At 39.6% G+C, this 567,811-nt stretch overlaps 2 protein-coding genes, 1 long non-coding RNA gene and 1 pseudogene across 3 annotated transcripts; 2 read left to right on the forward strand and 2 right to left on the reverse strand.

The window, feature by feature from the left end:
* Positions 1-39,211: 39,211 nt before the first annotated feature.
* Positions 39,212-395,926, reverse strand: CSMD2 (CUB and Sushi multiple domains 2). Its single transcript, XM_039329926.1, has 68 exons — positions 395,787-395,926; positions 372,293-372,500; positions 302,495-302,607; positions 298,766-298,843; positions 288,457-288,544; positions 282,483-282,607; positions 278,268-278,389; positions 266,153-266,256; positions 256,304-256,416; positions 240,721-240,903; positions 216,111-216,437; positions 208,158-208,352; positions 204,180-204,318; positions 201,514-201,701; positions 199,246-199,434; positions 197,112-197,228; positions 188,875-189,090; positions 185,154-185,342; positions 183,166-183,335; positions 178,118-178,274; positions 176,738-176,929; positions 175,314-175,440; positions 170,259-170,461; positions 165,830-166,021; positions 164,135-164,273; positions 158,996-159,183; positions 151,630-151,824; positions 151,041-151,157; positions 146,199-146,312; positions 145,502-145,597; positions 139,376-139,579; positions 138,606-138,730; positions 133,149-133,245; positions 132,458-132,562; positions 128,219-128,337; positions 125,252-125,321; positions 119,246-119,362; positions 117,477-117,686; positions 114,260-114,448; positions 113,003-113,180; positions 111,707-111,852; positions 110,805-110,885; positions 108,869-108,982; positions 107,870-108,058; positions 105,527-105,673; positions 101,001-101,189; positions 89,809-89,994; positions 88,369-88,563; positions 86,345-86,518; positions 84,710-84,883; positions 80,097-80,270; positions 78,750-78,938; positions 73,487-73,660; positions 71,493-71,678; positions 63,499-63,675; positions 61,805-61,984; positions 60,214-60,387; positions 57,383-57,556; positions 55,957-56,030; positions 53,161-53,272; positions 52,437-52,616; positions 50,637-50,696; positions 49,657-49,818; positions 48,266-48,378; positions 46,427-46,514; positions 45,525-45,663; positions 43,110-43,289; positions 39,212-42,020 (listed from the first exon to the last, which is right to left on the reverse strand). The coding sequence occupies exons 1-67, from the start codon at positions 395,830-395,832 to the stop codon at positions 43,130-43,132; spliced, it is 10,155 nt and encodes a 3,384-aa protein (XP_039185860.1). The 5' UTR covers positions 395,833-395,926; the 3' UTR covers positions 39,212-42,020; positions 43,110-43,129.
* On the forward strand, positions 173,830-174,154 carry LOC120300308 (annotated as a pseudogene).
* Positions 395,927-439,891: 43,965 nt separating the features above from the next.
* LOC120300812 (testosterone 17-beta-dehydrogenase 3-like) lies at positions 439,892-475,068 on the forward strand. The gene is made up of 6 exons (XM_039327327.1): positions 439,892-440,044; positions 441,147-441,199; positions 471,213-471,354; positions 472,200-472,265; positions 472,387-472,536; positions 474,043-475,068. Exons 1-6 carry the CDS (start codon positions 439,892-439,894, stop codon positions 474,136-474,138), a joined length of 660 nt encoding a protein of 219 aa, XP_039183261.1. The 3' UTR covers positions 474,139-475,068.
* An 18,872-nt stretch (positions 475,069-493,940) lies between these two features.
* On the reverse strand, positions 493,941-500,782 carry LOC120300709. The gene is made up of 3 exons (XR_005554718.1): positions 500,596-500,782; positions 500,001-500,482; positions 493,941-494,332 (listed from the first exon to the last, which is right to left on the reverse strand). It is a non-coding gene; the product is annotated as an uncharacterized LOC120300709 (long non-coding RNA).
* Positions 500,783-567,811: the final 67,029 nt, after the last annotated feature.

Here is a 567,811-nt window from a genome sequence, read left to right on the forward strand (position 1 = left end):
GTTCTCCGCCCCTATTACTTTCCCTTTTACTGATCGAGCGAGTTATCATTCTATGTTTTCTCTCCTCTCTCCATGTGAGACGTTCCTCCTCATTGTTATGGGCGATCACAGTTCCCGGAATTTTATCATCGGGTCTTTTAGATGTTCCGGCTCCACTGTTGTTATTTCTTCCCTCGTGGGGAAATGTGAGCTTCCCTTGGTGTTGTTGGGAAGTACCTAAGTCATCCATACAGTGAGCCCTCCCCCCTCCTTCCTCTTAGAGTGGGGGGTTCACAGTCCGTGTTCCTGCATCTACGTGTTGCGATGGGAAATTCTCTCGCTGCACGAACCGGCGCTGGTCACGTGGTGGAGGAGCACCACAACAAGAAGGGAGCATCAACTTACAATTGGTGGAGCCCCACCCCCATAGTAAGACACAGGGAAGCATTGGATTGAATCCTCCCTTCGATATGACAGGAATCAACACCATCGAAAGAGGAGGAGATGTAAGGTTACTAACGCCTCCAGAAACCAACAGCGGAAGGATAGGGATGGGAATTCGAAGGAACGGCAGAAAAGAACAAAATGTTATAGACACATTCCGATCATCAGCTGGTCAATTAGGGCCAGTGACGTGGTCCAAAAGCCGTGCGCAGACGTCGACTAAGCCCATTTAAATCACCCTTGTTGGAGTGGCCTTTAGCCCTGATGATGTTGGGGAGTTTCCCCCAATGAAAGCTTGGCAACTTTTTAGCACAGCAAAGTATTTTTAGTAAAGGTATTTTTTACTTGAAATTCTCCCGGTGTTCGTGTATTATTTTGTTTTATCAATATATGTTCATGAATATACAAAGATACCTTTGCCGATTCCAAGTTGCAAGGACGGTTTAACTCTTAGGTTTTCAAGCAGTTGTACCTTTTTTAGGTAATGGAGATACATAATTCACATTTTTTATGTTTCCAATTTATGTTTCTAGATAATCTGTCTCCAGGGTCCTCTGTTGTGTACATATTTGCATTTTATTTTCCTTCATTTTCGTCCAGCTAGTTTGGCAGTTAGGCTGTGTGTGATACGATGGGGGTAAATTTCTCCTTTTGAATTTGGCATCAGTGCCTTGCTAGAGAATCTGGAAATCTTCTTGTGTTTTATTGGAATTGAAGTGGCTCCTGATAATAATCTGGGAAATATTTTTGCTGATGTGAAAAGGAATCTTGCCAAGCGTGTAATCCCCACAAAGTGTAAAGTGTTAATACCATTTTACAATGCCTTGGTAAGGCCACACTTGGAATACTGCATCCAGTTTTGGTCACTGCAATGTAAAAAAGATGTTGAGACTCTAGAAAGAGTACAGAGAAGAGCAACAAAGATGATTAGGGGACTAAAACTGGAGGCTAAAGCATATAAGGAACAGCTGTTGGAATTGGGAATGTCTAGTTTAATGAAGAGAAGGACGAGGGGGGACACAATAGCAGTGTTCCAGTATCTCAGGGGCTGCCCCAAAGAAGAGATAGTCAAGCTACTCTCCAAAGCCCCTGAGGGCAGGACAAGAAGCAACAGATGGAAACTGACCAAGGAGAGAAGCAACCTAGAACTAAGGAGAAACTTCCTGACAGTTAGAACAATTAACCAGTGGAACAACCTGCCTCCAGAAATGGTGAATGCTCCAACACTGGAAGTTTTTAAGAAGAGACTGGACAGCCATTTGTCCAAAATGGTGTAGGGTTTCCTGCCTGAGCCGGGGGTTGGACTTGATGACCTCCAAGGTCCCTTCCAACTTTACTATTATTATTATTACTTTCAGTTTCCACCCATGTTGCAACTGATCTTTGGACACAGAGCAGAAGGGAAAGGCAGGTTGGTTGTGTGGCAATTTGGATAGTTTGCTGGACAGTTTGATCAGAAGATTAAAAAGTACCAGCAAAAAACATAACCCAGCCCACTACACATTTGTAGCCATTTGTATGAATGTTTTTCAGGGTATTAACCTGTTTATGATAACCATCAGCAGCTCTCACGGGCAAGCTGCACAATAAAAAGCATGAAATAAACAATAACCATTAGATAAAATTGCCAGGTTTCATTGCTAGTTTCATTGCTTGTTTTGCACAGGTTCTAAAGCGGAATTTGGCTCTTCTAGAAGTATCTGTGCAGGTTTGAGGAAGACGTTGTTGGGGATTTAGGTATACCAGGATTTATATTTGAACAGTAGAATACGCTTTAGATCAGAGATGTGCAGCTTACGGTCTGCAGACTCTTGAGAGAGATGAAATTCAAGAGCACACCGACTCTTGACTTCTGGAATTGCAGCCCACACTGAAGGTGTCCTGGAAGACTTTCAAAAGCTGGCTGTTTTCCCAAAGTTTCAGGTAATGAGTTTGGGTAGTGTGTTCTTGTAAAAATACGTAGTGGGTTTTGCCTGGACCGATCTAGTCTTCCCTGTTCTTTGTTGTTTTTTTCTCTTTCAAAGAGTAAGCCATTCAGAGAGGCTCTTTGGGGTTGGATAATCTTTACGTTATTAGGATTGGTCACAGTCAGCCAGATGTTTAGACTGGATTTGACATTTTTATCCACCTATCAAGGACCTGGCATAGGCAGAGATTGTTGTCTGATGGCATTAAAGGTATTAAGAGTTGCAGGATGTATGCTGTTCCAAGTGAAGCTGCCTTTTGCAGTTGAGTGATGATGATTTTGTCCATGCCGATGATGTTTCAATTGGTGCTCCAGATGTTTTGGGATTGCACCTGAGGCATCTATTATTATTGATCTTATCTTGGCTTTCTTTTGCCATAATTGTTTTTGGTCTTTGTATTTTGTGATTTTCTCCAGCTCTTTCTCTTCTGTTCTACTGTCTCCAGGTACTGCAATGTCCACTATCCAGACTTTGTCTTTCTTACTGACAGTTGCTAAGTCTAGGGTGCTGTGTGGAAGATGCTTGTCTTTTAGACCTGATCCTGCTTAATAGTTTGAGCTTTCAGGAAAGGAAAGCTGATGCTGTCATGGAATGGGAACTCATGATCTGCTTCTGCATATTTCAGATTGGTTTGCAAGGGGTAGCAGTTGAGTTTTCATTTTGTCATTTGACTATATTGTTTTTCAAAACCCAGAGAAAAGTGACAGGTGCATTTCCAAAGAAACAAAGCCAAGATGCACGTGCTTCCTCATTTGAATGATTTCATGATTGTTTAATGTGGTAAACAGATTAAGCCACCTACATTGAAATGTTTGCCATTCTGCACCACATGCCGTGGCTTTAACACCTCTGTGTTTTAGCACTGTAAGTATTATTTTGCTCAGTGGTAATAACAGACTCCTTCTCCAGGTGCAGAGGGAGTCAAAATAGCTTCATTTATATGCCAGGAGATGGAGGGAAGATTTGGAGAACTTCAAGATTTTCAGAAGCCAGTCTGATCTTGCAAAACAAACACAAAGAGGCAGGAGATGGGCAGGACATTTATATTGTAGAAGGAAGCAGCCCCAAAAGACTGAAACTCATATGGAGGGAGTCAAAATCGCTTCACTGACTAGTAATACCTAACTTTGCAAAATGCACACACGTGTACACACACACACACACACAACATGAAGGGTGGACATTTATAGAAAGAAGCAGCAAATGACTGCAAAACTCAGATCAACATAGTAGAGTTTCAGACTTTTGTTGATTCTAAGAACATTTTATTGAAGCTTTTCGTTGAATGCGGTACTCATGTAATCATGTCTAAAATAAACCTACCAGCTTCAATAAAGACTAAAATATAGAGGTAAAATAAAGAAGTAAACTGGTGGATTATTTGATCTGACTCGGTCTCACTGTTATTTCAGTACTGGGGGTTTCAGGATGGCAGGGCTCAGAGGCTTGTCTAAGAAGCTTATTTGAAATACAGAAACTATGGGCAATTTCTTTGCCAAGAGACGTGGGTGTTCTACATAAAAGCCACTCTGACTTAGACCATTGAACCATTTTTCCAACCAAAAGAGCTGTGGTGGTGCAGTGGTTACAATACAGTATTGCAGGCTAACTCTGCCCACAGCCTGGAGTTTGATCCTCACGGAGCTCAAGTTGAATCAGCCTTCCATCCTTTTGAGGTTGGTGAAATGAGGACCCAGATTGTTGGGGGCAATAGACTGACTGTGTAAACTGCTTAGAGAGGGCTGTGAAAGCACTGTGAAGCAGTATATAAGTCTAAGGGCTATTGCTATAGCTTGCTTGCTTGCTTGTTTCCTTTCATCCATCCATCCATCCATCCATCCATCCATCCATCCATGAGGCACAGTAGTTAGAATTCAGTATTGCAAGCTAACTCCGCTAACTACCAGCAGTTCGATCCTGACAGGGTTCAAGATTGACTCAGCCTTCCATCCTTCTGAGGTCGGTAAAAGCCCAGATTGTTGGAGGCGATATGCTGACTTGATAAACTGCTTAGAGAGGGCTGTAAAGTACTGTGAAGCGGTATATAGGTCTAAGTGCTTTTGCTATAGCTATTGCCAGTTCTTGCCTTCTGGCTCTCTTGAGGAATCATGTCAACAGGGGGGAGGGTTGTCAAAGTCAAGGTAATGACCACAATTGAAGTCACACTCTTCTTTTCCTGTATGGAATGACACACCTGCCAAAAGGATGGCTCTGTTCACAGAGTTCTGGTTGCCATCTTGACTTTTTTGATCCCTCTGCAGATGTTCCTGCAAATCCTGTGCTTGTGGCTAATAGCTCAGCCAATGGTCACACTGGAAAGGAGTTCCACATTGTGGAAAAATTATTTAGCTTCATTTCACCCATTTATTTGTGCAACCTGCTAAGGAGAAGGGGTGACTCATGGTCTTTGGAGTGCTTATATGCTAGCTTATGTGTGTGGTTAAATACAAAGCATGAACTCAGCTCTTGTAACTTAGAATTAAGCATTAGGAGACTCTGGATCAACCTGGCACTGAATCCAGTTTAGAAATAGTACCCCCCTGTCTATTTGAATCTGGAAGTCTCAAGGATCTTAAATATGTTTGTGTATATGTGTGTATAAGAGAGAAGCAGTTAATTATAATAGAGTCTAAAGACAATTAAGCCAACTGAGAATAATTTGTCTAGTTCACCTTTGTGGAACACATGAATAAAATTGGAATGGTCTCCCTGAACCAAAAGGGGAAGGTAGTTGGCTTGATGACTAGAATTCCCATTACTGGTCTTACTCAGGTTCTTGAGAAATGATAGTGCTAGATATATCCATGAGCAGTTTGGGGTGGAGTACTAGACTTTACCATAAGAATGGCCCTTGTCACCCTTGGATTTACAATTTAGTCCTACTTTAGACATTTTGATGTGGGGCCCTTGGTGCTCTTCTGAGCTTAGTTGTTTTCCAGCTTGGAGGTTTTCTAGCTGCTACCATCGACGAAATTATCTACTCAGTTAATGAAACCTCTGCAAAATAACAACCAAACTCAAAGAGCACCAAAGGCCCCACACTTCAACCCTGAGCTACAAATATTATCTTCTATTGGTATCATCTTGATGTATCCATGGAATAAACTCTCCGGTGCAAGCAAGACTTGTGTAAAGACTACCCAAACTTGTGTAAAGCCCCTTCATGAGCCGAGGTGGCGCAGCAGTTAGAGTGCAGTACTGCAGGCCACTTTAGCTGACTGTGTTCAGCAGGTCAGCGGTTCAAATCTCACCGGCTCAAGGTTGACTCAGCCTTCCATCCTTCCGGGTAGGTAAAATGAGGACCCAGATTGTTGGGGGCAATGTAAATATATATATATACATTGCTTACTGGTGTACACCGCTTAGAGAGTGCTTGCACTTAAAGCGGTATATAAGTCTCATAAATAAATAAATAAATAAAGAGAGCTTTCTACAGTCTAGAATTCTTCTGCTTAGATTGAAATTTGCATATTCGACTTTCTCTCCCTGAATATAAAGAGTTCCTAGCTCCACATGTCCTGTTTCATAATTTTGCCCGGTAGCATTTTTCTCCATTGCAGTTAATAATAAAGGGAGATAAAGCTCTTACAGGGCAGTATCAAAGCTGGGGAAGTCTTCCTAGGGTAGTCTGCAACAGAAGGGCCTGTATTTCTTTAATTTTCCTCCCAGGACATCTTTTATCCATCCTTGCAAAGGTTGAGGACGTATCTTTTCTCCACTAATTTGAATGCAGAAGAAGGAAATAAGGTCTTTAGAGTCTCCCAGGTGGGGAGATTTTTTTTCCCAAACCTTTCAGCTGAGAAATTACCAAGATTTTTTTCCCCCATTTCTTTTTTATCCCAGCGTTAATTCCCAGCATCTTAAACAGCAGTGAAGAACAGAAGACTGATCCAGATTCCTACTTGCTGTAGGCACCCAGGCAGAAATGCTTTAATGCTGTTTGACATATCCTCCTGTTCAGCATCCTGCAGTTAGCCAAATGTTGCAGAGATATACAAAGACACAGTTTGAGACACAGGACATCCATTGATGCCTTTTGATTTGGTTCTTAGTGGCTGATTTAGAACTTTAGCGTTCTAGAACAAAGCGAATGCTGATGGAAAAAAAATAATAAAAAAAAGATTGTTGAAAAAAAAAAGAAGTTGTGGGTTCTCCAACACTGGAGGCTTATAAGAAGAGACTGGACAGCCACTTGTTTGGCTGTCTCCTGGTTGTGCAGAGGGTTGGACTAGAAGACCTCCAAGGTCACTTCCAACTCTCATATTCTATGTTCTATGTTTTATGTATTTAAGAAAGCAGAAAAGAAGCAAAGGGCTTGGCCAGGAGGAAGAGATATCTGTGGACAGGAAGGTTAGAGTGGGTGAAATGTTAGTTATTGGTGCAAAACGCATTCAGTTGAGAGGCTGCATTCCCATTATGATCTGCCCTTTGAGATCTTCCTGTGTGCATTCACTTTCCATTTGTTGTGAACGATGGCTCACTTCTTCTGTCTGTATGTCAACTGAAAGACAGAGATTAATTGTCAGCATTTGTCCCTTTTTTCCAGTTTTAAAACACAGATTGGCAATCTAAAAATGTACAGATAAAGCTAATGCAGGTGTATACCATCGCACAGCTTAAGGAAGGATTGATTGTGAGCTTAGGGTGGCGAATATTTCATTTTTACCAGGTGAGGCTGCACACCAAATAGGCTTATTTGAACGTTAGGGAAAGATGCACACAAAACACATTCTGTTTGGGAAAATTGCTCGCCAAAATTACACATAATGAAAAAAACAGAAAGGGCATGAAAATGCAATTTGAGAAGAAATACAGAAAATGTCAAATACGGTTTGGGGAGCAGCCTTTTTTTTTTATTATTGCAAAGCGATTTGGAGGGGGGGAAAAGACAGAAGAAATTTAGGCTGTAATCCCAGAGGTCCCATGACTATCATTCCAATTCATCGCTAGCAGGTAAATATTTGAGGGTGCTGTACATGCATACATACTACACACCTAGTACATACTATGTGGCTGGTAGTATTTTTAAAAGGAGATGTTTTTGAAAAGACAAAAACAGAGGGAAAAGGACTTTGATGGTCAGGAACTGGAAGGCAAATTTAACGGATTAATTAAGTGATTCAAAGTCCTGTAATTTACGGACTCCACTTTTTTTGTTGGCTGAGGGCTGTGGTTTTATTGACTCATTTGGAAAAGCAATTTATGCTAGCAGCTTTTAGCATCATCGGGTGGCAGGCTAAGCCATATTGACTTTTCTGTAGTTCCACGGGCAGGTTACACCCATCACACACTTTCATGCAGTTTGTCTTTCCCAATTACCTTTCAGCTTTCCGGGGACCTTAGCAATAGGCAGTCATTAAGGAAATGAATCAAAGTGGTACCTACTCCAATCCAAAAGAGTTTTGGGAGGCGTCTCTTTGTACTCAGATGTTTCTTGAAACAACAGAACGAAATACACCCGCTCCGTGCTGGAGCAGCTAAAGTGCCAATTACTTAATAAGAGCAATTAGGAGCTGCCTTGGGTGACACACCATTAAGTGAAAATTTAGAAACTGAAAAGGAGAGAGAAGCACGCATTACCTATGCCAGCCTAGAATTTCTCTCCTGCGTAAGTAATGTGTCTTATTAGGTGTAAAAGGTTGGTTGAGTCAGAAAGTGCTGAGGGCTGAGATGGATCGCCAGGGAGGCTTATCATCCCTTCTCCAGTGTTGTTACGTTGGCACCAGGAAGCAGGACACCAGGTGACTTCTTTCATCTTCTTTGGGACTCGTCAGATGTGTGTAAACATATTTGTTGTTCTGTAGGGTTCAAATTCTCTACCAGGAATTGAACTCCTGGATCTTTGTGCTTTAGTGGAATGAATGAATGAAATCTGCCTGTTTGTCTATTTCCCACTTACCCTCTCCCTCTCCCCCTCCCTCTCCTTCTCCCTCTCCTTTTCCCCCTCCCCCTCTCCCTCCCTCCCCCCTCCCTCCTTCCTTCCCTCCCTCCCTCTCTCCCTCCCTCCCTCCCTCCCTCCCTCCCTCCCTTCCTTCCTTCCTTCCTTCCTTCCTTCCTTCCTTCCTTCCTTCCTTCCTTCCTTCCTTCCTGTCTAATATATCAAATGCTTTAGCTTTATATAGATCAGTGGTGGCAAACCTATGGCACGGGTGCCAGAAGCAGCACTCAGACCCCTCTCTGTGGGTATGTGCACTGTCGCCCCAGTCCTAGGACTTCAGCTGGGTTTTATAAAACCTTTTCGCTTTAGGCCTCCGCCACCATGTGCAAAAAAAAAAAAAAAAAAAGGTTCCATCAGTCCATTTCAACTTCTCGCAGAAAAAAAAAAAAGATCTTGCAAAGTTGGAATTGATTGATTGAACTTTTTAGTCCCACCCAGTCTGCCATTACCACAGTAGCCATGCCCACCCAATGGGCCATGCCCACCCAATGGGCCACACCCACCCAATGGACCATGCCCACCCAATGGGCCACACCCACCCAATGGACCACGCCCACCCAATGGACCACACCCACCCAGCACCCGACGATGCATAAGTGGCTTTTGGGTTGCAGTTTGGGCACTCAGTCTCTAAAAGGTTCGCCATCACTGATATAGATCCTTGTGCTCAATAGTGCTATAGGAAAGGACAAATAGGATCCTTCAGAATGGCATATGCACCTGTGATAAATCTAGTATTATGGGGAAAAAAAAACACATTCTGGGGAGAGAGAAGTTCCCTGAGGACAGATTCCAGCACAACTCCGAAAGCTCGGAAGATTTCTGGTCCTGGTGAATGGCCCAGAATGGATCTTGCGTTATGGAAAAAGCTATTAGGAAATGTTTCAGACCAGCTTCTTTCTGCAAAGACTGCAAAGGCAATCTCTGTGTAGAGATTTGACAGAGAAGACGGTAAAAATAAATAAAAAATAAATCAATTCCTCCTCTTACAAAGAAAACTTACATAAAATGTTTTATAGATGGCACTTGTCACCAGCAAGACTAGCAAAAATGTTTAAAAATATGTCAGATAGATGTTGGAAATGTAATCACAAGTCAGGTACCTGTTATCATGTATGGTGGGCATGTGTTAAAGCAAAGAGGTATTGGACAAAAATACATACTTGGCTAGAAACGATGAAACCTGAATTTTTTTTTATTAGATATAATGCATAAAAGTTTGTATTCCTTTCCACGTCATTTTTACAGGATTGTGGTCTGCCCAAGTGCCTAATTCTATCTCAATCTCCTGCATATTAGTTCTTAATTCAGGCATCATCCAAATCATGTCAATTCTGGACCAAGATTTATGGCTATTCGAGGAGAATGTATATTGCAGTTTTTCTGGATTGGTTTCTCTCCAAGTATCTCGTACACTAATTTCCTCTATCATGTTAAAAAAAAGTCTTAGGTAATCTTTTTCTTCTTTGTTTTCCTGTTTTGCTACTTTTATAGTCTAATGTTCTGTCTACTATTGCATTAAAATCCCCTACTAGGCAGGGGTTGGCCATCAATATTTATACTTGCAGAGGGAATGCTTTGTTGTTGTTCAGTCACTATGTCATGTCCAACTTAATGGACATGGACAACATCACTTCAGCCCCCCCCCCCCCATCCTCCACTGGCAGGAATAGCCAATACTCCAGAAGACAGGCTTAAGATACAGGAGGACCTGGACAGACTTGAACACTGGGTGCTATCTAACAAAATGAAATTCAATGGTGAAAAAAGCAAGGTTCTACATTTAGGTAAGAAAAACCAAATGCACAAGTATAGTATAGGGGGTACCTTGCTCAATAGCAGTAATTGTGAGAGGGATCTTGGAGTCCTAGTGGACAATCACTTAAATATGAGCCAGCTGTGTGCTGCAGCTGCCAAAAATGCCAATACAGTGCTGGGCTTCATTAACAGAGGGATAGAATCAAGATCACGTGAAGTATTAATACCACTTTACAATGCCTTGGTAAGGCCACACTTGGAATACTGCATCCAGTTTTGGTCACCACGATGTAAAAAAAGATGCTGAGACTCTAGAAAGAGTACAGAGAAGAGCAACAAAGATGATTAGGGGACTGGAGGCTAAAACATATAAGGAACGGTTGCTGGAATTGGGTATGTCCAGTTTAATGAAGAGAAGGATGAGGGGGGACAAGATAGCAGTATTCCAACATCTCAGGGGCTGCCACAAAGAAGAGGGAGTCAATCTATTTTCCAAGGCACCTGAAGGCAGGATAAGAAGCAACAGGTGGAAACTAACCAAAGAGAGAAGCAACCTAGAACTAAGAGAAACTTCCTGACAGAACAATTAACCAGTGGAACAACCTGCCTCCAGAAGCGGTGAATGCTCCAACACTGGAAGTTTTTAAGAGACTGGACGGCCATTTGTCCAAAATGGTATAGGGTTTCCTGCCTGAGCAGGGGGTTGGACTTGATGACCTTCAAGGTCCCTTCCAACATCATCATCATCATCATCATCATCATCATCATCATCATCATTATTATTATTATTACTATTACTGTCTCCTGGAGTTTGCCCAATTTCATGTTCATTGCATCGACAGCACTGTCTAATCATCTCATCCTTTGCTGTCCCTTTCTCCTTTTGCCTTTAGTTTTTCCCACCATCAGGATCTTTTCCACTGAAGAGGGAATGCAGCTGGTTCTAAAAAAAAAAAAAAAAAAACATCAGTGTTGAACAATGAATTCTGTTTGCTGAGAATATCTTTTTAAAAGATGTTTTAAGTCTCTTTTAGGCCCTGCACGACCGTTTTAGGGGGGTTCCTTCTGGAAAGCAATGGGCTGTCTGTTTTTGACAAGCACAGGATGGCTCTAATCTGCCAGAAAGGAGTGATCTTTTGCCTGCCCATCCAACTTGTTGAGCTGTTAAAAGCATTATGTTTCTGCTGTAATCATTTGCACAGTGCTTAATCCACCAGGCAGCACAATGTTGCCCAGAATAATGATGTTTCCGAATTTTTTAATCTCCTGGCTCAGGATGCAAATTATCCAGTTGGTCATGAATTAGTGGTTTTCTCTTTCCACAGGCTTGTTCTTTAGCCTGGAATCTCTGATAAACCGTGGTTTGGTAACCTGCTTCTCTATAGGACAAATGCTTGTATTAAATCCATTACTCTTATTTAAGCTGCCTCTGCTGCTGTGAAATCGTTCCTTATCTAGGGAGTCATCCATAAAAATCAGGCATGTGGACACATGCCTCCAACACACATATTTTTTATTTTAAAAATAGATATGGCTGCCCTTCTTGTGAGACTCAACTCTAGGTGGCTAACAGCAATAATATAAACCCAACAATAAAACTGCCCAGCCACCCAAGCAACAAGAAAAAACGGGTACCCAATCAACAATATCTGCCCAACTATGTATTCTCCCAGGCTTCAACCTTGCAGTCTTGGGATCTGGGGGAAAGGCCAGCTCTTAATGGCTTTCTGGAAATCTAAGAGGGTGGGGGCTTGCCAGATCTCAAGGGGAAGGGTATTCCATAGGGTAGGGGCTGGTATGAAAAGAACACACTTCCCATGTCCCATTAAAAGACAGCATTTGAAGGAAGGGACCTGGACCGTGCCCTCTCTGGGTCAGGCAGATATCCGTAGGAGAGGATAAGAGTAGGAAAGTTAGTAATTTGGGGCAAAGAAAATAGTGACGATTGTTGCATTTATGATATCTTCTCATCCCTTCCCCTTTGAAAGATCTTTCTAAGCTAAATTTGTGGAACCAAAATTTTGTAATTTTTTTTAATCATCTGTAAAAGCGATGGAGAGTTGATGGGCAATAAACACAGGGAGTCAGGAGGCTGTAGTTATGAACAGGCTGTGGCTGTTGATTGTGGGCAAGCTATAATGGATATTTTGATGAATCGTTGTGAACCACAGTTTGAGAATCACTCGATTCTACCTTACAGAGTTCTAATTGGTGCCCTGATTTGGCATACCTTCTTTTTCAGGGCAAATGTTCAAAACAACCAAAACCTCTGGGAAAGATTCATCTGAATTATAAGATCAGCTCTTTGTCTAGGCAACAGTAAAAATGGCCTTGAATCAAGAATTTATTTTTGACTCCATGTCCACCTAGTTTTCTTGGCACCATAATGGTAATGGTTTTCTATAGCTTTCTACTGGAATGTTGCTTTGACTTCCTACTGTAGCCTATAGCCCTGGAATTTTCTGATTATCTCTTGATCTTGCTTGACTCCCTAAGCTAGACAAGACTGGGCTGGTGCATAAATGATCAAAATTTCTTTCTCCCATTGATCGCTGAGAAAAATATGTTTGGATCACCTCACTACTCACCCTCTTTGGTAGATGAATATATTTGCTCTGGGGGTTAATTCTCATGATATTTTTGCATTTGTGTGACTTCTGTTGTTTCCTTCCATATTTAAAACCCTCATTTATTCAGAAGGAGGCTCTCTGGAAATTTGTTGCCTTTCTGGTGGCTTTCTACTATGGTTGAGGTGGCTGATTTCTTACAATATGGTGCCTCCATACGCCATTAGTGACTAAGCTAAGACAACAGAGAATACTGAGAAAAACCTATTGCCAAATGCTGGCACGACAGCTTTCTAGACCCAGTTTGATGTATGGCTTCACGCATTCTGCAAGCCCATCTAACTGTGGCTGAATCAGCAAATTGTTGAGTAAGCAAACTGTGGGTAGCACAATGAATGGAGTAAGACATCTGACTCAGCCTTGTGCTTTCATCCATTGCAGTCTTTGATCTCATCGGTCCGTGATAGTATCCTCCATCTGTAAGCAGCATTAAATTTGCCTGACAATCTGGGGTCTAGAGTGATTTTTTTTAAAAGAACAGATAAAATATGTTCTGTTGCTCTTCTCTTTGTTGCCCCAGAAGACTTCAGCATAGAAGATGCCAAAGATTTGGACCTTCGCAAGAGGAACGAGGCAACTGCTAAACCAAAGTTGTCTGAAGGTGTCCCTAAGGTACGTGGAGCATCCTGATGCAAGTTAATTCCCAGCCCTGAAATACAGCTTAGTTTTGTCTGGAGGTTGGCCTGTTTACACAAGCTCAGCTTGAATATTTGTAAATAGAAATACAGAAAGAACCTATTTCTCCAGTAGATGTCGCATTCTCACAACATTTAGAACTTACTCCTTCCTGTCATCTCCCATTGATAGCCTACAACATTTCCCCCCCATTATTATCTGCATTTCTTTCACTTCAACTGATTCTAATCTATTCACTTTCTGTGGAAGCAGTGCTACAAATTGCTGGTAGTGTGAGTTATAGCGCACAACTAAATCAATGTTATGTTATGACGTATACGCAATTGAGTCAATGTCATGCTATGAATTATGCACAAGAGCATCCCACTGGACTGAAATCATTGTGCCATCCAAAGCAACATTCAGGATTGTAGTTGCCAATTCTCATCATTGTTACCCAGTTGCCAGGGTGGAAGGCAGAATAAGAATTACATAAGCTTTTGGATGCAACATGCATATAAACCACCATATTCTGCAGGCACAGATCATCTTCTCTTTACAAAAGAGTAAATGGGAGACACAACCAGAACACAGGTCAAAATAGGTAAGAAATTGGTAAAAGAAAATACACCTATCCACTTTAGATGAGTTCAGATGTCTGGGACCAGATGGTGTATATCCCACGTTACTAAAGGAGCTGGCAGATGTGATCTCAGAAGCCCTGAATGAAATTTTCCAGAACTCCTGGAGCATGGGGGGAACTGGAAAAGAGCTGATGTGATTCCAACCTTCAAGAAGGGGAAAACGTGGATCCAGGAAACTATAAATCAAACGGCTTGACATCGATACCTGTGACAATCCTAGAAAAGAGAAGCAAGCAAATTTCTGAGCCCCTAGAAAGGGATAAAGTGATCACTGGAATCCAGGATGGGCTTGTTAAAAATGGATCATGCTATAGACAAACCTTATTGCCTTTTCTGATAAAGTAAGACTACAATCTACTTCTTGGTAAGATTAAAAAAAAAAAACATGGGATAGACAGTAGCACCACCACATGCATTTGCAGTTGGCTAATCAACCACACTCAGCATATAATCCTTAATGATGCTACATCTACATGGAGGGAAGCATGTTGTGGGGCCCCTCAAGATTTATTTATTTATTTATGAGACTTATATACTGCTTTAAGTGCAAGCACTCTCTAAGCGGTGTACACCAGTAAGCAATGTATATATATATATATATACATTGCCCCCAACAATCTGGGTCCTCATTTTACCTACCCCGGAAGGATGGAAGGCTGAGTCAACCTTGAGCCGGTGAGATTTGAACCGCTGACCTGCTGAACACAGTCAGCTAAAGTGGCCTGCAGTACTGCACTCTAACTGCTGCGCCACCTCGGACCTGTCTTGGACTCTCCAACATCTTCACAACTGATCTAGATGAGGGTATCATCAAATTTACATATGACACCAAACTGGGGGGAACTCAAGATTCAGAAGGATCTTCATCAGTGGTGGGATTCATCCAGTTCGCACCACTTCGACAGAACCGGTAGCTAATTTTTTGTTGCCCAGCCCCAGACTTCCGGGAGCGGCATCCACACAGAGAACCGGTTGTTCACCTATTTGAATCCCGCCACTGATCTTCATATGCTTGAGCATTGGCCCCTATCCAACAAGATGCAGTTTAGTGGTCAGTAAATCAAGGTCCTGCACTTAGGCAGGAAAAATGGAATGCACAGGTGTAGAATGGTACCTGGCTCAACAGTAGTAACTGTGAGAGGGATCTTGGTGTCCTAATGGACCTCCACTTAAGTGAGCCGAGGTGTCGCAGCAGTTAGAGTGCAGTACTGCAGGCCACTTTAGCTGACTGTGTTCAGCAGGTCAGCGGTTCAAATCTCACCGGCTCAAGGTTGACTCAGCCTTCCATCCTTCCAAGGTAGGTAAAATGAGGACCCAGATTGTTGGGGGCAATGTAAATATATATATACATTGCTTACTGGGTGTACACCGCTTAGAGAGTGCTTGCACTTAAAGCGGTATATAAGTCTCATAAATAAATAAATAAATAAATAAATAAATAAGAACCAACAGTGTGCTTCAGCTTCCCAAAAGCCAATGCTGTCCTGGACTGTATCAACAGAGGGATAACATCAAGTTCAAGAGAGTATCACTCTGCACTGCGCTAGTGAGGCCACACTCAGAATACTAGTTCTTGTTGCCATGATACAAAAAAAGATGCTGAGACCCTAGAAGATGTGCAGAGAAGAGCCACCAATATGATAAGGAGTCTGGAGGCTAAACGGTACGATGAGCAGTTAAGGGAACTCGGTATGTTAAGCCTAACAAAGAGAAGGATTAGGGCTGACATGACAGCTGTCTTCTGATATTTGAGGGATTGTCACGGAGAGGAGGGGGTCAACTTATTCTCCAAAGCACCTCAGGGTAGGATAAGAAGGAATGGTGGAAGCCCATTAAAGACAGCTCCAATGTGGAACTAAGGAGAAATTTTCTGACATTAACCAATGGTTTGCACTTTGCCTCTTGGAGTTGTGGGTACTCCATCACTAGAGGTTTTCAAGAACAGATTGAACAATCATTTAATCATCATCATCATCATCATCATCATCATCATCATCATCATCATCATGTTGGAAAGGACCTTGGAGGTCATCAAGTCCAACCCCCTGCTCAGGCAGGTAACCCTATACCATTTCGGACAAATGGCTGTCCAGGCTCTTCTTAAAAACTTCCAGTGTTGGAGCATTCACCGCTTCTGGAGGCAGGTAGTTCCACTGGTTAATTGTTCTAATTGTCAGGAAGTTTCTCCTTAGTTCTAGGTTGCTTCTCTCCTTGATCAGTTTCCATCCATTGCTTCTTGTCCTGCCTTCAGGAGCTTTGGAAAATAGCTTGACTCCCTCTTCTTTGGGGCAGCCCCTGAGATACTGGAACCCTGCTATCGTGTCCCCCCTCGTCCTTCTCTTCATTACACTAGACATTCCCAATTCCAGCAACCGTTCCTTATATGTTTCAGCCTCCAGTCCCCTGATCATCTTTGTTGCTCTTCTCTGTACTCTTTCTAGAGTCTCAACATCTTTTTTACATCGTGGTGACCAAAATTGGATGCAGTATTCCAAGTGTGGCCTTACCAAGGCATTGTAAAGTGGTATTAATACTTTACGTGATCTTGATTCTATCTATTTGTCCAGGATGGTATAAGGACTCCTGTCGTGCACAGGAAGCTGGGCTAGAAGACCTCCTTCCAGTCCTATGAATCTATGAGTTAGGGTTTTGGGGAAAAAAACTTATTATAGGATTGTTGTTTCTAAAATATCTACAGCTCTTATACAACCTTGTTAAATTGCTTTTTGCTCCTGTCTCCTTTCTGTATTTCCCCCCATTTTCCTTCTCATACGATAAGGAAGAATCCTTATTGCTCGTCAACCAATTTGTTTTATACTTTACTGTTCTCTATGCATCAAAATCTTCTCTAAGGCCCAAGAGTTTTGATTGTGTTCTTTTTTTCATTTGATGCAAAACTTGTATTGTTTTTCTAGTTTTGGAACAATTACTAAGCTAGTGTAGGGCAAATCCAATCACTTTGATTTTTGTAATTATTAAGATAAATTAGGAGAAGGAAGAATTTTTTTCCCCTTCTGGGATGTGCCTAGAATCCAATCAAAGGAACTGAGTGAAGAAAACATTTTTTTTAAATGAAACCACTGGTGGATTTGTTTGGTCCAGCTACTTCCACAAACTGCAGTAATGCAAAATATACACCTGCTTGGCATCCAGTTGGAGATGGGAGAACATTTGTGTGATAGTATGAGAACAATTTCAAACATCACAAAAAGTGATTTCATTTCAGCTGAATTGCTGTAGGTTAATATTGATTAAGAGACTATTTGGTGTAGTAGTTAAGGCATCAGGCTAGAAATCAGGAGATTTGTGACTTCTAGTCCTGCTTTAGCCATGAAAGCTGGTTGGGTGACTTTGGGTCAATCACTTTCTCACCCTAGGAAGGAGGAATCGGCAAATCACTTCCTAAATCTTGCCAAGAAAACTTCAGGGATTTGTCCAGTGTGTTGGAAAATTAGACACAATTGAACGGTATAAAAAAATGAGAACTTCTCCTTCTTGCATCATATCCATTATCGGATGTTGGGGATCATGTTGGCGATCCTGTTTTTATCAGCAGCCGCACGAAAAAGTGCTGCTGAGTTTTGTCCAAACCAGTCCCTTAGATTTTGAAGCCACGATGTTCTTCTTCTGCCTGGACCTCGTTTGCCTTCAATCTTTCCCTGGAGGATTAAATAGAGTATGCCGTATTTTTCTGGGTGTCGCATCACATATCCAAAATATTCTAACTTTCGTTTTTTAATTGTTTTGATGATTTCTCTTGGCTTTCCCAGGCGGCTTATCACCTCCTCATTTCTGATCTTGTCAACCCAGCTTCTACGTAACAGCCGCCTGTAAATCCACATTTGAAAATGACTAGTGAGTCTGAATACAGGGCAACTGTCTAAATATTTGATTGTCCCCTTTCAGATACCAGCAGACTGGTGCAAATTTAGCATTGCTCCACTTTTTAAAAGATGTAACAAAATAGACTTATCAAAGCATCACTGCTTTCATTAGAAGGCAATATGCCGGACGTAATAAATTGGCAGCTCAGATGTTGCAGAATAACAGCTGAGGAAGAAGCTGATTTAGAGAAGATAGATCAACTCTAGACCTTTATGGTGTCCTTGAATGTTTAGCTGAGAAATAGACTACCTGTCCTTGGGGAAAACTATATGTCACCTTCATGAACCAGAAGGCAGCATTCAATTTGATTTCTGGAGACAAACAAGGGGAAAAATGATGTGCTTCTTTTGTTGACCAATGACTCCTTGCTTTAAACATGGAATTTCATAAGAGAAATAATTCAGTGCAGGTTGAATGGCAAAGATGCCCCATGGCTCTTGTCTCCTTTTGTAGGGAAGATGGGCAATCACAATGAAAACAAAGTAACTGCTCTCAAGAAGTTCTCAAGAAGGACCATCACTCCTGTAAAATAGATAGCATAAGTATCAGTTAGCCTTACTTCTTTATATTCCTTAAAGGTTCCTCCTCTGTTTCATCCTCCAGAGAGGAGATATAAATATCTATGAAAGCTTCAAATCTGGTATTTGTGTGCTATTGACTTTTAATGATAATAAACACGTCCAGTCTACGAAGACCTACAGATCAAAGATCAGGAGTAAATAGGAGAAGTAGAATTTGAATATCCACTTCTAGGGAAACTAGAAATTATGTTTTGCCCCTCTATATTTAAAGGGAGGGGGACTTTTTTAAAAAAAAAACACGACTAGAATTCTAATAAATATATCGTATCTCAATGCTGTGCTACACTGAGATTTTCTTCCTTGGTGGGCTCCCAGATGTTTCAGAGAAATGGCTGGGAATTCTAGTTATAAATACATTTGGAGACACCTCCTGGGAAAGCCTGCTTGAAAGCAAGGTGTAAGACCCAGAAGGTCCCTTTCCAGTTGTGGCTGGAGCGAGCGTGTCTGAGCATTTATCAGCAAGATGGATTCCACTCATTTACAGCTCAATGGAGACCTAAGCTTTCTCCTTTGTGCAACGGAGACCAAGTTTTTCTTCCAGGTGTATGAAATTAGCCCAGCCTGTTATTCATGCTATGAACAGTAGCTGTAATAATTGATGAAACAGACTGGTTTTGCATTAGGATATCATAGAATGTTCTCAAGAACGAAGGGGCTGCAGTTCACGGGAAAAGCTGAAGCTCCTTCTCTGGTTTGCATGTCCAGTTCCTAGAATTCCCCAGTTCTGAATGATATAGACCGCACATTTGGAGAGTGTCCAGGTTAGGGATGGCTAATCTATCCAGATAGATGGATCTGTAGCATGCACCAACATGCTTGTCCTTCATGATATTCATAGTTCTTCGCACCACACAACTAGCCAGATGGACTGGGATGATGCAGTGTGCATTAAATTAGCAATCAAGGATAAAAACTAGCAGGCGTAACATCTGTGGGATTGCAACTGCTAAATTAGTAATTGACCTGATAAAGTGAGTTGTGCATATATAGTTAACATAAGTCAACCTACTGGCTGTGTTCTTACAACACTTTAAACCAAGCTGATATTAGAAGAGTACTTCATTAGCATCTCACTAGATCATGGCTTGTTCTATAAGCCACTGTTTTAAATTGCACATGATAGTGTGTAGACAACACTGCTCACAAAATAAAGAAACATTTTTTTGGGGGGGGCATAATGTGATGTGAGAACCCAAACACTAGACTACTTTGGGACGATGTTTGTACAATTACAACTCTGCTTTTAATTTTCGGTCTGTCTATGAGGATAGAATTTATCCTGCAAATCGGCTAATATTTTTTAGTATGTGTTGAATTTATTCCAATCCACTTTACCTGTTTATTCTTTGGTAGATTAAGTCTTGCACCTTTTTTAAAAAAATGAGAAATGGACGGTGAGCCATTTCACATTTCTGCTTATTTCTAAGTACAATCTCAAAGACGAAGAAAAGGGGGGGGGGGAAATCTAGCATTTCCCTTGTACTATGCAAGCTTGCTTTTCAAGTTTGGGTCGTACACCTGTCACCCGGTTTATAAATGTGACTGATATGATCAATGAAAACAGATGCCACCCAGGTGGTGCTTTTAACTGCTTCTCTTCCTTCCTTAGCAAAGAAGCAGCTAAAGAAAAGGGGGAAAAAAATAATCACCAATATCTTGGGCTGTAAATCTCTAAATAAATTGGAAACTCGATCCCGAAGGCCTGGGGAACCGAAGAAAATATTAGCACATGGGAAAATCGGAATGATAAACTACCCACCACTAGAAACTAGGCAACAAAGCTGCACCCCTCACTCCTTCCCCCCCCCAAAAAAAAGACAGCTGTTGAAAATAGGAGGCTGGCTCTGGTCTGGAGCTTGACCCCTCACCAGGTGAATTCCTTAGAGGAGTGCATCTTTCCTTGTGTGGCATCTAATAGCCTTCACGCAGGATTTAATGATGATAAATGGCCAGCGGCAACTTGACTGTCCCTTCGGCAGCTGTGCAGAGACCAGAACCAACAGAGGAAGGGAAAGAAAAAATGCCACAGGGCCATTGCCCTTGAAAACTCCTCCAGGGAGTGTTGCTGAAAAGCAGGTTTCTGTTCCAGTCTTGGGCTTCTTCAGTGCTGGGGGGGGGGGGGAACGAAAGCCAAAGTTTGCAGGTAAAAAGAGATAGAATTCCGCTGTGCAAAGATGGGCAGATGCTTTTAAGAATCTGCTCCTGTTCATCCCTGGAACATTTCTTGGCTTGAAATAACATGTCTATTTAGGGAATTCATGTCTTGTTTTAAAAAAATAATAATTAAGAAGCTGTATACAAAGAGGTATGCTTTCGGAAAATGTCCGCAGCAGTTTGCACAGGGAATGTTGCACGTAGAAACATAGTTAGTCCACAACTTACAATCACTCCTTAAACCAACTACAAAATTGTAACAGTGCTGGAAAAAGTGGTTTACTTCCAGTCCTCACACTTACAACCATTGCGGTACGTTGGGGACTACCTGTATCGCAGGCTAACTCTGCCCATAGCCAGGAGTTTGATCCTGACCGGCTCAAGGTTGACTCAGCCTTCCATTGTTCAGAGGTTGGTAAAATGGGGACCCAGATTGTTGGGGGGCAATTGCTGGGAAAGATGGAGGGCAAGAGAAGAAGGGGATGACAGAGAATGAGGTGGCTGGACGGAGTCACTGAAGCAGCAGGCGTGAGCTTAAATGGACTCCAGAAGATGGTAGAGGACAGGAAGGCCTGGAGGAACATCATCCATGGGGTTGTGATGGGTCAGACATGACTTTGCAACTAACAACAACAACAAATAAACCACTTAGAGAGGGCTGGAAAGCACTACATAAGTGATATATAAATCTGAAGTGCTATTGCTAGGGCAAGAAAGTTCGTAAAACGAAGCAAAACTCAACACTTGTTGTCTTGCTTAGCAATGGACATTTGGGGCTCAGTTGTGGTCTTAGGTAGAGAACTACCTGCGCTGCAAATTAAATAAGTTTCTGTTCCTGTCATATCACTCTCTTCCCCAGTTCTCTGCTTCAGAAGAGATTCTTCTTCTTGTTGAACCACCCTGCAAACCTGTTGCCACCTTTAAATTTATAGCCCAGCAGTTCCATCCTTCATAGACCTGGGTTTATGTAGCTATAAATGTAAGCATACACCCAGGACAGCAACCCAGAATTTATGGCATAAACAGATACAAAACTGGCACGGGAGAGAAAGAAGGAAGCGGGAGTTTACCTCCCTTTCACCACCAAGGCTGTTTCCTCAGTCCATGACTCCAGAAGACTCTTGGCAGAGGCTGCTGATGATTCCCCAGCAAACCTCGCTCAGCATTTCCTGGAACTTCAGCAATTTCTCATTGTCACTTGAGCTTAAGTAAATCTGTGTCGGGAGGATACCCTTGTAACCTATTAAAGGACTGAAAGTTTAATTAATTCTCCCTCCGTCCCTCTTGACCTGCTCCCTCCTTTCTAGAGATCCTATTAAACCAATAAGGGAGCTGCTGCTGATGATGGTTAATTTTCGGGGGGGAGTGGTTACTCCTTTCCAGGGCATTTTCTTTCTTTCCCTACTTTTTCAAATGCTAACATCTGGTTTTTCCACCTGATAATTTCTGCCTGGTGTCTGATGCATCAAAAGAGGCTTGCCGATAACAATTTGATGATACAGGAGCTCTTTAATATATTCATCATCAAGGTCATCAAGATATATTGATCACACAGCTTGTTCTAAATCAGTGGTTCTCAACCTGTGGGTCGGGTCCCCATTTGGGGTCGAATGACCATTTCACGGGGGTCGCCAAACAACGCAGTCCACCATTTTTTCCCCCTTTTCCTTAGCTGTGCTACTCCCTTTTATTCTATTGGCTTTTGAAAGCCAATAGAAGAGACTCTCTTGAATAGAGTCTAATTCTATTGGCTTTCAAAAGCCAATAGGAATTGTCCAGGCTGTCTCTGCCCTGCTGAGCCCGCCAAAAGTCCGATTCTGCAAACGGTGCTGTACCAGTTGAGTAGTCCTCGACTTACGACCGGCTGAGTAGTCCTCGACCTACGACCGGTTGGGGGTCACGGCATTAAAAAGGTTGAGAACCACTGTTCTAAAAGGCAACAGTACCTTATCTCAGGTATAAGAGAAAGTCATAGACTCCTAGGACTGAAGGGACCTTGGGGGATCTTCTGAGCCAACACCCTTACACCATCCTGGACAAATATTTTTCCAGCCTTTTCTTAAAAGTCTCCAGCAATGGAGCACCCATAGTTCTAGCAGGCAAGCTGTTTCATTCTCACTGCTGGGAAATTTATCTTTATTTCCAGGCTGGATCTCCCTCTGATGAGCTTCCACCATTGCTTCTTGTCCTGCCTTCAGGTGCTTTGGAGAATAGCTTGACTCCCTCTTCTTTGGGCCAGCCCCTGAGATATTGGAATATTGCTATCATGTCACCCCTCATCCTTCTCTTCATTAGACTAGTCATACCCATTTCCTGCACCTGTTCCTTATATGTTTTAGCCTCCAATGCCCTGATCCTCTTTGTTGCTCTTCTCTGTACTCTTTCTAGAGTCTCAACATCTTTTTTATATCATGGTGACCAAACCTGGATGCAGTATTCCAAGTGTGGCCTTACCAAGGCCTTGTAAAGTGGTATTACCACATCACATGATCTTGATTCTATCCCTCTGTTAATGCGGCCTAGCACTGTTTTGGCTTTTTTGGCAGCTGCAGCACACACTACTGCTATTCTTCCTAGACAGGACCATTTTAGCTTTTCTCCTTCTTAAAGTATCTGCCAGCTTGTTTTTCCAAGGCCATGAGTAAACTGTTCTTCCAAAAAGACTTCACTGGCTTTTTAATCTCTTAATTTTTGTTATCCTCACCCACCCACTTGTCCTAGGCACCCTGATCTCAACTGTGCTAGGTCATCTTCTGAGTCTTAGTTTATTATATTACTGGGGTTGTTTTTGTGCATTACATCAGGGTTTTTTGAGTTTTTATTTGCTTTTATAATGATTTCTGCTTTTTTCCCTATTTTGTGTTTTTTCTTATTTTTTTTCTCCTTGATGGTAAATGGATAATTGAAGTGGGAATGAGAAAAGTATTAATTCCACTGAACTCCATGCAATCTTGATCTTCTGCAAAGCACCTTTCCAATCTTGACTTCACCGGTGAGGATCACATCATCTCCCTGTTGACATCAGTTCTCCCTGTTTGCATCTCACTCATTAAATTCCACACAGCCCCTTCCTCTTCTTCAGCTATTGCCCATTGTCAAAAAAAAACCTTTGGATATTTTTAATTTTAGTTTTGGGGGTTTGGGGGGTTGTTTTACTTTCTCCTTATGTTGCTCCCCTCCCCCCAAATGCTGATCTGGAGATGAAAGATTTGAAGGACATGCATAATTAATAGCCCAGTGTTATGTGAATAATTTAATTTCGGCATTGCTGTGGTATTCTCCAGGTCCAGCCTTAATTTTGCAATTAGGAGATACAAGTATGGGGCTGTGGAGGCACACACAGTTAAAGCTGAAAGTAGAAGTGGAGAATATGAACATGGCCTCAGGAGCAGGAATGGGTGACAGAGTCAGACAGGCATAACAAACAGGGAAAGGATAAGAATTTGGTAACAAAGAATGAAGTACAAATGGAGACCCCCAAAGGGTCAAAAGTCATAAAGCTTAAGAAAATCAGTTCCCTTGAAACCTCTTCTTGTGATTGGCAGTTCCCCTTCTGACCAGACTAGCAAAAGGCAGTGATGTAATGACCTAACCTTTCAAGGAGAAAGCACAATCAATTGTACAAATCAGTTGTAATTCTGCATTGCTTAGACATCACATCAAAGTCCAATTCTAAGCATTACATCTCAAGAAAGTTTCAGAGAAGTTGAAACAAGGGCAAAAAAGGATAATTAACTGACTGGAAACTCAATCTTACAAAGCAAGAAATGAGGCCATTTCTTCAACTATGATGTCTTTCAGTGCCACCCAGCCACTGTTGGGCTAAGTGACTGAGCAAATATTTTTATTTCGGTCACTGACCAGCATAATGTAATATGCAAGAACAAATTACAGATATCACTATGATAATCTAATCTATAGATGATATAAAGATTACCCTCAGTGCTGTTTTATCAGGACAATGATGGTTGAAAACTTTACAAACTATTGTAAGATTACTAATGGAAATCCTTTAAAGAACTGGTATGTTGAAGTTTGAAAAAAGACAATTAAGAAAGTCATGATTGAAGGAATTTCATCCTAAAAAGAAATCAAAAATGTTTACCACATTATGTTTACCATCACATTGTTTATTGGTCATAAAATTCATGTCAGCTCTTAGTAGAGAAATACAGTAGACTTCAACCCAGCCCTTAATGTCTTCCACGATGTACTCATCTCTGCTGTAGTTGAATCCATCAACTTTGATAGTGCTGATCTTCTCCTTCCATTTTCCCAACATTATATTCTTGTCTAGAAATTCTTGTCTAGGAAACTCACATAAGCTAGACCCCTTGTCTAGAGGTCTTCACATAATTTGTCCAAAACATGATAATCTGCGCTCCCTTATTTCTACCTCAAATGAAAAGTCTGGATTGATTTGCTTGACCTTATCTCAGAGTTCAGAATAAGAATAACCTTAATTTACTGGAATGTAGATTGAACATTAGAACAAACTTCTGAAGTATTAGAACAGAACTAATGGCCACAAAGAATGGGCTCCCTTTCACTGGATGTGTTCAGATGGGGGCAGGACTGTAATCTATCAGAGATTATTTGAGGAGGAGCTGGACACGATGGCTTCTTCAAACGCTTGGATTCTAGTTGAAGATCAGAGTCTTAAAGTTGTTTATGTAATCTCATCCAGCAGGGATTAGCCAACAGCCCAGAAGTCACATAACAATACTGTTATCATTTTCGGAACTTTGGCAAATACATAGAGAAGCAGAAAAAGCAGATTTCCAAATGTAGTGATAATGCAGAAGACCATTGATATTTTGAGGGGTTTAATGACATATTTTGATTTCTCCTTCATATTAAGGAAACTCTAGAGCAGGGGTAGGCAACCTTGGCTCTTTTATGACTCGTGGACTTCAACTCCCAGAATTCCTGAGCCAGCCGTGCTGAGGGGAAGGGGAGAGGTTTCCAAGCTGAGCTGTGCTAGCTCAGGAATTCTGGGAGCTGAAGTCCATGAGTCATGAGGGGGTCATAGTTCCCCCATGCTGGCTCAGGAATTCTGGGAGTTGAAGTCCATGAGTCATAAAAGACCCCAGGTTGCCTACCCCTATTCTAGAGGTTTAGATGTTATTCTCAGGTAACTTGCTTATTTTTAACTTTTGTTTACTGAATAAAGGAGAAGGGACGGGAATTTTCATGTAGCTTCAAAGCTTTACTTGCTGTCAAAGTCTCAGACTTTCACTTCTCTTCCCACAAGTCTTGTATCTTCTGACCATAGCAGGGCCATGAAGTCCAGATGCCAGGTTTTGATAAAAATGTGGGGGTTGATGTTGTTTGGTGAGAGCTTTGGTATAGAATCTAGCACTGGGTACTGCACGAACTGGATATCTTTGGCTTTTCTGTTGCTGTTAAGGAGCTCCTGGCAGCTTGTGAGAGATTTGGGTATTATCCTGCTTGCTATGTATGCTTTTTATGTTATACTTTTAACTATGTTTGATTGAGCTAATAATAAAAGCTTAAAATCCCTTTATTTTAGAGTCGCACTGTTGAGGAGATAGGCAGAGTATAAAGAAATAAATATTTGCAGATTGTGCCTATTATCACTGTATCAAAACACCCTTAATGGTCTGGGCAGTTCATCACTGCCCTGACACTTGGCAAAACACCAACCTCTCTCTCTATTTTTTTTTTTAAGAAAGAAAATGTTTTACTTGTGGGAACTAAAACAGGAGCAGTGGTAGGATTCAAATAGGTGAACAACCGGTTCTCTGTGTGGATGCCACTTCTGGAAGTCCACTCTGGGCCTGGGCAACAAAAAATTAGCTACCGGTTCTGCTGAAGTGATGCAAACTGGCTGAATCCCACCACAGGAAGGGAAGAAGGAAGGAAGGGAGGGAGGGAGGGAGGGAGGAAGGAAGGAAGGAAGGAAGGAAGGAAGGAAGGAAGGAAGGAAGGAAGGAAGGAAGGAAGGAAGGAAGGAGGAGATTCAAATATGTGAACAACCGGTTCTCTGTGTGGATGCCACTTCCGGAAGTCCACTCTGGGCCTGGGCAACAAAAAATTAGCTACCGGTTCTGCCAAAGTGGTGTGAACCGGCTAAATCCTACCACTGGATAGGAGGCAAAAATGTTTAGTCACAAAAGTTGCCCATTTATTTTGTGAAAAAGAGCCTACTTCCCTTAGCAATTGTTTTAATTAGCAATAATGATTGACAAATCTGCTGTTGGAAGAGAAATGTCCAGATTTATTTGTAAGATTTTCCTTAGTGGTAGGCTCTTTAATCCTTGAACCTGCACACGTTTCGAAATCTAGGATTTGTCCTAATGTTTTAATGGACTGCGTGGTGCCCATTATGTGAACCTTGTTCTCCATTAGCGCTGTCAAGTTTCAGGACTAGAGATCACCATGTAGACTTCTAAGTGTGAGCTAATACAATTTAAAGAAACAAAGTGGAAGGACGAAAAATCGATACCTGTGCATCTAATTTGTAATTGGATACAAATTAGAATAACGTGGGGGGGAAGCATGCCGTTTGTAGGTTACAAATTCTAGCTTTTGAAAATCCAAAGTGGTATCCATTCTGCATTTGGATGATTCAGTAAACCGAAGACTCAGTTAGATAGATTATTAAACAGATGAGTCTTAGGGCCATGTCAAAAAAAATAAAATAAAATAAAGCAAAAATAAAACACAAGAAAATACACGAATAAGTAAGTGGTGAATATAAAGAACCACCATTCAGATGAGCGCATCACCTTTACATGATATGTCCGGAGGATCTCCTTCATCGTGGTGGTTCCAAAGATGCTTTTTCAGGCGGCAACTGAACTTTCTTGTTTTTTTCTTTGAAGATGCTTCGCTTCTCATCCAAGGAGGTTCTTCGGCTCTGACTGGATGGTGGGGACTGGAAGGATTTATGTTCCCTGCAGTCAGCTGGTCATTTGCAGTCTTTTAGAGAGTCATTGAGGCCACCTGGAGGTTCACCTGTGTCCTCAGGGTCCCCTGAGTAGTGCAAATGGGTGTGGAGCCTTCCTACTTGCAGGACCCAGGGCAGAAAACATCCTGCAGCCAAGAAGGCTCCCCACACGTTTGCACTACTCAGGTGACTTCCAAATGGCCTCAACGACTCTCTAAAAGATACCAATACAGTTGTAGCTGCATTGATATTCTGTAATAATCAAGGCCAATATTCATTATTTTCCACTGCCTTGCTCTAGTTTGTGATTTCTTCAGGTGTCAGCACAAATTAATCCCAATAATACGATGGAGCGGTAAGGAAGCTACAGCATTAATCACTTTTTTCTTCCTTGGTATAAGGGACCAGATGGACACCGGTGGCACATGCTGTCAGTTGCGATAGTGCTCCAGGAACATTGTTGTCATCTTGGGCAGTTTCTTGGGAGACATCTCCTGGGTGTGGTGCTGTTATTTTTGATTTGCATGATGCTGTTTTTTTTTTTTTTTTTTGAGAAGCAAAGAGACAAGCTTGATGGGAAGATTATATCAGAGACAGGCACTGTGATGGTGAAGAAACGGAGAGAAATTCTTTAATTCTTCAAGTACCGTATATGCCGGCGTATAAGGCGACTTCCGCAAGTGCTAAAATTGGCGCCAAAGATGGGGGTCGTCTTATACGCCGAGTCGTCTTATACGCCGGAAATACTGGTAGTTTCCGGCGTATAAGACGACGTTCTAGGAAGGCGGCCCGGCGACAAAGATGGGGGTCGTTTTATACGCCGGGTCGCCTTGTACGCCAGCATATACGGTACCAATAAAAAAAAAGAATATTAGTTGCTCAGAGTTGAACAGTGGGGTCTTTGGTGCTCTCTGAGCTTTTCTTGCAGATGTTTCATCACCAAACTAGGTTACCTAGTCTGATAATGAAACGTCTGCAAGAAAACCACCAAGCTCAGAGAGTTCCAAGGACCCCACAGTTCCTCAAGACTTTGTATAGAGCAGTGGTTCTCAACCTTTTTAATGCCGCAACCCCCAACCGGTCATAAGTCGAGGACTACTCAACCGGTCGTAAGTCAAGGACTACTCAACTGGTGCAGCATCATTTGCAGAATGGGACTTTTGGCGGGCTCAGCAGGGCAGAGACAGTCTGGACAATTCCTATTGGCTTTTGAAAGCCAATAGAATTAGACTCTATTCAAGAGAGTCTATTCTATTGGCTTTTAAAAGCCAATAGAATAAAAGGGAGCAGCACAGCTAAGGAAAAGGGGAAAAAATGGCGGACTGCGTTGTTTGGCGACCCCCATGAAATGGTCGTTCGACCCCAAATGGGGTCCCAACCCACAGGCTGAGAACCACTGGTATAGAGGTTGGCCAGACTCATGGGAAAACAGCTCAGACTCCACAATTCCTTGCCATTGTTCAGACTGGCTTGAGAATTACAACTCCAGATACCACCAGCTGCTTCAGTGTAGACCAATTTGCTAGCCCACTTTTCCTTCTGAAAATACACAGATTCAAATAATTTTGCTTCCTTTCCCTCCTCCCTACCCCAACTGAATAAGATGCCTTGGAAAATCAATGTTATTTTTCTACTGACATTCTTTCCTTTAACTCTTTGGCCTTTCTCCACATAATCCTCAGTCCAGTCTAATCAATTTCACCATCATTGTTAGTTTCACAGTGCAGATAGAAAACTCATGCTTTGATTTCCCCCCCCCTACTTCTATAAACCCCAAAGTTGTTTTTCAAAAGACAACGGGAGTTTCTTGGTTTTTACTTTGAAAGTTTTTTGCTTCTCATCCAAGAAGCTTCTTCAGAAATCCAGTTGCCTTTTGAAAAGCACTTTTGGGACAATCATGATCTGGATAATTGAGAATCTCCATAGACATTTATGTTTTTCAGAGTACCTGCCAGATAGAACTTATAATACCAACATATGGCCTCCAGCAACATGCAGAAGTCAGTTGCTTGATAAAGCTATTTTTAAAAAGGTTGGTTTTTGTTTTGGGTTTTTTTTTTTAGAAAAATCCACAGATTTTCAAGTGAAAAACACCATCGGTGATTGAGATATAGTGTGTAATTCTGTGAGGCAGTTGTCACCCTGAAAAGATGTAGGAGCTGTATAGATCTCGCTCACTTTTCTTTGTGAATTATCAGTGCTGGCTTCTGGCTTGAAACTATATCAGCAACTATTACAAGAGACAAATGTGAATTGTGAGCACTCACAATGCTCGTCCCCAAAATAAGATGAATATTTTTCACATCCAGTGTTTTCAGGCTTAAAAGGAAACTTCACGCTCCTGCCATCCTTAATCTTCCCGACTTGCATCAAAGGCAGCAAAACTGGAACTAGGCTTGACCTCCTGTGGCTGCTATTGGTGGGTGATGTAGGAGAAGAGCAGGCAGAGTTGGGCGTGGAGTTAAGCAAGCCATCAACCTAGAATCATTATGTTCCAACACATGGTCTAAGTCCAACCCCTCTTGAATTCCGTTAACTCTTATCTAACACCAATTTAGTGTCGAAAGTTAGTTGACTAGATTCTTGCATGTAGGCTTCAGTAATAAATCTTCTTAAGTTCAATTTAATGTGTAGTCCTGATTCTTTGCACCTGACTAATGCCGTGAAAAAGATTCTGTTAGATATTTTCCCCCAGTTCTCATTCAACTGGATAAAACAGAACTTGGCTTAAAAATGTAGTCCAGGGGAAAAGAAAACTTTTTATACTTTGAATTTGATGTCCGTGCATTTAATCACAAGGTAGAAAGGGATGGGTGTGCAAATGTCCCCAGACATAAGCCACCATTTAATCCAGCAATTTGCAGATTCCTGGTCCCATCCTTCATTTACATCCTAAGAGAAGATTCCAGGACAGAAATCTTTCCATTGGAATGTTTTAGGAGTCATTAATGCATTCAGAACAGGCCTGAGCAGAGAGCGTTCTCACCAGCAAAGCATTTCAACAATCAATACATTAAGAAAAAAGGAACATACAGCATCATTTCTCAGTAATTCCCTCTCATATTATTCCTAACAGATGGGGGAAAAAAATCTCTTGTATGTTTCTGTTTTCAGTTCTCCCTTTGTTTGTTAAAAAATAGAAATTGATATGGATCAGTGGTTCTCAATGTGGGCAACCTTAAGATGTATGGACTTCAGCTCCCAGAATTCCCCAGCCAGTATGCATAATTTTCATGAGAACTAACCAACTGTCAGCCCCATTACACTGGAAGTCTACAACTACACCTTATTGGAGTTGGCAATCCTGTCAGAATTGTGCCAGTCGGATTGTGCCATGCTTCCTTTCCTTTTCATACTCCAGTGAATCAGGAAGATCTTTGCTTGAGCGGCTTCTGTATATTATTTTATTTTCTAGGACTTAAAGATTGTGGAGTCCTTGATGCCTCCGAGCTTGGTTCTTTGCTTGCAGAAGTCTCATTATCCAAATAATAATGGGAGCAAACTCCGTACTCACTAGCACGGATGAAGTTACCTAGTCGGGTGATGAAATATCTGTAAGTCAACAAACCAAGATCACAGAGCACCAAGGACTCTACAATTCAATCCTGGACTACAGATACTCTCTTAAAGCATGTTTCAGAGCCTTTGCTTTAGGAAGAGTTCTTGCGTATTTCCAGCAAGAGAAACTTGCTTACTTTTTACATCAACTATTAATGGAAGTATGAGTTATGGAAGTATAAAGGGCATAGCTTCATTTGGGTTGAGGACAATACCAGGCTTCTCCTAGCATGTTTGGGCTTCATTGGAGTTTCGTAGGGGAGTAGTGTCAACGCTGCTAACATTGGATGTTCTTGCTTTGACAACATATGGAGATGCATCCATTTTCCTTTACTTTAAATTTTACTGTTAGAGTTAGAATTAGATGATACTGGGGGGGGGGAGGAGGAATTTGCATGGGAGTTTAGTTAGACATAGTAATATGGTAACTAGTGTGAGAACCAAGGTTTTTGAAATAAGAGATGATAAGAATTGGCCGGTTGGAGAACTGGAGGGAAAGTCTGCATTTCAAACTAATTGGAGAATGTGATTTGTGACTGTTAGTAAGAGGAAGGAATTGTGCTTTGATACTATTTGCTGAGGGGAGGGGAAGCTTGGACTATGTATGTGCCGATGTATTGCTACTCGAATAAAGATTCTTTAAGGTAAACAATGCCTCGAAGTTCTTTGAAGAGTTTCATGTGTCGGAACCATAACAAGTGGTTTTATAGAGATTTAAAACATGGAAAGGATGCATTAATCTTCAAGGTTTAAGATTGGTTTTGCCTGTCAGGACCCCCTTTTCTGTGTTTCCCCCACCCCCAAGCAAAAAGTTATTTTTTGCAACCTCTAGGTCATAATTTTTGCCCTGCTGAACTACTGGATGTATTTTGTAAAATCTGAGGGTGGATCTCATGGAAGTTGGGAGCTGTGGCACTAAAGCAGGGATGTCCAACGTTGGCCACTTTCATACCTGTGGATGTCAATTGCTGGCTGGAGAATTCTTGGTGTTGGAAGTCCACAGGTTTGAAAGTGGGCAGGACTGGACACCCCTGTTCCAAAAGTAGTTATCTTCTTTAGCAGAAATCAGTCATATCTGCCTTTTGAACGTGACCGAAAATAGTTTATGTTTTAATGAATGTTATTGTTCAAAATCATAGGATTGTAAGAACGATTAATCACAAAGGTCATAATTTCAAAAAGACAGAAATTTCAGTTTGAAGTGGGGGGAAATTATGCAGCATTGGCCCATTTTGACAGTTGCAGAATTAACAAACAAGAATAGGTTAAGATGTTTTGCAGGTGAGAAATTGAGGAAGCAAATTTAGAACCAAACTAAAGCAGCTTTTTTAGATATATAATTGGAGCAATTAACAAGAAACGCTTCCCTTGCATAAATGCTAAATTTTGTAGAACTGCAGGAGCAGGGAGGGCTGGATGTATAAGATATCCTGGGACTTAATGGGTAATTTACAAAGTGCTAGTATATAAATTGTTGTTAATTAGTTTAGTAAATGCTTGCTGTGGGCTGCTAAATTAGAACCTGCTCAAGCAGATGTGATCAGCAGTCAGAAAGGAGATGCTTCCTCTCCAGCCTGCATGCATTTTTACATGCTGAGCACCAAATATATAAATAACTTGGAACCCACATTTATCATTGGAGGCAGAGAATGGATGTTTCAGGAGGTAGCGAGGACCCATTTCAGAACAGAAACAGCACGTAGACTTATATACTGCTTCTCAGTGCTTTACAGCCCTCTCTAAGCAGTTTACAGAGTCAGCACGTTGCCCCCTACAATCTGAGTCCTCAGTTTACCAGCCTCGAAAGGATGGAAGGCTGAGTCAACCTTGAGCTGATCAGGATTGAACTCCTGGAGTGAACTGTGAGTTAGCCTGCACTACTGCATTCTAACTACTGCACCACTATGGCTCCACGAATCTTGCATAGCTGTGAGTGTCTCTGCTTTGTGTAGATCAGTGTTTCTCAACCTTGACAATTTTAAGGCATGTGGACTTCAACTCCCAGAATTCCACAGCCAGCAATGTTGGCTGTGGAATTCTGGGAGTTGAAGTCCACATGCCTTAAAATTGTCAAGGTTGAGAAACAGTGGTGTAGATCAACTGTGTTTGTTTTGTCTCTACTTCATGTAATCGACCAACAATCTCCAGGTTCAACAGGTGGATGCCGTTTAGGTCCAAAGTCAGTACAGCTTTTGTACCTAAGGTGGGACTAGAACTCACCATCACCTGGTGATTGGTGATTGGCCCCAAGTCACCCAGTTCTCATCAGCCCTGCTTTAACCTGGGACTGACTTCTTTTCTATGTTGTGCCTGTGCAAACAAAACAGGGTTCTTTTGAACACAGTAGAACCACCAGAACGAAAAGAACCTGTAAGAAAATCAATGCAAAAATTTATATTTTATTTTAATTCAAAAATTTAAAATAGCTCTCAAATTCAGTAAAGTATGTCGACACAAAGGAGAAGCCTCATATACAGAAATGGATAACTTAAAAATGTTATATATTGCAGACAAGCCAGCTTATGTGTAGAGTACATATTTACAATAGATTTTTTTCCTCCTTTTTATTTATTTATTTAAATGGAAACCATATTTATACATTTTTATTACATTTACAAAAAAAGCTGAATCTTCCACTACTGTTTACTACAATAATGAAAAAAAAAGAAAATTTACATTGTGTCTTTTCCCCCACTGTACAAACCTTTATTTCATAAAAATATATCTCTGTACAAAAGAAGTTTTTTGTCTTTTTTTTTGTCTTTATTTTTTTGTTAAACTGTAACTCAAGTCCAATGGGCACTGAAAATGATTTCTTGTCCAGCTTTCACGTTTTCATTAAAATTCTCTTTCTCCTCCGACCTCAAGTTAGTAAAGGAAAACAAATTTTATTAAAAAAAAAAAAAAAGTCAAGCTTCTGAATGGGGAACTCGTAAATTGCAGGGTTCATCTTGCCCCAAATTGTAACATTTCAATTTTATATCGGAGACCTTTGCAGGATAATAGTTTTCATATTTTCTAGCTCAAACAGGTAGTATTTTAATGGCAGCTGGAATAGGTATTCTTCCGCAAGAACAGCAAAAAGGATTTTAAGGATGTTTTAAATTGACATTGTGCCTAAGAAAACATGAAACGGGAAAATAAAGGGGAAATAAACAGAGAATCTGGGATCTGTTTTTCTGAGAAGGCTACACCCCATTACTAACAATCCGAAGTGACCATGAGCAATCAGTTTGGGAAACCTGATACTGTTGCTTGGTTTAAGTAGAGTTAAAGTAGACTCCAAAATGGACGCCAGAAGATGGTAGAGGACGGGAAGGCCTGGAGGAACCTTGTCCATGGGGTCGCGATGGGTCAGACACGACTTCACAACTAACAAGAAAAAAGTAGAACTGCAGGGTAAAACAATTGTGAAGATCGGTACATCTCAGCTCAGATGTTATGCAGCCATTCATTGGTAGGATTTTTTTTTTTTTAAATTGGCATTTTGATCGACAGAATTTGAGCTACCTGAACGTGGAAACTGTAAGTAAGTAAGCATTATCAAATGTGTTAATTTTGAAGATAATTCAGTGCTAGATGGCTTTGAAGAAGCTCAGCCTTTTAAATGTAAGTAGCTTTCTGTTACTCACACTGTTGTTGATTCTGATCTCGGCAACGGAAACAGATTCTAACCATGAGTTGGTTTCTGTTAACCAACAAGACAGAGTATGAAAGACAGGATGAGCATTCTTCCTACATAGCCACTTCATGAAGCCTCCTTTACTTTTAAGAGCAAATGGAGAAATCCAGTTCCATCCAGGGAAAACAGACTTTGTGAAAAAGGTGCATTTTTCTGTGACTTCTTGTTTGACACCGTATCTTTTGCCTACAAATATGAAGGAGAAGTAAAATGATTCTTACATTTTCCCCTTGCCATGATTAAGTAAAGGAGTATGATAGGATCAATTGCCTTACTATTTCTTCAGAGGAAGTAGGAACACCCTTTGCTCTCCTAAATGGACCCTAGAATGCACTTTAAAAAGGGGGGTTGCTATGCCAATTGAGGAACGTGTCGTTGTGGGAAGTATTATCTGGCCAGTGCTCTAATTGCATGGAGTAGTGTAAGCTAGAAAAGATCCAGGAGAAAAATGCATTTTGTAATTCCTATTCCAGAATTGATATTTGAATATTTCTGCTGACATGTAAGGTATGAAAGATGGAGTCAGAAACATTGCAGATTGGAATGATGGAGATGGAGGAGGAGGAGGGGGAGGAGGAGGAGGAGGCAGCATATTTGCAATTTTTTCTCATGGTCCTTCTTGGAGTATCTAGTTTAAGATTAAGACACCACATAGTAGTCACCGCTTCCATTGTCCTATTCAATATTTTCCTGTACCTTCAACCACTATGAAAATCACAAACAAGATCAACTGATATCCTCCGCCTCAAGCATCTTCCCAGAGTTTTAAGATGAAACCATATCAGTCAAAAGAGAACATCTCCATGTATTTGGGGAGGCTTGCAAAAATGCACACAGCCTATGTGGTTTTAAAGGCGTGTCTTTGTGCATATTTGTATATGTATTGCATGCATATAAAAGCATGCGTATGTGTTCAGGAAGGTAATACTCTCTTCATTTCCATCTGAAATTTGAAAACCATTTCTGAGTGCAATTTCTTGCTTCATTGGGTTTGCATCTTTTATTTTTATCTTCTATCTTTTGTTAATTTGGTTGTAATTTGAGTATTTGAGAGCTGGGTGGCATACAAATTTAATAAACTACTCCTATTACTACAACGCACAAACCTTAATTATTTGGGGAAAGGGCCAACAGGACGTGACAGTATTTTGGTTTAAATTTTACAGTTCGAATTTTACAAATCTTACATTTAAAAAGACATAACTTTTCAGAATAGTTTAACATTTGCCATTTTAAAATCTAAATCAGTCTTTCTCAGCCTTGTCAGCATTAAGCGGTGTGGAATTATTAGACCTCTAGACTAAGCAATGGCAAATTACCTGTGCAAATGTCTTTAAAATTCATTTCTCCCGCAAACTACGTAAACCGGTGTTATTTTTTTTACAAACTTGGCAGTTTTAAGATATGTGGATTTCAACTCTCAAATTTCCCCAGCCATCATTCACGCTGGCTGGGGAATTGTGGGAGTTGAACTCTATACAGCTTAAAGTTGCCAAGATTGAGAAGCACCGATTTACAGAATGGATTTCCAAAATCTGGCACACTGTCTATTTCTGGGATAAAAGCAACATTAGAACCATTGGGAAGAGAGGGAAATTGTATGTTGTGTTCATACTGGCATATCTACCAGTATTTCTGCCAATGAAACCTTCTGCAATGGCCTGTTGAGAGGGGGACTCAAGCGGTATATAAGTCTCATAAATAAATAAATGGCCAAAGAGGATTTAATAAGTGAAATGGAGGAATGAGTATTTAGGAGTTTGCTGGCGGAGAGGTTAGGCAGCCACTGTGGGAATTGTCACCCATGTTGCACTTTCTCTATTACAGTTTATGTTCTAGGGATGGGCAACTATGGTCCCTTTACGACATGCGGACTCCCAGAATTCCACAGCCAGCTCAGGTCATAAAGGGGCCATAGTTGCCCACCCCGTCTTAGAATATACTTGCAAAATTGCAAATCGATATTTTTTCAACTGTCACTTGAGAATCTACAAAGCTGATTATGCATTCTCCTTTCAGAAAACACCTCTAGATCCAATGGCTGGCAACGCGTGCTGAGATTCTGAAATGAATTGAACGTCATGAAAATGGAAGCAGTGGGAAGCAGCTGGAGAAAAAGGATGACTTTCTCGTACGTATCAGAACATTTTTTTCCCCTTAAATGTTGGGCAATCATGAACATATCCTTTGGATTATTCACATTAACCTCTGATGTTTCCAAAAATGATATAGACTTTTCTGTTTGGACAGAGCTGAAAAATTTCCAATACAGCTGCATGTTGGAAAGAAATTGTGGTAAAGGGTGAGGACTGTAATCTGTCTGTCTGTCCGTATTCAGAAGAACTCTTCCAAAGTAGAACTATAGTTCCATAGGGGCCAGGCAGCCAAGTGATGTATTAAATACAGATAGTCCTTACAATAATTCATTTAGTGAATGTTCTAAGTTACAATGGCACTGGAAAAAGTGACTTTATGATCATTTTTCACACTGATGTAGCACTGTAGCATCCCCATGGTCATGTGATTTACATGACATTGACAATGGGTTCATGTTTATGATGGTTGCGGTGTCTTGGGGGTCACGTGATCCCCTTGTGCACCCTTCTAACAAGCCAAGTGAGAGGGGAAGCCAGATTCTCTTAACAACTGTGTTGCTAACTTAACATCTGCAATGATTCACTTAACCAATGTGGCCAGAAAAGTCATCAAATGGGGCAAAGCCCACTTAACAAATTTCATAGCAACAAAAATTTGGGGTTTAATGGTAGTCATAAGTCAAGGACTACCTGTAAACACGTGGAGGGAAATGTGACAAAAGGAAACCTGAGCTGGCAAATGGACTAGGGCAGAGGTAGGCATCTGTGGCTCTTTTATGACTTGTGGACTTCAACTCCCAGAATTCCTGAGCCAGCCATGCTGAGGGGAAAGGGAGAGGTTTCCAAGCTGAGCCATGCTGGCTCAGGAATTCTGGGAGTTGAAGTCCACGAGTCATGAAGTGGCCAAAGCTTCCCCCATGCTGGCTCAGGAATTCTGGGAGTTGAAGTCCATGAGTCATAAAAGAGCCAAGGTTGCCTACCCCTGAACTAGGGCATGAAGCGAGGCTGTTAAAAAAATAATACCCAAAATTTAATTGCTGTATCACTCTGGAAGAGGTGGCTGGGCCACTGAAATACCACTGATTGCTCCATTTGTCACCCTCCAGTGCTGTGCCATGGCTCAGAACAGGACAGATATACTGCAGTGTTTCCCACTGCACACATACACAGCATCATAGAGGCAACACAGAACCGAAACCCCCCCGTGACTGAGACATGAACATGAATTCAGTGCACCAAAACAAATGGAGACACATTCCTTATGGCAGCTGTTGGTAAAATGGTTGGAAAGAATATTTGAAGCCCAGCTTTGGACGCTTTCCCTGTCTTGTTGAATCAGAACGCTGGGTGAGATAAGCTGTTCTCGGAATATCAAAAATTATATACGCTCTTGCATTCCCCGGAGAAAAAATCCCGCTAGTTCCATCTGTAGCTGTGTTGAAAATCCATCCATTTACATCTGTCTCATCCTCAGTCTAGTGCCCTCCAGTTGCACGGAAGAGTGGTCTAAACCCTTAGTGTGAACATTGCAAATTTGTTTATGAAGGCCTAGAAAATGTAGCAGGATCAAGATGGGATTTTTAAGGTCAAGTGGATAGTTATTAATATCATATTGCCAATAGAGGAGACTATTTGTAGCTCAGACATCCCTGGTGCTCTCTGAGCTTGGTTGTTTTCTTGCAGATGTTTTGATACCCAAAGTAGGTAACTGATTGAGTTGGGGTGATGAAACATCTGCAAAAAACCAGCCAAGCTCAGAAAGCACCAAGGATATCTCTGAGCTAAGAACTTGCCCTTTCCATTTTATTGATGCATGTGTGTAATGACTTGTTATTATGCCCGGGTTTTGTCAAATCATTTGACTAAGAAGACAAGGTGACAACGAAACCTAACATCTTCCACCTTTTATGCAAGACACTTCATTCAACAAGATAGCTCAGACCTGCCGCTGGAAAAGGCTGGGAAGAACAGATGTTCCAAGATTGTAAGGCAGGACAAGAAGCAAAATCCAGCTTTTTCCTAACAGGGAGATATTAAACCTTGTTAATCATGAAAACGAGGGCCTCCTCCTTACTCTCACCTTTTATATGAACAGAACTGATCAATTAATGAAGAACAACAGAATAAATATGCATTAAGCTGGCCTTCAAACTCTCCAGGAAGATATTCTAAAGAATATCATTCCTCTTTCTTTTTGGGTATCGGCAATTCCTTATCTTTCTACACACACACACACACACACACAGACACACACACACACACACACACACACACACACACAGAGAGAGAGAGAGAGAGAGAGAGAGAGAGAGAGAGAGAGAGAGAGAGAGAGAGAGAGAGAGAATGAATGAATAAACAGTTGAACAGAGAAAAAAGAATATTGGGTAGAAGTAAGAAAGACGAAACAAAAAGTGAAATGAAATCCTATGATTTTAGCACTGGGTTTCTAGGATGCATTTTCTCCAGGTCTTTTTGGGTTACAATAGCTTCAACCACCTTTCCTAATTTGTATCGTGCAAGTGTTTGGCTTGTAATTCCCAACCAATTTAGAGGACACGGGTTTGGAGAAGCCTGAACTCGACAACTTGTATGATGCTGGATTCTTTTTCTCGCACTCACTTCACGGAAGTTGCTGGTTTTCCCAGCCACAGAGTGAACTAGCTAGAGGATGTAGGAACATCCTTCAAACTAGTCTCTCAGAGCGATCATCGTTCTTATATGGAAATGATGGAGGAGCATTGTGAAAGTGCCTTGGGCCAGGATGCTCACTCCACTTCCATGGGGAATAACTATTTGGTAAAATTATAGCAGGTAGAAGCAGCTTCCAGGCTGCCCTAATCTTGACTCTTTTATTCATTGCTGTAGTTAACCTGGCTGGGATATATTTAAAATTGCAGATACATATTCAATGGGTTGGGCAAGAAAGAATTCCCCTCCTGTGTTCCCGATGCACTTCAGCTGTACCATGGGTGTCAGTCTATGGAGGTTTTCAATCATCCAGGACATGGTTGTCCCAAAGATGCTTTTTCCAAAAGGCAATTAGAATTTCTTGGTTTTTTTCTTTGAATCACTTCTTTTCTATTCTTGGCTGAGAAATGAAATGTTCAAAGAAAATGTTCAAAGAAAAAAAAAATAAGAAAGTCCAGTTGCCTTTTGGAAAAAGCAACTTTGGGACATGAGTGTCAGCCTTAAACCTGTCCTTCATATTCTCTAGATACTGAAAGCTCGACTAGATGGTAGGAGCGACGTGAGGCCACTGCTGGTGTGTAGGCCTGGCTCCCTGTTCTTTGCAATGTCTGAATTTATGCTGCTCTTGATCCCATTATGCTGTGCTGTCCCCTTCTCTGCAGCAGTGAAGGACTTGGGGCAATGATGTCATGGCATAGATTGTGCTCATCTTTGCAGCAGGATGCGATGGAAGTCAAGAGTCAAGGGTTGGCAGCATTGTTGACTGTATTTGAAAACCTTTAGGTAGCATGAGATGAGACTTTCTTTCAGGCTATTAGGGAAAGGTCATAAGACTTTACTTTGTGTGCAAAAATTCTTAGACTCCATCCTTGGCATCTTGAAGAACATGAAATGATGGTCAATGCTTGATGATGAATTACCTGCAGCTGGTTGACCACAGGCAGTCCCGGCTCCTTTCTTGTAGATAATGCTGCAGTAGATGAGTAGACTGGTATAAGGCAGTCTCATGAGGAGAACTAGGCAAGAAAAATCTCTGGATGTCAGGCCTAGATTAATCAGGACAATATTGCAAGTTCCTCATAACAATAGATGGGGATACCTGAATGAGGTCTGTACTTGTCTTTCTCTAACAGGTGAGTTGTCCGTTTAGCCCTGCAGTGGGTTTATAGAGCCAAGGATGAAGCAGAACAGGTAAGTGAAAGCATGTGATAATGCAGTAGGGAAAGTTATCTGCCATTTTATTTCAAAAACTAGAACATCAAGTGAATGAACCTTCTAGGATGGCACTTGACTTCTTAGAAATATAGAAATATATATAAATCAGAAAAATAAATTAGTCACATCGGATATTTGTGATGTCACAGACACAGAATAAGTGTCCCTGATCCTCATGAGGCTAAGGTCCAAAGAGCATTGCACAAAGCAATGAAAACACTAGGCTGGGATGCTACTTCCCCCTCCCCTGAAAGAACATATTGCAGATCAGTGGCTGACAAATTGTATCAGACCTCCGAGAAATGCATGAGCTGGGACAGAGATAGCAATAATTGGATTCTCCCAATTCTATAATGGGGATGTCCCATTTCTTATGCCAAGAACTGTACCACTTAGGAAGTTCTGTATTTTCTCTGAATCAACTAAGCAAAGATGACCATTTAGTCTGAAAGAAGTGGTCCTGAGTTGATCTAATCATTGGAACTGGGGACGGGAAGGGTTGCCAGTTTTAGAAAACCTAAGAAGCAAATGCTCTAAAAAAAAAATGCAAATTGGAAGGTAGGAATGGAGGCCTTCTCAGAGGTTTGCAAGGATGGTCAGAAACATGACATTCTTGCCCTAGAATATTAATATGAAATAAATATATAAGGGTGGGGAAGGGAGAGGAGGAGAACCAACATATATCTGAGGAACATTTCTCCAGATGCTAAACTTGCTGTATGAGTTGGATATGCTGGATACATTTAGCCCAAGTTCTCTGCATCCACAGGTCTCCTCAACCAGCCTGTGCCTGCTTCCTCTTGTGTAGCTTCTTCTGGGCAGCCTGGGTGTGTGGGTTTTCTTAGACTGCCATGAAGCGTCCCCCAGAAAGGTGTTTATCGACCACAGGCAAACAGTGGGACAATCAATGGTCTTTGAGCAGCAGTCAGCCAGTCCAAAGGTTGGCCAGGAACTGATAGAAAAAGGCTCAAGGATGGGGAGGAGCATCTCTGGAGTAGAGGGAAGAGGAAAGATTTCCACATCTTGGGCTCTTGGCACAAGGGCTGGGGTGGATGCTTTGGTAGATCTGATTATCAGTTGCAGGAGGGCAGGACGATGGGCAATGAAGATGCAGAGCAGTGATAAACAGCAAGGCAGTCTCTTTCTCTCTCTCTGGATCAGCTCAAAGGCACCATAACAACTCCACAATCCCAACGTTTCTGGGTGAGAAGATCATGGGCAAAGATGAGCCAGGAGGATCACTGGGCACTGGTGAGATTCCCGTCTCTGGAGAAGGCTGCACAGAGAAGAGAAGGGACACACATACACACACAGAGAGAGGGGGAGGGGAGGAGGAGGGAGAAATGGGTTTCTATCACAAGCAGCTTTCACTTGAATGAACCACTGTTTCTGTTAAGTTACTTTAAATGTAACTGATGTTGTGTTTTGATTTTTTAAAAGATGGATGGATGGATGGATGGATGGATGGATATCCCGAAGAAATATAAAACTCTTCAGTTACTGTCTAGACATGCTGGCTGTGCAATTCTGCATCACCATTAACGTGGTTATTGATTTAAGCCATTTTCTGGGTTGGTAGAACATATTAAACCATAAGTTAATCAAAGAGGCAGGATCTGCAAAATGTGCTAAGCTCTGAAGAAACTAATCAAGGTCAACATTGACTCAACCTGGCAAGTTGTTACAAACTGAATCGTTGATTGACACAGAATGATGAATCTGGTTATTTTTAACCTTGGTTTGTTTTTTGTACCTTAAAATATCATTTGGCTGATTTATGGCTTAGTGTAGTGCCTTCACAGATAATGTGTTAATTTAGTAATTTAAGCAAGTTGTGGGAACATATACACGACTTGTATATGGATCATAATTAGGAAGAACCAAAAAGTGTTCTGCAGCAAGATAAATTTCCTAACCAAACGCTCCCTAGACTATTTGGGAAAAGAAAGGACTTTTTGAGTATGCAAAAAAAATCTCACAGTTGAGCTTGGAAGATGTCCAAATAAAAAACTTCAGAGAATAAAGAGAGATGGATGGATGGATGGATGGACAGGTGGATATGTGGGTGGATTGATGGATGATGTACAGTATATTATTCTTTAAGCTGTCCTATCTTACAAAATGTTGCTGATAATTAAAAAAAAATATCTCCAAAGCTTGGATCTGAATAATGTTTCAGCTTTCTTATGGTCAGAAATGATCATTGCAGCAGTGACAGTCATTTTCTCTTATTAAGATGTGAATTATAGTGATTATTATTAGCCAACCCTTTTCAAATTAAATGCTAGGCTAATGATAATTTGATGGGTCCCGGTAGTAGCTGAAAAGCATATGTGGGAAGTTTGTATAGGAATGTGATACTTACTGCACACAGAATTGTAAGTGCTATACTGCAGTGCACACAGTGCTGACGGTAAACTCTGCCTCGTTGGCCATGATGTCTGTTGGTTGCAAATTGCGGTCATACATTGGGTTTTCAAATGTTCCTCGGACATTGGTGTTTTCATGGCCGGCATAGCCATTGAACGGCACCTTCGGTCTCCTTCTGTTTCGAGAGGACAAAGATGTCACAGGGGAGGGGCTCTACAGCACAGGTACATAAATGCATTAAAATCTGTAAACATTCTGTTTGTCTCTTCTCTCTCTTTCGTTCAAATTAATTGAAATGAAGCTCCCCAAAGTGCAGTTTAACTGTGGCAGTAACCTAGCTCTGCTACACAGTATATTCATCTACTAGTTAACAGTTGGAAGGGACCTTGGAGGTCTTCTAGTCCAATGTCCCATGTTCCCATAGCAGGAGACCCTATGCCATTTCAGACAAGTAGATATCCAGTCTCTTCTTAAAAGCCTCCAGCATTGGGGCACCCACAATATCTGCAGGGAAGCTGTTCCACTGATTAATTGTTCCCACTGTTAAGAAATTACTCCTTAGTTCTAGAGAATTTCTAGCTGGAGAGGTGTCAATGCTGCTAACATTGGATGTTCTTGCTTTGACAACAGATGGAAATGCAGCCATTTCTCTATTGCTTTTAGAGTTAGTTGCTGCTGGGAGGGGGAATAGGGATGAGAGCCCACCTAGTCATAACAATAATAACTTAGCCGTGGGAACTCAAGGTCATTGGGCCCAGAGCTGATAGTGTTTTGGCAGGCTGGAGAACTGGGGAGAAAGCCCGTGCTTCAAGCTAATTGGGGAATGTGATTTACGACTGTTAATTGGAGGAGGGAATTGCACTTTATTACTTTGTATCCAGGGGAGGGGAATTTAGTTTCTGGTTTCAACTATGTAGTGCCCGATACTTTGTGTCTCAAATAAAAGATTCTTTAAGGTAAACAATGCCTTGAAGTTCTTTTGAAGAGTTTCATCTATCGGAACCATGACAAGAAGTACAAAGGTGGTTGGCTCCTAGAAACTATGAAAGAAATGGATACTATTTCCCATAGCATTAGATGGCAGCTTTCAGTACTAATGTAGTGAATAAAGAGGGTGGCCTTGAAGGACAGAAAGAAAGTTCACAATCAAGGCAACAATCAGATCAACTAAACTTGACCATGGGCATTTGCAGAAATGCCTAAGACAGAATAACAGAGTAACAGAATTGGAAGGAAAATTGGAGATCTACTCCAACCCACTTCTCAGACAGGAAACCCTATATCATTTCAGACAAATGATTGTCCAATCTTTTCTTAAAAACCTCCACCACACCCACAACTTAGGGAGGGAAGTCATTCCATTGATGAATTTGTTCTAACTGTCAGGAAATTTCTCCTTATTTCTACGTTGGTTCTCTCCTGGGTTACTTTCCATCCATTGCTTTTTGTTCTGCCTTCTGCTGGCTTGGAAAATAGGTTGACCCTCTCTTCTTTGTGGCAGCCCCTTATTGGAACACTGCTATCATGTCACCCTCCCAGGACTTTTTTTCCTTAAACTAGACATACCCAATTCCTGCAACTGTTCTTCCTATGTTTTATCCCCCCCCGCCCCAGTCCCCTAATCATCTTTGTTGCTCTTCTTATGCACTCTTTCTAGAGTCTCAACATCTTTTTCATATCATGGTGACCAAAACTGGATGCAGTATTCCAAGTCTCCCATCCTTCCAATTCCCATAGAGAGAAAAGTGGAAAGAAAGGTAGTGTCATGGTTCCGACAGATGAAACTTTTCAAAGAACTTCGAAGCATTGTTTACCTTAAAGAATCTTTATGGGAGTAGCATAGCTTCGGCACTAACATAGTTGAAGCCAAAAACAGGATTCCCCTCCCCTGAGCACATAGTATCAAAACACAATTCCCTCCTCCAATTAACAGTCATAAATCACATTCTCCAATTAGTTTGAATTGCAGGCTTTCCCTCCTGTTCTCTAACCCGCCAATTCTTATCATCTCTTATTTCAAAAGCCCTGAATTCACACACTAGTACAATATTGTTATGTCTAACTAACTCCCACCACATTCCGCCTCTTCCCCCAGCATCATCTAATTCTGAGAGTAAAGTATAAGAAAGAAAAAGGCTGCATCTTCATATGTTGTCAAAGCAAGAACATCCAGTATTAGCAGCACTGACAGGTAGCACATTCAGACTTGCAAGATTCTGTTACTATAGCTATTTTAGGTATAGGTAGCTTGGTCTACCTGACAGGGCTAACTAGCCATGCTGCATGGGGATTGTGAGAAATGTGGTTTAATCCAGGGGACACTGGACCAGAAAACCCTAAATATCCTTACAATTCTTGTTACGAGGCCCTAAGAGGTTATTTCCTGCCTTTTCTACCTGGAACATCTCACCTGTGCTTGTAGAGATAGAGCACAAACCCTGCAATCATCAGGGCAATGAAAGGCACGAGGATCGCAGCTGCAACTGAGCTGCTGTTGGATGCAAATGGATATCCTGTTGATTCAGGATCCCGTTCAATGATGCTGCTATCTGGAAAAAGGAACACCATTAAATTACTGCTCCTGAGTACCATTGGCTAGGGGAGGCCAGGGACTGTCTCAACACAAGTCTGTTGCATATAAGTATAACAAAATACTTAAATCTCAGATTTAATTCCTGGATGTTTGATGGGGTTAATGAGAATAGTAGTTGAATTAAAACTTGAGAGCCGGTAGGCTGGATAAAATGCTGATAGACGTATCCATTAAGTCACAGCCACTCTCTCATTCTTCAAGGAGAAAGATTTTGTTTTTTTTATGAGACAAAACAAAATGTAAACTTAGAGTTTAGCTTTTGAATGGCCTTCTATGGTTTTTTCCCAAAACGAATAGACAAATGTTCCTTTTATTTGATTTGTAACTCAAGACCCCCCAAACAAGGAAGAAAATGTGTTGACTCTTAACGTTATGCATACAATGAATAGTTTAGAACCACTTTACATATGTGTGAATAACATTGACAAAATGATTATATTAACAGTTGAACGGGGATGGTGAACGGATAGAATTTGGCAAAATTCCGGAAATGATAACTTGGAATTTATTTAAATACAAGTTGAAGCATCAGTTTCACCTGATAACAAACATTGAAACTGAAAAGGTTAAAAAAAATAATTGAATGAAAAATAATTACATACAATAGCTGATACATGCTAAAACGTAAATGGAAAATCTTACAGTTGCCACATTGCTTATATAAATTACTAAAAATTATTGTTTGGGGACAACTTCAGTTGTAAAGTTAGTCAGCTTACCTAGTCTTTGGAGACCAAATTGTCCAAAACCTTTGCCATGGACAAACCCTTGGTAGACAAAGGTCCCGCTTGAAGCTTCTGGAGTGACCTGCATTTGGAGTGGAAAATGAAAAAAATACTGCAAAACCCAAATGCAAAACAAAACAAAACAAAACTAATCAGTTATAGGTACAGGTGATTTCTCCACCATCCGGTCAGAGCTGAAGAAGCTTCTTGGATGAGAAGTGAAACATCTTCAAAGAAAAACCAGAAAGTCCTGTTGCCTCCTGAAATAGCACCTTTGAGACAACCTGGATGACTGAGAATCACCACAGACTTCATGCTAATATCGTATTTTCCGGCGTATAAGACGACTTTCTAAAGCATGCAAATCAGCACCAAAGTCGGGGGTCGTCTTATACGCCGAGTCGTCTTATACGCCAGAAATTACGGTAGTTACCGGCGTATAAGACGACTTTCTAGGTATGCAAATCGGCGCCAAAGACGGGGGTCGTCTTATACACCGAGTCATCCTATATGCCGGAAAATACGGTACTTGTTCATAATATGGTTCAAATGTTGTGATTCAATCATTCTAAGAAGAAATGGAAAATGTGACAGGACTAGCTACATAGGGGATCTTGGAAACCAATTTCAGGTAGGCCTCAATTTATAACCGCTTAGTGCCTGCTTCAAGTTACAACAGCACTGAAAAGAGCAGCTGACAACCAATCCTCGCACTTATGACCACTGTAGCATCTTCATGGTCACATGGTCGAAATTTGGGCACTTGGCAGCTGGCAAGCCAACTGCGGTGTCTTGCAATATGTGATCACCATATTGCAACCTTTCCAGCCAGCTTCCGACAAGCCAAGTCAATGGGGGGATGCCAGATTCTCCTAAAGGCTGAGTGATTCACTTAACAGCTGACACAGAAAAGGTCATGAAAGTGAGCCTGTCTCATTTAACAACTACCTTGCTTAGCCATGGAAATTCTGGTCCCAACCGTGGTTGTAAGTTGAGGACTACCTGTACCAAAGGGGTGTCAAACTGCCGCCCGCGGGCCAGTTGCATCATGCGGAAGCCGTGCCCACCCCAGCTCCGGCAATGTGAAAAAAGTTGCGATACGTCATGCCACGTCATGTGATGTGGTGAGTTTGATACCCATGCTGTAGCAAGAATAGTTTTGTGGGGATAACTTTGGTAGAGCTGCTTCTACCCCGGGGGGTTTCCTGGGATTAATCTTCCAGGAGGAATTCCTGCGGTGTTTGTCTGAAACATCTACTGACTTTCTTGGGTCAATTCTGATTGAAACATGCTTGAAGGCTGGGGTTGATTTTGACTTTAGCCTGTTAAATGTAAAAATCTAGAGGGGTGTTCCTGGATGCTGGGTCAGTAGATATATCTGTGTGAGTAGCAGATATGTCCCTGGTGCCAGTCCAACACCTTAACCACTCCACCATACTTTCTGTCTCCTCTAATCTGCTAAAGAGACAACATTTGTTTTTACACATCAGCTCCCTCCAGCTCTTTCCATCACAATTCCTTCCTTTGAAAGGCTCAGAGGCAAAAAGTCTGGTCAAATCCACATGTAACCAATAAAGAACTGAAGAAAGTAACCTGAAAGGACCATCTTGGGGAAAAAAAAAATTGCTCTGTTTCATATAATGCATTTTTCAATCTGTTTCCTGGTTTTTAAACATTTTTTAAAATATTTAAAATTTTGTTTGCAATTGTAATTTTACCGTTAGGCATTTAAATATGTATTGTCTAACCATCATTGCAAAAGCTCCCACATTCTCCCATGTTATGTTCCCAATTCCTCTGCGTATCATTGAAACGTTTCACGCAAAGACTTACGTGTCCATCCAATGCCCACTTATCATTCTTGAATTTGTTTGTGAAGATCTCCAGTGGTCCTGTAATTTGGTGTACCTGGAGGAGAAGATGGACATCTTCTCTTTTGTAAATACCTGGAGAGAGAAGATAAGGCAGTCCTTTCGTCAAGGAGAAGGAAGCTCTGGAGAATTGAGGGGGCGGAAGAGTTTCACTGCAGTTTGAGAAGACAAGATCTCAGTGTGCTTGGATGCTCTGCGAAGTTAGAGCAGGACTGCATCCAACTTTGGTAAAATTATATTGGAAGCTCATCTGTATTACATGCATTTAGTTGCTTCCAAAGCCTGCAGGTAGCATTAAATTATTCAGCAGAATGAAAATGCAGGGAAGATATCAAAGGCCTTCAAAGGGTTGTTTCCAGTTGGGAATATGGTTAAAATTGCAGATTAAAAAAAAATAATGTGGTTGAGGCCCAAGATATAAAGATTCTATCCATTCAGAGAGGAATTGTGAAAGCCAGTCTAGGATAAAATTAGAATCATAGGGCTGGAACCCCCCCTACTCAAGAAGAAGTCTTATACCATCCCAGTCAAATGGTTGTCCACTTTATTTTTGAAAATCTCCAGTGATGGAGTGTCCACAACCCCAGGAGGCAAGCTATTCCATTGATTAATTGTTCTCGCTGTCAGGAAATTTCTCCTTACTTCTAGGTTGTATCTCTCTTTGACAAGCTTCCACCCCTTACTTTGTGTCCTGCCCTCTGGGGCCCTAGAGAATAAGTCAACCCCTTCTTCTTTGTGATGGCCCCTCATGTCCCCCCTAACCCTTCTCTTTGGTAGGCTAGACACACCTGACTCCCTTAATCATTCATCATACAATTTAGCCTCCAGACGCTTTATCATCTTTGTTGCTCTTCTCGACATACTTTCCAGGTCTCCATATCCTTTCTGTATCAATCGGGTTTGGTAATATTGTGAAAACTCAAGTGTGAGTCATTGTTTGTGCTATATAAAACCCATCGTAGTTTCTGGTATACATAACCCATCACAGTAAACTATACCATAGCTTATTTGTTTGGTTATGGTAGTATGTTAACCTTAGTTTGTGTTAACCTTAGTATGAAGGCAGCCCCAGAATTTCAGCTGGAGAATTATTATCTAGGAAGTATCCTCAGGGCCTTTAATTATTTATTTCCTTTGCACATTAGACAGGTGTTTCAGCTTGATTGTCCAGGCAGACGTGGGTGAAGATAACAAAGTAACTAAATAAATTATATTGGCAGTATTATTATGTTGTGCAGATAAGGCTGGATGGATATTATTTTCCCTTCTATGTTTAATGGGGTGGACGTCAAGGTGGCACCATCTCCCCTTCTCCCACTAGGAATGCAAAAAAACCCCAATTGGCTGCCTTACCAGAGACTTGCAGCTCCACACCACTGTGGTCCATCAGAGTGGCATTGACTTTACTGGTGACTGGATCAAAGCTGGTGACAGAAAGCATGGCTGGCTGCTTTTTGCCCATGTATTCATAGGAGCCTTTCCAGAAGGAATTTTTGGCAAAGACATCAGCGGGAACTAGAAATAACCCAAAGCAGAGCAAGACGAGGAGATTTTGGAACAAGTGCAGAAGTCATGGTTCCGACAGATGAAACTCTTCAAAGAACTTCGAGGCATTGTTTACCTTATAGAATCTTTATTCAAGTTGCATGGCATCGGCACGTACATGGTCGAAGCCAAAAACTGGATTCCCCTCCCCTGAGCATATAGTATCACAGCACAATTCCCTCCTCCAATTAACAATCTTAAATCACATTCTCCAATTAGTTTGAAATGCAGGCTTTCCCTCCTGTTCTGCTACTGCCAATTCTTATCATCTCTTATTTCAAAAGTCCTGAATTCACACACTAGTACAATATTGTTATGTCTAACTAACTGCCACCACATTCCTCCTCCTCCCCCAGTATCATCTGATTCTAAGAATAAAGCATAAGAAAGAAAAAGGCTGCATCTTCATATGTTGTCAAAGCAAGAACCTCCAATGTTAGCAGCGTTGACACCCACTGTGGTTTAGAACAGTGTTTCTCCACCGTAGTAATTTTAAGATGAGTGGACTTCAACTCCCAGAATCCCTCAGAATTCTTATTTGTTCAATGCTTTTTACAATCAAGCTTTGTTACTTCAAAACAATCAAAAGAAATGCCATTAATTAAGAGTCTCATCCATTAAAAAAAATAAAAATCCATTAAAAGTAATGAATGGTTTGAGTTTTTAATCATTCAATAAAATTGACAGTGTGTTCATATATTTACAGACCTTGAAACCCCAGTAATTTGCTATGCTGTTTCATGTTTAATGTATTTTTTATGTATTTGGTAGTTAGGAAAAAGAGGTACCTTTTGGAAGATGCTGGTCCTTCGCAGCCCCCGTAGGCCGTCTGCTGGGTCGGACATCCGCTTAAAAGTAGGATCAAAGTAAGAGTTTATACCTTAATAAGGTGACATAAACATCTTTAATAACAGGTGAATATAAAATATCTGGCCACAACGATCACTTACTCTCTTCAACTTGGTTCTGAGTTAACCCACTTTCTGGAAGAATACATGGAACTATGAATTAATTGAATGACTTCATTTTTGAAAAATAAGCTAATCAAGCTAGAATATTGTGTGGATGCAACCACTACCTTTGGAACTGCCCCCATTTTAAATTATTTCTTAACCCTTTGTTATTTTTATAAATAACTCAAGGCAGTGAGCATACCTTCCAGCGCCTAGGTTGAATATATATGAAGCCTGGCCATCTTTTGTGCCTTAAGTGAGACTAGAACTCGGAGTCTCCTGATTTCTGTCATGATGCCTTTACCACTAGATCAAACTTGCTAATATTTAATAATTTTAATTCAACATAGTTAAGCATGTTCGTCAGAAAAAAACGTTACTGGACTGATTTGTTTGCTTCTATAGACCAGGGGTAGTCAACTTTGGCTCTTTTATGACTCGTGGACTTCAACTCCCAGAATTCCTGAGCCAACTTAGCTAGCTCAGGAATTCTGGGAGTTGAAGTCCACGAGTCATAAAAGAGCCAAGATTGACTACCCCTGCTATAGGCCAAAAAGACTCTCTTCCTACAGTGTCTATAATTATGAATGATGTGAGAGAAAAGAGAAGAGGAAACTCCTCACTTTTTCTTTTCAATATTTGAACTGGTGAAATTCAAAAATTTTAGATTTCATAATGTGGGGAAAAAAAAGAATACCTTTGTTTACTTAAGCTGTAAGGTATGCTAGTGGCAACGTGATGTAAAGGCTTAACATTCACAGAGGAAGACTTAGGTTAAGAATCATGGAGAACTCTTGTCTTGATGTTCTGGCTCCCACTGGAGGAAAAATGGCGAGCCAAATGGGCTCTGGGGTCTGATCTAACAAGGCAGTTTTTAATCCCCTTTGTCTGGGGAACAGGGGCAGAAACTGTTGTGATTCCGTGCCAGCCTGTGCTCCCAACAGCTGAGTCTGAGGAATCTGAGGAGGAGGTGGAGGAGGCCTTTGAAGGGCCATCAGGGGCAGAGGGAGGCTCTGATGAATTACAGGACTCACGGCTTGATGTGTTCCTGATGAAGCTCAGCTGTATGAGGAGCATGAGTCAGACCTGGAAGACCCACACCTCATGGACTTGCTAATTGACGCCCGCACACGTCGTCAATTAGCGAGAGTAAATCAACAGCAGTCAATGAGGCACCTCCAGAGTAAAAAGAAAAGGCAATGAGAGGCAACGCCTTGGGACTGCTCAATAAAGGGAGGAGGTGTGGGCGGTGCTGGTTGCTGAAGGCAACTGTTTGCAAAGTGCTTCTTGGAATCCTGGTCTGTTCATCTTGCTTGTGACTTCTCTGTTCGTCTTGCTTGTGACTTCTCGTCTGTTTGCATTGTGTTTCCTTTGGACTTGAGTTTTGCTGTTTGTGTTTTGAACTATTTGACAGGTTTGTCAACCTTATTAAAAGAGTTTTGTTTTATTGTAAAGTCTCCAGCCTATTGCATCAGCAGGGGTTTGGTCCTTGTGCCTTTAACAAGGACGGCAATAGGCTGGGATAGAACAGAAACAGAGTGATTTGTCCACGAAACCCATAGCTGAAATGCAGCCGATGGATTTCAAGTGAAAAGAATAAGAAGTTTACTAGACATAGAGCTGTCTTTTGCTTACCCAGGCAAACGGGAGGCTTCCCTGTCCAGCTACCATCAGCCTTACAAGTCCGATGCTCTGATCCTCCGGTGAGATAAAAGCCATTCTGGCATGAATAGATCAAGGTGTATCCCAGCGAAGGCAGGTCCAGAGCGCCCACGTTGGCATGGGCTGGGGTATCTGGTTCTTTGCAGTTGTGTGCTGTAAAGACATAGAAGAAAGCACCTCATGCACCCACCATTACCAGGCCTGAGAAAGGGCAGAAGATAGCTTTCCAAGCCTGGTATCCTCCAGATCTGTTTGGACTACATCCCGCAGAATTCCCAGCAGATTGCTGGTGTTATTTGGAAATGTCAGGTATTTCACCTGAAGAGCGCCAGGTTGGGAAAGGCTGCTGGTTGGGTGAAGATCGAAGCCTGTCTATAGCCAAGAGCTGGCCTGATTCAGAAGGAGGCATTTTCTGAATGCCTGCTTTCTGGAATTTGTCTGTGCAGGCTGGTTTGCATTTTCTCATTTCCACATTATCTATCCAGGCCGCAAAAATTAAGATCTGGCACTGGGCATATATTGCACACCTGGATTTTAGCACAGAGCAGTGCTCAACCTCAGCCGCTTGAAAATGTATGGCCTACAACTTGCAGAATATCCCAGTTGCCATGCCAGCTGGGGGATCCTGGGAGATGAAGTCCACCCATCTTCAAGCGGCATCAACTGTTTTGCCAGCACCAAGGAAGCTAAGACTTACGGATGCAGTTGGGCTGAATTCCACTCCATGTCAGATTTGGAAGGCAAGTTCTGGTGGTGGACCCTTGCAGCAAATATCCTTTATGACACTTGAAGAAGATGACACTTCCAACCTATTGCAATGGGAAACCATGCAAAGTTAGAATGTTGTGTGAGTATAATCACTCATCTAGTTAAAGCAACTTATCTAATTAAAGATGGAGCCTGTGGAACCTCACACGTTACCTTTCAGACGTGCCCTTGAAAAAGTGACCAAGCCAGATCTGAACTTGCTTTATGGCAAGTGTGATGAAGCTCCTTCAGCTCTTGAGTGACTCAGACTTGAAAGGTAAGTTTGTGATTGACAAAAACCACAAAAACTAGTGGAATATGTAACAAAGTGTTGCCCTGTGGGATGTCTTATGGAGAGTCTCAATAATCCAGGTCATGATTGTATTTTTGTGGATTTAAATGACAAAAAACTACTTTAATGTTGAATTTATTAACTGCAGCAAGGTTATTAGTAGGCTCCTATTGGAAGAAGGACTCGTTGCCTACTTTAGAATAATGGATATTTAAAGTTTCTAACTTTGCAGAAATGGCAAAAATTTCTGCTTATTTGAAGGATCATACACAAGAAAGATATATTATTGTATGGAGAAGATGGATAGATTATTTTCAGAAAAAATATGGGACTATAAAGTTTCATTTATTTTATGAGTAAATTTTATAGTAACTGTTGTAGAGATTTATTTATATGACTTAATTTAAGGGGAGTTAAAGGTTAAGTATGATGTTTTTTTTCTCTTTTTTTTCTTTTTTCTTTTTTTCTTTTTTCTTTTCTTTTCTTTTCTTATTATTGTTAACTTTCTTAATAATAACCCTGTACTCTGCTCTGGGAAGCGAGGGGGGGGAGGGTTGAGGGTGAGTGGGTGGGTGAGTGGGTGGGTAATGATAATATAGTCATGGTAAACGCTTGGGCATTTTCCTTATGCTGCGTTCATGTATGTGAGATGGATGAGAGGAGAGGAAGGAGTAGGGAGGAAGTAGGATGGTTAGAGGAGAAGGGGAGGGGAAGAGAATAGGAGGGGAGGAGAGAAAGAGGAGGGATGTGGGGAAGGTTAGGAGGGTGGACGCAGCCTGGGGGGAATGGGCAGGTGGTACCAATGGTTAGGAATTTAATTGTATTTTGTATGAATAAATGGAAAATAAAAACTTTTTAATAAAAAAAAGAGGCAACTGGACTTTATTGTTTTTTTTAAAAGACATTTCACTTCTCATCCAAGAAGGATGAGAAACATTTATATTCCTTGCAGCTGTGGCGGGATTCAAATACGTGAACAACCGGTTCTCTGTGTGGATGCCGCTTCCGGAAGTCCATTCTGGGGTTGGGCAACAAAAAAATAGCTACCGGTTCTGCCAAACTGGTGAAAACTGGCTGTAGACAGCTGATTATTTGTATTATTTTAGTCACTGAGGCCATTTGGAAGTTTGTCTGTGTCTTCAGAGTCACTGAGTAGTGCAAATGTGTGTGGAGCCTTCTTGGAACTGCTAAAAGGACTGTGTTGTAGGCTGGAGCTAGATGACGTTGCATCCCTCCTCCCTGTTGAGAGAGGGCTGTTCAGTTTTGATACAGATGGCCTCTTTGACCCCTTTTGATCCCTCTTTATCCAAAATGTGGACTTTGCTGTCTTCAAACGAGTGGCCTTTGTCTTTTAAATGCAGATGAAGTGGTTGTTTTGTTTCGCCAATGTACAGATCTGCACATGTCTCACATGAGAGTCTTCAGCCAACACAACATATGCGTACACTTTATACCCAACAATACACTGAGGCAGAAGCTTGTCCACCCCAAGGATAGAACACCCAGACGTAAACTGAGCAATGTGGTAAATGCAATACAATGCAGTGAGACATTGGCAGATCTGTACAATGGGGGAACAAAACAACCCCTTCACAAACGCACGGCACAACATAGGAGAACAAACCCATCAGGACAAGATTCGGGAGTCCATCTGCATTTAAAAGACAAAGGCCACTCTTTCGAAGACAGCAAAGTCCACTTTTTGGACAGAGAGGACCGCTGGTTTGAAAGAAGGGTCCAAGAGGCCACCTGTGTCAATTCTGATATCTGGGCCCTTGGTCACATGACATTTTGTTGCTCAGCAATCAGCCCAAATTGGTGGCCATGTGCAGCATCCCAGTCTCATGACTGCAATTTATGATGCTTTTGCAGGAAACGGGTGTTTCCTTCTGGTTTCTGGCGACAACTTTCCTATAGAAAACAATGGGTTCACTTAATGAATGTGGTATTCATTTAATGACCCTGGCATTCACTTTATGCAAGCACTTAATGACTGCCACATAAAAGGTCACAAAATTGGGTCTGATGACCACCCTGACTTACGACTGAAATTGTGGGTTCAATGGCAGTTGTAAGTCTAGGACTCCCTGGATAGACATCCTCCACTTGAGATGCCTTGTTATTTACTACGGGAGGCAAGATACAGGCTAGACGTCTGTTTGATTCTGTCTCCATTAGAAGCACAAGTATCATCAAGGACCACCTCTGAATTAATCAGAGATCTCTCCGGCAAAATCCTCTTATTGTCTCCCTCACAAAACAGCTTAATCAAGAGATAGCAACTCTCCAAAGAGAGATCATCACTGCCTGTGTTTTGCATAAAAGGAGAATGAATATATTCAGCTCCTGGATGAAGGATGACAATTTAGCAATTTTGGCTATATTATACAGATAAAGAAGATTGTTCAGGGTGAAGGAGAAAATAAAGGGAGGGGGGAGACGATCATATATTACCTGATAACCTTGGGAATTGTTTTGAATTCCAAAAGGGGGCACACCTGGATCCATGCAGGTTGTAACACTTGCATCTGAAAAAAAGAAGTAAGTGCTTAATTAATTTTTTTTTTTGGGGGGGGGGTGAGAACTCTGCTCTGCTCTGCCTCATTGAGACCACTTCATGGCCCAAAAGTAAAGACTTCAGCCCTGCATGCAACATCTTCTGGTTCAAGGAAATTGCTGGATGCGTCTTCAGAAGGGACCTGAAGCAAAGCAAGTGGTTGAGCAGACGTGACCTTGAGACGAGTTTACACAAAGCGTGGCAGAAGGAAAGAAGCCATCCAAAGGCTCCCAGACTACTACATATCCCAACTGTGAGCATAACTGAGACTTGACTTTGGGATCATTTATACTGTACTGGCTCATCTGAAGCAACCGAATCCATAATGGGATCTACAAGTAATTAAGAAAAAATATAATAAAACAAAACCAAATGAAAACAGTACTAAAAGAAGTTCCAAACGTAAAAGTGCAGTGTATTGTACAGGCGGTAGCATCAGACTGGGCGATTTGTGTGTAAGGTTAGGTTAAGGTAAGGTTAACTATGCAGTGCATTGTGAAGTACGTTGTAAAGCTTTATACACACCTTTCTCTCATTGCTGCACAGTAATTCTAGTATAAATTAAAAAAAAATAATGCAATTCACCCTGTTTTCATCTGTAAATGCCCCCAAAGCAGGCTTTTTAAAATCCAAATTTCCCTGGTCTAAATTCTAAAAAAAAAAAACCCCAAAGAACCAAAACTGGAATTAAATTTTGGGCCCAACTTTATGTGCTACAGTTTTTCTTTCAAACATATTTTGTATCAAACGTCTGTCTCCTGCTTTTAGTGGAATTGGTTAGGCAATTACAGGTAGTCCCTGACTTACAGCCATTTGTTTAGTGGTCATTTGAAGTGACAAAGGCATTGGAAAAGGTAACCTACAACCGGTCCTCACACTTATGACCGTTGCAGTAGTCCCGCGGTCATGTAAACAAAATTTGAGCACTGGGGAAACTTACAATGATTTGCAGTATCCCAGGGTCACCTGGTCGCCATTGGCAACCTTCCCAGCTGGTTTCCTAGCAGCAAAGTCAATGAAGGGAGCCACGTTGGCTTAACGACCACATGCTTCTCTTAATGATCACAATGATTCCCTTAACAACTTTGGCAAAACGGTTGTAAAATCGGGTCGACTCATTGAACAACCTCATTAAGCAACCAAAATCCTGTGCCAATTGTGGTTGTGATTCGAAGACTGGGGAATTAAATGGGATTGGATCAGATTAGTATTTTGGGAATATTAATATATAAAAGTTGGAAAGCTTCCTCATTCCCTTAACACCGCCCAGAAAAGGCAGAGGCATGTTTTATTTTGTTCCCCAATAAAGCCCCATCTTGTTACCAATGCAGCTTGGCTGGGTCCCACTCCACGCTCCATCAGCCTGGCAGAACCTCCGAGCGGATCCCACCAGCACCAACGGGGGCAGACAGGAATATGAGACAGAGGAGCGATAAGTAAAACCTCGATCTTCCCTCCGCCCGTCGGCTGGGATTCCTGGATCGCCACAAAAGACAGCTGCAAAAAGAATGGACTTCAGTGAAAGACATTTCATTGGGGTAAAATCTCTAATGACACCAACATCTTGTAACATCCTATGTCTGGTGCATGCAGCAAGTGAGCCAAGATCCCTAACTCTTTTGGCCCAGCAGGGAAATATAACATTTTGAATATGTTTTGGGTGTGCAGAAGAAGAAGTAAAACAAAGACCTGAACCAAGACCTCTAAACTATCAAGACTCCTGAACTCAAGTAAACTTCGTAAATTGCTTGCTTTTCTAGCTTCTGGGTCATAATTTATCTTAAATCCGCACTGATATTTTCAAATGGGAACCAGGAAGCACCGTAACTAACCACAAAAAATGTCCAAAAATGTGCCAATCTCCATTTTATTCCTCCTCTTATTTCACCAAAAGCAGAAAATTACTGGGTCAGCATTTATTATACCACTATAAAAAGGTTGTTTGTATCCTTCTTCAGTGGGCAGAACCTAGTGGTCTGTCCCCAGTCCTGTTCTGATAAGCGTAGCTGAAGCAGATTGTGGGGTCTCCACTAATAAACTGAACCATGGGGAATGTTTCCTCTTTACAAGGAAAATGATAACCATGAACTGTCACAATGGGGGTGGTTAATCAAAAAATTCCAGTGTTTTGGAATGCAAACTGATACGTTTATATCTCAGTTTGCGTTTGTCTTTTTTCTCAGCTCAGTGGATAGATCCATAAAGAAAATCAAGAGCTAAAGTCAACCATTGTTGTGAGCTTCTAAAAATACCTGTGATGTTTACACATAATATATCAAGGTTGAATTGCTAAGCTGCTTGCTAACCTCTGTCGCTACTCAACTTGTCATAGAAACAGTGGGGAGGGAGAGTCTGGGAAAGAAATAGAAGTTTCAAGAAGCCGTCTATGGACCATGAGACCCAAGGTCACAAAAAGAAGTGTTTGACAGAGAACCATTCCCATAAGAAACAAAGAGATGTGATTGGGCAACATGGGCACTTGAGGGGAGGTGGAGGTTACCAAAAGCTATTGTCAACTAACCAGATTTTTGCATGGAAAAACTAGAGTTCATTTTGCTTCTTCAGTACCGAGATGTGTATTCAATAAAATTTCTCTTTTATGGCATTTCAAAGTTGTAAAGATCGCTCAATGTTGAATTCGCTAGCCAGACAGTTGACAGAACCCAAGGTCAGTTTGAAAATAAAGACTGAGGCTGGAGTTCACACTTAAATCTTGTTTAAAATTAGAATAATAAAAGTTAGAAAAGTAAAAAAATGGACCCTGACTGGCACCTAGAAAAGTGTCCATGGCACTCTGGTACCTACATGTGCTACGTTTAGAGGACATTTGTAACTTGGCTAGCAGAAAAGAGTGGCCAGCTTCTTTCTGCATGCCGTGTCTCATGGCCAGTGAATGTTTAATCTATTTCCATATTCCTACTCTCTCCTGGCAGACTGGCTGAGGGGGAACCGAAGGCTAGCTTCAATTTTCTTGCTTGCTTTTGCTTGAATTCAAAAACAGATCTCCCGCTGTGTAAAGGCAAAGCACCATGTGGCCGTGTATCGCACAGGAAAGTCTGTTTCTTCTGCAGCAGGTGGAACAAGAAATGCAAGACAAAAACCCATGTTCTGCCAAATGTCTTGGTGGGGGGAAAAAAGCATCTTAGCACACCAGCACTGCCCCCCAAATTCCACACAATTGCAGGCTAGCTTCCCTTCCAATAAAATTCTGAACTGAGCACTTTCTTTTAATTGCACACCATTGGTTTTTGAACTTCTCCTCCAAAGAGTTTTGATAGCACCTTCCAATACTTCTTGGATGCTGAAGGCCAAATTTTCCAGCAGAACTTAGCTCTTACGCTGAGTTTGAAAACGGGCTCAATCTATCTTCCAGCCTTTTTGCCTGGTTCAAGAAGAGAGTGGGATATAGAGAAGGACTTTGGAAGTTTTTCCAAAGCACCTGAAGGCAGGACAAGAAGCAACGGGTGGAAACTAATCAAGGAGAGAAGCAACCTAGAACTAAGGAGAAACTTCCTGACAGTGAGAACAATTGATCAGTGGAACAGCCTTCCTCCAGAAGCAGTAAATGCTCCAACACTGGAAGTTTTTAAGAAAAGATTGGACAGCCATTTGTCCGAAATGGTGTAGGGTTTCCTGCCTGAGCAGAGGGTTGGACTAGATGACCTCCAAGGTCCCTTCCAACTTTACTACTATTACTATTACTAAGTGTTTTAGTTAAAGCTTGCAACTGGAGGCCTTTAAGAGATGCGGGAGTAGGGAAAGCATTTTAGTTTAACTTGTGCAACTGAAATTCTGATCCTATGAGAGGATTGGGTAAAAATGGAATAAATAAACCAGGAAACTTTTCTTCCAAGTGTTTTCCCCTGGCCCTCAGGGAGCAGATAATCCTTCTTATGATTCTTCTGGTTCAAGCAGCATTCAGACAAGCAGCATGATGTCCCCCGTCCCCCGTTTCTTTGTTGTTCTTTTTAAAACTAGTCTCTAGCTATAATGGCAGAGCAGCTTTTTGGATGGGTTCCCTCTAAAGTCCGAATCCTGGCTTTTGACCAGTCAGATAAACAAGAGTTTGTGAGGGATATGTCTTTATAACAAAACAAGCCACAGCTACTCCACTTCTGACTTCATGCTTCGTCCAGCTGGATCTGTCTACTTACGGAAACACTGTGGGATTTCTCCACTCCACGATCCATTTCCTTCGCAGGTCAAAACAGCAGCTAAGGAGAGCTGGTAGCCTTCCAGACAGGTGTAACTGACACTTGAGCCCCAACTGAAATCTGAGCCCATGACTCTTCCATTGGGAACAATTTGTGGAGATTTGCAGATGATAGCTAGGGAGAAAAAGTCACACTGAACTCAACAAAAGACCCAGAAGGTTAGCATTCATGTTCCAGGGTTTCTATCATTATCACGTGCATGTGATCTCTACATGTTGTAGGATCTTGTTGTCATTGCTGCAAATCTCCTTCTTCAAAGGGCTAGAATTCACAGATGTTGCCCTGTTCTTATTTGGGGAAAGACATAAATAAATGTTGCCGAAATACAGATGATAATTAAATAAGGGCACAGCATGCAAATAACTGTATAGCAAATTGGCCATCTGTACCACCCAGGCATAAAGTAGAGGAAATTTTAAACATGCTTGTACAGCCAATCAGAAATACTGGCATGAAGGACATTAAAACTATGCACATCACTAGACAGGGTGATCTTATAGACTCTTTAGAAGCCATGTGCTTTCATGTGAAACCAAGACTGAACATGGCTTCTGAATATATATGGCTTCTGAATCCATCTCTAATCCAAATTTCTTCAGAAAGTCTCAGATTATTCTTGAAATCAATCCTTTCTGGCCTTTCCATTGACCACATGGATTCAGAATAATGTGCAGTGGTGGGATTCAGCCAGTTCGCACCAGTTCAGCAGAACCGGTAGCTAATTTGTTGTTGCCCAGGCCCAGAATGGACTTCTGGAAAAGGCATCCACACAGAGAACCGGTTGTTCACATATTTGAATCGCACTACTGATAATGTGAGCATCAACAGAATTGGGCATTTAGGATTCTTTTAAAAAAAAACCTTGTGGCTAAAGAAATTGGTGGGCAGTTTTTACCAGATTTTTCAAGGGGAAGAAAAGTTTCTACAATTTCTTAAAAACAAAAATTCTCCCACACTTCCAGCAGTAATATAATGCATTCTTTTGAGATCTTGGACAGAAGCATGGAAAACTGTACTGGAGCAATTACACAACAATGAAAGACAGAATACACATACACAATCCTCCTTTGCTTGCTCACCTAGTGCAGGTATGCATATCCTGCTTCCAAGCTGTGCTTTCTAAGACTTTCTCCTTAAACCAAGTGAAGAAGTGAGGGAGTGAGGGAAAAAAAAAAAATCTCCATCTGGCTTTTGTGGCTTATCCTGATCCTTATCCTGATCCTTATCATCATCCTTACCATCATTATCATCCTTATCTTCATCCTTATCATCCTTATCCTCATCCTTATCCTCATCATCCTCATGCTTATCATCCTCCTTATCCTTATCATCCTCCTTATCATCCTCCTTATCCTTATCCTTATATCTGGAGACTACTTGGCTGGGAAAAATTCCTCTAGACCAGGGATGGGCAACTATGGTTCCTTTATGACCTTTGGATTTCAACTCCCAGAATTCCCCAGCCACACTTCTTCAAGTCACCAAAGAGAAATCCCACATGTGCTCTAATGAATGATTAAATTGGCCTTACCTTTGCAGACAGGTTTTGTCCCATTCCAGGTGCGGTCCTTAGTGCAAGTTAATGTAGAAGCTCTTTCTGATTCCATCATGTAACCTGGCATGCACTGAAATGTGACAGTCTTATTATAGGTGAAGTCATTGCCCATCCGGATGCCGTTGGCTGGCACGCCAGGGTCCCCACAGTTTATCACTTGGAAAAAGAGAAAAGGAAGATCAGCTGCAGATCTCAAAGGCAAGTTTGCAGAAATAGTTGCTGGTGAACAAAACAACAGTATTGTTTTGAAAGGAAATTCTTACAACAGCCCTCCAGTTCAAGACATTATTCTCCCATGGTGAAGCTTAATGACAGCAGGAAGTAATTAGCCATCTTATTCCTAAACAGTGTGATGGCTAGGTCTGTATCAGGTCCCTTTCCAAATGGAAATATTGCAAGTCTATTTGCTACCTGCAAAATTAGGGGAAGGGCTTTGTGATTTCTACTGTGATTTACAGGAGTTTAAAAACACAGAAATTCCCTCATAATTCTGATCTGTGAGTGGTTATCATCTCCTCCGTGCAAAAATTCAATTCTGGTTAAAAATAGAAAAATAGATTATCTTGTTAATTATAGACCTATTAGCCCTCTTAACACAGTCAGCAAGCTCGATGCAGAACATCTACAATGGAAATTTCAGGACTAGCTAGAACAAGAAAACTTGCTGACGAAAGGGCAGGCTAGTTGATCCACTATTGATCAGTGCCTTCCATTTGAGCACCACATTAGACAAATACTTCTCCTGCAACACAACCTCTCCTTACGTTGCTTTTAGAGATTTCAAAGCAGCATTTGATGCTATCTCCTAAGCTAAATTATGCGAGAAGTTATAAGCTTCCTTGACCAACCAGCGTTGACTTTATCTAATATCTATGCTGCAAAAAGGCATATTACTCAAAGAAAGTTGTAGCCACCAGGGCCATCTTATCCAATGTTACTGAAACCAAGAAAAGTATTAAGCAAAGCTGCACATTAATCCTGCTCCTATTCAACTATTCTGCATAGAATAGAACAGAAATATTTTTTCAGGGAGAGAAAGTCTACATGGTGGAGATATCCCACTATGAAATTAATGTAATAGTTGAATGCAGATGATCCAGGGATACATTCAATAATGTCTGGTGGTCATGAAAGAGCACTTAGCACAGTGTTTCTCAACCTTGACAATTTTAAGGCATGTGGACTTCAACTCCCAGAATTCCACAGCTGACTTAGCATATGATCGCAATGCGAACTAGAACACAATTATCAGAAAGCTAACATCATGGGATATGTCAAAAGCCTCAACAACCTTTTCATGGAACATATATGGCCACAAGAATCAAATAAGGATAATGATGATAGTTTATCATTCTGCTGTCAACTGGAAGCTCCATGGGAACTTGCTGAAAATGCACAGCGGAATTCATCTGCCGTCCTTAAATACTTTAGGGCAAGAAATGGCTGTTATATACCCATAATTCTCAAATTCTTTGATGCCACACCATTAGCACAGTTTTTCTACTTGCCCAACTGGATCCCTTTTCCAGTTTCACGCCACTAGAATTTGTAATCCAGATTTCTAAGAAAGATTCTTCAAGTGTCTCTACTGCCACTTTGTGCCTGTAGATGGGCTTCATGAAAATGGAAGGTAGAGTGTCATTGCTAACATCTTCCTTTGACCAACTCACCTGTGCATTCTGGGGTACTCCCAGTCCAGGTTCCATTGACAGTACAATGCCTGCTGAGCACACCTGTGGAATAATAGCCATCCCGACACTTGTATATGATGGAGCTGGAGAACACCAGGCCGTCATTGAATAATACCCTTGAGTTGCTGGGTGTCCCAGGGTTCCCACACGAGATCACTGCAACCAATGAGTAATGAATGAAGCTTCAGTCAAAAGAGTGCAACAATAATTTTGGCTATGAAGCATCTGCACTAACAGGCAGATATCAATTCAGAATTAGAGAAATCTGATTCTCTACTCTCTGTTGGGACTTGCAACAGTTATCCAAGATGTTGGGCAGAGAAAGGTCACATCCCTGATTCTCCTTCCTTACAATTAAAGGCTGCAGATGGAGCCCTCAAGGGTGAAGCAAGGGCTCTGCACCAAGTCACAGTGATGAACACTGCTGGACTGCTGTCCGTACATCCTTGAGCTGACAGAACATTACACCAGCTTGCAATTAACTATCGCCATTGCCAACCCTCTTCCTATTCCAATGCCTTTGTTTCAAGTCACTGCAATCTTCTAACTTCTGTTCAAAGTAATGGATTTATTACCCTTGAACATTGTAACAATTAAGTTATGCGCATGTGTGTTGGGAAGAACATGACTTTAACTCTGGTAAAGCTAAGAGTGGCTTAATTCTAATTCAGGTCAGGACAACGTCATGAAAAGATATTGCAGGGGAAAAAAAGCTAAAAAGAAGTGGAGAAAGGCCCCAGAGTACATCTCTTTTTAGAACAGGTTTGGAAGTGCCATCCTGGGTGAGAATTCTATCTGTTGCTGTTTATAGGATATCTGGAGAGTGCCAGGATGGGGAAGACTGAAAATGCTCCCTTGGTAACGAGAGTTGGATGAATTTCTTGAGTTACAATCCTAAATATACATATTGAGAAATAAAAGCCATCATTTGGAGTGTGATGGACATCTCAAGAGGGTTGAGCTATGGGGCACGTTTAAAGCATCTAACTGTATGGTAGAATGTGCATAAACAAACCGAATCCTGGGTTTTCACACTTATCTCCTATTGAATATTGCATTCGGTACTATAGTAGTAGTAGTAGTAGTAGTAATAATAATAATAATAATAATAATAATAATAATAATAATAGTGACAAATTCGCTATTAGTCAATTGCAAAAGGCGGCCTTACTAGAAACTGCTTCAATCCTGTGATGATACCTGTAATACCATCAAACATCCACATCTGCCTATCCCAGGTCCTGGGTAAGGACTCGATAGGTAGACAAAATGCCCAAAAGATTGGGGATCTCTGCTATAAAGCATTGTGAAATATTTCTACAAAAATACAAGTTGGTATTTTGCATGGATATGTTTTTGTTCCATAAACTTAGTACAGTTCCTTTAAGTTAGGCATCGTATTAGATTCTCCATGACAGCCAACATAGTTTTTAGTATCATCTCTTCCTATGAAGTCAGCATTCTCCTCAACAGAACAAAGGCAGATCATTCACACAAACAGATTTTACTGCCACCGTGTGCAAATTTAAAAGTCTCCCCGAAAGGGGGGGGGGAAAATGCATAGCCTCTCCAGAACATGTGGTTTTTCAAACTCCCTGGATCTTAAACGGGTAACACCATATAAAAGGAATTTATATCTATATAAATTTGCATAGATGAATTTGCTGTTATCTCCTCAATTAAATGGATGTACTAAAACAGCTGTTTCCCTTGGAGATTCATTTGCCTAAGATCCAACCTGTTATTCTGACACCTCTTCTGAATTAATGGTCTGAGGCTCCCTGCCGCGTTTTCTCTGCCATTCAATCAACGGCTCAATTCCCTTAAAAGATTACAATGTCTTTGCTGAAATTCAGCTTGGGAACACGATGCAATGGAATGTCTTTTCAAGTCCTTGTTTGTGAGCTGACAATTCCACACCATTTTTAATAGCCGTTCACAGTTTGCTTGGAAGACAAGAGAAATAGTGGGATGATGGAATGGACTTGCTTAGACAGAATATGGGGCATTTAACAAACAAAATTATACTGCTGGTATAAGTCTTTTGCATCCCATTTGAAAGGTTTAGTTTTAAATTAAAAAATTATTTGTAGAATCCTGGGAAAGGCTGAGTGCCAAGGAATCGAGGCCTTTGAACTCTGGTGCTGGAGAAGACTCCTGCAAGTCCTTTGGACTGCAAGGCGATCCAACCAGTCAGTCCTAGAGGAGATCAACCCCGACTGCTCTTTAGAAGGCCAGATCCTGAAGTTGAAACTCAAGTACTTTGGCCACCAAATGAGAAGGAAGGACTCACTGGAGAAGAGCCTGATGCTGGGAAAGATGGAGGGCAAGAGAAGAAGGGGACGACAGAGAATGAGGTGGCTGGACGGAGTCACTGAAGCAGGAGGCGTGAGCTTAAAGGGACTCCAGAAGATGGCAGAGGACAGGAAGGCCTGGAGGAACATTGTCCATGGGGTCACGATGGGTCGGACACGACTTTGCAACTAACAACAACAAGAATCCTTGGTCTTCTCTGCACTTGTTCGCTTTTTTGCAGATGCTTCATTACCCAAGTAACTAACATCATCAGTGCTAAAGACAGTAAGGTTTGCTCACACTCAGCCCCTCATTGCAAACTCTGTACACTTTCCCCCTGTACACTTTCCCCTCTGTACACTTTCCCACCACTGACCACCACTGATGATGTTACCTAGTTGGGTAATGAAATGTCTACAAGAAAACAAACAAGTTCAGAGAGGTACCAAGGATTCCACAGTTGTAGGATTCTGAGCTACAAATATCATCTTCTATTGAAAAAAACAACACTTATTTTCAAATGCAATCAGAGGTAATGAAACATCATGGCTAACTGGCTAGGAAAAGAGAACTATTTTTACAAACTCTTTGCTCTTCACTCCGTCCCTGTTTGGTGCCAAGAGGAGGGTGGAAAAAATAACAACAAACGTTCCTCTGGTTTCTCTGTGTATATGTTTGCTTGTTTTTGTTTTAATGCCAATTTTCATTTTAAACCTCGCTGGAAATTAAAGCTAAACGAAGCCTGACTCTTCAGTCTGGTAAGAGGATCCTGGTTACAAGGCAACTTATGTCGCATAAAATGGAAATGCCAACACAGCAGAGCGCTATTGAAATGCAATTAATTAGCTTGCTTCATTCCAAACCATTTGTGGCCTTTGAAGTATTGATTGGGGTTCTTTGGAAAAAAAACTCCCTCTGAATTTTTATGATTATGGGGCAAAAGGAAAAAAAAAGGCTTAAAATTAACAGTCCCTCTGGAGAATAAACACTGCTGTTTTTTTTTTTTTTTTGCTGCCAAATGAACCCAAGTCAGCCGAAGCATATGCCTGCTATTTCTCAGTCTCAGAGGCAGGGGTGAGCCACCCAAATGTGTGGACAGAAGGGAATTACACTGGGGAAAGCGTGTTCCTCAGAGTCCAGCTAAAGGCTATGCTTTGTGCACAAAAATCCACAAATCTCTGAAGCACAGAGCTCAATATGTAACTATCCCAAGCCTGGGGACTGAAACTGGAACACAGGGCCAGGTTATCTGCGGGATTCCGTAAAGATTTGTACCCATCCTACCATATCATACTGGGTGGGCATGCTACTAGCTTCTTCCCTTAAAGATTGCCATCTTATGGAATCTAGGAAATGTGCCTTTTCCACTTTTCCTCCTGCTCTATCAAGACCCCCCCCCTTGAGGTTCGGTGGGCCTCTACTCTCCCAGTCACCCCAGAAGCATATAAGAACTGGCTTTACTGGGATACAATGATATGGATGACAGGATTTAATGAGGTACAATGTGTGGAAGCTTAACTTTTGTGTTGGGCTTTTAAAGTTTATGGTTTTAATAAATATATAGTATGTATTATTTTGTTTTATTGTTGATATTGTTCTAACTGTTGAGTGGGAGCCATGCAGACTTTTATAAAAGATTGGCAGCTCTATACATGTTTGAATAAAGCAAAATTATTTTTTTTAAAACCTCTTAAGCAACTTTTGACTTCCCACCGGCTTCCCCATTGAGTTGTCATGGGCAAAACTGCAGGAGCATTGGAAATCTTTCTTCCCTTCCCTTCCCTTCCCTCCCCCCCCTCCCCTCTTCTCTCTTAACTCAAATCAGTTTACAGCATTGGTCTAGAAAACCAAAGTATGCAGCGTAATTGACGTTCAAGACTCATTTAGTTTTTGAACGATATACGAGAAGGATCACATTTCAAAATGTAAGTGGATCCAGGACAAAATGAAACAAAAAAACTTAATTAAAATTCAGTTCACTTGATGTAATAATTTTCCCCATCTGCCACACTGACAGTTACAATTTGCTGCCAATTTTGGAGGAAGTCTGGAGGCTTCACGCAGTGCTTCAAGGAACAGCATGCAGCGTTGAGACCTCAGGTTCTCCACCTTTGAGCATGCAAGGAGAAAATTGCCTCAGGAAACAAATGCTGAGAAGTATGGTGACGTAGTCTTTGGGGAGAAGAAAATTCTATGCAGAAGGAAGCCTCCTCTGAGCTACCTTGAGATTGCCTTCTGCAGAACAGAATACTATCTTATGACCAGGGATGGGGCAGTCAACATCATGGCATGGGAGAGATATGTGACATCTCATCTTCATCTCAAGCTGAAAAATATCTTGGTTACCCTTGTCATAATTTCTTATATTCTCTTCTAAGAGCATCATGCCATAATTTAGCTTTAGTGTTCCAACACCTTAGCTCTAAATCTCTTCTTCGCATCCCTTGGTCTTGGATACAGATCCTAGCATCTGTCAAATACACTTCAGTTGCAAATGACTTTCTGTCATTCTCTATACACAGCACTACATTCATAATTTTGTGATTTAAAAGTTTTGTCTGGGATCCATGTTCCTGGCTCCTTCTGAACATCATAAAAATATTTATTTTGGGCTTGATCTACATGACCCATCCCTTTTGCAGCAATAAAATGAAATAACAAATGGAGGTATTTGAAGTAGTGACAGAGGAATTATCAGGCATCAGGACAATAATTAGGGGATTGGAGAAGAGCAACAAAGATGATTAGGGGACTGGAGGCTAAACCATATAAGGAACGGTTGCTGGAATTGAGTATGTCTAGTTTAACAAAGAGAAGGAGGAGGGGGGACATGATAGCAGTCTTCCAATATCTCAGGGGCTGCCCCAAAGAAGAGGGAGTCAAGCTATTCTCCAAAGCACCTGAAGGCAGGACAAGAAGCAACGGATGGAAACTGATCAAGGAGAGAAGCAACCTAGAACTAAGGAGAAACTTCCTGACAGTTAGAACAATTAACCAGTGGAACAACCTGCCTCCAGAAGCGGTGAATGCTCCAACACTGGAAGTTTTTAAGAAGAGACTGGACAGCCATTTGTGCAAAATGGTATAGGGTTTCCTGCCTGAGCAGGGGGTTGGACTAGATGACCTCCAAAGTACCTTCCAACTTTATTATTATTATTATTATTATTATTATTATTACAATAACAAATTATGACCTCTCTTTGGTCATTGGCTGCCTCAGAATATATTTCCAGCAAACTTACAGAGCTTGGCTTCTGATCAACCAGATAGAAGCTCATACTCTCTGGGTCTCTCTGTGTGCCATTTTCCTGTCTTCCCTGGCATTGATTTTAAATACAGAAGTTTTTAAAGTATAGAAGTAACTATAATCCCTTGAAAAGACCGCTTAGCTTATTACACTGGATTACCTGGTGTCTTTTTCTATTCTGTTCTTCCTGTAAAAGCTATCTGAATATATATATGTTTATTAGGCTTCTAAGGGATGTTAAATGTAACTTTATCTAGCATGAGATGGCTTAATGGAGTAGTTTTTTTTTTTTTAAGAAAAGAAAAATGTCACCATGACAACAGGGTTTTTCCCTGCTGATCATCCTTAGATGAAAGTATGGTAAGGGAAACTTGGAAAATTTAATGTGAATCTTTGCTCTCAACCTCACACAAGCTTGGAATCACAAAAAAATGATGGTTACTTAGACCACCATTAAAGAGAGATTTTAGTGGATGTTGGTCATGACTCCTAGTGGCACCTCCAGGGTAAAAGTAGAGGACTCTCAAGCAGTGTTTCTCAACCTTGACAATTTTAAGGCATGTGGACTTCAACTCCCAGAATTCCACAGCCAGCAATTGTCAAGGTTGAGAAACACTGCTCTAGAGATTAATTGTTGGGCACGGGCATCTAATAATCCATAATTGGGAGAAGTATTTTTGTCAGCCATCAAGGCAAGGTGTGAGACTCTAAGGGAGGGATGTTTAAGTCTTGTGGACTTCAACTCCCAGAATTCCCCAGCCAGCATGACTAAGATATAAAACAGTCAGGGCTGGAATTTTCCATTTCTTTTTTTCAATTTTATTGTTTGAAGTATAATTTTTCAGAAGGATGAATACTCCCTCCAACTTAGGCGGTGCCTTCTCTTCTGGAAGACATTTGATGTTCTCGTAAGAACTTGTATTTTCTTTTTGGTATTTTGTTGCCTGGTGCCAGTTTTTTACTGCAAAGTTTTAACAAGCATAATCTCAAAGGGGGCAAAAAAGGGGAAAATGTAGAAGCTGTATTCAACCATGATCACTTTCACTTTTCAAGTTTGTTTGTGACTTTCCCAGGGGTTCAGGTCAACCAAAGGTAGATAGTTGCCTGAAGAGCGTAGCAAATGTCTTCATTTAAGTCAGTGCAGTACAAATATCTTAAATCTCTGGACAAATTTGCTGTGCTATACAGACTTGGCATTAGCAAACAACTAACTCATGAATCCAGGCTGGTCAGTGAAGCTGAAGTGTGTAGCCTCTGAAAAGAATCTAAAACATGCTTGAAAATGTGAAACCATATGCTAGGCATATGCAGATTTATACCCCAAGCCCACCGACTCAGATCTAGGAACAGCTTTTTGGCAAGAACAAACATTACTGAGGGTACACAAGAACAAATTTGAATTAAAAGATGGAGGAAGGAGACTACCGAGCAAGGAATAAGATTAAAGGAGGGTATGGTTAAAGGATCTGACCTCTATTATATTACCTGGAGGACCCTGAATAGGTTGAGAGTTGGAGTGCCTAAATATAAAGTCAATATGCTCAAGTGGAGGCTCTTGACAGATAACAATGTGCTATGTGAATGTGGAGAGACATCTGCTAGTATGTTAGATACTACCGGAAACATGTAAACATGTAGTGATAATGGCTTATTTTTGGTCAGTGACAAAGCCAAAGCCAGTAGCTTCATTCTAGCAATTTAAAGTTTGATGAAGGTGAGGAGGGTGAGGGTGAGGGTGAGGAGGAGGAGGAGAAGGAGAAGGAGAAGAAGAAGGAGAAGGAGAAGAAGGAGAAGAAGGAGAAGGAGTAGGAGAAGAAGAAGGAGGAGGAGGAGGAGGAGGAGGAGGAGGAGGAGGAGGAGGAGGAAGGAAGGAAGGAAGGAAGGAAGGAAGGAAGGAAGGAAGGAAGGAAGGAAGGAAGGAAGGAAGGAAGGAAGGAAGGGAAGGATAGCCTTCTGCAATTTTTTTGCTCTCCAGAAAGAGTGTATATTAGTTCTTATAATTCCAGGTTGTGAATTACACTTCTGGGAAGTCCAGGTGATGAAGGTGAGGTGGTGGAGAGCTAGAAATCTCTGAAAGAATTATAATCTCACTATATACTATTGCCACTGTTAATTCACCATATATGGACTCATCCCTCCAGCTTCTGTGCAAACGGCATACATATTTACATTAAATATTAAGAAGGCAAGGAATATTATGTTTTGGTATGGTTTGTAAATGTTGTAAGTCCCCCAGAGTCACTATTGTGAAATGGCAGCCACATAAATCCAATCAATAAATAAACAAATGTGTGAAGCAACATATATATATATATATATATATATATATTGGTGAAAGGGGAAAAGAAAAGCTCAGAAAGCATAAAACACCCCAAATCATTTGACTTGCCCCATATAGGTCCTTGCAGGCTGAGCTGCTGACCAGACCCACCTTCGCATTCTGGCTGAGTGCCACTCCATGATCCATTGGCTTGACAGATTCTTTGCAGTGAGCCCCGGAGCGTGTAACCTGGCTCACAGCTAAACCAGACCGTGCTGTTCACACTTAATTCGTTTTCACCATGCCGGATACCATGGGAAGGGATTCCTGGATCACCACAAAGTCCCCGGATGCTTCCTGCCGAAGGAAAGCAGAAGTTCTGACATTGGCACAAGCAATGTTACTCACTGGTTTTGGAGCAAAGCAAGGAAGCAAACAAACAAACAGATAAAGAAATAACAATCTAAAGAATAAAATAAAACAAATAGCAAGACAGCAATTCAGCATTCCCTAGTATGATGCCCCTGCAGCTCTGCTCTTACCCTTTGGTCCCAGCACATATAGAAAGCATCAATATGTAGGCATGAACATGTTCCTTGCTAACATCTTCCTTTGGCCAACTCCTCTGTATCTTTTCGGCTATTCCTGGTCCTGGCTCCGTTGATATTCTGTACTGAGTCCCACATTCAGACTGTGGATCCTTCTCCAACTCGGTGTCTACCCTTTTGTGTAAAGTACAGCACTACAGATGTGTGGCATCCGTGGTTCAAATCTATCTAAAACAATCTCTTCAGTAACCCTTGGGACAATTCCAAGCAGATGTACACAGCAGTTGCTAGCCCTGTTTACATCTTTTTCTTTTGGTTTGGTTTGCCAATTCTGGTTTTTTTCAAAGGGGAAGGTGTTTCAAGGCCACCTGTTAGCTTTGCAGAAACAGAGAGGCTGGCTTTGTTGGGAACAGAGACGTGGTGCTCTAGTGAGCCAGTAAGTCATTCCCTCTACAGTCAAAAGGGAAGTCTGTGTGCAAGGAAGCCATTTTGAATGAGGGATTTGGCAGCTGGAAAGTGCCCGCTCCTTTAGTCATGTGGTGACCATCTGTTATTGCCTTTCCACCAATCATTTAAAAAAAAAAATGCAGTTTTCCAAAACAAGTCTGGTGCATTGCTTGTGTGGGAGATACAATTTTGTTTTAATCTCTTTTTGGACATGTATAAAATTGAGCTGTACATCTTCTCTATGTAAAACACCACCAATGGGCCACATTTTTTTCTCTCTCCAAACCGACTTTGCAAATCATTTTTTCTGACTGGATACCTAATAAGAACTTCTTTTTTTAAAAAAAAAAACTTCTTTTTGAAAAGGTTTTCTTATAAACAAAGCAGGAAGCACACCTTCAAGTTTTTAATGGGTAAGTGCTGGCATCAAAAATTGGTGCAAAATTAATTAGATCCCAACCCTGCTGTGAAAGTCTCTACAGCCTACATCACATGCTGAATTATTCACTTATTTAACAGTGGAAAAATCTTACAGTTTCAAGATCCTTAATTGCAGTCCAAAGTGAATGTCAGCTGCCTATCTTCACCTTTTTCTGAAGCTTACTCGCAATTGCCATAATGGAGAGGGGGGAGGGGGTACTCAGGAGGGGAAGAGTGATGGAGGTGTGAAGGAATCTTGTGGGAAATTAGGAAGTATGGACACCAACAGGAACCAGAGGTCATCTCTCCTCCTTTTCAAGGACACTGGTCCTAGGAAAGGAATTTGCTGGTGCCAGAGATACCACGTTCCCAAAACATCAGAATAAGACCTGGGGGAAGGTTTTGGACATTGGGGATTGCTTTCAACATATCATTTTCGCATGGTTTTTCTTCAGAGCTTGCTCGCTCAGGCTGCACTCAACCTCTCTAGTAAAAGTATCTTTTCTCTAACACCTATGGAGCCAAGGATCATTCTTTCAAGTTGGGGCCAGCCTGACAGTGAAGTCCACGAGTCATAAAAGAGCCCAGTTTGCCTACCCTTGACGTAGGCCTATTCCAAAGCATACTTTCCTTGAAATCCAGATTGTTTTATACAGCCTTACTGAACAATACTATTTAAAGAGATGAGGATAAATCAACCCACATGCCTCCACATTGGTACCCACGTCTTTTGCCACTCAGTTTTCTTACCTGAGCAATGAGGTAGAGAGCCACTCCAACGCCCATCAAGCTGACAGGTGCGGGTGGAATTGCCAATCAAATTCCTGCCTTCCTGGCATTTGTAGTGCACCACCGCTCCTACGGTGTGGACATCACCCAAGATCTGGGCATAAGGTGGGGATCCAGGATGGCCACAGGAGACCACTAAAACAAAAGAGCACTAAGTTTTCATTTCAACCTTAACTAAAGTTCTTTCTTTCTTTCTTTCTTTCTTTCTTTCTTTCTTTCTTTCTTTCTTTCTTTCTTTCTTTCTTTCTTTCTTTCTTTCTTCTTTCATTCTCTCTCTCTCTTGCTCTCTCTCTCTATCCACTTTCTATATTGCCACAATTGTATTGCTTGTGGTCTTTGACTGATATGTCAAAGGCCACATCCTAACAACTGCCTTGCTTAACAATGGAAATGCTGCTCCCAATTGTGGTGGTGCGTAGAGGACTATCTGCACTTCCTTGTTCTCAAGGAAGTCTTCATCTGGGGACAAGACAAAGCTTCCCACTCTGTTCCAAGCACTTATTATTTTCTGCAGAAATTCCTTTATAAAACCACTTTCATTGATTTTCTTTCATACTACTCATCAGAAACTTCCAAACTCACTTCGATATATTGTGTAAGATCTATGTTTGGTCAAAAGCTGGCCCAGGGGTATAAGCCAGTTAAACGTGATGATGGAAGTCTCCACCACGTCAATGGAGCATGAAAAAGGCCAGGTCTTGGTTTATAGCTATCACCATCATTTTAATATATATATATATATTTACTTATCCCTGTAAACCTCTGGCAGTGGTGTCTAGATTGCTTTCATGGTCTTTTCTGCAGGAGACCTGCTGAGCTCTCTAGTCCTTTTTGATGCAGTATTCATTCCATGGGGGAATACTGGAAAGAGAAAGTAGAAGTGGACAACACCACTACTTTCAAATCTTTTGAACTCTGCTGACTGTCTGGTGGGTTATTTACTCATCCCAGATGCTTAAAAAGCCATGTCTGCCTGTCAAAATGTCACAACTTGGTTAACAATGAAGTCCAGGAGATTCCTCAGATCTCAGAGAGTTGGCATTCAGTAATTCAGTCACCTCTGATTCTTTGGGGCTCAATGGCATCATTTTAGCAGGACTGCCTGTCAATAACTGCTCCTTTGCATCTTGTAAGATCATGGATGTGTCATCAGTGATACTGACAACTTGTCTCCTCTTGTCATTTTTTTATTATTGTCTTCTATTTTCCAACCTTTGTGTTCCTGCACACTGCAAAGCACTTTTTTTCCCCAAACACTTTGCAAAGACTCTACATTTAGCTAATTGAAATATTCCAATTACACCCTTGTTTTTTCTCTCTCAAAATGTCCTGCTTGTTTATGTCCAAGCTGGATTTCTAATTTTTTTCCCCCTAGATATTTCACTTGAGATAAGTTCTTAAAGTAGCTCCAGTGCCTAAGACGGCAACTATTTAAGCTTACTTGTACAACAGTCCCCTAATTACAGCAAAATGGGCCTCGTGTATCACTTTTCCACGGTGACAAGATGGAAATGCCAACAATACAGGGAAAACAGATTGTGCTGAAGAAATTAAATTAAAAAGACATTTGGTTCTTTGATTGCTTTAAGAGAAGGAAGGAGAGGCGTAACACTTAAACCAAACTACCTTGTACTTTAAATGTGCAAAATCTGGGCCTTCATTGTCTTGATAAATATAAGGCTGGTGTCTTCCCTTGAGCTGTAACATTTCTCTGAAAGTCATTAGTCATATTAATTAGCAGACTGATGGTGTGACCAATATCTACCCTTGGAGAAACTCTCCTATTTAGGCCGATATTCTGTCTTGAATTATTCCCCAGACCTCCTAAGAATTCAGGCTTTGCTAATTGTGTTAAGAGCTGATTTGAGACAGACTGTTTGATGAACATATAAACTGGATTTTAATTCCACTGATTTTTTTTTTTTCTCTTGTTACTTTAAGTGCAGATGAATGTACTCATTTAAGGAGGGGAGAAGGAAGTAGGAAGGTTGGAGGAGAAGAGGAGAAGTGGGGAGAAAGGGGAGGAGAGTGGTGAAGGAGAAGAGAGGAAGAAGAGGGAAGTAGGGAAGAGAAGAAAGGGAGAAAGAAGGTAGAGAAAAAGGAATGTGGATACAGTGAAAGGGGAAATGGGCGAGCAACACCAAAAGTCATGTGTATGTATTTATTTCATTTTATCAAAAGTATCTTATATATGAATGTAAAAAGAATGTATGTTAACATCTGATAAATATCACGGTATATGTATGGGGGAGAGTTTGGAAAAAAAATTATTAAAAAAAAAAGAATGTACTCATTTAAATGGGACAGAGTTGCGGATTAAAGGCATTGGAAAGAGATAAAGATGAGAAATACAGAGAGGCATTTCACCCTAAATTCTATTTTTATTTTTTATTTTTTTGGTCAATAGCTGCAGAGTTTTAAAGCATATACTGGCCCCATTCGTGTAATTTTAGAGGTGGAATTGGTCTCTGATCTTCTCTTCCTTGCTTTCTGTGGAAGAATAACCATAGTTGATTTCTTAGCTGGCCCAAGACGGGGGTTAAGGAGCTCTGAAGCTTCTCTTCCAAATATTGCATTCACTGCATCAAAATGACCCTGCGTGGCTTTCTTTGGGAGTTCAAAGTCGTCTATATGAGAGTATTTCCAAACCTTTTCTTCACGACCCTTATCTAGGGAAGGGAGGGAGGATTGATAGGCTGTGAAAGAGTCATTCATTGAGATCAAATGGGGACTTACAAATGAGTCCCTGGCACTTCAAAAACACTTTCCGAACTCTTTGAAACTAAAGCAAGTTGGGAGCTGCAAGAATCAGGGAATATTGCTGGACCGTAAGTCCCAGAATTTCTCATCATTGGCCGGGCTTCCTGCAAGTGGTTTCACAACATTGGAAGTGGACCTCCAGCATGATGAGGTTACCAACCACAGACAAAGAGAGAGGAGAGGGATTTCAGCCTAATAATAGAGAGAATCAGAGAACCAGAGGCCACTAATTGCCTAGCTTCTCCTTTGTTTATTATCCTCTGAGTTTATTATCTCTAGTGGCTAATGGCTCCTATTTCTCTCTCTCAGAGAGGACACTGATAGGAGCCAAGTGACCAGATGAAGCTGTAATATGATGGAAGCCATCTCTCTCTCTCTCTCCCGTCCCCTCTCCCTTTCTCTCCCAGGAAATAGGGAAATAAAAAAAAAATCCTGCTAAAAAGGGGGAGTCCCGTTAGATGCTGGTAGGCTTTCGGCACAAACAAGCAAGCCAATAATGAGGAATAACAGAAAACCAAAATGATCATTTTGCTATGGTTTCTGTTGGAAGGGTCTCCCTGAATTTCTGCGATATCACCCGTGTGGGGTTTTTGTTTTTGCTTTAAAGGGGATAGTTTATTTTATGTATTTATCTTGATTGATCACTGTTTTCCTTACAATGGTGCAACACTTATTATTTTAATCTTGAAACGCTATTTTTCCAGGGTGGACTTCCCCAGGGGTAAATGTTGAATATATCTGATCCTCCAAGCATCTTAACTACACACAAATTTGAAAATGTCAGAGTTCAATGGATCGTGTGTTGTTATGTTGAGAACAGAGAAATCTAGAGAAAGTTGGTACAACATAAAAATTCCCCTGGGAAGTTACCGTCTCCATAAATAAACTAGTGATTAAAGCACTGGGATAGAAAGCACAAGACCATGAATTCAGGTTCTACCTTAGCCATGAAAGCTGGCTAAGTGACTGGCCAGTCACTCTCACTCAGCCCAACTGAGTTCACAGGGTAATAACAACAACAACAATAATAATAATAATAATAATAAAGTTGGAAGGGACCTTGGAGGTCATCTAGTCCAACCCCCTGCTCAGGCAGGTATCCCTATACCATTTCGGACAAATGGCTGTCCAGTCTCTTCTTAAAAACTTCCAGTGTTGGAGCATTCACCGCTTCTGGAGGCAGGTAGTTCCACTGGTTAATTGTTCTAACTGTCAGGAAGTTTCTCTTTAGTTCTAGGTTGCTTCTCTCCTTGATTAGTTTCCATCCGTTGCTTCTTGTCCTGCCTTCAGGCGCCTTGGAGAATAGCTTGACTCCCTCTTCTTTGGGGCAGCCCCTGAGATATTGGAAGACTATCCTGTCCCCCCTCGTCCTTCTCTTCATTAAACTAGACATACCCAATTCCAGCAACCGTTCCTTATATGTTTTAGCCTCCAGTCCCCTAGTCATCTTTATTGCTCTTCTCTGTACTCTTTCTAGAATCTCAACATCTTTTTTACATTGTGGTGACCAAAACTGGATGCGGTGTTCCAAGTGTGGTCTTACCAAGGCCTTGTAAAGTGGTATTAATACTTCACGTGATCTTGATTCTATCCCTCTGCTAGCACTGTGTTGGCTTTTTTGGCAGCTGCAGTACATGGCTGGCTCATATTTAAATGATTGTCCACTAGGACTCCGAGATCTGAGATATTGTTAAAGGAAAAATAGGTGGAAGAAGATGTGTTGGGTATTTTCGCTGCCTTGAGTCATTTGTAAAAAGGTGGAATACAAACAAATACAAATAAATAGATAATTTGGGTTTTTGCTTAAGAGTCTGGAGGATTGGCATAAGCAGTGGAGTTTCCCTTTCCCCTTTTTCATGGGGCCAAGAAGAGGCAGGGGGAAGCAGTTGCAATCTCAAAAGAGCCTTTATGTAAGGACTCACCCCACTTTACATCTTAAGAAGACAGAACTCTTGGAATATCTCTTCCAACAGGCATCTTTATTAAGAGAAGATGGTTGCAGGCGTTCTAGACAGGATCTGAGGAATTCTCTCCCACTCTTCAATGTTTTAAGTGTTCTCAAGCAGCCCCCCTCATAGTTCTTCCGGCGATGATCACTCATCCTCTTTTCCCAGATTCCAGGCGTTGCCTTGTTTCCCCCCCCCCTTTTCCATCTCTGCTGGCAAAAGGAAGACTTCAGAGAGCTGAGTAGATGAAAGGCAATGGCCATATTGTTACGGTAAGTCCTCTTGATGGGAATCAACATCCCATCCTTTTGTAGTTTACTGAAGTGCGAGCCAGAAAACCCCCCTGCTCATCCCCCTTCCCCTTCGTAGTATGACAGAATCCAGAGAGGGCAGAAATGTTTTTTTTTCCCATAGTAGATAACTAGAAATGAAATATAATTGGATTCTGACACTTTAAATGATACATTCATTTTCTGAACTGAATGGAAATCAAAGCAAAAGGAAAGCAAGGAACTTACTATGACAGACAGGGAGTGGCCGATCCCAAATGCCATCGCCCTGACACACAAGCACATGAGTACCCAGTAAATAATATCCATGGTTGCATTGATAAGAGACGGTTGTTCCAAAACTATATCTGTGAGGCCCATTTGGTTGCACTTGACGGACGCTGTTTTCCAGGTGCCCAGGATCAGTACAATTTACAACTGCAAGCAAATCACAGAAGATAAAAAGAATATTACAAAGAGAGAGGGGGGAGAGAGAGAGAGAGAGAGAGAGAGAGAAATCGTTACCAAGAAGGAAAAGAATCTCATCTTTTCCCTTCCATTTTTTAAAATAACATGGGAGGACAATATACCAATTCAGGAGTGTGAGCAAAAAGTGCCGCCTCTTTTTCATATGTGTCATGTTTGTTTTCTGAGGTTCTCGTGGGTGTTTGTATGTAGGTCTTTGGTTATTCAGGTTTTCTTCTGTGTCAAATTGGAAGTGTCTTGGCAACGTTTCGACGAAGTCTCATTCGTCATCTTCAGGCTGGTGTTTTCGGCTTCATGCTTCTAGGAGCAAGAAGCACGAAGCCGAAAACACCAGCCTGAAGATGACAAATGAAACTTCGTTGAAACGTTACCAAGACACTTCCAATTTGACGCAGGAGAAAACCTGAATAACCAAAGACCTATATATATATTCTTTTCTATTGTACTGGTGAGAGTTGATTGGTTGACTAGAGCTCATTGATGAAGCAAAACTAAACAATACTCTAGGTCAGGGGTCGCCCACCTTGGCCACTTTATGACTTATGGATTTCAACTCCCAGAATTCCTCAGCCATCATGGAGTTGAAAGTCCACAAGTCATATAGTGGCCAAGGTTGGGGACCTCTGCTCTAGGTTCTTTATGCCTTTTGCTGCACTCATTTAAATAATGGTTGAAACATTACAATTACGCATTTTGGGTGAACTTTATTCATTTAGTTTCTGTTTTTATGGTTTTACAATTTTTGCCATTTTACGGGGATTGCGAGCCACCCAGAGTTGTGATTTAAGATGGGCAGCCGTGCAAGTCTTTTAAATGAAATAAAGAACGTTATAATGCGATTTTAGTTTTAATCATCAGCAAGCTGTTAGGCTGGGAGCTTTCTTTTTATCTACGCTTTCCACACGACACTGAAGCTGAACTGTGCTGAGCTGCACACCCTGCTTTCTTTTAAGAATCTGCTGGGACACATTGAAAAGAAGCACAGTCGGGATACGCTGACGGCGCTTCCATCAGAAGAGACGCTGCTCCAGGCTGTAGAACAGATTTAGATTGCAGAAATAATAAAGGGGGGGGAGGAGAGAAGGAGGGGGATAGAGAAACACAACTTACTGCGACAGATGGGCAAGGGTTTACTCCACTGGCCGTTCGCCAAGCATTGGGACTTGGAAGTCCCTTCAAGGTGATATCCAACGTTGCATGTAAACTTGGCCACATCATTGAGATTGAACTGAGCGCCTTGGGTCAGGCCATTTGTTGGGTTGCCTGGGTGACCACAGGTGATGGCTGCAGAGAGAATGCGAGGTATTACATCCCTGCCTTGTTCACCGGCTCACGGACATAGAAATGCCAACTACAATAGAATGAAGTGCTACAATGGATTTCTCCCAGGTTTCCCCGTCTTCTAGCAGCATCCGATGTCTTTTCGAGCCATACTATGAAAGCCACCCTTTCCCCTTTCTAAGCTGACCCTTAGCTAAGCTTAGCAGCAGGTTTTTTAAAAGTTGGGAAAGGAGTCAAAAAGCCAACTGGACTTCTTTGTTTTTTTCCTTTGAAAACATTTTGATTCTCAGCCAAGAAGCTTCTTCAGTTTTCAAAGAAAATGTTTTCAAAGAAAAAAAATGACAATGAGAAAGTCCAGTTACCTTTTGGAAAAAAAATACCTTTGACCTGGATGATTGAGAATCTCCATAGGCAGTTGGGAAAGGAGGCTATTTGAAGGAAGAACTGTATTTTATACCAGGGAGCTTTTTCAGCAGCCCCTCTCCATTTCTGCCAGACATTTATTTATTTATTTATGAGACTTATATACCGCTTTAAGTGCAAGCACTCTCTAAGCGGTGTACACCAGTAAGCAATGTATATATATATTTACATTGCCCCCAACAATCTGGTCCTCATTTTACCTACCCCGGAAGGATGGAAGGCTGAGTCAACCTTGAGCCGGTGAGATTTGAACCGCTGACCTGCTGAACACAGTCAGCTAAAGTGGCCTGCAGTACTGCACTCTAACTGCTGCGCCACCTCTGCTCTTCCCATTGTTATTCTGATACTTTCCAAGGTACACGGTGCTTTCCACTGTGTAGGTAACAATCAACAGACAAATAATCCGAAGAACTGCTTTCAACAATTGTCTGTGAAGAAGAGCCTGGCCATTGCTGTCTTAAATAAAAGTAGAACAACTATGGAAAAATAAAGCAACTATAGTACTAATAGCAATAGCTGCCTTGGGTACAATTCCAAAACATCAAGAGCACTAAAATCACCATCAGCCAATTGCAAAGGGCAGCTTCACTTGGTACAACTTATATCCTGTGATGACGGTGGTGGGATTCAGCCAGTTTGCACCACTTTGGCAGAACTGGTAGCTAATTTTTTTGTTGCCCAGGCCCAGAATGGACTTCAGGAAGTAGCATCCACACAGAGAACCAGTTATTCACATATTTGAATCCCACCACTCATTCCTTCCTTCCTTCCTTCCTTCATTCCTGTGGGGGATTCAGCTAGTTTGCACCACTCTGGCAGAACCGGTAGCTAATTGTTTGTTGCCCAGGCCCAGAATGGACTTCAGGAAGTAGCATCCACACAGAGAACCAGTTGTTCACATATTTGAATCCCACCACTGTGTGATGATATCTGTACCACCATCAAATATCCACATCTGCCTATCCCAGGTCCTTGGGAAGAAGTCGATAGGTGGATAAAAATGCCAACCCAGCCTAAACATCTGGCTGATTGTGCAGTAATAATAATACCATTATTATTATTATGGTTGCACAGTCAGCCAGATGTTCAAACTAGACTCTGCCTATCAAGTCCCTTCCGAAGACATGGGGTAGGCAGATGTGGTTGTTTGCTAGTGTTACATATATTGTTGCAGGACAATTATATTATTATTATATTATCAATTATAATAATAGAAGCATAAGTAAGTTTCGTCACTACAATTTTCATGGGAAGCTTAACCTTCTCTGAAGCTAGGAATAATTTGTGCAAATTGTCTTAGTTTGGTGAAGGTTAATGATTCCATTCTCAAACATTTAGCTCAATGTTTTCATGCAGTTGTATACCAAGATGGTATAAAGACGGCAGCATTTAACTCACCTTGACTGATTTCAAAAAAACACAATTGGACATGATAGTTGGATATACTGTAGGACATTTTTAAAAATCCCAGAAAAAATATTAAACCATTTATATACCATTCCCATGAAGACAATAGCATATGAATGTGTTCACAGTCACCATAACCTGGGCTTAACCTGAAGCAAGAATTTCTCTTTTCAATACTTAATAGAAATAACTGTCATAAAAAAATCTCCTCTACATCCCCCCCATGATCCAACTTAGCCAAGCTTATCAACTCATACATGTAATGTTAAAATCCTCAGAGCTGTACACTCAGAATGTGGTCTCCTAAAAAGCATATCGGGGAATAAAATAAAGGGCGTACTACACTATTTCCTTTAAAATAGTGAAATAGCACACTGTAACTTAAAATGCTGTAGGCCAAAAGAACATCTTGCAAGTCACACAGCTTTCCAGTTCTTTATTTCCTACAGGTTCACATACAAAGCATGTTGGAAAGAGGGATTTTTCCAGAATCCAACATGAATATTCTGGCTTGAGGTAGTCAGGTGTTCTATCGCACTATTGTGCTGAGGACAACACTCTTGCTCCAACCCATTCTCATCTCTGAGACATCAATTTTTCATGAATGAAAACAAATATAAGTGTCCCAGGATAATGTTGCAAGAAACAATCTGAGTCAGTCACTGGACCAGAGGTTTACTCTTCGGAGTTTTTGGACTTGTGCTGGAGCTCATCCTCAAGGATCATGTTTTAGATAGCCAATCTCAACCACTAGTACCACAAATGAACATAGAATCAGGGGGCTGGAAGGCAGGGGACCTTATATTATCCTGGTCAAATGGTTGTCAAGTCTATTTTTGAAAACTTCCAGTGATAGAGCATCCACAACTCCAAGAGGCAAGCTATTCCATTGATTAATTGTTTTCACCATCAGAAAATTTCTCCTTATAGCTCTTTAATAAGCTTCCACTCACTATTCTTGTCCTGCCATCTGGTACTTGGGAGAATAGGTCAATCCCCTTTCTCTGTGACAGCCCCTCAAGTACTAGAAGATAGGTATCATGTCCCCCCAATCCTTCTCTTCGATAGGCTAGACATAGCCTATCAACATTCATCTGATTTAGCCTCCAAGCCCTTTTTCATCTTTGTTGCTCTTCTCTGCACACTTTTTAAGGTCTTAGCATCTTTTTTGTATTGCACAAAGAGGAAAGGGGAAATAAAAGCTGCTTCTTAATTACTAAAATGTCTCATATCCTCTTTTATCCAATCGCAGATAAGGGATCTGAATTTGCACCCGTTGCTTTTCCAGGGATATTCTCCCCCTGTTGGAAAAGCTTAGGTCTATTGTATGTCTTACAGGCCAAAGGGTTTCTCTACTCCGTGCAGGCTGTACCAAACTGCATTAGGCATTCACAATGAGAAGGGAAGGTGATTGGGCAACTGCACAGAAGACCAGTCAAAGAATGTTAATTACAGGTTTTAAGCAACTTGATTTTTTTTTTCTGTTGTGGTCTCAGTGCTGTCATATTCATGGAAGATTAGCAAACTGATCTTCCCACAGGAAGATGCTCTGTTGAAATTTGTAGGATTTGTTTTGGCATCTTATATCCATCTTTTAAATGCCTTTTAAATATATGTGATTAATTTTAGTTCTCAAGAGGAAGACCTATAGTGGAATTGTTGAGCATTCTTTAGCAAATAAATTACTATGGTGAATGCAAAGTAAGAGAGCTAAGAATAGAAACAGAATCAGATCAAATATGTGCTCAGCCAAACATCCTCTTTCATATGAATGCAACCAAAATGCTCTGGGGTAGAACAGGAGAAAAAGGGTGATTCCTTTGAAGCTCAAGGCAGCATAAAACCATGATGACTTGTGTGATCCTTGATACATCTGTCCTTCTTTATACAAGTTGAATCTCTTGCAGATCCACCTAAGTGAATTGTTAAATGGAACGCTTGCCTCCTACAGTTGTGGGTGCCTCATCACTGGAGATTTTCAAGAAAAGATGGGACAACCATTTGTCCAAGACGTTATAAGGACTTCTGCCTCACATCATCTTGGACAAATGAAGGTTAGACTGGAAGACCTTCAAGGTCCCTTCCACCCTATGACTCTACGATATTTCTATGATATTTGTCATAGAGGAAAAGACTTCACCGAAATGAAGTCTGGAATGGGCTCATAATCAAACCATCAGTGGATCTGCTGATAAAATTGGATAAACCAAAATTGTAGGACAGCTTAATTTTCCTAGGACGCATCTTTGACTATTTCAGAAATCGTATTTTTGATCCAATAAAGTATGCAGTCCTTAGAAGTTCTGTTTTCACCCCATTTTTTAACTGGGTCTGCAGAAGGGAGCAGGGAATTCTAGAAATATGAAAGGATAGACCAACGAACCCAATCAACTAGCCAAAGTGAGTTATGTTTTCCTCTAAAGTCTAAAGCTCCAAGAAAAAGAGCTGGAGAGAAACAGTGCCTGAAAAATCAAAAACTAGGAGACATTTGGGGAATCAGGACTGAGAAATGGGACAGTTAGACCCGCTCTTTGTCTTTTGTTTTTTTCCTTCCTGAGCTCTCTATCAGAGTTGTGAGTCAGGCTGTAGAATTAAAATGGCAACATACTTACGCACACAAACAGGAGTCTTCCCGGACCAGTGGTGATCTTGCTGGCAGATGCGAACGGACATGCCTATCAGCCGGAAGCCAGGGTTGCACTGATACACCACACTGCCACGGTAATTGTAGTTCTCGCCATTGATCTGGCCATTGACAATAGAACCTGGTTCACCACAATGACCGGCTGGAGGGAGAAGAAAACAGGAGGAGGTGGGGAAAAAGAGAAGGCAGAATTAGTGATAGTCCAATGTAGAATGAAGCCTTCCTGGATACCTATGTACCTTAAGAAAGGTACTACAAATTTTGTCTTAATTCAGAAGGTTCTTAAAACAACATAAAAGCAAAACCAGAAGTTTTTCTTTTAGAGATATTGGATAAAGAGCTTGAAACAATATTTGGAACATTGTTATTCTATACCAGTGGTTCTCAACCTGTGGGTCGGGACCCCATTTGGGGTCCAACAACCATTTCACGGGGGTCGCCAAACAACGCAGTCTGCCATTTTTTCCCCCTTTTCCTTAGCTGTGATACTCCCTTTTATTCTATTGGCTTTTGAAAGCCAGTAGGAATTGTCCAGGCTGTCTCTGCCCTGCTGAGCCCGCCAAAAGTCCCATTCTGCAAACGGTGCTGCACCAGTTGAGTAGTCCTCGACTTACGACCGGTTGAGTAGTCCTCGACTTACGACCGGTTGGGGGTCGCGGCATTAAAAAGGTTGAGAACCACTGTTCTATATGCTGACGGTGGCGAGGAATGGAAAGAAATTTCCACAATGGAAGCATGGATGGAAAAAGTGTAGAGTTGGCAACATTAATTATTTTAATTAATGAGAAGAACCTAGCCAATTTTGTTTCCACTTGGAAACCACTTCCAGATTTTATGCCCCAAATTTTAGGTCTCTAAAAGTACTTGTCTCCACATTGCTTATGTGTGCCTCATCTCTAAACCTCTTGATATGACAACAAGATAAGATTTCTCTTTCTTTATATGGGTGATGAGTCAACATTGTCAAGAGACTGCTAAACTTATTCGGTTTTTAGATATTTATAGGATTTTTCATCTACTGCTATAGTCGATGAAAATTCCTATAAACATCCTAAAAGCTACTAGTATTTTTTAAAAGATATGTTCAATTATATCAGGTTTCCAAAGATGGAAACAGGCAACTCCAACAAGGAGAGAGAAATTGAAAAGTCTTTTGTACGTATCAAACAGTTATAAAGCAAGGATAAAAGGAAAAACAGCAGCAAGAATCCATTGCAGTTTTCATTAATTCTGTTTATTAAGACTATTCAAGACGTGTCCCCATCTGGAACTGATAATAAAGTGTAAAATAAGGTTTAATTTAACCAAAAGCAACATAAAAGTACTTTTTGGTAGCAAGTGGCCTGTACAATACAGTATTTCATTCTTCAGCAAGAAGAAAAAAAGAAATTCATGCAATGCATAAATTAAAAGCAGCTGATTAAAACTGTCCCTTATACATTTATCAACTGAAATTGTGCTGGATTAATCCACTGCTTGCAAGTCTAGTTCTATCACTTTCTAAAGATGGGTGCAGAAACATCCTCTGAATGGTCCCCAGGTCTCCTATTTGGGATTATGAATGGCCCCCAGTTGATCAGGTTAACAGTAGTCCTATACTCACCCAAGCATGTCACTTTTAGTCCACTCCAAAGACCGTTGGCCATACATTCTCGCACACGAGAACCCACTAAGGTGTAGCCGCTATTGCAGGAGAAGATGGCAGTAGCTCCATAAGTGGTTAAAGTCCCAATCCTGTTTCCATTGGGTGGCACGGGCAAGTCTCCACAGGAGATGACTAAAATTAAGACACACACGAACAAACTTAGGGTACTTAGCAAAGGACACTAGGACAAAAGAGAGCTCATTGACTCTTCAAACTTGGCAGTGTATGTTACAGTAATTTGTAGATTGCTCAATCATCCTTAATTTAATCAACCTCAGGTGGCTAGTTTTGTAGAACATAGGATGGAGGATTTTGTGGCACTCACTAAACCGCGTCTTAGCGAGTTGTCAAGAAGTGACTGGCTCTTGTGAGTATACAACTCCTAAGCCAATTTTTACGGATTCCCAAATCTTCCTGCTTTACAAAACTTTGGCAACAAAAGTGAGACTTAAGGCATCATGATTTTTTTATAAGAAAATAATTTTAGCTATAAAATTGGTGTGCTAGGTATTATTAAATGATATATCACTAAGAATGTATTCTGGAAGCTTTTCCAATTATATAATTGTTTTGGAACAGAACTGATTCCTTATAAAATATTTGTATATTTATTTATTATTATTTTTTGTCTGTTACCCATTCCCAAAGTCTGTGGAAGGCTAACAATCTCATAATACTGTAAAGCAGGGTTTCTCAACTTCAGTAGCTTTAAGATGATCTTAAAGCTGCTGTGTCAATGCTGATAACATTGGATGTTCTTGCTTTGACAAAATATGAAGAGGCAGCCACTCTCTGTATAAGCTGTGTGGTACTTTTAGAGTTAAATTAGATGATGCTGGGAGGGGAGGAGAAAGAATGTGTGTGGGGATTCGTTAAGATAAGAAACCAGGGCTACAGAACAGAAGGGGAACTTTGTTTTTCAAACTGATTGGAGAACGTGATTTATGACTGCAAATTAAAGGAGGGGAATGTGCTGGAATATTATGTGCTCAGGGGAGGGGAATTCAGATCTTGGCATCCACCATGCTGTGCCGACACTTTGTTTCACAATTAAAGACTTTTTAGGATAAACAATGCTTGAAAGTTCTTTAAAGTGTTTCGTTAGTCAGAACCTTGACATGCTGAAGTTGAGAAACATTGATATAAAGGGTAATGGCCACCAAAAAACCTAAACCCCCATCCTCCAACATGCCTAAACATAACACAATCACAATATACATTAACCTTTCCCCAAGCATAGGTTATATGATCGCAAGCTTTATCTTTGGTCATGACATACCATCCTATTGAGTCAAATGGAACAAGTAGTTGCTGACTGTATCCTAAATGCCCAGGAGGGATGAAGCTGACCAGAACACCAAGAGAGTTTTGGAGTGGGGACACCTATTGAGAAAAACCTACTTTCTGGTGCCTTGACAGATGACAGTACCATAAAGATGGGACCTGGAAGGAGTTAACCCTTTCTGATTTTGATCATTGAGTTTGCTTGTCAAAAAATTGCAAAAGGGGATCACATGACCCTGGGACACCGTGACCATCATAAATATGAATCAGTTGCCATGCATCCAAATATAAATCACATGACCCTGGGTATGCTGCAATGGTCATAAGTGTGAAAAATGGTCATAAGTCATTTCAGTGCAATTGCAACTTTGAACAGGTTTGTGGGGTTTTTTTGGGTCATCAAGTTTTTGACACCTTGCTAGGTGGTACTCGAATATTGCCATATCCTAAAAGTGGTACAATCGGTGAAAAGGTTGAAAAGCCCTGACTTGGATGACTTCATTGTTAAGATGACCGTTCTTACTTATGCTTTCTTTGAAAACATTTGTTTTTATGATATTTATTTTTTAATCTGGAGTGTATATTTTTGTATTTCTTGTCTTTATAAACTGCTGTTCTTCAATCGTTGTACAATCCCACCCCCCCAGTGTCATATTATCCTCCCCGGTGCACACACTGTTTTGATTTCTCACACTCACTTCTACAAGTCGGCATGGGCTCTCCTATGCTCCATTTCCCATTCGCCTGGCAGCCGATGACACGAAACCCAATGTAATAATAGCCTGGGTCGCAGATCAACATGAGCTGTGCATTATATTGGTACTGGGTCTCATGAATCAACCTCCATCTCCCATGTTCCACAGCAATGCTACTGATGTCAGGACAGCTGACCGCTGAATTCAGCAAGAGATGAAAAGAGAAACAATCTAAGTCCAACTAAAAACTCATCCATCTGTCCTTTCTAGCTGAGAACGGCCAGCTGAAAGCTATAAATAAGAGGAGAAAGTTGTATTTGTCATTGTCACTGTACAGTCTGAACTGATTTTTTTTTCTAAACTGGTGGTCATTTGGAAATGGCCCCAAATTTGTCACAAAGCTGAATAAAGTTGGGATGCAAACCTCTGAGGCAACACTGAATGATTTCCGAACAAGGGGAACGATGAACCTGGTAACTAAATGAAATGTCAGTATCTATAGCAGTGGTTCTCAACCTGTGGGTCGGGACCCCATTTGGGGTCGAACGACCATTTTATGGGGGTCACCAAACAACGCAGTCCGCCATTTTTTTCCCCTTTTCCTTAGCTGTGCTACTTCCTTTTATTCTACTGGCTTTTGAAAGCCAATAGAATAGACTCTCTTGAATAGAGTAATTCTATTGGCTTTCAAAAGCCAATAGGAATTGTCCAGACTGTCTCTGCCCTGCTGAGCCCGCCAAAAGTCCCATTCTGCAAACGGTGCTGCACCAGTTGAGTAGTCCTCGACTTACGACTGGTTGGGGGTCGCATTAAAAAGGTTGAGAACCACTGATCTATAGGAAGAAAACAGATGGGAAGACAAGTCTACTAAAGGTGTTTAGCACTGTCAGCTAGCAATGGAGCCTCTACCTTCTGATTTGCATATGAAATAATAGAAATAATCAATATAAGAAAGAGTTATACCTGCGTGGAAAGTTTTGTCTCAAGGAAACTAAAGAACGGCCAGAGTAGGGTACAACAGTGGCTTTTAAATTGCTCCACTAAAACCACAGACAGAATCATCTGCAGAATGGTTTCTTTGATTTTCTCAATGTAGAATCTTCCCTTCATCAGCAAATTACCAGCCCAGCTAAAAAAAAGTCCAGCAGAAGGATTTCCCTCCTCAGATCTTTCTTTGGGCTCAGACAAACGAAAATATTTGGCCCTCTGGAGCAGGAGATTTAGATTTCTATACAATATCCTCTTTCTAATTTCCCAGAAGGCATCTAACTAACCAACTGTTGTCAAGAGACTAACCAACTTAGGTGGTCTTTTAATTCCAACACAATAAGCTTCTGGTTGCTTTTGAAATTATTCTGGATGCTTATTAAGACAAAGGCATCATACATCTTTAAAAAGAGACAAAGAAGATTGAAGATTGAAGGTGGACCACATTAGACTCACCCACACACGGAGGAGGATTATTGCCATTGCTCCACTGTCCAGTAGCCAGGCACTCCATGCTGGAGTTATCTTGGGCATGGAGGTGAAAGCCCTCTTCGCATTGGTAAACTGCTTTGTTGCCCATGGTGTATTCCTTGCCAAAAATAACCCCGTTCTTCGGAGCTCTAGGAACTCCACAGGAGATTGCTGGGAAGGAAAAGTCAAGACATGTGATGGCTTGCATTCACACAAAGTCTTTGCTTCCATAGTTAGTTGTGCTCCAAAATCTAACCTGTTTGCATTATCTGGAGCCTTCCCTAGCCAAGGCATATAAGCAATATTCCCAGTAAAGCACAAGGATGCCACAAGGACATGCGTGTTATGACATAACACAAATGCTGCAAATGTATACCTGATGTCTTGATGCAGGTGAAGAAATCAGGGTGCCTATATCTAATGTAGTCATCACAAATGTGTTGTGATGCTTGTCACCATACTTGGCATGATGCATTCTTTGCCACACCAAAGCTCTGAAGACCCTCATATGCTTTCCCCAACCTCTTGGACACCCATGAGTGTACAAGCATACTATTTGAATTTCTCTTTGCAAAACATACCAATACACTTCAGTGTGACTTCTTCCAAATGAGCCAATGATAAAAGCAAATAAATTAATACATAATCCCCATAGAGGGATAACGTTTGGACTGAAAAGCCAGCTAATTTGTGGACAATATTGATTGAGATTATGGTTCCTTTTGAAAAGGGAAGATCTGCGTAGTCTTGGGGCTGTCTGTGGAAGTAAAGAAAGGGACAGTAGCTAGAACTGTTTTGAGCTTGTGAAGAACAGGCCTTGCCACAGTCCCACCCCCCATGCTCTGCTGTGCCTTACCTCGATTTATGCTACTTGAGATCTATCTTTGAAGGCAATCAGAAACCCCAGTTTATATAACTGCTTGCAAGATGACAAGGAAAATCAGTTGATGTTGGATTGTTGGGCCACCCTGAACAGACTAAAGGTATTGACCTTTAGGGTTTGGGCCCAGATTACTCATACTTTGTCCTCACTTTGAGATTGGCTTCCAAATTCTTTGTACAGATTCAAGGGATGAGTCCTTTTCAACTAAGGTCCTTGATTTGGACATTTTTATCCTTACTGAAACAGATTAAGACCTGCCAATTTAGTTCTTCAAACAGCTATTTATTTTGAACTATATATACTTGGATTTTTTAATTTGATGTTTACACTTTTAAATGTTGGGTTAGAATTGGTAGTGTTTTTATTGCTTTTGTTGTATATCTTAAGATCATATTTAACTGTTGTTTGTTGTGCTTTAAGTCTAATAATGTCATTGTTCTGATTTTATTTAGATGATCCATTCGTTTTGCAGATTGGAAACTACCTTGTGAGGACCTGCATAATCCTAAAATTGGCATATTTTAAGTAACACGTTTTTAGCCTAAAGCAACCATTTATGAATCTATTGTCTTTGTATAGATAACTCATCACTGAGAAGTTAGAATATTTATATTTTTTAATGTTGTAATAGCAATTAGCCAGTGACCTGCTGAAAGTTCATTTCAATTAAATGAGCTCAAATCTGTGGACGTACCTGGCTATCTTTTCCCAGGATGCATTTTCCTGCAAGCTAAGTTGGGAGCTCTACAGGCAGCAGAATTGTGATTAGGGATCTGTGCTTAAAAACAAGCCAAAGTAAAAATGATAAGCTAAAGCTAAAGCTTCAGCATAAACATCCAGATAGCATTTAGAGTTTTAAAAAAGGCCCTTCATGAGAAAAACAGAAGAATGAATAGTAGGCTGGAGAGGGATTTTGAAAGAACAGCTATAGTAGATGGTGAAAGAAACACTACAGTGATGGCACAATATGAAGGTCTAATTTATTACAGCAGAGCCTTCATAATCAAGGACATAGGCTCCTTCTACAATAGTGCCTAATGTATTGGAAATAATTAGTGGAAGGAAGGAAGGAAGGAAGGAAGGAAGGAAGGAAGGAAGGAAGGGAGGGAGGGAGGGAGGAAGGAAGGAAAGAAGGAAGGAAGGAAGGAAGGAGAAAGATATGGAAAGATGAGTGGATGAAGGAATAGTGGAAGAAAGAAGGAGAGGGAGGCTGGATGGATGGATGGATGGATGGAAGGAAGGAAGGAAGGAGATAAATAGAAGGGATCAGGGAAAAGAAGGTGAGTGGAGGAAGGAAGGAAAGTGGCTGAGTGAGCAGAGGAAGGAAGAGAGGAAGAAGGAAGAAGAGGGAGAGAGGAAGGAAGAAAGAAAGGGAGAAAGGAAAGAAGGAAGGAAGGAAAACAGATCCAGCCGGCCAGAGTGGACGTCATCAGTCGCATCCTAGCTTTGTGAAGATAATTGTGTGCATGTCACCCACACCACTAAGGAGCTCAGCAAAACCTCTGGAAAGGCTAGGCGTCTAGACGGCTAAGTGTGATGAATACCAATTTCAGGTAGCAGTGACAGCAAAGAGAAAGGACAGTCAGCCGCAGAAAATCCATGCTTTTGACTGATTCCGCTCTGTAATCACTTCAACCTTCAAGGGTGACCTTATCAAAGTAATTTGTGGGGACACACAGAAAGCTCAGGCACCCCAAACTGACTTCCAGTTGTTAACTGTTCTGTTCTCCTTCTGGCCCCTGCAGGGTTTTGCATGTGGGTGGGAAGGTTGTTGTTGGGGGGGGGGGTTGGTTCTTTTGCTTCACTCTTGCAATGCGAATTATACAGGCATTGTTATCCCTTTGTCCATCTGCACTACTCCGAAAAGATCAAGAATCAGCACGGGTCTGTTTCAAGATTAGTCACTGATGCCATGCAGAATTCTGCCTTGTTCAGCCCTGCAATTTGGGGCCATTTATTAGTTTCTACAATTGGGGGTGGGGGTGGGGGAGGGCCTTTGCTGAACATCTTTTACATAGGCTTTGCAGCAGTAGCAGTCCTGAGATGTAGGACGGAGCAAGACAATTCATTGCAAGTCCTGCTTATCATCGCAGAATAGCTGTATCAGAAAATGGGTGGTATATAAACGTAATAAATAAAATGAATGAATATAGCTTGCTACCTGGTTAAGAATCGGATGCTGGAAGCGTGGATGGGTGCTTGGAGGCACTGATGAGCTACATGATGAATAAATTTAAACTTCATCTCAAGAAGGAATAATAGAGAAGGAATGGAGGGAGGGAGAGAGAGAGAGAGAGAGAGAGAGAGAGAGAGACAGAGGACCCATACCTATCTCTGCAGGAAATTCCACTGAATTCATAGCCTAATGATGCTCTTTGGACCTGCGCAATACTGTCTATATAACTATATGGTTTCTATTTCCTTCTAGCAAGTAATGGAGCTTCCTTGGTTGTTCACAGCTAAAGTCTTGATTTCCAAGAAAGCAACTCTCTATGAAGCCAGTTTCCTGATCTCAGGATAGCTTTAAAACTGTGGCTACGCTTCCTTTCTTGTCCTACCATATTTTTTTTTTTTCATTTTTGTAGGAATGTACAATATCTGTTTCCTTTACCCACTTATTACTACTGTCATCTAAGACAAAGGAATACAAGCATCCAGGATAATCAGAGGGTTTCCCCCTCTGTAACGATTGTTATATGAAATAACTAAAGAGAATTTCATTACATGAGATAAAGGGAACCGCCGTGGCAAAACAGTGCATTACAAGAACCAGCGCTGCATTCATGTAAATCGTTTGTGCAATTCTTTTCAGTGTTTGGATAGGTACCTGTTTTATTCTAATTTGTGTAATCATAGATATTGACTGAAGGTTGCTACTCTAAGAACTATATTCTCTGATTCCAAGTTAAATAAACATCAACTCCTGGCTTTGGTCCCAGACCTGGAGTTGATGTTTATTGTTTGTTCAATTATTTTTGCTGTCTATCAGATTATTTTAGTCTGGGCTGTCTGCCTGATTTGATGCTTTAGCTGCTTTTACGTTTTCCCTCATTTTGTGTGCTGTCCAGAGTCCACTGGAGTTAGGTGGCGAATAAATTTAAATAATAAATGCAATTTAAATACAGGTGGTCCTCGACTTGTATGGCTGTGAAAGTTGGACCATAAGAAAGGCTGAGCACCAAAGAAGGAGGCCTTTGAACTCTGGTGCTGGAGAAGACTCCTGCGAGTCCCCTGGACTGCAAGGTGATCAAATCGGTCAGTCTTAAAAGAGATCAACCCCGACTGCTCTTTAGAAGGCCAGATCCTGAAGTTGAAACTCAAGTACTTTGGCCACCTAATGAGAAGGAAGGACTCACTGGAGAAGAGCCTGATGCTGGGAAAGATGGAGGGCAAGAGAAGAATGGGACGACAGAGAACGTGGTGGCTGGATGGAGTCACTGAAGCAGTAGGTGTGAGCTTAAATGGACTCCAGAAGATTGTAGAGGACAGGAAGGCCTGGAGTAACGTTGTCCATGGGGTTGCGATGGGTCGGACACGACTTGGCAACTAACAACAACAAGTCCTCGACTTATAACAGTTCATTTAGTGATCATTACAGCACTGGAAAAGTGACTTATGACCACTTTTTTGCACTCATGATCATTGCAGCATCCCATGGTCACATGATTCATATTTGGATGCTCGGCAACTGGTTCATTTTTATGACAGTTGTAGTATCCTGGGGTCATGTGATCATCTTTTATGATCCCAAAGCAGTGGTGGGATTCAAATACCTGAACAACCGGTTCTCTGAGTGGACACCGCTTCCAGAAGTCCGTTGTGGGCCTGGCCCTCTGAGGCCCAGAATGGACTTCCGGAAGTGGCATCCATGCATTTCCGATGCTCTGTTCTGGGCCTTGCAAAAAAAGACTAGGGCTTCAACTGGTTCGCTGAAATCAACAAAAAATTAGCTTCCAGTTCTCCCAAACTGGTGCAAACCGGCTAAATCCCACCACTGCCCCAAAGGTGCTTTTTTTTTTTTTTTTTCTGGAGGCAACTGGACTTTCTTGTGTTTCTTTTGAAGACGTTTTGCTTCTCATCCAAGAAGCTTCTTCAGCTGTGACTAGATGGTGGGGAGTGGAAGGATTTATGCACACAACCATAACTGAGAACCTCCATAGACATCTTTTGTGAATTTCTGACAAGCCAAGTGAAGCCAGATTCAGCTAACAACCACATTACTAATTTAACAACTGCACTGATTCACTTAGCCAGCGTGGCAAGAAACATCGTAGAAAGGGGCAAAAGTCATTTAACAAATTTCTCACTTAGCAATATAAATTCTAGGCTCAGTTGTGGTTGTAAGTTGAGGAGTACCTGTACGGTGGAGAGCAAATACGAGGCAAACAAGAAAATTCTGCAGGACGGAGAAGAATGGGCAAGAGGGAAATTTTTTAAAAGAGGCAAACTAAGAATTCATCACACATCTCCAATGTCCCCTCTCTCCAGCCATTAAGTTCAGTTTTATCAGATGTGCTAAAGATCATGGGAAATCAAGAATGACATTGGCCTGCACAAAAAAGACAATGTAGTTTGTCATTCCAGGCTTTTATTAGAAGTGAGAGAATGAACGTCTCAGCTGCTGGAGCTTTAATGAAAACCAGCAAAAGGGGAGTTTACCTAACCAGCGAAAAGTGAAATGTCTGCCAGCATTTCTATCCCATCTGCCTCCCACCAAGAGGAAATGAATTCAACATCAGAAAAGAGCAAGCCTTATCTTGAAGCCAAAGAGAAATTCTTTAAATAACAGCCCCCAGGTTGTTGACAGCCAGACTTGGATATTCAGAGAGGATTTGGGGGTCTAGTAATCTTATGGACAAACTATTTGAAAGAAGAATTTGTTGCACTTTCCTCCAGAGTCTGTCTTGATGTGCCTGACTCACTTCTCTCCTACAGTGTAAACATTCCAGATTTTTATTGGGATTTTGATTAACAAAGACTCTCAGTCCTTTGGAGTTATTCCTTTTCTGGCACTCATTACTTTTAAACTCACTTTAGATATTGGGGTGTTTGTTTATTTTTGCTGCAAAAGTTCTGAGATAGATAGATAGATAGATAGAGATAGCTAGCTAGCTAGCTAGCTAGATACTGTAGATGATAGATAGATAGATAGGTAGATAGATAGATAGATAGATAGATAGATAGATAGATAGATAGATAGATAGATAGATAGATAGATAGATACTGTAATAATAATAATAGTAGTAGTAGTAAAGTTGGAAGGGACCTTGGAGGTCATCTAGTCCAACCCCCTGCTCGGGCAGGAAACCCTACACCATTTCGGACAAATGGCTGTCCAGTCTCTTCTTAAAAACTTCCAGTGTTGGAGCATTTACCACTTCTGGAGGCAGGTTGTTCCACTGGTTTAATTGTTCTCACTGTCAGGAAGTTTCTCCTTAGTTCTAGGTTGCTTCTCTCCTTGATTAGTTTCCACCCGTTGCTTCTTGTCCTGCCTTCAGGTGCTTTGGAAAATAGCTTAATTCCCTCTTCTTTATGGCAGCCCCTGAGATATTGGAATATGCTATCATGTCCCCCCTTGTCCTTCTCTTCGTTAAACTAGACATACCCAATTTAGCAACCGTTCCTTATATGTTTTAGCCTCCAGTCCCCTAATCATCTTTGTTGCTCTTCTCTGTACTCTTTCTAGAGTCTCAACATCTTTTTTACATCGTGGTGACCAAAACTGGATGCAGTATTCCAAGTGTGGCCTTACCAAGGCATTGAAGAGTGGTATTAATACTTCACATGATCTTGATTCTATCCTCTGTTAATGCAGCCTAGCACTGTGTTGGCCTTTTTGGCAGCTGTAGATGATAGATAGATAGATAGATAGATAGATAGATAGATAGATAGATAGATAGATAGATAGATCTACTTATACCATTTTATAAAATATATTAGTCAGGAAAGGTGCGTCTTAACCGTCTTTAAACATCTGGCATGCTTGCATTTAAAATCTTGCAGCAGTCTTCATCTGGATAATTTCTATGAATCTTATGTCAATATACAGCCTAGTTAGTCCTAATGTAGTTCTGCTCAGACCAGCTGCAATTTACCCAGAGCTCCTTAAATAACTAGAGAAGGCCCTTAACTTCTATCTACTTTGCTTCTAGTACAGATGGCCAGGCAGGAATGGACTCAGTTACAAGTTCTTGGATTTAGCAAATGGTTCCTCAAACAAGATGGGAACATCTCTTGTGCTCTTTTGCATCAAAGCACCATTCTAATTTGGAGCATTTAGAATCCTTTTGCAGAATACAGCAGGATGGAATCTTTACAACCATGAAACAGAACATCTGTTATTTTACAGATTAGATTGGTGATTTAAGAGGATAATTTGGGAGCATCATCCAAAACGGAGGCAGAGAGACTGAACACAATCATTTGGATTATTAAAGAAGAATAGGCATTTGCCATTTGTTTTTACATTAGGGTTTATGATCATCCATTAAAAAGTATTGGCATTTTAAGTTGAGCTTATCTATGTAGATGCTTGTATTTATCAGCTCCAGCATGCAAAGAAAATGGAAGAAGATTGAACAAAACAGTAGAGCATCAGCAAAATGTTCACGCTAAAGGAACATCATTACAAGTAGTCCTCAATTTATGTCCATGACTGGGCCCAGAATTACACTCCTAATTTTACTGCTGTTGTAAGTCAAGGCACCCATGTGCCTTTTTTGTGGCAGTCGTTAAGTGAACCCATTCATTTAACTGAGGTTTTTGCCAAATAGCAGCAAAAAATATTGCAAATTGCTATGATGTGAGCGTGGAACCTGTAACTGTTATAAAGCCTGACCCACCTGACACGCGGTCATGTAACCATGGGGTGTGTCTGACCATTGACAATGATTGGGAGTGCTTTATGGGCCACAAAGCACCCATCTTGTGGCCTTCCTGATTTTGAATGTCCCAAAGATGCTTTTTCAAAAAGGCAACCAGACTTGGTTTTTCCTTGAAGATGTGTTGTTTCTCTTCCAAGAAGCTTCTTTTGCAAATAACTGCAAAAAAATCTAAATCCTTCCATCCTCCGCCATTCAGTCAGAATGGTAGAAGCTTCTTGGATGAGAAATGAAATGTTTTCAAGGAAAAACAAAGTCCAGTTGCCTTCTGAAAAAGCACTATGGGGAGAACCATGACCTGGATGACTGAGAACCTCCATAGATTAATTTTGAATGGTTGTAAAACAACCAATCATGAAGCAAGGACTCTGCCTATATGACTTTTGACAAAGAATTGCCAGGAAATGTTTGTGTCAACGCTGCAAATATTGTATATTCTTGCTTTTGACAATAGGCAGAATTGTCTGGTAATTATGGGGTTAATACAGAGCAGAAGGGGGGTTGGGGGTAAAGCCCGGGAAAGAAAGAGGAAGAAAACATTGACCTTCACACTAATTGGATAATGTGAGATATGACGGCTAATTTAGGGAGGGAACATGCTGATAATTTAACTGCTCAGAGGAAGACTACTTAGATCCTAGCATCTCTCCGTTGTGCCTGTGCGGACATTTTGATTCGATAAAAGACTTTTAGGAAAATAAACGCCTGGAAGTTCTTTGACGTGTTTCATTAGTCGGAACCATAACAGTTTGATGCTACTTCATGTTTCTTGGCATTAATATATTTCAACAAGCATGCTTGAGGAAAAACATCCAGAACTAAACGCATTGATTTACCAGTTCATTAAGACCTTGACTCCCTCAGCCTCAAATGAGTTTACAAGGGCAGCAAAGAACTTTACATCTGATTGTGGAAACCTGAAAGCAGATACTGTTTAAAGAATCAGAGGATGCAGGTTCCTGACAGATGCTAAGACAAAGAGTGGCTAGAGGTCAAGGGAAGCAATAAAAGACCAACGAAGTCTGTTTTGGAAATTGCTCAGAGAAGCAAAGAGGTGGGGGCTGGCTGGCTAGCAGGAACCCAAACAAATCATTCTGCCTCATTGAACCCCAAGGAGCAAGGCTATTATTACAAATGAATCTGCTTTAAATGAAGCATAAGTAAGTCTAATCAGACAATCTCCCATCTTTCCCCCCCTTCCTTAACTGTCTTCCCATCACAGCCTGGATTTCAATGGTGGCAAGAGGTTTACAGGGAACATTCTTTCAGATTTATTCAACCCTGCCAGGTCTCAGATTAATGATGGGGTTGTTTGCAGCAAGTGGCACCTCACATCTTTTGTTGGAGCTGTGTTACATATTTGGAGAGAAGGCAGGCATCTGGATCAGTGGTGGGATTCCAATATGTGAACAACCAGTTCTCTGTGTGAATGCCGTTTCTGGAATTCCATTCTGGACCTGGGCAACAAAACAATTAGCTACCGGTTCTGCTGAACTGGTGCGAACCGGCTGAATCCCACCACTGATCTGGATATGATTTTTAAAGGGGAAAAAATAATGCATCATTATGGGGTTCAAAAATACAAAGTAGCTGGGGTTCACAGACAGCTCTAAGACAAAATATGGCTGGTCTGGTTTGTGAACCCAGATGCTGGACTTTGTTAATTGGGGTTTATGGCTAACTCTTCCAAGTGAACCACAGCCATTGTGGTTTATTCAGAAAAAAAATGTGATCTAAATTAATGGATTGATAGATCTAATGTTCCTGAACATGATACCAGATGTAATTGTGACTATAAATACTGAAATTCTAAAGGTTGAGTAGAAATGGTCTGGTTGTTTGGATCCCTAACATTCATGCTAATGCCTCTGAAGTTGTCCTTGTGTCATAAACCAGGGCCTCAGTCTCTTATTCCCCAAGCAATTGTAGGAACCTTTAAAATAAAATAATAATAATAATCATGGATCATCAATCTTTTGTCCATTCATTTACCTTATGAAGAAACTGATATTAGTGCAATTGTGTAGGTGTCGTGATTCAAGTTACCTAGCCATAGTTTAACATTTCAGTACCACCCCGTGAAGAAGTATGACCTATGAATGGTCAATAGGCTGAAGGACACTCAGAGACACTTCTGGAAGAGAACAATCAAACTCAAGTTGCTGCAGACAATGAGCAAAATGTGCTTCTTGTTCCCTTCACCCGGTGCAGCAGCTAATAAAGCAAAATAAATAAAATGCACCGTCCTATATTTGTCATCTCCACAGGAATATCTGCTAAAACTTTCCTCATTTTTCAAAACAATATCTGCATGGTGCTAAAAGCTCTTTAATTATGGAGTCCTTGGTGTTCTCTGAGCTTGATTGTTTGCTGAAGAGGTTATCTAGTTGGGTAGTGAAATATCTGCAAGCAAATATGAGAGCACCATGGACTCCACCAGCTCAACCTTCAGCTACAGATAGTCCCTTCTATTGGTACTCTTTAATTATTAACCCAGGGCATCCATAGTCTTTCTTGGATGCCCTGGGTTCCACCCAGTAAAATTAGCTGACTCTTCATTCCAGAACACAATGATAATTAATTCCTGCTTTTGCAAGTAGAGACATATTGCACTGGTGGGTTTTAATGTGCAGCTTCTGGTGGGTTTTGAAAATTATAGTTGCCATGACAACCTCAGGTGTGCTGACTAGGCTGAACTGCTTCTTTCACCAGATCTCTCTTCCCTTCTTAGTTCTCCTCTTTCAAGGAGAAAGGGGTATTATTAGTTAAGACTTGCATAGCTCAGCTCTGCTCAGATAATTGGTGCAAAGTTCACCAGAAAGACCTGGTGACAGTTAAAGACTAGCTTAATTCTGCTCCATTTTGGAAGACTCCAAGGAATTACAAAGAACTCTTTTAGGCTTTATCCAAAGCTTTCTGCTGGGGATGAAGCCACACTTAGTTTTAGGTTTCCTTTCGATGGGTAGTTTTGGGGAAAGCTGGGCGATCCTGCAACAATTTTGCAAACACACAATTTTATGTGCCTTCCCCTCAAATTAGAAAACAAATGTTTCTGATGCCAAGTTTCATGGTGACAGAGACCATTGGAAACAAGACACAAAGTCCAATGGGTGGTCAAATTATCCACTCAACTAACATAATAGGGAACCACTGAATATGTCAGAGCAGATGCAAAAATAACAGAAAGAGGAAAAATCAACTACTCCAATACAGAGAAGGAGAAAAACAGTCTTGCCTAAGTTAAATTCTAATATTGGGGACATATAACATTTGTGCAACATTTTGGATATTAGGATAGCCAGCCCTTTTAGACCTTACATTACTGTAACACCCAGCCTGTTGCAAGACAGGGTAGGATAAATGTTCAGATAAACAACAGGAAAGTATACAGTTGTCGTTTGTCTCCTGCACACCTTGACACAGAGGAATGGCTTTGTTCCAGTGGTGGTAACCCTGGGGGTGTCTCGAGCACGTTGAAAAGCTGTGGCCAACGAGGCGGTAGCCGGTGTCACAACCGAACCAAATGGTGCTTCCTGGCTGCAGGCCGGAGTGGCTGAGGATAGAGCCATGGAGAGGTGCTGGAGGGAGGCTGCAATAAGGGGCTAGACAAGTGGGAGGAAAACATACATATGCATATACTCAGAAGCATGGAACATCATGCAATTACAGGTGAAGGGAAATGGCTCTGCTCACATCCACTCCTTTTTTTCTCTACCTTTCTCAATCCTCTGACTTTCTAACCCTTCAGAGTGCAAATAATTTGGGACTCTAAAAAGCAAACTGGAATTATAAAGCCAGCCACAATGATCTCAGTGGAATAAAGTTCCTGTTGTTTGCTCAGCAAAAAAATAAAATAAAACATAATTTCTTCCAGTTAAACATTCATTCATTAATAGAATAACACCATTAATGTTTTTAGGGCACATTTAGGCATGTCCCTGCCTCAGTTTGGATTGCTTTTCATTAAGTAATTAAAAAAATTACTTTTTGCTAAGAATGGCTTGTTTAATTTTGAGGGACTCTTTGCCAAACCTTTCATAATTGCTTTTATAAAGATGGAATAATTAAAGTTCATGTGAAATCAGGACCAGGATAAAACATCCACCATGAAAATGTTAATGGTGAAATGATTGCTGTTTCTCTTCTGGGAAATTTAGAAAAACTATTACAGGTTCTTCTTTCACCATACAAAGGTAGTAAATGCAAAATAAATGAAAAATAGATTCATATATTGTTCTATGCTTGTTTATGAAATTTTCAGTAGCAGCTTCTCTTCATGTGTTCTGAAAATGATAAAAACAAGTCCTTTTTTGAGAACAATGGGGCAGGAAGATGCTTTTATTAACAGTATTTAAGAGGTCTATTGATTATAATTGTTTTATTGTACTTTAAAAAAACCAATATAATAAAATACATAAACAGAACGATAGAAAATAAGTAAAGAGAAAAGGAATAAATCATATGTGTATGTCTTCCACACTTTTCCTATTTTTTTTGTCTATTTTTCCCCAACCTCTTTATTCCACTTAAACCCAATTTGTTATTTCTTCTTTCAGCAAAATATTTCCAGTCATTCAAAAAACAAAACAAACAAAAAAACAAAAACAAAACTTAACGGTTCTTTTATTGCAATTTTTTTTTTTTTTTTTTTATTGAAATTTTTCAAAAGTTTTACAAATAAAAATCCACCCCCCCCTCCCCAACCACCCCACCCCCCCCCCGACTTCCCAGAACTGAATATAGGATTATTTAACAAATATTTTAAAAATAACATTTGCAATTTATAAAATAATTAATAATAATAATAAAAATCACAGTAATAATATATATAGAAATAATATACATAACATAAACTTTAAAATGAATAATATATACTAAAAAAGAAAAAAAAATAAAAAATAAAAAGAGAAGAGAGAGAGAGAAAGAAGAAAGAAGAAAGTAGACGAAAAATAAAGCATATATATATATAAAAAAAAAAAAATATATGAATAATAATACATTAAAAATGTATATATATAAAAAAGAAAAAGAAGAAAGAAAGAAAAAAAAAACAATCATTACAAATTATAAAAAGGCTAAATAATATTTTTCCATATCCAAATTATGTTGTATAAAATTTATCCATTTTTCCCATACCGCAAAAAATTTTTCTTGAGATTGCTCCTTTAAGAAAGCCGAAATCTTTGCCATTTCTGCCAAATACGAAACTTTATGAAACCATTCTTGTAAAGTAGGCAAAGATTCCTTCTTCCAATATTGTCCTATTAACAACCTAGCGGCTGTAATCAAATTTAACATCAATATAACCTCCTTAGCATCACAGTCAATAACAATACCTAGTAAAAATAATTGCGGAGTAAATTTTACCCTTCTTTTAAAAATTCTTTGAATATTCCACCATATCTTAATCCAAAAAGCTTTTATATGCTTACACGTCCACCAAATATGGTAATAGGTAGCATCCAAATATCCACATCTCCAGCATTTCGGCTGTAGATTAGGGTACATAATGGACATTTTCTTTGGGTCAAGGTGCCATCTATAAAACATCTTATAAAAATTCTCTCTTAAATTTTGCGCTTGTGTGAATTTAACATTTCTTATCCAAATAAGTTCCCAAGTATCCATTGAAATCGTTTCACCAATATTCTGTGCCCATTTAATCATACAATCTTTAACTAGTTCAAGTTCTGAATCTAATTCCACTAAAACCCCATAACCTCTCTTAATATGGGTTGGCCTTTGATCTCTTACTTGTTTTAAAAAAATTCCATCTTCTCTAAGCCAGCCCATTTTACAATCCATCTTCCATCTATCCACTATTTGTCTATATTGGAACCATGAATAAGTTAAGTTTTCATGTGTTAATTCTTCCAAAGATTAAACAAAAAACAAAAACAAAACTTAACGGTTCTTTTATTGCAATTTTATGGATTAAGTTTAGTTTAGTTATTGGAAGCCACCTCAGATCACACAAATATGCAGGATCCAAAGGAGTGTAGACAAGAAAAAAATGTAGCTCCCATTCTTTAAAATGCATTCTTAGTGGGTTGTTTTGTGGCAATGGTTGGGAAACAAATAAGAGTAATAAGAAGCAAAGGTCAATTTTTCTCATTTCCTTCAATCTATGCCTCCACTTCAGTTTTTTATAGATGTAGAGCAGTGTTCCTCAACCTTAGCAACTCTAAGATATGTTAGCTTGAACCTCCAGAATTCAAATAATAACAGGGAACTTACAGTATTTGCTACAACTGATGTGTTGTGAACAGTTATATATTTTAAATCTACAACTTGAATTCATATGTCAGATTTAGGAAAAAATGCACTTAATGGCATGAATCTATATATCAGCCTTCCCCAACTGCCATCTGCTGTTATTATTATTGATCATTGCACAGTCAGCCAGATGTTCAGATCGGGTTTGGCAGATCCTTACCAAGGACCTGGGATAGGCAGATGTGGATGTTTGATGGTGTTGCAGATATCGTCACAGGATGGAAACTTTTCCGAGTAAGGAAAAGGATGGAGGCTGTCCTCGCCTTTTGCAATTGACTGATGGCAAATTTGTTAATGCCAATGGTGCTCCAGTTGTTTTGGGATTGCACCCAAGGCACCTATTAGTATTGGTGCTACCCTTGCTTGCCTTTGCCACAGTCATTCTATTTCTATTTGCAGGTCTTTGTATTTTGTTATCTTATCCAGTTCTTTCTCTTCTATTCTGCGGTCTCCAGGCACTGCCACATCCACTACCCAGACTTTTTTGTCTTTCTTATCAACAATTGTTCAGTCTGGGGTCTTATGTGGCAGGTCCCTGTTTGAATTCTAAAGTCCCAGAGCAATTTAACTTTTTCATTTTCTATGAAATTATTATCAATTATTGATTATCGATGATCAATGATCAATGATCAATTACCAATTATTATCAGTGCAATGTGAAGTCACAGATGCCAGTTTTTAGCTGGTATTAGACTTCATAGCATTGAGCATTGAGTTTTTCTCAGGAACCTATGATGTCAAAATAATATCAGTGTACTATATGTGAGAATTTAAGCAGTGTGGCTTTTTGCAACTGACAGATGGAAATTTTGTCAATTTGCAGATTTTCTAAGTGCCACCCAAGAATTATTTGGTATGGCACCTATAATTATTTCACAGTTATGTCATCTCCATATGACCATGAAACAATGGTTCCCAATTATAAACCAACATTGTATTTCAGATGGATCAAAATAATTTCCTTGGAGAATGACAATGTCTGCCAGCAGAGCACTTCTCTAGAATTTAGCTATGCAACCAATGATTATTCCCCGAACAACAATAACCTCAGTTTAGTCATATTGAAATAAACCACATTATTTCTTTTTTCGCAATTCTCACTTTAAGAAAGTATGATCCACGGCGCAGAAAGTTTTATGGTGAACTGAAAAGCTGGATTGTAGTGTTTATAAAATTAAAAAGTTGCACACAAAATTAGTTGACCAGCAATAAATAACGGATTTGGGGTTTACGCACCACAGTATTACTTCGAGATTAGCATGGTGCATTCTTTCTCAATGAGCCTATAATTAATAATAAACACCCTTCGCTAAATTAATTACAGCAAAAAGTGCAAGCCGTAACCCTGAATGTGAATCCATTTACAGCACAATTTAGTTCATGCTTATTCAGAAGCAAATTGCATTAATCCAAGACTTCAGACTCAGTGACCGAAAGGATGTGTGAAAGGAAGGAATTAATTAAACAACAAAAGCAAAGCAAACAATTTTTTTTTTTAAAAAAAATCCCAAACAGGTTGGGTGATTTTTCTATGGGAAAACTAATGAGATTCATTTCTAGTTTCAGAATACCAGAAAAAGTAAGTCAAGAAGAAACATTTTCTCATCAGCTTACCCCTGCTTTATGCAAAGGTGATCGGACTTCTTTCACACTCCCTACTCACCCGAATATCGGATCCGGAAACCCTTCCTGCTGTAGGCGTGATCAGAGGACCAGTGGAGATATGCTCTGTTTCCTGAACTGGTCACCACCAGTGGTGCAGAGTAATTTCCACTTAGAGACAATAACAGTGGACTTTGACCTGAAGTCCCTTTAGAAACATCACAAAAATAGAGCATGAGCCAACGAAAAGCCATAACTGGATTGAACCAAAGCTTTTAAGGGGTCAGCATCCTGTTCAGCTCCTTCAGAACATAGAGAACCAGGCACAGGATACTCTATAGCCTCCCACATTTTTGGGGGGGATATCACAAACTTCCAGGTGAGATCTATCTCAACTCTGTCTCAACCTGCTTAGTTAATGAAATTCCTACGTCACTGTGCATGATTTAATATTTATTCCCAGATTTCTTAATTTATCCAGTCTCTGGTACAGTACTTCTCAATATCACCAACATTAAGATGTGTGGATTTCAAGTTGAATGTTCCTCCAGAATATTGACTAGTGAATTCTTAAAACTATAGAGCAGTGGTTCTCAACCCTTTTAATACCGCGACTCCCAACCGGTCATAAGTCGAGGACTTTCCCTGCCCGGGAGCGCCGCGCATGCATGGTGCCGCCCCCTGCGCCGGCCGAAGTATAGCAGAATGGGACTTTTGGCGGGCTCAGCAGGGCAGAGACAGCCTGGACAATTTCTATTGGCTTTTGAAAACCAATAGAATTAGACTCTATTCAAGAGAGTTTATTCTATTGGCTTTCAAAAGCCAATAGAATAAAAGGGAGTAGCACAGCTAAGGAAAAGGGGAAAAAATGGCAGACTGCGTTGTTTGGCGACCCCCGTAAAATGGTCATTTGACCCCAAATGGGGTCCCGACCCACAGGTTGAGAACCGCTGCTATAGAGGTTAAGAAAAACTGCTCAAAGAAACATGGGAATCTATTTATTTTGTCTCAGTTGTTTATTTCCTGTCTTTATCTCTCATATTTTTTTGGGGGGGGACTCAGAAGCATCGACAGAATCTCCTCTTATTTTACCTCTGCAACAATAACAAGAAATGCTGCAATAGAGAAGACTAATTTAAGATAATTAAATGAATTGTATGTACTATTTAATTTTATTTACATGTAACACACCCATTCATTTGTAAAGTTCTTTTTACATGGCTTTGGGCCATGTTGAAGAAAGGCTCCTGATGTAACATTCAAAGCATCATTTTGCACTTAGCTCAATGAAAGTTGTAGAAACCTACCTGGTGTGGATTTTTCATTACCAATTTTGCTAGCTGATAATCCCCATAAACCCCAGAGACCACTCTGGATGGGGTAAAGCTGGTTCTAGTTAAATATATCTGGGGGGGGGGGTATGGCGTTGGGAAGGTTATACAGAAGAACTGAGAGCATATAGATGATTGCAATAGCCTTCTTTTCTTATAAGTTTCCAAACCCTAGGATTCAGAAATACTGAATATAGATGTTTCTTTCAGCTGTCATAGTTGCAACAATAGCCGACAGAGCAATCCTTCCTAATCAATCTTCATAATTATGAATAAATTCATCTAGTGAAGCTAACAAAGGGCTCAGCAAGAGACCATGATTTGGCAGATAATCATTTGTGGGGGAGAATCTGGGAAGAAGGGCCCTGAAGACTAAATGCAGTTATCTCCAGCATGAAAGGGAAAAAGCACGGAAAGCAAAAGGATGAAGGAAGAGGGTACAATGGCTTGTAAGGCTGAGGACTTAACATTTTAGCTTGCAGCCTACTAAACTGTATGCCCTGGCAGGGAATCTCCAAAGTTACGTAAATATGCAGAAAGTGAAATAATATGTTCTTCTCTCCTGTCAATCACTTTAGTTGGGTGATCATGTCTTTTAGCCGCATGCAATCAGAAAAAAAAAGTTTTATTTACTCTTTGCAAGATATTTTATAATTCTATAAGCTTAGAATGCATTTTCCTCTCCCCATCTTTGGCAATTGATGTCTTATCCATGGAGGAACAGTGCACGATGCTACCAATCATATAATTCATAATTAATAATGCTGGTGGTGGCCACCTGATATTGTTTCCTCTAGCACTGATGAGGTTACTTAGTTGGGTAATCAAATGTCTGCAAGAAAACAGCCAAGCTCAGAGATCATCAAGGACCCCTCATTTCAACCCTGACCTATAAATATTCTCCTCAATTCTCTGTCTCACTGGGCCGAATTCTGGTAGCTACTGCAATGTGTAGTCCCACCCTGATCCCTCTTCTACCCCTAAAGGAAAGTATGTAGTTTAAGCAGTGTTCCTTCTGGTAATCTAGTCCCCCACCATCTCATCTCCAAAACCATCCAAACTTTATGACTCACCGTCAAATATCCCAAACTCATCATACTTCTTCTCACTCAAGAAATATTCAACGGTGAAGGTGATGTTGTACTCGGGTTCCACTGCTATCATCCAAGAGCAAGTCTGGAAGTGAGGGTAGCTGCCTGTGAAGGATGGGCTTAGGATCACTCCTGTGGAGTCACGGAGGACCTCATTCATTGGACAGTGAACTGATCGACACCAACAAAAAAAAAGCAAGGCACAGAGAGTTACTCTATGTCACTGTGAAGGAAAACTACTCTTGGGGCTGTTAACTGGGATCAGAAGATGGGAGAAATCTGGCTAACTCATCTAGCAGGTCTCCAACGAGATCGAGTGAAGATGCAGGCTAGTAAATTCCGGAAGTTAGTCCACAGTTTGGTGAAGATTGCCTGTTTTGGCTTACACTAGTTCACTCGGGCTCTATGAGAAGTCTTTCCCATCACCTATTTGACTATTTAACTGGGGGAAACAGTTCTGTTGCATCTTTCCCCAGTTAGCAATAGACCTTGCTTTCATAACTATCTCAGGATCTTTTAAAACTTAGTATACATGGGCCTCACAAACCCTCCTTGTCTATATTGGGTTTGTGAGTATGAGATGGATTGCCACATTGCTTTTGCAAAGAAAATATCATTTGCACAAATATAAACTATTGTTGCAATCAGGAAAATGATCTGTCGTGGCACCTCTGCTGTGTTTACCTTAGGTTCCCTTTCTAGAATAAAGCATGGGTCCCCTTTAGAAGACGGTGATGCAGACTGATTTATTTTTAGTCCATCATCATCATCATCATCATCGTCATCATCATCATCATCATCATCTATATTATTTTTAAAGGAACAATCTTTTTGGCACCTTTTCTTGGTGTCCACAGCATAAGTCTTAATATATCTCTTTGACTTCTTGTATATCCAATATTAAAAAGCAAGATATCCATATATTATTTATTCTCTGCTATGAGTTCTGGGATTTTTTGCACTTCCATCAAAGTGACTGACCTTCACACGTTGGGGGAGGGCCTTCGAACTGGAGGTGGGTACCAAGCCTGCATGTCAGGATCTCATTCCCAACCAAGGTGAAGCCAGGAAGACATTGATACCTAATAATATCACCTGCAGAAAGGAACGAAGAAGATGCAGGTGTGTTCCAAGAATACAAAAGAACGTATTTTGAACAAGGGTCATCAGATGGATCATGATTACAAGCGAACTAGATGTGAGGAAGGAGGTCGGGATCCCGTAAAGTTAATTGAAGTAAGGGGAGAGAAAAAAGCCCCTGAACTAAAACTGCCATTCTCAAATTGTTCTCGTGCCAAATGGGGGAAGACCATCTGCTATTAAATGAAAGCATGTATCTTTTTTCTCATGGTTCAGAAAGTCAACTTAGGGTAATGTTTCTCAACCTTGAAGATGCATGGACTTCAACTTCCAGAATTCCCCAGCTAGGAAGTTGATGGCCACACAGCTTAAAGTTGCCCAAAGTTAAAGATAAAGTTGGAAACACTACTTTAAAGTGTTAGGGATTTGAATTAGCCAAAAGACATGTCAAAGGAAGTAAGAGGTGGGGGATATCGCATAAGCCCTATCCCTGCTTCATGCTCTGGCACATTTTTATCTGATATCTTTGAAGTACACTTGACGGTGTCATTAGGGAGAAATCTTTAGCTGAGTTACTTTGCAATATTTCTCCCAGGTGTGTTGCGCTACACATCGTCAGCCAAGCCTTGTCATCTGCTACCTCCATTCTCTTGTGAATCACTTCCAGTTATCCCATTGTCCTCATTAATCTTTCAAACTCTGTACGCATCTGGTGTACAGGTAAAAGATCTACCCCTTAAGTCTGGATAAGCATACCACTCAATGCAGTGGAAGAATTCTGACTGGTAGGTAACATCTATTTTTTTAAGTTTTTAAGAAGAGACTGGACAGCCATTTGTCCGAAATGGTGTAGGGTTCGTGCCTGAGCAAGGGGTTGGACTCGATGACCTCCAAGGTCCTTTCTAACTTTATTATATTATATTATATTATTTATTTATTTGACTGACAGGCTTGCTAATTTTCTGCTTGAAGAAGAGTGAAGGTGGTGTTGTGTTCTGGTCCCACTGCTATCATTCAAAAGCAAATCTGGAAGTGAGGACAGCTTTGTTTTAAACCAAAGTGGGGTGCTCAAAATCACACACACACACCGCCTTTGACATGCAAATGAGGGTTTCAATTCAGGGACAAGCTGCTTTAGCTGCAAGATCAGGGATGAACTGTCTTAGTATGAGCTGATCTCCTAAGAGCTAATTAAACTAGGACCAGGTTAGTGCTGTATTTGGAAGGGAGACCACCAGAAAATCCAAGGGTTGTAAACTAATCCAGGAAATTTGAAAAAAAATAAAACCAAGGACAATGGAAAACAGTTGCTCTGAATATTTTCCATATTGTTGCCAGGAGTTGAGCATGCCTCAACAGGGGTTTTGTGGATTAGAATCCTATGAAGAACAACACAATTTAATATGCTGGTTCTAATGTTTCGGTGGTCTTCCTGGATCGAAGAATTCACTCCTCAGGTAAGTTTCTTATAAAAACTAACCCTGACTTTCATTTTAAGCTGTGCAGACCTTCTCCCTCTTATTCACAGCAGATAAAGGAAGTGTTAGAAAATTGTTGTGTGATTCCTTTTATGTGTTTCTAGCTGCATCCAGTAGATTCCTGGTGCTTACAATAAATAAGGAGTACATACTTCACTCTGCTAAGATGCTGAACTGTGTGTGTGGCAAGAACAGGAAAAATTATTCAATTATTTTCTTACTTATTGTAAACAAGTTATGGGTACCTATTTCAGAGATTGAATTAGGACTGGGAGGAGAATTGTGGGAACACCATCCATCCGTGATTTATATCACCTGTCTACATCCAGAAAATACTAGCAAAAACATGCATGCGATACCTATTCTGTAATCCTCATTCTCAGTGATGATTTCAGCATTAGGGACCATAGTTGGCGGTTGGCACTTAGAAAGTTGATAGGCTGGGAAGAGAAAGAAATAAATCAAATGCATGAGAGTACCAAATCTCTAGCTATGGGACTTGAATATGTATCTTTGTGTTATAGTTGCTTGGCAAAAATTGGAATCACTTGTTGAGATGGGCGGCCATATGAATTGAATGGATGAGTAAATAAATAATGAACAAAGAGAGAAGCCAGAAGCTGAATCTCTGGAAAATCAATTCCACAACAAACAGAACCTGCTCCCTGGGTGATGCTGGGGTGGATGGGGGGAAAACCAATTTTCTCCCTTTTGTAGCCTTCTGTGGTTCAACATTTTGAAGATTTGTTGGCCCTCAAGGGTATTTTTTTTTTCAGAAGAAATACATTCTTTTTTTATTCTGTAAGCCAAACATATCTCTTACTTTTTGGTTTACACCAACTACACCATTCTTCACGCAGCATTTGAATTTCTTCATGGGATGGTTCACACAACTTGATTATTGAATTAACCCATTTGCTTGATTTGCACAACACCTGGGATCTCAAGCTAAGTCAATGGGCAGAGTTAAGCTACAAAAAGCATCTCTAATCTTAACAATAATCAATGCATGCAGCCCTTGGCTTCTAATCAGTTTGATTAAGCTTTCTGTGCAAACCCACCCGTAAGGATAAGTGCTACTTATTGGTCCAAATTAGTGGGGTTTTGTTTTATGCTGCAGAGTGTGGTATGGCAGAGAAGGCACATGATAAGCCCTAGTTGAATACGTAAGCAATGTCCAATTGAACCCTCATTGCTGCATGCAACACGTTAGAAAACAAGCATGACCACAAAGCCTTGCATCACAGTGAGCTGTACCTACCATAGAAGTGGATGACAAAAAGGCCTCCATTGGCTGCATCGCTGTGAAACTTCATCAGAGCATGATTGGAAGAGCTTTGGATGACTTTCTTCACTGAGTGTCCTGTGAAAACCCCCAGCTGGGGTGCTGTCTCTTGAGAACCATCCCTGAAGAGAAAGGGAAAGAAATACAAAAGAGTAACAGAAAAGACCTGGTTAAAGAGTGGGAACATTATGGATCAGAGTTTGTACACCACCCAAGTTGTTGGCTGAAGACAATTCCAGCTGACACTTTTGAAAGGGCTGACCATCTTCTTGATGTAAGAGCCAGATGATGCTTGGAAGGCCAACCAGACACTCCCAGTGGATCAATCTAGCTGAAGGGATCCACAAAGTTCTCCTGATCTGCTCACAGGCTCCAAGATCTATCAAAGCCTCTTTTCCTATTTTCTTTCTTATTTTATTTGGAATATCTGCCTAGATATGCACTTGAAGATATCCCAATTCCCAGGCTAGAAATACAATACGTGAAAACAAGAATTTGCATATGCTGTACTTACATATATTGTAATTAAGCTTTTAGTTTGCAACAAATTGTAACTAATAGGAAAAAATACAAAATACCTATTATTTTAAATTTTACTATAAAAGGCACAATACTTTCTAAATGTTAAATAATGGAAAGACTTTATAACTGAAAGGTGCATTTGCATAATCCAACACAGAGGCTAAGTAACACAATACAACTCTTCAATGCAAAGGCAACAGTGTAGCTCTTCCTATTCATAGCTCAGTCCTTCTCTGGTCACCAGCTTGTTTCCTCTTGTCTTGGTGGATCCCCATTGGACCTCAGAGCCATGGAAATGAGAGTAGACAACAGCTGTTGTATATTGACAACAGGACATCTTTCCATGTTTCTCTATGATATCCATTTTCCAAATCAAGCAATTTTCATTACTGCCATTTCCATTATCACGATCTCCCTTCAGGATGTTCATTGCTACTTTAAAGTTCTTTAGGAAGCATACTGAAATTTTCCCTTTCCTCCAGGGGTTTAGAGGAATTTTTTTTCCAATTTGATGATGTCTTTTTGTAATATATATCTTATTGTCCTAGGTCCTCTGCCACCAAGCTTCCTAATCCCAGCTTGGGCAGTTTCCCTTGAGGTAAGTGAAAAACTGATATCTCCAGACTTCTCATGATGTGAGGATCTCTCATTGTCTCATAAGGATAAGAGAACATAGCTATGACAAGGTTCTAGCAACACTGCTGAAAAGGCTGGGCTCAGAGAGAGCCCCCAGGTCCAAATCCCACTCACCAGACAGTGATGAAGTCATTGTACGGCTCTGTTTGTAGCAAGGTAAAGTTGAGGTAGATGCCATATCCAGGTGACACCACAAATACCCACGTGCAGTCCTGGGAATTGGGATACTGATTGGGAAAGCCGGAGGAGTAGATTGTTCCATTTTGGGCAGTGATGTTTCCTCCACAGGGGACTGTATGCAATTGACCACAAAAGACATTAAGAGCTACTAAATCTCAGAATTTGCACAATAGTGGTAGTATGATTTTAGTATCATTTAATCTATTTTCAAGTCTTCCAAACAGCTATTCTCATGAGCTATACAGTGTTTCTTAATCTTGGCCACTTGAAGATGTGTGGACCTCAACTTCCAGAATTCTCTAGCCAACACTCTTCTCTGTACAAGCAACAGGGAGAGAGCATATTCAACTCAGTTGAGCAGGGAAGATTATTTAAACCTAAAACAAACCCATAACCCCTTTCAGTTTAAAGAAATCTTTTCGAAACCTGGTGATAACTGGTGCTGGCCTCCCTTGAGCACTTAACTGTGTGTTGTGGACTTTGTCAATTTGTCTGGACTGGGACAACTGTGGTTGCTAAAAAGGACTATTAGTAGAGCTCAGCATATGCAGAAGGTTACAAGTCATGGGAAGCCTTCTTCTAACAAGCCAAAGCTTCCTCAACTAAGAATGTGATGAGAAAGGAATATATGAACCTGTGGCTCAAGCAAATTTAGCAAAGTTCAGCATTACTATATTTCTATTCATACTGTTTTCTGAGGGAGCCATCAAGAACAAATATCCACGTGAAAGGAATACTGAGAGAGGCATGCAGAAGACGGAGGTGAACAGATACAACAGTCATACTCAAATTAAATCAAAGTTATGGGGAAAAAAATAGATTTGTCACTCCCTGAAGGAGCAGAAATTAAGGCCCATCAATAGTATAATTAATGGATATCTAGGTACTGTGGAAGCAATAAACTGAATTAGCAGTGGTCTACTTCTAAGTGAAACAGAAACCGATAAAAGTCAAAGACCAGCCAGTTCAGGTTTGTAGCCAGAAATGTGTAGTGGTGCTCGTGCTGAGGAATAGGGAAAATATATGTGTGGATACAAATGAATATGATGCCTCTTGACAAATACCAACAAGCCCAGTACACATTTAATATGTACGTGATATATCTTAGGTACTGTATACTAACTTAGTGTGTTCCTTTTCTCTTTTTTCCTTAATAATCCCCTACTAGGAAAATTCTCAATAAAGTCATACCTTCACACCTGGGCAATGGGTGGTCCCAGTTCCTATTGGTTCCATGTTGACAGGTTAAGACTGGTTGTCCAATCAACTGATAGCCAGGGAGGCACTCAAAGGAGATGGACTGCCCCACACTATAACCTGCTCCTCTTACAATGCCATTGGCGAAGGGTTCAGGATCTGGGCACTCCTGGAGTTCATAAGCTGGGTATCATAGAGTACAAACATAGCAATGGATTTAAAATCAGTTATTCCTTCAGAAATTTTTTACCTACAGATGTTGTCTTATAGAGAAAGACCATTAGTCAGTGTTGGAGCACATGCTCATAGTGAAGGCAGAAGAATAACAGGGATGGGAAGCACTCTGACTTGAAACCTTGAAACTTAGTTGGCAAATTGTATAGACCCACCCATATGCCTAATTTTGTTTACAATTCTTCTCTACTCAATCTCCAGGGCTTCCAATAGAGTACTCTTCTTCAGATCCCTCAAGAACTACGTTCAGTGGTCAAATATGGCTAGAGAGATCTTTTTTCCCTCCCTAAATGACCAAAGGTCTAACCTGGTATAAGGCAACTGACTTGTTTCCAATGTTCTCCCAGCTGAACCACATCTGTGGTAACTGATCTCCAATCTTTAAGCACAAACTATTTAGCAACCAAAGCTATGAAACCAAGCGGCATATGATTGAATCAGATTCTAGGTATCTGGAATCCATCCAAATATTATATAAATATAAGGACCAATAAATTGATAGACATTGTTCAAAAGTTCATCCTATCAGAGCAGTGATACATTAATAGCTATGGGAAGAGCTGCGCTGCCCCAAGGGATCAATTTCCCATGATCTATTTCTGCCAGTAGACTCATCCCGTCATATAGGCTGACTTACAAGATTAGTCTGCTCTGCCAGTCATCATCCTAGTCAGGTGAAAACACCATAGTTTTATGGTATCCTTCTACTTAGATTACTGTCGTGCATTCTGTTGTGATAATCTTGTAGAGATAGTCCTTGACTAATGATTGGACCTATCTGGAGGGTACTTCCAACCCAGATTTAAAGTTTCAATAGTCACCTTTCCTGCAATCACCTGACCATACTTCAGATGTTCAGCAACTGGATCTCATTGATGGACATTTGCACTGCCCTGTGGTCACATGACTACATTTTACAATGCTTTCACTGAAAACCAGCATTTACTTCTGGTTTCCTGCAAAATAGTGCCAATAGCAAAATATTGGTCTGCTTAATGACCACAGAATTCACTTAACAACCACAGAGTCACTTAACAACCACAGAGTCACTTAACAAACATGGTGAGCCACTTAATGAATGATTGCTGCAAAAATTGTCACAAAATCAGATCAGTCACATGCTTGACCCATTTTACGACTGTCAAGGGTTACAACTGTGATGGACAGGCTCCATTACAGTGGTAGTTCAAGGACTACTTGTAGTCAGTCCAGAAGAGACTAGTAGTCTGCCCAAAAGAGAACAGTCAGATTAATAATACAATCATACGATGTCAATATAGTAGCAACTTCACTGGGTCTCCATTTCCAAGTCCAATTTAAATTTCTGGTACTAATTGCTAAACGCGTTCACCTAAATTAAATCGTATGGATTCCATTGCGTTATCATGCTGTTCATTAATATCGTGCTGAACATTTTGATTATAAACCTGCATATAGCTGAAATAATTAAAAATGATGCCGGTTTGATATGTGTATGTGCCTGCATGGAATAAATTTGGAAAGTGGGCATGGGGAGGGATATTAAAACTGCTAGAAGACTGAGAACAAGGGGAAAACAATCTTGACTAGCATATGGCAGCACATTACAAAACAACAGACACTGGGTGTTTTGAATTTTGTTAAATCTGGAGTATTCCTTCTGTCGAGAATCACAATGAAATTCTGATTTTTTTCTTTTTGAGCTCTTTTCTCAAAACTAGCACCAGACAGAGGGATTCTCCTGCATTCTTTATTTTTAAATAGCAGTACTCATTCAGAAGAATTTGCTTTTGAAATTTATTTCAAAGGAGAAAATAACTTTTGTGGGTATTTCATGTACTTCATGTGGCTGGTTTTGCACATGTATGAATATAATTTGCTTTGTTCTCCCTAACAGTCTGAATTTTCCTGAACTTCCATTTAATCCGTAACTGGGCAGCCGTTGCTGCCAATGAAAATCCTTTCCTGTGAGGAACTACTGAAGAATTTCTGATTCCTCTAGAGAAATTTAGAGAAGCCATTCTCTGGTTCTTTACCTACAGATTTGGCGATCATTTTACAAAGCCACTCGTGCCCAACTGTACTTAAAATGTGCTTTCTTGGCTTCTCCTGACCAGGGGGCCTCCACAGCACGTGTCAAAATCTGCGAAATAGTAGCACAAAGTCGCAAAGCCTCACCGCTTCATATGGGTGTGCATTTTTTCACTCATACCTACAAATGTTGATTTGGTTGCGTGCAGTGCCTTACCTACCATCTTGCAGATTTTGACATCCCCTCTACACCTGTTCTTGAGCAAGATGGACATATGAAAGGGGATCCATCAAAAGTTCTGCAAAATTGACCGGCATAAAGGCGCCTTGAAGAAGTCATTCCACACCTGCTTATCCCTGGAAGGGAAGAGGGAATGAAAAGAAAAAAAACCCCTCAACATTGTCCTGTCTTTATTCTCATTGGTATAAGAAGAGATAGCTCTTTTCTTTATCTTTTTTTTTTTCAGTTTTGAATGGGGCAATTGGGAAACAGATGACCATCTGGCAGGTATAGCGGTAATGAGAGAGCCTTATTTTTTTCTTTACCTGATAAAGTCTGGCATACACCACTGCATATACAACTAAGAAATAATGATCTCCGTAAACAGAAGATGAAGACTTTTGTTTCACTGAAGTAGAAATACAGAGACAAAGCTGAAGAACAGATTTGAGCAAGGAAGAATTTGTCTGATGTAGTAATTAAGAGGCCTCTGAGCACCAAGCAAATTAACATCAGGTTGAATTCTTAGTTATAGCACTAATACCTTCTGGAAAACACATTGTGGATTAACTTGTCTATATTGGCAGGCTGCTAGGATTTAGCAAAGCTGCTCGGCAAAACAAGAGTTTCCATCACATCTTAAAAGTATTGCTTTCAAAAAATGCATTAGTTATAGCATTCTTGCTAAGTGGCCGGAAGACAATGGGGCTGCTCCATTCTTAGCCTTCTTGTCTGCCTGCTCCTTACCTTGATATTCTACTTTAAAACCAGGCTTGTTCTGTGAGTGATCACTGTGGAAATATATGGTGGTTTCGTGGGATGTGGAAAGAAGGGAGCCTGGGAGGTCGGTCCCACTAAACCGGCTGATGATGTTACTGGTGTCGTAGGGCCCATTGCGAATTTCAACAAAGTCATGGTTAGGTTCAGTGGAGAAGTTTAAGAACTGGAGATGAGCACCTGCAGATGACAGAGAAAGTGGGAGAAAAGGGGGTTTCGTTAGCTGAACTGTTGGCTGCATATTCTGCATTTGGTTAACTTTCCATCATTCTTCTTCAGCATACATCTGGCAGAATTCTCAAGGTTTCAGAGTAGGACCTTTCATAGACAATATTGTACAATGTGGTGGGTATCAGTATTAGTCCTAGTGATTACTTGAACAAGTCCCTGCAATTTTGTTGCCAACATTTTCAGAAGTGGTTTTATCTTGCCTTCCTCTTCCTAGGACTGAGAGAGACATATTGGACAAAAATCATCAGGTGGCTTCATATCTAAGCTAGGATTAGAAGTGACAGTTTCTAGGCCAGTATCTTTAACCACTGTATCAACCTGCTTCTCATGTATGTATTGCTTCATAAATGCCATTTAGGAGCATTTTGCGCCCCTTAGCTGCCAGCCTTGATTTAGAAAAAAATAAAAAAAGATGAAACATCACCAGAAAGCACATCCAGAGGGCCTAGACAGCTACTTTGGTTGCATTTGGTATTTTACTTTCTAAAACAATGCCTTTATCTCTGGCTTCTTTGTAGCTGAATAAAGTTTATTCCAATATATCTCTTGACTATTCCATTGCTATAATTCTCGGCCCCCCTCTGTTTCCAGATAATAGGATTTTTTCTCCCGGATGGTAGTGGATCTAAAGTGGGCTTCATACTTACTTTGCTTTGCTTTACTATACTTCACTTTCAGGCCACCTATGACCAAAGTACATGGGTGGAGCATACACATCAACTGGATTGCTAATTTGATGCCATCACCAAATACATTTTGGTTTGGTTTGGAAGAATGGGGGATACAGAAGGATGTATAGTTAGTTTGAAGGACAGTGAATTGACTTGTAGAAATATGTCCCTTGCCTGGATGTTGGATCACGGAGTACCAGCTACTCATAGCTTACCTACATCGTTCCTCCAGTACCATCAGTGGTCATTTGGATTTTTCAAGTTGGATTTAACTGTGACAATTAGATAGGACAATCTCCCCACTACCAAGAAGGAGAAGAAGAAGAAAGGAGGAGAAGAAGCCTACACAGAATCCAAAACTTAAGAAAAAAATGCTCATCAACTTTTATTGGAAAGGATATAGCATTCATTAAAAAACTCATTACATTTTATGACCAAATTTAAAAATGGCTCATCAGCTTCTGGATCAAGTGTTATTTTTGACTTTCAAATGGTCTTGCATGCAATTATTTTTATTATGATGATTATTTATTTAAAAGAAATAACAAGTGCAGAATAATACATTAAAATAGAACAATGTCTATGTTCTTAAAAAATTGAAAAAAATCATTGGCATACTTAAAGCCGCATAGAAAGTGATGTTTGTTATCTATATGGCCCTTAGATAAAACTACTGGATTAAATAGAGGTTGAATATTCCTATTTTCACTATTAATATCACTCATTCAACCAACCAACCAACCAACCAATTAACCAAGGACTTCAAGGTGGCTTGTCCTGTATCAGTCCATGAAAAGTATCTGAAAAGAGATGGGAAAGATGCTGTGATTTCCTTACCAAATCCCACAGTAAAGGATATCTTCCAGGTACAATCACTGTTGCTAGGGTAGTTTCCAGGAAAGCCAGGGCTTAGAATGACACCTTCCATCTCTTCTAAAATTCCTCCACACTGGGCTGTTAAAATTACAATAAATCAGATGGTCATACACTATTTCAGATGTCTTTCTCTTTGGGTTGACTGTCAGTCAGGACAACTGAAGAAAGAGTTGACAGTCGGGATACAGGCTTGATTATGTAGAAGATTCTGCATTCTACATTTAGAATATCTTTAAAGAGTTGAGTAGGGGATGCCAAATCCACTGAGACAGATTGAACTATATTCAGCTAAGTCAGGCCTAGCAACTGGTGGTTCATAGACAGCATGTAATTCCAAGCCCCTCACCAAATGTACACATTCTTTATTTGAAATTTAAAATGAAGCCATAATATACTGAAATGGGATTTTAGTGAGCTCAGCAGGCAGCCATCCTTCATGAAGGGAGCCTGGGGCTTGATCCCAGTTCTTCCATTACACATCACTTAGCCCAGGGGTCTCCAACCGTGGCAACTTTAAGACTTGTGGACTTCAACTCCCAGAATTCCTCAGCCAGCCAAGCTGGCTGAGGAATTCTGGGAGTTGAAGTCCACAAGTCTTAAAGTTGTCAAGGTTGGGGGCCTCTGACTTAGCCCACATTTGTTCATCCTCCAGGTCGAACTAACAAGATAGCTTCACCTAGTATGAATTGTGTCAAAGTTTATCAGAGTAGTGTTTTTTTGGCACCCCTACTGAGGGTGGGAGGGGGTAGGTCCATGAAGCAGGGTGGTTAAAAAAAAATCAGTATGGTGGCCACAACTACACAATGAAGCCTTGTCCTATTTAACATGTGTTATATACAAAAAAAGAGGCATGAATTTGATCTTGTGGTCATTGTTGTAGCACCGTTTGACTTTGGATGTTCCTCCCAATCAGATAAATTTCTATTCCGGGAAGCGTTTGACAATTTCTTTTCCCACCATGTACTACTCATATGCTAACAAGGGAATTTAGGGAAGTTATGCCTTCCTGTTCCTGACTCCTAGATCTAGATCAGTGGTTCTCAACCTTTTTAATGCCACGACCCCCAACCGGTCGTAAGTCGAGGACTACTCAACCGGTCGTAAGTCGAAGACTACTCAACTGGTGCAGCACCGTTTGCAGAATGGGACTTTTGGCGGGCTCAGCAGGGCAGAGACAGCCTGGACAATTCCTGTTGGCTTTTGAAAGCCAATAGAATTAGACTCTATTCAAGAGAGTCTATTGCATTGGCTTTCAAAAGCCAATAGAATAAAAGGGAGTAGCACAGCTAAGGAAAAGGGGGAAAAATGGTGGACTGCATTGTTTGGCGACCCCCGTGAAATGGTCGTTCGACCCCAAATGGGGTCCCGACCCACAGGTTGAGAACCACTGATCTAGATCAATTTTCCATCTTCAACTGTATATCTAAAATGGGAAAAAGGAATAACCTTGAGGAACAGAAGAAGAGCCACAATCAAAACAGCGATTGGATAAAAGAAATCAGAGTCCAGAGTTGAACTGTAATCTGAAAAAGTAACTGTCTCAAGCTTGACCTTTCTTAGTTTTCATGAAGATGAAGCGTATTCAGACTTGCAAGGTTCTTTTACTGAAGCCTTACAATAAAAATAATAAATAATATATTTTTATATAATAAAAATAATATTAGCATTCATAATTAACATTCGTAGTCTGGTATATCTTGAAGGACACACAATATTCAGGACCACTTCTTGGACTCTAATAGACTTCTAGCTCCCTTCAATGCAGTCTACATCAGAACCTAGAGGACTATATTTTAAATCTATCCTGACATCCGATAAGCACAGATTCCCTTCATTATATGCATTTTTTCCCCTGCTGATTCTATTGTTTTCTAATTTCATACCCCCTGATGTCTGTTTAAATGAAATTCCTTCTCAATTATTTAAAAAGGGGAACATCTGGATAAAGGAAGATGGGAAATCCCTAGCCAGTCCATTTTGTAGGGACATGGTAGCAGTTTATCAAAAGTTGATTGCTTCTGTCTTTCGGAATGTGACACAACAATATTTATACCTCTCTACTATCATTTTTTTTTTTCAGCAAGAAAGGAAATCATACTGTTAAAGGCTATTTCTTATTCAGGAGGAGCAGCCAGAAAACCAGGCATACTGATGCAACAAATTAAGCAACCTGTTTCTAAAGGGAAACGGTAAAAAAACCAAACCCATGCAAAATTGGTTTTTATTTAGGTGTTTTAATAATAATAGTAGTAGTAAAGTTGGAAGGGACCTTGGAGGTCATCTAGTCCAACCCCCTGCTCAGGCAGGAAACCGTATACCATTTTGGACAAATGGCTGTCCAGTCTCTTCTTAAAAACCTCCAGTGTTGGAGCATTTACTGCTTCTGGAGGCAGGTTGTTCCACTGGTTAATTGTTCTAACTGTCAGGAAGTTTCTCCTTAGTTCTAGGCTGCTTCTCTCCTTGCTTAGTTTCCACCTGTTGCTTCTTGTCCTGCCTTCAGGTGCCTTGGAGAATAGCTTGACTCCCTCTTCTTTGAGGCAGCCCCTGAGATGTTGGAACACTGCTATCATGTCGCCCCTCGTCCATCTCTTCATTAAACTAGACATACCCAATTCCAGCAACCGTTCCTTATATGCTTTAGCCTCCAGTCCCCTAATCATCTTTGTTGGTCTTCTCTGTACTCTTTCTAGAGTCTCAACATCTTTTTTACATTGCGATTTTACAATCATAGAACATGGAAAATAGGTTTGGAAGGGACCGCCAAGCTGCAAAAGTTGGGGACCACTGAAATAATGAATAATGGGAAAGATCAAGACCAAGAACAGCACCATATGTACCAACTCAAATGACAAAACAAGCTTTTAAAAAGCATTCAGAGAAATGTGGCTTCTGCCTTCTTCCCCTTATTCCGCAGAGAATTCAGAATTTATTTTAAATTTCTCTCTTAATGGGAATAGTCTGTAGTTTACTACATACTGCATGTCAAATTTCACTCCTGTGCGGATTGTGTTGTGCAATTCAATGCAAGTGTATGTTCAATGTCACGTCTATTGTGGATCAATGTTTTGAAAGTCACTAGGGGTTTCTGCATGTGGGGAAAGTGACTTGCAAGATCTCATCCTTTAAGCTGATCTGTCACTTGTTCCTTTACTCAAAACCGGGCAAGGGTTTTTATACTAACACTGATTCAGCTGTTTTATGCTAATATTGATTCAATTGTTTCCATGTTTGTGGAACAGAGGTCTGCAGTCAGATATAATAAAAATGTTCTGATGGAGTGCAAATAAGGGGGAGGCCACCTTCAATTACTATTCATAACTGAGTGGAACAAAATATTGATGGGCTGAACAGAGAAAAAGAGACACAGAAGACGACACCAAACAGAAAAGAACATAGGTCAGAAGAGTCACAACTAGAAAACAAAGATATATTAAAACACGATCTGCCTGTGGAAATAACAATTCTTGGTGAACACTAGCTCGATTCATACAAAACATCAAACCCTAAAACACAGTTGCCACATTCACGTAACTGTCAATCGATAAATCAAGGATACTATGTTTATAATAGGCTTGTTATGGTTCACATTGCATGCTAAAAATGATTGGCCCAAAGGTTCTTTTTTTGAAGAGGCAACTGGATTTTGTTTTTCTTTGAAGAAATTTTTTTCTGAAGAATTGAACTGAAGAATCTTCTTGAATGAGAAGTGAAATGCCTTCAAGGTAAAACAAAACAAAACAAAAAGTCCAGTTGACTCTTTAAAAAAGTACCTTTGGGACAACTATGACCTGGGTGACTGAGAATCTCCATAGACCTTTAAAAATAGTTCGGTTTTTGAGAGGGAAGAAAGGAGAGGAGAGAGAAAATAGTAAAGGAGGGGAGAAGGAAGTAGGAAGGTTGGAGGAGAAGAGGAGAAGTGGGGAGAATGGTGAAGGAAAGAGAGGAGGAGAGGAAGAAGAGGGAAGTAGGGAAGAGAGGAAAGGGAGAAAGAAGGTAGAGAAGAAGGAGTGTGGATACGGTGAAAGGGGAAATGGGCGAGCAACACCAAAAGTCATGTGTATGTATTTATTTTATTTTATTAAATGTATCTTATATATGAATGTAAAAAGAATGTATATTAACATCTGATAAATATCATGGTATATATTTGGGGGAGAGAGTTTGGAAAAATAAAAAATTATTAAAAAAAAATAGTTGGGTTTTGAGAACACACTCTACCACAAGCTATCCAAACACATTTCAACCTAGCCTGGCATGTTGGGTTAACACAACCTAAGAAGGTACTGTTAGGTATCCTGGACACAAATGACTATCAACCAGGAATTCCAAAAATGAATGACTATCTCACAGCAACATCAGTGAATCATCTCCTGTTTCTACCTCCATATTGCATAATGTTGTTTTTATTCCTGTTGCGGACAACAATTATGCAGACCAGAAAAAATGGCACTTCCAAAGTACTTCCCTCCCTTCACTTCCTGCATCAAAGCTAAATCTGAAGCTATGTTTCAGATTTATTTTTTTAATAAATCCACAAAGCCAATAGGAAAATTAGAATCACAGCTGCAGCAAAATATTCTACTGATGCCACTAAAGTCAGACTAGGATCCTACAAGCATGTACAGATAACTGCTAGAAAAAGCCTCTATTTATAGGCTATGGAGTATACAATCTGGAACGAAGCATTTTAGAGGATGACTTTCATTACATTAAGCTGGGCAGATCATATGTTTCAGAGGAGGCAAACTGAATATTCTCACCCTTGCATAAATCATTGACGATCTAGTCTAACAGATGTTCTTCAGCTATTGTTTGTAATCTTGGCAAAGTAGCAAACACATTCATCTATTACTGACCTCATTCCTGTCTGGAAAAAAGACACTTATTTGTGGTACCTTTGTTTCCTACAGACAAGCGATGGCTAAAATTGAGCACAAAAGCTTACAAGACAGCTTGCTATTTTAAAGAGAGATGAGAGATTATGAGAAAAGCATTAGATGAGAATACAGATTCACAAAAGGGTTTCTTCAACATTCAGATGCTCACTAACTTGTGAGTGAGTCTTGGAACATCAGAATGTAATACGAAGAATGGAATGGAGTGGAGTGGGGTGGGGTGGGGTGGAGTAGGGTAGGGTAGGGTAGGGCAGGGCAGGGTAGGATAGGGTAGGGTAGGGTAAGGTAGAGTGGAGTGGAGTAGAGTAGAGTAGAGTAGATTCTTTATTGGCCAAGTGTGATCGGACACACAAGGAATTTGCCTCCAGTGCATAAGCTCACACTGTACATATATGCAGCAAGTAATAGGTCATGGTTATAATCATAGTTACAATTATTAATCATAAGTTACAAACAACAATTGATACATCATGAGAAATTAGTAAGAAAGACAAGAAAATGAGAAAAGATGAGAAATGAAATAGTGCTGTGGAAATTAAGTGTTCAGCAGAATGATGGCACATGGGAAAATGTCCAGTTGTTTTGTCAAGCAATGTTCTAAATCTTACACATGAAGTAAAACTCAACATATAACAAGGATTACATTCTTTGGTATTTTTGCTTCTGAAAGCCCACCCCCCGGCCTCAGTCCAGTACCCCATTTATTCATCCTCTTCCTAATGAAAGTCCATTTGTGACAGATGGGGTAAAACTCAGGAGATCATGAGTTCCAATCCTCCACTGGGCACAAAAGCCAGCTTTCAAACCAACCCACTCTTCATGGGAAAACAGGAGGTAGGCCCATCAGGTTCATATACTGATTTGAGAGGTCCAAAAATAAAGATCAGCTACATATTAAATAACTAACGACCCTCATTAATGGATTTAGCATGTTGAGGAAAGGAAGGAGGGGAGAGGAGAGGAGAAGAGAGGGAAAAGGAAAGGAAAGGGGGAAGGGAGAAAAGAAGGAAGAGAGGGTAGAAAGAGGGGAGGGGAGGGAGGATCCTTAGCAAAGAACGAAATAAACTCTTACCTATACAAAGTGGAGGAGGATAGTTCCAGCGTCGCACAGTTCCAGGCATGCAGGAAATATGAGAGTGTCCCTGAAGCAAGAGAAGAAAGAAAGAAAGAAAGAAAGAAAGAAAGAAAGAAAGAAAGAAAGAAAGAAAGAAAGAAAGAAAGCCATAAGCAGGAAAGAACTGAGAAACAGGCCAAACGGAAAGAATAGGGAGGGTACCTATCTCAGCCAATTAACATTCTTTAGCAAAAACAGGAAATGATACATACTGCAGCCTGGAATAATAATAATAATAATAATAATAATAATAATAATAATAATGATGATGATGATGATGATGATGATGATGATGATGATGATGATGATGATGATGATGATGTTGGAAGGGACTTTAGAGGTCATCTAGTCCAACCCCCTGCTCAAGCAGGAAACCCTATACCATTTCGGACAAATGGCTGTCCAGTCTCTTCTTAAAAACCTCCAGTGTTGGAGCATTCACCGCTTCTGGAGGCAGGTTGCTCCACTGATTAATTGTTCTGTCAAGAAATTTCTCTTTAGTTCTAGGTTGCTTCTCTCCTTGATCAGTTTCCATCCATTGCTCCTTGTCCTGCTTTCAGGCGCTTTGGAGAATTAGCTTGACTCCCTCTTCTTTGGGGCAGCCCCTGAGATATTGGAAGACTGCTATCATGTCCCCCCTCGTCCTTCTCTTCGTTAAACTAGACATACCCAATCCCAGCAGCCGTTCCTTATATGCTTTAGCCTCCAGTCCTCTAATCATCTTTGTTGCTCTTCTCTGTATTCTTTCTTGAGTACAGAGCAGAACATCAAAAGAAGAGCTAAAGGTACACTTGAAAAGGAAAATAGATAAAAGACAAAGGATTTTTTTTTTTAAAAAAAGATACTGCACACAGATGTGTGCGTGTAGGTACACACAATTTTATGACTAAATATGAGATGCTCAAAAGATGCTCAGTAATAGTATTGAATATGGGTTTCTACTCAGAACGACATTTAACAGGAAAATGTATTGTGAAAAAAGTGTTAAGTATATCTAGGAAATGGTAAAATATGGTACAAATCTAAACATTTTTGAACACACAGTACCCCTCTTTAATTCTGGAGTATTTAACTCTACAATTCTAGTGTTTGATTTTGTTATTAATTTTTCAGCAAAATGCATTTCCCACACTTCCAAATACCATCATCCAGAGGAAGATGTAAATTTGATTTTTCAGTATTTTCCAGTAACATACCTGGCAGCTAACAACAGGCATTGAAATCAATTCTTCATGTTGCATCAATTTTTATACCGCAAAGCAACAGGAAGGCTCAAATTACTCAAATTCACTGAGTAATTTTCCTGAGGTCTTCAAACACTTTTAACCAAAGGCAGCCTCACCAAAGATGTTAAAAATGGAACAATTTGATTGCAACCTCTCCAAGATAACCTAGAAAGATTACACTTTATATAATTTGACTGGCACCTACAGATGCTCTTTATATTTAATGCTGATGTCTTGACAAAGGAGACTTCAAAAGAACGTTATGCCACAAAAGTTACAATAAGATTCTTTGCCTTCAAGTACCAAATATTTCTCTAGTGTTCCACTGAGCGATTCAAGAAGTGCTATGATTGAGATTGAGAGTTTCATACCACACTGAAGCAATTCCCTTCATTTTAACTGAAGTTGCTGTATTCTGTGTTCAAGATCACATCAAGTATTAATACCACTTTACAATGCCTTGGTAAGGCCACACTTGGAATACTGTATCTAATTTTGGTCACGACAATGTAAAAAAGATGTTGAGACTCTAGAAAGAGTACAGAGAAGAGCAACAAAGATGATCAGGGGACTGGAGGCTAAAACATATAAGGAACGGCTGCTGGAATTGGGTATGTCTAGTTCAGTGGTTCTCAACCTTTTTAATGCCGCGACCCGCAAGCAATCGTAAGTCAAGGACTACTCAACTGGTCGTAAGTCTAGGACTACTCAACTGGTGCAGAACCGTTTGCAGAATGGGACTTTTGGCGGGCTCAGCAGGGCAGAGAGAGCCTGGACAATTCCTATTGGCTTTTGAAAGCCAATAGAATTAGACTCTATTCAAGAGAGTCTATTCTATTGGCTTTCAAAAGCCAATAGAATAAAAGGGAGTAGCACAGCTAAGGAAAAGGGGAAAAAAATGGCGGACTGCATTGTTTGGTGACCCCCATGAAATGGTCATTCAAAGCCAAATGGTGTCCCGACCCACAGGTTGAGAACCACTGGTCTAGTTTAACGAAGAGAAGGACAAAGGGGGACAGGATAGCAGTGTTCCAATATCTCAGGGGCTGCCCCAAAGAAGAGGGAGTCAAACTATTTTCCAAGGGGCCTGAAGGCAGGACAAGAAGCAACGTATAGAAACTAACCAAGGAGAGAAGCAACCTAGAACTAAGGAGAAACTTCCTGATAGTTAGAACAATTAACCAGTGGAACAACCTGCCTCCAGAAGCGGTGAATGCTCCAACACTGGAAGTTTTTAAGAAGACACTGGACAGCCATTTATCCAAAATGGTATACAGTTTCCTGCCTGAGCAGGGGGTTGGACCAGATGACCTCCAAGGTCCCTTCCAACATTATTATTATTATTATTATTATTATTATTATTATTATTATGACAAAAAGTATTCATGTTCATCTGATAGGATTTGGCAAGCTTCTTCCAAGCCAGTGTTTTTCAAATTGGGCAACTTAAATATTTTTCAAATTTGGCATGCTGGCTCAGGAATTCTGAGAAGTTGAAGGTCACATATCTTACGTTTGCCAAGTTTTAAAAACACTGCTCTGGGCTAATTGTATAAAGTTCATACAATAATTGCCTTCTCATCTTTTCTTTTCCGTGATAGCCAGATATCAAAATGGGCTGTGATGCTCATGTCTCAATGTACATTGATGAAGACAATTTTTTCAGAGTTAAATAACTATTTGGAGAGTGGGTAGGTACCTGGAGAGCATATCCTGGCTCACATTGAAAGGAGACCACATCGTTCACCAGGTATCTTTCACCAATTTTCAAGCCATTACTGGGAACAGGAGATTCTGGACAGCTGGAGAGACCCACAGCTAAAAGGAAGCACAAATAGTTAATCAGTATGTATTTAGCATCCTAACAGTTCCTAACAGTGAGGACAATTAACCAGTGGAACGGCCTGCCTTCAGAAATGAATATATGTGGTACTGTAAAGGATGTCTTGCTAAATAGGCTTTTTTTAGCACTCAAAAATCTAATGCAGATGAGTTAAGGCAGGACAAATGAATGAGTATTTTTGAGTTCCTAAAAACAGCCTCCAAAAGGAGAAGGGGAAAAAAAAGCTTTTAAAGAGGCACTTTGTTAATATGTCAAGCAAGCCCCAAAGCAAAAAGATACATTTAATTTCTCTTTATAAGCTTCATCTTTTTCTTTTTCTGTTCCTGGAAATGGCCAGTTGAGCAGCTAGTCCCTCTTATCTTTGCATTTCTGTATGAGAACTAAGCTTTGAAAGTTGATTAATTCCACAGCACTTTGCCCTGGAGAACTCTTAACAGCTTGGTATCAAAAATATTATTGTTATGAAGTGCCAGCCATGCAGGTGCCTTAGCAGCATGAAATTTGTCTTGACATGGGGAATATATAAAACTGCTACATTGATTTATTCTGTTGATCTACCCAGCCCATGAATACAGCAGCTGTGAATAGTGCAAAGCAAAAATATCTTCTATTCTGTCTACTGGACAACTCGCTGAATGTACTGGAGACTGATCAGGAGATTTTCTGCATAGAAAAATAACGGAAAGAGAGAAGACCTCATATAATGTAACATTTTTTGCAAGATAGGAATGGTTCACAATCATATTATTTTTCAGAGTTTCAAGCTTTCATGATTTTCATCAAACAAACCATTCTGATGATCCTGTGTTTTCTATCAGGCCTTGACTTTGTTGTCTACCAACTTGTATGTTCATTAAACTATGATCTCTAGTTGATTATTGCAGCATAATATTACCTTCCATTAAAGAATTATAAAAGGTAAGAATTAGACGGGATCTTGAAGATCATCTCATCCATCCTTAACCCCATTTCATTAATCTACAGCATTCCTGTTACCTTGCCAATCAGCCTCTGCTTACACACCTCCAGTGAAGGTGAGTCCACCATCTCCTGAAGAATCATTATTATTAAGATTTTTTTCCTGATGTCCACCTGAAGTCTGTTTCCTTATGTTCCAATTTGTCTTCTTGTCCTATCTTCTGAAACAACTCTGAATTATTCTGCCTCATCTTTTGTTGTTAGTTGCAAAATTGTGTCCGACCCATTGCGACTCCATGGACAACTTTCCTCCAGGCCTTCCTGTCCTCTACCATCTTTTGCTTCAGTGATTCCATCCAGCCACCTCATTCTCTATCGTCCCCTTCTTCTCTTGCCCTCCATCTTTCCCAGCACCAGGCTCTTCTCCAGTGAGTCCTTCCTTCTCGTTAGGTGGCCAAAGTACTTGAGTTTCAACTTCAGGATCTGGCCTTCTAAAGAGCAATCAGGGTTGATCTCCTCTAGGACTGACCGGTTTGATCGCCTTGCAGTCCAGAGGACTCGCAGGAGTCTTCCCCAGCACCAGAGTTCAAAGGCCTCAATTCTTTGGCGCTCAGCCTTTCTTATGGTCCAACTTTCACAGCCATACATTGCAACTGGGAAAACCATGGCCTTGACTATATGTACTTTTGTTGGCAGGGTGATGTCTCTGCTTTTTTGTATGCTGTCTAGATTTGCCATAGCTTTCCTCCCCAGGAGCAAGCGTCTTTTAATTTCTTGGCTGCAGTCCCCATCTGTGGTGACCTTGGAGTCCAAGAAGATAAAATCTGTCACTACCTCCAGGAGAGCCATTCCACTGGTTGATTGTTCTCACTGTCAGGAAGTTTCTCCTTAGTTCTAGGTTTGCTCTCTCCTTGATTACTTTCCATCCATTGTTTCTTGTCTTGCTTTCAGGTGCTTTGAGAAATAGTTTGTGGCAGCCTCTCAAACACTGAAACTTGTAGAGAGCTTTAACTCATTTGTATAGAGCTTTATGTGCCCCCGTTTGTTTCTAACCATCACACTAATGCAGGGGTGGGCAACTATGGCAACTTTATGACCTGTAGACTTCCAGCTCCCAGAATTCCTGAGCCACGACTCTAATGCTAGCAAAATCTTTTTAAAAGGAGAGGGTTCAGATTTAGTTCTCCCACCCCCACTTCCTGTCTTCAATTATTCCACAAATTCTTTAGCCTAAGGCCATGAAAAACCACCAATCAGTATAGCTAGTAATGAAAGGATCGGTTTTATGACCAGACAAGATAAATCTTTAAACAGCATCCATAGTTTAATAGCAGAGAAAATGCATAAAACCTTAGATCAATCTCTAGCATCTCTAATTAACTAGCTCTGCCTTTTGTGTCTACCTGGTAAATCTCAGAAATAAATCTTGAGGGGATGGAAAAGTATAGGTTGAATTTAAATTCAGGGAAGAAGCATTTGCTAACAGGGAGACAAACACTGCATATAATCATTACACAATAGTGTATGTATTGACAAAAACATTAAGCGATCTTTGAAAAATCAATACTTTTTTTTTTTTAAAAAAAAAAAAGCAAGACTGGCTACTGTACACAAGGAAAGATGTTTTATGACCTGTTTCAAGCTCCATAATTTTAAAAAGTAAGGTTGCCTTAAAGGACTCTACGGATCAACAAAAGTACAATTTACAAATCACAGGAAATAATAGCACTGTCGTTTGAAAGTTTTCAGACAAACTCAAACAAGTTAGAGAAAGATGATGAAGAATATTCTTTCTACTCAGGTAATATTAAGGAGGGATTTAAGCCCTTGAAGGCCTGTAAAGCAGTGGTTCTCAATCTTTTTAATGCCGCGACCCCCAACTGGTCGTAAGTCGAGGACTACTCAACCGGTTGTAAGTCGAGGACTACTCAACTGGTGCAGCAACATTTGCAGAATGGGACTTTTGGCAGACTCAGCAGGGCAGAGACAGCCTGCACAATTCCTATTGGCTTTTGAAAGGCAATAGAATTAGACTCTATTCAAGAGGGTCTATTCTATTGGCTTTCAAAAGCCAATAGAATAAAAGGGAGTAGCACAGCTAAAGAAAAGGGGGAAAAAATGGCGGACTGCGTTGTTTGGCGACCCCCGTGAAATGGTCGTTCGACCCCAAATGGGCTCCCGACCCACAGGTTGAGAACCACTGCTGTAAAGGAACAACAAAAGGCTACAAAAAGCTAAATGTCAATGGAGACTCTCAATTATCCCAAAGATGCTTTTTCAGGAGACAACTGGACTTTGTTTTTCTTTGAAGACGTTTCGCTTCTCATCCAAGAAGCTTCTTCAACTCTGACTGGATGGTGGGGAATGGAAGGATTTATACTCCTGCAGACAGCTGTTCATTTGCATTCTTTTAGCAAGTCTTTAATGCTACCTGGAGGCTTAGCTGTGTCGTCAGGGTCACCTGAGTAGTGAAAATGGGCGTGGAGCCTTCTTGGAAGTGCTGAAAGGACTGGAGATAGATGGTGTTGTATCCCTCCCCCTCAAAGGGAAGGTCAGTGAATAGAAGACCAAAGCCTAATTTCTACATGGAGAACCTAAAGAGAATAAGTATGTTCACCTCTGAGAAAAGAAACTAAGAGGAAATATGGAATCATTTTGGAAAAACCTGATGGGATGTACTATAGAAGGCAGCCAAGACATTATTATCCCAAAAATCTTGGGCATGAAATCAAGGATTTAAGTTACAAGATGGCAGATTTCAATACCAGTTGCACAATACTAGTTACCAAGGACGGTGGTAGGCTCTCATTTAATGGCTGGTTTCAACTTGAAGTTGGAGAGTCATTTATTTGGTACACTGGAGTTGGGAATTTGGATTCCTGCACAAATCTGGGATTTGGGCTTGATGGTCTCCTCCAATAGTAAGACTTTTGGGATTAATTTCTAGGTTCTGTAGTTACTTGGTTTGAATCCAAACTGTTCTAGAACCCACCCAAGGCACTTCTCTGAGAATTTACCAGTCACTGATTGCATATCCCATCCCTTTCTTCCAATTGCTTGGATTTACCGAATCTGGGATGCATCAGAAGTGGGACACACCATATCTTCCATTTGCAGAATGACTGCAACTTGGCACACACACGCTAAACAATTGGCACTGTGTTGAAATGAGCTTACTTTTGTACTCCAGGTGAAATCCAGCAGCAGAGACACTGATGTCAGAGTAGAAGTGCAAATAGAGCTGGTTAGAGGTACTGTTGAGCAAGGCTGGGACAGTGGTACCTAATGGAAGGGGAGAGAGATGCACACACATCAGAGGAAGGAATCAGTCAGAGGGCATATTTTAGAGTGCTAGGAGAGGATCCTGTTCAGGCCAATCTTGACATGCTGGCTGGAGAATTCTGGGAATGAAGTCCACACAACTTCAAATTGCTCAGGTTGAGGAACATTGCTCTAGATCAATTTTAAAATTTTAAATGGACAATTTATATAACTGAAAGCTATAAGGGACCCTCCCTAATCGTTCATATCCTATATTCAATTGTTTTGCAGAGTGGGCTTTAGTCTGGCTTTAGTCTTCTATAGGGAAGAAACAATAAAGAAACTAGATTCTGGTGCATAGGCTTGAGCAATACATCTTTCTGAATTGCAGCTTAATGTACGGCCGTGATCCTTTGTGTCTGACAGAGAAGGGTAACAATAGAAAACCAGTCTGAGTAACTCACTGTGTCATTCTTGGTTCCTTGCACCTAAGATACCATGTCTAATGCTTTCTTTTATATACCACTTACACTTTTCAGATACATCACTTGCCTCTTCTTATACCCCATTGTAGTCGTGCGATTTCTATGGTGCCTTCAGATCTTACCTGAGAAGCTGCCCAACATGGTGGCTGTGTTGTCCCCTCCATCAAAGACTTCTAGCGAATCCCAGTTCTGTTCTGTGACAAAACTGATCACTTGAATCTGGGAACAGAGAAAAGGCCAGAGGAGAGAGGAAAAAAAAAATGATAGTGATGATGATGATGAAAGTAACAATTGCTATTAACATTACTATTGTTAGTTGTACCATTCAGAATGAAAGGTTACCAGTACTACTAACAGTACCATTTCATATGCAATCCGTAAACCAAATGTAGTTTAATTTTTGATGGTAGATTCACCAACTTTGTAAAACAAATTCTTTTCACACTTAATTTATCAGTGTGGAAATCTCAGTGTGTCTACTTTAGAGTGAAGGGTTTTGAAATGCACTGAAGAACATCTTGAGGCCTCTTCTTTGATGCAGTTTTAATTAAATATGGGGTTCCAAGTTTCATTGTTAACCCCATGGCAACTGAGATCCTGCCTTTGAATACATCTGAAATCTCTCTGCCATCACATATGGCTTAAGTCTGGTAGATAAGATCCTCAGAATTATAATGCAGAGGCTAACCAATCTCTCACAGCACTGAAATCTCTGAAATCTGTCAGTTATGCTCTCTGGGAAATGTTTTTCCCAGAGAAACACGGTTAGGGAATTCAGTTTCAGACAGGCCAATCTAAGAGTTAAAATCCTTAATCCTTGATATAATCCCTGATCATACACACTTTCTTCTCGCAATGGGGATTTTTTTTTTTAGTGAAATGGCATGCTACATAAAACATTTTCCACTTAATTATGATATCTGCCCTTTAGCCAGGATGGCATTTGGGACAAATGTATCCCATGGAAAATGCAAAATTTGTTCTTCACTGAAGGCAATAGAAAAAAACAAACACTGGGTTGTTTGGCAGGGTGGCAATAAATAACTGTTTCTGACATTTTCAGTTGTTTTCTTCCTTAATGTATCCTAAAGCCATTTTGTGAAAACTTTAAATCAAAACATAAACAAACCACAAAAGCCTTTAGAATTCATCTCAACAAAATGCTAATAACCCCCACAGAGCCTTTACAAATTGCTCCGGAATCTACATAATTATCCAACTTGTTTGATAATATATTAACGGTTCATATAGCAGCAAAGATTTTTTTAAAAGGAAGATAAAAATGAATGTAAAGTAAGGAAAAGGGGGGAGAAAGAAAGAAAGAAAAAAGAAGGGCAAAAGTGCAAGAGTGGAAAAAAGAAAAATAGAAAAGAAATAATTATCCAACTTGAATTCTATGTCATGGTTCAGACTAATGGAACACTTCAAAGAATTTACAGGCATTGTTTATCCTAAAAAGTCTTTAATCATGTAAACACAGTGTCCACAGGCATGGAGGATGCCAAGCTCTGAATTCACCTCTCTTGAACACATAATATTCCAGTTTATTTCCCTCCTCTATTTTGCAGTCATAAATCACATTCTCCAATCAGTTTGAAGAGCAAAGGTTCCCTCCCAAGTATTTCTTATCTTAATTAATCCCCACACACATTCTTTCTCCTCCCCTCCCAGCATCATCTAAGTTAACTCTAAAAATACCAGACAGCTCTACACATTTTGTCAGAGCAAGAACATCCAATGCTAGCAGCGTTGGCATTCTATATAATAGACTCCAAAGCTGGTTTTATTTTCCTTTTCATTCCTCTTTCCTCTCTTTTTTTTCAGAAGGGTTTTTTTTAGGGGGGGAACAGAGGGGGTAATTTTAAAGTTGTAATTCTAAGGTGATGTGCAGCATTTCAGCAATTGCAATGTATATTTACTACCAGGGAGAACTGCTGCTTGGGAAATGAATAATTCATACAAAAAGTCCTAGCAAGTGAATAGATTGTACAAAATCTCCTTGGTCAGATACAGCCTACAGTCCACTTCTAAGAATGCTTTTATTCTTAGCAGCTCACCTGATTTGCCAAGGATTAACCTGGAATACAAAACAGAAGTTGACGGAAGTCTAATACAATCCAGATGTTATGTACTCAGTTGGCCATTATTAAAACACTCTGGTTTTGTTTATAGCAACACAGAGTTACAGGCAGACATTCACACCTTAGTCACACATGCTAAACTGTCAACTCAGCCCAAATTGTTTGCAGAATTTCTGCAGTTATCCTAGCAGGATCCTAGCACATCGTTCTAAGGATCAGGGCTCATGCATCATGCATTCTGGTTATGCTTGTAAGGACCTACTTCATCCTTCTACAAACAAATCAAACACCTTTCTTCAAGGCTAGGTTTTAACTTCAGGTGGTTCCTTTTCTCCTGGTTTAAGGTCTTGTATGAACCCAGACTGCTTAGTTCAGTTCAGTTTAATCTGGAAAGCTAGAAACTGAGTTAATTTAGTAAAGAAGGTAAAGAAAGCAGCCTTAGTTGTGTGTACCAGTGCAAGATTTTCTTGAATTTCCCAGAAAGTTTTCATAAAGTCATGGCCATCTTCAAGGAGACATGTCATGCCATGAAGACATCACACTAGTGATGCTAATTATATAATTTGCTTCAGTTGCATCTCATTTCTGTGATGACATAATGATGTACATGGCAATGTTCCAAAGTTTGGAAAACACTGGGATAGAATATGGAGAGAGAAGGAAACAGTATAGTTCCTCAAGAAGAGGAAGAAAAACTACATTTTTCTGAAATATATTTCTTTCTTGTGAATATCATTATTTTACCTTCAGTTCATATGATCTATTAGCTTCTAAAGTAGTGTTTCTCAACCTTGACAATTTTAAGGCATGTGGACTTCAACTCCCAGAATTCCACAGCCAGCGTTGCTGGCTGTGAAATTCTGGGAGTTGAAGTCCACATGCCTTAAAATTGTCAAGGTTGAGAAACACTGTTCTAAAGACATTCTAATTTAGATACTGCTTTCCAAGGAAACAGAGAGAGAGAGAGAGAGAGAGAGAGAGAGAGAGAGAGAAAAGTATTAATAGCAGGTTGTTTTTCCCAGTAGCTCTTTCTCCACCTCCACTGAAATTAACAAATGAATGGAATAAATTATCGCCTTGATATCGCAAGTGTCAAGTGTTTTGCAATACGTTTAGCGGTTCTGCTAAAATGATCTTCCTTTTTTTTCTTCCGTGCTATAACAAGGCATACATATCTCAAGAAATCCAGGGCAAAACTAAGTAGAATTAAAAAACAACAACAATGGATCTGCTAATCAATTTTGATACTCGCAAGAAAATACGCCTTGTGAATTTGGAAGCTGCAAAACGATCCTGTTATGGCGCTAATTGGTGCCGTCTCTTTTGCCAGGCTACTGAAGCAAAGCAGGATTTTCCCTCCCTTAAATATAGATATTCTAAAGAACTGCAATTGGTCCTGCAGTTGGATCAGACCAAATTATTCCTACTAAAAATCCAAAAACTTTAGCAACTTATCATCGGTTTCAAAGAACCAGCTCCCTCACTGTATACATTTCATTTGAAAAAGCTTCATGTTGTGTATGATGCTAGTAGTACATACTACTCTTCAAACTATGTAGTCCTCAGCGAGCAAAGATTTAATAAAAGTAATATAATTATATATCCCACATTTCTCCATAACAACTTTTCCCAACCTGAAGACCTCCAGATGGAGGGTTTTTACTCTCCTAATTGCCTAGTCAATTATGGATATGGAATCCTAAAGGACGCCAAGCAGGGAAGCTTCTGCTATCAGATCATTTCTTTCAGAAATGAAAGTATCTGCGGCTTTTATCTCAGACAAACCTTTCTGAAGGTTCCGCGTTTTTCTTCGGGCATCAGCTTTCATGTTTAGCAATCTTGGATGACCACTAGCACTCTCGCACATAGTTAAATAAAATAGCTTGAAGACAATACTGCTCTCTTCCACCAAAAAAAAAAAAAAAAAAAAACTAATAATGATGGAAGATAAGGGGTAGAATTGACTTTGAAGATCAAGCCCATCCTTCTCCCAAAGGCAGAAATTTATGATAGGTAGTCCTTGATTTTTGAACCACAAAGCTGTGGAATCTTCTTTCTGTCCTGTTCCATCCCATCCCATTCCATCGTAACTGATAATCTGATAATCATATTTTCACATCCTTCACCTAAGACAGTGCTTCTCAACCTTTTTAATGCCGCGACCCCCAACCGGTCGTAAGTCAAGGACTACTCAACTGGTGCAGCACCGTTTGCAGAATGGGACTTTTGGCGGGCTCAGCAGGGCAGAGACAGCCTGGACAATTCCTATTGGCTTTTGAAAGCCAATAGAATTAGACTCTATTCAAGAGAGTCTATTCTATTGGCTTTCAAAAGCCAATAGAATAAAAGGGAGTAGCACAGCTAAAGAAAAGGGGGAAAAAATGGTGGACTGCGTTGTTTGGTGACCCCCGTGAAATGGTCGTTTGACCCCAAATGGGGTCCCGACCCACAGGTTGAGAACCACTGACCTAAGACATAAATCTCTTAGATGGCACAGAGCTTCTAGTCAACCAGCTCAATGGAAAACCGTTTGCATGCAATTGTCAGATAGGATATTTAAACATATGCCCTGTTGTAAGCATGGAGTCACATCCACCTGGGAGAGGTCCCTACTTGTAATAGAAAAGGGGTCCCCAACCCCAGGTCTGTGGACCTTACCGGGCCGCGGCATACCACAACCAGTCTGCACAAACAAGCAAAGCCCCATCCATGGGATGCAGGCAGCACACAAAACCACACACTCTCCGGTTTGCAGAATAACTTATTTCCACATAACTGGTCCCTGGTGCTCAAAAGGTTGGGGAACTCTGCCATAGAAGACATGAAATATTGACCTGTTCTTGACTGGGCAACCTCAAATCCTTCAGGACAAGGAGCTGACCATTATCCAGTGACATGTCTGGTTAGTTTAGGAAGAGAGGCAGCAGGGCGGGTACTTCTGTTAACTAAGAGTATCTCCAGTTCTCCCAATTACCTGAGCACAGCAGTGGTCATCAGTGCTTTTAAAACTGGCAGACTGCTGCACAGACTGCTTAGTGAGAAAGAATTTCTATCCTACGCTTTGCTTTCCATCTTCAAATCTGAGCTAGCGGGGCCATCAAAAGAAGAACCTTGCTATCAGATTTTGCATCTGACAAAGTGAGCTGCATAGCTCATGCCCTCTAACAAAATTTCTATTAGCCAGAAAAGATGCTATCAGATCCTTTCTGACTCTCCAGTTGCCATAGACATAGCCCTCCAACCTACAATGTCTTCTGTGAGATAAATAGTCTCCTTGACACTTGACACATCAGTGCTTTCATACAGAATTAAATCCTGGATAGTCGTTTTATCAATAACTAGGCTAACAGAGGGAAAATAGATTTGAAGACCAACATCTTGACTTCTTGGCTAGGCTACAAGCTGAAAGAAAGACAGAGAGCAGTCTTTGTTCAAATCCTTTCTTCCCGATCCCGGGCTGGCTTGTCAACCTAGCCATTCTTCACAACCGTGCTTTACCTGAATTCCAGCACCTTCAGGGACAGTTATTTTCCACACACAGTTGAGGCTGTTCAAGTAGGGCTCCGGGAATCCAGGGGACAAAATGGTGCCTTTTCGCTCTGTTAAGTTTCCACCACAAGGCACTGAAACAGACAACAAAGTCTGTGTTACATCACCAGTACTTGAGACTGAAATCATTCTACTCATGAATGGCAGTTAGGTACCCATTTCTACTCCCCAGAATTATTATCCGATTATTCTTTCAAATGCCTAGCTTCCCCCACCCTAAAACCCAAGGGCAGGTTTTGATTTTCGTTGCATAAGTTGCCATGTATTCAAAAAAGCCAAAAGACAATCCATAATTTCCATTCACCTCGGCATCTTTTGCACACAGACATAATCACTGTTCTTCTGACTGACAGTTGCTGCTTCACGTCATGATCCTCCTTCGGCACGTAACCCAGGTACCATAACCTGCCTTTCCACTTTGAAGAAGACAACCTTCCACATACTGCTTTTGCTACGGTGACCCTCCCTTGTTTGGAGATAAAAGTCTGGTAGCACCAGTTAAGACCAACAAAGATGCTTCCAGACTTTTAAATTCTGGGCTACCGTAGACTAGCATGGTTCTCCTCCTATATTGTTTGAATATAACAGGGAAGGGGAGGCAGGGCATGTTATGGGTCCCCTTGATTAGGGATGTACATCTAATGCAGGCCTGTCAAACTCGCCATGTCACATGATGTCGCACAACGTATCGGGCAGTTCAGTCCTTGGCAGATACATACCAAGACAAGTAGGCACCGAAGTGTTCCACTGGGCAAGAGTTCCAGGCATCGTCAAGCATTCAATGCTGTGGGACCCCTTGAGGGCATATCCAGCAATACACTCAAACTGGATCACAGCCCCCACCGAGAAATCGCTGCCAATCCGTCTCCCGTAGCGGGGCTCTGGCACAGAACTGCACTGGGTGGCACTGGTTCGTGGAACCGCTTCAAAAGGCAGAGAAAAGAGAACAGTATGGAGCAGGATAGATACTGAACTCAATGGAAAGCTTGTTCATTGAGCTTGGCTTTCAAGCTCTTCAAATAAACTCTTCTTGTAAGAGATCAAGGGTAAAACATGGACTTCAAAAGTGTCCTTGTGTTGTAGCCTGTGTTGAAACTGTCTTTATCATTATTTCCAGGCAAGGCAGTGAAACATGACCTTTTCTTCATCCTCCAGCAAAATTCCCAGAGGCAAAACATACGGAGCGTCATATGATAAATAGCAAAAGTTATTAGAAAAATTACTCTCAATATCTAAAAGATTAAGTCCTTATTTTTCCCATTTTTTTCTGATTTTTTTTTTTTTTAGGGAAGATCAGTCCATTCCAGAAATAAACATCAGGACCTTCTGCAGTTGAAATTTAGTGCTGAATCTAAGTGACACTATGGAGAACATAAAGGTAAACAAAGAGTCCGGTGTTTATTTATGTTTTAAATTAAGAACATTAGAGGCTTGGTAAGCAGATGCTTTTGTATAAGAGCTAAAAGTTAGAAGTCAGCTAGAACATCACCTATAATGCACATAGTATCTGAAATAATTCCTTCTCAGGACCAGATTTTATTGAGTTCTTTCTTTGCCTATTTTATCTGCTGTGTATCAATTTCATTGGTCAATTATGGCACCGAAACAGATGATAAGTAGGTAATGATTGATTCTGCCATAAAAAAACCCCATGAAGTGGATAAGAGGTGGGGTACTGAGGCTTAGGGCTACGGAAAGAGTAGATGGATACAGACATTTGTCCACACACAAGAGACAAAATATTCAGAGTTCAAAATAAGCATTTCAGTTGTTCTGACTGCAGAATGAAATTTCCATCTTGAAAGTTTACCCCTAAAGTTCAGGATAAAACAGTGCACTTTGTGCTGTTTTAAGCAACATGATCCCCAAATTTGACTTTTTTAGAGAAAAGAAAAACAGAATTGCAGTAGTCAATAAAGTTGCAGAAACAGATTTTAGTCTAATGCTGTTGCTGCAGAGAGAGGACATTCTCTCTCTCTCTCTCTCTCTCTCTCTCTCTCTCTCTCTCTCTCTCTCTCTCTCTCTCTCTCTCTCTCTCTCTCTCTCTCTCTTTGTGTGTGTGTGTGTTTGTGTGTGTGTGTGTGTGTGAGAGAGAGAGAGAGCGAATTAGTCAAGCACATCCTTATTATTTGGCCTAGTTCTTTGTGTAGTGAGACTTAAGTTTAGAAATTAGAGATAGATTTGAAACCGAGATTCATTTAGAATCAACAACTGCTGGCCCAGGCAACGTGCCTCATATGTAATTCCCTATATTTAGTAAATATTGTGGATTTTCTTGGCAAGTAAAACCATGCTTGCCTCCTGTCATCTGGTTAGGGTGTATTTTTGATCCCTTGTCAAGAAGAAGGCATTCTGTGAGCTTCTCACTCATTGTGGAATGAGGTCTTCTACGACACCCAAGTAACCAGAGGCAGATTACAAGATGGATGAGAAAGGTATCACTTTGGTCAAGGTGGCCATAATACAGGATTAATCAGATCTGGCAACACTTATCTAATGATGTATCTAAAAAAAAGAGTCTTTGTGGACAGGTGACACCGTGATACGTATATGCTTAAGTGTAGATGTTGTCTTATGGAACATTTACTCAAGTCAGCAGCCTAAGAAGTGTGTCTTTGCTGCTGCTTTATTATTTATAAGTGGCCTTCAAGTAAATCCATTGCTGTTACTTCTTGGCTGGACTCAAGTTCCCGGCTGTTTGCAGAGACAATAATGCACAACCTGTTTTTAGCTTCAACTGTTTGCCACGCAGTTGCTTAAAAACAAAACAAAACAGCACCCCCCCAAAAAAAACCCCACCATCCCCCTGGCCAATATTTCTGTTGACTGGAAGATAGGTTGAGTTCAGCCCAGATTACATTTGTGATTCTAAGACAAAAGCAAAGCAGGAAATTTGCAGTTGTTCTTTCTGGATTTGAAACTTGATGTCAAGGTTCCGACTAATGAAACACTTCAAAGAACTTCCAGGCATTGTTTATCCTAAAAAGTCTTTAATCATGAAACAAAGTGTCGGCACAGCATGGTGAATGCCAAGATCTGAATTCCCCTCCCCTGAGCACATAATATTCCAGCATATTTCCCTCCTCTAATTTGCAGTCATAAATCACATTTTCCAATCAGTTTGAAGGGCAAAGTTTCCCTTCCTTCTGTAGCCTGTGGTTTGTTATCTTAACTAATCCCCACAAACATTCTTTCTCCTCCCCTCCCAGCATCATCTAATTTAACTCTAAAAATACCACACAGCTTATACAGAGAGTGGCTGCCTCTTCATATTTTGTCAAATCAAGAATATCCAGTGTTAGCAGCGTTGACATAAGAGTTTTCTGAGATCATGTCCAAGTGATACTGTCTTGTTCCAAAGCCAAAAACAGGTGTTTTTTTCTCTTTTACAACCATTACCTTGTATGTACAGGTAATCTCCAACTCACAACCAAAACTGGGACCAGAATTTCCTTTGCCAAGCAAAGCAACTGTTAAGTGTGTCACACCCAATCTTACAACCATTTTGGCCATGGTTGTTAGGAAAAATCACTGCAGCTCTCAAGTGAATCTTGCACTCATTAAGTGAATGTGGCTTCCTCCCATTGACTTTACTTGTCAGAAGCTGGTTGGGAAAGTCACAAATGGCAATTGTGAGATCCCAGGACATAGCAACCATCATATATTTATTTACCAGTTGCCAGGCACCCGAATTTTGATCCCATGATATGGCCTGAAATGGTCATCAGTGTGAGGACCAATCATGTCACTTTTTTCCGGTGCTGTTGTAACCTTGAACGGTACTTAAAGGAATGGTTTGTAGGTCGAGGAGTATCTATCCCAAACCAAAGTGATACATTTGCTGCGCGTGGTAAAGACTTGAGGACCATTTGGATGAAATAAGAGATGAATCTGATGTGAGCTTAAGAAGGTCAGGCATAAGAATTAGGAAACGCCTGTTTCCATTGCAATTTCTTATAGAAAGGCAATCAGCAAGAACTGCAGGGATGGGAGCTTGCAATTACATTTAGGAGGAAGGGAGGAAATTCTCATTTGACTTCTTCAATGTCTAGTTAAATCATTAAAAATTGCTATCAAAATATGTTTTCCAAAACAGGCTGGGTGTTGATTGAATGGCTCTCTGATTAGGCAGACAAAGCATCAGAAGGAATCCAAACTGAGCTTCTCTGGGGTGGCTCACACTTTGCTCTAAATCAAACCCCCCCCACACACTTCCAAGGGGCAACTTTGCTGCTGAGGTCCTTCTGGAGAATCACTCTCAAGGGCCTTTTTCTTATCCCCTCTGGAGAACATCAGGCATACCAGATGTGTAATTTATTAGGAGTTTCCATTGAAGCCTTTGAAAAACATCCTGGGGGGGGGGAGAAAACAAAAATCTGTGAAAAAAGTAAAGCTTGTTCAAAGAATCTAAAAGTAGCATTTCAAGAGAGGCTTTTGGTGGAAACCCAGGAAGGTACTTAGCATATACTCACAAAAGCAGCCTATTTAGGAGGGAAAGAGATGGTGAGGGGTCAGCCTCTGGATATTTTCCACTTGAAAAAAAAGCAGTGTAGTTATGGTCACTAGGGTGGCTACTGACATTTGAAACTTATAATAATAATAATAAAATTGGAAGAGACCTTGGAGGTCAACTAGTCCAACCTCCTGCTCGGGCAGGAAACTCTATATCATTTTGGACAAATGACTGTCCAGTTTCTTCTTAAAAACGTCCAGTGTTGGAGCATTCACCGCTTCTGGAGGCAGGTTGTTCCACTGGTTAATTGTTCTCACTGTCAGGAAGTTTCTCCTTAGTTCCAGGTTGCTTCTCTCCTTGATTAGTTTCCATCTGTTGCTTCTTGTCCGCCCTTCAGGTGCTTTGGAAAATAGCTTGACTCCCTTTTCTTTGGGGCAGCCCCTGAGATATTGGAACACTGCTATCATGTCCCTGAAGTGCTGGCTTGTTTAGAGTTGAGCGTGGCTGTCTTTGCTTTCTTTGCACAAGATCTCTCTGTCAGTTCTCAAGTGGGAGTCACGGAACCACTAAACCACAGAACTGGAAGGAACATCTCAACTCATTTAGTCCATTTCCTTCTCAATGCTTGATCACTGTCAGGCTCAGCCAAACATCCAGAGTTTTCAGTTCTGTACCTGCTTACATACAATAGACAGACTCTTGCCAAACTAAACCTATAGAGATATACCCTGGGTGATGGCTATCCATATGCTCTGAATCCTATCCACAAGGCTGCAATGTAATATTTTTTTTGTTTTTGAGAATTCTCCTAGTTCTGGAGTGTCTAATCTTTTTCTACTTAAAATTTTGACCATGTACTCTTATCACATAGCTGTCAGGAGACGATGCTGGCTCACTCACAAAATGGCTTCAGTGGATGACATAAACATGTACCAACATCTACTCACCTCAATATTACTTGCTAACCCTTCTGGCCCTTGTAGGACACTCCCTACATCCTTACAGCTACATTTGGTGGCTATCAACGACTTTGGAAATAAAGATGGGGATGGAAGTTGGTTTGTTCCTCATCTAAGCATTGTCATTATTGTTGTTATCTCATCAAAATGTAGATGTGTGTGCTGAAGGAGGTCACTGGTCACTGTCAACCCTGAGTCTCAAGAGAGATTGTGACAATGGAACAATTTCAACACAGACCTAGTTCTGTACCCACAATTCTTTTCCAGACAGGGGTTGCTGGAAAAAAAGATTTGCTTGGTGTAATGGAGAACTACTAAAATAGTTTCCATTTGTTCTGAGGACTCTGTAGTTTCTTATTTATATTACAAAGGGCTATAATTTTATAAATGAGAAGCATAGATGGAGCTTTACGGCATTTTTTTAAGACTAGCAAAGTAAATCAGTGGGATCTGTAATAAAGTTCTGCTGAGTTCTCATATCTAACAAACTGACCAAACTGATTTTTGGATTTTTTTTTTTTTTAAAATTCATTCCTCTTCTACTGAATTTCCATTCCAATTCTATCAGACATTGCTTAAATTCAGATTAAAGCCTAAGACATAAACTCTGATTAGCAAAATTCAAGTGCTTTCTTCACTTGAACATGCACTGCGTAAACAGGGGGATGTCAGGAGAGGTTGACAATTTAAAGGAAAAACTGATGCAATAAGATTTTACTAGGATGGATTTCTCAACAAAGACATGATAAGGCATGATAAGTTGGAGAAAATTTGAACTTTGTTTAATGAATATGAATGAATTAAGGTTTAATATTATTTTGTTATTTTAAAGAGATGGATTAACTTTGGGATTACATATATATAGGGCTGATTAATATTTTATAGCTATTAAGATATCTATTGTGTAGTGGAAGAAGAAATAAATGAGTTTGGTGATAAAATGAGGGATGTGAGAGATTAAGAATTAGAACTGATAAATTTTTGTTTTAAATTTAAACTATTGTAATTGTAAACTGATACAGTTATAATACAGGTTTAATAGTCATAGAAATTTAAAATAGAAATGGAATATTTAAATGTATTGTGTTAACTGAGGGGAATAGAGAGGGGATAGTGAAATTTATTGAGTTGTGTTGTTTATATATATTTTTACTTTTGAATGTTTGACCACTCAACCATCATGGTGGGTCCTGAGTACTTTTTGCTTAAGAATTTAAAAAAACCAATAAAATGTCTTTAAAAAAAAAAGATTTTATGTCTGAGCCCAGAAGACTTCTGAGTTTACATTTAAAGTCACTGTAAATTGCAGCGTGGCATATTCTCCATTCAGAAAACTTCGGGCCACAATCTTCCCTATTATTTCTGGAGTGCTTATGCTCTATTTTTATTTGACTGTCACAGTCAGCAGAGTTATTTCCAGACCCCTCACGTACCTTGATAGACAAAATGGAAGCCTTTGGCTGTAACCTGCCCTTTGGCACTGAATTTGATCAATATTTGGTTGGTGGTAGCCAGAGGCAAGGATTCACCTAGGAAAGGAGGAAAGAAACAAACCTTTAGCAAAAATGCAATAAAATAAGACACCTTGACTTAGTTCTTTACTAGGCTTTGGGACCACATTGCCACCTACATTTTATGAATGGCACACCTTCAAATTAGGTAAATTAAACTCCAGTAAGGTAAAAATTTTGATTTATGAGAAATTATAGCATATAGCAATGGTGGAATGACTTCCCTTTTCCCTGTGGATTGAGCTGGAAATCGCCAAGGCTAAACGTTTTAGACGACCACAAAGAACACACGCAAATAGCCATCACAGAACTGATATCAAAGCAGGAATAGGTGGAAGGGAACAAATAGACCAGGGGTAGGCAAACCTGGCTCTTTTATGACTCGTGGACTTCAACTCCCAGAATTTCTGAGTCAGCTATGCTGGCTCGGGAATTCTGGGAGTTGAAGTCCACGAGTCATAAAAGAGCCAAGGTTGCCTATCCCTGGAATAGACTGAACATACAGAGCATGGTTTTTTAACAATTACATAATCAAAGGCATGCGTACAGTTTTTGATGGACATTTCTTAGGAAGCTTTTTTACCCAGAGGAGGAAGAAACAGGCAGAACCTCTCCTTACCTGTATGAGAACCAGAGAGAGAACTGAGGAGGCGGGAATGTTGGTTTTGACCATCATGTACTTCAATGATGTCATGGAGAGCTGTCTGGAAGAAGGCAAACTGGCCAAATACCACTATCAGAAGGAAAGAAATAAATAAAGGTGGGCCATTTAAACATAGGAGGAGGTGCACACATTGATCATCACTCTCTATGAGACCAGATTGATGCCCTTGTGTTGGCAAAACTGAAGCTAAAATGGAGCTGAGAGACGTGTAAAGGTGCTTGAGCCCCAAGATTTTGAGAAGGGGCTATTAATGCACTGCATCCAACTCTCTGACCGGTTCTGGAGTCCTATTTAAAGCATCCCTGTCATTTATTTATTTTATTTATTATATATATATGCCGCTCATCTTACTGTCCAGCACCCATGTGAGAGATCAGCTTTTCTCAACCTTAGGACCTTTAAGATATGTGGAGTTAAACTCCCAGAATTTCCCAGCCTGCATTTCTCACCCAGAATTCCCCTGCAAATTGAAGGGCAATTTACCAGTTATCTGGAATAGAATAGAATAGAATAGAATAGAATAGAACAGAGCAGAAGGAATGAAGAATAGAATAGAATAGAATAGAATAGAATAGAATAGAATAGAATAGAATAGAATAGAATAGAATAGAATAGAATAGAATAGAATAGAATAGGATAGGAGAACAGAACAGAACAGAACAGAACAGAAGGAATGAAGAATAGAATAGAATAGAATAGAGAACAGAACAGAACAGAGGGAATGAAGAATAGAATAGAATAGAATAGAATAGAATAGAATAGAATAGAATAGGAGAACAGAACAGAACAGAACAGAAGGAATGAAGAATAGAATAGAATAGAATAGAATAGAATAGAATAGAATAGAATAGAATAGAATAGAAGAGAAGAGAAGAGAAGCTAGAAGGGACCTTGGAGGTCTTCTAGTCCAGCCCCCTGCTCAAGCCAGAGAACCTATACTGTCTCAGACAGGTGACTGTCCAGCCTGTTCTTAAAAACCTCCAGTGATAGAGCTGGTTCAGCTGTCAAATTGCTCCTACAGTTCAGAGCTTTTTCCTAACATTCAATCAATATTTATCCTCCATGAATTAAAATGATTGTTATAAACCTCCTTTCTGTGATCAGAATATGTCTTGGCCTTCTTCTGCGTGATATATTTTTATTCTGCATGATATCCCCCTTTCTGTATGTATTTGACCAAATGCTGAAGTTAGCAGATGTATATAAATTTATTCCCTCTTCCAAATTTATCCCAGAAGAGGGAATTAAGCTATTTCCCAAAGCACATGAAGGCAGGACAAGAAGCAACGGGTGGAAACTAATCAAGGAGAGAAGCAACCTAGAACTAAGGAGAAACTTCCTGACAGTGAGAACAATTAACCAGTGGAACAACCTGCCTCCAGAGGTGGTGAATGCTTCAATACTGGAGGTTTTTAAGAAGAGACTGGACAGCCATTTGTCCGAAATGGTGTAGGGTTTCCTGCCTGAGCAGGGGGTTGGACTAGATGACCTCCAAGGTCCCTTCCAACTTTACTACTATTACTATTATTAAATGCCACTTCAATGTGGACTAATATGCTTAATAGAATTTGACCCCCACAGAACATGACCAAGAAAAGAGGGGGGGAGGGTCAAATGAGAAGGGATGGAGCAGTGAGGGGAAGAAACTGGCTTAAAATTTGGTGGACTCTTTTAGAAAAGTCGCTTTTCCTTAGAGTTTGAATACCTACAACTAGATAAGGGCCACTTATATACTGAAACCAGTAGGATTATGAAAGACTCTCTTCTATTCTATTATAACAGCAGTTTGAAGCTCTGAGGTTTCATCCTTCTGCGCAAGAAGAGTCATTGGAAATATTGACAACTTCCAGCACGTTGCAGTCAATGGACCAATTTGGGATATTATCCGCTGTTGTTCTGTTTCTGAAACTCTACCTTTGCTTGTCCTGTTGGTATCTTCAGCAATTCAAGAAGGGAAAGGATGAATGCAGGAAGTATTAGAAATATACAAATGTGAAGGTCAACTTTGACTTGGATTTAAGTTCACCCCGTTTTGGATTGGTTTGGCTACAGCAGTGCACTAGTTTATTCATCCAATCTGTTGGTTCATATGTTTAATAAGTATATAGCTGCATTTTCTGGTCTGGTTTTATTTGATTCTGAATCAAAGCATGTTTGACCTTGAGTCATAGGAATTTATGGTTCCAACCAATGGGAGGTGGCAGGACACACATTTGAAACTGAATTATTTATGTTTAATTGCAACTATTTTTAAAATGAGCTATATTCCTGCTTTGGGATTTTCCTACGAGTAACAAGCAAGACATAAATAATATGGGAAAAATAATAATTTTAAAAAAGACTCACTGATTGCTCATTACTGAGAATGGCCAAATGGTAATCAGTGAGTCAAGGTTGGCATTGACACATTTTTTCCCTCTGCTGTATGATAGCCTTGCCAGATTTTAATCGTGACGTTATAATAAATTTCATACCTGGGAATAGGAGAAAATGTGCAAGCTGTGAAAAACTGAGACTACGACCCTTTGCAGGTTTTTAAAATATATTTCATCTCTTAATTTTTAAAACTTGGATTTCACTTTAGCTCTATAAAAAGAGACTCAAGGATGCTCAAATACTAATAGAGTTTTTTTGTAATAAAACTGATATCAAATTTATCATATCTAGGCTCATTCTTGCCGAATGCTAGGGGAAAAAGTCTTCTTGACAGTAAGAGAAATTTGGCAATGGAAGCAATGATCCAGGGAGTGGTAGGCTCCACTTCACCTAGATGTGTCCATATGTATGTTCAAAAATGGACTTTCACCTGGGGGGTGGTGGTTAATTTGGATTTCTCCATTGATCAAGACATTTCAATGATCCTTGCCAGCTCTGCGATTTTATTTTTCCACCCTTACTGAAGCTAATGGACCTTTAGCTAGTAACATATTGAACCAGCTACAAACAATGTCAGGGCCTAGAAGAGGAAACATACAGCCATGTATCAAAAACGTTTGTGGTACTGATTTCTATGCAGTTTTATGCCAAAGCACTAAAGCTCCTTGAAGTTGTAAAATTCTTTAATGGCATATGCATAATTCACAATCTATAGGGGAAAACAAAACCATCTTATTAGTCATTCAGTGGAATGTCTGGCAAGAAAAATCAAGAAAGATACTGTATAAAGAAGGACTTAATTCCAAGCAAATTGTTATTCTCTAGAACAGAGGTCCCCAACCTTTCGGGCACCAGAGACCGGTTTGGTGGAAAGAGGTTTTTCCGCAGACTGGAGGGCGTGTGGTTTTGTGTGCTGACTGCATCCCAAAGATGGGGCTTTGCTTGTTTGTGTGGACCGGTTGCTGATATGCCTTGGCTTGGTACTGGTTCATGGATTGGGGGTGGGGACCCCTGCTCTAGATGTCTGTTGGGACATGTCAGGAATTCTCTCCCCATATCTAAAAAGCATAAGGATATGTCAGGAATTCTCTCCCCATATCTAAAAAGCATAAGGATATGTCAGGAATTCTCTCCCCACATCTAAAAAGTACAAGGATGTGAAAGGATGATCCAATAATTCCCCACCACCACCACCACAAGATATGAGTCTAAGCAGCTTCAAGAAGGCTTTAGGCCAGGGGTGTCAAACTGCCAGTCTGTGGGCTGGACACGTCATCCGGAAGCTGTGCTCACCCCATTGCCAGCAATGGCAAAACAATTCCGATACGTTGCGTGACGTTTGACGTGTCTGCTTTAGGCACATGCATGCACAAATGCATTTGTGTCAGTTAAAGTCACTGGAACTTCAGGTATTGGTTCAAAATTAACTTAACACTGAATGCAAGTTACTAAGAGAGACTAGCAGCTGAAAGAAATTATTTTCCAAATTTATGCAACTTGTTTTTCAGCTTCTCAGCTTCAATACGTGACATCAATAACTGAATCCTACTGTGATCTGATTGGCTCATTGCCGAAACAAGATGACACCCGATTGGCTCTCTAAACACTCATGCTCATTGGCTACAATCAGATGAAGGAAAGCTACCTGAGATCAACCTAAGCAAGTTGTGCTTCCTTTTTCTGGTTATTCGGCTATAACTGTTCATAGAACATAGTACAGATAATTGAACAAACTATGTTGCATTACATTCTTGATTAAATTATCTTTCCATTGATATATAATTTGATGGTACTACTCCAAAAAAAGTGGTGTTATTAGCCATCAAACCTCAAAAATACACTTTTTCCCAAAAAGGTTTCCACAATTTTGGCCACTACTGTAAAGTGGGACTAGAATCCATGATCTCCTGGCTTCTAATCCAGCACCATCATGACCATACCAAACCAGCTCTTGTTACCTTCAAGTCAACCTTGACTCTTGCTGATTACATGAACAAGTGCCTGCCACTTTCTAGCCATGATTTCAGAGCCATGATTGCTTCCTTCCTGGGGCGGAGAGAAAGTGATTGGCCCAAAATCACCCAGCTGGTTTCATGATTACAGCAATGCCCATGGCCTCCCAGTTTTGAACCTGGTGTCTTAACCACTATCCCAAACTGATTCTAAGAAATAACCCTACCCTTTTGAGAAATTGTTTTAGACTTTTTCTGTCTGCAGGATAAATTGAGAGATGTTATCCGCATAATGTTTCAGCTGGCAAATTTGGTGAAGAATCTTGAAAAGCCCTGTATACTCAGCTACGGATTCCACCATTCCGTATGGTGCCATTAAGAACTCCTGCCTCATATTACCTCTGCTCACCTTTCTGTATCAACACTACAACCAGAAAAGGATCAGAAGGCATGAACAATAGGGATATACCATAATCTTTGGGCACAACGATGAAATACAGGCACACTTGTCCACTGGTGTAGTTCTGAGGATAGTTGGGGGACAGGACGACACCATCCGACCCCGTGTACTGACCTCCACATGGTGCTACAACACGGAGAAAGGAAAAATGAGGTTAGCTTCTGATGTTTGCCTCCTTTTTCTTCCCCAGATTGCTGGCCCAGAATACCCTATTAATTCAATAGGCAATAAGCAGCAGGCATGCTGCAGGATGCATCTTAAGCACAACCTGTGCCTGATACATTTTTTATAACTTATGCTGCATTATACACTGGGAGCAATAAAACCCTAATGAATGGTTGTTCTACAGAAATTGATTTCAAATGGTGGAGAATTTCAAGGAATGCCCTAGATAATGAGGTTGTTGGCCTGGGGGACATGATATGGAAAACAAAACATTTCTGAGATGGAAAATAAATATATATTTTTTAAAGTTGTTCTAGCCACTCTACAATTCTCATAATTTCACTTTTAAGTTCAGTTCTCCTCTATCATGTATAGGTATGTGTATCAGAAGAAGAGCGACACTCAACCTGAATTCAGAAGACCTCCAGCTTACCTGTGCACATGGGCCTTGGCTTGTTCCACACAGGTTTCCCATCTCCTCCCATGACACACGTCAGAGTGGACACCCCTTCAATCACATAACCACCGTCACAGTAGTATGTGATTGTGGAGCCCAGTTTCAGCTCACTTCCAGCTCGAGTCCCATTCTTAATCAGACCTGGATCAAAGCAGGATTCTCTGGGGTTTTCTGGAAAAAACAACAACAATAACAACCCATACACAATCTGAACATCAGTTTCCTGATACTTCTAGCCTTGTTTTCTTAGCCTGAGCACAAAATTTCCACTAGAATTTTGTGGAGCAAGAAATGTTCCACTATCTGGAAAAGCCACACACAGCCATTTTAAATTACAGTAGGTATATACAGGAAGTCAAATAAAGTCAAGGATATATTAAGGAACCCAGAGACGCCAGGTACAAAATTCTATATTTATTCTTTTATTGTTTTGGAAATAGTGACAAAAAGAAACAAACAAACAAAAAAAGAACAACACGTAAAGATGAAAGTGTAGACATTATCAAAGAAAAAGAAACAAGCAAAGTGCCTTTTTTTTTAAAAAAAATAATAACAATAAAGAAAAAAAAGTATATCAAGTGACAGTAAAAATGTGGTGGAATGTAGTCTGGATTCCCAGAAAGTGGGGAGGGGGGGGAGGCTGCCTCCCAGAAGGCAAAGAGGCAGCAGAGCTTGGAAAGTCTGATCAGCAGGAAGAGGTTAAGATTGGTTTCTCACTAGCAGTTCACAGTAGTTCCCAGAATATATCTATAGTTATACAGATAGTTGCTTTAGTCTGACAAGATCCTCCCGATAGGTGAAGAACAATAAGGGAAACTACCCTTAAGTAATTCCACATGTCAATCTTGTTTCTTTGGCCTGAGAAAATAGTTACAGTTCTACTGAAGTCTCAAAGATGCTCTTCAAAAGGTAACTGGACTTTTAAGAAAGTCTAGTTTCTAAGAAAGTCCACCTGCCTTTGAAAAGCACCTTTGGGACAACCATGATCTGGATTATTGGAAATCTCCATAGACAGTTCCAGGGGTAATTATTTAATGCAATTATTATTTGAATACATATAACTAATTCACTGATATAACTATTATTTTTGACCTATTGTATTTTGTATAACAAGGCCCATATTTCATTATCCATACAACATCTATCGGCAGTAGGTGACAAGTGCAATCAAGTCCTCAATCCATTGAGTAAAATGTGCCATACATTTATCTTTCCAGTGGTGCAATATCAATCTTTAAGCTATAGCCCTTCCTATAGCTGCCATAAAGAAGAGGGAATCAAGCTATTTTCCAAAGCACCTGAAGGCAGGACAAGAAGCAATGGATGGAAACTAATCAAGGAGAGAAGCAACCTAGAACTAAGGAGAAACTTCCTGACAGTGACAACAATTAACCAGTGGAACTACCTGCCTCCAAAAGTGGTGAATGCTCCAACACTGGAAGTTTTTAAGAAGAGACTGGACAGCCATTTGTCCGAAATGGTGTAGGGTTTCCTGCTTGAGCAGGGGGTTGGACTAGATGATCTCCAAGGTTGTTGTTGTTGTTGTTGTTGTTGTTGTTGTTATTAGTGCTACTGATGTCATGAATACCAATACTCAAATCCATGTAAACTTAGATTTACAGCCCTTGAAATCAGTCTCTACAGCCTGAAATGGAGAGTGAATGGCTGAATTCAGGGTTAGTGGAATAGCTTATTAATTCCAGACTTGTCCTGCTCAGAGGCCAATTACTGTCTGCCTGTTGCAAGAATGGACGTTGCAAATCTCGTTGCTTCAACTCAGGGGAAAAGAAAGGTTCTAGTCTTAAGCCATGTCTAGCCAAGGCAGAGACCTCACGGGTCTATCAATCAGAAATTTTATTTACCTGCGGAAATGTAAATTCTCACATTTCTGTTTCCATGCTTCTGTGTCTGAAACACTTGCCTCAAAGCCAAAAGAAACTCAGTCCCAGATCATTGTCTATGTTTGTTTGAGATCCAGGATTGGAGTATATGTGTCTGTGTGTCCAAAAGGCAAGCTGGTCATGTGATTGATACTTCATCCTCTTTCAATGTGCTTCAAAATATACATTTTGTAATTTTATTAGTTTGTTTTTTTTTTAAAAAAATCGTCTTTATCAATCAACTTATAAATTGAAAACAATTACTTTAATTATTTATTTCTATTAAAAACGTGGTATGATCAAAGTCACATCGGTGAGGTATTTGCAATTTTTGCAATGCTTGCAAAATAAATAAATAAATAAAGGGGCGGGATATCAATCACACAACCTGCAGCAGCCATCTTGATTGTTTTGCCTTTCTTCTTTTAGATACTCCCTGGATTCAATTCCAAGAAATATTGGAGAATGCCATATGGTGAAAAGCGTTCCATTATTTAAAGAGAACATAACAGCCCAAACTGCAATTATAGCTTTTGTTAAGGATCCCTGCTTATGAAAAACAGCAAGGAAACAATCTGCTTTTCTGAACAGGCCAATTGCTATCTGCACTGGCTTTAATTATAATCAGGCTATAAGATAATGTATAATTATACTCAGGATGGAGATCGTTCAAAACAACAACAGAAGCATCAGTAACTGTTGGAAAAGAAAGAGTGGGATCTGACAAACAGAAATCAAGAAAAAAATATATTGGTGGACAGAACCCAGTTTGGGCTAATCCTTCATCACAGCTTTGAGCAGAAAGAACATCTACAGCATCCAGGTAGATGTGGAAGAAGCAGGAAGCATGTTTTTTCAAGAGCTATTTATGGATACAGACGCTCTCTATATATGTTTTCTGAGGTTTTCGCGGGTTTTTGTATGTAGGTCTTTGGTTATTCGGGTTTTCTCCCACATCAAATTGGAAGTGTCTTGGCGACGTTTCGATGAAGTCCCATTCGTCATCTTCAGGCTGGTGTTTTCGGCTTCTTGATCCTAGAAGCACGAAGCCGAAAACACCATCCCGAAGATGACGAATGGGACTTCGTCGAAACGTTGCCAAGACACTTCCAATTTGATGCGGGAGAAAACCCGAATAACCAAAGACCTACATATGTATGTGTATATATATATTACAATGGAGAAAAACAAACAAACAAACAACTTTCAATTCCAGTGTCAATGGTGGGTCCAGAAGTTCTGGCTCCATAGCCATAGAGCAGATGTGACATGAGTAAAATTGATGCACTGCAGCTTTAAGAAAGTTACCTTGGAAAATGTAGGAATTGCAAAAGCTGGCCGAGGGCTATAAATTCCTGCCCCACATTAACCTAGAAGATGCTGATTGTATTAGAATTTATAAAAAATCTCTCCGACTGAGCAAAGGTCCCTTTCCAGAGCAAATCTCTTAACTTGATGAGCAACACAGCCAAGATAATTGAAAGGTGATTACAGACAGTTTTGTCGCCAAGGAAGGGGCTTCTTTTAACTCAATGAGGTTTACTTCTAAGCAGATGAGCACAGTGGTCAGTTTTAACAGACGGACAAAAAAATAGAGAGATATTAAAAAATCAGTCAAGACTTGAAACAAAGAAATTAGCCAAATGCGTGGGTTTTTTTTTTTCTCACTTTCCCATGTGTAATCTTTTTTTTCTTCTTTCTTCATGCATAAAATATAATTAGAGGCTTTGATTAATCCAGAGATTTTGTCATTTGAAAATTGCTCATTAAAAGACCAGAACTTTTTATTATATTTTATTTTAATTGTGAACAGCATGGCCCTGGCACAATCAGAAAGCATATTTGGGAATTAGATTGTCATGGGGAGGGCGAGGAGGAGGAGGAGGAGGAGGAGGAGGAGGAAGAGGAGGAAGAGGAGGAGGAGGAGAACAAGCTTCTTTCTCTCTTCCTCCAATGGTTCAAACTTGTCCTGTTAGCATTTCCTCATTAAGTAGGTCATCCGTTCTGATTTCCTTGCAAATTGCTTTTGTACCATTAGCAAAACTCTGTTTTCTAGGTGATGGATGGACACATGGGAAATGAGTCTGAAGTATTTCTGGATTGAGACTTCCAAAAATACACGCCTTCCCTTCAGATCTGTAAAAAGGGTATTGTTTTCACATTGGAGGTGATAGTCACAGTCTATTTTCTCGGCTGCCCAGGGCCTTCTCACATCTGTAAAAGTCTCCTGTCAGAAAGAGTTCACCAACAGCTAAAGATATTGTCTACATGCAATAGTTTGAACTGTGGGGTCCTTGGTGCTCTCTAAGCTTGGGTGTTTTGTTATGTAACAGCATCAGTACTAGAAGAGAGTGGAATTTGCTGTCTTTTTATCTACAACTGGCCTGTCCAGCTGATGTTGGTGGGAGTGTTCTTGATAGTTCCTTGATTAGGCTGTTTACTATTTGATTGTTTGTCTCAGTTAGTAGTTCCTTGATTGGGGTATTGTTTACTGCTGGATTGTTGGTCTAGTATTAATCTTGGTGTTAATTGCTGCTTATCCGGGTTTTGATTGCTGGTGAAGTGATCTTGTGGTCTTTTAGCTTTTTGATTGTCTCTTTTGAATGGTATGTAGGTTTATTTCGATGTGCCGATTGGTGGCTGATTTGCCTGAGTGCCAGGCTTCCAGGAATTCTCTTGTGTTTTTGGACTTAGATGATCTAGGTCTAGGATGTTCAGTTCCCCAGTTGAAACTATGGTGAAGTCTGTTGATGTGTTGTTCAACTGAGGAATTTTCCTCAGGTCTTCTGACTGCTAGTTGGTGTTCATGGATGCTTTCTGCTTGTCTTCTGCCCATGTATCCTACACAAGGGGATGCTACAATCCTTACATTGTATTTTGTAGATGTCTCCTGATTTTTTTTTCTTTCTTCTGAGCTACTGAGTCTTTTGGTCTACTTAAGATGTTTGGGAGGGCTTGAGTTGGTTTGCGTGCTAGTCATCTACCATATAATCTTACCCCCCCCCCGTTGTGACCTAGAGTGATTGCCTGGATGATGCTAGGTCATAAAAGCCATTCTTCATAGATCAATGCCAATAAGCCACTGATAAGTCAGAGAAACAGGGAAATAAATTGTTCTTCTCTTTCCACAGTGTTTAATTCTAAAGCTTATTACGAAGCCAGTTTTTGCTAAAAGAAAAAAAATCCTCTGTCCTGCTATATTCCTGTGATCACTCTACACTTATTCTTGTTGTTTTGAAGAGCCAAGTTGTCTTTTATCTAAGCAGCAGCTACATCTTTGGCTTGACACGATGCCTCCCACCCCCGTCAGGCGTCTCAGCTACAGGCTTGATCTCTGTCTTGATGCTTACTTGGAGAGGAATAAAATAACACTTCACATTGCACATCAAAGTACTGACAGAGAAAGAGGAAGGGCTCGCAAACTCCACTGAATGTAGTGTTTTCTTGAAGGTCTTTTCCCAGGGTACTTTCTTCCTATAACCATCTTAAAATGATGCTGGATGTCCTAGTCATCCACTACAGCAGCCTTAGATCCCAACCCCTCCAGGCATGTAGGATCTGCTCCTCCTGAACCTCCTGGACCATTGCTGGAAAGAATTACTCCACCACTTCTGGAGAACATCAAGAGGATAACCCTTGAATATATGTCCCTAGTCCATTGCTACCCACAATCATGGCTTTACACCACATCAATCATAGATCATCATCTCTATGACAGTTTAGAGTAGTGCTTCCCAAACTTCATTATCCAAAACCTGTCAGAAAATCTCATCAAACTTCAAGGACCAGTCCTTCTTTCAGGACTCTCATAACTTCTAACAGTCAACTGAACAAATTATTGTAATTCAAGAACTATCTGTATTGTAAAAGTGATATCACTGAATGAGTTTTGTCATTTCAACAAATTACCATTGGTAATCTCATTGATTTTTATCTTAATAGGAATACTTTGGGAGATTTTCAAGTATGTTTTAGTACCTGTGGCAATCTTTAAGTCAATTTAAATGTCCCTGTTGTGGTGAGCAATGGGCTCATAGGACATTGCACCCCACCCCCCCATAAAGACCACTTTAACCCAATTTGGAATTTATTTTATTTGGTTCTGCTTAGCATTTTTAGCTTGTGTATCCAGGCATAAAAAAAATCTCTTTACTTGAATTTATCCTCCATTGATTACATAGACACAGCTAGGTAGTTTTCTTAGAAACTCTACAAAAGTACTTTGCCACTGCCTTCCATCTAGGAGTTTTATTTCCTTGTGGTTTCCCACCGAGAGAGAGAGAGAGAGAGAGAGAGAAAGAGAGAGAGAGAGAGAGAGAGAGAGAGAGAGAGAGAGATGCACATACACGCACATGCTTTGTTTTAACCATTCACTTATTTGCACATCTATGCAAAGTAGAAGAAAGGCTGGGCACAACTCTGTCTATTTGGAGTGTGGGCATCACAAGCCAGATGCTTCAGTTAGGTGATTCACCCCATGTCACTTTCTTCTGACATGACAAAGTGTCTCAAAGTGGTGGCACTACTCTATGTGAAGAGACAACGCAATGCCAGCTGGCCAGATTGCCATTATCAACCTCCTGTTCATGGGCAGTTGCTCAGACTGATGTGCCAAGATGATCTCTCTTGTAGCAAGGTCTATATGTCCCTACGTTCTATCAGTTAGAGTGTTTGTTTCATGAACCAAAGAACAAAGAAAACTTGAAAAAGTTTTCTTCTCCATTTTGAATGAACTAGGGTTGGAAAGAGGGAAGGGTAACAGATAAAAATGAGATCAATGCATGCTCCGTAAAATACAAATAGTTTTTCCTCCCACCTCCTTCCCTCTGGTGCATGCTAAGTTCCCGTGTGTATCAAACAAATCTTTTAAACCCTCTGCAGCATGAAAGTATTGCACCTGATGTGCTTCAATAGGGCAGAAACCAAAAGCTAGAAAGGAATAGAAAGAGAGCACACTCTGCTCTCAGGGACTGGATTGCTCTAATACAGAGAAGGAATGGGAAAAGGGCAAAATAAAACATGTAACTCACCTCTACAATTTCCTCCCACTCCTATAATGCACTGACTTAGCAGATGACTTTTTTTTTTCAAATATATATATATTTTCTAATTCCTTTCTTACATGGGCTTAATTTTCAGACTTTACCATATAACAAAAATGATTACATCAGCTTTATTGCATGCTTTTTAACTGATTATTGGACTTGACTCCAGCAGCTATAATTCCAGGGTACAAAACCACATCATCACAAAGGTTACGAGAGTGGGCTCAATGGGTGGAGAAAGACGGAGCTGAATTCCAATATATCTATCCAATATATTTAAAAGCACTCACAAATGCAGAAATAGATTTATTTTATTTTTTTTTGCAGCTGACACACCGGAATCAAATGAGGTTTGAATCTGCTTGCAGGTACATGAAGGAAAACAGTAAGGATGACATGCATCTCTACAAGACATACCTGTGTAATGGATGACAAATCCTGTGTTGCTGACAGAAGCATCACTCCGGAAGGCCAGGAAGAGGTTGTTACTGCTGCTTTCAATCCTCTCTGGTACTTGGGTATCATAGAAACTCCCAATCAGGGGACTAAGTGAGCTGGGCCCATCATAGATGTGCAGGAAATCATACCCGGGTTCCAGATTAAACCTGAAAGGGAAAAATAAAGAAAACTAAGTGTATAAAACATCTGACTACAAAGACCAGCGATATAATGGAACTCTCTCAGCCTCAGAACAACAATGGACATTGGCAAAACATTGTGAGACAAGAACAGAGGCATGTTCATACAGATGTCAACGCTGCTAATATTGAATAGTCTTGCTTTGACAAAATATGCAGAACTGTCTGGTATTTTTAGAGTTAATTCAGATGACAGAGAAAAGGGAGAGGAAATAACAAAAGCCCGGGAAAAGGAACGGAAGTGAATCTCTGCCCTCTGGGCTAATTGGAAGATGTGACTTGTGACTGCAAGATAAGGGAGGGGTTTAGCAAGAAAAGTTAGATGCCAGCAAGAGGAATTCAGATTGTGGCATAAACCTCCATCATGCCTGTGCCGACATTAATAATAACAATAAATGACTTTTAGGAAAATCAATGCCTGGAAGTTCTTTGAAGTGTTTCATTAGTCAGAACCATAACAATATATATATATATAATTTCATTAAAAATTTGAAACCAGTAAAAACAAATAGATGCGAACAACCAGGATAAAATTAAACTAAAAAACGTTTAATAAAATGCTGAGCTTTTGTCGATTAACACTACCGACATCATCAGAGCTTAAGAATAGGTCAATGGGAGTCTCTTTTTATAACACTGGCCGGTTTTGCGCATGGCTCCTGGTCATCGGTCCATCCAGTAATCTTATTTGTTTAATTCCTAGGAGATGCGCATTGGCTGTTTTCTTGATACTTTTTAAGGTTGTCATTCTGTTGTTCACCTCTCTTCCTCCAATCTCCCCCTTTGTACATGCACGGTTGTCCATTACCCCACCACTGGTTCCCAAAGTTACCATTTTCCTTTCCCCTCTTTTTTGGCCATTCACTTCCTTCGTATGTGTCCAATTGTTTACCTCCACCCTATTGAGTCTTAGGCTTGCTGAAGACTAGAAGCATTTCAGACTAGAAGCATTTGAAATGTGGATTTACAGGCTGCTGTTACGTATAAGCTGGATTGACAAGATCAGAAATGAGGAGGTGATCAGCCACCTGGGAAAGCCAAGGGAAATCATCAAAACAATTAAAAAATGAAAATTAGAATATTTCGGACATGTGATGCAACACCCAGAAAAATACGGCATACTCCATTTAATCCTCCAGGGAAATATGGAAGGCAAATGAAGTCCAGGCAGAAGAAGAACATCATGGCTTCAAAATCTAAGGGACTGGTTTGGACAAAACTCAGCAGCACTTTTTCATGTGGCTGCTGATAAAACCAGGATATATATATATTGTTTCCATATCGTTTGGTGTATTGTGAGCTGCCCAGAGTCATTTGGAATTGGATGTCATCAAATCAATTGACAAATGAAGAATAAAACTGTACCTGGGGCTTGAAGAAATGTCCTTGTTATTCCTTTATACAAGGCAAGGCACAGAAAGGAGAGTAAATGGAAAATCTACACATGGGCTATTTTATTAACTATGTCTGGGAAGAGACCTAGTAGAATTCTGGTTAATTGGGTACAAAGGGTGGCAATAAATAACATTTGGGAAGTGGTTTTGATGTCAGGCTGTGCAGACAAGATTTTTTGCTCTCCAGAAGGCATTGAAAAATATATGAATGTTAAGAAAAATACCGCATTTTTGTTGACTTGGAGAACATTTATGACAAATGGGAATTGGCTGGAGTTATGGAAAAAAATTATACATTTTTGAAAAGTGGTAGAGCTATAGATTGTAAATTGCTACAAATTGTATGAAAGGATGGTTATATAAATTGTATGGGAAGATGACTGCTGAAAGTGGTAGAGCTATAGATGATGAAAATGAAGCATGAATATAACTGCAGCAAGATTATTATATGCACAAAGATGGAAAGATTGAGCACTATCTGCAATGGAGGGACAGTTGGTGAAGAGGATGAAATTTGCTGAGATGGTTAAATTGATTTCTTTGATCAGAGAAGAGGTAATATATATGTGTATTGGAAACTTCTTGTAGACATTTTACGTGGAACAGAAAAAAATGAGCTTATGATTTATGGTATTGATGTTTACACAAAACATATTATAGAAAGAGAATTATGTTGTAGCCATAGAGGAAGAGGTAAATCTATAATTAAACTTCTAACTGGTTCAAAGTAGACTGGATGTCCCTTCTTTAAATCTTTTTTATTTTTATTTCTATTCCTCTTCCCTTTTTCTTTTTATATATTTTTCCTTTCATGCACTTTTAGCATTTTCTTTGATTTTTTTCTTCTTTTCTTTTTCTCATTCTTTATTAGTTTGTATTAGCTTGCATGCTCCTTCCTAAAATCTTTAGTAAAATATGACAATGAATTTAATTAAAATAGTTTAAATGATTAAAGAAAAAAGCATGAATGAAGGCTAAATGAATACCTAGCAAATAAATCAACAAAGAGCAGGAGTTCTAATGCCCCCTCCGTTGTTCAGTGGCTATGTATTTATAAATTGTGGTGGCAGCAGAAGTGTGTTGGTTGGTGATATGAATGTATATCTACTTTTGTAAGGAGATAATGGCATGTTGTAGGCTTAAACGCAGAATGCTCTGCAGGAAATGTTATGATGCAAGAAGCAGCGTAGACTTGAAAGGTACTGTAGTGAATCTACAGTTGCGCTTCGCTGCAAAAGCAGAGGGCAGCTTAGGCATCAGTAACAAAAAACTATGTCATGTAGATTAATTTGTATACCGTGTATACCGTGGGAACTTTAAGATGTGGGAATCCTACTAGAAAATGTGGTTTGCTGCAAGAAATGAATATTTTATGAAGGAAGCAACACCAGCTTTGTATAACAATGAGCTTCTATCCAGGTTTTTTTACAGGTATTTCTCAACTTACTGCACAACAGCCTTAGAATGGGTGCTTTACACTTTGTAAAGTACTGCTGGCCCTTACAAAAGGTTGCACATACTCCTACAGTCATATGATCATGCTGTCAACCCTGCTAACATTGGATGTTCTTGCTTTGACAACAGATGGAGATGCAGCCATTTCCCTTATGTTTTACTCTTAGAATTAGAGTTAGAATTAGATGATACTGGGGGGGGGGAGGAGGAATGTGCATGGGAGTTTAGTTAAACATAACAATATTGTAACTAGGGTGAGAACCAAGGGTTTTTGAAATAAGAGAAGATAAGAAATGGCGGGTTGAAGAACTGGAGGGAAAGCTTGCATTCCAAACTAATTGGAGAATGTGATTTATGACTGCTAATTAGAAGAGGGAATTGTGCTGGGGGGGGAATTCAGATTTTGGCTTTGCCTATGTAAGTGCCAATGCTATGCTACTCGAATAAAGATTCTTTAAGGTAAACAATGCCTCAAAGTTCTTTGAAGAGTTTCATCTGTCGGAGCCATGACACATGCTCTGGATGCCTAGCTGAACTACTACATTTTTGACCAATATATCTCCACTCACTTTGGGGCATAGACATTTTGATTTTTTTCCCAATAGTCTTCCTATGATCCCGCATCAAGGCAGGTCTTTCCCCAGATAATAGAGAAGGTTTGCAACTATCTGTTGGCATAGTTGATTCTTTTTCTGTGAATCAACCCCCCTCTTTTCTGGGAAACTGTCAGAGACAGTAACAACACAGAAAGGGGTGGTGTTTTTTTGTTTTTAGTATATGGCGTATATAATCAAGGAAGTCTACAATGTTTTTTTTTTTACTACAGAAGATTTCTGGCAGCCTAAGATTGCTACTTCATTTTGTTCATGTGTGTGCACTACTCATGGCATACCATAGGGGGCGAACTAGTTTTGCACCAGCTGACTAGCAGCATTCGACAGAATGTCGGATAATGTTGAGACTCTAGAAAGAGTACAGAGAAGAGCAACAAAGATGATTAGGGGACTGGAGGCTAAAGCATATAAGGAACGGTTGCTGGAATTGGGAATGTCTAGTTTAACAAAGAGAAGGACGAGGGGGGACATGATAGCAGTGTTCCAGTATCTCAGCGGCTGCCACAAAGAAGAGGGAGTCAAGCTATTCTCCAAAGCGCCTGAAGGCCGGACAAGAAGCAACGGATGGAAACTGATCAAGGAGAGAATCAACCTGGAAATAAGGAGAAATTGCCTGACAGTTAGAACAATTAACCAGTGGAACAACCTGCCTCCAGAAGTGGTGAATGCTCCAACACTGGAAGTTTTTAAGAAGAGACTGGACAGCCATTTGTCTGAAATGGTGTAGGGTTTCCTGCCTGAGCAGGGGGTTGGACTAGATGACCTCCAAGGTCCCTTCCAACTTTATTATTATTATTATTATTATTATTATTATTATTATTATTATTATTATTATTATTATTATTATTGATCATCGCACAGTCAGCCAGATGTTCAGACTGGATTTGGCATTTTGTCTACCTATCGAGTCCTTACCCAGGACCTGGGATAGGCAGATGTGGATGTTTGATGGTATTACAGGTATTGTTGCAGGATGGAAGCAGTTCCTAGTAAGGCCGACTTTTGCAATTGACTAATAGCAAATATTATTATTATTATTATTATTATTATTATTATTATTATCATCATCATCATCATCATCATCATCATCATCATCATCATCATCATCATCTGGGCTTTCTTCCCCCGACTTTGCCTCGCATCCGGTCAGATCCAGCCCCAGCAGGAAACGCTGCTAGCTTTTCCCACCAGAGTGGTACCTATTTATCTGCTTGCATTTTACATGCTTTCGAACTGCTAGGTGGACAGGAGCTAGGGGCAAAGGATAGGAGCTCATTCTGCCATGCGTGTTATGGGCTTGAACCACCAGAGTGCCAACCATTTCTTGCTGACAAATCGAGTGTCATTCAGCCACTGTGCCATTGGACCCCCTCTAGTACAGAAAGGTGATTTCTTCAGAGAGAACCAACAGGTTTAATCTCAGTTTACTGAGTTGCATCTATATCTTACACTTACGTTTGAAACACCAGAGCAATGACATAATCCGGGGAGACGGTCAGCTTCCAATCGCACTCTTTTCCTGGAGGGTAAGGCTCTGGGTAACCGGGGGACAAAATAACCCCGGAAGGTCCAGCCAGGATCCCACCACAAGGTGCTAAAGGAGGAGAGGAGAGAGCAGAACCACAGCTTGTTTTGAGAGACTCCTTAAACAACCTATAACTGCATTTAGGACCAATTAAGGCTTTAAACCTGAGGCAGTCTAAGACCATGTCTTCACCTGTAATTAACCATGGCTTGTGCAGCAAAATGAGAATACTTTCAAACTTTACTCCTTCATCCCCAAAAGCTCCCTTCACTCCTGCTTTGCTTGAGAAAACTTATGGCTAGCTTAACCAATTGCCATAAAATTCTGCAAAGCCTGCCCCCCCCCCCAATTCCTGCCATACCCTGATAACTTGCTTATGTTGTGTGAACCTTGGACTAAGTTACAGGCCATTTTCCCCTTTTGTAAAAGTGACGCTAAACAAATGAAACACCTTTTTTTTTTTTGCTTAATTCTGAAGTTCATTTCATTGTGCATTTTACATAACAAACACTCAAGTTCTGAAAGCGGGTATACATTTGTTCTTCCAGACACCTCCCCGCCTTGTGGGTATGTGTGTGTGTATATGTGTGCACATGTACGTGCACACACCTTTGAGTCAGTTTTGGCTCCTGGCAACTACCTGGATAAGTCTTTGCAGTTTTCTTGGCAATGTTTTCAGAAGTGTTTGTCCTTATCTCCTTCTAGGGCTGAGAGTGAGTGACTGGCTCAAGGTCACCCAGGCTTTGTGCCTAAGGAAGGACTAGAACTAGAATTCACAGTCTCCCAGTTCCTAGACTGATGCCTCAACCCCTATCAAACTAGTTCTCTTTTCCAGTTCTACTCTTCAGCTGATACCTTCCTCTATTAGGTTTAAGCCATATAACTAAATCCAGACAAGCTTAATGAGGCTTCAAAACGAGAAGTCAGCTCATTCATAAAAAGAGTATGCATTTCTTGGGAAGCGAAGTTGTTGTTGCGTGGGCTCATCAACATTTCCTCATTGTACCAATAGCTCCCTACAAGCAAGTTCATGTTAACATGCCCTTGACGTTTGCCTAACAAATGTCAATCTCCATCCTGATGGAACTGTTCACATCCAATTACCCGTTTCCCACTCTGCTAGGGATGTGTCATGTTATTAAGTTGCTCACTTAAAATAAGAAGCCCAAAACTGCCTTCCACTAAAACAGGACTCTCCAAACTTGGCAATTTTAAGACTTGTGGCTTTCAGCTTCCAGACTTCCCCAGCCAGCCCTGCCAATGGCTGGGAGTTGAAGCCCACAAGTCTTAAAGTTGGTGCCAAGATTGGAGACCCCTGCACTAAAAGAAGAGAAAGAGCATTGGAGTGGGACAGAAAACATATTCTTAAGCTAGTTTAAGAAAGGAATACATTTCATTCGATTTCCCTTGATTGGGACCCCCAAAGGGCTACTTTGAATCCCACCCTACAAGTTGCTTAGATGTTTTCTCCATCCTTCTGCTTAACATTGAATCTTAACCCAAAAGAGGTAAAGTGCCCCAGCACAACTAATTCAATATCCGAATCCTGAGAAGGAAAGGCCTGACCAGATTACAGTCTCATTGGCTCTGATTTGCAGTCATGGGCCTGTTCTACCCATCTGTACCTATGCAGGTGGGTGGGTCAGGCTGCCAGAAGAACCTGTTCTCAACCTGCACACAGCTGATCTTGGCGTCCCCCTGCAAGGTGTATCCTGGATCACACTGGAAAATGATGTTGTCTCCTGCCTCCTTGCTGTCACCGCTCCGACTCCCGTTTTGTGGAATTCCAGGGTCATTGCAGGAGGTGGCGGTGGACACTAAGAGCAAAAAAGATCAGGGAATGGGATGAACCAAGGGAACAGAATTATTCACTGAATTCTGAATGCAGTTAGAGTGCAGTACTGCAGGCCACTTTAGCTGACTGTGTTCAGCAGGTCAGCGGTTCAAATCTCACCGGCTCAAGGTTGACTCAGCCTTCCATCCTTCCGGGGTAGGGAAAATGAGGACCCAGATTGTTGGGGGCAATGTAAATATATATATACATTGCTTATTGGTGTACACCGCTTAGAGAGTGCTTGCACTTAAAGCGGTATATAAGTCTCATAAAATAAAATATAAGTCTCATAAAATAAATTATTCCATAAACTCTGAAGCTACGACATGACATTCATGCTGAGCATAGTACACTGCATTTCCTGGAGGTGCTTAGGGTACAAAGAGCAGCCACCTTGCACATAGTTAGAGCAAGGATGGCTTCAGAGGGAATCAAGGCAGAAAGCACCATGTTCCTCATTGCTAAGCAGAACAAAGAAGGAGGCTGAGAGAATCCATCCCTCCATCCCTCTATGACCTCCACTTGCAACTTTTCCTGCTGACTTCCCCACTGACATTTTAGGGAAGTCAGCAGAGAAGATTGTGAACAATGATCACATGATTGCCGGGTGCTTGGCAAACAGTTGCAAATGAGAGTTGGCTGCCAAGCGCCTGAACTGTGGTCAATGTGGCACAATGTTTTATGACAGCCAGAAATGCTTTATGGGCCATAAAGGAACATTTCCAAAGCTGTCATAACTGTGAACAGTCAATTCGTTTTAAGATAAGATAACCTTTATTGTCATTTTTATACTGTGGGCACAATGGCACACATCAAAAATGAAATTTAGTTGCCTGCTCTAAAATATATCAACTGTTCATGAAAATTCTCTCATAGATCACTGCTATCTCATGCAATGCATTCTGCAAATGTTTTAGGATTATTTGCATCATTATAGTCCAGAGTTGAAACCTTGACAATGAGAAAAGACTTTGCACAAACTTCCTTTGAGCTACAGTGAGCACACATATGGATTAATTGAACCAGGATGCATGCTTAAACATGCATTACTGATTTCAAACTTTTCTTTCTCCAGCTGGAAAAGGCTGTAGGGATTAACAAATCCAAGTCTGTTGCACAAAGATCAGATATATGTATACATCAGCACACTTTCCCGTTTACTTATTACATCTTGTTACATCTAGCCATCTGCTACTTCTACCTGGCATTCGGCTATAACACTATGTTGTCTATGCTGTTAAATAAATTATAATGTGCACATTGTTTCCTCCTCCCTCCCCCCCTTGTGATTGAGAGGAACTTTGCTTTTAGCAGGAATGATAAATTTGATTCTTTTACAGATGTGCCAGAGTGTCTTGAATGCTGTCTGAAATGAAACCTTGTTTTCTTTTTCTTTTTTGAAGCTCAGGAGTTTAAAATAAGTAGGGCTTGTTTGTTTTTTTAAATAGAAAAGATCTGAGATTGTTTTAAAGCAATAAAACTAGAGGAGTGATCACTAGAACAGCAGTGAAAGAAGAACAGAGTCAGATGGGACCAATTCAGCTTAAGCTAGTGATGGAGAAGACAAGAAACATTTTGGGGGGGGGCAAACAATATGTCTAATTCTAGAACTTGTCAAGCCTTTGCCAAAATGTGGACAGTGAATTTGTGGTCAATAATTTGGTTCTTCATTTGCAAGTAAATGCCCTTGGCTTTGTCTTGATCTGGCCTCGAACACAAATGCAGCTGAGATAAATCAAAGCATGCTTGCAGATCCTTTCAGCTTGCGTAATTCACAGATGAAGAGCAGGTCACCAAAGAAGCAAACATCGGCTTCATGAATGAACAAACCAACCAGAAGGAGAGTGTCTAGTCCAGCATTTTTTCAACCTTGGCAACTTTAAAGTCTAAAATCAGTAAGACGGGTTTAAGAATGCTACATGGGGAATTCTTGTTGCTAAAGTCTAGACACTTTAAAGTTGCCGAGGTTGAGAAACACCAGTCTAGTCCATGGAAAATGAATCCAGGAAGAAAAGGAAGATCCGGCTGAGCAATAGGTATTCTGCACTCCAGTTTCTGTTGATTGTGACACCAACCCACAGCCTCAGACTCATTTCTTACAAAAACCGGTGCTGTTTGTTAATTGTAGTCACTGCTTAAATATTTCTTTCATAATATTGTTATCCATCCATCCATCCATCCATCCATCCAAATACCTCACTAACACTCAGCTCTATTGCTATTTCTCATCTAATTTCTAGAAAGAAGCTGTTTCACTTATATGCTGCCCAAGACAGATAATGGGCAAGAGGAAAGTGAACACGCTGAGGCAAATCAAAATGCTGATGGTTAGTCATCACTCTGGGCTGAAAACTGCAATGCAGCCTGTTCTGAAATAACTTTTGCTCCCATTGAAAAATCAAATTGCAGGAGGAAATTCCCACAGAGGAAGAGTTAATACATAAAATATTAGCATGTACGGAAATGGACAGGCTCACAATGATATTAAAAGACAAATGTGGATCAGTTTATTATGAAATCTGGGATAAATTTTACCGCTGGAGGAATTCAAAGAGGACGGTTGGGATTAAAGATGAATGTTAAGATAGAAATATATGTTATTTTAGAATAAGTATTGTATATAAAACTTAGATGTATATGTAGAGATGAAGAATCGATTGTAAAAAGTGGAATAATCTGATAAGAATGTATATACTGGAATGTCACGTTAAATCCAATGTTTGTTTGTTTTTAACTGTATTATAAATAAAATTTGTCAAAAAAAGAAAAAAAAAGAAAAATCAACTTGCAGTGTGCTTTCCCAACATCTTCAGGTAGTGACTGTAACAAGTCAGACATTTGATTAACTCTATTAGTTTTGTTGCTATAAAACTTTCTGCATTAGTTGGATGGCAGCAATTATCCCGACCTTCGCTAGATTCTGTATTTTTTTTCCCCTTCTGTTAAATTGTGTTCAGTTCTCAGAGACTGCCTTGCAGTTTTCTTGTGCTGAGAGAAAGAGACTAGCCCAAGGTCACCCAGCCAGATTTGTACCTAAGACAGGGCTCACAGTCTCCTGGCTTGTGGCCTGATGCTTTAACCACTATCCCAAACTGGCTCTCATGGATTGGTTCAGCTCATTATATGTAGGACTATTCATGAGTAATAGTTCAATTCTGTGAATGCAAATGTGGCCGAGAAGGTAATTGTTTGCTAAGCTCAGATCAAGGTATTGATCTTAACCTTTGAAGCATTAGATGGCTTAAAGATTGCCTATCTTAGGTCAACAGATTTTATTGCAAATCTGCTGAAGTATTAAAATATGCAGACGTGATCCCTTTCAAGACCCCTCTGGTGCAGTGGCTTAGTTCACTAGAAGGCTTTCTCTTGGATAACCCAAAGTATGGAATGCTCTAATCCTGTGGCTTCGGTTGCTCTTTTAATCTCTTGGTTTTAAAAAAGCACATAAAGGTGCATCTATTTGGCCTTTCCAAATGTCAGTTTTAGTTTTAGTGTTCTTTTAATATTTAACATTTAATATGTCAATGTAGGATGTTAAATAATGTTAAATATTAAGATTATTTAAATACAGTCTTGGTACAAATATTACAATGGGCATTTGAAGACAATATCCCCAGCTATTCTGTTCCACAATTATGTTGCTATTCTGGATCAACTATATATAGAAAACAGCTGTATAAACGGCCCTTTGCAATCCTCCACTAACTCTCTGAGTGGAGAATGGATGATTTCTCTGAATTTCTCCAGAAGGAGAAGAAACTCTTCATTAATTTCTCACAGATTTCACTTTGGGGATGATCCTAACACCAGAAAAAGTCAATTTAAATCTCCCTGAGATTTAAGTGTGAGAGACAGGCAAACTGCACACCACTGGAGAGAGGACAGCAAAGTGAAAAGCTAAATCACTCATACCAACTCACTTACCCTTTCATTCCTAAAAAGTGCAAGGCTATATTCCATCCAAGGCACTTTCTTTAAAATTCTCTTCTCCTTTTAAATCACTTCTAGGGCAAATTATTGTTCATCAAATTGCATGAGCATTAAGAGAAAAATTGCCGAGGAACTGGCATGTCATGAATGCTGAAATTAATAAATGTGGGGGATTATCTTTCCTACAGCTTAGCAGGCAGAGTTGTGGAGAGTTGAAAACCTCTATGAAATGGTCCTCCTGTTTTTGTTCTCCTGACCCCCAAAGCCCAGATGGCATCTGTGAAAGTTACCTGAAAACTGAATGGCAAAGCCCTGTTTGCTGGTGAAAAAGTCCGTGTTGAACTGAAGGACCACCAAGTTGAAGGTGCTGTGGACATCATTGGGCAAGACAGAACCACTAACTTCTTTCAGGAGGATGCTCTTCTCCACTGGCCCATCCCAGATCCTCAAAACATCATGGAAGTCCTCCGTATGGAAAACTATGAAGTGGAGCCTGTATTCGTGGGAGGGCAAAACAGGACAGGGAAGAGCGAGAAGAGTTACAAATAAGACTAGATTTGTACTTGAGAGCTGGAAAAGTTTAGAAAAGAAAGGACTGAAGCAGTGGTTCTCAACCTTTGGGTCGGGACCCCATTTGGGGTCGAATGACCATTTCACGGGGGTTGCCAAACCATGCCGTCCGCCATTTTTTTTCCCTTTTCCCTAGCTGTCCTACTCCCTCTTATTGGTGGCCACACCCTCTTGGGAGTCACCACAACATGGGGAACTGTATTATGGTGTCACGGCATTAGAAAGGTTGAGAATCACTGGACTGAAGGAAAGTAACGTTATAATGTTCTTCAGGTATCAAAGAGGGATCATATAACAACGAGAAGTCAGGTAACACCTTTTTCAGACTTTTCTTAGTAAGACAACTGTGTATAGATAGTCCTCGACTTACACTATTCGTTTAGTGACTATTCAAAGTTGCAATGACACTGAAAGAAGGTGATTTATGACTGCTTTTCACACTTGCAACCTTAACCATATCCTCATGGTCACCTGATCAAAATTCAGTGCTTGGCAACTGGCATGTATTGATGACAGTTGCCCTGTCCCAGCGTCACGGGATCATGATGTGTGAATTTCTGACAAGCAAAGTCAATGGGGAAGCCAGATTCACTTAACAACTGTGTTACTAACTTAACAACTGCAATAATTCACTTAACAGCTGTGTCAGGAAAGGTCATAAAAAGGGGCAAAACTCACTTAATGAATGTCTTGCTCAGCAGCAGACTTTTTCATCTCAAATGTGGTCATACGTCGAGGGCTACCTGTATGCTTTTTTTTTAAATTTTATTTTAAATTTTCAATACATATAATACTTTCCATACATTATATATAAAACTAAATAAAGAGAAAAATACCTTTAAAATAAGACCTTAGGTGTCGCTCGTTTATCTCCCCCCCGACTGCATCCGCCCTCTCAGCCTTCCTTCCTTCCTTCCTTCCCTACTCCCTCTCTCCTTTCCTCTCCTCTCTCCCCTCACCCCTTCCTCCCATCCAACTTCCTTCCTTCCTTCCCTCCTCCTCCCCTCTTATCCCTCTTTGGATACAGTTCAGGGGAAACACCTGAGCAGCACCTCCCTCTAAATTACTCCATCTATTTCATACTTTAATATTTCTATATATACTTAATCCCACCCCTCCCTTCCCCCCCTACCCCCCCCACTTCCCAGAGCAAAATACAGGGTTATTATAAACAAAACAAGCACAATCTATAACTTTTAAAACAAAAAAAAATTCTATACAATAAACAAATTCATACATTACCCTTAACTCTCTCTAAACTTAAAAAATAATAATAATATAAACAAGCTTTTTAATAATATATATTGGTCTGTAAAGGTGCCACCAAATTTGTTCTGATTTTTGGTACTACACACCCTTCTCACTGCAATCTCAGAAAGTACCTGAGACCTGTTTTTCATTCATTCTGGACAGAGAATAATGGATATACATTATAAAGAGGGCAATTGTGACTGCACGTTAAGGGGAAAAAAATCCTAATTGAAAAAAACAATTTGACAAAGAAAACAATCCCTAAGGAGGTTGTGAACATTGGATTTGTTGAAGGAGAGACTGGAAAGCCAACTATTAGGGATGTTTTAATTTTGTTTGCTAAACTGAGGAGGAAGTTGACCTAAGTAAGGTTCCCCAATTCTAAGATCTTAAAATTCCTCTCAACAATTTGGGAACTGCCATTTAACTTGAGAGGTTGAGGACTCAGTTACAAATCTAGTCCCTTCTGTGTCACTCTGCAATTTCTCTTCAGTTTCCATGTGGAGAAAAGCTGGTCATTTCATAAGATTAGAGATGCAGAAAAAACATCTAATACACGACTGCTTGGAGGAAATGAAACATGAAAATAGCATCATTTACAGAGGCAGGAAATCATATACTTGTTGTGAAGGAGAAGAAATAACTGAGCAGGTAGAAGCAAATTCATTTGAAATAAATTCTCAGCAAAAAGAGGCTTTTAGACTGAGTGGGGAAGGTGATGATAGAGTGAAAAAAACAGATATTTTTTAAAGGTTCTCTATACTTGTGCCAAACTGAACAGCGCTTCTATTTTTTCTTTTTCTTTATCATTGATTCCCCCCCTCCACTTTATGGTAGGCAGTGGCAGCAGCATGAAGCTTTTAATATTTTAATTCCATCTTCATAATAATAGGTATGATGGTGATAAATGTTGGAGAACTGCATGGTTATTAATTGACTTGAGTTTTAGGGAGGGCTGCCCCTCCGGCTTTTTATTTAATATGCCTGTTACATTTATATTAGCATAAACATTTGTACTGAAGACGCAATAAAAGATTGATAGACTGTACTGTAGGAAGACTGGGAATACTGAGTTAAAAGACCCAACTATGTGCTTTTTTTTAAAAAAAAAAAAGGTGTCAAAGCTGCTGGCTTGTTGCTTAGTGTTGCTTGAAATTTCACAAAAATGCATTCTGCTGAAGGAAGCTGTAATTTTTCCATAGATCAACTGCAGCCCTCCTCAACTCAGTAACCCACAGTTGTGTTGATTAATGATGATTGAACACCTTTTGGGGGGGGGAGGGAGAAGAAGGTCCAGAAAGCAGAAGGCCAGAATTATGACATCTGTAGGAGCAACCAAGCATAGTTTTCATTCCTCCAACTTTATTTACTACTGAATCATGAAGCTCAAACTTTAGCTGTCCTGTCCTGTAATAAGTCATAAATCAATACCTGCTTTGGAAAAAAAAAATGAACATCCAACTGTATGTTCAAAAGACATTTTGTCTTTGTGGTGTGGGGCAGAGAGAACAAATGCCCAAAGTAGAATCTGATGCGCATGACAAAAGGTCTAGTACAATTTGCCTTGGCGAACTTGCCGTGGCAATCCCACTGCAGCCAATTCGTCGTGGGACAACCCGCCACAGAAAATTCCATGCAGGATTGACAAAAATGGAAATTACGTCAAAGAAACAGTGGCGGATAACATTTATTGTGCTGAGTTATCCCGCATGGAATTTTGCATGCTGAGTTGACCCATGGTGAGTTGACCATGGTGAACTGTCCCCTGCTGAGTTGGCTCCCATGGTGAGATGGCCCCAGTGAGTTGGCTATGGCGTATTGTTCCACTCTGCCATGAGGAAGACACTGCCTTAAACTAAGACCTTAGAAGTTTGCAAAATCTTTTTTCAGAATAACCCTAAATCAGGAGCAAGAGGTCTGTGGCCTTTTAGAATTTGATGTTATACAAATCTGAATTTATAGTTAATAATGGTAATAAAATCATTGTATATCAATAAACAACATTTAGAAGCTTGCTCTGGGTGCTGCTAACATCGGCAAGATGGTGAACGTCCCCAAAACCCGCAGGACTTACTGCAAGAAATGTGGGAAGCATCAGCCCCACAAAGTCACCCTGTAAAAGAAGGGTAAAGAGTCTCTGTATGCTCAAGGAAAGCGGAGATATGACCGTAAGCACAGTGGCTATGGTGGTCAGACAAAGGCCATCTTCCAGAAGAAGGCCAAGACCACAAAAAAGATTGTGCTGAGACTGGAGTGCATGGAACCGAACTGCAGGTCGTAGAGGATGTTGGCCATTAAGAGGTGCAAGCACTTCGAGTTAGGAGGAGACAAGAAGATAAAGGGCCAGGTCATCCATATTCTTTGATATGGAGCCCATTTGCCCCCACCACCAAATTCCCATTTATTTGTGTGGGCACGTATGTATATAAGGGAAAGAGCTTGAACCAGAACATCACAATGCACATAGTACCATTCTGAACAAATGTCTGAAGTTGGAGAGAGCAGAAGGAATGGCTTTGGGGGCAGGAGGAAAACCTCCTACCAAGTAAGGACCCCGATTTCCAAGCAAGAATGTAATGTCACTAAGCAAGTTCTTCCCAAGTTTATACGATGGAGAGAGGGAGGAGGGAGGCCCATTCAAACCAGCAAGATTTTGTTCTTACAGCTTTACAGCAAAAGTAGTATTGACCTACATGGCATTGACTTCCTAGTCTCATGTATCTGATAGGATCCTGTGGATGCCTCTTGCTAAATTTGGCAGGTAAGAACTCAGCACTTTCGTTCTGTCTAGCAAGATCTTTTTTCAAATTGCACCCTTGAAAGCTGTCATGCTGATATCACACAGCTCAGGCTGGAATTATACTGTTTGTGTTTGGATGTTCTCTTCTAAGCTCTTGAAAAAGGGCTTGGCGTTTCTCTGGCAGCAATCCATATTCTAAACGCATCTGAAGCTGTGCAGGTATGAATGTGATTAGAACCCAAGAGCAGAGAAACCACTGTGAGGGTGTTAGAACTTCCGGGGGTCTCTTTCCATTTTCCCATTCTCTATTGCTACAATGCACTGAATCCAATCTGTCTTCGAGCCTTGCGTTTGACCAATTAAAACCAGCACATCTACCCTGATTAATCCACAACTCGTATTTTAAAAAATGTATGGTTGATTAATTTGCTGATTATGAAGCTTGAGCCTTGTTTTTTTTTTTAATCTTCCTCCTGTTGATGCCAAATAGTAAACACTAAAGTATGCAAAGCAAGAGAAATCATGGAAATGCAATCAATTTGCATAATTCAAACAGGTCGTAGAGCTCGGCTATTCCTGCCAAGAGTTGGGGTTGTTTTGGCACGGGCGTTTTCATGCATCTATTTCTTTATTTTTAATTGCAGAGCAGAAATGGTCCCGCATAGGAACACCTGTGCCCTGCTTGGAGCACAACGTAATTGACTCAAAACCACAGTGACAGGAGGAGTTGCTGGATGTTGTCGGGGGTGTTGTCGATCTAATCTTTTCCAGTCGTTGAACTTACCCTATTGTGCAACCCGCCTCTGCTTCAATTGTCCAGACACAGTTGAGGTTGTGATCATAGGGCGTTGGGAACCCTGGAGACAGGATTCTTCCCGAAGACTCGCCTCGAATGCTGCCCCCACACTCAGCTGAAAGAAGCCACAAAACAATTCAGCAATTGAACTCTAAACATCCTTTGCTTCTTCCTTTGGGGAAGACTTTACTTTTGCTGCCCATTCATGTAAGAGATTCTAGAGAAAAGAGGCTACAGAAAATATAGAACGTCCAACTGCTATTATCATTTGGGTACCCACCATCTATTAGAATTACAGCTTCATAATTTCCTTTGACCAAACTACCTGGTAGCTCAGTTGTTAAATGAATCTAGTTTCCCCATTGGCTTTGCTTGTCAGAAGATCACTAAGGGTGAACAGATCGCATAATCTCAGCATACAGCAAGGGTCATGAATATGAATCAGTTACCAAGCATCTGAATTTTGATCATATGATCCCAAGCATGCTGCAAAGGTCATAACTTTGAAAAACGGTCGTAAATTGCTGGCTGGGGTATTCTGGGAGTTGAAGTCCACACATCTTAAAATGGCTACGGTTGGGAAACACTGACTTATTCAGACAGCCAACAGCTAGAAACCAAGAAGTGGCCAGACAATTCCCGATGCTCATTCCTTGCCAAACGGTGAGAACATGACATGGCGACAAAAGGAAGGCTTGATTTGTGCCCTCGAGGTGTATTAAAAGAGCGAAACCGACTGCATCTGGTATTGATTGACTCATTAGCCTGAAGGTTATTGGAAAAAAAAACAGTAGTATGAATGCCGAAAAGGAAATGGTAGGAATTAAAGCTATTGTGCACATTTGGACAGGTGAAAAAGATTAATAGGTAATCTTCTGCAGCACTCCTGCCATTGATCCTGATCCATTTGTAAAGGTGGCACTTTGTGCCCTTAATTCATCCTAAGCAGCCTTTAGATTAGAACCGTATTTGTCAGGCCCCAGGAACCAAGGACCACATGTGGAGGAGTGACTTCTGAGTAATTCCTTTATTGTTGTTCTCCTGCAAGCAATTACAAGTGTAGATATGTTTTGTGAGTTGCTAGGGAGGGTCCAACCTTGCTCTCTTCCTGCCTACCAGGCATTCTAAGCTCCATGCTTCTCTGTCTTCTGGATAAAAGTCCCTCTTTCTTGCAATTCTGGACTGATATTCCAATAACCTCTCAGCTATGTGTTCAATTATTTAACAATTTTATCCCATTGAACTTTCCATTTAGTAAGAACATTTCAAGGGATTTTTTCCTGAAGATTCCAAGAACTATGGGTGGCTTTGGGACATAAAATTACACAGCTCAACCAACTGCTTGGCCATCCCCTTAGCAGCTATGCCAAATGTCTGGGGAGTGACTACCACACAAGAGAGAGGAGTCATACCTACGCAGGTGGGGAGAGGCTGGTCCCAGGATCTTCGCTCTCCAGTCAAGCAAGTAAGCCCACGGCTGCCGCGTAATGTGTAGCCAGGGTCACAATTGAAAGAGACGGAGCTTCCTGCAAAATGTCCCTCGTCGTGGACTTTATAGCCAAATTGCGGGATACCAGGGTTCTCACACTTGATTAAATCAAAACCTGAAATCAGGAATAAAGGCAAATGGTTAGAAAGGACCCCCAATCTCCTCTCGGCTGTTGCTTTAGCAAAAACTGTCAATGGCTGATGAAATTCTTTTAGAGGCTTCCAGGATGTGGTCTGAGAAAAGGCATCCAAGAACATTGAGCCTGGTAGTCTTTCTAAAGTGTCAGGACTAAAGTAAAGCATCCAACGGAAAAGACCCAGGGAAGTGGAAGTATTTAAGAAACCAGAGAGGAAAATGCTGCAAAAGAGCAAGGAATAGATTCCTCTTCAAAATAGGTTTGTTATTTGCTGATTCTGAACTTTATGGATCAATCTGACGGATGGGTTGGAAACAGATGCATTGAAGGCTGTTTCTTGTGTAGCTTGTTTCAGTGGAGGTAGTGATCTGCAATTTTTCAAAAGAGGGCTCAACAACCTGATTATGTCAACACTGCAAATACTGTATATTCTTGCTTTGGCAAAATATGCAAAACTGTCTGGTATTTTGAGAGTTAATGCAGAGCAGAGGAGGGAGGAGGGAAAAGCCTGGGAAACAGAAAGGAAGTGAATCTTTGCCCTCCAAGTTAATTGGAAGATGTGAGTCATGACCCCAAAATAGGGGAGGGGAAATGCCTGGAATGTTATGTGCAAAAGGAAGGGAAGTTCAGACCTTGGCATCCCCATCATGCCGTGCTGACACGTCTCTGCTAATAAAGGTTTTTTTTAAGTTAAACCATGCCTGAAAACTCTTTGAAGTGTTTCATTAGTCAGACACATGACAGATTATGAGTAAAACAATAGACATAGAATGATGGGAAAGTGTGTGAAGATTAACACAATGATATTTACACAGACAACTTGTAATGAAAAATGTGCTCTTACATGAAGCAGGTACAAATAGTTTTCCTTTTGAAGGTTTAGGTATGAAAAATAAAATCTCATCAAAAGATCTGGCATTAGCTTGGCTTCCATCTAGACACCCTTACTTGCTAACTAATTTTCCTTAAATGTTTGGAGCAGTACATAGACTGACCCCTGGATGAATGTTATTATATTGTTTGTTTTGTTAATTTATATTGTGTTTTTATTGTTAGCCGCCCGGAATCCTGCGGGAGTGGGGCGGTCTATAAATTTTAATAAATAAATAAATAAACACTGCCCTGATCCTTTTCCCCAGCTGCAGAATCAGCAGCCTCCATACTTACTAGAAAACTGCAGCTCAAAACCTTGATCCGTGCCATTTCCATCTGTGATGAATTCAAGCCACATCGAGCTGGAAGTGCTGTTGACATTAAGACCCAACATCTCGGCACGGCTGAAGGAGCCCAGCAGGCGAGCCGAGTTATTGTTGCCATCATAAATCTTGGAAAAGAGGAGAAAATAAATGAGAAGATGGATTCCCTTGTCTCTGCTCATCCGCTGACCAGGTACCTTTTGTCTCTATAAAGTCAACGGTTTTGTTCATTTGGTACCCTGGGGATGGGTGGAACATTCCTCATTGTCCCATGCCTTTGGCCTGGGCACTGTGACATGAAAACAGTGTTGACTTTTCTTTTGAAGAGGGAAGGCATGTTGCATTGGTAGCCACTAGGCTGTGAAAAATATCAAAATGCCTTTGTCAAGCACAAAGAATTGGGACTTCCAGTTAGATTGCAGTATAGACAATTTATTTAAGCTTATAAACAAGAATCTGGTCAAGTGAAGTTCAACACTAAATTGGTGCCAGATGAGAGTCAACAGAATGCAGGTGGGGTTGGACTTTGATCTCTTCTGGCAACACAAGGACTCTAAACTGATGATACATTTAACTCTGCCCCCAGCTCTGCTTTTCTTCTGCATCCTTGCATTCAAAGCATCTGTATTCCTGCAATGCTCAGTACAAGATGGTCTCTCAAAACATGAAATTGCTTCCCTGGATCATTGTGAAACTTCCAACAAGTTTGCTTTGAGCTCAAAATTCCACCCAATGTCCCAAAACAGATCTCCTGCTCTCAAAATGACAATGTTACTCTTTGATTTAAAATGTTCTGCATACTAACAATAGCTACCCATAGAATTGAATAGAATAGAATAGGATAGAATAGAATAGAATAGAATAGAGCTGGAAGGGACCTTGGAGGTCTTCTAGTCCAGCCCCCTGCTCAAGCAGGAGAACCTATACCATCTCAGACAGGTGATTGTCTAGTCTCTTCTTAAAAATCTCCAGTAATGGAGTGCCCATGATTTCTGGAGACAAGCTGTTTCCACTGGTCAATTGTCTTCACTGTCAGGAAGTTTCTCCTTAATACCAGGTTGCTTCTGGGAAATTTAGATTTAGATTTCCCAGGATGTATCTGAGAGGTATGATTGGCAGTATAAACCTGGCAAATGACTAAATCAATGCAAGTGTTGGAGAAGCTATCACAGTTGCCACTATCTCCCCCTCTAAACCATATCTCAAAAAATAACTATTCCATTCAGTTAACAAAATCGGTTCACCCGATGAATAAAACAATTACATCATTTTTTTTTGTTTGTATACTATCTCAACCAATCAACCAATATTTCTTTATGGTCCAAGACCAAACACAACGACAAATTAGCATACAATTACAGTATCTATAAAAGAAAGTTTTAAAAATGGAGAGAAAATCCTATCCTAACACCTCCAAAACCTTAGGTCAGAATGAAATAATTATATAGATTGCCTCCAGAAGTGCTCTCTTCTGCAGCTTTTCGTTGAGAATGAAAGGTTAAAAAAAGATGACCTCTTTTAAAAATGTCTCTCCGCTTCATTATTTATATGCATTTCAGTTAAAATGACATTAAAAGTGTTTTATCAGTTTCCTGATTAATTCGAGACTGTTTTATTTTATTATTTTATCCAGCTTTCTGAACTCAAGGAATCTTAGAATAATATGAAGAAATATAAAATATAGAATTCCCCTATAACATCTTCACAACTTGGTTCTTATTTTACTTCTTATTTGGGTGCTGTTCTCACATTCAAAACTACAAGACGTATATAGAATGTCCATGGAAGGAGATTCAAGTTTGATCCCAATTTTCATCAGAAAATGACAATTTGGGACAATCCAACCCATAAGATCTTTTTTGGGTGTTAACAAACAAAAGTCATATTCCATTAAAACACTATCTGATTTGAAATTGTTAATAAAATTAGAGAAAACATTTGAAAGTGCCTAAAGTCCCTAAACCTACAGTCACTTTATAATTCTATAGTTCAAAACGTACCATGATGACTGTAGGAAACCTATTTTAATATATCAAGAGGCTAGAACATTTTAAATATTATATTAATATTGCACCTTTTTAACATGCGATGAATTCAATATTTTTTTTCCTGTTGGTTGAACAGTTGAGAAGATGTATCTGATGGGTTTCTATTCCTGCAAATTGGGACACTGACACTGATTTTGGACACCCTCAATGCTGACACTCTCGTGATTTGTTATTTATAAGGTTGCAAATAAAGTGTTGGAAGAATGAGGGCTAAAGATATTTATGTGAGGTTAAATTTGGAATCTAGTGAAGTATGAAGTGTGAGTAGCAGCTAATAAGATTATTTGACACTGGTGGAAACAGTCTAGCATACCTAAAATGAAAAACTTGAAAACAAATGCATGCAGAAATTGTACATAAGAATTTTATAATTTTATGTAAAATTTGTGCTTGTATTTTATGGACATTAGGAAATCCTCAATCAAAGTCCTTCTGTATAGTCAAAGTTTTAATTCATGGTTTAGGACTTGAGATGTAACATATATAAAATGTATGCAATAAAATATGCATGTGTAACTTTTTTTGGGGGGGTTTTCTTTGTGTTTTCTCCCTCCTTAATTTCATTTCTGTTACTCTTGTTTTGTGTACAGCGTATTTTTATTCTATGTTCTATTTGGTTAAGTTTTCTTCTTATTTATGTGTAATAGATTATGACACACTTTGAAAAGGAAATCAGAACCCTTGACATCAATGTTAAACTCACTATCATGAAATCTGTAAAAAATTAATAGCTTGGGAAAATATATGGCATTTTCCTACTTTCTGAAGTGCAAGATAGGGAAGATACATCTCCATGGAGAAATCTGCAAGCCACAGGGAAGAAGTACACCTCCCAGAGAGCTCTGCATCTAGCACTTCTTAGAACAGTGATTCTCAACCTTTTTAATGCCGCGACCCCCAACCGGTCATAAGTTGAGGACTACTCAACCGGTCGTAAGTAGAGGACTACTCAACTGGTGCAGCACCATTTGCAGAATGAGACTTTTGGCGGGCTCAGCAGGGCAGAGACAGCCTGGACAATTCCTATTGGCTTTTGAAAGCCAATAGAATTAGACTCTATTCAAGAGAGTCTATTCTATTGGCTTTCAAAAGCCAATAGAATAAAAGGGAGTAGCACAGCTAAGGAAAAGGGGGGAAAAATGGCAGACTGCGTTGTTTGGCAACCCCCGTGAAATGGTCGTTCGACCCCAAATGGGGTCCCGACCCACAGGTGGAGAACCACTGTCTTAGAACATCTTCAAAAAGTCCCTTCTCCTGATCTAATTTCAGGTAGTCCTCAACTCACAATAATTCGTCTAGTAATAATAATAAAAACTTTATTGTCATTGTATGTGTATACACAGTATACACATACAACGAAATTTACGTGACACCCAAAGACCAGGTCCCACACACATAATCCCCAAACACACTCCCACCCACCACAATTCCCCACCCCTAAAACCACCCAAACATCCACCCAACAGACCAAGTAATACTGTCCAACAGTCCACTGATGGTGGCCCTTTAGTTCATTATTAAGTGCAATTATAGCTCTGGGATAAAAACTATTCAGAAAATGTGTGGTCCGAGTTTTAAACGTTCTGTATCTTCTGCCAGAAGGCAACAGTCCAAAGAGATTGTAAGCAGGATGGGAAGAGTCTCTGAGAATGTTATGCAACGTCCTCAAACAGCGAGATTCAAAGATAACTGTTTAAAGTTACAGTGAGCATTGACAAAAGGGACTTACAACCAGTTCTTGCACATATAACTGACGCAGCATCCCCATGGTCACATAATCAGATTTGGGTGCTTGGTAACCAACATGCATTTACCATAATTGATGTGTCTTGGGGTCACATGACCTTCCCACTGGCTTCCAACAAGCAAAGTCAATAGAGGAAGCTGGATTTGCCTGATGACTGCATGAGTCACTTCACAACCATAACAAAAAGAGCATAACACTGGGCACAACTCACTTAACAATCACCTTGCTTTAAAAAAAAATGAAAATTCAATTGTGATTGTAAGTTGGGTAACCAGGTAGTTCTGTCCCAGGACAGACAGTCTCTGAAAACAGTCAGATCCATTTAGAGCTTTGAAGGTCTATGCTAGCATGGTAAATTATGCTCAGTAGACAATTAGTAGCTGGTACATATCTTTCATTACAACCATCACGTGATCCTGAATAGAGGCAGCAGTCTGGCCATCCCATTTTGCACTAATTGCTTTCAAGGAAAGCACTACATAAAACATATTGCTATGGTCAAGATGGGTTGGGACAAGATGTGGATAATTGTCAGCATATTCAACTGGCGCAAGAAGCGATGCAGCAGGCACAGAAGACTCCTATGTGAAGGCATTCCTCACTTCAGATGCCAAGGGTTAAGTTAGTGAGGACACTCCCAGTGCAAATCTGCTTTTTCAGGCAGAGTGGAAGCCTGTCCAAAGTAGGTCGAAGCTCATTTCTTGAGTTTAATATCCTCTTTACCTACAACATCTTAATCGTGTTTGGATTTGGCTTCAGCTTCTTCTCTAGTCCAGCCCATTATCAAATGTAGAGAGTAAGGAACAACAAGCTGAGCTGCATTGAAGACATTCTACTCCAAAGACCCTCCCAGTGGTGTGATGTGGGACTCCATAAGTCTAAGCCTAGAAGCCAAACAACTGGTCACAGCCTGATAGAACAGACCAGTTGCATACTACTTCAATGTCGAAGACCCAGTTCTGCTAAATAGTCCAGAAAGATACCATTACTGATAATATAGAAAGCTACCAAGAGACGTGAGGAAAGCAGCACTGTTCAGAAGTCCTGGAAGCAATTGGGAGTCTAGGATTACAGACCTACTTTTTCTGGGAAAGTACAACCCCATGCAAAATTTGGTCTGGGATTCAGCAGTTTTGAAATGCATTGGTTCTTATTTTCTTGTTGTGTTGCTGGCTTAGCTACACTTTAACCCTCATTTTAATCCACTGGATGATAAGTCCTTACCTTGAGAACATCTCCAGCTTCCAAACTGAATGCCCTGGCTTTGAGCTGAATTCCTTTTCCTGGCTGCGTCTGGATGGAATAGATACACTCGTGGTAGCTGTTGTAGTTTAGGGGATAATTTGGAGATAAGAGAACACCTTGAGTCCCCGTCACAGAGGAACCACATTCCGCTACAGAGAAAGAGGCAGAAGGATTGACTGTTAACAGATGGGGATATACAAGTGATATAAAAAGCATACTGTCTGGGTAAATACTGATGTGGGCCTATTGTGTTTTTCTTCCTACACATGGAACCTTGAATCTTGAATAAAGGAGGATATTTGCAGCTCAGGGTTGAACTGAAGGGATCCTTGGTGCTCTCTGAGCTTGGTTGTTTTCCTTGCAGATGTTTCATTACCTAAACTAGGCAACATCATCTGTGCTAGACTAGAAATCAAACATTGGATTACAGAAATAAAGAACCATTTGGACAGCGTAACGTAGTCTACTACTACATCCATATTGCCACCTTCTCTTGCTCTGTTATCAAGCTGGTTCAAAAAAGATGGTGCCCTCCTACGCAATTATATTGTAAGCCACCTAGAGTCATCTCTAGATGAGAGGGGCAGTATGTAGGTTTACTAAATAAGTATGTCAAGGTTCCGACTAATGAAACACTTCAAAGAACTTCCAGGCATTTTATCCTAAAAAGTCTTTTTATTCATGTGACAAAATGTCGGCACGGCATGATGAAAGGATGCTAAGATCTGAAATCTCCACCCCCAAACAGTTATTTTTGCTAGCATTTTCCCTCCCTTATTTTGCTGTCATGATTTATGTTCTCCAATTAGTTTGAAGGGCAAAGGTTCTCTTCCGTCCTGGGCTTTTCTCTCCTCCCTCCCTCATCTGAATTAACTCTAAAAGTACCAGACAATTCTGCATATTTTGTCAAAGCAAGAATATTCAATATTAGCAACGTTGACAAAGTAAATATATCCCTGTACCCTGAACCCTGATATTGTTTTATCTTAGTTCTGCATCTCTTAACTATGCTATGGGGCTGAACACATCTAAAACGTCTCAAATGTGTTGTATTCTTCCATGATTTGTGAAAGCAGAAAATAACCCAGCCTTACTGTCAATTCCCAGAAAATGAAGCCAAGTTGGTATATGACACGAGAAAGCTGGAAATCTAAAATCGGTAAGCAGCATTTAAAACATCAATTTCAATGTCTTGATGAGGACAAGAACTGAAATAAAAGCCATCCCAGCGGAGCAAAACTTTCACCGATGCTAGTAATACTTAAGTAATACTGTAACCCACAGCTGTCAAGGCCATTTCTGCAGCCTCCAGAGCACTCCTGCCTCACTACAATTGCCAGTGAGATTTTCCTCATTCTTTTATGACTGGAAATAACATGGATAAAATGTCTTTTGTCTGAAAAATATTGCTAGTTTAAAAACAAAATCTGAAAATGATTCATAAAAATCCTCCCTCTGCAGGGATGTCTAGAGGGCTGTTGGAGGAGAGAGTACCTAAAATTAATAACTGGGTGCTTGTTAAATCTAGTTTGCAAATCTTAATTTGTGATAATGAAGGGTGACCTAGATGTTTGTGCAGATGTAATGTTGCCTATACTCTGTGTCCTGAGTACTTGGCTTTGATTATTATTTTTTCATCTCTCTAAGGTCAAAGGATGATCAAACACATGGACAATGCAAACTATCATAGGGCCAGCAATTGTAGGCTTCTGCTCCTGTTTATTCACTCAGTCTTATCCATTTCCTAATGCTTCCCATAGACCAGGGGTAGGCAACTTTGGCTCTTTTATGACTCTTTAGCCTTTAGCTGGATCAGGAATTCTGGGAGTTGAAGTCCACGAGTCATAAAAGAGCCAAGGTTGCCTACCCCTGCCATAGATCAAAACCAAGAAAGGCTAAAAAGCTTGCCCAGAGTATGTTCTGATACACTAGATTGCCAAGCAAAATTAAAGCACGTGACCACCTACCAACACACCTTGGCAGTGGCGAACTCCACACACGCCGTCGACCGCCCAGGCAAGTAATGCTGAAGACACCTTCCAATCGATACCCAGGGAAGCAGGAGAAAGTCAAGATGTCCCCCACACCAAATTGAAGACCTTTGCGGATGCTGTAGATCGGCACTTCGGGCTCATCACAAGGTTCTAAGTCATATTCTGATGGATAGAGAGACACAAGCAACCACTGGACATTATCCCCAAATAGAAAACTTAGACTTTTAAACACAATTCCTAGACAAGAACATTTCTTTTTCTCTCTCTCTCTCTTTCTCTCTCCCTCCCTGATATTAATAACTTTCCATCTTCCCCCTTCCTGCTCCCGCCCCCCATCTTTTAATTGGACCATAATGTTTTGGATTTTATATTAACTTATTTATGTTTTTAATTTATATAGTTTTATTTTTTATGATTGTAAGCTACCCAGGATTACCTTGAGGTAAGATGGGCAGCCTATAAATTTAATAAACGAACAAACAAATAAATTTAAAAAAACTGGGATGTCCAGATTTCCTGGAAGGTTTCAACCATTTTCTGGACCATACAATATTGATCTTCTTGAGAAAGCCTTGATAATTATTCAGCATTTTTATTTGGGGTGGTGGTGGTGGTGGAGAGGAATAGGTTGTGATCCAATCTGATAAAATAAAACATGCTTTCTAATCTTCATTCCAAGAAGAAGAGAAAGCCGTGAGGCACTTGCACTTCTTTAAGGTCAAAGTAACCCAAAAGAAGGTCCTTTTCACTGTCCAATTCACCTCCTGGTGGCAATTTGCAACTCATCATTTTGCAAACGCCAATTTTCACACATCACTCCAAGAGAAGAAGCTAATCCCACGGATTTTTCCTCCTACAGGTATCTATGGGTACTAATCCTTGAGAAATTGTTGGGAAATTTCTCTTCTCCCTGGACTTCTAGTGAAGCATCCTGTTCTATCCCAGCCTATTGCCGTCCTTTTTCAAGGCACAAGGACCAAATCCCTGTTGATACAATAGGCTGGAGACTTTAAAACAAAACAAACCCCTTTTAATATGGGTGACAAACCTGCCAAATAGTCCAAAACACAAACAGCAAAACTCAAGTCCAAAGGAAGGAAATAGTCCATAGGAAACATGATGCAAACAGAAGAGTAGTCACAAGCAAGATAAACAGACCAGGATTCCAAGAAGCTCTTTGCAAACGGTTGCCTTCAGGTCCTCTTTTTATACAGCAGTCCCAAGGCGTTGCCTCTCATTGCCTTCTCCAACTCTTGCCTGGAGTTGCTGTATTGACTGCTGCTCATTTACTCTTGCTAATTGACGACGTGTGCGAGCATCAATTAGCAAGTCCATCAGGTGTGAGTCCTCCGGGTCTGACTCATTCTCCTTACACAGCTGAGCTTCATCAGGAACACGACTGGAGGGCCCAGGCTCTGTATCAAACCGTGAGTCCTGTAATTCATCAGAGCCGCCCTCTGCCCCTGATGGCCCTTCAAAGGCCTCCTCCACCTTCTCCTCAGATTCCTCAGACTCAGCTGTTGGGAGCACAGGCTGGCACGGAATCACAACACATCCCTTCCCAGTTTGGTGGGGAAATTTGAAAAACCCATTTCAAATGAAAAACCTAGGCGAAAAAAATATCCTGCAACTGACAAAGGCCTTGGAGGCAGGAGAAACCATTTTGCCTTTGGGCAAAGAACAGGAAAAAGGAAAACTCCTAGCCAGCCCATTTTGCTTGCACTATTGGGCAGCAATTCCTCAGGCTCTGAATGAAGCTTTTCCTAGACCTATTTGAAAACACAGAGGTTAAACGTTGAGTCTTGCTATATCAGTGTTTCTCAACCTTGACAATTTTAAGGCATGTGGACTTCAACTCCCAGAATTCCACAACCAGCAATGCTGGCTGTGGAATTCTGGGAGTTGAAGTCCACATGCCTTAAAATTGTCAAGGTTGAGAAACACTGTGCTATATGCAAATGGTAGTTGCTCTCTTAGTGAGCAATTCCTCCTCTGCTTCTCCTTTAACTCTGCTAACTTTGCTGACATTTGGCTTTGCTAGAACTAAAACTAAGACTTTGCGTTGCTAATTCCTCCATATTAATGTGGCAGTGCTGATCCCATTGGGAAAATATCTCCTCTATTTTTAGCCAGAAGTATATTTTAGCTGAGTTGCAGCAAATTATCAGCCTTTTCACTCACTGTTTTTTTTTTATGTGTGTGTCAGTGGTCAGTGTTCTTTTTTTTAATGCACTTTTATATTAAATGTATCTTCTGGTCCTGGAATCGGTTTTTAGTGCTTTGTTATTTTATCAGCCCTGGTTCATAACATATTACAAATACGATCACAAAACTGGCAAACAAATAATGCAATGGCTGCAGTGCAAACCAGACCATTACACACCTATTGAGCATGGTAGGGCTACAATTGCTTATTGGTTGCCACCAATCAAGATGGGAAAAATATAGTAAAACATGCCTTAGATTGGAACAAATTGGTACTCATTCATTAAAAAGAAAAAAAGAGTTTGAAACTGCCCATCCTGGAGAACACAGTCAATACAGAAGCAATCTTTTCCTATAGCTTCTCTAAATTTTATTTCTTAGATCTGGGCATTAGATCCTCTGTTGTACACGGCACAATATATTTTAAAATGCTAATGTTGTTGTTAAAATTAAAATGAAGTTGGTATGCTGCAACGGAAGGCATAGCCTTCAGGGTCATCATTATTTCTTTAAAAGAATTATGAGAACACTTTGCGGATGGGGAGAGGAGAGACAAAAATACGCTGAGGGTTGAGAGGAGGGATCCTTGTGGATTAGACAGAGGAACCTGGAATAATCTCATTAATCTGCCCTCTGGTTATTTGCTGCTTTCTGACTAAACCCAATGTGATAGCCATGTGGTCAAAATGTCAATTCTACCCACTGTCTCAGACTTCTGTTTTAGTTTTTAAGTGTAAAGAATTTTGCTACAACATGGGATGGCTGTAAGAAGAGAAGGCCAACATTTATAGTGGTTTATGACTGATTAAGATTGCCATAAACCAAGGAGAGCCCAGGATGGCTCAGTATTTTTTTACTTAAAGTTAGTGTTGAGTATCTAGAACAGAGGTGGAGAATTATGGCCCCTTTATGACTTGTGAACTTCAACTCCCAGAATTCAGGAATGGGTGGCTCAGGAATTCTGGGAGTTGAAATTCACCTGTCATAAAAGGGCCATAGTTCCCATCTAGAACATGTCTCTCCATGGTATCCTTTTCTTGTCTCCAGCGTATGGAGCAGTGGTTCTCAACCTGTGGGTCGGGACCCCATTTGGGGTCGAACGACCATTTCACGGGGGTCGCCAAACAACGCAGTCTGCCATTTGCCCCCCCCTTTTCCTTAGCTGTGCTACTCCCTTTTATTTTATTGGCTTTTAAAAGCCAATAGAATAGACTCTCTTGAATAGAGTCTAATTCTATTGGCTTTCAAAAGCCAGTAGGAATTGTCCAGGCTGTCTCTGCCCTGCTGAGCCCGCCAAAAGTCCCATTCTGCAAACAGTGGTGCACCAGTTGAGTAGTCCTCGACTTACGATTGGTTGAGTAGTCCTCGACTTACAACCGGTTGGGGGTCGCGGCATTAAAAAAGTTGAGAACCACTGGTATGGAGGATCATGATGTATTTTGGTGACCTGTCCGGGGTAGTTACTTATTTCTCAGGTACCAGCCCTTACCTGAAAAAGTGATGTTGAAGCCTTCATAAGAAATGGAGAAGTCAGAGATGAAGCGGATCTGAGCAGAGAAATTCCCAAAGAGGCCAGCGCTGAAAGGAGCAGGCAGGTGGGAACCAGTGAGCTGTTTCAGAGGCTGACTGAAGCTGCCATTTTCAGTGATCAACAGGTAGTCGTGACCACTCTCCAAGTGGAAAGTGTGGAAAGTGAAGAAAACACCTGGAGGTAATACAGTGCGAGAGATATGCTACTTCAGAGATACCTGAATGTTGCTGTGAACTGGATCGTGATTAATCAGAGAACAGAAATCACAGAACTATCAAATTCCATCATGCACAAAATCAAAGTCCAATAGCATTTTTTATTTGGCAAAGAATCAGCTTTACAACATGAATGAATGAGTGAATGAATGAATGAATGAATGAATGAATGGATGGATGAAGACTTCAGAGGTTGTGCAAAACATCAACAAAACATATTAATATGGGAAACTTTAGGATCAAAATAGATTTGATACAAGGGACATAGAAGAAGTCTGTTTAAAGCTTTAATGTAATAACGGTGGAAAGAATGGAAAGGATCTAGATATGATCAGAAGAACAGTTGCACAATATGACTCAGATATTTCTCCTTGTGTTATACCCAATTTAGTGGTTTTTCAAGCAATCCTCTGGATTTGGAACCACAGAAAACTAGGGACATGGTTTTGAAAACAAACAGAACAAAACACAATAAATCTAAGATAGCCATCATGAACTCTGCACTTTCAATTATGGTGTGCTTTCTTTCCATCCCTGTGGGAATCACAGGGACCACAGCATGATTCCAAATCTATCAAAGTTTTATCAGCTGGCAGTGGGACCATCAACCTGAGAGAAAACAAATGAGTAGAAGCCTTTAACCCAGAAAATTGAGTCAGGCTCATGGAACTCAGGGGATCTTGTTTTGTTGTAAATATGATATAGTAAAACTGCTAAGCTCTATCTGGAAGTTCCCGGTGTGAGGTTATCTGGTGGATGAAATGCCCTCTGATGGTGCTGTAATTTGCACATTAAATGAATGGTCATCAACATTAATTTCCTTTTCGTGGATCTTTGGGGATACTTCTGAATCTTAAGCTTAATTATCTTCGTTGGACTCCCAAGACCTATTTCAGACATTGTATGTGAAGACCTAGCTCTCTGGGGATGGCTGTAATGCTGGGAAAGGTGAAAGGAAAGAGAAGAATACAACAGTAGCAAAGTGGATAGTTATACTAGTCATGAGTGCATTATCGGAAGAGCTGAAGGATCAAGTTAGGGGCAGATTGTCCTAGGGAACAATCTATGGGATGCCTAAAAGTGAACAATGACTTTGTGGCACTTAATCAGTTAATCAATCAAGACCTCTAAAGTCTGTTCCTGGTTTGTTAATTCTTGAGAGTCCAGTCATTTCCAGCTAGGTGCTCCATCACTGGAGGTTTTTAAGAAGAGACTGGACAGCCATTTGTATGGAATGGTATAGGGTCTCCTGCTTGGGCAGGGGGCTGGACTAGAAGACCTCTAAGATCCCTCCTAACCCTATTATTCTATATTCTATGTTCTATGTCCTTTCATGTTTGATATTTCTTGGGTGCTGAATTGTACATCCCTTGTAAGATTTTTTTATTATTTCAATTCATATCACTGTAGTTATTTCATCTGCTTTGTGAAATAGCCTGTCTTGTAAATGCTGAAATTGATTGCATTCATTATGAGATGTAACTAGATGTGTAATCTTATCATGGTAAGTTTGAAATTATTGTAGAAACCTACTGGGTAGGATTCTATGTGGTCATGATATTTGCAATTCTTTATTTGCTCTCCAAAATGAGGACATCTGGCATTGCAAACAGATCTCTGAATCCCTAACTGAACCTCATCCTTGTCTTCTATTTTTAATTAAAATGGAGCTAGAAAAGAAGATTTGCTTACATTGGGTTTTTGAGTTATTGCATTTGTAACAAATATACTAGGATTGTTTTTTAGTGAAGCCCTTTAAGGGAGAAAAGACCATTATTTCTGAAGTGTAATGATACAACTCATTAGTCTATAACTTATAGAAGTTCCCTTGAACACAGATAAAACAAAAGCAGAGAATAAGGAAACATGTTCACATTAAAATCAAACCTTGTGCTAAGTCAACATTCATTGGAGCAAGCACTATGAAAGGTGTCAGAAATATTTCTTGTTTCTATCCAGTGTTGTTTGACATATTGTGTTTTCTTCTGCATTGGTTGAGGAGTTAATTATTTTTACCAGGTGTCTTTTACAGTTATTTTTACTTTTTTATATGCATGTTTTTGTTTTCAAGCTTTGTTAGCCTCCCAAAGTTATTTGATTACAGTGGACAATCATTAAAAAAAACAAACAGCAGAATAAATAATTATGTAAAAAGATGGTTGCTTCTTTACTGTTGACATCTTAATATAACCAGACTTGATCAGTTATACCGAGTGACTGGTCCAGTCATCCAGAAAGCTTCCACTTATTTATCAATTCATATTTTATTTTATTTTACTTGCCACAGTCAAGATACTTTAAGTAGGTTAAAGTACAGCCATTAAAACAGCCAGGGTACAATATGTTAAGGAAACAATCTTCAAGAGCTAAACATATAAATATATTTTACGTGTTAAAAATTTAAAACAAAAATCATAGAAAGAACCAGCAAAAAAAAAAAAAAGTGAGAGATGGCATCATTTAAGAATCAAAATCTTAAACAATGCTAAGTACTTTTCTAAAGGCCTTGCATGGTAGGAGCTGATTGAATTTCAAGAGGATGAGTTCCATTGTACTGGTGCTGCAGCATAGAAATGACATCCAAGGGCATTCATTTTCCCTCCTAACAAAAGTGGGGATCTGCTGACAGATTCATCCAGGACCCTAACAGGCAGTTCATCTTTTTTTTTGCTCACCACATGATCCTTAATTGGCTAAGATCTCTCAGTGAAGGAGAAAATATGTCCAGTGGAGGCAGATGACGACTAAGTCTCTGGATTGTAACGATAACGTGCTGCTATACAAAGGGACTTTGGGACTTTTTGTACACCCCTTCTTCATTATTCCAAAAAGCCAATCTTCCTTAACACCAGGAAAGGGTTATTTCGTACCTCCCCACTTTTATCTTGCCTGCTATCTCCATACTACCTTTTGGCAAGTATGTTGAAACCTCTCCTAAGCAGTTGTCAGTTTTGGGATCTTAGAATGATGTGTAATTAAATGGGGATAATCCCACCCCCCACCCAGTCCAGATTCTCATCCAATACTGTCTGAATATAGGGAGCCTGCTTACAGGATGATTTACACCTAAGTTGATGATGCAATTTTCAAAAGGAGTACTAGAGTCAAGGGTGGAGATTACTCAGGAGTGGAGAACTATAGAATTTCAACTTGAGACCATTGGACCATCTAGCTCAGTGTTTCCCAAACTTGACAATTTTAAGGCATGTGGACTTCAACTCCCAGAATTCCACAGCCAGCGTTGGGAGTTGAAGTCCTCATGCCTTAAAATTGTCAAGTTTGGGAAACACTGAGCTAGCTTTAAGCTCTGTCTTCAAACAGCAACTGCCAGGGCAGAGATGCAATCCTTATTAAGAGCTGATCAGTGCCCAGGGACTCCCATGAAGTGAGGCCGCTAACTGCAAACAACTATATATCAGAAACAAAGCCAAGAGCCTCAAGGCTTTGATAACGCAAGTTTTAGCAGACTAGAAAATTAATTCTAAGGGATAAGAGCAAAAGAAATGGACATGCTTAGCTTTAGCTGGGTAAGAAAAAGAGCCTTTTGCTTTCAAAGGAGGGGATGGCTCGTTTTTCAAGGGAGAATCAGAGACACTGATATTCCTGATGTGTGAATGAGCCTCTTTCTGCCCTTCTAGAGCAGTGATTCTCAACCTGAGTAAGTTCAAGATGTGTAGATTAATAATAATAATATGTTGCACCTGCAACATAACACCCCGGACTTAACAATTGTCGATAAGAAAGACAAAAAAGTCTGGATAGTGGACGTGGCAGTGCCTGGAGATAGCAGAATAGAAGAGAAAGAACTGGAGAAGATAACAAAATACAAAGACCTACAAATAGAAATAGAAAGACTGTGGCAAAAGCAAGCAAGGGTAGTACCAATAGTCATAGGCTCCTTGGGTGCAATCCCAAAACAACTGGAGCACCACTTGAACACAATTGGCATTGACAAATTCGCTATTAGTCAATTGCAAAAGGCGGCCTTACTAGGAATTGCTTCCATCCTGCAACGTTATCTGTAATACCATCAAACATCCACATCTGCCTATCCCAGGTCCTGGGTAAGGACTCGATAGGTAGACAAAATGCCAAATCCAGTCTGAACATCTGGCTGACTGTGCGATGATCCATAATAATAATTAGAAGTTACAACTGCCAAAACACCTTAGGGAGGTACTTACGTGAGCGAGATTCAAACAAGTGGACACAATGGTCAGATATGGGAGATTCCATTCTATACCTTACAATGAGCATCTCTTCATTTGCGGAGCAGCAGGGGTAGAAGACCTGGCTCACATACTGTTTGATTGTTAACTGTACAAGAGGGTGAGGAACAGGTACCTCGGTCTATATATCAAAGGAATGACTCATTGGGATCCCCATATCAAAACAACTTACCTCATGTGCGGCCAGAACTTGAAAATAACATTTAACGCAGCACAGTATTTAAACAAAATGGTTCGGCTGAGATCTGCATATGTGGGACTGATTGGGGTAGATTGCAAGGGTGACTCCAAGATTTTATCATATTTTATCTATATTTTAAATTACTGTACTCTATTTATTTTCATTTTAGACTGTATTTTACTCCAATTTCATCTTAAGTCATATTTTACTCTAGTTCCATTTTAAACTGTATTTTATCAAATTTTATTTTAAATTGCTTTTATCAGACTTTGGTAATGATTTGTTGCTTTGCACTTTGATATGGCCTAAGGGTTAATCAATAAAGATTTATTATTATTATTATTATTATTAATTATTATTATATTTCTTTTTTTCATGATAGATTTCAATTTCAAGAGATCTGGAGTTATGATAATGGGAAGCTTTAAAACAATAGAAGAATGAAGTGTGTGTGCCTAAACTGAAAGTAGATAAGGTAGGCAGAAAGATGGAAAAGTCCAAATAGAGCCGTTATTCAAGATATTCAGGTTCAACCATTCATTTGAACTCAGGAGTAAACACAGCTTCAATTATATGAGTTGATCTTATCCATAAGAACTCATGCACTAATCAAGAGGGAGATCTGACCTATTGAGGAGAGTCACATATTAAACATGTGCTCAACATTAATCTGCTGTTATGCCTCTGTCTAACCAGGATGTTAATGAACCTACATCTACTATAATAAGAATGAGCAGATATTGCTCATTCTTGCCAACTGACTTCTTGTTTGTTTTCTGGCTCATGCCATTGCTCTTGGCTCAATTGCTTGGACTGTAAATTCAGTTCTTATAGATAGCGATTAACCAGGTCTGTCACAGATATCATCAGAGTTCTTGTATGGTTAACTATTCCTACTTGGTTAGTGGGATAGGTCATCTGCTTGTTGCATTTTTGGCAGAGCTACCTACACCTTTTGCTCGTCCCTGCCAGGAAGGGCAAGGTGAGCTTGACTTAACATTTCTTCTAACCATTGGGACCAATTCATATCACTGGAAGGGCACAAAGAGCCATTGAAACTGTAAGCACTTGGTAAAAAAAAAAAGTGGTCAGGGATAAGCAGACATGGAATCAATAAGATTTCACGTTGTTTGTCCAGTTTTAGTCAATCCTTTTATATTTTTTTGAACCTTCCATTAACCTGTCACAGCAAATGGTTAAAGGCAGATCTATTCTTCTCTTTCTCCTCCAACAAATAAAAAAATTATGCCCCACTTTCTTTGAAATTAATTATGTAATGACTCCTTGATATGTCATATGCTAAACAAATAAAGTAAATATGTCATGAGCCATGAACCATTATCCTAGGATATTTCAAATCATGAACAAGTTGACTTTTCCCCCCTATAGCAGGAGATTTCAGACATCTTCCAGTGCCCTTCCAGTCCAAGGAGATGACTTTTCTCATGGTTTGGATTTTGGATATGGGTCAGGTTGTCTCCAATCCCTTTAGTTTTTCACTGAGACATTTTTAATAAAATAAATAAATAAAATAAATAAAATTGAGGAAACATCTACATTTTCAGGGAATTTCCTGAGGTAGTAACAAACCTATCTTGCCAAATCATTATCTTGATCCTGAAGCAGTCTTGCTTCTAGATACTTTAATCACCATTTTTTCCCTGATGTGAACTTATCGTACATCTGATATTATTATTATTATTTTTATGTGAATCCTAAGCTTCAGGAGATAGCAAAACATGCCCTAGATAGTAACAAACTGGCAGCTGGCATGAAGCTGTCTTTCTTCTAGCAATTTACTGCTTTCTGATTAAACCCCTGTGAAAGCCATGTGGTCAAAATGATGGGAATTTGAGTTGGGGGTCCCAGGATTCCCATTTTCCCAGAATAAAGGAAAAAAAATATAGTGTCTGGGAGAAGTAGTAAACATGGAGCTAAAACGCATTGTAAATTCCTGATAGCTGTCCAGGGTCCTGAAATCACTGTACATGGTGATGCTTTGCATGAACTCTGCCTTGGAGGTGCCCAGAGCCTTTAATTATATGGAGAAGTGGTTGCTGGATCAGAGACTGGACTTGCCCTGTCTGATCTCTTTCTGACTTTATTGTCCTCTTCAGATTGCTGCCATGTGCTGCCAGGAAGCACATCACAGACCACCCATCTGCATTGCCATAATGCATTCTGATCCCGTAAGGCTGGTACCAGAGAGATCCTAGCATTTGCAAAATAAACTATTTATAAAACTGGTGTTGTGAAAGCATGTTGCCCTGCACAGCTTACAAAGGCTGCTCACAAAGGGTGGCCAAAAGCCACACTTTGATCTGAACAAAAAGAAGGCACCATTTGAATAACATTTTAGGAGAAGAGGATCAGGCTCTGTATGGTATGTGCCAAGTATTGCAGTCAGATAATGGGAAGCCTCTCATCAGAAGAAAGATTTCAGGGCTGAGTGGATTAATGAAGAGTAGATTGCTCTGCTCTGTGGGATACCCTGCACAGCATGTAACTCGTTAGTAGTGTGTTGCATTTTTCAACACTGGGTTTATCTGCCTTAATACAATTGGCAACACCGAATTGATTGATAATAGTTCCCATTGTCTTGATTCCTAGCAGACTAGAGGAATTGAACTATTGAAGAACGTTCAAAATTAATGTGCAATTTCTCTCTCTCTCTCTCTCTCTCTCTCTCTCTCTCTCTCTCTCTCTCTCTCTCTCTCTCTCTCTCTCTCTCTCTCTCTCCCTCCCTCCTTCCCTCCCTCTCCCTCCCTCCCTCCCTAAATTCCTCTTTTTTTTCCTCAGCTCTTTGGAGCACAATTTCTTCAAATTCCACTTTATGAAAGAAGAGAGGAACAGGAAAGGAAGCAGGAAAGAACTCCAGACAATTTGGTGAGTGGAGGGAAAATGGACAGTGTATGTTCTGCCAAAATGCATACCAAAGAGATAGCAACCGAAGGCAAAAGAAAGAGGATTTAAGGAAATTTAGGTGGAAGGTGTTACAAAGAGTGCTGGGAGACAGGAAGAAAAAGAAGCAATTCAATACATACAACAATAAAAAATACTATCTGTCTATGAGATATCCTATTTTTTTTTCAAACTGTAGGTAACATATTATGGCTTCTACAGTTGCCTATTAATAAAAAATAAATAAACACAATGTTTAATTACTGATGAGCCTGATGAGCCTCAAAGCAGATGACTATACTGTAGACATATTTTGTGCACTTTGGGGTTCCAAGAGTATTCCAAACATTTACCTTAGAAACAGAGGAGGTTGTAGGAAATATCTAAAGATGCATAAAGATGAAGCTGTTTTAATAATGTGAGGGGATCATCAAAAGAGTGAAAGTGGATCTAAACTATACTCCTTAAGCTAAATTGGAATAGCAGCCTTCTTTGTTCTCAATTTTTCTATTTCGAGTTCAAATTTGCCTCCATGGAGCATAGTGGAATGATCACTCCTCTTCTTTTGCTTCTGCATCTGCTCTTTACCAAAAGTCTTGTGGGGGTAGATCCTCCTAACTTTCCATGGGTATGTATGTGATGAAAACATGGAAGAATCATAGGACTTACCTTTGCCATGAGAAGCTTCTATAATCCAAGTGCAGTTTAAATTATTGGGGTAGAAATCTGGAAAGCCTGGGGATAATACAGTGCCACTTGATCCTTGTATGTAGCCTCCACAGAGCGCTGAAAACCACCAGGAAAAAAGAAGTAGACATTAGAGTTCCAGCTGTAGAGATGTGTCTCTCCTTAGCAAAGCCATATACATCACCCCACACATTCTGCCTCCTTTCCCAAGCACATCTGGATGGCTAACTGTTGGTTGTCCAGTCACACCTAGACAAGCATGTCATTGTAATCATTTTACAGGTATGTTCTCCTGCAGATAATTCACTGGTGATCAAAGAACATTAGAATGCATCACCGGGAGTCTTGCCTATTCCTAGCTTGCATGAATGCCATGACTCAGGACCTTAGCTATAAGATCTCTGCCTTTGTTCTGCATTTGTACACCCAAATTTTTTGATCAAATGCAAAAAAAGTAGAGCTGAACATAGCTCCAAGTCTGACTTGTCCCAAACAGAAGAACTGTGTTGGTCTCAGCCCTATGTACTCCTTATCACCACCTCCTTCCCAGGACTTTTAGTAACAATAATCTTGGAAATAGTTATATTCCACCTGTCAAACTTCAAAGAAACTTGTTCTGCTTCAGCCATTGCTGTTTCAACAGACTCAGGGGGGGAGGGGGCGATGATTGGAATGCTCATCACAGGTGTGAGTGGTCCATTGTGAGAATCAAAGTCATCATAGAGCTGTTGGCTGGGAACTAAAGCCTTTTCTCATAACAAATGTCTGACACTTAATTGGGGAATGTGACCTGCACTATTAGGGGGGAAGGGAAGTCCTATATTTTTAACTTAGCGCTCTGGTGCCATTTTATCCAGAGCTGGTTTTCTATTCATCAGTGCCGATATGCTGTACTCAATAAAGTTTTGCATTAGAGATCATCGTTTGGAATCTTGGCACTACCCCTGTCCTATTGGAAGAGTTCATTTTTGTTTCTTTTTTCCTAACCAAAAAGATGTTGGAAACACCTTCCATTGCTCCTGGTTCTCCTTATTAGCCTTTGGGGCTTCAGATACTTATAAAGGATGCTTGATAACCTCTAAAAATGACATGAAGGAAGATTTCAGGCAGCTATAGTTATTTTATTGAATTATTAAAAACATGTCTATACAATTCCCTTAAAAAAAATCTTGAAGTGGCAGAAGGCAAGCCCTTAGGATATTCGTAAGCGGAATTCCAGGGTCTTAAGCAGAATTTCTACTTCGACACAGTAATCTAACTAAAGAACTAAAGAGACAAATTTTACCACTCTTGTGAAAAAAAGTTGGATCTTTACCAGGCTATCGTAGATATCCAGGTTTTCTTGATTTAAGTCAGATGAGACCAACTGGGGGAGGGGGGAGGAGGAAGAATGCAGCAATATGGAAGAAAGAACATTGCAGAGATCTTGACCCGGCAATTTGCCCCCCAAGAACCAAGTATGATATGTGGAACTACTTCTGAGTAGTTATCATTATGTTCTTTACTTATAGTTAGAAATCTTACCAAACTAAAGCAACAATTTGTATCACTATAGATAAATTCTGGGAGGAGGAGCCTTCCTAACTCTCCTTCTCTTGACTAAACACTCCATTCTTAGCTCCCTCTTTGCACTCTGGAAGGTACCTCTTCCCACCTGGGAATCCAGACTACATTCCACCACACTTGGTGACGAATAAATTAGCACAGCATATCCTTTTCTCCTCAGTGTCTAGCACAGTGGTTCTCAACCTGTGGGTCAGGACCTCATTTGGGGTCGAACGACCATTTCACAGGGGTTGCCAAACAATGCAGTCCGCCATTTTTTCCCCCTTTTCCTTAGCTGTGCTACTCCCTTTCATTCTATTGGTTTTTGAAAGCCAATAGAATAGACTCTCTTGAATAGAGTCTAATTCTATTGGCTTTCAAAAGCCAATAGGAATTGTCCAGGCTGTCTCTGCCCTGCTGAGCCCGCCAAAAGTCCCATTCTGCAAATGGTGCTGCACCAGTTGAGTAGTCCTCGACTTATGACCGGTTGAGTAGTCCTCGACCAGTTGGGGGTCGCGGCATTAAAAAGGTTGAGAACCACTGGTCTAGCATGCCAGCTTTAGATTCTTACCTTCACAGCTTGGAAGTGGCCTGCTCCACTGAAAATTTGGTTCACATTCCAGAGCTTCACTATCACTCAAGGTATACCCTGGATCACAGCCAAAAGACACCAGCGCCCCCACATAGAAATCATTCCCATATCGTAGCCCATTGACCGGAATCCCTGGGTCCAAGCAGTGATCAGACTGGAGCTTTACCGCTGTAAAAAAATAAAGACATTCAAATTTTCAGTTCTGTACGTGATAGTATTCAGCTTATCAGTGACACCAGCCTCCCCATGGTGGCCACTAAAGCTGAATAACATGTGAGTTTGGTGTCAATAAAAAGACGGGATACATAGATACTTTTTCTTTGTCTAATAATACATATTTTGCACCATGCTATTCAGTATTGAGAAATATTAAACTTGGGACCCAACAATGCTTTGGAAGAAGTATGTACTGTTCAGTTTAGTCAGATTTACATCTGTTTCAAAGTCTCAGTGAAATTTAGAACTGTAATGAAAAATCTATATTTTTTTTTTACATTTCTTTACTTAGGTCAGAGACCACCACACTGTGTTTAATGGAACCTCTGAGGGAAAAAAATGCATAGTCCTGCTGTTAATTGATCCTTTGGTGTTGATTGTGAGCTGATAATGAGGCTCTTTTAATTAATGTGAATTAATATAATACAGAATGGAATGGAAATGGGATTTGAAACATGCTTTTTGATTATGGCATGGGGTATATTTGGTGTATTAAATGGTAAACCTGAAGCCATAATGCCAACAATATTTTAAAGGGAAGGGAAATACAAACACATCACTGCCCTCATTATGATCATCATAGACCATATTTCGGGGACAATATACATAAAATAAATAGTATAATAGTAGCCAAATGACTGGTGAGGTTTTCAGGAGGATATTGCTGGGGCATTGCCAACTGAAAAGGCCTGAACTATATGATAAAGATGCTTATATTTAACTTTGTATACATTAACAGTACCAAAAATTGTAATGGTATAATGGAGGTGGTACATTGGTTCAGTGGCAGTGGCAGGGGGCAAAGTGGTGGCAAATACGGTTGCAGTTTCTCATGTGGTCCTTTGGGAAAATTAATTGCCCATCCCTGATTTAGAGGAACAGGAATGCTCCTCTGATTGGGTAATAAGAACGTAGAGTTATTTATTTATTTATGAATCACATTGTTGAACTGCTCAACTCTCTCAGAGGAATTCAGAAGAAACAAATAAGGCATGAAGAGGGGATTTGTGATTGAGAACTTTATACCATCCAGAGAAAGAACGAAAGTGAGAAAGAAACTCAAAATAACCCAAATCTCGATATTGTTTAACATAAGAGAGAATCTTGGACAGCTTTCATGAATCTGTTATTCTATTTTATTACAAGAAATTCCTGGTAGCTCTTCGATGGGCCTCCATAACAGGCCTTCTGGCTTTTCAATTGTATAATTTTACTTGATTGAATTAGTTACATTGATTTACCTAATACCCTTGACTTACAATGTCTAATTTACCTATTGTTTTTATTGTAAAGTGGTTACCTGCTTGATATTCTATTAATTTAGTTGGAGTTAAGAGTTGCCTAGCTTATAATGTATTTAATTTGCATGGAACATATTCGGATTCAATTGAGATTCTTTTATTTCTGTTCCGTGCTTAGATTTTAAATACATTCAGCGATTGCTATTATTCAATTGTACTATTGTGCTCATTGTTGTTTTTCTTCCTTTCGCCTTTCCACATTTTCATTTGCATTCATCCTGCTCTTAGGACAGTGTTTTCCACATCGCTAATACAACAGTACCTAGTTGTGCAAGTAATGAGAATTATGTATTTCCACCAAGACCACAACATCCTGAAGGGAGAAGGTTACACCATGAGTGTCATTGTCTGGAGTTGTACCAGCTGCCTGTGCCACAGTCGCAGCCAGCACTATAGAGATTTAGGTCCTTAGCACATTTGGGATTAAAAGCATACGTAGAAGATCTGCTCTACAGATTTAGGAGATCTATCATGACATTGGAAAAGGTCTAACTTACTTACTTTCAGAAGGACTCACTGGAGAAGGGTCTAATGCCGGGAAAGATTGAGGGCAATAGAAGAAAGGGACGACAGAGAATGAGATGGCTGGATGGAGTCACTGAAGCAGTAGGCGTGAACTTAAAAGGACTCCAGAAGATGGTAGAGGACAGGAAGGCCTGGAGGAATGTTGTCCATGGGGTTGCGATGGGTTGGACACGACTTTGCAATTAACAACAACAACAACACTTACTTTCATAGTGGATCTGAAAGCCAACGTCCGAGTGACTTTTGTCTGTGGTGAAGAGCAGGTAAAGGAAATTACTGGTGCTGATGAGGAACTGGGGGACCTGGGTCCCATCATAAACTCCAATCAAGGGAGATGAGTAGGATTTGCCATCACGCACTTCCAGCGTGTCATAATTCACCTCCGTTTTAAACCTACAGAAAAAAGCCAAGTGAAAAGCCGGTAATAAATTGGCCCCCTTTCATCCTTTCCTCTGTGTTCCCATTATAGGTAGTCCTCCAGTTATGACCACAATTAAGTCTCACAATTAGGCTCATAAGCTGCGATCATCGTAAAGTGGATCACCACTGATTAGACTTGATTTTATAACCCTTTTGGCAGCACTTATTAAGCAAATGCAGTGGCCATAAAATGAATACTGTGGCTGTTTGATATGGGCCATTATTATTTTTTGGGCTGGAAACTGGAAGTCAACACCGGTTTTTAGCAAAACCTCTGTAAATTGTGGTCACATGACCCTTGGGTGCTGCAAATGGCCATAAATATGGGATGGTTGCCAAGTGTCTAAAATGCAGCTATGTGACTGTGGGGTAGAGGACACTGGAACTTTGAAATTGGGTCATAAGTAATATGGGGGGGTCTGTCATAACTTAGAGCTGTCACTAAATGACTGGTTATAACAGGGGTCTTCAAACTTGGCCTTTTATGACTTGTAGACTTCAACTCCCAGAACTCCTTAGCCAGCGTGCCTGGCTGAGGAATTCTGGGAGTTGAGGTCCACAAGTCATAAAAGGGCCAAGTTTGAAGACCCCTGGGTTATAAGTTGCTGACTTCCTCTTTTATATCTGAGGGTGAAATATGATCCCCCAAAGTGAGCTGAACCTATCCTAGCCATGTTCACCCCCCCTTTTAATTTTATTCCCTTTTCCATATTTATAAACTGCTCCTACCACTGAAGTTCTCACAGCAGCTTACAGAATGAAAACCAAGTTAATACTTTCTAAAAACAGCACCATAACCTGTGATTAAAACACACGGCAACTTAAGATCAATAACCCTGAACAGGGAATAAAACATGAAACAGAACCAATTTTAAAAGAGCAGCAAAAACAGAAAGGCCCAAGGGTAGAAAAACATGAACTAGATGAAATAATTAATTCCCTTCCTGGGATTTGCATTCCACACTGAGCACCATTATGAATACGTCCGCTTCCCTAGGAGCCATTGGATGATCTGCACCTGACAGGAATCCCTTGAGAAAGACTTTTGGCAGGTCTTGTTATTCATACTAAAGGAAAAGCATTAAGTTCCAGCTGTTCAGATGCCTTCTCCCTTTTATCTGCACTACATCAGGAATGTCCAAAATTCTCTGCATCAGATGACAACTAGGAGAAAGTGGGCGGCACAAAGAAAAAGGACAAAATTGTAGTATGTCTGGAGAAAGGCAAGCATGCCATGAAAAGGAGTTATTTCAGTTTCCATTCAAACTCTATCTTTAAAATATTTTAAATGTTCTTGTGATGGAAGGTGCACCTGGAGAAACAGCGAGGAGAGACTTGGCAGCACATATTATGTCCCAGCAAGCCCAAATTAACAGACAACATAGTACCCAGCTGGATGGGGGAGGAAGAAAAAAGTCCAGGGTAGCTACAACTAATATCTCTCAGGATATATCTGGTAGCTTAGAAAGTTACAGCTTTAGTCTGGCAAGGTTCTGTCTATTAGATATGAGCAAATAAAGAATTGGGACTTGACTGGATTTCATTGTGTCATCTTTGGGCTTGGGCCTGACCAATCTGGGCAACCAAAATTTGGGCTTATTAATGCAGACAATCTATATTTCAATTTTATGTGATGGCTAAACCAAAACATATTTCTAGAAGCGATGACTGCATTGACAGCAGTGTCCTGTGCAATAGTGATGTTTAGACTCTTAACATTGTGTCTTAATATCTGTTTGTGTGTGTGTACTGTATATCTCTCTATATATACACACACAAGGAACTTGAAAAAGAGTAAAATGCGTTTTTCATTCTTTTTTCAGGTTCCTCTGTTTAAATGTTTTCTTTGACGTATTCATTGAAAGAGAAAACATTTCCCCGAAACCCCCCTCAAATCAAAATATATTTTGAAGATTTTCCATCCCATCTCCCTCCATTAGGCACTCAAGAGCCAGAAACCGCTAAATTGGCCTCATGGTGGAAGAAACCTCAGAAACACAATACAATATTTTGCTTTATTTTCAACAGTGAAGGAAGGCATTTGGTTCAACGAAACAGCTTTTAAAAATGCATCATAGCCTTTTTGCAAAAACATTTTTTTTCAAGTTTTTCACAACCTAATACACACATGCACAAGCAGAGAGAGACAAAAAGAATCCAGATAGTAAATGTTATTTTTTTTTTTAAAAGAGAATATTTGCAGCTCAGAGTTGAACTGTGGGACAATTGATGCTCTCTGAATTTGGCGGTTTTCTTCCAGACATTTCATTATCCATCTAGGCAACATCAACCGCTTCCTTTTAGCGCTGTTAAGGGTAATGAAATGATTGCAAGAAAACCACCAAGCTCAGAGAACACACCAAGGACTCTCCAAGACAATTTATAACCCAGCTGCCATTCAGGGCATGTCCAACAACGTAATTTTATTGACATGAGTCAATTGTTGGTCACCTGTCAAATGTGATTTTGATTGGGTACCCTGGTTGAGCTTCAATGACCCATGCACAGTTGAGAGAGTCCTTGTAGAATCCCGGCCATCCTGGAGATAGGATCATTCCATTTGGCGAGGTCAGGTGGCCACCACAGGGAGCTATCAGGGAGAGGGAGAAAAACAAAGAAGTTACAACCAACTATCAGTAAAAAAAAGCAATACTGTAAAACAGTAGCACACTTCTCCTTCCTGCTTCATTTTGTCACAGAAGGCTCTCTCCCTATTTATTAAGAATTCAGGGATCAACCAAGCTGAAAGACTGATCCTCAATGTCTCAGACCGTTACTAGAACTTCCAGGGGTGGGGAAAAGGTGAGGGTCCTGGAGTTGATGGCTTGCAAAACGGTTGCAAGCATGGCAGTCCAGTGGCCATGAACGAATGGTAACTATGAGACAGAGCAGCTTTTCCTTGTCACTCACCAGGTCATATATGGTGTTAAATTGCAGCTCTCCAGATTCTGCTGGCCTACAATCAGTATTGCTAGGAAAGCCCATCGGGAGTTGTAGCTTAGCCTTGTCTGGACTTCCTCAGAGTTTCTATGTTAAATTGGGTTATGTCTATTAGTTAGGTCAGCACGACTGATGCTGACTTGCAATAGCTTGTCAAGATTTCAGACAAGGAGCTGGGAATGAACAGAGACTTGTTACAGGTAAAACACATCTGTCAATGATTGATGGCTTAACAAAGGTTGGCTAGGCGCTAATTAAGCCAGTGGTTCTTAGGGTAGTAAGGAAAAAAAAAATACCTTGCATTTTATTCCTTGTGAGACTGAGATTATATGTAATTCAAACATTGTGCTTTAGGAAAAAAAATAATTGACAGCTTATGTATGCCTAAGAAAGAAATTCACTAACAAAGAATCTGATTTTCCTGGATCTTTTCTTGAAAGCATAATCTCCCATTTTTTCCCCCCAGTATTCAAACTGTATAATTTCCAAATAAGATTTCCAAAACTCTATAATTTTCAAATTCCAGAGCATAACCCACCAATTGTCTCCCACATTTTTGCGAAGCAACACTTTTCCACCCATTTTCTCAAACCCAGATGCTTTGCTTTGCCCATTTTGCTGATGGTTTTTATTCCTCAAACATCGAACAGTACCTTAAATATTCTAGACAGATTTCCCCCTTATTTAATTTAAAAAAAAAGCTAATTAGAAATTGCATTTAATTGAGCTCACACTGGAGGGTGAGTCAAAGGCAAGCAAGAGAGATGGGGGATAAAGGAGGACACATTGATAGTGATGAGGTTATCAAAACTGTCAATGAATGAAAAGGATTTTGAAATGGTTTTGATACTTTTCATAAACTAAGAGTGAGAAGGCACATGAACTAGCAAGCTTCTATGACCCACTCAGAAGAGATTTAACAAGAGTGGAGCTAAAGTAAACAAAGCTGCGAAGAGTTTGTGAGCAATGTTGATGCTTTTTTTCAAAAAGAAATGAAAAGGCAGAGCAGATAAATGGCAAATCTTACACTTCCTGTGACTGGGGAAGAATAACGTGGAACAAGCAGGTTGTAATTGCAATCGTTATTAGCATGAAGCACAAAGCAAGCAAGGAAATTGGACAGGGAAGCAAGGGGAGGTAGTTAGGAGAAGACAGAAGTCTTGTTCTGGAATGATCCAGAAAGGAGAATGGCTAGTTGATTTGGAGACCAAGCTGGAATGTTACTACCCCCTGACCTCTACTGAGCCAACAGCTGCAATTCCACCATCCCTGGTGCTGGTGTTTTAAAAGAAGAGCTCTGGCCAGCAAATATAATGGGTAGGTCCCCACATTTAAGCATGGTTTGTTTAGCCACAGCTTGTTGTAAAAGTACCACAACTGAGGTCATAACATGTTTGCAAATCACATCCACTTAGTTCTTTTAAGTGTGTCTGCTTGAAATTCAGGCTGATCCAACTATTTGGTACACCAAAGTGGTCCACCTTGGCTAAGAGTATTGGAGAAAAAACCACGCAGTAAAAAATATAAATCATCTCTGCCTCTTTGAAGGCCTCCAGTGATGGTGAGGATTTGTACAAGCCAGGTACAATAGGTCTTGTGAAAGCTCAAGCTATTGTTAATTAATGCCTGCCACAAAGGGTTCAATCTGCATTCTCTGGTCCAAGCATGGAAAGTATATTAGATTGTTTTGAGCAGAAAAGAAAATCTTCACTGCATTCTTCCTCTACTCCTCCCCCCCAAATTGCGAGATGGAACAGTGATTTTGGAGAGACTGATTTCTGGAGCTATTTAGCATGAATTCAGCGTGTCAGCATTCAAACCACGGTAAGGATGTGAATTAATGGCTGTTCTCTTAAGGAGAAGAAAGGTTTAACATTCTTCCTAACCACATTTTTTTTTCCCCATTTCACTTTGCTTCCTTGAAACTGAAAATTCTAATGCCCACAGAGAACTTTGATTGAGGGTGGGATGAAGGAGAAGGTTCTACTGCATCTGTGACTTAAACTCCCTTTTTGAATCTTTTCTCCATTTTGCTCAGTCATAACTTCAAATAAGTCAATTTTCTCCAACTACTAACCATCCTGCTTGGCCACAGCCCATATTGGTTGAGGACTCTGCAAGTTGATATCTACCCCATTCCGAAAGGCCCAGGTCTGAATCAGGTATCACGAGTTTTTGCAGGCTTTTTCACAAGGGGCAGATACTATATTCACCAAGATAAATGAGATTCAGAAGTCTTCCGAATTGTTCTTTTATTCAATGCATCAGTTCTAGCATGACTGCCATGCTTTTTGGCTGGGTGCAAATTGATACACTATTTGAAAGTAAATGTTATCTTCCTAAATAAACTAAATCTTGTGACAATAATCCCCAACATTGGTTGATGGGACAATTGTTTCATAAAAAAAGTATTTGCACTGGATTAGTCCTGGGGGACCCACAACTCACCAACTGAGTAATAAGTGAATTTAATAAAACCGTGGGCAAGAAGCGTTCTGTATAGGATTTCAGTTGAAACTCTCCATCTGTCTTTATGCTCGTCATTAACATCCTTGGTGGCAGGGTATTCCAGAGGGATACTCTTTCTTAGTTACAGCTTTTTTTCCTGGTGGGAGAATATTTCATTTGGTAATTTTGCCTGGTGTACAGAATTAAGGGAATGAAGCTAACTAAAGCTGACCTAAGTGAAGCTCAAGGGATCAATAAACCGAATTCTTTTCCATTTGAGATGATTTCATCTTTAGTCATTTCCAAACTCCATTAAGAAATCAAGAAGGCATGGAATTACACTCATAAAAATGAATACCGAAATGTAGTTTATCTCACAATGTTTTAATGTAACCTACCTGCATCTAAATATAGTATTAAGTTCCACTGAAAACTTAATAGAACAAAAGGCCAAAGAGACAGAGATAGAAAGCATGAGTGCAGTAATTTTTTTCAATAGTCTAGCAGCTTGTCTGGTGCAAGCAGCCAGATCTGTGTGTGAATCATCTCAAGCAGAAGCTGTGTCGTTAGTCACTTATGAATGTTACCAAACTGACTGCATTCCCATGCGAATGGTCAGATACAGCATCCAGGATTCTGTGGGATGTCAGGCCTGCGCCGCTTTCTACAGTGCAAAGATTCTAAGCTAATCACCCTCTTAACACCTCCCTCCAATCTAGCTGCAGATCCTACCAAAGCAGCTGTAAGTCTTGCAGGGATATCCAAGAGATGGGGAGGGGGCTATAAAGTCCAGATGCTGTCTGCAACCACCTGACTGAAGACTGCCCACTTATCTACAGGTGTCATCACAGCTGATGGGGATTTGATCACAGCTACCATCTTCCCTACTTTGATTCCCCTCACCCTCCAGATGCCATAGCAGCTACATCAGTTTGCATCAAAATTTACAGCCCCCCATTCCATAGATACTTCTTATATTTATTTCTCACCGTCTCTTAAAAGTTACAACCAAGAAAATGACAAGCCAACATGGCAATTTACCTTCACATCTCAGGACTGCATTATCCCAAACTACATTGCCTTCTTTCAAGACACAGGTGACTGTTTCTGAGCCATGGGTCCTTATGAAGCCTTCATCACATAGGAAAGAGACTGAACTGCCAAGTTGGAGGCTATCACCAAAGCGCTTCCCATTGACCGGCACTCCTGGGTCAGGACACTCATTGTGTCTGAAGGCTGGAAAGAAACAAGAAGACACGGTGAAGCAAATGCATTTTACCCCAAACAAAATGGCCCTCTGCCTTAGGCTTCTTGTCTTCAGAGAGGAATTCTGGGTTAACACATTCATGGGCTTCAAAAAAACCTTTTGTTCCTTTGCTATCTGCTGCCTCCCGTTAGCAATCTTGCCAGTCTGAAAAGCATCTCCAATGTGGACCTGAAGACTCTATCTGGGTTAGTGAGAAGGACCTGTGGGTGCTTGCCTGAATGAAGCCACTTGTTATATGAAGTTATAGATCAGTGGTGGTGAACCTATGGCACGAGTGCCAGAGGCGGCACTCGGAGCCCTCTCTGTGGGCACGCACGCCGTCATCCCAGCCCTGCCTCCCATCCCAGCCCTGTCGTCACCAGCAGTCCCCTTGGAGGAGAGTCACCCCAGGGTGTGGCCCACACGGGGAAGCGCAGCCAAGCACATGGCAGCTGGCAGCAGATGATGCCGAGGGGCGCAGGCGGAGGGCGTGGCCACCATGGCACTGCAGGGCTGCCTGGGTGATCTGCAGTGGGCTATGGATGGCCATGAGGGTGGGTGGGATGAGGGTGGGCAGAGCAGGGGCAGGGCAGGGGTGGGGCAGTTTTTGGGCAGTTGGTCTCTAAAAGGTTCGCCATCACTGCTATAGATCCATATGATCACCATTGGCTGAAAGACTCTGTCCCTGGGATTTTGGAGAGGTGGAAACCTCTGGGAACATCTTTCTTCATTGCTCTTTTTATAGAGACGTTCAAACAAAATGTATTTTCCCAATAATTAATAGATATCCCGGCTGGTCCGATACCGTTGATCTTCAGTGGTTGCTTAAAAACAAACAGATTGTAGTCACATCATAGGTAGCAGATTCTGCACAGCAACACTAAAGATTCCCTGAACTTGATGAATACTCCATTATAATAATTTTATATAATTAATGCACCAAATTGATATTTTTGATACCATCCTGTTGTATTTTAGTACCTAATAATTATAGGCTTTTAAAATTTAACGATTAATAATACATTATAGCTTAGGTTATGCTTTTGTTTATGTGCAACTGATAGACAGGCTGCCAAATTATGCTTTCAACATAGATTTTATTTGTTGTTTCTCATTATTTTATTCTAGAACTTTTAAGTAGGAACTCTTTTGAGTATTTTTAATTGCATAGGCCTTTGATTGTAATAAATGTTTGATTGATTGATTGACCCATATGATGGAGAAACAAATGTGAACCTCAGGCTTATTTGTTTGTTTATTTGATAGAAGTAGTTTAGATTTTTGCATTGTAGGAATGTAAGTTTTTATACTTATAATCTTAAAATGGGATACATCATATCAAGACAGAAGATTATATAGTTCAGGGCTTTTCAACCAGTGGTACGGGTACCACCTGTGGTACATTGGCACCTGGCAGGTGGTACGCAACCATCCTAGAAAAGTAGCGGGGGGAGGGAAATGAGCTGAACCTGTGGCAGCACTGGACAAGCCTGAGCGAGAGACGGCTGGAGCTGCAGGGCTGTCAGGGCTCAGCGGAAGCGCCAGGATCAGCGCCAGGCTCCAGCTGGAGCTCAGCGCTGATCCTGTGCTTCTGCTGAGCCCAGAAGAAGCGCCGATCAGCTGGAATGTTGCAGCCTCTCCAGGGTCTTGTGATTTACATTCAGATGCTTGGCAACTGATTCATATTTATGACAGTCATAGTGTCCCAGGGTCATGTGAAGTGACCAAAACCTGCTGCAACCACCCAGCAGATGGTCGGAATAAAAACCAAACACCCCTCCCACTCCACCCCCACTGCCAATCCTCAACAGAAATGTTCACAACAATGAAAACCTCGGACAGGAGGAAGAGCGCCCCCGGGTGGGCAGACAGGTGTCTTGCTCGATTGTGGCTTGGGGGCACTTTTTTCAGTGCCATTGTAACTTCAAACAGTCATTAAGCAAACTGTTGTATGTCGAGGACTACCTGTACTTTATCACTTTTTTCTTTCTCCTTTTTTTGTCATCAAGTTTTTGACACCTTACTAGGTGACTGGTGGTACTTGGATATTACCATATCCTAAAAGTGGTACAATGGGTGAAAAGATTGAAAAGCCCTGATATAGTTCATAGAAAGAAAGAAAAATGTTGTTTTTTCTTGTATGGGTATACAAAGATGATTTGCAAGAAGAGAAGGAGGAAGAAGAAGGTTGCCCTGATTTTGCTTTGATGAGAGACCACCACTTTTGCACATATGTTTGTTAGACTCATATCCTTCTTTTCCTCCAGAAACTCAGGGTGCCATTATTATGGGGAAAAACTCAGTCCTCTAATTTTTCCCCCATAATAACAATGCTATTAAGTAGTTTGGTGTATGGAATGAAGCTGGTGGGGTAGAAACCAGCAGTTCCACACTCAAAAGTGCTGTTATTCCATCACAGGTCAGGTGTCATAGAGACCATCAACAGAATTGCCTCAGTTGACTTAGAAAGGTATGAAGAAAACCTAGAATTTAACCCCTGGAGCATAGGCTTGTAAAAAGGGTTCCATTTATGTGTACTGCAGGAGGCAAGTGAATGGACTTACTCATTCATTACTCACTCATTTTCTGTATGAAAAAAGAAAAAAGTTGAGCTGTATCTGAGAACCTATCACCAAGTAAGCCAAATATGGGGTTAAGTATCTGGAGTGCTAAGAACTTGGCTGTGAAGGCTGACTGTTGGGTAGGAGCAAATGACTTGACTTGTCCCTAGTCTCTCAGTGTGAGGCTCCCCAAACTGATAGGTTCAGAATCACTGTATGTGAGTTGGGTGGCTATAAAAATTTGTTTAATGAATAAATAAACATGGCATAACATAATTAGAGGAATGTCTTTATAATATCCAGAATCAAGCCGGAATAATCACTTAGTTTTCTTATTCAATTCTGACACAGGACAGAAGTAATTGTCTCTAAAGTGATTCACAAAACTATAAAATAACAAAGTAAAATCTGTGCATCTCTAGCTATAAATATTTAATCCATAACTCATATGACATAAAAGTTGCCCTGAGAAAATGGCTAGGTATTGAATACCAAATTAGAAAGTAAAGTTTTCAACGCCTTAACACATGCCAATAATATAGGCCTTTAGCACACCTTCCTTCCTTCCTTCCTTCCTTCCTTCCTTCCTTCCTTCCTTCCTTCCTTCCTTCCTTCCTTCCTTCCTTCCTTCCTTCCTTCCTCCCTCCCTCCCTCCCTCCCTCCCTCCCTCCCTCTTAACTTTACATTTACTCTTCTCAGCTTGAGATGTTGTTTCTTGAGGCTTAAAATACTCTCAGAATTCTTGAAGCAGATCATTTTTGCACGCAAAAACAGACACTTTGCACTTACAAGTACACTACTTTATCAAATAAAATGTTTAGAGGTTTGACAAACAATTAATTATACCATTTCATCATGTGGGTGAGTAGCTCCAGGTATGAGCTACTATTGTTAGGAATTTATGAAGTTTCTGTCCTTAGTAGCTTGCTTTGGACTTCCTTTCCCCCATTTTAATCTAAATAAGTGGGAATTTTAAAATATCAACATTTATTGGATTTCTATTCATCTTTGCAGGTATCTTCTATATAACTTGCTACATAGACTGAATCCATTTGCTATTATTGGCATCTAGGTTTACAACTGCGAGAAAAGAAGCATCAGAAACTGAATATTGTATTCATGGAATCAGGATTCAATAACAACAGTTTATATCTCAGGAGAGCTAAAAGACTCTATTCAATATGTTCATAACAATTAGATGGTGTTCTTGTCATTACAATTATATATATTTTTTCTTTTGGGAAGAGTAAGATTGTTTGCATGAAGGAAGTCTCCAGAGTTTTAGGCAAGAATGTTTTGCCAATTCCATTTGGCGAAGTTAGGGGATGAATCCGAGACTTGCCACATGCAAAGTATATCTAACATCTTTCTAAGATTTGAGGCAGCTTGTCCACGCATATTGTGACAAGAATAACGTTCTTACTCTCAACCCAAATCTATACTTTTAAAACTTTACCAACAACAATTTAAGCAAAGACCAGGGACCCCTAACAACTAAATGACAAAAAAAACAAAAAACCCTCAACTCCCCCCCCCAAAAAAATATAGGTTAGCTGACTTTGATGAACCTGTCCTCTAATCCAGCATGACAAATTATTTTTTAATAATAGCAGATTTGCAGTCGGCAACCAGAAATCCCATTAATTTTGTAGAGCTGTTAGCCACCGTTGTAACAAAGGTCGTTTATCATTCTTGCCAAGTCAATCTAATTGTGTTCCATAGAAAATTATAGGAGAGAGCTTGAGTGCAAATTGCTGTGTGAAACTGCCATTCACTTGACTATGAAAAGCTTGGAATTAAGAGGATCCAAAAATAATGATTGCTCTTGTTGTTTTGCTATAGGCAACAAAGTTGTTTCTTCACTTTATACAGGGTTTGGTTGTTTCAGGAATCTTAGTGGGCCAATTTAGTGGGCCAATTCAACCATTGCACGATAACAGTGATCATGAAATCACTGCATGGGCTACCACCAGATTTCTAGGCCTAAGTCAAAGTATTGGATGTGACCTACAAAGCTCTATATGGCATAAGTGGCAGGATGTATCAGATAGTGCTTTGCCCAGATCAAATCTATCCACAAGTGGAGGACTTGCAAAGCATGACCTTCCATGCAAAATATGGGAAAGATACAAAGGCTTGGTTCCACAAAGATGGGAAGATTTGAAGCTACCCACAATAGAGGGATGGTTGGTGAAGTTAATGGAACTTGCTCAGATGGCTAAATTGACTTCTTTGATCTGGGAAAAGACAAGATCTAAGTTTACTGTTGAGTGGAAACTCCTTTTTGCATAAAAGACAAAAAAATAAATAAACAGGATTTCTGGTTTTAATGATCAGACAGGATGATTATAGAAAGAAGAGTGTTAGGTTATAGAGTAAGAAATAAATTTATAATTGCATTTATAATTGCTGTAAAGAAGATTGGAAGCTACCCCTTTGTACCTTTTTTCTTTCTTTCTTTTCTATTTTTCCTTTTACTTCTCTCCCCTTCTTGTACTTTGAGCTTTCTTTTTGATTTCTTTTTCTTTTTGTTATTTTATATTAGTTTTAATTATGGTCACAGACACACACTCTCCCTCCCTCCCTCCCTCCCTCCCTCCCTCTCTCTCTAGCCAAAAAAATAAATCATTAAACCAGGTGTGACTCACTTAACAACCACTTTGCTTAGCAATGAAAATTCTGGCAGCTTCAGTTGTGGTTGTCAGTCGAGGTCTTCCTGTACTGCAGAATTAAAAACTGAACCGAAATCTGTTCACTTGCCACATCAATCAATTCAGGGAAACTTGCAACACATCTTTTAACTTAATTGTAGCTCCTGCTTATGCTATTTCTCATTCTGCAAAGATGTGAAAACAGGGATTTCCAGATTTTAGTCAAAGTATGCAGTCGGGCCTTAAATATTCAAAAGCTACAAATATGTATATATGCCATAGATCCCTTCGGGAGTCAGTAGCAGTTTGCAGCTGCAAAGCATATTAACATCAAGTGATGCTGACATTTGCCATTCACTTAGGAGGTTTAATTTACCTGAAAATTATCTGAAAAGAGGATGCAGAACAGATAGTTGCAAACAAATAACACTAGCTATACTAGGAAGGATAGAGAGAATTTACAATGGGGAGAAAATACATTAAAGAACTGGAGAAATTGACATGTCAAAGAATGAAAGAAGGGCAATTTGCATTTTAAAAAGATTTCTCGAGCAATTGATATTCAGCAACATAAATTAAAGGAAGATATGCACAGAGGCTCCATATGCTAGAAAATATGGTGAAAGTACAGTAGTGATCATCTCTTGGATCAAATGACAGTTTTAAATTTCAAGAGCATGTGGTAGATGCATTCTGAGTTGGTTGGTCACCACTTTGCTTCTGGGCCCAATTTAAGGTGCTGGTTTTTATTTTTTTAAACCCTAAATGGGGATAGGGATGGGTTATCTGAAAGACTACCTCTCCCTGATTACATCTACCCATCCTAAAACATATGAAAAATGGTTACAGGAACTGGGTATGTCTAGTTTAATGAAAAGAAGGACTAGGGGGGACATGATAGCAGTGTTTCAATATTTCAGGGGCTGCCAGAAAGAAGCACCTGAAGGCAGGACAAGAAGCAACAGATGGAAACTAATCAAGGAGAGAAGCAACCTAGAACTAAGGAGAAATTTCCTGACAGTTAGAACAATTAACCAGTGGAACCATTTGCTTTCAAAAGTTGTGGGTGCGCCAACACTGGAAGTTTTTAAGAAGAGACTGGACAAACACTTGTCTCTAAAGTATAGGGTCACCTGTTTGAGCAGGATATTGGACTAGAAGACCTCTAAGATCTCTTTCAACTCTATTATTCTGTTATCCTATCACATCTGGCAGGAGAGACATTTTGCAGGTCCCATCTATTAAGGAGTTTCATCTGATGGGACACAGGAGACAAACCTTTTCACCCGCTGTAGTCTTGTTTTTACTTATGTTATATTGTTTTAATCTGGTTTTGTAAAATGTTTTATTACTGGTTTTATTGCAGCTACCGCTCATTGCTTTGTGCAAGATTGGAGACCATGTGAATTTGATGGGACCTCGGAGTGCTAGTGGACATTCACTTAAATATGAGCCAGGAGTGTGCTGCAGCTGCCAAAAAGGCCAACACAGTGCTAGGCTGCATTAACAGAGGGATAGAATCAAGATCACGTGAAGTATTAATACCACTTTACAATGCCTTGGTAAGGCCACACTTGGAATACTGCATCCAGTTTTAGTCACCACGATGTAAAAAAGATGTTGAGACTCTAGAAAGAGTACAGAGAAGAGCAACAAAGATCATTAGGGGACTGGAGGCTAAAACATATAAGGAATGGTTGCTGGAATTTGGTATGTCTAGTTTAATGACGAGAAGGACAAGGGGTGACATGATACCAGTTTTCCAATATCTCAGGGGCTGCCACAAAGAAGGAGTCAAGCTATTCTCCAAAGCACCTGAAGGCAGGACAAGAAGCAACAGATGGAAACTAATCAAGGAGAGAAGCAACCTAGAACTAAGGAGAAACTTCCTGACAGTGAGAACAATTAACCAGTGGAACAACCTGCCTCCAGAAGCGGTGAATGCTCCAACACTGGAAATTTTTAAGAAGAGACTGGACAGCCATTTGTCCGAAATGGTATAGGGTTTCCTGCCTGAGCAGGGGGTTGGGCTAGATGACCTCCAAGGTCCCTTCCAATTTCATCATCATCATCATCATCATCATCATCATTATTATTATTATTATTATTTCCTTCAGAAGACTTGACTATTCACAAATGGCACACAGATGCCCGCTCCCTACACACACACACACACACACACACAATTAGAATACTGTCCCCACCCCAATGGAACTTCTGCAGAACCCAAATGACTCCTGCTCGTAAATATGAAGCTAGATGGTCATGTTTTCTTGTGTAGCATATCAGCTATCTATTTAATTTATTATTTAAGGCTGGCTAAGGGTGGAAGCCTTCTACCACGAGAAATACCCTGGAGAAAACAAAATAAAACTCCATCAGACCAAATGTTGATTTACCAACTGTAGCATTTGTACTGATCCGTGCTTTCCTAGCTGCCACTCTGATTCAAAAGAACAAAGAGATAAAAAGTGCCCCGGATGCTTCCTTGCACACCTGTTCACACAGCATTGGCCTTTGCCGTCGGTTGACTTACTGGTAAATGTGATATTGAAGCCACGCTTCTCAGTGGAGTGGTCTGTCTGGAATTCCAACCTGGCAACGTGACCGCTACTGGTCAGAGAAGATGGGAGTTGGTTTCCAGAGAACGTCCCAAGGGTGGGTGATTCAGCTGTTCCACCATCTTTCACTGCCAAGAAGTCAAACTGAGGCTCCACGTCAAAATCATTAAAAGCCAAATGGATCCGACTTTCGGGTTTTGCGATGATTAGCCAGACACAGTGCAAGCTACTGCCATATTCCTCCGGGTAATTCGGGGAGAGCACAATCCCAGATGGACTGGTGAAATTGAAGAAGCAGGAAACTGCAGTGAAAGAAACAAAGGGAAGGAAGGAAGGAAGGAAGGAAGGAAGGAAGGAAGGAAGGAAGGAAGGAAGGAAGGAAGGAAGGAAGATGAGTGTCACTGTGCATGCAATTTAAACAGATTAATTTAATGCCAGTTCTTTGCATTTTGGGATTGTAAAGGGATAAACGGAAAATGGAACTCAAGAATTGTCATCTTGTCGGTTAAGTATAAACTTATCTATTTCTCAAAACAGCTTTTTCCCCTTTAATCTTTGTTTTGTTTTCTATTTTCCTTCTTTGGAATATTCATAAACAGTAACAATTATAAACTGGAGATCTCAGTATTATGTACCAAGCTACAAACAGTAATCCTTATTATATTACAAAATAATTTATATGCAGGGTGCGATATCAATGCCACACTTAGCTTTAATTGTACAAGTCAAGTAACTTTATGGTCATTAACAAGTCAGAATTAAGTTACACTGATGTAAATGTTTTCTGATCTTTAAAAGTTTATCAAATTATTATTGTGTCAAGGAAAATTTAGGCTATTGTAGAAATACCACTGTACCTAGCTAATATCTGAATTCTGGAATGTATTAATTGGATCTTTTATACAATAAAGTAATGAATTACCCAAAAAAATGGGGGGAAAGACTTGCTGTCTTTTTTGATTGAAGAGCAGTTTAGAAAAGTGAAATATCTTTAAAAACAACAACTTATATCTGATATAAGTTTCAAATTTTCTACCACCCAGTCTCAATAAATAAGTAGGAGTTTTCAAAGGGATTTTGGTTTGGGGGAAAGTAAGTCTGAATTCAAAGCTGAAAATGCAATAAAGCAAGAAACAATATTTATTGACCCCCTAAAGGGTTTTTTGCTAATGTGTTTTACAGAAAGAGTAATTAAAGTGAAAAACACACTCTTTACATAATGTATCAGTTAAAACTGTGTATATGAAGTTGTGGAAAACAACCCAATTCTTGGGAGTTAGGAATGTTATGTTAATTATGAGATATGGCAAATTAGATATAATAAAATGATTTGATCATTTCAGGCATTCCAAATCTATATACAATTATTTGGTTGTTTCAGGCATTCCAAATCTATTTGTGTGTTTGCTGGATTCAATTTTTTTTCTAGAATATACAGTATTTGAGATAATTTTGAACCTGACACTGACACTGAGTTAATAATTGGTAGAATAAGATCAAACTGTACATTAAGATGCAAATTCTTATATAAGCATATGCCTATTTTTGCTTCTTCTCATGCAGGCTTTTATTTTTATTGATTTTTCTTGTTGTTTTAGATTCATATGGTGCTATTCCTTCAGAAATGCAAGGGGGCATAAAGGAATTCTTTCAGTTACCATGAAAAAAAGTAAGGGGAAAATTTCTTTTATAAGAAACAAAGATTAATGATAATACAGGTAAGTCTTCGCTTTAACAACCACAGCTGAGCCTGGAATTTCTGTTGTAAGTTGTTGTGGTAGTTAAGCAAGTGACCACATGACCTGACCTGATTTTACAACTGTTTTTATGATGGTCGTAAAATGAATTACCATGGTCATTAAATGGACCAGATAGTCATTAAGCAAACCATACAATTATAAAGCAAATTGAAATGTGTTTTTTTTTTCTGGAAAAAAGTGCTGGAAACTGGCATAAAAGTTGCAGATTGTGGTCACGTGACTGCGAAACACTGCAATCAGACATAAGTGCAAGTCTGTTGCCAAGCACCCAAAATGTGATCACGTGACCATGAGGGGAAATGCAGCAGTCGTAACTTCGGGAAAGGCTCGTAGGTAACTTTTGGGGAGTCTGTCATAATCCTGAACATCATTAAGCAAGGACTATCTATAAAGGACATTTCTTATATTATACAAGATAACCCTAGTTATCTTTTTGATGGATCCTGAGGCAAACCTTTTCAGCAAACCAAGGCTGTCCACTCAAAGAGTGCAGAAGACCAACATTAGCAATAATTCATTCAAAGCCAGGCAGACCAGATGTTTAGAATATGGAAATATTTAACACAGCAACTTCAAATTATACTTATATCCGTGGATTTTCATGAAACTCTTCAGATATCTATTGGCTTGTCAGCTCAGTTTATTTATCACTTCAGATTAGCCTTTAGGTCAAACTCCAATTTCATCATGGCAGCATGGAAGTCATTTTCTTGCAACACATTCACATTGATCTGTTCATGGATATATATGGGAGACATACGGATGGATTTCATAACCTTTCTCCTTCTCAAACAGTTCCTATGTGCACTCTCGCATATACACACAACACAAAATGAAGCCATAGGCTTAGTATAGATGTTGACCAAGTTGCCACAAGATGACTTGGTCTTGATATCTGCAACTATGTATCACTGGAGGTTTTTAAGAAGAGATTGGACAGTCATTTGTCTGGAATGGTATAGGGCAGGGGTCCCCAACCCCCATCTGTGCACTGGCACTGGTCCATGGCACACCAGAACCTGGGCCACACAAACAAGAAAAGCTCCATCCATGGGATGCAGGCAGCACACGAAACCATGTTCCCTCGGGTCCACAAAAACCTCTCTCAATTCTGTTACTATGTGATTGTAGATGTATTAAGTCTAACTCTTTAGTAAGATGAAGCAGAGGAAACTAAAATTAACCCAGAAGCATCCCTAACTCCTATTTTGTGACTTTTCCACACCTAAAGATTCTGCTGCTGATATTTGGTGAGTGACTGTCATTCAAAATGACCGAATTTGGCTGATCTGAGGACTATCAATATGATGGTGCATAGCTACCAAATTGTCCACTTCTGAAAGCTATTAGTTGGGATTTCAAATTCAGATCCATCCAATTTGTTCTCTTCTCCCCTCCCAGCTAGGTCTGTTCGCAGTAGTACAAACTAAAGGTCAGACCCAGATGGAGAAAAATACCTAGCTACAATTTTATAGACTGATGGAAATAGAGGTGAGGGTGCTAAGGTCTCAGTTCAAAGGTTTGTTCCCCAAAACAATGTGACACTATGTGTGTGCAACCCTCCACATGGCCTTACTGCCATTAACTAAGAGGAAAAAGAGACAACAATTCTGTCTTGGGACAGACACACAGGCGCAGACAGACAGACAGACAGACAAATAGAGTGCCAAGCTATGGATGATACTGAAAGTAGTACCTGCTACTACTCCTGTGAAAAGAAACTCTATAGTGGAACCAATGAAATAACTGTTATTAAGACATGACACTGTCCTCTTTACAATAACCCTTGCTATGAACAGAGAGAGGCATGACTCTCACGTTTCCCCAAACTGCAAACTCTTTTTCTCCTCTTTTTTCTTTCTTTCTCAGGATTTCTGGCTATTTTAAAATATAAAGTTATCCTTCTGCTCATCAAGTAGCTGAGCTTTCTACATTGCCCACCCTTTCCCCAGCCCTCCTGGGCTAAATTCCAAACAGCTGCTATGGGCGGAAGCCAAATTATCTCGCTCCCTTGGACTTGCCATGATAATTTTATACACCTCTATCACATTCCCCCTCCCATTCCCAAAAGTGGTTCCAACATTCTGCAGACAGCAGGCTCAGATGGTTAGACACGTTCCACATGAGGGCGAGCCGAGAAAAAGTCGGCATTGCATTCCCTGAGCAGAGTGCAAGGAATCTACTGCTCAGAGGCCAGCAAGGAAAACAACTGTATTCCAGCTCCTGGTAGGCACATCCATGCCGATTTAAGGCAAAACCACTCCCCATCCTCTGCCATTAGGCCATCATCAGGAGGCAGAGTGGCAGTTTCAGCTAACGAGGTGTGAAGCCAGATGGTGGGAAAGTAAAGGCAATTAAGAAAAAAATGTTTAGAGCACAATTGCGAATATGGAGCCTGCTCAGCCGTCCAGAGGGAGCTTTTACCAGACTGTGGCTGATGAGGTCCATTGGCTTCCCATAGCAAAGAGGTTCTTTAATTGGGCCCATCTCCTGGATGTCCAATCCATTTACAGTTAGGCTGGTTTATTCCACATTTGCCTTCCACATTTTGCCTGCCTCTTCCTAGTCCTTGCCCATCATCTACAGCCCACTGCAGACATTTCATGCTAATTAACAAGCAGGGATAGCATGATGCTCAGATGCGCTTTCTTAAAGATATAACTGTAATGAACTGGACCTATTTGTCATGTCTTTGCTTGTATTTTCTCCAAAGGGGCTAATGGCGGCATTTTATCTTTTAGTGGCTAAACAGAAGCTGACAAACGTCTATTGACTTCACTTTAAATGTTGTGTGTTTATTTTAATTAGGGTGATAAGGAGTAAGTTGGGTTATCCTACGGAGTTTTTATCTGGATGGGCTGAGGGAAGAAAGTTTTATGTTTGTGTATGTATGTATGTATGTATGTATGTATGTATGTATGTATGTATGTTCCTAAAGGAAATCAATCCTGACTCTCCTTTGCAAGGACAGATGCTGAAGCTCAAATACTTTGGTCACCAAACGGGAAGAGGGGACTCATTGGAGAAGACCCCAATGTTGGGAATGACTGAAGGCAAAAGGAGAAGGGAACGGCAGAGGATGAGGTGGTTAGATAGTGTCATGAACGCAATGAACACAAAACTCCAGGAGACAGTGGAGGATAGAGGGACCCGGTTTGCTATGGTTCATGGAGTTGTGAAGATTCAAACTAATTTTGTGACTGAACAACAATAACAATTGGGTGCCTGTGCATGAAAAAAAAACAGGAAAGCATATTTCTCTTTCTCAGCGATTTTCTACCAAAGTTTGAGTGAATTTTAGTGAATTTGGTGAATTTTCTGGGAGAGATAGAAAAACAATTTGGGTCAAAGGTAGAACACTTCAGTTGCGATCATTTCAAAGGTGATAAGACTTTGCTGGAGAGAACATTTCCTGAGGCCCCAAACATCTTGAAATTCTATATACTGAGACAAAAAGAACTAAGAACTAAATCCAGAGCTAGTGAAAAACAAAAACAGAAAAACTAGAATTAAGTAGAAAATTCTCTTGCACCGTACTTTCACAATTTTTTTTAATTTATTTCATGAAGGAAGAATTGCTTGCAAAATTTCTTGGAAAGGGGAGAGAATATGAATTTATTTTATGGAAATCCTTAGGATTCTTGCAGTGATTTAATAATGAACAGAAGGGCGAGTGGGGACATGATAGCAGTCTTCCAGTATCTCAGGGGCTGCCCCAAAGAAGAGGGAGTCAAGCTATTCTCTAAGGCGCCTGAAGGCAGGACAAGAAGAAATGGATGGAAACTAACCAAGGAGAGAAGCAACCTAGAACTAAGGAGAAACTTCCTCACAGTTAAAACAATTAAGCAGTGGAACAACCTGCCTCCAGAAGTGGTGAATGCTCCAACACTGGAAGTTTTTAAGAGGAGACTGGACAGCCATTTGTCCAAAATGGTATAGGGTTTCTGAGCAGGGGGTTGGACTCGATGACCTCCAAGGTCCCTTCCAACTTTATTATTATTATTATTATTATTATTATTATTATTATTATTATTATTATTATTATTATTATTATGGATCATCGCACAGTCAGCCAGATGTTCAGACTGGATTTGGCATTTTGTCTACCTATCGAGTCCTTACCCAGGACCTGGGATAGGCAGATGTGGATGTTTGATGGTATTACAGATATCGTCGCAGGATGGAAGCAGTTCCTAGTAAGGCCGCCTTTTGCAATTGACTAATAGCGAATTTATCAATGCCAATGGTGTTCAAGTGGTGCTCCAGTTGTTTTGGGATTGCACCCAAGGAGTCTATTACTATTGGTACTACCCTTGCTTGCTTTTGCCACAGTCTTTTTATTTCTTCTTATTATTATTATTATTACTACTACTACTACTACTACTACTACTACTATATAGGAGACAGGTAACTACTTGCCATCTGAACTCCCAAAAAATCTGCTATTAATGTTGCACATTGCTCCATAAGTCTGCAAAGGCTTGGGCTGAAATCCACCTTGAAATTAAAAGTGAGATCTTTAGTCAGGCTTAATTAGCCTAATCACAAAAAACAATGTTTAATTCTAATTTTCCCCCATTCATTTATATTCTATAATTGCAGTACTCTCAGGGTGAATCATACTACAGAGTAATCTATTTCTGAATATTATAATTGAAAAATGCAATAATTATGTGTACGAAAAATATAACTGTCAGAAGGGCCAAACAAGTCAATAGGTGGACACAACTTTCACTTGACTTTTGATGATACTCCTCGCTTCTGAAGATTCCTCCAGCACAATTGTGATAGATGAAACAATTTGCTTTCTTTGCAGAAATAAGAGAAACCACAAAGGTTGGTAATTTGTATATATTAAGAAAAAGCTGCAGTTTTCTTCATAGTGCTGTGTAAACAAACTACTCTTTAAAACGTGCACGACAGATTTGGTCATCTGGCTTGGCTATGTAGATGCATTTGCAAAGAGAGAAAGAGATTCATTTCAGAAATTATTCCATTATTTGAGCAGTTTATCTGGTGGGCCATTCCTTTTTCAAGTCAACAATCAAAGGAACCAAACTTAACAAGATTAATAGAGTCCCAATGGGAGTTTAATCTACAGTTTTACTTTGCTGTGGCAAATTGTTCCTGAAGCTCAAGGAACCACCCACAGTTGATTTAAAATTTAGCAGTCCTTAGAAAGGAATAAACAATTTATAGACCTCAATGCTTTGATCCTTGAAAATTAGCTGTCAACCTTAAAGCAGATGTACAACAGATGGGTGTTCAATCTAGGTTATGATTGGAGTGAATTGATGGTGGTGGTGCTGATCCAGAAGACATCCAAGGAAAAATGTATGGTAGAAGACAGAAATCTCAAGCTATAGCCATCTATAGTTTTGTAGGTCTTTGGTTGTTCGGGTTTTCTCCCGCGTAAAATTGGAAGTGTCTTGGCAATGTTTCGACGAAGTCCCATTCGTCATCTTTAGGCTGGTGTTTTCAGCTTCGTGCTTCGAGGAGCACGAATCTGAAAACACCAGCCTGAAGATGACGAATGGGACTTTGTCGAAACGTTGCCAAGACACTTCCAATTTTACGCGGGAGAAAACCCGAACAACCAAAGACCTACATACAAACACCCGCGAAAACCTCAGAAAACATCTATAGTTTTAATTATAGTTATTAACTATAAATGATAGCTTTAGCTATTGTTATTCCTGGAAGGGTCAAAATGTAAATGAAAGCCCGAAAGTAGGGGGGAAAAACAAGAAATTAATACAGCACTTAGATAATAAAAAAAAATAGGGGGAATGATTCACATAATAATACATGTATGCAGGAATAAAATAAATATTATAGACTTAAGCAAGATGATGATTTTAAGTCCAAAATATAGTCAGGTAAGATAAAAGAGCATCATACTCATATACCATTGAGAATACATATTCCCTTAAAAGACTGCTCTGGATGTATCAATGAATTATGGAAACATACTCAAATCATTTTGCCATCATCGCATCATGTGAAAAAAAAATAGAAGCCTAAACAAAGGATTGTGTTTCTGAAGTTTAACAATATAAAATGAATCTATAAATTTTGAAATAGATCCTACCCCATAATACTGTTATTTAGCCCACTCTTTTTTTCTTAACCCTAAAAGAGACTTAGAATTGTTTCCTGAGAGAGTCCTATGGAATTGGATTTCTAAAAGGATCCAGTGATACAATGTGCAACCTTTTCTTTCCATTATAGTGGCCTTCCCTTATATAGCAAAGACAGATTTTAAAGAAAACAGATAGAGTCCTATAACGTACAGGGATGCCTGTGTTTAAGGTGCAATGCTTCAATTTTACATTATGAATTTGATACAACCCACCAAGAGTTATGGGGATTGGGTGATACATAAATCTATATGATAAATACATTGATTTAAAAATTCTACTCTTGCTTGCAGCCTTTCCTATCCTATGTGATTGTGTTAAAGAAGACAGCTGCTGAGAAAATGTGACAACAGATTATTCAGCATGATGCCTTGGATGGAATGGGCTCTCATTAGAGTTAACAGCGTGTTACAAATTTGTGTTTGATCTTTGATCATAAATAAAGATGCATGTATGTGCTACGAAAGATGACGGACTAAGAAGTCTTTGTCAATTGACTGAGTGGGAGATGGAAAACAACGGCAAAATTGTAATATCCTTTCAAGGTTCTACAGTAGAAAATAGTTTTCTTTTCCTGTATTTCAAACTATCTATCTGGACAGCCCAGTCTTTGAGAAACTGCTTAACCAAATCCACCAAAGCAGCAACTTTACGAAAAGCAACAAAATTTAAAAGTTGTTGCAGGAAAAGCTCTGGGCACCAAGGCAGAAATTGGAAATGTTGATGCTTGTTTCAGGCTTCCCATGTTTGAAACAATCTCCAAATAAATAAACATATAGGCTGCACTAAGCAACTGGGGAGGATAATGAGAACTAGGCATGTAAACATGATGAAAATAACTCTGATAAAGATCTGACGGAGACTTTAATTAATAATACTGCTCTTCCCCAGTTTTGCTATGTTTAACTTAGGCTCCCTCGCCCACGTAAACTCTGATATAGATTTGCTGACCAGACTCACTCCTCTTACTACAGAGACTGTGATTTTGATCTCTGAATAGCTAACAACCCTTAACAACAAAACCGACAAATAGAAGCTGATCCTTTTTTACCTATTATTCAGAACCTTAATAGGAGGCAAATTGACAGACTGAGCAAATGGTTCTTCTTTTCAAGTCTGAACAGTATTAACGTCACAAAGATATGGATGGAGGAAAAAAAAAATAACACCAGATCCTCTTAATGAGTGAATGCTATGCTCTTCACTTTGAGCCAAGCTTTTCTGTGATATTGCCTAGGGGGAGAATACAATTGGCTGCCTATCCTAGTGAGATGGACAGGGGATTTATAGAATAGCCTTGTTGGCATCTTCTGCAATTAGTCAGCCCCTAGCAAGCTCTAGCAACCCAGTCAGTCAACCTGTGGCAAACCCTACTCCTTTTATGCTTTTATTCTAAGTCAGGGGTGTCAAACTCAATTTCATTGAGGGCTGCAACAGCATTGCGGTTGCCCTTGGGGGGCTGGGTGGGTATGGCCTACTGGGTGGGCGTGGATGGAGTGGGTGTGGCCTACTGGGTGGGCATGGCCAGCTCTATATTGTTCACATCAAGGGGGCCTGTGGGGGCCTGGGCAGGAATGGGACAGATCTGAGGGTCTCTGGCAGAAGGGGGTGGGACCAGGGCAAGTGCCAAGGCATGGTCCACTGGAAGAGCCTCACTGTTCCTCTCAGGCCATGCGGGAGGGGCTGGATGGTGGTGCGGACTGCCCAGAGCCCTGGGCAGCAGAGGTCAAATGCCCAGCCTGGCCCTTGAGCACCCGTAGCACCAAGCCCAGCCCCACTTCCTCAAGGGGGCACCCAGCTGCACTTATCTCCTCCTCAAGGCTGCTGCTGTTGTGCTTGCTCTCCTTAGCCAGGTTGCTCATGATGGGTACGAGGGCAAAAAAATTGTACATTGGCTCCTGGCTGGCATGGGCCAGGGCCAAGGCAGCGGGGGCCATTCCCTTACTGTTTCCAGGATGGCTTCGTGGGCCACATGAAACCACTTTGCGGGCTGCATCCAGCCCCCAGGCCTTGTGTTTGATATGTCTGTTCTAAGCATTGGACACAGTTAATTCAGAATACTTCAGCAATTTCCAATGTTCTTCTTCCCTGTTCTTTACAACAGTTCTTGTCCCTTAGCCCAGCTGTCTACAGCAGATTTGAGCTATTACCTACTAATAGTTTGGTCCACTGCCTTAAGATAAAGTGGTCTTCAGCCATTTGTTTTCCTTCAATACCTGGAATGGATCCATATAAGACATCCAAGCACAGAGTATTGAACTACTGGAAGATGTAAGAGATACAGCAAGCAGCCCAAATTTTGGCAGTAATAGCAGTCAGCCTTTATCACAGCTGAGACATAGCAGCAAAAAAGGAACGGGAAAGAGATGGTGGATTTCAATACAATAATTCATGGATCCTCCTATCCATGACTGTGGTGCTTCAAATAGTAATGAATCACACGATAGTGGAAATGTAAAAAATAATAATAATCTAAACCTCCTTAATGAATATTATGCTCTCCATGCTTCCACTTGGAAAGATGAGTTGGCTTCCTGTCCAAAACAGAAGCAAGAGGATTTTATTGGCAGTAAAGATCCCTCCAATTTCAGAGATAATCATGAAAATGAAGTATTTTGTTAACAGTTTTCAGGTTATTCTGAGTCATGTTTTTCAGGGTCTTCATACTGCCCCTTTTTACAACAGGGGAGGGAAAAAAGCTGCACAAATAAAGAATTTGGACAAAATATAATTAAATGATGGGGGAAAATGAAAAACCCCTCTGCCTGCACAAAGTTGAGGACTCTCCTTTCTGTAAGTCCAAGACCATCAAGATCTATACAGACAAATCACTAACAAACCCAATACCCAAAACACACCAGTGGAAGAGATGAGGAACAAGGCCTGATGGTGATACATTTATTCAAAAACCTGCCACAGGTGAATCAAAATATTGTACTTTCTTGATAAAATACCCTAAAGAGCCCAGTAACATTATATTGAAAAAAAAAGTACCATTTTGTAGATGTTTTCTCAACTTTGGTTCAACTTAGGAAGTCTTTGTAGCATTAACCAGGTTGTCTAAATGTTTGCATGCTGCACTGCAGAAGTGTCAACCACTTCTTTGGTAAGTGAGCAAGTCTCATCCCATGATGCACACAGGCAAGTGAAAATACATAAGGGTTGAATCTAGGCCCTGCTAAATCTATACTTTAAATCTTAGTCTGCAGTTGCTGGTTTCCTTTATTTTAATCTTAACAAGAGCTGTCTCCTTGAGTCTCTTTCTGCAAGAGTCTAATAGTCTGAGAGAAGACTGGCAGCATGAAACAATCAAGCAGTAAGGTTATCCAAGTGTTCTTTAAACATCATTTCAGCAATAAAAACACTGGAAATCCAAGGTCAGTGTGGGAGGAAGCAGAAATAAAGCAACAGATATCAGAAATAAAATAAAATATATAGGAATCCTGTATGATAAATGAATCTCCTTGTCCAGAGAAGCCCATGTCTCCCTGTCACCTGGAACCTTGATAGTAGTTTCCAGATCAATCTGGGATTTATCATGGACTAGTTTCTGGCTGGTGATTGTTCATAGTTTCTCCTTGCCTATATATCATTCAATCTTAAAAACAGTCTTTACAGATAATCAGGTCAGATCAGGAAAACATATTTTCTAGTTGAACAATTCCAGACATATCTTCCATTGTCCTTAGCATCCATCACATCTGGGAGGATGCTAAGTTGGGGAAGACTGCTTTAATGCACTTTTCCATGATGGGATGACAAACCTGTCCCCATCTGAGAAAGTTGAGACTTCTGGGCATTATAAACCAATACATTTTAAGGCTTTCTGATTGAGGAAATCTGCTGTAACAGGTATTTTAACTTTTCTTATGCTTTTTTAAGCAGGAATGGGGTAGCAGGATTAAATTAGTTTGGTTCATTTGCTGAACCACCTCCACGCCAACCTCTTACTTCAAAACAAAACATTTATCCACTATCTTTCATTTTTTCCAACTGCCGTTCTGGGACTTGATTTGACAAAGTACACTGCAGGAAGGAAGGAAGTGGGAGAATGATGAAAAAAAGAAGGTAATGACTAATTGACAAGTTAATTTGACCTCTATGAAAAAATCATCAGAGCTAAAAGAAAATTATAGAGTGGTTCTGGAAACATAATGAGGAAAAACTATTGATCACAGTCTGATCACAGTATAATCCTGAAAGAAGATGCAGGCGCTGTGTTCAAAAATACTCTTAAATAGCAGCCTATTTACGATGGGGAGAGAAATGGATAATTCAGCAGGTATAATCAAGTCATTATGAGATTAACAAGGGAAAAAAATCATTGTGTTTTAAGAAGTGAAAAATTATAGTATGAGAAAAACTATTTTGGGTGCCCAGAGGTGTATCTAGAGGATTATCAGGGATATGAAGCTTCAAGAGCAGCAGAAAATTATTTGGACTGTTTAAATAAAATGAACTGATATATGAAGTCAAATTAGCATTGTGAAGATGTCTGAAGAATACTTTGCTATGCTAAGGGCTGGAATGGAAGTCCTTTGGAATAAAAACTGCAGACTAACAGCACAGAGATTATGAGAAATTTGCATGAACATGTTACACACACACACACACACACACACACACACACACACAATATCCCCTGATATCAAAATCAAGTTCCTTCTCAGGCGTATCAATCTGTGCTTCCTGCTCACACACATACATATAGCTGTGGTTTAGTGGGTTTATTAATATTTCCCTGCAACTCCCTTCACCAAAACCCAGAACTGTCCCAATTAAGTTCAGCCACAAGCAGACCAATGATGGTCCACAATGGCCAATGAGTCCACAAGGCACTTGAAAGTTTCCCATCCAAAATAAACCCACCAAGCAAAATTAAATCCACAACACAAGAGGGTTCACAAGGCAAGAAAAGTCCTGAGTTCACAAGGCACAATCCAAGTCAAGGCACAGTGGCAATCCAAAGTGAGGCAAGAATCACAATGATCAGAAAACACACAGCTAGGAAATGAACACGTGTTCCCAACATCACTTCTATCTGTCTGCTGTGCTAAATAGACAGCTCCTGGTGCAGCCCATCAAGAAGGGTGAGTCTTTCTCCTCACGAGTAATCTGGCTGACTTTCTCTGCTCCTGCCCTTTTTCTACCCTACATGTTCTGGATCAGGTGCAGAAGGCAATTCCTCTTCCTCATCACTGATCAGCTGCAGCTGCATGCTTTCCCCACCTGAAGCCTTTGGACTGTCCTGCTGCAGCTGTGGTTCAGCCAGATCCCTCTCAGACGGCTGCTTGGAGCCATTGACCAACTCCCCTCCAAACGGGCCTGGAACTGGTTCATCTTCCTCCGAGCTGACATCTGGAGAGGTATCTGGGAAAGAGTCCAGGGGAGTCATCAATCCACCTTGATTTTCATCATATTCAGCTGACATTCCTGCACAAGTTTATTGGGTTGTGGTATGTCGCCACATTTCTGCAAGGTTAAGCATCTTATCAAAACAGATCTGCAAATGCCTATTTATTGTATTATACTATTTGTAATTTTTCAGACCAACTTAGTAGTCTATCCTATTTATTTACTTATTGGGCTTATATGCCTCTCCAACTGAAATCAATTCAGCAGCTTACATACCCTCTTTCCATAAATAAAACCTTAAAAAAACCTATCAGCAGTAAATCACAATTCTGCACCGCTGAATTAAAAAAAACACCTATTTTATAATGTTATTTATAACCTACATTCTGCTTATATAAGCACTCTAGGGGGCTTATTAACAAGTAGAACTAGGGACAACTGGCCAGATATGGCAACGCAGAAGCCAGTAACCAACAAGGCTCTTTTCCAGACCTTCAAAGCTTCAACCCAGTCACACCCTGGAGCAGGAAAGTAGTGGAGATAACTTCCTACATCAAGTCTTCTGTACTTGTGTGAAAGTCAAAGAAAAGGACAATACCCAAGAATAGAAACTTTGTTTGTACAACTTATAATAATGGGTATCTTAGCAAGCAGAAATAATCACAAACTTTATTCATAGGGAGCAAACCACATCTCTTTACTCAGCCATAGTGGATGGCAAGTTAGATGACATTGTTCTGGGTAATTTTGATAACCAAACTATTTCTATCATTGTTAGCTGCCCCCCACCCAATCAGTTATACGCGATCTAGTAACATATCATGCTTGAGTTAATCACAAAACAATTGTGAAGCTTGAAATTGTCTAAATCATCACTTTAAATTTTATAAAAAGAATCCAAATTTTTGTTTAATTTCTGGCCTAGTGAACCTGGAAAACAGTACAAACACTTAATCCATAAAAACAAGGAATGCTATGTGAATTAAGGCTCTTCAAGAGTAGCATACTGTGTCTCTGAGAATGTATCTGAAATTTTCTTTTTCTTTGAAAGAAACACTACATACTGTGTACCAAATTAGTCTTAAATTAAATGGGATCCCTCTAGATAAAAAAAAATCTCTAAGAAATAAAAGAAAAGAAAAACCAAAACCAAAAACCAAACCAAACTGAAACAAAAATATGGGATGGAAAATGCATTTCATAAATGTGGAGTGAAATCACAACGAATCAAAATACACCATCCTAACTAGCAAGGAGAATGGGGAAAACAGGCCAACCCAAACCTTAATTAAGTTATCAACAGCAGGAGTGGCAAAACAAATATCTTTTCACATTGAGAGAGGTTGAAAGGCATTTTGTAAAAACACATATAATTCAATGCCATAAAACACACAAACAATTTTGTGCTATAGAAGATATGTGAACAGAAGGAATCTGGCACATTATAGCAGTCTAGAAACCAATTTCTAAATAAAAAAAGGGGAAGCCGTGAAGTTTCCAACCTCCATGATACAGACGATTTCAAAGTTATCCTTTGCCTAGCAAAGGATTTAGCTCTTTCTTCCAGCTCCAACTTATCTACGTCACCAACATCTCTGCCTGCCTTCATGAACTCAGCCCTTCCATCTGATAAAATTCCAGATCATTAAAACATCTGAATCTTGGTAGGAGAATGAATGATAGGTTAAGTAAAACTATGCAAATGTAAGTAATTAGCAGGAACAGTTATGCCTTGTAATCAATCACCACAGCAGCAGGATGTGTCTGGAACCTCCATAATTACATTTTTTCCCTCCCTCCAGATTTGAGAAGGGCAATTGCTGTGAGATTGCCCTGTCATCTTCTGGAACCAGAATGTAAGCTGTACCACAATGTTAAATTGTAGGCCTATTGAAAATCCACTAGCATTCCTAAAGTATTCTGGAGCTAAAAAAGAGATTACAAAAACTACAGAGGGAGCACCATAGATATATACTGGTATACCAACTGAGCTTCTTAAAATCGTAGCAAAAAAAAATGAAAGTCAGAAATGAACGCCTGACAGATTTTAAATATTAAATGGCAGGCTATAAATTATGCATCTCAAGATATCGCTTTAATGTCCGTTCTCTTTGCAGAGTTTGTGAATAAGATTTAATGACTTTTTAGCAAGAGTCTAATGCCAATCAAATGTCATAGCATTTACTTTTTTTTTTTTTTGCTACCAAATTTTACTGTGATACTTTTGTAGTATGGTTCATTCTTCATTGCTCATAGTACACTTAAAACAATCCTAACCCACCCTCTCGAACAATTCACAAATCCAAAGATTCATAGAACATGGAAAGATGTCTCAATGCAAAGCTATGCTGCAACCTTGGGTACAAATTCCTTAATGAAGTTAAACATAAAAAACTTCCCCCGCAACATCAAATAGAGTCTCTATATATGGTACACATGTGCATTACATAATGAATAACTTCCCCAAGTAAGTCCCAAAGTTGTTTTTTCAAAAGACAACTGGACTCGTCCAAGAAGTTTCTTCAGTTCTTCTAAGAAACTTCTTGGAGCTGAAGAAGCTTCTGGGGTGAGAAGAAAACCATCCTTAAGGAAAAACAAAAAGTCCTATTGCTTTTTGAAAAAGCACCTTTGCAACAACCATGACCTGGATGACTGAGAATCACTGCAAAGGAGTAGTAGGGATGATAATGAAGAACTTCACGTATGGCAAACTACTGTTTTACTTCACTAAAGCTAACCTTTCATTCAAACTGTTTATTTCTTAAATGGTATTCCTCCCAAACTCCAAGCCATCCCCAATCATCAGATGTTCTCATATTTACATATAACATTTCAAGCTGTATGGCCAGTAGCTTGGAAATCAATCAATACAAAGCTTAAAAGCAAGATGGATAATGTTAAAACAAGGGTGCTTAAAGGAGGGGGGTCAAAATGGCAGCCGCAATCATAAAGACTAAAACGCTGACCTTTTTTACTTGCACCGCTCATATGAAAGAGAAGTTTTAACTGGATGAGCCTAGCTACCGTCTTGACTTTTTAACTCCCCGTCCTTCAGACACCTTTGAATTATAAGAACGTGAGTAATGATCAGTACAAAACTGGAGCTCCAAATCTACGTTTTGCTTATGTTGTACATAAACGGATGCGGTGAGAAAAACCTTAATAAACCACATTTCAAGTAGAGCAATTGGCAATTAAACATCCAGACATTTAGTCTTTGCAAGTTGGTACATTTTGCAAGGAGAGAAAAATAACTTGCCATTTCCTTTCTTCAAGAACAAGTTCCATATAAAGAATGCCCAAAGCAAAGCAATGCACTACAAGAGAACACTGCTGGTGATTTCCCCACAGATTAAAGCTGGCTGCATACATTTAAACTGAGGGGAAACAGAAGTTGGGCTGGAGAGCAGGGATCAATGACAAGGAAGGGGCCAGGAGAAAAAAGATGCTCAGAGTTTATTGGGAAAAGACAGAATACCTAATCTGAATTTGGCTCAAAGATCAGCCAAGTTACTTGCTGTTTGGGGGAAACTAGTTCTACTTATTTTTGAGTGAATGCAACAGGGTCCAGGCATGATGCAGAAAATCTAGCTTGTATTGGAGCAACATGTTTACCCCAAATTCCCTGAATCAACATTTCCTCCTCTCGGTATCTATATATCTGGGTTGGGAACCAGAGTCATCCATAGGGGTTCCACGTGTGTCAAAAAATTAAAATGGTGCCTACAACTGCAAAATCAAAACCCATCTTTTTTTTTTTTACATGTAGCACACATTCTAAATGTCTGAGCTTTAACATCATAAATGTAGCCACCATTTAACTTATTTGACATCCCCGCCAAGAATATCTCTGGTTGGCATGATGTATTGAACCATAACTAACAATACAGTTACATCTGTGCGACCAAGCTAGAAAAGTGGTTGATTGTTTCATGATTTAGTGTGCAAACACAGCTTTAGACTAGGAAACCATGCAATTAAGATGGTGCATTGGGTATTTCCTATCTCCCTTCAGGTCTAATGACTAGCTGTATATTTCAAAGTTGGGAGCCTTCAATGTCAAGTGCAAATTTGGGGAAGGAAACTGGCCTATCCCGACTCTTTTCTTTGTCTGTATCATTTCCCTGTAGCCTCCCAGTCACTGAACCTAAACTTTAAGGAAATATAGAAGTAGAGAAGTACAAGTGAATAATTCTGTGTTCATGTATATTTCATTTGTATATTCAGTTTTTCTGACCTTTAACTCATAGTATGTTGCAGTGGCAGCCATTTTGGGTTACTTGAAAGGAATCAAATAGGAAAACAAATGAACAAGTAGAAATAAACAGCAAACAAACTGGGGTCCCCTGAGAAGAGACACTATGAGAAGAGACACCAATGTGGGTAGCCTTGATTTACAGCTATTTGCTTTGCAACCCTCTGAAGTTATGACAGACTCCAAAAATGAGACTTATGACCCAGATTCAAAGTTCTGATGTCCGTGCTTCCCCTGTATGCTCATGTGACTGCATTTTGGGCACTTAGCAACTAGCCTGCATGGACAATCATTTGCAATGTCCCATAGTCATGTGACCATGCTTTACAATGTTTTTGCCAGAACTGGTTTTAATGGCAAAAACCATCCCATAGCAAAGTAGGGGTTCACTTAAAAACTGCAGGGTTCATTTAAGGACCACAGCATTCAATTTACAATTGACACATTCAACAGCTGAAAAAAAACCCTATAAAATTGGGCATGGTTATATATTGACCTTCTTTATGACCATGGTGACTTACGACCAAAATTGTGGGCTCAGTTATGGTTGTAAGTCAAGGACCATCTGTACTTTTCTGTTGCATATTTTCTTCTCCATCTTCTTTGTATGAGGCAACATACAAAGCTTCATTTTCCTTAAGCATGATTCAGGACACAAGCTAAGGCCAAAATGAAGCAAGCATGTAACTTAGTGTGAGATTTACATCGTGACTGGCATAACTATCATCACAAAAAGTGTTCTTTCCTGTCATCAAGTCATGGGGGTAGACTACAGGTTGAGTGTATTTACTCAAATGTTGTAAAGAAATATGATAGAGCAACATGGGGCGTATCACATGAATTCTAATCAACTAAAGAAACCATGTTCTCATGGAGAAAACTGAATATTAAATTATAAAGAACGTAACATACAGTACATCTTTAAGACACATTATGTGGAGAACAGAAAAATCCAGACATCCATAACCAAAACATAATTCTCCTCTTTCAAATTGACAAGTGTTACCTCCTTCTTTAGATGCACATAAACGAGATGCCCATTTTCAAACAAATTGCCAAACAAAATAATAACAAAGTCTGAATGAGTGAGATAAATGTAATCTTACACTCAAAAACAATCACACTTAACTCAATCAGACCTGTTTCACCACTGCAGTGCAGCCTTTTGATTGTTTCAATTTCTCACATACTTGAGTACAGATAACCTATTGCAGCAATATGCTTTCTCCGATACAGAAAAGTAATTCATCCACACAAAGATAATATTAATTTTCAGACGATGGTTACTAGTTGGATAGTTGAGAGTATGCATCTTGAAGAAAATGAAGCTTCCAGGATCCTACTAGAGCAGTGGTGGTGAACCTATGGCACTAGTGCCAGAGGCGGCACTTAGAGCCCTCTCTGTGGGCATGCACGCTGTCGCCCCAGCCCCGCCTTCCCCCGTAGCCCCCTCCTCACCAGCAGGCCCCCTGGAGAAGAGTCACCCCTGGGTGTGGCCCATGCGAAGCCATACAGCCAAGCACATGGCAGCTGGGCAGCAGATGATGCTGTGGGGTGTGGGTGGAGGGCATGGCCACCATGGCGCTGCAGGGCCGCCTGGGCGATTTGCGGCGTGCCATGGATGGCCCTGAGGGTGGGCAGGGTGAGGGCGGAACAGGGCGCGCGAGTGGGGGCGGGGCAGTTTTTGGGCACTCGGTCTCTAAAAGGTTCGCCATCACTGCACTAGAGCTTAAAAGACAAGCTGTGATGGATCTAGTCCTCTGCCAGCCACCCCACTTGGTGTCCAGGTCTATTTGATTGAGAGATATTTTTTTTTGCAGCCAAATAGGTGTTATAAACCCAAAGACTCCTTTCACCCATGTTTCCTTTCACATGTTGCATTTCAGTTGAGATATGAGAATGACATGAAAAGAGGTGGACAGGAAGACCTTGCCACTTTTGGTAAACATTACTTTCTCTTGCCAATCCCACTGAGCAAATGCCATCAATCAGGACCCACAAACAAGACACAGCTCCAGCCACCTGCCATTTTGGTCTGCTGGGACTATAGATCTTTTTTTTTCCCCAACACCCATCCTGTATAAAACACCTTTCTACAAAAGTTGATGAAATGATTGCCATTCTATGGTTACATGTTCAAGCAGCCACACCAACCCAATTGAGGAACCTATTTTACAATACCACTATCAACCTGACAGTTTGGAAGTTGGGGCTCAGAATTAACAGACTGAATGGTAATAGTCCAAATACTCTGGGATGGACCATTATCAAGCTCTTCTTGGAAGTCATTTTACATACCTGGGAATAACCTGGGATAAGCCACAGAGGGCAGGATGAGCCATGTAAACAAAGACAACCATCTTCCCTTGCACTTCCCACCTGTAAGGTTAGCTAAAATGGGTCCAAATATCTCACCTTTATACTGGAAATGTAAAACAGCAATAGGATCATATTATCATATGTGGTGGGAATACTCAAAGGCTTATGAGTATTGGAATAGGATACGAAGATGGCTGAAAGATATATTAATATTGGACTTAGAGTTAAAACCTGAACTTTTTCTGTTGGGAATAACTACAAAGACATACAATAAGGGAACAATCTATTTGCTGTTACATGTCTTGACTGCAGCTAGGCTAGTGTTCGCGCAAAAATGGAAGAGCAAAGAAATTCCCACAGAGGAAGAGACACTATATAAAATATTATCATGTGCGGAAATGGACAGGCTCACAAGGGTATTGAAAGACAAATGTAGATCAGTTTATTTCAAAACCTGGGATAAATTTTACTGCTGGACGACAGTTGGGATTATAGGCTAGATAGGTTAAGATAGAAATATATGTAATTTTAGGTTAACAAATAGAGAAATAGATTAAGTATTGTATATAAAATTTAGATGTATATTCAGAGATGAAGAATTGATTGTCAAATGTGGAATAATTTGATAAGAATGTATATACTGGAATGTCACGTTATATCCAATGTTTCTTTTCATTGTATTATAAATAAAATTTTGTAAAAAAAAAAAAAGACAACCATTTCCCCCAAGATATTACAGATGGCTACTTGGGTATCATCATCTCAATTTTCCCTTTTGATTTGACTTGAAATAGATGCTCCCAAAATCCCATAAGATAATCACAACCTATGATAGTTGAGACAACTTTCCCACTTTGCTCAGATGTTTAAACCCCTCTCTCCAAGAACCATGTGGTTTGAACTATTTCTCCTTTTCTTGGGAGGAAGATGAAGATGCAATGAAGAGTCAACATGAGGAGATAGAACCCAAACCTGAATCTTCTATTGTAGGCTTAGTCCCACCCATTTCTTGCTTTTAGTCCCAAGGCCAAATCTAACAGAATAGATGCCTCACTTGATAAAAACAAGGTTACTCATCCCTATCTTAAACAACCTAACAACAACATCACAGGTAATGTTTCCAAACCAATGGTCAATTTGTGTAATTGCGAACCTAGTCTGAATTATACCAAAATGGTTCTGATGCCGTTTAGATGAAAAAGGTGTTGTTCTAAGCCAGGGGTCTTCAAACGTGGCCCTTTTATGACTTGTGGACTTCAACTCCCAGAATTCCTCAGCCAGCGTGCCGGGAGTTGAAATCCACGTCATAAAAGGGTCAGGTTTGAAGACCCCTGTTCTAAGCCATAGTCCATAAAACATACAACATAGGTGCTATATGAGGTATGAACCCGTTTCAAAATTCACATCAGTGCACAAATGTTACAGTTTGAACATATAGAGTTCCGGTTCGTTTTTATATATTTTATACCAATCCCATTCAACATGTAGCTACTGTTTGATCCTCATCTGTATTCAATCACAGTTACATGTCTACAAGTAAATCTACACAATTTACTTGAGTGTTGATGTGACACTGCCGTTTCCATTTATAAGTTGTAGAAACAGAAACAGAATATTAATGTAACCAATTTATGTATAAACACAAAGACAGATACATTTTTTTTATCAGACCTTCTTACGGATCTTTCCTCTACTGAAGCCTTGTTTCTAGAACCAAATTCTAAACCAGGGATATCAAACTGCCAGCCTATAGGCCGGATGCGTTATGCCAAAACCGTGCCTACCCCATTGCCGGCAATGGGAAAAAAGTCACGTGACGTTGCGGGTTTGACACCTGTGTCCTAAACCATTACATAGCATAAGATATTTGGGCTGCTTCTGGTCATTCCAAAGAAACAGATTTTCATAAAAAGAGAGAGATCAAGACTAATTACAAGAATCTAGCAACACCTCCACTTTTGTACATTCAAAACAGGTCAGTGTGGAGTTCTACAGGATTCAGTGCATCTGCTAAGACAAAATGCCTTATTGGTTCCCACAATGGGTTCAACTGTAAACTGCCCGACCTATTGTGTAACTCTACCCATAGTATATGAGCTTCTGGTTCTGTCTGTTTGACTTTGTTATTTGATCCAGTTTTCTCCACCTGAATTAACCATACAATTCCGGGCTCTGGTCTAGAGTCCCATATGGTCTACATGGAGCTACCCTCCATGACTAAAGGGAAACTACTTCCTCTCTGTCATCTTAGCTACCAAACCACACTAGTTCTCAGAAAGAGTTAAAATTTAATTTGATGGTTGAGGTGTCATTGCCAGGCAAGAAGAACTGTATATCATGGCACCATCAGTTACAGGTAACCCTTGACTTATAGAGGGCTTTTGATGAGCAGTCGGCATTATGACAACTTTGGGATGGGTGTTCTATGGCCTGTGAAACACTTCTGAGAATCATAAGATGTCACCACACACCCCTTGCAGTCATGTGCATTTCAGGTGCATGGCAACTGGCTTGTTTTTATGACCAGTTGCAGCATCCCATGGTCATGTGACCATGATTTACAACATTTTTTTTACCACTTTCCATCAAAAACACCCATTCAGAAGAATGCATTGGCTTCATGAGCACTACAAAATATTGGAAAAACAACAACAACAGGTCCAGTCACATGGGGAAGCTTTCGTTATGACTGCAATGATTTATTACTGAATTTCTGGCCCCAGAAAAGTCAAGGATTATCTGTACCGTACTGCCAATCCCTGTCACATGAGGATGTACAAAGGTTTTCAGTAAAAAAAAAGTAAAGGTGCAATGAAAGAAAAAGCTAGGAAGTGCATTAGATCTGACTCTTCAACCCAATAAAGCAGTGTTTCCCAAACTTGACAATTTTAAGGCATGTGGACTTCAACTCCCAGAATTCCACAGCCAGCATTGCTGGCTGTGGAATTCTGGGAGTTGAAGTCCACATGCCTTAAAATTGTCAAGTTTGGGAAACACTGCAATAAAGGATAGCGATGTTGGGAATGGCTCTTTCACCATATTTCCACTTTTGGTTTTCATAAGAATAATTTGAATACATGTGTAAGGCTAGTACATTGGAAAATGAATGCATAGGAGTCATACCCAGCTACCAATCTACAAGTATCGTATAGCAACACAGAGAGGAAAAACCTGCATGGGATATAATACATGGCAAACTAAAATTGTTCCAGACTTTCTTCGAAGGTTGTGCAATACTTGCTAATCTTAAGACTAGTGAGCATTCTTAGATCCAGAGGAGGCAGATGTTATTTTGCCCAAATAGGCACTCTTTAGCCCAAGCGACCACACCATTGTTTTCCAGAGATGGAAGCACTGTAGAACAACCATGACTTTCATTCTGTCCATGGCTGCAGATGACAGTTTGATGAGAGAAGCATCCAGACAGAAGCAAAGCTGTCCCTGCTGAGAATCAGGAAGCTTCCCAGAAGCAGAGCAGATCAAAAGAGAATACTTCTCTGTCTTGCCTACTATCCTGTACCTTTGCATTTATTTATTTTTTTTACTTAGTGATAACTGCCCTTTTGCATCAGAAGGGGGATGAAAGGAGACAATTAACCACTAAATGGAAAATATGACAAGCAGAAATAAACAGTTTAGTCAGAGAGGCAGGCAGGCAGTCAGATTCTCAGATTATCTTTTGAGGTCTTGCCCTGCCGGCTATCTTGAGCATCCATCAGACAGACCACTGGTACTGGATTAACTCTATTTCCCTAATGCTCTCTCACCTAAGAAGGACTTCTTTGGTAGTTTTAGAAGAGATTTTTCCACCAGTTATTTTAATCTATAATCCTTCCATGAGTGGGTTTTTAAGATGGTTTTAGTTACTGTAACTCAAAGTGTTTTTTGTAGTTTAGAATTTGGAGAGGGATCAACTTGGATTTAGTCAGGGTCTACAGTTGTTCTTATTTTCTTTGCTGTGCTACTGCAGGACAAAGGGCATTGGAGAAATAAAATTAGTTGAGGAGGCTACTTTTATTTAAGCCTAACTTAACAAGAGCTTAGTTTCCATTAAACCCTGGAACTGAGTACCTCTTAGTTACTAAACGCATCTATTGGAGACTGTAGAGGCTTTGGAGGAAAGTCTAAAGTCTAACCTGTCCTCATGACCTAAGTCCCAGGTGTGTGGGCTATCTGCACTAAGCAAGATACAGAAGTGTTGATGTTAAGATGCAAGCTGTCAATGTGACACCCAGAAACACTAGAACATCACTTAGGATGCTATAGACAGACTCCCAGGACATGTACAAAGAGATGGGTGAAATCTTTCAAAGTCGCCAAGACTCAGATAATCTGTTTTCACATAAAGTCTCATGAGATTTTTGGCACAGTACAACATTGTGAATTTGCACAATGGTGACTGCTGATTCTTGACATAAGAATGGTAGCTTCTTCTGAAGACTGATAGTTTCTGAGGTGTCAGGGGCCTCTCTGCTTGCCAGCTACAATGGGTGATGGAGTTAATAACCAGAACCTCTCCAATCAACCAGCTGGGCCTTCCTTCTCCATGGCTGAGTTTCAGTTAACCCTTGGAAGCATGAGTCCCTTCCAAACCACCTATAAATAAGGGTTTAAAGCTAGCCTGGTTGGGGAGCCTGTAGGCTTGGTTTAGTTTTCTTCCCATCTCCATTGCACCCAACATGTCAAGTTGTTCACTTGATAGCTTCTGAGATATCCCTTGGTAAATGGGAAAGGACATTCTTTCCCTCTGACTTACAAACACAGACTGGTTTCTGAGAAGACCACTGGCTACTTTTTTGACAAGTGATTGTTTTCTGCCCCTTCAGTTCAAATGCAGGCTGGCATTCAAATGTCAACGAATCTCCGTGGCGAAATGTTGACCCTTCTCTCTTGCCATATGCTAGCATTCCAGGATCTCCACAGCTTCCCTGGTCAATTTCTAGAAGAAACACAAATAAAGATACGAAAGTAAAGGAAATCTTTGCATGCAATCTTTTACCTGGCACTTTACTCTTGCTATCATAAGAATTCTTTCCATAAGGGTTAAAACACACACACACGTATAATAAAAATAAGTCAGGCGTGTTTGCTTTCATAAAGCTTTGGGAAAACTTCTAATGTCCTGGCAGAAGAAGTCAGCTGTAATGAAGGCCCAATGTATGACCCTCCCAGCTTCTGGTCACATCCTCTACTTAGACTATATTTGCCCTTTGATCTTGCAGGCAATTCCTGGGCAATTAGTCTGTATATAGAGTTGGAAACAGAAGAAACAAATTAAAAAAAGCAGGATTGAAGTAGAAGTCACAAAAGACTCCGTACCTGTCATTCCTCTTTTTTTAAGTTTATAAACTTCAAAAAGTTGAAGGGAAAAAAAAAAAGACAAATGTACCAAATCTCCCCTGAAGATAAAGCTATTCAAAACTGCCATGTGAATCACTGAAATGATATGAATACTTTCCTTCTGTTCTTCTCTGGTTGCCAGGTTGAGGAGTTGATAGATTGCATTGATAAAATGTAATTTGCTTGGATTTTATTCTAGGATGTGGCTCAAAGCCAACCATTTTGGCTTGCCAAACACTGAATTATGTCTTAGAGTGTTGTGTTACTGGGGTTCATTCAGCAAACAAAGGAGGTATCAGCATCCAAAGTGGAAGAAGTGCTTCTGACTTGGTTTGGGGGCACCTGCTGTGCCTGTCAACACCACCTTAAAAGGAGACACCCCTTTTCCTGCTCTTACATGGTAAGTGCAAAATTCACGAACAATGCATACTTCAATTCAGGGAATGTCAAGGGCATAGATGTCCTTGACAGGCAGAGTAAAAGTGTATACGAGAAGCACTTTTTCCCATTTCAGATCCAAATACCTGCAGAAATCTCTCACCAGGGACGTCCATTGGGTGTGGCCCAAAAAAGTCAATATTGTGGCCCAAACTATGCCATCAAAGTTCCATCTGTTTGTTTGTTTTTTAAATTAAAAGTTTGCAGTGTACATGAAAATAGACGGAGTTTCCATTGCATTATTGTGACTGCTGTCTTGTTATTTTTTAAAACCATACCCTGTGAAGACCTATGCCCCTCTTTAATTACGGTAAGCATGGACAAGCAGGAAATTTGAGCATTGATGCAGTATATGGGATAGGCTGAAGAGACAATTAAAGCAGCAATTCCCTTGAGGGTTTCTTTTAGATATCCAAAACTGTGCTTCTGTTGCACATAAAACATTGTGTGTGTGTGTGTGTGTGTGTGTGTTTTAATCATACCCTGCAGTTATCCTGGCTATTTTTCATTATCCACTTTGCTTTTTGTCATTTGAGAAAAGTAGTGTGAAAAATCTTAACTCTCTTTCTTTCAAATTTCTTTTGAGAGATCTTCTTTAAAGAGAAATTTTCAATTATTGCAGATTTGCAGTGATCCATTATTTATTTCGATACAAGCTGGCTGCCAATACGCCTTTCCCTCTTTTTCCTCCGAATGAAATTGAACTGAATCCAGAAAAGCGACAATCCTTTTGCCAAAGAAGCTAGGCACAGAGACGGCAATGACAAAATTATTGGGGGGGGGGAAGAGGGGAGAAGAGTGTGAGAATTCATTTTTCCTGCTAAGATGGCCTCATTCTGACAGGAGGCTAAGCCATACTGTGCCCTACTTGCTTCTGACATAGCATGTTATATAAAAACACTACTATGATTAAAAGACGCAGTTAAAATGTCCCAGGTAGTATTATGGAAGAAACATAGCCTTTGTGGATGTTGACCCACAAATTTATTTTAATGCCTACTTGTAGATTAAACCGGAAATAAAGCAGTATTTTTAAGATACTTGGCTAATTGGTGCATGGCACCTTCCTTGCTTAAGCTTCCTGACTGCATAATCAGACTGGTGGTGGAGTTACCCAGGTTTATGGTTCCAGGAGACTTCAAGTTGTCTTTTCTGAGAGTTCATGGTTACTTGAGAACCACGGACCAGAGATGTGATAATGCACCGGATCTGCTCTTTGTTCAGATCTGGATTTGGGGGAGTACTCTGTTACTCCCTTGTCACAATCAGATCACTCCCTGGTAGCCACTGAGGTTCTCTGTTGCCATTCTCACCCCCAAAAGATGGGACTATTCAATCAGAACATCCCAGGGAACAAGCAATCCTGACAGGTTCCAGAAGGATCTTGGGAGTTGTCCCATGGTCTGATTGAGGCTCTAACTATTGCCTGGAATGAGGGAGTGGTGGAGGCTTTGGATTGGATCACAACCATGTGACTTCTATCCATCTATAGCAAGGCTGGATGCATCATCCGGAAGCCACGCCCACCCCATTGCTAGCAATGGCAAAACCGTCCCAATACGTTGCGCAATGTCATGTGACATCGCGAGTTTGACATGTCTGATCCATAGAATCCACCATTCCTCCAAGTGAAAAGATTGATGCCAGTTTTCCAAGGCAGGCCAAACTTGGAAACCTAGGACAAATAAGACACTGCTACATTTTAAGGTTATAATAACAAAATCCTACAAATCGTAATGTGTTTTCTCTCTGCTCCCTTTGTCTTCATAAGAAGTAGGGAGAGTCCTGTCTCAGAGGCTTTCTGAGATTACATTTCTGCCCCAAACTCCAATTTCTTTTATTTGATATTGTCTTGGTTGTGGCTCATGATTCATGACTTCTGCTCAAAGAGCAGATGCCAACTGTGGCCTGGAGGCCCTTTGGTTAGCTTCATGTTGTGTACTATTTGTACCTGGCCCTGGATCAGGGGGCTCTCTTCTCAATCACTTCCATCCTGGACACATCATAAGTGGATTGCTGTCATGTGGTTTACATGGGGCTGCCCTTGAAGAGCATGAGGAAGCTGCAACTAGTGCAAAATGCAGTGGCACAGGAAGTTATGTCTACTCCTCAACATGCGACATCTCTGTTTTATCAGCCGCACTGGCTGCCAGTATGCTTCTAGTTTCAATTCAAGGAGCTGGTAAGGACCTGTGAAGCCCTACAGAGCATAGGATCAGGGTATTTGAGGGATTGCCTCTCCCTGGTTACATCTACCAATCTCAGCATACTCTGGCAGGGGAGACATGTTGAAGCAAGAAGAGCATGTTTTTTTGCCATGCCATCTGCCCTTTGGAACATCAAACCAACCAGCTTTTGGGAAAGCTCTGAAAACATGGCTCTGCCATCGTGCTTGGGGGATCAGCTAGTAGTGGAGACCCTGTTCAGTGACTGTGAGGGTGATTTTTCTGTTTTTAATGTGTTTTTATTGAGGGTTTGTAGGCCTTTTTTATTCATTGGTTTTTTTGTTTTTGTTTTGGCTATTGCTTTAATTGTTGTGAGCTGCCCAGAGTCACTGAGATGAGATGGACAGCTATACAAAATGAATGAATAAATGAATGAATGAATGAATGAATGAATGAATGAATGAATGAATGAAATAGGTAAATAGAGAATGTATGGCATGGCACACTGTATGACTTTCAAAGAAGAATGGGGAAGAAATTAATCGCTACCTACAATTATTTCCTTGGGATGTTCCAATTGTACATGCTGCACTAGTTTTTTCTTGTAATTTCTTGTGAAAGGAGGCAGAGCATGACCTTCCCAGGCCTGTTTTCTAATCAATTGTCCTCACAGAAAGCTAATTTTGAAGCTTCAGTCATGAAAAGGCTCAGAAATGTTTCTCTTAGCTTGGGGAGGAACCGAGTAAATGGAATGTAGAATGTCTGCTTAGTGCTAGTCAAGTGTTCTGGTTCACTGCCTTATAGTGACCTGAAGGATGATAATAATAATAATAGCTGGGTAAAAATGGCAAATCCAGTTCTAAACATTTGACTGACTGGGCAATGACCCATGATAAAAATAACTAGGATGCATTGAAATATCTGCAAGAAATACAATTTGCCCGCAAGCCAGAACTGATAGGACCACAAAATAGACAAAGTAATAGAAAACAAAAGAAGCTAAAATGCTCTGGGAGTTGAGAATTTAAACAGAGAAGCACCTGTCACAAAACATGCCAGACTTAACAACTGTCGATAGGAAAAGCAAAAAAGTCTGGAGAATGGGCGTGGCAGTACCTGGAGACAACAGAATAAAAGAGAAAGAACTAGGGAAAAGCAGAGAGAGTACCAATAGGGATAGTTGCCTTAGATGCAATCCAAAACACCTGCAGCATCACAAGACAACCATCAGCACTAACAAAAATTGCCAGTCAAATGCCAAAGGCAGCTTTACTTGGGACAGCTCATATCCTGTGACAACATCTTTAATAACATCAAACAACATCTGCCTATCTCAGGTAGATTAAAAAAATGCCAAATCCAGTCTAAACATCTGGCTGAGTGCAACCAACGATGATCACCATCATCATAGAAAACCTGTGCATTGACAAAATTTCCATCTGTCAATGATAAAGAGCCACACTTCAAAAAACACACCTACTATAACAATATATCACAGCATCCTAGCTTCTTGGAAAGAACTGAGTGTGAATGAAGGCCAGTGCCAGGCAAACAACTGAAGGCTGTGGTTTCGTGCTGTTGCGTGTATAACAATAACTGTAGTTGATGATAATAATTATTTAATAATTATATAAGATGCTCATTATAAAATGTTTTGTTTTATGTTTTATTTTTTATATTCGTAATGCTCATGTCATTATGTCTACCTTAGAGCATACATATAAGATTGTGATAATTTTTACAGATCAAATGAATTAAAACAACTATAAATGATTAAATAGTTGAAATTATTAACAATTTATTTAATAATATATCATTCTGTGATGATACTTTTTTCCACAGGGAAACATGATATATCTGCCTGACTGTGCACCTATCATCATCAACATAATCATTGTCTTCTTCATCATCATCAATCATCACTATCATCCAAGGAAGAGAAGCTGAGAGTACTTATTTATGAGACTATCTCCCAAATTGTTCTGGCAGGAAGGCCATGCTTTGTCTGCAGTTTTGCAAAAGAGTGTTGGCTAGCTGGACTAAAAAGAAAACACCTTTCTGATGGGGCTGCAGCATACACCCTTTGGAGCTTCATTACCTCTGAGATAAAATTACTCCTGACCCAACTGGCTTTCTGCAAGGTCCTGAGAAGCTAGATTTCTCCCCCCCCTCCCCCCCGTCTGAGTCCTCAGATGTGGCTTACAGCACATCTCTTAACTGTGTTGATGGTCATTTTATGAAGTTCAGCTATTATGGGTTTTGATATTGTGCATTTTAATTCATTTTATCTAAGACACTTGCAGGCAAGGATGTGAGATGGGCAGCTATATCAACTGAATAAATAAATGCATAGCCTTTCATGACTAGTTTGTGAATGCAATTTTATACATTTGCCCCTTCTGAAAGAGGAGGATGAGAAAATCAGAACAAGGAACAGAGGTAACTCTTGCCTAATATTGTAGGAAGATGCCCTACGACTGAAAAATAGGAATGTCCAAAGGTCACAACAAGATCATTCTGGTTCTCTACAAAATAGTAAAATGGGGAGCTAGGAACTTTTTGATAAGTAGAATTTTTGTCTAACTTGTTATGCTGGGATTCACTTTGACCTTCATAATCTTGACTGGGTCTTATAACACACCCAACATTCCATATAACTGCAACTTGCAGTGAATATGGTAGGGACAAATTTGTTTCAGAATAATGTCTCTGCCTGTTACCTATACAATCTCAGAGTTTTGAGAAATTTTCAAAGGCTTCAGCTTCCTTTAGAATATAGTCTGAAATCAAAAAATGACAAGTCTGGTCATTTTATGTTTTTCCCTTCAACCGAAATGTAGAATTTCTGAAGATGATTCAACATGCAGTGAAGCTCTTGAAACATTGTCCAAACAAATTCAGTGCAAAGGAGAGAAAAATAAGTGTTCTGTATTTTGTAGATAACTAAATGCAGAGCAGGGCATGAGACATCCTGTCTGTCAGCTGCTATTAACAGTTGCTGCCTCAGAATAGATTGGACGAATTTCTCACTGCATAGTATGAACACAAGTAGCCCCTGGAAAATCAATACAACTCTTCTAGGTATTTGCATCATCTTCCGGAATCTGTGCCCAAAATATACGATGGAAGGGAGGGCATGTTAGAAGCTGAACAAACTTTTCAATTCAGTTTGTGTTTGTTGATGCTAAATGGAAACATCCAAGGCTTGAAAGAAGTGAATGAGTTTCACCTCAATTATCATCCTTAAAATATTAGGATTTATCGCTAACTTTTAAATGACCACTAACGCTGTTCTAGCTGGAAAGGGAGAATTCTACCCTAAGACATCAGTCATCTTCTCCTCCAAGTTAAGTAATGTAAAGCAAACTACAAATACGCACAAGAGGACAGATTTGAATCCTACAAAGCATCACAACTTGAGGACCTGAGTAATAGTTTCAGATCAATATGCATCAACATAAATAAAAAACAGGAAAAGCCTTGACTGCATACAAATAACCAGCATATTGACATTGCGACCCCATCCTGTGTTGGGAAAAATCAGTTCTCAAATGAATGGAGCAGTTTAAGACAAATTAAGACATAAAGAATGTGGCCTTGCAGTATCTAGCTCACAACGGCCAGTTCGTCAAAATATTTCCATTGGAACCCGGAAACTCAAGGTGCAAATGAAACAAAGACTATTGTTCTCTGTAGAAAGCAGAAGGGCAGGAAATCTATTATTGAGATCTATTAATTTATTACTTATGAATATGTATGCGTGCATAATTCCCCCTCCATTCTGAAAAGTCTAAATATCAGTGCATCTCTTCATTTGCAGAGGTGACTCACTAATCTTTTGTGGGGTCCCCTCCATTACGTACTGTTTAATAAACACTACAATGAGCTTTGATTATTTGCTTTGGGTCCTGCATCTGGATTCCATACCTGCAGACCCCTGTTTCAGATCCTTGAAGAATAAGAGGAAGGAGTGAAGATCCTCAATCTTCTATTTTCACCTTTAAGACTCTTCTTCTTTCAATGAAGATATAAACTCAGGGTTCAAATGGGGCCTTATGCTTTCCAGGGCCACAAATGGGGCCTTATGCTTTCCAGGTTCTGTTTCAAAAGCATCCATTCCTTGGTTCCGGGTTATTGTCCCTAGCTGTGTTATATGGCTGAAAACAACATTCCCCCATTGAAATTGGGATATGACTAGAAAAGGGTGCATCGAAGTATTTGAAGACCACAGAAAGAGATCAAGTATCACTGAAATTTAGTGCATGCTGCAAAGAGTTTTTCACTACAGATGTAAATTTTCTCATTGAGAAAAAAGGGAAACAACTGTTCTACACATTCATAAACCACTGACGAGCTTTACATCTTTAAGATGAAACAATTCTAACACAAACTTGGAGGGGATGAAGTTCCACTTATTTCTGGTTAGAAGAAAAGCAGAACATTTTATTGTGGGACTCCGGTAGGGGTGCAGCTTATGTTGACCCACATTTTCATATTTCAGTTTTACAAAGGAAGCCTCATAAAGTCAAGGAGAGTGGGGGGGGGGAGTAAACCAACTTAAGCTCCAGATGGCTGGAGCAAAATGTCAAGCTAGCAATGTGAGTTGTTTGCTCCTTTTTAATCTTCACTCCATTAAGCTTTGAAATCATTAAGAGTTCAATAGCAGTCAGTCTGGAAGAGTGACAGAAATCAAGGGAAGAAGTGTGGAGAAAGTACAGTAAAAATAATTATCATGTGCACACTTGACAAATGTTCCCCTCAAAGATTGAGAAACGTAGAATGCTTTTCATGCAGGAAGCCATATTATCTGTCTGTTTCAGCAGAAACCATTTGTTTTCATCTATTTCTTTTGAAAAGTAGATGAAAAAAGTGTCCAATCTAGAAGGAATGGCTGCAAAATAATGGGACAAAAGTTGACTTGTTCTGCTTGTAACTGAAGACCAGTAGAGCACATCCATGAACACCAACCAGCAGTCATGACAAAACTCCTTAATCTCACAATAACCTAGGCAGACTCAATCATAATGTAGTTTCGACTGGAAAACTGTGAGCATCCTATACCAGGGGTGTCAAACTGCCGGCCCATGGGCCGGACACATCACGCAGAAGAAGCGCCCACCCCATTGCCGGAAATGGCAAAACTGTCCCAATACATTGTGCAATGCCACGTGATACCGCGAGTTTGACATGTCTGTCCTAGACTAAGCTAAATCCAAAAATGCTATGGAATTCCTGGAAGTTTAGGATTCAGACAAATCTGCCATCAGCAGACACATAGAGATAAACTCCATGTTCACACCATTCAAAACAGATTATTAAAAAAATAAATAAAAAGGAAACAGACCTGAATACAGTCTCTCCAACATTCTCTACCCAGGTAAGCAGGGATTAACACCAGACAAAAAATCTAGCAGAAAACAATACCCTAATCAAAGACTATTCAGGAGAAAATCACCCCCACCCCCATACATACACCTACTCCAGTACTAGTCAGGCAAATTACTGTTTCTAAACAGGGAATAAACCCTACACTTACTAGGACTCATGGTGTTACCTAGTCTAGCAATGAAATTATCTTTTTAGAACAGTGGTTCTCAACCTTTCTAATGCTGTGACCCCATAATACAGTTCCCCATGTTGTGGTGACCCCCAACCACTTATACATCACCGGGTGCCAGGGGCGTGGCCAAAGAAAAGGGGAAAAAATGGCGGACAGCCTTGTTTGGCGACCCCCGTGAAATGGTCGTTCGACCCTAAATGGGGTCCCGACCCACAGGTTGAGAACCACTGTTTTAGAAGTTTTAGTTAGCCCAGTTCATAGATGTGTCTATGAGATGCCTAACTAGGCAGTAGCACTAACTTTGGTTAATCTCAGAAAATGTGGTTGGCCTTTGTTGGAAGTTGAAGAAGCATCCAAGAGGGTATTACAATTAAACTCTACTCATATCACTGTCAAGAAGAGAGCATAGACGGTGCCTGCATAATCATGGACTTTATTTGAACTTAGACATTTTACTACATTTCCCATCCTATAAAAATGTTAGAGTGTTCACTTTGGTCAGATGTTGTTTTTTTTTTTCTGTCATTTTAGGAAGCATCTTCAGTCCAGACTGTATTAAGGCACTGAAACCCATTTTTGACATTGTCTACAACAAGGCTTTTCAACCAGTGGTTGAATGAGCCAAACCGTGGCAGCACCGCAAAGCCTGAACGAGAGATGACTGGAGCTGCAGGGCTGTCAGGGCTCAGCGGAAGTGCCAAGATCAGCGCCAGGCTCCAGCTGGAGCTCGGTGCTGATCCTGGTGCTTCTGCTGAGCCCAGAAGAAGGGCCGATCAGCTGGAATGTTGCAGCATCTCCAGGGTCTTGTGATTTACATTCAGATGCTTGGCACCTGTTTCACATTTATGACAGTCACAATGTCCCAGGGACATGTGAAGTGACCAAAACCTGCTGCAACCACCCACATATGGGGGGAATAAAAACCAAACACCCACCCCACCCCCGCTGCCAATCCTCAACAGAAATGCTCGCAACAATGAAAACCTCGGACAGGAGGAAGAGCGCAGCCGGGGAGGAAGGCAGGTGTCTTGCTCGGCTTGGGGGGGCACTTTTTTCAGTGCCATTGTAACTTCAAACAATCACTAAGTAAACTGTTGTAAGTCGAGGACTACCTGTACTTCATCACTTTTTTCCTTTTTTCCTTTTTTTGGTCATCAAGTTCTTGACACCTTGCTAGGCGATGGGTGGTACTCAGATATTGCTATATCCTGGTCTACAAAATGTGGGAGATATCAGGAAATAGAGCAGCAAAACAACCAATCAGCTAAGGACTTAACGTCCCTTTCTTTCATTTTTCGCTCCCCGATAGTACTTCTGAAAATACTAATTCTGAAAGTACTGCTTAGCTGCAAGAAACTACAAGATGCTACCATATCCAGAACGTCATCAGAAATACTCTCAACTCAAATACTTGATTTTTGAAGGCTTTAATTAGTGGAATTAATAAACTAGACCTTATATTAATATGTGTGTTTGTGCATAATACATCAATCTTGGTTGCATTTGAAGAGCTCACCAGAACCTGATTGGTTCATGGATGAAAAACCTGGAGGTAACACTCGAGCTTATGGTAGAATGGAAGTTGAAGAAATATGGAGAAAGAAGACAAGAAATTGTAGGAATGCATCCATGAGATGTCTAAATAAATGGCCAAAGCTCAATAAATCTAGAGAGGACCATGTTGGAAAAACAGTCCTAAAATATGTAGGTTGGTTTCTTGCCATCATGATCTTTGATTCTCATAAGCTCCAGCAAATTTGAAGGAGCATCAAATCCAGCATGTAGAAAATCCCACTGATCTGGTTCAAATGGTAGGAAGTTTGCCTCAGGGAAAACAGGTTGCATGGCTTGCAAACAGAAACAAGTTGTGTAGAAGGAGTGCTGATGTATGCTTGTGTCACAAGATAAAAGGCTGCCCTGAAATACATGAAAGGGTTCATCCTTTTCCCTCCAAGATCAGCCTTTTGAATAAGCCATGAGCTGACTTTAATTGTACAGTTCTATTCTTCGGTGTCATGCTTTCTCTCTGGAAACTGACAATGGGGTATTAAGTTTTGGGTTGTGACCCTAGCACACACAGGTAATGGCAAGGCTTTAACTACTTGCTACAGCCCTCATTCCAATTATTTAATTGTATTGGCAGCACCTCATCAGTTTTAATGTGGTTCAAACACTAAACAGAGTTGAGTCTGCTAAGTGTTCTCTCCCTGGAAGCAGGCATTGCTTGGGTGAGGGGCCACCAGAAAAACCTAGGGTTTAAGTCTTCATTAGGAAGTCCCTCCATCCCAAAAAGAAAATGCTACTGCAAACATAATAGGTATGTGTTGATGAAATCACCAAGATTCAACCTTAATTTGAAGGATAATTTATCTTAAAAAAAAATCTTAAGCTTTAAGCTTTCAGTCCTCACTGGGTGCACTGAAGAGCTGCCTATCCCCTCCAAGGTCCCTTCCAATGTTGTTGTTGTTGTTGTTGTTGTTGTTGTTATTATTATTATTATTATTATTATTATTATTATTATTATTATTATTATGGATCATCGCATAATCAGCCAGATGTTCAGACTGGATTTGACATTTTGTCTACCTATCGAGTCCTTACCCAGGACCTGGGATAGGCAGATGTGGATGTTTGATGGTATTACAGATATCGTCGCAGGATGGAAGCAGTTCCTAATAAGGCCGCCTTTTGCAATTGACTAATAGCGAATTTGTCAATGCCAATGGTGTTCAAGTGGTGCTCCAGTTGTTTTGGGATTGCACCCAAGGAGCCTATGACTATTGGTACTACCCTTGCTTGCTTTTGCCACAGTCTTTCTATTTCTATTTGTAGGTCTTTGTATTTTGTTATCTTCTCCAGTTCTTTCTCTTCTATTCTGCTATCTCCAGGCACTGCCGCGTCCACTATCCAGACTTTTTTGTCTTTCTTATCGACAATTGTTAAGTCTGGGGTGTTATGTTGCAGGTGCTTGTCTGTTTGAATTCTGAAGTCCCAGAGCAGTTTAATTTTATCATTTTCTATGACTTTCTCTATTTTATGATCCCACCAGTTTTTGCTTACAGGCAAATGATATTTTTTGCAGATCTTCTAATGCACCATTGTTGCTACTTTGTCATGCCGCTGCTTGTAATCAGTCTGTGCAATCTTCTTGCAACAGCTTACCAGGTGGTCCACTGTTTCTTCAGCTTCTTTGCAACAGACACTTACTGTCTGTTGCTGTCTTCTCAATTTTGACTTTATATGCATTTGTCCTTAAGGCTTGGTCTTTTGCAGCCAGAATTAGTCCCTAGGTCTCTTTCTTCAATTTTCCTGCTCTTAGCCATTGCCAGGTCTTGTTATTATCTGCTTTCCCAGCTATTTTTTTAATGTATTGGCCATGTAGTGCTTTGATGATGATGATGATGATGATGATTACAGCTACCTCAACAATGCTGAATAAAATCCTTTCTCTTATCCGAGAGCATCTATCTTTTAGAGACAGAATATTGCTTACTTTATTTTTAAGATGAGTAATTTCATCTCCTTTTGTGATCCTACTCTGCTGGTCTAACACATAGCAAATTATACAACTATTTTAATTTTAATGTAACAGAGTTGTGCAAGGATTTAGATTTGCTTCCAAAACCGAAGCATGCACATAATTATTTTATTATATGTCTTAGTCTGTTTAATTCTACAATGACTCTGGGCAGTGTACAACAAAACCAATCCTAAATTACAATTAAAACCCCAAGCATCTAGACGATAAAACAATTCTAAAGCAATAAAATATACATGATCTTTATTTTTTTTTCTAATTCAAGGCCTGGGTGGAAAAGGTCTAATTTCCAGAGGTCTTTTATATACACCAAGGAGGGATGTAGGCAAATCTCAAGGGAATGTTCCCTAGTGTTCATCATCAACCATACTTTATGTAAGCAAATGTATGTGGAGCAAAATTAAAGTCCTGAAGTAGTTCAGGATTTCAAGGCATAGAGCATGTTACTCAGAGTCCAGATCAAATGACTGCATAGCATTCTGAATTTGAAAGCAAAACAAACGGGGATGTGTCTTTTTGAAAGTTAGGTGGGAACAGTGGTAAGTACAATTAAAAAAAGGAAGCTTACATCATGGAAATTAGCATTTTAAAAGTTTTCATGTGTTTCGGAAATGAAATCAAGATGATATGCATTCGAAGAAATTATTGGGCAATTCAGTTTAAAAAACACAGTAGATTAAGACATTACCAAACTTTCATTTGTTGGAAGTGTCAACGTTTGGTTACAACATTTTCTACATTGGTTTTAAATCCACAGAAAAATGGAAGGTTAGAATATTAGACTGCTAAAGAAGACCTGAAAGTAAGCACGGTTAGTAACAAGTTGCATAGACCTGAATTGAATTAATTAGGCTTTGATCTGAAAAAATGTTTCTTTATAGGACACCTAGGATTTTCTGGGGGGACAAAAAACTATGTTTTTACATGGCATTAATTACAGAAGAGCTACAATTTAGTGGTTAAATGCAATTTTTTCAGGGAAGTGCTGCCTTAAAATTTCTGGCCTGGAGAAAACATCCCTCAACAGATCTTGCCTTGTTCCCTCTGGTCTTCAGCAGGAGAGGCATCTTAATAAGTTATCTTTCAGTGTTTATTATGCAAGTTTTATCATGCCTTTCTTTGTCTCTCATTCTACTAAGGAGTATTAGCGGAAGCAAACACAAAAGCTAGTCTGGTTATCTTGTGGAATATGAAAGGGCTCTTACGAATTCCAGAGGGTTTAGTAGAGAGATTTATTGCGCAGGTTCAGAAGCTAGAGCAACAAGCAATTCTGAACCCCGAGGGTGGGTTCAGACTTCAGTTTTATACTTTCTCTTTCTCAGGAACAAAGGAATACACACATTGTGATACATTAGGTTAGTTTCTCACGGGTATACAATGGAGAGTTTGCTACATACATTGTATCCAAGTGCAATGCACATTAGGTTAGTCACATATTGCTAACACAGCATTATTCCAGTAATTATGCAGACACATCATTATTTTAGTGATTTTTTCATTATTCCTCATTAGTTAGATTTAAGTTAATAGTCAATCAAAATGAAACAAAGGCAGTCTTTAGGTGTCTTTGAATACCCTTTATATATGACATCTGCTAGCAGTTTACTTTCTTTTCTTATTCTTACCATCTACCCATCCATGAAAGTAATAGTAATAGTAGTAAAGTTGGAAGGGACCTTGGAGGTCATCTAATCCAACCCCCTGCTCAGGCAGGAAACCCTACACCATTTCGGACAAGTGGCTGTCCAGTCTCTTCTTAAAAACTTCCAGTGTTAGAGCATTTACCGCTTCTGGAGGCAGGCTGTTCCACTGATTAATTGTTCTCACTGTCAGGAAGTTTCTCCTTAGCTCTAGGTTGCTTCTCTCCTTGATTAGTTTCCACCCATTGCTTCTTGTCCTGCCTTTGGACAATAGCTTGACTCCCTCTTCTTTATGGCAGCCTCTGACATATTGGAATACTGCTATCATGTCCCCCTTTGTCCTTCTCTTGGTTAAACTAGACATACCCAATTCTAGCAACCGTTCCTTATATGAGTATATAAGTAATTTTCTTGCAGTGATAAACAGAAACTGACATTCCCCTGAAAAGGGCACAGCTTTGTGAGAATCCAGTCCCTTGTGTGAGATGTGCCCTTGTAACACTGGGGAGTTTAGCTTTAGTAATTACAATTATATCCTGTGTTTCTTCCAAGATGACCCCTGTCATCTTTTCCCTCCTTCTATTTTATGATGCTACATGTCCTATAGGTTGCACTCTTAATTCTCACACCAGGTGTTTGCTTAGCAAAGCAGAAAACAACATGGAAAATGGGGAACCCACTAGTGTGAGATACAAGATGCTGTAATCTTCAGGTGTGTTGGATTCTAGCTCTTAGCCATGGGACTAAGGGGACAGAAAGTCTAACATATTTAGAGGGTATCAGATTGGAGAAACTATGCATATATTTAAACTACTGCACTGAACATCTCTCTCTTAAAGATATGCCTTGCTTTGCAACCATTAATTTTGTGACCATTTGAAGTTATTGCACTGCTGGAAAAGGTGACTTCTGACAGATCCTCACATGTATGATTGTTGCAATATCTCTGCAGTCAGATCAGGGGTCTTCAGACTTGGCCCTTTTATGACTTGTGGACTTCAACTCTCAGAATTCCTCAGCCAGTGTGCCTGGTTGAGGAATTCTGGGAGTTGAAGTCGACAAGTCATAAAAGGGCCAAGTTTGAAAAGCCCTGAGTCAGATGATCAAAATTTAAGCCTGGAGCAACTAGCATACATTTATGATGGTTGCAGTGTCCCAGGGTCACATGATCACCATTTGTGACCTCCCAGCCGGCTTCTGACAAACAAAATCAATGGGGGAATCCAGATTCAGTTAATGACCACATGCGTCACTTAACAACCATGGGGATTCATTTAACAACTGTGGCAAAACAAGGTCATAAAATCAACTATGACTCACTTAACTTGCTTAAGCAATAGAAGTTCCTGTCCCAATTGTGGTTGTAAGTTGAGAACTATTCATATTGACATGTACTGTCCTTCATTGTTATAAAGACCCAGTGTTTTTTTTCTAAAAAAAAAAAAATGTGCCGGAACTCACATATGTCATACAACCCGCCTTGCCTACCCTACAAGGTTCTATCCAAAAAAGGTGCCGGAACTCCGTTCTGGGCGTTCTATGATAAAAAAAGCCCTGGAAAGACCTACCTATACCATTTCTTTGTCAAAAGATCTCTGGGTAAAGTAGTTGTGGATTGTGCCTGTAAAATAAGGAATCAATGCAGAAATTTGATTTACCTTCATAGGTTGCTTTGAACCCTAGTAGGTTCCTCACGCTATCAGTCTGGAAGAGGAGCCACATCTGGTGTTGAGTGCTGACAATCAGATCAGGGATGGTTGTACCTGTTAAACTGTCAAGAAAGAAAAGAAACTAATGCAGCAGCAGCAGCAGCAGCAGCAGCAGCAATGATCAATTGTAGAGGTATTTGTGGACGGAAGAAACAGCTCCTCCTCAAAGAGAACACATTAAGAGAAATAAATGCAATGTTGCTAAAATGACTAGTAGAGAGAGGGAAGGCTTTTGCTGGGATCAGCTATCAGTTGCTCCACTTCTTTGCCAAATGTCTGGAACAAAAACTAGTAGTATTTATTTCTCTAAGGCTATCTCTACTATTAGGTAGATTGTGGTGGCTGATGCTGAGTTCACGAGGAATGGATTTTGGAGGACTGAATTCTGCATGTTCCCCCCACATCATTAATTTGCAAGTCCCCAGACCTGGCAGAAAATGCTGTTGTATCATCCTAAATTGACTTACATGATACATATGGAAAATGGGAACACAATCTTGTATTTACAACAGCCCTGATGCTTCATCTCAAGTCAGGCAATATAATAACCATCTTGCTAATGCAGTAAGACCTGTTGCATTTTTTTGTTGCATCTTCTTGCTCTCTCTCATGCTGTCCCATACTTTGATAAATGGATGCATATTTCCAATGTAGTTAGATTTCCAAAATGAAGTAACGGGTTTCCTACACTCATAAGCCAATGCAATAATGTTCCACAATAGAATATAAGAGCCAAAGATGAGCTATGTAGATCTTTTCAAGATTACATCATAATTCCTTTCTTTCTGTAACCAATTCTTTCTAATCATCAAATCATAAGTCACAAGGTCCCTCAATTTCCAGTAAGCAGCAAAAGATGAAGTTCATTGCTCTAGAATGATTCCCTAGAAACTTCATCTGTTTAATCAATATGCATTATAGATGAACACACAAACAGATATGCATGCACACACACGCACACGCACGCACACACACCAGATTTATATAGAACCAGATCTGAAAAGTTTTTCTTATCTTATTAAATTTTCTTTTTTTGTCTACCGACTGCTTTATATGAGATCTATTTTTTATTCTATTTTAACATTTAAGGAAATCATTTTATTAATGTTATCTTATTGACTATAATATTTTGATATTTGTTCAGCTATTGTTGTTTTTTTAAAGTGGTTTGCAAAATGAAGTGCCCATTGTGTTCAGAATGAGGATAAAAGAACAAGCCTATGTAATTTAATCAGAAGATCTGTACCAGATGCATCTCAAAGCAAGATTATGTACGAGATAAACATTTACATATCATTTTGGAACACCCTTGCTGAAGTCTCCAGATAAAGCTTTTTAAGTGGCTTGAAATTCTGTTATTCTGTCTGGTGAAAAAGAAGGACTAGGGGCAACATGACAGCATTGTCCCAATATTTGAGGAATTGCCACAAAGAAGTATCAACCTATTTTCCACAAAGGACCAGAAGACAAAAAACAATGGATGGAAACTAATCAAAGAAAAAAAAATAACCTAGAACAGGGGTGTCAAACTGTCAGCCTGCAGGCCGGTTTCAACATACCGAAGCCGCACCCATTGCCGGCAATGCAAAAAAAGTCACGATACATCGCGACAACAGCAGAACAGAGATAAAATATTACTGTGAAAAATGTTGACTGTAATATGATTTTTGACTTGTTGGGAATTTTTTTTAATTTTTTTTATTTCTGTAATACTGGAGCACATTTGAATTCCAACATCTTTTTTTTCATATTAAAATGTATTAAGTTGTTTATATCGTCAAATTGTTTCAGAGGAGTTTATGGGTAAATTGTAAACAACGATAAGACATTAAATAAAAGAAAAAGAATATAAAATAATAAAAAAATAATACAATAGGGAAACAGACTAATTCCACAACAAAAATGCTGCCAAAATACACTGAAAATGGAAGGTTTCCACAATGTATTGGAAAATTGTGTGTGTGTGTGTGTGTGTGTGTGTGTGTGTGTGTGTGTATCTACCCATTTGATGGAAGTACAAATTCAGATCATTGCAACTGAAATATTTTCTAGAAATCTAAGAGATACATAAGTAAAAAAACAAAAAGTAAAAATAAGAAGAATAATATCTGTAACAATAATTACAATAACAACAACAACTATAGTACAACCAGGGCTTCAGATATATATCCTCCTTTTTTTCTTTCTATCAACCTTCATTTTATGTTTTTTGTCTTTCTCTCATCCCTCCCAATTTCCCTCAATTGCACATTTAAATCAAAACTTTTTCCATTTGGGAACTAAACTGTATTGCTCTACAATTAGAAACATCAGCATGTCAAGTACCATGGAGAGCTGAACAATTAATCATTAGAGACCCACATACGGGAGTTGAGGGAACTATTCACAATGAGTTATTTTCTTGGTAGTCTCTTGTGTTATCTTTCAGCCACATCTGTCTTTTCTTCTATTCCTTTACTACTGTCCATTTTAGTTTTATGGAAAACTGCATCATTGCCTAGCCTACAATACACCCACTTTATAGCAATCAGTCCAACCAGAAAATTGTTCAGGGCTGATAGTGTGACATACAGAAAACTGTATCCTGGACCCATGCTGCCTTTCCCATCTCATCCTTCTCACCATTGGAGTGGCAGGAGATATTTCACCTATACACAGAAGCTCATGAACATGAACAGAACAGAAAAGGTCTTTATTGGCCCAGTATGATTGGACACACAAGGAATTTGATTGATTACAAAATGATGCAAAAAAACCCCAGCTCTGATGCAAGCAAACACAATTTGCTTTCTTTAGTGTAGCGTTTGAGCACGAGTAATGCCAGAACAAATGAAATATAAGGAAATTTGACCCTTGACAAGGTCTTATCCAACTATGTGAAATTAAAATAAACAACCCTGAATGCCATCCAGGAGAAGTTTAGTTGAGAAAGATTTCTAATGTTCATTCTACAGAAAACCGAGACACCGTCTCCTTTCAGAGAAGATGTTAACATAAATGTAGAATTTGTTGTTTATCCTCCTTTCCCTTCTTCATCAGTGGTTTTGCTACATGACCATAAGAAGAAACTGCTTGATTCAAGGAGCAGTTTAACAAAGAGACTCAATTTTTAATGGCCTGCTGGGCTCTCTTTTGCTGGAAACTTCCATGAAGAGGCAAAACAACACCTGTTAGAAACTTTTCTGTTTTGAAAAGGAGTTTGGTTTCCCCAAAGAGTTTTTATAAAAGGAGTTACAGTTACTGTGAAAGACTAGACTAAGGAACTAGACCAGGGGTAGGCAACCTTGGCTCTTTTATGACTCGTGGACTTCAACTCCCAGAATTCCTCAGCCAGCTATGCTGAGGAGAAATGGAGACGTTTCCAAGCTGAGCCATGCTGGCTCAGGAATTCTGGGAGTTGAAGTCCACGAGTCACAAAGAGCCAAGGTTGCCTACCCCTGAACTAGACTAAGGAAGACTAGACTAAGGAACTATACTGAAAAGAAGCTGGACAATAGCCACATAAAACTTGGAACAACCTAATTACTTCAATCATTGTAACAGTAAGTGAGGAAATTATTTTGTGTATATTTGGGAGTCTTTAATATCTTCTGTTTATTACAATTTTTTGAAAAATGTCTTACTTGGCAGTTTGCGACTGTTTTCATCTTTAAAAAGCCAAACTGGGAAAAAAATGAATTGTGTAACATTTTTAGAAAGCTGTACTGTTTCTACAGATTAACAATGTAATCCTGCTCAGAAATAAGAGCTGTTACTCCTTACTTTGTAGAAAGTAAGCAGGTATATTTGTTGGGAAGGGCACCCTATTTGCCTGACTCCATTCATTTTAGAGTCAAGAAATCTATGATGCAGAATTGTAGTCCATTAAATAATGTAAGAACTGGCTTGGCAGATCAGATCAAGAGCCCGTCCATGTATTTCTTCATATGTGTCATCTATATTGTCTCTCCATATACCCTCAGGAAATTCAGAAAAGTAGATGTAAGAAGAACCTTCTTATATTACGGCTCTCTGATTTAATGTAAACCATTTAAGACTAGAAGCCCCCGCTAGTCTTATTTTCATAATTCATGCTGCCTTCTCTTAATGCTGTCTACATTTGTGAGCGCCACATCACATCTGCAAGTAGAACATTCTGTGGTGTAAATATGGACATTGCTACCCAGTCACTTGTCTCTCTTCAGCAATTTTGTTAGTATCTTTGTTCCTGCTATCTAGAGATGGGAAGGATGAAAAAAAAAGAGTGTTCAGTTTGCCAATGTGCTCCAGCTTGCAAACCATTCCCCCAATCTGACATCATACCTATGTGGTGAAAGAAGCACATTCATTCCTCAAATAGAACCTAAAGAATGGAGATGGGAAGTCCATCAGGTAGGATCAAAACAGAAATTCCCACCAATGGATAAGTGCCTGTTCCAAAGCTATATTGCCACGTTCCTCCAGAGAAGAAGCTGAACCAATGATTGGCCCAGATTCTGAAGACATATACAAGCTTCAAGGCAGCTTGGAAATATGGGGTGGCAGTGTCAATCTCAGATTAGTGCAGCCTTTGTAGACGGAAGAGACCATAATGTTATGTAAGAAGCCCTATTAATTTAGAATCCCCCATATTTCATTTCAATGGTCTTCTTCTTCTTCTTCTTCTTCTTCTTCTTCTTCTTCTTCTTCTTCTTCTTCTTCTTCTTCTTCTTCTTCTTCTTCTTCTTCTTCTTCTTCTGCTTCTTCTTCTTCTTCTTCTTCTTCTTCTTCTTCTTCTTCTTCTTCTTCTTCTTCTTCTTCTTCTTCTTCTTCCTCTTCTTCTTCTTCTTTTTCTTCTGCTTCTGCTTCTTCTGCTTCTTTTTCTTCTGCTTCTGCTTCTTCTGCTTCTGCTTCTTCTTCTGCTTCTTCTTCTCTTCTCCTTCTCCTTCTCCTCCTCCTCCTTCTTTAACTTCAGCATGATTTTAGACATTATGTTCCACTTAGTCTGATTTTTTTTTCTCCAAATTTTAAAAACATCAAGCACTGTAGTATTCCCCTAAAAATTCTACATGTGCCCAAGAAGGTTATTTAGGCCTGGCTTGAAAATACAGCAAATGGCAATGCAAAACTCCTAGAGAAGATTGAACAAGAATTATTTTGATTCTCTAAACTTTGCATTAAAAAAAAGAGACAATTTCTCCTCTGTATGATTGGATATCTCCAATTTTCCCTCATGCAAAAGACATTTATGATGTAAAAAGTTTGCCATGAATTATGAAATACTTTGCGAAGACTGACTTCAGGAGAAAGATGGCTCTTTATATCAATTTTATTTCCCTTGAGGTTTCATGACTCCATTAGTAAGGCACCAAGCAGATATGGTGCGTTCTGGTTGTTCCAAGCAAAAAAATAAAATAAAATAAAATAAAATGAACTAGAAGTAAACAAGCATTTTAAAGTAGTAATTGCATTTTCTGATCAAATACACAGGAAATGTAGTGATTTATTTATTCATTTTTTACTATTATAGTACAGAAAATTCAGCTGATTCATTTTGGAATTTAAACTCAGCTGATTATTTCAGGATGTCACACTTTTTTTAAACCAGTTTTAACTGTCCATAAACTACTTCAGGAACCATCTAAGTAGATATTGTGTGTCCTTTGCAATCACAGAGATTAGAGGATGCTCAGACTTCTGATCCCATAAATGATGAGAGTGGCAAGGACCTGTAGATAGATGTTCTCTGTGCTGGCTCCAACACTCTGGAACATCTAGTTCATTTGCTACAGGTCTTCCACAGAATACTAAAAACATCTTAAGATGAATTTTAACAATTATCGTGCACTGTTTTTGAGATTTTTTTAAACAAGTTTTTTATATCTTAGTTTATGCAGTTGTGTGTGTGTCACATTGGTCAGAATCTTGGGAAGTGATAGACACAGATATAAAAATAAATATGAAATGCTCTAACAACATCTCCCCCAATTATCCTTCTTTCTCTGCCTTGTTATCCTACCGAGAACTAAGGATAAATTTCCTGACAGTTGGAACAATTAATCAGTGGAACGATTTGCCTCCCAAAGTTGTGGGTGCTCCAACACTGGAGATTTTTAAGAGGGGATTGGATATCCATTTGTCTGAAATAATATACAGTCTCCTGCTTGAGCAGGTGGTTGGACTAGAAGACCTCCAAGGTCCCTTCCAACTGTTATTCTGTTATTCCTTCTCTTGCCTCCACCATAAATTAAGAAGCACTGTGCCCTTTCTCCCAAGTAGAGATTGTTCCATCACCAATCAATCACTGTCTCACTTTGTTCCCCCCCCCCAAATTTACAGGAAATTTCAGCAGAGGGGATTTCTAATTTCCTTTCAAGCCATGACTCTTGGCACAGTAAGCTAAAACATTTCTGCTCGGCCTTGCACCCATTCTCAGACTCTTATTTGTTTGGAACAGAAAAGCTGATGGCATGGGAATATCTTAACAACAACTCTTTTGACTTGTCTCTCTGAAAAAGCAGATTTCTGTCTCTTTCTGACACACTGAGTGCTTCATACTCCATCATCTCTCTATGCATAATTCATCCATCTGTCCATCCATCTTTAAGTAAAGACTGAACACAGCTACTTTACGTGGAGAGGGGAACTGGTAATGGCATTAGCTTTTTACATAATTCAATCTTGGCACAATCTCATGTACTTGTTTTTCCAGGCAGTTAGCCTGATGTAGTTTGAGTGATTGCTCAGTCAATGCTTTCTAGCCTCCAGTTATCCTGACTAAGAGGACTCAAGAGCACAACGGGGTCACCTCCAGTCCAGGATAATTGCTCAGAGGTCTCTTGAAGCAGCAGCAGAAACATTGTGGGGCCTGCAAAAACAGTTCAGTCCATAGCAACTCTTGATTTTTTTTACCCCGGTCTAGAAACCTGTTTAAATTGTACAGTTTTGCAGTATTTACAGTTGGGTACACATTATGACTGGATTTGCTTTTACGATGACAACGATGATTTTTAAATCATGCAAAGCAAGGGATGAGAACATGCTAGAAACAGAAAACTATCCAATCTTTGGTAAGTTATTTTGAGTCTGAGAAAACCTTTTACCCGAAGATGGCTAAAGTATCACATGGACCCTAATAATCTGAAGCTCTTCAGTTATAGATGGCCAGGGAGAGCTGTGACTCTGTCCCTACTTATAGTAACCTAGGCCAAACAAGAACCCACACTACCAATCTCTTTCTCCTGCCAGCTCTTCCCTGATTTTGCTTTCTTGCATCATACCTTTTCCAGATTAGATAGCAAGCTGGATTCATACCCCAGTCTAGCAACAGAAAAGTTATTTTGGAAGAAGAAAATCCTTTTTACAATATCTTCAGACAGCAATTGTAAATGCAGACTTGGCATAGTTAAAACCAGGAATCCTGTAATCAAGCAATACATCCAAAGGAAATGTAGTAGGGTAGAATTCTGAGTTTGGCAAAGTGAGGTCAACACAACAAAACTGGGGCTTCAGAGTTGTTCTCAGTGTTTTCTTCCAGAGAGTGAATGAAGCAGTTAGGCTCAGACTCCACCCAGCTAAGCTGTGTTACTCCTTAGGGTCTATTTTTCTGCTGGCCTGTTTCTTGGAAGCCCCGCTAGCCTGTGGACTCACCCCTCTGCTCTTAGATCTTTGAAGATGCCTCTGCTTAGAACTGGGCAGCTGAACCTCAGAGATTTGAGAGGTTGTCAGTGGATGCCAGCAGAGTCCTGCAGTTCGTTGGATCCACTTCTGCCAGAGTAAAATTACTGGCTCTATCCTGCTGGAATTCTCCCACACCAGGTGTACAATCACTAGAGGGTCCTAGCTGTACTTCCTCCTCCCTCTTCCTTTGAACACATGTCAAACAAAATTTTACCTAAGGAACCTTAAAATTGTCCTTAGTTGTTCTGGTGTTAAGAGCTGTGTTTCCCCCCTTCAGGAGCTAACAAGCCATGTCAAGTTGGCCATGGATGCAACGAGAAGTCATTCAATCAGGTGACCCTTATAAAATGAGAAGACCCCAAAAGGAACTTTGCCACCACTGCTTCCAGATGCAGCTTTTTCTACACTTATTGTTCAGAGTGCTTTTCTCCAACTTTCCCTTTGGAGGAAAGATTTTGAGAAGGTGATCAGGTGGCCATTTTAGTAAAATGGAAGAAGAACTACAAAGAGGGAAATCTGCAGAAGAATATTGCCAAGCTAAAAGCAGGATTCTGCCCAAGCCTGTCACCTGTTCTGTTAGTAGGTAAGAATGACATGGAAACAAAGACTTGAGAAGACCACAAGCATCTTGACAGCAATGATGAAAACCCTTCCATCCTCAGTTCTGTTGGAGTATATGTCAAACGGAAAGCCTTCATCACATGCAGCACACAATCATAACATATGAATAAGTTAGTAGAAAACGCTTATTGTCATCAGCCTTCCTCGTGGGAAAGTCATATTTACTTACAGTAATGGTTTCATTATGGAACCTGAGTTATCTTGTATGTATGCTGTCAGAGTTAATAACAGTCATTTGTAATGTCTTTGGTGCCATAGGGAGAGAGAAAGGAAATGTAGATTTTCCATCTTTAAATAAATAAACACATTTTCTTTCTGCTGCATAGAAACTATGGCACAGCCGGTGAGTCTCAGTTTCCTAGTTCTTGTTTCCTCCCACCAAAGTAGATATCTGGCAGCCATTTAAAACCATACTAGATGACTGATATTCAGTAAACTACAAGTTTAATATATGGGAAAATAAAGAGTGATGCTGCATCTAGCATCACCCGAATTCATGCGTTCTACAGTAGATCCACAATGGAGCTTCAACAGCACAAGGCCACAGATCCAAACTTGCAGAATTAGCAGTTGAGAAATATAAAGAATGGCCTTTCTTATTTGGGGATTAGGAAAGCTTTCGTTTGGTTTAAATTTAGATAGAAATTTATCCATTTTGCAGTTGATCAATATCTAATCAGGACATAATTTTCCTTCATTCCTAAATTCAACGGATAGAAACTAATCAAGGAGAGAAGCAACCTAGAACTAAGGAGAAACTTCCTGACAGTTAGAACAATTAATCAGTGGAACAACCTGCCTCCAGAAATGGTGAATGCTCCAACACTGGAAGTTTTTAAGAAGAGACTAGACAGCCATTTGTCCAAAATGGTGTAGGGTTTCCTGCCTGAGCAGGGGGTTGGACTAGAAGACCTCCAAGGTCCCTTCCATCATCATCATCATCATCATCATCATCATCATCATCATTATTTTCATATGTGAAAGAACTATGATCTTTTATGCACAAATGGACAGGAATGATCCACCATCAGAAGGCTGGGGCTTTAATTTAATCATTTTTGAAAATCCATGGACCATAATGGGTCAATAGATAAAGATGGAATCCTCTGGGTTTTTTTTTTTTTTTTGAGGGGCATGGGAGAAGCTTTTTAAAAAAGTTTATTCTATGAGTTTCCTAACTCTGTTACTGATTTTCAGCAATAGTGATCAGAGGCAGTCTATAGGCCTGCAAAGCATAGCTGACGAGGGAATTCTGGGAGTTGAAGTCCACACATTTTAAAGTTTTCAAGGTTGAGAAATACTGTTCCAGATAGTTCACCCTTGAACAAAAAACTGGTAAATAATATGCCTGAAAGCCAAGTGAAAAATGGCTGATTCCACCAGAATGGAAATGTCAACAATGCTTTGTATCTTCCGAATGTGAGGCCATCTCAGAAACATATTCAGCAAACAGAAATGAGTGTGAAAACTCTTAAAGGAATCCCTGGTTGGCACACTAATGCAATCCAAACAGAAAGATAAAAAGAAATGTCTACTTACACATAAAGCACACTTTTCTGGTCTCCAACCTGGCCTCCATCTCCCACAGTTAATGTATCATATCCTCTCTCCAAGTCAAATTCTTCAAAATTGAGTTTGATTACCTAACAAAGACATAAAGCATTAGGCTGGTTGATTAAATTGTTAGGGCAAATCAGTTCATGCAACAGACACCACAAATAGGCAACGTTCTTTTAGAGTGACAGGATTTTTAGTTCTGACTGGAAGATTCTCAGATTCATATCTCTCCAAATCACGACGATAATGTAATAGACCTTGAACAAACTACATCTGATGGTATGACTCAGTACATAAAACTGTTCTAAAAGTGAACATATGAGAAAATGAGTTATGTAAGTGCTTAGAAAGGTCACACCGGGAACCAACTCAAATGAACTTCCCAGTATACAGACGCCATACCTGAATTCTAAATCACATTCTTTTCATGGATTTCCACTGACTCAACATGTACAATGATTTAGAATAAGGATGAAGAATTTCTGATCCATTAAGGCAGGGGTCTTCAAACTTGGCCCTTTTATGACCTGTGGACTTCAACTCCCAGAATTCCTCAGCCAGCGTGACTGGCTGAGGAATTCTGGGAGTTGAAGTCCACAAGTCATAAAAGGGCCAGGTTTGAAGACCCCTGCATTAAGGTATCCCACTGAGCCCATGGAGTAGCAACTGAAGCTTTATTCCACCAATCCTTCATTGGAGAAACATACTATCAACAAGAGTTTGCTGAAAGATTCCAGTGTCTGGAAACTGATAAATGAAGGTGATTTCAGGTGAGAATAGCTTCAATTATCATTTGCTTTGCCCAACCCATCTACTTCATAAAAACAGAAGCTGGACCGGATACAAAGCTGGAATGGAGATGCTATCATTTGTCATATACATGAACAAGAGTTTGATGTAACACCAGTCTGATCTAGGACCCATGATTTTGAAGCTATGCATGTAAATAATGGGATATAGTCCTCCGTAAATAATTTAATTAGTGATCTCTAAATTAAATAAGGGTAGATATGAGAAGGAAAGGGAGGGTTTAGGATTCATTTTTTGATGCAGTTGTAAGAAACTCTTTTTCTTCTTCTTGTGCCATATCCATTATTGGACATTGGCAATCATGTTGGCGATCATGTTTTTATACAAGGGCAACCAGAGTCTTTTCTTTAACCATTATGATGCTGGTAGAAATGACATAATCCAGGATTGGCAAGTTTATGATGCTGGTAGAAATGACATAATCCAGGATTGGCAAGTTATGATGCTGGTAGAAATGACATAATCCAGGATTGGCAAGAAATGACATAATCCAGGATTGTTGAATTTTGTTGCATTTCCATGAGGTTTTCTGAGTTTTTATGTATGTCAATGAGCAGTTGAGGTTGAAATGGTAGCAAGCACTGAGTGCATTTTCTTGGACGTTCACCTTCCATTTCTTTCTTTTTGATACCCTCCTGTTTCTGACAGCCTTGTCTCCCTTCCACCTGTTGTCGATCGTTGGGCAGATCACTCTTGCCAAAGTTGCAGGCCGTTTCTAAAACTGGGCTGCAGGTTGCCTTAAATTAAATCCCAGCTATAATTTAAAATACGTATTGCTCCACTGTTTGATAGTTCATCCCTCAGTCCATTGTTAGGAATCCTCATGCAACTGAAACATCAAATTAACCTTGGTGTCACAGTGATGTTCTCCTTAAAAGTGCCATAAAGAAATGTTGACTTTGTTAGCAAATCAACGTCTTAACTAAACAATAGATCTGATTCTAGCTTTATACTGAAGGAGACATTTTCTAATGCGGAAGTAAGTAAATGTTGATTTGGAAACCCTAGGAGAATTCTCTTGTGACCTGAAAGAAAAGTAGATGGCGAACAGAAATGACAAATATTCATAGCCAATTTCATAATTGTTCTTCCACAATTGAATATGCCTACTCTGTTGTTGATACACTTTAAATCTGCATAGTCATGCTGAACCGTGGCAGTTCTGATCTAAATGGAATAGGCAGTGGTACATTTTTTTATAATTTAAAAGGGAGAGGCGATGGACGAACTTAAGCCAGCCCTAGAATTGCTACAAATATATAAATGTCCATTTTAAATTAATAGGAATGGCTAAAGATGATATTAAATATCATCTGCTGTTTTGAATAAAAACAAATGATGTTGACAGAAAAAGACAGCCGATCCCTGGTTTCATTTTTTTATGAGTGTATATGAATATATTTTATTGGCCTAGGGGACCAAAAAGCAAAATGTGGAAAAGCAAAATATCAGGACATAAATGAACATTTCCCTAATCCTGTGTGAACTGATTGTTTTCAGAAGCTGTGTAGAGGACAGAGAAGCAGAAATTAAATTTAAGTGAGGTATGAAAGAAGTTGAATGAATATAGATGCTAAAAACATTTGTTCAAGTAAGACAACACTGAGGCAAAATTAAGAATTTCACCTAACATCTAGCAAACCATAGATTGAGTCACAATAGATGTTTCCCTTTTCCTTTTTTCCCATTTGTTTTTATGCACAGTTGATACCATCTTTTTCTCAAACAAAGCCAATCTAGATTTACGCTCTAACTCCTAATAATCCTAATTTCTCTGGTCTTCATCTTTTAGTGACTATGGTATATATTAACAGATTTTCTGACATTTAGCAAGCAACTGTATCTGGTATTTTTAGGACACCTATGCACACCTGATAACTACACACCTTGTGGGTCTACTAGGTGTCCAACCTGTGCATTTGTGCCAGTAAGAATTATCTCTATTTCATGTTGATGCTGAAAATAAAGATACTGTTCATAACCACATCAACATTCAACACCCAAATACTGTGATCAATAGCTGAAATAAATCTTGGTTGCAATATTTTCATTATTTGTTTCCTCCAAAAATGTCTTCTTAATCTGAAGGATTCACCTTTGCCAAGTATCAACCTGGGCTAAAAATATTAAAATCCACATGATGATGAAATAATGCAATTAATACAAAGAACAAAGGGTTGTCAAGTGACATGATTCATTAATTAAAGCACCCATTCATGTAAATTGCATTTTAACAAGTTTAACCCTAATTAAATAGCTGCTTAGATTTTAATACCACAGAACATAACAAGGTTTGGGAGTCGAATAATTATTTATGTATTTCTCCCGCCCACTTTCCTCCCTCCCCTGCTGTCTTCTTTGCCCTAGTTTTGTTTTTACTTTTAGTTAAAGGTTGAAAATTATTTAATGACTTTATATTACAAGAAACGTCCTGGCCAAATGGATGACGAAAAGCTTGTTTGTAAAAGTCATGGAGCCCTATTACACAGAAATAAGAAACTGACCATAAGGGGTTTTTAAACGGAACAACATATTAATCTGTGGCAGGTTTTTAAACATTACCGTATTTTCCAGCGTATAAGGTGACCCGGCATATAAGATGACCCCCGACTTCGGCGTCGATTTCCATGCCTAGAAAGTCATCTTATCCGCCAGAAACTACCGTAATTTCTGGCATATAAGACGACTCGGCGTATAAGACAACCCCCGACTTCGGTGCCAATTTCCGCGCTTTAGAAAGTCGTCTTATATGCCAGAAAATACGGTAATTCGAATATTGTAATACTATTTTGTAGTTATTTATTTATTTTGGGAAGGGGTGCAATGGCTCAGTGGTTAAAGATGCTGTGCTTGTCGGCTGGAAAGTGGACAGCCTGGGTTCAAGATCTGAATGCTATGGAATGGGGTGAGTTCCCGTTCCTGGCTGAGCTGCTGCCCACCTAGCCATTCCAAAGCATGCAAACGTGAGTAAATAAATAGGCACCACTTGGTGGGAAGGTAACAGCGCTCCTTGTATATAGCCATGCTGGCCAGATGACAACAGGAAATGCCTTCAGGCAATGCCAGTTCCCGTGGCCAAGAAACAGAGATGAGCACCAGATGAGCTAGACACTACTGGACAGGGAAACTTTTACCTTTTTAAAATGTTTGGTGTGCATTCAAGTCACTGAGTTGATTCCTGTGACTGCCTCAACGAGTCCCTGCACTTTTCTTGGCAAGATTTCAAAACTGGTTTTCCTGCTACCTAGGGTTGAAAGATGGCGACTTGCTTTGTGCCTAAGGTGAGAGTATCACTCATAATCTCCCAATATCTAACCTGAGGCCTTAACCAGTACAATAGACCAGCTTTCTACACCGCCGTGTATAATAGCATGCATCTGAATATTCAGTCTGCTTACAGCTGATTATGGACAATCGGCTTTCCGTTATATGATTGCACTTTGTAGAGATTACATATCTGCCCCTGTTCCCACCTACCCAAATCCTTCAGAAAAGCCTCCTTAAGCTCTCCCCTAGGCTCTGCAAACTAGACTAAGATTACTGAATCTGGGCTGTAAAATTCAGGATGACCACTAGATTACCAGTTTGCTGCCATTTAATGGTTTTCTGGCTTTCTGAACACACAACGGAAGCCCTAAGAGAGGAACTATGGGATCTACAAGTCCCACATATCTTAAGAACATCAAGTTGGAGGAAGGCTGTTTTAAAGTCTCTGAATTGGCATGTCTGCCAGCACTTATGGAATGTCTTAACACTTATAAAATGTGCTAGATGGAATCAGATCATTGACCTATTTGATTCACTATAATAGCGTAGGCTTTCACAGCTGGCATTCAACAAAGTGGTCATGAGCTTTCAGGCTGAGTGGCCATGGTCTAGTTTTCTTTTGAGCTGACGATGAGTACAAACTCTTGAGAGGTGTGCCATAGAGAAGGCCACTCTGCTTCTGAAGATGCCAGCCAAGGAGGTCCTGGTGAAATGTTAGAAAACTAGAATGTGGTCATTCAGCCTGAAAACTCATCACTGTTTAGTTGAGTGTTTCTCTACCTTTAAGACTTCAACTCCCCAAATTCCTCAGCCAGCATTCTGGGAACTGAAGTCCACCCAACTTAAAGCTGCTGAGTTAGAGAAATGTTGGTTTGATTCAAGGTAACCTTGTACGGGGAGACCTGAAGTAGAGAAAAGCATCTGTTAGTATCATTTTCAGGGTGTCTTTCAATGGATAGGTTGAGGATGACCTCAAAAGCCTTCTGCATGTAATTCAAGTAAATTTAGCCACTGGTGATTGTAAGATATGGTTTATGGCTAAGTGTGATCCATGAACTCAGTCCATCAGTCTATTCAATAAACTACACTGAGGCAAACCAAGATTCAGCTAAAGGGCAAAACTAGCTTACTACTGATTTTGCGGCAAGTGCCATCTGTTGTGTTTGCTGTGTGAAAATAGATATTTGTAGCCTGCTACATATGATAGTCTGATAGAATCAGCCACCCATGGAAAAAAAATCAGAATAATACATTATTCTAATTGGAGTGATTTTAGCACATGATTTGTGTTCTTTATTCAGCCTTGGTTTTCAGCTACACATTTCTGCAACCCCAGCAGAATCTGGGGACAGCAATAAAATGTTAAAAGGAATTGATTTGTTTCACTCCTCCTCCCTACTTTCTCTATCTCTCCTCTGCCTTGTCTGGCTGAAAGAAAAAAAAAAGCCCACAGGACTTTGAGGAACATCCCAAGCCCTTTAAATGCTGGGAAATGCTACAGACATCAGACTTGAAACAGCTCTAATAGCAACCAGCAGAATGTTGCCAAGTGGGTGTTTTTGACCTTTTTTAAAAACCATCAAAGCAGATTTGGACCAATCATCTAATTCCCAGAAACAAGCATTGAGAAAGTGGAGGGAGTGGAAGCAGAAAACATGAAACATACCAGGCACAATTTTGCTAGGGTAGCAGTCGTTGTAGTTGGATCAGCGAAAAAAAAAGCAACTCCTATATTTGCTCCGTGTCTTCCTCTACCTTTTGTGAAGGAACATTTTCCCTCTACACAACCAAGTTGTCCTGTGTCAGAAATAGATGGAGGGGGTATTTTTTATCCTTGTGGGTTGCCTAACTGTCTCTTCCGGGGGGGGGGGGGGCTTCACCTTATGAGAAGAGAAGAAAAAGTTCCTGCATTTGGAGGATAGGTAAAATGTGATGTGTGCAGGTCAGAGTATATAGCTAGCTTAGGAATTAAGAACTTTTCCCTTAAGGCATGGGTATCAAACTCAATTTCATTGAAGGCCGCATCAGCATTGCGGTTGCCCTCGGGGGTGGGTGTGTGTGTGGCCAGGGTGAGTGTGGCCTAATGGGTGGGCATGGCCAGCTCTACATCATTCACATCAAGGGTGCCTGTGGGGGCCTGGGCAGGAGTGGGACAGATCTGAGGGTCTCTGTTAGAAGGGGATGGGACCGGGGCAAGCACCAAGGCATGGTCCATTTCTTCATTCCTCACAAAGGGTGACACCTCCCCAGCATGCACCCAGGGGGCAGGGCCATTGCGGCAGGGGCTGGTTCCTCTCTGTTTCTAGATGGCCTTGTGGAGCTAAGACTGAATGCGTTTCAGCATAGATGGCCACCACAAAATTGTACATTGGCTCCCGGCCAGCCTGGGCCAGGGCCAAGGCAGCAGGGGCCGTTCCCTCACTGTTTCCAGGATGGCTTCACAGGATACATGAAACCACTTCGCAGGCCACATCCAGCCCCCGGGCCTTGTGTTTGACATGTCTGCCTTAAGGGATAGCCTTCTGGATAATGTAGTTTATGTTACCTGGTTATATCTGTGTTAGGATTGGCCACTGGGAGGGTCTGGTGTTTTTATTACATGCCAGCCTGCTATCTCTCCATGAATCCTAGCCATGAGGGTTGGGAGCTCCGTTAGAATGGAGAAATCTATTATCCTTTTACCTACGCGATGGGTCCCAATTACAATCTGCATTCCAGAGGAATTTCTACAGTAACTGTAAGTTATTGACTTGAGGATGCCTGGAATAAAGTAATTTTGCATGATTCGTCCGTGGAGTTAATCTGCCTGTTTCAAGTAATATCTACCAGCAATCTCTTTGCTTGAGCCAGGAAATGATGGGTAGTAGTAATTTGGGTTCCCAAGAGGGAGGGGGTGTGCGTTCCCATGGATTAAGAGGCAGCGGATAATTTGTGTGAGAGAAAGAAGGTGAAGATAGCCTCTCCCTAACAGTTCACAGAGTATATGGTAGATACAGAATGTTAAGTCTGGCAAGATTCTGTCTATAGGCGTGGAATAATAAAGAAATCAGCTTGGAAGATTTCTTTCTTGGTTTTGGAGTTTAACAGAAAAGCTTTGAATTCCAGAATCCCCAACAATGTGCTTTCTTTTTTCTTCCCTTTCTTTTCTGCGCTTCTTCCCTTTCTTATGGTTAGGGACCATATATTTATTATTATGGAGTAAGCAATGCCAGCTCTTTCAGCCCATTTTTTTTTTGTTGTTGTTGGTGGGAAGATGTTGGGGAGGTAGCAGAGTCTGCTCAGATTTACCACCATCTCTCTCATCTGGCGATGAAGCTGACGGGTGGCACAATCTCAGCCAGAGATGTAACACACATAAAACACAGGCTTTGATTACACTATCATGGATACCATCTTGGCTTTCTTTGTCTTACTCCATGGACACCCCTGGTCTTACTTCAGATTAGTTCTGAAAACCGCTACGACGGAGTATGAAAACTTGAGGATGGAAGGAGAAGGCCACGGAGCTGGGCTGTTTGGTCATGATATGTGGCAATGATCACGGGGGACTGGAGGAAGGGACCCAGGCTAAGCAACCATCATGCCAAAGAATCTCATCAGTCTATGCATGCAGAAGGGGCATGGGAAGCATTTCAGAAGAGACCTTCCCTAGTTTTCGGAGAGTAAAAAGAAAAGGGATACTTTCAGACTTGCAAGATTAAGGTTAGCTCTGCAAAGTAGGCCAGACAAGAAAGGAGGGGAGTAAAGTATGATGGACTAGGGCAGAGGTAGGCAACCTTGGCTCTTTTATGACTTGTGGACTTCAACTCCCAGAATTCCTGACTAGCTTGGCTGGGTCAGGAATTCTGGGAGTTGAAGTCCACAAGTCATAAAGGAGCCAAGATTGCCTACCCCTGGACTACGGAATGCAACAGTCACGTAAGGAGATTTATTCAAGAGGGGGACAAGGCAAGAGAACAGAAAAACTGGGGAAGTAAAAATGCCTTTATCAAGTGATCCTATTATGAATGTATCTTAAGAATTCTAAGATGCTAAGGAAACCAACCTGGCATTAGTTAAACCCTTTCCACAAACCTGTTTCTAGGTCAGCCGCTTTAAAATGGGTAAAATACATGAACCCAGAGATTACATTGTTTGCTAAATATTGAGAATGTTACTTGGAAAAACCCCAACCCCAACCCTAACCTTAATCCTAACCTTAACCTAAATCCCAACCCCAACCCCGATCCCACATTATTCCTAACCACATAAAAACTAATGAAATCTATACCCCCCCCAAAAAAGGTGTGTGTGTGTGGGTTTTTTGCTAAACAGTTGTGAAGTTGATGCAGCTACTGCTTTTAAAGAAGGTTGCCAGTAAACTACTTGGGATAGATGAAGAGGCCCAGTTATGAGCAGGTCTTGTCAGGCACAAGTAATGAGAAATAATAATAATAATAATAATACTTGGGTATCCTTCAAGCTGACAATATCAAGCACACTGAAGTCAAGAAAAAGATTAGAGGTGAATACATCAAGAGAGTGAAGAAGATCTTAAAGTCCAAACTCAATGGAGGAAATACCATAACGGCAATCAACACCTGGGCAATCCCAGTCATTAGGTACACAGCTGGAATAGTGGACTGGACTCAAGCAGAACTAAAAGCAATGGATAGGCAGACCAGAAAAATAATGACAATGAATCATGCCCTTCATCCACGCAGTGACATTGATAGACTTTATCTACCAAGGCAAATAGGTGGGCGTGGAATGCTACAAGTACATCAGATGGTTGAAGAAGAAAAAATGGCTTTGGAAGAATATCTGAAGAACAATGATGAAGATGCACTGAAATTAGTATATCAGGAAGGCTTACTAACTACTGGAGAGACCAAACTGGCCTACAAGAAAGACCAAATGAAGAACAGAATAGAGGCATGGGAAGACAAAGCACTACATGGCCATACATGAAAAAAATAGCTGGGAAAGCAGATAACAATAAAACCTGGCAATGGCTAAGAGCAGGAAAATTGAAGAAAGAGACCGAGGGACTAATTCTGGCTGCACAAGACCAAGCCTTAAGGACAAATGCATACAAAGTCAAAATTGAGAAGACAGCAACAGACAGTAAGTGCCGCCTATGCAAAGAAGCTGAAGAAACAGTGGACCACTTGGTAAGCTGTTGCAAGAAGATTGCACAGACTGATTACAAGCAGCGGCATGACAAAGTAGCAACAATGGTGCATTGGAAGATCTGCAAAAAATATCATTTGCCTGTAAGCAAAAACTGGTGGGATCATAAAATAGAGAAAGTCATAGAAAATGACTGCTCTGGGACTTCAGAATTCATGCAACATATCAATTGTCCAAAAAAGTCTGGATAGCGTGGCCAGATAGCAGAATAGAAGAGAAAGAACTGGAGAAGATAACAAAATACAAAGACCTACAAATAGAAATAGAAAGACTGTGGCAAAAGCAAGCACCAATAGTCGGCAATCCCAGGTAGGCACAAAATGCCAAATTACTAGGAACCATCCTGCGACGATATCTGTAATACCATCAAACATCCACATCTGCCTATCCCAGGTCCTGGGTAAGGACTCGATGGTAGACAAAATGCCAAATCCAGTCTGAACATCTGACTGTGCGATGATCGATAATAATAATAATAATCTGTAATACCATCAAACATCCACATCTGCCTATCCCAGGTCCTGGTTAAGGACTCGATAGGTAGACAAAATGCCAAATCCAGTCTGAACATGTGGCTGATTGTGCGATGATCCATAATAATAATAATAATAATAATAATAATAATAATAATAATAATAATAATAATAATAATAATACAAAAACAACAACAACAAAGTTGGAAGGTACTTTGGAGATCATCTAGCCCAACCCCCTGCTTAGGCAGGTTTAAACATGTAAGGTTTAAACATACCAGTTTATTATATTCTGCTTATTACACAGGAATCTCTGCAGACTATCAGCTTTAGCCTGGGAACAGATAGGTAAGGTTCTATAGAGCTAAAGGGCAATCAGTTTTGGAACTTTGTAGCTGCACAAGGACTCAAGGCTAATTCTGCACTTGAAGCCTGTCTGGCTGGATGATTCCCAACATGTCACTTTCTACTGAGTATGATCCTGTCCTACACCCTAAATAAATCATGTTCTTCTTCAAATGTTTTGCTTCCCTATATTAGCTACTGGGAGAAAAAAAAGATAAATTTATTCTGGGAATGAGGGTGTGTGTTAAGGAGTGAAAAGCAGAAAGCAATTTGGAAAAAACAGCATATTTTTAGACTCTTCTAAAGAAATAAGCAGTTGTGATGCAAATGTTTGCTATTCTCTCTGATGAAATTATGTTCCGATTACATTATATCAGCCACAGAATAATGAAATAAAACTGTATAATTAATGAATGCAAAGATTTTAAAGCATGAACAAGTGTTAGAACCATATTATTTGTAAATTAATATCCCCAAATACCTGACAGGTAATGCAAGGGCATTTCAATTAGAAATAACAGAATGAATTGAAACAGGAAAAGAAGACTATTGCATTATTGCTTAAATTGCTCAGAATCTTTTTTTAAAAAAAAACTGAGTAAGCAGACTGCTACATATCTGTCCGCCAATAAGATTTTGCATAAATGCTGCTAGACTGAACAGATGGTCAATAATCAAATATAGTCTGATAAACAATTACACTTTCTTTCTTTGCTCTAATTCCAATTCCACCACTCAAATCCCAGCTATGTGTTGACTTGTTCGTCTGTATCAGTGTTTCTCCAGCTTTAAGAATGTGGACTTCAACTCCTAGAATTCCCCAGCCAGTATGCTGACTGTGTCGGCCCTAGCCAAAGAATGATGTAGAGCAGGCATGTCAAACCTGCAACGTCATGTGATGTAGTGCAACATATCACAACTTTTTCCCCACTGCTGACAATGGTATGGGTGTGGTTTTGGTGTGACACATCAGGCCCACAGGCTGGCAGTTTGATATGCCTGATGTAGAGCAATCAAATCAGAATTCAGTTCTTTATTTGATTACACACAATAGACCAGACATGTCAAACACAAGGCCCGGGGGCCGGATGTGGCCCTCAAAGTGGTTTCATGTCTCCTGCGAAGCCATCCTGGAAACAGTGAGGGAACGGCCCCCGCTGCCTTGGCCCTGGCCCAGGCTGGCCAGGAGCCAATGTACAATTTTGTGGTGGCCATCTGTGCTGAAATGCATTCAGTCTTAGCTCCACAAGGCCATCCAGAAACAGCGAGGAACCAGCCCCTGGTGTGTCGGCCCCGCCCCCTGGGTGCATGCTGGGGAGGTGTCACCCTTTGTGAGGAACGAAGAAATGGACCATGCCTTGGCACTTGCCCCGGTCCCACCGCCTTCTGCCAGAGACCCTCAGATCTGTCCCACTCCTGCCCAGGGCCCCACAGGCACCCTTGATGTGAACGATGTAGAGCTGGCCACGCCCACCCAGTAGGACACACCCACTCCATCCATGCCCACCCAGTAGGCCGCACCCACCCTGGCCACCCCCCCCACCCCCCCAGGGCAACTGCAATGCTGATGCGGCCCTCGGTGAAATTGAGTTTGACAACCCTGCAATAGACAGAATCTTGCCAGAATAAACCCTTATTACTCACACCCAACAAATATAACCTAGGTGATTCTAGCTATATTAACTCTTCCACTATCCAGCTCCAGACTGTGCCAGTTTTGTCTCAGCTCCCTCCTTGGAATGTGCTTCCTCTTTGGAAAAAAAACTGCCCCTTCACACCACTTCCGCCTCTATAGGCACCATATCTCAACAGGCTTGAAAATTCTGGGAATTGAAGTCCACACATCTTGAAGTTTCCAAGGTTAAGAAACATTGGTTTACATTGTTTTGTACAAAATTGAAAACCCTGCTTAATGGAATTCCCTGCAAAGACCTATTGTTTTGGAAGATGATCCTCTGTTCCCATGATTAATTTCCTTTTCAGACAAGAGCCAACGCTTAGTTGCCCAATAACGCATCCAGAAGACCTACCTTGGCTGGATTGACTGCTGTGATCACCCACACGCAGTATGCGTTGTTATCATACTGGACAGGATAATTAGGAGATGTGATAACACCACTGGGCCCTCGGAGGTATGTATCACACATTCTAGCTGTGGAGTTGGGGGAAAAAAAAGAAGAAACAGGAAATCTATTTGTGGGTGGAACCTTTGTTTGCAACGTTCCTTTTCTTTACGGGCCTGGAAAATGAACCAGTGTGGAAGGGGGTATATTTCTTTATTTTACCATTTCTTTCAATCAAGTTGTAGGATGATTGAAAGGTCTGTCTTGGTGTGCAAGAGAAAGAGATATTACATAAAACATATGATCATGAAGCCAAATGCATCTATTAACCACATTGATGGAGCCCTCAAGAATTCTGATCTCCACGTACTGCTCAAAATCTAGATTTTTTTTAAAAAAAAAACTGTGAAGAGAATAGCCACAAAACCTAGAGGTAGTTGGGTAATGAAGCTAAAAAAAAAAATAGAAAACAAAATGTTCAAAGTGAAATTTATTTCATGAAAGCAATTTTTATAGATGGGGAAAAGTAATCTATAGAGATGTGGATGCTTTTATTTTGCTTCTCTCTGGTGCACGAATTCAATCCTACATCTATGTCCTTAGGACTAAGCCTCACTGAACAGATATCTGGGTAATGCATAGAGCAGGGCTTTTCAACCAGCGGTACGGGTACCACCGGTGGTACATTGGCACCTGGCAGGTGGTACGCGACCATCCTAGAAAAGGGGTAGCAGGGGAGGGGAATGAGCTGAACCGATGGCAGCACTGTGCAAGCCTGAGCGAGAGACGGCTGGAGCTGCAGGGCTGTCAGGGCTCAGTGGAAGCGCCAGGATCAGTGCCAGGCTCCAGCTGGACCTCGGCGCTGATCCTGGTGCTTCTGTTGAGCCCAGAAGAAGCACCAATCAGCTGGAAAGTAGCACTGATCCTGAAGAAGCGCTGATCAGCTGGAATGTTGCAGCATCTCCAAGGTCTTGTGATTTACATTCAGATGCTTGGCAACTGATTCATATTTATGACAGTCATAGTGTCCCAGGGTCATGTGAAGTCACCAAAACCTGCTGCAATCACCCAGCAGACGGGGGAATAAAAACCAAACACCCCCACACCCCACCCCTGCTGCCAGTCCTCAACAGAAATGCTCACAACATGAAAACCTCAGACAGGAGGAAGAGCACCACTGGGTGGGCATTAAATCATCCCCCCCCCCAAAAGTTCTACTTTTCTTTCAAAAGAGCTCATTTTCCCTGAACATTTTTCCTAGGGATGCTGAGTATTCTCCATACTCAAATCAGTACTGATTCAGCTCATGAGATTGCAGAATAAGCTTTTCACATGAAGTCAGTTGTCTTGCTGTAAGAGTAGCCTGCAGAATGCCCTGAACCTTAAGGAGACCCTTTCAAGAAGCCCCTTGGGGTGGTAGATCATTGGTCTTTGACCCTTACACCATGAAGCAAGAAATTTCACTCCTTCTTCTTCTTGAAAAAATAAAGTGAAATCTCTTTAACAATAAGCATTGAATGTAGAGGTTTAGGTCTGGTTACGAAACAGGTTTAACTGTTCAACTGCTTTAGAGTGTCCCTACATTGTACAAAATTTTATCTGAAGACCTAATCAAATCTTAACATAATAAATATTTTATGGGAGGCAGGCAAATTAAGCCTAGTTTTCCTACAGAGTATAGAGATGGCAGCTTTTGTATAAGAGATTTTGACTGAAACAGAGAAAATGAGATTTTGGAAGAAAACAGGCTGAATAGGAACAGAAAATGGCTTTGTATTCTGTCAGAACAAAAGACTAGCTAGCCAGAACTGTATGGAGCAGTCTTCCCTAATAAGCACAATGGACTGTGAGAACAACCTTGGAAGACCGGAGGAAGAGTCGCAGCCCAGACAATGGTCAGACAAGAGACATCACAGTTCACAGAACAAATGGGCATGGGAAGCACTTCAGAAGAGACTCTCTCTCTCTCTCTTTTTTTTTTTTTTGAAAAGTAAAAATTTATTTATTTATTTATTTATTTATGAGACTTATATACCGTTTTAAGTGCAAGCACTCTCTAAGCGGTGTACACCAGTAAGCAATGTATATATATATATTTACATTGCCCCCAACAATCTGGGTCCTCATTTTACCTACCTCGGAAGGATGGAAGGCTGAGTCAACCTTGAGCCGGTGAGATTTGAACCGCTGACCTGCTGAACACAGTCAGCTAAACTGGCCTGCAGTACTGCTCTCTAACTGCTGCGCCACCTCAGCTCAATAAATAAAGTAGAGGAGAAATGCTTTCAGATTTGCAAGGTTTGCAATATATATATCTTCCCTCCCTGATACAGCTGACAAAGTGAGAAGGAGCCTGTGGCCTAGAGGTTAATACAGCTGCCTAACATGCACACAGCCCAGGCTCGAATCTCAGAAGGGTAAGTGTGGCTGAAGAGAGTTAAGGAACTCGAAATAGCTATCCCATTCTCCCTTAATTCTTTGTTAGCAATCCAAATTTTATTATATATATATAATAGTCATCTATGTGTGAACTGGGCAGCCAAATGAATTAAATAATTTAATAAATAAAACCTTGTTACTGCAGCCCTACAATACAAGTGGTATTAATGCTCTTGGGGTTTCCCCCCCCTGTCCTTGAAGGGCTAATAACAATTTTGCAAGTCTGAAAGTGCTTTCCCTCTCCCCTGTCATTATTTTTCAGAGGATAAAGGAAGGTCCCTTCTGTGAGGAAATGCAGTAAGGGATCCCTGGAGGGAGGGGATGCATCCAGAGGCAACTCAGCCCATATATCACATGTAAGACAAAGAGGGCAAAGAGAGCCACTCCCTAATAGTTCACTGAGAATATTGTAGAGGAGCATAGTAGAGTCCTCAGTCTTGCAAGATTTTGCCTACATATGTTAAACAACAAAGAACTGAGCTTGGAAGATTCACCAGGTGTCTTTCTGATCTCAGGAAGGATGCAGAAGATATAGCACACTACTAATCTCATCATCTTCCAAATGACTATGGTTGCTCTACTTCTTGAGGGATGGGGAGCCTTATACTACCAATTCTGAAACTTCCTTAATTTGGCTTTCTGCCCTTAGCAGAGACCTGCATTCAACAGCCTAAATGTCCCTTCCAGCTACATAATTCTCTTCATGGAGTACATTCAGTTGGAGAAGACTGACATAAAGCAAGGACTGAATAGCAGGTGAAAAGAGAACCTAAGAAATATACATCATAAAACATCAAAGATCGAAACCATGTTGGACAACTGATTTACTTCCAGTGATCCGTGGTGAGTGTGATTATATAAATGTTGGTGAGGTCCTTATAAACTCAGAATTTGTCCTGGCATGCAGAGGCATCATAGAACATATTATTGTAATGAATTTAGAGTGCCTTTGTGGTGCCTTCAAGTCATTGTGTATCTCTCTCTCTCTCTCTCTCTCTCTCTCTCTCTCTCTCTCTCTCTCTCTCTCTCTCTCTCTCATATATACAGCTGACAAAGTGAGAAAGATCCTGTGGCCTAGAGGTTAACACAGCTGCCTAAAGTGCAAGCAGCCCAGGTTCGAATCTCAGAAGGGTATGTTTGGCTGATGAGAGCTAATTAGCTCGAAATAGTTATTCCATTCTCCCTTAATTCTTTGTTAGCAATCCAAACTTTATATATATATATATATATATATATATATATATATATATATATATATATATATATGTATATACTGTATTTTCTGACATATAAGATGACTTTCTAATCATGCAAATCGTCTCCAAAGTCGGGGTCATCTTATATGGCAAGTCGTCTTATACGCCGGAAAATACGGTAGATATAGATATACATACAGACCATACATATAATTTGGAGAAAGTTTTGGAGAGCTGGGGAATGCAAGGTTGCATCCATCTCTTGCCAGCTGCACAATAAGGGCATGCATTTAGGAGGAGAAATGTAGATGTAAATGTCAATTCACAAGTCTTTAGAAGAATAAACAGGTATAAATTATTACAACCAGCTTATAACAAACCTGTAATAAATTTATGACCCACCAAGCCACTAAATAGTAGATGATCTCCAGATAAAACAATCACTATTAGATGAGTATTATTTCCTAGAATGATCCTCCACTACAAAAGGGGATAATTGAACTCAGTTTCCTGCCTCATTTGTAATCTTTGGCAGCATTTATCTTACCTCGACACACTGGTCTCTGGTCACTCCAGGCAGCTATCATTCCACTCAGCTTCTTACAGGTGATGCTTTTGGAGCCTTGCAAATCATAACCTTCACTGCAGGTGAATTGGACACTGGATCCTAACCTGGAACACAGGAAACCAGTTACTGACCTGCACTCATGTTTCATGCAAAGATTTTGGATGCTCTGTTTTGTTTCTTATTTGTTTTCGGTCACTGGGAACTCTTGGGTCATAGAATTCCTTGTCCAGAGATAATAGAATAATGAAAATAAATGTTGGATTTTCAAATGCAAATTTATAAAGTCTTGGCCCATAACACACCAGATTTAATACTTAGAAGGAAAGAAAGAAGTATTGATAATTGACGTAGTAGAACCAGGGGATACTAGCACAGAAGACAAAGAACTGGAGAAAATCATAAAGTATCCAAGATCTGAAAACCAAAGTTGAAAGATTATGGCAAAACCAGGCACGGTGGTCCCAGTGTTTATGAACATATTAGATATATACCAAAAATAAAAAATAAAAAAAAATCTTGGATGGCACTTAGAAAATTCTGTGCATTGACAACATTTCCATCTGTCATTTGCAAAAGGCCACCTTGCTTGGATCTGCACATATACTATGCTGATATATTGTGACAACCTACTTTCTTGGGAAGAACTCAATGCAACTAAAGGCCAACACCAACTGAAGAACTGGCAGATAATAATAATTTATTAAGCTTGTATACTGTACTATCTGAATGTCAAAGACTTTTAGTGGAGTTTATATTGATTTCCTTCTGCCGGTGGGTAAAATAATTTTATCATCAATGAGAAAACCGGTTGCTAGATCAGGTTTAAGTAGTTCAATATGAATTATTTTACCGATGGGGGTTTTAACTATGTTTTTTTTAAAAAAAATTACATTACTTTTTAGCTATCTTAACTACCATTGACAACTAGAACAAAAATTCAGTACATACATGTGGGCATTCTTACATACTGTACATACATTCAATCACTCCAGTAAGTATCTAGATATTTTTAGCATCTTACATTTCCATGGCATTACAATGTTCAAGATGTGTAACAACAGATAATTGATGAACAATGTAGAATATTCCACAGATCCACTGCATTTTTTCCAAATCTGTCCTAACTGAATCCTGATTTTCAAAATATACCAAATGGGTAGATATCACAAGACTTCCAGAATATGTAGAGGATGGAAGAGGCTTGGAAACATTGCTATTTAAAACTAATAAAACAGTTCTGACTTAAGAGATCTATATGGAGTTTACAAACCATTATTGGACAAAGTTTCTTAGCCTTTTACCAGATCTGAACATGAATAGGGCATCACTGCAGATGTCAAAAATGATGCACTGGAATTGTATATTTCAAACATGGAAACTTTAAGATATGTAGACTTCAGTTCCACCCATCTTAAAATTCCTCAGTCAGCGTGTTCATGCATCCTACAGTTGCCAAATCTGAAAAAATATTGCTCTAGATAATGCACACACTGAGATCAATTTTCTTACAAAACATGTAATTTAGATTCCAATTGTAAAACTTAGAGTGCAGGGACTATGAAGAAACAAGTTACTTACTCTATATTGACAAACTGTATTTTTCTGGATTTTCAGACCATCCAATTGTGTGAATAATGATCCATTTAAGCATCTTCTATGATTAATCATATTCACAGATACATTTATTGTTGTTCCATAATGTTTTTAGTATATACTGGGAAGACCACTGTGATATTTAGGGATTCATAAAGAGAAATTTTTGAGGTTTCAAAGACTCATTTTTATACTGAACTCACATATTGGCATTACTAAATCTGCAGCAAACAATAGTTTGATATTTCTGGGCATGATGTCTTGGTGGTTCAGCTCACTAAATCCTTTTTTCCCTTAGTTTATTAGAGATTTGATGTGAGGATGGAAATGAGAGAGATTCCTTTTTTCCTTCAAATTATTCTAGGGACTATTTTCTTTTTCTTGCCCCATTCCATCTCACACTGGGTAAAATTATTCCTTTAGTCTCAGCCCTGATTTCATGGAGAGTGGGAAAAAAGTGAATATATGCCTCTAGCAAAAAAAAAAAAAAAAAGTTATCTACAGAGACATAAAATTAATTATTGATCTGCACTCTGGCTCCCTCCCCACCATCTCTGCCTTGCTGACGTGCATAACACAGTGAGACTGATCTGCTTCTTATGCACAAAAGGCAACAGGTGACAAAGTGATGGTAAATGCAGCTGGCAGGACTGGAAGGAAACACATACAGGACTGATTCACACATATATGATAGTTGTGTTTTCTCAGCAGTAATGTGTGACCCTGTTCCACCAAAGGCACTGCATTAGAAGTGATACATATGCTCTTACTGGATCTGCAGTTGTTCAGTTCCCAGGAGCAAAGTAAGACATGTTACAAGGCCATCGTCAACTGATCAACATGAATATGTCAACCATCCAACCTAAAATGATTTTCTCATAAGAGTGGCAAATAAAGCTTTAATCAAAAAAGCTTGTGACACCCTAAAGATTAACAGATTTATCAGCACATAAGCATTTGGGGATCTTGGTCCACTTCATCAAATCCAAAACATGGGTTTTATGTAATTTGTGTGGTAATAGATTGGCTAGCATTCGGTGGCAACACACACATACACACGCACACACACAAGACTATCACAGCTACAAACCTTAAAAATAATACATGTGATTATGGATTAAACCATGTGAGATATGTGGATTCAAATCCACTTTCAGTCCTTCACTGAAGGATCAACAAGACAAAAAGTCCATGTGATATGTAAAATCTTTGTGCAAATAACGTATTTGCAAGTAACCTCCATTCAATAGCATGTCTTAGCCCCCAGTTGTCTATGGAGATTCTCAGTCATCCAGGTCAAGGTTATCCCAAAGGTGCTTTTTCAAGAGGCAACTGGACCTTCTTGTTTGTCTTGGATGAGAAGCGAAACATCTTGAAAGAAAAACAAGAAAGTTCAGTTGCCTCTTGGAAAAGCACCTTTAGGACCCCCCAATTGGTCCCTTTTCTTTTTCTTAAAACATCCTAACTGATTTGAAAGAGCAGAGAAAATTTTTGCTGGCCAGAGACTATACACTTTTCCCCAATACTGAAAGGATCACTGGATATGTAGAGCTATCCCACATAGGGAAAACTGTTGGGGGGCACCAGCCAAATAAGTTGGTTTTTATTTTCTCATGTTAAAGCACAGGTGTGTAAAATCTACGTAGGGCACCCATTACAATTTTCATATATCTCCCTTCCTCCTGTAAATTGTTGAGAGGATGTGCCACTGATATTTGGCAATCCTTTCTTTTAAATTTGTTAACCAGCTTGTAGGAAGCTCCTGGGGCTGTAAAGAAGAGAAAGGAAGGTTCTGGCACAGCTTCCCTTCTTCTGGTGCAATGATTTCAAAATGGGGTTGTGGAAGAGCATGACAAAACAAACACCTTTCTTATTACCTGCAGAAGGTTCCGAAGCTAAAGATGAAGCTACAATTCTATCAATCTGGCAAGATGGGATCTTTCTTGGAAAAACACAGGTAGTGCTAAGACATAAAACAGTGACTTTCCTGGCTGGACTGTTTTGCGAGAGCCTGTGGGAATATCTATCTATCTATCTATCCATCCATCCATCCATCCATCCATCATCTATCTATCTATCTATCTATCTATCTATCTATCTATCTATCTATTTATTTATCTATTTATCTATCTATCTATCTATCCATTTATCTATCTATCCATCTATCTATCATCTATCTATCTATCATCTATCTATCTATCCATCCATCCATCCATCCATCCATCCATCCATCCATCATCTATCTATCTATCCATCCATCCATCCATCCATTATCTATCTATCTATCTATCTATCTATCTATCTATCTATCCATCTATCTATCTATCTATCCATCTATCTATCATCTATCTATCTATCTATCTATCTATCTATCTATCTATCTATCTATCTATTATCTAAGTTTGTGTGTACATTTCTGTGGGTGTATATGTGCGTGGGTGTATCTATGTATTTTGGGGATGGGGGCTTCATCAGTGAGAAATTCAACAAAAATAAATAATATTCCACATAACCAACAGTTGATTAACCTGCCCAATGGACTCCTTTTCACACGGAAATGAAAATCACATTTTAGGGTGTATAGTTAATCAGAATTAGAACACTGTATATGAAATGCAACTACAGAATATAGCAATCCTGGCCACAATGCATTTAAAAATCTTCTAGAATTTGTAGACACCATTTGGAAGATTCCTCAAGAGTTGGCACGTTATTATCATGATTAAAAGAAATGAAATAGAATTAAAATATAAATAATAACCAGCCTCCTATGACACCGTTTTGTAATTAGGCCAAGAGTAGACAACTTGATTGTGGCTGAAGACTCGGTTTTGACTTTTTTGGCTTTCAACAGACGTTACTACATCAGCCATCTGATGGAGCCAATTCTTTCAGGCCATTTGAGTGCATAGAGAATTAAGGTAATGAAATGGGTGCAAGACATAAGATATCCATTTTGTCCCCTAAACCCAACCCCAATGGTGAAAAAAACAGCCTTATTTATGGTGCTGAATTTTTTTAAAAAAGGGATGAAATTGGTATTTTATGACTCAACAAGTCTTAAGGCAATACTTTTGCCCCTTGCTCTTCTCAATATAATAATGATAATAAATATTTTGACTCTCAACAATCCAGAGCACTCAAAAAAAAAAAAAATCACAAGTAATACATCCCAGAAACACAGGATAAATTAGTGCTGGATGGGACATGCCACAGAGCTGATGGAAGGCCAACATTCCTTTAACAAATCTGTGTTCTCGTCTTCTGATGTTCTTGCAAGATGAATGGTCTCTAGGAGCTCACTGATCACATCCTGCCAAAGCTGATGTAGACCTAATGAAGTTACACCAGAAAATGTTCGTAGTGACATAGCAAGTGATGAATGGTAGAGTCATACTTTACTATGGACTCCTGCCAAAGTGAACCCAGGTTTGAGCTGTTGTCTTAAACATGCCACCTTGGAAGTTAAATGCAGCTGAAGTCAACCAATTTTGTTTTCCAATAAACAGAAGTGAAATGACATGGTAAAATGTCCTAAAAGCCATCTATTTTAATTGTCATGAAATATGTGCCAAATAAAGAATCTTGGTTGAAAATACTGAGAAGTCACATGCTAACTTGAAAAAAGCATTTTCAAATAGTTGTTCCTTTCCTTTCCCTTTCTTTCCCTTCCTTTCCTTTCACCTCCCCCTCCCCTTGTCCCTTTTCTTCTTTCTTTCTTTCTTTCTTTCTTTCTTTCTTTCTTTCTTTCTTTCTTTCTTTCTTTCTTTCTTTCTTTCTTTTTCTTTTTCCCTCTCTTTCTTTCTTTCTTTCTTTCTTTCTTTCTTTCTTTCTTTCTTTCTTTCTTTCTTTTCTTTCTCTCCTTGAACCAATTCACTTTTATGCAAAGGACCATCTTAAGAAAAACACACACATCACCCCAGAGAGAACACACAGAGACACGAGAGGATATTATGACATCAGTATTGTGCATCATAGGCAGGCTGTTTATTTCTTGACATAAAAGCCTTGCTGATTAAATCAAAGCTTCAGAATGCCAGCATCCTGTTTTTGACAATGGACAGCCAGCTGCTTCTGTGAAAAGCTTGGAACAGGGCACTGCAGTCTGTAGCCTTCATTAATCATTCCCTCGTCTTCACCAATTGTTATCTGATGGAATCAAACACTGTCTCTGATAATGCGGGTTAAATTAAATGATGGTGCTCTGACGAACACCAGGGAGAGTATACAGATTTGACTAATACCCTCTCCCTTCTAAAATGTACTACCAAACTTCACACCTGTGTTGGCTGAAATGTATGAGGGCTGTAGCTCAACATGTAAGCATGAAGCATGAAGAGAAAGAAAAAGAGATGCTTACCTGAAATCACTGCCTATTCTTTTGCCCCGATCTGGAATCCCAGGGTCCGGACACATGTTATGTCCCTGGGATGCACCAACCTGTGTTACTACAAAGCAAAAAAACAGCACATACAGAGGTAGAATAGAAGACAAGTATATATCTGTATATCTATATCATCTCAGTGTTGGTGATGCAAAGAAAATGGAAAATTACAAGTTGGAATTCATTGAGTAAATGTTATCTGTTCCCATTTTCCCACCCCTCAAAACATCGGCTAAAGACTGTTCCTTAACCTGCTGCACTTAGGTTACAGCTGGTTTGGGATTATGGGAGTTGTAGTCCAACACATCTCAAAGGTGCAGATTGAGGAAAGGTAAGTTATGGGCTATGCGAACTATCAAAGCCACCCAGCTCAGAAATAGCATTTTGATTGCTGATGAAAACTCAGATCCCTTTCACACACCCCACCCCAGTTCTCAGCTGTAAGCCACTGAATCAGACATCTCAAAATATTCTTCCATGTCCCAAAATGTTGCCCAAATTGAAAACATATTCCCCAAGCCAGCTTGTAAAAAATAAGCCCTGAATGCAGAATTGTATTCACCCTCTGGCTGATGTTAATGAAAGGCAGTTAAGTTAAATAAAAAGCAGTGGAAGATGACAATCAAGATATGTAGGGGAGGATGACAGGAGAAGAGGACAGAAGCCAGTTGGGTTCACAGTTGGCGATTTAGTTTCATTGTGCAGGACCTGAAATGGAGTAAACCCTTTTCCATTAGAAGAAGGAAAAGAAGCATCAGACGGAGCCAAGAGTAAAGCACGCCACCCATCAAACATAAGGCATTCCAGAACTATTCTCAAATGGCATGTATCCAACTAGGATGAGATCAGATCTGAATAAAAATGGATTGATTTCACTTTCACGTTCATTTTTTTTTTTACATCATCCTGTCAACAAAACGGTAAAAACGGGCTTCTTTTATTTCAATCTGTAATTTTCCCTGTCCTTTCTGCCATGGCCTGGTTGAAAAATACATGGCACAATTCTCTGGGTGAGCAGACCAACACGGGGCAACATGGAAGTGCGCAGCGCAGATTTTGGGAGCGGGGAGAATTTAGAAAGGTCAGTGAACATTTTATCCCCACCGTGACTGGTCTGCATCATTACTGCCTCTAAAAGGCTGGAGGTGTCCATGGCAATTATCAAGTAGTCAAAAAGGAGTCTTTCCCAAAGGACAAGTCTACTTCATAGATGACTCGGAACTGGATCCCCTTTAAGGAAGCAGTAATATACTTGCTTATAGGTGCCCTTGTATTAAAATCAGGCAGGATCTTTTTAGAAGAGGATTCCACTGCAGTCTGTCACACATCATAATACCTGAAAGAATGAGATCAGGATCTCCATAAGAGAAACGGAGGCTGCAAACCTTGTGAACTACTCCTTGGGTTCTAACTCTAGAGGCCCCTTACAAAATTCTACAGACTTCAGTAATTGCTTTTTTTTTTCCCCTAGCCAAAAAGGATCTAGAACACAACCATTTGTTGCATTGCACTTTGAGGGGTATGTGTAACAATACTGGGTGTACGCCTAGGAAACAAGCGTGGAATAAATCAAGCAACAGTACAGTATTAATCCCCGTTTTTGTGTAAAGCCTTTTTTTTCCCCTGACAAATTAGATGCATTGTTAACCACATGACTATAGTCAAAACTATATGTATTCAAATAATAAAGAGCCATTGTATCACAATATTTCTGCTTCATCACGATATATTTGCTCCGTCTCCATTCACAGCCAGTTTGTGGAACTAACCCTGTGGGCAGCGGTGGGATTCAAATATGGGAACAACCGGTTCTCTGTGTGGATGCCGCTTCCAGAAGTCCATTCTGGGCCTGGGCAACCAAAAATTAGCTACCGGTCCTGCTGAACTGGTGCGAACTGGTTGAATCCCACCACTGCCTGTGGGTCACCCACCCATCTTTTGGTTTCTTTCATGAAATGGAGATGGAAATCTACTCTTTCAACATGCGTGATCACAGGATGATGCTCAAAAAACTGTTCACAGAATATTTCCATACTGAACTTGTCAACTACTGCAACAAACTCAATACAATCTTATGAACCACAATTATAAGTACATCACCTTCTCTCTTAAAGAAATCACAGAGATAACTGAACTTGCTAAATACTTTCTGGAAGAGCTACTATGCAAATACCCCACCATTTATACAGGAGTGGAGTCTCCCCCAAATGGAGACTTTCCTATATTAAGGTCCAATTAACAAGGATACTCCTGCTATTTGTTTCTATTAACTGCACATTAGGAGGAATGTAAATTATGAAGCAAAAAAATACAGAACAAAGCATTATTGACAAGCTAAACCTGTGGACACAGAAATGGGGTACAGGAGCAAGATATGATAGATACTATTTTTCAGGCACATTTTTACATTTATTTAATCAACAGTTAAGAACACTAGGTTACCAAATTTAATATTTAATATTATTGACATTTGCTTATTACAATCATGCATACACTAGCATATCTAAGAATAATACATCAGTATAAGTAGTTCAGAAGATTTAGAGATCTCCACTTCACCTTGATTATGGTCTTTTTCTCTGATCATTATGGGACAGGGACAATTAACCAACCAGGCCACTTGCAGGGCCAATTCCAACTAGGTTTGCTGTCCACTTCCAGGATCCATGGATGAATTAAATAAACAAGGTCCATTGTTACTGTAATTTTGCTATGGAGCATCTGCAAGAAAACAGCTAAGCTCAGAGAGCACCACGAACCTCACAGTTTTGCTATTCTCTACCTATCAGCACCTCTGGATTGCAGTGGTATTGGAGGTAAAGAAGAATAGGATAGAGGTTGTGCATCTTCATGACTCCTTTACATTCAAGGAGGCTTTATTTTTCATTCAATAAGGATAGAGGTAACAACCTTAGTCTCCTGACTTTAAAAAAAAAAAAGAGCCAGTATTTGAATCCAACATCTCTTTGCTAACTGCAAAAGCAGCACTGCTGTCACTAAAATCACCTCAGAGGAGGAAAACAGATGGGAACTTAATAATTAGCAGATAGAAGCTTATTGCAAAGGAGGAACAAATTAATGTATCTTAACTTTTTAAATAATTCTTAAAAATGTAGATTTTTTTTTTCATTGCTAAGTTGTCAATGCCCATGGGAATGAAGTTTCATCTTTTCCTTCCTTGCTGCAGAATTAAGGATCCCCTCCCCCATTTTCTGAAGCTAATTTATGCATACGGGAATGAAATTAATTCATATCCCTTGAACTTCCATATTTTAGACATCTCCTCCCAATGCAGATGCTAACTTCAGAGGACAAATAGAGATGCAAAGAGGTATAATCTTTGTGAAAACTTGTTGCTGTCATCACAATTATCAGTCCTTCCCTAGGCTGATTTTTTTTTTTTTTTTGTATTTTCTTTTAAAGCATCTTCAATGCAGTCGCAACAACAATCCACCTTTTCTGGAGAAATCTCACATTAGGAAGACGTTCTAGAGTTTATCATTATGAAGCAAAAGAATAGTAGTATCTCTCTCTGATAGCAGAGAGAATATACAGAATAAGAGTCACAAAGCAGCTTGAATTCAGGTCCAGGCAGGTTTTAAAGCCATATTTTGTCGATGCACAGAAGGTGTTTGGCCTGCAAAGTTGAAACAAACTACTAGGTAGATACCAGAATTATTCGCCCACAACATATCAGACTGTAGATTCTCACTAACTCAAATCCCACCCCCCAAAAATGTTGTGATTTTATTATGTTTGATTCCCTCCCACACCTTCAGGGTTTGAAAGTTTCTGCTGGCAATCCTCATAATGATGCAATGGTACAATGAATGTGACATGATAGTACAAGAAAATAGTTGACACTCTCTGCCCCACATTCATTAAAGAGAAAGAACGGAGAAAACAGTTGCTCAATATGGTAGAGTATCAAATAAATGAAGAGGTATTAAAGAACTTGTCTGTTAGGTTGGCCCTCCAGATAGCGTTGTGTGAATATCAAGGGTCTGAGGTCTTTAGAAACAAGAGTGCTTTTATTTAGTTATCCATTTACACCTCTTAAAAAAAAATAAGCAATACAAATTTGTACTTTTCTTTAAATGCAACTAATTAAGGTTTCATTGTCTGATGCAATAATATATTTCAGATACCACGCATATCTTTGCCAATTATCTTCCCACCATACCTATCCTTGATAAAAGAATTTTTATTGATCTGTTTTTTTATGGCAACTAGTTCAGATTTGATTGAAAAAATCAGCTAAAATATAAATAAGTTCTTTATTGTTTGGAGATGAAGCATTTTCATGTAAAAGAAAACAAATCTCATTGTAAACAGATTGCCTTTGATCCATTATTATTACTGACATTGTTGCTTTTTAAAAATGTCTGGCAGAAATACAGCAAAACACTTTGAAAAGCCAAAGGAGCAAGTTACTAACAAACAGAATATTTCTTCCCAGAAACAAGACCGTTTCTTTAACGAAGTATAGCAAAACTTTTTATTTACCATTTAAAAAAAAAAAACAATTGCAGAAGTTAGAGAATTAATCCTACCAACACAGAATGCAGAATCAGGTATTCATATAGAAATAAAATTAATGCCACAAAAGGAAGCAGAATCAGGCTAAATGTAGCACCACTAAAACAGGCACTGTCACACTGTCTATGAAACACGTGGGAGAATATAGAAAACATGGAAACATTTCAAAATATTTTACTTTCCAAAGGAAAAGTTACTTTTTTTTTTTAAAAAAAAAAGCAAAACGAAAATCAACACAGAATCGTTCCCTTTCCTACATTTCCTAAGATGCCCCTTCTGAATTCACAGCATTCTAAATAAATTCAGACACACATAGGATGAAACATCCCACCAAATCACTTTGACATTATCTGCCCAGAAAGCATGAGATGGTACAGAACTGTTCTTTCTATGAAACAAAAAATGATGAAAAACGAGGGGGGATTGCAAAAAAATAAATAAAAAATCAACTGATTCATTCACTATCCAAGATTTGAACAAATTCTATCTAGTGAAAGCAGACAGCATAACCAAGGTAATTCAATAGCTTCAAGAAAAAAATGCCATTCCTTTTCAGAAAAAGGATCCCACTGAATACAGAATGGTATTAAAGCAGCACATGTCATCCTTGGAAGTTCTTGCATGTAATCACAGCAGGCTAATCAGTTACTTCCCACCTAAAAAAAAGTTGCTTCCAGTAGAGATATTTGCAATCTTTAGGCTAATGCTCAGGTAGCTTTATTACAACACAGAGTCAATTTCAGACAACCACTGTGGGAAGAACTGCAATGCATTAACCCACATGGATACTGAATTTCCAGGATCATGTGAGATTGAAGCTTAGAGGTAATGCTTGATTTATAACCATTAGTTTAGTCATCTTTTGAAGTTACAGTGGCACTCACAAAAGTGAGTTATGACTGGTCCTTGCATTTATAACCACTGCAGCATCCCAAGAGTCACATGGTCAGAATTCAGGCACTTGGCAAATGGCATGGACATGACAGTTGAGTGTCCCTGGGACACATGATTATCATTTGTGACTTTCCTAGTTGGCTTTCAATAAGGAAATTCAATGGGAGAAGCCAAATTTGCTAAGAACCGTACAGTCCACTTAAACAACGGCACCAAAAATGATGTAAAATCAGGCATGAATCATTTAACAACCGCCTTACTCAGTGACGGAAGTTCTGCTCCCAATTGTCATCATATGTCAAGGACGACCTGTATTGCAAACGGAGACCAGATACTTTAATTTTCTTGTGAAGAAAAAAGGATCAATCGGGTCCCACTATGTTAAATGTATCTTGGACTTTTGCCCTGTCTGAAACGAAACGTGGTGCAATATCATAGGGATGATAATATATTTAACAGGGCTAATGGCATGGAATTTTAAGTACTTGTCTTGAGTAGCTGCCTATCCAGCTGCCTATGCCGTATTTCTGAGCAATTTCTGCAGTTCTAAAAATGACTTGCTGGGGATAACTGGGGATATGCCATTTTCTTTTCCAGAACTGACATAGGAGACACCTATATAATTTTATTCTGCAATCAAATGACATATTTTATCTGTGAGCGCTTGTGTGCATGCAGGCATATATATAGTGAAACTCGGGTGGTGGCCTACAGTGCTCCAGTCTGGATCATAAGAGGAGGCGGGAAGAGGCTTACCAGCATTTTGAGTTGTGACCCAATAAAAAACATATTGGTGATTTTTTTTTTTCAAAATTCCTCCACTCCCCAGCATTCAGTTTGAGCCAAACCAGGGGTGAGCAATTATGGCCTCTTTATGAGTCGTTGCTCAGGAATTCTGAGAGCTGAAGTCTACAGGTTGTAAAAGACCATAGCTGACCACCCCTCATCCAGACCATTTTAAATTTTAATCTTTCATTTCAGTCTGTTCCTGGTTCAGAGAATTATTATGTCGATGGACAGATAAATGAATGCTCAGAGTCCTGACCCCTTTTATATAATTTCTTTTCAACCATCTATCGGCTTGGAAAAAAAAATATTTTGCTAGGTGGCAAAAGGCAAACTGTGCCATTTTCTAAAACACAAAAAGCAAAGCCTGGTTGGTTACATATTTAATCTTCACTTCTCAGCTTTTATTAATTTAATTTTTCAACCACTATGAAAACAACAATTATCTTGCTAAGCATTTGTTTTGTTTTCTTCACTGTCATAAGCCAGTATGCAAGAATGCTATAACTTAAACCAATCTGTTCTAGAAATTGTCCGCAGGGATTCAGAAGCAAATCACGTTCAGGATATGGCTAAGATGTCATCTCAGACAAATTTATCCTAATCTATATACGTTGGCAAAGCATTTCAACTGGTTTTAAAATATTCTCAGCCGGAAAGCACATTCTGAAACAATTGATTATAATTCTTCAGTCCTTGAGGTCTTTTCCAAATAATCTTTTAAAGTTGCATTTGAAAAGCAGTATCTATGAAAACAAATCATAACTAAACATCAGGTTTTTTTTCATCCAGTTAGAAAAGCATGAAAGTTTCTGTCAACCACATATTGTATCTTTTGCTAAATATGTGTTTTTAATTTTCAGAAATTCAATAAAAGAAACAGTTATAACCTTTCTCTTTGGATTTAATGCAAACAATAATCGTGTAATCATTACTCATCTTAATATAGGTCAAATCACAAGTATGACTTCCATCAGCATGTGAGGCTTCAAGACTTAATTTGCTTGTTTTATTTTCAACACCTATCTGGAAATATTGGTAAAAGTAATAACAAAATATGACCAGGAAAACAGATTGCCAGCTGCATCAGAGAAAACATTTAAATATTTCCTTTCTACACTAGAAATGGTGAGAATCAGATGTCTGCAATTTCTGTAAGGGGAGTTGATTTCAAGTCTCTAATATCCTTCATACGTAACTGCTTCTCAAGGATCCATTCTAGAAAATAGAGTTTCCCACACTTCCATTGGTTTGTTTGCTCAGTTTACTAGTGACATAGTGAAACAATGATTCCATGCTTTCTTGCAAGTTCAGCCCAAAGAGACTGATGCATATTAAATATCTTTTGTGTGTAATTAAAACAAATTCCCTTATCAAGGTCAATCTTTGCTGCTGCAGTCAGAAAGGTGACAGTTGCAGAAGATGCACTACTGATTCAACATCTGGATTCAACAGTTCGGCCATACCAAGATGCAATAGAAACACGACAAGGGTGAACACAATGAGGGCAGAGGAACATGTCATTAGAGAGGGAATAGAGATTTATTTGGTCTGAATCCATATGCAAACATGCTGAAGTTTTTGATGCTATGTAAGCACTAGAGTACACCTTATTTTATGGATAGTCATTTGCAAAAGTATGCATGCTAGAAAAAGCACCCCCTCTCCTTCCCCTCCACTCCATCCGAATTATAGCACAGAAATAGCCACAATATTTTGTGTCAATATTTTTCACATGGGTCTCCCTCTCTTTTCTCCCCAAACAAACTGATACAGAAATAGAGGGCAAGGGATAAATCTATTACAGGGGAAAATAATCTGACTAAAACCGAGATCAACAGATTTGCTCATTTCCACATGCTGCATATGTCAAACATTCATTGCAAAATTCAGGGCTTAAAATCACTGCAATACAATATTTATTTATTTATGTTTATATATCAAACTTCTCAACCACCCATCCCGCTCACAGACGGCTCTAAATTCAAAAGAAGCTATGGTAAAGAGGCTGCCTATGAATAAAAATTGTTTCCCCAAATCAAAACCAGTCATGGGTCCACAATTGGTTATAACAACCTTGTGAAAGGAAGAACCCCAGAAATGTTATCCGTCAATGTTAAAGCATATTGAAGGAGAAGGATTTACCTTTATATCTATGTTTCTCTAGGAAGGAAGTATTAGGTATTTGGGTAACTTAGTACAACAATGCTAAGCACATACACACAAAAACACCAAAGCTGACTGGGAAGATTATTAACAACTACAACTATGATCTTGTTTTTCCTCAAATTTTAAATTACTGTACCTGACACTATGGACATTCTTATAGAAAGAGAAGAGTTGTCGCACCAAAGCTGCTTTACTGAAAATGTTCATTAATGTATTCAAGATTGTAATATGAGTCTCTTTCCTGAAACATGGGAATTCAAAACCCATAAAATCAAGTATAACCAACATGCTAAGAGGAACTTTTCCCTTTCTGAAACGTTGCTAGACAGGAGTTGAAGGAAGTGAGATGCCAACTTATTCTCTCATATCAAGATCTAAACGTAGTTAAACACATCTGAAACTCTCATTTCCATTTCTCAAACTTGCAAGTTTTCTGACGTAAACTTCTGTTTGGAATAGTTTACAGAGCAGTTTGTAATAGATTGGGTCATCCATGGTAGGTTTTTGAATTGAGAAAGATAAAACCAGTCAAGATTTATTTATCCGTTTGTTCGTTTGTTCGTTCATTCAACTTCTATTGCTGCCTTTCTCAGTCAATGGGTGGCTTACAAAATATAACAATCTGAGCTGTGAAATATCTTAGCATCTTGAGAAGGTTTTTTAAACTCTCTTCACAGTAAGAACAGCTCTCAAGTTCTTTAAATGTTATCTACAGTGAAAATATTAAGAGCTTGAAAAGTCCTCACTCTTCCTCAACTCTTCCATTATCAGATCATCTACAGCTAATTTGTACAATAACAGGTGAAAAACTAGAGCTGAGCAATAGAGCAGAAGTGATCACTTGGACAAGCAGTAAATACACATTTTCTTTCCTACTGTCTTTTCATCTTTGATGGAGAACAAGATGGAATAAAGACCCAGAATGTCCACGTTCAATGAACTTGTTGAATAGGAGTGAGTTCTTCCTCCCGTTCTTAAAAGGGCTCACTTTTTTCTACGTCTAATGAAAAAACACAGTTAGTAGCCGGTGTTTGTGGGAAATGTGCCCCAAAAGTTACTTAAGAAATAAGGCTACTCTGAGATGTGCGGAAAAAACAAGTGTCTTGAAGATCCTTTCTATGTAAAAAATCAGACTAAAACATTGCAGAGGTGAGAAGGACAGTATAACTCTACATTAGAACCTGAGCTACAGACCATCGTGTTCCTTCCTAAATGCCACCCATTGCCTCGACAATTCATGCAAACAGAGGTCTTGTCTTTGACTCTTTGGTCCCTAAGAAAATGTAGATCTCAGACACAAAATAACATATGGTTTTACACACACACACACACACACACACACACACATACACCCCATTTCTGGAATGTCCAAAAGCTATTGCTTCTTTATTAAGAAAATGTGCAGTAGATAGACCCAATGACATTTAATATATCAGGAAAGGAAAAGGAGCCTGACCGTGTTTTAGATTATTGTTTTCTTTCATTGTTTGTTTTTGAACAATTGACCCAAGCTTTCTGACATTTGTGTTTGTCAAACGTGTATTTGTTTCTGTCTGAATTACTTAGTAGAGTGCATGGCATACAGATGAGAAATCAACATCCCTGCAGTCCTGCAGAGGACTCCTAACAATATGTACAGCATATGGTCCACTCCACTGTGCACGCGCACGGGCACACACATACACACACTCTCACACAGGCATCCCTTACAGAGTTAGTATGTGTTTGCGAATGGAACACTAAACGGAGCAGGTGAGGCAATAATGCAGGGTAGGAGGGGAGAACAAGCATTACCATTTTGAAAAAGAGTGGCATCATTCTGGTGATTGCTGGAAAGTCATATGGGATGTTCAAGGTGCTCAGTCTCACTCAACATGCAATGGTGGTTGAAACTTACACACAGATGTCTTCTGGTTCATGTCTTTACTTGGCATCAGTTTCACTCCCCGGGACTTAATCTCCATTTGCTTTTTGACTAAAAAGGGAATGCAAGAGAAGAAGATTCAACAAAAGCAGAAGCTACAAGAAAAGAAGGCATTTCACCTGACCAGTTAATTCTAAGATTATTTGGAAAGCCAAATTATGTTTCCGGAAGAAACAAAGCACTGGGGGACTTTTCCTGTTCTTCTTTGCAATTTATATATTTATTTGTTTGATTTCTATGGCCACCCATCTCGGTCAATGACTTGCCAGTTAACACAAAAGTTCATTGATTGACCAGCTTGCCATCTCTCCAAGCAATACCAACAAATCACTTTCATACAAATCAACCATGAAAGTTCCCCATTAAACACAAAAAGGTGTAGGGTGAAATGTTATCATTGATGTACCATTTCAGAACATATAACATATTTAAATATTAAAAAAAAAGCACCACATTGAATATTAAATATTAAAAATATTATTTTATTATTTTACTCTCTCACACACACACACACATACATCAACATACAAACCAAGGGAAGATACACTTCCAATAGTTTTCTTTTACCTTTGACACCATGGTGCCCCTCATTTGCCTAAACACATGCAACCCTCCATAAATTAAGATGTGCAGAATCTTGAGATCTCTCTAGATCTGATCAATGAAACGTAAGAAGCTACCGACACTAATATTAGCTATGATGAGACTGTGACATTCTCATTTGATTTGCAGTGGGTTGCTTGAGCGAGCTCAATCAAATATTATGAAATTTAGCAAATCTTAAGAATAAGAGCTAATTGGGGGAAAGTAATGTGGATTTATAGGCAGCTGTTACATATAAGCTGGGTTGACAAGATCAGAAATGAGGAGGTGATAAGCCGCCTGGGAAAGCCAAGGGAAATCATGAAAACAATTAAAAAATAAAAATTAGAATATTTTGGACATGTGATGTGACACCCAGAAAAATATGGCATACTCTGTATAATCCTCCAGGGAAAGTTTGAAGGCAAATGAGGTCCAGGCAGAAGAAGAACATCGTGGCTTCAAAATCTAAGGGACTGGTTTGGACAAAACTCAGCAGCACTTTTTCGTGCGGCTGTTGATAAAAACAGGATCGCCAGCATGATCGCCAATGTCCAAAAACGGATATGGCATAAGAAAAAGAAGAATTAAAATGGATCACAAAATAGAAGCTAAGGATTGAAATGGCTACCAACTCTGGCTTTCTGAAAAAGTTTGGAAAGGTGACTTGAGCGGAAAATGGAAGGATCAAGAATAATCAGTCCTCAAATACTTATAACTTCAACCTCTATTGTTTGCTTTTGAAAAGTCAAACATTTGTCTTTCGTAAGGATAAGTAATGCCTTTAAAATAATCAGAAGTCTTTTAAAAAAATAACAATAAGACATTTGTTCTTAATCCTTTATATCCTCTGGCACTTCCACTTCTTGGAAACTTATATTTTATAGCAAACACTTAAATATTATGTTGGTGGGGGGGGGAAATGTTGTTTACCAAAATCACTGGGTTACAACTTTCTGACATTTGCCTTAATCAGAGAGGAAATTACAGCAAAAATCTTTACTTCACATTATTTTTTTAAAACTTTTTTTTTGAAGGCATGATTCAAGCAGGTGTACTTTTAATAGCACAGTAGTAATCATGACTGATTTCTCTTTCCTTTTTTTTTAACTCAACAACATCCTGTCTACAAAGCGATGTTCAACTGAAAGTTTATGACTCAATAGCTCAACATATTAAATGTGAAAGATGATTCATAAAGTGCCTAATCCGGTCGGCTTGACTATTAGAGGAGGGAGATGAGAACATGGACTGAATTAATACATATCTGTATTCAACAGGACAAAGTAACATCGGGGGTCTGTAAAATGTCATTTTGGGCAATAACCACACTCATCCTTGTAAGAGGCACCACAGGAGCTGCCTTCTGTAGAATGACATAAAAGAGGGAGTATGAATAAAACCTAAATTTGATTTAGTTATATATTGTTAATATGTTTCTCCGAGCTTTGGAGGGGGGGGGTATGTGCAAAAGAAGCTATGTGTACACCAAGAGACTTTTAGGGGAGAGTGTGCCCAGTGTCCCAGCTTGTGCAAATAATGATTCAGATTTTGAAGTCAGATGAAGCCAGGAGTATGAGCAGGATCTTGTTGCTTTCGTCAGAAAGAGAGAAGCATCATTATGGCATTATGCTGTAAGTTCTGCCCATTGTCAGCATGCATGCAAAATTGGAACACACATACAAAGTGGTGAAGCTTGTGTTGTGAGGCTGCAATGCTGTTCTCATCAGTCTGATGTCAGTCATTACCCCCGCCTATAGATGAGGCTGGAGCCATGTTTTTCCTTCAAACCAATTTAGGAAATCAGCTAAATACATACATACATACATACATACATACATACATACATACATACATACATGGGGGGGGGGATACAGGAATTATTTCAGAATTTTAGACTTCCTAACACACTGCTGCTTATTGAATCATGGGCTTTAATGGCCCAAAAAAAAGTATTGGAGGGAAAAAAAGGATTGACAGAGGAAATAATGAGAATGGGGAGTTTCAAATCTTACAGTCTAAGGATAGGAAGGGACCTTTGAGATCATCTATCACAGCATGGACAAAAATGCCTTTCTGTAATCAATGAAGTAGACATTGATTTATTTTTGGAATTCTTTGTCTTTCACATATACACTATACATCATCCCTTTTTTTTGTTTGTATGTACACTGAAAGCTTATGCACTGGAGACAAATTCCTTGTGTGTCCAATCACATTTGGCCAATAAAGAATTCCATTCCATTCCATCTTGTTCCCCAGACCTTTTTGAAACCGTCTTGAACATCATGCTTTCCATGTTGGGCTCTAATCTGCATTGGATGACCTAAATGTTAGTTTGTTAGCAGCTGAAAATAATGGTATTGTACAATAATTCAAAGCCCCTATTAACTCTCTTTTCTGTGGTACTGGTGTTTGATACCTGTTGATTCCTGTGTCTTTCATTTTCTCCCAGAATGCCATTATTATTTATTCTCTGATGCGGAACTGGAAGTAAGTAAACTTGATGCAATTATATACTGGCTGCATCAAAATTTCTTACACGTGCATAAAGGTCAAACTGAATTACTCTCTTTTCAAGAATGCAGTAGCAAAACACAGTGTAGGAGGAAGTGGTACGATATTAGAAATAGGCTGGGGGGGGGAGTGTATTTGATGAATATTTTTAAGGAAACCAACAAAATTTGCAGTATCCAACTAATGGATTGGGATGGTTGTTATTTTTTAACTGCACATTTCTCTTGAGTTTTGAAATGCAGTTTTTGTTCCCAAAATTACATACATAATGCGAGTATTAGGAAGGATGTGTACAAATGATTATTATTTATAACCCATCTCTCAGTTGTACGAGAGGGAAAGTGCATGCCGTTTTTCTATATTATTAAGTCACCAACCACATCCACTGAGTGAGAATAAAGCTGCTGGAATAGCAATTTCTCATGCTGACATTTGTACAGTTTGTCCCAATATTTTAGTCAATGCACATGAGAAACATAGAGAAGGAAAATAATTAGAATAGAAAATTGCCATGTGCATCCGCAATCCATTTTAGGAATTACTGTAGTTGAAACAGATTTTGAAAGTGGCAGCCTTAGAGCTAGTTAGGATCCTGCAACTTACCCTGATATTGTGCATTGAAACCCTTCTGTCTGTGGTTCCCATCTGACAGAAAGTGAAGACGAAGCCAGTTTTTGCTGCTGATTACAGGAGCAGGAAGATTTGTTCCTGTAAACCTGCAAAAAGAAAAAAAAAGGGAAGCTAACAGAAACAGTCAAAGACATTTTTTAAAAAAAGTTCTCCTCTATGAAGATGCCTAAGGAATTCCTACTACAACCATATGTTTCAAATGCCCTTGAGATGCAAATCAAACTGGTTTATGCAGCCTGTTATTTACCCACACAGAAATACTTGCAATACAGGTATACACTTGCAATACAAAAGAAACAAAAAGTTAAACCCAATGGCGATTTTTGTTGTTGGTAGTTGCGAAGTTGTGTCCGACCCATCGCGACCCCATGGACAATGTTCCTCCAGCCCTTCCTGTCCTCTACTGTCTTCTGGAGTCCATTTAAGCTCACGCCTCCTGCTTCAGTAACTCCATCCAGCCACCTCATTTTCTGTCATCCCCTTCTTCTCTTGCCCTCCATCTTTCCCAGCATTAGGCTCTTCTCCAGTGAGTCCTTCCTTCTCATAAGGTGGCCAAAGTCCTTGAGTTTCCACTTCAGGATCTGGCCTTCTAAAGAGCAGTCAGGGTTGATCTCCTCTAGGACTGACTGGTTTTGATCGCCTTGCAGTCCAGGGGACTCGCAGGAGTCTTCTCCAGCACCAGAGTTCAAAGGCCTCAATTCTTTGGCGCTTAGCCTTTCTTACGGTCCAACTTTCACAGCCATTCATTGCAACTGGGAAAACCATGGTCTTGACTATACGTATGTTTGTTGACAGGGTGATGTCTCTGCTTTTTATCTAATTTTTGTGGCTAGGTTAGTGCTCCATCCAGGTAAAATTACCTCCCCACTTTAAAGGCACAGAAATTAAACTGCTTATACTGCCCTGTTGCCAGCGACAATGAGAATGCTGCCTCTGCTATCTTGTCCTATCACTAAAGACTTTCTGGGAAGAAATGATGTTTGGCAACAGCAAAGGGAGAGAAAAAAGTGTGTGTAATGCTTCCCAAAATGTCCACAGTGATCTTCCTTCTTTTCATCTAGAATGGATGGTATATCCTGCTCAGGTGAACTTCAATATTAGGGGTGTTTGTGTGTGTGGGGGGGTGTAGGGTGTGCCCTTGAGTCAGTCTTGACTGCTGGTGATTTCCTGCAGAAATGCCCGCAGTTCTTATGGGAAAATTTCATTAGAGGTTTGCCATTGTCTGCTTCCTAGGGCTAAAGATCACTCAGCTGGCTTTGTGTCCAAGGCAGGATAGAATTCAGAATCTCTTGGTATCTAGCTTGCTGTTTTCATCACTATGTCTAACTGGTTCTCTATTAAATTAACATTAGAAACATTAGCTAGCTTAGCGTTAGTAGTGTTAGACACTTTAACTTTAAAAGAGATGCCAGAAAAATATTAATGGTGTTTCCATAATTTATACTTCATATTTTAATTTTGAATAGCCGTCATCCATCCTTTTTACAAGGTTTATGTAAGAAAAGAGTTTGCCACGCTTTCTAGAAATCAAAAGCAGCCAATTACTCAGAAAACTGGAGGGCAAACAATTCTGTAAATCTGCTCTTATTTTATCACCACCTTAATAAATATTTAACAGAATTTAATCTAATTAATCTCCACAACCCACTATTTTCCTGCAAGTGATACTGAATACATAGTAATGAGAAAACAAAATGAGAAAAAAAACAATTACACAAAAAAAAAAACTACACAACAATCTACAATTTTGTCTATGGAGATTCTCAGTCATCCAGGTCATGGTTGTCCCAAAGATGCTTTTTCAATAGGCAATTGGACTTCATTTTTTCTTGAAATTGTTCGGAACCGAAGAAGCCTCTGGGATGAGAAGTAAAACATTTTCAAGAAAATCAAAGTCCAGTTGTCTTTTGAAAAAGCATCTTTGGGACAATCTACAACTTTAAAATATTTAAAATTTCTATAGTTAAAGTCTAGGGGGAGAAAAGGATTATCCTCACAGTGTTGTCAGCCTTCAAATTTAAAAAAAAATGACTTCTGTACTAAAGAATCCTTATTACTTTTTCAAGAAGCATGTCCAATTCCGATCTACATCTAAACCAATATAAACCAATATAAACATTTTATATATATATATATATATATATATATATGTGTGTGTTTGTTTTCTGAGGTTTTCGCGGGTGTTTGTATGTAGGTCTTTGGTTGTTCAGGTTTTCTCCCGTGTAAAATTGGAAGTGTCTTGGCGACGTTTTGACGAAGTCTCATTCGTCATCTTCAGGCTGGTGTTTCGGCTTCGTGCTTCTAGGAGCACGAAGCCGAAAACACCAGCCTGAAGATGACGAATGAGACTTCGTCGAAACGTCGCCAAGACACTTCCAATTTGACGCAGGAGAAAACCCGAATGACCAAAGACCTACATATGTATATATGTATATAGTGTAGGAAGAAATTCAGGTGAAGAATGCCAGAATGAACAGTTCAAGAGCAGCACTGCTTTCAAAGATGGTTATTCTGAGAGAACACATCTTTCTTGAACAAGTGTGCAAATTAAAAAAAAACAAACAATCCAATAAAATATTATCAGAGAGGCCATAAAAACTCATGGATCAATTTGGGAGCTCTGAAATGGCAATGGGAATTTCTAAGCACTGTACAGCATTAATTCCCTATTTATGAATCCAATTAAATAAGGAGCTCTTCTATTAACACATGTGATACTATTCTTTTTCAAAAATTAAATTTCAGGGAATAATTGGAGAGGGGAGTTAACAATAAAAGGAAAATGTCCTGGACAAATCATTATGGATTCTATCAGAAACAAATGTTTACCTAATATTCAGAGACACCGCTGAAAATGGGAATATATGAGAGCAAAATTAATGGCCTTAACTAGAGCAGTTGAAACAACATTAACATAAGAGCTATTATAGAATCCAATTACTTTTAACCAAAGTCCATTTCAGACATTTTATTAGAGACAGTGTCACATTAGTTATCTGCTATTTGCCTTCTGAGAACAGTTCTATTTTGTAAGAGTAGAATTAAAAAGGAGGAGTTTGCAAAGACGATAATGATGGAAAGAAATGTCCTATATATTCTCCTTTTGAATAGAATGTCATAATTCTATTGATATTATTATTATTGTAACCATCACGATGGTCTTTGTTAGATTTATATCCTGTGAATACTTCAGGACCACAAGGTAATTAAATAGAGCTCTACCATCCTTTTATTCCGCAATACTCCTGTGAGGGAAGCTGGAGATTCTCCATCTTTCAGGTCATGGTTGTCCCAAAGGTGCTTTCTCACGAAGCAATTGGACTTTCTCCTGATGACACAGGTAAACCTCCAGGTGGCCTCAACGACTCTCTAAAAGAGTGCAAATGACCAGCTGTCTGCAAGGAGTATAAATCCTTCCATTCCCCACCATCCAGTCAGAGCTGAAGAAGCTTCTTGCATGAGAAGCAAAACGTCTTCAAAAAAGCATCTTTGGTTACTTTTATAGAGAACCCTTTCTATTAATCTTAGAAAATATGCTAACTCAGCCTGCCTTCTAAGGTTTAGTGGGAGGCAGAGCGGATCTAATACAAGTAATCCTCAACTTGAGCCCAAAAATTCTGTTGCTAAGTGAGACATTTGTTAAGTGACTTTTGCTCCATTTTACAACCTTCCTTGTCTCAGTTATTAAGTGAATCACTGCAATTGTTCAGTTAGTATTAATGCCACTTTACAATGCCTTGGTAAGGCCACACTTGGAATACTGCATCCAGTTTTGGTCATCACAATGTAAAAAAGATGTTGAGACTCTAGAAAGAGTACAGAGAAGAGCAACAAAGATGATTAGGGGACTGGAGGCTAAAGCATATAAGGAACGGTTGCTGGAATTGGGTATGTCTAGTTTAACGAAGAGAAGGACGAGGGGGGACATGATAGCAGTGTTCCAATATCTCAGGGGCTGCCCAAAGAAGAGGGAGTCAAGCTATTCCCCAAAGCCCCTGAGGGAAGGACAAGAAGCAACGGATGGAAACTAATCAAGGAGAGAAGCAACCTAGAACTAAGGAGAAACTTCCTGACAGTGAGAACAATTAATCAGTGGAACAACCTGCCTCCAGAAGTGGTGAATGCTCCGACACTGGAAGTTTTTAAGAAGAAACTGGACAGCCATTTGTCCGAAATGGTACAGGGTTGCCTGCCTGAGCAGGGGGTTGGACTAGATGACCTCCAAGGTACCTTCCAACTATTATTATTATTATTATTATTATTATTATTATACATTTTTGACAGTAAAAGAGATGGGTTCAGGCATACTGAAACGTAACTTCATCATGAGGTCTTACTGGTGAGAAAAACCACATAAGAACTGAACCACATTTTGGTTCTTATTATTTTTTAATGAATGTGGTTAATGGGTGATAATCAGTTGCATGTCACCCATTTTGATAAGCTAATGATGTGAAAAGCAGGAAAAATGTAAAAATAAAGACACAAAATCACCTTAAAGAGGTTGAAGAAATTTGACCAGTGGGAAATCTGGTGCAAATTGAACTGATCTATACTTTCCTGATCCACGTGTAAATGTGCACAGAATTAGATTTTGCACTTCTCTAATTTTTTCATGCAGTTCACAGTCCTTGGCTTACAAAAAAGAAAGAAAGAAAAGAAATAGAGAAATCCTATTTAGATAGATAACCTTTATTGTTATTTTTTACTCTGCACACAATAGCACACATTAAAAATGAAATTTAGTTGCTTGCTCTCAAAGTGTGCACATACATAACACAAATTTAAACATACTATATACAACATATGTATAGACCTACACCCTTACATATAAGTAACTTATAAATATAGACAGGGCAGAACAGTCTTCTTCCTGTGCTTTCAGGAATGTTTAACAAATGCTTCTCCATTCTTTTGTTAACCATACTCACTTCTTCTCTCCATTTAAACTTTTCTTCTGAATTTCCAATCTAATTATCTCAAGGGACGAAGAGCTGGCCCTTAATTTGAAAACATGTTATTTTAGGCAGTCCTCTTTAATAAAACATAGGGAAGAATCTTCTATTTGCCCATCTCCATCTTATTTTACCAGCAAGATGAAAGAATTCCCACTAGGGCTGGACCTTGGCAATGGAAACAAGTAATTAGGTCAAGTTGTTCTTCCAGATTAAAAGCCACAGGAGAAGGAAGCGGGACTACTTCTCCAAATAAACCCATCCTGTTTCCAAACAGGCTGATATAACTAAAGCTCCAGTGATACATGACAGGGGTTCACAAATATCAAACACAGACGCTATGTTCACCTATAACGTGCTTAACCAAGACCAAGACAAACTAATAACTAGATTCACACAATACACTAAGAACTTGGTTGTTGTTGTTAGTTGTGAAGTTGTGTCCGACCCATTGCGACCCCATGGTCAATGTTCCTCCAGGCCTCCCTGTCCTCTACCATCTTCTGGAGTCCTATTGAGCTCACGCCTACTGCTTCAGTGACTCCATCCAGCCACCTCATTCTCTGTCGTCCCCTTCTTCTCTTGCCCTCCATCTTTCCCAGCATTAGGCCCTTCTCCAGTGAGTCCTTCCTTCTCATTAGGTGGCCAAAGGACTTGAGTTTCAACTTCAGGATCTGGCCTTCTAAAGAGCAGTCAGGGTTGATCTCCTCTAGGACTGACCGGTTTGATAGCCTTGCAGTCCAGGGGACTCTCAGGAGTCTTCTCCATTGAGTCCCTTGGTTAGAGGTTTTTTTTTTTTTTTTTACAAATTAATTTGATGCCTTGACCCTGGTCATTTGGTTAACAGAATGTGTGAATGCAGCCAGTGAAGGATTATGATATAGAAATGTGGACTGCAATCCAAGTTGCAACCAACGTATTTGATTTTGGTTCAGGAACCAACAAATTCCACTGGTTTACAAAAAGGCTACAGCTCTAGAGGTATTCTTGTTACTACTTTAAGTAGTAACAAGGAAGTCCTAACCAATTAGCTTTCTCTGCATTGACCAAGGAAAAAGGGGATTAATGTCCCCAGTCTTTGAGACAATGAGAAGGACTGTCTTCCTGCTACCAAAGGAATGAAGGTAGGGGTTGCTCTTTGTTAGAAGATGTTTGGAAAATGGAAGGCAGATTTGTTTGTGCCCTTAATTGTCCAGTCTACGGACTGATGTAACCATATATTCCATATAGTAGCTGGATGCTTAATTTTAATTTAAAAAAAAAAAACCCAAACACATAGAATAGACTTTAGTAGAAGTGCACGTGGACATTCAGGTTTATTTTTATGAAGAAAACCTCACAAACTGAACATCCAAGGGAAGCAATTTCTCAGCAGCTCCAATTCAAATGGTTACTGTTGGCTTATTCTGTGACAATTTATGAGAGCTGAGCAAAAGAACTGAAACTTTTACGGTAACCACCGGGTGTTCCTAGAGAGGCCAATCTCAGAAGGAACAATCTTCCAGATTTCGCTGGAGATAACCTCCAATCCAATCATTATATTGAGCACAATTTTGGGTTACATTCCCGTGAAATATGCAAGAGCTTATGCAAACTAATAAGAATCACCTGGGGCTGTCATCTTTAATCATCATCATCCATTTTCATATTACATTTCCAGGCTAAAAAAAAAAAACTTATGGAAACAAAGGACCACAGTGAGATGCTTAATTCACTCTTAAAACAAAACAATAGGAAATAGAAAACCCACAAGTTATTTGAGTTCATCTCTGAACGCAACACTAATTCTCAACTGCCCAAAAATCAAAATGAAGAGACCTCTCTTGCCCAAATGTAGAGAATAACATGGAAATAACATGGACAAGAAACCATGGTTGAAAACTGGTCAAAGAGAGAAGCAACCTGGAATGAAGGAGAAACTTCCTGAAAGTGAGGACAATTAACCAGACAATTAACCTATATCATCTCAGTCACTTGTCTGAGATGGTATAGATTCTCCTGCTTGAGCAGGGGGCTGATTAGAAGACCTCCATGGTCCCTTCCAGCTCTAGTCTATTCTAAGAAATGTTAGTATTTGCATTTCAGCAATGCAACCTTTTCCTGAATTTTTTCATTTTCAAAGCTAGAATATGAAACCTAAGACAATCAGTGCATTTAATTCTTTAAATGCTGATTCTTGCTAAAACAGGCCACAGTTGATGTCCTGACACTACTGTTGCTGCGTGCCATCAATAATAATTGTGAATCAAGTGGCATACAAATTTATATCATCATCATCATCATCATACCCAACGACCAGATGGAGAACAAATGGCAAATGCCTTTGCAACATAGTAGATCCTGAGATGCAGTGGAACAGTGGGAGGGGACAGGGGGAAATCCCTGGGCAAACTGAAAATGAAACTAATGATTACATATTCCACAGTCTTTGGGTGAGACATTTAATCATATATAAGTAGTCCTCAACTTAGCTCCAGTCTTTTCTGCATTTTGCTTTCCCAGTGGAATGATGACAGTCTGTGGCTCTCTAACCATAGCTCAAATAGAGTGTTCAACAAATCATACACTGACAATGCTAAATGGAGGAGAGGGAGATAGTTGGAGCCTGGGAATTTTTTGTATTTAGATATTTTGACTTTCTTGTAACTGAAACTAAATATGGCACCAGAGAAGCTATGAAAGAACAAGCAAAGAAGGCTAATTGCTATGAAAAAAATGAGCAAGAATCATTTGAAAAATAATTTGGAAGAATAACTTTTCCTCTGCTTTTTATTACAGAAGCCTGCCTTTTTTTAAATTGTCCCTGTGACCCTGGGAAAAGATGGAGCTGCTTTAATAAATTGATGTAATATGAACACAACTCTTTAAAACAGCCATATCTGTCACAAGAAAGGCTGAAAAAAGGTGGATTGTTTTAATGAGGAATGGGATATGCGGTGCTTGTGTGAACGCAGAAGCTCTTCTTTCAATCTTTCTTGAAGCATGCATGCTCCTAAAATTTGCAAACTGAAAAAAAGAATAGCTAGACATTTTTCTTACCCTCTTCCTAACTTATTGAAATTCGAATTAATAGTCCTTTTTTCTCTCTCTACTTTGTATCAAAACATGTAGGAAGAGCAGAGCTGCCAATTTTCTTCTAAATCTTTAGCCTCCAAATATTTTCAGTCATTCGTATTCCACCTAATGCTCAGGCATTTTGTACTATTGCATAATAATCATTTCAGCAGCAATAAAAGTAGCTTTCTGTTCTATTATTACTAAAAAAAAAATACACTGTGTCCTTTTCTTTCCAGTATATTTGCACATAGCTTTATAGTTATTGCAGCCTACTTCATCATTTGTCATTTTGATCTCTCCAGAGATCTGCCTCAAAATGCAGCTGGCTGCTTTCGAATTTCTATCCAAACCGGCTCGTAATGTCACTCTTGGGGAAATAAACAAGAAGCCAAATTAAGCAGCTTCTTCCCAAATTCAAGCAGTAACAATCATGATCAGATCCATCACTTTGTATGTCAGCCCAAATCCCTTAGATCAGGGGCACCAGGGACAGGTTACATGGAGAGAGATTTTACCATGGACTGGAGGGGGCATCATTTTGTGTGTTGCCTGCATCCCGCGGATGGGGCTTTGCCTGTTTGTGCGGCCCGGTTGCTGGCATGCCGTGGCCTGGTACTGGTCCAGGGATGGGGGGTTGGGGACCCCTGCCTTAGATAAAAGTCAGAGTGGAAAACAGATTTGGGCACCTTGGCTACCGTTGGTTGGCATTTGGCAGAAAAGGAACGGTGTGCCAGGAAGTCAAAAGAAAAGCTGGGATGGGAGCAAAACTTAAAAAAATCAATCCCAGCACTTATGCTTTTAAAAGTGGATGTAATAATATTAGTGTGTACTGGGAAAATATGTTTTGTAAATTAACCTTGTCGTGATTTATTCTGCAAATAACCACAGAAGACCAAGGTAGGGAACTAGTGGAGAGGCTTATTTGCTAGAGACTCCCTGAGAAAATATCTGGATTGGACGTTCTAAATCCAAAGCATGGAATATCCCTGATTCTTTAAATCACTCTTAATGTATTTCTTGGTTGAGTGTTACTATGTCTCAGGAACCATCTCAGAAGTTGCCAGATCCGATCAGAATCTTGTATAAGCCAGTTTTGGAAATGCTTAACTTGCTAAGGATAATGAGAAATATTTAATTATAATTAGCCGCTGTTCAAAGCCTATCTTCAGTGGGAATATTCATTAGACATTTCCATATGTGTCTGAACTATTCCTCCCTCCTCACTTTTGTGCATATTTTCCATAGGCAAACATTCTCTCTCCCTCCCTCTCACATGCCTCTACAGGCGCATGAGCTTAAGTTTACCAAGCTTAAGTTTAATGAGGCATCATTTCTTTGGATTGCTGTAAGGCTTCAGGAGCTGAAAAGAGAATCAAGAGGTTAATAGCTAAGATGCTTGAGGTTCTGCTCGTGGGGCACCCTTGGAAGAGCAAAGCTTTAGATATTTAAATTTAAAAGAAACAGCCCTAGTGAGGCTGTGCTTTTTGCTCTTCAGTGGAGAGAATACCATTGCAAGCTCGTTCTTTTGTGTAAAGCAAATGCCCTTGCAACAACAAATTCAGACTCACTTGTTATAGGAAGGAGTGGAAACATGGTCGTTTGAATTGCCTTACCCTTGGCAAAATGATGACTGTGTTGGTCTGTGAGAAGTGAAGTAAGTGCTGGCATGGTGGGCAGCACACAAGTTTGATAACTAAAGATGGATGCTAGCTGATTGGTGGGAGGGCAGAGGTCAACCCCGAGGCCTCTTGAATGTGGCGTGCGGCAGGGGTTGGTCCTCTCCCCCCTCCTATTTAACATTTACATGAAGCCACTGGGTGAGATCATCAGACAGCACGGGGTGAGGTTTCATCAGTATGCTGATGATACACAGCTATATATCTCCTCCCCAAGCTCTCTCAGTGAAGCGGCTGATGTGATGGGTCGTTGCCTAGAAGCCCTGAGGGTCTGGATGGGGGTTAACAGATTCAGGCTCAATCCTGACAAGACCGAGTGGCTTTGGATGTTGCCTCCCAAGGATCATGTCGACTGTCCAGTGTTGACTCTAGCGGGGGGAAATATTCCCCCTTTGGAGCGGGTTTGCAACTTGGGTGTCCTCCTGGATCCACAGCTGAATTTGGAACATCGTTTGATGGCTGTGGCTCGGAGGACCTTTGCACAAGTTCGTCTGTTGCACCAGTTGCGACCCTACCTGGACCAGGAGGCTCTCCTTACAGTCACTCATGCCCTTGTCACCTCACGTTTGGACTACTGCAACGTGCTCTACATGGGGCTACCCTTGAAAAGTATTCGGAGACTACAGTTGGTCCAGAATGCAGCCGCGCGAGTGATAGTGGGTGCTCCTCGATACACCCACGTTACACCTATCCTCCGTGAGCTGCACTGGTTGCCTATTGGTCTCCGGGTCCAATTCAAGGTGTTGGTCATTACCTTTAAAGCCCTATATGGCTCAGGGCCAGGCTATTTGCGAGACCGCCTACTACCTCATAGTTCCCTACATCCGGTTAGATCCCACAGGCTGGGCCTCCTTCAGGTCCCGTCGGCCAAGCAATGCCATTTGGCGGGGCCGCAGAGGAGGGCTTTCTCCGTGATGGCGCCCACGTCTTAGAACCAGCTCCCCCCAGAGATAAGGACCGCTCCCACCCTGTTGGCTTTCCGCAAGCTGCTTAAGACCTGGCTTTTCCGGCAGGCCTGGGGTTTATAAAACCTGACCCCTGGATGACTGTAACTGTACTGTTTTGTTGTCATGTTTTATGTTGTTTTTATTGTTAGCCGCCCAGAGTCCTACGGGAGTGGGGTGGTTTATAAATTTTAAAAATAAATAAATAAATAATGTACCAAGACAATGAAGTGCTACATTAGGACAAAATAAAGGTTTGAGATCAGTACGTTCTCAATAGGGTGTCTTGGATTTTCTGTGTTGGGCAAAGAAAGCCTCTACAAAAGAGTGTATTTAAAATTTACATTTTCTCATTCTTTGCTTATCAAGGTTGCATAACAAAGTTAACCCAAAACACTAAGTTTATAGAAAGGCAGATGTAGATAAGAAATCACTGGGCTTCAACCCTAAATATGTGTGCATACAAAAAAAAGATCAAGGATGGTTTGCTAATGGCTTGTTCTCCAGCAATATCTGAGTACTGTCAAACACTATTCCAGTTACCAAGATTCAGTGTCAAACACAACCTTAGCCTGAAATCTCCATACTGAAACTAAACTAAAATGAAAATCGTGTGGTTAATTTTTATACATTATCTTTGTCAGTGCTTGATTTGTCTCATGCTTTTATCACTTCTTCTGTTTCCTTGTTGTTTTTTAAAAAACTATCCAACCTGACGATTACTTCTGGAAAACTCACACAATTGCACATTGTTTTGCCAATTTAGCAAAGCTGGCTCTCTAGATTAGCCACAGCACTACTGAATTCTGCCTATTTTGTGGCTTTGTATAGTTTCCAAATCGGTATCAGGAACCATTTGTATCCTAGTGATAAGTCCATTCCCTTCGTTATTTCTAACCCAATTCAAAGATATTGCAAGAATGGAGATGAGCTTTTTATGACTTCAGGCAAGTAAAGGGAGGAAAGAATTAAGTTGCCCTCGAAGGTCATCTTTGCAAAGCTGTCAGTAAATGGGCCTTCCCTGAGGATTCATAAAATTGAAAAATCTGTTTGTCATATATTAAAACACTGAAATGAGGAAGATCAAATATTATTAAATTTCTGAGCAAAAATTATTAGAGGTAGGAAGTCCAGCTCCAATTTTAATATAACCTCAAATGGTGGTCGGAAAAAAGAGGAGGGATAGAGAGAGGGATGGGCAGCAAGTGATGTAAAGGCAGACTAAATGTTTTATCCCAGCATGTCCCTGGAATCCAATCCAGCGCTATCTAACAAAATGAAATTCAATGGTGAAAAAAGTAAGGTTCTACATTTAGGCAAGAAAAACCAAATTCACAGATATAGTATAGGGGGTACCTTGCTCAATAGTAGTAACTGTGAGAGGGATCTCGGAGTCCTAGCGGACAATCATTTAAATATGAGCCAGCAGTGTGCTGCAGCTGCCAAAAAAGCCAACACAGTGCTGGGCTTCATTAACAGAGGGATAGAATCAAGATCACGTGAAGTATTAATACCACTTTACAAGGCCTTGGTAAGGCCACACTTGGAATACTGCATCCAGTTTTGGTCACCATAATGTAAAAAAGATGTTGAGACTCTAGAAAGAGTACAGAGAAGAGCAACAAAGATGATTAGGGGACTGGAGGCTAAAATATATAAGGAACGGTTGCTGGAATTGGGTATATCTAGTTTAACAAAGAGAAGGGGGGAACATGAGCGCAGTGTTCCAATATCTCAGGGGCTGCTACAAAGAAGAGGGAGTCAAGCTATTCTCCAAAGCACTTAAAGGCAGGACAAGAAGCAACGGATGGAAACTAATCAAGGAGAGAAGCAACTTAGAACTAAGGAGAAACTTCCTGACAGTGAGAACAATCAACCAGCGGAACAACCTGCCTCCAGAAGCGGTGAATGCTCCAACACTAGAAGTTTTTAAGAAGAGACTGGACAGCCATTTGTCCGAAATGGTATAGGGTTTCCTGCCTGAGCAGGGGATTGGACTTGATGACCTCCAAGGTCCCTTCCAACTTTATTATTGATCATTGCACTGTCAGCCAGATGTTCAGACTGGATTTGGCTTTTTGTCTACCTATCGAGTCCTTATCCAAGACCTGGGATAGGCAGATGTGGATATTTGATGGTATTACAGATATCGTCGCAGGATGGAAGCAGTTCCTAATAAGGCCGCCTTTTGCAATTGACTAATAGCGAATTTGTCAATGCCGATGGTGTTCAAGTGGTGCTCCAGTTGTTTTGGGATTGCACCCAAGGCGCCTATGACTATTGGTACTACTCTTGCTTGCTTTTGCCAACATCATCATCATCATCATCATCATCATCATCATCATCATCATTAAGATTAAAGTGCATTTCTGTCTGCATATATTTACTTTTTTCTTAGCTCTGTTTTTAAGAAACTATTTCCATAAACATTGATCTCATTCCCCCCCCCCTAAATTGCTGGAGCAAGAAGATATGACAGGAGACACCTTATCTTAGGGTCCTGTAACATCTGAGGTCCTCTTGCCTTGTACTTCTTTAGAAAAAGAGTTTTTGAAAGCAGAGTTCGAAGTAATGGATTGAGTACATCAAAGTAAACCACAATTGGCTCAGTTTATTGAAAATGCTAACCCATATACCAGGGATGGCATAGCTGTGGCCACAGGAGTCTGGTATAGGCCATGATGATGTCACAGACTTCTTCATACATTAGGTAAATCATATGCATTATAAAATTTGCACTGTTATGCCATAATGCCAATGATGCACAGTACATGAATTGCCTTGAGTCGCAATATCACAATGTGCAAACTCCCCATGGTTCCCCACCAAATTGACTATAATATCCCAGCAGCAACAGCAAATAGAATAGGGTTCTTAGAGATATTCACCATCATCTGGAGAATTGCAGGTATTCCAATCCTGTCTTAGCTCAGCTAAACTCAGCTAAACAAAATACTAGAATTAGTGCAGATATTAGTGGCAGGTAAGGTAAAGGGCTAAAAGCAAACAAGCCAAAGAGTAGTTTAATGTGATGTACGAAACCAGTCATTTTCAAACCAGTTCTAATTGTGACTAGTGTTCTTAAGACAGAACACCTCAAAGTTTGCTTATAAATTATGGCTTCCAATAACAGAACTCAAATTCAGCTCTTTTAACACCCTTTAATTGTTCTCTCTTTTCTCCCAAGGAGCAGTTTATTATTTATGTATTGGCTTTATGTGCACTCCATCTCACCCAGATTGTCCAATAAAAAGACAGATAAGAAGTTTGATGCCATGAATGTGTTGCTAACCATTGTCATTTAAGTGTGCATGTGGGGGAAGGAGGCACTGGGAGAAAGAGAAAGCTGTGCTCACGTGAATCAAGTGAATAGAAACCATTAGGAATTTCTTGGTGCATGTCAAGGTCTTTTTTTAATCCAGAATTAGCAGGACAATGACTAGAAACAACTGCAAATCAACAATTGTGGTGATCTGTATAGCATAATCCTTCTCTTGTTCTCAACCTCATTCTTTACTCTTTATAAATGATATTCTCTAGATATTGGTTGTTACCTATCAATCCCTACATGGCACAGGGCCTGGTTACTTGAGGGACTGCCTGTCTCCCACGGCATCTGCCCAGCCAATCTGATCTGTCAGGGTTAGAATATCTAGATCAGTGGTTCTCGACCTTTTTAATGCCGTGACCCCCAACCGGTTGTAAGTCGAGGACTACTCAACCGGTCGTAAGTCGAGGTCTACTCAACTGGTGCAGCACCGTTTGCAGAATGGGACTTTTGGCGGGCTCAGCAGGGCAGAGACAGCCTGGACAATTCCTATTGGCTTTTGAAAGCCAGTAGAATTAGACTCTATTCAAGAGAATCTATTCTATTGGCTTTCAAAAGCCAATAGAATAAAAGGGAGTAGCACAGCTAAGGAAAAGGGAGAAAAAATGGTGGACTGTGTTGTTTGGTGACCCCCGTGAAATGGTCGTTCGACCCCAAATGGGGTCCCGACCCACAGGTTGAGAACCACTGATCTAGATATTCTCTGGATATGGACGAAACCAATTCTAGAGAGTCATTTGGATGATACTTGCAATATAATTCTGTTTCATGAAAGTAACTAACACACACACACACACACACACACACACACACACACACACACACAGCAGTGGCAGGAAAATTAGCCTGCCTTGGACAAAGAAGGATAAAGAGGAAGAGAATACTGTATCTGTGCCTCAGAGTAAACTACGGAGTTCTTGGTTGTTTGTTTGCAGATCTTCAATTACCTGACTAGGTAGCATGGTAAGTACTAGTGAGTGTGCAGTTTGCTAGGAGTGCTGATGAGATTACCTAGTTGGATAACAAAACAACAACTAAGGTCAGAAAGGACCAAAGATCTCACAAAGAAGGATGTTTATGAAGGTGGAAAGATAAAGTAATTATGATTATATGGTGAGATAGCTCTTCATGATAATTTCCACAACAGCTACAGAGAAGTTGATAAGACCTATTTTATAATCCCATAGGTTCTTTTTAGTTGGGCTAAACTCTTCCTTAATAGCACATTTTTCCCCCCAGACATTTTGTTAGATTTTAAGTCCAGTCAAATAATTATGAGTCTTTTCACTACACAAGATGTATACTACATATATGTTATCCCCCCCTAAAACAGAATGAGTCCTAGCTTCTTACAGTCCCGTTTGGAAAAAAAAAAAAAGGATAAACATCTTGTAAACATATAGTTACTTAACTACCAAGAAAGAAATTCTAGTAAGCCACAAAAGAAACTGTTACCTCAAATGACTTCTTTATTTTCAAGAATACTTCTGGACTTTAATATTTCTTGAGGGCAGTGTTGAAAAATAAATATAACAGGTAATTTCAGCACAGTAATGAACCCACCTGGTCACCATAAATACAGATATTCTGAGATGGAGAACAAAGGCTAGAAAAAGTGCCAGGAACAATTTCAGTAGACTGCCTTCTGCTAAATGGGTGTTCTGTGACTTGTCGTGGCTTTGTGACTTGCCACGTCAGTCACAGTAGAGGTGTGCATACAATACTATAATATATATTAAACTGCAACTATATGAAAAAGGTCAAAACACTTCATGGAAAATTAATAAGTCTTTTGCTATAACCTGATTCTCCTGCAAAGACTTAGATTTGGTATGTGAATCCCATCACAATGAGTTATTATGGCTTATTCAGTAAACCAAGTTTAAGACAAATGATAGCTTACTGAAAAATTCAGCATGAGCAGAGTCATTGTTAGCTGAAGGAAGGATCTCAAGATGGCATTTCTAAAAGTATTTTGTTGCTGTCAATTTCTCTCGTTGTTCAATATGTAAACAAATCCCCTGGTCTCAGAGCTAAAAATCCTTAAAATTGAAAAGTGGCTAAAGTATAATTTTCCCAGAATAGTTGAAAATAATTCTGTTTGATGGATCCGTGTTAGCCCCCCTGTTTACTGCCATTAATAACTCTTTATTGCTCCCCAACAGCGTCTTGATTCAATTACTCTCCCATTATACAAGAAAGGTCATAGTTATAATCCAGCTTTCACCCAAATAGCTGATCATTAATAAGTAGCAAACTTTGTGCCTGATTTCTATATCATTGTAAGGACCCACTCCACTTTGCATCTTAAGAAGACAGAACTCTTGGAATAATTCTTCCAACAGGAATCCTTTATTAAGAAGAAGTGGTTGCAGGCGTGCTAGACAGGACTTGGGGTCCAAGCCCTCCCATTCAAGGTTTTAAGGGGTTCCCCAGTAGCCCCACCCAATCACCCCCCCTTCCAGTGATAGTTTCAGGTATCACAATTCCACCCCCTTTTTTCTTTCTTCCGTCTAGATGGAGACTTCAGATAAACTACATGAAAGGCAAATACCCTTCTTTGTTATGGTAAGGTTCTTTGGTGCTAACGCTTTGAGGTTGCAATAAACACACATTCAGCATTCAGCTCCTTAGAAGTATACTGAAGGAAGTGAGGGCCATAAAGCCCCTTTTTTCTCCCCCTTCTCTCCCTCTTATGGCAGAATCCAGAGAAGGCAGAATTGGGAGTTTCTATATTTGATAATTAAAGATGAAATATAATTGGATTCTGACAATCATAAACTTTCAGATTGGATACATTCACAGAATATCTTGACCCCCAAATAGATTTTAGATTAGGATATTCCACCATGGAATATGCCGTTTGCACCATTTAGCTGAAAACCACTCAAGCCCCACCAAAGATGCTCTTTATGACGCTTGTATTGATTTAAAGGAAGTCTTCAATTCCTCAGGAGAGCTCTAACATCCATCAGTCATTAGCATCTTCTCGGCTGATAATTTTGTTAGTTCAAAATACGGCAGTGTAGATTAGAGACAATTAGAGACAATTACAATGGTAATTTAAACCACCTCCATCTCTATCTCAGAGGAGTCACAGAGGGCTATCCTGGCGCTTTATTATTGTGGCTCTTTCTAAGCCATCAAGGTCAGATTTTTGTATCAGTACGATATTCTTTCAGGATTCAACAATTCGTTAATATTCAACGCCAGATTCATTTAAAACAAAATATTTGTAAAGCAAAAACTGGTTTGGGTCATCCATCGATTAATCAATCAAATCTTTATTATGGTCATAAACCAGCATGGCTTGGATCACTTGTTCAAAACATGTAAACTTAAAGATTTAAAGACGGCACTCATATATTCAGTCAGGTAAAACTTCAACAGATTAAGCTACACGTTTGAAATTTCCACTGATCGTCCGTAATAGAATATGTTTGTACGAAATATGACATTTTAGACAACGTGCTGTTGTGCTCAAGCAAAAACCCTCAACTAGGGACTCCTTTGCTAAACAAATAAATAACTGGGATCACCACTAATCATTGTAAATGCTTGGCTTGAGTCTACCTTGACCTGTCCTCTGATCTTTCTGTTGAATTTTTTGCATTCATCTTTTCTTGGAGAGCCCAAAGGGCTTTGTAGATAGAGCTTTAAGATTCTGCATATTTAGTTAGACAGAAGATGGTTTATTACAGAGGACCCAGATCATGACATCTGAAATATCCCATTCTTCCAGAGCTAGCATACACACACACAAAAAAGGTAATTACAGAGCACTACATGAAATCAGCATAAATCCATGTCTCAGGATTGGGAATAAACAGGTATTCCTCAATATATGACCGCAGTTAGCACTTACACAGACATATCCTAGGACATATCATGGCAACCCTCAAAGAGAATATTTTGAGCATCATTGAGCAAAAAAAATATATATATATGCTGAAGTCATGTACATCATAAAGGTTCGGGCAATCATAAACATGCATGCATGTACATAATGTCATATACATTATAAGATTTCAGGCAATCACAAAATGTTACATATAGGGTAGTTATAATCTGTCCCACAAGTAAACAACACCCGGATAACCACCTGGTCTTCTCCTGCCTGTCCCCCCTGCCCCAATTTACTCTATATCAGGCTAGCTACCTATATACTGATGAAGTGAGGTGCAATTTATGAAAGCTTCTTCCTTTCAATATTTTTTTTTAAGTTGGAAAAAAATGCTACCAGATTCTTTTTACTTTTTTGCTCTCCAAAATATTATTGCCAGCAATTTTGCTTAAACCAAATCGAAAGAGTGGTTTTTACTATTTATTGCCTTGCTCAGAAACGGAGGGAAAAAGTTTAAGTCTAAATTTAACATGCCCATTTCTTTGGAAAACACATTGCAAGATAAATATAGAATCTATCAAGAACATTCTGTAGAGATAAAACACAGAAAAACAAAGCATGAAACACAGAGACAAACACACACACACACACACACACACACACACAAACGCAAATATAAGATTGATACAGATAACCATGGCACTCTCATAACTTGTCCAGTTCTCACCAACAACAGCTCATTACCTGGTATTATCATAATTGTTATTAATTAAATTTATATTCCACCCTGAGTACAGTGACTCTCAAGAGACAGTTTTATGTAGTGGTTAAGGCAGGCATGTCAAACTCACGATGTCACATGACGTCGTGCGATGTATCGGAGCTTTTCTTTGCCATTGCCGGAAATGGAGTGGGCGTGGGTCTAGTACAGTGTTTCCCAAACTTGACAATTTTAAGGCATGAGGACTTCAACTCCCAGAATTCCACAGCCAGCAACGCTGGCTGTGGAATTCTGGGAGTTGAAGTCCACATGCCTTAAAATTGTCAAGTTTGGGAAACACTGCTCTAGTATGATGAAACCGGGCCGCGGGCCGATAGTTTGACACCTCTGGGTTAAGGCATCGGGATAGAAATTTTTAGTTCTGTCTTAGTGATAAAACCTGCTGGGTGATCTTGAGCCAGTCACTTTCTCTCAACCTTAGGAAGGAGACAATGGCAAATGACTGCTGAAAAATCTTGCCAAGGAAACTGTAGGGACCTGTCCAGGCGGTGTCCGAGAATCAGACATGACTGAATGGAAGAAAAATACCAGTGCAATATAGAAATTACTTAAAAGATTAAAACAAAACAAACAAGAATTAAAGGTGGCAGAATAATAAATTGGGTGAAAACAAAGAAAATAATCTGAATCGGCGATGTTTTCCAAATGTCTGGAAGAAGAGCCAGGGCTTCAGATTTCCTTGAGACACCAGTGGGTTGAGGACCATCTGGATCTTGAGGGAACCTCATTCCTGAGAACAGGTGCTGCTCCAGAGAAGGCGCAGAATCCCAATAGATTGTTTAATAGAAGGAACTTGGTGGGCACCAACCCTGCCAGATCAGATGGCTGGACAGATGCTGTGGGAGACAGGCTGTCCCTCCAGTAACCAGGCCCTGTGCCATGGAGGGATTGATAGATAACAGCCAGAACCTTGAATCTCACCCAGAAGCAAACTGGGAGCACAGGCAGTTTGCAGAGTGTTACATGAGCATACTGAGACATGTTCATCACGGCTTGTGTCATGTTTCTTTATACAAAAGAGACTTTCTTGCTAATCTTGGAGTTGCAAAGCCAGCCAAGTTGAGAACCCAACAGGAAGCTGAAGTGTCAGTCCCCAAAGGAACAAATGGGTTGAGCAATCAAAAGCTGAAGCAAAGTCTAATGCTGGTGATTTTCCTATAATGAAGATTCTGCTCCCCTACACTAAATCTGACATGGTCACGCAGACAAGAAATTAAAAAAAAAGAATAGATTGTCCCAAATGTGAGACTGACAAATTTATCCATATTATTTAAACCTTGTGAAAATTGCAACCATGTTCTTATGGAATTGCCTTAGCAGTCCTCCTGGGTGAGGTGATCCAAGACAGATGTCTGAGGAGCGAGGTTGTTTGGATGACCCAAACAGGTTAAGTCACCAACTGGCTGTCTTGGACCCAAAAACTCTGACCTAGCCCATACGGTATTTCACCCTGTTCTCAAAAATTTCACCATTTGCGGTTTAAAAACCAAAAATGATCTGCTGTAAAAAAGAAGGTCTGGTGACAGTAAGTTGGTGGTAAGAAAATCCTAGCGTTTAAGAAGCAACCCGAGCAGAGCAGAGCTGTGGGAACGATGTTGACCTTTGAGAGTCATCACTCAGTGCATTACTTTATTTTTTGATTCAGATGTATTTGTGTTTTATTTTGCCTACTATGCACCGCTTCTTTTAAAACACCGTTACTGTTTTTGAATCAGGTTTTGCCTAATCTGTACTTGTATCTTTGGTTTTTCCTGCCTAAGTGTAAAACCTTGGTTTTCTCCACATTAAATTTCATGTTGTTGGATAGGGCCCATTGTTCAAATCTGACAAGATATTTTTGGATCCTGAGCTTGTCTTCTGGGGTGCTGGTTATTCCTGCCAGTGTCATCTGCAAATATGATGAGTACTCCTTCTGTTCTCTCATCTGAGTCATTTATGAAGATATTGGCCTAAGACGGAGCCTTGTGGTACCTCACTGCTGACTTCCCTCCATGTAGATGTAGTACCATTAAGGATGACTTAGTTAGAAGTAGACAGGCAGGGATTGATTTATGTCTCTCTCTTTTCTCCCCTCTTTATAAACAGGGAAGAAATAACACATTTTTTAAAAACACACACACACACACACACATGCATTTCTGCCTTCTTTTAACCAATCCTAATTCAACTGGATGAAAGAGAATTTGCTTTTGAACTTTATTTCAAAGGAGAAAGATTTCTTTTTTTAAAAAATGATCATGGGTGCACTTATTGAGTGGCAAGATGGCCAAAGGGCATGTGTGAATATCCATCTTTCTTTATGTGTAATTTCTCTAGTCTTTGAAGTGTCTCTTGCTACTCACACTTCCATTCAATCTCAAGGCAAGAGGTGACACAGGAACTCTTCCTCTAGGACAGTGTTTCTCAACCTTGACAATTTTAAGGCATGTGAAATTCTGGGAGTTGAAGTCCACATGCCTTAAAATTGTCAAGGTTGAGAAACACTGCTCTAGGACTTTTCCAGTAGTTGTAATGTGCTCATCAAGAACTACAGGAACATTTCTCCTTTTTCGAGAGAAATTGTCTACCCAGTTCCTCTGCCCACAAATGTTTTGGGGAATTATGGTTTTAAGTTACACGCCGATGAATCCTACAATTGAAGGTATCAATAAAAGTACTAGTCATAAAAGAACAAGGCACTTTTCATGAAATCTCCACTGATCACTTTAGCCTCCGTGCCACACATAAATACTAACTGAGCAAAACAAATGAGCTGTCCAACTTGGGACAAGATATTTGCTATTTTTCACAGCAGGATAGGTTTCCATATCTTTTTTTTTTTTTCTGAACCAAAAGCATTCTAGGAGTTTTGAGGCAGTGCCCTCAGGCTGCATTTGAAAAAAGTTGGCAAGGCAAAAGCTGTAATTAATTTCATTTCATTTGCATTTAAATTTAATTAAGATTAATCCACATGAATATACTTAGTTTGATTACTCCCTTCTGTTTATTAATGTCCCCTTCTGTCATTCTGCATTTGGTGAAAACTTTTGGAAGGGTTTTGAGGGCTCTTTGAGAGTCACCTATTGTCTTTGGGCCTCAGGAGGGAGGTCTTTATTATAAGGATTTTGTGTTGCGATGCAGGACTTTTTGTTCGTTTTTTTGTGGGTGCCTTCGAGTAAATTTTGACTGCTAGCACAATGAAGTTTCCCTGACAAATTTTCAGAAGTGGCTTGCCCTTGCCTTCTTCCTAGACCAGGGGTAGGCAACCTTGGCTCTTTTATGACTCATGGACTTCAACTCCAGAATTCCTGAGCCAGCCATGCTGAGGGGAAAGGGAGAGGTTTCCATGCTGAGCCATGCTGGCTAAGGAATTCTGGGAGTTGAAGTCCACAAGTCTTGAAGGGGCCAAAGTTTCCCCCATACTGGCTCAGGAATTCTGGGAGTTGAAGTCCACGAGTCATAAAAGAGCCGAGGTTGCCTACCCCTGACCTAGGCCTAAGACAGAGTGACCAGCCCAGGGTCGCCCAGTTGGTTTTGGCTGAAGGAAGGACTAGAACTCCTCGGGTTCCCAGTTTCTACGCTGGTGCCTTATCTGCTACACCAAAATGGATGTCAAGGCACAAATTAGGAAAAATGTATACAATTCTGAAATGATGAGTCAGTGCAACTACTGCATTTACTTGATTAGAAGAGGAATTTCCCTCCCCCTCCAATTAACTCATTCCTATGAACTGAGGGGATTTCTGACCAAGAGGGCTCCAATAACCTATCAAAATCAATGTGCTTTCGGGAGCACATAGGTCTGCAGAGAATGGCTGCTGGAGAATGTGAATGCTTCTGAAGATCAGCCCTTAATACTTGTTGTAAAGAATCAAGCTCCTGCCTTTTCTTTTACTTCTTACTCACCCCTTTGCCAAAAAGCATGACCTTCCTTCCTTCCTTCCTTCCTTCCTTCCTTCCTTCCTTCCTTCCTTCCTTCCTTCCTTCCTTCCTTCCTTCCTTCCTTCCTTCCTTCCGCTTAGCAATTAACATACTTTTTGAGTTAATCTGTAAGACTAGCCCTCAGGGTCTTATGTGATGATCCAGCCCTGCTGAAAATGGGCATTGTCTATTCTCAAAATTCTGTCCTTAAGATTTTCATTTGTCAAATGTCTTCTTGTGCAGTTTGCTTGGCAACAAAATCCTCGCTTGGCTCTAATCTTCTTGAAACTGATGGGCAACTCATTCCCACAGATTTGCCAAATAGTCCTGGCCTCCATTTCTCTGACAAGACTCCATTTGTGCAGTTATAATGCTTGGGTTTCTAGTGCCAAGGCTTTGTTCTCCTAATGACAGCACTGCCAGCCTGTGGCTGGAACAAGCCTAACTGTTATTCTTCAGCCACTTGTGAGCCATCAAAATAATGATGGTCAGACTGTACTCAGCTGAAATCCTGGTCAGCAGTTCCAGATCCAAGGAAACTTGCACATAAAACATCCAACCTCTCTAGAGTTATAAGGAGATAATATTGGTTGCAACTTGTTGCATCACCTTATAATCTTGTACCTTGTAATTACCACATTCTAGGCACAAGAACATCAGTTCGCTGTTAAGCAACGTTATCCTCAATTTAAGATTTTTAATTAGCAAGGAGAGAGGCTGCTTATTAAATTTACACATTTCCTGAGCTTCTCACAGGACACTGAATTATAAACCGACTAATATTATGGGTCAAAGAGTCCTTTTATCATGGAAGAAAGGCCACATTCTTGTGTCCTTTGCCTTGAGCACAGAATTAAACCTTCCAAGATCCTTCATTCTCCTGCTACCATTTTGCCAGAGGGCTGAGTGCCTCATGCATCTGTACTGAAGACCCTGGGCAATTCTCTTTAATCATAGCATTACTGCATGGAGGGGAGATCACATACACTGCAATTATGTATTCTGCATTACCTAATAAGACTATGCACTATCATTTGAAACAGAGAAAAGTTAAATATGCAGAATGAGAAGAAAAGGCAAAGCAAATCTACATGCAAATGTAGATGGATGTTGCTGGATGTATAGAAAGCAACCTATAGCCAGATGGAACCTTGTGGATTCTAACAGAGATTAATTAATTTAATCCCATTATAAACTGTTCCAATCTTCCAAATCTATGCAGAGTACAAAGCAATAAAAAACCAAAAGCAAAAACAGAAGCATAAAGGAAAACTGGATGGTACTCCAGGGTCAAAAGATTCCTCTTGCTAAAAGGAAGATTTTTTTTTTTTTTTTAATGCAGCCTTTCTGAAAAAGCCATCAAGGCAGAGGAAAACAAAACAAAACAAAAAATGTATTCATAGTATGGTTCAGCTTGTGATGTTGACCACATTTGTTTGGAACAGTCACTGGGAGAACCAAAATGGGATGACAGCAGCCCCTGGTCCATCCTGCACATTAACTCACATGAAAACATTGAACCCCATTTGAAGTAGTCAGGCTTGGACTTGCATATTGCATTGAGCCATTAATCATATAAACTACAACAGTCAGATCTACACCATACACTAAGCCAAAATCTGACAAATTATGTGATGATTTAGACAGGCAATCCAACGTCTTGCAGATATCATTAAAAAGGATGGCTGATAGTAAAAGACATTGAGAGCTAATGTTTAATGACTTTCAAAATGCTGCAGCCTGCCAACCCTGTTTTAGACAGATATATGAATCTAGGCAGTTGCATGTTTACCATGGTCTACATATCACAATAATGCATACATTATGGTTTAGATCAGTGATGGCGAACCTTTCAGAGACCGAGTGCCCAAACTGCAACCCAAAACCCACTTATTTATCGCCGGGTGCCAGGTAGGCGTGGCCCACTGGGTGGTCATGGCTGTGGTGGTCATGGCAGATTGGGTGGGAATGGCCAAGGTGGGCGTGATCAGCTCGATTTGTTCATGGGGAGGGACGCCTATGGGGGCCAGGCAGGGCTGGGGGAGATCCAGGGGGGGTCTGCCAGGTGGGGCGGTGGGCAGGAGGCTCATCCTGTGGGGTGAGGCGAGGCAGGATGGAGGTACCATTGTGGCAGGGGCAGAGGCGGCTGCTGCCTGACACCATCGACCTCTGCATACAGAGGCCAGTGAGCGCATGGGTGCTGGGATGCATTCAGCCATGTGGGACCTTGGCGAGTTAGCGGGCAACTGGTTGAAGAGGGATAATTGCCATCTCCAGGGCATGGCCTGTGTGCCCACAGAGAGGACTCTGAGTGCCGCCTCTGGCATGCGTGCCATAGGTTCACCACCACTGGTTTAGATTAACCCCAAATCAAACAAACTACATATTAACTGGTATAAATCAGGCCAATAAAGAAGGGGTGACTCTCAAGAGAAAAGGCGAGGAATTGCAAACTCATTTCTACAAACCAATCAAAGTCTGGAGCAACAACTGGTAGCTCTTTATAGCATCCACCTGAATATGCATACCCATACACACAGATACACACACATACATATGAATTTGTAGCAAGCCAGAGTTTTCCACTCCATGAAAACATTGCCCTCCAAATTAAAACCCAAAATAATGTTGTATGAAAAAACCATGCAACGCTGCTTTGTTTCTAGTTGAGCAAAGAAGGTGGGCACATTTTAATTGTTTATTATCAACCCTCACAAAATTTGCAGGAGAAAAGAATGATCAGAAGACAAAAAAGGCATCAAAGGGCAGAGAGGAAAGAGAACTGGATAAGTCACAAATTAGTCTCCATGTTGGCAGAACACCACAACAGAACTGCCCTCTCCAAAGAGAAAACTTTTAGTGATTCTTAGTGATTGGAAAATGATACTTGCCTATTGAATTTTGGGTAATTAGTGCCACTCCATGCATTTAAAAGGGGGTTGGGTTTTTGTTTTTCTCTCACTTTCAGGGTTTTTTTTTTTTTTTGGCATTTTAACTTTTCTTTTTGGTTAATAGCTTTACTGGAACCAGCCATAAGGACTGTGGCTAGAGGGCCATATAAAATATGAATTCAATCAATCAATCCAGAAAAGACTTCAAAAGTAACCTTTAAAGGACTGAAAACAGTGACTGTTTTATGATAACCTGTTATGAATCATGAATCATGAAACAAAGAATAGCGCATTAGTGTGGTGCCCCAATCCATATTTAGTCTCAGCCATCAATTCACTCAGCTGTTTAAGCCATTGCACTCACATTTTTATTTTTATATAATAGGAAGGAAGGAAGGAAGGAAGGAAGGAAGGAAGGAAGGAAGGAAGGAAGGAAGGAAGGAAGGAAGGAAGGAAACATTAAAATGCATGGCAAAGTAAATTTGTAAAACTTTTATTTTTATATTCTATTTTTATTTTTTATATAGAAGGCACACAGGCAGGCAGGAACTCAATAAACATTAAAATGCATGGCAAAGTAAGTTTGTAAAACTTCTTATTCTAAAATCCATCCATTTTAATCTGTTTTATTCTAAAATCCATCCATCCATTTTAAACTTGTCAAAAGTTAGAAGATTCTTTGCTTGATTGTCACTCACTTTACCTCAGATAGCATGAATGCCCAGAGGAAGCGAGGCATAAGAAGATAACTGTAGCAGGTATGTAGCTTGAGATGGGAAAAAGTGTCCCTGAAACAGCCAGCCCTTCCACCTGCAAGTGATATGGGGGGGGGGATAGTGACGGACAATCGGATACTGGATATTTATAACACTTAATGGGTGCGCCATGCTTTGAACTCTCAGAAAAGTTCTACAAATGTTCATTGTTAGTGGTAACAATTAATCAATGTTTTCTCTATGTTAATTGCATTCAGATGCCTTATCCCACGGGTCTTCAAACTTGGCCCTTTTATGACTTGTGGACTTCAACTCCCAGAATTCCTTAACCAGCGTGCCTGGCTGAGGAATTCTGGGAGTTGAAGTTCACAAGTCATAAAAGGGCCAGGTTTGAAGACCCTTGCCTTATCCCATACCTCCATGGCTGCTGAATATACGAATTAACATATCTTGTCAGAGAAAGAAAATGTGCAGTTTTAAGCTTTCCATAACTTGACAGTTTGAACTCTGTCATGTCCCACATGGCAAATATTTGGAAGGAAACTGATTGAAGGGTAAAAATTGAAAGGGATTTTCAAAATTCTTCCCAAAAAAAGCAAAAGCATACAGATATTTAGTGTCTGTGCAGATGTATGAATAATAATTTCTAGAATATGTGGGCTCCTGTCAAAAAATCAATTCAAGAAGAATCTTGAATTACCCCCAGAAATTGTGGGAGCTCCATCACTGGAGGTTTTTAAGGAGAGACTGGACAATCACCTGTCTGAGACGGGATAAATCCTCCTGCTTGAGCAGGGGGCTGGACTAGAAGACCTCCAAAGTCCCTTCTATTTCTATTATTCCTATTTCTATTTCTATTTCTATTCTATTCTATTTCTATTCTATTCTATTCTATTCTATTCTATTCTATTCTATTCTATTCCATTCCATTCCATTCCATTCCATTCCATTCCATTTTCTATTCTATTCTATTCTATTCTATTCTATTCTATTCTATTCTATTCTATTCTATTCTATTCTATTGCTATTCAGGATCTTCATTTTAAAGAATGAGAGATGAACCAATTGGGTTGGCACAGATACTATCCTACATTTTCTTTTAAATCAGTCCTTTTTTAGTGTGATAAAAGAGTTTAATTTAGAACTTAAGAAGAACATTTTAGGCACAGATAATATGACTAAGATGCAATATTTTTGCTTTTGTTTTGTGACAAAGTGTCCAAGGCATGTGATGTGTTTGTATGTTTGCCTTTCACTGGATAACCATCTTTCCAGATTTGCAGTTGCTCTTAGCTTCCAACATTGGAATCCCTTGGGAGGGAGCTCTTCCAATGGAGCTACTTCAGTATAATTCTGGCCTTGGAAAATTATAAAGAATTTCTCCTTCCCCAAGGACAATTGCCCATCCAGATGCTCTACCTGGAAAAATGGCGGAGGAGCCAGAAGAAGAAGAGAAGACTATTTTATTTCATCTTTAGCTGCAGGTGCCTCTCTATAATATGGATTGGACTTTCAAGCTTTGATACATGCAGCCTAATTAAAATAGTGAATGAGCCAAGATTTTCAATTCTGCAAATCACTAGAAGGTATACAATGTTTTCAATCACCAAGCTCCTTCCCAGGCTTCATGGCTGAGCAAATATTTGAACCCAGATGTCCAGCATCTACTTGTCATCATATTAACTCTGCTCACTATTATTTTTAGAGTCTTCTTTCTTACCAATCATAAGCAAGCAAAGAGGAATTTTGTTGGGGGTGTCTGTATTCCTGATGGCATCAAAATTCCTTAACCTTTAAATTTAAATTCAAACATGGGGGTGAGGGCTAATATTCTCCTCCATGTTGAAACTACAGAATTTTATTACATTTTCATTTACTAAAAATATCATTAGTGAAAGCTTTTAAGCCCTAAGAACCTTTCAAATTAATGAAAAGTCCACCCAAGTAAATTACTCTTCACAGTTAGCTTAAACTGCTATCACATACAATTAGGGCTTTTTAAAGGTTGCAATTAAAGCATTCTTAAATTATGGGCTGTCACCTTTTGGAGCCTAATGGTTAAGTGTTTATGTTTTTTTATTACCCTCCCCAACAACAAACAGAATTTTAACATTCTCCATTTGTGCAGTGAGATATGACAAATACACTACTTCCCTCCTTTTGTCTCCAATTTCTCTACTTTGCCAAACCTGAGCATTAATTCATACAAGCCAGAGGGACAATCGGCTGGGTATCCACCCTCTAAAATTCACATTGTTTAGTGAATTTGGCCCAGCCATCCTTCACTGCAAACTAGGATAATTAACATTTCGTCAAATAACATAGTTAATTGCTGAATGCAGCTGGGAAACAAGGAGGACATAGAAGCAGTCCTTGACTTACAACCTTTTGATTAGCAACCATGTGAAGTTACAACGGCACTGGGGAAAAAAAAAAGACTTACGACTGGTCTTACACGTATGACCATTGCAACTTTTCCAAGATCATGTGCAATAATCAAAATTCATGGGCTCAGCCACTGGCATGTATTTATGATGGTTGCAGCATGCCGAGGTCATATGACCACCATTTTCGACCATGCCTGCTGGCTTCCAACAAGCAAAGTCAATAGGAGAAGCTGCATTTGCTCAAAAACTGCAGTGATTTGCTTAACAACCCTGCCCCCCCCCCAAAAAAAAGGTTGTAAAATCAGGCTATGCTTAGCAATGGGAATTCTGGTCCCAATTGTAGTCAAAAGCCAAGGACTACCTGAACTGCATCAGTAAGATTCTGGACAATTATGGGCAAAACAAGATTTTTAGCAAGGATTTCAAAAGCAAAAAAAAAAAAAAATGAAGAAAGAAAGAAATGAAAAGAAGAACAAAGAAGACTCCCCAAATAGTGAAGAAAATAGGCTGAGGGTATTTAATAAGACTCCATTTAAAGGGGAGTATAAGAAAGATTAAGGCTGGCTGCTGAGAATTCTGAACTATAGTTGCATATTCTGCACTTCTTTCAGCTATTCTTTATTTCTCAAGCCAGATAAGCACCGTGCAAAAATATAACACCAAAGAAAGGTCTTTGTAAGTGTAAAATTAAAATCAGAGGCACACAGTCAAAATAAGAAAAGAAAGAAACTAATTGTCAATTGATTGGGTGAAAAAAGAAGATATACAGATAGGAGATAATGTAACGGGGCAGTTCATAAAATCAGAGCTTTTATTAAATGATAGTCACATTTTTTTTTAACAAAGATCTCAAAAAGGGACAGGATCTTTTTGATGTATTCATGTCTATCCGAAAATATTCTTTGAGTAGTCCCACAAACCCTTATTTTTATTTTTTTCCTCCTATATAATGTGATTCTTGGCAGGTGCTCTGGCAAGAGAATTTTTTCCCCCTCTCTCAGTGCATATTGTGAGCATAACTGCATCCAAATAAGGTTTGGCTAGGGGATTATGATTGGAAACCAAAATAAGGATAGGCATTGTGGCTTTTACTCTGAATGTTTCGGGACTCCTGCTGCAGGCAAATGAGATCTTATTGCTCAAACTAGTACCATCTTCCTCACCCTGGTCTCTCTTTAGGGGCATCTAAAGGGCCAGGGGGTTGGGGTGTGTCAAACCAGGCACATTGTGCATCACACTTGAAGCCCCATCCCATTTCTAATAATAATAATAATAATAATAATAATAATAATAATAATAATAATAATAATAATAATAATAATAATAATAGTAAAGTTGGAAGGGACCTTGGAGGTCATCTAGTCCAACCCCCTGCTCGGGCAGGAAACCCTACACCATTTCGGACAAATGGCTGTCCAGTCTCTTCTTAAAAACTTCCAGTGTTGGAGCATTTACTGCTTCTGGAGGCAAGCTGTTCCACTGATTAATTGTTCTCACTGTCAGGAAGTTTCTCCTTAGTTCTAGGTTGCTTCTCTCCTTGATTAGTTTCCACCCGTTGCTTCTTGTCCTGCCTTCAGGTGCTTTGGAAAATAGCTTAATTCCCTCTTCTTTATGGCAGCCCCTGAGATATTGGAATACTGCTATCATGTCCCCCCTTGTCCTTCTCTTCGTTAAACTAGACATACCCAATTCTCGCAACCGTTCCTTATATGTTTTAGCCTCCAGTCCCCTAATCATCTTTGTTGCTCTTCTCTGTACTCTTTCTAGAGTCTCAACATCTTTTTTACATCGTGGTGACCAAAACTGGATGCAGTATTCCAAGTGTGGCCTTACCAAGGCATTGAAGAGTGGTATTAATACTTCGCGTGATCTTGATTCTATCCCTCTGTTAATGCAGCCTAGTACTGTGTTGGCCTTTTTGGCAGCTGCCGCATTGATGTTACATGATTTTACAGAGCGGGAGGGAAGATTGCACGTTGCCATGGCTACCGTCTTCCCACACTCTTCCCCTTCACTCTCTGGGCACGGCTAGTGCCCTTCATAATTGTGATCCTCCAGGATCAAAATTCTTCAGCCAGCATGGCCTTTATGAAGAATTCTGGGAATTGTGCCCAGTTTACAGAAAACATTTGGCCAGAATTGCCTTAGGGGGAATGGATGAAAAAAGACATAGATGATATATAGATATCTCATAAAAGAGTGAGAACTGGTTATTGATACATGTTAAGGGATGGAGGATATATGTCAGACCAAAAGATCCAAGAATGACATCAGGAGTTACTTCTGAGTAGTTTCTTTATTACGGTTCGTCTACAAACAGAATCTTGCCAGACTAAAGCAATTTCCTGCATACCTATAAGATGTACTCTCGAGAACTGCTAGGGAGGATCTAACCTTAATATTTTCCCGCCAACAGACATTCCAAGTTCTGCTGTCTCTTTGCCCTCTGGGAAAGCGCCCTTTCCTCTATGATTCTAAATCGCATTCCACCACAAAATGTCAGCCAATAAAGCACGGCTGGTGTCCCTTGTGATTTGATATACTCCCATTTGCAATCATGATTCAGCATAAATCAGTAGGTCAGTATGCAAATTACTCAAATCAGTCCTTGTTCTCATTGGTTTACTTTGAAGTTGAGGACACAATCCTATTATTCCCTTACAGAATAATGGCATAACATTTGAATGTAGGTGTTACTCTGGCCTGTGAAACATTTTTAGAAAGCAGGAGGGACACTTAACATCTGAAGGTTTTCCTCCAACATGGCCCCCTTCATGCGTTAACTCCCTTTTAGGCATGGTCCCGAAGAGCGTGTCAAAATCACGGAGCAAAGTCTCATCTTAAGCAGCGGTTACAGTCATCCCCAAAGGGCTGAAAGAACGAGTTCCCCAAGCGGCGCTAAACACAACAACAGCGAAAAACAACCCCAAGAAAAGCAAGAGAAAGATGAAACAATGGCCAAGGGCAACCGCTGCTTGAAAAAATCAGCAAAATCGCACAGGAAGAGAAAAGGTTTCGGAAGGAGAAAAAAACGACGAGGCCGGAAGCGACGGCCCCTACCTGCTTTCTTCCTCTTCATGAAAGACAGGCGCCCGAAGCTTAGGTGTGACAATCCGAACTGGGACGTGATCCAAATGGCGAAAAGGCTGGGCACCATGTGGCACCAACAGCCTAATAATGACAAAGAGAACTACAAGAGGAAAGCAGCTCAGCTGTGGCAATCGTACAGTGGAGCCAAGGGCTGTAGAACAAAAAGGAAGAGGAAAAAAAGGAAGGTAGGCCGAAGAAAGTGCCCAGCTCCAAAGACCAGGAAGAGGAAGGCCGCTGCAAAGAAAACCAAGCAATGCAAGTGTGAAGAACTCGAGAGAGTGTTGAAGTCCCTCTTCTGCTAAGGCTCTGTGTATACCCATCTCCTTGATCAGTGCAGTTAACGCTTGAATAAAAATAAGTGTGTGTCCCTAAGTGTGTACACAGCAATGAGAAATTGTAAGTGCTCAAGATCACCCCAACTGGATGCAACCAGGAAGAGATGCTGTATTTACGGTTTCCTTGCTGTCCCTTTCTTGATATACTAGCAGAGCTCTGTGTCATACAGTGGGGCTGTATGTCACTAGTTAAGAGCTTAGTTTGATTTTATTGCTGTCTTCATCCTATGAGGGCCTTGGTGGCGATTGTAGAGAATCCAGATTTGAAAGAAAGGATTCTAGCTGGGCGGAAGTAGATTCTCTGATCATGCAAGGGTGCAATATTATTCAGAATACAGTATAATGTTTCATCCTGGGAGGCAAATCTTACTCTGATTCTAATGATCATCCTAGGCATAGTGCTCTATTGGACAAGCCAACTTTAACTTCAGTGGCAGAATATGGGATACTCTTACTTCTGGATACAAAGAATAGTTTCAGGGTAACAATTTGTAGAATCTCTGCCATCCTTCACTCTTCCATCCAGGATCTGGTGGAAAAAATGACCTGCCAATCTCTCTCCTACATATGTGGCTAGGTGGGCTTGGGGACTCTAAGTGTTTCCTGTTTCTTCCTTGGTAGATAGCTGGAATATTTTCTCTGTTGTTTTCAGTATTTTTCACCCTAGGAATGTCAATCTCCTGGAAGATTTGGAGGTCACGTGTTCTCATAGGAAAAATAACAGTAATTTTTCAAAGCTGCTGCCCAGAAGCACCTACAAAAAAAACTGATGATGACAATTTGCTTAGTAACATCTATTTCTTTTATTTTAAAATAAAAATCTGATTTATTACCAGTAAGAGTAGGGGAAAATTAGGCGAGCAGAATGGCTGAAAATTCCTGAGCTCTCCTGATTGGGAAAAAAAAAAAAAAATCAGCACAACTCCCTTACTGATAATGTATTGGTGTGATGATAATTTTGGAGATGACACTAAAATAATTAAGCCACCTTTAAGAACCCCTAGTGACCACTTACAACCCAAAAGCAAGATTATCATAGAATTTTCTTTAACCAGATTTAATACAAGGGAAAAAGTTGCAGAAATCTTGACAAGTGTGTGTGTATGTGTGTGTGTGTGTGTGTGTGTGTATATATATATATATATATATATGTGTGTGTGTGTGTGTGTGTGTGTATGTGTGTGTGTGTGTGTGCGCTTTGGCACTCAAATTATCACTTGTTCAATAGTTTATTAACTGATCAATGTGCTAGAAATTTAGCTATTAGTTTCCTGATAAAGGAAGAGCATGCAGACGTTCTGTGCTTGCAATATTTTGTAAATTCCTGTCCTCTTTCCAGACTTTGAGAAGTTCATTACCTATCCTGTAGTGAAGAGTTTGTGCTATGGGTGGGGTGGGCTCAGTTGCCTTTTAAAGCCACTTGAATTGTGACTTGTTGCCCCCGATCCTGTTACTTCTTTGAATGTGTAATACAACACAAATATGTTAAGTCTGGATGGTAACAAGCAAAGCAGAAACTCACAGAATCTTGAACAAAGTCATGCTCCTAAATTGCCAGGGCAGTAAAAAATTAAGTCAGTGGAATGATCTGCTTTTTGGATTGGAGCGGGGATCCCCAACTCCCAGTCCATGGACCGGCACTGGACCACGGCATGCAAGAAACCGATCCGTGCAAACAAGCAAAGCCCCGTCTGCTGGATGCAGGGAGTACATGAAAAAGGCCGCCCCCCCCCGATCCACAGAAAAACGTCTCTCCATGGAACCGGTCCCTGGTGCTCAAAAGGTTGGGGACCTCTGGATTGGCGGACTAGAGAGAATGTTTTACAGTGCCTCTGCCTTTAATAATTCTTTGTCTCCACTTGCACACATATTTATGAGTGAGCCTCTGAATCCAGTAAGTCATAATTTGACGTACAAGTGGGAATATCAGTTTCATGGGAAAACCTGCATTCAGTATTACATGAGGCCAGTGATATGGGATTCAAATATGTGAACAACTGGTTCTCTGTGTGGATGCCACTTCTGGAAGTCCATTCTGGGCCTGGGCAACAAAAAATTAGCTATCGGTTCTGCCGAAGTGGTGCGAACCGGCTGAATCCCACCACTGCATGAGGCTGATACTATGAGGGTCCAGGTCTCTGGCAAATACAGCATAAATGGAAATGCAGAGCTCAGTAGACAGACAGGAGAGGGCAGTTAGGCAGCAGATCTGTCAGGTCAGTTGAAGCCCAGCAGACCAGTCACTCTGACTACTCTTCCTCCACACACTCTGGATTGCCTTCAAGAAAAGGCTGGTGGTAGCAAAAGATGGAAGACGCTACTTTCAGCAGTGACACTAATTAGCCTGAGTTCAGCCAGCCTCATCAGGAGCCTGGCCAGGAGATGGAAGCCTTATGACCTTGGCAAATGGTTTACTGGCCTTCTTTGGACTGTTGAAATCAGGCTACAGGGAAGAATCTTTGTGGCTTCAGTGTTATGAAGTTGCAAAGATTTCCTGAAGACTTCACAACTACAGGGACATTTCTATTCCATTACTCTATTCACTTTCTCTTTTTGAGATAATTTGATTTTATGATTACGGAGAGAAGAAAGTTGAAAATATTATGTTTTGTTTTGTTTTAAGAATTGGATTTGTTAGGCACACTGATAGACTAGTGAAGCTGTGATGAAAAAAAAGAGAAGAACATTTCAAATAAAGTAATCTAGAAGGTTGGGCAATGCAATTAATTATCAGATTTCTACAAAGTAGAATGTTTGTAGTTTTTTTTTTCTGAGTTGGAACTACTGGGGTTATAGTGGAATCATGGAACCAATTATTTAGAAATCCAGTTACAATGTGGTAGAGATGAGGAAAAACTAGTCCAATTACAATAGAACAATGTTACTCAACTTCAGCAATTTTAAGATTTATGGATTCCCAGCATTCTCTGGTCCACACATCTTAAAGTTTAAATCTACACATCTTACAGTTGCTGAGGCTGAGGAAACATGTTTTTCTGTAGCTCTTTGATCTCCATGAAAAACAAGCATAATTATTTTGCATCCAGTTAATAAACGGCCGACAAGGAGATAGTTTGAAATACCACCTAAGCACAAGCAATTTGCAATATATTCACACCTAATGTATCATTTTGAAAATAACATTTTTGTTAGTAACACAAACTTCTTAATACAGAATAACTTGCTTGTCATAGATAATGCCAAGAAATTTCTACAGGTTGCACTGGAGATATTTGGCACAAAGTCTTACCATTTTGATCACCCACGTCTAGACACAGAGGTCCCATTGTTAATGCATTGTTATGATTGACAGGGAAAAAAATCAATTCAAAAAATATGAAATGAAAAAGCTATGGTGCAGAACCTCCTCTGATGACTAATGGATTCTTTTGGCAACTGCTTTTCAGAAGGAGAGACCCTTATATCAGGCAAATTGTAAATCCAAATGTCTTTCTGCTCTTAAACAAACTACCAACTCTTCATGTTTTATTTATTTACAGGCAGAGCGCCATAACATCACCAGAAATACACATATGGTGCCCAACAATCTGGGTCCTCATTTTACCTACCTCGGAAGGATGGAAGGCTGAGTCAACTTTGAGCCGGTGAGATTTGAACCGCTGACCTGCTGAACACAGTCAGCTAAAGTGGCCTGCAGTACTGCACCCTAACTGCTGCGCCACCTCGGTCTTGATTTTAATTCTCTACCTGGGTGATTTAGAGTTACATATTTGGGACAGAGAAGAATGTGGAGGACACTCAGATCTCATTTTCTTTGTTTTTCACGTCTAACATCTATTGTTCAGCAAAAAGTGAAATCAACCAATTATTGACTGGAGAACCCTTAGGAATGGATGAAGAAGAACAAAGAGAGTAGAAGATAGTCATAGTGTTGGAAGAGGGCTTGGGGGGAAGCTCTCAATAGTGGCCTTAAAAACAAATGTCCAGATTGAGTGGTTGCCAGGAGAGTCCTTATTAAGTTTAACTCAGACACGGCCACTGTCAACCATGCCCTAAACCTGCCAGGTAGTTTACGTGAAGGCTGAATGGGAATTTTAATTGCTCCAAAATGTGACAATGAAATGAATCATGATTCAACATAATGGGCCAGCTTTTCTGGATAGACTAGATAGGAAACATGTCCAGATGAGCTAATTCTACTTTAACGGAAGGCTACATTTAACAGAATCTTGCAAGATTGAAAATACAGTTATCCCATTGTCTCCTTTATAGCAATAGCAATAGCGCTTAGACTTATATAGCACCCCATAATGTTTTACAGGGCTCTCTAGGCAGTTTACAATGCCAGCATATTGCCCACAACCAGCTGGGTTCTCATTTTACTGACCTGAGAAGGATGGAAGGCCGAGTCAACCTTGAGCCGGTGGGGATCGAACTCCAGACTGTGGGCAGAGTCAGCCTGCAATACTGCATTCTAACCACTGTGCCACCAGGACTTATCTATAGCCTGAGAAATTATGGAAGGTCCCTTCTCAATCTCCTTCTCTTCAGCTATTATGCAGCTGCATGGTTATCTGACAGTTCTTTTGGTAGGATTTATTCACTCTGCTTTAAGGTTTTTCTCACATTGTCTTGCATGATGTTAGCACTATATAAAGGTTCAATTTTATACATTCACAACATTCACTATATTCAGGCTTCCATTTTTTTTTTTTAATGCAAAGGCCTCCAGGTTCCTCAACCCATGATCAATAGGCAACATGCCTTTCTTGGAAATGTACAGAATAGCACTTCCAAAATTCAGTGACAGATTACTGAAGAATCAATGATCTGATTTTTCACTACTGTCCATGCAAAACTAAGCAAAAAAGATATGCTCTGGCATCTGATAGAAAAAATAATGTCTGGATATTTATTAATATCAGAGCCACCCTTTTTGTAATGACATGGCATCACCACTCTTCAGCTATGGCCTCTACTATCGCTTCCTCCTCCACCAACCCAAAGCTATTAATGCTATTAGCAATGGAAGTAAGAATCCTAAGGGTCAGAAAGCTATTTCCCAACTATATAGTTGCCAAGACTTCTGCAACTTAATCCTTTTTCCCTTTAAAGAAAATTCTGTAATAATCTTTTGGATTCTTAGTTGTCACTAAGGGTTTCTTAAAGCTGGATTAGTTACTGCTTTTAGTGTCATCCCCCAAATTATCTTCACACCAACACATTATCTCTCCCATTAAGATTCTGAGAAAAATCACACTCTGCAGCTATTTAACGGGCACTTCTTTTCCAGGCCAAATAGCAACTTCAGAAGTTATTTCCATCAGGACCATATTTTTGGCTCCTTCCTGCAGACTAAGTCATGTTTCTCCCTGAACAATTTTAATAATAATAACACCAACAAAACAATGCAAAAAGAGAACAAAATTCCAGAGATGCTTATAATTAATATTTTTCATAAAAGATTAAGATTTCCCCACCCACATTTCCTAGATTTTTTTTTAAATTTAAAGCCTTCAGAACATTGTATTTTATTTCTTCTGCTGGCTTAGTACTACTTAAATTCTAAGCTCTTCTACTATTATTTTACAGGTTTTTATTTTTGAAATGTTTTAGATAGCTTTGCCATTTTGCTCTTTGAGATGAAGGAGAAGGAGAACGAGGAGGTTAGGAGAAAGAGAAGAAGGAAAATGAAAAAGATGAGAAAGAGAATAGAGGGAGAAGACAAAGGAGAAAGGGAAAAGAAAGGAAAACCCAATGCAAAAGAGAAGGAACAGGAAAAAAATAAACAAACAAGCAAATGTTCACAAAATGTCACTGAATACAGGAAGCTCTATGGCCTGATAATATTTGCTTTGGAAAGCAGTAGCTCAAATAAATATGTACAGAAGTATATACCAAGAAGGTTAGATAAATAGAAGTATTAATGTAAGAGAAAATTAATCTTATTGTATATAATACAGATAGGGAAATTTGGAGAGAGGAGTTGCTCCGACATTACCCCTGACTTGTATCTGAAGAGGGATGAGAGGGAAGAAAGGAGAAGAGAGAGAAAAGAGTAAAGGAGGGGAGAAGGAAGTAGCAAGGTTGGAGGAGAAGAGAAGTGGGGAGAAGTGGTGAAGGAAAGAGAAGAGGAGAGGAAGAGGAGGGAAGTAGGGAAGAGAAGAAAGGGAGAAAGAAGGTAGAGAAGAAGGCGTGTGGATACAGTGAAAGGGGAAATGGGCGAGCAACACCAAAAGTCATGTGTGTGTATTTATTTCATTTTATTAAAAGTATCTTATATATGAATGTAAAAAGAATGTAGGTTAACATCTGATAAATATCATGGTATATGTATGGGGGAGTGTTTGGAAAAATAAAAAAAAATATTTTAAAAAAAAGGAAAGCAGTAGCTCACATTCACACATGCTACTTGATATTTTGGCCCTCTTATGTGGCAACACCCAGCTGACCTTGGTTGATTTCAAAGCTAGACCTCATCAGCTCTGGATGTGAGAGCGCATTCAATTTGTCCATATATTCACCAAGAGGTGACCTCAACTCAGAAGAGACTGTATCTTTACCTTATCTGAGCCTTTTAAATGGCGACACCAAAGACTGGATCTCTGATCTCACCATCAGAATAGAGCTAGAAGGGACCTTGGAGGTCTTCTAGTCCAGCCCCCTGTGATGGTTGTGTCTGGGAAAAACACTTGTGGGGCTGATTTGCAAGCCAGACTAGTTGCTTTTTCATGAAACACCATTTTTACTTGAAAGAATGGCTATCAAACTAGGGTTATTTAGGCATGGGTGCATGGCAGACATTTTCTTGAAAATGAAGTAAGCCTGTCACTGCAAGGAAAACAACTGACAGTATTTCTGGCTAAAAAATGAGTTTTCAAATGAATTTTCAGCTGACATTTTTTTATTAAAAAGCAAATGGTTTTACGCACTGCAGCTCATTTTCTTTGACACTGCAGACTAACCCAGCTCTTTTTCCATAATATTCTTCACCAACAGAATATTCTTATTGATTGCACTTGCCTTCTGTTCTCCAGTCTATGTTGTTATTATTATTTTTTTAAAAAAAGGGTTTACAATTATGTTTTGATGCTATGCTGTGGATCAGGATACTATGGAACATAACTAACTAATTGCTTTATGCCTTCTGCTTTTCTTAAAGTTGTTGATTTTCCACCAAGGCTTTAACACTATCCTCTTTGATACCAAGGGAGTAAGTATAGATAGCCATGATCTTCCCATGGAGACAAAGAGAGAAATCTCAGAAAATGTAACAGTTTGTTGTTCTCAATATTATCAACTTGAGCCAAAAAAAAAAAAAAAAAACCACAAAAAAACCCCTTCCTCACAACCCAATTGTGAGAATTTAACTGAGTGGGAACAAAGAAATATTACCCTAATGGGACACTATCAACCTGACAGTCTCCATCCATTAAAATCTATTTCTAGGTAGCTCCTTGGGCTATTTTTAATATCTACTTCAAGTGCTGCAAAGAAAAATTTAGAAATAATTTTCATGAGTAAAACAGCATACAAAAAATTCACTTCTTAAAAAATGATGTGCCCCACCATCCCCATCCCCACTTTATTAAAAAAAAAATATATAGGTATGCAAATGAAACACTTTACAGTACTAGCAATATTTGGGTAATACACATTCAGTATAAGGGTAGAGATGCAGACATTGTCAGCTCCTTTATATTTAAATGGAAATCTATATTTGGTGGAATCTGGGAGGCCTGCAAGTTTATCCAAAGATCTTTGAGATGAAGAAAGTGGGGAAAAAAGTAAGTAGAAGAGAAGACCGCTGACAAGTTTAACTTGTTCTCTCTGCTATACAGATTTTCAATTTTTTTTTTTGAGTGATCTCAGTTTGTTTACTACAGACATGTCAAACACAAGGTCCGGGGGCCGGATGCAGCCCGTGACGTGGTTTCATGTGGCCCGTGAAGCCATCCTGGAAACAGTGAGGGAACGGCCCCTGCTGCCTTGGCCCTGGCCCAGGCTGGCCAGGAGCCAATGTACAATTTTGTGGTGGCCATCTTTGCTGAAACACATTCAGTCTTAGCTCCACAAGGCCATCTAGAAACAGAGAGGAACCAGCCCCTGCTGTGTCACCCCCGCCCCCTGGGTGCATGCTGGGGAGGGGTCACCCTTTGTGAGGAATGAAGAAATGGACCATGCCTTGGCGCTTGCCCCAGTCCCACCCTCTTCTGCCAGAGACCCTCAGATCTGCCCCACTCCTGCCCAGGCCCCCACAGGCACCCTTGACGCAAACGATGTAGAGCTGGCCATGCCCACCCAGTAAGCCACACCCACTCCATCCACGCCCACCCAGTAGGCTGCACCCACCTGCCCCCCCCCAGGGTAACCACAATGAAATTGAGTTTGACACCCCTGGTTTAATACAATGACAGATGAGATGATGACTTGGATTTTCAAAACCAGACTGGACAACCATTTGAATGGGATGGCATGAGGCTCCTGCTATTAGCAGGGGTTGGACTAGAAGACCCCGTGGTTCCTTGCAGCTCAGTGATTTTATGTTCTATGAGGGGAATATATCAAACTTACTGTGGCTTTTGCTACCTGAGAAGATATAAATAGAGAAAAATAACAAACAGTACTGTAATAGTAAAACTCTGATTTAAATCTATGGGTTAAAATTGCTAACGTAAACATTGGGACCTTACATGGAATAATATAGCGAGGGAGGAAGTTATGAAGAAAAAATATTAAAATAAAAATATATGAAACAAATTCAAGAAAATCTTAAGACTCGTCCTCCAAAAAAGAGAGGCACTAAAGAGGTAGCCTTCTTGTACCGAAGGTTTCAGCTGTCAAGAGTCCTTTTATCATCATGAAAGTTCCCAATGACACCCATTTGAAGACCACATATAGGGTTGCATCAAAGACTGGAAGACAGGCTGCAACTATAGAAAAGTAACTGATGTTAGGAAATGTTGCTGAGCAAAAGAGGGCTGGAGGATGAGGAGTCCCTTGCATAGTAAAAGAAACAACTGGACTGGGTTGAGGATATAACAGATTGCCATACACAACTTGTACTGAAGTTGCTAAAAATAGGATAGAGACATGACTGATGAACCCGATGCATCACAATAGGCAGAATAATCAGAACTGATTTGCTACACATCCTCTTTGCAAACACTCTTTAATCCTTGGGCAAGTATTCGGCAAGGAATATCATTCTAGTTCACCATCACTGCCCTAAATGGAATTTCCCCCCAATGGGATTTTCCCATGTATTTTACCAGGAACCATAGATAGGGCAGCCTAGAAAAGTCAGTGCCCTCCTAACCATACCCAAGCACTCTGAGTTTGTTGACGATGTCCATTTTGCTCTATGAGTTCAAAGTGACCTAACCCTAACCCTAAGTGGAATTTTCCTCCAATGGGATTTTCCCATTTATTTTATCAGGAAATATAGATAGGGCAGCCTAGAAAAGTCAGTGCCTTCCTAACCATACCCAAGCACTCCGAATTTGTTGGCGATGTCCATTTTGCTCTATGAGTTCATGGTGACCTAACCCTAACTCTAAGTGGAATTTTCCTCCAATGGGATTTTCCCATGTATTTTACCAGGAAAATAGATAGGGCAGCCTAGAAAAGTCAGTGCCCTCCTAACCATACCCAAGCACTCTGAGTTTGTTGACGATGTCCATTTTGCTCTATGAGTTCCAACCCTAACCCTTTGCTCTATGAGTTCAAGGTTGGCGATGTCCATTTTGCTCTAAGTTCCCCCTAACCCTAAGTGGAATTTTCCTCCAATGGGATTTTCCCATGTATTTTATCAGGACACATAGATAAGGCAGGCTAGAAAAGTCAGTGCCCTCCTAACCATACCCAAGCAGTCCGAATTTGTTGGCGATGTCCATTTTGCTCTATGAGTTCATGGTGACCTAACCCTAACTCTAAGTGGAATTTTCCTCCAATGGGATTTTCCCATGTATTTTACAGGAAAAATAGATAGGGCAGCCTAGAAAAGTCAGTGCCCTCCTAACCATATCCCAAGCACTCTGAGTTTGTTGGCGATGTCCATTTTGCTCTATGAGTTCAAGGTGACTTAACCCTAACCCTAAATGGAATTTTCCCCAATGGGATTTTCCCATTTATTTTACCAGGATAGGGCAGCCTAGAAAAGTCAGTGCCTAACCATAACTAAATTTGTACCAATGAGTTCAAAATGAATTTTCCTCCAGGTATTTTACAGGAACCAGATAGGCCCTAGAAAAGTCAGTGCCAGGACTCCGAAAATGTCCATTTTGAGTTCATGGTGACCTAACCCTAACCCTAAGTGGAATTTTCCTCCAATGGGATTTTCCCATGTATTTTACCAGGAAACATAGATAGGGCAGCCTAGAAAAGTCAGTGCCCTCCTAACCATACCCAAGCACTCTGAGTTTGTTGGCGATGTCCATTTTGCTCTATGAGTTCAAGGTGACTTAACCCTAACCCTAAATGGAATTTTCCCCCAATGAGATTTTCCCATGTTATTTTACAGGAAACATAGATAGGGCAGCCTAGAAATCAGTGCCCTCCTAACCATACCCAAGCACTCCGAATTTGTTAATCCATTTTGCTCTAGGAGTTCATGGTGAAACCCTAACCCTAAGTGGAATTTTCCTCCAATGGGATTTTCCCATGTATTTTACCAGGAAAAATAGTAGGCAGCTAGAAAAGTCAGTGCCCTCTTAACCATACCCAAGCAGTCCGAATTTGTTGGCGATGTCCATTTTGCTCTATGAGTTCATGGTGACCTAACCCTAACCCTAAGTGGAATTTTCCTCCAATGGGATTTTCCCATGTATTTTACAAGGAAAATAGATAGGGCAGCCTAGAAAAGTCAGTGCCCTCCTAACCATATCCAAGCACTCTGAGTTTGTTGGCGATGTCCATTTTGCTCTATGAGTTCAAGGTGACTTAACCCTAACCCTAAGTGGAATTTTCCTCCAATGGGATTTTCCCATGTATTTTATCAGGACACATAGATAAGGCAGGCTAGAAAAGTCAGTGCCCTCCTAACCATACCCAAGCACTCCGAATTTGTTGGCGATGTCCATTTTGCTCTATGAGTTCATGGTGACCTAACCCTAACTCTAAGTGGAATTTTCCTCCAATGGGATTTTCCCATGTATTTTACAAGGAACCATAGATAGGGCAGCCTAGAAAAGTCAGTGCCCTCCTAACCATACCCAAGCACCGAATTTGTTGGCGATGTCCATTTTGCTCTATGAGTTCATGGTGACCTAACCCTAACCCTAAGTGGAATTTTCCTCCAATGGGATTTTCCCATGTATTTTACCAGGAAAAATAGATAGGGCAGCCTAGAAAAGTCAGTGCCCTCCTAACCATACCCAAGCAGTCCGAATTTGTTGGCGATGTCCATTTTGCTCTATGAGTTCAAGGTGACTTAACCCTAACCCTAAATGGAATTTTCCCCCAATGAGATTTTCCCATGTATTTTACCAGGAAAAATAGATAGGGTAGCCTAGAAAAGTCAGTGCTTTCCTAACCATACCCAAGCAGTCCGAATTTGTTGGCGATGTCCATTTTGCTCTATGAGTTCATGGTGACCTAACCCTAACCCTAAGTGGAATTTTCCTCCAATGGGATTTTCCCATGTATTTTACCAGGAAACATAGATAGGGCAGCCTAGAAAAGTCAGTGCCCTCCTAACCATACCCAAGCAGTCCGAATTTGTTGGCGATGTCCATTTTGCTCTATGAGTTCATGGTGACTAACCCTAACCCTAAGTGGAATTTCCTCCAATGGGATTTTCCCATGTATTTTACAAGGAAACCATAGATAGGGCAGCCTAGAAAAGTCAGTGCCCTCCTAACCATATCCAAGCACTCTGAGTTTGTTGGCGATGTCCATTTTGCTCTATGAGTTCAAGGTGACTTAACCCTAATCCTAAGTGGAATTTTCCTCCAATGGGATTTTCCCATGTATTTTACAAGGAACCATAGATAGGGCAGCCTAGAAAAGTCAGTGCCCTCCTAACCATACCCAAGCACTTCAAATTTGTTGGTGATGTCCATTTTGCTCTACGAGTTCATGGTGACCGAACCCTAACTCTAAGTGGAATTTTCCTCCAATAGGATTTTCCCATGTATTTTATCAGGACACATAGATAGGGAAGATTCCCAAAACGTTCAGATTTTTACATTTTGACAGGCTGGGAACAGCTAGGCAGGCTACAGTTTGTCAGCAATGGAGACACCCTGTCTTTGTAGCCACCAATGTTTGTGCCCAACATTACTAGATTAACGTATCCTCACCATTCGCTTTCTCACCCTGTCCCTTTGGCGGCGAGCCCCACCTGACATCTTTTTCATACACTCCACATAATGTTAATGGCATTATAATAGATTTTGTAATATCATTTCTTTATTCCACTTAATGCAAGCTTTGTTACTGTTGCTAAGAGGTGAGATAGGCGAAAAGAGAATTACCTTTTTAAGTTTTGCTGAAGAAAATCAGCAGTAATGCCACTTTCAATTTAACGAGGCAGGCTAAATGGATTAATCGGGATCCCTGGCAGATAAATGAGTGGTGGGGATGGTTTATGTCTGGAGGAGAGAGTGAATTCATTGCTGACATAGCCTCAAAAAATGGATTTTTAATATTCACAGCTCTTGGGAAGGAAAGAGACTCACACATTTTTCAATGACACCAAGGAATTGAGAAGCCCTGAACCAGGCTGTGTTTAATCCTCTTAGAATCATCTGAGGCCCCATATTTGCTCAGTAGACTTTCTTTGACCTCTGCAAATGGCTAACATCTTAGTCAACATCTATCCCTCACCCAATTCCTAAGATCATCTACAGCAGGGGTTCTCAACCTTGGCAACTTTAAGACTTGTGGACTTCAATTCCCAGAGTTCCTCAGCCAGCAAAGCTGGCTGAGGAATTCTGGGAGTTGAAGTCCACAAGTCTTAAAGTTGCCAAGGTTGAGAACCCCTGATCTACAGCATCTCCAAGTAAAACGTGGAACTCATTATTCAGCACTGTGAAAGCACCGGGTTCTGACTTTAAAGGTAAAATGAAAAAAATAAAATAAAAATGCAACCGGCTTAATCCTCAACATTTTGGGACAGGCCAGGAAACTGGAGACTTTGTGTAGCATGTTCAATAAAACATGGTGGTTTAGCTTGTGATTTTGAGCGTTGTATAAACCCAAAATACTAGCTGTAATAGTTAGTTAATGATTCAATGGACTGAGAGAACGTAGGCAATTGGGCTAATTTGCATTATGCTAAATCATATCTCAGTGAATTTACTATACGAACACATTCAACATTGACAATACTAGCCATGCTGGATCAATACTCTGGCATTTGTGCCATGATCAGATAGCCATGTTTGGTTAGGGAATGTTGGAAGGAAGGAAGGAAGGAAGGAAGGAAGGAAGGAAGGAAGGAAGGAAGGAAGGAAGGAAGGAAGGAAGGAAGGAAGGAAGGAAGTCATAGAACAAAAAAAGGCAATAGTATTTCAAGAAATTTTGATTTCCATCAAAACAGACCTATCTGAAAGTCAAGAAAACATCACATGATTACAATTCCCTCGGTGGATGTATTAAACTTTAGACAAAGGCTCAGATATATGTGTGTGATTGGCTGCTTGCCTGAATTTAGTGTGACAAGACAAGGTGACTTACTCTGGCTACAGAGATGTGCTAATTTTGACCAGCCTTAAAACACCTTTGCAAGCTACCTGCCACTGTTGTAATGGGGGTTATTTGTGGCTAACCCTCTACCATGGTTCTGTCAGTTCTTCTATGAGTTCTTCCTTCAGAACTAGGATCTACTCCTTAAAAAGGAGTGTGACCCAATCCAGAGTCAAATATGAAGCCAGATAAGTCACCAACAAATGAAAGCTGTGGCTTACAAAGAATGTTTGACCAAGGCCCGTGCAGGTTACGCTTTACATTGGAAAAAAAAGTCATGGAATTTTATCTCCATCTGGGTAGTCCTAAGGAGCTTCTGAGCACTTAAGAATGCATTTCTCTATTCTAAATTATTTATAAAGAAGCATGAACAAGGAAACTCAAGGCAAATTGGTACATGTAAGTCATCTGGTAGAGAAAGATTTTTTTTTTTCCCATGGAGGCTACCTTCTGCAGAAGATATAATTTGTAATGGAAATACCAGCTGAAATAACAAGCCAGCCTTGGACTAGTAATAGTAATAGTAGTAAAGTTGGAAGGGACCTTGGAGGTCATCTAGTCCAACCCCCTGCTCGGGCAGGAAACCCTAAACCATTTCGGACATTTATTTATTTATGAGACTTATATATCGCTTTAAGTGTGAGCACTCTCTAAGCGGTGTACACCAGTAAGCAATGTATATATATATTTACACTGCCCCCAACAATCTGGGTCCTCATTTTACCTACCCCGGAAGGATGGAAGGCTGAGTCAACCTTGAGCCGGTGAGATTTGAACCGCTGACCTGCTGAACACAGTCAGCTAAAGTGGCCTGCAGTACTGCACTCTAACTGCTGCGCCACCTCGGCTCTTGCCAGACTGACTGCATCCCCTTGGCAACAGCCAGATAAAAAAAACATCAGAGGCTCTGGAGGAGGTTCGGCCTGTGCAACTTCCTGCAGTGCAAAGACTCTAAGCTTATTGCCTCCTTAACACCTCCCTCCTGGCCAGCTGGACTTTCCACCACATTCTGGCAGAGACCTCCCTGATTTCCTGGAGTATGAGGAGGAGGAGGGGAAAATAATCAGATTATGTTATCATGGCCATTCTCAATAAAAGTAGTTTTAGCCATTCTGTGGAGCTGATTGCTTGGTCTGGTCTATCCAGTGGGGCCGACATGTATGAGAAGATACGCCAGCCGTCTGCCAAAGGAATTGTTTCCCAGAAGAATAGAAAAGAGCTCCTCGCTGACCAATTTGCTATCCTCCTATGGCCAATTAGCTTGAGAGCAGGCATGCCAAATGCCCTTACAAAGCAGCTTTTTCCAATGCAGAAACAGGCACAATATGTTAATCTCTTTATTAGTGGTGTTACTTATCAGCCATTCCATAGCTCCCAGCTGTGATTATCGCGATGCTGCAGTCGGGTTTTCAAGAAAATGACCAAAATTAGCCATAGCACAGATGAACTTTTCCTCCTCTTTCGATCAATAAAAAGCCATTAAAAATCCTCTTGGAGCTTTTACTGCCAGGTATTTGGTATGCACACAGACACAGACACACACACGATTTGTGTCCAATGCCATTAAACTAAAACAGCACATTTTGCAGCTGGAGATCAAGTGTCTACAGACACTTAGGTACACTAAGCGTCAGTACAAAAGCAAACATTGTTTGAGAGGCCTGATGAGGGTGATGATGATTATTTCTTCTGCCAATTGTTTTTTTTTTTTTAAAAAAAAAACAAATTTATCTTTACTTGCCTTAAAATGAATACTGTGAGACACAGTAACGGAAGACATGGCCAGTTAAATGTTTCCAGACACAGCACATAAAAGGCATGGCCATAAGATCTTTTCCTAATGTCCACTACTGGAAAGAGGCAGAAGGAAGAAAATTGCTAGATCTTCTCCCTGACTGGTGCAGACAGGCAGGAGTTAGAATGAAACAGTCCTTTTACATTTCAATTTCCTATCCGTTAGTAAAATTGTGTTGCTCTCAAGGCTTATCCCAGATGCAACCCTGTCCCCCTAAATCAGGGGTGTCAAACTGCCGGCTCACGGGATGGTTGCGTCACGCAGAGGCTGCGCCCAGCCCAGCTCCAGCAATGCAAAAAAAAAAGTCACCATACGTCGCAACATGTCACGTGACGTGGCAAGTTTGACACCCGTGCCCGAAATAAACTTCTTGAATTGGGAAAAGCAAAGTCTGTTTCGCTAAATCAGTGTTTCTCAACCTTGACCATTTTAAGGCCTGTGGAATTCAACTCCCAGAATTCCACAGCCAGCATTGCTGGCTGTGGAATTCTGGCAGTTGAAGTCCACATGCCTTAAAATGGTCAAGGTTGAGAAACACTGCGCTAAATGGATCCCATGAAGGATTGCAGGAGATGGGGGTCAAGAAGAGAAGTCCATCTGCCACTCCCTTGGAATACATTGGCAATACTTCCCTTTAGAGCTGTTGGTGGTTTATCTCTGAGATAGTCCAGTAATTGCTACTGTCAGGGCTGTGACACTCTATAGCTGTGTTTCTCAACTTTGGCAAATAAGACGTAAGGACTTCAACACCCAGAATTCCCCAGCCAGCATACAATCTATTCTCACAATCCTGGAGAAGAGCCCTCTCCAAGCTACTCGTTATGGGAAATTATATTTGAATACTCTGGGAAATCAAAACTCCTAGTGCCTATCCCTTTGGTAGCAAACTTTGAAATAAAATTAGATGCATTCTAGATCTAACCTCATTGAAAAAAATTACAATATATTTTTTGTGGTCATAGTATATTCCAGGAGCCTTTCTGTTATTTAAAAGATTTAGGATAGTAAGATTTCACCTTGCCTCCCTCCACCAATATAGATAGATAGATAGATAGATAGATAGATAGATAGATAGATAGATAGATAGATGATAGATAGATAGATAGATAGATAGATAGATAGGAGGAGATGCAATAGCTTATTTGATTTTTCACACATACATGCATACACTAAATGCATACATAGACGCATACCTGTCACTCAAGCAATATGTATAATCTATTATAATGTCCCTTTGGAATCAACTATTCCAAATTTGTTAAGAATAACACCAATGAAGATCTCCCATCAAGTGACTTCAAAGCAAGCATTAATTCAAGGTTTGCAGAAATCCCAGAGTAGAATAATTTTTATGATAATTTACGGTTATTCTACTAAGTGCACACATACATAAGAAACAATGAATTACAAAGAAAAGATAAAAAAAATCTTCTTTTGTTGTTGTTTCAAGAGAGCTTGGCAAAGAGCAAGTCTGTGACATTTGTATATTAGTATTTTTTTTTAAAGTTCAGTCTTTCTATGGCAGATAACCAAAACAAATGAAGTATGCAGACAAAGTATTTTTAATAATGAGAAAAGTCCAATGGGATGAAGGAGGAGGAAGAGAGGATAAACTGCCAGATCTAAATGCCACTGGTTTTGTCCCAGGTAGGCTGTTCTGCCTTCTTGCTCGGCTTTAGATCTCGCTATAATTAAAACAATTCATACCAACCAATGTGCCCTTAAAACCCTTAGGATGGTCCATGAAACCGCCAATAATTCTTGGCAAATATTACATTGCATTTGTTGTCAGTAAAAGAGCCTCTTAGAGACAAATAAAGAAACATCTTCCCCAAGACTGGAAACCTTATATATACTTTTTGCTGAAAGAAAAAAGGAGCGAAACAATGTTTTATGGTTAGTGAATTAAAGAAGTGAATTAAATGAGGATCTGAAGGGCCTGGTAGAACATCTAAGAGGGAGGACGGATAATAATGACGCAATAACTTGTTGAGAAGAAGATTGGAAGTCACTTATATATTTCTTAATTTTCATTTCTTTTTCATTTTTATACTTTCTTGGGTTTTTTTCTTTTCTTATTTTTAATTCGTCTTTTATTCTATGGCAGTGTTTCCCAAACTTGACAATTTTAAGGCACGTGGACTTCAACTCCCAGAATTCCACAGCCAGCATTGCTGGCTGTGGAATTCTGGGAGTTGAAGTCCACGTGCCTTAAAATTGTCAAGTTTGGGAAACACTGTTCTATGGGAAAAATTCTCTCTGTGTCCCAAAGTTGATATTCACCACACACACACACACACACACACACACACTTCTATTCTAAAAATTTGTAGTCTAAAATCTGTATCACAACTCTAAAACAGCGATAAACTGTGACACCAAAACAATTCTCCCAAAATTTTGGCACAGCAAATTCTCAGGGGCTGAAAGTATTGCTCAGCAATATTTCACTAACACCTTGACTTCAATCCTACCCCTTCTCTGGACAATTATTTCTCATGACTGTTGTAATTAGAAAGCCTCAGTAACCAATCATGATGGTTCAGAAGTGACGGATAGCCTTGGCTACAAAACTACAGCCACACATCAAGCTATAAAACATATCAAACGTCAACAGAATTATAAAGTTACACATCAAACCCTCATCCATAATTGGGAGTCAACAGAATTATAAAGTTACACATCAAACCCTCATCCATAATTGGGAGCATGCGATCTTTAAAAGATGAAATGCAACCCACAGATTCTCTCCGTATGTTTCCGTCTTCCTGTAATTTTAAATGTGAGATTAAGGGAACATTACAGGGAGTTGTCATATTATCTGTAAAATGGAAATTAAATGCCTTTTCTTCTTAGCATGGGGATCATAATGGAGAAGAAATTAATCCGGGAGCTCAGTTCATCTCACACACTATCCTTTCTTGTCCAATACCTCCTAAATTAGTGATCAGATTATGTATAACCATAATATTCCTTTCCAAGAAAAATGGATAACGTAAACAAGCTCCTAAGGGGGGTGGGTCCAAAAAGACACTGAAGGAAACTTCTGTAAGTTGGTCTCCTTTTCTCCTGGATCTGTCACTCAGTTAAATAATAAGCACAAAGAGAGAAATATATAGTTATGTTTTCATCCTCTCCCCCCCTCCCTATGTGCTCCTCCAGGTACTACAGCTTGTCTGGTACATAATCATCCCATTGCGTTATTCAGTGATTACAAGCACCAGCACAGAGCACTTGAATACAGCAAAAGCACTTACCACAATTAAGTGCTGAGCAAAGACGCCATTGCCAATTTCCTGTATTCACTGGCTGAGTTTGTCTGACTCAATGCCTCCTCTCCTTGCCTTTCTCTGAGCTATTTAACAGGAGATTTTTTGGCTGCTGCTGGATAACCTTCAAATGCTGCCCTTCAACTTCTTACACTTTATGCTTAGACTTCATCAGGCTGCCAAAAACGGACTGCCAACTAAGCCTCTAAAGCGGTCCTTAACAAGAATTAAAGGAAAAAAAATAGAACAGCCCCACAATAAGGCCAAAGTCTGACCCAGTACTGTTTCTCGCTGCGGCCAACCAGATGCCTCCGGGATGCTCATAAACAGGAGATGGAAGTACACAGTCTCCTGTCGCTGCTTCGTAGCCACTGGGGTTGGCGACACATCCTTAGTCCGCCTCAGTTCCTAATCCAGCCTTAGTCATCTTTTTTTCTAAGTTACAGTCAAATTCATTAGCCTTTTCTTATAAGGAAGGCGTTCAACTCTCCTATCTTTGATTATTGTAACCTTCAAATTGGGTGAAACGGTGTATTGTAGGACAGCAATTTTGAATCAACATACCTCAAATGCTAACTTAAAGAATATGTCCAGAATCCAGGACCCATGGGATTGAAATTTGGCAAAAGTTGTGTATCCATCAGTCGTTTATTGTTACTGGCATCATTTATTAACCCAGTGGTTCTCAACCTGTGGGTCGGGACCCCATTTGGGGTCGAACGACCATTTCACGGGGTCGCCAAACAAGGCTGTCCGCCATTTTTCCCCCTTTTCTTTGGCCACGCCCCTGGCATCTGGTGATGTATAAGTGGTTGGGGGTCACCACAACATGGGGAACTGTATTATGGGTCGCGGCATTAGAAAGGTTGAGAACCACTGTATTAACCTGTTTTGCATTTGTGCATCTGAACTTTCCCCCCTCCCCTTATCTCTCTCATCTCCCCTGTCCTGGGAAGGATATGCATACATTAGTATTTTTGCTCAGCTCCAGGACTAACTGAATTCCCCCCATCTCATCAATCCCCACCAAAGCTCACGGTCTTTGTTTATGCTTGTCAGATCCTTCCAATCAGTAATAACAGTTTCAGGTAAAAGAGTATGTTAAATCTTATGTTTTTCATACTTTAAATATTAGCAATTTTAATGAATTGGGTATGTCTAGTCTAATGAAGAGAAGGACGAGGGAGGGGCATGATAGCAGTGTTCCAATATCTCAGGGGCTGCCCCAAAGAAGAGGGAGTCAAGCTATTCTCCAAAGCACCAGAGGGCAGGACAAGAAGCAACAGGTGGAAACTAAGCAAGGAGAGAAGCAACCTAGAACTAAGGAGAAACCTTCCTGACAGTGAGAACAATTAATCAGTGGAACAGCCTGCCTCCAGAAGTGGTGAATGCTCCAACACTGGAAGTTTTTAAGAAGACACTGGACGGCCATTTGTCCGAAATGGTATAGGGTTTCCTGCCTGAGCCGGGGGTTGGACTCGATGACTCCAAGGTCTCTTCCTGCTTGTTGTTGTTGTTATTATTGTTGTTGTTGTTACTATTGTCACCTGCAATCTTCCCAGATGCCTTCTGACAAGCAAAATCAATGGTGGGGGGAAGCTGGATTCACTTAATAACTGCAGTGATTCATTTAACAACTGTAAGAAAAGGGTTGTAAAATCAGGTATAACTCTCTTAATAACTGCTTTGGGAATTCTGGTCTCAGCTGTGGCTGCAGATGGGGGCTGTAAATAAAGAATATACTGCAAGTGGTATATTATAAAGAAAAAGCAATGAAATTTGCTCCTAGTTTTATAACTATGTTTAACTACTATGTTCATTGTTTAAAGGCATTGTCAATATGTTAGAAATGGTTGCTCCCCAAACAATGGTTAAAAAAAAAGGATCATTCATCATCCTAATAATTTATTGGAAGATACGTTAAACACATTTCTTTAAAAAGCCGCAACCCTTACAGAAATGAATGGTTATTTTTCTTCCTGGCGTTTTGGGATTTCTTTGCACAGAAAAGGCTTCATGTGGACCAACTTTTAACCAAGGTGACTAATTATGCTGGACCAAAATAGAGCTTGGTCGTTTGTGACTTGGCACATTCTGCAGATTAGCCATTATGTGCACAGCTTATTAAATGAACCATGGTTCAATAAGTGGCCTAGGAAAGCAGGTGAACTTAGCTATTCTGTCTGAAATGATGGTATCACTGACAACAAAAGCATCAAAGTACGGTATGCTAACCATAGACACTGCCATTTAGAAAAAGACAATGAGTGAAAGAAGGAGGACAGAGAAGAAAATGAAGGCAAAGGAAGAATATAATTATTCAGCTATGCCAAGGCTTTATGGTAATGTTTGATCCCCGAGGAAAACAACTTATCTTTAATCTCAGTTTGCAACCTGGGACCTAGTTTTCAATTTTTCAATTTTCTACGGTTGTTTTTGTAATTGAATATCCATATGAAGTAAAGAGGCTGAGGAAATCAGATGCATTATACAGGTTCTCCCTAATACAGGTTGTCCATATTATACGTAGCAGTTCTGTTCTAGCCCAACAATTACAAATAAGGAAACCATGGGTAATAAAACCTTGAGAAAAAAATATTGTGGCATGTGCAAAAACCTGCCTACCATTTTACTCTCATACATAGACCTGTGCACACACACATTCCAAAAGATCTACTCCAAACATTATCATAAGGCAAAAAAGCAGGGATCTGTGAAACTCTATATAGCAGATTGCAAGATCTGGTCAGTATTTAGCCAGCCCAGGTACATAAAGCAAGGGCCACATGTGTGTGTGTTTGTGTGTGTATATCATTATCCTTGGTTTTATCAATAACATATATATGGATTATATATATATGAGCCGAGGTGGTGCAGCAGTTAGGGTGCAGTACTGCAGGCCACTTTAGCTTACTGTGTTCAGCACGTCAGCGGTTCAAATCTCACCGGCTCAAGGTTGACTCAGCCTTCCATCCTTCCGGGGTAGGTAAAATGAGGACCCAGATTGTTGGGGGCAATGTAAATATATATATATACATTGCTTACTGGTGTATACTGCTTAGAGAGTGCTTGCACTTAAAGCGGTATATAAGTCTCATAAATAAATAAATAAATAAATAAATATGTATCCATATATATTTTATTGATAAAGCCAAGGATAATGGGGCCACAGATAGCAAGGGCCATTTTGAAATTATTATTTTTTTATCAAATTGAATAAGAACCACTAAAGAAAAAATGGAAAAAGATAAATCTTTATCCAGGACTAACTGAACCGATGTCAACGCTGCTAGCATCGGATGTTCTTGCTTTGACAACAGATGGAAATGCAGCCATTTTTCTCTATTGCTTTTAGAGTTAGTTGATGCTGGGAGGAGGAATGTGGATGAGAGTTCAGCTAGTCATAACAATAATAACACAGCCATGGGAACCCAAGGTCATTGGATCCAGAGTTGATAGAGTTTTGGTGGGCTGGAGAGCTAGGGAGAAAGCCTGTGCTTCAAGCTAATTGGAGAATGTGATTTATGACTGTTTATTGGAGGAGGGAATTGTGCTTTGTTACTCTGTAGTTTCTGGTTTCAACTATGTAATGCCGATACTTTGTTTCTCAAATAAAAGATTATTTAAGGTAAACAATGCCTCAAAGTTCTTTTGAAGAGTTTCATCTGTCGGAACCATGACACCAGATCATGGAATTGGCCTATGCTTTTGGCTGGAAGGAAATAACAACCCAGTTATCTAATTCTTCCTTGAAAATTATAGTTGCATAAATTAACCACAGAATGAACTAAAATTTGTTAGAAGCAATTTTGCCAATTACATCTGAAAGTATTACATACATTATGTACATATCATCACTGTGTTATAATGTGGCAGGACAAAATTACAGTCACCGCCTCTTCAAACACACTTCACTTCACTATCCTTCCCCTCTCCACTTTCTTGGGTTGCAATAGGAGTCTTAATTTTGTTCCCCCAAATCTGGGACTCACATTTTATCTCAACACCCCCATGAAAGCCTACTCATTCTCACATATACTGTATTTATGGGAACATTTGTTGCTTTCATCAGATTAGGTAATGGATTCAGCCTGACCAACTGAAGACCAATCTTCTAAGCAACAACCACAGCAAAAATAACCTTGCCAAAAAGTTATGCAGCCATTTTTAATATCTAGAATGAAGCTTAGATATGCTAGTCAAAATATTTCTCCTCCTTTTATATTTTGTCTCTTTTTTAAATGAAAACTAAAATAAACATACATTTGGCATAGTTTTTAAGGTCATAGTGTTTCAGGATATTCATGTTTAGTACACACAGTGAAGACGTTTCCTTGATGTCCTCAACCAGTGATGGCGAACCTTTTAGAGACCGAGTGCCCAAAAACTGCTCTGTGTGGGCCATGCTCAGGGGCGACTGTCCTTCAGGGGGGCTGCTGGAGAGAAGGGGGTCATGGGGGGAGGCAAGGCTGGGGCAATGGCACATGTGCCCACAGAGAGGGCTCCGAGTGCCACCTCTGGCACCCGTGCCATAGGTTCGCCACCACTGCCCTAAGCAGATTTTTTACTTTCACTTCTCTGATGCTGCTGGGTCTGGTAAATGTGGGCAACAGCATTAGTCTTTCACACTTTTCAAAGGAGGATCAGGTTTTCAGCTTTTCCTTGCACAATACAGCTTTTACTGTATTGAAAGCAGACTGTGTTTGCAGTAGCCAAGGACTAGAACTTATACAATTGCTCTACATAAACAACTGTACATGGAACATTTATAGAAGCTGTGTGGTAATATATTCTAATTGTAAGCAATAACAGTATTTCTCTGATGTGATGAAATAGATGAAATGCCCACAAATAGAATTATCTGAGATTAAATGCAGGCATTCACCTTGACATTATCATAAACACCCTTGCAGCTTACATTCCCCTTCAATTTGTGATGCACATAAAACCCAGGGGGAAAAAATCAAAGAAATAGTGCAAAACATTGACTTCAATAGATTACACATATTCTGGTATGCACAGGTTGGTTCTTCTCTATTTGCATTCATCTTTACAAAAGGCTGCAATCCAGTAGAATGTTAATAAATTGGTAGTATGATAATAAACAGACAGTTTAAATTTCTTAAGAAAACAAAATAACAGTTACTTTTCAAGTGTGAGATTCAGTTACTTTTCCTGAGAACTCCTGTTCATATTTGGAAAAGATTCTTGAGGCATCAAGTAAACCTAAAATAATTCTAAATAAGCCACCTGGTCCAAGAATCCACTTTGGCATTTTAGTTCAAAGTAGAGAATACAGAATGGAACTGTCTGACCAGCCCACATACCTGTACATCAACAAGTTGGGGAAAATTGCAATAGGTAGATGGTTAACTGTACCATTAACCTTTTAGGAAAATTGCTATTTAGGAAAATTGAGATTGTCTATGTGTGGGGATTTATCAAGGGAACTTTTCAGAAAGTTCACAAACTAACAATACAATGCTAGCCATGCATAATGGATCTCAGAACTCATTGATAGCTTATAATTAAACACTGACAAATCAATGACCACTGGTTTAGCAGTTGGCTTTACAAAGTTGATTTAGGACTTCTGGTTTTCCATTGCAGCCGCCGCGGCTGCTGGAAAGCAAGCTCCGTCTTTTGTGTTCGGTTTTGTTCCGCTGGGGGACCCTGGAAAGGGTCGAAAGTCACCCTGTAGGGGTGACAATCAAGGAGGGAACCCCCACTTGATTGCGGGAGGGCGGTAGCCCTTTCGCTCGATCCGGGGCAGGAAACTGGCGGAGGAAAGACCTGCCATAGCAATATGGCTCGTCATTACATGTCACAAATCAGTGAGTGAAATCACTCAAGGACAAAGGTTGTTCCTAATTTACAGATACTTGTTAAATTTCAGAAGGCTGGTGAGAAAGAAAACATAAATCCATCAAATAGGGTGAAATAAATAGTAACAGGTGACAGGGTCCAACTATTTTCCAACAAGATAATTTAAATATATTTTATTTATTTATTTATTTATTTATTTATTTATTTATTTATGAGACTTATATACCGCTTTAAGTGCAAGCACTCTCTAAGCGGTGTACACCAGTAAGTAATGTATATATATATATTTATTTACATTGCCCCCAACAATCTGGGTCCTCATTTTACCTACCCCGGAAGGATGGAAGGCTGAGTCAACCTTGAGCCGGTAAGATTTGAACCGCTGACCTGCTGAACACAGTCAGCTAAAGTGGCCTGCAGTACTGCACTCTAACTGCTGCGCCACCATTTTCCATTACATGTGTGGAAACAAGACGGTAACTGGGATAAGGTGTCTCTTTAATTTCATTTCATCTGACATAAAGCTTGGCCATCAACATATGTTTAATTATATATTTGCCACATATCCCATTTCCAAATCTTCTGGAATTATTCTGTTCTTCTTTCTCATTCACACAAAAGAAATTATTTCAGTGAGAAAAAGTAAAAAAAAAAAAAGATACTTGTCCCAGTCTTATTAGGACACCTAAAAAAACCCTCTTTTCCCTCCTTTTCTTCAGATGGCCATTTGATTTTTTTAAAATGTGATTAATTAAATGAAAAAACACTAGATTCTAAAGAAACCCTGAACTTAGTTGATACCAAGATGACACTGAATTCTGAGAAGTCAAGACTCCCTACTGTATGGATCAATTTTCTGTAATATGTCTCTGCCAATGTTCTCCTTGTATTCTTTTATAGGGATTCCTCTAAATTATAAGAAAAAGAGAAAGAGAGACTGTAGTGGAAGGACATGCTATTAAATAGGAGTGCAGATGTTTCCCCAGACTACAGTCTGAACTTGGCCCAAAAGTAAAGGTAGTTAAACAAAATTATTATGTTTACTCTCAAGTCTTGCATCAAATCATTATAATTTTGCCTCATATTAGACACTGTTTTGGGGAGGTGCACCTACGTTCTGTGTGATTAATCATCTAAATAAATTCAGACATTGTGAAAAGCAGGCTTATAAGAAGAAAGCTGTCACTTCTAGGCAGAGGTGATCTCAGAAACTCTTATTTCAAAACACCCAGTGCTGGGAGTAATATAACTGAGAGTTCAAATCAATCTATAATGAAACATGTATGCGCCAGCAGCAAATTTACAGTTCATAACAACAACAACAACAAATCCTTCCTGCTAGCAGGTATATTAAGAAAAGGTCAGACAAGTTGGGCACAGCAGCAAATGAAAGGATCAATAATGGGCCTCTGAAAATTGGGCTGGACAATTGATGGCCTGTCTCTATACCTTTGGTCTGAACACACCATGAAACGGAATGGCCCTTTCTCTCTGTCCTTCCTTCATCTCTCCCTTCCCTTCCAAGCAATTGGTCTGCCATTGTTCATTCCAATTTAGCAGCATCCCCAGTTCTGATTGGCTATTAAGCCGAGCATGCCCCTCCCACTCATCAGTTGGCCACTGTTCTGTATATCTATTTCATCCTCAACTGACTCTACATTCTCAGCTAGTCAGAAGCTTCCTTTGTTCCCTTCCACAATGTCACATAAAGACAACAGAGTAAAGTTTTCTGGTCACCTTGTTTTCCCCACCTTCTCTGCATATCTCTGTTCCATCCCTACATCTCTCAGTGGACATCCTTGCTTCCCCACCCATTCCTTGTTTAGGCTCATTGGACACCGAGCCAAAAATCCATTGAATGTTACACTTTTGCTTTTAGGAATCTGAATCATCCATTCCTGTTTGCCAGAGGGTCTTATGGATGTACAGTGGAATGAAGGAGTAGCCACTTGCTTGGATTCTTGTAAGCATCAGAGCAACAATGATACACTCATGGGTGGGAGAAAGAAAAAGGATCTATATTAAAGTCCAAGATGTGTGAATGTGGAAAAGGGGGTAGGGGAATCTAAAGACTGTCTGACTGTCTTATTCTTATGTCTGTCTTATGTGTGTATAAATATCTGGGAAAGCAAAGGAAAGGCATGGAGACCAGTGAGGAGAGAACAATCCCTAAAAGGAAACAATAAAAACTTGGACTGATTTTTCCTATTCTTTACAATTTTTATCCTTTCTCCCCAATCTTTAGATTTGTTTTCTGTTCCATGCAGAATAAAGCTCTCTCTAAAATGCTGGCTTATCTCTGTCCAAACCAAAAACAGACAGACGAACAGATCCATTCCTAGGAGCACCAAATGGTATGGATTAAATTATTTAGGTTTGTGGTAATAAATAGTCCATTTTTAATCTACATTTTTATCAGTCTTTCCAAGATGCCCAATAATCTCAGCATTTTGGGAATCTCACCTGAGATCCTATGTGTTGTCACTTGAGAATATTCAAGAATGAAGTCTCATGACATCTTCACGGTTCCCTAAATTGATTTTACTTAATATAGGGATTCTGTAAATACCATTTATGGATTTCAAGAAGGAGATGACATCCGTGGATATCACATTTGTAGGCTTTTGTCTAATTCCTCACTTTCACACTATTTCCTCCATAAATGAATTTTTTCATTTGCTCCATAGGGAGAAGGTTAGAAAGGCATTATATGATTATTTTTAATCAAGAAGGGTAAACTAGATGATAAAAAAATTTTGAAACTACTAGATAAGTTTTTTAAAAATATTTTGAAGGATTCAAGCGTGAGAGGAGAGTTAAATATTTATGAAAAGCATCCTACTAACTTGCAAGTAGTATTAAACATATGAATGTATGTGATACATACAAACTGATTATGCTTTATTCAATGAAACAAACCAGAAGAGGTCAGAGGTATAATTTGCTGTAATTTGCTGCAAATTCTTTCTTAACTGCCTTGCTCCTCATGGGGGTTTGAGACTGAGGCAAAAGAGAGAAGAGACAGATGGCTCAGTCAGAAATACAAAAGGCGCCCTCCAGTCATATAAAAATGAGAATAAGGAGGTTATACTAAGAATCTAATCAAGAGGAAAGCACAACATTGACCTGAACAATGAAACTGGATTTTAGGGTTTAGATTAAAACATGGGTTTGAGGGACTTCAGGTGGATCCCACACCCATTGAACCAGTGACCTAGCAATGAGTGAACATAAAAAAAGCTTTTCTTTAATTTCTGAAATAGGGTGTTTTGCAGTACAGAATTTAGCAATCGTTTTACAAAAGCTGGGATTTTGAAAAAAAATATTAAAGATATGTAAGATAATGTTATGAAGAGCTTTTAGCACCCACAATATTTCAATAGAGCCTGAATAAGAACAGGGTCACTGATGTTGGCTCTTAAGGGAAACAGTTCCATTGAGATAATAAAATTCTGCTGCCAGGGCAACTTAATATAGACTGTGGAGTCCTTGGTGCTCTCTGAGCTTGCTTATTTTCTTGCATACATTTAATTACCAATCTAGGTAACATCATCAGTGCTAGAAGAGAGTGGGGTTTGCACTCATTTTATATACTAGTGGCTTGCCTTATCAATCTAGGTGGGAATAGTCCTGGTGGTTCCTTGATTAGGCTGTTGTTTACTGTTAGTGTGTTTATCTGTTGGTGGTTCCCTTGATTGGTGTATTCTTTATTTTGTTGGTCTACTGTTAATCTTGGTGTTAATCTCTGCTCATCTGGGTGCTGATTACTGGTAGAAGGTGTTTTGGTCTTTTTGTTTCCTTTTTGGCTTTTTGATTGCCATTTTTGAATGGTATGTAAATGCTGTTTATCTCTATGTGCCTGTCAGTGGCTGATTTCTCTGAGTATCAAGCTTCCAGGAATTCTCTAGCATTGTTAGACTTGGCTTGGTCTAGGATGCTTACAGTTTCTCCATTGAAACTATGATTGAGTTTGTCCATACATTGTGAAATTAAGGAATTTTCATCACGTCTTCTGGGCTGACTTCATGAACACCAACTCATTTGGTAATAAAATGTCTTGCAAGAAAACAACCAAGATCAGAGAGCACCAAGGACCACACAATTCAACCTTGAGCTACAAATATTCTCTTCCATTAATATAGACTGCAAGATGCATATTGGTTCCTCTCATTCCAAATGACTTCTCTTCTTCTGCCTGCCCCCTTTTTTCCCCCATGACATATTGCAAAAGATAATACTATTGTGTTCTGTCTCTCTGATTCTGCTCCCTGTTAGATTCCTTCCACCAGAATGATGATTCCTTCACTGCTGTCTGAATCTCCATCCTTCACTGTGACATTATTTCTTTGGAAATATAACAGGTTTGTGCAGGTTCATTCCATTTCCAGTGGGAAATAATGAAAGAGTTTATTCTGTAAACCAATTGATTGACTAATGAGGAAAAAAAAAATCTCCACCCCTTTATTTGCTTTGGAGAGTGAGCTTCTGCCTGCTTTTCTCTTCTCCCCATCCCTCCTAGCAACTGGGCTCTTGCTAAGGCTAAGAAACAAAAGAAAACAAACAAGACAAAAGACTCGGGAGAAGACTGCTGTAACGATAGAAGAAAAAAATATCTTTGTGCATTTGGGTGTTTTTGCTCTGTTTCTTGGAGGAAGGAAACAATGAAGCTTCTCACCTTATTACGACTGGTTTTGAAAAAAGACAACAATCTGATTTCCCAGAAACTTATTTATTTTATATTCTGCCTTTATTATTTTTTTACAAGGCAGCAAACATATCCAACACACCTTCCTCCTCCAAAGAACATTTTGGGTCCAGGCCAGTAAATTTTGTGCAACCCTAGTCTTAAGTAATTTCCAACACATTGATTGTAATGGAATTGTCCAACCCCCCCCCCCTTCCTCAAAGTCTAATGGTTTCTGCATAATCTGAGACAATCTAAAGCAGTGGTTCTCAATCTTTCTAATGCCGCGACCCCATAATACAGTTCCCCATGTTGTGGTGACCCCCAACCACTTATACATCACTGGGTGCCAGGGGCATGGCCAAAGAAAAGGGGGAAAAATGGCGGACAGCCTTGTTTGGCGACCCCCGTGAAATGGTCGTTCGACCCCAAATGGGGTCCCGACCCACAGGTTGAGAACCACTGATCTAAAGGGATCTCAAATTTGGCCATTGTGGTAATTTAGGACCAACTTCTGACTTCACTGAGGACTGCAATAGCAGAGCTGCTAAAATCCAAACAATGAAAGCAAAAATATACAAAAGACTTTGAATCTGGCTGTCATCTAAATGTTTGTTTGTTTGTTTTTCAACTTAAGATTGACAGATAGAACAGTGGAATCAGTGTTTTATGGAACACTTGCCTCCAGAAGTTGTAATGTCCAACACTGGAAGTTTCTAAGAAGAGACTGGACAACTATTTGTCTGAAATGGTATAGGGCAGTGGTTCTCAACCTGCGGGTCAGGACCCCATTTGGGGTCGAACTACCATTTCACGGGGGTCGCCAAACAACGCAGTCCGCCATTTTTCCCCCCTTTTCCTTAGCTGTGCTACTCCCTTTTATTCTATTGGCTTTGGAAAGTCAATAGAATAGACTCTCTTGAATAGAGTCTAATTCTATTGGCTTTCAAAAGCCAATAGGAATTGTCCAGACTGTCTCTGCCCTGCTGAGCCCGCCAAAAGTCCCATTCTGCAAATGGTGCTGCACCAGTTGAGTAGTCTTCGACTTATGACCAGTTGAGTAGTCCTTGACTTACGACCGGTTGGGGGTCACGGCATGAAAAAGGTTGAGAACCACTGGTATAGGGTGTCCTGCCTGAGCAGGGGGTTAGACTAGAAGACCTCCAAGGTCTCTTAAAACTCTTATTATTCTCTTAAGATGCTCACTTTGCCTTCATATCGCTACCTGCATAAACATTCGTAGGAACTGGATTTAACTCAGAAATGTTATTTGAAGGGCAGCTGTTAAATATCCAGCCAAGCTTTCTTGTCTGGTTTTGTTCTGTTGGGGTAAAAGAAGTTGGTATGCAAACTATACTGCTGTTCCTTTGCTTTTAACTTTATTTTCAATAAAATGCACACTGTACTTAAAGAAAAGACCTGACAATGGTAGGGGATTAACATTCTTTGAGCAAACCAAGGTCTCTGCCATAATTCTTCCCTGCAAAAGAAGAGATTGTAAAAATAGCACAGCCAGGGCTATGGAAGAAGAAATAATAGACTATTTCAGAGAAATAGTCACCAGCTTTAGCATCAAATTATGTTCTTTTATTTAAAGATATAGAATATATATAAAATGTGAATGTGCTTCTTCAAAGTAATAAAATTATATTAGATATTTAAATACAGAATTAGAATATACTGTATATTATGAGTCAATATTGGGGCAATGGGATGTAGTTGAAAGAGATTTCCTAGATCTTGGATTTAACAAAGGTTCTTATGGCTGATTCAAACAAGGTCATTTAAAGAGGCTAGGACGGTAGTGGCGAATCTATGGTATGGGTGCCAGAGACGGCACTCAGAGCCCTCTCTGTGGGCACGCGTGCCGTTGCCCCAGCCCCACCTCCCCCCATGGCCCCCACCTCACCAGCAGCCCCCCCCAGAGGAGAGTCACCCCCGAGCGCAGCCCATGTGGAGCAGCGCAGTCAAGGACATGGCAGCCAAGCAGTGGGGACAAGACTCCACCCTCACACCCCATCACGCGCAGTTGATTCTGCAATAATACAAGAACTATTGATCCAATCTGATTGATATCACATGATCAGACTTATTTTTTAATCTGTTGTCCAAGATGGAAGAACTTTAAAACAGACACAAATAAACCCCTTTTTTCTGGTTTATTATAGTAGTACAGTATCTAACTGCAGTAAAGTGTCCTTAAAGCTATTTGATGTATTGCAATTAGATACCATATTTATATAATTTTCAATATAAAAATCAAATTATACGTTGATTAAGGATTTCCTTAGTTTTAGTTGTATCACAGTCTCTAAATCACATAATTTTTCCTTCATTGTTTTGTCCCAAAGTTATATTGGAAAATCAAAGAACTATATGGGAAAAAAAGTATATTAATAAATTGAGCCACACTTTAAAAAAAAAAAATCCAGATCTAGGGCTTTATCTTGTTTTTATATGATCCTGTTTTTATTTGTGAAGCTGTATTCATGTCCAGCTAAAATATTCTTAGAAATATAAACAATGGCCTTTCTAATAGTTTAACATTATTGTGTGTTCCTCTGTATGTATATAAAAGCATACAGTAGTTGAGCCATAATTCACACCTAAAATAGCTTTAAAGCCAAAGCCATAAAAGAATGGGCGATATACTCGTCTGGACAGAATCAGTAATATATGTTGTTGTGCCTCCAGGAGCCTCTCACAGCAAAAATGTCCCCCAGCTATTTGCAGGTTTTAATTCATTTAATTTAGAGTTGACTGATTGGTTACTGTGGATTTTTTTTCCTTTAGGTAACCTCTATTGTTTTTATTTTGTGATAATTAATCTGTTGTCCTTAAGGCTTACTTTAAATGGGATATTAGGAGGAAAAAACCTATTTGTATCAGCAGTACATGAAAGCAGGGCTTTTTTTCTCATAGAACACCCAGAACAGAGTTCCGACACCTTTTTGGGATGGAACCTTGTAGGGTAGGCAAGGCGGGTTGTATGACGTGTGTGAGTTCTGGTACCCTTTTTTTTTTTTTTAGAAAAAAAGCACTGCATGAAAGTATTGATATATGCTTGTTAACCAGTTGGAGAAAGTAGAAGACAAGACACAGAGGGGAGAGTGGTCAAATTAAGTCAAGACAAATTTTTCCAAATTTCATAATACTCTGTTTCAGTTTTATTGTTCATCTCTAGAGTTAACCTGTCCATTTCGGCACAGGATAAAATTTTATTTATTATTTCTTCCTCATTGGGGGTTTCCTTTCCTTTCCATTTTTGGACATATGCCAATCTTGCTGCGGTTAAAATATGCAATAGTAAGTAGACAGATGCTTTGCTAAGTTTATCATTAATAATCCCTAATAAGAAGATTTCTGGTTTTAAATCAATTTTTTGTAATAGTATTTCTTCTAGACAATTTTTTATCTGATTCCAAAAATTTTGCACCTTTGAACATTCCCACATGTGATAGTAAGTCCCTGGAAGCCTTCTACATTTCCAGTATGTTGGTGAGGTTTTTTTTATCTATTTTTGCTAGCTTTGTAAGAGGAAGGTGCCATCTATAAAACATCTTGTATAGATTTTCTTTGTAGGGGGTGGCTAGTGTTAACCTCCTGTTTCTATCCCATAATGATTGGCGATGATCTAGGTCAATACTGAGTGGTTTCAAGTCAAAAGCACATCTTTGTGTATTTACGGAAAAATAATTTATCGCTTAGAAAATTTGTCACATCAAAATTAAACAGAAGAGGAAGAGATTATAATTTAACATACCTCAGGAAATTACGGTCTTAAAAAATAGTGAGAAATTCACCAGAGACAGAAAGAAATACATAGCAGATAGTGGTAGCTTTTGTTCCCAGTATGCCCTGGGAAAGAGATCAATGGAACAGACTGGAGCAACCCACGTCCCTTGACAGGCATAGTTTTCATTTCATCAAGAGAAGTGAAGCCTGGAAAATGGGAAGCTCAAATCTGTCCGAACGTCCGAACTGAGCCAGCTAACATGAAAGTCACTGCACCCTAAAATATGAGTATATGCTAATAAAATCCATAATGAAAATAATAAATAAATAACTTGACATCTAACTTTTGCATGAGCCTTTGGGGCACATTCAATGGCAAATGTCACAATTTAATAAAGGTAAAGTTTTCCTTGTCCAGTTGTGTCTGACTCTAGATTAGATTAGATTAGATAACTTTTATTATCATTTTTTTCCTGTGGGCACAATGGTACACATTAAAAATGAAATCTAGTTGCTTGCTCTCAAGTGTGCACATACATAACATACATTTAAAACGTACTATGTACAACATAAGTATAGACCTACACCCTTGCGTATAAGTAACATATAAATATTGATCACTGTCCATCTTGAATACATAATGGAAGGAAGTCGCTTTAGAGTTCACAACGTTAATACTGTTTGGGACAAAGCTGTGACTGAATCTGGATGCAATCCTCATCTCTGTTTCTTGACTGAGGGAGCCGGTGTTGTCCAAAAAACATTTTCCATGGTCATGTGGCTAGCATGGCTATATGCAAGGGCACATGGAAGGCTGTTACCTTCCCACTGAAGTGGTACTTATTAACCTACTTGCATTTGCAATGCTTTTGAAATGCTAGGTGGACAGGAGCTGGGGCAGGGAGGGAAGCTTACCCCATTGCACAGTGCTTGGCTCTCAATCTGGGCTGTCAGCTTTCCCAGTTTAATAGAGTTAATAGGGTTGCAATAATTCGGACTGCGTTTTCCCCCTAACATGTTGTCAAGCATGTATAACATTATCTACATAAGCATGTCTTTTATTCTGATGGTAACAAAACCATAATAAATGTATCACATTTTAATTTAACGCTTAGCAGCAATGTCTCTTCTTGGATCAATGTTGGCATCCTTCCCCCTTCCAGAGATGGCGTCAAGCACAAAAATAGCTTTTCCTCGCCCTGTTAATAGTTGGTTAACCTCCGGTGGGTAAAAGTCAGTTACAGGTGACATAATAGGGAAAGAAAACTTGATTGGAAAAGAGGGCTTCCTGCTCTTTCAGGCCATCAACACAAACACATTCTTTGTACAGCTGCATTTTATCTACCGCTGTGAGCGGTATGCCCATATCAACATCTGTCATGCTTAAAACTGAAAATCCAAGGATCTGTGTGCTTTCATGCTAGATCAGACTTCCTTAACCTGACACATTTCAGATGTACTGAAGCTGCAACTCTCAGAATTTCCAACCCTTTGAAATGAGCCCGGGGCAGAGTAGGTTGGAGTTCTCGAATATAGAGGGTTTTTTTTAGGTCTTTGAATAATCCTGGCTCCTGCTGGTATGGAAGGCCTATAAAGGTTTTGGAAATCCAGAATGATTTCTGTGTAATAAGAGAATATAGATGGTATGCATAAAGCCTTCTAAGGAGATGCTGCACAAAGCACATTTGCATGAATGAAGCACCTCTACCCAAAATATTATGGTAGCTGTGTTCCTTACAAGTCTCCTGTTGATGCTTTGAAAATTGTCTGCAGCTGTCTCCATGTGTGTGAGCATAGCCACCTCACATTCTAGCAGATCCGATGGAAATTATATTCAGGCACATGAGAAGATGATTAGGACAGGATCTGGGGCATCCTGACCATATTCATATAACATTTTTTTTTTGGCTAGGTCATGTACAAATCCATACACTGAATTCATGCAGAAATTGCTTCATTCCAAACTTTATTCCAAATTTTTGGTCCCTTAGTGTGTTGTGCATATTAAGTCCATTTATCAAGTTTAGGCCCAAATGTGCAAATTAGAAAAATCCTGAATTTCAACTTTTTTAAAGTTGATCTCTTCTCAAAATAGCTATCCATGTTTCAGCACGGCAGTCAAAAACACAGTGCTCGGGAAATAAATCACATCCATAATAGGAATCAGTTCTTGTTCTATCAGTTCTGATGAGTTCTAGGAGATAATGCAAACATTCTGAGAAACATCTGAATGTTCTGTCCTTGGTTTTAGAAGTCTCTAGTTCAGCTTTGTCTGGATGCTTTTGATAAAATCACTTTCACAATCATTATGGCATTCTATACTGAACACCATCAAACAACATTGAAAGCAAACATATCAACTAAATTGGGTCAAAATCTGCCTGGCAATTTTTCAGAAAGGAAGCATGGTGAGAATCAGCAAGAAAAGCAGAAACCTGAACAACTGGACATGTTCTCCTGAAACAGAGGTCTCTGCTTTTCTAGTTGATTCTCACCATGCTTCCTTTGGGAAATGCTTTTCAGATTATTGCATTGTTATATATCAGTGTTTCTCAACCTTGACAATTTTAAGGCATGTGGACTTCAGCTCCCAGAATTCCACAGCCAGCAATGCTGGCTGTGGAATTCTGGGAGTTGAAGTCCACATGCCTTAAAATTGTCAAGGTTGAGAAACACTGTTATATATCTTTCTGTGTGGAGACTAATGTCTTTTCATGACTCTGAAAGCCTCTAACATTTTTCCTTGATTTTAAGGAATTGTGGGAATCCAGGTAGGCTGCAAGTGTTGGAGTGATGTTATATTATATAAAAGAGGGGATTTGTTCACATTGCTTGGTGAGCTGGTAATTAGGTAAATGTAAGTTCAATATGTGCCATCCATTAGAATTTCACTGAATTCCTATGCATTAAAATTCTACTGAGCAGAGGAAGAAAAACATAGATAATATTTTCAAGGTGGAACACATGGCCAAGAGAGTAGAAACAAACCATCCAAGAATTACAATTTAAACAGCATTATTAGTTTCATTCTGCCTTTGGAAGCTGGGCAAGCTGAGGGCACCTATACCCCAAACGTGAAATATGTTTTTTCACTGCTGAGAATGTTTTGTCACAGAAAAGCAATGAACATGTAATTAGAGAAAGAGATTGATTTATGCTATACTAAGCAGATAGAGCCTAGGTCATTTTAAGATTCTTGCATGAATGGCTATGCCTTTTTGATTCTAGGTATTTCTTGGCAACAGTGAGTTATAACAGGGTAATCAAAGAGAGAAAGAGAAAGAGAGAATGAGATGAAAAGATGACAAAGTGCTAACCACACCACCTGCATAGATAATTTTATATTTGGTGAACTTGCATTCCATCTTCAACAGAAGTTTCTACAATGGCAGAAGTCTAAATTGAAGGCTTGATAAAGAGTATAGGATGTGGGAAAGGTCTGGCCAAAATAATTGATTAAAGGGATCACATCATTATTACTGCCCATTTTATTCTCTCTCTCTCTAAATTCACACATTACATTAAACCACAATATGATTTGAATAGTGAGGGGATTTCACTTAATTATGGGCAAACTAAATCACTATTCTTTGCAAGTATGACACATGGATTAATGTGATCCCAGACAATTATGGCTTACATAGCAATCTGGAATTAACCGTTGGATATTAAGTAAGCAACTTATATTATGCAGCATGGTAAATACAAGGAGGATGGTTTCTAATGTTTACACAAAAGGAAATTGAAAATTGGTTGGAGTACAAAGAAGGGGGGAATCAAAAATCAGATATTTAGCTTTATTATCTAGGGGTGTTTTTCTTTTTTTTCTTTTTTTAACATTTATAAATAATAATATAGTGGAGATTTTGACATCAAGCTCAAAAATGTATAATTCTTATAATGTGCTCTGCTTGGAAACTTTTAACACTCAAAATAAGGTTAGTAACTGTATAATTTCAGTAATTATTTGTCCATTGATATCTTTTTTAAAATACATCTCTGCCTTAAATAAAAATTTAAAAAAACTCAAGCAACCAACAAAAACCAAAATGGTATTAAGAAAACCAGAACATACTGTGGAACCAAGATACATTCATTACAGACCCCACTGCTCTTTTTATCTTACTTCCCTGAAACAGGGATTAGAATTGTCTAGTGTGAGTTTCCCTTCAAAAGTTCATTTACATTACTTTATGTTTTAATAACACAATTCTCCCAAAAATATCAAATCAATACAAACCACCGAGCTAGAAATGTTTCATGACTTCACCATTGTTGATACATTTTATTTTGAAATAGAAGAAGACCACCTATGGGTTCTCTTTAACATGAAGGCAGTACTGGTGCCTTTCAAGTAACACCATTAAAACAAAATGGAGGCAAAAGGCCATAGCCAGAACACTAACAATAGGAATTTGTTAAATGTATATGCCACTTTCAGAGACAATGAAATAGTCAAAACAGTTGATTTGCTCAATGGCAGTGGAATTCCCTCCAGCTCCAAAAATTTCACTACAGCACTCATTAAAAAAAATATAAATTAATTTTATGATAGTCACATGTATTATGCCAACCCCCCAAATTACAGAGTTTTATATTCATGACAGTTTATTTTATTTCTTGCATGAATTAAAAACTGTAATACCTTCATTGTAGAATTTAGATAGATAGGTAGTTAGGTAGACAGACAAGACAGACAGGCAGACAGACAGATGGTGAAGAAAAAATCCTGATTCTGGGATGAAAGGTGGCAATTTCATTGAATGTTAATGAAACATTTTAAAGATGTTATCATTCCCACTGTTTATTTAGGCAGCTCTGATCAATTGCAAGCCAACACTTGCAAGATATAGTATCAAAGAGTGCAAATGATCCATATTGATCTAGAAAAGCAAAGCAGTTGCTTACCATAAAGAGGATCCCTCTGTTCCAGTGACCTCTAAAAAGTCATATTCATCCTCCAATTGGAAATCCGAGAAAACCAGAGCTATAGTGTCTCCCGGCTCTGCTAAAATCGTCCACGTGCAGTCAGCATTGTTGTTGTACTCCAAAGGATAATGTGGGGTTGAAATTATTCCACTCTGCCCTCGAAGTGTCCCACCACAGGCATCATCAGCTGAAAACAAAACAAGAAAGGTTAGTTCAGCCAAGAGTAACAAATGTCAACCTGAACTCAACGCTTCTGACACAACATTCTCCCTGACCCAACTTGGTCAACATACAAAACATTTTCAAGGCCTTTCTGTCAAAACTATCATGGAAGTTAATATATTGGAGCAATCTAAGAGAGGAAACATAACACAGAGCCCATTTCCTCTTGAGTCAAATGAGAAAACTTGGCTTTTATCACATGTCACATTCTGGACTGAACGCACATGATGGTCTTTTCCAGAGATATATGGATGATGGTATCCCACATGATTCCAAACTGATATGAGTCAAAATAAGATTGTGAGGTAGTTGGAGGTGAGTCAGTTGAATGCTTGTCTCAGGAAAGGGTGCTGACATGCTGAGGGATCTGGGGATAAATGCTTCCAAGAGACTGTCTAAAAATGAAATTGGGAAATTCCTATTCTAGCTTCCAAAGTTTCTACCGTATATTCCGGCGTATAGGGCGACCCGGCGTATAAGATGACCCCCATGTTCGACGCCGGGTCGCAAGGCGATCGACGCCGAGTCGCAAGACGATTGACGCCGAGTCGCATGCCTAGAAATATACCAGAAACTACTGGTATTTCCGGCGTATAAGATGATCGACACCGAGTCGCATGCCTAGAAAGTCATCTTATACGCTGGAAACTACGTTATTTCCAGCGTATAAGACGACTCGGCATATAAGACGACCCCCTAGTTCGGAGGCTGTTTCAACACTCTCAAAAGTCGTCTTATATGCCGGAATATACGGTATTTATTCCAAACTAGCTTAAATAGATGTACATCTATAGTATTCTTGCTTCCTGAGTCTTGCCAACAATGTGGGGATGGCTGAGTTTTTCGTCCTTTAAATTTCGTAGTCCAGGAGATGTTTGGCTCAGAAGCAGCAAGCAACTATATTTGAATTGCATTTTGTTGTATTGCAATGTTTTTTCACCATAAACTATTTGGTGACATTGACTCAATTCCATTTGGTGGTATATAAATATAACAGACAGATAGGTTAAATAATATAGATACTATATAACTGGGACAGTTATATGTAACTATTGGTAAAAGCTTCTCATAGCTTCATTCAATTCATTTTTTTCTTTTCCTGGTTATTTTGAAATTTGTCCCCATTTCTGTTCCAAATGTTGTTCTGGAAAAAAATAATGACCGTAATAGGACTGGAGGTGGGGGAGCAGCTGCCTGGACAATTAGGGGCAGCATACTTAACTCACCCAATAAAGATGACCAAAAATACTTGACAGTCTTGCCTCTGAACACAGTTAAATTTAGCTGATCATAAAATGTTGGCCCAACTCTAACCTGAACACCCCAAATATGAATTTGGTTATGCCACAGTTACTCAATAAACATTTCAAATGAAAAACTTAAAGAAACAATTTTTAACAATCCTTTCTATATAGAAGACTAGATAACCCATGACCCATTTGCTCATTGTTTCAGAGATATTCTCTTATCAGTTTCTCTATTGTGTTCAATGCTCCTTCTGTGTTAAGTTCACATCCTCAACAAATTTATTTTGTCAGCATTCCTAATATATAATGAACAATCAAGGGAGTGTCTCACCTTTTTATCCTAAATCTCACTAGGGCTAACCACTTATTTTTGAATAGATCCCACAATGCATTTATATGCCTGCAAAACAATGTCTTAATCAAACCTATTTACTTAAGTCACATTTTCTTTAAAACAACAAACAATAAACTTCCTCACACTGATATGTTTCTCAATGACCTGCTGAAGAATAAAAGTCTGGTCAGCAGAACTGTTGTCCAACACTTTCTAAATTGTGCTAATGTCACCTCATCTATCCTTCTCATCAGAATTCAGCCAAACACCTTTCCAGGAACACTTAAACTGATTAATTCCTCTATCATTTTTTGCATTTTCTTTGGCTATTTTATTTCCTGTTTACATTAACAATATCAGTTTTCTTCCAATCATCAGATAATTACAGTCTTAATGCCAGTGTTAAACAAGTCCATAGCATTTCCATGTTGCAAGATACATCCATATTTACAATTTCCTAAGTCGTTACAATATTTTTATCCCATCTGACTTTCATGCCTAAGGTGGGACTAAAATTCACAGTCTCCTGGTTTCTACACCAGCATCTTCTCCATTACAGCAAACTGACTTTTTTAAATAGTTAAAACCATCTATACTTACAGCCTGACCATTTTTCAACTTTTTTGCAGCATTTTATTTTCATCATTTCTTCATCATTTCCACTTTTTCATTTATCACTATCATTCCTGTAAAGAGATCTAAAATATTCCTTCCAACAGTTTCTCATCCCAAATGACTCTGGTTTCTCTTCAGATCATACACATCTTTTTACCAAATGATTTCATCATTTTTATTTTTAATATCATTCACTCTGCTGGAGATTCCTTCACTCTTCTTTCCTCACTTCTAAAACATGTTTTATAACATCTGTCAAAATTGCTCTGCACATTCTCTACCTTTTTTCATTTTAATAATTTCTTCTTTGCTCTGAGTGCATTCTTCGCAACTATCTTCTTTGAGAACAAAACCTTTCATCCTTTTCCACAATTTTCTTATCCTCGAGGTATTTCACCCGATTATTTCATAAAACAACTTTTTCATACTTTGCATTAGTATATCTTCATACTTTTCTGTGACATTCTGTAGCATAATTCTTTGCATTCTTTTCCAAGAAGTTTTCCCATTCTATTTTTTTTTTATTTCCACTTTCCATTTGCCCTCTGGGAGATTAATCTGTTTCTTAATTCTCTTTCCATAGAGAAATATTCTTTCTCTTCCTGTAGTTATTCTTCTTTTATTCTAATTCCTTTTCCTCACTTTCTTTTATTTCCTTCCCACTTCTTTTTCCATGATCCACTGCTGACCCTAACAATGGTCTACATTACCTCTCATCACCTTTTGATCCTTCACTCCTTTTTTACATTCGTAATCATAATCAAATCAAGTCATTCTTTTGTTATGTATAAGATGAATATATTTGTGCCAAACCATGAACTTTAAACAAACAAGGTACTAACTAATCACCACATTCATTTATTCTTATCTCCAAACCTGCCTAGCCTAGGTGGTCTGGGCCTGTTCTCTGACCCACCCTGCCAGGGAGCAGGCTCATGAAGAGCTGAAATCCTTCAGCAGGCAGCTCTTTTGCTCTGAAGAAGCTGACTGTCCACGGATTTCAGCTCTGCATGTGGACCATTCAGCTCAGTGGGAAATTTCGGCAGTCAGCTCTTTCATAGCCTCCAGACATGAGGGAGTCTATTTGGTAGGCTATTTTGAAATAGTCAGAAGAGGTTTATAAGCCATAAAGCATCTTTTTGAAGGTCATCATTAAGTAGTCATGTTGAGGACTACCTGTAATGGCAACACAGTCTTCCATTTTACTGTATCAAATCACTGTATTGTTAATCAAAATAGTTTCTCCAGGATTCTCTGAACAATACAATTTTCTTGCCTGTAATGCTATGCTTTCCACCTCCCTACCAAACATAATATACATTTTCAGAGCAGATACACCATTCAACAGAAAAACAGGATATTATCCTCCTACTCTTTTTTAAGGTATACCTTTTTACTTTTCAAAGGCACAATTAGTTTAATTGGGAAGAAGGTTCAAAGAACCACTATTAAATCTGAGACGTTGAGAAAGTAGCAATCAGTTACTGCAGTAAATTGAAAGTAAATTTTAAATATCTCCTCCTTTAAATCAGCTGGGTCTGTGAAGAGGTCAAAGATATAGTTCGGAGAAAAGCAAACAAAGGAAAAATTAAAACCAGAAGGAATTAACATAAGCTATCTGTTCTAGTACATACTTACTTTGATGAAAATTGTACAAAATTCACTTAAAGATGACTTTCGGGGAAACCGGCAAGGCTTCAGCTTTAATGTTTTAAATTCAGCTTATTAAAGGCAGAGCAGTAAAAATTTCCATTTTGGATTTGTTCTTAAATGGCTACTTTCCAGCTTGCTTTCTATTAAACTGAACAATTCCGAGGTTTATTTCCGGTTTCGCAATCACCAAAAGCCTTTCCATTGGGAATACGATTGTGTTTGTGTATTATTTAATTACTTTCCATTGGGAATATGATTCTGTTTGTGTATTATTTAATTATAGTGAAGTGTGGTGGATCACATGGGTTTAGGACCTTGGGCTGATGATCGGTAGGCTCGTGTTCGAGACCCAGTTGCTGTCGCATGATGGGGTGAGCTCCTATCATTCGCTCCAGCTCCTGCTGACCCAGAAGTTTGAAAGCGGATGACCATGAGTAGATAGATGGGTACCACTTTGGTGGGCAACTTAATGGGAACACAAAAGGAGCTCCCAATTGGGCATCCGTGGGCAACGGTGATGTCACTGGTTGATCCTTTCATCATGAAAGCAGTAATATTTAATTATAGTTTGCTGAACAAAGCACAATTGTCTAGTTTTGACCAACATGATCAAATAAAACTAACTGCATAATGGTTTAGTGTAAAATAAGAACCATCACAGTGAATGATGACAAACTAGTACCTACTCTGGAAAAGATACTCTATGTATAATTGGTTTTCTTCATATATATTCTAGGATCTGGGATTAATTTTGTTACACGTGCCATTTCTTTTTGACATAGGTTTGGACAGGTACTCCACAAATTGCATTATTGTCCAGGTGCGCTAAAAAGGGAGAAGGTTATCAAAATTGAACTAGAATACTTTAAATTTCATACTGGAACTTCAGGCTCAGCTATTTGGCCTCAAACTATACATGACACAATCAGTTTCTTAGGTGGTTTGGCTGCAAAAGGACTGGATAGTAGCATACTGGGTGAGCTGTTCAGTGCTTCCTTAAAATTCCTTAAAATTATACTAGAGACTTGAGTATTTTTTCCAGCTTCAAACACAACTCTTTGAATTACAACTCAAGAGGGTGGAGGTTGAGATAAGTAAACAGACAGAGAGTACATGGAAGTTGCAGATAGTCTGGCAAGATTCTGTCTATAGGTGTGAAAACAATAAAGCTTGGAAAAATCACCATATGTTATTCTTGGTTTTAGAGCCTAACACTATGTATACTTATGGTTTATTTTAATTTACTTCTCCAAATGGCAGAGTGAGCAAGGCTACATTGCAAAAATGATAAATATGGATATCAAGCAATCCAGGTACAAGTTCCTTCATGCAACTTGTGTTATTAAATATATACAGAATAGGCAAAAGCATAAATGAACTATAGGTGGCATAAAATATTCCCTTATAATGTTAAACAGTCCTGAATATTTATTCTGTATTCATTCATCCATTCAGTCCTTCATATTCATCTCACCATGCTTTTGAGTAAAATTGCAAAGAAAGGGTAAAACAAGACAGCTGAATATCTGTATATATGGTCCCAAAAGCAGGTGCAATCTTCTCTGTGGTCTCTTTTTTAAACCTTTCTAGAATTCAAGAATCCTATAGCTGAAAAGGATTTCTCAATTTCTCAAAAGAATATACTTATTTTTGCATATATTATTCATCCTCTCCCTTTTTCCTTCTTTTTTACTTCCACCAGATTCCCTTTCTCCACAAGTTGCTAAATCTATATCAACAAGTACTTAGGAATATTATACTGCCTCTGTTGATTATCGTTTTTTTTTTCATACCTTTTCTAACAGCCGTTCAGAAATTACATTTGTAGAAAAAGATGTTATTGGCCTGGTATGGCAACACGGCAGAAGCTTTGTGTGTTCTATGTTCCATATATGTCAAACCTCAACAAGGCTGCTGTGTTAACAGTTGTTGCCATTGTTTAGGCATTGGCTCTTGTGTATCATTTGTATCGAACTGTGGTCTTAGACTAGTTTCTTATTTTCTGTTTGTGTATTCTCTCTAATTTTCTCAGCCTTGCTTTCAATATCTTAAAAATGATGATTTATTCTCCATTCTCACACATTGTAATGTCTAGTAAAAATCAATGCTCTGTTGTTACCCAGAGACATAAAGCAATCAGATAACACAAAAAATCATACACATTATTTCTTCTTGGACCAGATCACCAAATCTCATTCCAGAACTTGGACTTTGGAATTCCCTTAACCAGTTTGTCTCCTTATAGTCCATGGGTCTTCCTTGAAGAAGAGGCATCAGAAAACTCCCAGATTAGAATTTCAAACAAGAATGAGACCTCAGACATGACAGCTGGCTGTCCACTGAAAAAATCAGACACAAAGACCCATCAGCTTATTCTTCTGCTCCCGTCCCCCTCCACAAATAAGCCAAAAATGGGTTCAGTTTGCACTAGGGCAAGAGCAAGAAAGCAATCACAGGTGGGCCAAGGAGCCACAGTTACCATTCATATACGTTACATACACCTTCCTGCATGCACAGACACTCCATGTCACATGGGGTCGTTTTAATTGCACCTAAAATAAATGACAAAGACAAAAAAGTGCCTTGATTTTCACATCACTTACTACAGTTCTTTGGGATTGCACAATGCACTGTCATAAACCATGGTTATGGGATATAACTGAAGAGTTCTCTATACTTGATTCGCCTCAAGATTCTGAGTTTGCAATGAACCTTATATTTTTCAGAAATTTGGTTTTAAAAATAGTAGTTAATTTATATATATATATATATATAGTTTTATTCATAAAAATGGAAGTTGATAATTGAAAGAGAAAACAGCCAAATATTGTGAGGAGAAGGTAGAAAGTTGAAGACGATAACAATAATTTTATTCAGGAGCAAAATGAAGCACAACTTATGCTGACCTCTCAAGATAGCCCCATAGACCAAAAGGATCCCCTGAATCACAAGGCAAAAATACTTTTCCTGTCTAAAACATAGCATGTATCTCATCCTCTTGGACAGTTGGGAGAGTTACCTGACAGCTGTTCTAATGCCAGCCTGCCTCACAGGTGTTTCTTCCCAGAGGTAAGACTCATTTTGGTAAATCTTGAATGGTGAGAGCAAGTTCTGCATTATTTTCTATAGATTGTGTCAGCCACTGATTCATTTCCAAAGAAAATGTATATATGTATATACATATATACATTTACAGACAGACAGAAACACACAGACACACACACACAGAGAGAGACACACACACACACATGTGTGTAGGTCTTTGGTTATTCGGGTTTTCTCCCGCGTAAAATTGGAAGTGTCTTGGCAACGTTTCGCCGAAGTCTCATTCGTCATCTTCAGGCTGGTGTTTTCGGCTTCATGCTTCTAGGAGCAATATGTGATCATAGCTGTTTCTTCCTTTTAACTGCCAGTGGGGGTATGAACTGATTGGATGAGAGCTTGGCTGTGTTCTGATTGGTTGGAGGTGTGTTCTGATTGGTTAGGAGCTTGGCTGTGCTCTGATTGGATGGGGGGGTTGGCTGTACTCTGATTGGTTGGGGGAGTGTTCTGTTTGGGTGGGGGCTTTGTTGTACTCAGGTTAATGTGAGTTGCAGGGGGATGTGAGATGGTGACCATTGCTATTGTTTGGCTTTGCATTTGTGGTCGTGCCTCATTTTCATGGTGGGTGTCAGTTTGCTTCATGTATGGATTGGAGAGGTTTAAAGTGGCTAATGATGCAGCTATGGTCTGGCTTCTGGTTTGTGATCGTGCCTCATCATCGGTGTGGGTTTGGGTTTGCTTTTTGCGTGGACGTGTGGTGGGAGAGAGAGAAAGAGAGAGAGAGGGGGGGTATAGATAGATATAGAAATAAATAGATACACACACATACATACACACCAAGAATAGAATGAGTGGTTGGGTAATTGTTTGATCACCCTTAAAAATCAAGCTAGCGACACACAAAGCTTTAATGTCCACCTCCAATACTGCATGATTCTTGAGTAGTGTTACTCATGAAATAGACTGATACAGAATTTAGAAAAGCATTTCTATGAAATAACCACATTTGTCATCCAATTTTATTAGAGTTTGCACTGAGTGTTTGGTGGTGGTGGTGGTTGTTGTTACAGTTTAATTATACTTTACCTGGGGCAGTGGGCAGCTGCAGAGAATCATTCTGTAAAAGTCAGCTTATTAAAAAAATGTGAATGACCTTATTATCATAAGAGCACCTAATCAAGTGTTGGCACTCTTGATTAAGAATGAAAGCAAGCAAGCAAGCAAACAAACAAACAACAACAACAATAAAACCCTCCTGGATATGAAAGATCATCAGTCAATATATCTGCAGATGAAGAAGCATGAAAGAAAAACATGTGCATGATCTTTTCTGACCCTAATCCCACGGCCTGCCTGAACATTGCCAACAATTACCTTGCTGACCTACTTAGATCCCCAAGGATGGTTCTAAGGCCATATAACACTAACAAGGAACATGGATTCTCTGATTAGCATCCTTTACAGTCACAACAGAAGAACAGGAAGGAGCCTGTTGGACCGACTGATTTCTATCTGGAAAGTAAGCTACTGTTAGAGCTGTGTTAATTTTTAATGGTTGGATTTGACGTGCCGACTTGATGGGTTGTTTCTTATTTCTGCATTCTGTGCATGGTACAAGCGGGCGGTCTTTCTTTTCTTTACAGAGGAAGTTCGTTTGTGCAATGAAAGACAGAACATTTGCAGATGCTCATCACTAAATCAATATAAGAATGAACACATTTCATCCAGGTTTTTTTCCCTCCTCTTTGAAATATCCTGCAAGTGCAAATTGGCTTTTTTCTCAAAAGAGCCCGTTTTATCCCTTTCATAAGTACTAGTACCAGGCAACATTTTTAGAATGCAGAGGAACAGACCCCTCCCCTCCCATGCAACAATTAAAAAAATAAATAATTTTAAAAAGCACTTGTCAGTAAAGCTGACAACATTTCTTATTCAGAAAAGAACACCGGATCCACTGCTTGTCACAGGTTATCTTTCTTGTACAAGCTGCTTCTATTAACACGAAGCTATTAGAGCGAATAAAGGAGGAGGATCAGCTGAAGAGAAATATAGGCAGGAAGATAAAAGAAAACTAAGAATTAATTTGGGTTACTTGTAGTGGTCTGTCACTTCTGCCTGTTTGAGCTCTATGCTATTTATTGAGAGGTGCCAGCAAAACCTGTTAACTTTGCAATGCACACTACAAAATGATGTTTTAGGTGCCTTAGTTAACAAGCACTTGTACATGTTTATGACATACTAAGTTGCCTCTGAGTTGAGCTCAGCTCCTGGTAACTTCACAGACTTGTCCATAACACAGAATACATCTTCTAAAATTTTGCTTGTTTTCCTACTTTGGCTTTCTTATGTTGTTGTTGTTAGTTGCGAAGTCGTCTCCGACCCATCGTGACCCCAATGTTCTTCCAGGCCTTCCTGTCCTCTACCATCTTCTGGAGTCCATATAAGCTCACGCCTACTGCTTCAGTGACTCCATCCTGCCACCTCATTCTCTGTCGTCCCCTTCTTCTCTTGCCCTCCATCTTTCCCAACATCAGGGTCTTCTCCAGTGAGTCCTTCCTTCTCATTAGGTGGCCAAAGTACTTGAGTTTCAACTTCAGGATCTGGCCTTCTAAAGAGCAGTCAAGGTTGATCTCCTCTAGGACTGACCGGTTTGATCGCCTTGCAGTCCAGAGGACTCGCAGGAGTCTTCCCCAGCACCAGAGTTCAAAGGCCTCAATTCTTTGGCACTCAGCCTTTCTTATGGTCCAACATTCGCAGCCATACATTGCAATTGGGAAAACCCTGGCCTTGACTATACGTACTTTTGTTGGCAGGGTGATGTCTCTGCTTTTTAGTATGCTGCCTAGATTTGCCATAGCTTTCCTCCCCAGAAGCAAGTGTCTTTTAATTTCTTGGCTTCCCTATTGGTCCCTATAAAAAACAAAGCAGGGCTGCTCTTCCTTTAGCTATTTAGCTCAGCAAAAGGCAACTAAGTATAGATTCACTAAACAGAAACCAGCCATTTATTTTATGATTTTAAAATACTTTCCCAATCTAATGTACTCCAGAATGTTGAGAGGTCCTGTGGGCAGGGTATGGGAAAGCAGAGGGAGGATGTTCACCCAGCTGGACGAAAAAGAAAGAGTGACCGCTGGCAGATGAAGGGCTGAATGGGACATGAGCTGCTAGAACTGGGGATAGTTCATTGACTTAACAGGTCATTGCTGGGTTGGTTACAGGCACACGTATGCACACACACCAAAACAAAACTTCTTCCACTAATCAGCAGAGCATATCAGCCTAGCAGCCCAGGTTGAAACAGCTGTCTGGGGCATTAAAAGCCACAGGGGCTGGTCTATATCAGTGCTGGGACATGAAGGAAGTGCTGATCTGCTCTGTGTTTCTCTTTCTTCCTTCTGCAGAAAATGTAGAAACAATAGAAAGTGAATCACTCCTTTGAACCTTTCCATCTTCTGCCCCATGCTTTCAACTCCACCTCATTGAACCCAGTGTGCTACAGTACTCTCTCAACTCCTGCTATTCCCTTACTGAATTGAATAATGTGCTAAACTCTCATGGATGATTATACTTCGTATTTGATTGCTCTGCCTGTTAGCTTTAAAAATTCTTTGTGCTATCTTCCCCATAAACTGTTAGGTACTTATTATTTGATTAACCTTATACCATTAGTCTAAAATTATTAGTTAACACACTGTATGGTTATTCATTATAGTTCTATTTTTGGAGTGCATAAGCCTGTTTAATAACCTATGATCCTGAAAGAACAGGCTCTGTGGGATGCTCGGCTCGTAATAGCAATATAGTAATCAACAACATATTCCAAGGGGATGCTGTATTGCATATCAGATGCTAGGGATTAAGCCTTTGCTATGTTGGAGACATTCTTAGTTTGGAGCTACTGTTGCTTTTCTGGATTCTGAATTCTTCCCCAGGAGCAATGCAGTTATAAGCTTAAACTTAAGATGCTGAACGCTTAGTGGTTTTAGAAGATTGTTTTCCTCTAAAAATGGAGCTAATGCCAAAGAATTGGAGACAAATGGTCCCTCAAATCCCAAAATTGATCCATAACGCTTTCCCAAAAGCTTCTTCAGCTCTGACTGGATGGTGGGGAATGGAAGAATTTATATGAAGGGACACAGGGCAGAAAATATCCTGCAGAAAGCACAGCTCCACGATACAATCCTTTCAGCAGTTCCAAGAAGGCTCCACACTCATTTATACTACTCAGGTGGCCTTGAGGACACAGACAAACCTCCCAGTGGCCTCAACGACTCTCTAAAAGAATGCAAATGACCAGCTGTCTGCAAATAACATAAATCCTTCCATTCCCCGCCATCCAGTCAGAGCTGAAGAAGCTTCTTGGATGAGAAGCAAAACGTCTTCAAAGAAAAACAAGGAAGTCCACCTGCCTCCTGAAAAAACACCTTTGGGACAGCTATAACCTGGATGATTGAGAATCTCCACAGACATTTTGCTTTCCCAAAATATTCAGAAGCTACCACATCTGGAAGGCAACTATAATCCTTAAAGTTTACGACTTTAGTAGTGAATAAGGTAGTAGTGAACAAAGTGCATTGCTCCATCTTGTGTATTTATTTGCAAATATAGAATTCTTTCATCAGCAGCTTTGTCCAGGAATTTAAAGATGAAAAGTAAACAGCTAATTGCCCCAAATGTTTGAGTCAACATTTGTCATCCATTTTTCAGGTGCCTTCTAGATCATGATGACAAGCATACCCAACAGTTGTTGGTTGCAGTCCAAATTAGAGAAGGTTGAAAAAGAATGCTGGAAAAGCTGCCATCAAAAGGAGCCCCTCTGTAGGTTAGATATTAAATATTTGGATCAAACAGAAGGATGTCATCTTCTAAATACTTTGAGCCTGAATGTGTTATGAACAGTATGCAGAACCATTGCCTTAAACTGTAGAAAGAAAGATGCTCTCTCTTTAACTCAGAGTTCCTCAGAATATCTATTATTTAACTGTGGTAAGATAGTGAAATAAAGTGTCAGCCATTTGAGATGGGTGTTGTCTGAAATCCCTGTGTTGCCAGCTAATTCAGAAGTTGCAAGATGGATACTGAGCGGGGGAACATTAAAGGAGGTGCAGAACTGAATCAAACAGCGTCATGTTTATTTAAATTGTTTCCACTAATTACAGCACCAGGGGCCCATTCCCTATTGCTGCGGAGAGCACAAGCAGCAGGAACAGACTCCAGAACTCTCTAGCTATATGAAGGTTAACAATACATACATTTTACTCACAAGGGGGTTGCTTTCACTGGGCAAGTTGTATAGCCCTGCAACCTGCTTTCCCCCTGCACCCACGGAGTTGCTCAGCCTAGGTGTCAACAAAGGAAGGTTACAGATGATGAGGTTTAAGATGGAAATAATTATCAAAGTGAGCCACATTAAGGCATCAGGGTAGAAACGTGGAGCCTGTGAGCTGTAGACCCATCTTAGCCACAAAGCCAGCTGGGTGATCTTGAGCCTTCTCTCTCAACCATAGGAAGGAGGCATTGGCAATCCATTTCTAAAATCTTGCCAAAAATACTTATCCAAGCAGTCTCCAAGTATCAGACACGATTGAATAGAAACAGAGAAAATATCTAGTTCAGGTTAGAGCAAAATGTTTGTTATTTCACAACTTGCAAAAGTAAATAAGAAGAGCTAGCTTGTCTACTCAGCCTCTCTTCCCAGTATTAATGAAAGATGCAGGTCAATCACAGGACAAAACGCCAGACCAGGACACAAAGCCCACCTGAAATACTGGAACTTTACTTGATAAATGCTACAATAACAGAATCTTGAAAGCTTCATAACATTTTTCCTTCCTTCCCTCTTCAACTAAAGAGAGTATGGTGGAGTTTCTTTCTAACCTCTTTCTACTTTTCTGGGGCGTAATTCATGTTTTCCTAACTGATGCATTCGTTCTCCGTTCCCTGTGGTTCTCAACAAAGGTAAACATGTTGCAAAAATACAGGTAGACTTGTACTTGGGCCATGACAGCTGCTAGTTGAAAATTATTCTAATTACAGTCTAGTGAGATCCTTGAAACAAATCAATTATCAAAAAGGCCTAGAAAACAATTCCCTGATCTGTGTCATTCCAGATGTTTGAAGATTAGCTGTAGCATTTTTCAGTAAAGTCAGTAAGAGTAGGAACTGAAATTTACAGGAGATCTACATGGATGGATTTACTGAGAGGCAATGCTATTTTTTGGTTGGTGTTCCTACAGATTCTCTTTAGAAGAGGGGTGACAAATTGCAGGCCCACGGGCCAGATGCATTATACTGACACCGTGCCCACCCCATTGCCGGCAATGGGGAAAAGGTCACAATATGTCACGACACGTCACAGGACATTGCGAGTTTGACACCCCTGCTTTAGAAGTAAAACAACAGTATTATTTTCAAAGCAATTCTAAGTGCTTTGGTCGATTAGGGAAAAAAAAAAATCTTTAGTTGGATAATACCTTTATATTAAGTAAAGTAGATTCCAGCTTAAATTTGGTGATATCATAGGTATATCAGGGAATGACTTTGAGAGATGAGGCGGGGCTGGTGAGAGAGAGATGCTGCCTAAGTAATTATCAAATTAGAGAGGGCATAGCCTGCAGCTGCGTAACAGACAGAGAAAAAAAAAACCTCAGAAATGGACCTAACTTCTCAGACTGTAAAAAAGATGGTGGGAGATTTGTACTTTCAGACTTGCAAGATTGTGTTAATGCAGCTTTATCATCAAGCAGAATTAGCTAATCTGGTGTTTCATGTCAGGTATAATGGGGAAGGCTGATAGTACAAATCCCTCCCCCATCTCTTTTATAGCCTAAGGGAGGGATCTTTTTCAGCCTATTGCCCCACCACCTATCTAGCTGAGGACTATGTTGTTTCTTAATTGATCATTCCTTCCATGGCATTTCTTTGCCCTATCTCCCAAGGTCATTCCCACATACTATTACAAAGACACTTTTGTGTCATTTTCTTGGGAACAATACAGACATTATATGACATTATTTATTTCTGGGATTTTTTTTTTTTTACCTGTTCTTAGAAATTCCTGATAGTTTTCTATCCATATACCAATCAGGTCTGATCACTCTAACTTTTCAAGATCAATTAAGTCTGCTTGGATAATGCCACCTTCTTTGACAATATTGTTCTTAAAACCAACCAAATTAACTCAAGAGTGTATACAATAACTCTGTGCCAAGACAGCAGACTAGAAGAAAAGTGAGGAGGAAGAAAACCTATGGCTGAATTTAGAATCATCACATTGTTTGAAGAAGTCCTGAATATTCTTTGGAGATGCAAATTGGTTTTCAAAAATTACTAAGTGCTGCCTGGTGCAAGCAGAAATTTAGAACATTGCAATGCCTGCCAAATACAAGCATGTCTTACTTTTCTAGGAATATTAGTAATTTAGTAGCTTACATAGTAAAAAAATCATGGTAATGAAACCCTGGTTCAATGCATATGTGAATAAAGCCAATGAAACTTGTGCTAAAAATAAAATAAAATAAAATTTCAGAGTAGGGAATGCCTATACCAGGGGTAGGCAACCTTGGCTCTTTTATGACTCGTGAACTTCAACTCCCAGAATTCCTGAGCCAGCTCAGGAATTCTGGGAGTTGAAGTCCACGAGTCATAAAAGAGCAAGGGTTCCCTACCCCTGGCCTATACAGAGGGGGTTAAAAATGTTGAGATGACAGCTACAATCTCATAGTCAAAAACTACCACTTTTTAAACGTACAATGTAAGAAGCTTTTATCACACGATCGTAGTCACAATCTTCACTTTAGCAGAGACCCTTACAGTCCCATCTCATTTGTGTGCTGATAAATGTCTTAAGCAAATGATAGCAAAAACACCATTCGGAGTTAGCCAAAATCAAAATGCAGATGACTCAAATCCAGTGTAGATCACAGCTTTCTTTCTTTCTTTTTTAATTAAAAAACCAATTAAGTGTTGATATTCAGTTCTGACTATTATTTCAATGAAAGCTCCTTTGTGGAAATTAGACCACAACATTCAACATCATCAGAACCAGTTTTAAATGAACATAAGCCAGCTGGCCTTTTCAGAATAATTGTCCCTTTTCTTCTTGGAACTTTAATTTAAAAATCCCTTTTAAAAATTATTATTTTTTTCAGTGATGAATTTCTCCTAATTCATGAAGTTAGATTTAATTTATTGTTTGAAAAATATCGCAGCTCCTTTCAACTGAATAAAATCAACACATGTTTATATGTGAATAAATACAAGGTTATAGATATGAAATGTTTAGACCTCAAGTGTTAGAAGCAACTGTCTGAATGAAGTCAGGGCAGATCATTTTAAGGAGATAATGCACATTTGATATACTTAAAGGCTAACAGATATTTTCAACCTTTTTGGGCTGTGACAAGTACAGGTCTCAAAGGCTGTGCTCGTATGGATAGACAACATGCTTGGGTCTGTGAGATCCTCAACCTACAGCTTACTGTATTATTTTAAAGATTTGTATGGCTGCCCATCTTAAAGCACAATTCTTGTGCATCCAGAGATTGCAGCATCAAAATTCAGTGATGAATTGAACACAACCATGTATACCTTAACACAATGTCAACTCAGTCAACTCAATCTTTCATAATAATACTTGGGAATTATAGTTCAACACATAGGTTTGAAGGGTGACAAGTTGGAGAATACTACTCTATGAGTAAATTAAGCAGGCCAAATTTTAGTGGGTGGCTGCAATAGAATACTTGATGTTACATCATGTATTAATATGAAATTCTGGACTTCTTCAAAAATAGTTCCAATAGCTAGTTTAGCAGAACATGATAATTGTAGCTAAATCTTCCCTGTCTTAATTAAAATTAGGAATTCTGGGAGTTGAAGTCTACAAGTCATAAAAGCGCCAAGTTTGAAGAGCCCTGTACTGCAGCAATATTTCAAACTGTGTATTGGAATCTTTTTATAGTTTTTATACTATTAAAATGTTTTTATTGTTCTAAAAGTATATAGTTTTTGAATTGTAAGTTGCTCAGAATCATTGATTGAGATGGGCAGTTATGGAAATTGAATAAATACATAAAAACTCAATATTCTTCAGAGGCTGGTAATCAGCTTGTTTATTGTGCAGAGCTATAATGTGCTGATGTAATCATACTCTCCTGCAATTCAGTGTTGGGCTGTCACTGTGGTTCTCCAAAACTCCCTTTTTTTCAATAAACATGTATGTACATTAGAATTAACTACTTTTATTGTCTTTTTCTTTTTCAGGAAGGACAGATATTATGTATCTTTAGTATTTGTTTCTGAAACCTTGATTCATTTTATTCCTTCTGAACAGAATGTACTCAAAACCAAAATATTTTATTCAGTTTTTTTCCCCACTTTTTCTGCATGTTTCATAAATATTTTTTATTGTTTTATTATTTGCTGTTTTTACTGTAAACTCCTTTGAGATACTTTCACTTATGATGCTGTATGTAAATATAGCAAATCAAGATATTCTCAGCGCTTGCTCTTTTTCCCCAAAGGGATGTTCCAAAACCAATTCACAAAAAGATCACCCAGTTCCAAACTATAACTAATTGACTGATGAAAGCTGTCTTCCATCTGCCATTTTGTCTACCTTCACATGCTAGTTTTAGTTACAAAAATGCCAGCTAGATAAATAGTTGCAGATGGCAGGCCTGCAATTATGTCTCTGGTTAGCACCTTGATAATGTGTCTGTCACTTTGTCTGTGGAGATATGGGGATATGGGAAGTGAGAACCAGGCAAGTGATGAAAAGTCACATTGTGACCCAACCTCGCATTTATGACCTTCATGGGTCTGTAAAGCTGAGGAAAGCCAAAGTAAGATCATAAGCACAATCACAGTTTCACTTAGTGATTGCTTCGCTTAATGGCTGAATTGCTGATCCAAATTGTGGTTGCTAAACTACCTATACATATAAAGAATGGTTGCAGAAATTGAGTACGGCTAGTCTAGAGAAAAGAATGGCTAGGGGTGACATGATAGCAATATTCCAATATTAGAGACGCTGCCCCAAAGAAGACAGAGTCAACCAGAAAACAAGACAAGAAACAATGGATAGAAACTAATCAAGGTGAGAAGCAACCTAGAACTAAGGAGAAATTTCCTGACAGTGAGAACAATTAACCAGTGGAAAAACTTGCCTTCAGAAGTTGTGGGTGCTCCATCACTGGAGGCTTTTAAAAAGACACCGGACAACCATTTGTCTGAAATGATATAGGCTCTTCTGCTTGAGCAGGGGGTTGGACTAGACGACCTCCAAGGTCCCTTCCAGCTCTGTAATTCTATTCTATTTCTGAAAGTCAGCATCCCAACACTGTTTATTAGAAATTGATTCCTGCTACAGAAGATCTACAGATATGGGGAGCCAAATTTGGTGTTCTTTATTTATTTTATTCATTTATCAAATTTCAAAAGCATCCATCTGCCTCACAGAGATATCCTTCCTGGCCTTTTTTTTTTTTTATGATTAGCTTATTCCTCAGTGCTGTATGACGCACTTGCTAAAAAAAATCATTATTAAAAAAAAAAGAATTTGGGCTGGTGGGTTAAATCATTTGGCTCTCATTCCCATAGAAATTATTTCTGCAGGTGCACTTGGGCATAGCAACTGTTCTTCTAGATCAGTGTTTCCCAAACTTGACAATTTTAAGGCATGTGGACTTCAACTCCCAGAATTCCACAGCCAGCAATGCTGGCTGTGGAATTCTGGGAGTTGAAGTCCTCATGCCTTAAAATTGTCAAGTTTGGGAAACACTGTTGTAGATCACATGAAAAAAGAAAGTGGGTAGGGAAGCCACCTTACAGCCCTTCAGGACTATAAACCCACTCCTCTTCCCGTGATTTCCAAGCTTCTACCAGGAGAGCTGAACAAAACAAATCGGAGCAGGCAAATGATCTGAAGGAATGTGATCACTGCCTTAGCAGAGCCACAAATTCAGAAGAGAACGTGCTGTGATATGATCCTAATTTCCAGAACAGAGCAAGGATTCTCTGGGCAACTCTCGCTCTAACGGGCTGCAGGTGGCAGTCAATAATTGATGCTCCCACTATTGCTGACAGTAACTGTTTCTAAGCACAGAGCAAAATGCCAAGACTTGATAACTGTAGCGGGGCTGGCTGAAAGGCTTCGCAGGAGCCTGCCCGGGGAGAGGGAAGCTCAAACAGCTGCCGCTGGTTTTGGGAACGGTGGGCATGGATTGGGTGAAAGGAAAGAAAAAGGGGGAAAGAAAGTTGGTGGGGGTGGTTGCTGTTGCTGTTGTTGGGGAGAGACCAGGTGAAGTCACAGAGGGATTTGAGGTTTTAGGTGATCCCTCTCTTTGAAGGAGAGGGAAGGAGAGAGTGAGAAGGTGGAATTTTATTGCTTTCTTTCATGGGGGGATACCCTGAGCAAAGGAGAGAGAGAGAGAGAGAGAGAGAGAGAGAGAGAGATAAAGTTGCTGGGGTTGCTAAATTCATATTTTAACAATAATGGAAAGGGGGGAGGGTTTTTTGACACCGATGAGACCTGGGACCACGAGCAAGGACAGAAGAGAAGGAGAGGCTGGTCACTACTGCTTTGGAGACTAGCGGCCTCCCAAACTTTGATTACTGTTACTTGCGCAAGTTGTAGACATTGTGGGGAATTGCCCTTGCAGGGCGAGCTGTTACTGCAGAATGCTGACCACCTTCGCTAGTGTTCCCAGTGCTGCCTGGAGCCGGGGTTTTCCCCACCCCCTTGTTCCCGAACAGTCGCTGTAAAATCATTGACTATTGCTGCTACGACTGCCCTGGTCTGTTAAACACCACCACGCATTGACTATCGGGGCTAGGGCTGGTCATCTTTGTTCCTGAAAGCCCCCCCCCCCTTGACGATGAGACTCTGCCATGTCCTCGCTTTGTGTGAGCTCCCGCTGGAAAAGACACTTGTCATGGTTATTAACACCTCGAGAGCACAGCTGCTGAGTGCAATGGAGGGTAGTGTGGCTGGGAGGGCTTGGGCTATGGCGGTCTACGAGGGGGTAATGCTACATAACCATATCAAGGAAAAAGGGGTAGTTATCAGCTCTTCTTTCAGCTTTGCAAATAGCCCATTTACAGGAAAAGAGAATAAAGCTGGTGGCAAATGAGGCTTCCCCAAACCCCATGCTTTCTCAAGATGTGGGACTACTGTTCCTATTGCCCCTAGGAAACATTGGTCCATGAGGCAACTAGAGGGGAGAGGCTGCTTTAATAGACTTTTTGTCAGCAACCGTTCTCAGTAGGACTCACTTAGAATATACAGTGGGTACGGAAGGATCTTGCAATGACATGAAGCCAGAAAGATCAAGGACGCTTGATAAAAGATAACCTAATTTGTTGAGGAGATGTTCACATACCCTCTGACATCTCTCTCTTATTTGAAATCATAAATGCATTATGAGGACACATCAGAGGAATTTCAAGGGAACCACGCAAGATTCCTATGAAAATATGATCAAGCCTTAATGAGCACCAACAAGAAAGAGACACATAACAACTACGGAGAACTGAAAGGGAATAATCTCTTTTCTCTATCCTCAAAGTGTCAGTGACTTACCAAAATAACTTTGGGAGGGGGCTCCCTGGCTGGGAAGCCATCCATGCAATTAAGCTTTTGCCAGCTTTATTCCTAAATTTATTTATTTATTTCATCATTTGTGAAGTGGAATGTAATCTGGACTCCTAGGTGGGAAGGACTGCACTGAGAGAAAGTGAAGTTTAGGTAGTTTGATTATGAGGAAGAGGGTCAAGGCAGTTCCTCTCTAGACGTTCTCAAAGTGTATCAATGATGCAACTAGTTGCTTTACTGTGACAAGATTTCTGTCTATTGTTGAGGAACAACAAAGGAAACTGATTTGAAGTAACTCTCCATGTCTTTTTTGGTTTTGGGAGTCTGACTTCTGTTAAATATATATCCTACCTTTTACCTCAAGAACTCAAGAAAGGTTAACAGTGATCTCCCTTCGTTTTGTCCCCACAACAGGAACTCCATAGAGTGAGTTGAGTTGACAGAGAGAAGGACTGGTGTAGAGTCCCTAATGTGTTTCTATTACTGAGGTTCTTTCTCAGTCCAAGACCAACATCTGTTACCTGTTGAATGTGGCTTTGGAAGCTAACTGGAAACTGTGAATTTGATTCAACCAAGATGTAAACATATACAAGGCTACACGTCCCATCTATTATCCCGGTCACTCCACTCTGCATCTGCTACAGCTTTGGGACCAAGCATGAAGATTGTTGAATAAATATCTCCTCCCTATGAATTAAAATGCTGTTTTTAAAATGACCACAGGCAATCAGATTTAGCTTTAAGCAAAGTTTTAAAAATTCTATTTACTTGTTAGATTTACATATTTCTTTCAGAGCTTGAGGAGGTGTATAGAGCACTTTGTCCTCTCACTTTTCCCACACACAGAATCAAATTAATTGGGCTGTAATGCTGAGAAACAAGAAGTGTGGCCATTTGGGAATTAGCTATATTCGTGCCAATACATTAGGGTCAATTTATTTTAGGATATACTTTGATACTACACTATGAACTGGGTTTACACATCATACTAAGGTATGGCATACTCTAGCATGATGTGTAAACCCAACCCACAGTATAGTATAAAAATATATTTGTCCCTAATATATTGCCAGGAATACAGCTAATTTCCAAATGGCCACACTTCTTGTTCAGTCAGTGCACTAAGTTGAGTTGAATATGAGTGAGTAGCCACAGAAATAAAATTATAAATTAAAGAAATAAAAGTAAGCTTCAGGATATGGTGTAAAAATCTGAGATGGCTGAGATTCCATCATAATAAATAAAACAGATTCTGAATTAGTATCATGAATCCAATATGTTGTATTACTGTCACCTTAAATGTTTTAGTGGAGATCAAAAGAGGACTTTATGGGCAAAGAAAATTAATTTTGTTAACATTTTTGGAACAAAATTATTACCTTGTGGGCCCAAACCTTTCTTATATTTTACAATTTTTACTCATTTTCTTTTCAAGGGGTCTGATCTTTATTACTTATTTTTCTTGTTGCATTGATTCAACGCTTGCTTTTGAAAATATTGCCAAATAAACTGCAAGGACTTTTCAGAACAATTATAGGGAGCTAACACTGACTCAAAGGCATGCACACACACTCACACAAACACATAATCTAAACAGATAAGACACAAATGTGATTTGTCTTATCTGTATCTTAGAACTGAGAAACATGGTTTATAATCCAATATATTTATTTATTTGATTTATACTCTACTGTTCTACTCAAATAAGTACCTGGAGTCGAAGCTTAAAAGGACATAATCCCCCAAAACCCTTTAAAAACATATACTGAAATATTTTTAAAAGTAATTAACAATTGCAATTCCAAATATGGTATCTTTAAAGATATTCCAAATATTTGAACATTAAAAACAAAAAGCAAATATATCAAGGACAAATCTGCCCATCTAAGTGCACGGTATTCTTTTCAGAGAGTGGGTTCTATTCATTGCCTCAAGGCCTCTGAGACTAGCAAACTGGTTTGGCTTAGTCCCAAATGCACCTAGGCTGTGTAAGGGCAACTCTCCCATTCTCAGTCCTGTACAAAATGTAAATAAGCATGATCTAATATCAAGATTATTTTATACAACCAAGTTAAAACAAACAAACAAAAATCTTCTGTGAAGCCATCAACTTAGCATGAAGTCAAGAGGAATGATATTAATTTAAAGGACACAAAATGGAAAGATGGAGAGTCCTTCACTGGTACAATTTCAATGTTGTGAAACTCCCAGGACCATAACAGAAGCAACAGATAGATATGTAATCCATAAAGCTAGGAATTGGAAGACTGTGAGTTCTAGTCCTGCCTTAAGTGCAAAGCCAGCCCTGTGACCTTGGGCTGCTCCTTCTTTCTCAGCCCTAGGAAGAAGGTAAGGGCAAACCACTTCTGGAAATCTTGCCAAGAAAACTTGAGGGACTAGTCCTGGCAGTCATTAGGAGTCAACACTGACTTAAAGGCCTGCATGTGTGTGTGCGCATACACGGAGACACACAGACACAAAACCCAGCTATGGTGTTTCTTGAGGAAAGCACCAAGAATTATCTATCAGTTCGCAAACCATCTTGACTCAATTTAAATGCAAGATCAATGCTCCATCCCAGGATTGCGAATTGATTACATGCTCAAAGGCTCGATAAAAAAAATCAATACAAGATACTGTACTGAAGGATACTGAGGATATATGAGGGAGGGAAGAGATGAGAGAACAGGAAGAACAGATATCATGATAAAATAATGTAAAAGCTTCTGTGTATTAACTGACTGATTAATCCCCATGTGGAATGGTTACAATGACAGGGAATCAAATGGCTTTGCTATATGCGCTTAATCAAAGTGGAAACAGACTGAAGAAAATCATATTCAAGGCTACCTATATGAAGCTAGGTTAGATAATGCATATGCCACAATTCTGTGGAGGTTCAAGGGGAAAATTATATATTATTCAGTTTCCTAATAACCTTAACTCTGATTTTTTTTTTTTTTTTAAAAAAAACATTCTTGGCTCTTATGGTTGCCAATATATATTTAAAAGTACATGCTTGCTGAAATCACAAAAGTGAATAGGATAGATGAATAGTATCTCCAGAGGTTCAAAGCACAACCTGACTCCCACTGTATGTGCATATTAGCATAATGTGGATGAATTATGTTTAATAAAATATGCAAGTCTGTCCTGTTGGATAATATATGCAGATACATAATTCAGCTTTCCCTTTGCACAGAATTTAGATGATTACAGAACGCCAAACTCTTATGATAGGATTTGACTCTAATCTAGATAATTTTTGCTAAGCCATTCCCAGCCCTAGCCAACACCTATAGCAGTGGTGGCAAACCTAGGGCACAGGTACTCAGAGCCCTCTCTGTGGGCACGCGTGCCATCACCCCAGTCCTAGGCCTTGAGCTGGGTTTTATAAAACCTTTTTGCTTTAGGCCTCCGCTGCCATGTACAAAAAAAAAGATTCAATCAATCAGTCAATTTCAACTTCTCGTGGGAAAAGAAAAGATCTTGCAAAGTTGGAATTGATTGATTGAACTTTTTAGTCCCACCCAGTCTGCTATTACCACCTTGGCCATGCGCACCCAATGGGCCACACCCACCCACTTGGCCACACCCAGTCAATGGGCCACACCCAGCCAATGGGCCACACCCACCCAGCACCCAACGATGCATAAGTGGGTTTTGGGTTGCAGTTTGGGCACTCGGTCTCTAAAAGGTTCGCCATCACTGACCTATAGTATATATTAAGAAAGTCCAAGGTAAAAGACAATGAAGAACACCTACCACGACAGAAGGGCAGAGGGAAATCCCAGGATGCAGAATTTTCCATGGTCTCATGGCAAGTGAGCAACGCATGCCCCTCCAAAAAGAAACCTGGGTTGCAGCTGTAACGCACTTTGTCTCCAATGCTGAATGTTGTGCCTTGCTGGATTCCATTCTGAAGCCTTCCTGGATTTCCACACGTGTGGCTTGGAAGAACTACAGGAACATGGGGTGGGAAAGGATAAATCTGATTAGTCAAGATTACTTTGTCTGATAATCCACAAAGGGTGGGATATAATTCTAAGAAATGAGAGAGAATAAATACATTTGTTTTTCCTTTGGGTGAAATGAATGGTTATCTCAACACATGGCTTGGTCTCATCTCAAGATTTGGCTGTTTTGGTGAGTAAGATTTACATTTATGCATTTATCATGTATGCTGAAATGGAGCTAACACCGCCCTGTATGCATGTGAAAACAGATGACGTTCAGCTTCTGGTTCCGTAGGAAGTGAGTGATGCAGAAAACCACATCATTACAGCTTAACTTTGATGGACAAAGTTCCTTTCTAGGTCTGCTGAGCAAAGATAAGGTAGGGAAACTGGTAACAGAAGTACAGGTTGTTGATCTGCTCCTAGGAGGTCAGGAGATCTAGCCAAACCCAAGCCAACCAGACCTGAGATACAGCCATTTTTGCTCCATGAACTGAACAGCATTAATGAAGCAGGCAGTCCTTCTTGCCATTCCATCAAATAATCTTAAGATAAATGTTTGCTTCTTCTTTTGAATTCCACATTCTACATTATTTCTACATGTCATTTTTCCTATTTTTTTTTCTTGATTCAATTGTTTTATTTGGGGGATGGGCCAAGGATACCATAAACCCAGTGGTGGGATTCAGCCAGTTCGCACCACTTTTGCAGAACCCGTAGCTATTTTTTTGTTGCCCAGGCCCAGAATGGACTTCTGGAAGCAGCATCCACACAGAAACCCAGTTGTTCACATATCTGAATCACATCACTGCATAACCAATTCCTATTCTGGACAGTTTATCTTTTAAAAAAACTGTTCGGTCAGAGAGAGAAGATTGTGGACATTCTTAATTTAGCAAGACACCATGAACTGTTACCAAATGAAACTGGTAGAGGAGCTGTTGTAGCAGCTATGCTAGGCATATTTTTGCTAATGTGCTTCTTGCCTATAGCGACCATTTGCAAATCCAGTGATAGGTGAAAATTAAGGGGCACTCCCAGAGTGCCAAAATGAAGGGGAGAAAACCCTGCTAGATATAGGAGTTTGTAACTGCCCAGAAGTTGGGTCGACAAAAGGAGAGAGTAGAGAAGATCTCAGCAAGAAACATGGCATTTGCTCAAATATGCCAGGTGGAGATGCCAATATGCATGACTAATGACATCCATGCTCAACATCTCTTAATAGCTTAATTATTTAAATTTATTCAGTAACAATGCCACAAATTTGTACAAAAACTACAGGGGCTTCCCTTATTTGGAAGATGAGGCAAATGATCAACGCTCTGGCCACCAGGTATGTTGCAGTTTAAGATTGCAAACATATTGAAGATTGTCAGAAAATGAACACAGTGCCATTTCTAAAGCTTTCACAACAAAATACTCATCCTACTTTCAGATCTGGAGTCCTCAACATGCAATAAATGATTGCACTCTAAATAAAAAGCCACTTTTGTTTTTCAAGGGTCAAATCCCTCATTCTCTTTTACTTAATGAATCTTAAGATAAAACTCAAGTTGATGCTGTCTGATTCCTATCATAGAAACAAAGATTTTGTTTGCAAATTCTGACAATTTTGCTTTTCTTACCTAATGCAAACACAGAAAGGAACATTGTCAGCTGACTACCAGCAAGGAAAATCCAAAGAAATGGAACAAGATCAAGATTAAAAACAGAAGATTTGGCTGTAATGAACAAACTGTTCCCTCTTCTTTATCTTTTAGTAAAGCTATCCAATGCTGAAATACTCACCCAGAAAAAAACACTGAATAGGAAACAGGTGCATTTAATTATTGGGAAAAAAAACCCTGGTTCATTATTTATCTGGACAGCACCTGAGAAATTCCACTAAACTTCATCCATTAAAATAACAGTTTTGAGAAATGTTGAAAAGGTTATGGTGGACATTGTCAAGGAGATGAGGAGAGATATAATTGAAACGTTTTGAATTTGAACCAGTTTGCATTCAAAACATTCCATTTCAAGTTTGAAATGGTTGTTTCAAGTGTGAAATGGCTATCTGAGCACAAGAGGGGATGTTTTAATTATTTTGGAAGTGTTTTGAGTGCAAGATAGAATATCTGACGCTCAAAACAATTTCAAACAGGGAATTAATTCAAATGGCTTGAAATGTTTTGGACACCACTAGAGAACATCACAAGTGTCAGATCAGATGAGGCTCAGAATACAATATCAGCTGAGAGATTGTAGTTATGGATGAATATGTCAATAACTGACTTTCACAAACCTGTTAAAATTCTTTAAAACAAAATAACCTTTCTAAATCTTATTTTCACTGAACTAGTCTTTAGAGGGCAATAACTTGTACTTTTGAGCAGAAAAAGATTCTATTCACCCCCATGATACTATGTTGTGTTGGCTGTTCTGAAGTCAGCATTCATCTCTATCTATGGATAGGGTTTGGTGAAAATTATTCCAGTGGCTTGAGTCTGTTATTATAATTGTCCTATCTACATGATTTATTTCTTCCAGGATGGACTGTAATTCTATTAACTCCCTGGCCATTTTCTCCATGTTCTTTCTATCTGTTTGGATCTGATATTTTTACATTGTAAATAAATGCAAATTGATTATTTTTTTTAAAAAAGATGCCATATGAAAACGTTTTTTCAAATCAGATTCAGCACCATCTATCTCTATCAGAATACCAATAAACAAAGGGGCAAAACAGGACTACTTTTTGGATTCTGCTTTATTCAAAATGGTCTTGACTTCTTTTATTCTAACTCCAACCAGAAGGGACTTTCACACTTCTGCCCCTGGAGTAATAGATAAATGATGCAGCCTACTATTTTTTAAAAAAAGTAGATTGGACTCAGGAGAACCTATTGTGATGAGAAGAAGCTAATTATTAGCTCTGAAGAGACCAAGTTTATGGATCTATTCAAAGATGAGCCAAAGTGGTAAGCATCCCTGGGACATCAATAGAAACCAAAAGAAAGAAAGAAAGAAAGAAAGAAAGAAAGAAAGAAAGAAAGAAAGAAAGAAAGAAAGAAAGAAAGAAAGAAAGAAAGAAAGAAAGAGTGTGGTCTTCCAGATCACAAAGAGAGAAACTAAGTCAGCCACTAAAATAGCTAAAAAAGCACAAGGACTATAGGTAGTCCTTGATGTACAACCACAATTGGAACTAGAATTTCTGTTGCTAAGCAAGACATTTAAGTGAGTCATGCCCAATTTTATGACCATTTTTCTTATGGTGATTAAGTGAACCACTTCAATTTGTTTTTTTTTTTCATTTTTCCAATTTACAAAACATTAAATATTTTTTTAACAGTACTGTGTCATGTATCTCTTACAGTTATTTACATTTATTACTATACATTTTTGTTTCTCTGTTCTAACCAATTATACCACTTATCCCACAGCTCATAAAATTCTGTTTCTTCCTTGCCTTTCATTTCTAGCGTGAGCTTATACATCTCAGCACATTCTAATATCTTATGGATAATCATATCATTAGCTGGTATATTTTCAAATTTCCAACATTGAGCATAGACAATACGTGCTGCTGTTACTATGTGTACAATAATATACTGGAGTCGCTTCTTTATCTTTTGATTTATTATTCCTAATAAAAATAATTCAGCTTTAAATTCAATTTGTTCTCCTGTTATCTCCTGAACTGAACCACTTCAATTGTTAAGTGACTCACGGACTTGTTAAGTGAATCTGGCTTTCCCCATTGACTTTGTTCCTGGAAAGGTTGCAAATGGTAATCAAATAACCCTGGAATGTTGCAACCATTGTAAATGCATGCTGGTTGCCAAGGGCCTGAATTCTGAACATGTGACCATGGGGATCTTGCAACGATTGTAAGTGTGAGGACTGGTCATAAATCACTATTTTCTCTGCCATTATGACTCAATAAACAAATGGTTGTAAGTTGAGGACCACCTGCATGCTGGGCTTCTTCTATTCACAAAGAGAATATTATCAACTAGAAATTACTAAGATGTTCAAAGCTAAAACGCCTCCCAAGTGACATAGAGTTCCCTGGTGTGCAGCTATAGTAAGTTACATCCAGTGCAAACTTATCTAATCAAAATTTTTCAGCAGGCCTATTATTACACATTTAACATGTCATACTGCTTTATGTAATAAACTGGGAAATTTATCGTTAAAGTAGTCCTTGAATGTATCTTTGCTGAAAGATAGGGTATTAACTAGATTAGACATGTCAAACTTGCGACGTCACGTGACGTCGTGCAACATATCGGAGCTTTTTCGCCATTGCCGGCAATGGGGTGGGCGCGGCTCCAGTATGATGAAACCAGCCCGTGGGTTCAAATTATTAAATAAGACTTCATTATATTATGCATTGTCTTTTTTATAGGACATTGACACAGCATTAATTCCAGATTGTAATTTCCCTTATGTTTCCATAAAAAAGCCAAGCAGGAATTGGTTAAGGTTACATTTTTCCACAGAAAGTTTAAAAAAATGATTAACCCATTATGCATCGAAATCTTCTGACCACCGTTCCCTAGACTCTACCAAATACGAAGGTAATAAGATATTTAATTTATTACATTATTTAATTTAATAGTCTTGTTCCAATGTTTTATCATTACAAAATAGTTTATTTCCAACAAAAATGAGATTAGTACATTTATCAAAAGAGAAAGTTACTGATCTTCATCTCTTGTGTCTAAGAAAGTGTTGCTACAATTAAATTATGAAATCAATGGAAATTCCTGGCTCTGCTCGTTTCCAGTGGATTGATTTTTTTTTTAAAGGATATTGGCTTGTTATCTTCTATTTTTCTGCAGAGACAGTGAATGATTTTCAACATTTACCTGGTCAAATATCATAGTTATATCTAGTCTGGCAGTCCTACTTTGTGTTCTAATTACAGATCTATTTCAATCATAGATACAAATGTTAAGATATTCTAACCAATATATTACAGCTTGTTTTTTTTCAAATATTATACACCCAAATGAGATTGTATTTATACAGATCAAGCTTCTGCTATATCAGTATTTTAACTGATATTCTTACTTGAAGTGAAAACAGACCCAGCTCAGCAAATTGAGATGCTGAGAAAGCTTTTTATATAATTTCTGTGAAGCTTCTAAACTTATTTCAGGTTTCTTTGACATTTTATATTTTGGACTGATCTAGTTTATTTAATCCTAAATCATGGGTGATTATTAATACTGTAATCTCTCCTTAGTTAAAGTGTTCCCAGAAAGTACAAGAGTCAATTTCCATCTTACAGCCAGTTCCATTAGGTAGTTATAAGAAAATTTGATTGCAGATATAATGCTGATCTTTTACTCAGAAATTTTTTACGTTATGGGACAAACCCAAATGAAAAGTAGCATATATATATATATAAACTGGGCCTTTTATAGTATTATCTTGGCAGTCATCATTCTTAAAACTTTTGCAGAATCAACAGAATTATTTTTGACCATTTATTCAAAGTAAGCATTTGTTATTCAACAATTTAATCCAGATATTATCTCTGTTTGGGGAGTTCCACAATGTTGAATGTTACAGAAGAATTCACAGTGGCTTTTAAGCCAGCAGCTATTTTTTTATACAAACTTGTAGCTGATTAAATTGATATTAGTTATATATTCCATTCCAAAAAAAATGCACTTCAATGTTTGTTTTTCCTAGCAAACCAGTGGTTTTTTTTTAAAGAATATGAAATTGGTCTTATATTATTTAAAAGCACATTTTGGTTTGTGTACATTGGATACTTCAGAGATTGCTCATTTAATGAGGGTTAGTTATAATTGCTTTGTTCTTGAAGATGCAGCTCAAGAGGTTTGACATTAGCTCATACAGTTTGCAACTCTACTATTAGTGACACATTTTTGTTAACATGATTGTACATTATTTATCAACATATGAATTAGGGTTTTCTTTACTTTTTCTGGTACTTTTGCATTATTACCATGCCTTTTAACTTTGAGACAATGCTTGATGTTCCTCTATATACACTTTATTAATTAATTTGATGCATTTAAAATAAATAAATAATTCACCAGGTTCAAGCATTGTATTCTGTCAAAATAAAATAGAACGTGTAACAGTTTAGTTCAGTGATGTGTAGCTCAACTGCAGGATTTGCTTTTATTTTTATTTCCTGTTCTGGGAAAAAGCAAGTTCTGCTGGATCAACACAGTCAAACTGCCAAATTAACTACCATAAAAACCATGATAGAATTGTTGTAATCTCTCAGGTTATTTTCTGTTTGACTATATTCAATGAATTAGCTGCAAACCTATTCTCCAAAGTGCCTGAAGGCAGGACAAGAAGCAACGGATGGAAACTGATCAAGGAGAGAAGCAACCTGGAACTAAGGAGAAACTTCTTGACAGTTAGAACAATGAACCAGTGGAACAACCTGCCTCCAGAAGCGGTGAATGCTCCAACACTGGAAGTTTTTAAGAAGAGACTGGACAGCCATTTGTCCAAAATGGTGTAGGGTTTCCTGCCTGAGCAGAGGGTTGGACTCGATGACCTCCAAGGTCCCTTCCATCTTTCTTTCTGTCTGTCTTCCTTCCTTCCTTTCTTTCTTTCTTTCTTTCTTTCTTTCTTTCTTTATTATTATTGTTATTATTACTTTCAGTTCCTGTCCTGTGTCACCCAGTCAAGGATAGGTCTTACAGTCTCCTGTGCATAGCAGGTCCATGAAGTCATGGTGCCAGGTTTTGATAAAAACTGCAGGGCTGTTGCTGTTTGTCGGGAGCTTCTGGAAATTGGCCATCTTTGTGATATATCTGCTTCATTATTAAAGAAGTTTTCATAGCTTATAAAAGATTTTGGTATCATCTTGCTTGGTATGTATGCTGTTTATATTATGGTTTTAAATCCATTTGGTTGAATGAATAATAAAATTTAAAAATTCTTTATTCAATGGTGTTCTGATTGTCTCTGGATCCATATGAAACCAGCTGCTTGGGTACCTGATCACTGCCCTGAAACTTGACAAAACAGCTCTTTAGTGGGTTGAATCCAGTGATGGGATTCAGTCGGTTTGCACCAGTTCAGCAGAACCAGTAGCTAATTTTTTGTTCCCCAGGCACAGAACGGACTTCTGGAAGCGGCATCCACATAGAGAACCAGTTGTTCACATACTTGAATCCTACCACTGGTTGAATCTACATCTGAGAAGGAGAGAATATACTGGACTCATGTTTCTTCTTCTTTATTTCCACTGTGCATAACCATTACAAGCCTCTGAGCCAAGAAACGGTATATTTTCAGGTTTTAAAATAAAGTACAAGTTATATTCAATGCTCCAGGGACAGAACAGCAAATAAATCTAAATACATAACATTCTATGATAAACCTTCTGTGTTCTAGTATTATTGCTTTCTATATGCCTAGTCATTTTTTTTTTTTTTTTTTTTGCAATTGCTTCTGAAATTGTGACATCTACATTTTTTATATCAGATGCTTCAGGGCATAAAATAATACTAGACCTTTTCAAGTTTTTCTATAATCCTTGGAAGTCCTGCCCCCCTTAAAAAAGCACAATCGTAGTGATCAATAGAAAATGCACATAACCCTTCCCGATTATCATGCCAAAACTACATTACAGAAGCGTAATTGAGGAAAAGCCGTACTTTTCAGCTCATCAACAAATTCTACCTATCTCCCTGATGGCACATAACATGAATGAATAAATAAAATAGACTTTGGATATTGTCAACAGAATTGTTGAACTTTCAGAAAAAGCACAATGGAGTGATCTATTAGTGTTTGTTCAATAATGACTCTTGAAACATTTCAAAGGGTAATTTCTGACATTATGAACTCAGTAAAGAGAGAAAAATTCATATGACTTCATAATGGATTAATACTAGGACGAGGTAGCACTAGAATCTGCTGACTTCCCACCTATGACAAATGTGTATGTCTATAGAATCTAAATTTTCCTGATTACTAAAGTCTTTTTTCTATCATATACTGACAAGCTTTGTTGCCTTCTTTTGATCCTGCAAAGGAAATGACAGGAGTAACTACAAAGCTCTGGGACTTATAGTTCTTACAAGCACATCTAACATGGAGAGCTACAAGACCCAGAATTTCCCAGGTATTTATTTATTTATTTATTTACGAGACTTATATACCGCTTTAAGTGCAAGCACTCTCTAAGCGGTGTACACCAGTAAGCAATGTGTATATATATATATATATATATATATATATATATATATATATATATATATATTTCCATTGCCCCCAACAATCTGGGTCCTCATTTTACCTACCCCGGAAGGATGGAAGGCTGAGTCAACCTTGAGCCGGTGAGATTTGAACCGCTGACCTGCTGAACACAGTCAGCTAAAGTGGCCTGCAGTACTGCACCCTAACTGCTACTTCCTATCAATCTTTTTAGATCCTGGGGTGACAGGTGCTCCTTCATCATGTTGCTTGCTTCATTGTTTTAAGGTAGCTTTGACTGGCTGTACAGTACCTCATACAAGTTCTGGACATACATATTTTTATAGGTGATCTAAATCTTATACATGTTATAAGCAAGCAAACAAACAAATCAGGTTACATTTTTCACCCAATATGTGCATCTGACTTTCTGAGAATATGTTGGTGGTGGTGAGAGTGCCATTCAAATAACACTGGTCTGGAATCACTTACCTTTTTACCTTAAACGTTTTCTTAAAGGGGACTATTCATGTACCTGCTACTGTTATCAAGCTTCACATTTGTCCTCATCATTCCTGGCGTTACATAAAACATTTCCCTTTTCTTTGACCAAGTCATACTATTGGTGGTTAAAGTGATTAGTAGATGTTTGTATTTGTGTGTCTTCTATCCAATTGGCATCACAGTTACAGAAAACAAAACATGGCAGGATCACCGCTACCACCAAACCCCTTATAATGTTCCAGGGAGAAAAAAAAAAAACTAGCAAAATTCCTGAAATCCAAAAGTCTCTTACTTCAGTGTCTCTCCCATCAATTAAAATGGTTAGAAATTCTGTCAGAATCTTCCTACCAAAAACTCTACTCTCCAACTTTGTTAAACAGAAATCTTGCAAGGAAATACATCTCTTTGTTTGCCAATGGGTAGTCTGTGCCATTGCACTTTTATTAAATAATAAGTGCAATGTGGTTGGATTTATTTAGATAATAATAATAATAATAATAATAATAATAATAATAATAATAATAATAATAATAATAGAATCACTGCTCAACACTGTCCGTATATATAGCCAAGATATTGTAATGGAGTTTGGCTTGGACAAATGTGCCACACTTACTATCAAACAAGGAAAAATAGTGAAAACTGAAGGAATCAAGATGCCCCACGAAAATAACATTAAGAGTCTGGATGAGGAAGAGTACTACAAATATTTGGGTATCCTTCAAGCTGACAACATCAAGCACACTGAAGTCAAGAAAAAGATTAGAGGTGAATACATCAAGAGAGTGAAGAAGATCTTAAAGTCCAAACTCAATGGAGGAAATACCATAAAGGCAATCAACACCTGGGCAATCCCAGTCATTAGGTACACAGCTGGAATAGTGGACTGGACTCAAGCAGAACTAAAAGCAATGGATAGGCAGACCAGAAAAATAATGACAATGAATCATGCCCTTCATCCACGCAGTGACATTGATAGACTTTATCTACCAAGGCAAATAGGTGGGCGTGGAATGCTACAAGTACATCAGATGGTTGAAGAAGAAAAAATGGCTTTGGAAGAATATCTGAAGAACAATGATGAAGATGCACTGAAATTAGTATATCAGGAAGGCTTACTGACTACTGGAGAGACTAAACTAGCCTACAAGAAAGATCAAATGAAGAACAGAATAGAGGCATGGGAAGACAAAGCACTATATGGCCAATAGGTGAAAAAAATAGCTGGGAAAGCAGATAATAATAAGACCTGGCAATGGCTAAGAGCAGGAAAATTGAAGAAAGAGACCGAGGGACTAATTCTGGCTGCACAAGACCAAGCCTTAAGGACAAATGCATACAAAGTCAAAATTGAGAAGACAGCAACAGACAGTAAGTGCCGCCTATGCAAAGAAGCTGAAGAAACAGTGGACCACTTGGTAAGCTGTTGCAAGAAGATTGCACAGACTGATTACAAGCAGCGGCATGACAAAGTAGCAACAATGGTGCATTGGAAGATCTGCAAAAAATATCATTTGCCTGTAAGCAAAAACTGGTGGGATCATAAAATAGAGAAAGTCATAGAAAATGATAAAATTAAACTGCTCTGGGACTTCAGAATTCAAACAGACAAGCACCTGCAACATAACACCCCAGACTTAACAATTGTCGATAAGAAAGACAAAAAAGTCTGGATAGTGGACGTGGCAGTGCCTGGAGACAGCAGAATAGAAGAGAAAGAACTGGAGAAGATAACAAAATACAAAGACCTACAAATAGAAATAGAAAGACTGTGGCAAAAGCAAGCAAGGTAGTACCAATAGTAATAGGCTCCTTGGGTGCAATCCCAAAACAACTGGAGCACCACTTGAACACCATTGGCATTGACAAATTTGCTATTAGTCAATTGCAAAAAGTGGCCTTATTAGGAACTTCTTCCATCCTGCGATGATATCTGTAATACCATCAAACATCCACATCTGCCTATCCCAGGTCCTGGGTAAGGACTCGATAGGTAGACAAAATGCCAAATCCAGTCTGAACATCTGGCTGACTGTGCGATGATCAATAATAATAACAAGAAGAAGAAGAAGAAGAAGAAGAAGAAGAAGAAGAAGAAGAAGAAGAAGAAGAAGAAGAAGAAGAAGAAGAAGAAGAAGAAGAAGAAGAAGAAGAAGAAGAAGAAGAAGAAGAAGAAGAAGAAGAAGAAGAAGAAGAAGTAGTAGTAGTAGTAGTAGTAGTAGTAGTAGTAGTAGTAGTAGTAGTAGTAGTTGGAAGGGACCTTGGAAGTCATCAAGTCCAACCCCCTGCTCAGGTAACCCTATACCATTTCGGACAAATGGCTGCCCAGTTTCTTCTTAAAAACTTCCAGTATTGGAGCATTCACTGCTTCTGGAGGAAGGTTGTTCCACTGGTTTGTTGTTCTAACTGTCAGGAAGTTTCTCCTTAGTTCTAGGTTGCTTCTCTCCTTGATTAGTTTCCATCTGTTGCTTCTTGTCCTGCCCTCGGGCGCTTTGGAGAATAGCTTGACTCCCTCTTCTTTGGGGCAGCCCCCTATTTATTTTGCTCTTGTTCTTGAGGGTTCTGTTTTGGGACAGGGCGGGAGGAGTTAAAAGTAAGGATAAAGCAGGGAGCATGCCGAAAGAAAATCTCTGCCATTCTCACTTTTAAATCACCCCGAACTTTGGAAAAACAGACCAAAGGTGTATGGCCAAAGTAATATATCCAAATTGATATTTTTAAAAACTGTTTATTTTTTCAAAAAATAACTGTTCGGGCAACTTATTAAAAACTAGAATTCCTCTCTATAATATTCCACATGCTAACATACTATAAGTATGTTTGTGTGTGTGAAAGAGAAAGAGAGAGGTTAGAAATACCAAAATACAACCATACCTGTGCAAGAAAAGAATGTAAGCTTTAAAAAATACCTTCTTGAAGTGGACATCTTCTAGATATATGTCCAAATCTGTCCTAGGGAATCATATTCAGTTGGAAGCTGACATCCTTTCCATTTATTTACTTCAAAAGTAATCAATCACAGTTATTGTGCTATTATTTATTGCTGCACTTACACTGACCACTTTTTATGAACCACTTTGACTCCAATATATTTATGGATGATAATGATGCCTAGCTGGATACATTGATAGTGAATGGTTTAAAAAGCTTCACCAAGTTACTAGCCTGCAAATAGACATGAAATTATGTTATGGGTTACTTGATAGCACAGAAAATAGCCTGGGGCCATTAAATATGAGAATTTATTCCCTCCCATTTAAAAACCTCTCCATTAACTTGTGCAACTGGAAAATAGTTCTTCTGATCCTACTCTTAGAAAGTGCTCACCTTTATTCTAGGATATAATTCCCAATATTCACACATGCAACTGATATTCCTTGTTTACTTTTCCTGGAAGGAATCCCATTATTCATGCACTAATATATTTTTTTAACAAATCAAAGAAGCTGAAAAAAATCTTATTCAATACTTCTGAAGGGATATTTCCCTGCAAGAACAAAAGAAATTCTGTGCTTGTCAACGCTGCTAACATCGGATGTTCTTGCTTTGACAACAGATGGAAATGCAACCATTTTCTCTATTGCTTTTAGAGTTAGTTGCTGCTGGGAGGGGGAATAGGGATGAGAGTCCAGCTAGTCATAACAACAATAACTTAGCCGTGGGAACCGAAGGACATTGGGCCCAGAGCTGATAGGGTTTTGGTGGGCTGGAGAGCTGGGGAGAAAGCTCAAGCTTTAAGCACACCACTTCTAAAATCTTGCTGAGAAAACTGCAGAGACTTGATGAGAACAGTTTGGTGAAGGAATTAAGGTATCAGGCTAGAAACAGGGAGTCTGTGAGTTCTAGTACAACCTTAGGTTTAAAGCCAACTGGGTGAGCTTGGTCCAGTCCCCTCTCTTAGCCCTGGGAAGGAGGCAAAGATAAACACTTCTCAAATCTTGCCAAGAAAACTGCAGGAACCTGTCCAGGCAAAGTTACCAGGAATGAACACTTACTTGAAAACACCTACAAAATAGCATCAGAAGAAACGATTCTTCCTATCCAGTCTGTCACTACAAGAGCACTCTTTCAAGTAATTTTTCATTTGTGAGAAAACCTTATTTGCTCTCCTAATTAAATTTCTTCCCTAGTTTTTCCCCTGATTAATCCAGACTGATTTTCCTCTTTTGTCCTGCTTACATATAAAACAAACAGCAGTGCTTAATAGATATCAACACATCAGCCTTGCCTACTGCCCTATTTACATGTCTAAAAGAAACATTTTATTGTCTGAATTATTGGCAGCAGTTCACAACACTATATTTTTACACCGTTGTGGCTATAACCTTGAAACCTTATCAACAAGAAAAACATTCTCAGTTGCTAAGAAATGAAGTTGTCACCCAGCCTCCTTAGTTGTTGGTTGATTCATGTTGGCAGAAAGCCTTCCTCAGTTTATTTGTGTATCTTACCTACTTACAACTTCAAACAGTCAGGTGGGGAAACGTTAACCAAACATTCCAATTAAAACAGTGAAAACAAAATGACAACAGTAATTTGGAAGATTTTCTGTTCTGAAAGATGAGACATAAATGAGATTTATCCAAGGAAAGAGAGCAGGGATGGATCCAGTCCTCTTTACTGCTCATTGGCAAAGAATATGATAGCTTTGACTTTCTGTTGCGCTCATTCCCTTCTCTTTGACATGTGCAAAAACCCCGTCTCAATGGGGTTTATCATCCTGATATTCCAAATCAATACTGCTACTATTTGAGGAATGTTACATGTCTGTAACAACAACCCTTCTTACGCATTCACTTTATAAATCAATGGAGCACTAGATGTGAATGGAATAAACTTAAAGAAAACAGTGAATTGAATTAGGCTATCACCACGTGGGCAGGGTCCGTAGCATGTTACAATGTTGAATGCCAACCTCAATCGTCTTTCTTGTTTTTGGAACATGCTGGAGAATTTTGGCAACAGAGAACTTTCCAAGAGACAGGGATTAAGAGATTACACAGTCCTGAGCTGGATGAGGTGGGGGAAGAGGTTCAGGGTAGCAATAACTTAGAATCTCTCAGGATATCTTTAGAACAGTGGTTCTCAACCTGTGGGTCAGGACCCCATTTGGGGTCGAACAACCATTTCACGGGGGTCGCCAAACAACGCAGTCCGCCATTTTTTCCCCCTTTTCCTTAGCTGTGCTACTCCCTTTTATTCTATTGGCTTTTGAAAGCCAATAGAATAGACTCTCTTGAATAGAGTCTAATTCTATTGGCTTTCAAAAGCCAATAGGAATTGTCCAGGCTGCTCTGCCCTGCTGAGCCTGCCAAAAGTCCCATTCTGCAAATGGTGCTGCACCAGTTGAGTAGTCCTCAACTTATGACCGCTTGAGTAGTCCTCGACTACGACCGGTTGTGGGTCGCGGCATTAAAAAGGTTGAGAACCACTGCTCTAGTAGATTAGAAGGTGACAGCTTTAGTTTGGCAAGACTAAAATAGATTTCACTGTGAATCTGGCCATCTATTTTGCCAGAATAGGGCAAAAATAAGCTGAGATGCTAGACAACCTCACTGAGGCTAAGGGTAGGGACATTGGGGAATCAGCTCAGTAATTCATGTTCTCCTTGAATGGGTGTTTTGTGACTAGTCCCCTGTCCATGGAAGTTATTTAATGAGCATCCATGATGTATCATAAGTCCAGAGGTGCCTCTGGTCCCAACAGCTGGGGATTCCTGAACTCTGCATGCAAATGCACTTAGTATAAAAATTGTCTGCCTACATTTTTGTCCAGCTTTGGCTATCTTCAGTACATATACAGCTGAAGGCAGCTGGGGCTGGATGTGCAATGTTCCCTGTGCAGTCCGTGTATTCTCTCATGAAGCTATGGTCTGTCTTCAAAAGCAACTGCTACATTTTTTTCTCAGTCGATCAATTCTTTGTGCTTTGTCTCTAGCCAGAACTCTTGCCTAAATAAGGACAATTCTGTTTGGAGGCCTTTTATTTACTACTGTGTGTTTCAGTTACAAAAGCAAAGTTTGGTAACCTTCAGAATAAGTGCCCAGTGAGCTCTAAAGAAGAAGAAATAACGGTACCTTTTTTTAAAAAAAAAAAAAAATCATTTTATCCCCTTTTGTATGTCATGATTCATTCCCATTAGGACCAAGAAAGATAAAGCTAAATGGAAATGTATTTTCTTCTTCTTTTCTGTTTCTTTGTTCACTTAAAAAAAAAATAGACACAAAGAAACTTTCTGTTCTCTCTCTCTTTCTTTTTGTTTCCTCTGTTAGTAATGAACTTGCATGTTTCATCATCTGTCTTGAAGATACAGATATTTGGTTTATTTTGTAATATATATATAAAAAAATCACTTTTTTTCATGAGCTGTGGATCTGACCAGCATGACTAGAGGAAACTGAAAGTCCATCCACCTCCTCCTCCTCAATCATAATCCAATCCAGTTCTATGTTTAGGTATTTATTTTTGAAAATTAATGTGTGATATTATTTCCAATTAAATGTGTTTACTTCTGTAGCCAAAAGCATTTTCCTTGATCTGGGATTAGTAGCCTAAGATTCTCAAGCCTAGTTCAGGACACTGAGTTATCTTTTTGGGCTCCCCGAGCGAAGGGACTATCAGCCATACTACCCTAATATATTTATATTTCTATTTAGCTGATACACACATCCATGCAAGGACACACACACACACACACACATATGCACACGCAGGAATTCTAGGTAACATACAAACCATTCCCTCTTCTAATTTTACTGCACAACATGGTTTATCAAAGGAGATTGACTGACTCAAAGTCGCCCATTAAGAAATCTTCCACGGCTGGTGGGAGATAAGAACCCAAGTCTAGTTCTAGTTTAACCCCTACTCAACCCTGACAAAAACAGTATAACAGAAGCAGAATAACAGAGTTGGGGGGACTTTGGAAGCCTTCCAATCTAACCCCCTGCTAAGGCAGGAAACCCTATATAATTTCAGACAAATGGTTGTCCAATCTCTTCTTTAAAACCTCCAGTGTTGGAACCTCCATAACCTCTGGAGGTAAGTCATTCCACTGCTTAATTGTTCAACCAGAAAGCATAAAAATAAAATAAAATCAATGTTTATTCAGTCATAGACCAACAAATAAAATACAAAATTCACAATTAATTAAGATAAAAGGAGAAATATAGTTGTCCTAAAATACCTAGTGTTAATACGATGTTTACTGTGCAGACTACAGAATTGTACTTGGCTATAGCCAAGGAAATAAAATCAACCTGAATACACAGAAATGCCATGGCTTCTTCCAAAACTGGTCCCACTCACTTGGTATTGTCACTCCAATGTCTGCAGCCTTCAGATCTACCTTCCACATAGGCAACCTCAACTATTAAAAGTGCAGAGGGCCATAGAGATGACCCTGGAGAAAGCATAGAAAAGAAACTATTCATTAGAATAAAAGAGGAAGATGGAGGAAAAATCCTTTTGGTTTTCAAAATTCTATTACTCTAGCTTAGACCAGTGTTTCTCAGTCTTGGCTGCTTTAAGATGTGTCAACTTCAACTCCCAGGATTCCTCTAGCCAGTATGTGGGCGGGGGAATTCTGGCAGTTGGAGTTCATACTTAAAGTTGCCAAGGTTGAGACACACCAGCCTAGGTCAGTAAAGTCAAATTGGGAGAGTCAATTTCCTGACCTGGAGCACTCAAAGGATGGACAGAAAAATTGAGAGACAGTGCTGCATTATTGCTCTAGTCCTGGCTTTCAGCTTCTGTGATAGTTGAATCCATTGGGCCACACTCTCAATTAAGAGAGAAAGAGCTGGCCACCGAAAAGAAACCAACCCAAGGTTGCACCATTTTTTTGCTATGAAGGATTCTTGGAAGGGGGGGGGGAAATCTGTGTCTAAGAAATGTAGCACAATCATAACTCCTGGCATCCAGTGCCATTGGCTATAGCAGCCTCTTAACCACTTCTGAAAGCAGTTTATGAGACTGGATGAAAGGAACAAAAATCTACTCATTGCGTAAACTTCATAGAGTGCAAATAAATTTAGTTGAGATATTAAAAAATGTCCTCCGGGCAATATAAACAGTGTAGGAAAGCTAACCACTTGCACTTGCACTTGGTCACCTTTACTGATTAATTCATTTATTGATTATTCCAATGCTTCAAAGAACAACAGGCAGATCTAGCTGTGATTTTATTTCCCACAATTTTTCAAGGCAGCACCATTCTGAAATATTGTGAAGAATGGCAGCCATCTAGCATCACTCAGACCACTTTTAATCCAGAGGAGGAAGATGCCAAAGTGGCATCAGAATGGCAGTAAAATAAATATATTGTTTTGAGTGAACTTTCATTTTACTGCAGTAACTTCTTCTTTAAGATCTGAGTTTCTTGTTGTTTAAGTATTGAGCAGACCATATTCCTGGGTTTCCTGCAGATTGTTCAGATTTGTTCTTTTTCTTCCCAAGAATAAACATTCAAAGATGTCTCAGAGTTCAGCAGTTTAGAATTTTAGGGCTAGAAGGGATTTGGAAGGTCTTCTAGTCCGACCCCCTGCCCAGAGCAAAAGGCCATAAACTATCCTGGACAAATGGTTGTCCAATCTTTTCTTGAAAATCTCTGGTGATGGAGCACCCACAACTCCAGGTGTCAAGCTGTTCCACTGCTCAGTAGTTCTCCTTGTCAGAAAATTCCTTCTTATTTCCAGGTTGGATCTCCCTCTAATGAGCTTCCACCTATTGCTTCTAGAATTCTAGATTCACCCTTTGTGTGAAGTCGTGGTTTATTTCATCTGTTGAAGAAGACATATTTTGGCTGGGTTGACACATTATGTTAAGCCGTTTGTTATGATTCACAAGCTACAATTGTCCGGTATGATATACAAACTGAATAATTCTCTCTGGGTTTAGTCAATCACATATTAATTAAACTCCGTTGATTTTGTCTGAGAAGAAATCTCTATCCTTGCCTTGATATAAGGGTAACCAGATGACATAGCAGAAAACCAACACATTTTTCCTTCCCATCTTTTTCGTATCCATCCATGTACCATGATTGGTCCATTGGAGGAAGCAAGGGAGAGATGGGACAGAGGACTAAGGTTTATAAAATGATTTCCTTTAAACACTGGGTGCCAGTGTTGATCTGCATTACGGAACAAGCTGGAGATTATGCCTTTGTCCACGGCAAGGTTTTGCTGCTGATCCAGAAACTGCTCAAAAGCCTCCACACAAGGAAAGTCAGAAAAGTTGCTGTCTTGACCTTCTCGGCTACTGCCTAGCTAGGAAGAACAAAACATCCTGCCAAGAACTGCTTCAGAACATTCATCAAAGTGAGTGAAAATGCAATTTCCTCTGTGGATTTTGTTCCTCTCTCCCCCCCTCCCTGCTTTCTCTCTCAAAAAAGGCAGAACCCTGTTATGTAAAGAGAGACAGAGAGATGGGAAAGATGCGTATAAATGGCACAGCATGTTTTGGGGATAAACACCTTTATGCATTTTTCTTCTAATTAATAATTTTCTCTGATTCATACGCGGAGCAGCCAATGATGCAAAGAATAGAGTCTAAGGGCCACCCATGAAACAATATAAAATAGGCAAATAAAACAGTCCTGATCTATCACTAGGAATTAACTAATGAACTCTCTTGTTTTGTGGGCCTCTTTCTAAGGTAGTGCTCTGGATAGTCACAGTCCACAATTAAGAAGATTTTACTTAATATATTATATTCAACCCCACATTAAGAAGTCCTAAAACCCAGAACCTTCTCAGACATTTCCACTATTATATATCTGGTGGATCTCATTCTCTTCGGATCTATTTTGTGAACCGTAAGAGATATCTCAAATAGATTTACATTGCCTGTATTATTTCAGACGTATCACATATTAATTCTGAATAAAGGAGAATATTTGTAGCTAAGGGTTGAAATGAGGGGTACTTGGTTCACTCTGATTTTGGTGGTTTTCTTGCAGACATTTCATTACCCAAACTAGGAAACACTGTTGCTACTTTGTGCCAAGGGGGGGGGGGGATTTAGTTTTTGGCTTCGACTATGTGGTGCCGATATTATGCTTCTCGAATAAAAGATTCTTTAAGGTAAACAATGCCTTGAAGTTCTTTTGAAGAATTTCATCTGTCGGAACCATGACATTGTCTTTATAAAACAGTAAACACTCACAGACAGAAACAGAGCTCATGCTAAAGGCACAAAGCAAAGATAGTGAAAAAATAGATGGGACTAATATCTGAGTTGCTTGAAATTTTCCAATTGAACGAAGCCTTCTTATAAAAAGAAAATATTGATATTAATACTATTTATATACAGTCTCTGTCTGTCCTTGGAGAACAAGGGATAATGTCTGCAGATGTATTTGTTTTTATTTCTATTTTAACAGTACAAATATAGCTTGCAATCTACCCTAGGGTAAATAGACCTTCAGTCAATCCCTGGTTGGACCACTTACAACTCACTGTCCCCACCTACTGTAAACCCTTATACTCATATGTAGCATGGTGTCGGAGTTCATGCACAACTGACTGGCCAATGGGAATGGTCAGTGTACATAAGACAGGACCTATTAGAACTGTCCTGATTCAGTGGAAAAAATAAGAGGATTGTCTAGGCCAGAGGTAGGCAACCTTGGCTCTTTTATGAATTGTGGACTTCAACTCCCAGAATTCCTGAGCCAGCCATGCTGGGAGTTGAAGTCCACAAGTCATAAAAGAGCCAAGGTTCCCCACCCCTGGTCTAGATTGTATCCCTCTCAGCATTATTACACCTTGCAAGAGTTTTGTGCTCGGTACAAGGCAGCCTTGTGCACACCCCACTTATTTCACCAGGGTATGTGCTCATGAATTCCAAAGAAAGCAGGTGATCCCAGGATTGCTGAAAGCACCATTTCTTTTCCTGACATTTGCAGTAGATGACGCAAAATCTTCCACCAGGGAGATTGAGTCACTCAGCATTGACAGGACTTGTTAATAAGGTGCTTCAAAAATGTTGAGCTCATAGTTACGCTACAATGCAAAAGGCCATCTAAATGTCCTCTTGATGAGCCGCCAGCTCATTGCACTCTTATAATTATTACGGTGCATTCTTGTCACCCAGCCTGGGAGATTGATGACATAACGTGAAGTCATAAACGATCACCAAAGAGGGTGGGAGGGAGCATGAAGTCCAATAAGAAATTCTATTATGCTGCTGCACTGCAAACAAAGCTGAAGCTGCATAATTATGCCATAAGAACTTGCCCCGGGGTTTGGCTTCTCATTTCCAGGATTATTCACTAGAGCTTATGCTACCAACTGGTCACAAGATGTAAAAATGGAGTGGAATAAGGGAGAGGGCAGAACTCAGCATCTCCATTGGCAAGGAATTCTGGGAAGTGCAGTTCCAACATATATGGAGGCTACCCACATGGGAGAAGGCTGGGTTAACATTCCCAGGGTTTGAAGTTTGGAACTGTCTCAGAGATTCATTGTTTGTTTTTCTTTTATACAGATGGGGTGATGGATGGACACTTATTAACACAAAATAGTAGATGAGTTATAGGTCTGCAGTTTTGTTATTCCATGTCTGTAAATTCAGCTATTGGAAAAGAGATATGAACTTTCCTCCTCAGGTTGTGGTTCCTTAGGGTGCATCACCTTGGCACGAAAGTTCTGATCTGGCTGGTGTGCCACATTGATGTTATGTGGTGCCAGTATTCATATTGTCACCTCTGATATGCCATTAACATATGGTATCATTGTCCAGGTTGTGGCTGTTGGTCTGCCTTGCATTCTATGGGGATCTTGATGTCTGCTGTACCACCGAATGAAATCTGTGGGGTAGCCATTGTATCTGCATATCTGGTAGAGATGGGTCCGTTCTTTGCCTTTAGCTTTCCTCGTGTTACAGTGTGTGTCTATTTGCCTGAATAGCGTCCGGATGATCTTATGTGATACTGGGTGGTTACTCCTATAATGTAATATCCTGTCTGTGTGGGTCACTTTTTGGTAAACAGCTATACGGAGGGTGCTGTTGGTTTGGCGACTGACCAGTACATCCAGGAATGCCAACGTGCCATTGGCTTCCTCTTCTGCTGTAAACTGAATGACCAGAAATACTGAGTTTAGTTCCTCCAGAAACCTGGCCTTATCTTGCCATTTGACAATGGTGTACGTGTCATCAACATATCTGGCCCAAAACTTGGGTTGATAGTTAGACATCACTCTAAATTTATTTATTTTTTTATGAATGAAATGGACTTTTCTCAGTTCAGTACTTCAACAAAGTGTTAAATCAGAAAGATGGATGGGAAATTGGAGATGAAGGCAGAATTTAAGGCTATTTTATATAAATATTGCCACCATAACAAAATATACACTACAGAAAGTTCTTTAAAGAAACTTTTGCAGGAAGAGCTGCAGTTGAGCCTAGAATAGAATGGAGCTGATTAACTCTTTCCCAACCTTTCCACCTTCATTCATCAGCCTTGATTACAATAATGCAAATGCTGGGCCTCTTTTGATGGCTCTTCTTGGATCCTCCTCTGAAAGCCTTTTGTCTTGCCCATCAAATGCCAGCGACAGGTAGAGAGGTCACTGAAACTTGAGAGTCATTTAACGATGCTAAAAAAGGAACGCCGTTATCAAAATACAGAGTAATGATGACATTAGTTTACCAAAATATTATTTTCCCTGAGAACTGAAGAGAACCTCTGTGATATATGTAGCAAGCATAAGAATCAAATCCAGTTGCTGGGAACAACCATCATGAAGAACCTATAGTTTTCAAGGCCAGCTTACACATCTCCCAAGATAAGGGGAGGTCACCAGTAACATAGATTTCATTATATCAGTAGAGGAGAAAAATCTGACACTCTGCCCCCACCCTGAAGTTCTTGCAGAAACAAAGACCCCCCTCCTCAAATTCATTCTATTTAAAAGACAGATAAAATGAATTGTTTTCACACCTCATGTACATATATTTTCTTTCTCTGGCCACGGGTCAAAAAATAAATAAATAGAAACTCAATACTACTTAAGAAGGGGGACGGACAAAGCATCAGCCACTTTTCTGCTTCAAAGATCTGCAGCCCAGGACAACAGAAGACAGGATTTCCTGCAAATACATTAAGATACAGATGCCAACATGCTCCACAGAGCTGCAATGTTCAAAAGAAAATACCAGCTTTACTGCAGTTTCATCCCTATATGGACTCAACGCTTAAAGGCTGCTGATGCTGTGGAAGATAGAGATCTAAAAGTGCATTCAGACTGACACAGGGCATTTTTGTGAGTGTACCTGTCAAGAGTGCATCTATGGGATTTGTGGCTTATCATTATTTGAAGAGTCTATTATAATTTATTGTGATCCCAGTTCTTAGAATAAGTAAGTCTACTGTTTGTTGTTGCACTGATTCCTCTATCAACAATAATGAACATGTCAGGCCGTGGCTATCAAATATCAAAAGCATCTGTCAGAATATTCAAAGTCCAACACAGGGATGATCTGGGACTGCATGAAAAAACACTGAAATAAAATCACTGCTCAACACTGTCTGTACACACAGCCAAGATGGTGAAAATAGTGAAAACTAAAGGAATCGAGATGCCCTGTGGAAAATAACATCAAGAGTCTGGATGAAGATGATCACTATAAATACTTGGGCATTCTTCAAGCTGACATCAAGCACACTGAAGTCGAGAAGAAAGTTAGGAGTAAATACATCATGTGAGTGAAAGGTATTTTAAAGACGAAACTCAATGGAGGAAATACTATCAAGGCAATGAACATCTGGGCAGTTCCAGTCATTAGATAGACAGCTGAAATAGTGGACTGGACTCAAGCAGAACTAAATGTCATTGATAGGAAGGCCAGAAAAAAGAATGACAATGAATCATGCCTTACATCTGTGCAGCAATTTGACAGGCTCTACTTATCAAGGAAAATAAGTGGGCATTGAATGTTGCAAGCATATCAGACAGCTGAAGAAGAAAAAAGGGCATTGGAAGAATATCTGAAGAACAGAGAAGAGCATACTCTGAAGCTAGTATATTGTGATGTTTTTACTGGGAAAACATCATAATAAACTGGCCTACAAGAAAGACCAAATGAAGAATAGAGAAAGATGTGGCAAGGCAAGGGATACATGGTCAGTACATTAAAAAAATATCTAAAGCTGTGGTTCTCAACCTTTCTAATGCCGCGACCCCATAATACAGTTCCCCATGTTGTGGTGACCCCCAACCACTTATACATCAGCGGGTGCCAGGGGCATGGCCAAAGAAAAGGGGGAAAAAATGGCAGATTGCGTTGTTTGGCGACCCCCGTGAAATGGTTGTTCGACCCCAAATGGGGTCCCGACCCACAGGTTGAGAACCACTGATCTAAAGAAAGAGACAGAAGGGCTAATGCTGGCTGTAGCAGTAGCAATAGCATTAAGGCTTATATACCACTTCATAGTGCTTTACAGCACCCTCTAAGCCAAGGGTGTCAAACTGCTGGCCCATGGGCTGGATGCCTCATGCCAAAACCGCACCCACCCCATTGCCGGAAATGGGGAAAAAGTTGCAATATGTCGCAACAGGTCAGGTGATGTCGCAAGTTTGACACCCATGCTCTAAGCCAGTGGTTCTCAACCTGTGGGTCGGGACCCCATTTGGGGTCGAACGACCATTTCACAGGGGTCGCCAAACAAGGCTGTCTGCCATTTTTTCCCCCTTTTCTTTGGCCATGCTCCTGACACCCAGTGATGTATAAGTGGTTGGGGATCACCACAACATGGGGAACTGTATTATGGGGTCGCGGCATTAGAAAGGTTGAGAACCACTGCTCTAAGCAGTTTACAGAGTCAGCATATTGTCAACAATCTGGTTCTTCATTTTACTGGCCTTAAAAGGATGGAAGACTGAGTCAACTTTGATCCAGTGAGGATCGAACTCCTGGCAGTGAGTTGAATTAGCCTGTAATACTGCATTCTAACCACTGCTCTGCACAAGACCAATCCTTAAGAACAAATGGATACAAGTTCAGAATTGAGAAGGCAGCAATAGACAGAAAATAGTAAACCACCTAATTAATTGCTCAAAGATGATACTGCACACTGACTACATCAATGGAGCTTTGGAGAATCTGCAAGAAATACCATTTGCATGCAAGCAAGAACGGAACTGCAAAATAGACAAAGTAATAGAGAATTAAAAAGTTGAAGAGCAGTAGGACTTTAGAATTTAAACAGAGAGACACCTTAACAATTGTTGATAAGAAAGACAAAAAAGTCTGGATAGTGGATGTGGAAGTACATGGAGACAGCAGAACAGAAGAAAAAGAATGGGAGAAAATCACAAATAAAAAGAAGTAGATCGACTGTGGTATCTTGGATGCAATTTCAAAACATCTGGAGCACTACTTTAACACCATTAGCATTTACAAAATCCCCATCAGTCAATTGCAAAAGGAAGCTTTATTTGAAACAGCTTACATCTTGTGATGATCCCTTTAACACCAAAAACATCATCTGCCTATCTCAGGTCTTTAGATGGATAAAAAAGCCATATCCAGCTAAACATCAGGTTGATTGTATAACCAATCTTAATAAACATCTGGCTAACTGCAACCAACCATACTAATGATAATAATTTCTACCCCAAGTCTTCCTGAATATGACTTGTTTCATGAATAAAATTTGGAGACAGACATTTAGGAGAATATCACAGAAAAAAAGAAGCTTCATGCTTCAAGCCTAAAGTTTGAGTTTGCAATTTGCTTTCACAGCTGCCAATATCAAAAAACAGGATGATATAAAACAAACCATCCATGAAATGTCATCTTGAAAGGATAGCATCTCATTCAAACCATCTGCAATCTCTACCATAAGAGGCTGATGTGAACATTCTGGATCTATCGAGAGCGTTACTTATGTAGCTGACTTTTGTATAAAAGTACAACAAACTGGATTATGTACATTTTATGCATCAAACTGAAGGGAAAAATATTCTCCTGTGTTAACTTTAATGAGGAGATAAATGGCACATTTCTCCATTGAAGTTTACTTCAGAAACTGTCTGAAGAAGCTGTATTGACATGATGGAGCCTCGTCTGCATATCTCAGAATGAACTGGAGTCACAGGTTCCATGGCATGAAATATTTTGCTGCATCACTGGCCTGGCACAGCTTCCTCCAAGCTCCTGATTTACTATATCTGCACCACTATGAACAGAAGAAAATCTACTTTTGAAACAATAACAAATGGTATGGAAGCATAGTGGAAGAAATAGAAGAAATATTCAGAATTCACTAGCACAAAGTCAAATGCATTTCTACCTATGGCAGAGTGGTTCAAGGCCCTTCTAAGCTGAGGGAAAAACATGGAAGCAATTTAATAATAGTCAAATCCAGACATTTTTCACCAACTAGTGCTAAAATTCCATACAATGAAGTTTGGGGGGAGGGGACTGGGTAAGGCAGAGGTATAGCAGCAATGTGGTTGTTTAACCATTCAGTCATGTCCAACTCTTGACGACTTTACAGACAAGTGCTCTCCATGCCGCCCTGTCAAACACAGCTTCTTTCAGTTGTTGGATATTCATCTTTGGTTCAGATTTAATGTTGTCAAGCGAGCGTGTTCTTTGTTTGTCCCTTCTTTTTTTTCACTAACTATTCCTAGCATCACTGACTTCGCTAATGAATTTGCAAGCATGATATGGCCAAAGTAAATGAGAGGTATTCTTATGATTTTAGCTTCTAGTGATGTATCTGGTTTTATGTGATTTAGCACCTCTTTGTTACTTACTGTCCATGGTATATACCTCTTATTTGCTCTTTATGCTATGGAAAGAATTGTCTGAAATGGAAAGAGTAAGGCTGTGACACACACATCCTTCACAGTATTCTCTAGTGCATTATTCTCAACCTTGGCCACTACGATGCTTGGACTTTAGCTCCCAGAATACCCCAGCCAGCATGCTAGAAGCTGGAATTCTGCTAATCACATCTGGTGGATGCCAGGATATGGAAACTTGGGATTCCAAACACAAGGTCAGTCTAATTTGATCAACATGAAGTTCTGCTAGGTCTAGTGGAATTTTCCTCCAATGGGATTTTCCCATGTATTTTACCAGGAAACATAGATAGGGCAGCCTAGAAAAGTCAGTGCCCTCCTAACCATACCCAAGCACTCAGAGTTTGATGGCGATATCCATTTTGCTCTATGAGTTTATGGTGACCTAACCCTAACCCTAAGTGGAATTTTCCTCCAATGGGATTTTCCCATGTATTTTACCAGGAAACATACATAGGGCAGCCTAGAAAAGTCAGTGCCCTCCTAACCATACCCAAGCACTCTGAATTTGATGGCGATATCCATTTTGCTCTACGAGTTTATGGTGACCTAACCCTAACCCTAAGTGGAATTTTCCTCCAATGAGATTTCCCCATGTATTTTACCAGGAAACATAGACAGGGCAGCCTAGAAAAGTCAGTGCCTTCCTAACCATACCCAAGCACTCTGAATTTGATGGCGATATCCATTTTGCTCTACGAGTTTATGGTGACTTAACCCTAACCCTAAGTAGAATTTTCCTCCAATGGGATTTCCCCATGTATTTTACCAGGAAACATAGACAGGGCAGCCTAGAAAAGTCAGTGCCTTCCTAACCATACCCAAGCACTCTGAATTTGATGGCGATATCCATTTTGCTCTACGAGTTTATGGTGACTTAACCCTAACCCTAAGTAGAATTTTCCTCCAATGGGATTTCCCCATGTATTTTACCAGGAAACATAGATAGGGCAGCCAAGAAAAGTCAGTGCCTTCCTAACCACACCCAAGCACTCCAAATTTGTTGGTGATTCCATTTTGCTCTACGAGTTCATGGTGACCTAACCCTAACCCTAAGTGGAATTTTCCTCCAATGGGATTTCCCCATGTATTTTACCAGGAAACATAGATAGGGCAGCCTAGAAAAGTCAGTGCCCACCTAACCATACGCAAGCACTCCGGGTTTGATGGCGATATCCATTTTGCTCTACGAGTTCATGGTGACTTAACCCTAACCCTAAGTGGAATTTTCCTCCAATGGGATTTTCCCATGTATTTTACAAGGAACCATAGATAGGGCAGCCTAGAAAAGTCAGTGCCCTCCTAACCATACCCAAGCACTCCAAATTTGTTGGTGATGTCCATTTTGCTCTATGAGTTCAAGGTGACCTAACCCTAACCCTAAATGGAATTTTCCTCCAATGGGATTTTCCCATGTATTTTACCAGGAAACATAGATAGGGCAGCCAAGAAAAGTCAGTGCCCTCCTAACCACACCCAAGCACTCCAAATTTGTTGGTGATGTCCATTTTGCTCTACGAGTTTATGGTGACCTAACCCTAACCCTAAGTGGAATTTTCCTCCAATGGGATTTCCCCATATATTTTACCAGGAAACATAGATAGGGCAGCCTAGAAAAGTCAGTGCCCTCCTAACCATACCCAAGCACTCCGAATTTATTGACGATGTCCATTTTGCTCTACAAGTTCATGGTGACCTAACCCTAAGTGGAATTTTCCTCCAATGGGATTTTCCCATGTATTTTACCAGGAAACATAGACAGGGCAGCCAAGAAAAGTCAGTGCCTTCCTAACCACACCAAGCACTCCAAATTTGTTGGTGATGTCCATTTTGCTCTACGACAGTGGTTCTCAACCTTTTTAATGCCATGACCCCCAACCGATCATAAGTTGAGGACTAAACAACTGGTCGTAAGTTGAGGACTAAACTGGTTGTAAGTCGAGGACTATCCAACCGGTCATAAGTCCAGGACTTTCCCTGCCCGGGAGTGCCACACATGCGTGGTGCTGCCCCCTGTGCCGGCTGAGGCATAACTGGCAAGCGGCAGAGACGGAGCAGGCCGATCACCGGCTGGGCCACCAGCTGGCCCAACCCAAGGGCGGTAAGGCACCTGCCGGGCCCCATGCACACCAGCAACCCTCCCGGCGCCCGCTGGCCTCCCACCTAACCCTAACCCTAAGTGGAATTTTCCTCCAAAGGGATTTTCCCATGTATTTAACCAGGAAACATAGACAGGGCAGCCAAGAAATGTCAGTGGCCTCCTAATCATACCCAAGCACTCCAAATTTTGCTCTCCAAGTTCCTGGTGATGTAACCCTACCCCGACTTTATCATGTTTCTGGCCATAGTAGCTTGGCATGACAGAACTCCAAAGGATATTGGGTATTCATAGAGAATGGAAGAAGAATTAAAAGGTCTAATTGCTGACAATCATTATCAGAAGTGTGGAAAGCTGAGTTATTGTCAAAAGCAGAACAGTTCTTTCAGGGGCTTCTACGATCAACTTAATTCTTAAGAAGTCTGGTAACACCAAATGATCTCTTAATTTTCTCCTTCCTTCCTGACTTCAGAGCTAAAAAAAAAAAAAAACCTCAGACATCTGTTAATTGATCAATAGTTATTGGGAGGGCTATATTATTAAGCTGGAATGGCATAAAACAAGTGCTAAATTAATCTGACCAGGATTTTCTGTAGGTCCTTCCTGGAGTTCTGAATTTATCCATGTGAGAGATTATAGCTACTCAGATATCTCTTGGTACTTTTACACACAGGGAGAGACAACTGGTATATTCAACTATTGTCATTTGGAGATTTCTAATCCATTAACACTAAAGTTCTATTAAACCAGATATTGCAGTTAACCATACAATGACAGAGGCTTTGGTCACAAAAGTTGTGCTTTGACAGTCATGCTTAGCAGTTTGGTTGAATTTTCCCTTGCCTTAATGTGAAACTACTCTAACTGGATAAAGAACATCTAGCCTCATCCCTGGAGGTCTTTTATTAGCTCCTAAAGATTTATCTGTTAATAAGTTGTTTTTATAAGATGGCCAGAAGGAAGTAGGTGTCTCTCTAGAAAAAACTCTGAGCATCAACTAGCATTTGCTGTTTGTTAGGAGCCTTAAAAAGGATGTTCAGTTGGATGGGTTTTTTTAGTTTCCTTTTTAACAAATCTAACTGAAGATTTAGGGATCCTTAACACAAATTAGCTGCATTTTAAAAGATCCAAATGCTTTTTAACCTCTAAATCTAAACATAGCTCAAGAACCTACAAATGCTTGAAGTCAGTAAACCTCATGGCTCTGAAGAATACTTGGGAGATCTTGAAAAAGATTATATGATTTCTGGGTATTTGCTTATTGTTCCCATCACTCCACTATCATTGCCATATTAGAAAAAAAAATAGGAAATTGTGTGCAAGATAGGTAGGTAGATAGATAGATAGATAGATAGATAGATAGATAGATAGATAGATAGATAGATAGATAGATAGATAGATAGATAGATAGGCAGATAGATAGGCAGGCAGGCAGGCAGGCAGGCAGTGTAGATACTGTACATATCCCAAAAGAGTTTTTGATTTTCCTTGAAAAGAAATTGAGCAGTTTTGCAGACAATACATTGTTACAGACATTATGCAATGTGTTGCCAAGCATAATTATCTAATCTACAATAGGTAGATCAGTTTCAATTGATTTTCCCAAGGTGCCTGCACTGAATGTCCATCAGTGGGATTGTGTTCTCTAAAGAAGTTTGTCTGGGGAGTGAACTGGAACATTCTGCAAATTTGCCCAAATCATTCCAGTCCCTGTTTTGGGGTCTCAACAGTATTTTGGCTGGTTGTAGCACTGCTAGTGGATTCTTTCATCCACTAATATAATGCTAAGGATTCTGTTCCAAATTTTGGATCTCTGACCATAGGAGCATCCATGATTTGGCCCCATAGACTAGCACTGGTAATGACTGAAATATCTGCATTTTCCTAGATATGTTAATGTTAGGCTTTTGTCATGAGTACCCAATGAGTAAACTACAAGGTGCAATTGTGGCATGATTCGTTTTCAACTAATAGCATAACCTTCTTTCCCTATATTATGGATTTAGGGTATTTGAATTCTTGTCTTTGTTCTATTTGTATTGAATTGAACTGCATGGTTATTGAAGAGCCCAAATGGCCAGTTCTTCCGTCTTTTCCACCCACATAACTTTTATATAGTCATTTTATATACTCCCTTTACACAACTACACATCCATTTGTTTCTCTCCCACACATACAAAATGTATACTTAAATGCCTATTTTTATGAGGCTGCAATATTTGAAAAAAACATGAACTTTGGAGAAGTGCCAAGAGATATAGATAACAGTTTTTTTTAATCTGAAATTGTAAAAGTTTTGTTAAGTATTCCTAGTGGTATGTATGTAAAAATCAATGCTAGTAAGGTGGATACTAGCAGATCCTAACCTAGCAATGCCCATTATGTAAACATGGCACAACTGTTCCAATTCAAGGGTGCCCAAATTGTGTTGCCTGTCGATTAATCCAAAATGAAAAGGTGTTGAGTTTAAACCTATCTAAATATATAAAACTCCCTGGCAACTTTGTATCACAGTGGGTAATCAGCTGTTGTATGAGTGATTTCACACTTCTCTGCAATAAAGATTCTAATCTAGTCAAGCCATGCATGTGAAGCTTCTGCCAAGTGAAGATAAGAACTTGAGTTAAGGGTGAAGTGCAGTAGAATCAGCAATAAGTTGCAGCAAGAAAAACAATATAATAAAAAGAACAGGTCTAAGATACCTCTCATATTTCTACAAAAAAACTGTCCAGGATTCTCACTTAGAAAATAAAACAGTCTTCCAGATATTTTTTTTTTCATATATAATCTATTGTCAGCAACTTGATGTAAGACTATCTGGGCCATATCAGACACCAAAATATACTTTATGTTTGCTATGCTCTCCTGCTCTGTCTTTCTTCTTTTCAATTTTGACAGATGTTCTTCCTGGGTAGGCCCAAGGCCACTTTCTGTTGTCATTGCCACTATATATCTTCTGCAATTTTTCAGACACATCATCCATTTCAGTCCCTCTGATGCCTTTTCAGTCCAATGGTGTCACAACCGGGACATATTGTCATAGGCTGCTTTATGAGTAAGTTAGAAAAAGTCTGAATTAATAAGAAGATTTCAGATCCCAATTCAGCTACTGAACTTTGATTTTGACCGCACCAGGCCTCAGAATGACACTTACTTACAGAAGAAATAAATTCCTCCAATTCTGTAGACCATTGACTTTCTCATCAAATTCCAACTAAGTTATTGTAAGATTTTTTTTAATCTTCGTCTTCTCTTTCTTTGCCCTGAATATTGTAGAGTACCATAAACAATGACAGGGTGAAATAAAGCTTAGTGGAGTATGATTCACAAGGCTACAACCTAAAGTAAATAGAATATACTAACTTCCCGTCTGACTCCAAATTCAGGTAATTTACACCTAAGTCTTGCTATATGACAGTGGTGGTGAACCTATGGCACGGGTGCCAGAGGCGGCACTCAGAGCCCTCTCTGTGGGCACGCGCGCTGTCGCCCCAGTCCTAGGCCTTCAGCTGGGTTTTATAAAACCTTTTCGCTTTAGGCCTCCGCCGCCATGTACAAAAAAAAAGGTTCATTCAATCAATCAGTCAATTTCAACTTCTCATGGGAAAAAAAAAAGATCTCGCAAAGTTGGAATTGATTGATTGAACCTTTTAGTCCTACCCAGTCTGCTGTTACCACTGCAGCCACGACCATCCAATGGGCCACACCCACTCAGCACCTGACAATGCATAAGTGGGTTTTGAGTTGCAGTTTGGGCACTCAGTCTCTAAAAGGTTTGCCATCACTGCTATATGAGCTTTATGTCCAGTTATGTCATATGCAAATCTGAAGACAAGGAAGAAGAGAGGACATTACACGTAATTTAGAGTATTCTACTATAGTAGGATATCAATCCATTTTTCTTCACACTGGTCAAGCACAGCATTTTTTCCCTTATTTTTTTTTCTTCTTTTTTTCCTTTGGTACCTTCAAGTGAGTTTTTGACTCCTGGTAACTGCCTGGACAAGTCCCTGCAATTTTCTTGGCAAGATTTTCCCTGTAATTTTCAATGGCAAGAAGTTGATTACCATTGCCTCCTTCCTAGGGCTGAGAGGGAGTGACTGGCCGAAGGTCACCCAGTTGGCTTCATGACTAAAGGAGGGACTAGAAGTCACTGCCTCTGAGTTTCAACATAGTCCCTTAACCACTACACCAAAATAGGTTCATCACAACAAACTCTTTTGGGTCTTGTGAGAAGAAAACAAACAACATCATCTGCAAATCTTAAGTGATTTAAGTAGGTGCCATTGAATCAAAACACCAAAAATCGAAAAAGGTCACATCTAAATTTAATAAATAAGAAATAAAGAAATAATAGGTGGAACCCATCTTCTCATTTTTCCAGAGCGTTTTCTGCAAGAATATTGTCCCCTTCGAAAGCCACTTTGAATTTGAAAGCAAATTCCCAACTAGACCTCTGGAAAGCCAGGAGGATAATGAGAGGAACAGTACTAGGAATGGCAGTAAGCTCATGGAATCCATATCTACCAAAATAACACAAGAAAATGTTCACACAGAAAAGTGAAAAAAGTTGAGGAGCAGCAGAAACTGACTAAATCAGTGGTTCTCAACCTGTGGGTTGGGACCCCATTTGGGGTCAAACGACCATTTCACGGGGGTCGCCAAACAACGCAGTCTGCCATTTTTTTTCCCCCTTTCCTTAGCTGTGCTACTCCCTTTTATTCTATTGGCTTTTGAAAGCCAATAGAAGAGACTCTCTTGAATAGAGTCTAATTCTATTGGCTTTCAAAAGCCAATAGGAATTGTCCAGGCTGTCTCTGCCCTGCTGAGCCCGCCCAAAGTCCCATTCTTCAAACGGTGCTGCACCAGTTGAGTAGTCCTCGACTTACGACCGGTTGGGGGTCACGGCATTAAAAAGGTTGAGAACCACTGGACTAAATGCTTTTCCCTAAACAAAGTTAACCTGGTGGACTCTAGGAAGGTAAGAACAAGCAGAGAGCCCAAATTCCATTTTGCTTAGAAATGCACTTAACTAATTAACATGGCTTGCTTGATCCTGATTTCCTGGATAAACAATAATTAGCTGTACTCACACAGCAACAATCCCATTGTTTATAAACCAGAATAATATACATTGAAAATAAATCACATTATGGCTTAGTCTGATGTGCATGTTCTGGCAGTCAGTTAACCCTTTAGAAACGAATGGTAAAGAAACCTAGCTAGATTATGTTTTTCATTCCAGAACTACAAGAATAGCTGATGAGGCAGTCTATGCTGGCTGCTGCCAGTCACCATACTTGCTGAAAAACTGAGCATAGGAATAAAACAAATTCGGAAACAAAAAAACTCTCCTAGGAAATATTAGGAATACAGCTTTCCTCTCACTAAGTGAAAGAACAACTAGAATTTGTTATCAAAAGCATCTTCCCTTTTTTCATCAAGAAAGAATATTTTCCTTTAAAAACGGAAGCACTAAATCAACATAAGACCAAAGAACTATTTTTTAAAAATCAATTTAATTAGCATCTCTCTTAGTCTGAAAATAAATAAAACAAAACCTGCATATACAGAAGCCAGGAAGAAACACACTTTTTTTTCCTAAAAAGGATGTTGTTATCCTTTAAATAAAAACAATCTTTATGGTCAATCTTTATGTAGATGCTTCCCCTCCATCTAACCAATTACTGTATCAATATCAAACAACAGGCTTTGTTTTGTAGCCATCCTACCAACACAAACTTATCAAAAGCAAACATATGTTCTGAAACACTGAAAACATGCATTTTGATGTTGTTCCTTGTTATGTTTCGAATCTTGAATGATAGATCTCTCGAGAGTATTGATTCATTGCTGCTTGGACTATGAAATTCATGCTTTCATCTTCTGGATGTTGCATCTGGAACATCATCTAGGACAGTGGTGGGATTCAAATATGTGAACAAACGGTTGTCTGTGTGGATGCCACTTCCAGAAGTCCATTCTGGGCCTGGGCAACAAAAAGTTAGCTACTGGTTCTGCCAAACTGGTGCAAACTGGCTGAATCCCACTACTGACCTAGGACTTAAATTAATTTAGCTTTTAACTTCTGGACCAACTTATCAATTGCTCATTTAGGTGCCCCTTTGTCTATGATGAATTTATTGTGAAATTAAATCTAAGTCTATGTAACTGTAGTGGTCATTCTTAATCTCTGATTTTAACCTTGGACCAGGTAATAATGCAAGCATCAATACTATAAATTACTTACAATGTTTTGTTCTTTAGGGGACTATTTACAAGGAATCAAACAGAAAAACCAGCGAAAAGAGCATATTCAGCTGATGCTACAGAGAGCCACAGTGCAATATAAATTAGGGAAAGAAGTAAAAGACTACAGGAATATTATCTGCCTTTGGCTGAATCTGGGTGGCCTAAAATTTCCCATATAACAAAAAAACTCTGCATGCAGAAAGCCTCAACTTAGTGACATCTTTTATACAAAGATATTTGTTATGTGTGCCAGCCAGACTCACACCTGTGAGATGGACAGCTATATAAATTGCTTTGTAAGATTATTATCAACAACAATAAAGAATATGAAGTTCAAAAATGCGTGTGTCCACAAAAATGGCACCAAGAGGGCAAATTAGCAGTTTAAATTCATCGACTCAACAAATTATCCTCCTATGCATGTGTAAGACAATTTCACTATATAGGTTAGTTCATTTAAAGAACAGCTCTGGAGCCGAAGTGACTGAGAAATCTGTGTAACGTTCATAAAAATCTGATTGCTGCTATGTTTGATTTCTTTCTTGCTATGTTTTCGAGACTGAAAGCTGCTTCTGCAGCTTTATTATGTAGGTTTTCTCCTCTCATTTTCATGCAAATCAGAGGGAGTGTCTAGTTCTATTCCCAAATAAGTGAAACTCAATTAGATCCCAGAAATGACCTTACAAAACTTCTGTTTATGTTTTCTCTTGTTCATTCAACATCATTTCTGCGTATATTCTATTAGCAGCTCTAGTGTGGAAACATTTGCTAAATGCAATAGCAGCTGTCTACTGAATGAGGGAGTTCATGACAAACTGCAAGTTTATATATTTGAAGCTTGCAAATATCTACATCTGTGCATCTGTGAGGAGATGTGCACGTTTCCATTTCTGTCCAATTAATCTCTGTCAACATTAAAATACTAGCAAAATGCTGTTTGCCATACTGCAAGGCAAAGCAAATAAAACAAAAGAATAAAATCTTGGTGTTAAGGAAAGGCCAGGGTTGTTAAGCCAACAAAGGCAGGGAAATGAAATTGTTATCAAAAACACTCCCCCTCGCCTCTTTTTTAATAAAGATTCCCCTTATCTTGCCTGATACCTCAGGACATTATTCTCAGCTGAGCATTTGTACTGTTTTTTTTTTTAAAAAAAAAATCTTTTCCAAGTCTTTTTAAAATTTCTGCTGGCAAAGAAACAAAACAAAGCCAAACCTGGGAGATTTTTCCACTGTAGCTTAGAGTGTAGACTTTAACAAAAATGGGGCAATGTTTAAACTTTGTGACTACCAAGGCATGTTTGAACCCAAGTGGGTCATCTGCTACTTCTCAGATGACCCACCTGCATGATGCTTACAACCCTGTCACTAACATCCAACAGATTCTATTTATAATTTGCCTTCTCTTTTCTTTTTAACTGCTGCCAAGCAAAGAAGCAACCTTCAGGACTGGCACGGGGCCTACTAAGCCTTTACAAGATTACTTAGTAAATAAACATGGCAGGCATCTACAGCTCTGTGCTTTGGTTGGCAAGGCACCACTTCTGAAAAAGAGAAAGATAAACATGGGCCAACAAGCATTTTGGAGACTTTGAAAAAGTGACGTTCATGACCCGTTTGTAGTAATAGTAATAGTAGTAAAGTTGGAAGGGACCTTGGAGGTCATCTAGTCCAACCCCCTGCTCAGGCAGGAAACCCTACACCATTTTGGACAAATGGCCGTCCAGTCTCTTCTTAAAAATTTCCAGTGTTGGAGCATTTACCACTTTTGGAGGCAGGTTGTTCCACTGATTAATTGTTCTCACTGTCAGGAAGTTTCTCCTTAGTTCTAGGTTGCTTCTCTCCTTGGTTAGTTTCCACCCGTTGCTTCTTGTCCTGCCTTCAGGCGCTTTGGAGAATAGCTTGACTGCCTCTTCTTTGGGGCAGCCCCTGAGATATTGGAACACTGCTATCATGTCCCCCCCTCGTCCTTCTCTTCGTTAAACTAGACATGCCCAATTCCAGCAACCGTTCCTTATATGTTTTAGCCTCCAGTCCCCTAATCATCTTTGTTGCTCTTCTCTGTACTCTTTCTCTGTACTCTTTCTCTTCTGGTCTCTTGGTGTTCATCTACTCCCTGGGCAGCCTTTTGTGACTGATCCCACAAAATAGTCATTTAATCAGAAATACATTTAGCGCTCCCAGAGAACGAGGATACTTTTGCTTTCTTCAAAAAGCCATTCTCCCAGATCTTCATCAACACCTACTGGAGAAATACTTCCCTATCACTGACATGTCTGACCAATTGAGTGAAGGACTCAGCATGTTGGGTGACATATGCAGGCACAATTTTTCAATGTTAGGGATGTAGAGACTGAGTGCCAGAGTGGGACTGGAACTCTGAAGACAGATTATGCTGCTGTCAGCAAGAATTGTGCTGCAAGAATCAATACCCTCCCTCCCTAAAACCCCACAAAACATGATGGCCACACAAAAACAGACAAAATGCTCCTCTGTTGCTTGTGAAATGCTTTACAGAACGACTGAGGAGGGGGATGGATTATTAAAACAAGAGGTGACCATTTTGCTCATCTCCCAATTTAATTAAACAAGCCATCATTATAACTAAGTGGGAATCTAAGGACAATTGTTGCATGTTTGTAGGCACACAAATATGCATGTGCCTACATGTCAGTATGTGTACTTTCATATTCCTATTGTTTCCAGGACCAAAAACCATCACTACAAAACATGTGGTATATCAGAGCAGGCTTCCATTCAAAGATCTCGAGGTCAAAGCCCTCCTGGGGATAAGCAGCTAATTGCACCTCTGGTTGAATCAGAAATTTGCCCACCTTAGCTTAGCACGCTGACCAACAACAAACCCTGCAAAGAAGATCATTTTTAAATTCACCATTTTAACAATGGCCACAAGATGCTTTTGTAAACATCATAATTTTCCTCCCCAGAACAAGACCTCACAAGAATCAACTGAGCAAGACTTTATCAGAATATCAAATCCAAACTGTGTTTTCTGAAAAGACCTAGGAGCAAACAAAGAATTGAAGTTTGAAAATTAAAAGAAGAATTAAGGCTTGTGCCTGGTAAACAGCCCAAGACAAATTTCTCAGTATTGCTTAATGTAACCACTGTGAATTCAAGATTTAGCCTGGACTTTCAACTCTAGCAGAAGTGGTGCTACTACTGGTCAAAAAAGGAAAGATGGTGGCCAAACCACATGACTGAAACCCTGCCCCTTTTTATATGTGTTACATATGTGATGCACATTAAAAATGCTCAGGGCTTCAATCACAGCCTGATTGGACTTTTTTGAACTGCTTACCCTCTCTGTGGACCCCTGAGTCCAAGATCTTCTTTTCATAATAGTCATCTACTTTATTTTTTACATCAGGATAGGTAATGTAGCAATAGCACTTAGATTTATATACCACTTCACAATGCTTTACAGCAATGTTTCTCAACCTTGACAATTTTAAGGCATGTGGACCTCATTTTACCAACCTCGGAAGGATGGAAGGATGGGTCAATCTTGAGCCGGTGAGATTTGAACTGCCAAACTGCTGGCAATTGGCAGTCAGAAGAATTAGCCTGCAATAATGCAGTGCTGTATTCTAACCACTGTGCCACCATGGCTCTTGTGCATCCCTTGGCTGACCTATTTTTGTCTCCCCAAACAGCTAATCTCTATATGAAAAAAATCATAATTTGCCAAGGGATAAGAAAATGATGGTGCCAGAATGATACTAGTTAAGAAACCATTATAGAGTTGAATGGATCCAGGTGCAAAGCTCTATTCAGTTGTAAAGATGAATCATGCCTAGCTGATCAGCAACTTGTCAGCCAGACTATTTCATATGATTGTTGAGTAACAATACATTAAATCCAATCATTTAATTTTAGTCAATGACTAAATCATGCATTTACACAAATTAGCAAGTCTAAGAATCAAAGAACAAATTTATCCCAGACAAACACTTAAATTCAATGAGAACCAATCAAGAGACAGCATGTTTTTCTTCCTATAGGGCACTGCAGCCCTCTCCCCCATTCCCACTTTTTCTCTGGGTCTGGATTAACAAGCAGAAATGACACACTGGATTTACTGAATCTCATCTTCTGTATCTCCTCCCAAGGCCAGGTCACTGGATCTTCAGTGACTCTGGGCTTTGGAGGCTACTTCTGAACAGCAGGCCAATATGTAATAAATTTACTCTCAAACATGGTTTAATTATAGATAATGCGGGCAACCTGGTGTGTTTAATATAGACCTGGATGGGGATTCTCTCTTAAGACCTGTTCGGCACTTAAGACATGTTTGGCTTGTTGAAAGCACAGCGGAGGGTGAAGTGGGGTGGGGTGGGGTGGCACTTATCATCTGAGAGGACTTGATGGGTTTTCAGACGCTCTGTTCCACATCAAGAAAATGAAAACCAAGACAAGAAAAGGGGAAGCAAGAAAAGAAAAGCTCAATCAAGATGATCCTAACTGTGCAGATAGTCTGCAAGAGTCAGCTGTACTGTATGCTGAAATTGGGAAACAGAACTATAGTCTGTCAAAAGGCACTGTGTAGTCTACAAATGAAGAACGAAGATGGCCGGTTCAGAATGTGTTGTGGGAAATATCATGATAATCTTGGAAGGACAATAAAATATGGACATTGAGGGAGTGCCAAGAATCTTTATAGAATGCACAGCTTAGGAAGCCAAGTTCTGCTGATTCAATCTCTCCAGAGCCGTAATAGACAACTCTCTTAGAGACAATATTGCCACAAGAAAGGCATCATGGTATATCTTAGTATTATGAAGGCTCTTCTATAATTGGGCTTCTTATATTGAAAAATATAACAATCTGGCTTTAGGGAACAGTTCTTTTATCCAGCTTAAAATCAGTTGGGACAAGTGACAAATCCAAGGGGTGTTTTACACTTTTTTGTTCTCTGTTTAGTAACGGCTTTGGTAGTTTCAAAACTTAATACTGTAGAGAAAGGCGGTCCAATGGCAGCCTAGCCTGGAGAAGACAATTCTTAAAAGAATAATAACAATAAACACACAGCAGCAAAACCATGACCTCTTAAACAGGGTGGAAATGATTCAGCTTTGACTAACTTCTTAAGAAGTTTCAGAAACCAGGGAAAGATGGAATAACAGAAACTGATGAAGAATGTTGGGAATAGTATGCTGCTGCAAGTGTACTTTGATTAGAAAAATAGCTCAAAAAATGATCTTGCATGAGAAATTACATTTGAAAATATTTTCACACTCTTCAATTTCATGTTTATGTCTTAAAAGAGAAAGGAAAGGCAAGATCTTCATCCTGGCATCAGAAAACACAGCCAGTTATTAGCAATGTAAGCTCAAAGATAGTTAGATGAGAAAAGGTAACTCACAGGACACAAAGTGCAAGTGTGTTCAAAATGAGGATACTGTATAATCAGACACATATACCCAAACTCACGTCTGGAAATGTAAGGTTACATTAATTAAAATCATTTAATCTGAATTAAGGTGGAGCTGCTCTACAGTCTTTTTTTCTGCAGTCATATTGTCATTTTTCAACTTTATTCAAAAGTGCAAAAGGCATTCTCGGTAGCTTCTCAGCCCCAAGCTTCATACCAATGCCATTGTCTATGAACCACTAAGTTTGGCTTTCATCTATACTTGTTCAGACAACAGAAAATAGTCACAATGTTGATAGTATCGTTAAAAGAGTATAATTCTTTGGCTAAAAAAACAAATTTCAGGGGGGGGAAAGCCTATATTTTCATTTTTACAGTGCATTTTTAGGGAACACTGACATTTTAATGATGAAAAAAGTACAAAAATAACACAGTATGAAGAGAACAGTACTAGCTATGAGCTGTGCAGATAAAGGCAAATGAGATGCCTTATAAGAATCCAGATCCCAATCAGTTGGTTGCAACGGATTTTCTAATAATATTAGTTGTCCTTGGAGCACTACAAACAGGAGGAGAATGGAAGAAAAGTTTCAAACAATATTTGCTTCTTCTAGTTTAGGGAAATATCCCTTGACATATCAAAAAGGTAATAATAATAAAAATATGTTAGAAAAGATCTCTCTCTCTTTTTAAAAAGAATCATTCTGATCTGTCCCCCTTCCCATGCAAACACACTCCTACTTTCAGTTTTTGGAATTTGAGAGATTGAACTAGTTAAATAGACAGATGGGCAGATAATCAGACAGATAGATTTCTGCCAATATAATTTCATGTAATCTTGGTCATTAAACCAGATTGTGGAATGAATCTATGAAGGATATAAGACCTCTGAATGGCATATGTATTAGTTCACCCTGGTTGCTTCTCTTGCTCTTATTTCTATTCTATTCTATTCTATTCTATTCTATTCTATTCTATTCTATTCTATTCTATTCTATTCTATTCTATTCTATTCTATTCTATTCTATTCTATTATTATTCTATTCTTTCATTATTCTATTCTATTCTACTCTACTCTACTCTACTTTACTCTACTCTACTCTACTCTACTCTATTTGTATTTCTAGGTCATCTAGAGTCAATTTTGCAAATTGAGCAGTTATATCTATCTAAATTATAACACTGCCAAAAACCTAACCAAACCATCCATGAGAATTGGCTACCCAGCCTTTTTTAAAACGATAAGATGTGGAGTAGAAAGGGGGGGAGCTAGACCCAGTTCACCATATGAATAAAACTCCAAGCGCTGTGAGAATATATTTTCTTCTTTTGATGGCTCAGCTCCACTGATGAAATATAATCAGCTAAGCAACACATGCTGGATAAAAATAAAACCTACAACCCAATAAACATTGATGTGAGGAGAGAAGCTGCACAGCATCAAATGGAAAGGTAAGGTGTTTTTTTTTAAGGACTTCCAAGTGTCCTTGTAAAATCCTTCCTTCCCTTTCTACGGCTTTCTAATTTACACCTATTTGTTCATCCTCCAAGCAGGGGGAAGGATCAAATCTTATCCAAGGAGGGGAGAACCTTTTAATCAAATTAGTTTGGCACCAAAACTACAATTTTCTCACAGATCATTAATGGCCAATATTTGGGTGGGAAGGGTGGTGTATTCTACCAAAACCAAACAGATTTAATGACTGTGTGATCTGCAAATAGATTCATGTGGGCAGAACTGTGTAAAAGATGAGGGAAAGATTAACTAACTAAAAGCTAGCATTTTGTTCTCCAATTAGCAGCAGTCAATTAAAGTTCAGCTAACCTGCACTTTAAGATGGATTATCCCAACAATCACAGTCTTAAGTCCAAGCACCTTATTTGTTGTTTTTATGCTGAAAACCAGGATGAAACAGGCTGCAGAGTGGCACTACTCAGATTTCACTAGGGCCTCTTGAAGAGTTTACTCTTTTTTAAAAAAATAATTCCTTCTAAAAAACAATACTTAACCTCTTTTTCCAAGTACGAATTTGTATTGGAAATATAAAATCACCACTATGCCTTCAGAAATCTAGAAATTGTCCTGAAGCTGACTGCAGAGTGCATTCTTAACAGAGTACCCCAAAAATAAAACAGGTTTTGGAAAACCGCCAATTATGAAGCATCCAAAGACTATCTGGCCTTATTCACATCTCACGTTCAGCCATTATGTGATTTTGTTTGATTGTGGGCTCAGTGTGTTGTGATTTATAAACCATAACTCAGGCAAAGGGTGTGTGTATATTCAGTCAATTTGGGTCTACTGATCACTATCTTTAGTTTTATTCTTCCCAGCTGTTTAATAACATGCCAATGTTGTTGTGATGTGATTTAATGATTTTATTTTGATTTTGATGGATTATTTAAATATACATTTTATCAATTGTCTTAACTTACTGTTAAGGGTTTGGACATAGACCATTTGTGAGTACATAACTCTAGGCTGATGATTCACTTAACTCCGTCTTCCAGTTCTGCCTGCTCTTCTCCTACAGTACCCTACGGTTGGATAGTTATTACCCAACGTGAACTTTCAGCCCATTTACAATGTTGCCAAGTTCTGAATATGGCAGTTTATGTATCCTGAAAACTAAATTTCTCTTGCATTAATTTTTGTCTGTCCTTTCATATTTGTTTTTGTGTTGTTTACTTTTACTGGTCTGGGATGCCTGAGGTTGCAGTTAAGGATTAAAAGCAATCCCAAGCATGAGTCTTCATCTCCAAAGAGACAAGTTTTTGTTGGGGTGATTTGTATCTCAGAAAGAGGTTATTTCATAGGGGCAGGATCAGCTTCCAGGCCCTACTTCCCCACCCCTTAATCTGTTGAGTAATTGCAATTTTAAATGCTACATAAATATAATACAAACACTGAATAAAAAATATATCTATTTAGTCAGATTCCTGCTATCTCATCACCACCCAATAGTTTCGTTGGTTCTATAAAGTGGGAACATGTAAACATTTCAGAAACAATATACAATGGAACCCTCAATTTGACACTACTTGAAAATCACATAATCACCCAGATATATAACTATCCCACTTCAAATTTCAACTATCTCACCCCTTAGTTCAAAAGGCATAAATCCAAATCAGTAAGTAAGTAAGAAATAATGGGAATCAAATGCTACACTTACAATAAGCAAGCAATGTTAGGAAAATTGTCTCTCTACTGTATAGTATTCTGACTGGTTGAAAATGTCAAGATTTTTCACTTCTGTCCTTTTTCTGCTTTTGACAGTCTTCATGCCCATTTCTCAGATCAGCGGTTGGACACACAGAGGTTGGCCACAACCCTGAGAAAGCTTCTTTACTCTCTACTATCTTTAATGATGAGTAAAGCAATAGTTATGCTACCATTTTCAACTGTGCATGCCATCTTCAGGTGGCTTTAGTATTGTAAATTGCATCAAGATTATGAAAGAAACTGGGTATGAATATTTTAAATAAAAGAAGAAAATTAGTCCAGGGTCTAGAGTCTACATCTGCACTTGAAGCAAATGATTCTCTTTCAGCCATGTCTGCAAGCAACTCTCCCTCTATTTTCTAGCTGAATTGGCAAATGCTATTAAACTTCACTGCTTTTCCAGCCTTAAAAATCAATTAGTTAGTATATTAAGCCACACTAGCTGGGAGCTCATTTAAGCAATAAAAATCTTTTTTTGTGTGTAACTTAACAAAGTAGTAGCAGTACTTGAAGAAATACATGTGGCGGGGACAAGATTCCAAGGGACTCCTGGGAGTTGTTTTAATCTGAAATTGTAATGAAAAGGGGGAAAGGGAGGGGGAGGGGGCAATTAGGGTATCTGCTTGAATGTTTATTAAAGTTACATGCTGCACTGACGATGGCTAAGTGAAGTAAAAGTGCTCACATTCACAGCCAACACATCTTCATTTCCAAGAAGGAAAACATGAAGAGCTATTTGTCCTTTAGTTTAGTCATTCAAAAGACTCTGTCTTTTGAATGACTAAACTCCAGGAAGAGTAATGAGGGAATGAGCAAGGCCCGCTCACTCAAGCAACACAAGAAGCAGCTTCAATTAATAAAAGGATTAATGACCAGAAAACAATAACGTCTTATCCTATTCCCCACCATGTATGCTGTCGTTCTTTGCACATCAGCCAGGAACAATGTGTGATGGTACAGGAAGTTATACATTCTGATTGTGGTGATAAACTCCAGACTGGAGTGTTTCCCAGACTGCATCCAATTTCAGCTGGAATTATCCAGGTTGATCCAAACTGGATGTGCATCAACTTTAGTCCTTACTGTAAAGGACTAAAAGGACAAATTAAACCTAATCACACAAACCTATCCACATGCAGAGCGGTACCATTCCATAGATAACCCATCTTTATCTTTGTATGGTTAGATCTCTCTCTCATTGCTCTTGAAGCAACTGATGCCACCATCCTTTACAGGGAGGAGGAATATGTTTCATGAGTCCATCTCATGTAACGAATAGAACTGTGCATTTTTTAGAGGGCACCCATAAAATTTTCCAATGTTCTGGGGAATAGATCTTTCAAGACTTCGGTTGTCCCCTAACTATGTCCTTGGACAAAATTATTCCAAAATGACTTCCCCCTGTTTGCCAATCCAAAGGACTTCCTTGGTTTATTGAGAAAATGGTTAAGAACAGACATCACAGATGTCAACAATATGGCAGCAAGAATATAGAGAATGGCCTCATACTGAATGAGATCACTGGACTCAAAGGCTTCATTGTACCTACACCAAGAGGGACAATTTCCAGCAACTCTTGCCATAGTTCTACAATGGTAAGTAGGAATGACCTTGGGAAATAGGAAGAAGAACCACAGCCTAGACCAGAGGTGGGGAACCTTGGCTCTTTTATGACTTGTGGACTTCAAATCCCAGAATTCCTGAGCGAGCCATGCTGGCTTAGAAATTCTGGGAGTTGAAGTCCAAAAGTCGTAAAAGAGCCAAGGTTCCCCACCTCTGGTCTAGGCAATGGTCAGATAAACAAAAACTGAGTCCAAAGGAGAAAATGTCTGAGAAGGGACCTTCCTTAGTTTTTGGGAGAGTAAAAGTAAGGGAGGGAAGAAGTACATTCAGATTTTCAAGATTCTGCTATTAATAAAGGTAGTATTACTACTCATAGTTGGTACTTTTTGTCAAGACTAGCTCAAAGTGTTCACATGTTCCTACTGTCTACTGCTACTACCACTTAGAAAGAACAAAGCTAGGAGGCAGAGACTCTTGTAATGCTTGAAATATAAGGTAATGTTGACTGTGTCTGAAAAGAGCATGGGTATACGGACTGCTGCTCAACTGAAGGAGGCTTCAGTGAAAAGTACCATTCTTTTTCATTTTGTTCTTAACAAGAACTTGAACAGATGTGGGTGGGTTCGTCACATCCAGGCTATCACACCTAGACAACAGTTTAACTTCTGCATTTGCATTCTTTCAAAATTCCAAGCAATAGTGGTGTGATTGGTAGCAATAGCCAGCAGCCAATTCAATCTAAGGAAAGGATGACTGGAAGGGACAAAGCTTTATCTTGCTAACATAAATAGCCGTAGCTTGTCTTCTGACTTTATATAGTTAAGCTAAAAAGCAAACATGAAATCTTTGCAAAAGCCATAAAAACAACATCAATATTTGCTACCCAAATTTCAGTAGCAATGGAATTTACATGTTAAAATGCTGTTTTGTCTAATCTCCTAAATAGTACAGTATTTTTCAGTATTGAGATTGCTACAAAAACATAGTCCTGAATTCTCTCCCTTGCTGATCATATTAATAATGTGCATAAGTTATTTATGTAACTGATTTATACTCTGCAACTAACCAATGACACTCAATCTGATACAATCACACTGTGTTTTTCCCTGTCCTACCTCCACTTCTCTATTACAGTGTCTTAACAGAGGTTCAGATATGCTGCTATTGTCAACAGCTATGTGCCAAAGGTAATTTGTCATTCTGTTCCTCCTTTCAAACCAGGGAATGAAAGATACAACCCCTCTGAGTGAAGAGAGAAAAAGGCTTTGAACAGAGCACTGCTCTAAGATTTTGCATTTGTGAGTCATCACAGCCAAGATGTCCAATCTTAAAGTGAACACTGCCACACTGAAGAGTGAACATTCCAGTAGCATCTCATTAGCCCCAGCATGAGGATGTGCCATCCAGTAATGAAGATGATTAAACTTCATAGGGAGTTCATTCATCCCAGGGCTGTCCATGAGACATAATCTCAATATAAGATACACAGTTGACTATACCACAAGGGTGAACTGAGCACTGTCAGCTATAAATCATAATCCTATGGGAAGGAGATGGAGTCTGGCTGGGAAAGATCCCACCCATGATGATGCTAGAAGGAAAAGAGCTTGACGAGCCATTGGACCAAGATAATTATCTCTGCAGCAGGGCAGTTTGTCTGCCTGTCTGTTTGCCTGTCTGTCTAGTCAACTTACTATTCCAATAAAAACCTGATTCGGAGGGGCATGTGCATTTAGGCTCTGAAATAGATCTGGCCCAAGTTCAGCAACCGTCAGGATCTTCCAGAGCTATGTCCAAAATCCAGAAGCAATTAACTGTTTTTCTCCCTTTGAGCAATAAAACAGTCAACACTAAGATTCTGAAAGATCCAACACAGACATTTTCTATTTTAAAATTTCAAAACCTAAAAAATGAAGAATTTTTAGAATTTCTTCCTCCCCTCTCCAGTGACATCACTGTTGATAACTTGTCCTCAAAGATCTTAGAGGATAAAGATAAGGAAAGGTTTCCAGACCAAAGGGGGGGAAATTATATCCATTGCTCAATAAGATAACTGTTCCTTCTTATGGAAGGGGAAAAAAAATACAAGCGATTACCTGAGTCCATCTTGTTGATGACTTGATTTATTTGGGGGTTTTATGTCCTGTCTTTCCACTACTCAGAATAGCTAGCAATATAATTAAAACATGATTAAAGATATAATTAAGATACTCTAGAAAAAGACTGCTGAAACCAACCCAAAGACAGAGTGTTACTTCACACATTGCCATGTGAGTGGCTTTCCTTAGGTAAATTCCCATTTATATGACTGAAAAAGTAAAATTACTTTCAAGTTGAGCAGGACTCCTTATATAGGCATATAGGTAGCCATCAACGTAAAACCACAATGGGGGCCAGAATTTCATTTATTAAGTAAGGATGTTGTTAAGTGAGTTGCTCCCAATTTTACAACATTTTTGTCACTGTTAGACAAATCACTGTAGTAAGCAAATCTGGCTTCTCCCACTGACTTTGTTGGTAGGAAGCCAGCTGGGGAGGTCACAAATGACGATCACCTAAATCCAGTTGCTGCAATTGTTGTAAATACATGGCAATTTCTGAGTCTCTGAATTTAGATCATATGGCCATAGGGAGGCTGCAACAGTTGTAAGTGAGAGAGAGAGAGAGAGAGAGAGTATGATTTCTCGTCTGCAGCCCTCAACTTCCCAAGGTCCTATTCAAGTACTAATTGTAACTCATCTTAAGCAGCTCTCTAGAAAATCTTTTTTTCACATTCTTCCCAGACCTATCACTGAGGATGCTGAAATAAAGTCTTCCTTAAATATCCCACTCTGCTAATCTGGGCACAATGACAGAGCACGTGCAGCCAAGCATCTAGAATCTAAATTATAATCTCCAACCCCTAGCCGTTAGTTAACTATTCTACAGTAATTTGTCCACAATTATCATCAACAACAGCAATGACAATTATAATGGCAATACCGCCATTCCAATTTCCGTGCTGGGAAAAGTCTTTTACATTTATAGAGATTTGGGGAAATCAATCACTCTCACGTTATGTGCCAATCGAAAAATCGACCTCGGGGAATTTGCAATGTATGGAGCAATTTCTCTTTTATTATTTAGATCAGTACTGAATAGCTTCTTTGCTTTAATAGATACCAAACAATACACACATCGGTTAAAACAATATTGAGCCTTATGGTTATGAGAAAATCCTTCAGTATGATACAATTATTCAAAATAAAAAGTCATGTTAGTGGAATATAGGTAGTCCTTGACTTATTACCACAACTGGAAGTGGAATTTCTATTGTAAGTCATTGCAGTTGTAAGTCAGATCACAACTGATTTTACAACAATTTTTATGTCAGTTGTTCAATGAATTATGTAGTCATGCAGTTATAAAAGTATTCAGCTTCCTCAATGGATATTTTTTGTTCCCCCCCCCCAGAAAAAAATCAGCATCATAGGATGCTTCAACTAGTTATAAATGTGAGCTGATTTCCAAGCATCCGAATTATGATCATATGACCATAGGGGTGGTGCGACAGTCCTAAGTGTGAGTACAAGTCATAAATCACTTTTTCCAAGGCAATCCTAACTTTGAATTGCATTAAAAGAATGATCTTAAGTTGAGGACTACTTGTAGTAGCAATTTAATAGACCATGGCTGTCACCGCGGAAAACAGAACCTCAACAAATGGGACGCCCTTGATTTGAGCCCCTCAATGAAGATGGAAAAATACTAGTTTGTATCATTCACTTCTATTTACAATTCTGCCTAAGTTCTCCCGCCCACTAAAACAAAAGCTCCCAACGTCCAGTGTGCTGTAAACAAGTTTATAGTAACAACTTCCATTTTATCATTCATGGACACCTTTAAAATCTACCATCCACGACCTGCAGCCCTCCAAATGTCCTGAACCAATTTCCTGACTTATAAGATTGTGCTAACGATGGATTCTGGAAATTGAAATTCAAAACACCTTCAGGGCACCAAGCCAGGAAGGGAACTTGGAGCAATGGGTTTGATGCACATTCTAATACTGGAATCCATCCACAATGAATTGCAGAAATCCTTGCAATGGGTAGGAGACTTGCTATGTCCATTTTTCAATGTAAAGTTACCTTTTCTTTATTTTTCTCCTTGTCAGACATTTTTTTTTTATTGGGGGAAGAAGAAGGAACTTTTTCTTTCGAGTGCCTCAGTGACTAGATGGGCTGCCTGAGGCTCTCAAAATGGCGTCTGCTGTCAGCGAGGGAAGCCAAAAACGCTTCAAAGCTTCAGGCTGAAGCCCAGCTGGTCTGAGGCTGGCAGGGGAAGTCCATCGATCAGCTGTGCTGCGGAGGGCTGAGCAGCTTCTAAGAAGCCAGAGCTCAGTCCGATGGCTGAGCTCCGTCAGCGCAGTGAATCAATCAATGCAGCAAACGGCCTGGGCAGCTGTCTGACAGGAAAAAAAAGTTTTTGGGGGGAAAGGTCCTTTAAGGGCTTGTGAAGACTTCACAAGGAACGCTGCGATAAGATTTTTTGGAGAATTCACGGATGGGTACAACCTATTGGAATCTGAGAAACGAACCAACGTGTCCTGCTGGGTACAAGACTAAGTCGGAACTGGGTCAGACTAGCCCAGCAGGAGGCGTGGCAACTTGTCAGACTTAGTCTGTTGGGCAGGAAGATGAAGGAAACCCGTCCATGGATTCTCCATCCTCATGCTGGAGAAGTACAGGTGCCCCTGCCTATTGCCAGAACTGCATACAATACCGACACATAGCAGTTGCAGTATTTTATCAATGTACAAGAAATGGTATTTCCTTAACAAAATCTGAACAGTAAAATATTAACCTGCCAGTGTCACTTTGGAAATATTACCAGAGAGGCTAGAACCCTACATTTTGAATCAAAGAACTTTGGGAGTATTTCACTCATTTGGTTTAGATCAGTGGTTCTCAACCTTTTTAATGCCGCGACCCCCCAACCGGTCATAAGTCGAGGACTACTCAACCGGTCGTAAGTCAAGGACTACTTAACTGGTGCAGCACCGTTTGCAGAATGGGACTTTTGGCGGGCTCAGCAGGGCAGAGACAGCCTGGACAATTCCTATTGGCTTTTGAAAGCCAATAGAATTAGACTCTATTCAAGAGAGTCTATTCTATTGGCTTTCAAAAGCCAATAGAATAAAAGGGAGTAGCACAGCTAAGGAAAAGAGGGAAAAAATGGCAGAATGCGTTGTTTGGCGACCCCCGTGAAATGGTCGTTCGACCCCAAATGGGGTCCCAACCCACAGGTTGAGAACCACTGGTTTAGATATATTATATGTGCTCTGCATGCACCCACACATTGCCCCTTTTGTGCTTTTCCTGGTAGAAACCCAATGCTTGTTTTAAATATTGTTCTGAGCTGCCTTTGGTGCTAGCAAATCTCTGTTCTTCTCAACTGAAGTTATTTTAGAAAAGGAGCGTAAAAATTTGCAGCCAGTCTAGAGCGAGTGGGCACATTTAGACTCTTTTATGATATCTTCTGGGCACATAAAAGGTCCTTATGGCATGGAGTTTGCTCATTGACAAAACAGTTATGGAGTGTGATAAAGGAACCTGAAGATTCTGTTCCACGTTTTTATGCAGAAAAGTTTGATCCTTTAAAAGAAAAAGTAAACAAAGAAAGCTTGATCAAAACTGACCTTATAGATCTCCTGTAATGCATTTTTGGCAGGAGATTTGGTTATGTTCCAAACTCTACACACTGTATGACAACTAACAGCATTTTAACTAACATCTTGCTATAAATTTTGTAAGAACCCTGAGAGTGAATTACGCCAGAGCCATTAAGTTTATTGTCAATAATCTGATGCCCCTCATAAAAAATAACAACAAAGTGTTATAAAAAAAAGCATTTCTCAAATGCTGCATTTTTCTATGTGTTTACTGTAATACAATGCCATAACTGTTCTTCTGAATCCCATCCTACTCTATAGATCAGGGGAGTCAAACTGCCCGCTCGCAGGCTGGATGCATCATAGAGAAACCGTGCCCACCCCATTGCCGGCAATGGCAAAAAAGTCATGATGCGTCGCAACTCATCACATGACATTGCAAGTTTGACCCCCCACACACACTATAGATGGAAAGGCTGAAATTTCAATGTATTTAAATGAGTTCAGAAGAAGGATTAAATTGAAATACTTCAATTTACGAGTTTATTGATGAGTTTATATCAAAAGAAATATTGCACTGAAGAATTTATAAATTTGTACCTCAATTTCTTCAACATTGTTTTATGACACTCTTAAGATTTTTGAACAGTAATTCCTTTATCGCTGGCCACAGGGGTGAGCGCTTATGGAAGTAACATTACAAAATCATTGAAGAGTGTTCAACTGCTTTTCCAAACCAGTTCTAAAAAACCAGTTCTATTTTCCAAAGCATCTGAGGGCAGGACAAGAAGCAATGGATGGAAACTAATCAAGGAGAGAAGCAACCTAGAACTAAGGAGAAACTTCCTGAAAGTTAGAACAATTAACCAGTGGAACGACCTGCCTCCAGAAGCAGTGAATGCTCCAACCCTGGAAGTTTTTAAGAAAAGACTGGACAGCCACCTGTCCGAAGTGGTATAGGGTTTCCTGCCTGAGCAGGGTGTTGGACTCGATAACCTCCAAGGTCCCTTCCAACAACTACTTCTTCTTCTTCTTCCTCTTCTTCTTCTTCTTCTTCTTCTTCTTCTTCTTCTTCTTCTTCTTCTTCTTCTTCTTCTTCTTCTTCTTCTTCTTCTTCTTCGTCTTCTTCTTCTTCTTCTTCTTCTTCTTCTTCTTCTTCTTCTTCTTCTTCTTCTTCTTCTTCTTCTTCTTCTTCTTCTTCTTCTTCTTCTTCTTATTATTATTATTATTATTATTATTATTATTATTATTATTATTAAGAGCCTTACAGTACTAACTTCCATGTCAACTGAGATAACTCTCTAGAATGGGCATTAAGAATCTGCAGCAAAATAAATAAATAAACAAATAAATAAATAAATAAATAAATAAATAAATAAATGGCAGCTTGATAGAGTTGTTAAAAATGGGAAGCAGTCTACTGTGATGGCTAAAAGCACCAGTCTGGGTAGGAGTAGGGAGGGCTAGATTCTTGTCCTCTCTTAGGCATGGGAGCCAACAGGGTAACTTTGCATGAATTGTTCTCTCTCACCCCTATACCTGGAAGTCAAAACATTTTAAAAGAAGTCAGTGGTAAGTCAAGGCCATCATAGCTACCTACCTACCTACTTGCGTGCATGCAAACATAAGCACATGCATACAGTGGACCAGTGAGAAGGGCAGATAGTGCCCTTGATACAGTTACCACAAAGGGATCTTGTGATCAAGACTGTAAACCTAAGCTCCGGGAGAACGAAGAAAATACCATTTCAATCCTAAAAGACTCAAGCCATTAAAAGACAAGTAATATTTTTTTTTTCAGCCTGCTCTTTAGAGGTTGAATAATTTAAGGCATTAAAAGGGTTGCAGCTGGCTGCAGCTCATTTGTTGTTTACACATTTAAAAACATTAAGCAGATTCTTGACAGTCTTAGGCCTAATGGTTCTTTCTTCAGCTAATCTATCAGCAGTCCAAGTGGTCTTTTAATAGTGGGAGGACATCTGTCCAGCAGAGGCTGAGAATCTGTCTTTAGCTAGCCGGCGGAGAAATTTCATCTAACAGCTCCATTCTAGAAAAAGTAGGCAAACATCAGGCTACAGGACTCCCTTTGATATTTATTTGATGTATGCATGTATATGTATGTATGTATGTATGTATGTAAGTAGGTAGGTAGGTAGGTAGGTAGGTAGGTAGGTAGGTAGGTAGGTAGGTAGATAGGTAAGGCTATCCATTTCAACAAGTGATTCTAGGTAGTGAACAATATTAGGAATAAAACCAGTGCTTTTTTTCTAAAAAAAAAAAAAGATGCCAGAACTCACACACGCTATACAACCTGCCTTGCCTACTCTACAAGGTTCCATCCCAAAAAGGTGCTGGAACTCCGTTCTGGGCATTCTATGAGAAAAAAAGCCCTGAATAAAACAATTACAAAAATTAAAACACATAGCCCCTGAGAGAAATAAACAATCATTAGATAAGATAAGATAACCTTTGTTGTCATTTTTTTTTACTGTGGGCACAACAGCACACATCAAAAATGAAATTTAGTTGACCGCTCTCAAAGTGAAACACACATGACACACACCTAAACATACTATGTACAACATATGTATAGACCCACACCCCTATATATACATAACAAATAAATATTAAATACTGTCCATCTTGAATATATAACAGAAGGAGGAAGCTTGAGAGTTCACAAGGTTAATGCTGTATGGAATGAAACTATGGCTGAATCTGGATGTTCTGCTACAATACAATACAACCAGGAGCTGAGACCCTTCACACATTTGGGGTTCCAGGCCCAGGCCAAGATTCAGGCTTTAGTGCTAGTGTGAAAGGCCAGCAGGAGTTTTGCTAGAAGAGATACATATCTGCCAACTGGAGCCAGTTCTAAAATGCTAGTTCAGGAGTCAAAACCATCTTTTCTACCTTAAAAGCCTAAAATGAGATGAACTGTAGAAACAAGAAGAACTAAACCATCCTGGGTCAGTGATTGCAATGCAAAAAAATATAGTAGACGATACCCAGGGCTTTTTTTCTCATAGAACACCCAGAACGGAGTTCCGTCACCTTTTTTGGATGGAACCTTGTAGGGTAGGCAAGGCGGGTTGTATGATGTGTGTGAGTTCTGGCACTTGGGTTTTTTTTTTAGAAAAAAAGCACTGATGATACCTATTAAATTGCACCACTTCCAAGAAAGAAAAAATAATATCAACACATACACACACCGTACGATTGACCTGTTCCAGTGCAAAAAGGAAAGCTATATAGAAGGTGCTTGAAAAATATTTCCCATGGCCAGAAAAACCAGAACTAATAATAATTGCAGCTACCCAGATCTCGTTTAAAATATAAAGAACAGTCTATTTATTGAGGTAGCAATTCTGAATTTCAAGAGGTTTTATCTGGGCAGCCACTTCTCATGGACTGCCTAGCATACTTTGGAGAGTTAAACCAGATAATCCCTGATGTTCTATAATACCATGATTATTTGGTGTTGGTCTTGGTCAAAGACAGCTGATTAGTGCTCACATTTTACAGATGCAACACTCCAGTACGAAGGTTGTTTTTTTTTTTTCTTTTTTAAGAATTTTAGTGCTTCAGGATAAGGCTTCCCCAGTTGGCATCTTTCATTCATATGTGTTGAAATTGCCAGTCTCATAATTACTAAGCTGCAGTGAATGCATCTTTACCGGGAATAATTAAGGTAGCTGTTTCAGATGTCACTGTTTTAATATAGTTCCATAATTCTTTCTCAACTATCTTTGCAGAAGAGTTTATGTAAATATTGCCTGGTGTTAAATCTGTCTGAATTCCAGTGCAACCCAACATGTGAATGATGCAGACGTTCTTCCAAGCTGATCATGAACAAAATTGACCTTCTGTACATAAGACTGCAATAGAGCTCTTCCATGACATTTCTAGGTTAACAACCTCTCTAGCTCTGTAGTTTGCTTCCAAAAGGAGCGATTCAGAAGGGATGGCAATCTGTCAGTTGCACTTTGCCTCATATTTATTTTTGTTTTAAAAATGCAAGCCCTTTCCCTCCTGTTTATGAATAAATTACTGAATTCAGCTCTCATCAAACAATGATCCTAATGAAAACCTCCAGCATCACTGCTCTTAAAATTATGAAGTTCACAAAAGTAGTGCAAATATATCTTTACTGCAGTCTTTTCACAGTATCTGATACTTAAAAGCATAAAATTACTGACCTTGGAAGTCCCATGTAGTGATTAAAGCTAATATTTAGTAATGACTATCATTGCCTATTGTGTTAGTGCATTCCATATCTAAATTATACCATATGGAAAGTAACATTCTAACTCCCAATGAATGAAATCACTTGGACAACCCATTGATGAAAAAAAGACAGCTTAACTAGGAATCAAAAGCTTATCTGAATATCTTAATATGTAGCCCCTCTACAAATGCAGGATTAACAAACTTTGATTTCTCCTTGATTTATTAATCTTCGTTTGTTTAGAAGAAATAAACCATAGACTCAGTTGGAAAGCACTCTATGTTCTGGATTCCTTGTAAATTCACCCCACCCTTTAACTTATACCCTCCGGATCCTGTCAGCTCATTTGGTAGATAAAATCAGAAATCAACTCCAGACAAAGACTATAGCTACCATTTGTCTAACAACAGAATTTTGCAGATTCTTATATCCCATGAACCAGAAAAGCACCTGCCTGAGCTGCTTCCAAATATTATTTTGTATCCTAGAGCATAAAAATGTTTGCCTAAGTCTTTGATGGAAATACTTCCATCAAGGTTACCTTCCTTGCTTCTAAGATAGGTTGGATTACAATTCGCATATTTTCCCAACTATGATCAACACTGCTTACATTTGGGAAAACCCTAAAATTATGGGTTTTTTCCCCAGTTCTAAAATGGCAATTTGCAATCCTGCATTGATATTGGAATATTACACCTTGATATTTGTGGAGTTCCCTTCTCTTGATAAAATTTCTCAGTGTTGATTTATTATTTGTTTTAATGTTTTGAGAGATCCCACATCTCCTGGGATAGCTCAAACATTGAACAAAGACATAAACAAACAGAAAATTAAAAAATGTTAGACTTTTGCCAACTGAAAGGAGCTTGATTGGTGAAGGTTGATAGACCCAGATACCTGTGAGAGGAAATTACAACATACTTTATTTTCAGTAAGTTTGTATTTCAGAAATTAAATTACTCTTGTATGCAGACATAGTTTATCCCTTGAACCTATTGGTAATCAGCTTCATTCTATATTTGAATATTATGTGAAAATAGTACCTGCCCAACTATCTTAAAAATTTATAATCAAAAAGCATGTCCTGAAACTTAGACAGGAATCCTACTAATTCTTCCTGGTCAAGGCAGAAAATAACTCCTGCTTTAGGATTCACTTTGGAAATGGGGCCATTTTGATTAGCTACAGAAGCAGTTTTCCTAAAACAAGTGAGAAAAAAATGCAAAGACTCACAATCACTGTTTTGTTCCTTTTAAAAGGGAAAAAAGTAGGTGTTTTAATTGATGAGGAAACATTGCCATTTACTCAAAGACTGTTTCTTGGTGTATTTAAATGCCTCTAATTTCTTAAAATAAGCAGTGTGCTTCAAGACATAATTGTTGCTTTTTACATGGGCTGTTGGTTTTCCCCGGCTATCAAATTTGTCACAGCTGGAATCACAACAGAATACTGTAGAAAATGAATCTTCAAATGGAATGTTTCAAGTGTCAAATGAAACACTTCAATAGATCAGAAAAACCGACTATCACATTTGCAGCACTGGGAAGGGTCCTGTCTATCTCTTCACATGCTCATCACCATCCACCCAAGAATTTATATTTAACCAGGCATGAGCGAGAAATCGGTTTAGTTTGCATTTTAATGTCACTTAACCTAATTTGCACCTCTCAAGGTAATATGTAAACAGTGGTGGGATTCAAATATGTGAACAACCGGTTCTCTGTGTGGATGCCGCTTCCAGAAGTCCATTCTTGGCCTGGCAACAAAAAATTAGCGACCAGTTCTACTGAACTGGTGCGAACTGGCTGAATCCCACCACTATATGTAAACTGGAAACAAATTTCCTTCAGGTTTTGCACAAGAGTATTTCCATTCTCTTCTACAATGTAGACTTCTGTCTTCTGGTTTTTAGTTATTAAACATCCAGGAAATATTTCAGCATGGATTTTTCTCTCCAAAGTATTTCTGAACTAAAAAAAAAAAAAATCAGGCACAAAGGAGTAATGCTTCAAAATATTCAAAAGTTGCAAAAAACTAAACGAAAAAACCCCACCGTTATTTGACCTTAACTGAAATCAAACTGGGTCACTAAAAATGAACACAGACAAAAAGTTTACAGAAAATGCTTTACAAGCATTTTACTGTGTTTGATTAATGCAGGGCAGAAGATAGAAGGAATTCTGTAAATCTGAAATAGGGACCACTTTTGCAAAGTTTAGCTAGGTGAGTACTTGCAATTTTATCCCAAAAACCAGGGCTTTTTTTCTCATAGAACGCCCAGAACAGAGTTCCTGCACCTTTTTTGGATAGAACCTTGTAGGGTAGGCAAGGCGGGTTGTATGACGTGTGTAAATTCCAGCACCTTTTTTTTTTTTTTTGAAAAAAAGCATTGCCTAAAACTGCTTTCACCCAGTTTTAACAAAACAACTTTACAGAATTTAAAGAGAACTTCAAGAAATCACCAACAAATTCTCGAGTTGTAGGCATAATATATTAATACATTTAAATATAACTTAATACATTTAAATTTATTTCTAAAAAGACCATTTCAATCTAGCAAGCAATCATTATTGGGACACATCCAGAGAATTGGTTTAGCTTCCTCCCTTCCAGTCTATAAGATAGCACGACAATACACCAACAAGATTTTCTCTGTTCATCTCTGTTCTGTTTCAGCCAATAGCTGGTGAATCCTGATTACTTTCAAGTTGGGCAAGTTAAGGACAACTTGATAAATGGGAAAAAAAAATACTTCCAGAAATCTTAAAAGGAAGATATTAATGAAGAGGTTTAAGGAAGTGTTTACTTTTAAAAGATGATTTTTATGCAAAAATCATATACACACATGGACATATATTCACACAAACACATATAGGATAGAGGTCATCTGAAAAGTGGATAAAATTTACCACCACAAAACAGTTACTTTTAGAATGTACAAACAATTGTTCTCAAAATTAGATTTCAAATGAATTCAGTAATTAACTAGGCTATTTTACAGGGGGGGAGGATCAATTATATTTATTTTGAATATACTGCAAAGATGTGAGAAATCAATAGGCTTTTTTTTGTGTGTGTGTGCTGCTCTCATGAAAAGCAGTTTCTGACCAGGGCATAAGAGCTGAGGCTCTTAGCTGGTTTTCAGGCTAGACAGCGCCATTATGAAAATGTTTCACCAGCTATCTCCAAAGCCTTGGAATGACTAGCAAGAGGATGAAGTTCACAGTTTAAACTCTGGAGCAAAGATATATAAGATCTGTGGCTTCTTGCACCACAATGCTCAATCAAATGTTATGTTGAGCCCCATCAGGACTGAACTAATAAATCCCATTATTTACTAGTGTGTTCATTGTGTCTAGGTCCAGAAGAACCAGTTGCCTGGGCATCTGATCACTGCTATGACACTTGGCAAAACAATGATGCATGCAGTTAACACGAGATTTATTAAGAGATTAGTTTGCATGCAACATAAAATGCAGCTAAAAGGGCTTTAGTTTTTTTCTTCATTTAATTCGAAAAGTAGGATACATTCCTTCTTTCATTTTTAGAAGAGTCTTCCTATAGAAGACTTTTACCAAATTCCTCAAGACTGCAGTCACAGAGTTTTTCCTTGGTCATCTCTGCATTGGAACAAATGTACCCTAGTTGTGAGGCACACAGCCCAATAAGCTGACTCATTATTAGGGAAATTTCCCCTCTAAAGAGCTGTAGAAAGGGAAACAAAGGATGAAAAAAGCTAAGTCTAGTAGCCTAAAAACAAAGAAATTCCTAAGTATCTATATGAAGAACTTGCATTTTATTTTTAATGAATGTTAATGATGGCTTACTGTACTTTGACCCAGTTGCAAAGGCTCCGAGCCATTAAAGAAGTAGGTAGCGAATAAATTTTCTAAATAAATAAATAACATATGCAAGCCATAGATAACAACATGCAACTCAATTATGTCCCCTCACCTTTCCTGGTAGCAAACACATTAACATTTAAATTGAGAATCCCCAGGAAGTGCCAGCAGACCAGATAGGATAACAAAATATACTCCCTGCACATTAACACAGGATTAAACAAAGAACATGGGATATCTATCTGTATGCCCCTTAGGATTCTACAAACTCTTCAATACAGTTTGGGTATTGTTGGTTTAAATAGTTAAAGCTAGTATTGTCAAATCTTACAATAACCAAGTTTTCAACAGCTACAATTGAACTAAATTAATTTCACAGATAACAGAGAGCTGGATAACTAGTAGGACTATAGAATGCAGTTCACAGGATTGCTTTGCAGAATTCTTTAGAGCAGACGTCTCCAAACTTTCCGGGCTCACAGACCAGAGGGAAGGAGAGCAGCTTCAAAATTGGTACGCGCATGCATACACGGGCCACACACACTGGTGCAGCACTAGTGGCCCCATTTGCACATGCAAAATGCACTGGTGCTGTGTGCATGCACAAACAGCTGCACATCCTCCATGGCAGCTAGCAGCCCCATTCACGCATGTGCAAATGGGCCACGCAACCTGCCCAGGCTAGCGGCCCTGTTCATGCATGCACAAATGTGCCATGGACCTCTGTTCCCCACTAGCATCCCCATTTGCAACTGTGCACTTGCGCAAATGGGGCTGTGGGCATTAGCGCGAGTGGGGGAGGAATGCGTGCCCATGCATGCGTGCACCATTTCTGCAGCCCGCTGGCCAAGAGCCCGCAACTCAGTTCCAGACCACGGCCCATAGTTGAGGACCCCTGCTTTAGAGAGAAGGTACAGTTTCCTCCTTAGAGCTTTAAAACAGCCATTTCCTGAAAAAGTTCCAACATGCCTGGTTTAAGGGCCTTCTCAATTGGTTCACACCAGTTTGGTATGTTATCTTCAATGGAGCAACCTCTAGTGGATCCTTTTTAAACACAAAGTGAAACTGTCTCTAATATACAGAATATCTTCCTCCAATTCTGTATGCAGGTATTCCTCAATTTACAACCATTCACTTAGTGATCATTTGAAGTAATAACAGTGCTGAAAAAAGTGGTTTGCACTTGATTCTCACACTTACAACCATTGCAGCACCTCTGTGGTTACATGATCAAAATCTGGGCATGTGGCAATAAGCATGTACAGTATTTGCGATGACTGCAGCACCTAGGATCATGTGAATGCTATTTTCTGCCTTCCTAGATAGCTTCCAACAAGCAAAGTCAATGAGGAGGGGGAAGCTGTATTCGTTTAACAACTGCAATGTTTCACTTAACAACTAGTGGGGAAAATGGTTATAAAGTTGGCCATGAATCATGTAGCAACCACCTTGCTTAACAAAAGAAATTTAGTCTCAATTGTGGTTGTAAAATAGGTTCCACTTTGAAGAACCCAGTATAACCTTCCAGAACACTTTTACATTTAAGAAGCATCTTTTACATTAAAACTTCTAAGAAAACTATTTTGCAACTCAGATATTTTAGAGCTTCTCTGGGATCCAATGCAAGAAATAGCAATACTCAGTTAATAAGTAAATAGTTCTTCATTAAGGCCAGCAATTTAAAATAGGCTACTATACAAGCTATTGTCCAGATTGTAGCCATCTCTATTAAATAACATAAAAACAGTAGATTATTCACTATAAATACTGAGAGAAGTAGAGTGCTAGTTTTACCAGTGATTCATTTATCTGCCGCTATACCCTAACCACCAATGCACAGAATTGCAGGTTGTATAAGGAGGCTTGTAATAAGAATTCATTGGGGTAGCTTGCAAATTTTATAATAAATCTCTATGAAATGTGCAGCCTGATAGACCATGACTTCCATAGTTGCTGCAGGTTTTCAGGAAAAGTTATATTTCTGTTAAACCACCACTGATCAAGTAGAGCAGGTATATTCCTCATACAGGATTCTGTTAAATCTGCCTTTGGAATGAGCAGGTGGAAGGATGTTAAACTGAACCTGAGAAAGAGCTGTGTAATGGCTGGCAATCCCAAAGACTCAATCTCAGATTTTTGTGGCTCCAGAGTCTAACCCGGCTAGCAACTGATTTCAGATCACTTTGCCATTCTCCTTCCAGGACTTGTTCAAGAAGCACTCTGGCTTGATCATAAGCCAAAGATAGCAAAAACTCTCATCGTTTTTGCAAGACAATGGCTTCCAGCCTGAAATGGATTTGCTGACAATTATTGAAGGAGCCAGGCCTCCAGACAAAAGCTTTGACCAAAGACTGAAACTTCTCCTGCCAAGCACAGATTTTTATCCAGAAGACTGTATTCAGCAAACATTTACAGGCTTGATGTTCTGTCCTCAGAAATTTGGTCTGGATGATTTCTAAGGGGTGATAATTGGAATATTGATTGGATTTAATCAAAGAGTTGAACTGGTGAAAGCAGCAAGTTCAAAACTCTTCCCTTTTGCACAAAACAATCAAGACACCTGCAGTACTTCTCTATATTGCCTGCCTTATGATTTCAGCTTGGATCCTCTACTTGCCTGAGGCACAGAATACTGCCAAGAAATATTTAAAACATTTAGCTCAGGGTGTCCAACTTGACAACTTTAAGACTTGTGGACTTCAACTCCCAAAATTCTCCAGCTAGCATAATTAGTTGGGGAATTCTGGGAGTTGAAATCCACAAGTCTTATAGTTACCAATGTTGGACAACTCTTGACGATTCAATGATGTTGCCCTGGATAGTTCAATTGTTGTTCTTTTTCTTGAGGCTTCAAGCAAACATTATAGTCTTTGCTTCTAGTAATCCATCAGTGAAGATGATTCTTAGTACAAAATTAGTGGTATTTATGACAGGTTCATAGTACTGATCACATCAATCAGTGTTGATAAACTTTTATAATCTAGCTAGGAGTATGAGACTTTACATCTTGCTGGAATCTGACTATGAAGTGAACATAGAAGTTTGGGAATTCAGATGCTAATAACAGCCTTGCTTCTGAGTTGCAATTCAATTTGTAAGATATCCCAAAGAGTTTTGTTTTAATCATAGACTTGTACTGATATATCACTGGTGAATAAGTAGGAGCAAGCATTTTTCTATAGTGGAAGCCTTACTCATATCTTACAGTTGTCCTCCAGAGATGAAATCAAAGGCACAGCTCAAATCAACAAATGCACCATTAACATTGCTTTGGGTTTGCTAGAATATTTTATCATTCTCTGCTGTAAAACCAACAAATGAACATTCTGTTCCAAAGTCTGTTTTTTTTCCTCTTTCTGTCAGAGTGTTCCAGCCTGCTACAGCCAATGCTCAGGTTTCCAATAAAGGTTCTTAGCATATAGTTTACTTCCTACGTTGAGGAGATTCATGGTCTTTGTTAGAAGAACTAATTCTACTCCCTTTTTTAAAAAAAATAAAGATAACTATGACGGATCCCCAGTAAATGGAAATGGAGGGCTGAGTATTTGACCTAGATGAAAAGTGAAGCCAAGGTTGGCACTACTATTCAGTACTTGCCTTTGTGAATAAGGCTGGGATGTGGGCATTTCCAGAGCTTTGCCCATTTTCAACTAAAGTATCAAATATCCGATCTCAGCAGGTAAAACAGCAAGCCACTCAAATAAATTGATGGACCTAGGATGTTATAGAGTGAATGGATACAGAATCTCTATCTTGTGATAAAGGTCCAGGAATAATGCCAAAATAGATCTCAGTCCTTAGTCCCAGCCAATAACATCAAATTCTGCCAGCTAGCCATTTGTGCATCTCTTTTTTTGCTTCAAAAGATGTACTTGTAGTCTCTTTTCATTTCAGGAATTTTTAACGGGGAGAGGAGATTGACAATGAATTGACCCTTAAGGCTGTAGCAAATGCTGCTGAGATGCTGAGACTCTAGAAAGAGTACAGAGAAGAGCAACAAAGATGATCAGGGAACTGGAGGCTAAAACATATAAGGAACGGTTGCTGGAATTGGGTATGTCTAGTTTAACAAAGAGAAGGACGAGGAGGGACATGATAGCAGTGTTCCAATATCTCAGGGGCTGCCCCAAAGAAGAGGGAGTCAAGCTATTCTCCAAAGCGCCTGAAGGCAGGACAAGAAGCAACAGATGGAAACTGATCAAGGAGAGAAGCAACCTAGAACTAAGGAAAAACTTCCTGACAGTTAGAACAATTAACCAGTGGAACAACCTGCCTCCAGAAGCAGTGAATGCTCCAACCCTGGAAGTTTTTAAGAAGAGACTGAACAGCCATTTGTCTGAAATGGTGTAGGGTTCCTGCCTGAGCAGGGGGTTGGACTCGATGACCTCCAAGGTCCTTTCCAACTTTTTTATTATTATTATAACTTTTTTTAATTATTATTATTATTAAATGCTTTTTGACTGCCACATAGTCCTGGTTAAACCATCTGTAAAGGGACATCTGACTGGACTTTTTGTTGCCTTTAATTAGGCATACCTCTCTCCTCTGAATAATTTCACTGAGTTCTAACTTGGTTTGGAGTAATAGTTCACATGCTGACAAAAGGTCAGTCATGCTGAGCAAGTCACTGACAACTTTGCATGCCAACTCACTCCATTTAATCCATGAAGCTCCACTATTCACTCAGTGTCAAACAAAACAGTTCTGGCAAATGACAGTCCTTGGAAGAGTAGGCAATTATATATTCCTTAATTACAGTTAAAGAGGGGAAACTCCAGATACTGCTTTTCTTATTAAATATCTTTCCACCAGTCTTTTGCTAATTGGAAAATGTCAAAAGGAAATCAAAGAAGTCATAGATTAGAATATCAGAGTTAGAAGGGACCTTAGAGGTCTTCTAGTCTTCTTCTGGTCCAACCCCTTGCTCAAGCAGGAGATCCTATATAATTTAAGGCAAATGGTTGTCCAAACTATTCTTGAAAACCTCCAGTGAGGGAGAAGCCATAACTTCTGGAGATAAGCCATTCCTCTGATTAATTGCTCTGTCAAGAAATTTCTTCTTAATTCTACGTTGGATCTCTCTTTAATAATTTCCATCTGTTACTTCTTGTCCTGCCTTCAGGTGCTTTGGTGAATAGGTTTACCCCCTCTTCTCTGTGGCAGCCCCTCAACTATTGGAAAACTGCTATTATGCCACCCCAAGGCTAGACATACCTAGTTCCCACAACAGTTCATTGTACAGTTTCACCTCCAGATCCCTTATTATCTTTGTTGCTCTTCTCTGAACTCTTTCTAGAGCTTCAACGTCTTTTTTTATTGGTGTGACCAGAACTGGATGATGTATTCCAAATGTTGTCTTACCAGTAATGTATAAAGTGGTGCTATTGCTCTTGTTGATACTATCCTTCTGTTTATGCAACCTACAACTGTGTTGGCTTTTTGGTAGTTGTAGCAGCACACTGCTGGTTGTTCACTAGGACTCCTACTTTCCTTTCAGAGCTACAGATATTGAGCCAGGTAGCATCTATTCCAGTGATGGCGAACCTTTTAGAGACCGAGTGGCCAAACTGCAGCCCAAAACCCACTTATGGATCGTCGGGTGCTGGGTGGGTGTGGCCCATTGGGTGGGTGTGGCCCATTGGGTGGGCGTGGCTGTGGTAGTAACGGCAGAGTGGGAGGGACTAAAAAGTTCAATCAATCAATTCCAACTTTGCAAGATCTTTTTTTTTCCCATGAGAAGTTGAAATTGACTGATCGAACTATTTTTTTTTTTTTTTTGTACACGGCGGCGGAGGTCTAAAGCGAAAAGGTTTTATAAAACCCAGCTGAAGGCCTAGGACTGGGGCGACAGCGCACGTGCCCGTAGAGAGGGCTCTGAGTGCTGCCTCTGGCACCCGTGCCATAAGTTCGCCACCACTGATCTATTTTATACCTGTGCACTTTTCCTTGCTTAGGTGTAAGACCTAACTTTGGCTAAATGTGGAATTCTGGGAGTTGAAGTCCACATGCCTTAAAATGGTCAAGGTTGAGAAACACTGCCTTAGGATTTAATGGAAAGCCAGCTAGGGAGGTAATGAAGTGCTGGAGCACCAATTGTACAGAAGATGACATTTGTACAGTCCTTGACCACTTGTCCACACTTCCCCTTATGAATCTTTGACTAAAGTTATCTTTTTCTTTGAAAGAGCGAGCAGATACCTTTTCATCCAACTGAATTACAAGTGATGCAGCAGCAGTCACACTACTATATATAGTGCTGTTTAATTGTGATATAGTCCACCTTCTCCAGGCAGTTTTTCAACTTTTTCAAGTGCAATGATCCTTTGTTTTCATCTTGTATGTTGCTATTCTAATATGAGGACTGAAACCTGATTAATAGAATACTAATTGCTTGGCCATGTATATTATAATCAATTAGCAGATTCATCTATTGATTAAATTAGCACAAGTGTGAAGAAAAAAACCTATTTTTGAAGTCAGTAGCATACTTGTATTGTACAAGATGAAAGCCTTATTTGAGAAAATCATTTCTTTCTGAGAGAGACTGAGAAGAGGATAAGGACTCTTTAATACTGGTACAGTATATCTTGTCATTTTTTTTTAATTAGCACCTATATAAAATGATATACAGGTATATTTTTCTCTGGTTATGTGTGTTATAAAAATATTCTGCCTATATAATTAGAATACCTATTAAGCTTTTTAATAGGAAAAAAATCTATTAATCTTCCCAATTAAATTGATTAAATGTCACAGCTGTCATAAACACTCCCAAGTACAGTTTGAGAAATCAGGATTAAACTGAAAGTAAGTTACAAGTGTTTGTATAAGTGATTTTAAAAATAGTGAACATCCACTCAAAAGAAATGACAACTAGGAAAGAAAGACTGAATTTTGAATCAGTATCAGACTGACAAGTAAGCATAGCCTTATGCAGGCATTCAAGTTAAAATTTAAAATGGAAAGAAAAACTTAGGCAGAAATGTAAACCATATTTTGACTATAGTTGCTTTGTAAAAAAAAAACATATGCTGAGTATAAATAGCTGTATGCTTCTAAGTATGTACATCAGATCAGTATATTGGAATGTTTTTGGTATTACTAGGGAAGGCCATGAAGATGATTTTAAGCACAATGAACTACAAGTAACACCAAACCTCAACATCCCTGATTTTATTATCCAAACCTGAGGATACAGTTTTTCCTCCATCTGAAGAGGTTTCTGCTAGGTTTTGTACTTCTCAGCCAAACAGGAATCTGATCATTTAGAATGGATAAAGAGAACTTCATTAAATCTACAGTCAATAGCAAGCAGGGGTGAAGATTGGGAGCAGAGATCCTGTCAACCTGGAACATCAGCTGTCTTGTGAATACTTAACCCAGCCTGCCTTTTCCTGTAATATTCTTTATGGTCCTGTTAGCATCCAGACCATTTATAAACCTCAGTAGCTTTTGCTAATGCTAACCTTGGTTGATATTAATCTTTATTAGGCCTTTTCTGGATCAGGGGTGGACTGTGAGATGGTGAACCTTTTGAGCTCAGTGTGTCAAAAATTCAGAAAATGACTATCTTGTCTCTGCTGGCATCTCTTTCTCTCTCTCTCTCTCTCTCTCTCTCTCTCTCACACACACACACACACACAGAGAGAGAGAGAGAGAGAGAGAGAGAGAGAGAGAGAGAGAGAGACGACAAAAGAGGAACCATTTGTAACAAAAAAGAATTAAATGAAATTATTGTTTAATAAATACATCTTTTTCAAAATACCTATCCAAGTTGCATGAGACCTAGAAACTTCGGAAAATGCTCTTGCATGGCCTTGCAGCCTCTAAAAAGAATGGGAAAGCATGTCCCATTTTCACACATTTTTGGAGGCTCCAGAAGCTGTGAGAGAGCAGGGTCTTCTTGTGTGACTCCGAGAGGGTCTGGTGGCCTGGTGTATCATCAAAAATGACATGATGTGTCACCTGTGACAGATGTGTCAGGGGTTCGCCATCACCAGTGTAAGATGAACCCAGACTATTTGGTTAACAGTCAACAATTAATAGTTGAGATGAAGAGTGCTATCCCCCCTCCCACACATACCATGGTTAAATTGGTAACCAGGGAAAGTGTTGCATGTGAACCCAACCCACAAGTACTAATCTAATCTATGTACATTTTCCTTGGATCCTTGGCTAGTTCAAGCCTTGTACCTTCCAGGGACCAGAGAATGTGTGGCTGTTGGAGAATGCCACTTTGAAGTACACGCCTAATTTATCCATGCACTTATCCATATTTCTCTTCCATCCAAAGTAAATAAGTTTGCTGTTGTAACCACTTTTATTCATAAAAGAGAATAATAAGATGAGACAATGAAGTAATAAAAAGAGTGTTAGATATAAGGAGGTTGAAACTAGGTAAAACCAGCACTACAACTAGGAGCATAAATGATTTCTTTTGAAATTTGGATGACAGCAGAGGAAAAGTAGCAAACTGACCACTAACAGTTGAAAATATGTCTGCAAGAGGTTGAATAATGTCCTCCGCTTGACCAACATCATAAGGACAGAGACACAGCAGCAGGAAGCCACAAAACAAAAACAACCATATACTGAAGTTGGATATGTTTCTCCTCACTGAGTTTTAAAAGGAAGCAGCCATATCAGCTGCTGTTTCAGTGCAAAGAAATAGCAATTATTTTGATAGGGATTTAAGTATGACTGTCGTGCTGGATTTCTGGCAGCTTGTACTTAAACATATATCCAACATAGCAGAGGTAATTGGGTAACCACTCAGGCACAGAAACCAAACAGGATACTAATGGTAGATAGGTGGAAATCTCAACCTATTAGCATTGATGCTGGGCTTATTTTAAGGGTCAATAAAAGTTCCTCTTGATCAAGCATCAAGAGTTCCTTGAGAAAATAGCAGTAAAGCCACGTGAAAAATACTCCAGGATATCATCTGTCTTACCTGCAAATAACTTCAATGTCTGAGACCCTGTGAAGGACACCGCTTTCTCTTCCTAATGAGGTTCCACAAATGCTAACAGTTTATTTATCAGTGAGAGGGATGGATGGGCTAATGAGAAGTACAGCATGTTTCTTAATTTCTTAATCTGCCAGCGATGGGCCATTTTCCTACTAATGGCTTTCATGGGTCCAGATGCCAGAACAACAAAAATAGACAGCTTTCCTTGCCACTAAGTGGTTTGGAACATTGAACCAGAAATGAGAAGGTAAAACTCCGGAACATCATTAAAGTTTTATTAAACCCAGCTTGTTGTTTTATGGATCTGTTCTTGCTTTATTTGCCTTATGATAAAAGAGCAAACCTTCCCAGCATTATGTTAAACTTCCTCTGATTTCTTTTTCATTCCAAGCACAAGACAGCCACAAGGCAGCAAATTAGAAATTATAATGCAATTCTGTCATGCATACAATATTAATATATTCTTTAAAAAAAAAACAAGGCCTCTTCTCCATAATGAACTGTTGTTGGTATTAACCAGAAGGTAGTGTAGCATTCACACTGATTTCCCACTTGCTACAAAATACTCTCTCAATTTATTTTAAATGTCACTTTACTATATTTTCATCAGGTCAACCATCGTGGTGATTGTAATTAATTTTATAGTATACTGTACTTATGCAGCTAGCATATGGAATCTTCAGGGGATGATTTCTATGAATAGTTTAGAACTTCACTATGAGCTGAGACTTTATTAACCCCAAAATGTTTTGAAAACCTACAGGGACATCTGTCTATCTAATATCCACCCACCATGTTAGAGAAAATTCAAGTGCATTTTGTCAATTTCTCTACCTTCAGAAAATTAGACCACTATATTTAGATGGCAAAAATCCAGACAAACGATAGGTGGAAGCAAAGAATATAGAAAACACTAATGCCATTTTGTGGGAGGTCCCTCCCCATTTATTATAAGGTATTTTTATTGTTTGTCTTATGCCTACACAAAAGTGAATAGAAATTTCAGAAAACAAAGTGTAAAAATCCTAATAAAGATAATATAAAGAGAGGAAAGAACAGTAGCACTACAGTACTTCAATATAGATATTATGATAGTATTTTTATAATCTTCACTATAACTCTGTTTTTAAACAAAGTAAAACTTTACAACAAAGGTTCATACTATCAAGGCTTTCATTTTTGTCAGTAAAGAAACAATTCAAAGGCTAGTTTAGTTGAGTTAACTATTAACCAGCATGAAATTGTCTTTCAGAAACAAATAATTGTTGCCCCCAAAAACTTAAAAACAGACATATTTCAGATTATTATTTTTTAATTTTTTTAAACATTAATGGCTAACTACAAAATTGTAACTCTTTGCTGTCATCTAATAATCAATATATAGAAAATTCAACTTTACGAGGTACAAAATTTGGATGATAACAGTTCTCAGTGCTTATGCTTAGTTACTGCAAAACCTAAAGTGTTTGTCTAATAAGAAATGAAGGCACTACAGCAAAGCTGGATTTGTCCACTATGCTGATCAATCTAGGCTATATTTTGATTTATTCTTACTAACGAGGAAACAATTTGTATTTATCATTTGGAGTAACCATGAAGACAGATGTTCAGGGAATGGATTTACCTGATTAATGTACAGAATGAACAAGTCTTTACAGAAGGCAGCAGATGAAGTGAATTTCTTCAGGAACCAAGGCTAAGCAAGACTTTTCTGAAAGAACTTGGAGTTGGGACTAACAGCAACCTCACAATAGAAAACTCAGTGCATAGAATCAAAATACTCAAAGTAACTATTAAGAGAAGAGAAAGATGCAGAGAAATGCATGTTTAATAAATAAATAAATATTTTTTGGGGGGTCTCAGATAGGAGACACAAACAGCAATCTAGGTCAGGAGTCCCCAACCCCCGTCCATGGACCGGTGTCGGGCCGCAGCATGTCAGCAACTGGGCCACACAAACAAGCAGCACATGGGATGCAGGCAGTACACAAAACCACACCTCCACCAGCCCGTGGAAAAACCTCTCTTCACGTAACCGGTCCCTGGTGCCCAAAAGGTTGGGGACCTCTGGTCTAGGTTACAAAGAAAGACTTGCAAATTTTGAAGTCTGATGGGGCTGATAGAATATGGGAGACAGAACACGCTGGAAATGTGTACAGCTCTTCCATCTTCTGAAAGCAAAGATTGGGTGAGCCAAATAATGGAATGAATTATTTTGTTACATCCTTAGTCCACAAGTTTCATCAGCTATCCAAACTTGGCATTGTACAATGAATCGGGCCTGCAGTGTCTAGGATTCCCAGCCAACATGCCTTCTGTTTTCTGAGAAATGCAGCTGCAACACATCAGAAGACTACTTGATCGGACAAGGCCATTATAGCTAATACAGTTAAGAGAAGCTGTACTAGGTACATCAACGTTTCCTCCTCACTGCCAGCTCAAGATAGAAACTAAATAGGAGGGTGTCCCCATAGCTCCTAGAAACGTTTATGTCAGGTTATTTTATTTTTATGTAGGTTATAGGGTTTATGATGCATGGCTCCTGCAACCCTCTCCCAAACTGCTTCTGAATTATCAGTAGCATCAGCATCCTTTTTTCCTTCTCACCTTCAGTTGTGCAATCTTAGATGCAGGACATTTCAAACTGTATTCCATGGAACATAGCGTTAGTGTTATGTCCCGAGCCTTTGCAAACGGCTTGGGCGTTTGCAGGCAGTCCCGGGCAGGTGCAAAGTTGCCCGGGACCAGACAGGCTGTCGCCAGCGCCGTGCGCATGCGCGGGTGCTGGCGCGGGAAAAGTAACCCATTTACCCGGGAGTTGCCTATATAAGAGGCTGTGAGGCGTTTGGGCGAGGCTGAAGCCATCTTCCTGTAAGCTGAACGCTGAATAAAAGAAACTGAGAACTCCAGCTGCTTCTCGTGTCTGTTTTCCGCCACGGACTCAACACTGGCGACGAATGGGATGCCTTGCACTACCTGGAAAGGAAGAAGTGTAAGCTTACCCAAGGAGTCCTGAGCGGCGGAAAGGAACGGCGTCGACTCGGCAGCTGCCCGCCAATCCGGTGCGCATTCGGGGGTAGGCTGGCTGATAGACCCGTCTCCTGAAGATCCGAAGATGGCGAAAATCGGAAGGCTTTCGGAATTCGACGTCTCACATCCAGAGCGGTGGGAGTCCTACGTATGCCAGAATGGAGAACTACTTCAAGGCAAACCAAGTGAGGGAAGAGAGCTTGAAGGCTGCCACCCTGCTTTGCGTTTGCGGCCAAGACGCCTTCGAAATCGCAGAAAACCTTGCAGCACCTGTTCCAGTAGAGTCTGTAAGCTACGCAGACCTGAAGAAGCTGCTGAAGGAGCACTTCCACCCCAAGGTGTCCGTTATCTCATGGCGCCACACCTTCGAACAGAGGGATCAACGGTTCCGGTGAGTCAGCCAAGGAATACATCGCCGCGTTACGGAAGGCCGCCAAGCCCTGCGAGTTCAAGGACCTCGAGGAACGACTGAGGGACCGATTCGTGTGCGGGTTAAGGCATCGAGAGCTACAACAGAGACTTTTCGCTAAGGAAGAATTATCCTTCCAAGACGCCTTAAGGGAAGTCACCGCAGAAGAAGCAGCAGGCGGCGCCGTCAAGAACATGCGGCCGATCAGAAGCAGTGCAGAGGGTGCGTCCGTGCACCAGGAAGACGTCCAACGAAACTCCGAGGAGGATCCGGACGAAGAAGTCGACCGTCTACACCCCGCGAAGGAAGAAACCAGAAGGGAAGCTCTTCGGCTCCGCTCAAGTGCATCGGCTGTGGAGGTCGCCACAGGAGAACCGACTGCAAGTTCCGCTCCGCTACCTGCTGCGGGCGGGCATGCGGCAAACAAGGGCACATTGCAGCTGTGTGTCTGGGCCGACGAAAGGCACAACCCCAAGAAGAACGCCTGAAGGGTACCAGATTCCCCAGCCAGAATAGGGTAGGTTTTTGCGCTTCGCGAAGAAGCATCTGTAGAACAGGCACACACAAGCCCATGAAGAAAAAGCTGTCACTCAACGTGAAGCTACAAGGGGTTCCATTATCTATGGAACTAGACACAGGGTCTGCCCTTTCCATTATTTCATTGCATACATTTAGGAAGATTTGTTCCAGTAGTGGGACTAAGGCCAAGTTAAGGCCTTCTGATATTGTATTAACAGATTTTCAGAACTCAAGAGTGTGTGTTAAGGGGGAGGCCACCCTTAACGTGCAATACAAGAGTTTTGAAGGTCCACTAGACTTATTAGTAGTAGGGGGTGAACGAACAAGTCTCATAGGACTCGATTGGTTTGAGGCCCTGGGGATACACGTCACAGGACTCAACAGCTTACAAACACTCGACCTACAGGAAGTCTGCAAAGAATTTGCAGATGTTTTCAGCCCCCAGCTGGGCACATTCAAAGGACCACCTGTGTCCTTAAAGCTAGACCCCACTGTCACTCCCATTAGGATTAAAGCAAGAAGGGTCCCTTTTGCTTTAAAAAGTAAGATTGATACTGAATTAGACAAACTAATCCAACAGGGAATCCTAGAACCTGTTGATTCCAGTCCTTGGGAGACCCCCATTGTCACGCCTCTAAAGGCAAAAGGGGACATTCGCATTTGTGCTGACTACAAATGCACTCTGAATAAGGCATTGCAGCAACATGCCTATCCTGTTCCTGTGGTCAGTCATATTCTGGCCTCCCTCAAGGGGGGGCGTGGTTTTGCAAAGCTTGACCTAGCTCAGGCATATAAACAGCTGCCTGTTGATGATGATGCTGCTGTAGCTCAGACCATTGTGACCCATAGAGGAGCATTCAAGGTAAAGAGGTTACAATTTGGAGTAAATGTCGCTCCTGGATTTCTCAAAGCGTAAGGAAAACACACTACGAAGGATACCAGGGTCGCCACCTCTTTCTGACGATGTCTTGATTGCAGGAGACTCCACACACATTCTAGCTGAAAGACTTAGGGCTGTCCTGTTAAGATTCAGGGAATCAGGCCTCAAGCTCAGAAAAGACAAATGCAAGATTGGGGTGCCTTCTACTGAATTTTTGGGATTCAAAATTGATGCTGCTGGGATTCATCCTGCTGAATCCAAACTAACTGCTAGTTTAGAAGCACCCAGGCCAAAGTCCAAGGCCGAACTTCAGGCCTTCTTAGGCCTCCTGAATTTCTACAATTCTTTTCTTCCACATAAAGCTAGTGTAGCTGAGCCTCTTCACAGGCTACTAGACAAACATGCTGTGTGGCTGTGGTCACAAGCACATGAGGCTTGCTTTAAAGAAGTCAAGGCCTTGCTCATTTCTAACAGTGTTCTTGCACATTTCAACGAGTCCCTTCCTGTGTGCATCGCTTGTGATGCGTCCCCCTACGGGGTTGGAGCTGTCCTAAGTCACCTCAGGTCTGATGGAACTCAGGTTCTTATTGCATACTACTCCAGAACACTGTCTTCTGCCGAGCGCAACTACGCTCAGATAGACAGGGAGGCTCTGGCTGTTGTTGCTGGAATTAAAAAAATCCACGATTTTCTATATGGCAGGCATTTCACGGTCTTCACTGACCATAAGCCTCTGCTGGGACTGTTTACCACACGTAAGCAGACTCCCCACATCATTTCTCCTAGAATGCTTAGGTGGTCTATTTTTTTGTCTGCATATGATTTTTCATTACTCCACAAGCCTGGGAAAGAAATGGGCCATGCTGATGGCCTCAGTAGGTTGCCTCTGCCAGTAGTAGAAGCTGACCCCGCGCCAGCTGTCACCATTCTATCAATCCAAGCCTTGCCCGAGCTTCCTCTTAGTGCCAGGGATGTTACCGCTGAAACAGGTACAGATCACACACTTTCACGTGTCCGCTCCTGGGTCCTGTCCGGGTGGCCTTAGCACTGCCCTAGTCCTGAGTTTCAGAGTTTCTGGTCCAAAAGGAACGAATTGTCCCTTTCTCAGGGTTGTTTGCTTTGGGGAAACAGAGTTGTCATTCCCACCTCAATGAGGACTAGGGTCTTAGAATCCCTCCACGAGGGTCATCCTGGCATTGTTCGTATGACGGCTCTTGCACAGCAGCCACTTGGTGGTGGCCTGCTTTAGATAAAGCTATTGAGGCTAAGGGTACACGCATGCCACTGTGCCAACGATCTCGCCCAGAGATGCCCCAAGCTCCTGTGCATAGATGGGAGGAAACACAGTCCCATGGTCTACGTGTGCACATTGACTACGCTGGGCCCTTTTCAGGCCAGTTCTTCTTGGGTCCTTGTTGACAAGCCCATTCAAAATGCTTGAGGTTGTGCACTGTCCTCATCCACCACCACTGCAAAGACTATTCAGGTGACTGAGGGGGGATTTTGTGCTGCACACGGGCCTGCCAGAAAGTTCCCATTGTGTCCGACAACGGTCCCTCAATTTCACCTCCTCCTCCCGAATTCCAAGCTTTCTCTTACAGGCAAACCTGCTTCGTCATGCACGTCTGCGCCTTTTTCACCCGTCCACCAACGGTATGGCTGAACGCATGGTGCGCATCGCAAAGACGCCTTGAAGAGACTCACCTACGGGGACTGGCATCACAGGTTGGCTGACTTTCTCCTTTCTTATCGCACCACACCGTCCACTTCTACAGTGAGAAGTCCAGCTGAACTTCGTTGGGGGCGCCAACTTACTACGAGACTTGACCGGTTGCATCCGGACAGACTGCCTTCATCTACCTCACATCCTAGGGCAACTAGACAACTACTTGTGGGTGCCCCGGTTTGGGCTCGCAATTACGGGCCTGGTCATACATGGGTCCCCGCTTCTGTGTCCAGTATCACAGGTCCTCTCTCCTACGAGGTTGCCCTGGACAACGGTCGTGTCCTACGTCGGCACATCGACCAACTTCGCTCTAGGCGAGACTTTTCTGCTGAGACTCCTGGGTCTTTTCCAGGGGGGGAGGGGACCCTTTGGAGCAAAGGGAAGGGCAAGAGTTACTGCCCATCTCCACTGAGGGAGCCACAAACGGCCCGTCCCCAGATTCCGCAATTGCTCCGAAAAGGAAGTCATGGAGCTTACCCACACAACAGGCACTCACGCCTACTCCAGCCCGGGAGTCACCCCGGGGGCATACTCACGTTCCACACACGTCACACAGCACTCCAGTCACGGAGGATACCCGGGGGCATCCCAACAAATCATTCCCCGCAAGAGAGCGGGCACACAATCCCCAAAGTTGGCCTGACCTTACCCCAAATCCTACAGGGGGTCAAACATACACAGAGCTAGTCGAGGAACCAAGTCCCGACTACAACAACCCTAGCACAAATCAGGGAACCCCTGAGTTTTGGGAAAGTACAGAAACCCACACGAGCCCGAACACAGAATGGGGTTCAGGGAATGGACAGCCTCCTGACAGGTCTTGGACTGACCTAGGAGGTTCTACAGAGACGCCCAGCAGCGGCTATCACTTCAAGGGCCCGAGTGTCTACAGCTATGGCAGGTCAACCATGTCACAAAGCAACAGAAGCCTGGCCTGACTAGCCCGGTGGGCAAGCAAGCAGGCCAGGCATCGGGGCACAGTCCTTGGAAACACCAGGGCATCTGAATAAAAGAACTAGTGGGCTTCACTCCCCCTCCATTCAGGGGACTTATGCCAGTATCTCCCCTACTAAGAGGGAGTCTACAAGAGCACAAGAATCTCTAAGTACCTGGACTACATAACAATTGCTGGCAAGGCAAATGCCATAAACAGTGGGAGCACTGGACAAAATGTCATATAAAATAAATGTTGTATGTTGGTAGTAGTTTTAGCCCGGGGGAAAGGGTGTTATGTCCCGAGCCTTGCAAACGGCTCAGGCGTTTGCAGGCAGTCCCGGGCAGGTGCAAAGCTGCCCGGGACCAGACAGGCTGTTGCCAGCGCCGTGCGCATGCGCGGGTGCTGGCGCTGGAAAAGTAACCCATTTACCCGGGAGTTGCCTATATAAGAGGCTGCGAGGCGTTTGGGCGAAGCTGAAGCCATCTTCCTGTAAGCTGAACGCTGAATAAAAGAAACTGAGAACTCCAGCTGCTTCTCGTGTCTGTTTTCCCGCCAAGGACGCAACACTAATGATCTATAAATTCACCAGCTTTTGAATCCATTAGTTAATGTTATTCTAGCAGTTTGCAGGCTGGCCTTGAAGGATATACAGCAGCAGCTCCCAACCTTTTCTATATCCTGCGCCCCTGGAATGCTTCTGATATATTCTTGCACCCCTTACAAAAGTTCAAAATAACGGCAATGAATTATGCATATACACTATAATTTTGAGAACCCAAGTTTTCACACCCCCTGGAATATCGTCTCGCACCCCCGGTTGGGAACCCCTGATATAACCCCTGGCAGGATTTTTTTTATGGTGGATTTCTCCAGACATCAAATGAAAGACAGGGATCTTGCAGACTTTGTCTTATGTAAGGGTAAGTACTTATTAACTCAATGAAATGCCATAAATCTCCTAAGAAAATTGAGCTTGGGTAAGTACTGGCATCTATGAAACCTGAGTAAGTGTATTAGTTTAGTGCATGCAAGATACCTAAAAGTTATTTTCAATTTACATTTCAGAAAAAAAGGTCTAATTCTTAATCTTTCATCAGCCATTGGCACCTTTCCTTGTCCTTTATATGCAATCTATTCTGCATCTAAGGTATGACTTTAATTTTTTTTGTACTTCAGTTTTTAATCTATGGTTATTGGTTTCATGATATTAAAAAAATACTTGCCATTTCTAAAAGTTGAAATCAGACATCATATACTTCCATTGTGATGAACTCTGCAAAGGTTATTCAGAGCCCTGATGTTAAAGAAACTGGAAGACCAAACAGAAAGTTTTTTTCTCCCATGAATGATGAAACAGGAACATAGGACAACTTCCCATCAGCCCATGTACACATTTACTAGTCTGCTAGCACAAATTAAGCAAGACCTAAGAAAAGGCAGAAACTATGTCTAAAGTGTGTTTTTATTTTAATCCCAATTTACTTAAAAATGTTACCAGGAAACAAATATGATTTGTCCAAAACCTGAGGGGGAGAATTGGGTAAACTGTCAGTTTTATTTTGAGCATTTTATCTTTCTTCCCCATTATGATAGCAATCCTGTTTACCTGTTCCAGTTATTAAATTAATATTCTTTTTTCAAATATTCATTTGGAATACCTGAACATGTTAGTTGTAAAAATAATTTCCAGTTCACTAGAGGGAAAGAATGACAATTTTTTATATAGGCAGCCTTCTTCTGATTGGGATTCCTGGATATGTTGCAAGGGGTCTTTTATATCTGAATTAACTGAACAAAATTTGGATGCAACTTTCTATATTCTCAGTATTCAGCAATGACACCAAATAGTGATAGGAAGAACAAATGGAAAGATTTTAAAAAAGGGCCTTGAATGAAATCAGGCTTCAGATCTACAAAATAATTTCATAAATGTGTACAAGCAATGTAATATTCTTTAAAACTGTCCCTTTGTTTCTCTGTAATTCTACCTAGGCTTTTGTACACACATTTTCCAAAGCACTTCAAGCAGAATATAAGTCAAAAGGAATTGTGATACAGGTAATTACATTTCTTTTTTTTTTCTTTTTGCAATAAGCATTGAATTAAATCAACTGAATAGATTGGGGCTTGTGGAATGTGAAACTGTGAAACTGTGACTGTTTTTTTCTCCTTATTTTAGGCAGTGACTCCCTTTGCTGTTTCTACTCCGATGATCATGCATAAACAGCCTAATTTGATCACCAAAGCAGCAGAAGAGTTTGCACAAGAGTCACTGAGATATGTTACACTTGGTGATGAAACATTTGGATGTTTAGCCCATGAAATCTTGGTAATCCAGTTATGAATTTGAATTAGATTGCAAAAAATATAGTGCTTTCCTCTAGCAGTGTTTCTCAACCTTGCCAACTTGAAGACTTCAAAACTGGCTGGAGAATTCTTGGAGTTGAAGTCCACAGCTTTTCCACTTGATAAGGTTGAGAAATATTATTCTGGCAGCAGTTTTGTACTGTGTTAGTCTATTATAGCTCAAAATTAGGAGTCTGGTAGCATTTTTTTCAACTAATGCATTTTATTAAAAGGCCTAATGTGATGATGATGATGATCACATCTGTTGAAGCAAGTTATAACTCATGCCTGTTAATTAAAAAAATTGTTAATCTGAAAAGCTGCAAAAGATTCTTCTGAGTTTTAGCTAGCAGTATATGAGACACTGACGCTCTACCAGGGGTTCTCAACCTTGGCAACTTTAAGACTTGTGGACTTCAGCTTTGCTGGTTGAGGAATTCTGGGAGTTGAAGTCCACAAGTCGTAAAGTTGCCAAGGTTGAGAACCCCTGCCCTACCCTCAGTTTTAGCTTCAGTAACTCACTCTCTAAAACTAGTCTTCTCAGGAAGAAGACCACTGGCATGCCCATATATTATATGATTTTATATGGCCATGCAAATACTACATTGAATTGTTGAGATTTGTGAAGAATCCTGTCACAGAATTAAAATCAACTCTTGCTTCTTATTTCTGTTTTTTTTAAAATCTGAAAATTAAGTTGCCTGTAAAAAAAAAAAGCTGAGAACCATGAATGATACAGAGACTAGTGATTGCACATTCTTACTTTAGATAATACATTTTGTATTATGACATACTGAAGAAAACTTTAGATCTTTTTGGTGCTCCGCTGAATCCATATTGACTATGGATTTTCATCTGAATGTTTATAACACTATAATGGTGAAGAATCTCTAGCTTACATCACATATTTTGCATGTAGAAAATCCCCCGGTTTTGTAACCAGACAATTCCTGGCATGTTTTGTTAAAGAAACATCTTGGATATCAGTGATAAGAAAAACTGTTTCTTGATACCTTCCATGCATTATTAACTTTAATGCCCATAAACTCCCACCAGCATAATTGTTGTCTATGCTGCCTGGATATTATGGCAATGGGAATCCAAAACATCTGAATGGCCCAATGTCACTTGAATGTCTATTCAAGTAACTTAGAATAAGCAATGTGGGACAACAGTTAGACAACAGTTAGAAGCTTGCTGAGAGTTGAGCTGAATCATGAATGTGCAGCAAGAATATAATACAACAATTCCAATGTATTGTTAAAAGATATTTTCACTGCCAAGGAAAGTAATTTGGTTGTGTTTGGGTGCCATGCATGACAATGCCTGTGATGGGAGATTTGAAGCCCTATATCTGGCCCCAAAATGCCTTTAGCTTAATCTTGTTATGGTGCACCAAATGTTGTGTTGTTCTAATACATAAAAGTGTAAGATCATATTTGGAATCTTAATTTTTTCCCCCTTTCTCCTTTTCTTTCTTTTGATAAAGGCACGATTTGTACAATGTATTCCTTTTCGGTTGCTCCAGAGCAACAAAGTACAAGAAACTGTGATATGTTATATGATGGAGCATTCCAAAAGATAAAATCTTATCCACCTCAGTGAGCCTGCTTCAGGATCTGGTATGAATTATAGCAGCAGTCAACTTGATTAATTGCAAGATTTTGAAACACACATGAAAAGAGTCCTTCAATATCTTTTTTTAAAAAATCATGTATTCATTTCTGCTTTGTTTATCCATTTTTTATTGCTTCCACTATTTGCTGATGCATATTCTTAAGCACTGTTATTTCCACCATGTTTTATATTGTTGATTTGATTTTCACAATGACTTTAGTGGGAAAAAGTTCAGATATGAACAAATGAGCAAATGGAGTAATGAATATTCAGTATGTATCCCTTCTGTAAATCAAAGCTATGATATAATTTTAGTCAATTATCTGATTTTGTCTGTTGTAACTAAAAGTGATAATTCATCCCAAAAGAGAATACTTTTCTTTTTAAATGATAGATGGCAATTATTTTAAAAGAAATGAAGATGCCTTTTTAAAGATAATGCTTGCTATCTATCTTTCTATAGCTTTCGATCATCATCTATCTAATCTATTTCTTGATCTATCTACATGCATTTTTGCAGCTTAATAAATATTAATCACAAAGCCACTTGTTTTCTCTTTTGCTTCTATATCTTCCTTATTTTTCTTCTGAAGCCCAAACAACCACCATACAGAGTGATAATTAGAATAGATATGTACTGATAGTATCCATACCTGTTAAGAAATATTTAGCATTAGGTATTTTTATCAAGGTCTATTTCTGGGCTGATTCATTCTGAATACATACAGTTCATCTGTAGTTTGGTTGAAATTTTTGTAACTTTGAGTTCAGAATGAACCAACCCAGAAGTTAATAAAAAAAATCCATCAGATAATATATGGTTATAATTCACTAGGTTGACTGGATTGGAAACTTGTTTAAGGAACTGGGAATGTTCAAGGTCTCTCTCATTTCTTTTTTACACTGCCAACACACACCTAAATCACTTATCACATTTTTTTATTAATTGGTCTCTTATTGCTATCCTGACATGTGAAGATGTAGGAGAATATTTACATAAACATAGTATATAGTAAAACATAGGTCAAACTAGCTACATTGTAGTTTGACTGTCCTCTCTTTCTCTTTCTCCTCCCCTGAGCAAACACTGAGGAAACCAGTATCTTTCAGTAAACGGGCATTACTTGTTTGGGTCCAAAAAATCAATATTCTGAATTGGGTTCTTCAATACAAGATCTGTTCAGATAACTTGGCAAAATATTTACAAGATTTGTACATGCATGATAGAACCAGGTATGAAAACAGGTGGAGGAGCCAATGCTGATTGAGAATACACTAGGGAACAGAGCATTAATTTTCATTTCTGAATTTCAATGTAAATGAAACGCTGTTTACTTTCAGTAATAGAAAAAAAGAGCTACTAGCAATGTCTTTAATTTTAATTAAATTGTGGTTAATACTGTAAAAATAGTCTGTTGAATGGTAAATACCTAATACTTAACAAATCAAGAAACTACCATTGATTGACAGGCATCCAGACCAATCCTGTTGCTCACATCCATATGTTTTATTAATTTTATGTTCAAATAGAACCTTTTTAAAAACTCCTGTGGATTTAATAATGTTAATTATGTAGTATCAGGAGAGATAATTATGGAAGGAATGGAAATTACTCTTTAATTGACTGGATTCACTAATCTAGTGATTCCCCAGTTTTTGTGTTTGTTTGTTTTTGATAAATGGTTATATTTGGAATTTTATAAGCATCTCATGGGTTATTAGGGCTACCTTGAGAGAATCAGGACTGTCCATTCATGAAATGGCTGCCACAGTGCCACATCAATAATCACTTGAAAATTATGATGCCGTGGTTTTAACACTGATTAGTAATTGGATTAATTTAACAAATGTAGATATACTCCTTTTGGAGGGGTGGGATTTATTATATGGATGGCATGTCTATTTAATTTATAATAAGAAGGTGGATAGGGCTTTTAAGTCTCATATTTTAAGAATTTCTTTACTTCGAGTTTGGAAGAAATATTATAGAATAGACTCAAGAATTCCATTATGGGCTATCCCGGGGCATGCAATAGAAGGAATAAGGAAAGGAGTGAAGATGGATAGTATTTCTTATAAACAATTACTTAATTGGGATGGGAAGAATTGGCAATTAAAACATATAGATGAATTAACACAAGAAAATATTATTTATTCGTGGTTTCAGTATAGACAATTATTGGAAAGGTGGAAGATAGATTATAAAGCGGGTTTGATTAGAGAGGATGAAAATTTGTTGAAACAAATTAAAGATCAAAGCCGATCTCATATAAAAAGAATTTATGATGTATTAATCAAATTGGATTCAGAAACAGAATTAGTTAAAGATTGCATGGTCAAATGGGCTCAAAATTTTGATGAGCCGGTTTTATTAGAAACATGGGAGATAATTTGGGTGAGGAATGTTAAATTCACGCAAGCTCAAAATTTACGGGAAAATTTTTATAAAATGTTTTATAGATGGCACCTTGATCCACAAAAGATGTCTCGTATGTATTCAAATTTGCAACCTAAATGTTGGAGATGTGGTTGTTTGGATGCAATGTATTATCATATTTGGTGGTCATGTAAAAGTATAAAAGCTTTTTGGATAAAGATATGGTGGAATATTTAAAAAATTTTTAAGAGAAGGATAAAATTCACCCCACAATTTTTTTTGTTAGGTATTATTGTTGATTGTGATGATAAAGAAATTATTTTAATGTTAAATTTAATTACAGCGGCAAGGTTGTTGATAGGACAATATTGGAAGAAGGAATTTTTGCCTACTTTGGAGGAATGGTTTTTTAAAGTCTCTTATTTATCTGAAATGGCAAAAATTTTGGCTTACTTGAAAGATCAATCACAAGAGAAATATCTCTTGGTGTGGAAAAGATGGATAAACTTTATACAGTATAAGTATGATATTAAAAGATATTATTTAGTTTTTGAATAATTTATGTTTAAAGTTTAAAGTTTAAGATTATTTTTTATTATATATATTTTTTGGATTTTTTTTCTTTTTTTTAATGTAATTTTTGTTTGAGGTTTTCTTAAGTTTAAATGTTTTGTATTCTTAGTTTTAGTTAACCCTGTATTCAGCTCTGGGAAGAGGGGAGGAGGGTTTTTTGGGAGGGTAGGGAGGTAGTGGGAGAGGGATTTTACTGTAAAATTGTAAAAACTTTCAATAAAAAAATAACCATTTGAAAAGAAAAGCAGTGGGTGGAGATAGAAGGATAGGGAGCATTGACACTCAAGAAACTTGTTTATAGGAGTTATATAGGGAACACCAGAATTTGATTTGGTCGTTGTCACCATCTCTGCTGGGCTAAAAATATTGATTTATAAAGCAGTTAAGGTTGTTTCACTTTGTGCAGGTATTTGCACACATGCCTACAGATATTTGTATTAATCTGTGGTGAATTTTTCCGTATACATCAGGAGTGTGTCCAACCTTTAAGAGTTATAGACTTCAATGCTCAGAATTCTGGAAGTTGAAGTCTACAGGTCTTAAATTTGCCAAGATTGTATACATTTAATCTCACATGTTCACAATTACACATATCAAGAGGATTTTTCAAGTCACTTAGGGATGTGGTATCAGCACAAATATGTTTCTTTGACAAGTATTTGCAGATATTCATTTGGCTGAAGAATGTTTTGATGATACCTTACTTTGCCATCTTTCTATGAGTTAAGTTTTTAGAAGCGTTTCTCTAGAGAAAATTAGTTCCACTAAAAAGATTTTTTTTTTCTCTTTAAAAATCATGCTGAAATTTTAAAAATGGGCTCCTCTCTCACTGAAAATATGAATATCGGCTACAATGCTTCTATGTGCAGAGGATAAAAATGGCTAGGATAAACATGCACTTGTGAAATCAGATGGGCCTTTGCAGTCAAAATTATATCTTCAAATGAAGCTTTATTATGGACCATCAATAAAACAATTCAATTCTAAGCCTGCTGATGCCCATTTCAAGCTGGCTAAAGCCCATTTCTCTCTTGCCAGGTTCTGTGCATGCATTTGAAGCTGGAGTAATATAAAACCATAAATCAGGAGAATATGATCAAACATCTCTCTATTATGATTAGTGTGGATCTGAATGGAGATAAAAATAAGAAAGTTGTGTAGCCAAGAAGCAGAATCACTAAAAACAGACATTAGAGAACAGAACAACTACAGCTAAAAAACCCCACACAAACACATACACATATAATATTCTAAAATGTAATAAATATTCTAAGCTAAAATGCTCCTCAGCTTAATAAAAGAGTTAAGTCACTTGGGAATTCATTCATGTGCCACGGAATAGAACAATGCTACATTCTTAGTTGTCCAGGTAACCTTGCAAATATGCAGTACTCTGTGTAACCCAAGTTGTTGATTTTCCTCCACTAATGATCATTGTTATTTTCCTTGACTCAAATTTCAGAGAATTGATTCAAGTTACCTTTATTTTATTATTAGCATTTTAGAATAACCAAGTTTTAAAATGAGAGAATGTGCCATTTCATCCTTCCATTTTATTACTACATGAACAAGTGATCTTGCTTGCCATAAATGTACATAGCATAATCCTAGATTTTACCTCAAGACTCAGTAATAGCTGACTTTCTGAATGAATTCCTTGGTAAAGGGGAAAACACCATGTCTGTTTGCCTGTTTCTCTGTATCTACTTACCTACCTTCCTACTCACATATCTGTTTATTTTGACTGAAAGAATCTGTCTGACTCATTGAATTTTCATGGCTGGAGGTGACTTGAATCCGAGTCTCCCCGCTTCCAATCCAATACTTTTAAATATTGTGGATAATGTGAATTATTTATTTGCTGAGCCAGGAACATGGGGAAAATTTGCTGAGTCAGGAATATAGGAAAAAAAACAGAGACCTTGGTCAGTACTCTTGACATTTGCTACACATATTATATACTTATGAAAAACAGCCAAGGAATTTATCTTGTATTATAGCTCATCTGTGCTAGTATTTTATTCTCTATCTCAGAAAAGTATTGATTGGGCTCAATATATAGCCAGGAATTACATTTTAGAGTTTTTAAACATGAATAATTTTTCACTTATGAAGCTTTCTGGTTGGGCTGGCTTAATAGGGACATCAGTCCATTCAGAATATTTACACTGTATCTGTCATATGCTAAAAGACAAGCAAATATTTAAGCAAAGCAATAAGGACATATATAACAATTTATATCAGTTCTACTATATAACTCAAAAGTCTCAGGTCTCAATCCACTATTGCAAGGGACTTATCTCAGCATGTTGGCAGGATTTTCTGAAGGATGTGGCTTGAAGATTGCTGCCCTAAATGAGCCTGAGTTTTTATAGCAATCATAGCTACAAACCCATGAATACTGACAATTTACAGTGGGATGATGATGATGATGATGACGACGACAACAACAACAATAACCACAACATTTAGTATTGGCAGGCCTCTTCTTTTTACTGAGTATACATTCATCCACAATATAATACATAGAAATGTATATATCACTGTTTCCTGTGGCTACTTCATTGTCCTGTCATGGTATTACTTGTAAAACCATCACAAGAGTTTGGTCCTTGATGGTGGAACAATATATGTATTTTTTTGAAACATCCTTTTGAAAAGTAACAACAGGACAACAGGCAGTCTACTATTTCACATGATAACTGGATACATTTGGCCCAGGTTCCTTGCCAAATACGATAACAAGTCACAAAATAGTGAAAAAATGTAGTTTGATCTTCACATCATTTGACCTTGTTAATGAAAAGGAATGTAGAACCAGAAAGTTTTATCATAATATGAAAATATTGCTACTATCATTATATTTTAATCTTCTTTAACTGATTGCCCTCCAGATATGTTGAACTAAATAGTAGCCATTGTTCTCTTTTGCCATGTTGCCTAAAAGGTGTAGTCTTGCAAGCCTATTTTTCTATTCTCAGAGAGGTACTGTTCCTGGATTTAATAGGAAGACTGGATCTTATTGCAAAATCATCACAACCATAATCATAATATATTCTTCATTTCTGTAGACCTTTCACGTACATCTTCAAGTGTTCCAAAAATTTCCAAATTGTGATGTTTTAAAAATGTTGAAAGAGGGAGATTTTTTAAATTACTGGAGTATAATCCAATTAAATGTAAACTCAATCAAACTTGCTTTTTGATCTGATTCCACAGTTTAATTTTTTACAATGCCGCTACTGGGATGCCCCTCAAAATTCAGTCTAAATCAGGAAAAGATGCCACTTCTATTTTGGAAAATATCCCAGGTCCATTAGTAAGTTAATGATTCATCTAAGGATTTCACTGTTGGCTTTCCAGCCTACAACCACATCTAGTTCCTACCCTAACTCCATCCCATTTCCAGGTTACTATCTGATAATTATTCAGTGATTTCCATGGCTAAGCAAGTAAGGATTTGAAGCAAAATTCCCCCTTGCTTTGGTTCAACATTTTGATCACTAACTCGCTCTTTCATAGCATGCCAATATATTTGACTTTATAATGCAACCATATGCCCCAAATTATTTTATTTAATATTTTTAACTTGTCCTAACTTTGAGGAATTCAATGTGTCATATATAACTCACCCACTCCCCTTTTGTTCTCCTATTTTCATTTTATGCTACCCATAACTCTGGAAGATATTGATCAGCAGAACACCATGCAAGATTTAGAATCATATAGAGATTTGATCTAGAGGGCCTCTCTAGCCCCAGTTCTTGGATGTCCAATGGGTTGAATAGATTGGGGAGGGGTATTTTTCCTTGAGAAATTCTTAGGAATTAGACTTTGTTAACAGGGAAGAAATGAGCAACTCGGCACATTCATGGGAAGGAAGTATCAGAAAAAACTTGAAACTACCCCACTTCAATATGGCCAGGTTTTCAAAATTTTGAAGATCTTATTATAATAGACATACATAGAATTTGTGCTATCCCTGCCTCTTGATCTGATCTAACTTGAAGGGCTAACAGGCATACGCCTTTCCTTTGTTTTTTAAACTATGTAAAGCCAATTTTATACCAATTGTTTTTGTCCTCTGGGATGGGTGGAACTTATCACTAATTCAGCTACTTTGTTGGACAAACATTTTGAATGGTACAGAAATTTCCGGAGTTCTCAGTGATTGCTTTTCCCCATTTACATAAAGATACCTCTGATAGTTACATTATTACATGAACAAATGTAATAAAACTATTATACAAATCAATTATTCAGCCATTACTTGAAAATATGTGGTTTCATTCTCAGTATTTTTATGTATTTTGTGTACTTCTTTGAATCAGCATTTTTTTAAAAATTAACTTTTGTTGACTTAATTGACATAGCCACATTGTACCAGTAGAAGAGAATATTTGTAGCTCAGGGTTGAACTGTCTTTGGTGCTCTCTGAGCATGGTTGTTTTGTCACAAACATTTCATTACCAATATCTGATAGTGTTATCTAGTCTGGTAATAAAACATCTGCAAGAATTACTTTTTAATTATTCAATTTGTATGGCTACTTTTCCTATCTCAACAAGTGACTCTGGACAGTAAGCAACCTTAAAATGTATTTAAATAATTCCAATTTCAAATGTAAACATCAAAATACACAAGGAGAATGTTCCATAGGGCAGGTGCTGCAGTAGAAAAGGCACAGCTGCTGGGCCCAGACAACCAGCATTCCTTGGCCGATGGCACCCGCAGCATTCCCATCTTGCTGAACCAGATCGGAGGGATAGAAGCAACTGGGGGAGGAGGTGCGTTCAAGTAACGCAATAAGCCTTTTGAAGAAAAGATTGCAGGGAGCAAGGGAAAGAGAACCTCTCTGGTATGGTGTCCCAAAGGTGTTTTTTCAAGAGGCAACTGGACTTTCTTTCTTGTTTTTCTCCGAAGACATTTCACTTCTCATGCAAGAAGCTTCTTGGCTGAAGCGAAAGAGCTGAAGAAGCTTCTTGGATGAGAAGCAAAATGTATTCAAAGAAAAACAAGAAAGTAAGTCCAGTTGCCCCTTGAAAAAGCACCTTTGGGTCAACCGTGACCTGGATGACTGAGAATATCCATAGACATGTCTGGTGTGGTGGTTAAGACGCTGGAGTAGAAACTGGAAGGTTGGGAGTTCTACGCCTTCCTTAGTTAACAAAGCTAGTGAGATAAATTTTAGATAGTCATTTTCTCATAGCTTAGTTCACCTCACAGGTGAAAATGGAAAAGGAGGAGGAGGAGGAGGAGGAGGAGGAGGAAGAGGAAGAGGAAGAGGAGGAGGAGGAGGAGGAGGAGGAGTTCTTATATTTGCTGTGACAGCTGAAACTAACAGGTCTAGAAGTAAAGAGCACAAGGATACATGCAGTATGCGGGTTTAATGTGTTCTCCTTCAGTCCATTAATCAGTGTTTCCCAAACTTGATAATTTTAAGGCATGTGGACTTCAACTCCCAGAATTCCACAGCCAGCATTGCTGGCTGTGGAATTCTGGGAGTTGAAGTCCTCATGCCTTAAAATTGTCAAGTTTGGGAAACACTGCATTAGATCAAAACTGAGGCTGAGAAACATGGAGCTAGAAAGATGCCTGTAGGATTTCTTTTACTTGGGGTAACTTGCACTGAGCAGGAGTTACACGTGATAGCCTAAATTGTCCCTTGCAACTTAAAGATTCAATGATCTAAAAATGTGGAGAACAACATTTCTATAATTTCTATAGAAATATTCTACAATTTCTATAACAAACAAATCACTGCCCTGTGGTAGCAAAAGGATCCTCTCCTCTTACTCTGCAAAAGAGAAATAATTTACTTGGGCCTTTGGCATTCACCAACTGATCAACAACCTTTGTCCTTGAAAGGCCAAAGAGTTAGGCCAAAATCAACTTCCAGTCAAAACAGTAAGAACTAGGCAGAAATCAAAATAGAGAGATCTGCCCATTCTTAACTGAGACAGTCTTTAGAAATACAGCATAAAATAGTTGCTTATTGATAGAGTAAAACTTTGTTTTTTATTCTGCCAGAATGAGAAATGTGTGTATGTGGTTTAATGACAAAGAGATATTGGTTCAGTAAAAAAGATCACCCAACGTTTTGTGCAAACTCTTCCACCCCATCCTAGATTTATTATATAACATTTTTAACAGGGCTGCCAAGAATTGCTTGAAAAGTCCCACACGAGGGCACTGTGGCACCATATTTCTCAAAGCAATCTTGCCCCCCCCCCCTTTCTCTGCTACTATGGCCTAGTTCTTATAAACTGTAGAGGAGGGGGTTATGAACTTAAGTCTGGATTGGAACACTTAAGACCATGTGTGAAGGTTCAGTTGATGGAATGTTCTCTTTGTGCGAAAATATTTTTTAAAAAAAAATACAATGGCAGGCCAAGAAAAGAATAGGTTATTTGGCAGCTTGTTTTACATCTAATGGGAACTACATATATGAGTGAGCAGGGTTGTATACAAAAGGTCCTGAAAGTTGAAGTTCCAGTATAGGTAGTCCTTGACTTACGACCACAACCGAACTCAAAATTTCTGTTGTTAAGTGACACATTTGTTACGTACGTTTTGCCTCATTTTATAACCTTTCTTGCCACAGCTATTAAGTGAATCACTGCAGTTGGCAAGTTAGCAACCTGGCTGTTAAGTGTATCTGGCTTCTCCATTGACTGTGCTTGTCAGAAGGTCACAAAAAGTGATCACATGTTCTTGAGACACAGCAATGGTCATCAATATAAACCACTTGCCAACCATCTGAATTTTGATCACCTCAAACTGTGAAAAATGGTCATAAGTCACATTTTTCAACGCCGTTGTAACTTTGAAGAGTCACTGAATAAACTGCTGTAAGTCGAGGGCAATCTGTGTATCGGCAGTGTTGCAGTAGAACATATCCCCCAGTATTTCTATTTTTTTTTATAAAAAAATTTATTAATTTTTTTTCATCAACATATGTTAATTTTTCCAATCAACAAGTTGTCTGGAGTTTGCTATGCTAATACATGTTCAATTCCTAATCCTTCATTCTCTTCTCTAACCAAGAATAAAATAAATTCCAAATTTGACAGTAGTCTATATCTTCTTTATCTTTCAACCTCATAGTTAATCTGTCCATCTCTGCACATTCCAATATTTTCCTGATTATTTCTTCCTCTGATGGCAGTCCTTCATTCTTCCAGTATTGTGCAAAAATTATTCTCGCTTCTGTAGTGATGTGTAAAATTAAATATAGTTTCTGCTTATTAGTCTTTTCAGGCATAATGCCTAGTAAAAAAAATTCAGGTTTAAAATCCACTTGTTCACCCAATATTTTTTCTAACCACATATGTATATTTTTCCAATAGGCCTTTGCCTTACCACATGTCCACCAAATGTGGTAATACGTGCCTATGTTATGTTTACACTTCCAACATCTATCTGACATATTTTTAAACATTTTTGCTAATCTTGCTGGTGAAAGGTGCCATCTATAAAACATTTTATACAGATTTTCTTTGTATGAAGTTATCATCCCCCAGTATTTCTAACAATGGCTGCAAAAATCAGACCTCTTTCTCTCCCACATATAGTCCTTTCTCTTTGTTTAGCCTAGATTTTCAACAAAAAAAAGTTCCACTAAACCTCAATGGAAAAAGAGTCCAAGGTTTTAACTCCTTCAGATAGTCCTTGACTTACGGTGGTAAGTTGTGATGTCGTAAAGTGGGTTACTTCTGTGAGTGACCTGATTTAATGACCATTTTTGTGCTGGTCATTAAGTGAACCATTGTTTGCTATGGGGCATTTTTACCAACAATCAGAAGTAAGCACCAGTTTTTAGCAAAAATATAAATCATGGTTATAATGGCTGCAGGATACTGCAAACAGCCATAAATATAGGCCAGTTGCCGAGTACCCTAAATATAGTCACATGACCATAGGGTGAGTAGCCATGGAACTTCAAATCCGGATCGTAAATACCTTTGGGGGAGGGGTCTGTCAGAATTTTGAACAGTCATTAAGCAACGAATCGTAAGTCAAGGACTATGTGAATGTGATTGTATCAGTTAATTCAGTTCAAAACAGTATATAATAATAATAATAACAACAACAACAACAACAACAACAACAACTTTATTGTCACTTTGAATGTACACCAATTGGCATACATCAAAATGAAATTTCATTGCATACAGCTCTCAAAGGGCCACCACCTCAGATATACACTCCTTGTTCATGGCCAGCTCAAATTTCAGATCATCCATTTTATTCTCTAGGGAGCGAACGATGGCAAACAGGACATATGGAAATGGAGTTCCATGTGGATTAGCCCTCAAATTAGTTTGTATTCCTGCACAACAACCTCACCTCCTTTCCTTTTTCTGATCCTTTCTCTTCCACCTTTTCCTTAAAGAGGAAAATAATTCCTTCCTTTTCACACACACAACATTATGGCAACCAATATCCAAAGCAACTATAATGGCTCTTATAACCGCTAGAAGGCATAAAATAATACTGAACTTAAATTCTCAAAATCAAAGTAAGCTGCTGTTGAAATGGCTTCAACATAGCAAATAACTCCTATCCATCTTGCAATCACAGGACGGGCTTACAGATTATGCTAAATCATGGTGTGCATAATCAGCTTATTGTAACAAATACAATTATCCAGGTTTACACACCATGCTAAGACAAATCTCATTATGGCTTTTTGCAGTGTTTAAACCTAGCTATAGAGTTGGTAAAAGGTAACATCTCTTTTAAGCCAGCTCCCCATGACTGCATGGATGTGTTGTTGTTTTCTTATAACAATATAAAACTGATTTGCCAATGCCTTCCTTCTTCTGGGATAAATTTCCAACTTAATCTATAGCCCTAGGATTTCCTAGTATATCTCATTCAATAGCTAACAAGTCTATTTATCTACGAGGCTATTCCAGACTAAGCTGGCATTGGATATAGTGTGCAACTTCCCTTTTTGTAAAAGCCATTCAGCGCTTCCCCGATTCTGATGATTTCATCAGGACAACAGAATGAGAACTGCAACACTCAGTACATGCTTTGCCCCTTGTAAACCTGAGTGTAATATCATATAAAAAAATGAAGCTTGCATACAATGGAGCTTGCAGTACAACATTCGTTTTTTCTCTTGCTCTCCCTCAGCAGATGCTCATAAATTCAACTTCTTTCTGGTGAACTATAGAATTCAGACAGGAAGGCGGTGCAGAGAGTGGTGAGAATGGCTGAAAAGATCATTGGCAGTTCCCTCCCTCCCATCCAGGACATAGCACAGAAGCGCTGCTTGAGCAGGGTCTGCAAGATTATCTGGGACACTACACATCCTCTTCACGACCTGTTTTCCTTGTTACCTTCTGGGAGGAGGCTTCGTGGTATCCGAAGCAGAACATCCAGATTCAGCCAGAGTTTCATTCCATACAGCATACAGCTTCCTCCTTCCATTATATATTCAAGATGAACAATATTTAATATTTATTTGCTACGTATATGTAGGGATGTGAGTCTATACATATGTTGTTCATAGTATGTATTAGGTGTGTGTCATGTATGTGTTTCACTTTGAGGGTGGGCAACTAAATTTCAGTTTTGATGTGTGCCATCGTGCCCACAATATAAAAATGACAATAAAGGTTATCTTATCTTATCTCATCTTATCTTATCTTATCTTATCTTATTCCTGATAGCTATTAAAATCACTACTGGAAGCCTCTTAATGAAGAAGTCAGGACTCTCTTCCATTGCTGAAGAGCCTACCAGTGCAGTCGGGGAGTTTTTCCTGAAATGTAATCAAAACCTTTGTTGTCCGAAGCCATTATTTCAAGTGCTTCCCATCTGAGCAACAAATCTGCTCCATCATCTACAAGACAGTTCTTCAGAGATCCTGTCTATCATTCTCCACTAGGCTGAACACGTCTATCTCTTTTTAATTACTGGGAAAGCTTGCCAATTCAGCTCAAACAACTTTCTCCACAGATGTAAATTTTCATTCTATCTAAGCTCTACCAGGAATGCAGACAAGAATACTCTATAGATACTGAACTCTGTAGCAAAATCACTTATCAAGAGAACATAATTTGGGGCGAGGAGAACCTTCTCAGTGGCATCTGCACAGTGATTGTGTTAAGGTGCTCGGGCCAGGTAGACTGATTGCACAGGGTATAATATTGTTCTGCTGTCATTTCCATTCATGCCTCTCTATTTCAATGTCCTGTGATTTCTCTTCCTTCCAGGAAAGTATCACAAATCTTATGCTGGTGGCTGAACCGCCCAGGCTGAACCCCTTTCCCCCCCCCCCAAAGCAAACAGAGTAATCTGATGCAGGGCACAGCATGCAGATCATGTGCTGGCCATATGTAGAAGCTGAATGACTCAGAACGAGCATTGCCAGGTCAGCATGATTATTCCCCATTAAAAGAATATTATTCAACATTTAACTGACTTCCTCGGTGGTTGCTGCAAAACGATTAGTTTGTATTTCAGATGAGAGTGGATGGCACAGTTTATTAAATGCAGCAATTCTGAAAAGCAAGGTGATTATCATCCAGCCCAAGCCCACCCTGGTAGTATGAGGCAGGAGATTTTCCAGAATGGAAAACAAATTGGCATTCACTGTGCCCGAATGACGTTTCAGCACATGGCAGAACTCACTGCCTGCGTTGCAAGTACATTGGCCTAAGCATGGTATGTGTGTATACAAATGGGAGGGTGGGAGAGACCACGTGTTCCTACCAAATATTTGTACAAGCAAGTGACAATCTTCCTTCCATTTTACTTGTATGGAATGAGTGGGAAAAAAAAGAGAGGATGCAGTCAAAATATAGGTAGTCCTCAACTTACGACCACAATTGAGCCCAAAATTTATGTTGCAAAATGAAATGATTTTTCTTGTCACAGTTGTTAAGTAGTTGTTAAATTAGTCGAACTTTTATTAAGTGAATCTGGGTTTCCCATTGACTCTTGCTTGTCAGAGGATCGCAAAAGGGGATCACGTGACCCTGGGACACAGCCACCGTCTTAAATATAAGTCAATTGCTAAGTGTCTGAATTTTGATCATGCTACAATGGTCGTAAGTGTGAAAAACTGGTCGTAAGTTACTTTTTTCAGTGCTGCTGTAATGTTGAGCAGTCACTAAATGAACTGGTGTAAGTCAAGGACTGCCTGTACAGGGAATTGCTCCATCAGTCTAGAGTCTAGACAAAGGTGCTTTTTCAAAAGGCAACTGGGCTTTGTTTTTCCTTGAAGATGTTTCACTTCTCATCCAAGAAGCTTCTGGAACTGAAGAAGCTTCTTGGATGAAAAGCAAAATGTCTTCAAAGAAAAAGAAAGTCCAGTTGCCTTTTGAAAAAAGCACCGTTGGGACAACCATGACCTAGATCAGGGGTAGGCAACCTCGGCTCTTTTATGACTCGTGGACGTCAACTCCCAGAATTCCTGAGCCAGCATGGGAGTTGACGTCCATGAGTCATAAAAGAGCCGAGGTTGCCTACCCCTGACCTAGATGACCGAGAATCTCCCTAGACAACCTAGACCAGTGATGGTGAACCTTTTAAAGACCGAGTGCCCAAAAACTGGCCCCGCCTCCACTCCACCCACTGCTCTGCCCCTGCCCCACCCTATTCCCCCATCCCACCTGCCCACATGGCCACTCACTGCCTCCAGGGCCCACCGCAGATCGCCCAGGCAGCCCAACAGTGCCATGGCAGCCATGCCCTCTGCCCGTGCCCTGCAGCATCAACTGTGCAGGATGGGGAATGAGGGCAGAGTTTGTCTATGCTGCTTGGCTGCCATGTCCTTGGCTGTGCTGCTCCGTGTGGGCCACGCTCGGGGACGACTCTCCTCCAGGGGGGCTGCTGGTGAGGTGGGGATCGTGGAGGGAGGTGAGGCTGGGGCAACTGCATGTGTGCCCACAGAGAGGGCTCTGAGTGCTGCCTCTGGCACGCGTGCCATAGGCTTTGTCACCATTGACCTAGACCAGTGGTTCTCAACCTTTTTAATGCCGCGACCCCCAACCAGTCGTAAGTTGAGGACTACTCAACCGGTCGTAAGTCGAGGACTACTCAACTGGTGCAGCACTATTTGCAGAATGGAACTTTTGGTGGGCTCAGCAGGGCAGAGACAGCCTGGACAATTCCTATTGGCTTTTGAAAGCCAATAGAATTAGACTCTATTCAAGAGAGTCTATTCCAGGGGTCAGCAACCTGCAACAGTGAAAGAGCCACTTGGATCCATTTCCCTCACAAAAAAAAAATCCTGGGAGCCGCAAAATGTGCGCGCGCACATGCGCGCGCACGCGCATAGAACACAGGGCTTGATTGAAGAGAGGAGCTTAAGGCGAAACGTGCGCCTGCCCTGCCCCCCATCCAGCTCTGGTATGAACGGCTCTGCAGTCCTGGCTTCTCTTCCCTTCGGAAAAGACTGCTCTCCCCTCACCCCGCGCTCTCCCTCTCTGGGACTTTCTTCTTGCTGCCTTTTGGCGCGAAGGTTCCCAGGGAGCGGAGGAGGAAGCCGACGGAGAGAAAGAGCTGCTGCAGTGAATGTTCTGAGGCAGCAGAAGACGGTCGCTCGGGCTCGCCTATCTCAGCCTGCTGCAGGAGGCTGGAGTTGAGGCTTCTGGTTTGCTCTGGGAGGGGTGCTTGGAAAAGGGAGGATGGGAAGCGGAAAGTGGGAGAAAGGACGCCTTCCAGCTCTCTGGGGTTCTTTCGCTGGGAGGTGAGGAAGCAGCAGTTCTGCTCCGTGGGAGGTGGGAGCAGGCAGCCTCTCCTTCAAACTTTGCCAAGTGACTCCAGGAGCGAAGCGAGCTACGAGTCCTAGGAATGTCAACTTTGCGAAAGAGGGAGGCGATGGTGGGATTAAAATAAAACGGGGGGGGGGGAGGTTGAGGAAACCCAGCAGATGCTTACATCAGAGGGCCAGCAAGAAAGGCAGGGAGAGGAAGAAAGCTTTCGGGGCTTGTGCACAGACATAGCGGACTCTTTCTCGTCTCCTGCCCTTGCTGCATCTCCTGTGGAGATCATTTGCAGCTCTCTGTGTCTCTGCAGCTTGCTTCTTGAAGCGATTTCAATCAGCCCCATTCATTGCCAAGAATCCCCATGGAAGTCAATGGAGGTCTGCGGCGAATCAAAAAGCCAGCTGCAGTACCTCCACGTCCGTTGATTTGACCGGCTCAGCGGCCCGGGGACGAGCAGGAACCGATGCCCCCACTGCCCACCGGGCTTGCTGCCTGGCCTGGGGAAACACAAGGCAGGCTCAGCGCCCCGGGGACGGCCAAAACCCAATGCCCCTGTCGGCCGCACTGCCGCCCAGCCCGGGGAGACGCGAGGCAGGCTCAGCGCCCCGGGGACGGCCAAAATCCAATGCCCCTGCCGGCCGCCACTGCCGCCCAGCCCGGGGAGACGCGAGGCAGGCTCAGCGCCCCGGGGACGGCTACAAACAAATGTCCCCGCCACTTGCTGCCTGGCCCGGGAAAAAACAAGGCTGGCTCAGCGGCCCGGGGACGGCTACAAACCAATGCCCCCGCCGCCTGCCGCACGGCCCGGGAAGATGCAAGGCTGGCTCAGTGGCCCGGGGACGGCCAAAACCCAATGCCCCTGCCGGCCGCCACTGCCGCCCAGCCCGGGAAGATGCGAGGCTTGCTCAGCGGCCTGGGGATGGCTACAAACCAATGCCCCCGCCGCCTGCCGCACGGCCGGGGAAGATGCGAGGCTGGCTCAGCGCCCTGGGGACGGCCAAAAACCAATGCCCCTGCCGGCTGCCACTGCCGCCCAGCCCGGGGAGGCGCGAGGCAGGCTCAGCGCCCCGGGGACAGCCAGAAACCAATATCCCCGCCATCTGCCGCCCAGGGAGACACGAGGCCGGCTCAGCGGCCCGGGGACGGCTACAAACCAATGCCCCCGCCGCCTGCCGCACGGCCCGGGAAGATGCGAGGCTGGCTCAGCCCCCCGGGGACGGCCAAAAACCAATGCCCCTGCCGGCCGCCACTGCCGCCCAGCCCGGGGAGGCGCGAGGCAGGCTCAGCGCCCCGGGAACGGCCAGAAACCAATATCCCCGCCGTCTGCCACCCGGGGAGACACGAGGCCGGCTCAGCGGCCCGGGGACGGCTACAAACCAACGCCCCTGCCGCCCAGCTCGGGAAGATGCGAGGTCAGCTCAGCGGCCCGGGGACGGCCAAAAACCAATGCCTCTGCCGGCCGCCACTGCCGCCCAGCCCGGGAAGACGCGAGGCTGGCTCAGCGGCCCGGGGAGGGGCAGGAACCGATGCCCCCACCGGCTGCTGCCCCCGCTGGGCCTACCGCCTGGCCCGGGGAAGGGCAGGAACCAATGCCCCTGCCGGCCGCTGGCCCCGCCAGGCCTGCTGCCCAGCCCAGGGAGACACGAGGCCGGCTCGGCTGCCCCTCCGCCTGGTGCAGGTAAGCCCCCTCCCTCCTCCCCACTCACCCTCCACCTCCGGGTCTGCTCCTGCTTGGCCCACTAGGGCCGCAGCTTGCGGGAGGGCTGGCCCTTTCAACGGAGGCTCTGCTGGGCCACTCCCAGCATCGATCCTGGGGCTTCCCCGCGCGGCTCTCTGGCCACATGCACCTCGGACTGGGCCAGCCCCGGAAAGGCCCTTCCTGGCCACCAGGGGGCAGGGCATCCGGCTGCAGGGCCAATCGGGAGCAAGGGGCAAATCTGCATGTGTGTGAGAGAGAGAGAGATAGAGAGAAGGGAAGCACAAGTGCCTCTCTGTCTCTGTCTGTCTCTCTCTCTATGAAAATGGCGGAGAAGGCTCCGGAGCCGCAGGAGGTGGCTCAAAGAGCCGCATGCGGCTCCGGAGCCGCGGGTTGCCGACCCGTGGTCTATTCTATTGGTTTTCAAAAGCCAATAGAATAAAAGGAAGTAGCAAAGCTAAGGAAAAGGGGGAAAAAATGGCAGACTACGTTGTTTGGCGACCCCCGTGAAATGGTCGTTCGACCCCAAATGGGGTCCTGACCCACAGGTTGAGAACCACTGACCTAGACAAAGTTTTTTCTAGAGTCTCTATAAATGGCTTCACATATGATACATGTGTGACAGTTAGTTATTCAGTATTATTTTCAATGGAACTTTTAAGTATGGCAGGGAGCTTTATGGAAGCCCCCCCCCTTCATTTATACAGTGATATCTGAAGATACTTAAGAATTGTGCTGTGAAAATGTAACACCTGACTTAAAGGTTTGGTTTCGCTGCTGCTCTTTTTGCCTTGGATGTATCATTCAACATCTCATTTTGCCAGAGTAGTTGGCACTTCCTTGGGAATTAAGGAATGTTTTCGCTCCACCCCCTTGGAAAGAGCAGGATGGGGACCCAGAAACCAGTGATCTGAAATGCCTTCAAAAGTTTTCAATCAGCGGGGTCTGAATAACTTCCCCTGTGCAAGAAAAGGAAAATAGGAGATGAGAATGTTAATTAATACCTGTTGGGGGCCTTATATCATCAGCTATGAAACCAGGCCAGTAACTCTGCAGTAGCACAAAGAGGTATGTTTAACAGCAGCGAGGGCTCAACTTTAGTTACCCCCATGCAGGAGGTGAATGGAGTATCTGATGCATACATGAGAAGTCGCAAGGCCTTTGGTTATGCCAGGTGGGCAGGCCAGGTCTTTCCCCAGAGAAATCCTTCACTGCTAACTTACTTCACAATATCTCCAAACTTCCCCTGCCTTTTTTCTTTTCCAAAGATAACTCGAATACGGCATCTTTCGCAAAGTTCAGCTTAAAGAAATCCCTGTGAAAACTGGCTAAACCAAAGCGGAGTGTGTGTATGAGTTTCCAGCATTAATTTCAGCTGCTTCTAGGCAAACGTGCTTAGGAGTATGTGCCACTGAATCCTTTAGGACTTAATGCCTATGTTTCCTTCCCTGAAAACACACAGATTTCGACAGTCTCTAAAGCTGGCTGAGGAATTCTGGGAGTTGAAATCCACAAGCCTTAAAGTTGCCAAGGTTGAGAACCCCTGCGAGTCTAAAGGTAAAGGGCCCAGGCAAACTGAAGAGATATGTGCAGCAAGTTTATTGGAATTAGAATGCTTATTTATGCTTTCCAGTGATATGGTGGAAATAAATGGATATGAGCTCAAAATTCTGTCCACTGTCTGAAAACGGAGCAGAAGGAGACTAAATTTGATGTGGAAGGAGAAGTTAGGAAAACAAAGTCTGAGTTTAAAAAAAAAACAGGCTGAATCTGGCCATGAATTATGATGAAAGAAAGAAAAAAAAATCTCCAAATATATTCTTATGAAGAGACAATGGGTTGCCAATTGTTCCGTATTAGGCATCCTGATCACGTGACCGAGAGTGTGCCATATATAGCTCACTCTGTACTTCCCAATGTACACATACACACAAAAACATACATACTGTGTACAATATGAGGGGAAAGTAGAAACACACAGAGATACAGAGACGACAAATAGGCATCCCTGGGTGCCTGCAAGCTGTTGCAACTTGGTCACAATGATGAAAATAGCATTGTGCCCTTGCAACCATGTACTGTACAAACTGATTGGAATTGCCTTGTGACATTGTAATGCTTTCTTTCATTAGACTGGCCAGAGTGACACATACATGCTTTTGTGGTTGTTCATATTTGTCCTCTGCTATGTGTGTGCATCGATGCAGATATATAAATCAAATTCCAGAAATAATTGCAAATGAAAAGCGTGTTGTGTGGTCAATCAAAACATGCTATGCATCTACTTCAACTTTTCTTCCCTAGCAGACTTTTTGTGGCAAGAACAAAGGTGTAAGGTTATCTTCCTTAGCCCCTGCAGGTAAAATTCCTCAAATAAGGCAGGGCAAAGGCACAAATTAAGTCATCCCCTGCAGCAACTGTTTCTGTTTCACCACATCTTTTATTAGCTGTGCTGGAAAAAGTGAGACATGCATTAATTTCATCCCGATAAGGCAACTCAGCCGAAAGCATGGCGGTGGGGTTCACATTGGAAATGCAGATCCTTTGGATGAGATTGACACTTCTTTTGATCACTGAAAAGAGGGACATATAGAGATGGAAGTCCAATTTTATTTAGTCAGCTAAACTACTTTATGGTCCAGCCGATGATTATATCAGGGGTCCTTGGTGCTCTCTGAGCTTGCTTGTTTTCTTGCAGACATTTCGTTACCCTAACTCAGGGCTTTTCAACCTTTTCACCCATTGTACCACTTTTAGGATATGGCAATATCCGAGTACCACCAGTCGCCTAGCAAAAAAAAAAAAAGGAAAAAAGTGATAAAGTACAGGTAATCCTCGACTTAAAACAGTTTGCTTAGTGACTGTTCAGAGTGACAATGGCACTGAAAAAAGTTCCCCCCAAGACACAGCCGAGCAAGACACCTGCCTGCCCACCCGGCTGCGCTCTTCCTCCTGTCCGGTTTTCATTGTTGTGAGCATTTCTGTTGAGGATTGGCAGCGGGGTGGAGTGGGGGGGTGTTTGGTTTTTATTCCCCTGTCTGCTGGTAGTTGCAGCAGGGTTTGGTCACTTCACATGACCCTGGGACACTGACTGTCATAAATATGAATCAGTTGCCAAGCATCTGAATGTAAATCACAAGACCCTGGAGATGCTGCAACATTCCAGCTGATCGGCACTTTTTCTGGGTTCAGCAGAAGCACCAGGATCAGTGCTGCTTTCCAGCTGATTGGTGCTTCTTCAGGGCTCAGCAGGGGGCCAACGTACCACAGGTGGTACCCGTATCACTGGTTGAAAAGCCCTGCCCTAACTAGGTAACATCATCAGTGCTAGTAAGGAGTGCTGTTTGCTAGCAGTTTATATAGCAGTTTATATTCCGGTGTCTTGCCTGTCTGGGTGGATGGGGGAGGTCTTTGGGATTCTTTGGTTGGGCTGTTTACTATGGCTCAGATGGTTACATCAGTTTTAAGATATTCCTATTTTCTAATCATTTGTAAACATTAGACCTGAAAACAGCAAAGATGCTTATTATAAATGCAGAAAACCTTCTTAGAGGTGGCATTGAGAAAGTGGTACTTTACTGAATTTTCCCATGTGATTTTTGCCACACTCCTTCCTCATTTGCAGATTAGGGATGCAAAAAGCACAATCTGCAGGCCATATTCAGGAAATCTTTTAAAACCCCTGGAAGCATCCTCTCTCCCTCCTAAGTATTGGAGAAGGAATTAAGAGAGAAAATGAGTAAACTCACAGAAGGACAATTATTAATAAAGGTAGCCTTCATTTAGTAACTGCCTTTGACAGCCACTGTTCACAGTTATGACTGTGATGAAAATGTACCTTTGCACCCAATATCTGCATTTATAACCTTTGCAGGGTCTGTCTTTTAGTCATGTACTTGTCATTACAATCAGTAGGTGTTGTCCTGTGTGACCCCAAACAAGCTCGCTTTTCCTGAGCCACTTTTCCTCTCTAAAAATGCTAACCACAAGTTAGTAAGCTCAACTCTATGATCTTAATTAGTTGATTAGAACTCTCCCAGCTGCAGCTGCTGCCTGAAACTGACAAGACACTAACCAGTTTCAAACTAAAGGCTTTTGTTTGCTTCCTAAAGCAGTGTTTCTCAATGTTGGCAATTTTAAGACATATGGACTTCAACTCCCATAATTCCCTGGCAGCAGGGTTAAGAAATACTGTCCTGAAGGACTTCAGGCTCACAGCCACCAACTTGTTAGGAAAACAGCAGGTGTTAGCACATTCGTTTCCATGTGTATTCCCCACTGTGTGCCTGCTTACTTTCTTGTAATCTTGTAATCCCTTTCTCTCTATTTCCCTTCTTGTTAATTATCCCTCCTCCAGGGTAAGCATTCCAAGGGGTGGGGGAGTGGGAAAAATGGGTAATATGATTTGCCCTTTTACTTAGTTTCCTCATGAGTCAAATTCTAGAAACCATCCCTCACCTGACTGTTTGGAATTGTACCTTTCTGATGCTGTAAAACAAAGGAAAGATGAAGTAAAATTCTAGGCATGGTCATGTGATTTTTCCACAGTGAAATACTCAGTGACTGAGTTGCTGGTCATAATTGTAGTTGCTAAACGAGGACTACCTTATTGTATCTATAAAGGTGATTTAGCCTGTGAAAATGACACTGAGTTAATGGTTAAAGGAGGCTCTTTCATTGAAATTCCAACCTATATGCCAAATGGCAATCCATGAGCAGGGAAATAAGCTCTATTAAATTAAATGAAATTATTTCTCTGTTGCATTCATAGGAATGTCAACAATATCAGAAGATTTATTCACAGCTATTCCAGGCCAGGACAGTCCTAGGCTGCTCAACCTCTTCAAGAAACATTTCTTTTAAAATATATCTTTCGTAAATAAGAGTAAAAGGGAAATCCATGTGTGTCATTTGAAGAATTCCAGTGTGACTATTTGCATGTCCAAACTCTGTTATGAGATCAGTAACAAACATGATTTCTGGATTATTTTTAATGCTCCCAGATAAAGATTTGGATGTGCAAAAACACTAGTTTTCTAGAGCTACATATTTGTGAACTTTTCATAAGTATCTCTTTATGACTCGGCACATTTACACCTTCAGAGGGCCTATAAAAAGGGCAGATGTGCTAAACAGCTAGATTCATTTTTGAAAGGTCTGGAGTAGATAGCTGAACCCATGAGCACTGCCTATTTCATCATTTGCTGGTTGTGGGTCAGCTTCTCTTCCTTACCTTTAACAAATTGCTAGACAAAAAAGTCCTCAGTAAAAATAAGGACCCAGATTGTTGGGGTCAATATGCAAATAAAGATTACATTGTAAACCACCTAGGCTTCTATACCACTATGGGGTGATGTAGAAGCCTAAATGCTATGGCTGTATAATGATGAGATTTAAAGAAGCAGAGGTATAAATAAATCACCTGTCATTAACAACAACTGGAAAACAGCAATTATTTCCATGTCCATGCATGATTTAGAAAACTAGTATTCAGGGATGTTCCAAAAAGACAGGATGTCAGGTGCTCTGCCTATTTTTATATGTGTGCTGCACATGTGAAAGAGACAGGTACCATCTTGAGGAAGAGGATAGACAAACAGGATAGAAAAATCTTGGGAATAATTTTCTCAGCAGCTTTTGAATAAACACCTGGACAGCTCTGGATCACTTCGTACTATTCTTTTTTTCTTCAAAAATCCAAAGCTGGTAATGAAGCTGAGCCAGAAAAGAAGTACAATAAGCGAAGAAACTTCAGAAGACTCAGGGAAAGGGATGTGGTTAGGAAAACAGTGATTATGAGGTTTGTGGAGGGCAACCAGGCAAACTGAAAGGGAAATTTTGAATGGTAGTTTTATTCATGCAGCATAAATCCTCGTACAAGGTAGCCTATTGCACCAAACCACAATTTTTACCACCATGGTTTGTTGGTTAAACTACCAGCTTTGAGTTTATACATTGCACTTGGCCAGGATAAATTCTATAGACCAGAGCTACCCAACTTAGACAACTTTAAAACTTGTAGACTTCAACTCCCAGAATTCCCCAACCAGCATGGCTGACTAGGGGATTCTGGAAGTTGAAGTCCACAAGTCTTAAAGTTGCCAAGGTTAGACAATCCTGCTAAAGACTATTGAAGTACCTACCACTTGCTATACTTCCTAGGTATGCTGGTTATATATTCCGCCAATGTTTCACAACCCATTAGACCAAACTCAGATATATTAGTTTATTGCTTAACTGCTGAACAAAAGTTAATTAAAGTGTTTTCTAAGGACCATATGTTTTCTACCAAGTATCCTGTTGTGATTGGAAGTTTCTTCAAAGTTTTTCCTTGATCCTTTTTTTCATTATTAAAGATGTAATTAATTGGTTTTTTTTTTTAAAAAAAACCAAAAGGTAACATCTTTCCTCAGTATGAGCCATGAAAGCTACAATTAAACTTAGATGCAAAATTCTGGACAACCATTAGATGGTAGCAGAAGGATATAGTAACTCTAGCTTCTTGCTATCGTCTCGCTGTCGTCTAATATCATCTGCATTTTTGTAAAACCGAAGCAAAGCAAAAAACTTGCTAAGGGTGAGCGTGTTCCCACAAGTGCTTTATCCAGTCAACCATTACCTATATACAGAGGATTATGATAGTACACAATCCCACTAAATGGATCAAAAACCACAATGTTGACAAACTAAGTGTGCCGAGTCACGCTCTCCAGAATGTTACTAACAACCTATGAGCCTTTGCATGAGAAAAGAATTGACCAGGCTTCTTAACTTCACAACTCCCTTCCCCATTGACCAATCCAGCTAGAAGTAGGCATGGCTTGGCAGGTATTTTCTAGGAAGCCAGCCTTGGCAGTAAATTCTGTAACAAACAGACTTGCTTTTTCAGCTATCTTATCTCTTGAGCTCCTTTTCTTGAAGGAAGGCTAGGCAAAGTAGGACAAAGGACTAGATTCAGAGATCCTCAGAAAAATAAGAATTAGGCATCAAATAGATAGAGAAAACCCTTTGCTGTCATCTAGTAGCTGTCCAGGGTTTTGTAGCCCAGATCTGGGGCCCTTTAACATTATGATTAGGTATGTTCTGGGATTATTATTATTATTTTTTTTTTGGTGTTCTTATAACATATTCCTTCTGACTAAATTGAAATTCAATGGTGAAAAAAGTAAGGTTCTACATTTAGGCAAGAAAAACCAAATATACAGGTATAGTATAGGGGGTACCTTGCTCAATAGTAGTAACTGTGAGAGGGACCTCGGAGTCCTAGTGAACAATCACTTAAATATGAGCCAGCAGTGTGCTGCAGCTGCCAAAAAGGCCAGTGTTAATGCTGGGCTGCATTAACAGAGGGATAGAATCAAGATCACGTGAACTATTAATACCACTTTACAATGCCTTGATAAGGCCACACTTGGAATACTGCATCCAGTTTTGATCACCACAATGTAAAAAAGATGTTGAGACTATAGAAAGAGTACAGAGAAGAGCAACAAAGATGATTTGGGGACTGGAGGCTAAAGCATATAAGGAAAGGCTGCTGGAATTGGGTATGTCTAGTTTAATGAAGAGAAGGACAAGGGGGGACATGATAGCAGTGTTCCAATATCTCAGGGGCTGCCACAAAGAAGAGAGTCAAGCTATTTTCCAAAGCGCCTGAAGGCAGGACAAGAAGCAACAGATGGAAACTAATCAAGGAGAGAAGCAACCTAGAACTAAGGAGAAACTTCCTGATAGTTAGAACAATTAACCAGTGGAACAACCTGCCTCCAGAAGTGGGGAATGCTCCAACACTAGAAGTTTTTAAGAAGAGACTGGACAGCCATTTGTCTGAAATGGTATAGGGTTTCCTGCCTGAGCAGGTGGTTGGACTAGATGACCTCCAAGGTCCCTTCCAACTTTATTATTATTATTATTATTATTATTATTATTATTATTATTATTATTATTATTATTATTATTATTATTACTATGGATCATCGCACAGTCAGCCAGATGTTCAGACTGAATTTGGCATTTTGTCTACCTATCGAGTCCTTACCCAGGACCTGGGATAGGCAGATGTGGATGTTTGATGGTATTACAGATATCGTCGCAGGATGGAAGCAGTTCCTAGTAAGGCTGCCTTTTGCAATTGACTAATAGCGAATTTGTCAATGCCAATGGTGTTCAAGTGGTGTTCCAGTTTGGGATTGCACCCAAGGAGCCTATTACTATTGGTACTACCCTTGCTTGCTTTTGCCACAGTTTTTCTATTTCTATTTGTAGGTCTTTATTATTATTATTAATAATAATAATAATAATTCTGCATAAACAGGTTCTTTGGGTATGGTATTTCACACTATGCTAATAAAATACTTTGCATTCCTTTACAGCCCAGTTTAGACACTTCCCAAATGCAATGAGACAGCAGGCATCCTAAAATGTCACAAGATCTACTAAAATGGGCACCAACTCACCACTTGTCATCTTGGTCTTGAATGCTCAAGCTCTCCCACCTCAGCAGTTTATTTCAGTCAACTAAGAAAAGCAAGCAAAAACCAAGACTCTCCCAGACAGACAGGATTGCCATTTGAAAAATCTCTACTCTTAGCTTGGGAATGTTGCAGTTCTGGATGTACCAATTGTTTCGTGCATGCCTGTCAATGCGATTTCATAAATATCTTCTTAAACATGGCTTCAGGCAAACGGGTGTTTGAGTGTAGACTAATGAAGGAAGAACCCACGTGGAATTCTATCCAGGAGCTCAGTTATTTCAGGTGCAAAGGGAGGGGTGGTTTGTTGACAAGATTTTGCTGTGGTTCTCAAATGACGCTAGCTCTCAGTAATATATTCTTGTGAGGCATTTTGTGCAGCATCAAGATAACTTATTGGGTGGGCTCATGCGATGAGAGACGTTTGGCGCTGCTGTTGGTTCTCCTGGATGCAAAAGTTTCAAAACCTGTAGGAGGAAAACAACAACAAGTTGTTATGCTGCTCAGAATTGCTTAAGATGGGAGACTATAGAAATTGATAAACAAACAAACAAATCCTATCTATATAAAATGTTCCTACAGCAAAGTTTTAAAAGAAGAATGCTTTGGAGGGAGGATAAAATAAAATTCACATATCCCAGAGTTCCATAGATAAAGATCCTAATGTTCTAGGGGAATCAAATGCAAAACAACTCTTTCTTTCTTTCTTTCTTTCTTTCTTTCTTTCTTTCTTTCTTTCTTTCTTTCTTTCTTTCTTTCTTTCTTTCTTCCTTCCTTCCTTCCTTTCCTTCCTTCCTTCCCTCCCTCCCTCCCTCCCTCCCTCTCTCTCTCTCTCTCTCTCTCCAGATTTTAGTAGCAAAGACTGTTATTCTATGTAGCAAACACTCAAGTTGCCAAGAGATCTGATGTTATGTCACAATCCTGCTTAGGAGGCAGAGGCTTTTAGTTTTATTACAAGTAATAGATTAAAAGTACCAGATTTAAATGTAGCAGTGACTTTTGAAACCTGTTTTGTTAGCTACAGGGGAAGTGATGAAAAGTGGAATAATAAGCATTTGCAGTGTGCCTGTAGGAAGGGGCAACAATAAATCAACCTATATGCATGTGCCTGACAATAAAGATTTCACCATGCTGTTTTCTTTTTTCAAAGTCAAAATATGGAAGCTCTATTGTTTACAATTCATGGAGAAATATTGATATCTGGGAAGCTATGTGCCATCCTGACATTGTAATCAGTCTGTCAGTCCAAAAAGGAGTGGTCACATGAAGGAGATGAGCAAAACTGTAAATTCTTCCTTTTGTCAACACTGCATGTACAGAAACTGGATCCCCTTCTACCCCTGTTTTTAACTAATTGCATTGTCCTGCAATCAATTTTAGTCCTCTTCCCCTCATATTACACATTCACCAGGAAGCTGAGTAACAATTCAGGTAATTCAGCAGTTCGGTATAAATCACTCTTTGCACAGACACACCTAGATAAACAATATTAACCATAACCAAGAGTCTCTCTGCTGATGTAATTTATTTTGAAACAAGCAGTTAACTCTGGGGCACTGTTTGCTTGCACAGGCAGGATTAAATATATATATATATTCAGAAACTCAGGAAATATAACTTTAAAAAATATTGCTAGCTCCTGTCTTTCTTCCTACATTTTTTTGGGGGGGAGGGGGAGGGGAGAATAAATGTAGGCTGCTTAATTAAGCAAAAGACTGCATTTTTAAATTTTATTTTATACATCTTGTGAAACACAATTCTGGGCAACTAACAACAATGGTAAGGAAAAATGCAACAACGAAATACAATATTTAAGAGGTACCCGGGTTCCAATCATCTACATCCATCCAGGTGTACATAAATAGTTAATAGATCCTTGTCATTGTAGGTTTGTTTTTCAAAAAAATCTTCTCCAGGCAGTACAGTATTATACATAGGTTAAAAATTTTGAAAAGAAGGAACTGGATTCTAAAAATAGATAGGATAGTATAGCCACATTATTTTGCCACACACCTTGAGTTCTAGAAGGGTTAAAGAACTGTTAATTTATTTATTTTTAAATTAAAACTGAAAATTCTGAGATTATGTCCTCCCTACTTTATGGTGCTATAGGCACCAAATTATCCTAAGGAACTTCATGTCAATTTCATCTCATCAGACAAGAAAAATGTTATCGCCCATAACGTAGCAAAGTTTTGTACAGCTGTTGTGAATGCATACAAACAACTGACATTATATATGGCTGACATCCTCATACCTGATTCACTTTTGTTTGGTTACATGGATGGATTGGCTTGTTTTTCCTCTCTCTTTGCTTTATTTAGTTATAAATGTTTTGTTTTATCTGGTCACTGACCAAAATAGACATTATCTTACTGTATGGCTGGCATCAAAGCTTGCCAAGGTATATTTCTCTCCTAGTAAGCAATCTACTACTGAGTACCTTCTACTTTGCTGTTCAGGTTTCATCTCTGTTTGCTAATTTACCCTCTATCACATTATGAGTAAGAGATAGTAGCAACGAACAGTTGGCCTCAGTGGAAACAAAGAGATTGAGGAAGGAGAACATCAAGGTATTTTGCTTTCCCCTTCCCAGTAAACAAATGCATAGAGAAGACAGTAATATGGAACTCACATGAATTTTAGGCTTACATTAACCTCTGTTCATGATTTCTTTCTGTTATTTGAGAACTGTCCTGTGCTCTAGATCAGTGGTTCTCAACCTGTGGGTTGGGACCCCATTTGGGGTCAAACGACCATTTCACGAGGGTCACCAAACAAGGCTGTCCGCCATTTCCCCCCCCTTTTCTTTGGCCACGCCCCTGGCACCCAGTGATGTATAAGTGGTTGGGGGTCACCACAACATGGGGAACTGTATTATGGGGTCGTGGCATTAGAAAGGTTGAGAACCACTGCTCTAGATGTATTGGGACACAGTTCCCACAATGAGTTAACATAAGTTATGATGGTTGGACCTCAAGAAAGTTGGTGGAGGATACCACATTTCCTCACCCCCTGCTCTGTGATTAAAATTCCCCCATTTCTGTCCTTTATGGTATTTGTTGTGCATAAGACCTGTCTCCCAGACTGGCTATTTACTAAATCACAAGTATTTAATACCAATGTAGCCCGATAATAGCATTTTTGAAATTTAACATGCTATCTGGTTTTTGAGGGGGAAAAAAAATCTAATCAACAGTACAAGTTTAAACATCCCTTCCTTTAGGACCACACACCACACGGTAAACTAACATGGTATTTATCTGATCCAGAAATCAGAATGACTATAATCTTCATTTTGCAGCAGCTAAGATTAGTAAATTTGTAGGGATATTATATCCAGTGGCTCCACCCTCAGTCAACCTTTCTCTGCGAGTTACAGGTGGCTTTATTTGAAGCTTTGTTACCTGTAGATTAGGCTCTCTCCTTCAAATGCTATCAATTTGCCACATCTGGAAGAGAGGACATATATTTTTAAGTCCAAGTATTAAAAGAAAGAAGAAAACATTACATTATGGCTGTTACAAGACACATATGAAGTCTGTGAACAATACAACAACAAAAAGTAACTGTTTTATAACTTTCTCAAGAAGGCTAATGTGCAAAATACTACCATATGCACTGGGAGAGAAACATATCCTTTTCATAGAGGAAGGATCATCACAACTAGTGAGCATTACAGCATCTCTTCCATTCTTCCACAGGGTTCAAGTATTTGCATATCTTTGAAGCAAAGGATGTACCTTCAAGAGGATAATATTTAACAGCTAAATTTAATATTCTTCCCCAACTAGAGTCTGAACTTCATAAAATAACTTGACTAACACTCATCCTTATTTGTATAAATAAAGTCAGCTGCTCTGTCTGCAAAATTATCTGTACTTGCCATAAGAAAAAATAGCCAAAACCATATCAGGTCAATGTCTTGCTTAGATTCATTCAGAGGTCATAGAACTGTCCCACTGTTTAGGTGATGGTTTTGTGTGTATGGGACATCTTGAAAACAGAAAGAAGAGAGCCACATCTGAGCCTAGGATATTGTGCCATGAAGCCTCTGGGATTAATTTATGGTTCAAAGTGTGTTGTGTGCTCCCTGAACATTGGACTAATTTGCTAAATCAGGAAGTACAACATGCCTCTCCTGAACAAATATCAGTTGTTCTCTTCTTGTTTTCTCTTCAAAAGGGGAAAAATGAGAAAAGTAGAAATGAACAAATATTTACTTAGTTAGATAAAACAAGTCCCTTCCCAAAGGGTTCAGGTATAACTCTAAAAGAATGTATATTGTTGATTAACATTAGTCTCTGACTTTCATTTTATGTTCTGCTTTCTCAATACTGAGAAAAATCTCTTTTCTTCTGTCAGAATAATTTGCTTGGCAGGATTTATTTACTGAAAGGGGATATCTGTGGACATGATACACACGTTTTAAAAGTGGTGAGGTTTCCATCATCCAGTCACAACTGCCATCATCCAGAGACATCTGACTGTCTCTGCAGTCATCCCTTCATGTGGGAGTGACAGTATTCTTTTTTCTCAAGAATCCAAAATATTCAATAATCAAGGATTTTCAGGAGCAATGTTCTCAGATCTATTGCAGACCAACAAGGGGTGTAGCAGTTCCTTCTGGTGATCGATGGCTCACTCTTTTACATCTGTGTGCTCTCTTGCCAATAATTCAATTATTTGTGGGTTGAGAATCCACAAAAATGTCTGCTTTGTTTTCACAAAGCAGATAAAAACATAATTATTAAGGCTAAGGAAGTGACTGACACTTGGCTTCTTCACCCAAAGATAGCATTACAAAACACGGCAAACCAAAAGAGCAATGCCTTTAGTAGCAATTACTTATTGCTCAATCCTATCTAGGTTTTTAGCACTCGGTGCATATCATTTTACTAGTATTATCTGTCAGTGATGTTCTTGAGTCCTTGGAAACTCATGCCTATGTCATCACTGATGGTATCTAGCTATCTTCTCTTCTGTTGGTCTCTGTTTTGACTGTCTTCCATTTTTCAAAGCAATAGGATTTTCTTCAGTTACTCTTGCTTTCCTATTGTGAAAGCAAAATACCCAAACTTTTAGTTTCATTGTTAGTGCTTGCAATGAGGAATCTACTAGTATTAAATTATTTGTTTTTCTTGAAGTCTAAAATCTTTTCAACACTTTTTTGGCAGCTCCACAATTCAAAGGCATTGTTTTTCTTTTTTCAGACTTCCTGTTGGTCCATCTATTACAGCCATATGTTACAGATATGGAAAATAAAACATGGGCCTGATAATACACACATGCATTTTATTACTTTGTCTATATCTGTCATAATCTTTCTCTCAGGTAGCTGACATCTCCTTATTTCATAACTTTAGTCACCATCCCTGGGAATTTTTGAACCTAGGAAGATAAAACGTTCCATTTCTTCTCCTCCTATTTCTTTGGCTTTCATTGCCTGTTGCCATAAACTAAAGGTTTTTTGTTTTCTGTTTTTAATACTAAGCAGCAGACTAGCTTTTCCCTTTTTTCCCCTTCAACAAATGACTTTTTTTTCTGCGTTCCAGACATCAGAATAGTAAGATCAGCATATTTGAAGCTGTTGAGATTTCTCTTATCAATTTTAATTATAATTCTATTTCACTCCCATTGATCTAAGTCACAGTGTCATTAGGATGCATAAACCCTTTTACTGCTATAAAGAAACAATCCCTAAAGGGTCTAGCCCTCCTAATATACCTTAGAGCAGTGGTTCTCAACCTGTGGGTCGGGACCCCATTTGGGGTCGAATGACCATTTCACGGGGGTTGCCAACCACGCAGTCTGCCTCCCCCCCCCTTTTCCTTAGCTGTGCTACTCCCTTTTATTCTATTGGCTTTTGAAAGCCAATAGAATAGACTCTCTTGAATAGAGTCTAATTCTATTGGCTTTCAAAAGCCAATAGGAATTGTCCAGGCTGTCTCTGCCCTGCTGAGCCCGCCAAAAGTCCCATTCTGCAAATAGTGCTACTCCAGTTGAGTAGTCCTTGACTTACGACTGATTGAGTAGTCCTCGACTTACGACCGGTTGGGGGTCGCGGCATTAAAAAGGTTGAGAACCCTGCCTTAGAAGGTGCAGTTTACTTTGAAATAGCTCCTTTAAACCTCTTAGCTAGGGCTTCCAAGTGATTATTTAATAATGTCTTGCTGTATAGAAATGAACATAGAAGTTTTCGTAACATAGGAACAAATACAACCATCTGCTCATTTTCAGTTATTTGATTTATTGACGTGCTTGTCCAGAACTCATAACTGCTAAATACACAATTAGAAACAAATACAGAAGGAGTGCCTTAATGACTAGTATTAAACAGATCAGAGAAACAGTAGCAGCTGCTTTAAAGGAGCTGTCCTGTTTCTGTATTAATGTTAAGCAACCCTGGAAGTCTCCACTGTTTTATAGAAGGATTGTCTTCCAATTTGAAGCCTCGGTTTCAGCCTAGAGAGACTACCTAATAATAACAACAAGAAGAAAAAAGACAAATCCTTTTAAATGCTTTGCACTACAAAAATCCGGGCCGATCCTTTTATTTTCTTTCCTTAGCACACTAAATACAGGCGGGCTTCTTAAAGCTGAGCTCTTAATCTATAGAGAAATGTAGGATGGGGTTCACTCACTTCATAAAGGGATCATGAATAAAACTTTCCTTGTTACAATTCCTCCTGTTAAAAAGCAGAACCATCATAAAAATTTTTGCTGGATGAGGCTGTTCCATACAAAAGGGGACTCTTCACTCAATAGTTCCCTTCTAAGCTCTTCCAAGTCACCCTGACTTCAATAAGCTCAGCTCCCTGAACAATTGAGAACCGGAAATAGTGTGGCTTCTATGGGTCTAGCAGCTGTTCAATATGCTCTCTTGTGGGTCTCTTTATGTCTGCTTCTATCCCATTTTGTCTGGATTTTCTCCCCCCACTCTTTTACATAGCCTTTCATTAGGGCAAGGGAAAAAAAAAAACACTTTCTTCAACAAACCACAGTAAAAGATGAAGGAGAACACATTTCCAAAGAGCGAAGGAGTTTGCCATTCTTTACCCCATTTTTTTTTTTTTTTTTAGTCTGGGGAAGGTATGGATCATTAAGGACTCGTCTGGGTTTACGTAGGAATGTTCCCTTCAGCAAGACTGCTTCTCACCTTTTGTTAATAGCAGTTCTCAACTTGTTTCACTCCCCTGTTACAGCAGAAATGGCCAGACTTAAGACTTTTATTTTATGTATTTAGTAAACACCTAAGATTTAGTAAGAGCCCCATGCAAAGGACTTATTCTCAAAATTTAAAAATTATAGATTAGAAATGTATTCTAATACATTTCTAAGAGCCGTGGTAGTTAGAAAACAGTATTGCAGGGTAATTTTGCATTCCCACTGCCAGGGGGGTAGGGAGGAGGTATTCTGATCAGCTCAAGGTTGACTCAGCCTTCCAAGGTTGGTAAAATGAGGACCCAGATTGTTGGGGCAATATGCTAACTCTGTAAACCACTTAGAGAGGACTCTAAGCAGTGGTGGGATTCAGCCAGTTCACACCACTTCGGCAGAACTGGTAGCTAAATTTTTGTTGCCCAGGCCCAGAATGGACCTCCGGAACCGGCATCCACACAGAGAACCAGTTGTTCAAATATTAGAATCCCACCACTGGCTCTAAGGCACTATGAAGCTATATATAAGTCTAAGTGCTATTGCTATTCTGAATCCTAGCTGATGGAAGTAGAACTTCACTGAACTTCTGTGGGTCGGATCTGACTTGAACCTAGGAAAGCACAGAACTCCAAGGACTGTAAATTAGGGAGAGAAGAAGGAGGAGAAAATAGAGGGAAGAGATGCAAACACTTTCATCTTTTTTGCCAAAGAAGCTACATGCATATATCCAAGAAATCATCCGGAAATCAGTTTAAAAGGAACTTTACCAGAACTTCATAGAACTTAACTCATAGTCTTTCCATCAAGAATCTGTTCCTGAATATCCTAAGTTCTTTGTTTCAGTAGTTTGTTGGGGGAAGAGGGGCTATTATTTCAACATTTGGAGACAGAACTTCTCTAGTTTTAAGTGATATTTACAGAATGGTCCTTTACCTGTAGATCAGATTACCTTCTGCCCATCCCTGTTTCGGGATTTTCTTCTTCTTCTGTTCAATTTTTTTCGATTCTCAGAGACTGTCTGGACAAGTGCCTGCAGTTTTCTTGGTGAGGTTTTCCAGATATGATTTGCCCAAAACTACAAAATATGCAGGGCAACTATAAGAGATGCAAAGTATTTTTCAGGCTGAGGATTGCATGACCTTTGAGTAATATGTTGGAGGCATACTTCAACAAGAAGCAAGACCAGGTTATAAAAGATGCCGGAGACAGGGGAAAACATCTAAATTAGATTCTGTATTATCAACAGAAAAAGAATAAATAAGCCAATAAACAATGATTTGATTGTCTATATTTATACTGCATTTCTGGAGCCAGTCACAGTCGAAACTAAAGTCATGTTTTGGAGAAAACTTAACTTTGATTTTATTTTATTAAAAAAATATGGGGATTCTGCCAATTCCTGATAATTAATTATATGTTACATTAAAAAAATACTATTGGTGCAAGTTCTTCGGGGCTAAAGGAACCCCATTCTGAGAATGCAGAATATAACCACAACTTGTGTACTCTTTGCAATCACTGATGGAGTCTATGATATGATATACAAAACTCCCAATGTCTTTTCCTATTCTGCATCAAACTTTTATTCTATATTACTCCCTGCACTTTATAAGTATATGCTAAGTCATTCACCCATGTGACCTGATTTTTAGAAGCATTTCATACACTTGAATAGTGCCTTATAAGCAGTTTGCAGTCAGGCAAAATTAAACTATTTTTTCTTGCTAGCATTTTCTCACAAGTGCATGGCTCATTTGGGGGGTGGGGGTGTCAATTGAGTTGATCCATTGGTTGAAACGGGAATTGACCAACTTGCTTGTCACCAGAGCCTGATGTTGTGGGCTGAGGAATAGGTATTTCCTTGAGTCACAATTCAGCCAAGAATAAGAAAGAGACCTTCGTTCAGTGTTACCATTGTTCCCAATAAGACTTCATCTTAAATCATATTGGCCTCCTCTTATAACAAATTATTAGAACATTTAGCCAATAAATATTTTCATTTTCCATGAGAGTCTAAAGTGGACAGGACATCATAGAGCTGAAGAATGATTTCTCCTGAACTCAGCAAGTGACTCATTCTGGTAGATTAATTATTTGCCTTGATTTCAATTGTCCCCAGTGAAAATGATACATTCACTAGTTCTGGTGCATTTTTTGAACTTTGCTGAAGCAGATGAGGACAGCATTAGACCAAAATAGTGGCTGCAACTTTATTAGTGAAGACTTCAATTCTTTTGTAAATGCATATTTTGAAGTATCAGTTCCCCGTGACATTCTTGATATAACGAGTGTCATGTTTTTAATATATTAATATTGGGCTAAGAACAAATAGGCTATGTACAGTACATGTTACAGATAGTTAATGCCATAAACCCCTAAATAAAAAATCTTCACGACAGCCACACCCTTAACAGGTAGACCTCAATTACTTTAGTTATAGAAGCAGGGACCCATCTGCTATGTGGAGAACATACTTAGCCCCAGTGATTTTGCTCCCACCACCATTTCTAGAGAAATCAAGCCTGCAAAGGATAAAATGTCAGAATTGATGAGGCGGAGGGCTCCTACTATAATACATTTTGAGAGTTTCAATGTGAACTAATTTGCCCCAAGTTTTCTCTTCTCAGAGAAGGAGATGGAAAATGGCTATGCTCGTAAGTAAGAACAGATGGATATTGATTAGTGAATGGATGGGACGGAGATATATGTGTATATGTGGGATAAGATATTGTTTTGGGGGTAAGGAAGTGTGTGTGTGTGTGTGTGTGTGCATGTGTGTGTGTGTGTGTGTTGAAAACATCATTAAATTTCAAAAAATATACAAATACAAAAACAAAGAAAAAGAGTTAGAAAAAAGGCAAAAGAGCAATAAAAATTAGGGAGTGCAAGCAACAGCAATAAAAAAGGAACTTCTGACCTTCTTCAATACAAATAAAAACCTATAAATCAACTAGAAATCAACTAGAATACCATAATAAACAGTATTTTTATCATCATATCCAATCATGAAAACCCCAAATTATTTTTTTTAGTTTCAATCAAAAAAATCCAAGAGTAGTTTCCAAGTAGAAATGTATCTAAATAAAGTATTTTCTATAATCAAACCAGTCAAATTTTCCATTTCTACCAATTCTATTAATTTTACCATCCATTCTTCCACTATGGGTATATGTGAGTCCTTGCTTCTCTTCACAGGCACAAGCCTTGGGGTTGTTGTCATATATATACAATGCTTTTTTGTCACACACATCATACAATCTGCCTTGCCTACCCTACAAATTTCCATCCCAAAAAGGTGCTGGAACTCCATTCTGGGCATTCTATGACAAAAACAGCCCTGTATTTTAAAAAAACCCTGTATATATATGTTTTTTTCTAATATGTTTCTTTATCAAGTCTAAAACAAAAGCTTCTGGCTTCAATTGTACATTCAGTTTAAGAATTCTCTGAGTTAAAATATATCTCTGATTCCTACAAATCTCTGCATTCTTACATGTCCAACAGAGGTGATAAAAAGTCCCTTCAAACTGTTTACATTTCCAGCATACATTTGACACAACCTTATACATCTTTGACAATTTATCAGGTGTTAAATGCCAACTGGGAAGTATATATATCTAACATACAGATGGGATATATATATACATAGGGTTTTTTTGGGGTGTATCTGCTAAATGTGATGGATTTGTGTTCTCATGTACACCTAGCCTCCAAATGTCTCACCCTAGACTGAGCCCCAACCCTCCTTAAGGACTCATATTTAGCTACCACTGCCATTTGGCAAAAGAAACCACTGGCAAACATTTGAACATTTACCAATGAAAAGAGCCCTCTTAAAAGGCTGCAATAAAGATTTTTCCTGCTATTGCATAGAAAATACACTTAGTTCAGTATTTTTTTACAATACTGAACTAAAGCAATTTCCTCATCATACGTTGGCATACCTTAAACTCCTTTGAAGCTTTCCTTTCTTCCTTATTTATCTATATCAAATAACTATGACTCTCTGTACAGTCCTTCGCTGTGGGTGTTTTCTTCCTTTTTCTTTTTCTGTTCCTCTTCAAATAATTTTGTCCACCATGGAAATGATTTCTAAATGCCCTGCTTTCTAGAGAATACTATATGTCCACTGAGGGAATAGAAATCTTAATGTTCAAAGAGAAGAAAACTGTAAATATTCAAGAAGAGGAAAATTGTTGATGTTCAAAGAGAGGAAAACCTTGGTATTTCTTTTCTATTTGAACTGCAGAGCAATTGCTCTCCTCTATGGAATCTCTACATAGCCACTACTACAATAACAATACTGCATATACATTAGTAACAATAATATTTAAATTTGTAACCCACTTTTTTCCAGGAACTCCAGATGGTACTGGACATAACATTCTTGGCAGCAAGTGGCCTGCTTCCAACACTATAGTTTTACATTTCCTAAAGAGCTAACAATAAGTGTGTGTTGTTGTTCGTCCATCGATTTCGATGAGGACTTTGACATCTTGTAGATTATGGGCCATCAACAATGTGTCCATAGGTGGCTGATAAGACCGATGTTAGCACGGAATGTTCTACCACATACTGAACAAAGAAATGTAGACACTGTTACTTCAGCATTTACAGCTCTTGGCTTTGCGGAGTGCTCGCTTCTCTTGTGCCAAGATTGTCCTTCTGTGTTCATATGTCTGGCAATCCTGGTACATCAACGTGCGCCATGTCGGTTGATCATGCGCCAGAAATTCCCAAGAGATGGTGTTAATATCCAGGGACTTGAGAGAGGCTTTCAGTGTGTCTTTGTATCACTTCTTTTGTCCCCCGTGCAATCGTTTTCCTTGAGACAGCTCACCATAGAAGAGCTGTTTAGGGATGCGATGATCTGGCATCCTTACAACATGGCCTGCCCAGTGCATCTGGGCTTTCATCAACAGAGTGTAAATTGATGATAAGACTGCTCTGGAGAGGACATCTGTGTCTGGTATCTTATCCTGCCACCAGATCCTCAGAATTCTATGAAGGCAAGTCATGTGGAAGTAGTTCAGTTGCCTAACATGCCTCCTGTACACTGTCCAGGTCTCACTAGCATACATCAGGGTAGTTAGCACTGCTGCCTGGTAAACTTTAAGCTTAGTAGCAAGGCTTATTCCACAGTGGTCCCACACGTTAGTCCGCAATCTACCAAATGCAGAACTTGCCTTGGCAATTCTACAGTTGACCTCGTTGTCAATTGTCACTGCACGGGAGAGTGTACTACCAAGATACGTAAATTGGTCCACTGCTTGCAGCTTTTGTCCCTTTACTGTGATGGTAGGCTCTTGATATTGGGCTTTTGGAACTGGCTGGTACATCACTTCAGTTTTCTTCGTGTTGATGAAGAGGCCAAAGTTGTCACAAGCGGTTGCGAATTTGTCCATGCTAGCTTGCATTTCCTGCTCCGATCCTGCATTAAGAGCGCAGTCATCAGCAAAGAGGAGATCTCGTAGCACAGTCTCCTTTACCTTGGTGACAGCCTGAAGTCTTCGCAGGTTGAACAATTTCCCATCGGTTCTGTACCTCAGATTAACTCCCACTGAGCTGTTCTGAAAGGCGTCTGACAGCATGTCTGAAAACATCATGCTGAAGAGGGTTGGTGCCAGCATGCAGCCTTGCTTAACATCATTAGTGACAGGGAATGTCTCTGAGGCTCCACCATTACTCAGAACATGAACCGCCATGCCATCATGGAACTGCCGTACCATCAGAATAAATCTGTCAGGGCACCCAAACTTTGACATAATGCGCCATAATCCTTCATGACTAACTGTGTCAAAAGCCTTGGTGAGATCCACAAAGCTGGTGTATAGTTCACAATTCTGTTCCTGACATTTCTCCTGGAGCTGTCAAGCTGCAAAGATCATGTCCACTGTGCCACACTCTTTGCAGAAACCACACTGTGTCTCAGGTAGTACACCCTGTTCCAGATGGTCAATCAGGCGATTTAGCAACACTCGTGCAAAGATCTTGCCTGTGACAGAGAGAAGTGATATTCCTCTATAATTATCGCAGACTTGTCGATTTCCTTTCCTCTTGTAGAGGTGCACGATGGACGCGTCTTTCAGTTCCTGGGGAATGGAACCTTGTTTCCAGAAAGATCGGAACAACTGGGTAAGTTTTTCAACAAGCACAGCACCACCAGCCTTATAGACATCCGCTGGGATTGCGTCAGATCCTAGCGCCTTACCACTGGAATACTGACTGATGACCTGTGAGGTTTCAGCCTCTGATGGTAGGGCATCCAGGCTATAGTTGATATCTACCTGGGATAACATAACAATAAGTACTGCTTTCTCCATGGCTCAGTGATTAGAATGCAGTATTGCAGGCTAACTCAGCCCACAGCCAGGAGTTTGATCCTGACTGGCTCAGACTTGACTCAGCCTTCCAGTCTTCCAAGGTAAGTAAAATGAGGACCCAGATTGTTGGGGACAATATGCTGATGTTGTAAACCGCTCAGAGAGTGCTGTAAAGCACTATGGAGCGATATATAAGTCTAAATGCTATTGCTATCAGTTTAAGGTATTCATAAGTTGAAAGGCAAGATTGAAGGCAAACGAGGTCCAGGCAGAAGAAGAACATCATGGCTTCAAAATCTAAGGGACTGGTTTGGACAAAACTCAGCAGCACTTTTTCATGCGTCCAATAACGGATATGGCACAACAAGAAGAAGATAAGTTGAAACTACTTAAATATTCATTCTATCTTCCAAGTTCGGACTCTGAAATGTATTTGAAGTGTGTGTATCTTTATATAAGGTCTACTTATTGGAGTGTTTGAAAATGTCCCCGAGCTATTTGAAATAGGTTTTTCTATATTCCATGGTTTTTCCAAGTAAGTGCAGTTTAAAAAAAAAAAACAAAAACAGCTTTAATGGGTGCATATAAACACACCCAGATATTTCTGAGTTGAAAGTACCATAAACACACTGTATGCCCTAAAGGCAGATATTGGAGAGATATATAATGTATCCTGCTTTTCTTTTAAATATCCAGGATGTAAAGCCTTTCTCTAGCACAAAGGGAGAGTTAATTATTTTCAAATATTTTATGATCCTGAACTTTCAGTACCTTGTCTTCAGCTATTATTTGGCTCACTCTGATGAATTATAGCAGCATACAGGGCAGAATCATTCAATTATCCATAGGGAAATCATACCAGTTATATCAAACATGAACCAGCTTGGTATAATAGATTAGGCACCAGGCTAGAAATTGGGAGACTGTGAATTCTAGTGCTACTTTAGGCACAAAGTCAGCTGGGTAATCTTGGGTGTCACTCTCTCTCAGCCCCAGGAGTGATGCAATGGCAAACCACTCTCAAAAAGCCTTGCCAAGAAAACTTCAGGGACTTGCCCAGGCAGTTTCCAAGAGCCAACACTGAGTTGAAGGGACAAACCTCCCCAAATATAGCAGCTAAAATCTCTGCAGATTTTCTGAAAATATTCAATAATTATGAGATCCTTCCTTCCTTCCTTCCTTCCTTCCTTCCTTCCTTCCTTCCTTCCTTCCTTCCTTCCTTCCTTCCTTCCTTCCTTCCTTCCTTCCTTCCTTCCCATGGTTCTGATAGATGAAACCAGTAAAAGCAGAACTCCTAAGCAAGAGGTTTCCTTAAAGAACATGTTTATTGGCTACAAAATATCACCACAGTCAAAAGTGAAACCAAGTCTGGAGTTCCCTCCCAAGTGTTACAATGTTACAAAGTTGAACTTCCCACCCCAGTACTATGTCATTATCCATGTTCCCCAATAGAATACTTTGGCAGGCTTTCTAATGGAAGGCTCAGCCCACCAAAAGTCAGGCAGCTATGACCTTGGTCCCCACGGGACAAATTATTGTTTAGTCTAACCTTAAAGCCACTCATCCCCACTCCCAGCACTGTGGCAACTGAAAACAAATAAAAAAATGGCTTCAGCCAAGATCATTGCAGTGTTGATACCTTCCTTCCTTCCTTTCCTCCTCCTCCTCCTCCTTTACTCCTCCTCCTGCAAATATTTTAGAACTGGGCTCATTTGTATTTAAATATCTGCCTTCACACAGACCATTGACATGAAATCCAACTGTCTCCCAGAGACCTTTAAATCAGCCAGAAATGAGACAGATAGTTTAAATAGTTTCTCTCTGCTTCCTTTGGTTTTCTTATAGTGTTTCAGTGATTCTCTCTCGCTCCCTCCCTCCCTCCCATAAGGCATTTTCTAACATTTCAGCTTCATTAATGGATAAAGCCTTACTAGCAACCAGCAACTAATCAAAATCTCCCAGCAATAAACCAGGAATAGGCCTTAGTAGGACACCATTTCTTGTTTCCATCTTTCCATTTGCTTTCAACATTTTGTTTTTCATATTCAAAGGGCTGTTTTCGTCTTCACAATTCCTGCTTGCCCGGAAATCCTTTGTTCCCAGTGGTCCCCATGTAAAATGAAAGGTCACTTTTAGGCCCGGCTCTTAGAAAGCTCATTGTTTTGTTTGTTTACCCAGCATCCCCCCTCCCTCTCTCATCTTCCCTCCCGCCAACCATTCTGGCCTTTGTGCCTTTTATACAAAGAAGAGTGAAAAGAATGGGGAGAGGCAGGGAACGAGGAGGCAGAGGAAAATAAGAAGCAGAGTTTTGCCTTTGGCTATTAGCAAACAGCCTGTGAGATCCTTTGCAACACACACACACACACACACACACACACACACACACACACACACATTGACTCAAGCTGTTATTTCCTGGCAAGGAAAGAGCCCTGTTCGATGTGGGTGGGCGCCTGTGAAGACACACTGTCTCATCCCAATTTAGGAACTGCCCTCTGTCACCGCACTCCTGGATGGCCGAGCGTTTGCTTCTTTGACTAAATAAACCAGTCAGTATCTCAGGCTAGCTTTGAATGCTCTTTCCTCTTACCACATACTCTCCCATATCCCCTGGGATTTATTATGGTTCTTTTTTTTAGAGAGAGTTTTTTTTAAAAAAAGAAGAAGAAGAAGAGAGGAGGGAAATGCCACCCACTAAGCACTAACCTTCAAACAAATGATGAGCAAACAGCATCAGGATTGCCCCAGCCGTGTCATGTTAGCACTTGGTTTTTCTAATAGGCAGGGCAGACACAGGCCAGCTTTGAAAGTCTCTTGCTTTAAAAAAGTGAATTCTGATAAAATAGTTGGAATTGTTTCAGATGGCATGTGGTCCACTATCTATAAGAATTAATGACTTATTATTATTATTATTTATTGTTTTTAACCCTTTAACCTTATACAGTACAGCTGGACTCTTAAGCTTTTTTTTCTTATGGATTATACATTTTCTCACAAAAATCCATGCTGACCACTATTGGCTACAATCTTGGTTTTTGGTCTGTTTTGAACAATATTATGAGGCAAGTTTGTGGGGACTTCTTGTCCTAAATAGAGCATGGCCTGCGTGAATCAAATTCATACAACAGGCATGAAGATAAGAGTAGCACAATCTTCTTTGACCTAGCAGCCTTGAAATGCATTGAACTGTAATGCCAGCAAACCTATTACAGTATAATTATATGTATTTTGCTGGTTTCAGATTATGGGAGTTGCAGCCCAAGACATCAGCAATGCTTTATGCTGGAGAAAACTTTGCATGCTTTTGTTGTTGTCTTTGTTGCAAGTTTACAAATCCATAAATTATTGTTCCCTTTTTTCTTATTTGTTTTAGTAAAAAGTAGATTCCAGTTGAATAACCATTCTGGTAAAATCAAGCATCCACTCTCTAGGCTGTAGTAAAAGGCAAAGATTCCTACAAAGTCTGCTGAATATATGAGGCATCCCCAATCCAGTATCTTCAGGTAGTATGTATTAAAACTCCCAGTATCCCCTCAACCAGACTAGCCATGATCCAATAGATGGCATGAAGATAAGAGCTAGAGGCTGCGTTTGGTCTGTACTCCTGATCTGCAAATGATTTCTGAAAACCAGAAAAGAACTGACAAGTCGCACACTATCTCTTTCCACAGGTACTGACTGATGGTGCTAGGACACCATTTAGCTCTTTCTCTGAAGTGCCTCCATGATGAGTATATCATGATTAAATACTTTTTTTTTTGTGGAAAAGAAGGAGAAGGAGAAGGAGAAGGAGAAGGAGAAGAAGAAGAAGAAGAAGAAGAAGAAGAAGAAGAAGAAGAAGAAGAAGAAGAAGAAGAAGAAGAAGAAGAAGAAGAAGAAGAAGAAGAAGAAGAAGAAGAAGAAGAAGAAGAAGAAGAAGAAGAAGAAGAAGAAGAAGAAGAAGAAGAAGAAGAAGAAGAAGAATCTTTGGTACCCCTAATTATAACTCTCCTGAGGTTGCCAATTTTCTATGACATCTGATATGAGTAGAGCAGACTTGACTATCTCTTAGAGAATTTAACATAGGCGGTCTAACCTATGGCCCAGGGGCCACATGCAACCCTCAAAAGCTAGTAATGCAGCCACACAAGAGTGTAATAAAAATATTAACAAATAAAGGAAGTTTGTTATTTATATATGTTAATTGTATTATATATTTTATATAAGACCCAAGACAATTCCTCTTCAGTGTGGCCCAGGAAGGTCAAAAGATTGGACACACCTGATTTAACATTCACTCTACCACCAAATAGCAAGCCAAGGCTGAAAGTGCTGGTGAGCTCAGTCCAATTTAATTAACATTACATTACTTCTAGACTGGTTCCCAAGCATGCCCTTTGGCCTCCTTCTACATTGAGGGTGCAAGTTTAATTCCAGCTCTTCTGTTTTAAGACAACAAAGAAAAGAAGGACAATGCCATAGAGATAAAAGAAAGACAACATTGATGTTATTGTTCCTCAGATGCTTATTCTCCAATGATCTCTTTTAATATTTAGATAACCCATGAGATGAAGATAACTCATGGCAACAAATACCAGCCATATTCTGGATAACATTTTGAATAGGCTACATTACTTATATTATTATAAAAATGTGTATTTTTAGAAATATGTCAATAAAATCCTTATTGAGTGGAACCCGTTTCTGAAAGATAAATATGAAAAAGCCAGCACTTTCTCTTCCATGGAGCATACATTCACGCACAGCAATACAAAATATATTTGTTCTTAAAAAAGATGACAACCCCATTTTACAAATCATTTTGTGGTTAGTTATGTATTTCTTATTTGTTTCATTGATTTATAACTATGATATCACAACCAAATTGTAACTTTATTCTCTCCTGACATATGTGGGAAGAAAAATTCAAATTGAAACTCCATACATAAGCAAATGGATAGTGAAATATTGGACTGTTATTTGGAACAAACATTTCTTGGCAAAAGAAGATCAAATCAGAAAATAACTATGTATAGGACAAGTAATTGGAGAAAGAGGAAGAATGAGAAAATTGTGTCTGGGAAGTTTGGCGAGATTGTCTGAAGGAGAGAGGTGAGCATATTAAATAATTTAAATAATTTAAAACAATATATGAATTGGTGTATGGACATGGTAAAAATAAGGAGGGTTTACAAGGATAGAAAAATAAGAAAAGGTATAGCGAATAGTTTTGCTGTACACTAGATTTATTTAATGAATTCTTTTCACATCTCTTGCTTTCCATTAATTGAATTCACTAACTTTTTAGTTTTTTCTCTGTGTTACATAATGTACATAAAGTAGTTTACACTAAAAGAAGTCCACACAGCTAATTTCCTCTTTGTCCTTCTCACATCAGGACTTAATGCTAAAAAAAAAATAGTGTTAAATACAGGAAAAGAATGGGAAGAAAGGCTAGTATCCTAAAATCCCCTTCTACTGACCAAAGCCTTCTTAGTGTTTGGTCAGGGAGCTACATTTATTGTGTATGAAGGCTCAGTCCATATAAATAGTTAACATTCTCCTCACTGGCATAGCATAAAAGAATGAAATAAGATATCAATAACTGCCACAAGGCAGAGGGGGCCAGATTGTTCACCAAAGCACCAGAGAGAAGGATGAGAAACAATGGTTACCTCCAAAAATTGTGGGTGCTTCATCCCTGGTGATTTTTAAGAAGAGACTAGACATTCTAAGAAGTATAGGTTCTCCTGCATGAGCAGGGGGCTGGACTAGAAGATCTCCAAGGTCCCTTCCAGCTCTATTCTATTCTATTCTATTCTATTCTATTCTATTCTATTCTATTCTATTCTATTCTATTCTATTCTATTCCTTTCATCAGCATTCCCTGATCTAGTTGCTTATCATTCTTGCTTATCATTCTATTCTATTCCTTTCATCAGCATTCCCTGATCTAGTTGCTATATGGAGCATCAATTGTCCATAGATTGACACCACAGCACTGCCCTTTCCTGGATTCTAAAATCTTGCATAATTTTTTGTTAGCAGCAATTTTAAAAGCATGTTTTTTAGTCAAAGCCCACATGGATGTCTTTGATTCTAGTATGCTGTGCAATTAGAGGGTACCAGCATTTTATCTTGGGGGGCATTACATTCATCAATAACCCAGGTATGTGTTGTCACTTCTCAATAATGTTCAGCACATACTATTGTGCTTTTCTTATGGAAAATCTACAGCAGATCCAATATGGCCAATGTACATTCCATCGGAAATTTAAAACATGTAAACAGGCTGACAGAAATCATCAGAGGGATGTAAGAAACTTGTAAATGAACAACAAATGCTGAAGGGAAAATGGCCAGGACAAATGCAAGTCAGGTTTTTTTTTTTTTTTTCACAAACATGGCAAAACTGCCTGCACTGCTTGGAGAACATATGGCATTTCGAAAGTCAGATCAGTACAAATCTAAGGCATCCTTGGCGACAGCAGAGATAGAAATGGAAACAAATGCATTTGGCAGTGCTTTTTTTTTTTTTTTGCTTATTTAAATATTTATATTTTGGAGATGTATGTTTGTCAGATTAGAGTTCTCCACATTTGTCATACCACAATTTTTCACTTTCTGAATGGGATGAAAAGTGGAATCTCTGCAAACTGCTGACATGAGATAAATTTTTTATCTTCAAGAGCTGCCTGGCGGGATAAAATATTTCTCCTTCTTGGCAAAGATACTCAGATTTTGATTTGAGATTTATATCAGATCAGATACCTGTGTACCGATTTCAGGTACTCAGATTTAGATCTTTTTTTCCTTTCCTTTTAATGGATGGATTGGTTGTGTTGGTTCAGAATTTATTTTTTTTCTCTCTTCTATTATATGTGAGATAATTAGGTGGAAATTTAGAAAATTAAAAACAACACTGTGAAATGAATTCATCAATTTAAAGCAGGAATTGAATTAATTTGATTAAATATATTAATTTGGATCCTAAACTGGTTCCTTTAATACTGCAAATTTTTATAAGCTATCTATCTTTGCTGATAAGCTATCTTCATTAACCCTAAATATACATATTTATAAACCTGTCCCTCAGACAAATGGCAGTTTTCTTAGGCCTTGGATTCTTCCCAAACATATTTCTTCTTCTCAGCGTTTTGTTCCTTCTTAAGACTGAATTCATGAAAGTACACTTTTTATAGAGAGATTTGATTGACTCTTTTAAAACACTATTTATTCGGTGACCAACAAAATTTGAAAAAAATACAACACAAAAATAAAATAGATGAAATAAGATACTGGCGTAACAAAAATAAAAATGTTTTATTTTATTTTTTTACTGATTATTTGAGCTCTTGAATGCAGGAGGTTAAAGAGGATAAAGTGTCCTGATGAAACCATGTGGTTTGTTCCAATGAAATTTGGTCAGGACACATGATATTAAACTAGGATAACTATTTTATATCTCAGAACAGATAGAGTCAACAAAATTTTAGGATTTATGCCTGGATAAAAATGCAAATGACATAGCTTATTGCAATCCATTTTTTTCTTCTTTTCTTTTCCTTATGCATATCTACATGCTTCCAGCTTCCATTTGGAACACACCACCAAATCTATGATCTATAGCCAGCTTTATACTATGCTCACATTTGTTCAGACCCTCTTGAGAGAGAGATGGTCAATTGATGGAATTAAACCAGAGATTCACGAGACCTAGCTGCCACCCAATGAGATCAATGGGCAGATCAACAGAGCCAGATCAATTACCAAAGATGATCTATTGAAAGAGAGGCTACAGATACAGAAAAATGGAACACTATTGATTGTCACCTACCGTTTGTAGATTTTCACAATCAACAATAAACAACTGAACAATGACGCTAACATGGGAATCAGACTTTGAAACAAACTCAGATGTCTACTTTGCCCCTAAATTTACATCAACAACATTATCACATTCTTCAGAAACCTCACACATACCATCAGAGACATCTTCATGTCGTCTAATGGGATATATGCCATCATCTGCCAATAATGGCCCTCTAGATTTTACACAGGACAAAGAGGCAAAAATTTGCACAAGATTATTAATGGACACAAGTTTGAAATCAGAACTCAAAACAATGACAAATTAATATCAGAACATTTTAACTGCCCACAACATTTTGACAACAAGGATTTTACCAGCACAACTGAATGAGATTTTGCTAAACTGATAGATCTGAAACAGGGGACTTCAAACTTGGCCCTTTTATGACTTGGGGACTTCATCTCTTTGCTGGCTGAGGAATTCTGGGAGTTGAAGTCCACGAGTCATAAAAGGGCCAGGTTTGAAGACCCCTGTCTTAAAAGGTTTTTGCTTATCTCAGAAGGGTACGGTATATAGAATGGTTTTTAATAATATTACAATTGTTAATTATAAGGTTCTTGTAATCTGTTCCATATGTAATCTGAAACTATATAACCAGCTTGTCTTACCTCTTCCTTCCCTGCCACCTCATCTCAATTTAAACTCAATTTAAATCAATGTAGCCATTCTATGCATCTGGTGAACTAAGTCAAGCTGAAGGAAATGTGTATGTTTAAATATTTGTTAGTCTAAAAAGGTCGTACCCAACTCCTTCTGATTTTGGTCCACATTTTAGTAAACCAAATTTAAATTAGCTTATTTAAAAAACAATAACAACACACAGCATGTTTCTATTTCCATTGATGTTAAACTAAAAATTCCAGATGTCTAACGAAATTCTATGGTACCTATTTGATCAGACATCAAGATATTTTGAGCCTAAAAAATAATAAATCCACTGTATTGCTGTACCGTCATGATGTCAAACCTCATATTTAGTTCTTGTTTGTTCATTGTATTAGGCATAAAGTTGAGCCTACAGAAATGATGAGAAAATTATTATTCTTCATTTTTCTTCCATCTGTAACTCATTTTGAAAGCAGAGTGTGATTCTTTAGGCTTTTCTTCTGTCAGTTTCATAAATGATATTAATTTCATTTTGACTGATAAAACACCATCCTTTTAAAGAGAGAAAGAAGGTTTTTCCTTTTTATTTTTTTGAAAAAAGCAGGATTGAAACAAATATTTATCTGGGGGATATTAATATGTCTCATACTTGATTCATGTTTATCCCACTCATGCTTCTCCCTCTTTAAATAAATCTTCTTAATATATACTTTTGGCATAATAAAGCCACTGATGTACATTCAAAATTACATCATTTGCCCTTTATAAAAATGAATTCATAAATAAACCATATTTCATATAAAATGGCTTAATTAAACTGTGTAAACTAATCATTTATGGCTGGATCTGATATTTTCTAAAAGACTGAGATTGGTTTAAATATACAGTGAACATGATTTCTTTTTTATTAGTTTTATTCAAGTATAACATAAAATGTGAAAATACAAAAGCAAATCATAGGGAACAACAGTAAAAGGGAAAACAAAAAAAGGTGTGAAGAAAGTGGAGGGCAGAAACAAAAGGCATTGACTTCTGACTTTCTCTGTTGCAATAAAATCAGACATTAAAATCAAATCTCAATTTTTTACATTTCTATAGCCATTTCTGTATCGGCAAATTAGTCTAATCAGTAAAACCAAAATCATATCATTTTTTCCACCTCAAGCACAAACAGAAATTCCAGAAACAAAAGTACTTATGTTCTTTTCTAATTCACAATAATTTCTAATGAGGAAACAGAACAGGTCTTTTAATGTATTATGTCTGGTGTGCAAATATCTCCCTGGCACACCCAGTGAATATTTGTTTTATTTTCTCAAAGCAGAAGACCTCCTTGTTTCTTTATGACAGACTTAATTTTGGAAATCTTGCATACAAAACCAGTTTGCTATTTTACACTGCAGGAAAGAGCAGAACAACTAAGAGTCCAAAGACACTTGGACAAACATTAGCCCAAAGACAGTTTGAAAGCAAAGGACGAGCTGTGGAAAGGTGTCTTATGAACCTGCACTTTAAGTCAGCCAAGATAACACTTACTATAGATTCAGTTTTCGGGGTTCATATGAAATGTTACAATGTAAGCCAATTTATAAATTTCTCATGAGTAGCTAACATTCTGGCAAAACCTCCTTTTTAAAAATACCATTGTACAAGTGGCAATGCTTGGGTGTCTCTATTGTCTAATGTAATTTGGGTATTAGTATCATTGTAGTGCAATACTCTGTGGTCATCAAAATCCTTTTGCAAGTGGGAATATACATATATCTCTAAATATATACATATTTCTGAAAACCATCTGGGGGGGACAGTGCTAACATTCCTGGTATGTACTTTGAATCCTGTCAGTATTAACCTCCTGTATCCATCTACTGGCATATCCATCTGTATCTCTCCAAGACCCCCAAAGTTGTAGCAACAGTTTAATTGCAGTAGTTATGTGGTAGACTGCAGGAAAGCATGGCTGAAAGTGCTCTCTAATTACAGAAATTAAGGAAGCAGCCACATAAGAACCCATCAAGCAGTATTTGAGGTTCATTTACTCAACCATAGGTGTCCACAGCAAACCTAGATTCAGTTAAAAACATGGACAAATACATAATGATATCAGAATGCCAACTCTGCCGGTATAAATTAGGGTATAAAGTAAGTATGCATGTTTTGTCAATTTCCTTGCCCATGTGCTCTATAGAGACCTACGCATCTTAGTACTATTATAGATGTTTCTATTTTATCAACCTTCTCAATCTTGCTCTTTGCCAAATGTGTTAATCGCTCACATCTGGAAAGTGTAAGGATGAAAATCATTGTTCATTTCCTTCCTTGTTTGGCCATGTTGATAAGCTATTTTTAGATATTTATGAGAGAGCTGAAGATGCTGAAGAATATGAAAAAATAAAAAAGAATTTATACAAACAATGGCCAAGATAGTATGATGTTTTTAGTGTTAATTCCCAACAGGGAATGTCTCCTGTGCTCAGACAATATTCCCATTAATGGGATTCTTTTTATTAGTTGTCAGCAAATAATGTATTCTGAATGTTAAGTCCTTTTAGGGTTATTCACCCCTGATTACTAAAGAAAAAATAATTGCATTTCTTAAATATACAGATATGAATATTACTTGCACCAATATGTACAAGTGACCATCTATAAAGTAATGTAATGCAATTAATGATTCCACAATATATTGGAATATTATTATTGATGTATCAATAGATGAACATGGTGAAGATCTATTCAGTCTTAGGCTGTCATGGAGTCATACAACTCCATAATAAATGGCTTCGATGTCTAGCTGTCAGTTTCTTTCCTTCCTTCCTTCCTTCCTTCCTTCCTTCCTTCCTTCCTTCCTTCCTTCCTTCCTTCCTTCCTTCCTTCCCTCCCTCCTTCCCTCCCTCCCTCCTTCTCAGAGAGAAAACAATTCCACTTCTAGCTGCCACTGTTTTATGTGAATAACTCAGGCAGCATTATAGATGCTTTTTTTCAACCAGCTGCCTTTCGATAAGGGCAGCATATCAATGTGGGCCTAATTAGCCAAGACTAATGCCTAGTTTCCTGGAGAGAGCTTTTGTAGAGTAATTACCTTATTGGAGGTCAAACGGCTGCAATTATAGGTCTTTAACTAGTGGGGATAAACAGCCTTTGAATTCTCACAGCAAGTTTGCCACCCTCACAGAAAGCCTCTCATGTTGACCTGTAATCATGTAGGATATTATGACAGGTGATTGCAATGTCTTTTATTTATCTATATTAACCACAGTAATCTGAATGCCAATTTATTTGATGGGACCTCTAAACAATGGCTAACATACACCAGTACTGAGGCAGTTAAAATTTAAAGTTTACAAGCATTTCTTTTATTTGTACCTTTGGTAACATTACTACCCATTTCCAATTCAATAAAACTAATTTAATGGCAAATGTACTATATAATAAACTCCGTGTATGCATCTGTGTAAGTGTAAGAGAGAGGTATAGTCTATTCATCCCCAATCTGGCACTCTTTAGATTTACTCAACTGCATTTCCCATAACTTAATTTTTCATTTTTCTAAGGGCAGTGGTGGTAGTGACATAGCTATGGTCTTTGATATATGCACCCTGATTTCTTTTAGAAAGTGAACTCTCCCTCAGTAACTAATTAGTGGTTTTTTTATTTTCTGCAGACCTTGGCAGCCATTTTTCTGAAAGGACAACACCCAACCATCATTTTAGTGATTTTTTAGGAGCATCCATTGGTTGGTCCTAAAATTTCAGTATGTTTACCAGACCAAAAGACACCATATTCTGTTCCAGAATACACCAGATGACTGAAATCTCTGAACAAGAATAATTGATTGACTGAAATGTACTTCTATTGTACCATGCAATTTTCTGATGTACAGGAAACTTGATACTGGCATTTAACAATATATATAAATAAAAATATCTTAGTTTGTCAGTTCATGGATTTTAATAATCAGAAATTATATCCCAAAATATTGGAAATATTCTCCTTCCTCAAAGCAGTCATTTTTCATTTTTGATGCATACATTATCAAGATCAAGTTATTGTTTTTAAAAAAACTAATGTATTATAAGAAACAAATTAACAGCAGTTTAGTCTTCAATGATTATTATTTGGGCCTTCTCCACATGCAGGAAAGGTCCACAGTTTTGATGTCTTAATAAAGTCTTAATAATCTACAATTGCTTTAAAATTACATTATTAATCTTGGGGATTTCAAGCCAAATTAAGACAAATCCAGCAGCCATTGTGAGTTAATGCTTCAGTTTCTATGTATATCTCCAACAACATGGAAATTCCAATTGACCCTCGTTAAATATTCTCTGAGGTGCCCTGAAATAGAATTATCTGCATATTAACCTCATTTTAAGGTCAAAAAAACCTAGTTTGACTTACTTTATAGCAACTTCCTGCTGGTTTACAAAATGAAACATTTAAGCGTGCTGTTCCAAAGATTCCATAAATATGAATATGAGTTTCATCAACTTCTTTCTATTTCTTATAAAAATAACTTAGTATCTTAGAACATTTTATGATTCTTCCCTAATTTTTAATGCCTATGGAATTTCAAAAGTAGTAAGAGGTTAGTAGAAAAATAAACAATTATACTGGAAAAGGGAGGAATTAATTAATAGTACAAGTCCATTATCTTTTATGTTTAACTTTCTGTTATATTTATTTTTACCTCTTGCTAACACAATGAAAAGATAGCATTCATGATAAACAGTTGCTGTCCCATATCATTAGATCAACCACTTCAGGCACATACAGTAGAAAAGAGATATTGTCAGTAACAATTGAAATATTGAACTTCCAAAAAGATTTTACATTTTCTAATAATGACCCATTATACAAAAAAAGATAGGAACATGGGAAACAGTGACCAGACTTTTTCATTTTACTCCATGGTTAACATATTAGTAGTGGATTCCTATATTTTGCAGGAAGTTGCACTAGGTGATTTCCAAGATCCCTTACATTCTATGATCAAGAATTAATATTTTCAAGAATTCATGAGGTGGGAAGTGAAAGCATCCCTGAAAACTGGATGAAACTTTAGAAGTTGGGTAATGAGATCTAAGAATGATCAAGTGAGGGACAGTATTTCGCTCTAGTTTCAATGACCTTTTCATTAGACGCTCGAGTACAAATTACATATGTAATATTGGAAAACAACGAAGAATTTTCCTCTCCTTTTCTTGGAAAATACAAGAATTTGCATCCCATGAGAGGCATCACTAATGTTCTAATTGTCTATGAAGTTGTTCCATATTCCCTTTCCCATGGCACAATGCAGAATCCTGGTGGCCACTGATGACTCTTCCCCTGTACCCTAAACCATGGGATACAGCTTAGTTCTTAGACATTCATATTAATTCCCCAAATTTCACAAATGTTTCTTCTCTTTTACCTGGGGGTGGGATTGATCTTGTGAAACCCGACTGCCTTTAAAAACAACTAACTGTATCACCTTATACTGTAATGTTTCTATGCATCTTTTTTCTTAGTTTTTTAAAATTCACCTTTCTTTTATAAATGTTGTAATCTTAGGCCTATTTACCTTGAATAAATTCAGCAACTCTTATTTCTGGATAGAATGTAGAGACGCAGAGTCTCCTATCTTGGAATATTCTCATTCATCCCACACAGCATTTCACTTGTAATCATTATGGAGATTAATAAATTCAATACAAGAAATGAATAAGAAATTTAATTATAGTGGAAAATCCTGTTATGACTAAGTGTGTTTTCGCAGAAGGAATGGTAACAAATACCTGTTTGGTTTGAAATGAATAAAATTCAGTAATCTTTTCAAAAACATCCTGGTCTCACCAGCTTGCAATTTATAATATTTGGAGAATGGTGCATATCTACTTCATTTTGTAGCAAGAAAAATGTTAGAGTTTTATGCTAACATAGTAGAACATCTTGGAACTCTTCAAAAATTCTTGAAAAATATCTAGGACTCTGGACGTGATGACTCTCATTGCAACTCTGAGGGTTAGAAAGCCTTTAAAATGTACATTAGCACTGGCCATGATGGTAATACATAAATGAATGTAACAAAATTGCATTAGATAAATTGTAATCTTTCCTGATTTTGTTGGTGGGCTGTCAGCAAACTAATACACAATGCCTTGTTTGATAGCAAAGTCTGCTCAACTATTTGGGTTGATTTTTTTTTAAGTTAGTGGTAAAAATAACGCATGGCTTAACATGCAGTATAGGGTGGAAAGCTAGAAAAACTAACCCACACTAGGTTCCAAATAAAAATCACAAAAACTGCATCCAAAAAAACAAACAAACAAAAAAACAAAACAAAACAGGAGTGGCAGATTTTTCTCCTGATTTCAAATAGCAATATATTAGCATCATAGAATCGATACAAATGTCAATGTCGGCTGTAGAAAGCAGGACATAAGGAATCGATTGAAGCAGAAATAGTTTTCTTGTGTGCTATGGTAGCAGATCCTAAGATATGGATAAGAACTTTCTCAAAATGTTCATATTTACACATGTGCGCAAACACAGAAAACCACCGCTCAAAAGCTTTCTGGGTGGGCTGCACTTATTGTGGTGAGCTGTAAAGTTAAAAGGAAACTGGGGCAGGAAAGCTGTGATGCTCACTACTGCATGCAATACAGTACACAGCACCACATGGCCTAAGCACACAGGACTGGGTGATCGAGTGGACCTCCCTGGAAAGTCAAATGACACTCAGGTTAGCCTTCTATAAATATCCTGAGACCCAACAGTGTTTCCCATTTAATTGTACCAGTGGCTCTTCCCCTCTTGATAGCTTACAAATGTTCCTTTGGCTTTAGTAATTACTGTCATCGTGGTGCATTAAATATCAAAGGGGAAGGGGAGGGAAGTGAAGCAAATCCAGTGGCCAGATCTTTGTTTGTGAAATGAAATGTTCAGAACGGATGCCAATGTGGGGGATGCAAATATAACATAAATATAACTTCCTCATTCCCCTGGATTCCAGCAGCCACGACTTGTGCTGAATCCAGTTTTTCCTAGCTGATCGGAAGCTTATAAACCGCTTTAATTTATATGAACATCAAGGATCAGCCCACAGTAGGCTGATGCCACAAAGAATGGAAAGAAAGAAAGGAAGGCAGAAAGGGGACTAATAGCACTCAAAGGCAATAAAAGAGCTTTTTAAAATTTTAAATAATGTGAATTTGTTTCAAGCTATCTGCAATTTTTCTTTAAAACAATCAAGAAAGTATTATAAGCATGGTTGGAGAGGAAGGGTCATTCTCTTTGCCCCCCAGGCCTTCCATTTTTTTCAAAGAAAATCCAAAATATGTAAGCAAATACATACGCACGTGTTTACTTTAACTGCGAATAGCATCGTCTGAGGGTAGGCATTGTGGAGATAAAGTCTTTGTAAGCAGCCCTGACCTCTGTGATCCTAGAAAATGGTCAAGAATGGCATTTGAGAACTGAACCAAATTATTTCCGGCTCAACTGCATGTTAGAAATTATTAAAACTAAAACTTTTTTTATAACTTTTATGATATTCAAACAACGAATCTGCGAACACCTAGAGGCAAACAAAGTCATTACTAAAAGCCAACATGGGTTTGTCAAAAACAGATCATGCTAGACAAATCTTATTGCATTCTTTGACCAAGTGACAAAATTAGTGGATCAGAGGAATGCTGTGGATATAATTTACTTGGACTTCAGTAAGTAGACTACAACCTACTACCCGATAAGATAGAAAAATGTGGGTTAGACAGCATCACCACCAGATGGATTCATAGCTGGCTGACTGGCCGTACTCAGCATGTGGTCCTCAATGGAACCACATCTACATGGAGGGAAGTGTTCTGCTCTGTTCTAGGCCCAATGCTCTTCAGCATCTTCATCAACAATTTGGAGGGGATAGATGGGGAACTCATCAAATTTGCAGATGACACCAAGCTGGCAGGAATAGCCAACACTCCAGAAGACAGGCTTAAGATACAGGAGGATCTGGACAGACTTGAACACTGAAATTCAAGGGTGAAAGAAGTAAGGTTCTACATTTAGGCAAGAAAAACAAATGTACAGGTATAGTACAGGGGGTAACTTGCTCAAAAGTAATAACTGTGAGAGGGATCTCGGAGTCCTAGTGGACAATCACTTAAATATGAGCCAGCAGTATGCTGCAGCTACCAAAAAAGCCAACACAGTGCTGGGCTGCATTAACAGAGGGATAGGATCAAGATCATGTGAAGTATTAATACCACTTTAAAATGCCTTGGTAAGGCCACACTTGGAATACTGCATCCAGTTTTGGTCACCACGATGTAAAAAAGATGTTGAGACTCTAGAAAGAGTACAGAGAAGAGCAACAAAGATGATTAGGGGACTGGCAGCTAAAACATATAAGGAACGGTTGCTGGAATTGGGTATGTCTAGTTTAATGAAGAGAAGGATAAGGGGGGACATGATAGCACTGTTCCAATATCTCAGGGGCTGCCACAAAGAAGAGGGAGTCAAGCTATTTTCCAAAGTGCCTGAAGGCAGGGCAAGAAGCAACGGATGGAAACTAATCAAGGAGAGAAGCAACCTAAAACTAAGGAGAAACTTCCTGACAGTTAGAACAATTAACCAATGGAACAACCTGCCTCCAGAAGCGGTGAATGCTTCAACATTGGAAGTTTTTAAGAAGAGACTGGATAGCCATTTCTCCGAAATGGTATAGGGTTTCCTGCCTGAGCAGAGGGTTGGATTAAATGACCTCCAAGGTCCCTTCCATCATCATCATCATCATCATTATCATTATTATTATTATTATTATTATTATTGAGTACTGTGGACAGTCCATTTTTCTGTGTGTAAGAACCCCTGCCTGCAGAGCCTCTGATTTTTCAAGGGGAAAGAAGTCTTCATGCCTTTTTAACTCCCACTCCTAAGAACCATGGGGGATGTTTTGCATAAAATCAAAGTAATGAATAGGACTTGATTTCTAACAGTGTTAGAACAGCCCTTCAAGGTAGATCAGATTAAGAATCCAATGTCATGTATGCAGTACCTTTTATTGTAAAGGTATTCGTTATTGTATTACTTATGTCATTATTTTGATAAAGCTAAAGCAACAGAATCTTCCCCCTCCCTCCTTTTATCTTTCTGAGAACTAGGAAGGGGCCTGTCTCAGATGTTTACTCAAGTTACTTTCCTGCCCCAGACTCAATCCTCTTTTATCTGATCATTGTCCTTATAGCAGCTACTTCTTCTCTCCCTCAAGGCCATTCCTTCTATCCTCTACATCCAGAAATGCAAGCTTCTCCCACTTTACCGCCAATTCCACATTATACTTTTACTTTTTTCCCCACTTCCCATCCTCCATAATTATGCTGGCCTAGAAAAATTGAGAAGAGCAAGAAGTTTTACAATGCAAAGGAACTTCCATTGAATTCTTCCTCCAGTTGACCAACTGGTGAGTTCCGAAAACAAGGTTTAGTATCTCAACTGCTAACCTGCTACAGCTTCTGGAGTAATATAAAATCTCCCATCCAACCCAAAACCCCCAAAATACTGTGCTAGCCTGCCTTCACTATCTTTTTATTCATGACTTGCACCAATTCACTAATATTAAAAAATAGAAATGCCAGTATGTGGGTGGTAGTCGCTCCCTCCCCCTTTTTGAAGTGTTGTTGTTGGACAAAATGCAGTGTTGGGAAAAGGAATTCTGGTTTGCACAAGAGTAGTTTCTCTTTCTAGCCTCTCCCATTTCCACCCCCCTAGATCAGTGGTTCTCAACCTGTGGGTCGGGACCCCATTTGGTGTCGAACGACCATTTCACGGGAGTCGCCAAACAACACAGTCCGCCATTTTTTTCCCCTTTTCCTTAGCTGTGCTACTCCCTTTTATTCTATTGGCTTTTGAAAGCCAATAGAATAGACTCTCTTTACTAGAGTCTAATTCTATTGGCTTTCAAAAGCCAATAGGAATTGTCCAGGCTGTCTCTGCCCTGCTGAGCCCGCTAAAAGTCCCATTCTGCAAATGGTGCTGCACCAGTTGAGTAGTCCTCGACTTACGACCAGTTGGGGGTCGTGGCATTAAAAAGGTTGCTTCCCAAATCTCCTCCTGTGACCTCTGGAGCAATTCTGGGGATATACGGTTGAGTAAAGTGATAGAAAATTAAATCCACAACTGGCATTCATTCTACTGGCAAAAATATACTTTTAGATCCAGCCCTCACAATACAGAGAGATAACTGATTAGGAAATGGAAGGACACACCCCAAACTCCACTAGACTAGCACAAGTCCTTTGCAGAAGCTTAAGAGCTCTTGGGATTGCCAATCAGTTGTAAACTGTTGCAGATTGATGTGATGTCATAATAATACACATGTGGGAAATGTAACTCTGTATATTTTCCTGGCAAAAGCATTTCAGCTGCCTTTTCCCAAGTCAGCCAGAAGTAGCTGTGGGAAGCTGTGAGCTGAATCACCATGTCTGTAAGACTGTCTGTTGGAAAAGAGCCCTCCAGGGCAGAGAGCCCGGATTACATTATGGAAGCAACACAACCCAGCAATATGAGAAATATACCCCAATCTCTCACTCAGAAATATTAATTCCAGCATCTCTCCCTCTCACGCACACACTCATGTACCTGAGCTGTAGGCTGTAATCTGAAATTAATTATGAATAATGCAAAACAGTAAATAAAACATGAACTGTATAACAAGTTTATTCATATTTAAAAAACATTTGTCAGGCATAACTCAGAAATACCATAACTGGAATTCCTAGCCTTGTGCTTCTGGGCATCGGTGTCCATTTGAATGCATCCCTGAGTGCATAACTCATTTTAAAGATATCCTGGATGTTGAATCATTAGTGTCCTGACTTGCTAATCTGTAACCATGTGGCTCTATGCAGGGGTTCTCAACCTTGGCAACTTTAAGACTTGTGGACTTCAACTCCCAGAATTCCTCAGCCAGCAAAGCTGGCTGAGGAATTCTGGGAGTTGAACTCCACAAGTCTTAAAGTTGCCAAGGTTGAGAACCCCTGCGAGTCTATGGAAAGTTACACAAGCAGTTAATCTTTCTTGCCATTCAAACAAAGGAGATAGTATTTTACGCTGCAAGTTCAGCTAAAACTGTAAAAAATAAGCAATGGGCATATGAATAGACATACATAAGTATGAATATATGTACTTAATAACTAGCAGCCATGCTCCATAAAAGAAACCATGCACTCCTAGCTATAACATGGTCTATTCACTGTCTAGGCCAGGGGTAGGCAACCTTGGCTCTTTTATAACTCATGGACTTCAACACCCAGAATTCCTGAGCCAGCAGGCCCGCGGCTCGCACAGCACGGGGGTGCCCCTCACACCCCCACCCGCAGTAGCCCCACCGCCCCTGCCTCTTGCGTCTGCAGCCATTATTGCCTTAGCAGGGCCAAAGATCAAGAGAAAGTTACCGTGGCATCGCCACTCCAGTCTCCTCCAGGTATTTTCGGGACTAACTAGGAGATGGTGTAATTGGGTAGCAGGGAGGGGTGCAAAGTTCCTGCCAATTCGCCTTCGCTGCAGACAGCTTACGTGTGCAAAGTTTGCCAGCCGGGTGTTTTGGCACGCTCAGCAGCAATTCCTATTGGCTTTCGAAAGCCAATAGGAGTAGCACAGCTCATGTAAAAGTTGAAAAAAAACCATCAAAAAAAAGGTGCCGGAACGCTGTTCTGAGCGTTCTATGAGAAAAAAAAGCCCTGCAGATTAGTCTTTAAATATCGAAAAGGAGGACATGTAGGAGGACACTTTTCGAGAGAGGACAGAACTCACAAAAGGAGGACATCCTCCCTAAAGGAGGACGGTTGGTCACCTTAGAGATCATGACATATGGAACCTTGCAAAATGGCTTCTATGGAGCATCCCTGACGATTTAGAAAATTGCTCTAATGAAGAGTGAGACCCATCATAATTGGCACATTTTCCAGAAGACAAATGGGTAAGGAAGTCCATCCTGCTTAGTCTTTTCAATAATTTCCAGCTTTCTTTTCCTTTCCTGGACAAAGGGGTCTATTTCCAGACAAAGTCATCCTCCATTTTTATTTCTAATAATATCTATGGGTCTTATATTATACCCATAGTGTTGAAATTAAAAATAATGCTGGAGGCTGGTGCTTTCATTACAACGTACAAATTTCCCAATAATTTTGATTTGAAAAAACCAAAACAATCTTTAAAAAACCATTGGAGAAGAATATGTCAGAAGCCAAAATTCCAAATCTTCATCAGTATAAATAATGTTTATATATAAGCATTATATATAACTATATAATGTTTTATATTTATAGGTGATTTCACTTAAGTTGAAGGAAGTTCTAACATGATAACCACTGTAACATATCAAAATGTATAATATTACATGTATTATTGTTAAATGTGTATTTTATACATAACAGGCATGTGAAGGTGTAAATAGGGTAAATGATCCCATGTCACCTGGTTTTTATATGAAAGGATTAAGTATAATACACATTATACATTTTCTATCACTCCTTTTGACAGGAAATGTAGCAAAATCATGAGCGACTTTTATGTTTGTGGGAGAGAGAGAGAGAGAGAGAGAGAGAGAAGAGAGGATTGTAGGTAGGTAGGTAGACAAAAAGACAGACAGACAGATAACGAACAGGTGGTAGCTGTATGCTTTTCTGAGGCAATGGGTTTTCCAAAGGGCAGGTGGTGTGACAGGGAATTAAATAGATGGCCAAAAAAGACAATCCATTACAATAGAGGAGGTTGTTGACAATCCAAGTATTCTCTTCGAGTAAATATGGTACATGGGGCTAACAGTATCTTCTGGCTACTGGGGTGTTCAGGTGATGGATTTATATATTGGACAGGGGTGGAACTTACCATTCTTACAAAGGCAGTCAGAAAGACAGCCAGACATAAAGGAAATAAGGAGAGCAGAAATTACCCCCCACAAATTCCACTTCATGGTATTAGTTCATTAAAGCCAAATGAAACAGGAAGCCCTTGAAGTAGGTCCTCAAGGTACATGAAATGAATGTGAAATGGCTGAAAAACCTTTTCATTTCTTCATGTTGAATTCCAGACAAAAGCTAATGAAACAGGACAGAAACATTCCTACCTGGCTATACAACTAGCACTTGTTTATCTCACAACTGAAGAATGGGAGAGGAGATGCCAACCACTTCCTAAACTAAGCATAGAGTGGCCAAGAGGCAGAGTATAAAAGCCCTCTGCTCTCCCACCTCTCAACTGAGAGGGATTCTACCTGCACCTGCCTGCTAACTAATGCAAAACTGAAATTGCCAAGGATCATAATAGATCTGTCTTGAGTGGGAATGGAAACAAGCAGTCATTCATTTTCCTGTTTGCAGTGGAATTTCAATAGTTTACAGAAAAAATACACCAGAAAAACCTTGTGACTCTACCTCCCAGGCCAATATTTAGCATCAGCATTTTCCTAAGGTGATTCCATTGGACAACCATTGTTAAACTTTAAAACTTTCAATGTAAGCATTTGGCTTAAAACAGCAACAAGGTAACAGACTATATAAGTGGGACAGGGGGAGACATTAAATTAAACCAGCAGGATTTTTTAAAGGATTCCTAGTTGCTCCACATAGATAAATTAGTAGGAGTTACAATTGCAAACCCATTTATATGGTGTCTTGAAGAATATACATATTACATCACATGAAGTCAAGGTGTTGGACAATAAGTGGGTGACTTAACACTTTTTAGGAGGAATGTACCATCCTGCTGTTTTATATGGCAGTAATCTAAACTGCAAATGGAGGGACTTTAAAAACAAAGAGTTCATGTGTTATTCCAGCAGGGCGATCAAGTTACGACCTTGTAAAAACAGCATGACACAGCTGGGACAGAGCTTTCATTTATTATTTTCTTCACAAACAAAAATAGAGTAACTCCTTAATAGGAACACATAAGCAACGGAAAATAAAACTTTATATGAAACACCATTCCAAAATTTCACCTATCAAACAATTCAAGAACAAATTGATCAAAATTTGGTTCTTGCTAGTTTCTGCAGCAGGAACGTTAATGCTTTATATATATATATATATATATATATATATATATATATGTATGTATGTATGTATGTATGTATGTATGTATGTATGTATGTATATATATATATATATATATATATATATATATATATATATATATAGTTTTCTGAGGTTTTCGCGGGTATTTGTATATAGGTCTTTGGTTGTTCGGGTTTTCTCCCGCGTAAAATTGGAAGTGTCTTGGCAACGTTTCGACGAAGTCACATTCGTCATCTTCAGGCTGGTGTTTTTAGCTTCTTGCTTTGAGCTGCTCAAAGCAAGAAGCTGAAACCACCAGCCTGAAGATGACGAATGGGACTTCGTCAAAACGTTGCCAAGACATTTCCAATTTTACACGGGAGAAAACCCGAATAACCAAAGACCTACATATATATATATATATATATATATATATATATATATATATATATATATATATATATATTAGAGCTAAAGTTGCTATTGCCCCATGGTTCATCCACTCCTGCCAGGATTATCTGTCAGTAATTGGTTCTTTGAATGCTTGTAAGTTCACAATTCTGTCATCAATGATAGTATTTCACCAGCTTGTCCTCTTTTCCAATTACCTTCAGTTTCTCCGGACGCGACACAAGGAAACCACACCCACCCCATTGCCGGCAATGGGGAAAAAGTTCCAATACGTCGCGGAACGTCATGTGACATCATGAGTTTGACATGTTGCATTACAGTCTTTTAAATGACTTGCCTTTCCATTATATGTCCAAAATATCTAAGCTTTAGCTTTATCATTAGTGTCTCCAGTGAGCACTCTGGCTTTACCTTTAAATTAATTGTTGTTTTAATCCAAAATTTGTTACTACTTCAACTTCTTCTCCACTGTGCCAGTGTTATATGGCCATAATAAATAATCCAACATTTTGGCTGTTGCATTGTTCATTAATTAGTTTCTAGATGGTCTTTGAGGATAGCCTCATATAGGCACATTAAAGTAGTCTAAACAAGGCCATCTCCTCCAGCCAAATCTTAGCAAAGGCACTTCTAGCAACAGTCTCAATCTGTTGTTCTATCAGGGACAGATAGTTCAGGAGCACCCCAGATTCAACATCAGTTCTTTCTAGGGGTACAAATTCCTTGAGGAGAAAGTTGCTATTATCCCAGACTTAATTAACTTTTGACTTAACCATCACTCCATTTTATTTAGCTAAGTTTGAGCCTGTTTCTCCCAGGCACAGGGTCCAGACTTCTCATCTTCTCATTATATCTCATGATTTGTCTGGAGATATATAGTATCTCCAGACAAATCATCATTGTTACTAATGACGGCAACCAAAGCTGCTTTGTTTTATGCCCAGACCTGAATCTTGACTGAAAATCATCTAGGTACAGTGGTACCTCAGTACTCATCATTAATTGGTTCTGGGAGGTGCAACAAGTACTAAAAGCAATGAGTGCCAAAAAAAGCCACATGACTTACCATGTGACCCTTTGCTTCCACTGGGAAGGACTTCCTGTTTGTCCCTTTTCTATGTCAGCAACCTTCCCAATATGTCCGACTTCCTGTCTGCCCTCTGTAGCCATCCCTCTCATCCTTTTGCAGTGACCTTCCCAGCATGGCCAACTTCCTGCCTGTTCTCCACAGCCATCTCTCTTTTCCTATCATAGAGTGTTGAGTACCAAGCAAAGGACGAGTACCGGGACAAATTTTTTGTCAAAATGCATCAAATATAAATTTGATGAGTTTTGAAGCTGTTGAGTACCACAGAACCACTGTATTCTGTTTCTCTCAGAGTTCTTTGTGACTGCTGCTTTACCACTTTTTCAACAACCTACTGTGTTTCCCTGAAAATAAGACTCGGTCTTATATATTTTTTTTGTACCAAAACACGCATTAGGACTTATTTTTGGGGAAACATGATATCAGGGTGATCAGCCTGGTCGGGCGCACCACCGCTGATGCGCGCACAAGAGGTGGCAAGCCTGTGGGGGCCGATGATGTCCAGCAGCAGCCGCAGCCTGCCAGTCCCTTGGCTCAGTGCAGGTAAGCAATCCCGATATGTGGCCGTGCACAAGCTGAAAGATGGTGGGATGGAATGGGCAGTGCATCCGGATTGCCTGGTGTGGTGCGGCAATGAGTGGATGGGATGGAGTGGGTGGCACATCCAGATCGCCTGCCTCAAGCTGGCTCAGGAATTCTGGGAACTGAAGTCCACAAGTCATAAAAGAGCCAAGGTTGACTACCCTTGCACTAACCTCTTGAGCAATCAGGAATCAAAGAGGTAAACAGCAGAAATGCCACATCAATACATTAACAGGGAACCAAAACACCAGGGGGAAAGAAGATCTTCTTGAGAGAGAGGGAGATCTGACTCCTAGCCCTGAGACCATAATTCAGTATCTTTCCATTTCTCATATGTTTCTTGAATAGAAAGCATTTCTTCCACAAGCACACTATATACATTTCATCACATATATAATGATCTGTGTATAGAAAGAATGTGCTAACTTTTGGGCCAAGGCTACAAGTACAAGACCAGGACTTTGGTAATTACAACTATCAACATGCAAATACAGTATCTGGGGGTTCATAAAGAGAGACATAAAGATATAACCTATGCAGGTTATGCAATATGGACAGAGGCAGACAGAAATTTTTTCTACTTCCTTCCCCTGCCCACCATACATGTTGAAACTGAGGAGAAAGGCAATCTGTGAGAATTGCCTCAATTTTCCAGAAAGGAGGGAATAAAATTCTTAGAGTTTTGCCATTTTTTTTTCATTTCAATTAAAGGAAAACAAATGCATGGCTTTTAGTCTCAAATCCATGAAACTAAACTATCCAGTGCTGAAGTTATTTCTAAAGATAATTCTAAATTCAGTAAGGCATTTGATAAAGTAGATCACAACCTACTACTTGATAAGATAGAAAAATGTGGGGTAGACAGAATCACCACCAGATGGATCCGTAGCTGGCTGACCGGCCGTACTAAGCGAGTGGTCCTCAATGGAACTGCATCTATATGGAGGGAAGTGTGTAGTGGGGTGCCCCAGGGCTCTATTCTGGGCCTAGAACAACCTAGAACTAAGGAGAAACTTCCTGACAGTGAGAACAATTAATCAGTGGAACAGCCTGCCTCCAGAAGCAGTAAATGCTCCAACACTGGAAGTTTTTAAGAAGAGACTGGACAGCCATTTGTCCGAAATGGTGTAGGGTTTCCTGCCTGAGCAGGGGGTTGGACTAGATGACCTCCAAGGTCCCTTCCAACTTTACTACTATTACTATTACTAAATGGGTATTTAGAATTTTTCAATTGTTTACAATTGATATTAAAACAGTAAAATGTCTTAATTAAAAGGCAATCATTGTTAAGAGCATAAATAAGCTACTTTTATTTAGCACCCTGGAAATTCCATTTAAAAAAGAATTGGTAAAAAAATCTTTCATCTATTTGGCACCATTCACATCTGTTGGACTAAAAATCTCATCATTCATAAAGCAGGGTCATGCTAGTGGAGTTGATAAAAGTGGTCACCACACAAATCCAAAAGGAAACTTGTTGGGGAAGGCTGTTTTGTGTAGTGTAGCTCAAAACTCAAAAAAAGAATAAAATTGGCAGTGTTGAGTCTTGACTGAAGAGCTCCTTGTTCTGGCCTTTTGTTCCAGCCCTGATTAAAGCTGCTAAGAAATCAAGAAATGTTTCAAGATTTTAGTTCTCTTGACATCCGCATTGAGTTCAGTAAAACACTTATGGGTCACCATCTATGTGTCCCACAGTTTGACACTGAATTACAATCAACATTAAATATATGGTCTAATATTACATTTCTTTCATTTTTAAAATCTGTAATTAGGAACTGCTGGAATTCCAGTAAGAAAGTAGGATAATTGTTTCTTTTCACTTGTAATCCTGATGATAATCCACCGCTTATTTTTGAAGTCTGCTATTTGGCAAATGAATGTAGCAGTAATTTCCTTCTCCTGTGAAGTAACAGAAACATTAGATATAAGAAAAGAATTACATTCCTTCCCTGGTATCTTAATCTTGATCACATTTCATTAGAATTGCCATTTAGGAACCCTGTGGCAAGTGGTTAAGTGCAGCATTGCACTCTGCCCACAGCCTGGAGTTCGATCCTGACAGGGTTCAAGATAGACTTAGCCTTCCATCCTTCTGAACTTGGTAAAATGAGGACCCAGATTGTTGGGGTCAATATGCAAATAATGCTGACATCCTAAACCTCCCAGAGAGTGCTCTAAAGCACTATGGGGTGGTATATAACTGTAAATACTATTGTTATTGCTATTCACTGCAGGAGGTCCTTCAACCCCTTCATAATAAATCCGAGGACTGAGGGGAATTTAAGAATAAAGCAGTCAGCAACATTCCAAGCCAGTGTCTGATTGGCCTCTCATAAAGATGTGCTGCATTTTTTTCCCCTCTCTGCAATATTTGCTAGTTTGTCAAATTTGGTTCCTTTTCTATTCAGCAGATGGACAGCAGTATCTTAGCCGTTTACATAATTTCTTTCCAATTTCTCTTGGGTTGGGAAGAATAAAAAGATATGCATGACATTAAACTTGGATTCAGGTAGATGAATAATGTTCACACATTATACATGAACAATGTGCTTTATGTGGTTGTTAATCACTGTGTAATCAAAGCTACATGCCTATCCAGGGGCATGTGCAGGAGAGTCCAAAAGTTAAGATAGTGGTAGTAATTTCTGTTTAATTTGATTGTCTCAAGTTATTTCTCTAGCATTCTGCCTTTTCAAATCTTGTGGCATGAAACTCTACTGTCCATTATAAAAACTGCTCTGTATTTTATTCTTTGTTTCAAACAAATAGAGACTACTTCCCACACCCTCTTTTCATTTTCCTAGGGGGTACAAACTAGGACAATTCATTCTTTATCCCTTTAAATCATAAAAGCTTAGGTTTTGTGGAAAAAAACTGTAATTGATGACAGATACATCAGTGACTTGTGGATTCCACATCTATCTCACTGTAATAATTTTCCACTGCATTGAATAATGAGAAACAAATTGGCAACAGACTGGCACCAAAGCGGATGGAAGGCAAATTTAACAGACTGTCTAATTGAAGTAAATATTTAGGGAAGGAAATCTCCTTGTATTTCACTCTTGACTTCAGCTTGTTTGTTGCGTCCAAGCAAATGGAATTGAATTTCTAAATGCAATTACGAGGATGCATATATGAAATCTGGTAAAGGTAGCATTCACAACAAAATAAACAAGGAGAGAAGCTTAATGCTTGCAAAAGTCAGATTATATTCCTTGTGGGGTACAGGAAAGTGGTAGGGCTCAAGCAAAGTGACCAGGTTGTTGATAACCTGATATGGAAAGAGAAACTTGTAGGTTTTTTAAAAAACATTCCTACACAGAACAGCATTTTTGTGCAGAAGCAGTGTGAAAAGTATTTAGACTGCCATTTGACGGCAACAAACATGCTCATAAAAATTTTATAAATTGTCGTTGGATTAGTTATGGTATTGTTTAACCCTGGTAAATGTTAGACATTTTGCACAGAAGAACTAGATTTGACAAATTGATGAGGCTAATATGATAATGATGATGATGATCTTGCTATGTAAGCCATCATGTATTTTGTTGGATATAGCTTAATGTTTTAAGTGAATGTAGCCACTATTTTTTTGTAAATCATACTTCAGTTCCTTAGTGTGTTGTGTGAAACCAGGTAATTATTCAATAATCCATATTTTAAAAAAACTTTGATTTAAGACATTACGCAAATCCGAGAGTTTTAAAATCACGGTTAAGGTAAATGTAAAAGTAATGCAATACTATACTTAGAACAACTGTGAAAATGGGGGGGGGGAATGAAAATTTGTGCCTAATCAGCAAGGAAGCATATAAACCTGTTATGCAATTATGGTTGGGAATTAGAGAACAACACATCTTCACCAGATCATTGCATGTTTGGGTATTCAACTCAGTCTTAGACAGATGCTGAATTAAACATGAACTAAAGGAAAAAAATAATAATGTATTGCAGGTACAATGATAATGAGAATTTGTCCTCAAAGCATCAGGATATTATATAGGATAGTGTATATCAGTACAGTGAAGATGAAGTACCTTGTATACAAGTATCTTGTATATTTCTCAACCCTGGCGATTTGAAGATGTGTGGACTTCAACTCCAGAATTCCCCAATGCAGACTTCAACTCCCAGAATTCCCCAGAGAGCCTTCACTGTGTGAGGAATTCTGGGAGTTGAAGTCCTCACTTTTTTAAGTGCCAATGCTGAGAAATACGGATATACAAGTACTTCATCTTTGTAGTAGCTTTCCTATAATTGTTCAAGCAAAATTAAAAAGAAGAGTTCAAAGCCATATTTTTTCAGGGTCTCAGAATAATTATAACTTATACTTATCTTTCAACACAATGCTTTACAAAGCCCAGGAATACTCTTGTAGACTTGTAACAATATTTCCACATTGCACATATATTGCAGTTATTCATGAAGTCAGATTGTTAGCTCATGAAGTCATTGGGAAAAGAATGAAGGATTTAAGACATAACAATTGTTAGATGCCCACATGAGGCTTTGGGAACAGAATGTGCTGTAGTTCACAGCCAAAGCAAAAATCCAGTGACCTTAGAGAATGGATAAAGGCTGCTATAAGTATGAAATGACTTTGGTCTTCACTTTTCAAAGCTAGTTCTAGCTTCCTGTCAGATCATGGTTGGATGTAGTGAAATTAAATTGAAATTTAAATAATATTTCATCAGCTGTTTGTGGAAAAGACATAAAGTAGGATTGTAAACTTTTATTTGTTAGTTCAATCAAAAAAAATTTTGATTGATTAATCACGAGAGCCAATTTAAATCAGGGAGGCAATTCTTAATTAGTAGTACCATGAAATAAGACACATTGTAGTTTATTTTGGTTTCCTGTATATCATTTTCTACTAATGAATGGTAGATTTTTTTTAAAAAAACAACACAATAAATGTTAATCTTTCCTCAGATAAAGATATGTGTGAAAGGTCTTTTTAATATGTATTTTGACTAGGTGATCTGAGAAAAATGCCTGCAGGATAAATAATGCTGACTTCTGAATGAGCATCCCAATCTCTGTCTATGATACCATCCACCTGATTTGTTCTTTCTTAGGCAAGTATACCCAGCTTCCAAGTAGTGGGGGATATTTTACACTTGCAAAGGTTGATGAAAGCTTCAAGGAATCCATGCTCCATGGGATTCTTGCTCCCCATCAAATTGTCTAAGGAATCCAAAATGCTATAAGATTTCCTGCAAAAGGCAACATTAGCTCTCTGCCTTCTTTTTAATGACAATTCCAGGAAAGACCAACTCTCTTGACTTAGTTTAGTAAGTCAAAAGGTGGATCATCTTTCAATCATCATCTTTACTTTTTTTACCCTGAAGCACAGTCATAATCATCCATTGTTCATCATTATAGCTTAGGAAATACTGTCTCAGGATATTCATGATGATAAGTAAAGGAAATCTTAAAACTCAAATGTTGCAAGATTGCCTGTGGAATAATTTAGATTAGTCCCAAAATGTTGATGCAGTTCTAGAGAAAAGAAAGGTTACAGTAATGTTAAATGTTCTTTCTTTCTTTCTTTCTTTCTTTCTTTCTTTCTTTCTTTCTTTCTTTCTTTCTTTTCTTTTTTTTTCTCACATCATATTATTATCTTCACTCCAATCAAAGCAAGATCTAGATTTGGATCTCAACCATGGTGTGGATGAAAGACTTATGCCTTTCTAACAACCCATACCCCTCATAAAAATATCCTGATTCAAAAGTGCTATAAATCAAGATTGATAACCTTAAAAATATCCAGATATTGGACAACAGGATTACAGGATTGGACTACAACAGGATTACAACTAGTTGCAGTTCAAGATGATGAGATGGGTCATAGCAAGTGTGTCCAACCTTGGAAAGTTTAAGAATTGTGGACTTCAACTCCCAGAATTCCATGGCTCTCTGGGGATTTCTAGAATTGAAGTCCGCAAGTCTTAAAGTTGCCAAGATTGGACACCCTGGGTCATAATCTCTCCACCTCTTTCGTAAACATTAACAAGCATAGTATCAAAAGTGCCATTGTTTGCTGTTAACTTGGTACTCTTCCATTTTTAGGCAGGTTTCAGTTCTTTCTTTATTGTCATTTTGGATCAGTTTGAAGAAAAGAAAGAAATATGCGACACTCCAGATATGATAGACTCACGATTCCTAATGGATCAATGAGGCCAGCACTACTGAGAATTATTGACAAGCTTCCCACACTGGACCTAGAGCTTTCTTCTGTAAATATACTTTGGACCAGGGTGCAGTTTATTTTGGAGTTAAGGCCCTGTTGTGCATATTATTCTAGGTTCAGCCTCTGCTTTTGTGGTTGTTCCCATCTTGGTCAAAGATATTACCATAACTCCTTACATATTTTCAGTGGTGGGATTCAAATTTGTGAACAACTGGTTTTCTGTATGGATGCTGCTTCCGGAAGTCCGTTCTGAGCCTGGGCAACAAAAAATTAGCTACCAGTTCTGCTGAAGTGATGCAAACCGGCTGAATCCCATCACTGTATATTTTCCAGTGTGGCTGCTGCTGCGTCTGTAGTTGTACCCAGCTTATATAACTCCTTGTAGATGCTTGTCTGTGCTGTTCAGGTTCCTGGCTTTCATACAGATAATAGAAGTGACATCTTGGGAGGTCCATAGTAACATTCCAGGGAGTGAGCTGCACTGACAAACATCTCCATACATCTGTGGGTGGGTGAGGGAACAATTGCAGACAAGTAGGTTCTCTTTTCAAGGCCAGGCTTGAGGTTAGACCACATGCAATATATATTCCATATTTTTATGGAAAAGACTGACCATAAAAACAGATGCTTCCATGTGATTTAAAATGACAGGAGAGCAACTCTAGTGGATATAAATCATAGAAATTAAATGCTAACTGATTTTGATAAGCCTTGTACCTAATGTCTGTGGGAACACTATGTATCTCACAGACCCTTTAGCTACTTAAGAAAACAGGGAAGAAGGGCTTGTTTTAGAGGCTAGAGGACCACCTAATGCCTGCAGAGCTGGGATGTTTTGAAAGATGCCACAGTTCAATAAAATTATTAACTCAGTCTTGTAAAGGATTAAATTAGAATAAGAATGCTTATTCTACCATTCTAAAATGTTGAGACTCTAGAAAGAGCACAGAGAAGAGCAACAAAGATGATTAGGGGACTGGAGGCTAAAGCATATAAGGAACGGCTGCTGGAATTGGATATGTCTAGTTTAATGAAGAGAAGGACTAAGGGGGACATGATAGCAGTGTTCCAATATCTCAGGGGCTGCCACAAAGAAGAGGGAGTCAAGCTATTTTTCAAAGCGCCTAAAGGCAGGACAAGAAGCAATGGATGGAAACTAATCAAGGAGAGAAGCAACCTAGAACTAAGGAGAAACTTACTGACAGTTAGAACAATTAAACAATGGAATAACCTGCCTCCAGAAGCAGTGAATGCTCCAACACTGGAAGTTTTTAAGAAGAGACTGGACAGCCATTTGTCCGAAATGGTATAGGGTTTCCTGCCTGAGCAGGGGGTTGGACTAGATTACCTCCATAAAGCAACTGGTTCAAATGTCTTGCCTGAAATAGGTTTAGAGCCAAAGGCATATATTGGCCTCTGGTTTAATAAAATAATTTAAGGGTGGCTGATATACACCCTTAGACAGTCTTGGCTTTGTATCTGCAATGTGCTTCCAGAACTTTGTAGCAGAAAGAAGTAATCCTATGCATCTGATGAGATAAATTAATTGATCTATTAAATTCTCATGAATAAGCCACTTTTTAATTGACAGCTTCATATAGATGCCTTCCAGATGTGTTGGATTGCAACTCCAATTCACAGTTGTGTTTGCTGGGGTTAGTGAGTGTGGTCAGCCAATATATTTAAAGGACACCAGGAGGGGGATGGCTGGCATGAATTTATGGAAATGATTTCTGTGTCCCTGTGTGAACCCAGAAAAATGAACAAAGTGTGGACACAGCACATTAAGACAAACAGTATGGCTTGGAAGACATTTTTTGCTTTGTTCCAGAAAAGAGAGAAATCCTTCTGTTTTTATTTTCCTACCACTGATATCAATAAAAACATGTCAAAAATTATTTACCCTCACTGGCACGCAATGTTCTATCTTTGACTCTCACAATGTCTCTGATCACATCTTATTTGGTCTTTTGCTCTGTATCAGCCCCATCGCTTTTCCCAAGTTTGCATGCTGCTCTATGTCAGGTCTTTACCTTCTTTAATGATGCTTCTTTAATCCTGTATCTTTGTTGCCTTCATTTTGACTAAGTGGGGGAATTGTGCTTTATTTGCCATGAGTACAATAGCCCATCATGACAAGAGGTTTCAACATTGTTATATTTAAACCTTAAGATAATTCTCTTTCACATAGACAAAATGCCTGTCCTGACTTGCTTATCCACAAAATGATTGCCATGGCACACATGCACAGTTAGAAATTACTCATTTACCAGAAGATAAACTACCAACCCATCTTACTTAAAAAAAACAAAAAACCTTTTACCATCATTGGATGCATATTGCATGAAGAGGACCATGTTAGTTTAGGGTAGCCAAAAGTTATAAAAAAATCTAATAGCATTTTTTTAAAGAATAACCAAGATTCTGATTTTCATCATTTGGTACAATAAGCCATCAACTTCAAACCAATTATTTGCAGCTAATTTCTTGACATATGGGGGAGGTAAGATGGGGGAGTGAAAGCAGACCAATTTAAACTTTTTGTGAAGAGGCAGCGCCTGTTCACACACAAGGATTGGACCTTTTATTTGGTATATGATTTAGTACAGTTAAAGGAGTTGTCTCTTCCCAGTTGATTCAAACTAATCTGTGGTTCTTTCTCTTCTCCAGTCAGCAGGGTTATTGAGAAATGTATAGCCAAATGATATATCCTGTTTGTTGTCTTTATACAACATATTGTGTCATACCAAAAATGCTGAAGGACGCAATGCTATGCCAACTGTTAATTAAACGTGAGCAACTATATAACCAAAACAGCACCATCCATGTCCAGGAAGGAAATATCAGAAGTTCATGGTAAAACCAACACTTGCAAATGGAGTAAGATTTCAGGGATCTCAAGGGGAGTAAAATCGAGCACAGTTCAGTGAAAAGGGAAAATGCAAGGAAGCATTTCGGTCAAGGGTCTGGCTGAAGGCATCTTGCACACGCAATCTCATCCTATTACATTTAAGGGCAGCTCTTGCTAAATGCAACAGCTGTAGTTGAGGAAGGTGTAGAGCAAACCTTCCTTGAAAATAATTTGAGCCTCCTTAAGAACATACACTCCCAAACATGACTTGATCCTGATTGGCTAGAGTGCAGATTGACTATAGGGAGTAGTTTTTCAGCAAAAAAAAAAAGGTATACCAGTTGCTCAGAAAGCCTGGAGGACCGTCTCAGCCCCATTCTAGGCCAGCTCAGGAAAACCACAGCGTGTCATGGACCTCAGCTTTCTGGCAGGAAGGACGGTGAAGGATAGGGAGAGGATCAGAAGTAGCTGAACACCCCTCCATGCATAGCATATGTTTCATTCCTTGGCAGCTGTGTAAATGATAACACTCACTAATCATTCCGCCATTTATTAAACCTTGCAATGAGAACCAAACAGCCACGGAGCAGACCAAGAATCTCTTTCAATGAGTGCATTAAACATACAGCAATCAGGCTGAGTATGTAATGCCGAGAGACACCACATCTGGCGCATGACATTTTATACACATTGTCATAATAACACAAGTCTAAGTTCTCTGAAATAAAAACAAGGTAGCCTAACCTTTCCACACTCTTAAGGCCATTAAGAATCAAGGCAGGAAAAAAAAATGCCTGGTGCAGAAAAGCAGGAGGCCAAGGGCATGATGTTTTAAGAGATTAATTAATTAGGGGAGAAAACATCAGAAGCAAAGGCACACATATGAAGATTATTATTATTATTGGAAAGATGGTTTTGCTGAAGAATTTTTCTAAATGGAAACTGCTTCAAGTTCAAGCCATATTTAAAAATACAACCATATGGGATAGTTAAGAGCAGCAGCTGTGCTGAAATACTTTCCAAAGGAAAAACATTCACGCTCTGCCCATTCTGTATCACACAACATTGTGGCTCACAAAGTTGTTTGCAAGAAGGATGGTATTTTTGCCACTTTAGCTGTGAAATTCTCTTTGGCTACAAGCAAATGCTAAAGACAGTCCATTGGTTGTAATACAACAAATGTTTTTTGATCTCTTGGTTTCCAAACTGAAAGGAAAAAAATAAAACATTTAAAATTCTTTTTGCTTTTCAAGGGTTAAAAAAAAAGCTGTTAAAGGAAAATGCCCAAGAACAGACATGAGAATGATATTAACTACTACAAAAACATAACACTGAGAGCCATATTGAAATATACCCTTTAAAAGTTGTTATAAATTACGAGAGCCATAAGTTAATGTAATACTTTACAAAGAATTACAGTATAAATAAAATGACAGGAACAAAGAAAGAAAAGAGTCAGTTCTGCAGAGGCACACTGGAATAACTGTATTAACAGTGAGAAAGGGAATGGTAGTGTTGAAAATGACATGTAAAATAATCTGGAAAAAGAAGTAGAAAAATAAAGACATGTATTGCTTTGATTAATGTGCATTGCAATCCAGTCCAGATAAATCTGCTTCAACACAGAAAAACAAGTTTGTGCGTCATACTGTCCCAAATGATATAGAGCTTGTCTCTTTATTAATATCACTGATTTCATGCCTTTAAGTCTAATATCCCTTTACATTTTTGTTATCATTCTTAGACCCATGCTATATGAGCATTTTATGTCTCTGCTAAGATGTTTAACTTGTGCAATATACTTCCCATAACATACTTCCCAACCCACTCCTTTAGCATTATTTCTTCTTATAAAATCTATTTTCTACAAGCTCTTTTTCCATTGCTTTTTCAGTAAATGTGACTTCCCAGCAATGCACTGTGTGTAGGCACACTGATCCATTGGTTCCTGTTAACATTGTAGCTCTTACCAATGATTACACTTCAAAGTCTTGTGTGGTCACAAGACAGCAAAATCTCATCAATTTTGGTAATCTCACAAACTTGCATAGAATGACTCGGTTTTCATCAGAGTTCACATGAGATTAAGGATTTACAATATTTTATTGAGATTTCTAAGATTTTAATCTTAGGTTGTGAGATATTTCATGGCAATGCCTACAGGTTCAGTGAGATTTTACAAGAAATGCAGTCTTCTAAGTTTTCTCTAATGTTTGAATTATTAATGTTATTAACGTCAATTTGGTGACTATCAATATGTTTCTCTAGGTGTGTTCAGGTACAAGATTTGTGGCATCAGAAAACTGCTCAAAGGATAAATAACTCCAGGATTGGAAAATCCTCTTCGCTCCTTTCTCTGAATCCTGAACAGGACCATCTCTGGGTTTTCCAAATTGCAACCTTCAGCTGTTTGTCCCTCTTGGGTGAACCAAGTGGAAATGAATCCAGTTCTCCACCATGGCCACAGTGATGACTAGGTGTTCTATTCAGACCTAGGTTTATATGAGCCTCAAGTCGTGAATTCCCTTCTTTCTTCTCCTCCCCTCCCATGCCAGAAAAACAAGTGCCAAGTCCTTTCTCTTTTGTGAGGATTTTTTCTGAAGTTTGGTGGGGAGGGAAAAGGGTTGATGGGAATTTTACAGTTCTTCCTGTCACTTCACTAGAAAGGGAAGCTTGACAGAATTCTTGTCAATTTCACCCAGTTAAAAACAAACAAACAAACAAACAAAACAATGTTACATTGGTAGTTTGTGTTCAATGATGCTACTTGGGCCTGGAAACTCCACTAGTAAGCAACATGATCATGTGACTGAGCCACTTCTTCTGATGGGCAACAAGAAAACTCAGATGGAGACCATTTCCCAGAAGGCTGGCTGGCTTTCAGGAGTGTCCTCCATTCTTGCCAGCCCCAAATGATGGGTAGCCCATCTTCAAACTGAGGCAAGCTGGGAGTGTGAATCAGGTTTCTATTTCAGTGCTGACATACAGTTCTGCAAACTACATCCCAGTGCAATTCCTGTGTGAGTATTATATTTTAGAAAACCTTCATTTTAGAACCTTTATAGCTCATTTCACAAATGGGTTTACTCAAATGCATATAGCTGACTGATTCACATTTTATTACCTGTGTGAAAAGAATGAAAACCAATTTTTCAAGTGCATAAAGACAGAACAAGACAGACAGGTATCACAAGAGGAAACTAAAATGGACCAGAAGCAGCACTGACTCAGAGGAACATTAGCAGTTGGCAAAGCAGGATGACATAAAGTGGTAGAGAAGATAACAAATGTTATTGCTAATTTGTTCTGATATAGCCATTGCCCTATGATGGATAATGGCAATTTCCTCCTTCAACGCCATGAAATGAAAGACACAAACTTGCTCCATGTTCTGTTAAGGAGAGTTCACAGTGTGTGAAAAGCTGGCCTCCTAGCCAGCACTGATTTTCTTTCCAGCTGCATTTGGAGGCTGTGCTTATGTTGGACATTCCTATTAAATATCTAGTGACAAATCCTGAAGAGTTTCCAGGCTATTAATTATTCTTGGCTTTGTAGAGAAGCTGTGCTTGTTGTTAACGTTTTCTCTCCCAGCTCCTCCTACAATAAGATAGTCAAATATTGTTAAGACACACACGTTCTTAGGAATAATATGTCAGGAAACTTACTTCTGCAATCCATTTTTCCTTTCCTTTTCTGACGTTGCCATTTTCTTCTCTTTCCCTCTCTGACACTTCAAAAACACTTGTCTTCAGGAGGGAGAAATCCAGTAGAACTCCCAGGAGCCAAGAAATAGAATGAAATGGATTATACCCATCACTGTGAAACTAAAACCTGTAGCTCCAGAAAAAAATGCTGTCTTCAGAGCATTTTCTTTGTGGCAACAATTGAGATGCAGGTTGGCCAAATTAGCACACAAGGATCTCTGGAAGTTTGACAGCACACTGAGGATACCCTGGTATGGGGTCAATCCCAGTTTGATGCAGCCAGAAATTAAACAGAATCTTCTAGAGAATTTGTGGTGATTCTACCTGATTTTTAATAAAGCTAAAATTCCAGTGGTGGGATTCAAATACTTGAACAACCAGTTCTCTTATTGGATGCAGGCCTGGGCTTCCAAGGCCTAGAACGGATTTCCAGAAGTGGTATCCATGCACTTCCGGTGGGCCGTTCTAGAGACCTAGACTGGACTTCCGGAAGCAGTGTGCATTCAGCTAGTTCTCTGAACTCAGCAAAATTTAGCTATCAGTTCTACAGAACTGGTGCAAACCGGCTGAATCCCACCACTGTAAAATTCCCTTTTTAAGGAGATGTAGGGATCCTGAAATTTCTTTTTCTTGATGCTTTATGTCTTCTTTCTTAGTAATATATTTATTTTAGTTGGCATATTTCTTTTTCCTAGAAATTAAGGTTGTGCAATAAAAGGAAGCTAATAATTATTTTTCATTTACTAAATTTACAACACCACTTGACTGAAATCCATTCGTGATCTGGGCCCATGTGTTTACTGTTCATGGAGACTGAAATTGTATCCTGAAAATTAAAGCTTGATCCAAGTTTAATTTCTGTAAGACTGAATATCAGATTTACTTTTAAGGAAATAGTGTCTCTTGAAACTCTTGAATTTTCATTTGACAGGCAAGGATAATGGAAATATGTATTAATGCAGTATAATCTTGACTCCTGTAAACTACGTAGATGAGCAGATCCTGGTTCAAAGATATGGTGGGGGAGGGGAAACTAAGTAAAAGTTTAGTAAAAGAAACCATCCTGTGACAATCACCAAAGGCTTTTAGTAACTCAGATTGGTTGTATTTTGAAATATCTGTGCATTTAAAATCAGGTATAATTGAGGGAGGGGAGGAGGAATTGAAGCTAAGAGGTGCCACTTTTCTTTCTATTTCTGAAAAACAGACGACAGAATGCAGGATGGTAGCGATGACAGATCATCTCTAAAAGCTTTGCACTTACAGAAAGGGTTGGGAGATACTTCCATGTAAAACACTTGACATATATTGGGGAAAGTTATGAAAGACAAGAGGAGCTGAATTAATCCTTTTGTGAGCAAAGCAAACACATGTTAACATACACAGGGTTGAATCTTTTATTTGGGATATGATTTTTTTAAAAAAATAAAATAAAAATAAAGCTTCTCTAAAACCACCACTTCAAAATTTTTAGCCTGAGTGCTTTAAATTGTGAAAACTGTACATGAGGTCCATGGCGAATAATTCAAAAGTCTTTGGCGTAGTTTTAAAGCAAAACCAGGCTGAAGAGATTTTACAGTTAAAAAGTATAAATGGTCATATTTCTCCAAGTTTTGGCTTTTCATCTCTCCCCACATTCCGCCTTCCCCATTGTTTGGCTTAGTATCTCTTCCCAAATCTGTCTCATTTTTCATGCATTTTCATGTCCATTACAAGACTGGAAAGAAAAACAAATCAGGCATGCACTATCTCTCCATCTCTTTTGTCATTTTCTGAATGCAAGAGAAGAAGATCTGGATAACAATAATAAAACATTGCTAAAACTGCTTCCTCACCCTTTTTTATCACCCAATTGGAGAGGTGTTAAGTTATCCATAGTAGGTGGCATTGAGTTTTCACTTCCATGTCATGCTTGCCCCAGCATGAGGACACCTGTTTCTGGAAGACTGGAAAACCTTCCCCTCACTTGCTGTGAACATGACTTCTGCTTGTCTGTTTTTACTCCATGCCAAAAGCAGCATTTCCTTAACTTTTGCTGGGTTAAGCAAAGCATTGCTTTACAGCTTGTGTATCTGAATATTACAAAGAATTAACTATAGTATTCTCTATTCCAACCTCCATGGGACATATTTTGCCCCCCTATTATTCAATTTCCATATTAGCCACATCATACAAGCCCTCAGTGCCGCAGACCATCTACCATTTTTAGCTCACAACCCAATTTCTATCTATGTCTACTTGTCTGTCTTGCATTTTTTTGCCCAGCTGAAATGCTGGAAATGAACTTTGCAAAAATTAATATGGTTTTATTTCCATCTTTCCAAGGTCAATAAAAAGACAACCCAGATTGTTGGAGGCAATATGCTGACTCCACTGCTTAGAGAAAGCTGTAAAGCACTGTAAAGCGGTATATAAGTCTAAGTGCTATTGCTATTCCTCATATTAGGACAACCAACAAGGTCCAAACAGAGCAAGTAAAGCCTTCACATACTTTGGCATCTCTTTTCAATTTCCTGTCTCCTGGAAACCTGAATGTTTAAGCTTCACACACAAACTTTCTTGAAGTCTATCTGTTTGCATTATTTAGACTTCTCTCTTTTCTCCCTCTCTCCAGTCATTTTAACAACATGTAATCATGGTTACAATTACAGGGGAAATTGTCTGTTTGCATAATTGCTGACAAAGTTTTCATTTTACTTTTATAATTCTTAGGGGCTTTAAAATAAAATAGACAAATGGCAGCAGCAGCTCTTTTCTATTCTTTTTTTCTTTTTGCCTTGTAGAAATCAGGCAAATGTTTATATGTGGTTGGAGTTGCTAGCAGGGAAGGAGATTATCAATAACTCAGAGGACAGGACATGATTAACAGACGATTATTGTCCTTATCCATTGGTTGACTGAGGAAAACATTGACTGGCTAATCACCTCCTCTGCATTTTGTGGCCAGTAGAGGTGCAGATAGTCATAGGTTAGCCTGAAACATCTTGTGAGGCATGGGATGGTTGGTGTGTGTATGTGTCAAGTAGGTAGGCTCAAGCTTGAGAAATGAATATACTAAATCTACTTCCCTTTTCCCCTTCTTCCCAATAGGTAAACATGCTATCTGGAAAATGTTTATATACCTAGGGCTTAAAGCCTCACAGACCATCTTCTTCTTCTAGATGATGATATGGAGATGATTAGAGAATAGAGAATAGAATAGATCTGGAAGGAACTTTGGAGGTCTTCTAGTCCAGCCCCCTGCTTAAGCAGGAGAACCTATACTTTTTCAGAGAAGTGACTGTCTAGCGGCCTCTTCTTAAACACCTCCAGTGATGGAGCGCCCATGATTTCTGGAGGCAAGCTGTTCCACTGGTTAATTGTCCTCACTGTCAGGAAGTTTCTTCTTAATTCCAGGTTGCTTCTCTCTTTGATCAGTTTCCAACCATTATTTCTTGTCCTTCCCTCTGGTCTTTGCTGAAGAACCTGGCCCCCTCTGCCTTGTGGCAGCCCCTCAGATACTGAAACACTGCTATCATGTCTCCCCTATTTCTTCTTTTCTTTGGACTGGCCAAACCCAAGTCCCGTAGCCGTTCTTCATATGTTTTAGTCTCCATGCCTTTGATCTGGCTCTTGGGAAGACTTCCAAACTTTAAATTACTATAATAATAACCTAGCAGTTATGTTAAAACTCTGCTTAAAAGTAACTTTGTGATTATTTGATATTCTTTAAACCTTGCATGGAATTACTATATCTAATTTGGTTGGTTGGCTTTTAGCACATTATGTTAACTTGGTCAATTGCGATTTGTCTAACAAACAATGGCTTCACAAGGTGCACAAACAAGTCTGTATACTAGGAATTCTTTTTAAAACATGCTGAGAGAAGTTTTCATTTGAGTCTTCAATGTCATAAGGAACACTTTTATCCAATAATGGAACCAATATAGGCACCAATAAAGCAGAATATTTTGCTATTTAAAGCTGCTTTAAAAAACATGCATACAACAATATAACATATATATACCTTTTATTTCAAATGCCTAGTCTTCCAGAACAGAGAGACTACAATGGGAATATACATGGGGTGTAAACTTACTTCTGAGTAAACATATCCAGAATTGTTACATTGTTAACAAATAATCATCTTATTTAGATCTTATGTAAAAGGAGATTTTATTTGCAACCATTAAATGGTAATACTTATACAAATAAAGCAGTATAAATCTTACAATTCATTCTTTTGCACAATCCAGACCAGGTTCAAAACATTCCATTTTCATTCCATTTTGTAAAAGGGCTTGATAGCTCTTTTCCCTGAGAAGGACAAATCCAGCCTTCTTAATGTATTGGGTTGTACTGGGATCACAGCTGCCAAAATTTCCAACCACCATTTATTTGGGGGAAGGTGCCAAGGTAGGCAAGGCTGAAATCACAAAGTTGAACAAAGCCCTTAGTTATTCATCTCTGAAACGCTTTCTGCTTAATGGCCTGAATTGCAGAATTTAGCTATGGGGATCAATAAAATGAACAGGCAATAATGAAGTAACATTTAATCTATCGCATTTTCTACAGAATACTTAATGGAGCCTGAACAACATTTATTCTCTGAATCCAGCCTATCAGAGGGTTAAAACTCACCATTAGACCATTGCACATCTAAATGGATTACACTTGTATATATAAGTGGGAAATGTATTACTCTATAGATAGTCAAGTTACTATACGTTGGGGAAGATTACCCTTAAATACTACATTCTTACAATAGATTCTGACTGTGACTACTCCAGTTTTTTTATCCTCAAAAGCTACTGAATTACAGTTCCCAACTTTCCTCATGAAATAAATGATGAGAGATGTTAGGCCTACAGTTCTACCACATCAGAATAGTCATATATTTCTCAACCTTGTTCAGTTTTGGCCCATTGGGAAGAACATGACCTGAGCTGATGAGAAAACTTGGAGAATGGAACATGTAGTGCTTCCCAATCAAAACAGTTTGAGGGGGAAAAAATTCCTATTGACTTGTAGGTATCTTCCTGTTTGCTATTGGATTTCCCAGAATTACACTTAAACTCTCCATATGCAATATTTCTTATATAAGGACAAAACAGCCTTTTTTTTTATTCTATTAGCAAGAGTTCTCCTTCAGTCTGTATGCTACATATGCCTCTAGAGGCCAGCAAAGTATTAGAAAACAGCAGCTCTTTCAGATGAGGTAGCTGCTATGCAAACCCTGAAGGTTCTCCACTCAGTTTATTACATTACAAGCTTCTGCCAGCTATCCAAGATTGGCTTGCCTGTTTTTATTTATTTATTTAAAAGTTTTATTTTAGCATGGCTTGTACAGCACTTATTGCTGCAATATGAAACCATCCCATTCCTTGTTAGGACCACAGATGTTAGAAATGAAATGCTCTGTGTGGGCCTCCTTCATCGATTCTTGCAGATGGATCTGTTGGGATGAACAGAATGAACAGAAAGCAGAGTGTTGAAGAAGCAATGTCTCATAATCTGCAAATTTAAGAATCAGAAATACGGGCATGGCTATTTCAATGGGCCTCAAGTGCTTGTGTATCAGATAAAAATCGTTTGCTCCTCTGCCTCCAATATATATTCTCTCAGTTCTGTTCTTCTCATGGGTGCAGCCAGACCAAGCATGCAAGTAATGAGCTCATAAAGAATTATTTTCATCCCAATTGCAGTTTGGACACAGTCAAAGATTAAGTGGACAGAATCCTACCAGAAGGGAATAAGGGCATCACGTTTAGAAACAAGCCTCACTACACAGCTTTTTCCATCCTCCCAGAGGATAAAGCAGTGAAATCCATCAAACAAGAGCATTTAGTATCAATGCAACACAACAAACAGACAAATATTTTAGGTGCAATGCCTGGAAGCCAGAATTTCTCCATTTGCCCCTCCATATGGAAGGTGTGCCTTTTCCTGAAAGCCCATGAAAACAACCTGGAGAAAAAGCAGAGTGGTTATAAATTACCTTGCCAGAGGCTCACAGATCCTTTGGAAAAGGATGTGGCTGGGAAAACTTGCCAGGCAAATTAACACAGCAGCAGGTTCTGCCAACTTCTTTATTTTCTGCCCAATATCAAACCATCTACAGAAATATTTTTCCCACTGGAATGTTTGGATAAATTGTTATTCGCCACATGCAATATTGTACAAATCAAATACGAGTCCAACATAATTTATCAAATATATTTTCAGCCAAGATGTAGCAGAATTGCAGCCTTCTTAAACCCAATTTAATGACAATTTAAAATCAGATACCATTGCTTGCATTTCCCTACTTTGATCTCCTTCCTTTGCTTCTGACCACTGGATAATATCTAAACAAAATATCATCCGGGAAAATACATTTATAATTTGTGGTTTAGGTTACACGCCAAAGTTAGATTGCAAATCTTTCTGCTCTCCTCTTAATCATTGTTCAAATAAATAATAAAGCACCAAGCTCCTGGTAAGAGAGAGAATAATTAGCATGAAGCTGCAATGGGATGTAGCTAGCTCAGATCAGGCTACAAGAGGATCATGATTTCAGCAACAGAAATAAAATGAACCTTCCATTGATAAAATGGGCATGAAAGCACAAGTGCTTGTAAAAAGGGAACTGGGTTTTGATTACATACTTGTGGCTGCCATCTGAATTTTCTTTTCCCTGAAGTCAACCCTGAAAGGTCATATTAGTGGAGCAGATTTATAGTAAACACAGGAAGTAAGATTTTTTTTTTTTAAATAGGTCTTTGGGACTTTTGGGAACGAAATAACAACTTGATAAGCTCTGCTAAAAATGAAGCTGACAAACATGGTGGAATGAAGAGCCAGCAAGTAGTCCTGTTCTTTGTAATTTCTCTCCAGACAAGAGCTTGTGAAGATCATTCACAAGTGCTCCAGACAATTGCACCTCATAAGGAGATTGCAAGAGAGTGGCCTCCAGCAGGTTTAAGAATTTTGGGAGGCAAGGGAAAGCCATCTCTGTTCAAACCACAGTTGGCATCTATATGGACACAAGAGTTTGCATGCTTCCTCTTCTAATCACTCTCACAAATTGCTACTTAACTGCTTTTCAGCTATTAGGAATCTCTGAATCAACAAGTTTTATAGCACTGGGTGAATATATCCTTAGTGAAAGAACTTTAACTAGAAATGTAAGAACTTAACTTTTTTTAACGAACAGCAAAAGGGTGATTAAAACATTGATTTTGGAAAGTTACGCATGGACCAAGCATCCATGCGTAACTAAAGAAGTAAGAACCAGCTGGTCATCTGCTCAGTTTCTATACATGTATTATTGAAGAAAATACCATCTTCTTCAACTGCACAAGTGAATGTCAGACCAGATTGTTATGACCGATAACAAGAGAACCCCAAAGGTGAATAAAATTGTATGTAATAGTAAGTATAAAGTAAGTAAGCATAATACTCTCTTAAGCCCAACAAATTGGGGCTTACAATACTGTCTCAAATTATGTATTTGATTAAATTCATGCCAGAAAAAAGAACACCCAAATTAGGAAGGGCAAGGTATTAAACAGTCCTTTCTATCAGATTTTTGCATCCATAATTCAGAGATTAAGAATAGAATTTAATCTATTAAATATCAAAACAGCTCCTACTCAACAGGATTCTGTGGTCAGTCACACAATCAGCAGATTATTCACACAATCAGCAGTTCCTTAAGAAAATTTCCTACTGCTTTTTATTCATGTAGTTTGGTGACATTAATAAAGATGTTTCCATTTTTAGTTTTTTTTTCTAAAACTAAATCAGAACTGTTCATGCTGCTGATGTGAACAGTACAGTAGCAGGATTCTGGGGAAATACGGATTTTGGACAACTTCATGCAAAGATTTATTTTTCAACCAATCTCATGTGGAAACCCAAGAAAAACATGACTAAAGATTCTCAAGATTCTAATCCTTGTATTTTTATCCACAAGAGTGGGGCAATGACCTTTATTTCAATTAACAAGTCTCTCTGATTACCTTTAAGTAACATGAAATGTTCCACTTTCATTTTAATCTTTTTATCTTGATTTTAGTCTTGAGGAGTCAGTGTGATTTTGGGGATCTAGAAGGTTTTTTTCTAGTCTATCATCAGAAGGCATTTTTCAAAGAGACCACAGTCCTGTGGGTGGGCAGAAAGATGGATGGATGGATAGATAGACAGACAGAAAAGGGAGTTTCCTCTATGGGTTTCCAATAATTGTTATGCGGTTTACATTCCATTCATCTGAAGGACTGGGATATTAATCAGAAACAGGCACTGGCTATTTTAATACCTCTAGTATCCACAAACATGTGTCAGGGTATTTTCTCACATGCCTCAGTACCCACTGCCTCTGGAGGGAAGCTGTGGTCATTTACTGCTCTAAGCTCAGCTCTGCAGGTACTATAATAGGATCCTCTTCCAAGGAAAGGTTTTGCTGATTGCTGGTTTCAGAAGTGGAATTATTTTATAGTAAAGGGGACTGCTCTTTCTCCCTTTCCAACTGGTATAATTTATGTACAGGAGAAATTGGTGTGGAGTCCAATCCAACTTTGAAAAACCTCATCTGGATGGAACTATGGCTGTCTGGCACTACTGTCTGGCACCTGGTAGTTGCACATTAAAGAAGGCAGGCGATGAATAAAACCCTCTTCTTGGCTGTAGGCTTACTTTGTGGTCCAAAAAAGTACAAATAATCAGGATAAAAGTGCCTCATGGTCACCCAGATGGCTCATTTGAATGTTCTCCTAGAAAGAACTGCACTGAGAATAAGCTTACAAAGAAAATTCAGATCCTAAGCTATGATTATTGATGGATGATAACATGCTGGAGAACAGAGTTCAAATCCCAAAATGAACATTAACTTGCAAGGCATCCTTTAGTTAAACACTGTTTGCCCGTTCCATTTTCCATTTGTAAAGAAAGGGAGCAATCAACATAATAATATTTTCAGCCACGGCATTCTTTACAAGAGATCACAATTACAGTTGTCCTAAATGGATGACCCCATAAATTTTGACTAGGTTCCTTGTCATGTACAACTTATCATGGTACATGATAAGGAGCTTAGGAGGATCCCATTCAGTTCTTTCTTCACTAAAACAGTCCACTGCCTGGATGCGCCATAAAACCTGTTGATCCCAGAAACAAAATGATTTCCTTAAGCATAGCATTGATGGTGTCTTAATGTTAAATGCTTAAAAAATATTTTAAAATAATGTTTAAATTTGTTTGCTTTATTATTTTTTTTAAAGAAAGGTTGTTAACATGGCGCTATATGAAACAATTTATTCCAGAAGGATTTGGGTACAAGGTCTGCTTAAATACACTATTTGGTGGCTATTAGAATTGGTTTGCATTCTATTTGTTCAGGGAAAATTAAATGCTGAGAATGGTTTAGCATCCTAGTGGAGTCATTGATACAAATGGCTCATTCCCAACCAACATTACTTGCTTCCTCTGCTTTCCTTTCCAACCATGATTCATAGTCTCCTGTAGATATCAACTCCATGTAATCTAACATTGAAAGCTCAGCTGGCCTCTCTGAATGTTTATTCTTTCCTGACCATTTTTTGCTTTCAAGTTTATTATATCTAAGCATTCTGGGAGGAGAGGGGGGGGAACCCATCCTGAGTCAAATAACTTAGCTTATTCATTTTTGTGAATAGTTAGCAGTCCAACACAGAACCCTTGTCTGTATTTTGGAAGGCATTCAGAGACCCAAGTTTTGCTTGAACTGAGAATGAAACCCGCCCTGTAAAACATGAGAAACTGGCCTCAGACCACACATACACACACACACACACACACACCACAGCAATTGCTGAACTCCAGCTCACTCCCTTCGTCATTCTCTCCACCTCCCCTCCTGCCACCATCCCTCCCTCCTTCTCCAAAACAAGATGATGACTGACATTAAATCCTTTAAGCATCGGACTACAATGAACGGCAAAAGGAGGTTTTCAGAGCTTAGGCGGCTGATTGTTAGCAATGAGCTGATGAAAAAATGGATTACTACAGTATGTGCCTGCCATGGTGAAGAGGAAAGTCACTAAAATCCTTTCCCCACCGCATGCTCTTTTTCTTTTCCAAAAGAAAAGGCAGCTGATCTGAATATTGTTGTCTTTTCAAGTATGCATCCAAGCCTAGGGGAGAGGTTGAAGGGGAGTCCTGGACACTTTTGGTTATTTATAAAGGCAACCTAGAAGAAATAAAAAATTGAAAATGGCTTCACCTGGCACTCTATGCCTTTATTTTGTAGCTTTTCTGCGAGGCAATGTGCTCTCTAGTTTTATTCTTTCAAAGTGATGCTAGTCAATTGTCATTTCCAGACAATGCTATTTTTTCCTCCTTGAAAAATTGTTATAATTTTGACAATACAAAGGGCCAATAAAGAAGACTTGGAGACAAGCATGATTCACACTGGTGCAATCTCATGCTATCTCTTTATAAGCTGTTTTCTCCAATTAAGGGACTAAATAGTCTATCATCTATCTGTCTGTCTGTCTGTCTGTCTGTCTGTATCTATCTATCTATCTATCTATCTATCTATCTATCTATCTATCTATCTATCTATCTACCTACCTACCTACCTACCTACCTACCTACCTACCTACCTACCTACCTATCTATCTATCTATCTATCTATCTACCCCAACAAAACCATTCAGGTCTCTCATAATTCTGCTACATCTCCTGTCAAAACGGAATGATAGAAAATATACCGGTATATGTCAGGTGAATTATACTTAATTCCTTCATACAACAATCTAAGTGACATGGGATCATTTGTCCCATTTATACCTTCACAATTCTATTATGTATTAAATATACATTTCATACATACTATACATTTTGACATGTTACACTAGTTATCGTTTTCTTAAAGTTATCTGAAATCACGTATAGCTCTCATTTGGATACCGCCCTGAGGGCATAACTCATTTTAAAAATATTCTGGATGTTGAATCACTAGCATTCTGTTATCTTTGAACTCAGATGTTGCCATTCACAATATCCTGGTAAAACTTCTGATGGAGATTATTTCTTTCACAATTGCATAATATATACCCTTAATGTTAAAGAAGATGTTGAAATATCTGGTCAAATATGACTTTGGTGTCTGGTGATGATGTCCCACAACCCCTGTAGTCTTCCAAAGAGTTGTGTGATACATCATGGTGAAAACCTTAGGTTTATAGAACTGAAATGAGTAGTATGTGGATGGAGGTGGTGGCACACTTAATTTGGCTGAGTGTATTTATCATATAAAATAATCCCTTGAGAAATTTATTTTAGGGTAAGGGTGAATAATTGGAGACAGGGGTGATTAAACTAAAAAGGGGTGATTAAACTAAAAAGAAACAATTCCTTACATTGGTTTTTAGCACTACTGAGGGAACACTGAATTCTACAAGGCAGATGGTAAGGAAGGCAGTTATTGGAAGTTTACAGAAATGGGATCTTTTCCTTGCATGACTTAGCTCTAATCAAGATCATTTTTAAAAGATGGGATCTACACCATGTGTACAGACACGTGATACACTAACATGAAGGTTTTATCTCCTCTTATATTTGACAGACCTTTGTCACTTTTTTCTGGTTGCATCACTTTATGATAAGAAAACCAAAAGGCTGTTATCGCTATGCAACCACTGATTTTGCTCTAAAATGCAGCTGTTTATGCTCAGGGCAAGAGGTAATCAACAGAAGGAAGCAACCTTCTCTTTTGGTGGTCTGTTACCTGATGGAAAAACAAGTGGTTGGAAAGCTGGGATTTTCTAATAATATTACCATTTGTACAAAGGTTGCCCTGTAAAAAGACTTTTAAAAAGGCATTCAGTAATGTTGGCAAAATCATCTGGTGGGGGAAACGTGCATTGTTGGGATTGGAAACAGGTCTAAAAAGATTCTCAAACACTAAACTAAAAGTGGGTGAGAAAAGTAACCTTCAGTATGGAATGAGACAACTCACCACAGCCAACTTACGGTGGGACAAGTCGCCACGGGACAACTCACTGCGGGACAATTTAACAATTCTATTGAATCATTTAAAATAAATAAAAAAAATTATTTTAATGTTTGCCATTCACATTTCATTCTGTCCCTCCTTTTGCATCCTTTCTTATAATAATTCTATTCCACCATTTCTTTATTATTAGTGTAACTGTTGTCTCGCAGTGAGTTGTCCTGTGGTGAGTTGTCCTGTGGCAAGTTGTTCTGCAGCAAGTTGGCCGCGGCGAGTTGGCTGTGGCAAATTGTCATAGACCCCCTTCAGTATTATCACTGAAGTCTTTTAAATAAAGCCCTAGTATCAGCACTTAGTGAAATAATTCCCCATCGATCACATGATTATATCGTCAAAAGACTTGCAATAGTTAGTAATTTTAATATATCCCAGCAGGAGCATTCTGTCGGTAGATGGGTAGCGCTCTTTCAAAGCAATGAAGGGATGCTTCCCCAGAACAATTGCACAGCTGTCTTGCATTTAGAGAGCACTCTGCCCTCTCACTGCCTGAATCTCTTGATTCCAGGATTCCAACATACGCAGTGTTGGCATGCTGAGGTGTAGGTCAGATGCTGAACTACCAATGTGAAGAGTTTTGGAGGCAACTGCCATCTTGTGACTATGGCAAGCACAAAAGCAAGTTGAGAGGCTACTACCTTATCTTCTTTGGTTCATGTACAGAGGCAGGCTGCTGCTGAGTTTGTACGCACTGGCCAGCAAGCAGGCACTAATTGTTCCCTGACTGGCCAAAAATTGCCTGCATTGATTGGCTGGTGTTTCTCTGCAAGTTCTACAAACTAAGTTGCCCATTCTTTATGGCATTCTTATGTCTGAATAGTTCTGAAAATGGTAATGCTGTTTGGCTCAATTTCAGATGTTTTTATAGTGGATTCAGAAGGACTGGGAAATAGAATTTGAGCGTCTGGAAATGTTAACTATTCTATGACTCCGTTCCTCCCTCCCCAAAACTCCTTTCTCTGTCATATTGTAAAGTTGGGGAAAAAATGGATAGTTCTGTAAGAAAACAAGATTCCAGCTGTCTTACTCTGGATTAGTTTATTAGACCACCAACTCAGTATTGCTTATTCTAAGTGGCAGGAGCTATCCCAATATTCAGACTTCTCAATATCAAATTATCTAATCCTTTTAATATTGAGATCAGACTTCAGCATCTGCTCTATAGTCAATCTATGATCCATCTCATTTGCTACCAGTTAAATTAGAACAGTTGTGGACTGTTAGGGATAATCTCACATTTTGGGGATATGCAGGACTGAAACAAATGGTGGTGGGTCAGAACAAAGATAAGTCAGATCCACCATTCTTTCTTTTTCTGGAACCCCATTTATTTATTTGCTGTATTTTAATTCCACTTTTCAAACACCTACACATGATTCATATAACATGCTTAACTTGTTCAGGCAATAACCAAATAGTATGTTTTTGACTTTAGGATATGATAGCACACATCGAACTAACTGGGGAAAGTGTTGTCTGGTATTTCACAAGTTCTTGAACCAAAAAAGAATTGGCAAGGCTTCATTGTATTGATGCCCCTTCCCCCACTGGGCAGGTAGGCAGCGCTGGAAGTGGCTTAGGTCCTACATTGGATAAGTATTTGGAAGCACACTATGATTCTCAAGAATTGGCGGTGCCTTTTTGAAAATAGCTCCTTGTGCTCCTAATCTGCTGTTCACCTTCATCTCATTGCTTCAGAGGATTGACCAAGGCCTAAGCATTACAGAACTCTATCTTTCATTGGGTTAAGTTCATATAGTTACACTAGTCCCAGCACAATTTTGGATTAAAAATTCTTGTCTTGCTCCAGTATTGATTGCATTAACAGGTTCACACAAGCCAAATGGAGCCTTAAATGATCTGGTAAAGTACACTTCATGTCTTTATTAAAGCATTTCTTTAAAATGTGGTGCCTTTCTCAGCACCCTTAGAATTTTGATATGCTGAATAGTCTTAATAGTTCCAGTCTGAAACCTGAGTGTTTGTTTTGTGTGTGAATGCGTGTTTGTAACATACCATCATTTATCATGCCTGGACAACATCAATGCTCTCTGACCCTCACTGCAAAGAAAATTGCTACTGAATGGAGGAAATTGTAAATGTGTGTGGATGGATACACAAGCATCAAGTTGGAAGGAAAAGAACATAAGGGCTATGACTGTTATTTCACTGAGGGTGTGCTTGGAGAAACAGTGCCTAATGCTGCTTACACACTGCCTGTGTTTTGCAAGGTGTAGCGTTTTATGAGCAATTGAAGTTGATTTTCAGTAAGGAAAAGAAGTAACCATTTCCTTCCTCACATGACTATTCAACTTTGGTGAATGAGAATTGTTGTTTCGTTCTTCCTATTACTTGCTTATTTCTAGTATTGTTATCATACAATCCCATGCAAGGTCCGATTTCAACTTTTTCTGCAGAGATTTCAGCAATCTGCAAGATCTCATGCAGAGTTGCCTCTAGGACTGCCAGTTCCTGAAGCAGTTATTTAATTTGATTATTCCACTGTATTTTAATGTACTTTCTTTCAATGTTTATGTAATTTAATACAATTTATTTTCCCAAAGGAAACCTATCTATCTATATACTAGTAAAACTCTCATTCCCCTAAGCTTTAACTTGGTAAAACGGTGCATCATAGGGCAACAATTTTTTAACCAAGGTACCTCTAACTGGCTAATATAGAGAATGTGTCCAAAATGTGGGACCCATAACTCCTGTGGTATTGAAATTTGGCAAATTTTATAAAACATTTTATGACATTATACATTATTATAAAATGGTTTATGACATAATGCAAAATATCCATAAAACTTTTTTTGTGCTGATATCTAATCAGGTTATACAGTTCAATGTATTTTCTAGACATACATTTCTGAATATATCCCAATTTTGCTAGTGAAGGCAATACATTAAAAGGTCTGTCATTGTTGAAGGCATTGAGGAACCTGGTAAGGAAATATCTTAAAGGATGGCCCAGGGGGTCACCAGTTTATCTAGTTCAGTGGTTCTCAACTCTTTTAATGCCGCGACCCCCAACCGGTCATAAGTCGAGGACTAAACAACCAGTCGTAAGTCGAGGACTAAACTGGTCGTAAGTCAAGGACTATCCAACCGGTTGTAAGTCGAGGACTTTCCCTGCCCTGGAGTGCCGTGCATGCGTGGTGCCGCCCCCTGTGCCGGCCGAGGTGTAGCTGGCAAGCGGCAGAGACGGAGCAGGCCGACCACCGGCTGGGCCACCAGCTGGCCCAACCCAAGAAAGGTAAGGCACCCGCTGGGCCCCATGCGCGCCAGCAACCCTCCCTGCGCCTGCTGGCCTCCCACCTCCCACCCCTGGCCCTCTTTTACTTACATTTTTAGTAGTTGCTCAGCAGGGAGGGGTGGAAACTTCCAGACAGCTCGCCTTCGCTGCAGACAACTTGCAGCACCGTTTGCAGAATGGGACTTTTGGCGGCTCAGCAGGGCAGAGACAGCCTGGACAATTCCTATTGGCTTTTGAAAGCCAATACAATTAGATTCTATTCAAGAGAGTCTATTCTATTGGCTTTCAAAAGCCAATAGAATAAAAGGGAGTAGCACAGCTAAGGAAAAGGGGAAAAAAATGGCGGACTGCATTGTTTGGCGACCCCCGTGAAATGGTCGTTCGACCCCAAATGGGGTCCCGACCCACAGGTTGAGAACCACTGATCTAGTTTATACTTAAATTGCAAGGGATATTTTTAAAACAGTTTTATCATGCAGATTGAAAGAATATCCCTTTAAGAAGAGTCAAACATTTTAGAGATTTCATGGGGACACACAATTGCACTTTAAGCTCTAACCAAGAAACATTTTTATTTTCAAATGGATGGCTTACAATAATATTATTCAACTTGAAGTTTCTTAATCATCTTTTAATAATCTGTCACAATCACATAGGTACCGGCTTTGGTTAGGCAATGTTTAAAATAATTTAAAGTATATATACACAGAATTGTTTACAGGTAAAATAGCCAATATCATAGTGTAATTTTTGCTGAACTGTAAAAATTCTGTATTGAAGTGAAAAGATACAATCCACTCAGCAAAGGTGGCTGAGAGATTTTCACTTATTTCGGTGAGGCATTGTAGCCTATATTACCACAGATTTCAAATAATAAAAAACAGATGAATAGTAGAACATTATGAAAGATTTGTCTTTTTAAGATGAGTAAAATTCTAACATCCAGAATTCTTATGGCCCAAGAAAATATCCCATACATAATTATTAATTAATTATTAATTTCAGACATTAAAATTCTTCCTTTTTTAAAAAGCAAGCCTTTTAAATTTATTTGATTAAAACATAATTCATTTTTTTAAATAAAAACTGACAACGGGATGTTATCATACATTTCATAGATAGGTCATTTTAGTTTTAAGTAGGTAAAAATACTAATTCATGCACTGCAGTCCTATATTGCAATGTAGATCATTGCAGTGGAATTTCTCTGTCTTACAAGTTGTAGAGTACAACTATCTCTTCTAATTCACTGAGTACTTTCAAAACACTTTTGAGTTGTATCCAAATTTAATAATGCTCAGGGAAAGACCTACAGAAAAATTGGAATTTAAATGTCAAGGTTCCATTATTTTGATGAGTCTATCCTAAGCAAGACTTTATTTATTTATTTATTTATTTCTAAAATTTATATGCCGCCCAATCCCAAGGGACTCAGGGCGGCGTACAAAATTAAAACAATAATATGACAATAAAACAATAAAATAAATACATTCATACAGCGTGTCCGATCATATCCTGGCCTCCCCCGGGGACATCAGCCCCAGGCCTGCTGGAACAGGAGAGTTTTAATGGCTTTCTTAAAGGCTGGCAGGGTGGGAGTAGTTCGAACCTCGGGGGGTAGTTGATTCCACCAGGTCGGAGCCACCACAGAAAAGGCCCTTAATTGGTACATATGCCCCCAATTTCCAGATTTTTACAGATTACTTTGCTTTTAT

Source organism: Crotalus tigris, unplaced genomic scaffold (genome assembly GCF_016545835.1).
Source record: "Crotalus tigris isolate CLP2741 ecotype Arizona unplaced genomic scaffold, ASM1654583v1 scf7180000017614.5298720, whole genome shotgun sequence".
Taxonomy (NCBI): Eukaryota; Metazoa; Chordata; class Lepidosauria; order Squamata; family Viperidae; genus Crotalus; species Crotalus tigris.

Excerpts from the sequence above, each read along its gene's own strand:
- CSMD2 (XM_039329926.1), bottom strand. The coding sequence starts at position 395,832 with ATGGAAAATTCTGCATCCTGGGATTTCCCTCTGCCCTTCTGTCGTG. Across the intron at positions 204,319-208,157 it reads TGCAGTCCTGAGATGTGAAG|CTCCCTGTGGTGGCCACCTG; the intron begins GTAAATTGCCAT and ends TCTCCCTGATAG. Across the intron at positions 105,674-107,869 it reads TGAGTTTGGGATATTTGACG|GGACTTCAGGTCAAAGTCCA; the intron begins GTGAGTCATAAA and ends ATGTTTCTAAAG.
- LOC120300812 (XM_039327327.1), top strand. The coding sequence starts at position 439,892 with ATGGTTAAGAACAGACATCACAGATGTCAACAATATGGCAGCAAGAAT. Across the intron at positions 440,045-441,146 it reads CTTGCCATAGTTCTACAATG|TGTCTTAACAGAGGTTCAGA; the intron begins GTAAGTAGGAAT and ends TCTCTATTACAG. Across the intron at positions 472,537-474,042 it reads GTTTAGCCCATGAAATCTTG|GCACGATTTGTACAATGTAT; the intron begins GTAATCCAGTTA and ends CTTTTGATAAAG.